Below are 576716 nucleotides of genomic sequence, written 5' to 3'. Positions count from 1 at the left end.
ATTACACTTTTTGTTTTGTTTTGTTTTTTATTACAAAACTTTCTTAGTACTGAAACAGAAGAGATGCTGTATTGTATTAAATTGTGACTGGCAAGATTTGTGCTGAAAAGAATGAAATTGCTCCTATGCTGCAAGATAAAATTGAAGAGGGATCACACAGAGGCATGTTGATTTGCTTATAAAATATGTATATACATAGATTTGAGCCAGACTAGATTCTTCACTATTAGCTCTAAGGGTGAATATCCTTAAACCATTTATCATTAAGGGACCATGAAGGCAATCCCTTCAATCAACAGCTGTTTTTTTGCTAAATACCTTCTGTTTAAAAAGCTCCTCTTGGTACAACTTTATTCTTTTGGCAAGATACTGGATATCCTGCTACATACAAAATTCCCAGGTTTCTGACCTGAAATCTAACAAAATTGAGGCATTAGCCTTGTGATTAGCAAATACTTCCTCTTAGTTTTCCAATATTTCTCCAAGGATTTATTATTTTATCCTTCACACTTGCTGAGTCCAAAGGGTTGTCTGAAATCTGCTGAGAGACGGTTGTGGGAGCCAGTATTATGTTAGCTAAGAGTACTCTGTGATACTTTATCTGCATTACAACACCACTTCCCCAAGCCTATCAATTTATAAACAACCCTACATGCTCTTCTGTACAAGTAAAAGCTGAGGGCTCTTTGCAACCTCTCTTCTGTAGTTTTCAAGGGTAAAAGTAAGAGAATCATGGAAAGATTTGTAGTTCCACAGAGGACAAATAGTGATGAATGATTGCACTGTCTTGCCCTGGTCCAGACAAGTGAGGAACACTGGTCATTATTCCTAGCATGCTTTCAGTCTGTGGAGTTGGGAAAGATACAGATCATGTAGGAGAGCAAGTAGTTACTCCCAGGTTGCCCAGGGATGTGGTTGAGACCCTGTCCCCAGAGACATTCAAGATCAGACTTGATGTGGCCCTGGGCAGCCATATCTAGTTGAAGGTGTCCCTTGAGAGTCCCTTGAGAGTCCCTTCCAACCTGATGCAGTCTATGAAAGGATCTTAAAGACCAGCTGGTTCCAATGCCCCAGCCACTAGACCAAGCTGCTCAAAGTCCAATCCAATCTGTCCTTGAACACTTCTAGGGAGGGGAGATTCACAACTTCTCTAGGCAATCTGTTCCAGCATCTCATCACTCTCATAGGATTTAGGATTGCTCTCCTAAAGCAGGAGCTGGGCTCTAATTCTCACTTTCTGGTTTTGGAGATATAAGTGGATCAAACTGGACTCAGAGAGCAGTCTTAGAAGCAACACTTTGGCACTAGTACTCACCAGCAATGCTTATGAGGCTCATAGTTCATTTTGGCCGTCTCTCTTTCCTAGTAAAGTAAACAAGATGTTTATGTGCATAAACCTGCAAAAAACATTTATTTTAGGTGGGCATTTGCCAGTGGTTTATTGTCAACCTCTCCAAAGCAGAAATTCCCAGAGAGGTTCACTGTGTTGTCACAATGTCTTTTTGATAAGAGGAGTTTTGGTCCCTGAAGACTATGGAGAGAGGACAGGGGGAACACAGTGGATTGTGCCAGTGGTGGACCATCATGATAGTCTGGTGGACCAGAAGAAGTGTGTCTCGGAGAAAAGAAGAAAGCTACAAGTGGCCATGCATGTTCTGGGACAAGACCCAGGGTGTTGGCTCTGCTTGAGGTGTGCAGGTAGGTGGAGGCTCATCAGTAACAGCCATATTAACCACAGGGCCAAGCTGCCATCAAAAGGTGTTCAGGGAAAGTGGCTGGTCTTGCAGAAAGGCAAGTTGAGAGGGTGGGGATGGCACTGAGGCTGACTTTCCCTCATAATGGTGGAGTCTGCAAGAGACTCTCTCTAGCCAAGGATAACTTCCACCTTTTTGTTTTGTTGTTTTGTTGTTTTGTGCTTGTGGTTTGGCCTGGCGCTACCAGATCCTGGCAGAGATCTTAGGCCTCTGCAGGGCAGTAAGGGAAAAGTTCAACAGAGTTACCATCTTGGTGGTTTTATTTTCTCAAGAATAATGTAGATACAGCTTTTTGTGTGTGTGTGTGTGTGGCCATAGCCCTGTGACAGCCTGCCAGGATGTACAGTGTTCTGCAAGAAATTTGATGTTCCCATCCAAAGAATACTCAACCTACATAGATGACATGCAGAAGTAGACTACACGAACTGTCATATTTGAGAAGAAAGCACAATGAAAACAAAACTAAGGCATTCCTTGCCCAACCTGCATGATTTTTAATAAGAGGGCTTTGCTTTTGTGTTTTCTTTTCTCTTATCTATTTTGTTAATGTTTCTTTGCAGTGATGACTGATGCTGTATCAGCCTTTTGGACAAAGAATTCTTTTAAAGGTTGTAATGAATGCTTGGAAAAATTCATACCATTTGATTATGCCAAGTTTTGATTGGACCACTCTCACTTGGCAGAGATGATGATATCAGCTTTGATTTTTTTTGTTAAATCACTGTAGCCCAATTCTGAAACTCAACAATCTGATAATTAAAAATATATGTATGGTTTTTATTGGCTTCAAAGGGAATTTAAGCATATGCATGATTTCCTTATATCCATTGACAACTGGGGGTGTAACAGAGATGAAAACTACTTGCCATCAAATACACAGAATGCAGAAGAGTATGGGTGTACCAGCAAAAACACTATGAGCCCATTTGCTTTGAGATTTTTTCAAAGAAATTGAAAGAAGCATTTAATACCTCTATTCTCCACTCAAAAATATAAATAAAAAGATAATATAAGTTTTAAAAAATATAAATAAAAAGATGGAATAGCATCCTCACTCTCTTCCTGATTCTCACTCCATGCAAAATCAAGAACTGCACAAGTCTGGTCTGTGCCGCTTGTAGTTGCCTGACAACAAATAACTACTGAGATGCTCCTGAGCTCTGTCAAGTCAGGATATTCAGATATCACCCTTGTGATGCAGCTGAGGAGCAGTGCCAGTCCCCACGTGTGTTTGCACAGCCTGTATATAGCTGCAATAATATTTTAAAATGTACAAGTGTTACTGAGAATTGTTCTTCCAAGTGAGCCTCAAAGATGTCTCTTCCTCACCAAGCTCAGCCAAGATTATCTGAGCTGGAAAATGTACTTCTCTTCTGGGGCTTGCATTTGGGTTGCACCAATAGTAGCTGCAGCCTGGGACAGATTTGGACCCTGAAATGGCATTATGAAGTTAATTTTGTGGTTTTGTGTTTTCCCTACATGATATTTCAGCTTCAACAAAGGAGGCTATCTCTGAAAGGCAGAAAGCTGTCTACAGCCAAAAGCTTGTTCCATACTCCTTCCTTGTTCTTTCATACCACTTTGCATATTGTTTTGTACCTTCTGGACTGAGGTTAGGGGCAGTAATGGGAAAGACAAGGAGTGGTTGTAGCAGTGGTCTGTTACTGTGCCTAACTAAATCACTTTTGGAGCCTAAGTAATGATATCAGGCCTGAAAGAGTAGCCTAGCACTTCTCTTAAGCAGTGGCAGAGCTACCTATGCACATTTCTTTCCTCTCATCTTTATTCTCTGTATGCTTGTCTGTTGACTCCAGATATGAAGACCAGTGCTTGGAATTGTTGAACCTGGATTGGGTTTGGCTTTCTCTCTGAGCTTTCATAGGAGCCAAGGGCTGTTGAGCATTTACATGACCAGAATCTTAAAGATCTTTGCAAATGATAAATTACACACATTTCAATACTTTTCTTTTTTCTTGGCCCCAGAACACAGTTTTCAGGTTTCTGAGTTCCTGTAGGTGGCAGCTTCAGGAGAGTTGTTTCTAATTATGAAGTAACATTAAAACTGTGAGGTTTAAGCTCAGGGAGCCAGGAACAGGAAGGGTCCTCCCATTTGAAACTAATTGGATCCATGCTCCGATATCTGTGCCTGTTTCCAAAAGGGTATAATGATTCCAGCCAGACTGTTTGCTCAGTGTCAGTCTGAATTTAACTTCATGCTGCTTCATTTTATTTTAATTTGACATTATTTTTGTGTTTATTTTACCTAATAAGTGCATCATTTAACTATAAAAAACTCATTTTGGAGGGTTAAGGGTGGAATCTGGAATGGGTGAAGCTTGGAATAACCACTGACCTGCTCGATTATGCTAGAGTAGGGCATGAGCAATGATGTCACATCAGGGCCTCTTCGTCGGGAAGCTTCCTCGGGACAGCACCCAGACCAGCAACCGCCGGGGACCAGCCGCTGCTCTCCTTTTCGGGCTGCGGGAATCGCCATCGCTGCCGAGTTTTGCCGCGGGGAAGGAGCAGCCGCCCTTTCACGTGGTCAGACTCGTGGTCCCAGCGGCGGGAGCGGCTGAATTTAAAAGGCTCTGCTGCGGCTCGGGGGGCTCTCTTCGTCGGGCAGCCCGTATTCTCTTGTACTCTCACGCGCCGCCCTTTTTTTTTTTTTTTTTTTTTTTTTAAATTGGCAGTAGGTGCTGTGGCCAGGGACAGGCATGGTTGTAACTCGCAGCAAAATCTCCCTTAAAAAATCAGTGTCGACCCAGACCGAGGTAGAACAGAAGCAGGTAGCTGTCCAGGTATCTGGCTGTAGAGAATGCTGCACTTGAGACGCAGGGTAGTGGGGGCAACTCTTGTATAAGGTGTGAGCAGGTTGACTATCTGCTTAATATGGTGGCCAGACTGAGGGATAAGTTTGCTAGCCTTAGAAATGTAAGGAAATGTAGGAAAGAGATGAACCAGAGGAGGAAGGAGATGGACCAAAGGAGGAAAGAGGTGAATCAGAATCAGAAGAAGAAAGAGTTGAATCGGAGTAAGCAGGCTCTGCAGGCTCCCCCAGCAGAGGCTGGTTATTCAAAAAGCAGAGGTGAATGGACGCAGGTTATTCTCAAAAGACGCAAAGTTAAACCTCCTTGCCTCCCCTCACCTTCCCCGCTGCTCTTGGAAAACAGATATGGAGCACTGGAGATTGAGGGTGAGGTGGTCCTGATGCCGGAGGACACATCATCTGGGGTTCTCCCTAAGGCTAAGCAGCCTAAGGTTAAACAGCCTAAGGCAAAGCAGCCTAAGGTCAAACAGTCTTCTGCTGGCATCAGGACCTGTTCCCTCAAAAAAAAGAGGAGGGTAATTGTTATTGGTGATTCCCTTCTGAGGGGAATGGAGGGCCCTATATGTCGGCCTGACCCATCTCATAGGGAACTCTGTTGTCTGCCAGGAGCCCAAGTTAATGATGTTACCAGTAGGCTGCCTAGACTGGTGCAGCCCTCTGACTACTACCCTTTACTAGTTATGCAGTTAGGGAATGATGATGTTGCAACCAGAACTCCCAGGGCTATCAAAGATGACTTCAGGGCCCTGGGAGACCTGGTTAAGGGGTCAGGGGCACAAATAATTTTTTCATCAATACCCTTAACTGCAGGAGGGAATACAGTAAGGAACAGGTCAGCAGCTATAGTTAACAAGTGGCTTAGAGGCTGGTGCAGTCAAAAGAATTTTGGTTTTTTGATATTGGGAAACATTCTACTGCACCAGGCCAGCTGGCAACAGATAGAGTACATCTGTCCCAGAGAAGGGGAAAGATCACTGTATATGAGAACGGACTGTCCCCCAAAGATAAAAAGATCCTGGGTAGGGAATTGGTGGGTCTCATCGACAGGGCTTTAAACTAGTTTCGAAGGGGGAAGGGGCTGAAAAGAGTCCTCTCAGACAAGAGTCTGGGGGCGACAAGCTAGAGTTGGAGGTGAAACCAGCAGCCCAGCTGAAGTGCATTTACACTAATGCACGAAGCATGGGTAACAAACAGGAGGAGCTGGAAGCCTTGATGCAGCAGGAAAATTATGATGTAGTTGCCATCACAGAGACGTGGTGGGACGACTCACATGACTGGAGCGCTGCAATTGACGGTTACAAGCTCTTCAGGAGAGACTGGCGAGGAAGAAGGGGTGGAGGGGTGGCCCTTTACATCAGGAAGGCACTCGATGCCATTGAGATGGAGATTAGGGACGATTGGGTTGAATGCTTGTGGATAACAATTAGAGGGAAGACCAGCAGGGCAGACACCCTGGTTGGAGTCTGTTATAGACCACCCAACCAGGAGGAAGATGTTGACGAAGCATTCTATAGGCAGCTTAGGGCTGTCTCAAGATCTCCGGACCTTGTTCTCATGGGCGACTTCAACCTGCCTGACATCTGCTGGGAACTCAACACGGCAGAGAGGAGACAGTCTAGAAGGTTCTTAGAATGCATGGAGGACAGCTTCTTATCCCAGGTGCTGCGAGAGCCTACCAGGGGCAAGGCTATGCTTGACCTCCTCTTCACCAACAGGGAAGGACTGGTGGGCGATGTGGTGGTTGGAGGGTGTTTGGGGTCCAGTGACCACGAGATAATTGAATTCTCGGTTTTTGGTCAAGCCAAGAGGGGCGGCAAGAAGACCTCCACTCTGGACTTCCGGAGGGCAGACTTCGGGTTACTCAAGGAACTAATTCAGAGGGTTCCTTGGGATAAAGTCCTTAAAAACAAAGGGGTCCAGGAGAGCTGGACCTACTTCAATGAAGAATTGTTGAAGGCTCAGGGACAGGCTGTGCCAATGTGCCGGAAGATGAGCCGCCGGGGCAGACGGCCAGCCTGGATGGTTCATGAACTTTTAATGGAACTGAGGGAAAAAAAGAGGGTGTATCACCTTTGGAAGAGAGGGGAGGCAACCCACAGAATGTTTAAGGATGTTGCTAGGTCTTGTAGGAAGAGAATTAGGGAGGCAAAAGCACACTTGGAGCTTAAACTGGCCTCTACTGTGAAGGACAACAAAAAGTCCTTCTATAAATACATTAATAGTAAGAGGAAGGGGAAGGACAACCTCCACTCCTTGGTGGATACGGAGGGGAACATTGTAACAAAGGATGAGGAAAAGGCAGAGATACTTAACACCTTCTTTGCCTCAATTTTTACTAGAAGGGCAGAACGTCTTCCTGACAGCTGGCCTGCAGAGCTGGCAGAAGGAGCCAGGGAGCTGCACAGTTTCCCTATGTTCCATGAGGAGGTGTTTGGAACTCTCCTTAGCAGCTTGGATCCCCACAAGTCCATGGGACCAGATGGGATTCATCCTAGGGTGCTGAGAGAGCTGGCAGATGAGCTGGCCAAGCCACTCTCCAGAATTTTCCAGCAGTCCTGGCTCACTGGCGAGGTCCCAGAGGACTGGAAGCTGGCCAACGTGGTGCCCATCCATAAGAAGGGCCGGTTGGATGAGCCAGGGAATTACAGGCCTGTCAGCCTGACCTCAGTGCCAGGCAAGATCATGGAACAGGTCATCCTGAGTGCAATAACACAACACTTAGAGGATGGCCAAGGGATCAGGCCTAGCCAGCATGGATTTAGGAAGGGCAGGTCCTGCCTGACCAACCTGATCTCCTTCTATGATCAGGTGACCCGCCTGGTGGATGTGGGGAGGCCTGTGGATGTAGTCTACCTGGACGTCAGCAAGGCCTTTGACACCGCCCCCCATAGCAAACTGCTGGCCAAGCTGTCAGCCCATGGCTTGGATGGGAGCACACTGCGATGGGTTAGGAACTGGCTGGAGGCTGAGCCCAGAGAGTTGGGATGGATGGTGCCACATCCAGCTGGCGGCCAGTCACTAGTGGTGTGCCCCAAGGATCAGTGCTGGGCCCTGTGCTCTTTCACATCTTTATTGATGATCTGGATGAGGGCATTGAGTCCATCATCAGTAAATTTGCTGACGACACCAAGCTGGGGGCAAGAGTTGATCTGCTGGAGGGTAGAGAGGCTCTGCAGAGGGACCTCGACAGGCTGGACAGATGGGCAGAGTCCAACGGCATGAGATTTAACACATCCAAGTGCCGGGTTCTGCACATTGGCCACAGCAACCCCATGCAGTGCTACAGGCTGGGGTCAGAGTGGCTGGAGAGCAGCCAGGCAGAGAGGGACCTGGGGGTACTGGTCAACGGCAGGCTGAACATGAGCCTGCAGTGTGCCCAGGCAGCCAAGAGGGCCAATGGCATCCTGGCCTGCATCAGGAACAGTGTGGCCAGCAGGAGCAGGGAGGTCATTCTGCCCCTGTATACTGCACTGGTTAGGCCGCACCTCGAGTACTGTGTCCAGTTCTGGGCCCCTCAGTTTAGGAAGGATGTTGACTTGCTGGAACGAGTCCAGAGAAGAGCAACAAAGTTGGTGAGGGGTTTGGAACACAAGCCCTGTGAGCAGAGGCTGAGGGAGCTGGGGTTGCTCAGCCTGGAGAAGATAAGACTCAGGGGTGACCTTATCACTCTCTACAACTACCTGAAGGGAGGTTGTAGACAGGTGGATGATGGTCTCTTCTCCCAGGCACCCAGTACCAGAACAAGAGGACACAGTCTCAGGCTGCGCCAGGGGAGGTTCAGGTTGGATGTTAGGAAGAAGTTCTATACAGAAAGAGTGATTGCGCTATGGAATGGGTTGCCCGGGGAGGTGGTGGAGTCGCCGTCATTGAAGGTGTTCAGAAGGAGACTTGATGGGGTGCTTGGTGCCATGGGTTAGCTGTTTGGGTGGGTTGGATTGGTTGATGGGTTGGACACGATGATCTTGAAGGTCTCTTCCAACCTGGTTTGGTTTATTCTAATAAAGGTTTCTTTATTCTAATAAAGGGAGGCAAGCCAGGTACATAGGGGTGAATAGAGCTGTCATTTTCTCTTCCTCATCCGTGGAAATGTCAGTAATCTTGCTTGAAGGAATGATGCAGCTGAGTTTGTGATAAGTACACCCTACAGTCTTCAATCATTAACGTTATTATTGAATGTCACTTGGAAAAATGAATTGAAGAATTGAAGACTTGAAGAAGTTTTAAGAGAAAATAATAACATTACTTCAACAAAAGCACTGCTTCATTCAATCTGCAATATCATGATGTAAATGAAACATGAGACTTCAAAAGTGGCTACTGATTAAGTAAAACTCACCTGAGGGGTTGCACAGTTTGTGATTCAAAAGGTGTACTGTGAAATGGGGACAAACTGTTTCTGAAACCTGGGCTCTTTCATAGTTTTTCATACTATCTTCCAAAATAATTTGTCAGTTGAATTTGAGATTCTTTAACAATTAATTGAGTTATTCCTGCTATGTGCTGTTATGAAGCTGACTTTAAGGATTTTTTATTGATACTTGAGGTGGGATTCATCTTGTATAACATTAAAAAAAACCCACATGAGGGTATCTACAGCTGGGATAGTCACCCCAGATATCTTCTAAAAGCAGAGGAAAGAAATAGATGTCTTGGGGATTGCTTCTTGTAGTTATTTTTCGTTAAGATAGATATAGGAAGATATGAGGAAGAAGTTCTTTACTGTGAATATGTTGGGACACTGAAACAGGTTGCCCAGATAAGTTACAGATACTACATCATTGAAAGTGTTCAAGATCAGGGTGGATGAAGTTTTGAGCAATTGAATCTTGTAGAAAATATCCCAGCCCTTGCCAGAGGGATTGATCTGGATGATTTTTGAAGGTTCATTGCAATTCAAACTGTTTAATAATTCTTTGATTCTATGGCTATGAAGAGAGTCCAAAAAATTATCTCTATGTGATCCTACTGGGACAGGGGGACTGGACTTGATAATCTCTAGAGGTCCCTTCCAACCTCTAACATTCTGTGATTCTGTGATTCTGTCTAGTGAACAGGCACATCTTTAACTAGATCAGGTTGCTCAGAGCCCTGTCCAGCCTGACCTATCTGGCTACCTATTGGCATCTGCTCACTTTTCAGCCTTGAAAAATTGCACATCAGTTTTGATCTTACTTCTGGAATGCTTCTGATCTTCTACTGTTAAAAACAGTTATCAACTCACCAAAATCTCATTCAGGGTGTGTAAATTACCAAGATTTGTTGAATTAAAAAAATCATGTAATTTTGTAATTCCTCATAAATTGCCAGAGCATGTTCCCTGAAAACAGTTTGTCGGGAAGCTAAACTCTCCTCACCTACAAACCACAGTCACCTGAGTTCTAGGAGAACCTCTTTAGATAGGCTTCATAGAAGTCTGGACTGGAAGATACATCTACACAGGAATTGCTGTTAATAATATATGGGCACTTCCTGCCCTGAAAAATGTTAATGCAAGGTAAATATACTTGGGGAATGACTGACCATGAACTTTTACCACCTGGGGGAAAAAAACAAAAAAGAAAAAAAAAACAAGTTGTAGACAACGGAGATTGGGAATCAATACGGCTGACCAATGTGATCGAGTATTGTTCCTTTATTGTTCCAGTGTTGCAGGCCTATGGTGCAGGCCTGAGGTGCAGGCCTATGGAGCAGGCCTGTAGTGCAAGTATAGCACGGTAAAGTGTAGAAGAAACAGGAGACAGGAAAGGCAGAAGTGCGTAGCAAGGCAACTTGTACAACTTATATAAACTCAGAGTGCCCTGTTGGCATAGCTCCATTGGTTCCCTATGAGTGACCACACATTGCACTATTACAGATTATTGGTCCAACTACTAATGACACAACGAGGTTGTTGATGCAGGTGCATGTCCTGTTGTCCCAAGATAACTGTCCATGTTTATAGCTACCAGTGTCTTGTTTTAGTTACATGCTGCAGGCACAGCACTGTTTTGCTCCACTGCTAGCTGACTCTGCATTTATGCTGAGCATGGCCTACCACCATGTCAGGCTCTAGGCCTGCACTGCCAGATTGCTCACACTGCTTATCGCTGGCATTGCCACAAATCCCCCTTTTTGTTTTTGTGAGCAATCTGGTCATGGGAGTTCTTCTCATCCCATACAAGATGCTACTGCAAACACAGAAGCAAGCAAGGTAAAGCTAAGCTGTGTAGCAAAAGCAAGAGTTCTGTAGTGCAGCATGTCTAACAGACTGATGTAACCCATACAAGGCACAAAGCTTAAGTTGAACTAGTTACAGTGCTCTACAGAGTTGGCATAATACATGGTCAAAGATAACAAACATTGTAAAGAAGAACTTAGATCTTAACAGTTCCCATCTTTACATTTCACTCCTCTTATTGACAGAGAAGACTTGATTATGCCTGAATGCATTAACACAGAGATTGAGGCACAAATGCAATCCTTAGCACTGTCTTTTACAGTCTGCTTTAGGATTATGTTGCATCTTTATTTTCTCTAGGATGGTCAAAAATCATGAATTGTTTAATGGTAGCAAGATTTCTTTAATCTGTAAAGGTAGATCTGGCCAGGCTCTAGCTTCACAGACAGAAAACTTGCAGGCAAGCAGCAAGAGCAAAAAGAGCTTCATTGCATTGCCCAATATAAAATTACACTGAATAATGTGTTTTTGCTCATCCTAGTAATTCTGATCTCTTAATGTTCACACAACAGTAAAGCAGTCACGACACTCAGTTATAAGTTAGATGTTTTCTGTTGACATCTTGGTTTATCGTGACAGTCGTTGAGGTCAGTGCTAAGCAGGTTTGCTGATTGTCATTTTCATGACAGCTGTGCCGTGTTCGTGCTGTCTTGTGGTGAGAGGGTTACAGCACATTGCAAAGTTGATGTTTCTAGGGTTACAACATTTTCTAGGGTTAATATTTCTAGGGTTACAGCATTTCTAGGGTTGATGTTTCTAGGGTTACAGCATTTCTAGGGTTGCCATGAGCTAATTTTTTGCTATGGGGTATTCTCTCTTTTCCCCCTTTTTTTTTTTTTTTTTTTTTTTTTTTGTTAACAATCTCTACTAAGCAAAATGTAAAGATGAAACTGTATCCTCTAGGATGTCTACATTCAGAGGCACACTTAGTTAACAAGAGAGAATACAAAGTTATCAAGCAACCACAATATTCAGTCCTAATTCACATGATGCTGTGGTACATTCTTCTGAGTGATGCTGTTTGATCCCAGATGATCATAGCAGTTATTGTGATCGATGTTCGACTGCATGGGAAATGCTGTGTCCTCATGGTCTTGATTCTTCCGCCCTTGTTTATTGCGATGATTGCAGTTAGCAGAAAAGAAGGCTCGAGGTGACCTGATCGTGGCCATCCAGTATCTCTTTTATTATTTATTTTTTGTTTCATTTTGCTATTTTATTTCATTTTTAGTTATTGTTTTCTATTGTGAATTTATTATTTTGATATGTTTAATATTTTGACTTTTAATCTAGTTCTTTTGTTTAATCTTCAATTAATTTCAATTTTTGTTTTTAAATTTATTTTTATACTGTTGTAATGTAGTTTTTTCTTCATTGCATTTTATTATGTATATTTTTTTTGTCTGCACTTTTTAATTATTTTTTGTTAACTTTTTTGTTTGTTAATTTTAATCTAGTTTTATATATTTTATTAAATTATTTTTTGTTATTTTGTATTTTAATTTTCTTTGTTCTTTAAATTTTTATTTTTTTTTAACTTACTTTTTGTAATTTTTAATTTATTTCTTTTTTACCTTGTTTATTATAATTTTTATTTTGTTATTGTAATTTTTTAATCTGTATTTTAATTTGTTATTCTAATAAATTTTTTCATTTTCAATTTCTTTTATTTTTGTAATTTCTACTTTTTCTTTTTATCTAGTGTTTAATCTTTTATTTTTTATCTTATATTCTTTATTGTAATTATTTTTTATTTTGCATGTTTGTTTTATTTAATCTATTTTCCATTTTAATTTAAATTTTTACTTTTGTATTTTTTTTTAACCTTTTCTATCAATTCTTTTTTATTATCATTTTTCATTTTAATCTTCTCGATTTTTCTTTGTATAAATTTGTTTGTTTGAATCTAGTAGTCTTGATAATCCTTATTTTTATTTTTTGCTAACAATTCTTATGTTTTTTTTTCTGTTAATAGCTATTCTGTGTTAGTAATCCTTATGATTTTTCCGTGTGTCATATTTGTTTTTTAATATTTTATTTTTATTGTTGTTCTACTTTTTTATTACTATTCTGTTATTTAGCACTCTATGTTTTGTATCCAGAGTTTTTGTGCTTTTGTTATATATTTCTATGGTTTTTTTGTTTACCTTTTTTTTTCTTTTACATTTTTTTTGTATTTTTTTCTAGTCTATGTCTAAGAAGGAAATATAAAGACATTACCTTAGCTAAGGAATACTTTTTTAAAATGAATACCTATTTACTACAAGTCTTAACTATATTACATGGAGCTCCTTTGAAATGCCATGGCACACAACTAAGAAGGTTCGAACCAAAAGAAATCTTACAGTGTGAACTCATTACTAAGTACTTACACTTTACTACAATTACTATGTACTAGGTATCTGTAAAAACCAAATGCTTACCATTCATTATGCTTACCAGGAAAACTTAGCAAAACTCTAAATAACAAATCTCTTAAGGACATTGCAATCAGAAATTAAGAAATTAGCACTGTAACTTTAAATCAGAGCAGAGCTTTGGTTGGCAAGAGTAGTACTAGAAAATCCTCCCTTTTCTGGGGGTGGGGGTAGGGGTGGGTGGCTAGCAAGGTGTGACCTAGTTGCTATTGTTTCTGTATTGGGGTGTTAACGACTTGCAGCCTATCGTGTCTGAACGACCATTGTTCCACCCATACTGAATTATGTGTTTTCCATTTTAATTTGAGGGTTGGTTGCTGACTAGTAGCCACTACAAAGAAGGAATGGTAACAAGTTTTGCTCCTAGTTGACTTAAGGCATATCAGCCCAATAGAGCAACTGGAAGGGTTAACATGTATGGTCTTACAGTGATTGATTTGCTGTAGTTAAAAGCTAATTGCACTGGCTCTTTGGTAACCCAGGTTGTTTGGATACCTTTTAAACACGTGACTTCAAAATTTGCCATGAGCAATGACTAGTGACCATTCCATTTATGACTAGGTATAATGATGACATCGTCTCCAGTATCCATAATAATTGAAAACTGTATAATTTGTCCACAAGGGTGTCTGACAGATAAAATCTGTTCCAGTTTTCTCTTTTGGATTTTTAGGGCTAATAAGGTATTAGGCATATTGGTGGAACCTGAGCCTTTTTGCCCTTGGATCCTGTTAGAAGTTTTAGGCACTCGGGACTCAGATGGTATTAACTAAGCAATTTCTGTCCCAACAAGAGTGCTAGCAGGAGAGGCAATGGTATAGAGCATAATTTTCATAGCCCAGTCATAATCAGAATGTATTGAACTAGGAATTATACGAATGCCCTGTCTAAAGATAGACTGTCGTCTGCCAATTAACAGAGCACAGGGTCTGTGACCCAAAGAACCATGCCAGTTAAACTCGACAACGCTTTGTGGATTCAAAAGGAGATATGCGGCTTTTGTCAGGTCCGCTGTGCGCTGCCAGAGGGGGCGGGGGGGGGGGGGGGGGGGGGAAGGGGGAGGGGAAGGTGGGGGGCGCGGTCCAAGGACCCTGGTTTGGTGTCGTCGTGCGGGGTATATTAAGACTGCAGGAGCAGCTTCTGCGACGATCTCGAGTAAAATGATTAGATTTGTGACCCTTTCGAGTCTGTCCAACAATCAGACACTTTAAGGTACCTAGGTTTCTCAGAGGCACGATGATTTCAAGACTGCTTCTATGGCCGTGGCTAGATACATTGCTGCTTGTCGATGCCTTCATTCGTTGTAGTCCTGCAGTCATAAGGCAGTGGCAGCTGTTGATAAAATGCTGAGAACCTGTTTAGTTTCTTCATTAGCATTGTCAAATTCCAAAATATCCACATTTCTACCTTCATATCATGAGTCAGGTCTGAATTAGTATTGAATGCCGTATGTAAGGGGTGGTATTGACAAAGAAACCAAGTGTCCCTGTTAGACCCTGCTCGGTAATAAGAAACACAGAATCAGAGTTATTGTCCTGGATTTTGGACCACCCTTTGATCACTAATAGATGAGGGGCGAGCAACTGATGTCGTTTACCTGGACCTGAGCAAAGCCTTTGACACTGTCCCGCACCACATCCTGGTCTCCAAACTGGTGACACATGGGTTTGATGGGTGGACCACTAGATGGATAAGGAACTGGCTTGATGGCTGCACCCAAAGAGTGGCTGTCAATGGCTCCATGTCCCAGTGGAGGCCAGTGACAAGCGGAGTCCCTCAGGGATCAGTCCTGGGACCTGTCTTATTCAACATCTTTGTGGGGGACATGGACAGTGGCATTGAGTGCACCCTCAGCAAGTTTGCTGATGACACCAAGCTGTGTGGTGCAGCAGACATGCTGGAGGGAAGGGAGGCCATCCAGAGGGACCTTGACAGGCTGGAGAGGTGGGCACAAGCCAACCTCATGAAGTTCAATAAGAGCAAGTGCAGGGTCCTGCATCTGGGTCGAGGCAATCCCAGGCACAAATACAGGCTGGGCAGTGACTGGCTGGAAAGTAGCCCTGAAGAGAGAGACTTGGGGGTGCTGGTGGACAAAAAGCTCAACATGAGCTCTCAGTGTGCACTTGCAGCCCGCAAAGCCAATCAGATCCTGGGCTGCATCAGGAGAAGTGTGGCTAGCAGGTCGAGGGAGGTGATCCTCCCCCTCTACTCAGCCCTGGTGAGACCCCACCTGGAGTACTGTGTCCAGTTCTGGAGCCCCTATTACAAGAGGGATGTGGAGGTGCTGGAACGTGTCCAGAGAAGGGCCACAAGGATGATCAGAGGGCTGGAGCACCTCTCCTATGAGGACAGACTGAAGGAGTTGGGGCTGTTCAGTCTGCAGAAAAGAAGGCTCCGAGGTGACCTAATTGTCGCCTTCCAGTATCTGAAAGGGGCCTACAGGAAGGCTGGGGAAGGACTTCTCAGGATCTCAGGTAGTGATAGGACTAGGGGGAATGGAATGAAGCTGGAGGTGGGGAGATTCAGGCTGGATGTGAGGAGGAGGTTCTTCACCATGAGAGTGGTGAAAGCCTGGAATGTGTTGTCCAGGGAGGTGGTCGAGGCCCCGTCCCTGGGGGTGTTTAAGACCAGGCTGGATGAGGCTCTGTCCAGCCTGATCTAGTGTGGGGTGTCCCTGCCCATAGCAGGGGGGTTGGAACTAGATGATCCTTGTGGTCCCTTCCAACCCTGAATGAAACTATGAAACTATGAAACTACATCCTGACTTAATTGCAAAGCCTTCTCAGGAAGCTGCATTTGCTGATAAGATCTGGCAAAGATCTCGCCCCAATGAGATGGCTAATGGTGACACCTCGTAGAGTCTGCTGGCTGCCGGGGCATGGCTTCTCAGGCATTTGCAAGTGAATTGTCAGTTAATTGAGGAGTTGCAAGGGCTAAGACGGTGTGACTTTCAAGTCTGCTTGCTGCTGAAACTCAGACAGCACTGTCTTACGATGTAACTTTTTTGTTGCAATCAGAATATCATCCATAGACTTATAGATGTCACAAGTCTATGTCACAATGAGTCTATTTAAGTGGGAAGAGAGTGCCTTCAGGATTCAAGCATGCCTTCTGGCTACCCATTGATATCGGTGGGTGGAGTCTGCCTTAATCGATGACTCAGTAGATGCAGACTTTGTTAAGTCCTCCGAGCGTGAGCAAATTGTAAAGAAAACGATCCTTCAAATGAATAATAATCAGGTCCCAATTTGTGGGGACTGGGAGTTGGGAGGCCAGGTTGTAAGGCACCCATCTCCTCCATGATCGCTCTCAGACCTCGTAATAAACACCATTTGCTGACATACGTGTGTCAAAAGGGATTAACAAATGTGTTGAAAACAACTGATTGATTACAGCAGTTGTGTATCTTGACTGTAGCCCATAGGTAGCTATGGCTTGTCTAGCTTCTGTTAAAGAACATTAGTCAGTTCAGATTACCATAGTGTGGTGGGTGGAAGGGCAAGGCCGAGAAGCCTCCTCCCTTCCCCCCTGTAAAGTAAAAGGAAAAAAAAAATTGAAGGGAAAGGAAAAAAAAACTCGCAAGCTGAATTAGCAAAGCAGTGGAGCTATATTTACAAAGCAATGTAGGGTTTGCAGGGGATTATTTACAAATTTACAATATCTACAAAGATATACAACAGAGTAACACAGAAATGAGAGTGACCCCCCTCTGGACAGAGGGGGTTCCCCACCTCCGCTCTCCCCTCTCTCCCCCCTTTCCCCAGAGTGGGATAGGAAGAGAGAGAAAGGAGAGGAAAGAAAAAAAAATGTTAGAAGCAGTTTGTGTTAATTGGAAAAGAGTTAATACAGGCCTGTTATCTGTTTTTCTCTCAAGGCCGGAGCCTTGGCAGAAAGCCCAGGACAGAAAGCTGTTGCCTGAAGAAGAGGCGGAAGCAAGACTGACTGAGAAGTGCTGGAAATGTCCAGTATAGTCCCAGCTCAGAAGTGCTTCCTCCCACTCGTCCAATGAAATTAGTTTAGACTATTCCTTCCGTTTACCAACTTCCGTCCACCATATTCCCTTTCTTAAGGGGGCAACGTCAACCGGCCACAGTCCACCCCTTCTAAACAATTTCATTGGCTGTTCATACTGTCCATCCAATCCAAAACGATATTTACAGTTCGTGAGTAAAGTTCATAGTCCATTCCGGCTATGCTCAGATGTAGATGATTCAAAAGTCCAAGAAAATCAGAAAATGAGAAAAATGGAAAACAGTTCATTTCTTCGCCGACGAAGCGAAGAAAAGGGAAACAGGGATTCTCAGGGTCTCTTAGTTGACTCAGGGCTCTCAGGGATCTCAGGGTTCGTGCACCGTAGATTCCTCGTTGATTCTTCCTTTGGACGCGATGTAGCTGTACAGCAGTTCGAAATTAACCTCTTTCAGCTAAAGTTAAATTTCTTTGTGGAATACACTGAATTTCACCATTCTCTTGCATTACCCAATAAGTGTGACCCGGACCTTCAGCTGAAACCACCCCTCGGACAGGTTTAGCCTCTCCTGAGGGCGAAAATACCCAAACAGTTTTACCTAACAGATTCTTTTCTCTAACAACAGGAACTCTATCACCTTCTACTTTCTGTAGCAGATCTGAATGTGCAGGTCCAGCTCGGTTCACTGAACCTCTACTATTTACCAGCCAGGTTGCTTGTGCTAAATGTTTTTCCCAGTTTTTCAAAGATCTACCTCCCATGGCTTTGAGAGTGGTCTTCAACAAACCATTGTAGCGTTCAATCTTCCCTGAAGCTGGTGCATAGTAGGGAATGTGAAATATCCACTCAATACCATGCTCTTTTGCCCAGCTCCTTACAAGGTTGTTCTTGAAATGAGTTCCGTTGTCTGACTCAATCCTCTCTGGAGTTCCGTGTCTCCACAGGATCTGTCTCTCCAGACCAAGAATGGTGTTGCGTGCAGTTGCATGTGGAACTGGATAAGTTTCCAACCATCCAGTGTTTGCCTCTACCATAGTAAGCACATATTGCTTACCAGAACGAGAACGTGGTAGAGTGATGTAGTCAATCTGCCAAGCTTCACCATACTTGTACTTGGACCATCTGTCACCATACCACAAGGGCTTAAGTCGTTTTGCCTGCTTAATAGCAGCACAAATGTCACAGTCATGGATGACTTGTGTGATAGCATCCATGGAAATGTCTATGGATCTGTCACGAGCCCATTGGTATGTTGCATCTCTGCCTTGATGTCCTGACGAATCGTGAGCCCACCGAGCTAAGAATATCTCACCTCGGTGTTTCCAGTCGAGATCAAGATTAGAGTCCATGTCTACTTGAGAAACTCTTGCAGCTAGATCTGCCTGATGGTTGTGTTGCTGTTCCTCAGTAGCTTTGCTCTTAGGAATGTGAGCATCGATGTGTCTCACTTTCACTGGAATTCTCTCGATTCGATCAGCAATGTCCTGCCACAGGTTGGCTGCCCAAATGGGTTTTCCTTTTCTCTGCCAACCACTCTTTTTCCAGTTCCTTAGCCAACCCCATAGAGCATTGGCTACCATCCATGAGTCGGTGTAGAGATAAAGCTTTGGCCATCTCTCACGTTCAGCTACGTCGAGAGCTAGCTGGACAGCTTTTACCTCTGCGAACTGACTGGATTCTCCTTCTCCATCTTTCGCCTCTGCAACTCGGCGTGTTGGACTCCACACTGCAGACTTCCACCTTCGCTTGTTTCCAACAAGACGACAGGAACCGTCTGTGAACAAAGCGTATTTCTTTTCATCATCAGAAAGGTCATTGTAAGGAGGAGCTTCCTCAGCACGAGTTACTTTCTCCTCTGGAGGTTTGGCACAGTTGATGCCTTCAGGCCAACTTGAGATCACCTCCACTAGACCAGGTCTTTCAAGATTTCCCATTCGAGCTCTCTGTGTTATCAGAGCCATCCACTTAGACCAGGTTGAGTCTGTGGCATGATGTGGTGTGGATCCTTTGCCTTTGAACATCCAATTCAAAACTGGTAATCTGGGAGCTAGAAGAAGTTGTGATTCAGTTCCAATCACTTCAGAAGATGCTTTCACTCCTTCATAGGCAGCTAGAATTTCCTTCTCTGTTGGAGTATAATTAGCCTCTGAACCTCTGTAACCTCGACTCCAGAAACCAAGAGGTCGTCCACGTGTTTCTCCTGGAGCTTTTTGCCACAAGCACCAGGTTGGACCATTGTCACTTGCAGCCGTGTACAAAATGTTCTTAATGTCTGGACCATCTCGGACAGGTCCCAGACCCATTGCTTGAATTACCTCTTGTTTTATCTGGTCAAAGGCTGCTTGCTGTTCAGGTCCCCAGTGGAAATGGTTTCTCTTTCGAGTCACATCATACAGAGGTTTCACAATCTGACTGTATCCAGGAATGTGCAGTCTCCAAAATCCCACTATCCCCAAGAAACGTAGGGTCTCTTGCTTGTTTGTGGGACTTGCCATGGTAGAGACTCTATTTACCACATCCACTGGAATGTGTCGGCGTCCATCCTGCCATTTCACTCCCAGAAACTGAATCTCTGTGGTAGGCCCTTTCACCTTGTCTCGCTTGATGGCAAAACCTGCATCCAGAAGAATGTCAATGATTTTGTTACCTTTCTTGAAGACTTCCTCAGCAGTTTTACCCCAGACGATGATATCATCGATGAACTGGATGTGTTCTGGAGCACCGCCTTTCTCCAGAGCATCGTGGATTACTGCATGACAGATGCTTGAGCTGTGGATCCAGCCCATTGGCAGCCTGTTGAAAGTGTACTGGATTCCTCTCCAGGTGAAAGCAAACTGAGGCCTGCATTCCTCTGCTATGGGAATAGAGAAAAATGCATTAGCAATGTCTATGGTAGCATACCATTTGGCCTCTTTGGATTCCAGCTCATACTGTAGCTCCATCATGTCTGGTACTGCTGCACTCATAGGTGGTGTCACTTCATTTAGGGCTCGGTAATCTACCGTCAGACGCCAGTCTCCATTCTGCTTCCGCACAGGCCACACTGGACTGTTGAAAGGTGAATGAGTTTTGCTGACGACTTTCTGACTCTCCAACTGACGAATCAGATTCTGAATGGGCAACAAAGAGTCACGGTTGGTTCTGTATTGTCTGTGATGCACAGTCTGAGAAGCAACCGGCAATTTAATGTCCTGTATCTTATGTTGTCCCACAACTGCAGATTCATCAGAAAGTTCAGGTCTGGCAGACAGCTTCAATTTTTGTCCATCAATTTCTATTGAAGCTACTCCAAAAGCCCATTTGTAACCTCTAGGGTCTTTGAAACGCCCTTCTCTCAGAAAATCAATTCCCAAAATACAAGGTGCATCAGGTCCGGTCACAACTGTATGCTTCCTCCATTGTTTACCAGTTAAACTTATATTAACCTCTACCTTACTTAACTCTTGAGATCCACCAGTGACTCCCAGAATAGTTATAGACTCTGATCCCTGATAATTTGATGGTATTATGGTGCACTGAGCTCCTGTGTCAACCAAGGCCCTGTACTTCTGAAATTGTGAAGTGCCAGGCCACTGGATGTACACATCCCAATAGATTCTATTATCTCTGTTATCCCTCTCCTCCCCCTGGCGGGAGGCAGGGCACCCCTAGTTATGGGGAACATGCGCACATGTGCATTGCACATATTGTGCAGGGTTATAACTTTGCATGTTATAACTGGAGCCACTGTTGGAGCCATAAGAGTCGTTCTGGGGAACTGTGGAAGTAACAGCTACCCTTCTGGTATTGCTACCTTGGGTTCTGCCACTTTGCAATTCCCTCAGTCTCCTGAAAAGATTAGAAGTTGGTTGGCCATCCCAGCGGTTCATGTTCTCACCAAACTGATCACGCAGAGTTATCCAAATAGTTCTACGTGATTGCCTTGGTGGTCTGTTTTGGAATGACCTGTTTTGGAATGACCTGTTTTGGAATGTCCTCCTTGGAGGACGTGTATTCCTCACAGATGAAACTTGTATCCACCTGGAGGAAGAATTGAAATTATCCCTTTGTGCCAATTGGGATATGGAATTTCTAAATTGATCTTTCAACTCTCTCATGCAATTCTCAATTTTTCCAGACAGAGTTTCAATGGCTGAAACCAAAGAACCACGTGTCATGCTATCCTCCAATTGTCTCATTTGATCACTGAATTGGCCAACCGTAGGAGAAGCTCCACCATAACTTCTTGACACAATTCTGCTTGCCAGAATGTTTGCATAATTGGAAGGAGCAAGTTTGATGATCTTTTTAGCAAGACCAATACCCACAGGAACGTCATCAGGATTCAGAGTTTCATGTTCACCATAGAGTAGCTCTCTAACAGCAAATTCTCTCAAGCGCTTAATTCCCTCATCTATGGTAGTCCAGGGTTTAGGATTCCAGGGAAGATCATCTCGGGAAGGATATCTCAGGGCAACCGCTATTAAGAGGCGTATCCACAGATTAACCTTACCGAGAGCTTCGCCTAGATGTCTATCTATTCCATTGTCCCTTGAGAGAGTTCCTAACTGAGCTGCTGACTTGTCTCCAACTGTTAGAGCTGAAGCACCTGTATCATAACACCTACTAAGCCAAGCTAGAACTGGCTCCTTATCTGCCCTGGTGAAATCTTTACGGACATTTCTCAATTCCTCCCGTGGTGACGAACAGTCCGTAATGTCATCTTCATCTTCATCTCCCTGAATTCTTTGCCCATAAAATCCTGCTGTCATTCTCCTAAGGATCTCTTTAAGCTGAGAACCACCTTTGCCAGCTGCTTTCCTAGCTTCATCTCTATCCTGCTTTGATCTCACTAGGTTAGCTAGATCTTTAAAACAAACCTTCTCTTCCTCCTGAGCAGGATCTTTTAGAGTAGAGGGCCCCTCACCAGGATCAGTCTCCTCCTCTTCTTCTCCATCTTTGCCTTTTCCAGCTCTAGTCTTTAAAGGAGCCACCTTAACTGGAGCTGTGTTTGAATTTACAGCCATCTTAATGGAAGCTGACAGGTCCTGAGATAAATCAGCTGCCGGGGCAGTGACTTCCGGTCCCACTGAGGGAGTGGGTGGAGGTGACGTTGCTCCGTTAATGGCCGACGGAGAAGAAGAAGAAGGAGAAGGAGTGGGAGAAGGAGTAGGTGCCATGTTGATACCAGCCGATGCCCTTGGCTGCTTGCCAGAATCAGCAAAGTCATTTAGAGCTGCTTTACCAATTAACTTTTTAGCCTTCTTTTTAACTGACACGGGTTCTCCACAGTCCTCGTCACTAGATGACTCTGGGACTGATCGAGAGCCACGGCGTTTTCTTTTTGATCTAGTTTTAATAACAAAACAAGCTCTGGACACCTTTCTCTCTCGCCGTAAAGAAATCAGGAGATACACGATAATTATCACCAGCAGCAGAATTATAGACATGAAATAAATCACCTTTGGATCCCAGGCATCACCTAAAGTTACTGTCTCCTCAGGTGGAATCTTAAAACCCTTTATCTCAATTGGGAGAGTGGTGGAGGTAACATTCCTGTATCTCACTGGCCATAATAAATTAATACATTTTCCATACCATAATTTGACTCTATACATAACCCACATATAAATTGTCCGCACCAAATATTTACCCAGGTAATCCAAAATCAAACCCAAACAATACCTGTAAATCAGAGCCCCAAAAATTGAAAAGAACAATCGCTCCACAAACCACAATACCTTCATGTTTGCTAATTCAGCTAGAAAACACTAAATCAATCAAATAATAAATTAAACTAATTATCTGCCGCACGTTGGGTACGCCAATAAAAAAAAAATGTGGTGGGTGGAAGGGCAAGGCCGAGAAGCCTCCTCCCTTCCCCCCTGTAAAGTAAAAGGAAAAAAAAAATTGAAGGGAAAGGAAAAAAAAACTCGCAAGCTGAATTAGCAAAGCAGTGGAGCTATATTTACAAAGCAATGTAGGGTTTGCAGGGGATTATTTACAAATTTACAATATCTACAAAGATATACAACAGAGCAACACAGAAATGAGAGTGACCCCCCTCTGGACAGAGGGGGTTCCCCACCTCCGCTCTCCCCTCTCTCCCCCCTTTCCCCAGAGTGGGATAGGAAGAGAGAGAAAGGAGAGGAAAGAAAAAAAAAATGTTAGAAGCAGTTTGTGTTAATTGGAAAAGAGTTAATACAGGCCTGTTATCTGTTTTTCTCTCAAGGCCGGAGCCTTGGCAGAAAGCCCAGGACAGAAAGCTGTTGCCTGAAGAAGAGGCGGAAGCAAGACTGACTGAGAAGTGCTGGAAATGTCCAGTATAGTCCCAGCTCAGAAGTGCTTCCTCCCACTCGTCCAATGAAATTAGTTTAGACTATTCCTTCCGTTTACCAACTTCCGTCCACCATATTCCCTTTCTTAAGGGGGCAACGTCAACCGGCCACACCATAGTCATTGTTAACCTTCTCCATCTGTGACTACATTTCCCACAATACCTTTCCACCAGCTCAGCAGGACAGTTCCGTGTCCCTCCCACCTCCCGATCGCCCCATCGGGACTCAATTGAAATCTCCGTCCGAGGCTATACTCTGCTGATAATGACTGGAATGTAGGAGGCTGGGGGGTGTAGTGCAGCTGAAACTGCTGGGGGGAAGGGGCCGCTGGGGCTGTTCCTACCGCTGCTGTGGGGGTGGCTGTTGTTGTCGGCAGTGCGTCGGTCGATGCCGCTTGATCAGAGCCGCCGGTACTCGCAGGGGCCATGGGGGGTTGCGGGAGGCGTTGCCAGGAGAACTGCCAGAGTGTGGGGCGCCGTCGGGCTGAGGGCTGCGGTGCTGAGGGCTGCCGAAGTGAGCGCTGCCGAGGTGGTGGGGGCCACCATCGGGGTGGCCGGGGCTCGCGGCAGGTCGAGGGTGCAAAAGTGCCGTGATCGCGAGCCTGCAAGCGCTCCAGGAGTTCTAGGGCAGAGTTCGCGCTGTGCGGCTCCCAAGGCCAAGCCATCGCTGGCGGTATCAGGAAGATGTTGATGAAGGGGACCAAAAACGCCGAGCCGCAGGTTTCGCTGCTTGCTGGTTTTTTGTTTGTTTTTTTTTTTAAATGGGCTTCTCCGCTGGGCGCGGGCGGCTGTAGTGGTGTGTTAATAAACACGGTGTGCTGGCCAAGATGGCAGAGGTGGCGTCTCCTTTGTCTAATTCTTAATGCGTAGCGACCTCCATTTTGATTTCGCGCGCCTTATCAGTTCGATCAGGATTCGCTTCTGCCACTATTGACGTGGCAGGAGCAGATTTTTCCGCGCAAAAGGACGGTAATAGAGAGCCGCGATTCGTGTAGAAGGAGTAGCGGGCAATTGAAATTGAGGAGGATGCTGACGGAGCGGCAGACGATGTGCAAGGGGGGGGGGGGCGGAGGACGGGGAGTGCCTTCCGAGTCTCTCTTTCTCGTCTCGGTTAGAACCAAACGCCACAGCAGCCGGATCGGGAGTAGCCTGCTCTGCTTTTTTTGATTGCAATGTCCGTGATGATCCGTCACACGGTGCTATAGCGAAAAGCTGCTTTTTTAAGCATTTAGCACCTCATCCCACAGCTGGGCTGCAATTTCGTCCTGCGCTTCAGAAGTAAAAGCTTATTGCCGTGGGGATGACTCTGGGCACAGGCTAATAGCCCTTTTACGATCCCAGAATTGCCAGTAATACCTCTCACAGAGAGGATAGGTGGAGAGCATTTAGCACAGCCTCTTCTGTGGTGGCGTGCTGCCCCTTGCCCCTCCTCCGGTCGTTCACCGGGCCAGGGTGAGATTCACTTCCTTTTTGAGCGCGCGCGCGCTGCTAATTTTTCCAGCACCGGGGCAGTGCTATCCGACCAGCTTTCCGTGTCGCTTGGACGTACCTCTCTGTGCTGAGTCGAGCAGTATTGTACTCTGAGGATCCCTTGCCCATGAGTTCAGGTTTATTCGGGCGCCAGATGTAGACGACGGAGATTGGGAATCAATACGGCTGACCAATGTGATCGAGTATTGTTCCTTTATTGTTCCAGTGTTGCAGGCCTATGGTGCAGGCCTGAGGTGCAGGCCTATGGAGTAGGCCTGTAGTGCAAGTATAGCACTGTAAAGTGTAGAAGAAACAGGAGACAGGAAAGGCAGAAGTGCGTAGCAAGGCAACTTGTACAACTTATATAAACTTGGAGTGCCCTGCTGGCATAGCTCCATTGGTTCCCTATGAGTGACCACACATTGCACTATTACAGATTATTGGTCCAACTACTAATGACACAACGAGGTTGTTGATGCAGGTGCATGTCCTGTTGTCCCAAGATAACTGTCCATGTTTATAGCTACCAGTGTCTTGTTTTAGTTACATGCTGCAGGCACAGCACTGTTTTGCTCCACTGCTAGCTGACTCTGCATTTATGCTGAGCATGGCCTACCACCATGTCAGGCTCTAGGCCTGCACTGCCAGATTGCTCACACTGCTCGTCGCTGGCATTGCCACAACAAGTAGCTGACCTTCACAAATCCATATCTTCACCATCTCCACCTTATCCATTCCTTTCAAACATTGAATACTGAAATCCTTTTATAGGCCAAGTAATAGAAGAGTGAATCCTGCCCTCATTAATACCAGTCCAAGCCTACAGAAGCTATTAGGGTTGGAAGACTACAGCTGACTGCTACTTTTATCCCAATAGTTGCATTTTTCTGCTTATGCAAAACCTCATCAATGAGATTTTGGATAACCAAAGCCAAATGTGACTGATTTAAGAGAAGAATTGTATTATAGAATAGAATAGAATAGAATAGAATAGAATAGAATAGAATAGAATAGAATAGAATAGAATAGAATAGAATAGAATAGAATAAACCAGGTTGGAAGAGACCTTCAAGATCATCACGTCCAACCTATCACCCAACACCACCCAATCAACTAACCCATGTAACCAAGCACCCTGTCAAGTCTCCTCCTGAACACCTCCAGTGATGGCGACTCCACCACCTCCCCAGGCAGCCCATTCCAATGGGCAATCACTCTCTCCGTGTAAAACTTCCTCCTGACCTCCAGCCTGAACTTCCCCTGGCGCAGCCTGAGACTGTGTCCTCTTGTTCTGGTGCTGGCTGCCTGGGAGAAGAGACCAACTTCTGCCTGTTTACAACCCCCCTTCAGGTAGTTGTAGAGAGCAATAAGGTCACCCCTGAGTCTCCTCCTCTCCAGGCTAAGCAGCCCCAGCTCCCTCAGTCTCTCCTCATAGGGCTTGTGTTCCAAGCCCCTCACTAACTTTGTTGCCCTTCTCTGGACTTGTTCCAGCAAGTCAACATCCTTCCTAAACTGAGGGGCCCAGAACTGGACACAGTACTCGAGGTGTGGCCTAACCAGTGCAGTGTACAGGGGCAGAATGACCTCCCTGCTCCTGCTGGCCACACTGTTCTTAATGCAGGCCAGGATGCCATGGGCCCTCTTGTCTGCCTGGGCACACTGCAGGCTCATGTTCATCCTACCATCAACCAGCACCCCCAGGTCCCTCTCTGCCTGGCTGCTCTCCAGCCACTCTGACCCCAGCCTGTAGCACTGCATGGGGTTGTTGTGGCCAATGTGCAGAACCCGGCACTTGGATGCGTTAAATCTCATGCCGTTGGACTCTGCCCATCTGTCCAGCCTGTCGAGGTCTCTCTGCAAAGCCTCTCAACCCTCTAGCAGATCAACTCCTGTCCCCAGCTTGGTGTCATCAGCAAATTTACTGATGATAGACTCAATGCCCTCATCCAGATCATCAATAAAGATGTTAAAGAGCATGAAGATGTTAAAGAGCATTAAAGATGTTAAAGAGCATAATTATGGTCAAGGCACTAGAGTTGGGATTAGTATACATAAGCTCATTTTCTAGTCATCCCACAGGCTTCCAGTTTGACCATGGGTAAGTAGCACTATGAGGGTAATATATTAAATGTCGAGGGTTGAAGGGGAAGGCATCAAATGGTCACAATTAATGAATGCAACACAGAGGTTTTGCCTAGATCTGGATCATATTTTAGTTGAGACAATGAGGATCTAAGTGAGCTAATTTTCATTTTGCAACCATAACAGACCTGAAAGTCTTTTTTTCCAGAGAAAGGAAGTTACTCAAAGGATAGAGGTTAAAGATATAAAGGATAAAAAAGCGTTAGAACACAAGCAATGATGTCTTGTCAGTACAAGTGGTGTCTGAGTAATAAGTTGATGAACATTTAGTCATTCATAAAGGATTATTGTTACAAAGGTTTGCTGTAGTTTTTTTTAACTGCACCTTCAAATTAATATAAAATTACTGTTCTAAGGGAATAAAATGATTTTGTGACAAGGTCCATTCTGTTGGGCTGAAATACAGCCATGCAATTGTCTTACTGTTACGCAGCAAAAGTTTCTTATTGACAGGCTGTAGTGCATATGCCCTCAGAAATGAGCGGCAGATGTATCAATGAAAATATAAGTCTATTTATATATATACACAAACTCTGTAACGGGGTATTTACAGTCACCCTTCACAGGTATCAATATTCGGTTAGTGGAACTATCTTTACAGAATGTTACATATGGGCACTTAAATCAAAATGATTCACAGAACTTATAATCGAAACTGAGTCAGAGAGTGGCGGGGGAGGGGTTGGTCAGTGACCGGCAATCCCCGGCATCTCCACCAAGAAAAAAAATAAAAATGTTGAGGGGTTGGAAGGGTAAGGACAAAAAGCCTCCTCCCTCCCCCCTGTAAAGTAAAGGGAAAGAAAATTGAAGGGAAAGGAAAAAAAACCTCACAGCTGAATTAGCAAAGCAATGGGTGCTGTATATTTACAAAGCAGGGAAACGCAGGGAAATATATACAAATTTACAATATTTACAGTATATACAGAAATATACAACAAAGTAGAACAGAAATGAGAGTTCCCCCCTCTGCTGAGGGGGTTCCCCACCTCCGCTCCCCACTCTCTCCCCCTTTCCCCGGAGCGGGTTAGAAAGAGAGAGAAAGGGAAAAAAGTTAGAAGCAGTTATGTGTTAATTGGAAAGCAGTTAATACAGGCCTTGCAGTTTATCAGTTTCAAGGTCAAGCCTTGGCCGAAAGCCCAGAACAGCGAGCTGCTGCCCAAAGGAGGAGCGGAAGAAAGACTGATAGAAAAGTGCAGGAATTCCCAGGAAACTCTGCTGCACTCCCAGTTCAGAAGGTGCTTCCTCCCAATCTACCAATGAAATTAGTTTAGATCCATCCACCATATTCCCTTTCTTAAGGGGACAGTCTCAAACGGTCACAATATACAAACTCTGTAACGGGGTATTTACAGTCACCCTTCACAGGTATCAATATTCTGTTAGTGGAACTATCTTTACAGAATGTTATGTATGGGCACTTAAATCAAAATGATTCACAGAACTTATAATCGAAACTGAGTCAGAGAGTGGCGGGGGAGGGGTTGGTCAGTGACCGGCAACCCTCCACCCAGAGCAATTTAAATGCTACCCTAACTGAAGCATTATAAAGAAGGGCTTGGCTTACTCACAAGCTGAGAACTTCGTGAAGTCTTTCCTTAATAATGTTTATAGTCCAGAGAACGTGGCACGGATGTGCCGTCATAAGGAGACAGGAAATGGCGCCGGCCACGTGGCTGCACCGTGTGGCTCTGCTGTTCTCTCCCAGGATACAAAAGGTTCCTCGCTCGGAGGGGGGCAGTGGCAGGTCAGCAACGCTGGTTCACACGGTCTACCAGGTTTTCTCCTAAAACGATGGATCACGCAGCGGTTGATCCCATGGAGTGCTGTCCACGGCACCGCACGCAGCTGGGTGACGGTGGCAAAGGACCACGAGGCCTCTTAAAGCACTGGCACGCACGCACACACACACACAGGCGCCAGCACCAAGGTGGGGGGGCTCATTTACCAAACGACCCCTATTTACCATTTGCCCCAGTGAATACTGGTCTAACGCAAAGATTAACCAATGAACTGACACCTACCAAATATGGCCTAAGTATATGCTATACCCAGGGAAACAAACATATAGCCTGCCTGTCTCTTGTGTACTACAGGGGTGAGACCACGCCCAGGTAGGCTGTTTACCTGGAATCAGTGGTGCCAGGATCCCCTCCTGCCGCCTCCAGAAAGGAGGGGGAACAAAGGAGGGTTAACACACAGAGAAATATATCCTACACAAATGTTTGGGGCACAATCCTGACCATAAACATCCTTCACTACACAGGCAAATAACCTTTGTGCAACCAGACAACCTGTATCAAATAAACTGAGTTAGACAGATTTGACTAAAGTTGTCTTGGGCTCTCACTCTCTCTCCACCACAGTACCTGGACTTCAGCAAGGCCTTTGACACCGTCCCCCACAGCAAACTGCTGGCTAAGCTGTCAGCCCGTGGATTGGACCATTACACTCTGTGCTGGGTTAGGAACTGGCTGGAGGGCCGAGCCCAGAGAGTGGTAGTGAACGATGCCACATCCAGCTGGCGGCCAGTCACTAGTGGTGTCCCCCAGGGATCAGTGCTGGGCCCTGTCCTCTTCAACATATTCATCGATGATCTGGATGAAGGGGTAGAGTCAGTCATCAGCAAGTTTGCAGATGACACAAAGTTGGGGGCAGATGTTAGTCAGTTAGAGGGTAGAAAGGCTCTGCAGAGGGACCTCAACCGACTGGACAGATGGTCACATGGGCAGAGTCCAATGGGATGTCATTCAACAAGTCCAAGTGCCGAGTGCTGCACTTTGGCTACAGCAATCCCATGCAGAGCTACAGGCTGGGGTCGGAGTGGCTGGAGAGCTCCCAAACAGAGAGGGACCTGGGGGTGCTGATCGACAGCCACCTGAATATGAGCCAGCAGTGTGCCCAGGTGGCCAGGAGGGCCAATAGCATCCTGGCCTGCATTAGGAATAGTGTGGCCAGCAGGAGCAGGGAGGTCATAGTGCCCCTGTACTCTGCTTTGGTTAGGCCGCACCTTGAGTACTGTGTCCAGTTCTGGGCCCCTCAGTTTAAGAAAGACATCGAAACACTTGAATGTGTCCAGAGAAGGGCAACAAGGCTGGTGAGAGGCCTTGAACACAAGCCCTATGAGGAGAGGCTGAGGGAGCTGGGATTGTTTAGCCTGGAGAAGAGGAGGCTCAGGGGTGACCTCATTGCCCTCTACAACTACCTGAAGGGTGGTTGTAGCCAGGAGGGGGTTGGTCTCTTCTCCCAGGCAACCAGCACCAGAACAAGGGGACACAGTCTCAAGCTGCGCCAGGGGAGGTTTAGACTCGAGGTGAGGAGGAAGTTCTTCACCGAGCGAGTCATTCGTCATTGGAACGGGTTGCCCAGGGAGGTGGTTGAGTCATCGTCCCTGGAGGCGTTCAAGAGGGGATTGGACGTGGCACTTGGTGCCATGGTCTAGTCATGTGGTCTTTGTTGATAGGTTGGACTCGATGATCCTCGAGGTCCTTTCCAACCTAAGCGATACTGTGATACTGTGATACTGTGATAATCTGATCCTGCAAAATTTCACAATGAGTTTTTGGCAGTTGTTCGCTGAAGGTCCATGACTCTCCCAATAAAATCATAGACACTGATTGGAAAAAAACCTTCAAAGCTAGAAAGGGAGCACATTATTACAGTGGTTGGCTTAATGACATATGGAGGAAGACATTACCACTCAAAAATTGACCATGGTAGTGTGGTGAGTAGTGCCGGGTTCTGCACATCGGCCACAACAACCCCATGCAGAGCTACAGGCTAGGGTCAGAGTGGCTGGAGAGCAGCCAGGCAGAGAGGGACCTGGGGGTGCTGGTTGATGGTAGGCTGAACATGAGCCTGCAGTGTGCCCACGCGGCCAGGACGGCCAATGGCATCCTGGTCTGCATCAGGAACAGTGTGGCCAGCAGGAGCAGGGAGGTCATTCTGCCCCTGTACACTGCACTGGTTAGGCCACACCTCGAGTCCTGTGTCCAGTTCTGGGCCCCTCAGTTTAGGAAGGAGGTTGACTTGCTGGAACGAGTCCAGAGAAGGGCAACAAAGTTGGTGAGGGGTTTGGAACACAAGCCCTATGAGGAGAGGCTGAGGGAGCTGGGATTGCTTAGCCTGGAGAAGAGGAGACTCAGGGGTGACCTTATCAATCTCTACAACTACCTGAAGGGGGTTGTAAACAGGCAGAGGTTGGTCTCTTCTCCCAGGCAGCCAGTACCAGAACAAGAGAGAGTGATTGCCCATTGGAATGGGCTGCCTGGGGAGGTGGTGGAGTCGCCATCACTGGAGGTGTTCAGGAGGAGACTTGACAGGGTGCTTGGTTGCATGGGTTAGTTGATTAGGTGGTGTTGGATGATAGGTTGGACGCGATGATCTTGAAGGTCTCTTCCAACCTGGTCTATTCTATTCTATTCTATTCTATTCTATTCTATTCTATTCTATTCTATTCTATTCTAATACTGGTACATGATTAATTCTTTAACATGTTTTTCCCAGCAAATATCTTTCATTCCTCTCTTGCTGGTAGAGAAAGCAATTAAAAGTTCTATTTCAGAAAGCGTTTTTGTACAGACAGTCAAAGCTATATGCTTACACATACAAGTCACGGACATATGTGCTCTTCTTGACCTGTCACAGGGCAAGTGCATTCATGGCCTTTGTCCAAGCTCTGCAGAAGGAGACTCAAATCAAAATTAACCTCCTCAAAATGTATACAGCATCTCTTCGATCTCTTTATATCATTTGAACACCTTTAGTCTCATCAGGACTTCAGCTACTTATTGCTGTCTAGGAAGACACGATTAAAAGAACAGGTTTTCAACTTGGATTATTGAGTTTTGATTTTATTTGGTTTTATGGATTTTTTTGTGTTTGTTTAGTTATTTAAAATTTTTGTTTTCTTGGCTTGAGCCAGCTCTAGAGGAAGCTCTCATATTCTCCAGCTCAGGAAGTGCTTATCCTCCCCAGCATCTCAAACAGCTCCCACCCACAGCACAGTGAAGAGCTGTTCTTGCAGTGACTGAAATGTGCTTCAGCCCTCTGTGGTGAAGAGGTTATTAAATTTATTAATATGAAATATGAATTATGAAAAATATTATTTTATTAATTATCAAACTATTAATAACCGATGAATCACCAACTTATATACATGTTCTAGTGCACGTTCGTGAAATACATTCCACAACTGGCTTAGTGTTATGATTGTAACGTAATTGAACTATCTATAAACCCTTTCTATATTTATATAACGAAGGGTGCAGTTCCGCCGCTTGGCCACTAGATGGAGACTCGGCGGGACGCGGGCGGCTTCTGGCTATACACAGCAATATTACAATCTGTCTATGCGTCAGCGCTTACTCTGCTAGACGCGGACACTTTGAACTGAGTGCTAGTGGGTGGAAAGCACGTGAACGATGTTCAGTTCCCTTCAGACAACAGGGATCGGTCCTGGACAGGGTCGGTCCGTGGGGTCGGCCCTCTAAAGTCAGCTCGCACGGCAGGGCGGGACGACGGTGGCCGGTAGGTGGGCTCGAACGACGGAAGCAGGCGAAGCTACGGGGGTCGGCCCGATCACGGCGGTTCTCGGGGCTGATGCAAACAGCCTCGGGGAGAGAATGCGGCTGCGTTATGCGGCGGATTCTCTTTACCGAACTTCAAGGAGCAACAGGACTCTCGTAGTAGTCCCGGGTTCGGTGCAGCATAGGCACGAACAATGCTTTGGTTTTCCCTAAGATTCACAGGGCTCAGAGCGGCACTCGGCGGCTGCTCAGAGCGGCACTCGGCGGCTCCTCAGAGCGGCACTCGGCGGCTCCTCTCCCGCTACGGCGGGGCTAAGCATACGTGGACTCGGTATTGATCAAGTCCCTTCTCCCCGGCAACTGGGCAGATCTTACCCGCGGGGGTTGGTCCAGTCCTCCGGTGGCACGATGGGCTCTTCCGATCGGCACGACTGGTTGTAGCAATGCTGAGCTCCTCAGGCTCAGCGAAGGTCCTCCCTCTGGGCTTCTTCAACGATGCAGAGGCTTCCAGTATGCGTGCATGTATAACAGAAGCTAACAACAATAAGCTCAATGGCAAAGGCTGCAGCTCAAGAGTTACTCTCTCGAGCAAGCACGGAGACAAAGTAAATGAGGGGGCAACGTGTTCACCAACTGGGGTGATACTTATAGATTCCTCGAGGCTGGGCTTGACCAATGGGCACTCTCATAAGCAACTGGCTTCAGCCTATAGAAAGCGTGAAGCTAGAATTATGCCCATACTTGGTGTAAGCACGAGCACTGCATGCGCTGGGTGCGTGCAAGCCTGGCTAATGCCTTGGCTTTTGTCTCCCTCCTAGAGGGAGGGGGAACTTGCCCACATGCTGGGACAAGATTCAGTATCGGGGCATAATGTGCCTTCACCACACCCTCTTCCATTTACCATGAGTAATTTATTAACACCTTTCACTAGGAATCTCGACAGTTAAGTCCTTCTCATATAATGGCCAAAATAAAAGATTTGTCTTTACAATTAGGAAGGACTTCAGACATTGAGTACTTCTTGTGGTGAGAGATATTTACCTTGAAAACCACTGTAGTAAAACTTACAGTTAATTTCTATCCACTGACCACCCTCTGTCACAACTACATATAATAAATGGATTAATTCCTTCCTGTATTTGCTGAGAAATTTCAGTATGTCCATAGACATACAGATAGCTATTTTCAGTTCTGTCTGTTATCTCCATTTCTGAAAATGCATTTCTGATGCTTGGGGTTTTTTGTGTTGTGTTTTTTGTGGTTTTGTTTTGTTTTTCATTTTCAGTCTAATAACATTACTGAAAAGTGAAATAGATAAATATGTCTGTTTCCTCTTTCATTCTCAGGCTCACAATGTATAACATAGAGGGTGTGCATAAAGTGCAGGAGATAGAAAAAACCCAAACCTAAAGCCAAAATTCAAGTACATGTCTTTTTTCTTCTGCTGTGAATGAAAGCATAAGTTTCTGAAGTCCTACAACATTTGCAAAGGTGGCATACTGCTACCAACAACATGCTGTCATTTGTGGCTTCTCACACTTTCATGACCAGAAGAGAGTTTGGAGACAGGAATCCTATACTAAGGTTTTGAAAAAGCTGTATTAGGTTATTGAGCAACTGGATCCATGCAATTTTCCTTGTTGTCCTATTTGTGGTGTCTTTCAGCTTTGCAGTTCATAGTAAAATGGCAGTTTCTGACTGCATTTTTACCTAGTGTATTGCATCTTTTCACACTAGATAGTCTGATATCTGTGTGAGACAAATTAGCTTGGAAAAAATATCTGTTACATACAAATGCACAGACAGGTCCTTCTGTACTTCAAGAGCTTTAGCTCAAAAAGGCAAGCAAGAAATTAGGAAAAGTCACAGCTCAGGTAGCCTTTGCAGCCTCAGTTTTCTTTCCATGTGCAGAAAATCTATGATAACATCTTGAATCTTAACAATTCAGTCAGTCTCAGGAGTGAATGGGAAGAATAGAGACCTAGGACCTGCCAAACAGCAGTATCATACCTTGTGTGAGGATGTGGGAAAATAGATTATGGCCCTATAAGGGAAGAAAAGAGTGGTGTAATGGGCTCCATCTGCTTTCTTACTGTGATTCTTGCTCTTGGTGCTGCAAACAATTGTGCTTGTATCTTCTCTGTCGTAATTAGAATGACTTCTTTTCTTCCATCTGACAGCACACAAAGCTTGTGCAGAAGGTTCATTTTTCATTTTAACAACTATATAAATTGCCAGTTCCAGTAATTGTGAGGAAAAGCTTAACAGACAACTCCATCAACAACGACTGGGTCAAAAATCCATGGCTGAGGGTCTGTCTTTTTCCTTGCCCTGCTTATACTCGTCTCCCACCTGACTACTGTATTACTCATGTCCCTCCCCAGCATGCTGCTCAACTCCAGCAGGAGGAGCAATAGGAGCATATGAAAGGCATCCCCCAGCTCCCCACCATTACCAGCACCCCTTTCACAGACAAAAGCAGCAAATTATCTGGAAACTCATATTTGGCTCAGGGCTGGAGGAAACTCAAAAGCTGTTAAACTTGAAAAAAAAGTCTGTGGGGTGTGTGTGACCTCAGAGTTCCCAAAGGCTAATTTCATAGGATAATTTCACCAGAGAAGGTTTTCGCAGGAAAAGGCATGTCTCTGACATTAGGGTAAGCCCCTTGATGAATTTCAAATCTCTGTTCCAAAGAAGAGGGATAGTAGAATTTTTTTAATGAAACACCTATTTGGGGTTTGTTCTGTAGTGAAGAGGTGAAGAGGTGAAGAGGTGAAGAGGTGAAGAGGTGAAGAGGTGATTGGGAACAGTCAGCATGGCTTTGCCAAGGGCAAATCCTGCCTGACCAACCTGGTGGCCTTCTATGAGCAGGTGACAAAATTAATAGATGAGGGGCGAGCAACTGATGTCGTTTACCTGGACCTGAGCAAAGCCTTCGACACTGTCCCGCACCACATCCTGGTCTCCAAACTGGTGACACATGGGTTTGATGGGTGGACCACTAGATGGATAAGGAACTGGCTTGATGGCCGCACCCAAAGAGTGGCTGTCAATGGGTCCATGTCCCAGTGGAGGCCAGTGACAAGCGGAGTCCCTCAGGGATCAGTCCTGGGACCTGTCTTATTCAACATCTTTGTGGGGGACATGGACAGTGGCATTGAGTGCACCCTCAGCAAGTTTGCTGATGACACCAAGCTGTGTGGTGCAGCAGACATGCTGGAGGGAAGGGAGGCCATCCAGAGGGACCTTGACAGGCTGGAGAGGTGGGCACAAGCCAACCTCATGAAGTTCAATAAGAGAAAGTGCAGGGTCCTGCATCTGGGTCGAGGCAATCCCAGGCACAAATACAGGCTGGGCAGTGACTGGCTGGAAAGTAGCCCTGAGGAGAGAGGCTTGGGGGTGCTGGTGGACAAAAAGCTCAACATGAGCTCTCAATGTGCACTTGCAGCCCGCAAAGCCAATCAGATCCTGGGCTGCATCAGGAGAAGTGTGGCTAGCAGGTCGAGGGAGGTGATCCTCCCCCTCTACTCAGCCCTGGTGAGACCCCACCTGGAGTACTGTGTCCAGTTCTGGAGCCCCTATTACAAGAGGGATGTGGAGGTGCTGGAACGTGTCCAGAGAAGGGCCACAAGGATGATCAGAGGGCTGGAGCACCTCTCCTATGAGGACAGACTGAAGGAGTTGGGGCTGTTCAGTCTGCAGAAGAGAAGGCTCCGAGGTGACCTAATTGTGGCCTTCCAGTATCTGAAAGGGGCCTACAGGAAGGCTGGGGAAGGACTTCTCAGGATATCAGGTAGTGATAGGACTAGGGGGAATGGAATGAAGCTGGAGGTGGGGAGATTCAGGCTAGATGTGAGGAGGAGGTTCTTCACCATGAGAGTGGTGAAACCCTGGAATGTGTTGTCCAGGGAGGTGGTCGAGGCCCCGTCCCTGGGGGTGTTTAAGCCCAGGCTGGATGAGGCTCTGGCCAGCCTGATCTAGTGTGGGGTGTCCCTGCCCATGGCAGGGGGGTTGGAACTAGATGATCCTTGTGGTCCCTTCCAACCCTGAATGAAACTATGAAACTATGAAACTATATTGCAAACCAATGGATTTTTAATTTATTTTTTTTTCCCAAGGCTCTGTTTTGGAAACAGGTGAGCCACATTTGTAAAATTTCACCCCAAATGGTGAAATCTGCAAAATTATGAAGAGCTGTAAAAAGAGTGCCATAGCAGGAGGACTTATGGAGTTCCTAATTCCACGATGGTATTAGGCCACCTATATGGTATAGGACAATATCCTATAAACAATGGTATGGAGCTGAGGGTTCTTGGATTTCTTCTGCAAGTGATGATCTGTGCTTCTGCCATCTTCTTCCCAATCTTGTCACAGAGGGTATGTGCCAAACCAAGCAGTACTGAAGGAGTGCTAAATTTTCCATATTCTCCTCTCTTCCCCGCTGGTACGTGTATGCTTGAGTAGGTCCAGGATACACTTAAAAGAGGATTGGAAGGATTTTCAGTTGAAGAACTGGTCAGGTTCTTTCCTGTGTAAGAGTAATAGGAGCAAGGATTTGTTGCAAACTTAGAGAATATAGCTGGTGATGCCTTAAAGGCATCTCCAGGATTATGTGGGAGGTAAGGTGGGGATTTGGATTTCACAGGAGCTTAGAGGGATAGTGAGGACAAGTTAAGCACCCAAGACCTTTTATGACTCTTGCCCTTCCTGTCTGATCTCCATTAATCCCCCAGCAGCTGTGCAATGAAGGATGTTGTTAAAAATGGGACGTTTGAGGTGGAAATTATTTTTAATAAAGCCAAGTCAAAGGCCTTGAAAATCTCTAGAGAAAGCCTAGCTGTCAGAAAGGAAGAACAAACACTGGTGTGGTCCTCCTGGAATTTCAGTGCTGCATTTCAAAGATGGATCCATGCCATGCAGATGACCCACAAAGTCAGCACCAACCATTGCAAGACATCCATGCATCTGGGATGAAGGGTGATCCAAAGTGCATGGCTCTCACCTTTTAGAAGGTCCCCTCCAGTACCCTACTAATTACCTAAATAGCCACAGAGGCAGAGGGCAGCTGGTCATATATTACCCTGAGATTCCTGAGTCTGGAAAGGGCTGACAGGGCTGAGGTTGAAGTGCAGCGTGCTGTGACTCTTCTGCTCCACTCCACCAGGAAAACAGCAAGACCAGCTTGGTACAAGCCACTGTGAAATGGCAGGACATTCTTGTGGTTGGCTCTGTTATAGTTTGCTTTGGTAATAGTTTGGAGGTCTCTTTTCTTTTTTGGGCAGGCAGGGGAGGAGGAAGTGTTTGAACCTTTAAACCCTGTACATCTGGCTCTGCTCCTGCTTACTGCTGTGTAGGAGGGTGAAGGCAACACTTGAGCTTAGAGGAAGAGCAGAACTGGTTCAATGTTTAGTACCTGCTAATTGCTTTTGTTGATTTATCTAAGGGACTTATGCCAGTGTGTTGTGTTTTCCTCTTTCACTCTCTCTCAAAACAACAGTTCTTGGGGTAGTTGGACAGTTTTGAAAGGCAAATTGACCTCGCAAGTGATATTGTTGCATTTAAAAAAACTATCCTGTTTTATTTTTCATCTGCTTTATTGTCTCACAGGGCTTTGGAAGTAAAATAGTATTCCCATAACAGCAAAGTGGTAACAACAAAGTGGGTTATTTAGGATCCGGTCTAAGTCTTCTTTAGACAGATATCAATTTAGACTAGATACAAGGAAGAATTTTCTTTTTTGTTGGTTTTTAATGATGAAGGTCCTGAAACACAGATTGCCCAGAGAGGCAAGCAATTTGCTCCATCCCATGAAACATTCAGGATGAGGCTGGACAACCTGAGCAACCTGATGTAGTTGAAGATGTCCCCTCTGTCTAACTGCAGAGGAGTTAGAAGAGATGACCTTTAAAGAGCACTTCCAATCTCCAAAATCCCACAATTCTATGATGCAGTATAAAAAGGACATTGGGACAGAAAAAGACAAATTCAGAATACTGATCCAAAGAGTGGATGTAACAGCACCAAGAAAGTACTCTGATGTGCAAGACATGCAAAACTTGGACTGTGAGTCCTAATACCAGAAATTTCACTTCTCTGTGCCTCAAATGATTACTTGCTAAACCAGACTTAATGATACTCGTCAGCTTTGTAAAATAATTTGAGGATTATTGGCAAAAATGGCCATCTAGGAAAAAATGTGTTATTAATATGATTAGCACTGATGACATGAAGTTAAGCTGTTTCAATTTTTTTCCAATGGCCAAACACACACTCCAGTTTGACAAATTACAGTGTGAGCTATCCAATTTCACGAGCACACTTGCCACTCAGTGTCACAACTCTATACCTCTGGTTCAACAGTTAAGGTGAACAGAGTAAAATCACCATAGAATTTATGTCCAATTTGTGGAAATGTTACAATTATTCACAGTTGAGACTTCAAAGACATCCTAAAGCATTTGATAGCCATAGAGTTTCCCATCATGATTCTCATGAGATCTGCCTGGTTCACTCACAGTCTGAAAATCTGTCCACCATGCTGAAATCTGTGCCCACACAGGAAGCCCAGCTCCTGGTGTTGGGAGTAAGCCTGGGACAGCAATATTCATGTTTGCTTCCTTTAATTGCTTCAAAGTGACATTTTCTGTATCAGTGCAGAGATGCACAGGGGATGGCACGTAGCTAAAGTTTTAAAAAGGAGGTTTGCCAGATTATTGCCCTAGGATTATATATTATTGAATAGGATAGGATAGGATAGGATAGGATAGGATAGGATAGGATAGAATAAACCAGGTTAGAAAATACCTTTGAGATCATCAAGTCCAACCTATCATCCAACACTATCCAATCAACTAAACCATGGCACCAAGCACCCCATCAAGTCTCTTCCTAAACACCTCCAGTGATGGTGACTCCACCACCTCCCCAGGCAGCCCATTCCAATGGGCAATCACTCTCTCTGTGAAGAACTTCATCCTAACATCCAGCCTAAACCTCCCCTGGCACAGCTTGAGACTGTGTCCTCTTGTTCTGGTGCTGGTTGCTTGAGAGAAGAGACCAATCCCCACCTGGTTACAACCTCCCTTCAGGTAGTTGTAGACAGCAATAAGGTCTCCCCTGAACCTCCTCTTCTCCAGGCTAAGCAACCCCAGCTCCCTCAACCTCTCCTCATAGGGCTTGTGTTCCAAACCCCTCACCAACTTTGTTGCCCTTCTCTGGACATACTCCAGCAAGTCAACATCCTTCCTAAACTGAGTGGCCCAGAACTGGACACAGTACTCAAGGTGCGGCCTAACCAGTGCTGAGTACAGGGGCAGAATGACCTCCCTGCTCCTGCTGGCCACACTGTTCCTAATACAGGCCAGGATGCTGTTGGCCCTCTTGGCCACCTGGGCACACTGCAGGCTCATGTTCAGCCTACCATCAACCAGTACCCCCAGGTCCCTCTCTGCCTGGCTGCTCATGTAGATGTAAGCCATGCTTTTAGAACCAGAAGTATAACAGTTATAGTCTGGTCAATCACCTTCCCTATAGTAACCAAAATTTCTACACACACAGCCTTGAGACTGACTGATAAATCTTTTTGTTAAGTGAGAGTTTCCATAATTCTCTCTATTAAAACCTATGAAAAAATATTTTTCCTGATGTCAGTGGGTATTCACAGGGTTAGTTAAATGGACTAAGAACCACTAGGACATTTGACAAAATATTTCAAAGTGGAGGAAATGCACATAAAACAATGAACCATGTAACACAGATAATTTAAGTAAAACAGTTTATGTCTTGTGGTGAAGGCACATTATGCCCCGATACTGAATCTTGTCCCAGCATGTGGGCAAGTTCCCCCTCCTCCAGGAGGAAGACAAAAGCCAAGGCATTAGCCAGGCTTGCACGCACCCAGCGCATGCAGCGCTTGTGCTTACACCAAGTATGGGCATAATTCTAGCTTCACGCTTTCTATAGGCTGAAGCCAGTTGCTTATGAGAGTGCCCATTGGTCAGCCTCGAGGAATCTATAAGTATCACCCCAGTTGGTGAACACGTTGCCCCCTCATTTACTTTGTCTCCGTGCTTGCTCGAGAGAGTAACTCTTGAGCTGCAGCCTTTGCCATTGAGCTTATTGTTGTTAGCTTCTGTTATACATGCACGCATACTGGAAGCCTCTGCATCGTTGAAGAAGCCCAGAGGGAGGACCTTCGCTGAGCCTGAGGAGCTCAGCATTGCTACAACCAGTCGTGCCGATCGGAAGAGCCCATCGTGCCACCGGAGGACTGGACCAACCCCCGCGGGTAAGATCTGCCCAGTTGCCGGGGAGAAGGGACTTGATCAATACCGAGTCCACGTATGCTTAGCCCCGCCGTAGCGGGAGAGGAGCCGCCGAGTGCCGCTCTGAGGAGCCGCCGAGTGCCGCTCTGAGCCCTGTGAATCTCAGGGCAAACCAAAGCATTGTTCATGCGTATACTGCGCTGAAACCGGGACCACTACGAGAGTCCTGTTGCTCCTTGAAGTTCGGTAAAGAGAATCCGCTGCCTAGCGCAGCCGCATTCTCTCCCTGAGGCTGTTTGCATCAGCCCCGAGAACCGCCGTGGTTGGGCCGACCCCCGTAGCTTCGCCTGCTTCCGTCGTTCGAGCCCACCTACCGGCCACCGTCGTCCCGCCCTGCCGTGCGAGCTGACTTTAGAGGGCCGACCCCACGGACCGACCCTGTCCAGGACCGATCCCTGTTGTCTGAAGGGAATTGAATATTGTCCACGTGCTTTCCACCCACTAGCACTCAGTTCAAAGTATCCGCGTCTAGCAGAGTAAGCGCTGACGCATAGAGAGATTATAATATTGCTGTATATAGCCAGAAGCCGCCCGCGTCCCGCCGAGTCTCCATCTAGTGGCCAAGCGGCGGAACTGCACCCTTCGTTATATAAATATAGAAAGGGTTTATAGATAGTTCAATTACGTTATAATCATAACACTAAGCCAGTTGTGGAATGTATTTCACGAACGTGCACTGGAACATGTATATAAGTTGGTGATTCGTCGGTTATTAATAGTTTGATAATTAATAAAAATAATATTTTTCATAATTCATATTTCATACTCATAAATTTAATAACCTCTTCACCACATGTCTGAGCAGTAACTATCTGCCTTTGATACCATTTTGATACCTATAGTAAAAATGAAAATAAAAAAGGTGAAGTTCTATGGTATGGAAACTTAATTAAACTCTCAAAATAACTTGGTGTTTTTTTCTTTTTCTTTTCTACAATGAGGAAATGAGAGGTCTGAGTCAAAAATCAAGGTCTTACACTATGTTGTACAGAAAGAGAGGAAGAAGTGGGCTCTGGTGTTAAAAGATAACTGTCTGAACAGATGAGATCACAGACATTAGAATGCAAGCACTGTTTTCCTTATGTTATAAAAGAGGAACTAGCAACTACATGCATGATGTAGAGGCTTGAGCATCAGTTTTAACTGAGATGAGAAACTTGCAGCTTAGGAAAAAAAATCTATTCCATACAGTATCAGTCTCTCTAGTTTCTCCAGAAGGGTCTGATCTTGCATTGCAAAGTAGATGGGCCTAGATGGCTTTGCAGTTGTATCTGGTCACTCTGGCTTGGACAGTGTGATACAAAAATGGACACTGGCAGGGATGTAATTTTGTGACTTTGAGGTTGACAGCCACTTGAGGACCAGCACTCTGCTTGAATTTTTTTGTGACAGAGAGGGAAGACAGCCAGGTGCTGAGCTCCATTTTCCTTTTTTTCTTCCAATTGGTTTGTTCAGCATTCAGTAGATGCTCTCTGGGACCTGCAAAAGGGAGGGTGCTGCCCCATAAATAAAATGGAACAACAACCTTCTGGTCTGGCATATTTCTGAATACTGAAGGTCCAAGACACTGTGGGATTGCACTTCTCCTCTGCTAAAAGGAAGCTTGTCTGCAACACCAAGGTCTGAGAGCTTTGCAAGTGGTAGACAAGTCCTGCTTACTTGACACATCATAATGCAACTCAGGAATCTCCGGACCGGAAAGCCAAGCTAGAAGTTGTAATAACTCATATCTGCTGTGGGTTGATAGAGGACCTGAAACTCAGGCACTCCAATGGTTGCACAAGCCACACACCATTCTCAGATTTTGGTCTTCATGCATCAGTGGGAGGTTTGTATTAGAATTAAGGTTTGGAGTTAAGCAAATGAAAAACATACCTAGTGCCAGGTCTTCAGTTGCATTTTTTCTCCTTTTTGAGAAGTGAAATGATGTCTTATGCATTTGGAGCTAAATAAGGCCACAAGATTAGGTAAGCACAATAATAAAGGGTTATGGAAATGGACTGACCACAACTCAAAGCACAAGTCACAGTATATAAGAATACAGATGTTTGGGAGTTAGGTTTATGAGAAATAAAGACCTGAATGATGCTGTGCTTGCAAGTCATAGGCTTTGTGTTTTCTTAATGCCAGGAGTGATTTATTTCTTGTAAATTGTTTTTCTCAATTGGGGCATCCAGGTACTACAGACCTTGTTTGGTATAAAAACTAACAGCATAGAAAAACATTGCTCTATCAAGGTTTAACTGGTTGTCAGCCCAAACATGTAGCTGAATATGAATTCCACTGCTTGAAATATCCTCTAGTTGCTCAGCAACATCTTAATGTCAAAAGGAGATTATAGTCAGCATTCCCATTGAGCCATGACTCAGAGGTACTGTATGGAAAGAGAACATTTCCAGCAAAAGCATGGTATGGAAGCTAAACATGGAAGTGCTGGAAACCTTCACTCTTGTTGAGAAAAAGAAATGTGAAAGACTAGCTCTTCTGAAGTGGAAGTTCATCTGCTGCTGGGAATGAAATAAAAATACACATTACATGCATGATTCCTCATATATAACTATGTTTCACAACATGTTTCATTGGCTACCTTTGCCCTCACTTTTTAATTCGGAAAAGACAACAGAAGAGGCCTTGCTTCTCAATAAAAATGGGTGCAAAACCTTGGGAAGGTGACATTTTTGCAAAGCAGAAACTCTTAATAACTTGAAATAGTGTAGTTCTGCTTGCATTGTGTAAAAGCTGGCTATTAACATACCTTAGATACATTGAGAGGTATGGAAATGTTTTATAAAAATATGGACTGAAGGGATTTGCTTCAGCAAAAATTACATTAAAAAACCCAAGGAGACACTTAAATATTCATAGTTTCCATTTCTAATATTTCTCTCCTTGTGTTTCATAGTTTCATAGTTTCATAGTTTCATTCAGGGTTGGAAGGGACCACAAGGATCATCTAGTTCCAACCCCCCTGCCATGGGCAGGGACACCCCACACTAGATCAGGCTGGCCAGAGCCTCATCCAGACTGCTCTTAAACACCCCCAGGGACAGGGCCTCGACCACCTCCCTGGACAACCCATTCCAGGGTTTCACCACTCTCATGGTGAAGAACCTCCTCCTCACATCTAGCCTGAATCTCCCCACCTCCAGCTTCATTCCATTCCCCCTAGTCCTATCACTACCTGATATCCTGAGAAGTCCTTCCCCAGCCTTCCTGTAGGCCCCCTTCAGATACTGGAAGGCCACAATTAGGTCACCTCGGAGCCTTCTCTTCTGCAGACTGAACAGTCCCAACTCCTTCAGTCTGTCCTCATAGGAGAGGTGCTCCAGCCCTCTGATCATCCTTGTGGCCCTTCTCTGGACACGTTCCAGCACCTCCACATCCCTCTTGTAATAGGGGCTCCAGAACTGGACACAGTACTCCAGGTGGGGTCTCACCAGGGCTGAGTAGAGGGGGAGGATCACCTCCCTCGACCTGCTAGCCACACTTCTCCTGATGCAGCCCAGGATCTGATTGGCTTTGCGGGCTGCAAGTGCACATTGAGAGCTCATGTTGAGCTTTTTGTCCACCAGCACCCCCAAGTCTCTCTCCTCAGGGCTACTTTCCAGCCAGTCACTGCCCAGCCTGTATTTGTGCCTGGGATTGCCTCGACCCAGATGCAGGACCCTGCACTTGCTCTTATTGAACTTCATGAGGTTGGCCTGTGCCCACCTCTCCAGCCTGTCAAGGTCCCTCTGGATGGCCTCCCTTCCCTCCAGCATGTCTGCTGCACCACACAGCTTGGTGTCATCAGCAAACTTGCTGAGGGTGCACTCAATGCCACTGTCCATGTCCCCCACAAAGATGTTGAATAAGACAGGTCCCAGGACTGATCCCTGAGGGACTCCGCTTGTCACTGGCCTCCACTGGGACATGGACCCATTGACAGCCACTCTTTGGGTGCGGCCATCAAGCCAGTTCCTTATCCATCTAGTGGTCCACCCATCAAACCCATGTGTCACCAATTTGGAGACCAGGATGTGGTGTGGGACAGTGTCGAAGGCTTTGCTCAGGTCCAGGTAAATGACATCAGTTGCTCGCCCCTCATCTATTAATTTTGTCACCTGCTCATAGAAGGCCACCAGGTTGGTCAGGCAGGATTTGCCCTTGGTGAGGCCATGCTGACTGTTCCAAATCACCTCTTCACTATTCTTTTGAGTGAGTAGTGACTCCAGGAGGATCTGCTCCATGACCTTTCCAGGCACAGAGGTGAGACTGACTGGCCTGTAGTTCCCTGGTTCCTCCTTCTTACCCTTTTTGAAGATGGGGGCAATGTTTCCCCTTTTCCAGTCTGTGGGGACTTCACCAGATTGCCAGGACTTTTGAAATATAATAGAGAGGGGCTTAGCAACCTCATCTGCCAGTTCTCTCAGTACCCGTGGGTGTATCCCGTCGGGTCCCATGGACTTGAACACTTTCAGGTTCTTCAGATGATCACGAACCTGATCTGCACTTACAATGGGCAGTTCTTCCTCCCCGTCCCTGGCTTTGACTTCCATAACATCAGGAGTGTGGCTAGAGGCCCTTGCAGTGAAGACTGAGGTAAAGAAGTTATTAAGTACCTCAGCCTTTTCCTCATCACTTGTGACCATGTCACCAGTTTCCTTTCTGAGGGGGCCCACACCTTCCCTAGTCTTCTTCTTCCCATTAATATACCTGTAGAAGTTCTTAGTGTTCCCTTTAATCTCCCTGGCTAGATTCAATTCAAACTCTGCTTTGGCTTTCCTAACCAGGACTCTTGCTGCTCGGGCAGCTTCCTTCTATTTCCCCCTGTTCTACCTGTCCTTCTCTCCACTTCCTGTAGAGTTTCCTTTTAAGTAATAGTGTGTCCAGTAGCTCCTTGCCCATCCAGGCAGGCCTCCTAGCATTCTTACCTGCTTTTCTCTTTGTTGGTATACAGAGCTCCTGGACACAGAGGAGGTGGTCCTTGAATACTGACCAGCTGTCCTGGGTCCCTCTTCCCTCCAGGTCTTTGTCCCATGACACTTTGGCTAGCAGATCCCTGAAGCGATCAAAATCTGCACGCCTAAAATCTAGGGTCGTGAGCTTGGAATACTTCCTCCTGATTGCCCTGAGGATATTAAATTCAACTGCTTCATGGTCACTGCAGCCAAGGCCGTCTCTGAGCCTCACATTGCTTACCAGCCCTTCCCTGTTGGTGAGAACAAGGTCCAGCATAGCACCATTTCTTGTTGGCTCCTCTACCATTTGGAGGAGGAAGTTGTCTTCTATGCAGTCCAGGAACATCCTGGATTGCTGGTGCCTTGCTGTGTTGTCCCTCCAGCAGATGTCCGGGTGGTTGAAATCACCCATGAGGACCAGGGCTTGTGACCTGGAAGCCGCTTCTATTTGCCTATGGAGGGCCTCATCTGCTTGGATCTGCTGGTCAGGTGGCCTGTAGGAGACCCCCACAGTAATATCTCCTTCCCCTGTCCTGCCTTTAATTTTAACCCATACACTCTCAACTAGCTCATCATCCCTCCCCAGTTGGAGCTCCACTGATTCCAACTGGCTATTGACATAGAGGGCAACACCTCCTCCTCTCCTTCCCTGCCTATCCTTCCTAAAGAGTTTATACCCATCTATCCCTACATTCCAGTCATGGGATTCATCCCACCAAGTTTCAGTAATAGCCACTATGTCGTGGCACCCCAGCAGCACAGTGGCCCTTAACTCATCCTGTTTGTTGCCCAAGCTGCGCGCATTCGCATAGAAGCACTTCAGCTGGGCTGGCCCTGTCCTCCTCTTGTGCCAAATCCCCTTGGTTTCCACAGAATGTCCTGGTGGATCATTCGTGGCTTGCCTCAGGGCAGCAAGTTGAGAGCTCTTACCAGCTCTCCTTCTCTCTACTGCTGGTGAGCTGCCCCTCTGTTTGTCACCAGCCAGCAGGAGACTATTAACCCCTTCCCCCTTCAAATCTAGTTTAAAGCCCTATCAATGAGCCCTGCCAATTCCTGCCCCAGGATTCTTATCCCCCTCTGGGACAAGTGTGTCCCATGAGTTGTTTTCAGCTCAGGTGCTTTGAAAACCAATCCATGATTGTGGAACCCAAAGCCCTGTCGATGGCACCAGCCCCTGAGCCATGAATTGATCTGTCGGCCCTTCCTAAGTGTGTCCTCATCCATTGCTGATGTTAGAGGGATGGCAGAGAACACGACTTGTGCCCCTGATCCCTTTAGCATTTGCCCTAAGGTTCTGAAGTCTTTTTTAATAGATTGTGAGCCTCTCATTGTTACATCGTCACTGCCCACCTGAAAGACCAGCAGTGGGTAGTAGTCTGAAGGACTCACGAGGTTGGGAATTCTATCTACAACGTCTTTTACTTGGGCACCAGGGAGGCAGCTGACCGCTCTATGAAATTGGTCTGGTCTGCATATTGGGCCCTCTGTTCCCCTCAGTAGGGAGTCTCCTATGACGATGACCCTACGAGGTTTCTTTTCTGGGTAAGTTTTGATGGCTGGCCTGAGGCAACCTGTCATTGGTGCAGCTTCTGACCTTCTTGAGTCCTCGGCCTTACCAATGACCTGTTCCTCCTGCAGAGCCTCATACCTGTTCTGTAACTGCACTGGAGGCAGCGTGCTGCTCACAGGAGCAGACTTCCTTTGTTTGCATTTCTTCCGTCGGGCAGAGACCTGTTCCCATTGGCCCTGCTCATGGGGGTTACTACAGGGAGGTTGAGAATCTTGCTTCTGGGAAGGTATCAAACTCCCTGTTCCCCTAAGTGTTACCCCCTGTTCTGGTTTAGAAGAGGTTACATTATGGGAATCGTCAATTTTCTGCTCACCATTTCTTCTAGCTCTTAGCCTTTCCACCTCTTCTTTTAGTTTGACCACCATGCTCATCAGATCACTGACCTGCTCACACCTGAAACAGGAGCTGCTCCCTCCAGCCTCCATATCGAGTGCCAGGCTCCAGCACTCACTGCAGCCACCTACCTGAACATCTGCATGCTTGTGTGTGGTCTCTGTTTGGGTGCCCACTGTCCTTCTGTTAGCCTTTGCTCTAGTGGTGACCATCTTGCAGTAACCACCCTCTCCACACGGCTTTTTTTTTTTTTTTTTTTTTTTTTTCCCCCTGTCAGTGAGCAGCCGAGCTGCGCTCCTCAAGCTGCCTCCTCTCTCTTCAGCCACGCGCTGGGTTCTGTTTGGTTTGCGCATGGTCTCCGTGGCAACCCCTCCCCCAGCTAGTCACTGCCCTCTGGCAGGTATGCAATCCGAGCCCCCTGCCCCTCCTCCTCTCTTCGGGAAGTCCCGAGCCACCAGCCCCTTACTGCCTGAAAAGCAAGGGAATCAAAGCCAAAAGCCACACTCCCAGAGCTGCGCTCCTCAAGCTGCCTCCTCTCTCTTCAGCCACGCGCTGGGTTCTGAACATACTTAATTCTCAGCTATGTTTGTGAAATGCCCAACATTCTGAGGTCAGATGCTATTTCTTGTGTGGGTCCAAATAAGTCATTTGAAAAGGTCTAATCCTGTATAGGTTTGTACATAAGAGTAACACCAAAATGATCAGGATTACATGCAATTTTAAAGCCAGCCATGTACTTTCACTTATATGTATATATATTTATATATGTAAGTGTTTGCAAGATCATGTGATGTAGAATCTAGGTGAGAAAAGAATAATGTGTATGTGATATGCCAAGCTAAAACAATTATGACATACTACTGGTTTGCACCAGGGGGTTATACTGTGGCCAACAGTGTTTAATATCTTTGTTAGCAGTTGATGGAAGAGTTGACTCTCAGCAAGTCTGAAGGTGATACAGAACGAGTGGCCAATACACCAGACAGATATGCTACTCTTCAGAGGGATCTCAACAGGCTGGAGAAATGGACCAACAGCATCTTCATGAAATTCAGCAAAAAGAAATATCAAGTCCTGCCTCTGGGTAGGAACAACTTCATGTTACACTAGAGATTGGGGTCCATCTAGGTGGAAAGCAGTTTTTCCGATCTGGGGTCCTGGTGAACATCAGGTCAAACAGGAGTCAGAAATGTTCCTTTGCACTTGGTAGCACCATGAGCTTCATTTGGTGAAACATTGCCATTAGGTCAAGGGAGGTGATCCTGCCACTGGTGAGTCAACAGTTGGAGTGCTGCATCCCACTACTGGCCATGGAGATACTGCAACATCTGTCTCAGGAGGGGCTGAGACCTGTTCAGCCTGAGGAAGAGAAGGCTCAGGGGTATCTTACCACTGTGTATAAATGCTTGGCTAGAGGACAAAAGGTGAAAAAGGAAGGAGCCAGACTCCTCTCAGTGGAGCCCACTAGAAAAAAATACACTGGGCATGAACTGGAGTACAGCAAATTCTGCTTAAATGTAAGAAAAAGCTTTTTCACTGGACAGCTGCACAGACACTGGAACCAGGGAGCTTGGGGATTCTTCATCTCCTTGGGAATATTCATAATCCAAGTGACACATTTCTGGGCAACTTATTATAGGTGACCCTGCTCTGTGCACAGTGTTGAACTAGGCAATCTCCAGAGGTTCCTTCCATACTCACCAGGTTTAGGATTTTGCAATTCTGTTGATGAGAACATGGTTAGTTGGATTTATCTGATGATTTCCTCATTTGTTTTAAAGATAAAAGTTTGTAGAGAAATGAAATTATGTCCCTTGTTCCAAAACCTAAAGGCCTGCTCTGCTCATATGTAAGGTTGCTTTAAAATCAATTATTTGGTTTAGGTCCTCAGGTATATTTGGTAATCTTATCTAAAAGTAATTAATTTCACAGACTCACTCTCTAGTATGTTAAAAAACTATTTCCTCCCACATATTTGAAAGAGCTTCATTTCCATTTTCTTTTTTCTTCAAGTTCTTATACTATGAGGCAGAGGAAATAGGAAAACTTGGTTTTGCCTTTTATCTCAAGTATCTTCTGATGAAAATGTACTTATGCAAAGCCAGCATGTGATAAATTCTGCTGGGCTTGGAATAAAAATGTGGAAAAATAGGGTGAAGTACTATGAATGAAGAACATAGGTAGTAGCCTTTTGCTGGAAGGGCTGTCTATTCACTACCCCCCCAAGTTTTTTCTTTTCACTTGGGAATTTTCCAGTATTCTACATGGAGCAGAGAATGGCCCAAGTCCAGTTATGACACTGATCTTAGAAATCACTTGTAATGAGAATCTGAGCTGAATTTCATAACCAAGAACAAAATCTACAGATGTTTGAATTGCGAATTAGATTTGAATTTTGTGGTTGAGGTTTTCTGAAATATTTGTTGCAACAGAAGACCTGGACCTCACTTTGCTCTCTGCATAAACTGCATTAAAAGTGATTTCTTCCATTAAAAAATCGACAGTTAAAAAAAAATAATTAACTTTTCTGCATTCAAAAGCCAACCATTCATTGGAGTAGTCTGAGTCTCTCCTCTCAGGGACAGGCTGTGCCAATGTGCCGGAAGATGAGCCGCCGGGGCAGACGGCCAGCCTGGATGGTTAAAGAACTTTTAATGGAACTAAGGGAAAAAAAGAGGGTGTATCACCTTTGGAAGAGAGGGGAGGCAACCCGTGAAAAATTTAAGGATGTTGCTAGGTCTTGCAGGAAGAAAATTAGGGAGGCAAAAGCACACTTGGAGCTTAGTCTGGCCTCTGCTGTGAAGGACAACAAAAAGTCCTTCTATAAATACATTAATAGCAAGAGGAAGGGCAGAGACAACCTCCACTCCTTGGTGGACACGGAGGGGAACGTTGTGATAAGGGAAGAGGAAAAGGCAGAGATACTTAACACCTTCTTTGCCTCAATTTTTACTAGCAGGACAGAATGTCTTCCAGACAGCTGGCCTCCAGAGCTGGCAGAAGGAGCCAGGGAGCAGCATAGTTTTCCACTGTTCCAAAATGGGGTAGTTGGTGATCTGCTCAGTCGCCTGGATCCCCACAAGTCCATGGGACCAGATGGGATCCATCCTAGGGTGCTGAGGGAGATGTCAGAGGAGCTGGCCAAGCCGCTCTCCATCATTTTTCAGCAGTCCTGGCTCACTGGAGATGTCCCAGAGGACTGGAAGCTGGCCAACGTGGTGCCCATCCACAAGAAGGGCTGGTTGGATAAGCCAGGGAATTACTGGCCTGTCAGCCTGACCTCAGTGCCAGGCAAGATCATGGAACAGGTCATCCTGAGTGCATTAACACAGCACTTACAGGATGGCCAAGGGATCAGGCTCAGCCAACATGGATTTAGGAAGGGCAGGTCCTGCCTGACCAACCTGATCTCCTTCTATGAGCAGGTGACCCGCCTGGTGGATGTGGGGAGGCCTGTGGATGTAGTTTACCTGGACTTCAGCAAGGCCTTTGACACCGTCCCCCATAGCAAACTGCTGGCCAAGCTGTCAGCCCATGGCTTGGACGGGCTGAGTGCCCCCTGCAATGTTTACTTCCTGTGTCCAGAAGTCCAGCCCAGAGGGGTGGACACAGGAAATTATGTAGTATTTCCTACCACAATTCTCTGCACCACTATAAGATCAAGTGCAGAGTCTAGCACACTCTCTTTTCTTCCTCCTCCGTCAGCCGGTAACTGGGGGAGATGTCTCCTGGCTTTGGGCCTGGCTAGGCCCAAGGCCATGGGGGGATGGGCAGTCTCAGATCTTGCCAGCTGAGACTAGCCTAGCAGTGGGAGGGGGAAGAAGGAGCCCTGGGGGTCTTGGGTGTACCCTCAGGTGGGGATGGGATCTCTCTGGGTCTGTTTTGGGATCTTTCTTTGTCACTGTGCTTTTGGCTTTCCGTAAAAGTTCACTGCTTTCTATTTAAACTTTCCATCACTTTTGCAATCCGTTTGTCTGAGTGTTTATTGTTGCCAGGGGTGGGGAAGGGGGCTGCCTCAACCCAGCACATTCTTGGTAGCAGAGGATGGTTTCAGTGGGCAGGGGGTCTGCCCCCAACCCTTTACATTCCTGGCGGAGCCAGCCAGGAGTAGGAGTTGGTTATTGTGGTTACTCTGCAGATCGGATTGCAAAAGATAGGAGAGTTTAAATTTAGTTCTGGGCGTCGTTTTGGGTTTTTGGCAGTTGGGGGCTCATGTGGTGTTGTTGGGGCGATTGTGTTAAGTTCTTGTGGATTCCAGGGGGACACCTGGTGCGTGGCCGGTGGCACAGAGTCCCTCCTGCTATTTCAAGCAGGGATGGTTCTTAACCATCGGAATTGGGGCACCGCTTGAGAATGCAGGACCTACCCTTCCTCCACCTTTATTCTCTGCGGAGCGGCAGAAGCAGCAGGGAGTGAAGTGGGGGAGGGGCAGCGGCGAGCAGATCAGAGTCAGGTCTGTTTTCGCTGCGGGGTAGGGTCAGCTGTGGCGAGCGGGCGAGCTCGGCTCCCTATGGGCGAACGGGGACTCCAGTTGGAAAGCTATTCTCAAGGGCCCTGAGGACGTGCTTAAGGCTTTTGCTGGAGGAGGCGTTTGAATGCCCGAGGGGTGGAGGTGATTTTGATTCTGTACCGTGGCAATAGAGGTGGCCGGAGCCCTTCTGTATGCTCGGGCGGCGGCGGGCCTGGCCGTGTGCTCGGAGCGGCGATGGCGGTCCCCAGCCATCCACTCGGGCTGAGGCGGCGGCGAGCACGGCCGTACGCTCGGGCTGTGGTGGGACCGGCCCTAGCCTCTTCCCTGACTTTTTCAGACGAGTTCGGAAAATGGCGCCGAGCACCTGGCTCCACCTCTCTTCTTCTCAGTAGGTTGTGGTGCAGCCCCTCCCTCTTTCGGGGGAGGGTTATGTTGTTGGATGCGGTCACGTCTTGGTACACGAACGCCTAGTGGGAAGGCAGTATACTGTGACATGCGTCTGTATAGCCTTGGGCTGCGGCTGGAAGCGGTCAGCACTGGGCTTGGGATAGGTCCGTGCAGGGTTGTGAAAGGCTCAGTGTGCTGTTTTCCTGGAGGGGTGGAGAAGCAGTTAGAGCCTGATTGTTCTGACTGGCTTGCCCCAGGGGTGGAAATATGCCGCTGAGTAAATAGAGATGGGAATAAAGGTTTGGTTGAGAAGTTGTGAGGATCTTTCCAGGTGACCAGGATGTCCAAAGGATCCATGAAGAGCTTGCACCGCAGAAGAGTGAACTCTGCATCGCTGAGAGGTTCCATTAGATGAGGGAAGAAGAACTGGAATGGACTGACAGTAGAGCCTCAATGAGAGACTGTTTGGGTGGACACCCAGATGAAGATATGGACTTCGCCGAACGTGTCATCGGAAGATTTCTAATTTAATGATGTGTTTGTGTGAAAAGATTGTGGTATGAAATAAGAGGTGGCATGTTGCAGTTTGAGCTGAGTGCCCCCTGCAATGTTTACTTCCTGTGTCCAGAAGTCCAGCCCAGAGGGGTGGACACAGGAAATTATGTAGTATTTCCTACCACAATTCTCTGCACCACTGTAAGATCAAGTGCGGAGTCTAGCACACTCTCTTTTCTTCCTCCTCCGTCAGCCGGTAACTGGGGGAGAAGTCTCCTGGCTTTGGGCCTGGCTAGGCCCAAGGTCACGGGGGTTGGGCAGTCTCAGATCTTGCCAGCTGAGACTAGCCTAGCAGTGGGAGGGGGAAGAAGGAGCCCTGGGGGTCTTGGGTGTACCCTCAGGTGGGGATGGGATTTCTCTGGGTCTGTTTTGGGATCTTTCTTTGTCACTGTGCTTTTGCTTTTCCGTAAAAGTTCACTGCTTTCTATTTAAACTTTCCATCACTTTTGCAATCCGTTTGTCTGAGTGTTTATTGTTGCCAGGGATGGGGAAGGGGGCTGCCTCAACCCAGCACAAGTGGTCTTCAACAAACCATTGTAGCGTTCAATCTTCCCTGAAGCTGGTGCATGGTAAGGAATATGGAAAATCCACTCAATACCGTGCTTTTTGGCCCAGTTCTTCACAAGGTTGTTCTTGAAATGAGTTCGGTTGTCTGACTCAATCCTCTCCAGACTTCTGTGTCTCCACAGAACTTGTCTCTCTAGACCGAGAATGGTGTTGCGTGCAGTTGCATGTGGAACTGGATAAGTTTCCAGCCATCCAGTGTTTGCCTGGGCACACTGCAGGCTCATGTTCAGCCTACCAATCAACCAGCACCCCCAGGTCCCTCTCTGCCTGGCTGCTCTCCAGCCACTCTGACCCCACCCTGTAGCACTGCATGGGGTTGTTGTGGCCAATGTGCAGAACCCGGCACTTGGATGTGTTAAATCTCATGCCGTTAGATTCTGCCCATCTGTCCAGCCTGTCGAGGTCCCTCTGCAGAGTCTCTCTACCCTCCAGCAGATCAACTCCTGCCCCAAGCTTGGTGTCGTCAGCAAATTTACTGATGATGGACTCAATGCCCTCATCCAGATCATCAATAAAGATGTTAAAGAGCACAGGGCCCAGCACTGATCCTTGGGGCACACCACTACTGACTGGCTGCCAGCTGGATGTGGCACCATTCACCACCACTCTCTGGGCTCGGCCCTTCAGCCAGTTCCTAACCCATCGCAGTGTGCTCCCGTCCAAGCCATGGGCTGACAGCTTGGCCAGCAGTTTGCTATGGGGGACGGTGTCAAAGGCCTTGCTGACGTCCAGGTAGACTACATCCACAGGCCTCCCCACATCCACCAGGCGGGTCACCTGATCATAGAAGGAGATCAGGTTGGTCAGGCAGGACCTGCCCTTCCTAAATCCATGCTGGCTAGGCCTGATCCCTTGGCCATCCTCTAAGTGTTGCGTTATTGCACTCAGGATGACCTGTTCCATGATCTTGTCTGGCACTGAGGTCAGGCTGACAGGCAGCTAGATCTGCCTGATGGTTGTGTTGCTGTTCCTCAGTAGCTTTGCTCTTAGGAATGTGAGCATCAATGTGTCTCACCTTCACTGGAATTCTTTCGATTCGATCAGCAATGTCCTGCTACAGTTCAGATGCCCAAATGGGTTTTCCTTTCTTCTGCCAACCACTCTTCTTCCAGTTCTTTAGCCAACCCCATAGAGCATTGGCTACCATCCATGAGTCGGTGTAGAGATAAAGCTTTGGCCATCTCTCACGTTCAGCTATGTCGAGAGCTAGCTGGACAGCTTTTACCTCAGCAAATTGACTGGATTCTCCTTCTCCATCCTTCGCCTCTGCAACTCGGTGTGTTGGACTCCACACTGCAGACTTCCACCTTCGCTTGTTTCCAACAAGACGACAGGAACCGTCTGTGAACAAAGCATATTTCTTTTCATCATCAGGAAGGTCATTGTAAGGAGGAGCTTCCTCAGCACGAGTTACTTTCTCCTCTGGAGGTTTAGCACGGTTGGTACCTTAAGGCCAACTTGAGATCACCTCCACTAGACCAGGCCTTTCAAGATTTCCCATTCGAGCTCTCTGTGTTATCAGAGCCATCCACTTGGCCCAGGTTGAGCCTGTGGCATGATGTGGTGTGGAGCCTTTGCCGTTGAACATCCAATTCAAAACTGGTAATCTGGGAGCTAGGAGAAGTTGTGATTCAGTTCCAAGCACTTCAGAAGATGCTTTTACTCCTTCATAGGCAGCTAAAATGTCTTTCTCTGTTGGAGTATAATTAGCCTCTGAACCTCTGTAACCTCGACTCCAGAAACCAAGAGGTCGTCTACGTGTCTCACCTGGACCTTTTTGCCGCAAGCACCAGGTTGGGCCATTGTCACTTGCAGCCGTGTACAAAGTGTTCTTGATGTTTGGACCATCTCGGATAGGTCCCAGACCCATTGCTCGGACTACCTCTTGCTTTACCTGGTCAAAGTCTGCTTGTTGTTCAGGTCCCCAGTGGAAACTGTTTCTCTTTCGAGTCACATCATACAGTGGTTTCACAATCTGAATGTATCCAGGAATGTGCAGTCTCCAAAATCCCACTATCCCCAAGAAACGTAGGGTTTCTTGCTTGTTTGTGGGATTTGCCATGGTGGAGACTCTGTTTACCACATTCACTGGAATGTGTTGGCATCCATCCTGCCACCGCACTCCCAGCAACTGAATCTCTGTGGTAGATCCTTTCACATTGTCTCACTTGATGGCAAAACCTGCATCCAGGAGAATGTCAATGATTTTGTTACCTTACTCAAAGACTTCTTCACCAGTTTTACCCCAGACGATGATATCATCGATGAACTGGATGTGTTCTGGAGCACCGCCTTTCTCCAGAGCATCGTGGATCACTGCATGACAGATGCTTGAGCTGTGGATCCAGCCCATTGGCAATCTGTTGAAACTGTACTGGATTCCTCTCCAAGTGAAAGCAAACTGAGGCCTGCATTCCTCTGCTATGGGAATAGAGAAAAATGCATTAGCAATGTCTATGGTAGCATACCATTTGGCCTCTTTGGATTCCAGCTCATACTGTAGCTCCATCATGTCTGGCACTGCTGCACTCATAGGTGGAGTTACTACATTCAGGGCTCGGTAGTCCACTGTCAGACGCCAGTCTCCATTCTGCTTCCGCACAGGCCACACTGGACTGTTGAAAGGTGAATGAGTTTTGCTGACGACTTTCTGACTTTCCAACTGACGAATCAGATTCTGAATGGGCAACAAAGAGTCACGGTTGGTTCTGTATTGTCTGTGATGCACAGTCTGAGAAGCAACCAGCAATTTTATGTCCTGTATCTTATGTTGTCCCACAACTGCAGATTCATCAGAAAGCTCAGGTCTGGCAGACAGCTTCCATTTTTGTCCATCAATTTCTATAGAAGCTACTCCAAAAGCCCATTTGTAACCTCTAGGGTCTTTGAAACGCCCTTCTCTCAGAAAATCAATTCCCAAAATACTAGGTGCATCAGGTCCGGTCACAACTGTATGCTTCCTCCGTTGTTTACCAGTTAAACTTATATTAACTTCCACCTTACTTAACTCTTGAGATTCACCAGTGACTCCCAGAATAGTTTTAGATTCTGATCCCTGATAGTTTGATGGTATTATGGTGCACTGAGCTCCTGTGTCAACCAAGGCCCTGTACTTCTGAAATTGTGAAGTGCCAGGCCACTGGATGTACACATCCCAATAGATTCTATTATCTCTGTTATCCCTTTCCTCCCCCTGGCGGGAGGCAGGGCACCCCTAGTTATGGGGAACATGCCCACATGTGCATTGAGCACAGTGTGCAGTGTTAGAACTGGAGCCACTGTTGGAGCTACTAGAGTTGTTCTGGGGAACTGTGGAAGTAACAGCTACCCTTCTGGTATTGCTACCTCGGCTTCTGCCACTTTGCAATTCCCTCAGTCTCCTGAAAAGATTAGAAGTTGGTTGGCCATCCCAGCGGTTCATGTTCTCACCAAACTGATCACGCAGTTATCCAAATAGTCCTACGTGACTGCCTTGGTGGTCTGTTTTGGTTTGATCTATTTTGGAATGGCCTCCTTGGAGGACATCTATTCCTCACAGATGAAACTCATCCTTCAGCTCTTTCATGCAATTCTCAATTTTTCCAGACAGAGTTTCAATCGCTGAAACCAAAGAAACACGTGTCATGCTATCCTCCAATTGTCTCATTTGATCAGTGAATTGGCCAACCGTAGGAGGAGCTCCACCATAACTTCTTGACACAATTCTGCTTGCCAGAATGGTTGCATAATTAGAAGGAGCAAGCTTGATGAGCTTTTTAGCAAGACCAATACCCACAGGAATGTCATCAGGATTCAGAGTTTCATGTTTACCATAGAGTATCTCTCTAACAGCAAATTCTCTCAGGCGCTTAATTCCCTCATCTATGGTAGTCCAGGGCTTAGGATTCCATGGAAGATCATCTCGGGAAGGGTATCTCAGGAAAACTGCCATTAAAAGGCGTATCCACAGATTAACCTTACCGAGAACCTTTCATAGATGTCTATCTATTCCATTGTCCCTTGAGAGAGTTCCTAACTGAGCTGCTGACTTGTCTCCAACCATTAGAGCTGGAGCACCTGTATCATAACACCTACTAAGCCAAGCTAGAACTGGCTCCTTTTCTGCTCTGGTGTAATCTTTACGGACAATTCTAAGTTCTTCGTGTGGTGAAGAACATTCAGAAATATCATCTCCTTCCTCCTTTGCCCCTTCTATCACATCTTCCGGAACTTGTTGTCCCAATAATCTTGCTGTCACTCTCCTAAGGATCTCTTTAAGTTGAGAAGCACCACTGCTAGCTTCTGCCCTAGCTGCATCTCCATCCTGTGTTGATCTCAATAATTCAGCTATATCTTTAAAACAAACCTTCTCTTCCTCCTCAGCAGGATATTTTTTGGCAGAAGGTCCCTCACCAGGATCTGTCTCCTGCTCTTCTCCTCCATTAGTTCCTGGATCAGCTTTGGCCTTTCCACTTCTAGTCTTTAAAACTGCTATTTGCTTAACTGGAGCTGTGTTTGAATTTACAGCTGCCTTAACAGAATCTCTCAGGTTTTGAGACAGATCAGCTGCTTTGGAGGGCCCTTTGGAGGGCCCTTCTGGTCCTGCCGTGGAAGGAGGAGGAAATTACTTTGCCTCGTTAATGGCCGCTGCTGAAGACGGGGGAGCCGCCATGTTGGGAGCTGCCACTGCCTCTGGCAGCTTGCCAGAATCAGCAACAGTACCGTTCAAAGTAGCCTCTCCAATACACTTTTTAACTTTATCTTTAACTGGTACAGATTCTCCATTCTCCTCATCACTGGACGTCTCTGGGGCTGAGCCAGAAGTGTGTCTCCTTTTCCTTGATCTATGCTTAATAATGAAACAGGCCTTAGATACTTTTCTCTCCCAGCGCAAGGAATATAACAAATACACATTAGTTATCACCAGCAGCAGAATTACACACATAAAATAAATCACCTTTGGATCCCAGCCATCACTTAAAATTACTCTTTCAAATACTGGAATCTTAAACTCCCTTATCTACCAGGTTCCACCTAGCACATGTTAAGAAGAGTGTGGTAGAGCCTTCCACTTGCATTGATGTTTCTCTAACTCAGGTCTCCAGGGAATGTTTGAGCAGTGACTCTGCACAGACATCATCATTTCAAGTCTTCAAGTCTTGATACTCATGTCCTATGGGAATAAGGTCTTCTACTTTGTAGGCATATCACACTGTAGTGAGATTGGCAGAGTTATGCCAAGCAGACATTCAACCTCATGCATTTAATTTATGCCAGTACAGGGCTTGCTGAAAGATACTGTCAGAGAGCCAGGATCATCCTCCAGCCAGGTTAGATGGCTTGTGCTACAAAGTGGACCAAGGTGTGCACAAGCCAAACTCCTACAGTAGCTTTCCTTTCAGTGAGCCTTTGATACTGGTGTGGAGCTTTGGTCTGTGGAAAATCTAGTGGTTAATGACTGAGGGACTTGCCACTCTCTGCTACAAAGCTCATTTGGTCCACTACTAAAATTTGGCTAAGGAAGTTATAAGAGACTAAATCTTGTCTCTCTTGATGTGACTCAATAAAGATAAAATCACCTTTGCTCCTTGTCCAGACAATAGCTGACGTGTAGTGGGCAGACACCACTGGATAACGACTCTCTGGAACATGCATAGACAAGATCATCTCTACCCATCAGCTACCCCAGAAAGGGAGGATGGTGAAAAGGAGAATGATTTCACCACCTGAACATATACCTAAAAACTGTATAAAAGATTGTAACAATACTGGCTCAGAAGAAGGAAAATACTTGGGCAATGCCGCTCTGAAGAAAAACAAATAAAATACCAGGAGAGAAAAAGACACATCACCATGTAGCCTGGAAGAAGCAGACCAGGAGGAACCCTCTCTCCGTGTCCTAAGTTCCACCTGCTGCAACTCATGGAGCTGAAGAGGCTGCTCAGAGAAGGACTTGGACTTGGACTTTGGGATCTCTCCCTCCTTTCCTCCAGCGGAGGACAGCACAGCCAACAAGGCAGCACCCTTCCTCCACAGACCCAAACCATCTTGGGGGGTGGTAATATATTTCCTTTCCTCTTTTCTCTCCCTCTTCTCTCTCTCTATTTTTTCTCTCTCCCTCTCTCCTTGTGATCCATCCACTTTATTCTGTTAATAAATAGCCTCACTGTTGATATTTTGGCCTAGTTTTATGCCTCTAATTTCATAACATGGGAATATTCAAACAAACTGAGTCTCTTTCCCTCTCTGGACCGAGACAGAAGTATCTGGCTGTGCATGATGCTACACACCACCTCCAAACAAGGCTGAAAACATGCTTTCCCACTAGCTACTGTGGGTGAAACAAGCTGTAAGCAGAGCAGGACTTAATCAACTGATAAGGAATGAGACCTTCAATTTGACATCTCCTGGCTATATAATAGAAACAGGAAACAAACCCCTTCGTTCCCATCTCCCTCCAGAACCTGACATTCGAAGTTTACAAGAGGCATCTACAAAATGCTCGAGGGCTAAATGTATCACCATCTGGAATAGGATTGCCAGAAAGACTCCTTTTTTAGCATGTAACTTGTTTAATGAAAATAAAATTCCTCTTGCGTTTCTGACACAGGACTGTAACCACTCCACCACTCCACCCTAACTCGCTTTGTCATGTTCAGATCTATGAAGTAAGAGGAAATTATAGAAATTTATCATGTCTGGGTTCTCAGGATTGATTATAACTCACTGCTTTTATCTTCCCAACAGTCACTAAATCTAATTGCCTTGTTGTAATGGATTAACCCCTGTGGTCCACAGTAGCATTTATATTGCATTGGAGGAGACTGTTAGAGAGTTGGGATACTTTTTCTCAGCAGTATGCTTTCATAAGATATAGGTGCTCTGCACATAACTCACCTTTTGTGGGTCTTGGGGGTCTAATTGTCTCATTGCACTGCCTTTCTGAAGGGGATGAATTTCGCATCACTATGGGAGCAAGTATAGATGGGTCAAAGGGCCTTCCACAGCATAACCACTTATTTTAAATTACAATGCAAACAGATTTTGAAACCTTGTGTTCAAACGTCAGCATCTGTATCGTAATAAAAAACATTCCATTGCTGATATTCATGGGATTAGTATTGTTATTAGTCATAGTATCTTAGCCCCTGGGAGACCTGACTCTAGAGTCAGGGCCCCAACAAGGAGCTGTATAAATACAGACTCTGTGTTAATAAAGTTACCATCTAAGCTGTCTGGTGTTTGCTGAGGGCTAACGACTTCCACACAGGCCCTCCTGGTTCCTCAGTGATTCCTGGTGTTGGTAATGAGATCTTGTACTGCAGCAGTAGATGTGAGGCAAGGTGGCTGTGGACAGAAATGGCAAAGGAAGAAGGCAACTGCTTCTTGCTGTGACAGTCAATAGTCGAAGTATGCATGTGCCCCAAATCCTGACCAGCAGGTATAATGGGAGAAAAATGTTTTAATAAGGGATGTGAAAGAGGAGAAAGGGATGGTGATGAGGCAAATATGATGCGGGGCAAAACTGTACTGAAGGGTTTGGTAATATTAGAATAAACTTTATTAGAATAAGCCAAACCAGGTTGGAAGAGACCTTCAAGATCATCGTGTCCAACCCATCAACCAATCCAACCCACCCAAACAGCTAACCCATGGCACCAAGCACCCCGTCAAGTCTCCTTCTGAACACCTTCAATGACGGCGACTCCACCACCTCCCCGGGCAACCCATTCCATAGTGCAATCACTCTTTCTGTATAGAACTTCTTCCTAATATCCAACTTGAACCTCCCCTGGTGCAGCCTGAGACTGTGTCCTCTTGTTCTGGTACTGGGTGCCTGGGAGAAGAGACCATCATCCGCCTGTCTACAACCTCCCTTCAGGTAGTTGTAGAGAGTGATAAGGTCACCCCTGAGTCTCCTCTTCTCCAGGCTGAGCAACCCCAGCTCTCTCAGCCTCTCCTCATAGGGCTTGTGTTCCAAACCCCTCACCAACTTCGTTGCTCTTCTCTGGACTCGTTCCAGCAAGTCAACATCCTTCCTAAACTGAGGGGCCCAGAACTGGACACAGGACTCGAGGTGTGGCCTAACCAGTGCAGTGTACAGGGGCAGAATGACCTCCCTGCTCCTGCTGGCCACACTGTTCCTGATGCAGGCCAGGATGCCATTGGCCCTCTTGGCTGCCTGGGCACACTGCAGGCTCATGTTCAGCCTACCATCAACCAGTACCCCCAGGTCCCTCTCTGCCTGGCTGCTCTCCAGCCACTCTGACCCCAGCCTGTAGCACTGCATGGGGATGTAGAATTGTCTGGGAATAGCTAAAAATATTTAGCTATAAGGTCAGCAAAGTTAGAGAAAGTTGTACTGGGTAAAAGGGAAATCAGCCAAGTCTTAGGCTTGCCACAAGAGTCTCTGCACTCAAAAGGGATGTGTGAAAAACAGCTGGAGGTGAACAGTATATATGGGAGGCATGGCAAACTTAATAAGGGGGAGAAGACACTAAAGGAGACATTAGGAGCAAGGAAGGGGCCAGCAACAAAGATTCTAGTATGTCTAGATTCTCTGGGCTGTGCTTGATGAAACCAAGTCTAAAGGCAGGGTAGCACAGAGCAGAACAGGAAAGGTGGTAAGCCATGAATCTGACAAGGGATGTCTGGACAGCAAGTAGGTATGGAGATATGCTTTTGTAAAAATCCTGCTAAATGAGACTTGAGCCAGCCCTGAGGTTTATAAAAAGATTTTAAAGGAAATTATTTCAGTCATGAATCAAGGCTCCACCGTCAATCTAATCACATTTTCTTCTTTCATCACACAAGACATGATTGCAATCTCAAATCAGTGTAACTGAATGTTTAATAGCTTGAAGCAAAAGAATAGAGCAGGTGAACAAATGTCTTTAAATTGCTTACTTTAAAGAAGGGCAAATTGTCTGATACATTTTTGTGGGTGTACAATTGCCAATATTATTAGTTTTATTTGACTTTTAACAATGTACTTTTAATTAAAACTATTAGGGAAATTTGTGTCTTAACCATTAGCTAAATAATTGCTTTTAAAGATCCCATTCACTCCCAAGTTGGCTTTATAAGCTGATTGTCATACTTATAAGTGTTTACATGAGGTACTTCACAAAAATTGTCACTGGAAAATGGAATCTGTTCAAAGTCTGTTAAATTAAAATACCTTTTAATTACAGAAATTGCAATACATTCCTGCTATCTATACAGCTTGAATAGCACAGTTTAAGTTGTGTTGAAGTGGCTCAAGCTGACCTCCTGTTTCACCACTGAGCTTGGTACAATGACTTCCAGAGGTTAGTTCAGGAGACTCCATTTGCTAATTGTAACTCAACATCTTCTGACTCATCTGATGTTTTCCCACTGTATCAAGTCATGAGGATTCACACGAGCAGGCTGAGATTCCTGTGTCTAGGGATACATTATTACTCTGGGTATAACCATGACATCTTTGCAAACAACAAACCTTTCTTATCTAAGATGAGCTTAACTGTACTACTGTGAATCTGTATTCCAGAATAATTTATAGCAGTTACTTGGGACACAAGCTGATACAGAGAAAGAAAACAACATTTTTACAGTTTTATGCACATCTTCTGGGAGCTGTAGCCTGAGTTAACCGTTTCATTGCCTTTTAAGGAAATTTGTTAATGAGAGTAGACCACAGAAATTTGCCTGTTAAGAATGTAAATTCAGTGCTGCTTTCCCTATGCACATATTTTTATGCAAGCTAAGGTACTTCTGGATGTTTCTGTGGCATGCTTCAGCATTCATATTCTGAATATTAGTATAACCTTGGTTTCAATTCTTCCTAGTGGCAATGAGTTCCCCAAGTAAACTGTGTATAAAGTTTTTTGAGAACGTATTAGCACTGCTGGAGAAATCTGTTTTCATTTCAAAGCCCAGGTTGTAGCTTCTCTGTGGCAGCCCTGGTGAGAGCCCAGAGCCTTGTTATAGCACTCCTGGGTGTACTCCTGTGGTGAATGTGCTCATGCTGCAGACAAGTGCACTTATGCAACCCCCTGATTCATGTCCTGGGGACCTGATCTTTTTCTTGACAAGTGGCCATGATGTTGTTTTGGGACCATGTGTGTGCATGTATTTCTGTGTGTTAAATGTAAAAGGCTGGTTTCCATTGAGCAGAATGATAATTTTTAAAAAAGACAAAACCCCAAAACTAGCAAAACATACCAAAACAAGCAACCAATAAACCCCTCATAAGAAAAAAAAAAAGAAAAGAAAAAGAAAAAGAAAAAGAAAAAGAAAAAGAAAAAGAAAAAGAAAAAGAAAAAGAAAAAGAAAAAGAAAAAGAAAAAGAAAAAGAAAAAGAAAAAGAAAAAGAAAAAGAAAAAGAAAACTAGACTAGTATCTAAAAATTAATTTGGCACCAGAAATCTTCTCTCATGTTCAGACATTTACAGAAGGCCCAAGCACTGGTAAGAGGAGGACTTAAACAACAAACGAAATAGTAGAGTACTGTATTTATGTGGGTCCAACATGATGAACTTTAGGTTTTATCCCAAAAGCTTAACCTTTTGTAGTCTGTGGGTTTGAGCTGCACTAACAAGAAGCAATTACTGCGGTAAAAGGGTTTTTTTGCTTACGGTCTAAGGCCCCAGGCTTCTCAATGTGGCTTCTCTCATAGCTGGCACACAATAGCAAGGGTATATGCCAAAGTTGCTTTTACTTCTCCAAGGCAATGAATCAGACAAAGCTGTAATGTTCTAATCTGAATGCTTTCTTTACTAGACTGGAAATCCACCACTTTCTTACAAACCAGACAGACATTGCAATCCCTCCTGCTTTTTCATGTATTCTACCATAGATTGCTCACTGGAGGCATATATACAGACATTTTGACTCAGCAGCATGATGGATGAGGAGTCTGGTGACACACAAAGTGTGATTTGTTTTATTTAGATGTCTGCACCTCTCCTGTAGAGAGGGGATTACAAGGATGGGCAGAGCAACCCTTCCTTTCATGCTGGTTGTTGGCTCCCAAGATATCTCAACATGGGAAACAGCTCCAATCACAGATTCAGGAAAAGAATAAAGGCCAGAGAAAACAAAAGTTGAAATTCAACAAATTATCAAGAGCTCCTAAGTACGTCTACACTATTTACTTTCCCTTGCAGGCTCAGGGTTGACTTGGTGCCCTGAGATTTCATGATCTTCAGTCAACAATTAGCCAGAAAATTAAAACTCACAAGGGCGTAACAGCATGTCTTTACATGGTAGAAAAATTTGCTTGCATGCCAAGAAATAGAGCTAGAGATTCTGTGGGAACACTGCCATTTAAAGTCACCTGCTTTAAACCCATTTGTATGCATGTAAATGCGCATGAGCATGTATCTGTCTCTGTGTATGCATATATGTGTGAGTGTAGATGCCCACATCTACCCATAAAGTAGATGGATGAATATGCATGATACATTTGAGACAAGGCAATGTATTTTCTCCAAATTTCACCTTTATGCAGTTTTTGCAATGCCCTCAAATGATTCATTCAACATCTTTTTAAAAAGTTCTTTGGATGCCTTTTGTGGATTGTTCATGACCACAACAAACTGAAGGTTAGATCTAATATTCATTCATCACAAAGGAAATTTTTCCTACACACCTACGCACATTGCCATTAAGTGACTAGATGGGTCCAGAACTTCATCTTGTGCAAACCTCTGCTAGACTGCAGCAGCTGAGCCTTCAGCTTCTTGTCTCCAGAGCTGCAAAGCCAAAGCCTTTCACGCATAAAAAGTCAAACTGGAAAGCGAATTTCTTCAATAAAATCCAGAGAGGTGTTGATGTGCCCTGGCACTCCGGAGGATTGTGTTCTTGTGTTACAAAAGTTGGGCTGAATTAAAGAGGTCACTTTGTAAAGTAGAGTAGAAAGCATTAATCTGTGAGCTGATACAAATAACTATTGTACGATCCAATAAAAAAATCACTTAAAAATCAGGCTTCTAAAAATGATAATGGGAACAGTTGGAGGGAAAGAAAGAATAACAAAAAAGATCCATTTTGAAAGCTAAATGAAAGCTTTAAGTAAATGCTGAAGAATATATTATGTTGCAAGAAGGGGCCGCTATACGATCAATGTGATCAGCGGAATCCAACTTTATTGAGCATCAGACACATCTTATATACGGTTTACTATAATTATGCCCACTTGGCAACATATTATTGGTTACTCTCTAAAAGGTTACATCATTGTTTTCACAACTCTGTGGAATTCTTCTATCCGGCCTAATTGCTCTCTTTCCCAGATCTCGCCTCCTCCTTATCTTGCTTGCCTCCCTTGTCAGGGGCAGCTGGACTTCAGCATACCAAGCAATCAGCACTTTCTCACAGCTCCTACTCCACCATTATATTATCAACAGAGAATTCTTCAAGGCCTGAATTGCACAGGTGTTCCTGGGACCCAAGTCCCCTCTTGCTCAAAACAAACCCCAACAAATCCCCCGTTTTTCTTTTGTGCAAGTAAGGCCTTGGAGGTTGTCTTTTGAACACTTTGCATAATACAATTATAAACAAGTTTAACAATAATCAAAATTAGTACAATAATACCTAAAAACCTTAAAGCTTACTACTATAATTAACAAACATATTTACATCAAATCTGGGTATCCCTATCAGACACATCTGAAAAGGTTCACTCACAGTCTGAGGGCTCAATCAAAATTCATTATTGCCTGTTATGTTGGGCCATGTTACCTATACAAGGCACAAAGCTTAAGTTGAACTAGATAGAATGCTCTAACAGAGCTGGCATAATACATGGTCAAAGATAACAGACATTGTAAAAAAGGAATTCAGATCTTAATAGTTCCGATCTTTACATTTCACTCCTCTTATTAACAAAAAATACGTGATTATGCCTGAACACATTACAAAGATTAAAACATAAATGCAATCCTTAACACTGTTTTACAAATCTACTTTAGGGATATGTTACATTTTTATTTTCTCTAGGATGGTCAAAAATCATAAATTGTTTAATGGTAGCAAGATTTCTTTAATCTGTAAAGGTAGATCTGGCCAGGCTCTAGCTTCACAGACAGAAAACTTGCAGGCAATCAGCAAGAGCAAAAGAGCTTCATTGCTTTGTCCAATATAAAATTACCCATAATAATGTGTTTTTGCTCATCCTAGTAATACTGATCTCTTATTGGTACCATTAAAAAACCTTTTTATTTTTGCTATGGGGTATTCTCTCTTCCCCCCCCCCCTTTTTTTTTTTTTTTTTTTTTTTTGTTTGTTTGTTTGTTGATGTTTTCAACCGAAAATGAAAATGCATGTTGTGTTGTTATGAATTTTGATTTTCCCTCTAGGTGTGTAAAATTATAGCAAACTGGTGAGATAACATATAAGTCCCTATAAACATTTTCTCTAATCACACAACAATCAACCAACCATAATATTCAGTCCTAATTCACATGATGCTGTGTTACATTCTTCTGATTGATGCTTTTGACCCCAGATTATCATAACAGTTATTGTGATCGATGTTCGACTTCATGGGAAATGCTGTTTCCTCTTAGTCTTGATTCTTCTGCACATTAGTGAAGGAATAGTTGTTAAAATTAATACCTATTTACTACAAACCTTAACTTATGCTAATACCAAAAATCCTTAAAACCTTAAAAGACTATGTTAAAATTAATCCATCAAATCAGTGTCTAAAAAGAAATAAAATTGTTACATTAACTAAAAAAAACTTTCCAAAATTAAAACCTGTTTATACATTCCTTAACTATATTACATGGAGCTCCTTTGAAATGCCTAGGCAGACAACTAAGAAGGTTCGAACCAAAAGAAAAATCTTACAATTTGAACTCTTTACTAAGTACATACTCCTTACTGCAATTACTATGTACTAAGTACTTATAAATACCAAATGCTTACTTATTCATTATGCTTATTAGAAAAACTTAACAAAACTCTAAATAACAAATCTCTGAAAGACGTTACAATCAGAAATGACAAAATGAGTACTGTTGCTTTAAATCAAAACAGAGCCATGGTCGACAGTAGCCGTACCAGAAACCGCTGGAGGGGGGGGGGGGGGGTCCTGATGTTAAGACCACACCCAATTGCTGCATCACATCCCGGCCCACCAAAGTGTTGATTCCATTAGGCAATGGCATAACTGTAACTGTAATTAAGGCCTGTTTTCCTTCAATCTTCACTACAATTTTGTGACTACTCTGCATTACTGCTTGAGCTCCTCCAACACCTTCTACTTCTCCTATTGCTGGCTCTAAAGGCCAGTGTCTCGGCCAGTGTGCATTACTCATGATTGTGTTGTCAGCACCAGTATCTAGCAGGCAAATTAATTTCACATACTGAGACCTGTACAAAAATTCAACACCAGCAACTGGTCGTCTTCCCATTGGTATAGTTAAGAGAGCCAGTCCCCCTGTGGATCCAAAGCCTTTGTCACCTCGTACAGGCTGATCGCATGCCATTTCCACATCACAACACAAATAACACTACTGTTTCATAGTTTCATAGTTTCATAGTTTCATTCAGGGTTGGAAGGGACCACACGGATCATCTAGTTCCAACCCCCCTGCCATGGGCAGGGACACCCCACACTAGACCAGGCTGGACAGAGCCTCATCCAGCCTGCTCTTAAACACCCCCAGGGACGGGGCCTCAACCACCTCCCTGGACAACACATTCCAGTGCCTCACCACTCTCATGGTGAAGAACCTCCTCCTCACATCTAGCCTGAATCTCCCCACCTCCAGCTTCATTCCATTCCCCCTAGTCCTATACCTACCTGAGATCCTGAGAAGTCCTTCCCCAGCCTTCCTGTAGGCCCCCTTCAGATACTGGAAGGCCACAATTAGGTCACCTCGGAGCCTTCTCTTCTGCAGACTGAACAGCCCCAACTCCTTCAGTCTGTCCTCATAGGAGAGGTGCTCCAGCCCTCTGATCATCCTCGTGGCCCTTCTCTGGACACGTTCCAGCACCTCCACATCCCTCTTGTAATAGGGGCTCCAGAACTGGACACAGTACTCCAGGTGGGGTCTCACCAGGGCTGAGTAGAGGGGGAGGATCACCTCCCTCGACCTGCTAGCCACACTTCTCCTGATGCAGCCCAGGATCTGATTGGCTTTGCGGGCTGCAAGTGCACATTGAGAGCTCATGTTGAGCTTCTTGTCCACCAGCACCCCCAAGTCTCTCTCCTCAGGGCTACTTTCCAGCCAGTCACTGCCCAGCCTGTATTTGTGCCTGGGATTGCCTCGACCCAGATGCAGGACCCTGCACTTGCTCTTATTGAACTTCATGAGGTTGGCTTGTGCCCACCTCTCCAGCCTGTCAAGGTCCCTCTGGATGGCCTCCCTTCCCTCCAGCATGTCTGCTGCACCACACAGCTTGGTGTCATCAGCAAACTTGCTGAGGGCGCACTCAATGCCACTGTCCATGTCACCCACAAAGATGTTGAATAAGACAGGTCCCAGGACTGGTCCCTGAGGGACTCCGCTTGTCACTGGCCTCCACTGGGACATGGACCCATTGACAGCCACTCTTTGGGTGCGGCCATCAAGCCAGTTCCTTATCCATCTAGTGGTGCACCCATCAAACCCATGTGTCACCAATTTGGAGACCAGGATGTGGTGCGGGACAGTGTCGAAGGCTTTGCTCAGGTCCAGGTAAATGACATCAGTTGCTCGCCCCTCATCTATTAATTTTGTCACCTGCTCATAGAAGGCCACCAGGTTGGTCAGGCAGGATTTGCCCTTGGCAAAGCCATGCTGTCTGTTCCCAATCACCTCTTCACTATTCTTTTGAGCGAGTAGTGACTCCAGGAGGATTTGCTCCATGATCTTTCCAGGCACAGAGGTGAGACTGACTGGCCTGTAGTTCCCTGGTTCCTCCTTCTTGCCCTTTTTGAAGATGGGGGCAATGTTTCCCCTTTTCCAGTCTGTGGGGACTTCACCAGATTGTCATGACTTTTGAAATATAATAGAGAGGGGTTTAGCAACCTCATCTGCCAGTTCTCTCAGTACCCGTGGGTGTATCCCGTCGGGTCCCATGGACTTGAACACTTTCAGGTTCTTCAGATGATCACGAACCTGATCTGCACTTACAATGGGCAGTTCTTCCTCCCCGTCCCTGGCTTTGACTTCCATAACATCAGGAGTGTGGCTAGAGGCCCTTGCAGTGAAGACTGAGGTAAAGAAGTTATTAAGTACCTCAGCCTTTTCCTCATCACTTGTGACCATGTCACCAGTTTCCTTTCTGAGGGGGCCCACACCTTCCCTAGTCTTCTTCTTCCCATTAATATACCTGTAGAAGTTCTTAGTGTTCCCTTTAATCTCCCTGGCTAGATTCAATTCAAACTCTGCTTTGGCTTTCCTAACCAGGACTCTTGCTGCTCGGGCAGCTTCCTTATATACCCCCTGTTCTAGCTGTCCTTCTCTCCACTTCCTGTAGAGTTTCCTTTTAAGTAATAGTGTGTCCAGTAGCTCCTTGCTCATCCAGGCAGGCCTCCTAGCATTCTTACCTGCTTTTCTCTTTGTTGGTATACAGAGCTCCTGGACACAGAGGAGGTGGTCCTTGAATACTGACCAGCTGTCCTGGGTCCCTCTTCCCTCCAGGGCTTTGTCCCACGACACTTTGGCTAGCAGATCCCTGAAGCGATCAAAATCTGCACGCCTAAAGTCTAGGGTCGTGAGCTTGGAATACTTCCTCCTGATTGCCCTGAGGATATTAAATTCAACTGCTTCATGGTCACTGCAGCCAAGGCCGTCTCTGAGCCTCACATTGCTTACCAGCCCTTCCCTGTTGGTGAGAACAAGGTCCAGCATAGCACCTTTTCTTGTTGGTTCCTCTACCATTTGGAGGAGGAAGTTGTCTTCTATGCAGTCCAGGAACATCCTGGATTGCTGGTGCCTTGCTGTGTTGTCCCTCCAGCAGATGTCCGGGTGGTTGAAATCACCCATGAGGACCAGGGCTTGTGACCTGGAAGCCGCTTCTATTTGCCTGTGGAGGGCCTCATCTGCTTGGATCTGCTGGTCAGGTGGCCTGTAGGAGACCCCCACAGTAATATCTCCTTCCCCTGTCCTGCCTTTAATTTTAACCCATACGCTCTCAACTAGCTCATCATCCCTCCCCAGTTGGAGCTCCACTGATTCCAACTGGCTATTGACATAGAGGGTAACACCTCCTCCTCTCCTTCCCTGCCTATCCTTCCTGAAGAGTTTATACCCATCTATGCCTACATTCCAGTCATGGGATTCATCCCACCAAGTTTCAGTAACAGCCACTATGTCATGGCATCCCAGCAGCACAGTGGCCCTTAACTCATCCTGTTTGTTGCCCAAGCTGCGCGCTTGTAATCCGCATCAATTACCCCTGGCAATACCATTACCCCTTCAACACCCATAGATGATCGACCCATTAACAATGCTCCTACAGGCTGACCATTGATGTATATAGGCCCCTTTACATTTGTTTCCACTTTAATGGGCCGATTATCTATTATGGTAACATCTACTGCTGTTGCCACGTCCAAGCCGATGCTCCCTCTGGTTGCCGGTTGTAAGGCTGAGGTGTCGTTTTCATTTCTGCGTCCTGCTGGTAATAGACTGGAGCTGCCACTTGTGTCCCGGCGCGGCGGCTCTTTGCGCTGCTCTGGCCGTTTCCCGAACTTTGACATGCATTGGTGGAATGAGAATTACTTTTACAATTATCACACCATACAAATTTCACTCTACATTGTGATCGGATATGCCCTTCTTTACCACACTTATAACATCGTATCTTCCTTTGAAAAACATCCCCTTGTTGCCCCCTCGTATTAGCCTTTAAAGGAGCTAAGGCTGCCAATATTTGGGTTTATGACTCCGCAGCCTCTTCCAATTTCAGTGATCGTTCCGCCAATTTGTGCATAGTATCTATGAGAAAAGCCTGTGGACCAGAAGGTATGTTAGCTGCTCTTTCCAGCATCTCCTCAATTGTGGTCCCCTGTGGTAAATTTACCAATACTGATTTTGTTTTTGTATTAGCTCCTTCAAAAGCTACATTTTTTAACATATAACCCTTTAAATAGTCAGGAATATCCGAATTACTCATTGCCTCACATACACGATCTACAAATTCTGCAAACGACTCTTCTGGCTTTTGTCTTAAAGACATATAGTGCGGCCTTTTAGGGTCTGCCTGTACTCTTTTTAATGCCTTTTGGGCACATTCCATTGATTCCTGAAAGACTGCAGGACCACTTTCAACTTGTCGTTCAACACCAAACCATTGTCCTGTTCCCATTAATTGTTGTGCTGTGACTCCAGCCAGGGGATCCCCCTGCTGCTGTTGTGTATTCTCTGAGAGCTGACAAAACTGACCCCAAAACTCATCAAACATGATCATTTGAGAAGGAGTCAAAATCATTCTCATCAGTGTCTTAATGTCCTCTGGAACCAACAAATCACTACCCCAGATATACTGCAGCATTTGTCGGGCAGGCTTGCCATGTAGCCTGCTTTCAGCTACCGTTGCTCTCAATCGCTGCAAAATCTTCCAGTCCAAAACCTGAGAGTGTCCTTGATTATGATCAATATCATACGTTACAGGAAAACACAGTACCTTAGACAACTCAGCAGCCACATCGTAACATCCATTTTTCATAGCTTCCTGAGCAATTGCTTTCCAGTTAATTTGCACAACCGCTCCCGAGCTAGGTTTCTTCTCCGTTTTATTTTCTAAGAGCATTTCTTTTCCCTGGGAACTTTCTAAAATCAGTTTTTGACATATGTGCTCCACCAACTTTTCTAACTGAGCCGGAGAAATAGATAACGGTGTCTCCCTCTGATTTACTGTCTCAGTTTGTGATTCTACGCTGTCGTTCAGTTCAGCCGAAGCCCCCACTCCCTTAGCCAGGCAGGCTGCGCCTGGGGCTAGGTCATTAGGCGCCTTGCTGAATTCCGTCGGTGGGGGTGGAGGTGGAAATTCAGGTCTTGCAGGGCACGATAGTGGTATTGTGCTCTGTGCCGGAGGTGGCCCCGGGCGATATTTTTCAAACACCTCCTTCGGTCGCAATTCAGATACAACTGGCGCTGCATCCCGTTCTGACAAATTCGCAGAAACTGCAGCAGCCATTCGCTGTTCCAGTTCATAGGTTTTAACACAGTTCATGCATTCCCACCACGACTTTTGCAGCTTTATAGCAGTTTTATCACCATCTATAACCAAGTCCCACAACTTGTTCCTGTATTCTCTCCAACAAGCTTCATCAAAATAACTATCTCCGCTAGGGAAATGCCCTAAAGTGGATCCATGGGCCAAAAGTCCAGGCATTACTTTAGACGATATCTCCGCCTTACACTTTTCTAAAAAGCACTTAAATAAATCATACGCCGCCTGCCTATCCATTACTATCTATTATGCGGTAATACCTGTGCGCACAGTCTACTCAGAGCAGTATTGGCTTACGGCGTCTTCGGTCTTCTGCTGTTTCCTCCGCTTCTCTGTGAGTCGGTAAACACAGCACCAGTACTGCTATCCTGGACCGGAATACTTCTTGCTTTCTGCGCTCTCGAACCCTGGTAGTCCTCGTCGGAACGGCACGGCTCCCTTCTTCGCCGTGACTCCTTTCGGAGATTTGCAGAACCCTCCTTTTTGGGTTCAGGACCCACTCTGTGGGGTCCCTGTTCAAGGCGCCCTTGCCTGCATTCTCCACCAATTGTTGCAAGAAGGGGCCGCTATACGATCAATGTGATCAGCGGAATCCAACTTTATTGAGCATCAGACACATCTTGTATACGGTTTACTATAATTATGCCCACTTGGCAACATATTATTGGTTACTCTCTAAAAGGTTACATCATTGTTTTCACAACTCTGTGGAATTCTTCTATCCGGCCTAATTGCTCTCTTTCCCAGATCTCGCCTCCTCCTTATCTTGCTTGCCTCCCTTGTCAGGGGCAGCTGGACTTCAGCATACCAAGCAATCAGCACTTTCTCACAGCTCCTACTCCACCACTATATTATCAACAGAGAATTCTTCAAGGCCTGAATTGCACAGGTGTTCCTGGGACCCAAGTCCCCTCTTGCTCAAAACAAAACCCAACAATATTACATGTAATCCTGAAAAACTGTCTATGAAATCTCAAGAAATTTTAGAAATCTATTGATTCCTCGTGGCAAGTAATTTATGTAAAGTTATGAACATTAATGTAATTAAGGTCTTTCACTGGTAAGAAAACCCTGACTACAAGAAAACTTAGTGTGATGTATTTATATACACATTTGTGTATTTCATAAATGGTTCACTGTAACATGCAAATTTCTTGGCTCTCAACACAGCTCTACACAGATGGTGAACTTTAGTCAGTTAAATATGTGGAACATTTCACGTCAGTTTTTTTCTTTTATCTTTCACCTTTCTGTACTGTTTCCCTCCCATGTTTTCTGTCAGCTTCTCCACAAAGAAGCCTGGGAACCACTGTAAGTCAGTCTCCTCAGACCGCTTAATATTACTTCTATGAAGACGGCGTGCTTCAGTTAGGAGAGAAGATCTGCACAGGCTGACAGCATTAACAGCCTCCTCCTAGAGTAGTCAAAACCTCTTTCTGCTCATTTAGGACATCATGAACACAGGCTATACATAGCCTACCTGCATCAACTTTTAAACTAGATCCATGCAACTCACTTCTAATATTAACACCATAATCCATACTTGTGCCAAAGCACTGCAACAGTGTGCTCATAATGCAGTGATCAGTGACTTCATAGACACTCAAACATTGGAATGGGGACACCATAGTAGATTACTTGAATTGGTGAATCACATACCAGACTAGCCACAGTAATCTGGCTGTAGATTTCAATAATATTTTTTTGATAAAGCCATTATTTTGTGTTGGCTAAAATATGCTCTTGTCCAGTTCTGGGCCCCTCAGTTTAGGAAAGATGTTGACTTGCTGGAACATGTCCAGAGAAGGGCAACAAAGTTGGTTAGGGGTTTGGAACACAAGCCCTATGAGGAGAGGTTGAGGGAGCTGGGGTTGCTTAGCCTGGAGAAGAGGAGGTTCAGGGGAGACCTTATTGCTGTCTACAACTACCTGAAGGGAGGTTGTAACCAGGTGGGGATTGGTCTCTTCTCTCAAGCAACCAGCACCAGAACAAGAGGACACAGTCTCAAGCTGTGCCAGGGGAGGTTTAGGCTGGATGTTAGGAAGAAGTTCTTCACAGAAAGAGTTATTTGCCATTGGAATGGGCTGCCTGGGGAGGTGGTGGAGTCACCATCACTGGAAGTGTTTAGGAAGAGACTGGATGGGGTGCTTGGTGCCATGGTTTAGTTGATTAGATAGTGTTGGATGATAGGTTGGACTTGATGATCTTGGAGGTCTTTTCCAATCTGGTTAATTCTATTCTATTCTATTTTATTCTAGACTTTTTAACCTAGGGGGTTATTTTTGCATTTTATATGAAATTGGAGGAACAATTTTAACCTATGTGTGAAAGGTCTGTGAAGAGAGGGGGACTGACTTAATAAGGGGTTTGTCCACCTCATTCCAAGCAGATGCCATTCACTTCATCTGTCAGGCAAAACTGGACACATTTAGTTTCTAATAATGAAAAAAGCAATAATCTATTTTGGTCTCTGCTGCAAAGAAAAGTTCTAAATAGAGGTAGACATGAGCTATAATATGGTTTTAGATCTGAATGCAAACCTCTGCACCCTCAAGTAGTGGATGAAGAAGTTACATGGAGACATTTGATGGCCAGTCCACTTGCATTACAACTTCTTGGACCATCATACAGCTGATGGTGAAAGTCTTTGAGGTAAATATGTCTGAAAAAGTATTATTAGCTCAAGTGAGATATTTGGCTGTTTTCTCTGACCTGAAGAGAGCTTGATATTAACAAAGAATTGCTGTTCAATTAAATTAATTTTTCTCACTTCATTTTTTTCCTTCTTGCTGTTACAATAGCATTGGGTACATTTTCCTGTTGCTTTGACAAGCGGTCAAACGCCTTATCTCTTACTCACCTGATTTCAATAGTCTGATTACTACTAGTTGTATGGCAGCACAGCATGTGTAATCTTCTATTCTATATACTTAATCATGAATGGATGTTGGACTCTGGCTTTTGGCTGCAACTGACCAGCAGAAGGAAAAGAATAAAGGTCTGATGAAAAGATAAAATTTCCAGATGTTGAGGGTTTCATGTAAAAATATGTTCCCTCCTATGTATAAAATATTACAGATGCTAAGGGACTGGGAAATTCACAGCAAGGTCTACCAATCCTTTAATTTGCTTTGCTTCAAAGCAGTGCACAGTAAGCTAGGAGGTAACCTTAATTCCTGCTATCTCTTTTCCATTGTCATGAGGGACAAATCTCTATTTCACATTTCCCACTGTGGCATTTCTCCACTTTTGGATCATTGCCTCTGTCAATGAACAGGACAGACATTCACTGGAATGAATAAATACTCCCTGATTGAAATAATTGGTGTCTCTACTTCATTATCACAGAAAATCATTATGAAAACATGCTTAAATTAGATAAAAAGTGATGAAGATTGCAGGAGGAGACATGTGGCCTGGTTGATGCAGCTACATTATACCCAGGAATGTGAGTTTCCACCGATCTGTTTTACTTCCTTGCTTTCAGGCTCCATTAGGATATGATCTGAACCATTTCACCACAGAGTTCCTATTTTAATTGCTTTTCTTTTTCACCAGACCTCTACCTCCTTGTCTATTCTTAACTCTCCTCAATTTGCTGTCTTCACATCTTGTAATATAGAAGTAATATTTTTTCTAGGTTCTGTATTTACAATGGGCTGAAGCATTTTGGTGACATTTCAAGAGAAATTCAGCTTAGAGGAAGAACATGGCATGGAAAAAAAATCAGACACATCTCCAGAGAGAGACCAATGAACAAAGTATCCTACAGTGATGAATAAGCAGCATTAATGCTGGTAGAACAACTCTAGGACCTGAAGTTAAACCTGGTTTAGAGGTCTTATAGAAGATAAGGTACATTTGATCTTCAGGAAATTATGTACCTCTTCCTTATCACCTCTTCTATTATTGCAAGCAAGATGCTCCAAAGCCCCAGGGCAGTCCCCTTCTACCTACTTTCTTGGCCAGACTGAAATAAAATCTAGTTGTAGAAAGCTAAGAAAAACTCAAAACTCATGAACAAACAAACTGGGACACTATCCTGTCCAAGGTGGATTTTCAAATTCCAGAAGTCATCAAGTCCATGAAAACTGCCTTGAAGCCAGTCTGACGCTGATCTGCTTCAGGTGCTTTGTGAGATACTCTGTTGATGGGCACCAGTTTTGGTGGTTTTTTTTTTAATAAATGACAGAAGCTGCACACTGCCCTAAGGTTAGCAGAAGTGTGATGTGCTCAGTTTTATTGATGTTGTGTTTATTCTCTTTTCCAGCAGTGAATTACAAAAAAAAAAAAAAATTACAAAAGAAACTTCCACCAGTCCTGATAATAGGGGTGGGAGACAAACCTGGCTTGTAGCTCTGAGTAATATATACCCCTCACCCCAACACTGCAAGATACTAGCTTAAGGCTTGTCAGGATCTTGGGTTTTAATTAATGAAGTTCCTTTTAAGGACCTTTTTTTCATCACTTGCTGTATTCCAACACATTTCTTTCATTTGAAACCTGAGCCCTTTGCCAAGCAGACTCCCAATGTCAGAAGGGGAGGGAGAGCCTGTCTAAACTACAGTCATCTCTCTGTTCAACTTGATTCAATTTAGTAGAATTTCACTTTGTTGAATGACAAGATGCTGTATTTTGACAGTTGCCTATTTATGCTAAAGTGGAGGCATAATAAAATGGTTTTGGCATCTGGCTCACTCTATCTGTAGCTTTTACTTAAGAATCTGATTTTTGTTTGACTGACATTATTGTTTGACTGACATTATTGTTTAGTTTCTGATGTGTTGGACTGTTTTCCCTTTTATTTTATTTAATTACATTATTATTTTGTTGTTTTTCAATAAAAGCTTTCCTAAGAAACTGGCATTCTCTTCCTTGGACACACCCTTCCTCAGCTGCAAGTCTGAAAAAGGAGATGGCATTGTTAAAAGGAAGGAATTTCTTACCTATTTTTTTCCCCTTTAAATTTTACTAGAAAAAAATTAAATACAACAACTAGACAAAACACTGCTACAGTTTTAAAGTAACGAATGCTGAGGCTGTAAGAGGCATTATGTTACTGAGCCAAAAATCCCCTCCTGACTTTGGTATGAAGTTTGTGTGATGATGGTCTGACAGCTCATGTGTTGGTATGATTGTATGTTCATATGCTGGGCTCCCCACTGCAACCTGTGACTCCCTTCCAGTATTGCATAGAGAGGTATGACTGGCATTTGTCATCTGCTTTCTGCTCTTTCTTATACTTTCACAGCCTTTGATCTCAAGCCCCAGAATGTAACACTTCACATGTAGCCTCATCATAGCACTTGCAATCTCAGCTCAGTTTTTGAGCTGAATCAAACAGCACTTATGTCAGAGCATTTCTGTAGTCCTCTCTACCTGAAGGAAGGAGGATTTTAAGAAGGAAGAATTACTAAACCTAGTCCTGGGCTCACCCCAAAGCAGGACCTGCCTGCCAAAACAATAATTTCCAAAAGATTAGAATAAACATTTATTAGAATAAACCAAACCAGGTTGGAAGAGACCTTCAAGATCATCGTGTCCAACCCATCAACCAATCCAACCCACCCAAACAGCTAACCCATGGCACCAAGCACCCCATCAAGTCTCCTTCTGAACACCTTCAATGACGGCGACTCCACCACCTCCCCGGGCAACCCGTTCCATAGCGCAATCACTCTTTCTGTATAGAACTTCTTCCTAACATCCAACCTGAACCTCCCCTGGCGCAGCCTGAGACTGTGTCCTCTTGTTCTGGTACTGGGTGCCTGGGAGAAGAGACCATCATCAGCCTGTCTACAACCTCCCTTCAGGTAGTTGTAGAGAGTGATAAGGTCACCCCTGAGTCTCCTCTTCTCCAGGCTAAGCAGCCCCAGCTCCCTCAGCCTCTCCTCATAGGGCTTGTGTTCCAAACCCCTCACCAACTTTGTTGCTCTTCTCTGGACTCGTTCCAGCAAGTCAACATCCTTCCTAAACTGAGGGGCCCAGAACTGGACACAGTACTCGAGGTGTGGCCTAACCAGTGCAGTGTACAGGGGCAGAATGACCTCCCTGCTCCTGCTGGCCACACTGTTCTTGATGCAGGCCAGGATGCCATTGGCCCTCCTGGCTGCCTGGGCACACTGCAGGCTCATGTTCATCCTACCATCAACCAGCACCCCCAGATCCCTCTCTGCCTGGCTGCTCTCCAGCCACTCTGACCCCAGCCTGTAGCACTGCATGGGGTTGTTGTGGCCAATGTGCAGAACCCGGCATTTGGATGTGTTAAATCTCATGCCGTTGGATTCTGCCCATCTGTCCAGCCTGTCGAGGTCTCTCTGCAGAGCCTCTCTACCCTCCAGCAGATCAACTCTTGCCCCCAGCTTGGTGTCGTCAGCAAATTTGCTGATGATGGACTCAATGCCCTCATCCAGATCATCAATAAAGATGTTAAAGAGCACAGGGCCCAGCACTGATCCTTGGGGCACACCACTAGTGACTGGTTGCCAGCTGGATGTGGCACCATTCACCACCACTCTCTGGGCTCGGCCCTCCAGCCAGTTCCTAACCCATCGCAGTGTGCTCCCGTCCAAGCCATGGGCTGACAGCTTGGCCAGCAGTTTGCTATGGGGGACGGTGTCAAAGGCCTTGCTGAGGTCCAGGTAGACTACATCAACAGGCCTCCCCACATCCACCAGGCGGGTCACCTGATCATAGAAGGAGATCAGGTTGGTCAGGCAGGACCTGCCCTTCCTAAATCCATGCTGGCTAGGCCTGATCCCTTGGCCATCCTGTAAGTGTTGTGTTATTGAACTCAGGATGACCTGTTCCATGATCTTGCCTGGCACTGAGGTCAGGCTGACAGGCCTGTAATTCCCTGGCTCATCCAACCGGCCCTTCTTATGGATGGGCACCACGTTGGCCAGCTTCCAGTCCTCTGGGACCTCGCCAGTGAGCCAGGACTGCTGGAAAATTATGGAGAGTGGCTTGGCCAGCTCATCTGCCAGCTCTCTCAGCACCCTAGGATGAATCCCATCTGGTCCCATGGACTTGTGGGGATCCAAGCTGCTAAGGAGAGTTCCAACTACCGCCTCATGGAACATAGGGAAACTGTGCAGCTCCCTGGCTCCTTCTGCTAGCTCTGCAGACCAGCTGTCAGGAAGACGTTCTGCCCTTCTAGTAAAAATTGAGGCAAAGAAGGTGTTAAGTATCTCTGCCTTTTCCTTATCCTTGGTTACAATGTTCCCCTCCGTATCCACCAAGGAGTGGAGGTTTTCCTTCCCCTTCCTCTTACTATTAATGTATTTATAGAAGGACTTTTTGTTGTCCTTCACAGTAGAGGCCAGTTTAAGTTCCAAGTGTGCTTTTGCCTCCCTAATTCTCTTCCTACAAGACCTAGCAACATCCTTAAACATTCTGTGGGTTGCCTCCCCTCGCTTCCAAAGGTGATACACCCTCTTTTTTTCCCTCAGTTCCATTAAAAGTTCATGAACCATCCAGGCTGGCCGTCTGCCCCTGCGGCTCATCTTCTGGCACATTGGCACAGCCTGTCCCTGAGCCTTCAACAATTCTTCATTGAAGTAGGTCCAGCTCTCCTGGACCCCTTTGTTTTTAAGGACTTTATCCCAAGGAACCCTCTGAATTAGTTCCTTGAGTAACCCAAAGTCTGCCCTCCGGAAGTCCAGAGTGGAGGTCTTCTTGCCGCCCCTCTTGGCTTGACCAAAAACCGAGAATTCAATTATCTCGTGGTCACTGGACCCCAAACACCCTCCAACCACCACATCACCCACCAGTCCTTCCCTGTTGGTGAAGAGGAGGTCAAGCATAGCCTTGCCCCTGGTAGGCTCTCGCAGCACCTGGGATAAGAAGCTGTCCTCCATGCATTCTAAAAACCTTCTAGACTGTCTCCTCTCTGCCGTGTTGAGTTCCCAGCAGATGTCAGGCAGGTTGAAGTCACCCATGAGAACAAGGTCCGGAGATCTTGAGACAGCCCTAAGCTGCCTATAGAATGCTTCGTCAACATCTTCCTCCTGGTTGGGTGGTCTATAACAGACTCCAACCAGGGTGTCTGCCCTGCTGGTCTTCCCTCTAATTCTTATCCACAAGCATTCAACCCGATCATCCCTAATCTCCATCTCAATGGCATCTAGTGTCTTTCTGATGTACAGGGCCACCCCTCCACCCCTTCTTCCTCGCCTGTCTCTCCTGAAGAGCTTGTAACCGTCAATTGCAGCGCTCCAGTCGTGTGAGTCGTCCCACCACGTCTCTGTGATGGCAACTATATCATAATTTTCCTGCTGCATCAAGGCTTCCAGCTCCTCCTGTTTGTTACCCATGCTTCGTGCATTAGTGTACATGCACTTCAGCTGGGCTGCTGGTTTCACCTCCAACTCTAGCTTGTCGCCCCCAGACTCTTGTCTGAGAGGACTCTCTTCAGCCCCTTCCCCCTTCGAAACTAGTTTAAAGCCCTGTCTATGAGACCTGCCAATTCCCTACCCAGGATTTTTTTATCTTTGGGGGACAGTCCGTTCTCATATACAGTGATCTTTCCCCTTCTCTGGGACAGATGTACTCTATCTGTTGCCAGCTGGCCTGGTGCAGTGGAAAGTTTCCCAATATCAAAAAACCCAAAATTCTTTTGACTGCACCAGCCTCTAAGCCACTTGTTAACTATAGCTGCTGACCTGTTCCTTACTGTATTCCCTCCTGCAGTTAAAGGTATTGATGAAAAAATTATTTGTGCCCCTGACCCCTCAACCAGGTCTCCCAGGGCCCTGAAGTCATCTTTGATAGCCCTGGGAGTTCTGGTTGCAACATCATCATTCCCTAACTGCATAACTAGTAAGGGGTAGTAGTCAGAGGGCTGTACCAGTTTAGGCAGCCTACTGGTAACATCATTAACTTGGGCTCCTGGCAGACAACAGAGTTCCCTATGAGATGGGTCAGGCCGACATATAGGGCCCTCCATTCCCCTCAGAAGGGAATCACCAATAACAACTACCCTCCTCTTTTTATTGAGGGAACAGGTCCTGATGCCAGCAGAAGACTGTTTGACCTTAGGCTGCTTTGCCTTAGGCTGTTTAATCTTAGGCTGCTTAGCTTTAGGGAGAACCCCAGATGGTGTGTCCTCCGGCATCAGGACCACCTCACCCTCAATTTCCAGTGCTCCATATCTGTTTTCAAAGAGCAGTGGGGAAGGTGAGGGGAGGATGAGATGGATCATCAAAGTGTAAGTGCAGATCAGGTTCGTGATCATCTGAAGAACCTGAAAGTGTTCAAGTCCATGGGACCCGACGGGTTACACCCACAGGTGCTGAGAGAACTGGCAGATGAGGTTGCTAAACCCCTCTCTATTATATTTCAAAAGTCCTGGCAGTCTGGTGAAGTCCCCACAGACTGAAAAAGGGGAAACATTGCCCCCATCTTCAAAAAGGGCAAGAAGGCAAAAAGGGCAAGAAGGAGGAACCTGGGAACTACAGGCCAGTCAGTCTCACCTCTGTGCCTGGAAAGATCATGGAACAGATCCTCCTGGAGTCACTACTCGCTCAAAAGAATAGTGAAGAGGTGATTGGGAACAGTCAGCATGGCTTTGCCAAGGGCAAATCCTGCCTGACCAACCTGGTGGCCTTCTATGAGCAGGTGACAAAATTAATAGATGAGGGGCGAGCAACTGATGTCGTTTACCTGGACCTGAGCAAAGCCTTCGACACTGTCCCGCACCACATCCTGGTCTCCAAACTGGTGACACATGGGTTTGATTGGTGGACCACTAGATGGATAAGGAACTGGCTTGATGGCCGCACCCGAAGAGTGGCTGTCAATGGCCCCATGTCCCAGTGGAGGCCAGTGACAAGTGGAGTCCCTCAGGGATCAGTCCTGGGACCTGTCTTATTCAACATCTTTGTGGGGGACATGGACAGTGGCATTGAGTGCACCCTCAGCAAGTTTGCTGATGACACCAAGCTGTGTGGTGCAGCAGACACGCTGGAGGGAAGGGAGGCCATCCAGAGGCACCTTGACAGGCTGGAGAGGTGGGCACAAGCCAACCTCATGAAGTTCAATAAGAGCAAGTGCAGGGTCCTGCATCTGGGTCGAGGCAATCCCAGGCACAAATACAGGCTGGGCAGTGACTGGCTGGAAAGTAGCCCTGAGGAGAGAGACTTGGGGGTGCTGGTGGACAAAAAGCTCAACATGAGCTCTCAGTGTGCACTTGCAGCCCGCAAAGCCAATCAGATCCTGGGCTGCATCAGGAGAAGTGTGGCTAGCAGGTCGAGGGAGGTGATCCTCCCCCTCTACTCAGCCCTGGTGAGACCCCACCTGGAGTACTGTGTCCAGTTCTGGAGCCCCTATTACAAGAGGGATGTGGAGGTGCTGGAACGTGTCCAGAGAAGTGCCACGAGGATGATCAGAGGGCTGGAGCACCTCTCCTATGAGGACAGACTGAAGGAGTTGGGGCTGTACAGTCTGCAGAGGAGAAGGCTCCGAGGTGACCTAATTGTCGCCTTCCAGTATCTGAAGGGGGCCTACAGGAAGGCTGGGGAAGGACTTCTCAGGATATCAGGTAGTGATAGGACTAGAGGGAATGGAATGAAGCTGGAGGTGGGGAGATTCAGGGTGGATGTGAGGAGGAGGTTCTTCACCATGAGAGTGGTGAAACCCTGGAATGGGTTGTCCAGGGAGGTGGTCGAGGCCCCGTCCCTGGGGGTGTTTAAGAGCAGGCTGGATGAGGCTCTGTCCAGCCTGATCTAGTGTGGGGTGTCCCTGCCCATGGCAGGGGGGTTGGAACTAGATGATCCTTGTGGTCCCTTCCAACCCTGAATGAAACTATGAAACTATGAAACTATAAGACCTATGCTGCTCTCTCCTTACATCTCTTACCCAGACAATCAGAGCATAGACCTAGATCTATGGCCATGCAAACCCATGCAGAGCTACAGACTGGGGTCGGAGTGGCTGGAGAGCTCCCAAACAGAGAGGGACCTGGGGGTACTGATCGACAGCCGCCTAAACATGAGCCAGCAGTGTGCCCAGGTGGCCAAGAGGGCCAATGGCATCCTGGCCTGCATTAGGAATAGTGTGGCCAGCAGGAGCAGGGAGGTCATTGTGCCCCTGCACTCTGCATTGGTTAGGCCGCACCTTGAGTACTGTGTCCAGTTCTGGGCCCCTCAGTTTAAGAAGGACATCGAAACACTTGAATGTGTCCAGAGAAGGGCAACAAGGCTGGTGAGAGGCCTTGAACACAAGCCCTATGAGGAGAGGCTGAGGGAGCTGGGATTGTTTAGCCTGGAGAAGAGGAGGCTCAGGGGTGACCTCATGGCCCTCTACAACTACCTGAAAGGTGGTTGTAGCCAGGAAGGGGTTGGTCTCTTCTCCCAGGCAGCCAGCACCAGAACAAGGGGACACAGTCTCAAGCTGTGCCAGGGGAGGTTTAGACTCGAGGTGAGGAGGAAGTTCTTCACCGAGCGAGTCATTCGTCATTGGAACGGGTTGCCCAGGGAGGTGGTTGAGTCATCGACCCTGGAGGCGTTCAAGAGGGGATTGGACGTGGCACTTGGTGCCATGGTGCAGTCATGAGGTCTGTGGTGACAAGTTGGACTCGATGATCTTTGAAGTCTCTTCCAACCTTAGTTATACTGTGATACTGTGATACTGTGATCCCAGTACTCTCTCTAGAAGGCACCTGCTTCTTAGACTAAGGGCCCTGGCTCCAGTGTTAGTTGCCCCAGTCTAAATGAAGCTTTGTCCTGTGCAGATTCAGAAAGATTTTAAGGTATTTCTGCAATCCTCTCCCTGTGTTCTTCATGCCAGAGGTGATCTTGGATGACAACCTTTACTCTGGGGTTTTCTGAAGAATTACTCCCTGTGTTAGTGCACATAAAAGAAACAATATAGAAACCCCATACTTACATCCTCTGGTCAAATACATGCTTTATTAAAAAAAAAAAAGTCTTGATTTAGGATCTGTATATTAGACCCATGGCAAAACTGGAGTTTGGATAGCTTCTGAACAAAAGAGTTTGTCAAGAGTCCTGATGAATTATGATCACTGCAAATCCCTGTTCATGATCAGGCACCCTGTTATCCTAATTTGCATCACAAGGATTTCTTTCAAGCTGAGAACTTAACCCCAGCTCTGTCACCTGGAGGAAGGAAAAGCATGCCAGCCATGAGGAGGTCTCACCTCCACCACTGGCTCTATCTTTGTTCTCAGAACTCAGTTCTGCCTCAAGATCTCCCTCAGCAGAGTGGCAGCCAAACACAATTCTGCACCATGCATCAGTAATAAGGTCCTTATCAAGATGGCAGCTGTTATAAACTATAACAGGAGCCTCTAATTTCATAAACATAACATCTATACCTATTGAGGCCTGTATTAGAATATGATTTTAAATTTATGAATAATGATTTGTGTAGTTTGCCTTTTCTAACATGCATGTTGCCCAAGAATTGCAGACATAAGGTAATTTCAAGGTTTGACCTCATACTGAGCAATCTCAGGGATGTCAGACTGGAGGATATCACCTGAATAATCTAATCTCCTCCCTTGCAAGTGAAAATGCAACAGATACTAAACCTAGGAGTCCCGCTAAGGGCCTTTCTATGCTCACATCCAGATATCATTTGCTATGTTCCCCAACATTCAGCAAAAATAATCAGACTGATAGCTCAAGAAAGCAAAACAATCTCAAAGCTCTTGAACAGAATGAGGCCTCAAGCTGTTGCAAATGGTTTCAGCACCTTCAATTGCAGGATGCTGGACAAGTGAAAATATCTATGGATTATAATCAATGAACAAAATTATTGCAAATCTAATATGGAAACTCATGAGTGGTTTAAACCTGAGCACAGGAGCAAAAAGAAATCAAGAGTGAAGAACAATGTGCCTGACCTCATGTCCCATGTCAGGACGCAGCCAATTTTTCATGAACCTGAGAAAAATACGGAAAAAATAAACACCAAATATCAGCATCCAAGTTATTCATCAAAGGTGGGAAAAAAAATCTTGGCCTCTCTAGGCACCCAGTGGAAAACCCTGAAGTATGGAATTAATTAAATACAAAGAAATATAATTAATTTAATTAAATGCAGTTGTTTTAAAAAGGTTTACTCTGATTAATACCTGCTCCTGCAAAAGCTTATGAATATATTTAACTCCATTCCCAAAGACATTTGCAGCATCTTGATTAGAGCTGCTAAAAGCTCACTAATATAAGTGTAAGTAAACAACTTGCACTTCAGTGTGAAAGCAGACACAAGAAATAGCATTTTAAGCAGCACTCCCAGAATAGAGATCAAAACACTTTTTGGCTTAGTATTTTCTGGGGCCAGAAGGCACTGTTCAGATCATCTAGACTAACTGTCTGCATAATTCCAACCACAAACCTCACTGCATGATTCTCGCATTAGGTCCATCAGACTGATCCAGACAGATCCTGCCATCCATTTCCATAGTGCAAGCTTTGTGGGGGTGGGGTGGGGTGGATTTTGATACGTCAGTTTAATTTTCTGATAGCACTTGTCAGTGATTGAGCTCACATTCATTAAGTCAAATAATTTCCCAAATAAGAGGCAAACCGTATCATATCATTGGTCTTAATAATCTCCCACAAACCAGCACCCATTAAATAAGACCTACCAGCTGAAAGCTTTAGAAAAGAGTCTCAACCTAAGTCACCTCCACCAGAGGTTGGTAAAGGAAGGCTCAGAGACAGACAGTTTGTTACGATTGCCTGGTTATGTATTTGGGGTTTTAATAGATCTGCTGCATTTCTTGGCCTTCAAGACCTTGTGGAAATAGCTGCTCAGGTTTTGGTTTCGTTTTTTTTCTTCATCCTGCCAGATGTCTTAGAGAAATGTTTTGCTAAAAGGCTGAAAGTCTTCCTTCGAGTTTTATGGAAGAGAGACCATCTGCCACTTCTCATGTATATTTTAGTCTTTGATATTATTAGGTTATCTCCTCCTTGTTCTCTACAATTACCTGGACGGAGGTTTTCAAAAGGTGGAGTCAGTCTGTTCTCCCAGCAATCAAGGCACTCGGACTAAGGGTAGAAAAACAGCAGCTACCCAGACAGACTTGCTTCATCAGCATGCTGGAGTCCAGGCTACCAGCTGCAGAGAGTGCTTCAGCCTGGCACTTGGAATAGAGGGGGAAGGAGAGAACACCTGTGTCAGGTGTGACCAGGTGAACTTTCCCCTCAGTCTGGTGGCAGAGCTGAAGGATGAAGTGGCCGACCTGAAAGAGGAGGTGTCTAGGCTGAGGTCAATAAGGGAAAGCGAAAGGGAGTTAGATTTGTGGGAGAAGGCTCTGCAGATCTCCCCTGCTGAGGGAAGGGTCCCCGGAAATGGGGAGGGATGGATACAGGTCCCTGCCAGGGGTGGCAAGAGAAATCCATCCCGGCCCTCTCCTCCTCCTCCGCTGCCCTTGCATAATAAGTATGAGGCCCTGCAGGCTGAGGGCAGTGGGGATGAGAGGGCTGCAGAGCAGCCATCCGGAGTGGAGCCTGAGGCCAAGCGGTCCCCACCAACTATAATGACCAGTTCCACAAAGAAAAGGAGAAGGGTTATAGTTGTTGGGGACTCTCTCCTGGGGGGTACTGAGGGACCCATATGTCATCCTGACCCATCCCACAGGGAGGTCTGCTCCCTACCTGGGGCACAGGTTAGGGACATCACAAGGAGACTCCCAAAGTTAATCCAGCCCACTGACTATTACCCTCTGCTGGTGATACAGGCTGAGAGTGATGAAATTGACAAGAAAGGCACCAGGGCAATTAAAAAAGAATTCAAGGCCCTCGGACAATTGATTGATGGGGCAGGAGCTCAAGTGGTGTTCTGCTCAGTTCCCTCAGTGGCAGGGGTGTACACTGAGAGGAATGGGAGAACCCATACCATCAACAATTGGTGAGAACATGAACCGCTGGGATGGCCAACCAACTTCTAATCTTTTCAGGAGACTGAGGGAATTGCAAAGTGGCAGAACCCGAGGTAGCAATACCAGAAGGGTAGTGTTACTTCCACAGTTCCCCAGAACGACTCTTGTGGCTCCAACAGTGGCTCCAGTTATAACATGCAAAGTTATAACCCTGCAAACTATGTGCAATGCACATGTGCGCATGTTCCCCATAACTAGGGGTGCCCTGCCTCCCGCCAGGGGGAGGAGAGGGATAACAGAGATAATAGAATCTATTGGGATGTGTACATCCAGTGGCCTGGCACTTCACAATTTCGGAAGTACAGGGCCTTGGTTGACACAGGAGCTCAGTGCACCATAATGCCATCAAATTATCAGGGATCTGAGTCAATAACTATTCTGGGAGTCACTGGTGGATCTCAAGAGTTAAGTAAGGTAGAGGTTAATATAAGTTTAACTGGTAAACAATGGAGGAAGCATACAGTTGTGACCGGACCTGATGCACCTAGTATTTTGGGAATTGATTTTCTGAGAGAAGGGCGTTTCAAAGACCCTAGAGGTTACAAATGGGCTTTTGGAGTAGCTTCTATAGAAATTGATGGACAAAAATTGAAGCTGTCTGCCAGACCTGAGCTTTCTGATGAATCTGCAGTCGTGGGAGAACATAAGATACAGGACATTAAATTGCCGGTTGCTTCTCAGACTGTGCATCACAGACAATACAGAGCCAACCGTGACTCTTTGTTGCCCATTCAGAATCTGATTCGTCAGTTGGAGAGTCAGAAAGTCGTCAGCAAAACTCATTCACCTTTCAACAGTCCAGTGTGGCCTGTGCGGAAGCAGAATGGAGACTGGCGTCTGACAGTCAACTACCGAGCCCTAAATGAAGTAACACCACCTATGAGTGCAGCAGTACCAGACATGATGGAGCTCCAGTATGAGCTGGAATCCAAAGAGGCCAAATGGTATGCTACCATGGACATTGCTAATGCATTTTTCTCTATTCCCATAGCAGAGGAATGCAGGCCTCACTTTGCTTTCACCTGGAGAGGAATCCAGTACACTTTCAACAGACTGCCAATGGGCTGGATCCACAGCTCAAGCATCTGTCATGCAGTGATCCACGATGCTCTGGGGAAAGGCAGTGCTCCAGAACACATCCAATTCATCGATGATATCATCGTCTGGGGTAAAACTGCTGAGGAAGTCTTTGAGAAAGGTAACAAAATCATTGACATTCTTCTGAATGCAGGTTTTGCCATCAAGCGAGACAAAGTGAAAGGACCTACCACAGAAATTCAGTTTCTGGGAGTGCGGTGGCAGGATGGACGCCGACACATTCCAGTGGATGTGGTAAATAGAGTCTCTACCATGGCAAGTCCCACCAACAGGCAAGAGACCCTACGTTTATTGGGGATAGTGGGATTTTGGAGACTGCACATTCCTGGATACAGTCAGATTGTGAAACCTCTGTATGATGTGACTTGAAAGAGAAACCATTTCCACTGGGGACCTGAACAACAAGCAGCCTTTGACCAGATAAAGCAAGAGGTAATTCAAGCAATGGGTCTGGGACCTGTCCGAGATGGTCCAGACATTAAGAACATTTTGTACACGGCTGCAAGTGACAATGGTCCAACCTGGTGCTTGTGGCAAAAAGCTCCAGGGGAGACACGTGGACGACCTCTTGGTTTCTGGAGTCGAGGTTACAGAGGTTCAGAGGCTAATTATACTCCAACAGAGAAAGAAATTTTAGCTGCCTATGAAGGAGTAAAAGCATCTTCTGAAGTGATTGGAACTGAATCACAACTTCTCTTAGCTCCCAGATTACCAGTTTTGAATTGGATGTTCAAAGGCAAAGGATCCACACCACATCATGCCACAGACTCAACATGGTCTAAGTGGATGGCTCTGAAAACACAGAGAGCTTGAATGGGAAATCTTGAGAGACCTGGTCTGGTGGAGGTGATCTCAAGTTGGCCTGAAGGTATGAACTGTGCTAAACCTCCAGAGGAGAAAGTAACTCGTGCTGAGGAAGCTCCTCCTTACAATGACCTTTCTGATGATGAAAAGAAATATGCTTTGTTCACAGACGGTTCCTGTCGTCTTGTTGGAAACAAGCGAACGTGGAAGTCTGCAGTGTGGAGTCCAACACGCCGAGTTGCAGAGGCAAAAGATGGAGAAGGAGAATCCAGTCAGTTCGCAGAGGTAAAAGCTGTCCAGCTAGCTCTCGACGTGGCTGAAAGTGAGAGATGGCCAAAGCTTTATCTCTACACCGACTCATGGATGGTAGCCAATGTTCTATGGGGTTGGCTAAAGAACTGGAAGAAGAGTGGTTGGCAGAGGAAAGGAAAACCCATTTAGGCAGCCAACCTATGGCAGGACATTGCTGATCGAATAGTGAGAATTCCAGTGAAAATGAGACACATCGATGCTCACATTCCTAAGAGCAAAGCTACTGAGGAACAGCAACACAACCATCAGGCAGATCTAGCTGCAAGAGTTTCTCAAGTAGACATGGACTCTAATCTTGATCTCGACTGGAAACACCGAGGTGAGATATTCTTAGCTCGGTGGGCTCATGATTCGTCAGGACATCAAGGCAGAGATGCAACATAGCAATGGGCTCGTGACAGATCTATAGACATTTCCATGGATGCTATCACACAAGTCATCCATGACTGTGACATTTGTGCTGCTATTAAGCAGGCAAAATGACTTAAGCCCTTGTGGTACGGTGACAGATGGTCCAAATACAAGTATGGTGAAGCTTGGCAGATTGACTACATTACCACCTTCTCATTCTGGTAAGCAATACGTGCTTGCTATGGTAGAGGCAAACACTGGATGGTTGGAAACTTATCCAGTTCCACATGCAACTGCATGCAACATGATTCTCAGTCTGGAGAGACAGATCCTGTGGAGACACGGAACTCCAGAGAGGATTGAGTCAGACAACGGAACTCATTTCAAGGACAACCTTGTAAAGAACTGGGCAAAAGAGCACGGTATTGAGTGGATATTCCACATTCCCTACTATGCACCAGCTTCAGGGAAGATTGAACGCTACAACGGTTTGTTGAAGACCACTCTTAAAGCCATGGGGGGTGGATCTTTGAAAAACTGGGAAAAACATTTAGCACAAGCAACCTGGCTGGTAAATTGTAGAGGTTCAGTGAACTGAGCTGGACCTGCACATTCAGATTTGCTACGGAAAGTAGAAGGTGATAGAGTTCCTGTTGTTAGAGAAAAGAATCTGTTAGGTAAAACTGTTTGGGTATTTTCACCCGCAGGAGAGGCTAAACCTGTCCGAGGGGTGGTTTCAGCTGAAGGTCCGGGTCACACTTATTGGGTAATGCAAGAGAATGGTGAAATTCAGTGTATTCCACAAAGAAATTTAACTTTAGCTGAAAGAGGTTAATTTCAAACTGTTGTACAGCTACACCACATCCAGAGGAAGAATCAACGAGGAATCTATGGTGCACGAACCCTGAGATCCCTGAGAGCCTTGAATCAGCTAAGAGACCCTGAGATTTCCTGTTTCCCCTTTCTTTGCTTCGCTGGCGAAGAAATGAACTGTTTTCCATTTTTCTCATTTTCTGATTTTCTTGGACTTTTGAATCATCTACATCTGAGCATAGCCGGAATGGACGATGAACTTTACTCACGAACTGTAAATGTCATTGTGGATTGGCTGGACAGTGTGAACAGCCAATGAAATTGTTTAGAAGGGGTGGACTGTGACCGGTTGAGGCTGTGCCTTTAAGAAAGGGAATATGGTGGACGGAAGTTGGTAAACGGAAAGAATAATCTAAACTAATTTCATTGGTGAAGTGGGAGGAAGCACCTTCTGTACTGGGAGTGCAGGAGAGAGTATCCTGGGCACTCCGGCACTTTTATCTTTAGTCTTGCCTCCGCCTCTTCTTTGGGCAGCAGCTTTCTGTGCTGGGCTTTCTGCCAAGACTTCGGCCTTGAAACCGATAAGATATAAGGCCTGTATTAACTGCTTTCCAATTAACACAAAACTGCTTTTAACTTCTTTCTTTCTCTTTCTCTCTCTTGTAACCTACTCTGGGGAAAGGGAGGGAGAGAGGGGAGAGCGGAGGTGGGGAACCCCCTCAGCAAGGGGGGGGAACTCTCATTTCTGTGTTACTCTTTTGTATATCTTTGTATATATTGTACATATTGTAAATTTTTATATATTCCCCTGTATATCCTACATTGCTTTGTAAATATACAGCTCCACTTCTTTGCTAATTCAGCTGTGAGTTTTTTTGGTTTTTTTTCCCTTTCCCTTCAATTTTCTTTCCCTTTACTTTACAGGGGGGAGGGAAGAGGCTTCTTGGCCTTACCCTTCCACCCCGCGACAAAGGGATGGTGCCAGCAGCGGAATTTTGGTTTCTTCGATCATGGGACAACTTTTACTGCACCCGACCTGCTGGGTCCTGATGGGGTGCATTTATCTAGAAGGGGTAAGTGAGTCATGGCACTAGAGTTGGCAGGGCTCATTAGGAGTGCTTTAAACTAGGTCTGAAAGGGATGGGTGAGGAAATCGGTCCCTCTGCAGAGGAAAGAGTAGGGCACAAGGTAGGGTCAATTGAGAAGTCGGGAGTCCAGCTGAAGTGCATGTACACCAATGCACGCAGCATGGGCAATAAGCAAGAGGAGCTGGAAGTCCTGGTGCACCAGGGTGACTATGATGTAGTCGCCATCTCAGAAACATGGTGGCATAACACGCATGATTGGAGTGCTACACTGGGGGGTTACAGGCTCTTTAGGAGAGACAGGCGAGGGAGAAGAGGAGGAGGGGTGGCTTTGTATATTAGGGAGTCACTCACTGCCACAGAACTTGAGGTGGAGAAAGAAGGGATTGAGAGCCTGTGGGTTAAAATTGGAGGGCAGCCTAACAAATCTGACATCCTGGTTAGAGTCTGTTACAGACCACCCAACCAGGATGAGGAGGCTGACGAATTATTCTACAAGCAACTGGAGGCTGTCTCAAGATCATCAGATCTTGTCCTTGTCAGTGACTTCAACCTGCCAGATATCTGCTGGGAACGTAATTCAGCAGAGAGGAGGCAGTCCAGAAGATTCCTGCAGTGCATGGAGGACTGCTTCCTGATGCAGCTAAGTGAGCCTACCAGGGGGCAGGCTCTGCTTGACCTGCTGTTCTCCAATAGGGAAGGGCTGGTGGGAGACGTGATCGTGGGAGGCTGCCTAGGGTGCAGTGACCACGAGATAGTGAAGTTTTCAATATGCAGGGAGATAGGGAGGAGCATCAACAGAACCTTCACCTTGGACTTCTGGAGGGCAAACTTCAGCCTGTTTAAGAAACTTATTAGTAAAATTCCCTGGGTAGCAGCCCTCAAGAACCGAGGGGTCCAGGATGGTCGGGGCTACTTCAAACAGGAGCTCTTGAAGGCACAGGAACTGGCAGTTCCCATGTGCCGAAAGACGCGCCTGGCGGGGAAGGCGACCGGCCTGGATGAGCAAGCAGCTCCTGGAGGATTTAAGGGGAGAAAAGAGGCGGTATCACGTTTGGAAGGAGGGGAAGGCTTCTCGAGGTATGTTTAAGGAAGCTGTTAGATTATGTAGGAATAAAATTAGGGAGGCAAAGGCCCAGCTGGAACTTAAGCCAGCCACCTCTGTCAAAGATAATAAAAATCATTTTTACAAATACATTAACACTAAAAAGAAGGGCAAGAAGAACTTGCACTCCTTATTGGACCTGGAGGGGAACACGGTGACTGAAGACGAGGAAAAGGCTGAGGTCCTGAACGCCTTCTTTGCCTCAATTTTTAACAGCAAGGCAAGAGGAGTTCAGGACGAGTGGCCTCCTGAGCTGGGTGACGGGGTTGGGGAGCAGTGTAATGCCCTGGCAATCCTTGAGGAATTAGTTTGGAACCAACTGGCCAATGTGGTCCCCATCCACAAGAAGGGTCGGATGGAGGAACCTGGAAATTACAGGCCAGTCAGCCTAACCTCAGTGCCAGGGAAAACGATGGTGCAGATTATCTTGGCGGCAATAACTGCACAACTGAAGGATGGCCAAGGGCTCGGGTCCAGCCAACATGGATTTAGGAAGGGCAGGCCCTGCCTCTCCAACCTGATGACCTTCAATGATCAGGTGACCCATCTGGTGGACGTGGGGAGGCCTGTGGATGTTGTCTACCTAGACTTCAGCAAGGCCTTTGATACGGTCCCCCACAGCAAACTGCTGTCTAAGCTGTCAGCTTGTGGCTTGGACCGCAACACTCTGTGCTGGGTCAGGAACTGGCTGGAGGGCCGAGCCCAGAGAGTGCTGGTGAATGGTGCCAAATCCAGCTGGCGGCCAGTAACCAGTGGCGTCCCCCAGGGATCAGTGCTGGGCCCTATCCTCTTTAATATCTTCATTGATGATCTGGATTAGGGGATTGAGTCAGTCATCGCTTCAGGGATCTGCTAGCCAAAGTGTCGTGGGACAAAGCCCTGGAGGGAAGAGGGACCCAGGACAGCTGGTCAGTATTCAAGGACCACCTCCTCTGTGTCCAGGAGCTCTGTATACCAACAAAGAGAAAAGCAGGTAAGAATGCTAGGAGGCCTGCCTGGATGGGCAAGGAGCTACTGGACACACTATTACTTAAAAAGAAACTCTACAGGAAGTGGAGAGAAGGACAGCTAGAACAGGGGGTATATAAGGAAGCTGCCTAAGCAGCAAGAGACCTGGTTAGGAAAGCCAAAGCAGAGTTCGAATTGAATCTAGCCAGGGAGGTTAAAGGGAACACTAAGAACTTCTACAGGTATATTAATGGGAAGAAGAAGACTAGGGAAGGTGTGGGCCCCCTCAGAAAGGAAACTGGTGACATGGTCACAAGTGATGAGGAAAAGGCTGAGGTACTTAATAACTTCTTTACCTCAGTCTTCACTTGATGATCCTTGAGGTGTCTTCCAACCTTAGCGATACTGTGATACTGTGAAGAGCAAATGGCCTGAAGTTGCAACTGGGAAGGCTTAGGTTGGATATTAAGTAAAATTTCTTCCCCCCAAAAAAAGTTGGAAAGCATTGAAACAAACTGTCCAGGGAAGCATTGGAGTCACCATCCCTGTAAGGATTTAAAAGTCATGTAGATGTAGAAATTATGGACATGGTTTAGTGGTGACCTTGGCAGTACTTGTTTAACAATATATCTGATGATCTTAATGTTCTCTTCCAGCCAAAATAATTCTTTGATTCTATTCTATGAGTCTTTAAATGTGGTTGTTGTTAGCTATTGCAAAAAGTGACTATTACTAGAGCAGAATTACTAGCATTTCCCCAGTCCACCACTCTTTACGCTATAAATACTTTGATTTCTCATGACTGAGATTAATAAATGTTTTAATAATGAGCATTGTGATTCTATGGAAATATTGACAATTTTCCAGTGAGTTTACTTCTCTATGTGAGGCACTATGAATATGAAAGAAGTTGTTATTTTTAATTCATGCTCATCTTTTTTGGTGTTAATATGTATTTTTTTTCTTAGTCTAAAGTAAAACAAATGTTGCTAACCTCTGCCTCCAGATAGGAAGCAGATGCAAAAGATCTTAGCTGTTCTTCCCAAGGCCTGTTATGAGTTTTGGCTCAAATGTCAACATGAGTCAACATTTTACTTTTAGTGACAGGTTGGTTTAGTTTCCTATTTAGTATTGGTTGATACTCTGCATATCCCCCTTAGAGACAAAACACTGACTCCTTAGCAGAAAATTGTTCTAAAAGCCTTAGTGACATTTTCCAAAGTATTTTGTGCATTTTCTCCCCATTTCCTTGAAATTACAGCAAGAAGGAATTTTATCATCAAAGTCAGCAGAACTGGCAAGGCATGAATGAACATAAACTAAAGAGGCTGCTGATTGTGTTTGTCTTTGATGAGATCCATGCACTGCACCTATGTGTTTCATCCACAAATTTCACTCCACCTCTAGAGCTTAAAGAAGTGTCTAGAATTTTCTTGGATTTCATACAGTTCATTGGGTCACTTTTATGATACTTTTGACAGGGTTGTTTTTGTTTGTTTGCTTGTTTGGTCATTGTTGGATTGGATTTTTTGCTAAATGTTTTGGGTGTTGCTTGTTTTTGTTTGTTCGTTTTGTTTTGTTGGTGTGTTTGTTTGTTTCTGGTTTTTTTCTTTTTTGCTTCCTAGTGGGCCATACAAGCAGCCATTGGGTTGTTGGGTTCTTCCTGGGTACTTGAACAGCAAGGTAGCCTGGGCCCTTGCAAATTTAGTTAGGTAAATACAACTTTTTTTGTGAAAAAACACTAAGTTGCCACTTCACAAGAAAATGGAAAATTGCCACAGAAATAGTAAGGACCAAGTTCAAATCCTGGCTGTGAACTGGGCAGAGAATGGATTTCAACATGGCTTTTGCACAACTCAAGCAGTAGCTGTGAGCACTGGATACACATAAGTTGTCCTCAGCTGTCATCAAAAGTGATGCACATTTGCAAAGTACTTCTGGTTTTGAATAGGCATAATTTGCTGATGGAAATGATACTTGTTGAAAATTGATCAACCAAAATTCTAGGTGATTAATCAAATTCTTGACAGAACCTCTGCTTGGCAGTGGAACATTCAGCCTATGCTCTGCTTGTCCCACATGAAATAAGGAGGTACCAGCTCCAGGCACCAAACAAGAGAATACCAGCAACAGACTAAAGCAACACTCAGCAGGATCTTTATAACCTTACTAGGACCTTCAGGTTTACATGGCATGGTGTAGTTTCAACTGAGGGGTGGAAAGACACAGACTATTGTTGAGAGGACTCAGGTTTTGCAAGGGCATGTAGTGATAAAAAAGGGTAATGGCTTTAAACTGAAAGAGGTTAGATTTAGATTAGGTATAACATCCACTGCAAGGATGGTGAGGCACTGGAACAGGTTGCCAGAGAACACTCCCTGAAAGTATCATAGTATCATAGTATCATTCAGGGTTGGAAGGGACCACAAGGATCATCTAGTTCCAACCCCCCTGCCATGGGCAGGGACACCCCACACTAGATCAGTCTGGCCAGAGCCTCATCCAGCCTGGTCTTAAACACCTCCAGGGATGGGGCCTCGACCACCTCCCTGGACAACCCATTCCAGTGCCTCACCACTCTCATGGTGAAGAACCTCCTCCTCACATCTAGCCTGAATCTCCCCACCTCCAGCTTCATTCCATTCCCCCTAGTCCTATCACTACCTGAGATCCTGAGAAGTCCTTCCCCAGCCTTCCTGTAGGCCCCCTTCAGATACTGGAAGGCCACAATTAAGTCACCTCAGAGCCTTCTCTTCTGCAGACTGAACAGCCCCAACTCCTTCAGTCTGTCCTCATAGGAGAGGTGCTCCAGCCCTCTGATCATCCTTGTGGCCCTTCTCTGGACACGTTCCAGCACCTCCACATCCCTCTTGTAATAGGGGCTCCAGAACTGGACACAGTACTCCAGGTGGGGTCTCACCAGGGCTGAGTAGAGGGGGAGGATCACCTCCCTCGACCTGCTAGCCACACTTCTCCTGATGCAGCCCAGGATCTGATTGGCTTTGCGGGCTGCAAGTGCACATTGAGAGCACATGTTGAGCTTCTTGTCCACCAGCACCCCCAAGTCTCTCTCCTCAGGGCTACTTTCCAGCCAGTCACTGCCCAGCCTGTATTTGTGCCTGGGATTGCCTCGACCCAGATGCAGGACCCTGCACTTGCTCTTATTGAACCTCATGAGGTTGGCTTGTGCCCACCTCTCCAGCCTGTCAAGGTCCCTCTGGATGGCCTCCCTTCCCTCCAGCGTGTCTGCTGCACCACACAGCTTGGTGTCATCAGCAAACTTGCTGAGGGTGCACTCAATGCCACTGTCCATGCCACCCACAAAGATGTTGAACAAGACAGGTCCCAGGACTGATCCCTGAGGGACTCCACTTGTCACTGGCCTCCACTGGGACAGGGACCCATTGACAGCCACTCTTTGGGTGCGGCCATCAAGCCAGTTCCTTATCCATCTAGTGGTCCACCCATCAAACCCATGTGTCACCAGTTTGGAGACCAGGATGTGTCAAAGGCTTTGCTCAGGTCCAGGTAAATGACATCAGTTGCCCACCCCTCATCTATTAATTTTGTCACCTGCTCGTAGAAGGCCACCAGGTTGGTCAGGCAGGATTTGCCCTTGGTGAGGCCATGCTGACTGTTCCAAATCACCTCTTCACTCTTCTTCTGAGCCAGTAGTACCTCCAGGAGGATCTGCTCCATGATCTTTCGGGCACAGAGGTGAGACTGACTGGCCTGTAGTTCCCTGGTTCCTCCTCCTTACCCTTTTTGAAAATGGGGGTGATGTTTCCCCTTTTCTAGTCTGTGGGGACTTCCCCAGACAGCCATGACTTTTGAAATATAATAGAGAGGGGTTTAGCAACCTCATCTGCCAGTTCTCTCAGTACCCGTGGGTGTATCCCGTCGGGTCCCATGGACTTGAACACTTTCAGGTTCTTCAGATGATCACGAACCTGATCTGCACTTACAATGGGCAGTTCTTCCTCCCCGTCCCTGGCATTGTCTTCCATAACATCAGGAGTGTGGCTAGAGGCCCTTGCAGTGAAGACTGAGGTAAAGAAGTTATTGAGTACCTCAGCCTTTTCCTCATCACTTGTGACCATGTCACCAGTTTCCTTTCTGAGGGGGCCCACACCTTCCCTAGTCTTCTTCTTCCCATTAATATACCTGTAGAAGTTCTTAGTGTTCCCTTTAATCTCCCTGGCTAGATTCAATTCGAACTCTGCTTTGGCTTTCCTAACCAGGTCTCTTGCTGCTTAGGCAGCTTCCTTATATACCCCCTGTTCTAGCTGTCCTTCTCTCCACTTCCTGTAGAGTTTCCTTTTAAGTAATAGTGTGTCCAGTAGCTCCTTGCTCATCCAGGCAGGCCTCCTAGCATTCTTACCTGCTTTTCTCTTTGTTGGTATACAGAGCTCCTGGACACAGACGAGGTGGTCCTTGAATACTGACCAGCTGTCCTGGGTCCCTCTTCCCTCCAGGGCTTTGTCCCATGACACTTTGGCTATCAGATCCCTGAAGCGATCAAAATATGCACGCCTAAAGTCTAGGGTTGTAAGCTTGAAATACTTCCTCCTGATTGCCCTGAGGATATTAAATTCAACTGCTTGATGGTCACTGCAGCCAAGGCCGTCTCTGAGCCTCACATTGCTTACCAGCCCTTCCCTGTTGGTGAGAACAAGGTCCAGCATAGCACCATTTCTTGTTGGTTCCTCTACCATTTGGAGGAGGAAGTTGTCTTCTATACATTCCAGGAACATCCTGGATTGCTGGTGCCTTGCTGTGTTGTCCCTCCAGCAGATGTCCGGGTGGTTGAAATCACCCATGAGGACCAGGGCTTGTGACCTGGAAGCTGATTCTATTTGCCTATGGAGGGCCTCATCTGCTTGGATCTGCTGGTCAGGTGGCCTGTAGGAGACCCCCACAGTAATATCTCCTTCCCCTGTCCTGCCTTTAATTTTAACCCATACGCTCTCAACTAGCTCATCATCCCTCCCCAGTTGGAGCTCCACTGATTCCAACTGGCTATTGACATAGAGGGCAACACCTCCTCCTCTCCTTCCCTGCCTATCCTTCCTAAAGAGTTTATACCCATCTATGCCTACATTCCAGTCATGGGATTCATCCCACCAAGTTTCAGTAACAGCCACTATGTCATGGCATCCCAGCAGCACAGTGGCCCTTAACTCATCCTGTTTGTTGCCCAAGCTGCGTGCATTCGCATAGAAGCGCTTCAGCTGGGCTGGCCCTGTCGTCCTCTTGTGCCAATTCCCCTCGGTTTCCACAGAATGTCCTGGTGGATCATTCGTGGCTTGCCTCAGGGCAGCAAGTTGAGAGTGTTCAAGGCCAGGCTGGATAGGGCTTTGAGCAACCTGATCCAGGGGAAAATGTCCATGCCCATGGCAGAGGGGTTGGAACTAGATGATAATCAAGGTCCCTTCCAGCCCAAACCATTCTATGATTCTATATTTCTATGATTCTATGTATAAACACAACCACAATACAAATTAATCTTAGGTATAAGCTAAAGCAAATGTCTTCGGTCCATTCTTCTCCTGAGCTAAATTTTATTATCTGTCAAGTCCCTGATTCTATAGGCAATGGTTTGCTTATCTACCTCTGCTATCTTATTTCAGCTTCCACTCCCTCCAAATAAGTAACAAATACTGAACACTACTGTTCTTAATTCAGGCACACTTAGGGGCAGCTTCCCTTTTCATTCATTCCAAAAGCACCTGGGAAATGGCACTGAAGAATTATTTGACCCTTCTGCCCACAGGTAACAACAGGGAAGGGGATTTTCTGGGGCTGAGTCACTGAGGCCAACCTGCACAGAGGAAACATTGTTAATGTTGATGGCAAAGGAGACACAACTGTGTCGAGTGTCCTTTCAATTACTGAAGGGTGCTCTCACAAAAAGATCTGACATCATCTTCCTGACTGGAGTGCTCAAATCTTCAATGACTGAGTGCAGAGATAGGCTTAAAAAGAAAATAAAAATTATTTTCAGTCTAGCTGTCAAAATCCTGAATAAATAAATGATCAGGTTGCAGGAGAAGGATCCTTTTACTCTTCTAAATTTGATCACCCCTTCTTCTGCTCTTTCCATAATTCCAGGATTTAAGTGAATTCTCTTCCCTGGGTTTAAAAACAAGGTGAAGCAGAAAGATGGACATGTATTTGACATGGGGAAATAATTTCACATAATATTACAAGAAGCACAATGTACTAATTCACACAGACTCTAAACGTCATATTAATAACCAGAGTTTGCCAACAGAATGGCAAGAACTTAATTGGTCTGTGATCTAATTGATCACAACAAATAGCAGACTGGTGAATGCACTCAATTTGTGTTCACTATGTTTTTAGAGAATTGTCTAAACAGGGAAGTTGCTATGAAACAAACTCAGATGTGAGTTTACAGCACACTCTTTTGCACAGCTATCTCATCCAGAAACACTTTGTCCAAGCAAGTATGAAGTAGGTTGCTTTACCGCAATCTGAGGCCCTGTGAAGACATTTTCAAATCTCCAAAGGCTTTGAGTTTCTATAGTACTCTACCCAAGTAAACCACCTGTTAGGCACCTCACTGCTATTTATGCCAGTGAAAATCTGTTCCAAAATCTCAGCTCTGTGTCTGTCTGATTCAGTGCTTTCTGAAGACAATGGAAACACAGGATTGACTGAATAAACAACATAGGATTGCTGTAAAAACCATAGTGGGATTAGAAACTTGACATGCTTGTCCTACATTGTGGCCGGTTGACGTTGCCCCCTTAAGAAAGGGAATATGGTGGACGGAAGTTGGTAAACGGAAGGAATAGTCTAAACTAATTTCATTGGACGAGTGGGAGGAAGCACTTCTGAGCTGGGACTATACTGGACATTTCCAGCACTTCTCAGTCAGTCTTGCTTCCGCCTTTCTACGGTGCGGCTGCTCTCTGTCCCTGTTCTGGGCTTTCTGCCAAGGCTCCGGCCTTGAGAGAAAAACTGATAAGGCCTGTATTAACTCCTTTCCAATTAACACAAAACTGCTTTTAACTTCTTTCTTTCGCTCTCTCTCTCTTCTAACCTAATCTGGGGAAAGGGGGGAAAGAGGGGAAAGAGGAGGTGGGGAACCCCCCTCTCTGCCGAGAGGGGTTCACTCTCATTTCTGTGTTACTCTGTTGTATATCTTTGTATATATTGTAGATATTGTAAATTTGTAAATATCTCCCTGCAAACCCTACATCGCTTTGTAAATATAGCTCCACTGCTTTGCTAATTCAGCTTGCGAGTTTTTTTTCCTTTCCCTTCAATTTTTTTTTCCCTTTTACTTTACAAAGGGGGAAGGGAGGACGCTTCTCAGCCTTATCCTTCCAAACCCACGACATTTTTTTATTGGCGCCCAACGTGGGGCAGATAATTAGTTTAATTTATTACTTGATTGATTTAGTGTTTTCCAGCTGAATTAGCAAACATGAAGGTATTGTGGTTTGTGGAGCGATTATTCTTTTCAATTTTTGGGGCTCTGATTTACAGGTATTGTTTGGGTTTGATTCTGGATTACCTGGGTAAATATTTGGTGCGGACAATTTATACGTGGGTTATGTATAAAGTTAAATTATGGTATGGAAAATGTATTAATTTATTATGGCCAGTGAGATACAGGAATGTTACCTCCACCACTCTCCCAATTGAGATAAAGGGTTTTAAGATTCCGCCTGAGGAGACAGTAACTTTAGGTGATGCCTGGGATCCGAAGGTGATTTATTTGGTGTGTATAATTCTGCTGCTGGTGATAACTAATGTGTATTCTCTGTATTCCTGGCGTCAGGAGAAAAAGGTGTCCAGAGCTTGTTTTGTTATTAAAACAAGATCAAAAAGAAAACGCCGTGGCTCTCGATCAGTCCCAGAGTCATCTAGTGATGAGGACTGTGGAGAACCCGTGTCAGTTAAAAAGAAGGCTAAAAAGTTAATTGGTAAGGCAGCTCTAAATGACTTTGCTGATTCTAGCAAGCAGCCAAGGGCATCGGCTGGTATCAACATGGCACCTACTCCTTCTCCTTCTTCTTCTTCTCCGTCGGCCATTAACGGAGCAACATCACTTCCACCCAATCCCTCGGTGGGACCGGAAGTCACTGCCCCAGCAGCTGATTTATCTCAGGACCTGTCAGCTTCCATTAAGGTGGCTGTAAATTCAAACACAGCTCCAGTTAAGGTGGCTCCTTTAAAGACTAGAGCTGGAAAGGGCAAAGATGGAGAAGAAGAGGAGGAGACTGATCCTGGTGAGGGGCCCTCTACTCTAAAAGATCCTGCTCAGGAGGAAGAGAAGGTTTGTTTTAAAGATCTAGCTAACCTAGTGAGATCAAAGCAGGATAGAGATGAAGCTAGGAAAGCAGCTGGCAAAGGTGGTTCTCAGCTTAAAGAGATCCTTAGGAGAATGACAGCAGGATTTTATGGGCAAAGAATTCAGGGAGATGAGGATCAAGATGATATTACGGACTGTTCGTCACCACGGGAGGAATTGAGAAATGTCCGTAAAGATTTCACCAGGGCAGATAAGGAGCCAGTTCTAGCTTGGCTTAGTAGGTGTTATGATACAGGTGCTTCAGCTCTAACAGTTGGAGACAAGTCAGCAGCTCAGTTAGGAACTCTCTCAAGGGACAATGGAATAGATAGACATCTAGGCGAAGCTCTCGGTAAGGTTAATCTGTGGATACGCCTTTTAATAGCGGTTGCCCTGAGATACCCTTCCCGAGATGATCTTCCATGGAATCCTAAACCCTGGACTACCATAGATGAGGGAATTAAGCGCTTGAGAGAATTTGCTGTTAGAGAGCTACTCTATGGTGAACATGAAACTCTGAATCCTGATGACATTCCTGTGGGTATTGGTCTTGCTAAAAAGATCATCAAACTTGCTCCTTCTAATTATGCAAACATTCTGGCAAGCAGAATTGTGTCAAGAAGTTATGGTGGAGCTTCTCCTACGGTTGGCCAATTCAGTGATCAAATGAGACAATTGGAGGATAGCATGACACGTGGTTCTTTGGTTTCGGCCATTAAAACGATGTCTGGTGATATTCAGAATTGCATAAGAGAGTTAAAAGATGAATTTAGAAACTCCATATCCCAATTGGCACAAAGGGATAGTTTCAATTCTTCCTCCAGGTGGGTACAAGTCTCATCTGTGAGGAATACACGTCCTCCAAGGAGGTCATTCCAAAACAGGACATTCCAAAACAGGTCATTCCAAAACAGACCACCAAGGCAATCACGTAGAACTATTTGGATAACTCTGCGTGATCAGTTTGGTGAGAACATGAACCGCTGGGATGGCCAACCAACTTCTAATCTTTTCAGGAGACTGAGGGAATTGCAAAGTGGCAGAGCCCAAGGTAGCAATACCAGAAGGGTAGCTGTTACTTCCACAGTTCCCCAGAACAACTCTTATGGCTCCAACAGTGGCTCCAGTTATAACACACAAAGTTATAACCCTGCACAATATGTGCAATGCACATGTGCGCATGTTCCCCATAACTAGGGGTGCCCTGCCTCCCGCCAGGGGGAGGAGAGGGATAACAGAGATAACAGAATCTATTGGGATGTGTACATCCAGTGGCCTGGCACTTCACAATTTCAGAAGTACAGGGCCTTGGTTGACACAGGAGCTCAGTGCACCATAATACCATCAAATTATCAGGGATCAGAGTCTATAACTATTCTGGGAGTCACTGGTGGATCTCAAGAGTTAAGTAAGGTAGAGGTTAATATAAGTTTAACTGGTAAACAATGGAGGAAGCATACAGTTGTGACCGGACCTGATGCACCTTGCATTTTGGGAATTGATTTTCTGAGAGAAGGGCGTTTCAAAGACCCTAGAGGTTACAAATGGGCTTTTGGAGTAGCTTCAATAGAAACTGATGGACAAAAATTGAAGCTATCTGCCAGACCTGAACTTTCTGATGAATCTGCAGTTGTGGGACAACATAAGATACAGGACATTAAATTGCCGGTTGCTTCTCAGACTGTGCATCACAGACAATACAGAACCAACCGTGACTCTTTGTTGCCCATTCAGAATCTGATTCGTCAGTTGGAGAGTCAGAAAGTCATCAGCAAAACTCATTCACCTTTCAACAGTCCAGTGTGGCCTGTGCGGAAGCAGAATGGAGACTGGCGTCTGACGGTAGACTACCGAGCCCTAAATGAAGTAACACCACCTATGAGTGCAGCAGTACCAGACATGATGGAGCTCCAGTATGAGCTGGAATCCAAAGAGGCCAAATGGTATGCTACCACAGACATTGCTAATGCATTTTTCTCTATTCCCATAGCAGAGGAATGCAGGCCTCAATTTGCTTTCACCTGGAGAGGAATCCAGTACACTTTCAACAGGCTGCCAATGGGCTGGATCCACAGCTCAAGCATCTGTCATGCAGTGATCCACGATGCTCTGGAGAAAGGCGGTGCTCCAGAACACATCCAGTTCATCGATGATATCATCGTCTGGGGTAAAACTGCTGAGGAAGTCTTCAAGAAAGGTAACAAAATCATTGACATTCTTCTGAATGCAGGTTTTGCCATCAAGCGAGACAAGGTTAAAGGACCTACCACAGAGATTCAGTTTCTAGGAGTGCGGTGGCAGGATGGACGCCGACACATTCCAGTGGATGTGGTAAATAGAGTCTCTACCATGGCAAGTCCCACAAACAAGCAAGAGACCCTACGTTTCTTGGGGATAGTGGGATTTTGGAGACTGCACATTCCTGGATACAGTCAGATTGTGAAACCTCTGTATGATGTGACTCGAAAGAGAAACCACTTCCACTGGGGACCTGAACAACAGGCAGCCTTTGACCAGATAAAGCAAGAGGTGATTCAAGCAATGGGTCTGGGACCTGTCCGAGATGGTCCAGACATGAAGAACATTTTGTACACGGCTGCAAGTGACAATGGTCCAACCTGGTGCTTGTGGCAAAAAGCTCCAGGTGAGACACGTGGACGACCTCTTGGTTTCTGGAGTCGAGGTTACAGAGGTTCAGAGGCTAACTATACTCCAACAGAGAAAGAAATTTTAGCTGCCTATGAAGGAGTGAAAGCATCTTCTGAAGTGATTGGAACTGAATCACAACTTCTCCTAGCTCCCAGATTACCAGTTTTGAATTGGATGTTCAAAGGCAAAGGATCCACACCACATCATGCCACAGACTCAACATGGTCTAAGTGGATGGCTCTGATAACACAGAGAGCTCGAATGGGAAATCTTGAAAGACCTGGTCTAGTGGAGGTGATCTCAAGTTGGCCTGAAGGTATCAACTGTGCTAAACCTCCAGAGGAGAAAGTAACTCGTGCTGAGGAAGCTCCTCCTTACAATGACCTTTCTGATGATGAAAAGAAATATGCTTTGTTTACAGACGGTTCCTGTCGTCTTGTTGGGAATAAGCGAAGGTGGAAGTCTGCTGTGTGGAGTCCAACACGCCGAGTTGCAGAGGCGAAAGATGGAGAAGGAGAATCCAGTCAGTTTGCAGAGGTAAAAGCTGTCCAGCTAGCTCTTGACGTAGCTGAACGTGAGAGATGGCCAAAGCTTTATCTCTACACCGACTCATGGATGGTAGCCAATGCTCTATGGGGTTGGCTAAAGAACTGGAAGAAGAGAGGTTGGCAGAGGAAAGGAAAACCCATTTGGGCAGCCGACCTGTGGCAGGGCATTGCTGATCGAATCGAGAGAATTCCAGTGAAAGTGAGACACATCGATGCTCACATTCCTAAGAGCAAAGCTACTGAGGAACAACAACACAACCATCAGGCAGATCTAGCTGCCAGAGTTTCTCAAGTAGACATGGACTCTAATCTTGATCTCGACTGGAAACACCGAGGTGAGATATTCTTAGCTCGGTGGGCTCACGATTCGTCAGGACATCAAGGCAGAGATGCAACATACCAATGGGCTCGTGACAGATCCATAGACATTTCCATGGATGCTATCACGCAAGTCATCCATGACTGTGACATTTGTGCTGCTATTAAGCAGGCAAAACGACTTAAGCCCTTGTGGTATGGTGACAGATGGTCCAAGTACAAGTATGGTGAAGCTTGGCAGATTGACTACATCACTCTACCACGTTCTCGTTCTGGTAAGCAATACGTGCTTACTATGGTAGAGGCAAACACTGGATGGTTGGAAACTTATCCAGTTCCACATGCAACTGCACGCAACACCATTCTTGGTCTGGAGAGACAGATCCTGTGGAGACACGGAACTCCAGAGAGGATTGAGTCAGACAACGGAACTCATTTCAAGAACAACCTTGTAAAGAACTGGGCAAAAGAGCACGGTATTGAGTGGATATTCCACATTCCCTACTATGCACCAGCTTCAGGGAAGATTGAACGCTACAACGGTTTGTTGAAGACCACTCTCAAAGCCATGGGGGGTGGATCTTTGAAAAACTGGGAAAAACATTTAGCACAAGCAACCTGGCTGGTAAATAGTAGAGGTTCAGTGAACCGAGCTGGACCTGCACATTCAGATTTGCTACGGAAGGTAGAAGGTGATAGAGTTCCTGTTGTTAGAGAAAAGAATCTGTTAGGTAAAACTGTTTGGGTATTTTCACCCTCAGGAGAGGCTAAACCTGTCCGAGGGGTGGTTTCAGCTGAAGGTCCGGGTCACACTTATTGGGTAATGCAAGAGAATGGTGAAATTCAGTGTATTCCACAAAGAAATTTAACTTTAGCTGAAAGAGGTTGACTTTGAACTGTTGTACAGCTACATCGCGTCCAAAGGAAGAATCAACGAGACATCTACGGTGCACGAACCCTGAAATCCCTGAGAGCCCTGAGTCAACTAAGAGACCCTGAGATTTCCCTGTTTCCCTTTTCTTCGCTTTGTCGGCAAAGAAATGAACTGTTTTCCATTTTTCTCATTTTCTGATTTTCTTGGACTTTTGAATCATCTACATCTGAGCATAGCCGGAATGGACTATGAACTTTACTTACGAACTGTAAATATCGTTTTGGATTGGATGGACAGTATGAACAGCCAATGAAATTGTTTAGAAGGGGTGGACTGTGGCCGGTTGACGTTGCCCCCTTAAGAAAGGGAATATGGTGGACGGAAGTTGGTAAACGGAAGGAATAGTCTAAACTAATTTCATTGGACGAGTGGGAGGAAGCACTTCTGAGCTGGGACTATACTGGACATTTCCAGCACTTCTCAGTCAGTCTTGCTTCCGCCTTTCTACGGTGCGGCTGCTCTCTGTCCCTGTTCTGGGCTTTCTGCCAAGGCTCCGGCCTTGAGAGAAAAACTGATAAGGCCTGTATTAACTCCTTTCCAATTAACACAAAACTGCTTTTAACTTCTTTCTTTCGCTCTCTCTCTCTTCTAACCTAATCTGGGGAAAGGGGGGAAAGAGGGGAAAGAGGAGGTGGGGAACCCCCCTCTCTGCCGAGAGGGGTTCACTCTCATTTCTGTGTTACTCTGTTGTATATCTTTGTATATATTGTAGATATTGTAAATTTGTAAATATCTCCCTGCAAACCCTACATCGCTTTGTAAATATAGCTCCACTGCTTTGCTAATTCAGCTTGCGAGTTTTTTTTCCTTTCCCTTCAATTTTTTTTTCCCTTTTACTTTACAAAGGGGGAAGGGAGGACGCTTCTCAGCCTTATCCTTCCAAACCCACGACATACATGAATAAGAATCAGATTTGCCATTGAAATGTCTGTGATGAAAATGCAAGAAAACTTTTGAGAACATTTGGAAGCTTTTCTCTCACTGATGTATAGAAAGCAGATACTGATTCCTAAATAATTTCTGAGATGAGGTATTTTTCAACCAGAAAGCACAAAGCATCTGACTAAACATGATACATGGGAAGAATGAGTCACATACAAAATGTGTTGTTGCTATATGGATTTACTCTTGAAAATGTCTGTTTGTGGGATGACATGAATGAAATATTGAACATAAGGATTATAATACCTTTACACTAAGCAAGAGTTTCAAGGACAGATGTCTGAAGGAAAGGGAATGTATTGCGTAGAGCAGGGAAAGCGTTGTATTACTGCTAGAACATGGACTTGAAGTCCACAAAACAAATCATGATTCTGTGTGCGGTGACCCGCCTGGTGGATGTGGGGAGGCCTGTTGATGTAGTCTACCTGGACGTCAGCAAGGCCTTTGACACCATCCCCCATAGCAAACTGCTGGCCAAGCTGTCAGCCCATGGCTTGGACGGGAGCACACTGCGATGGGTTAGGAACTGGCTGGAGGGCCGAGCCCAGAGAGTGGTGGTGAATGGTGCCACATCCAGCTGGCAGCCAGTCACTAGTGGTGTGCCCCAAGGATCAGTGCTGGGCCCTGTGCTCTTTAACATCTTTATTGATGATCTGGATGAGGGCATTGAGTCCATCATCAGTAAATTTGCTGACGACACCAAGCTGGGGGCAAGAGTTGATCTGCTAGAGGGTAGAGAGGCTCTGCAGAGAGACCTCGACAGGCTGGACAGATGGGCAGAATCCAACGGCATGAGATTTAACACATCCAAGTGCCGAGTTCTGCACATTGGCCACAACAACCCCATGCAGTGCTACAGGCTGGGGTCAGAGTGGCTGGAGAGTGGCCAGGCAGAGAGGGACCTGGGGGTACTGGTTGATGGCAGGCTGAACATGAGCCTGCAGTGTGCCCAGGCAGCCAAGAGGGCCAATGGCATCCTGGCCTGCATCAGGAACAGTGTGGCCAGCAGGAGCAGGGAGGTCATTCTGCCCCTGTATACTGCACTGGTTAGGCCACACCTCGAGTACTGTGTCCAGTTCTGGGCCCCTCAGTTTAGGAAGGATGTTGACTTGCTGGAATGAGTCCAGAGAAGAGCAACAAAGTTGGTGAGGGGTTTGGAACACAAGCCCTATGAGGAGAGGCTGAGGGAGCTGGGGCTGCTTAGCCTGGAGAAGAGGAGACTCAGGGGTGACCTTATCACTCTCTACAACTACCTGAAGGGAGGTTGTAGACAGGCGGGTGATGGTCTCTTCTCCCAGGCAGCCAGCACCAGAACAAGAGGACACAGTCTCAGGCTGTGCCAGGGGAGGTTTAGGTTGGATGTTAGGAAGAAGTTCTATACAGAAAGAGTGATTGCGCTATGGAATGGGTTGCCCGGGGAGGTGGTGGAGTCGCCGTCATTGAAGGTGTTCAGAAGGAGACTTGATGGGGTGCTTGGTGCCATGGGTTAGCTGTTTGGGTGGGTTGGATTGGTTGATGGGTTGGACACGATGATCTTGAAGGTCTCTTCCAACCTGGTTTGGTTTATTCTAATAAAGGTTTATTCTAATAAAGGCTTTGCACTTCTATGTGTCTGTATGTATCTCATGGGTAAGAAGGTTTTTTTTGCTATATCTCAATTCCCCACTCTATTGAGTCAGAATTATAATCATTCCCTGGTTTTTAGGGTCATTGTGAGGATTAATCCATCAATTTCTACAAGCACATCCTGAATTCCTCAGATGATGTCAGCATAAGAATTGAAGGAAGCATTGTTTTAGGGAAAGAATGAATAGCTACAAAGGATTTTGGTTCAAAAGAGCCGAAGGCAAATATTTTGAGTATCCTTAAGCAAATTTTAGATGACTTCACTGCTGATGATAAGGGAGTATTCAACAATTTTACTCTTGAGAGTAATCAATATGTTAAAGGAAGACAGGATGGTTTTATTAGCCAGAAAACTCTGTTAGTTCAGTATTACACATGACATCGAATTTCATAAGCAATTACAGCTAAAAAACTCTCAGGTTGTCCTTCTCTATCCTAAAATTTTCAAGGTATTATAGCAATGACAGGATCAGCATCAAGATATTGCAGGCCCAAAGCACCTATCTCCTGGTCCTCGATCTATACAGCCTTGTGTCCAGCCTGAATACATATTTTCTGTCAAACTTACAGTGGAGAATAGCTTCCAGAGTCCTTCTCCTTCTTACAGTTGGAGGACAAAGTACTTAATTTATGGCAAAGGTTTCACAAAAGGATAAGCCTTAAGAGGCAATACAGAAGCTAAAGGCAAAGGGTCTGAGATTATATTTCTCATTTAAAATTACAGCATCTTTCATCTCTAACTATTGTTGGATGTCATTCTCCTTCTCCTGCCTCCTCATGTCTGTTAAAGTATTCAACTAAAGAAAACAGTAAATTCTAATAAATCACAGGGCCTGCCATATGTTCGAGGGAATCAGCACTAAGAAAAAAAGCATTGCAGAGCAAGTTTAAGTTCCTTCAGAGCATTCATTTACATCTACTTAGGAGAGGCAGGAGCATGCATAGTGATCATTGCCATACACAATAACTGAGTTTCTAGGTGGGGTTTCAGCTGCACAGGTATTACACAGAGAGGTTCATTCCACCTAAGTGAGGTGTTGTATAGAGATGTTTTCCTTCAATGCTTCCTATAGCATCAATAACATAGGCATAATTGGTTGACCACATTACAGAACATAATCTAACTACCTACATACCTTGCTGTTGCAGGCTTTAGAGTCAGGTGAAATGACCTGGACATATGTGCATTGGTTTAATGAAACTCTTACAAAGTTGTATCTGTTCTTATAGGGTCTGATCTAATGGCCAAGCAAGTAAGCACAAAATACCTATGCTGATTTAAAAGAACAATCCAAAAGGCATCAGTACATACAGCCAATAACTAATGCAAAACCAGGGGCAATCAAAGTCATAGTTATGAAAAGTTGAGAAACTGAAAAAATAAGAAATGTAGCCTCAGACATGAACAGTATTTCCAAGGAGTTAAAGCTAACCCATTCTTCTGCAACTGGAATTTTTTAATGGAAAATATATCTTCAAGAGGAAAGAAATACAGAAGTCCTTGCTTTTCATCTAAAATTATTATTCAGGATAGTGGAGATTTTAAGGAAAAAAGATCAGCTTCTGCTATCCATCTCATGTTGTTTTCTACCCTATGGGATGTCTTACTGTCCCAAGAACAAGAATCTACATAATTGGGTACATGAATGGGTACACGAATGCCTGCATAGAAGGAAACTTTGAAACAAATCAACAATCCAATAACTCAGGGTATAAGTAATTAAAAATTATGAACGATTCTTGTGGAATATGAGGTATTTTAATCAAAGTCACACACCAGTAGTAGAAATAAGGTTGTTCTTATAGCTCTGCTCCATAGCTAGAGTTCCTAAGTGTCGTAGGGTTGGAAGGGTAAGGCCAAATAGGCCTCCTCCCTCCCCCCTGTAAAGTAAAGGGAAAGAAAATTGAAGGGAAAAGGAAAAAAAAACTCACAGCTGAATTAGCAAAGCAGTGGAGCTGTATATTTACAAAGCAATGTAGGATATGCAGGGGAATATATACAAATTTACAATATTTACAATATATACAAAGATATACAATAAAGTAGCACAGAAATGAGAGTTCCCCCCTCTGCTGAGGGGGTTCCCCACCTCCGCTTTCCCCTCTCTCCCCCCTTTACCCAGAGTGGGTTAGAAAGAGAGAGAAAAGAGGAAAAAAAAAAGTTAGAAACAGTTATGTGTTAATTGGAAAGCAGTTAATACAGGCCTTTGTAGCTTTATCAGTTTCAAGGCCAAAGCCTTGGCCGAAAGCCCAGCACAGAGAGCTGCTGCTCGGCGGAGGAGTGGAAGAAGGACTAAAGATAAAAGTGCCGGAGTGCCCAGGATACCCTCCTGCACTCCCAGTTCAGAAGGTGCTTCCTCCCACTCTACCAATGAAATTAGTTTAGATCGTTCTTTTCATTTACCATCTTCCGTCCACCATATTCCCTTTCTTAAGGGGACAGCCCCAACCAGTGACATTTAGCTAACATGTTAAAACCTTTCCCTCACTCAAGATTGCAAAAGAAAAGGATGGAAGGTGCAATGAAAAGTCACCTAGTCTGTTGTGAGAAGCCAACTATAGGTAAGTGATAGCTATATTATTTAAAAAAAGAAATACTTGTTTTACCTGTTCTGAAACACCTCCTGTGCTGGAGATTCCACAGGCTTGCAAAGCAATCCATCTCCATACTTAATTACATTTATGTTTACATTTTTCCCCACCGGCTATCCTAAATCTTTCTTGGTGCAATTTAAATCTATTACTTCTTGTTCTACCTGCACTAAATGTGAAGATGGTTTGCTGTCTTCCTCTTTACTGATAATTCCATGTATCTGAAGAAAATTATTGCATCTCCCTGCAGCCTTGTCTAAAAAGACCAAATAATCCTAATTTCTTCAATTTGCAGGGCATGTTTTTTAGGCTCCATACCATTCTTGTTTAATCTTTCTGTGTATTCCAACTGAATATAGTAATCCATTTTAAATTTAGACAAACCAAGTGGAGCAGAAGGATTACATCACATGCTTTATTAATAATATTCCCTATTCTCCTTAACAAATAGCATCCTATTTTTTACCAGTCATTTCTTTATTTTATGAAAATCGGTATAATTCTACTCTCATCCCTGAATATACTTGCAGAATTCATTTCTGGATGCCTGCAAAATTCATCATCCATGTATTAACAACATTTCTCTTTCTCCTCTGTCACCAATTCATTCATGAGAACATTGAATATTGCCACAGAAGACTACTGCAGAGCCTTACTCATGACACATTTTCTGGTAGAGAGTGTAGTAACTGGCAACCATTAGTTTCTCAGCAATATTTTTTCCTCCCATGTATTATCACTCTCTCTAGCTCTGAAGAATACTGTTTAAAACAATATCAAAAGCTTATTAAAGGCAAGATAAAACATCTAGGCTTCTTCCTTATCCAAAAGGTCTGTTGCTGTGCCAGGGGAAAAAATAAAAAAAAAAAAAAACAAGTTTAGTTTGGTATGTCAAGCTTCTAAAAAATCTACAACAGCAATTTCCCCTCGTTATGCTGTTTCACAAATGCTGCAATTCTCACTTATCAACTCTGGACCATAGGGTCTCTGGGCTTTAGGATTCTGAGGGGAGACCTAAACAACCTGATTTGCAGGACAAGTTCCTGAAATGCAGCAGTTTTTATTGCTTGCACCCCTAAATTATCCACCTTGACTGTAACAGTGCAAGCAGGCTGGAATCCTGTTACACATCACCATGTTTGCCTAAAGATAATGGTATGGACATTGCTTCAATATCAACTGCAGCCCAACCTTTGACTCCCAAATGTAGAGCTTAAACACATATATTTAATTAAAAGTGTTTTCTGCTTTTGGGTTTGACCTCAGTTATGTAGGCTTGGAAGGAGAAGCTGTGCTACTGTTATCCCAGCAGCTGACCTGGATTATACATCACCTTGGGAGTTGCTAACATGGGGACTACTGTCCTGCTACCACTCCAGGAGCACCAACTGTGGGACTTTCTGCACTGGTCTCTGCAGACAGATCTGCAGTTGCTCATGTGGACATAATCCAGCTCTGATTTGAAAGCTGAGCAGATTCGTTTGTGCAGTGCTGTGCCTAAACAGATCCCTAAATCCTGCTGAAAGCGCTAAGCCGCTCTCAGTGAGCTTCTTGTCAATTTGGATCAGAACTGCTTCATCTGTAGCCACGCTATAGTCCAGATGATGCAAGTGCAGGTCTGCTGTCTATGAAAGGCCATACCAAAAAAAAAAAAAATAAAAAAAATAAGGTAATGTATATTCAAACATTGGCTTCACTTTCTTTTTGGAGAGAAAAAGAATCTGCATCCACTATTTCAGTATATGCAACAAGACTATATAAAGCACTTTTCAAATGTTATTCTTTCTTGTCCCTAAATGTCCTTTCAGGCAACCAATCAAGTGTTACTTCTTCTATTTTATTTTTTTTTTAATAGATGAAGACTGTGAGGGAAAATGAGTCTTACATTGCCGGGTGGTTTCCAGACCTACAACATGCAGTTGCTGGATCATGGAGAGATTCAGCAATTAGGATACTCCTGTGTGATTCCCAGGAGAATGAAAAAGCAAAGCTACTAGCCTGCAGATCTGGGATATCCTTGGATTTGACCTTTATTTAATGAATATGTGCTGAAAGTCCATGTTATCCACCACAAACCCAGCAAAAGAAGCCATTCCTTTCCAAACATCTTGACCCAAAGAGCAACCAGATACATATTACATACTTTAGAAAGCAGAAAATATTCTCCAAAAGTCCTTAGAAGACAGAGAAGCCAATGGCTCCCATATGTCCCATTGCTTGCTTGCACAATAACCTCGATTGGGTGCTCAGCTGACTCTAGGGTAACCCAATAGAATTGGCTTCAGTTTATCTATGTCTCCACAGATTACTAATTTGTGGTCTCTAGGCATCAGTGTAGTAAGGCAGCTTCCTGCTATAGGCAAAGTAAAGGATCCATACCTGGAGAGCTGGCAAACTCTGCAATTCAGTGGGCTGCACTGCCATTAAGACAATGTACAATGTGTCCCTTGGCTCAATATGATTGCTGTAAGTAATTCCCAGTCTTCCACATTCTCAAGTAATATTTTGCTGCTTGACTTGCCAGTAAAGCCCAGAAACAGGAAGGTGAGAGGTTTCTGTCTGCCATGTAATGGCTAAAGAAGTGGGTCTGTCTTAAAGTCCTTATTAACCCTGGGACAACTTCTGTTTAATTCTCAGAATGTAGAAAGCAGAAGACTGAGTTCACAGTAGGTTTGCAAAAAACCTCAGACTATACAAATAAGCATCTTGCAGCAACTGCAAGTACAGGCAAGTTCCAGATAGTGAAAAAATAGTCTGATGCATGTCATCTTGTGGTTTTGTGCTAGATTAATGAAAAGCCCACACAGCATAATTATGTTTACAATAAGCTTACAGGACTTTTCCCACAAGGTAGCGGAGAGTCATAGAAGGATCAGGTTAAACCAATTATTTAACCTTCACAGAGCTAAACTTTCAAGCATTTTGGAGGGAGGAAAAATGGACTATTTTATTGGTTGCTTATGACCATGTATTAAAATATTGGTCTCATTTTTTATTCCACCATGCTGCAAGTGCATATCATGGCAGAACCAATTCAGATGTCCAGGAAAGAAATTGTTGGATTTCTAGATGACTTAAATATTCCACTGCTAAGACAAGTTTGCTTTTTACTACCGTGAATGTGTGCCTTCACAAATAACCTAACATGTCTGGTAAAGCTCTTCATAAAACATGGCATCCAGATTGAGGAGGTTTAAACATAGAGTAAATAAATCATCGAGCTTCAGTGGGAGTTGCATTCAATAAAATCAAGATTTCCTTTTCTGGAGCTGGTCTTTTGGACTTGAAACAAGTGGGCAATAGAGGAAAACACTAAAAAGAAAGCAATATAGTATCATTTATCAGGCCTTTTGCAATGTCATCTTTCCATTGTTCTTGCTTAAAAAAACCCTACATAATTCTTGGCTTTCCTAATTCATCAGAGAGACAGGTAGCTTTTCTGGATTAGACATTAGCATTTGTTCTGTTTATTCCAGTTCCAGTGGGTAAAAATCAAGTAAACCTGCTTAGTTAAATGGTCTACCTGCAGTTTTTCCAAAGGATATGACAAGCTATGATAGAGCAGAGCTGGAGAAACACAGATATAACACCCTAGGGGCTAAATTCTATGGATGTTGCTGACAGAGCATGTGTCTAACTGATATTCCAGCTAGTACTGGGCAAAATATATATATTTTAAAATTTTGCTGACAATTTGAAAATGTGGGGGAATAAAAACCATTGCTGATCAAAGTCTAAACACTTTGGCAAACTTCACCTTGGGGAAAGTATTTAGAAGACTTCACATGTTTAATCTGGATTTGAGAGCTTCTTATTTTTCACTGAGATTTAAAATTAAAAAAATATATATATAAAAAGGATTTAGGAATTGAAAAACATATATTAAAAAAACACTGAAAAATTTCATTGAAAAATGCTGTCTGAACCCTTCCCAATTGCTGGTTTTAACAACTGCAGCCAGCACCATGCTTTACACATTGAATAATATGCTGGCATATGAAAAGAATGCAAACTAAAATAATGTCTGACCTGGGACTCTCCAGCTACTAGCTCCAAAGCTGCTCACACCTGACTCCATGCTGGCACTGCACACAGGTTGGTACATACTGGAAAAGCTAACCCTCTAGCTGCTGAAGAAGCCATCCAGCACAGGGAACCCAGCCTGTGCTTGGTCTGAGCACCACCTTCAGAAATGAGAAAAGGGTTAACCTTTTCCACCTATGAATAACTTCTGGCATGCAACTGCTCCCTGTTATATCTGCTTTGCATAGGGCACATCTCATTCATATGGTGATTTTGCCAAGCAGCTCATAGGATCAGGGGTGTGCACCCTCTGGGCATCCATGGACTGATCCTTCTATGTCCTACAGCAGGTGGCATTTGCTCTGTAGAAGGAACAAGCAACAATAAATTAGAACCTGTTCTACTAGAGATATTTGGCCAGGACACAGTTCAGTCTGCAGGCACAAAGCTGCACATCAAACAGTACTCAAATTTCTTATTAGCTTTTGTATAGACAAGATAATGCCTTAAATGCTTCAAGAGCAAGGTCAAACATTTTCAGTCACAGTGTTTCCAGTTCAGCAGCTCAATTACTATTCGGCCAACAAAGATGTGCAATTTTCCAGTTGTGCTAGTCAAACATGCGAGATTCATTATCTTTTCACACCTCTGAAAATTAGGTCAATTATCTAGATACCATAAAGGAATTGACTGACTGCGTGTCTCATCCAGGAGTGGGAATAGATATAGTAATGATCTGAGGTTTTTGTGTTGTGTATATTTATCTCACCATTTTAACCAGAGTAATCAAAGTACTACAAAGTCAAGCAGATACTAAGCCACCTGATAAATTGGTCACATTTTCTGATTCACTTGCATTGCTTCAAGCCAATTGCAACAGGGCAAAGGCAAAAGGGAATTTCTTGTGACATGTCATGTCTAAGTTTATGTCCTAGCTCCAAGTGAAAAAAAAAAGAACATATAAACATTCTTTGACACAGTAACTTCTAAGATTTGCTAGCAAACACTATTAAAACACTTCAATTTTCAGTTCGTTTTTACTCCCAAGGTTCTGGTTTGGGACTGAAATTTTCCGTTTTGTTTCTGGAGGGGAGAAATTGAAGGTGAAATGGTTTGCTCTTTCCAAGAAGACTAAATGAATTTTTGATGTTAAATTCTGGGGACATTTCCTTTGATTTCTAATGGGAACCTCAAAATTTACAGCATGCTGTCTGCTATGGATGGGATGAGTCTTCTGCATTCCTTTATGAAGCCCTCAGATCCTGTGGTGGTGAACCCCACTGGAGAAGCCACAAGGAAATTAATAATTCTGTCTTCAGAATGAGATTTGTACTTTAAATAAGGCCCGGGGTCACACTTCAGATAATAAGCAGAGAACAAAATATTGAATTAGGAGAGCACCATCCATTCTGAATGAGGTGGTGGAAAATACACTAGGCGTTCATTTAATTAAAGACTTATATAATTCATACACACAAGGGAAATGATTTAAGGTTCATTTTTGAGTTAAGAATTGATTTGCAACCTTAATAATGCTCTTTTAAAAGAGTGTGTGGGTGGCATGTATATTTGTTACAGCCTTCCAGCCAGGTAATTTAGGGAAAGAGGGAAGCTTTGAGCTTTCAGCCCTTGGTCATTTCTTATAGATAATTCACTACCTGCACATCCTTACTGGAAACTGCTACAAGTACGTTACTGATGGCTTACGAAAACAAAACAAACCCAGAAAGATGTAATGCAATATTTATTTAAAATCCCTGTTTTGGGAAACCATTGAATCATGTCTGTCTTGAGGCATTGTGATTCCTTTGCTAAATACTTCTTACTGAAGATATTTCACTGTAAACCAAGTCTTAGGGCTGCCTGTTCTAGGGCCAGGGAAGAATTGCTTGGAAGGCAACTCTCAGCCTTTCAAAATAAGATATTCTTTGTTAAAACATCTTTGTTTTCTTGAAGATCAAAACCTACACTTTGTTTGAGAACATGGGCTATTATTTCAAGGAATTTCAAAAACTTGTCCTGAGTAGACCAGTGTGGATCATTGGGTTTTTACCTCTGAGGGTGCTCTTTTTTAATGATGACAGCAGGCACCTGGAGTCTGTCAGAGCTTTTGCCTGAACCCAGATACATCCTTCATGTTGGTCCCATTTCCAGCTTCATACATGGACCAACACTACAGAAAAAGAAAATTGCTACTGCACGGTGAGGCTGGCACATAGGAAAGATTTCCTGACTGGAAATGGCTGGGCCCCAATTTGGGGACACTTGTAGGGGGCTAGGACTGTGACACTGAACAGAATGCTCAGGATTAAGCATCAGGGACATTTGGGGACAGGGCAGAGGAGGAAATCCTGCCTGAAGCAATAATGCCCCATACATGTGTGTCATGGGAGGGAATTGTCAGACACACGTGACCAGAATGATACTGTTTGAAATGAGCAATTTCAAGCATAGACATTAGGTTACAATTTGTCCTGTATCATATAGATAAGTGACAAGCCACTATAAAGGTAGATAGAGACAGTTGGGCCAGTGGAGTGGGTTGAGAGAGAAGGCCTAGCTTTCCCTCCCCCACTAAGAAGGAAAAAAAAAACAACACAGCTAACTCAGCCGGAGAAGCAAAGGGATGAAGCTATATTTACAAGCAATAGGAAAATGCAAGATATGTACACAATGTATACAGTATTTACAATATATGTACAGAAATATACAGCAAAGAAAAATACAGGAACAAAACTTCCACCTCCGGACAGAGGAGGGTTCCCCCCTGTACCCCCTTCTCTCCCCCTACCTCCCTTTTTTCCCAAAGAGGGTTAGAGAGAGAAAAAGGTACTTATTAAGAAAGAAGAATTTTAATAGGCCTATTAGTACAGAATTAGTGCTTATCTTGTCCAAGGTCATTCTGGCTAGGAGCCCAGAAGCAGGCAAGCTGGAAAGGAGAGGGAAAGGAACAAACTGAAAAAAAAATCCAGCTGCACTAAAAACTTAAAGCTGCGTTCTACCAATCTACCAATGAAATTTGTTTAGACCTGTCTTTGTTTATAAAATATTCAGCCAGAGTGTCCCAGCACTGTCCCTTCCTTAAAGGCACAGCCTCAAACGGTCACAGCCAGCTGCAGTAAAAAATATAGGATGAAAATTCTCAAGAGGCACAAGTCAAGGGCACTTCTAATGCAACTGTCTGGAAGACAATGAAATTAAAAATATTCTCTTCATGAAGAAATTATTTGTTCTTTGCAACCACTGGTGCCTTTTTTCAAGCACCTGCATTTATTCTGTGAACATCTAAAATTAGAGCAACCTTACAAAGAAAAGCATTGAGCCTCTGCAGGTCCAGCAGAAGTCATTAAAAACTAAGATTTGACTATACAGCTTTTGACTTTAACCATTCATATCTGTATAATTTGCTCCACAAGGAAGATAACTTTCCTGCCATAGTGATGCAGTTTGAGAACTGCAGCCAGATTTCATTTTCTAATGACAGATACAAGCAGTCAGAAGGCACTTTGATGGTTGGAAAAAGATGACATGTGAACTACACAAAATGCCTGCAAATTCATGGTCTTATGGCTTTTTCTGAGGAGGGGGAAAAAATGCCTCTTCCTTTCTGTCTACTCATAATGTCCCTTCCTTTCATTCTTTTCTCTATCCCTCTTTTCCTCTCACTGAATAAGAAGATAATGCTGCTTTTCAGGGCCTCATAGGAGAGTTTAAAATAATCCTAAAAATGTTGCCAAAAGGGCTGCAAACATATCTCTCCATGGGATTTAATTAGTAGAAAGAGCTGTGCAAGTGAATATTTAAAGCAATCTAATAGCCTTTTCCATGATGAAGTCTAATATGCCAGTTTGTGTCTGAAAAAGAGAAGGGGTCTGGACAACACTTTCACTGTCAAGAAAAAACAGCCAGTGAAGGCAACAGATAATATTTGCTCTCTTGCCAGTTCATCAGCTCTTATTTAACGAGCCAGTGCAACACAAGCTTAATGCAAAAATGTGCAGCAACTTTCTTCTACCCCTTCCTCCCTCTTCTGCTCCCTCTCTGGGATTGGTTTATTTAAACACTACATTTCTGCCTAGGCATTAAAAAATGCCTCAAGCAAACTAGTAGAATAAGCATGTTTCTCTACTGTTTCTTGCAATGGTTCACTGCCAGAATCCTGTTTTAAATTAAAGCACATGTGGCTTGAGTTTAGCATAATCATGAAAATGAAATTACCATTTTAGAAAAGTCAAGTTCTTTTGGAAGTGAAAACTGAAGGTCAGAGCCCACTAAAATTCCAAAAACTTGCTCAAAAAAATGTCTCATTGAAGGTTCAGAGCTGCTGCTCCAGACTGAATCCTTTTGGGTCCTGATTTATAGACATCCCTTTCATGGTTTCTGTGGTGGGTTTGAGAGAGAAGGCTTAGCCTCCTCTCCCCCACAAAGAGGAAGAAAAAAAACCACAGCTAGCCAGCCGGGGAAACAAAAGGGAAATGCTATATTACAATCAATTTTGGAAAATGCAGGATATGTACATAATTTACAGTATTTACAACATAGATACAGAAATATACAGCAAAGCAAAAAAAAACAATAATACAGGAACGAAATTCCCTCCTCCGGAGGAGGGTTCACCCCCTGTACCCCCTTCTCTCCCATTTTTCCCAAAAGAGGGTTAGAAAGAGAGAAAAAGAGCAGTTATTAATTAAAGCAAAGTGTTAGTGGGCCTTATCTGTTCAGGGTCACTCTGGCAGGGAGCCCAGAAGCAGACGAGCTGGAAAGGGAGAAGGAAAGGAGCAAACTGAGGAAAGTTCCAACTGAACTCAAAACATAAAGTAGCATTCTACCACTCCACCAATGAAATTAGTTTAGAATATCTGATTGTTTTTGTTAATATTCCAAAACATTCAGCCATAGTGTCCCAGCACTGTCTCTTCTCTTAAAGGCACAGCCTCAAACAGTCACAGTCCACCCCTTCTAAACAATTTCATTGGCTGTTCATACTGTCCATCCAAACCAAAACAATATTTACAGTTCATAAGTAAAGCTCATTGTCCATTCCAGCTATACTCAGATGTAGATGATTCAGAAGTCCACGAAAATCAGGAAATGAGAAAAAATGTAAAACAGTTTATCTCTTCGCTGACAAAGCGAAGAAAAGGAAAACAGGGCTCTCAGGGTTTTCAGGCTTCGTGCACCGTAGATTACACGTAGATTCTTCCTTTGGACGCAGTGTAGCTGTACAACAGTCTGAAATTAACCTCTTTCAGCTAAAGTTAAATTTCTTTGTGGAATACACTGAATTTCACCATTCTCTTGCACTACCCAATAAGTGTGACCTGGACCTTCAGCTGAAACCACCCCTCGGACAGGTTTAGCCTCTCCTGAGGGAGAAAATACCCAAACAGTTTTACCTAACAGATTCTTTTCTCTAACAACAGGAACTCTATCACCTTCTACTTTCCGTAGCAAATCTGAATGTGCAGGTCCAGCTCGGTTCACTGAACCTCTACTATTTACCAGCCAGGTTGCTTGTGCTAAATGTTTTTCCCAGTTTTTCAAAGATCCACCTCCCATGGCTTTGAGAGTGGTCTTCAACAAACCGTTGTAGCGTTCAATCTTCCCTGAAGCTGGTGCATAGTAAGGAATGTGGAATATCCACTCAATATCGTGCTCTTTTGCCCAGTTCTTTACAAGGTTGTTCTTGAAATGAGTTCCGTTGTCTGACTCAATCCTCTCTGGAGTTCCGTGTCTCCACAGGATCTGTCTCTCCAGACCAAGAATGGTGTTGCGTGCAGTTGCATGTGGAACTGGATAAGTTTCCAACCATCCAGTGTTTGCCTCTACCATAGTAAGCACGTATTGTTTACCAGAACGAGAACGTGGTAGAGTGATGAAGTCAATCTGCCAAGCTTCACCATACTTATACTTGGACCATCTGACACCATACCACAAGGGCTTAAATCATTTTGCCTGCTTAATAGCAGCACAAATGTCACAGTCATGGATGACTTGTGTGATAGCATCCATGGAAATGTCTGTGGATCTGTAATGAGCCCATTGGTATGTTGCATCTCTGCCTCGATGTCCTGATGAATCATGAGCCCACCGAGCTAAGAATATATCACCTCGGTGTTTCCAGTCGAGATCAAGATCAGAGTCCATGTCTACTTGAGAAACTCTTGCAGCTAAATCTGCCTGATGGTTGTGTTGCTGTTCCTCAGTAGCTTTGCTCTTAGGAATGTGAGCATCAATGTGTCTCATTTTCACTGGAATTCTCACTATTCGATCAGCAATGTCCTGCCATAGGTTGGCTGCCTAAATGGGTTTTCCTTTTCTCTGCCAACCACTCTTCTTCCAGTTCTTTAGCCAACCCCATAGAGCATTGGCTACCATCCATGAGTCGGTGTAGAGATAAAGCTTTGGCCATCTCTCACGTTCAGCTACGTCGAGAGCTAGCTGGACAGCTTTTACCTCTGCGAACTGACTGGATTCTCCTTCTCCATCCTTCGCCTCTGCAACTCGGCGTGTTGGACTCCACACTGCAGACTTCCACCTTCGCTTGTTTCCAACAAGACGACAGGAACCGTCTGTGAACAAAGCATATTTCTTTTCATCATCAGAAAGGTCATTATAAGGAGGAGCCTCTTCAGCACGAGTTACTTTCTCCTCTGGAGGGTTAGCACGGTTGATACCCTCAGGCCAACTTGAGATCACCTCCACTAGACCAGGTCTTTCAAGATTTCCCATTCGAGCTCTCTGTGTTATCAGAGCCATCCACTTAGACCAGGTTGAGTCTGTGGCATGATGTGGTGTGGAGCCTTTGCCTTTGAACATCCAATTCAGAACTGGCAGTCAGGGAGCTAAGAGAAGTTGTGATTCAGTTCCAATCACTTCAGAAGCTGCTTTTACTCCTTCATAGGCAGCTAGAATCTCTTTTTCTGTTGGAGTATAATTAGCTTCTGAACCGCTGTAACCTCAACTCCAGAACCAAGAGGTCGTCCACGTGTCTCACCTGGAGCTTTTTGCCACAAGCACCAGGTTGGACCATTGTCACTTGCAGCCGTGTACAAAATGTTCTTAATGCCTGGACCATCTCGGACAGGTCCCAGGCCCATTGCTTGAACTACTTCTTGCTTTATCTGGTCAAAGGCTGCTTGTTGTTCAGGTCCCCAGTGGAAATGGTTTCTCTTTCGAGTCACATCATACAGAGGTTTCACAATCTGACTGTATCCAGGAATGTGCAGTCTCCAAAATCCCACTATCCCCAAGAAACGTAGGGTCTCTTGCTTGCTTGTGGGACTTGCCATGGTGGAGACTCTATTTACCACATCCACTGGAATGTGTTGGCGTCCATCCTGCCACCGCACTCCCAGAAACTGAATCTCTGTGGTAGGTCCTTTCACCTTGTCTCGCTTGATGGCAAAACCTGCATCCAGAAGAATGTCAATGATTTTGTTTCCTTTCTCGAAGACTTCCTCAGCAGTTTTACCCCAGACGATGATATCATTGATGAACTGGATTTGTTCTGGTGCACCACCTTTCTCCAGAGCATCGTGGATCACTGCATGACAGATGATCGAGCTGTGGATCCAGCCCATTGGCAATCTGTTGAAAGTGTACTGGATTCCTCTCCAGATGAAAGCAAACTGAGGCCTGCATTCCTCTGCTATGGGAATAGAGAAAAATGCATTAGCAATGTCTATGGTAGCATACCATTTGGCCTCTTTGGATTCCAGCTCATACTGAAGTTCCATCATGTCTGGTACTGCTGCACACATAGGTGGAGTTACTTCATTTAGGGCTCGGTAGTCGACTGTCAGTTGCCAGTCTCCATTCTGCTTTCGCACAGGCCACACTGGACTGTTGAAAGGTGAATGAGTTTTGCTGACAACTTTCTGACTCTCCAACTGACGATCAGATTCTGAATGGGCAACAAAGAGTCACGGTTGGTTCTGTATTGTCTGTGATGCACAGTCTGAGAAGCAACCGGCAATTTATTGTCCTGTATCTTGTGTTGTCCCACAACTGAAGATTCATCAGAAAGCTCAGGTCTGGCAGACAGCTTCAATTTTTGTCCATCAATTTCTATAGAAGCTACTCCAAAAGCCCATTTGTAACCTCTAGGGTCTTTGAAACGCCCTTCTCTCAGAAAATCAATTCCCAAAATACAAGGTGCCTCAGGTCTGGTCACAACTGTATGCTTCCTCCTTTGTTTACCAGTTAGACTTATATTAACCTCCACCTTACTTAACTCTTGACATCCTCCAGTGGCTCCCAGAATAGTTATAGACTCTGATCCCTGATAATTTGATGGTATTATGGTTCACTGAGCTCCTGTGTCAACCAAGGCCCTGTACTTCCGAAATTGTGAAGTGCCAGGCCACTGGATGTACATATCCCAATAGATTCTATTATCTCTGTTATCCCTCTCCTCCCCCTGGCGGGAGGCAGGGCACCCCTAGTTATGGGGCACAGTGTGCAGTGTTAGAACTGGAGCCACTGTTGGAGCTACTAGAGTTGTTCTGGGGATCTGTGGAAGTAACAGCTACCATTCTGTTATTGCCACCTCGGGTTCTGCCACTTTGCAATTCCCTCAGTCACCTGAAAAGATTAGAAGTTGGTTGGCCATCCCAGTGGTTCATGTTCTCACCAAACTGATCACGCAGGGTTATACAAATAGCCCTACGTGACTGCCTTGGTGGTCTGTTTTGGTTTGATCTCTTTTGGAATGACCTCCTTGGAGGACGTCTGTTCCTCACAGATGAAACCTGTATCCACCTGGTGGAAGAATTGGAATTATCTCTTTGTGGCAATTGGTATATGGAATCTTTCAGCTCTTTCATGCAATTCTCAATTTTTCCAGACAGAGTTTCAATGGCTGAAACCAAAGAAACACGTGTCATGCTATCCTCCAATTGTCTCATTTGATCACTGAATTGGCCAACCGTAGGAGGAGCTCCACCATAATTTCTTGACACAATTCTGCTTGACAGAATGTTTGCATAATTAGAAGGAGCAAGCTTGATGAGCTTTTTAGCAAGACCTGTTCCTACAGGAATGTCATCAGGATTCAGAGTTTCATGTTCACCATAGAGTAGCTCTCTAACAGCAAATTCTCTCAGGCGCTTAATTCCCTCATCTATGGTAGTATAGGGCTTAGGATTCCATGGAAGATCATCTCGGGAAGGGTATCTCAGGGCAACCGCCATTAAAAGGCGTATCCACAGATTAACCTTACGGAGAACTTTGCCTAGATGTCTATCTCTTCCATTATCCCTTGAGAGAGTTCCTAACTGAGCTGCTGACTTGTCTCCAACCATTAGAGCTGGTGCACCTGTATCATAACATCTTCTAAGCTAAGGTAGAACTGGCTCCTTATCTGCTCTGGTGTAATCTTTACCTACATTTCTCAATTCTTCGCGAGGTGAAGAACATTCAGATATGTCATCTGACTCCTCCTTTGCCTCCTCTTCCTCAACTTGTTGTCCAAATAATCCTGCTGTCACTCTCCTAAGGATCTCTTTAAGCTGAGAACCACCACTGCTAGCTGCTGTCCTAGCTGCATCTCTATCCTGTTTTGATCTCACTAACTCTGCTAGATCTTTAAAACAAACCCTCTCTTCCTCCTCTGCAGGATCTTTTCTAGTAGAAGGTCCCTCACCAGGAACAGTCTCCTGCTCTTCTCCCCCATTAGCTCCTGGATCATCTTTGGCCTTTCCACTTCTAGTCTTTAAAACTGGTACTTTCTGAATTGGAGCTGCGATGGAATTTACAGCTGCCTGAGCAGAAGCTGACAGGTTTTGAGACATATCAGCTGCTGTGGAAGTGGCTTCCGGTCCTGCTGAGAGGGTGGGCGGAAATGACCTTGCCTCGTTAATGATGGCTACAGCGGGAGCCACCATGTTGGGAGCTGCCGCCGCCCTTGGCAACTTGACAGAATCAGCAACAGATCCGTTCAAAGCAGCCTTTCCAATAGACTTTTTAACTTTATCTTTAAATGACACAGATTCTCCATTCTCCTCATCACTGGACGTCTCTGGGGCTGACCCAGAGGTATGCCTTGTTCTCTTTGATCTATGCTTAATAATGAAGCAAGCCCTAGACATTTTTTTCTCCCGACGCAAGGAAAATAGCAAATATGCAATCACTATCATCAGCAGCATATTCACACACATCAAATAAATCACCTTTGGATCCCAGCCATCACTTACTCATTCACCTACTGGAATCTTAAACTCCCTTATCTCAGTTGGGAGAGTGCTAGAGGTCACATTCCTGTATCTCGTAAGCCAGACGAATCCCAGACAGCGATCATATAAAAGCTGGATTTTGTACATAAACCACAAATAAACCTTCTGCATCAAATATTTACCTATGTAATCCAGAATCAAGCCCAAACAATATCTGTGGATCAGAACCCCAAAAATTGAGAAGAACAGACGCTCCAAAATCTAAAACACCTTCATGTTTGCTAGTCCAGCTTGAGCAAGCAATAAATCAAGCTAATTATCTGCCCCACGTTGGGAAGCCAAAAAAGAAATGTGGAAAGGGTTTGAGAGAGAAGGCTGAGCCTCCTCTCCCCCACAAAGAGGAAGAAAAAAAACCCACAGCTAGCCAGCCAGGGAAGCAAAAGGTAAATGCTATATTACAATCAATTTTGGAAAATGCAGGATATGTACACAATTTACAGTATTTACAACATAGATACAGAAATATACAGCAAAGTAAAAAAAAACAATAATACAGGAACGAAATTCCCTCCTCTGGAGGAGGGTTCGCCCCCTGTACCCCCTTCGCTCCCCCTTTTCCCAAAAGAGGGTTAGAAAGAGAGAAAAAGAGCAGTTATTAATTAAAGCAAAGTGTTAGTGGGCCTTATCTGTTCAGGGTCACTCTGGCAGGGAGCCCAGAAGCAAACGAGCTGGAAAGGGAGGAGGAAAGGAGCGAACTGAGGAAAGTTCCAACTGAACTCAAAACTTAAAGTAGCATTCTACCAATCCACCAATGAAATTAGTTTAGAATATCTGATTGTTTTTGTTAATTGTGGTGGGTGGAAGGGGTAAGGCCGAGAAGCCTCCTCCCTTCCCCCTTGTAAAGTAAAAGGGAAAAAAAAATTGAAGGGAAAGGAAAAAAAACTCGCAAGCTGAATTAGCAAAGCAGTGGAGCTATATTTACAAAGCGATGAAGGGAATGCAGGGGAATATTTACAAATTTACAATATCTACAATATATACAAAGATATACAACAGAGCAACACAGAAATGAGAGTAATCCCCCCTCGGCAGAGGGGTCCCCCACCTCCGCTCTCCCCTCTCTCCCCCCCCTTTCCCCAGAGTGGGATAGAAAGAGAAAAGAAAAGAGAGGAAAAAAAAATTATTAGAAGCAGTTTGTGTTAATTGGAAAGGAGTTAATACAGGCCTTATCAAGTTTGTCAGTTTGAAGGCCGGAGCCTTGGCAGAAAGCCCAGCACAGAAAGCTGCTGCACGAAGAGGAGGCGGAAGCAAGACTGAAGATAAGGTGGCGGAGTGCCCAGTATAGTCCCAGCTCAGAAGGTGCTTCCTCCCACTCGTCCAATGAAATTAGTTTAGACTATTCCTTCCGTTTACCAACTTCCGTCCACCATATTCCCTTTCTTAAGGGGGCAACGTCAACCGGCCACAGTCCACCCCTTCTAAACAATTTCATTGGCTGTTCATACTGTCCATCCAATCCAAAACGATATTTACAGTTCGTGAGCAAAGTTCATAGTCCATTCCTGCTATGCTCAGATGTAGATGATTCAAAAGTCCAAGAAAATCAGAAAATGAGAAAAATGGAAAACAGTTCATTTCTTCGCCGACGAAGCGAAGAAAAGGGAAACAGGGATACTCAGGGTCTCTTAGTTGACTCAGGGCTCTCAGGGATCTCAGGGTTCGTGCACCGTAGATGTCTCGTTGATTCTTCCTTTGGACGCGATGTAGCTATACAACAGTTTCAAATTAACCTCTTTCAGCTAAAGTTAAATTTCTTTGTGGAATACACTGAATTTCACCATTCTCTTGCATTACCCAATAAGTGTGACCCGGACCTTCAGCTGAAACCACCCCTCGGACAGGTTTAGCCTCTCCTGAGGGTGAAAATACCCAAACAGTTTTACCTAACAGATTCTTTTCTCTAACAACAGGAACTCTATCACCTTCTACTTTCCGTAGCAAATCTGAATGTGCAGGTCCAGCTCGGTTCACTGAACCTCTACTATTTACCAGCCAGGTTGCTTGTGCTAAATGTTTTTCCCAGTTTTTCAAAGATCCACCTCCCATGGCTTTGAGAGTGGTCTTCAACAAACCATTGTAGCGTTCAATCTTCCCTGAAGCTGGTGCATAGTAGGGAATGTGGAATATCCACTCAATACCGTGCTCTTTTGCCCAGCTCTTTACAAGGTTGTTCTTGAAATGAGTTCCGTTGTCTGACTCAATCCTCTCTGGAGTTCCGTGTCTCCACAGGATTTGTCTCTCCAGACCAAGAATGGTGTTGCGTGCAGTTGCATGTGGAACTGGATAAGTTTCCAACCATCCAGTGTTTGCCTCTACCATAGTAAGCACGTATTGCTTACCAGAACGAGAACGTGGTAGAGTGATGTAGTCAATCTGCCAAGCTTCACCATACTTGTACTTGGACCATCTGTCACCATACCACAAGGGCTTAAGTCGTTTTGCCTGCTTAATAGCAGCACAAATGTCACAGTCATGGATGACTATCGTGATAGCATCCATGGAAATGTCTATGGATCTGTCACGAGCCCATTGGTATGTTGCATCTCTGCCTTGATGTCCTGACGAATCGTGAGCCCACCGAGCTAAGAATATCTCACCTCGGTGTTTCCAGTCGAGATCAAGATTAGAGTCCATGTCTACTTGAGAAACTCTTGCAGCTAGATCTGCCTGATGGTTGTGTTGCTGTTCCTCAGTAGCTTTGCTCTTAGGAATGTGAGCATCAATGTGTCTCACTTTCACTGGAATTCTCTCGATTCGATCAGCAATGTCCTGCCATAGGTTGGCTGCCCAAATGGGTTTTCCTTTTCTCTGCCAACCACTCTTCTTCCAGTTCTTTAGCCAACCCCATAGAGCATTGGCTACCATCCATGAGTCGGTGTAGAGATAAAGCTTTGGCCATCTCTCACGTTCAGCCACGTCAAGAGCTAACTGGACAGCTTTTACCTCTGCGAACTGACTGGATTCTCCTTCTCCATCCTTCGCCTCTGCAACTCGGCGTGTTGGACTCCACACTGCAGACTTCCACCTTCGCTTGTTTCCAACAAGACGACAGGAACCGTCTGTGAACAGAGCATATTTCTTTTCATCATCAGAGAGGTCATTGTAAGGAGGAGCTTCCTCAGCACGAGTTACTTTCTCCTCTGGAGGTTTGGCACAGTTGATGCCTTCAGGCCAACTTGAGATCACCTCCACTAGACCAGGTCTTTCAAGATTTCCCATTCGAGCTCTCTGTGTTATCAGAGCCATCCACTTGGACCAGGTTGAGTCTGTGGCATGATGTGGTGTGGATCCTTTGCCTTTGAACATCCAATTCAAAACTGGTAATCTGGGAGCTAAGAGAAGTTGTGATTCAGTTCCAATCACTTCAGAAGATGCTTTTACTCCTTCATAGGCAGATAAAATTTCTTTCTCTGTTGGAGTGTAATTAGCCTCTGAACCTCTGTAACCTCGACTCCAGAAACCAAGAGGTCGTCCACGTGTCTCACCTGGAGCTTTTTGCCACAAGCACCAGGTTGGACCATTGTCACTTGCAGCCGTGTACAAAATGTTCTTAATGTCTGGACCATCTCGGACAGGTCCCAGACCCATTGCTTGAATTACTTCTTGCTTTATCTGGTCAAAGGCTGCTTGTTGTTCAGGTCCCCAGTGGAAATGGTTTCTCTTTCGAGTTACATCATACAGAGGTTTCACAATCTGACTGTATCCAGGAATGTGTAGTCTCCAAAATCCCATTATCCCCAAGAAACGTAGGGTCTCTTGCTTTTTTGTGGGACTTGCCATGGTAGAGACTCTATTTACCACATCCACTGGAATGTGTCGGCGTCCATCCTGCCACCGCACTCCCAGAAACTGAATTTCTGTGGTAGGTCCTTTCACCTTGTCTCGTTTGATGGCAAAACCTGCATTCAGAAGAATGTCAATGATTTTGTTACCTTTCTCGAAGACTTCCTCAGCAGTTTTACCCCAGACGATGATATCATCGATGAACTGGATGTGTTCTGGAGCACCGCCTTTCTCCAGAGCATCGTGGATCACTGCATGACAGATGCTTGAGCTGTGGATCCAGCCCATTGGCAGCCTGTTGAAAGTGTACTGGATTCCTCTCCAGGTGAAAGCAAACTGAGGCCTGCATTCCTCTGCTATGGGAATAGAGAAAAATGCATTAGCAATGTCTATGGTAGCATACCATTTGGCCTCTTTGGATTCCAGCTCATACTGTAGTTCCATCATGTCTGGCACTGCTGCACTCATAGGTGGTGTTACTTCTTTCAGGGCTCGGTAGTCTACCGTCAGACGCCAGTCTCCATTCTGCTTCCGCACAGGCCACACTGGACTGTTGAAAGGTGAATGAGTTTTGCTGACGACTTTCTGACTTTCCAACTGACAAATCAGATTCTGAATGGGCAACAAAGAGTCACGGTTGGTTCTGTATTGTCTGTGGTGCACAGTCTGAGAAGCAACCGGCAATTTAATGTCCTGTATCTTATGTTGTCCCACAACTGCAGATTCATCAGAAAGCTCAGGTCTGGCAGATAGCTTCAATTTTTGTCCATCAATTTCTATAGAAGCTACTCCAAAAGCCCATTTGTAACCTCTAGGGTCTTTGAAACGCCCTTCTCTCAGAAAATCAATTCCCAAAATACAAGGTGCGTCAGGTCCGGTCACAACTGTATGCTTCCTCCATTGTTTACCAGTTAAACTTATATTAACCTCTACCTTACTTAACTCTTGAGATCCACCAGTGACTCCCAGAATAGTTATAGACTCTGATCCCTGATAATTTGATGGTATTATGGTGCACTGAGCTCCTGTGTCAACCAAGGCCCTGTACTTCCGAAATTGTGAAGTGCCAGGCCACTGGATGTACGCATCCCAATAGATTCTATTATCTCTGTTATCCCTCTCCTCCCCCTGGCGGGAGGCAGGGCACCCCTAGTTATGGGGAACATGCGCACATGTGCATTGCACATATTGTGCAGGGTTATAACTTTGCATGTTATAACTGGAGCCACTGTTGGAGCCATAAGAGTCGTTCTGGGGAACTGTGGAAGTAACAGCTACCCTTCTGGTATTGCTACCTTGGGTTCTGCCACTTTGCAATTCCCTCAGTCTCCTGAAAAGATTAGAAGTTGGTTGGCCATCCCAGCGGTTCATGTTCTCACCAAACTGATCACGCAGAGTTATCCAAATAGTTCTACGTGATTGCCTTGGTGGTCTGTTTTGGAATGACCTGTTTTGGAATGTCCTGTTTTGGAATGCCCTGTTTTGGAATGACCTCCTTGGAGGACGTGTATTCCTCACAGATGAAACTTGTACCCACCTGGAGGAAGAATTGAAATTATCCTTCTGTGCCAATTGGTATATGGAATCTTTTAACTCTCTTATGCAATTCTGAATATCACCAGACATCGTTTTAATGGCTGAAACCAAAGAACCACGTGTCATGCTATCCTCCAATTGTCTCATTTGATCACTGAATTGGCCAACTGTAGGAGAAGCTCCACCATAACTTCTTGACACAATTCTGCTTGCCAGAATGTTTGCATAATTGGAAGGAGCAAGTTTGATGATCTTTTTAGCAAGACCAATACCCACAGGAATGTCATCAGGATTCAGAGTTTCATGTTCACCATAGAGTAGCTCTCTAACAGCAAATTCTCTCAAGCGCTTAATTCCCTCATCTATGGTAGTCCAGGGTTTAGGATTCCATGAAAGGTCATCTCGGGAAGGGTATCTCAGGGCAACCGCTATTAAAAGGCGTATCCACAGATTAACCTTACCGAGAGCTTCGCCTAGATGTCTATCTATTCCATTGTCCCTTGAGAGAGTTCCTAACTGAGCTGCTGACTTGTCTCCAACTGTTAGAGCTGAAGCACCTGTATCATAACACCTACTAAGCCAAGCTAGAACTGGCTCTTTATCTGCCCTGGTGAAATCTTTACGGACATTTCGCAATTCCTCCCGTGGTGACGAACAGTCTGTAATATCATCTTGATCTTCATCTCCCTGAATTCTTTGCCCATAAAATCCTGCTGTCATCCTCCTAAGGATCTCTTTAAGCTGAGAACCACCTTTGCCAGCTGCTTTCCTAACTTCATCTCTATCCTGCTTTGATCTCACTAGGTTAGCTAGATCTTTAAAACAAACCTTCTCTTCCTCCTGAGCAGGATCTTTTAGAGTAGAGGGCCCCTCACCAGGATCAGTTTCCAACTCCTCTTCTTCTCCATCTTTGGCCTTTCCAGCTCTAGTCTTTAAAGGAGCCACCTTAACTGGAGCTGTGTTTGAATTTACAGCCACCTTAATAGAAGCTGATAAGTCCTGAGATAAATCAGCTGCTGGGGCAGTGACTTCCGGTCCCACTGAGGGAGTGGGTGGAAGTGACGTTGCTCCATTAATGGCCGATGGAGAAGAAGAAGAAGGAGAAGGAGTGGGAGAAGGAGTAGGCGCCATGTTGATACCAGCCGATGCCCTTGGCTGCTTGCTAGAATCAGCAAAGTCATTTAGAGCTGCCTTACCAATTAACTTTTTAGCCTTCTTTTTAACTGACACGGGTTCTCCACAGTCCTCGTCACTAGATGACTCTGGGACTGATCGAGAGCCACGGCGTTTTCTTTTTGATCTAGTTTTAATAACAAAACAAGCTCTGGACACCTTTCTCTCTCGCCGTAAAGAAATCAGAAGATACACGATAATTATCACCAGCAGCAGAATTATAGACATGAGATAAATCACCTTTGGATCCCAGGCATCACCTAAAGTTACTGTCTCCTCAGGCGGAATCTTAAAACCCTTTATCTCAATTGGGAGAGTCGTGGAGGTAACATTCCTGTATCTCACTGGCCATAAGATATTAATACATTTTCCATACCATAATTTAACTCTATACATAACCCACATATAAATTGTCCGCACCAAATATTTACCCAGGTAATCCAAAATCAAACCCAAACAATATCTGTAAATCAGAGCCCCAAAAAATTGAAAAGAATAATGAGAGTAATCCCCCCTCGGCAGAGGGGTCCCCCACCTCCGCTCTCCCCTCTCTCCCCCCCCTTTCCCCAGAGTGGGATAGAAAGAGAAAAGAAAAGAGAGGAAAAAAAAATTATTAGAAGCAGTTTGTGTTAATTGGAAAGGAGTTAATACAGGCCTTATCAAGTTTGTCAGTTTGAAGGCCGGAGCCTTGGCAGAAAGCCCAGCACAGAAAGCTGCTGCACGAAGAGGAGGCGGAAGCAAGACTGAAGATAAGGTGGCGGAGTGCCCAGTATAGTCCCAGCTCAGAAGGTGCTTCCTCCCACTCGTCCAATGAAATTAGTTTAGACTATTCCTTCCGTTTACCAACTTCCGTCCACCATATTCCCTTTCTTAAGGGGGCAACGTCAACCGGCCACATTAATATTCCAAAACATTCAGCCATAGTGTCCCAGCACTGTCTCTTTTCTTAAAGGCACAGCCTCAAACGGTCACAGTTTCCTACATTTGTTACACACTCTCAGGAAAACCTTACAGACCTTGGCTCTCTGTCACTGGCTTCCTCTGCAACTTCTCCCGTAGAAAAGGGAGAGAAAAAAATATATCTATCCAAAATCAGCTGCGATGACATGAGGCTCATCCTACTCTTTTGAAGTCCTTTTGAAATTTGCCCTGTCATTTGTAAAAAAACATGTTGAAGTGCTGGTTCTTTGCTCAGCTCTGTGCTCTTTGTCATGACCAGAGTTTTGAGTAGGAGGTAAATCTCATGTCTTGGAGCAACATGGTTTGAACAGGACTTAGGGTTTATGTTTGTTTGTATGTGTGTGTGTTCATGTGTATATCTGTACTTTGGGCATTTAATACTTAGGTTAGCTATATATTTTTATTGTCCTCTGAGCTTGTTATCATGCAAAATCAGATATGTAAGACACAATTAAAAACAGATAAACATCAAGTCCCACTTCCCACTGCTCCTATAGAGATCGAGACAGAAGGGGATATTGGCTTGTCACATCATGTTAGTAATGAACCCATCTATAGGACTGCACTAGCCAGAATCTGAACTGTACCAAATAAGTAGATTGTTAAAGAAATACTGTCACATGCTCTTGATTCTATTGCTCCACAACATCGATCTTATTTTATTGCAATTACACCAACTTCAGTGGAGTGAAGCCAGTCTCTGGGAGGGATGGAGAGTAGAAGGACTCAACCATCAATACGCCAACAACTGAAGCTGGAATGGCCAACATGTTGTATAACCCTGTGGAAACATGCACAATGATTGTGCAAACAGAGCTGGTAATCCAGCTAAGAAGTCAAGCCACAATAACTCATCCATCTCTTTACACACTCAGGCATGTACACTCATACACACAGAGAGAAAACAGTGTCTGCAAGAAAATAGTAGCTTTAAAGCAGCCCACCTACACACAAAGTGCTCCAGTCTAGCCACTCCTACTAGAATGTGGGAGGCAGTCAAAAGCAAACAAATAGGAAACAATTGTGTTCCCTTTTGTAGAAGATGAGAAGTAGGAAACATCATAGGAAATCATCAGTCTGCAGGTTTAAATAAAAAAAGGATTATTTTTTAATAAAAAAGAGAAGGAACTTGTTGCAGCCTTGTATGTAAGACAGAGGTGCTAACATGTTTAAGATGAGATTAAAAAAATCTAAGAATATTAAGTGTACTAGTGTGGTGAAGGCACATTATGCCCAGATACTGAATCTTGTCCCAGCATGTGGACAAGTTCCCCCTCCTCCAGGAGGGAGACAAAAGCCAAGGCATTAGCCAGGCTTGCACGCACCCAGCGCATGCAGTGCTCGTGCTGACACCAAGTATGGGCATAATTCTAGCTTCACGCTTTCTATAGGCTGAAGCCAGTTGTTTATGAGAGTGCCCATTGGTCAAGCCCAGCCTCGAGGAATCTATAAGTATCACCCCAGTTGGTAAACAAGTTGCCCCCTGCAGTGAAGGATGCTTATGGTCAGGATTGTGCCCCAAACATTTGTGTAGGATATATTTTCTCTGTGTGTTAACCCTCCTTTGTTCCCCCTCCTTTCTGGAGGCAGCAGGGGGGATCCTGGCGCCACTGAGTCCAGGTAAACAGCCTACCTGGGCGTGGTCTCACCCCTGTAGTACTAGAGGCAGGCTATATGTTTGTTTCCCTGGGTATAGCATGTACTTAGGCCATATTTAGTAGGTGTCAGTTCATTGGTTAATCTTTGCGTTAGCAACAGATGCTTATTGGACCAGTATTCACTGGGGCAAATGGTAAATAGGGGTCATTTGGTAAATGAGCCCCCCCACTTTGGTGTTGGAGCCTGTGTGTGCATGTGTGCATGCCAGCCAGTGCTTCGGGAGGCCTCGTGGTCCTTTTGCCACCGTCACCCAGCTGCATGCGGTGCCGTGGACAGCACTCCGTGGGATCAACCGCTGCGTGATGCATCACTGTAGGAGAAAACCTGGTAGACCGTGTGAACCAGCGTTGCTGACCTGCCACTGCCCCCCTCCGAGCGAGGAACCTTTTGTATCCTGGGAGAGAACAGCAGAGCCACGTGGTGCGGCCACGCGGCCGGCGCCATTTCCTGTCTCCTTATTACGGCACATCCGTGCCACGTTGTCTGGACTATAAACATTATCAAGGAAAGACTCCAAGAAGTTCTCAGCTTGTGAGTAAGACAAGCCCTTCTTTACAGAGCTTCAGTTAGGATAGCGTTTATATTGCTCCGGGTGGAGGGTTGCTGGTCACTGACCAACCCCTCCCCCGCCACTCTCTGACTCAGTTTCGATTATAAGTTCTGTGAACCATTTTGATTTAAATGCCCATACATAACATTCTGTAAAGATAGTTCCCCTAACCAAATATTGATACCTGTGAAGGGTGACTGTAAATACCCCGTTACAGAGTTTGTACATATATATAAATAAACTTATATTTTCACTGATGGATCTGCCGCGCATTTCTGAGGGCATATCCCCTACACCCTCACATTCACTTTGTCTCTGTGCTTGCTCGAGAGAGCAACTCTCGAGCTGCAGCCTTTGCCATTGAGCTTATTGTTGTTAGCTTCTGTTATACATGCACGCATACTGAAAGCGTCTGCATCGTGAAGAAGCTCAGAGGGAGGACCTTCGCTGTTTCTGAGGAATCCAGCGTCGCTACAGCCAGTCGTACCGACCGGGAGAGCCCGCCGTGCCACCGGAGGACTGGACCAACCCTCGAGGGTAAGATCTGCCCAGTTGCCGGGGAGAAGGGACTTGATCGATACCAAGTCCACGTATGCTTAGCCCCGCCGTAGCGGGAGAGGAGCCGCCATGTGCCACTCTGAGCCCTGTGAATCTCAGGGAAGACTAAGGCATTGTTTGTGCCTATACTGCACCGAACCCGGGACCGCTCTGAGAATCCCGCTGCTCCTTTAAGCTCAGTAGACAAGAATCCGCCACCTAACGCAGCCGCATTCTCTCCCCGAGGCTGTTTGCATCAGCCCCGAGAATCGCCGTGTTGGGGCCGACCCCCGTAGCTTTGCCTGCTGCCGCGTCGTCCCGCCCTGCCGTGCGAGCCGACTTGAGGGCCGACCCCGACCAGGACCGATCCCTGTTGTCTGGAGGGAATCGAATATCTTCCACGTGTTTTCCATCCACTAGCACTCAGTTCAAAGTATCCGCGTCTAGCAGAGTAAGCGCTGACGCATAGAAAGATTGTAATATTGCTGTGTGTAGCCAGAAGCCGCCCGCGTCCCGTCGAGTCGCCATCTAGTGGCCAAGCGGCAGAACCGCACCCTTCATTATATAAATATAGAAATAGTCTGTAACTAGTTCAATTGAGTTCTAATCATAACACTAAGCCACTTGTGGAATGTATTTCACGAACGTGCACTAGAACATGTATATAAGTTGGTGATTCATCGGTTATTAATAGTTTGATAATTAATAAAAATAATATTTTCATAATTCATATTTCATATTCATAAATTTAATAACCTCTTCACCACAACTAGTGAACAGACTGTAGCCTCTAACTTAAAAAAAAATCTCTGCTGAACAGTTTGTGGGATGATGAGTGGGTACACACATAAAAATACTCTATTTTCACCTGCTCATCATGAGCTTTACCATTTCCTTATCACAGAAATTATGGAGAATGGTCCCCTTTAATATATTTACTCCTGGGCTGCTGCACTCAGCATTAGTATGGAAAGCCCCACATTTGAATCCTCTCCTTGGCTTTCAACCCAGACCCTTTGTGTTTTTCCCTGCAGAGTGCTGCCTATCTGCTGAGCCACCCTCTTTCCTGAGTACATCTACACCGTCATGTTAGCTCATGCCTCAGATTTGCACTCAGCTCTGAACTCTCTGATCATCTGTGCCAGTGTTAGGCTCATTGTCTGACTCATGTCTGCGAGGACCTAACTGGCTTTCCAGGAAGTGGAAATTCAGGAATTCAGGAGCAGAAAGGGAGGTGGGGGATGCCCTTCCTTAGTGGCTAGTGCATTCACTCAGAAGACCTTCTCGCCAGCTCTGACTCAATATATACAAAAATGTATATGGTGTATTTTCTTGTAATACTCACATGTATAACATATTCATGAGAAATATTTGTAATATATATTATTTCTTAACTATATTATATATATAAGGAAGAGTAATACACCTGAGGGATAGGATAGGATAGGATAGGATAGGATAGGATAGGATAGGATAGGATAGGATAGGATAGAATTAACCAGGTTGGAAAAGACCTCTGAGATCACTGAGTCCAACCTGTCACCCCACACTATCTAATCAACTAAACCATGGCACCAAGCACCAAACATCATGTTTAGCCTACTGTTGACCACTATCCCCAGGTCCCTCTCTGCCTGGCTGCTCTCCAGACACTCTGACCCCAGCTTGTAGCACTGCATAGGGTTGTTGTGGCCAATGTGTAGAACCTGGCACATAGGTGTGTAAAGAGAGCAAGAGTGAGAAAGTCTATGTCTGAATATCCTGCAGCAAAAAGATGTCTCCACTCTGGATTCCCATTTCAAACTACATAAAATGGCATTAGACCGTAAGCAGCCACACTGATATACAGAACTCTAATGTTACTTCTTCCTCTCATGCTGACCTTGCTCAGTCTTCAAAGGTCCCCATAAAGCCACAAGAAGGTTACGGCTTTGAACACAGTCCTCTGCCTGCAGAAGGGCTATGGGCCTGGTGTTGCCTTCCCTGAGAAAGCTTTAAATGAGAGGGAGCCACTCAGCTGGTAATACACAGATCTTAGGCTGCTGCACAAATATAAATCAGAGCCCAAAATCTTGATCTTCTAGAAGGTAAGATATCTGCTGGATGTGGTACAGGTTCACATTAAGAGACATAAATGCAGATGGCTACCTGGAAGCTGATCTCTAAACTCCAGGTACAGCTGATGGAGTTCTAGCTGGCAGAGTCAATGAGGTCATTAGAGTGATTCATCTGACCCAATCTAGGTGTTTTAACATGTAGACTGGCTCCCATCCTGGCTTTCCATAGCTGAAAAGTAAGAACCTATATTTCTGAAGGAAATATATGTCTTTCTAAAATTAAATTAAAGCTAAGGATCTTGAGGATCTAATTTTTAAGTATAGGCTCTGAATATTCTTTATGATGACTCCTTTATCAAACTAGAATTTAGTCTTCTGTAATTCCCCTATTTTAAGAAGGTGAAAAAGTTACTTCCTTTTCTCTCTAGGATGTAGAAAAGATAAATACAGTGAATATTTAAAGGCTTTCAAATACCATAGTTCAATGTGATATACATTAAGTAGATATATACTAAGTAAATATGGCAAATATAAGAAAAAGATTTTCTGTTATATATTTTCTATGTATGGCCCAGAATTCCACTGTCCTATATCCATACTTATTGTATAACTGTGAAGAAGACATATAAATGTAAAGACTTCGGTATCTCTTATTTGGTTCATGTCCTACAAGTATTTAAATGAGTCATTTGATGGCTCTGCACTTCATGATTGGTTAAGCTATTTCACATACTTTATTGCTTCTGTGATTTATTGCTTGATGAGGATACTCAAGAAAGTCTGAGAACCTCTTTGGGGTTTATTGAGCTGGTACATATTTTATGCTGATTTCAAATAAATCAATGTCTATTGTGGCATGAAAAATGGGAGCATTGGAAAGAACACTGAAAAGAACTATTTCCAGAGCTTTGTGTTTTATTTCATGCATAAAGCATGAGGGCTTCATTAACATGGAAGTATGTGCATGTGAACCTTTAGGTCCTTATTAATCATTTTGGTGACTAATACACGGAGTTCAATGGTTTCCAAAGCCTCTCTAAAAGAAACCATAATATACACACTGTGTGAGATGATTCCCCCAATGTAGTGTGTAACAGTAATGTCTCAGATACCCTGCATGTAGGAATCTCTTGAAAGATACTTTGTTCATCATATCCTTCCCTACCCCTTTCATTGAATTTCAAACAAGATTACCAAGAAATAAAGCAGAGCATCTCCAGTCCTTGCTTTATTCATCTGGCACCTTGGTCATTCACAGCCCTCAGGAGTTCTGCTGTTGATTTAAGGAGAGCAGGAATGAATGTGAATCAGAAAAAAAAATATGCAAGGCCTTCATTGTGAAGTAAGTAATCATACAGATGGAATTAAGGTTTTAGGATTATTAAGTAATGACTCTTTCTACTGGCATCTATCTGTGGACTGTGAGGCCTTCTATGGCCACCATTCTGAGTCTGGAGAAACCCAAAGCTCCTTGAATTTCTATTTTGTGCTAAATGAAAGTGGTGTGAGCAAGTAGAGAAGTGCTTCCCAGTTTTTTTCTGGGGTAGTCATTCCCAGCAGAGGACAAGAAGGACAATGTTATGTTACTACTTGCATGTTCTTTCAAGAGGTCTTTTGCAGTCTCTTCTAGCCTTGTGCCCTCTGCAAATTTATTGCATCTACTCTCTGCATCATGGACTGGAGTGAGCTCTGTGGAAATGTTGTGTCTTTTGATTCTGGCAGATTCTTGCTTACAGAATGGGTATAGTAATTTGGTCAGTTTTACAGCTATAGCTGATTTCACCTGGACTATGTCTTTAGTTTGCTTACAAGAATGGAAAAAGAAACAACATTCATTATCAAAACACTTCAACTTACCCCAGTCCAGACCTGTTTTCCTGTTTTGAAGAATATATGATTGGTTTATTCTTGGCAAATCCTTACTGGCTGCTACTCTCAGTATTTTCCAGGTGTAATAATTTGTTCACTTGCTCATTCCATATTTTTTGGAGGGGTTAAATTGCAAACTGAGTGCCCTAAGTTTCCTTGGCTTCTCTTTTGTCTTCTTTTTATAATGGTCACTATTTCCAGTTTCAGCTTTTCACCTTATTGCCAAATGCTTGTCAAAGATAATTGGTAACACTTGTAAGACTGTTTTACTCTGCTCTTTCAGGCTATTTCTGTTTGCATAGGCATTGTGGTGCAATAGGAGTGGATCAGCCATAAGAAACAATCCTAACGACCACACTCTTCTTGTCTGGGTTTTTCCTCAGACTAGCTCTGGTTTGGTGCCAGGGACTTTATGCCTATTAGCAACTAGTAATTAACACTCCCAAAGTGTGTTTCCCTGTTTAGTCTCATTGTGAAGTCTAAGGTTGTCTGGAAAGCAAACCAGAGCACAGTAAATGAAGTGGATTAAGAGCTCCTCTATAAAAGTGCAGTACACATTCAAAATCAAGGGACATGGAGCCGCACTCCCAGAATTCTAGAGTTCATCAGTCTACATGTCATGAAACTATTCATTGTTCTTTATATTTATCATCTTGAATCTTTAAATGAGAAGTTATTGAAAAGGTGTTAAGTGTATCCTTGTGTCAGCATCATCTGACAACAGTTTCTGGCTCTGTTGGGTAGTAGTTCAACTTCTCTTCATTCTCCACTTTCTGCTGAAATTTCTATAGAACGATTTATTGATACACTGTGTGTTTATTGCTATTCTAATCCCTTTTAGTGTTTTGGCCTCTCTGACTTTATTTCTAATCTGTTTCTGCTCTTTCAATATACTCATCTCAGTAATCTACCCTTATTTCCACTCTCCATATGCTTCCTGTGCTTGAGGTCTACCAAGGGCTCATGCTTTAGCCAAGCAGTCTGCTCCTATGTTTCCTATTGTTCGGCACAAGTTAAGAGCTAATACCAGAGCATGAATTTGGACACAATGATCACTTAAGATCCCTTCCAGCTTTTTATTTACATGATACTATCATAGTTTTCCTTGTGATGTCACAGAAATAATTTATTGATATTGATGGTACATTGGTCCTTGGAGTATAAGAGTCTGGTCCAGTAATTCTGTTGCTTAAATGAGAAAGAGAGGAAGGACATCATGACCTGTGCCCTGAACCAAGGACTCTACAGGTTATTCAGGTCATTCAGTATGAAAATAGGATGGTGTGACCGTTTGAGGCTGTGCCTTTAAGAAAGGGACAGTGCTGGGACACTCTGGCTGAATGTTTTGGAATATTAATGAAAACAATCAGATATTCTAAACGAATTTCATTGGTAGATTGGTAGAATGCAACTTTAAGTTTTGAGTTCAGTTGGAACTTTCCTCAGTTCGTCCCTTTCCTTACTTCTTCCAGCTTGCCTGCTTCTGGGCTCCCTGCCAGAGCGACCCTGAACAGATAAGCAACTAATTCGCATGAGGCCTACTAAGATTCTGCTTTATTAATAATTACCTTTTCTCTCTTTCTAACCCTCTTTGGGAAAAAGGGGAGTAGGGGGAGAGAAGGGGGTATAGGGGGGGAACCCTCCTCCGGAGGAGGGAATTTCATTCCTGTATTTTTGTTTTTTGTTACTTTGCTGTATATTTCTGTATATATTGTAAATACTGTATATTTTGTGTACATATCTTGCATTTTCCACATTGCTTGTAAAATATAGCATTTCCCTTGCTTCTCCAGCTGAGTTAGCTGTGGTTTTTCTTCCTCTTTGTGGGGGAGAGAAGGGTAGGCCCCTCTCTCTCAACCCACCACAGATGGCATGTACAGCCATGAAGTTGTGTTTGCAGAACAGTTCTTCATAGTAGGTCATGAATAGACACGAGTGAAATTTAGCAACTGGTCTGGCTGAGGATTAAGATTTCTATGAGTCAACAGATTGGCTTTTAACCAGAAGGAGTCATGTCTAGCATCCTACAGAATTTGAAAACCTGCTAGAGTCTTGGAAATGTCCAAAATTTTAAGCAAAAGCGGAGGGGGATTTTTTGCTGTTTTGTTTGTTTGATTTTGTTTGGGTTTTTTTCTGTTAGGTTCATCGGTGGGGTTTTTGGTGGCACTGTGTATGTTTCTTTCTTTCATTTTTTATTTTTTTACAGAAGTTGTTCTGAGGACACAAAGTTCTCATCCAGAATCAGAAGTCATGGCTTGTGTTACAAGAGTAGAGGAGTACTGGCCAGAAACACAGAGCCCATGAGAACAAACTAGCAACACAATGGATTTGCAATATTTAATCAAGTTCCTGATGATTACAAATCTTGCAACACATTCCAAAACTACTGAAAACTCTATACAGAAACCAGCTGAGCCAATATTTAAAGCCCTTTTAATTTAACAGAGCCAATTTTTTATAGTATCCAGGATATGTTTCTGGCTTTTCTACTTGTCACACGATCTCCTGTCCAGATGTGCTGGTATATATCTAGTAGCGGACCAGCCAAACCACAGCACTTTCCTCCCGCTTGTAGAGTGTTACTGTAATTCAACCATACTTCTCCCAGCTACAGAAGCACTACATTAATATGTGATATAACAACAATAACACAGGAGGGGATGTAGCTAACCATAACTTTAACTATGTATCTAAAAATAATAATAATAACAATGTAGTGACCCTATTCAAAGAGGTTAATTTGTCTGCAGAGTATAAAATCCAAATATGCAGTTGTTTTGAAAACTTCCCCTTTTTCTCACCTGAAATAGAAAATTTGTGCTGAGGAGATGGTTTCCTGCAGTTTTCTTCAGGAAATTAACCTCCGCCTTTGTTTACATCTCATAGATTGTGCCTTGTTCCCTTAAACAAACCCATGGGCAGCCAGCTCTGATATCTTACGTATTTGCAACCATTTTTTTGCAGTAGTGTCTGTGTCATACAGACTGAGAAGGGAATTTCATGCTTGTGGGTTAATTATTAAGATGGTTAAGCTCTGGCAATATGTTCAGAATTAGAAAGGAAAGGCCTGAGGGTTGGTTCTTCCCTCCTGTTCACAGGATGACTACAACCTCCCAATTCAAGGGCCATATCCACACCCCCGCATGGAAAGTTAGTAGGATTCTTATGAATGGCTCCATTAGGAGCTGTATTGGCTTGATTCCAAAGAAATCACTGCAGTTGCTTCTGGTTTACACAGGGGTAAGCATGCAGGTGTATTAAATCCATAATCCTTGTCCCCACAGAGTCCAGGAACTCAGCAGCTGGATCCTTCAAAGTGCCACAAAATCCCCTTTGGTGTCAGAAAGCATTGAGGATGCCATCCATGTCAAAATGTACTGAGAATGCTGACACAGCGGCAGGAGATGAGGAAGTGTGGGTTCAGCCAGCTTAGTACTAAACAGAGATTTCACCTTCTCTGCTTTTTGCAGTTTCCACCACCCCAGGACCTCAGCACTTCATCTTAAAGATCATTACTGTGTCTTTGAAAGGTGGAATGATATTATTTTCCAGGAAAAGAGATCCAAGTTCTTCCTGCCTAGCTTTGCACACACAGCTGAGATGGCAGATCAGTCTAACTGGCTTAGATATTCCCTGTAGTCAGTGCAGAAAGGAGGCCACTGAGACCTCATCTGGCTTCAGGGAGTGGCCTAGACCTACTACACTTGTGTCCCCTAATCAAAATCACAGAATCTAGCCCAGAAAACACAATGGACATATTTCAAGGGTAGGAAAACACTTCTTGAGGACGTGTTAAGTATTCCTGCTGAAAGATGAGGAAATTATGAGTCAAATCCATTTAGTTGACTTTGAATATATCAGTGATCATTTATTTATTTTTGTAGAATCTCATTGCTACCTGGCCCTGTCATAGAGATGTATTGGGAGGCTGAACAGAGTCACTCTCACCAATGATCTGTCCTTGCATGCACACAAAAGACAGAGGCTCTCACCATCATGTGGCCCATAATTCACCCCAAGGTGTAGAAGGCTCCTCTTATTGCTTGTGAGGCAATCTATCACTTTATTGATTTTGGTGACCTTTCCACTCTGGGCTTTAGTACTTAAGATGTCCAGCCATGGAGTTGAGCTACTGCCTGATCACTCAAGGAGCAACAATATTGGAAAAGATCTGGGTGTCTAATTCTCAACTAATACAAGTGTCTTCTTAATATCAAAGAAGATGAAGCTCTGCAAATCAGGGACTAATGAGTTTTTAAGCCACATACAACCCAGAAATACACACTCCCCACAGCACCTGGGTACCTGGGCACTTAATTTAATTCACTGGGGGCTGGGAGCAAGCCCTTTTTTTTTCTCCTCTTGCTCTTAATCTTTCCTGATTGATCTCCATCAGAAATCCTTAGTTCTGGAGTCCTTCAGCACTGCCAGGTGAAGATTTGTTTCTCTGTTTTCCTCTTGCTCTTAAGAGGGATTTGTTCTAAAGCAAGAAAAAAAAATATCCAGTGACCTTGGTTATTTTGTGAAATCACTGACATTAGACTACCTCCTGGTTTCCATTTATTTGCTTAATAAAGCAATATTTAAAAGTCTTTCACTCACCACACAGCTGTAATCTTCAAGCAGGAGGGGGGTTGACTGCTTTTATTCTTTCAGCAGCATTTTCTAGCTTGTCTATGTAGTCAGTGCTAATAGGGGATGTGTGTGTAAATATACATTACAAACCATTACAAATCACTGCCAAACAGAACAAATGCAGACTAAAGGATGTCTGAAATCAGAAAAGGGGTTAAAGATTGGGTTCCTGTTGGGAAGGTACTTTCCAACTTCAATTTACAGCAAATTTTATAGAAAGGTGGCATCTTCAAGGTCAATGTGTCTGCATCCCTGCCACTGAGCCAGCACAGTCATCCCTATGTAATTGTAGCTACTTAAACTGTATTGATAAAGCAAACTTTTTTTGATGCATATCTTACAGAATCAACACCACCTTGGGAAAGTAAACAAGAGGCTGTTCCATTTTGTGCTGTGGTGGTTTTAGGATGTGCCTTTAAAATTTAGTTACAGGTTTTGACCAGGGAAGTAGAAAAAGGAAAACAAAATATTTTTCTAAATAAATTCATTGGGTAAATATCTAGAATAAGAGGAGCTGTACCATAACAATTCTTCCCTTTTCTCTTCTGATCTCTGGCTGGTTTTGCTTCACTTGGGAGAGATAACATGCTTTTGGCTGACCTTGGCTGAGTGTAACTTCTCTGCTCCTTTCTCTTGTCCCTTTTGTATGGGGTGGGGGTGTAGATTTTGCTTGTAAACACAGCTTCATTCTTCTACTGAGTTGGTCTGGCAAAGTTAATGTTGGGGGTAAACTTCAACCCACCACATGTGCATTACCAAATCAAAATTTAAGTTCCTAAATTAGAGTCACAAAGTTCATGCAGGAGGAAGCTGCAATGTTTGCTGCATACATCCAGGATGCCTACACCTGGAGTCATAAATGAGCACTAACAAAGCTCTCTCAGCAACTGCATCAATTTTACTCTTGGTTTTGCTCAATTAAGCAAACATGAGATAAAGCATCAGACACTGACAATAAATGATTGCTACTTGCGCAAGGTAAAACCTTGCAACTCACTGTACCAACTCTATTATTTGCTCAGCTACAGATGCCAGAAACTTAGATGAAAACAAACACACAGAACCCAAAAGGACATCAATATATGTCTTATTATCTCATCTTCATGCTTGGTATTAAAAAATCCTTTTGAGGAAGTTTTATAATGCAAATATAGCATTTTCTACCCTACCTTTCTTTTCAGATTAAATGGATTTTTTGTTTAATTGTGGAGTCACTGTGAATCTGTAACAATTTAAACAGAATTTGAGCTCAGCATTGGTTCACTCCTCCGTTCCCAATGATAAAACCAGTCTTATCTCTGTTCCTAGACATGTCATTCTAAATTTCTTTATGTGGAATCATGTATTCAGTTTGATATAAAAATTGAAGCACATGCCTGTGGGGGGTTGAAGTTTCCCCCCAGCATTAACTTTTTGCCAGACCAACTCAGTTAGAAGCAAATGAAGCTGTATTTACAAGCAAAAACTACAGTCTACAATGGAATGCAATGAATATGTGCAAAATATACAGTATTTACACTATTATACAGATATTTGCAATTGGCAAATTACACGAACCCCCCCCACACCAGTCAAGAGACCAGGAAAGCCATTCTGCTGCTCCCCCTAACCTCCTTGTCCTGAGAGAGAGAGGAGAGAAAGCAGTGGGTTAGCCTTATCCAAGGCCAGCCAGAAGCACATTATCTCTCCTGGGCAAAGCAAAACAGCCGAGATCAGAAGAGAAGAGAAAAGGAATAGGAAAAATTGTTATGGTACAGCTCCTCTTATCCCAGACATTTATCCAATGAATATGTTTAGAATAATCTTTTGTTTTCCTTTTTACACCCAATAGTGATTTATTTATATTTTTCTATTTTTCTGCTTGAAATCTGCAGCTAAATTTTAAAGGAATAGCCTAAAACTACCACAATGCCTCTGTCTCCTTTAGCACATGCCTCTGCCTCTGAAGCTCATTTTAATATTTCATTTAATCTGAACCTTCTGTGTTGTCAGTTGATTCACATTGTATTAGATGTAAAATGCAGATAAACTAGCTATAAGAATAGCTGAGATGTGCAGAGCAGGTACCAGTGAAGGTATTTGATATTGAGAGCCAGTATCATACTAAAAGACCTCTGTTGCTACTATGTGACATGTACTTCATACAAATAGATAAAAATTCCATTCTTTCACCAAAGAACTTATGGTCCAAAGGAGAATGTACATTATGAATAGTGTACAGGGAAAAGGTAGAATGAAGGGTAACTTCTGAGACCCTGAACATATATATTAATCAGAATTTGTCAAGATACTGCAATCAAGGCTTTTTTGCATGGCTGAGATAAGGGAATTCATTGGTTTCTGAGATTTTAGTAGTCCTTGAGCTCTGCAGAGTAGGGTGGATTTTCACAAAACAGCTGGGAATAAGGTCAAACCAGAGGGGCAAGGGCATCAGCAAGGGCCTGGATGATGTTGTCATCTGCAGCTGTTTTGGTGAGATGAGGAGGAGGTTACTTTCAAAAGAAAATCCAAAGACCTGTCCATTGAAGCATTAAGATGATTTCTTCAGCTGTGACTTTTATTAGGATACCATTTGCTCATAATTCTAGACAAAGTAAGCATTTTATAAATTTGATGTAACAAAGGTACCTCTCATGAACACAGAAATAACCCCTCACTTTGTTCCCTTTCCCCTTCTCCTCCACGTCCTCAAGTGACTCTTTGCTCCAGCTCAATCCCAGCAGACTGCCCCTGCACTGGATGGTGCTCCAATCATCTAACATCATCACAGTGATGTGACACACTTCTGGCAAAAGTGGCCCCTTCAAACAACACTTCTTTTGTTAATGTTATTTTTGTTTCCTAGATGCTCTTGTTCTAAAAGAGAGATGAGTCCTAGAGGTATTTGGAAGACATACATCCTTCAGAGGTACTTCCTTCTGTGGCCTGAAGGATAGATCCAGCAAGGGTAAGTGTTTTAAAAGGATTTAAGCAAGGACATTACCTAAGGTAGGGAAAAGGATATCCCCACAGGCTCCCCAGTTACTCACTGAAATCACCAGAGACTTGGCAATCAAAGGAAGATGTCTTTGTAGATGATTTGAGAAACATTTGTAAAACCAGACTTCCACTTTTTAAAAATTATTTATTTATTTATTTATTTTCTGTCTGTAGCTCAAACTTCATGTGTTGAGATAAGCTGTTTAACCTGCATTTCCAAGTGACCTGCAAAATTACACAAGCTGAACTGCCCAGGCTTCAGACAGACTTTCAGAAGTGCCGAGTCTCTTCTGTTTGGGCACCTGGTTCAGACCCAGAAATGAGAAAAACAAGAGCAAGATCCCAGACTTGCCACAGTTTTGACTCCTACAACCCTTAGCTCTCTGCAAGTTGTGAGACATGGGGGAATCATGGCTGCAGGCAGTAGATGCTCTGTTTTATCAATGTAACAGTAACTAGCAGTCCTCACTGGCATGTTTTCCTGTTTGTTAAAATCCTGGCTGCCAAAATTTCCAAAAGCTGCTTTTAAAGGATTTTGAGATGGGAGTTGTTTCATATTTTGTGAGCATCATCCCGTATAGAAGTATTTTCCCGAATTAAGTGCAGTATGACCTCACTTTAGATTACTAATGCAGTCAGAAGCACCCTGGGTAACTCAGCTTCGTGCAAAGTGCCAGTTCCCTGTGATGTCTGTTGATACAGTTGTTGATACGGTTCAACACTGCCCAATGGTTAAAAATGGACCAAATCACATCTCTATACTAGTGAAAAAAATTCTGCTCTGAAAGTTCATCATGTACAAAAATGGCTCCATTTTACTCAGTAGATACCTTGCTCTGATTTTGATGATAGTGATAATATTCCCAGTTCCCTTTAGGCATGTACAGGTGATGCAGGTGAGAGCTCACTGGAAACTCCTTCCTGGCAGCAGCACAACTGGAGAAACTCATTCCCATTGACTGTGCAGGGTGTACAGAGCTTTACCAACACACTGACATATAAGCAACACATTGATATTCCTCCAAATAAAGAGGAATTTAGAAAAAGTGAAATAAATTTGCCATACCGGTGTGATTAAAAAGAAAGGGTGGGAGGAGAGGAAGTGAAAAATATGGGAAATGCTATGTTTATTGTTGCCAGTGGTGGAGAAGGGGGCTGCCTCAACCCAGCACACCGACTTACATTCACAACATTCTTTTAATCCTTGTAAAATCAAGGAAAACAAGCTATCATTTTTGACCGTGCACAGAAATGCATCTTTTCCCAATGCTATCAGTGACCCACAACCATTTATTAGCTGTCTTAGCTATCTGCATAAATCCAGTAGAGGGAAGCATTACACAGACGTGGTTATACAGCTGAAGAACCATCTTCAGATATTTAGGGTCAGTAAAATGAAGCAAGGTCACAAACAGCCAAAGCTCCACCTGTTTTAGTATCCAAGTTGGTAGGGAAAAGAGAGAAGGTTTGTAAGGGAAAGGGAAACATGATTCCTGGGACGGCAAAAAATTAATCTCCCAGTGCTTGAGGTGTTTGAGGCAGAGATGAAATTACTATAAAGGGAGGATACTTGGGAAAAAATATTCTTTGATTTAGATGTTCCAGAAAATATGTGTAATAAGGCTTTTCCATTAAATCTATGCATGAAATCCATAGCATCTCATGTTGATTTGGCAGATGCAACCCATGTAACTACATGTTATTTTCTCATCCATTTAGTAACCAAAGACAAGGGTAAAACACAGCCTTGTTACTTATTGTGCTTGTTTATATTTCTGCTCTGGCAGTTTAGTTTTAGCTGTGGTAGCAGGAGAAGTTGTTATAAGGCAGGACACTTAGACTGCAACGTGTATGGTCCCATTGGAAACCCACAGGATCAAGTTCTCATTATGAACTCTATTTTCACCTCCCACATTGTGAGTATTGGAATAGGAAAAAGAAAAACAAAATAAAGAAGAAGAAAAAAAGAGTTATTTGGCCTGCAAAAATATAGAATTTCTTCCTTAGGAAAGGTGGCCTGAAAATTAATTTTCAAGGCATAGAAGCTTTCTATCAGCAGTACCATTGTTTCTTATTATTGGTTTGTATGGTTTAAGCACCTGGAACCTCCATCCGCAAAGAGGCTTTCACGTTGCTGGTTGCTGCAGGCTAACGCAGGGGGGAAAATGACTCTCTAAATAGGCAAAGGAAAGAGCATGGTTTGCTCCCATTTTACAGATGGGGACCTGGTAATAAGGAGATGTTAAGGCACTTGTCCACATTTATGCTGCCAGGAGTGGAACCCAGATCTCAAGTTTGAGTCTGACACTTAAACCACAATTCCCTCCTCTCTCCAATTTCAGTGTTTAATTAATGATGACTATGTCTTCAGCTTCCTCTTATCAAGCCACCCTTCCATCAGTGATGATATTGTGGTTATTCCCCTGCTATGTGTGTGGCTGTCTTACGGTTACATTACCAGCACCTGAAATCATGTTCACAAGTGTAGAATTTTCTAATCTTTCCCAAGTTCCTTCTTAAATGTGAAGTAAAAGTCTACTTGCAGTGCATACTCATTTTATGCTACTGAATAATGCAGAGCAGGAATGGTAAAACTTCTTGGGAGGTTTCTGCTACCATCCATGTTGCCACCTGAAGTGAGTTCTGTCTCCTTCCTCCTATCACCAGTTCAGCACTGTAACCTGTTTTGCAAAGGCCTCTGGAATGAAAGGAAAACAGCTTTCCTTCATGCTGTTTCTGGCTGAATCAGGAGATAAATGTCACTGGTCTTGAAGGTCTTTCAGGTATGGTGATTTTAGTTTTTGTTGTGTATTCTGGCAAATCTCCTTATTTCGCATGTCCATAATATTTGTCTCTAAGCTTTGTGGGCATCAAGAAAAGAGTTTTGTAAGGATTGTTTGACACCTTCACCACTTTCCTCTTGTAAAAACAGAACACAGATCTGACTCAGGACCAACTGTAGACCCTTGCATAAGCTTTACATCAAACCAAATACACTTTGTTGAATGCCAGCAACATTTTTTTTTACTGACACTGCTTGGAGGTGAGTAAAAGATCATATATCATCATCATATGATCATAAGTGACTTTTCTTCTTTTCCAACCTGGTTAATTCTGTGATTCTGTGTGATTAATCCCGTCTTACTCTAACTGTCCTTTTCCTGATTAAAACTTCAGTCTGGGGTCTGGGAAAAATGTGTTTCTGTCAGGTAGTCGGACTAGATGATTGTGGGTGCCTTCAAACTGAAATAGTTCTGTTCTATTCTGTGCTATTCTATCCTCTCTTGGTGAAATGACAAAATAAAATGAGCAAGCTTCATTCTCATGTGTGATAAACCGTGTGTTCATGTGAATCTTTTTACCTATAACTGACATTAGTTTCATGTACATGAGTGAGATAGTATTTTACATGATCTACGACCAAAAAGAAGCAAAAGAGGATAAAGTATTATTGAGTGATGTCTCCATAGCTGCTGTACGACTAGATAAAACAGGCCAGAGCTAGGTTTGGTGGTCAGAGAACATCCCATAATGGCTAAGTTCAACTCAGCTCCAGAGCAGAGTGGCCACATCTGAAGAGTCCCCTGAAAGGGACTGCCAAGCACTGGAACAGGTTGCCCAGGGAAGTGGAGAAATCATCATACATGGAGGTTGTGGCCGGTTGACGTTGCCCCCTTAAGAAAGGGAACATGGTGGACGGAAGTTGGTAAACGGAAGGAATAGTCTAAACTAATTTCATTGGACGAGTGGGAGGAAGCACTTCTGAGCTGGGACTATACTGGACATTTCCAGCACTTCTCAGTCAGTCTTGCTTCCGCCTTTGCATGGTGCAGCGGCTCTGCAGCTAACTCTGTGCTGGGCTTTCTGCCAAGGCCCCGGCCTTGAAAACAAGATACCAGGCCTGTATATTAACTCTTTTCCAACTAACACAAAACTGCTTTTAACTTCTTTCTTTCGCTCTCTCTCTCTTCTAACCTGAATCCACCCCTTCTAAACAATTTCATTGGCTGTTCATACTGTCCATCCAATCCAAAACGATATTTACAGTTCGTGAGTAAAGTTCATAGTCCATTCCGGCTATGCTCAGATGTAGATGATTCAAAAGTCCAAGAAAATCAGAAAATGAGAAAAATGGAAAACAGTTCATTTCTTCACTGATGAAGCGAAGAAAAGGGAAACAGGGATTCTCAGGGTCTCTTAGTTGACTCAGGGCTCTCAGGGATTTCAGGGTTCGTGCACCGTAGATGTCTCGTTGATTCTTCCTTTGGACGCGATGTAGCTATACAACAGTTTCAAATTAACCTCTTTCAGCTAAAGTTAAATTTCTTTGTGGAATACACTGAATTTCACCATTCTCTTGCATTACCCAATAAGTGTGACCCGGACCTTCAGCTGAAACCACCCCTCGGACAGGTTTAGCCTCTCCTGAGGGTGAAAATACCCAAACAGTTTTACCTAACAGATTCTTTTCTCTAACAACAGGAACTCTATCACCTTCTACTTTCCGTAGCAAATCTGAATGTGCAGGTCCAGCTCGGTTCACTGAACCTCTACTATTTACCAGCCAGGTTGCTTGTGCTAAATGTTTTTCCCAGTTTTTCAAAGATCCACCTCCCATGGCTTTGAGAGTGGTCTTCAACAAACCGTTGTAGCGTTCAATCTTCCCTGAAGCTGGTGCATAGTAGGGAATGTGGAATATCCACTCAATACCGTGCTCTTTTGCCCAGTTCTTTACAAGGTTGTTCTTGAAATGAGTTCCGTTGTCTGACTCAATCCTCTCTGGAGTTCCGTGTCTCCACAGGATCTGTCTCTCCAGACCGAGAATGGTGTTGCGTGCAGTTGCATGCGGAACTGGATAAGTTTCCAACCATCCAGTGTTTGCCTCTACCATAGTAAGCACGTATTGCTTACCAGAACGAGAACGTGGTAGAGTGATGTAGTCAATCTGCCAAGCTTCACCATACTTGTACTTGGACCATCTGTCACCATACCACAAGGGCTTAAGTCGTTTTGCCTGCTTAATAGCAGCACAAATGTCACAGTCATGGATGACTTGCGTGATAGCATCCATGGAAATGTCTATGGATCTGTCACGAGCCCATTGGTATGTTGCATCTCTGCCTTGATGTCCTGACGAATCGTGAGCCCACCGAGCTAAGAATATCTCACCTCGGTGTTTCCAGTCGAGATCAAGATTAGAGTCCATGTCTACTTGAGAAACTCTTGCAGCCAGATCTGCCTGATGGTTGTGTTGCTGTTCCTCAGTAGCTTTGCTCTTAGGAATGTGAGCATCGATGTGTCTCACTTTCACTGGAATTCTCTCAATTCGATCAGCAATGTCCTGTCATAGGTTGGCTGCCCAAATGGGTTTTCCTTTTCTCTGCCAACCACTCTTCTTCCAGTTCTTTAGCCAACCCCATAGAGCATTGGCTACCATCCATGAGTCGGTGTAGAGATAAAGCTTTGGCCATCTCTCACGTTCAGCTACGTCGAGAGCTAGCTGGACAGCTTTTACCTCTGCGAATTGACTGGATTCTCCTTCTCCATCTTTCGCCTCTGCAACTCGGCGTGTTGGACTCCACACTGCAGACTTCCACCTTCGCTTGTTTCCAACAAGACGACAGGAACCGTCTGTGAACAAAGCATATTTCTTTTCATCATCAGAAAGGTCATTGTAAGGAGGAGCTTCCTCATCACGAGTTACTTTCTCCTCTGGAGGTTTGGCACAGTTGATACCTTCAGGCCAACTTGAGATCACCTCCACTAGACCAGGTCTTTCAAGATTTCCCATTCGAGCTCTCTGTGTTATCAGAGCCATCCACTTAGACCAGGTTGAGTCTGTGGCATGATGTGGTGTGGATCCTTTGCCTTTGAACATCCAATTCAAAACTGGTAATCTGGGAGCTAAGAGAAGTTGTGATTCAGTTCCAATCACTTCAGAAGATGCTTTTACTCCTTCATAGGCAGCTAAAATTTCTTTCTCTGTTGGAGTATAGTTAGCCTCTGAACCTCTGTAACCTCGACTCCAGAAACCAAGAGGATGTCCACGTGTCTCACCTGGAGCTTTTTGCCACAAGCACCAGGTTGGACCATTGTCACTTGCAGCCGTGTACAAAATGTTCTTAATGTCTGGACCATCTCGGACAGGTCCCAGACCCATTGCTTGAATTACCTCTTGCTTTATCTGGTCAAAGGCTGCTTGTTGTTCAGGTCCCCAGTGGAAATGGTTTCTCTTTCGAGTCACATCATACAGAGGTTTCACAATCTGACTGTATCCAGGAATGTGTAGTCTCCAAAATCCCACTATCCCCAAGAAACGTAGGGTCTCTTGCTTGTTTGTGGGACTTGCCATGGTAGAGACTCTATTTACCACATCCACTGGAATGTGTCGGCGTCCATCTTGCCACCGCACTCCCAGAAATTGAATCTCTGTGGTAGGTCCTTTCACCTTGTCTCGCTTGATGGCAAAACCTGCATTCAGAAGAATGTCAATGATTTTGTTACCTTTCTCAAAGACTTCCTCAGCAGTTTTACCCCAGACGATGATATCGTCGATGAACTGGATGTGTTCTGGAGCACCGCCTTTCTCCAGAGCATCGTGGATCACTGCATGACAGATTCTTGAGCTGTGGATCCAGCCCATTGGCAATCTGTTGAAAGTGTACTGGATTCCTCTCCAGGTGAAAGCAAACTGAGGCCTGCATTCCTCTGCTATGGGAATAGAGAAAAATGCATTAGCAATGTCTATGGTAGCATACCATTTGGCCTCTTTGGATTCCAGCTCATACTGGAGCTCCATCATGTCTGGTACTGCTGCACTCATAGGTGGTGTCACTTCATTTAGGGCTCGGTAGTCTACTGTCAGACGCCAGTCTCCATTCTGCTTCCGCACAGGCCACACTGGACTGTTGAAAGGCGAATGAGTTTTGCTGACGACTTTCTGACTTTCCAACTGACGAATCAGATTCTGAATGGGCAACAAAGAGTCACGGTTGGTTCTGTATTGTCTGTGATGCACAGTCTGAGAAGCAACCGGCAATTTAATGTCCTGTATCTTATGTTGTCCCACAACTGCAGATTCATCAGAAAGTTCAGGTCTGGCAGACAGCTTCAATTTTTGTCCATCAATTTCTATAGAAGCTACTCCAAAAGCCCATTTGTAACCTCTAGGGTCTTTGAAACGCCCTTCTCTCAGAAAATCAATTCCCAAAATACAAGGTGCGTCAGGTCCGGTCACAACTGTATGCTTCCTCCATTGTTTACCAGTTAAACTTATATTAACCTCTACCTTACTTAACTCTTGAGATCCACCAGTGACTCCCAGAATAGTTATAGACTCTGATCCCTGATAATTTGATGGTATTATGGTGCACTGAGCTCCTGTGTCAACCAAGGCCCTGTACTTCCGAAATTGTGAAGTGCCAGGCCACTGGATGTACACATCCCAATAGATTCTATTATCTCTGTTATCCCTCTCCTCCCCCTGGCGGGAGGCAGGGCACCCCTAGTTATGGGGAACATGCGCACATGTGCATTGCACATATTGTGCAGGGTTATAACTTTGCATGTTATAACTGGAGCCACTGTTGGAGCCATAAGAGTCGTTCTGGGGAACTGTGGAAGTAACAGCTACCCTTCTGGTATTACTACCTCGGGTTCTGCCACTTTGCAATTCCCTCAATCTCCTGAAAAGATTAGAAGTTGGTTGGCCATCCCAGCGGTTCATGTTCTCACCAAACTGATCACGCAGAGTTATCCAAATAGTTCTACGTGATTGCCTTCGTGGTCTGTTTTGGAATGACCTGTTTTGGAATGACCTGTTTTGGAATGTCCTCCTTGGAGGACGTGTATTCCTCACAGATGAAACTTGTATCCACCTGGAGGAAGAATTGAAATTATCCCTTTGTGCCAATTGGGATATGGAATTTCTAAATTCATCTTTTAACTCTCTCATGCAATTCTCAATTTTTCCAGACAGAGTTTCAATGGCTGAAACCAAAGAACCACGTGTCATGCTATCCTCCAATTGTCTCATTTGATCACTGAATTGGCCAACCGTAGGAGAAGCTCCACCATAACTTCTTGACACAATTCTGCTTGCCAGAATGTTTGCATAATTGGAAGGAGCAAGTTTGATGATCTTTTTGGCAAGACCAATACCCACAGGAATGTCATCAGGATTCAGAGTTTCATGTTCACCATAGAGTAGTTCTCTAACAGCAAATTCTCTCAAGCGCTTAATTCCCTCATCTATGGTAGTCCAGGGTTTAGGATTCCATGGGAGATCATCTCGGGAAGGGTATCTCAGGGCAACCGCTATTAAAAGGCGTATCCACAGATTAACCTTACCGAGAGCTTCGCCTAGATGTCTATCTATTCCATAGTCCCTCGAGAGAGTTCCTAACTGAGCTGCTGACTTGTCTCCAACTGTTAGAGCTGAAGCACCTGTATCATAACACCTACTAAGCCAAGCTAGAACTGGCTCCTTATCTGCCCTGGTGAAATCTTTACGGACATTTCGCAATTCCTCCCGTGGTGACGAACAGTCCGTAATATCATCTTCCTCCTCATCTCCCTGAATTCTTTGCCTGTATAATCCTGCTGTCATTCTCCTAAGGATCTCTTTAAGCTGAGAACCACCTTTGCCAGCTGCCTTCCTAGCTTCATCTCTATCCTGCTTTGATCTCACTAAGTTAGCTAGATCTTTAAAACAAACCTTCTCTTCCTCCTGAGTAGGATCTTTTAGAGTAGAGGGTCCCTCACCAGGATCAGTCTCCTCTTCTTCTTCTCCATCTTTGCCCTTTCCAGCTCTAGTCTTTAAAGGAGCCACCTTAACTGGAGCTGTGTTTGAATTTACAGCCACCTTAATGGAAGCTGACAGGTCCTGAGATAAATCAGCTGCTGGGGCAGTGACTTCCGGTCCCACCGAGGGAGTGGGTGGAAGTGACGTTGCTCCATTAATGGCCGATGGAGAAGAAGAAGAAGGAGAAGAAGTGGGAGAAGGAGTAGGTGCCATGTTGATACCAGCCGATGCCCTTGGCTGCTTGCCAGAATCAGCAAAGTCATTTAGAGCTGCCTTACCAATTAACTTTTTAGCCTTCTTTTTAACTGACACGGGTTCTCCACAGTCCTCATCACTAGATGACTCTGGGACTGATCGAGAGCCACGGCGTTTTCTTTTTGATCTAGTTTTAATAACAAAACACGCCCTGGACACCTTTTTCTCTCGCTGCAAAGAAATCAGGAGATACACGTTAATTATCACTGAAAGCAGGATTATACACATCAAATAAATCACTTTTGGATCCCAGGCATCACCTAAAGTTACCGTCTCCTCAGGCGGAATCTTAAAACCCTTTATCTCAATTGGGAGAGTGGTGGAGGTAACATTCCTGTATCTCACTGGCCATAATAAATTAATACATTTTCCATACCATAATTTAACTTTATACATAACCCACATATAAATTGTCCGCACCAAATATTTGCCCAGGTAATCCAAAATCAAACCCAAACAATATCTGTAAACCAGAGCCCCAAAAATTGAAAAGAACAATCGCTCCACAAACCGCAATACCTTCATGTTTGCTAATTCAGCTAGAAAACACTAAATCAATCAAATAATAAATTGAACTAATTATCTGCCGCACGTTGGGTACGCCAATAAAAAAAAATGTGGTGGGATGGAAGGGGTAAGGCTGAGAAGCCTCCTCCCTTCCCCCTTGTAAAGTAAAAGGGAAAAAAAAATTGAAGGGAAAAGAAAAAAACTCGCAAGCTGAATTAGCAAAGCAGTGGAGCTATATTTGCAAAGCGATGTAGGGTTTGCAGGGAGATATTTACAAATTTACAATATCTACAATATATACAAAGATATACAACAGAGTAACACAGAAATGGGAGTGAACCCCTCTCGGCAGAGAGGTCCCCCACCTCCGCTCTCCCCTCTCTTCCCCCCCTTTCCCCAGATCAGGTTAGAAGAGAGAGAGAGCGAAAGAAAGAAGTTAAAAGCAGTTTTGTGTTAGTTGGAAAAGAGTTAATATACAGGCCTGGTATCTTGTTTTCAAGGCCGGGGCCTTGGCAGAAAGCCCAGCACAGAGTTAGCTGCAGAGCCGCTGCACCATGCAAAGGCGGAAGCAAGACTGACTGAGAAGTGCTGGAAATGTCCAGTATAGTCCCAGCTCAGAAGTGCTTCCTCCCACTCGTCCAATGAAATTAGTTTAGACTATTCCTTCCGTTTACCAACTTCCGTCCACCATGTTCCCTTTCTTAAGGGGGCAACGTCAACCGGCCACAGAGGTATTTAAAAAACATGTAGATAGGGTGCTTAAGGACATGGTTTAGTGGTGGGCTTGGCAGTGCTGGCTTAACTGTTGGACTTGATGATCTTAAAGGTCTTTTCCAATCTAAATGATTCTGTGATTCTATGACTGGATGTACAATACGTGACTCCTTTTTAGGGTAGTACAAGGTAAAGGAGAACAGTCTTCTTTTGTGTCTCCAGATCCTGCCTCCAATCACCAAGACTGAAGTCTCTGTGGACTGAGAACAAACCTCAGAGTTCAAACACATCACCAGCTGGCCTGAAGAAAACTCGGAGTGGGAGGTATCATAACATTGCAACATAATCCCCAGTGCTGTAATCATTAATGAAAATGTAAGTCATGGCAGCATTGTGAATGGGACTCATCTTGCCAAGCTTGATGTCTACAATGCGGACATTTCTGTTTTAGAGCTTTCTACAATCAAGAGAGGGAAACAGACATTTGCTACAACACAATTAATCTGAACTGCTTTAAACATTTATTTTAAGAGGAAGTCAGCCATGCTCTAGAAGTATCAATTTTATTCTCTTCTGAGAGCTAGTCTAGACAATTAACTCAGATGGAGCTACGTGCATGTGGCTGTATGGATTGCTGCGTTCTGCCTGACTTACAAGTATGGTGAAAGAAGCAAAAGGTGTGATACCAAGAATAATCCAATAGAGAGTGAACTGAAGAGGGCAAGTGGCATTCTATGGAGACATTTTTCCACCAGAGATTATTGGAAATGATCCTGAGGGCTTTTGGCCAAGATATTGAAGATATTGGGACATTCAGTTTTCTTTATTATGAAAGTGCTTCCAACTCACCACTGTTTTTTTTTTCTTTCCCTGAATTAATGTCATTTAGTTGTTAGAATCATTGTTTATGAATGGGAAATACTGGCTAGGTTGCCTATGGAAAGTTTTTGGTTTCTTAAGGTTTCTGGACTATTTTTCCTGAGCTGTTTTGTCTTGTAATTTTATGAAAAAAAAATTTAGATACTCAGTCTGTCCTTACTGCTGCCAACAACACCTGGCAGGCTGGTTACATATACCAAGAATTCTCATTCGTCAACATCAAAAAGTCAATTCCACAGTCCAGGCTGGGGCAGAATTCCCATCCAAGGCACTAGAGATCCCTCCAGAATAAAGAACTAGTGAGTTTTTTTGTTTGTTTGTTTGTTTGTTTGTTTGTTTGTTTGTTTTTCCCCTGGGTTTATCTCTTCTTGTGTTTTGGATTTAATCCTTTTTGACAGAAAATAAAATGATCTGTGGTTGGCCACTTAAACATCAGCTTTTGTCTAGGTCTGAGATTGGCACATACACAATGCTTCGATAAAGACCATGAGACTGAGCAAGGAAGAGCAAGAACAGCCTAGGTAAAGACTGTCATCCAATTCTGCAATGTTCCAGAGAAGGAAAAATTTGCTGACCCTTATGGTTGCCATCTTATACCTTAAAGCATGAAATTTGACTACTTTTCTTCTATAACTGCTCACTAAATATTCCTACTTTTAAAAATTCTAATCAGAGTATCTGCCTAACTGCTGTTCTATAGAATGAATCCATCACTCTTGTTGTTTTGTCCTTCATAAGGTTTTTGCAGGGTTTTTTGCATCTCTCAGAGTCCCAGTTTAATCTTAATGTGCTGCTACTTAGCAGTGCTCATAACACTTGGGCATGCATTAACTGATCATTGGACACGCTCTCCTTTCCCATCTGTTTCACCGATTTGTTCCATTCAATTTCGTCCAACACTTCTCACATCAAATTGTGCTGTAATTTCCTCTGCTGAAGTTCAGCATCCTTCGTGTTTGACTCCTGGGTCTCTCCATAGTTCTAATTACAAACCTGGAGGATTTAGTTGGAATTTTAATGGTAATATAATATTAAGCCTAAAGCCAAAAAGAAGTACTCTGTATTTTGAAACTACCACAAACTGAGAGGCAGATCAGGCAACGGACTTTGAACACAAATGTGCAAAAAACTTTTAAGGAAACCTATCCTTAAATTCTTTCTTTTCCCCTTGACCAAGTCATTTTATTAGGGAACATTTAATTTATTAAATTGTAATTTTCAGACACCTTAAACAGAAAAGATTCCAAAAATGTGATTTATATTTCATGCCAAAATGTTATTCCAGAGTTTGCCACCCATTTGTGTTTCTGTAAAAATACTTGCCTCCCACTCCTTGGCACTGGCTCAAAACTCTTTTTCTCAAAGAAGGTGCTGAAAAAGCATCTGAGTATTAATTTGTCTTTTGTGGGAGGTTTTAGTGTTGTTATAAATCACTATAAATCACAAATCAGGCTTTAAATGGGAGACTTTATAAGCTGCTTACTGTGTAAGGCTGTGAAAATGAAAAGCTTAAAGCAAATGTTATCTTGATGTGTTGTATTTAAATTGCCTCTAGCAGACTTTAGTGGCCTGGTTTTGACAGTTTCTGACCTTCTCTTCCAAATGGTGAAGGAAAGTGTGGTGGGCATCTCCTCCTACATTGACAAACATGATTCAAAGTTCCATTTGTCAAAGGGAGCTACCTCAAGTACCACATTCAGATTTGTTGGGCAGACTTTTCCAAGGATTATTGATAATTTTCCCAGTGCTCAAGATGAATTTAAGGTCTTAAGCACCACAACAGCACGTCTTGTTCTGATATGAAATATGTGTGATTCCTATGTGCAGTGTTGAATGTTTCAAAACACCAGCCAGAGACCCCATAATACCCTATATTTACATGACATTTTAATTCCGAGGTATTTTTCCGAGCCTGATACAGCAACCAGGTGTAGGTAATTATCAGTAATCATCATTAATTGTTTTTGCAATTCTTTTTCCATTTTGCCATTAACTATGAAACGGCAGCTTAACATGAACCCATCAAAATGTAGATTTTGTGAACACAACATTTCTGAACAGGAGTTGTATAGGAAGTTTGACGAGACAAAGCATTCCAGCCTGTAGTGTGGCCAGGACACAAAAGTCATTACTACAAGTCATGAGATCTTTAATGCCCACAAAGTGGTCAGGACCTCCGCTAAGTTTTATGAGTGCAATGTCTCACCCAAAGAACAACTTCTTCAGCAGCACAGTACCCCATTGTATTGCACTGGACTCATTCATGTGCAAGGAGAAGAGTACCATTCAGTGAATCGCTCATGCCAATGCATCCGGCAGACCAGACTATCCTAGCGAGTCTTCCAATCCAGCAGACCACCTGTCTTGGCTCACCACATGTGGCTGAACTCCAGTGAAAGATGGCAAAGCTCTCAGCCTTCTCAGATAAGGCATCTGTCCAGCTTTACTAAATTTCATTCTGTGGTGGGGTGGAAGGGTAAGGTCAAGAAGCCTCCTCCCTTCCCCCTTGTAAGGCAAAGGGAAAGAAACTTGAAGGGAAAGGAAAAAAAAACCTCACAAGCTGAAATAGCAAAGCAGTGGAGCTATATTTACAAAGCAATGTAGGGTATGCAGGGGAATATTTACAAATTTACAATATCTACAATATATACAAAGATATACAACAGAGTAACACAGAAATGAGTGTGACCCCCCTCGGCAGAGAGGGGGTTCCCCACCTCCGCTCTCCCCTCTATCCCCCCTCTTTTCCCAGAGTGGGATAGAAAGAGAGAGAAAAGAGAGGAAAAAAAAAAATGTTAGAAGCAGTTTTGTGTTAATTGGAAAAGCAGTTAATACAGGCCGTATCAAGTTTGCCAGTTTGAAGGCCGGAGCCTTGGCAGAAAGCCCAGCACAGAAAGCTGCTGCACTGTGGAGAGGCGGAAGCAAGACTGATAGAAAAGTCCTAGAAATGCTCAGTTCACTCCCAGTTCAGAAGGTGCTTCCTCCCACTTCACCAATGAAATTAGTTTAGATTATTCCTTCCGTTTACCAACTTCCGTCCACCATATTCCCTTTCTTAAGGGGGCAACGTCAACCGGTCACAGTCCACCCCTTCTAAACAATTTCATTGGCTGTTCATACTGTCCATCCAATCCAAAATAATATTTACAGTTCGTGAGTAAAGTTCATAGTCCATTCCGGCTATGCTCAGATGTAGATGATTCAAAAGTCCAAGAAAATCAGAAAATGAGAAAAATGGAAAAGAGTTCATTTCTTCGCCGACGAAGCGAAGAAAAGGGAAACAGGGAATCTCAGGGTCTCTTAGTTGACTCAGGGCTCTCAGGGATCTCAGGGTTCGTGCACCGTAGATTCCTCGTTGATTCTTCCTTTGGACAGATGTAGCTGTACAACAGTCTGAAATTAACCTCTTTCAGCTAAAGTTAAATTTCTTTGTGGAATACACTGAATTTCACCATTCTTTTGCATTACCCAATAAGTGTGACCCGGACCTTCAGCTGAAACCACCCCTCGGACAGGCCTAGCCTCTCCTGAGGGTGAAAATACCCACACAGTTTTACCTAACAGATTCTTTTCTCTAACAACAGGAACTCTATCACCTTCTACTTTCCGTAGCAAATCTGAATGTGCAGGTCCAGCTCGGTTCACTGAACCTCTACTATTTACCAGCCAGGTTGCTTGTGCTAAATGTTTTTCCCAGTTTTTCAAAGATCCACCTCCCATGGCTTTGAGAGTGGTCTTCAACAAACCGTTGTAGCGTTCAATCTTCCCTGAAGCTGGTGCATAGTAAGGAATGTGGAATATCCACTCAATACCGTGCTCTTTGGCCCAGTTCTTTACAAGGTTGTTCTTGAAATGGGTTCCGTTGTCTGACTCAATCCTCTCTGGAGTTCCGTGTCTCCACAGGATCTGTCTCCCCAAACCGAGAATGGTGTTGCGTGCAGTTGCATGTGGAACTGGATAAGTTTCCAACCATCCAGTGTTTGCCTCTACCATAGTAAGCACGTATTGCTTACCAGAACGAGAACGTGGTAGAGTGATGTAGTCAATCTGCCAAGCTTCACCATACTTGTACTTGGACCATCTGTCACCATACCACAAGGGCTTAAGTCATTTTGCCTGCTTAATAGCAGCACAAATGTCACAGTCATGGATGACTTGTGTGATAGCATCCATGGAAATGTCTATGGATCTGTCACGAGCCCATTGGTATGTTGCATCTCTGCCTTGGTGTCCCGACGAATCATGAGCCCACCGAGCTAAGAATATCTCTCCCCGGTGTTTCCAGTCGAGATCAAGATTAGAGTCCATGTCTACTTGAGAAACTCTTGCAGCTAGATCTGCCTGATGGTTGTGTTGCTGTTCCTCAGTAGCTTTGCTCTTAGGAATGTGAGCATCAATGTGTCTCACTTTCACTGGAATTCTCTCGATTCGATCAGCAATGTCCTGCCACAGGTTGGCTGCCCAAATGGGTTTTCCTTTCCTCTGCCAACCACTCTTCTTCCAGTTCTTTAGCCAACCCCATAGAGCATTGGCTACCATCCATGAGTCGGTGTAGAGATAAAGCTTTGGCCATCTCTCACGTTCAGCCACGTCGAGAGCTAGCTGGACAGCTTTTACCTCTGCGAACTGACTGGATTCTCCTTCTCCATCCTTCGCCTCTGCAACTCGGCGTGTTGGACTCCACACTGCAGACTTCCACCTTCGCTTGTTTCCAACAAGACGACAGGAACCGTCTGTGAATACAGCATATTTCTTTTCATCATCAGAAAGGTCATTGTAAGGAGGAGCTTCCTCATCACGAGTTACTTTCTCCTCTGGAGGTTTGGCACAGTTGATACCTTCAGGCCAACTTGAGATCACCTCCACTAGACCAGGTCTTTCAAGATTTCCCATTCGAGCTCTCTGTGTTATCAGAGCCATCCACTTAGACCATGTTGAGTCTGTGGCATGATGTGGTGTGGAGCCTTTGCCTTTGAACATCCAATTCAAAACTGGTAATCTGGGAGCAAAGAGAAGTTGTGATTCAGTTCCAATCACTTCAGAAGATGCTTTTACTCCTTCATAGGCAGCTAAAATTTCTTTCTCTGTTGGAGTATAGTTATCCTCTGAACCTCTGCAACCTCGACTCCAGAAACCAAGAGGTTGTCCACGTGTCTCACCTGGAGCTTTTTGCCACAAGCACCTGGTTGGACCATTGTCACTTGCAGCCGTGTACAAAATGTTCTTAATGTCTGGACCATCTCGGACAGGTCCCAGACCCATTGCTTGAATTACCTCTTGCTTTATCTGGTCAAAGGCTGCTTGTTGTTCAGGTCCCCTGTGGAAATGGTTTCTCTTTCGAGTCACATCATACAGAGGTTTCACAATCTGACTGTATCCAGGAATGTGCAGTCTCCAAAATCCCACTATCCCCAAGAAACGTAGGGTCTCTTGCTTGTTTGTGTGATTTGCCATGGTAGAGACTCTATTTACCACATCCACTGGAATGTGTTGGCGTCCATCCTGCCACCGCACTCCCAGAAACTGAATCTCTGTGGTAGGTCCTTTCACCTTGTCTCGCTTGATGGCAAAACCTGCATTCAGAAGAATATCAATGATTTTGTTACCTTTCTCAAAGACTTCCTCAGCAGTTTTACCCCAGACGATGATATCATCGATGAACTGGATGTGTTCTGGAGCACCGCCTTTCTCCAGAGCATCGTGGATCACTGCATGACAGATGCTTGAGCTGTGGATCCAGCCCATTGGCAGTCTGTTGAAAGTGTACTGGATTCCTCTCCAGGTGAAAGCAAACTGAGGCCTGCATTCCTCTGCTATGGGAATAGAGAAAAATGCATTAGCAATGTCTATGGTAGCATACCATTTGGCCTCTTTGGATTCCAGCTCATACTGTAGTTCCATCATGTCTGGTACTGCTGCACTCATAGGTGGTGTCACTTCATTCAGGGCTCGGTAGTCTACTGTCAGACGCCAGTCTCCATTCTGCTTCCGCACAGGCCACACTGGACTGTTGAAAGGTGAATGAGTTTTGCTGACGACTTTCTGACTCTCCAACTGACGAATCAGATTCTGAATGGGCAACAAAGAGTCACGGTTGGTTCTGTATTGTCTGTGATGCACAGTCTGAGAAGCAACCGGCAATTTAATGTCCTGTATCTTATGTTGTCCCACAACTGCAGATTCATCAGAAAGTTCAGGTCTGGCAGATAGCTTCAATTTTTGTCCATCAATTTCTATCGAAGCTACTCCAAAAGCCCATTTGCAACCTCTAGGGTCCTTGAAACGCCCTTCTCTCAGAAAATCAATTCCCAAAATACAAGGTGCATCAGGTCCGGTCACAACTGTATGCTTCCTCCATTGTTTACCAGTTAAACTTATATTAACCTCTACCTTACTTAACTCTTGAGATCCACCAGTGACTCCCAGAATAGTTATAGACTCTGATCCCTGATAATTTGATGGTATTATGGTGCACTGAGCTCCTGTGTCAACCAAGGCCCTGTACTTCCGAAATTGTGAAGTGCCAGGCCACTGAATGTACACATCCCAATAGATTCTATTATCTCTGTGATCCCTCTCCTCCCCCTGGCGGGAGGCAGGGCACCCCTAGTTATGGGGAACATGCGCACATGTGCATTGCGCACAGTGTGCAGTGTTATAGCTGGAGCCACTGCTGGAGCTGCTAGAGTTGTCCTGGGGAACTGTGGAAGTAACAGCTACCCTTCTGGTATTGCTACCTCAGGTTCTGCCACTTTGCAATTCCCTTAGTCTCCTGAAAAGATTGGAAGTTGGTTGGCCATCCCAGCGGTTCATGTTCTCACCAAACTGATCACGCAGATTTTTCCAAATATTCCTATGTGACTGCCTTGGTGGACTGTTTTGGTTTGATCTGTTTTGGAATTACCTCCTTGGAGGACATCTATTCCTCACAGATGAAACTTGTATCCACTTGGAGGAAGAATTAGAATTATCCTTCTGTGTCAATTGGTATATGGAATCTTTCAGATCCTCCATGCAACTCTCAATTTTTCCAGACTGAGTTTCAATGGCTGAAACCAAAGAAACACATGTCATGCTATCCTCCAATTGTCTCATTTGATCAGTGAATTGGCCAACCGTATGTTGCAGTTTGAGCTGGGTGCCCCCCTGCAATGTTTACTTCCTGTGTCCAGAAGTCCAGCCCAGAGGGGTGGACACAGGAAATTATGTAGTATTTCCTACCACAATCCTTTGCACCACTATAAGATGCAGTGCGGAGTCTAGCATGCTCTCTTTTCTTCCTCCTCCATCAGCCGGTAACTGGGGGAGATGCCTCCTCGCTGTGGGCCTGGCTAGGCCCAAGGCCATGGGGGGATGGGCAGTCTCAGATCTTGCCAGCTGAGACTAGCCTAGCAGTGGGAGGGGGAATAAGGAGCCCTGGGGGTCTTGCTTGTATCCTCAGGTGGGGATGGGATCTCTCTGGATCTGTTTTGGGATCTTTCTTTGTCACTGCACTTTTGGCTTTCTGTAAAAGATTCACTGCTTTCTAGTTAAACTTTCCATCACTTTTGCAATCCATTTGTCTGAGTGTTTATTGTTGGCAGGGGTGGGGAAGGGGGCTGCCTCAACCCAGCACACCATTGGAGGAGCTCCACCATAGTTTCTTGACACAATTCTGCTTGCCCGAATGGTTGCATAATTATAAGGAGCAAGTTTGATGATTTTTTTAGCAAGACCAGTACCCACAGGAATGTCATCAGGATTCAGAGTTTCATGTTCACCATAGAGTAGCTCTCTAACAGCAAATTCTCTCAAGCGCTTAATTCCCTCATCTACGGTAGTCCAGGGCTTAGGATTCCATGGAAGATCATCTCAGGAAGGGTATCTCAGGGCAACCGCCATTAAAAGGCGTATCCACACATTAACCTTACCGAGAGCCCTGCCGAGATGTCTATCTATTCCATTATCCCTTGAGAGAGTTCCTAACTGAGCTGCTGACTTGTCTCCAACTACTAGAGCTGGAGCACCTGTATCATAACACCTACTAAGCCAAGCTAGGACTGGCTCCTTATCTGCCCTGGTGTAATCTTTATGGACATTTCGTATTTCTTCCCTTGGTGAAGAACAGTCGGAAATGTCATCTGACTCCTCTTCTTCCTCAACTTTTTGTCCTAATAATCCTGCTGCCATTCTCTCAAGGATCTCTTTAAGCTGAGAACCACCTTTGCCAGCTCCTGTCCTAGCTGCATCTCTATCCTGTTTTGCTCTCACTAACTCAGCTAGATCTTTAAGACAAATCTTCTCTTCCTCCTCATCAGGATCTTTTCTAGTAGAGGGTCCCTCACCAGGATCAGTCTCCTGCTCTTCTCCTCCATTAGCTCCTGGATCAGCTTTGGTCTTTCCACTTCTAGTCTTTAAAACAGCCACCTTAACTGGAGCTGTGTTTGAATTTACAGCTGCCTTAACTGAAGCTGACAGATCCTGGGATAAATCAGCTGCTGGGGCAGTGGCTTCCGGTCCCACCGTGAGAGTGGGAGGAAATGACGTTGCCCCGTTTATGGCCAAAGGAGAAACAGGAGGAGGAGAAGGAGGAGGCGCCATATGGGAACTTGCCGCCGCCCCTGGCAGCTTGCCAGAATCAGCGGCAAAACCGTTCAGAGCAGCTTTTCCAATTAACTTTTTAGCTTTCTTTTCAACTGACAGATTCTCCACACTCTTCATCACTAGATGTCTCTTTCTTCTAAGGGGATCGTAAACTCTTTTATCTCAATCGGGAGAGTGCTAGAGGTCACATTCCTGTATCTCGCTGGACAGAAAAAATCCACACATCTTCCATACCAGAGTCTGGCCCAATACAAAAACCACAAATAAATTGTCCGCATCAAATATTTACCCAGGTAATCCAGAATCAATCCCAAACAATATCTGTAAACCAGAGCCCCAAAAATTGGAAAAAACAAGCGCTCCAATATCCACAGCACCTTCATGTTTTGCTAATCCAGCTATAAAGCAATAAATCAATAAAGCAATAAAGAAATAAATCAAGCTAATTATCTGCTGCACATTGGGAAGCCAAGAAAAAAATGTCGAGGGTTGAGGGGAAGGCCTCAGCCTTCTCTCCCCCCCTGTAAGTGAAGGGAAGAAAAAAAAAACTAAAGAAAACCACAGCCGGATAAGCAAAAGGAAAATGTGCTGTATTTACAAGCGGGGCTGCAGGATATATATATATATACACAATTTACAGTATTTACAATATATATACAGAAATATACAACAAAGTAACACAGGAATAAGATTCCCCTGCCCCGCCAGGAAGAAGGGTTTTCCCCCCTGTACCCCCTTCTCTCCCCCTTTTCCCCAGAGAGGGTTAGAAAGAGACAAAAAGAGCAATTGTTAATTAAAGCAGAATATGTTAGTAGAGGCCTTATCTGTCCAAGGTCAGTCTGGCTGAAAGACCAGAAGCTGTGAGCTGTGAAAGGAGGGAGAAAAAGTGCAAGACTGAGACTAGTCTCACTGGGAATCAAAACTTAAGGCAGTACTCTGCCTATCCACCAATGAAATTAGTTTAGACCTGTCCTTTGTTTACAAAACATTGAGCCATAGTATCCTTTCTTAAAGGCATAGCCTCAAACGGTCACAGTCCTCAAACGGTCACAGCTGTCTATAGCAATGAATGAATTATGAAAAAAAAAATTAAAAATCAGGGCAATATGTTTATCTAAGGTAAATTATATTGGATACCTGGACTTTGGTGCAACTCAGTGGTTTATACTAGTCAAGGCTATGGGCCAGAGATCTTATTATACCTTTCAGGCATTAAAAGTGATCAAGAAAGAACTTCCTAAAAATAGAACATTTCTTCTAGAAAACAATGAGTGCAAAAGAAGCCTAGGGATGAAGCTGGCCAAATGGATACACCTTTACATTGTCACAATTAAAAAAAAAAAAAAAAAAAGAAAAAGAAAAAAGAAGTGTGTGTGTATATATATATATATATATATATATAAAAGCTCCAAGATGGTTTTTCTTCACCAAATGCAGATCTGGAATATTTTTGTTCACATCCTGATAGTTTTTATTGAGTGATAATTTACAAGCTAGCTGATGTCCGCATAACCAGAGTTTAACATGTTTTCTTCTTCTTTTTCCTCAGCAGAGCTATATTTATTGGTCTGTTAAGTTACATTTTAGTAAGGTGCAGCATAAGCCAACAGAACATAACTCTGAAAAACTACTGTGAATGGTGTGTCTCCATGTATTTTATACTCCCTCTCATGCCTTATATTCTCATAATATATTAAAGGCTTCTAATGCCACCTTCCAAGAAATTTTCAGCTTTTGCTCATAAATAATTTTTAACAGTTCTGGCTTTTCTGAATATTTGTGAGTTTCATTTTTTTAAATTCCTACTTTGTCTCATGAAATGACAACTTCAGGGTAAATGCCTGATTGACTGACCCGCATTAGATATTTTACAAATGTCTATGCAGAGTTCAAATGTCACCAAACCCACTCAAGAGACCTCTACAGAGTTCATCAGGTTATCATTTTCCTACTATTTGATTTGTGGTTACTCTGCTTCAGCAACTGTAAAGAAATTAGTTCCTGGCTAGACAGGAACTAGTAAAATGAAAGTGATGTTGGTGGAGGTGTTACTGACATGGAGATTTTTTTCCCCCTGTAAATTATATTTGCCCTGTCTTGTCCCATTGTGTTTTTTAAAGTAATTACTTAATTATTTACTCTGCTGATTTGTTGTTTGGTTTTGGTTTGTTGGGTTTTTTTCCCCTCTAACATGTAGAAGTAATCAGTTTTTCTAGAAGCCTTTTTCGACTGTTTCTTCTTTGTATTCACATATCTACTTTTTATGGTCTACAGTCAGCTTTCACTGAATAAAGAGCTCTTCCATGAAGCTGTTCCTTTTTTGTTAGATGTCTGGACATTCATGCATACACCTAGAACACAGCAGAAATAGATGTGAATTGAGACTGCAGAGCTAAATGCTGCTGAAGGCTGCTGGAAAGAAAAAGCACATAAAATTTGCACAAGTGAAATCTATGTCAGAAATCTACGCAGCTCCTCTGGCCTCATTCATGGTATGCTGAATTTGTCCTATAACATACTTACTATTTTTTAAAAAACATGTGTTCTCAGAGTCAGATTTAAACTAAGAATAAATGCATATTTTCCAGCACAGGCATAGCATAAAATATCCTTCATTATCCTGCATGTATTTTCAACCAACTCCTGATCAGACAATAAATAAGCCAAAAAGGGAGGTATTTTTCTCTTCTACGGAAATGTTTTTGTTTGCTTGTTTCTTTTAAAGGAAATAAGAATACTCAGACACAAAGTTCACTGGAGTTGGGGAAATTCAACAATTTATTCTGAGAAGAAAAAAAAAAATAATTTGAAAATGCAGTTCTCCAAGTTATAGTAAGAGTGTTTTCCACTTTGCTCCAACAAGCTAAAATTTCAAAAGAAAAATTGATTTTAATGAAACAAAAATAAATCCATTATGTTTCTTCTTAAAAAATGCCCAAACATGCCATTTGGAGTACAATCACTTGAAATTTTTGAGTGAACTTTCCTTGAGAAATGCAATAAAACTGGTCTTTCCCACAGAAATTTTTGGCTGTTAATGAAACAACTTTACTTTAAAGAAGACATATAAAAAACTTTTGAATAACTTAATCATAAAGCCCTCAACGTTTAAATATAAAGGATTAAAGAATTGGAATAATAACTTTTTGTCATTTCCTGTGACTGAAGTAAAACCATTGGTAGATTGCATCTGTTCCTTGGCTTGCTCGGTCTGATTCATTAGGGAAAATGAGCACATGACAGTTGTATAGTAATCAGTTTCAGTATCTTAAGTTCAACTTTTTGCTTTCAAGTCTCCTGGTTTGATCCTAGATGTGTTACTTGTCACATGAGCATCATGGGATGTTGAGAAAATCCACCTTTGTGTCAAATTTCTGCATAGCTTCACTTTGCCTCTAAAGCTGTGGTTGAGCAAACTTTAACCGACTCCTAGAGAAAAATGTGATAGCAACTTAGCTTCTAAGCATGAAAACCTTTGTTAAACAAGAGGAAGAAGCCAAGAGGAAAAAAATGCAAAGGAAAGAGAAGCTGAAGAATGAAAAAGATGCAGTCCAAAATGGCCTGAGTTCATGCACTCTGTGCCCCCAAGTAAGTGTTATGGGTAGCCAAAGTTCCCAGCAAGACCTATGCCTGGTAGGCCCCAGCAAAAATGCCTGATCAGAGCACTGGTGTCCTTTGCATCCTGAGGAATGGCTTTGTGGAAAGTCTTCTCAAAGCAGTACTGATGTGGGAGAGCACAGAAGTCATGTAGTCTACAGTGTACTCTTGTAATAGTTGAGTCAGAGAAATTAGAGATGGAAAACACACTTAGGTCACTTGGTCCATTCTCCAACTTTTTAAAGGTTGCTCCCAACAATGTGTTCTTCACTGCTTTGTCTAGTCAGCTTCCCCCTTTTCCCTGGGGGGACCATTCCACATACTAATGGACCTCGTTGTTAGGAAAATTTTCCTGATGTGCAGCCTAAATTTTCCTTGGCTCATATTCATCCCACCACTTCAGTTAAAACCTCCTAGTCAGCTCTTAACTTCTCTCTACCTCAGGCCCTTTTCTTCCATTATAGGAAGCAAATGAGTCTGATTGAGTAAAACCCTGTGTGTTTAAAAAAAAAAGACATCCTTACCTCCTAAGACTGATAGTCAATATAGAATTTGCATAAAATGCTAAGATTGCCTTATTTTATATGGAAGAAATGAATAAGCCTCTGGAAGCTTTTATGACATGTCGGTTGGCATGGCTTGGAAATCCAACATCTACCACCATTTACTAAAACACCCTGAATCAGTTTCCATTTGGAACAGGTCAAATTGCTCTGGCTAGTCAATCAAAGCTGGAAGTCCCATGGAAATGTATAACGTTAAGACTTGTGAGTTCCCTTTCCAATCAAGGTTAGGGAATAGAGCTATATATCACCTCACTGGTGACATATGTCATGGAGCATGGGACACCAGACTGGTGTCACCAAGATTTTCAGCACTTTGGAGAATATGGAAAAAAATGTGATGTTTCAATTTCAGCTTACAGTCAAGTTAACCTAAGAATTCAGTGTATTCTCCCATCATAGCCACATGAGTATCTGATGTTTTAATCCTGATGACAGAAATGTCATTTTTTATTGACCCACAATAAATACTCTCAAAAATTTTGAGGAAATTGATAAAGTAGCAATGCAGAGGAAACAAAATGTTTCAATTCTTGAACCACTGACAATGGTTTAATATCTTTAACAAAAAAAAAATAATCAAGAAACAGAAACAGTCTATGGCATTTTTCAGACTTTGGAGAAGCCTCTTATTTTTGTTCTGTTATAAAACAAATTTGTTGCCATCACCATGAATCATCAAATGCTTCAGCTGGCCAAATTGACAGTGTTTTGTTCAAAATATGTTTTGAATGATGGTTATAAGAAGTACATCTCTTTATGAAGGCTGTTGCAACAAGGTTTGTCTCTGAATAAAATAGGATTGAAGGCAGAGTTCAAGATAAATGGGAAATATTGAGCACTAAATGGGAACGATGTGGATCAAACCAGATGTTGACAATATACAATGTACAAGTGTTGGGAACCATTTCCACAAGCAAAAGCAGTAGTAAGAAGTTACTGTTTCTGCACAGTTTATTTCAGAGACAGACTCTGCAGCAGAACACAACAAGAGGTTGCTGTGGTATACTTTTCAACTTCTGTGTTTTCAACTTCTACATTACTGAATTCCTCTTTGTTGAGAGAGTGATTTCAGTTTCCTGATATTGCTTGCTATTAATGATTACTTGTGCTGTTACAGTGCTTAACATCTCCTTCCATGCTAAACTTTGCATGATGGCAGAACAAAAACATATACCTTGCTCTTAAAATGTACAACTAAGGTGCAAAACAAATAGAGGGTGAGAACCATTAGGACTGAGGAGAAACAAATGAACAGCATTGCTTAGTGCAGTGGTCCAGGCATATCAAGGAGAAAAGACAGTGTCTCTTTTATTCACGCTATCTGAAAACCTGGCCCAGATTGTTACCTCTATTTCTTTTGAAACCAGTACCAATTGCCTTGTGTCTTACAGCCTAATTCTTCATGGCTAAGACAAGAACAGAACTTCAGTGTCCTTCAAGTGGAAAGAAAATTCTGTGTGGGACATGATCTGAAGCACCCAAGTAAACGTAAAATACTGTGTCTTTGAACTCACACATGGAGTCATGTGAGAGCAAGGTCTCCCAGCTCAGGTACCAGCTGGGAAAGCCCTTATGTGCAGGATCATTCAGCTTCTGTGCTATTTCAGAGTGGTGCTGCCTCAGTCTGGCACAGTGGTCTCCAAATTAATCTGAAGCCAGACAGAGTCTGTATTTGTCTGTATTTCCATGTATCCAATGGATTACATAAGCAAAGGGTTTCCCAACCCATGGGATGGATATGAAGCATGTGGCTTCAGCTGCTGGCATCTTTGTATTCAGGATATGGTTATGAGTGCAAGCAATATCCTGACCCAAGTGTCATAGTATCATAGTATCATAGTATCAGTCAGGGTTGGAAGGGACCACAAGGATCATCAAGTTCCAACCCCCCCTGCCATGGGCAGGGACACCCCACACTAGATCAGGCTGGACAGAGCCTCATCCAGCCTGCTCTTAAACACCCCCAGGGACGGGGCCTCAACCACCTCCCTGGACAACCCATTCCAGTGCTTCACCACTCTCATGGTGAAGAATCTCCTCCTCACATCCAGCCTGAATCTCCCCACCTCCAGCTTCATTCCATTCCCCCTAGTCCTATTATTACCTGAGATCCTGAGAAGTCCCTCCCCAGCCTTCCTGTAGGCCCCCTTCAGATACTGGAAGGCGACAATTAGGTCACCTCGGAGCCTTCTCTTCTGCAGACTGAACAGCCCCAACTCCTTCAGTCTGTCCTCATAGGAGAGGTGCTCCAGCCCTCTGATCATCCTCGTGGCCCTTCTCTGGACACATTCCAGCAGCTCCACATCCCTCTTGTAATAGGGGCTCCAGAACTGGACACAGTACTCCAGGTGGGGTCTCATCAGGGCTGAGTAGAGGGGGAGGATCACCTCCCTCGACCTGCTAGCCACACTTCTCCTGATGCAACCCAGGATCTGCTTGGCTTTCCGGGCTGCAAGTGCACATTGAGAGCTCATGTTGAGCTTCTTGTCCACCAGCACCCCCAAGCCTCTCGCCTCAGGGCTGCTTTCCAGCCAGTCACTGCCCAGCCTGTATTTGTGCCTGGGATTGCCTCGACCCAGATGCAGGACCCTGCACTTGCTCTTATTGAACCTCATGAGGTTGGCTTGTGCCCACCTCTCCAGCCTGTCAAGGTCCCTCTGGATGGCCTCCCTTCCCTCCAGCGTGTCTGCTGCACCACACAGCTTGGTGTCTGTGGAGAAGAGGTTATTAAATTTATTAATATTAAATATTAATTATTAAAATATTATTTTTATTAATTATCAAACTATTAATAACCGATGAATCACCAACTTATATACATGTTCTAGTGCACGTTCATGAAATAGATTCCACAAGTGGCTTAGTGTTATGATTATAACTTAACTGAACTAGTTACAGACCATCTCTATATTTATATAATGAAGGGTGCGGTTCCGCCGCTTGGCAGGATGCTGGCGGCTTCTGGCTACACACAGCAATATTACAATCTTTCTATGCATCAGCGCTTACTCTGCTAGACGCGGATACTTTGAACTGAGTGCTAGTGGATGGGAAGCACGTGGAAGATATTCAGTTCCCTCCAGATGACAGGGATTGGTCCTGGTCGGGGTCGACTCGCACGTCAAGGCGGGACGACGGTGGCCGGTAGGTGGGCTCGGACGACGCGGCAGCAGGCAAAGCTACGGGGGTCAGCCCAACCATGCCGATTCTCAGGGCTGATGCAAACAGCCTCAGGGAGAGAATGCGGCTGCGTTAGGCGGCGGATTCTTGTCTACTGAGCTTAAAGGAGCAGCGGGACTCTCGGAGTGGTCCCAGGTTCGGTGCAGTATAGGCACGAACAATGCTTTAGTCTTCCCTGAGATTCACAGGGCTCAGAGGGGCATACGGCGGCTCCTCTCCTGCTACGGGGGGCTAGGCATATGTGGACTCGGTATCGATCAAGTCCCTTCTCCGCAGCAACTGGGCAGATCATACCCTCGGGGGGTCGGTCCAGTCCCCCGGTGGCACGGTGGGCTCTCCCTGTTGGTACGACTGGCTGTAGCAACGCTGGATTCCTCAGAAACAGCGAAGGTCCTCCCTCTGAGCTTCTTCACGATGCAGACGCTTTCAGTATGCGTGCATGTATAACAGAAGCTAATGACAATAAGCTCAATGGCAAAGGCTGCAGCTCGAGAGTTATTCTCTCGAGCAAGCACAGAGACAAAGTGAATGAGGGGGCAACTGGGGTGATACTTATAGATTCCTCGAGGCTGGGCTTGACCAATGGGCACTCTCATAAACAACTGGCTTCAGCCTATAGAAAGCGTGAAGCTAGAATTATGCCCATATTTGGTGTCAGCACGAGCACTGCATGCGCTGGGTGCGTGCAAGCCTGGCTAATGCCTTGGCTTTTGTCTTCCTCCTCGAGGAGGGGGAACTTGCCCACATGCTGGGACAAGATTCAGTATCTGGGCATAATGTGCCTTCACCACAGTGTCGTCAGCAAATTAGCTGAGGGTGCACTCAATGCCACTGTCCATGTCACCCACAAAGATGTTGAACAAGACAGGTCCCAGGACTGATCCCTGAGGGACTCCGCTTGTCACTGGCCTCCACTGGGACAGGGACCCATTGACAGCCACTCTTTGGGTGCGGCCATCAAGCCAGTTCCTTATCCATCTAGTGGTCCACCCATCAAACCCATGTGTCACCAGTTTGGAGACCAGGATGTGTCAAAGGCTTTGCTCAGGTCCAGGTAAACGACATCAGTTGCTCGCCCCTCATCTATTAATTTTGTCACCTGCTCATAGAAGGCCACCAGGTTGGTCAGGCAGGATTTGCCCTTGGTGAGGCCATGCTGACTGTTCCCAATCACCTCTTCACTCTTCTTCTGAGCCAGTAGTACCTCCAGGAGGATCTGCTCCATGATCTTTCGGGCACAGAGGTGAGACTGACTGGCCTGTAGTTCCCTGGTTCCTCCTTCTTACCCTTTTTGAAAATGGGGGTGATGTTTCCCCTTTTCCAGTCTGTGGGGACTTCACCAGACTGCCAGGACTTTTGAAATATAATAGAGAGGGGTTTAGCAACCTCATCTGCCAGTTCTCTCAGTACCCGTGGGTGTATCCCGTCGGGTCCCATGGACTTGAACACTTTCAGATTCTTCAGGTGATCACCAACCTGATCTGCACTTACAATGGGCAGTTCTTCCTCCCCGTCCCTGGCATTGTCTTCCATAACATCAGGAGTGTGGCTAGAGGCCCTTGCAGTGAAGACTGAGGTAAAGAAGTTATTAAGTACCTCAGCCTTTTCCTCATCACTTGTGACCATGTCACCATTTTCCTTTCTGAGGGGGCCCACACCTTCCCTAGTCTTCTTCTTCCCATTAATATACCTGTAGAAGTTCTTAGTGTTCCCTTTAACCTCCCTGGCTAGATTCAATTCGAACTCTGCTTTGGCTTTCCTAACCAGGTCTCTTGCTGCTTAGGCAGCTTCCTTATATACCCCCTGTTCTAGCTGTCCTTCTCTCCACTTCCTGTAGAGTTTCTTTTTAAGTAATAGTGTGTCCAGTAGCTCCTTGCCCATCCAGGCAGGCCTCCTAGCATTCTTACCTGCTTTTCTCTTTGTTGGTATACAGAGCTCCTGGACACAGAGGAGGTGGTCCTTGAATACTGACCAGCTGTCCTGGGTCCCTCTTCCCTCCAGGGCTTTGTCCCACGACACTTTGGCTAGCAGATCCCTGAAGCGATCAATGTCCGCACACCTAAAGTCTAGGGTCGTGAGCTTAGAATACTTCCTCCTGATTGCCCTGAGGATATTAAATTCAACTGCTTGATGGTCACTGCAGCCAAGGCCGTCTCTGAGCCTCACATTGCTTACCAGCCCTTCCCTGTTGGTGAGAACAAGGTCCAGCATAGCACATTTTCTGGTTGGTTCCTCTACCATTTGGAGGAGGAAGTTGTCTTCTATGCAGTCCAGGAACATCCTGGATTGCTGGTGCCTTGCTGTGTTGTCCCTCCAGCAGATGTGACCACGAGATAGTGAAGTTTTCAATATGCAGGGAGATAGGGAGGAGCACCAACAGAACCTTCACCTTGGACTTCCGGAGGGCGAACTTCAGCCTGTTTAAGAAACTTATTTGTGAAGTCCCCTGGGTACCAGCCCTCATGAACCAAGGGGTCCAGGAGGGTTGGACCTACTTCAAACAGGAGCTCTTGAAGGCACAGGAACTGGCAGTTCCCACGTGCCGAAAGATGAGCTGGTGGGGTAGGCGACCGGCCTGGATGAGCAAGCAGCTCCTGGAGGATTTAAGGGGGAAGAAGAGGCTGTATCACCTTTGAAAGGAGGGGAAGGCTTCTCGAGGTATGTTCAAGGAAGTTGTTAGATTATGTAGGAATAAAATTAGGGAGGCAAAGGCCCAGCTGGAACTGAAGCTGGCCACCTCTGTCAAAGACAATAAAAAACATTTTTACAAATATATTAACAATAAGAAGAAGGGCAGGAAGAACCTCTACTCCTTATTGGACCTGGAGGGGAACACGGTGACTGAAGACAAGGAAAAGGCTGAGGTCCTGAACACCTTCTTTGCCTCAATTTTTAACAGCAAGGCAGGAGGAGTTCAGGACGAGTGGCCTCCTGAGCTGGGTGATGGGGTCAGGGAGCAGTGTAGTGCCCCCATAGTGCATGAGGAATTAGTTCGGGACCTGCTGAGCCACTTGGACACTCACAAGTCCATGGGACCGGATGGGATCCATCCTAGGGTGCTGAGAGAGCTGGCAGGTGAGCTGGCCAAGCCACTCTCCATCATTTTCCTCCAGTCCTGGCTCACCAGTGAGGTCCCAGGTGACTGGAAACTGGCCAGCGTGGTCCCCATCCATAAGAAAGGTCGGATGGAGGAACCTGGAAACTACAGGCCAGTCAACATGACCTCAGTGCCAGGGAAAGTGATGGAGCAGATTATCCTGCCGGCAATAACTGCTCACCTGAAGGATGGCCAAGGGCTTGGGTCCAGCCAACATGGATTTAGGAAGGGCAGATCCTGCCTCTCCAACCTGATCTCCTTCTATGATCAGGTGATCCGTCTGGTGGATGTGGGGAGGCCTGTGGATGTGGTCTACCTGGACTTCAGCAAGGCCTTTGACACCGTCCCCCACAGCAAACTGCTCTCTAAGCTGTCAGCTCGTGGCTTGGACCACTACACTCTGTGCTGGGTTAGGAACTGGCTGGAGGGCCGAGCCCAGAGAGTGGTGGTGAATGGTGCCACATCCAGCTGGTGGCCAGTCACCAGTGGCGTCCCCCAGGGATCAGTGCTGGGCCCCGTCCTCTTTAACATCTTCATTGATGATCTGGATGAGGGGGTGTGGTGGGTTTGGAAGGATAAGGCTGAGAAGCCTCCTCCCTTCCCCCTTGTAAAGTAAAAGGGAAAAAAAATTGAAGGGAAAAGAAAAAAAACTCGCAAGCTGAATTAGCAAAGCAGTGGAGCTATATTTACAAAGCGATGTAGGGTTTGCAGGGAGATATTTACAAATTTACAATATCTACAATATATACAAAGATATACAACAGAGTAACACAGAAATGAGAGTGAACCCCTCTCGGCAGAGAGGGGGGTTCCCCACCTCCTCTTTCCCCTCTTTCCCCCCTTTCCCCAGATTAGGTTAGAAGAGAGAGAGAGCGAAAGAAAGAAGTTAAAAGCAGTTTTGTGTTAATTGGAAAGGAGTTAATACAGGCCTTATCAGTTTTTCTCTCAAGGCCGGAGCCTTGGCAGAAAGCCCAGCACAGGGACAGAGAGCAGCCGCACCGTAGAAAGGCGGAAGCAAGACTGACTGAGAAGTGCTGGAAATGTCCACTTCACTCCCACTTCAGAAGGTGCTTCCTCCCACTCGTCCAATGAAATTAGTTTAGACTATTCCTTCCGTTTACCAACTTCCGTCCACCATGTTCCCTTTCTTAAGGGGGCAACGTCAACCGGCCACAGTCCACCCCTTCTAAACAATTTCATTGGCTGTTCATACTGTCCATCCTATCCAAAACAATATTTACAGTTTGTGAGTAAAGTTCATAGTCCATTCCGGCTATGCTCAGATGTAGATGATTCAAAAGTCCAAGAAAATCAGAAAATGAGAAAAATGGAAAACAGTTCATTTCTTCACTGATGAAGCGAAGAAAAGGGAAACAGGGAAATCTCAGGGTCTCTTAGTTGACTCAGGGCTCTCAGGGATCTCAGGGTTCGTGCACCGTAGATTCCTTGTTGATTCTTCCTCTGGACGCGATGTAGCTGTACAACAGTTCAAAATTAACCTCTTTCAGCTAAAGTTAAATTTCTTTGTGGAATACACTGAATTTCACCATTCTTTTGCATTACCCAATAAGTGTGACCCGGACCTTCAGCTGAAACCACCCCTCGGACAGGTTTAGCCTCTCCTGAGGGTGAAAATACCCAAACAGTTTTACCTAACAGGTTCTTTTCTCTAACAACAGGAACTCTATCACCTTCTACTTTCCGTAGCAAATCTGAATGTGCAGGTCCAGCTCGGTTCACTGAACCTCTACTATTTACCAGCCAGGTTGCTTGTGCTAAATGTTTTTCCCAGTTTTTCAAAGATCCACCTCCCATGGCTTTGAGAGTGGTCTTCAACAAACCGTTGTAGCGTTCAATCTTCCCTGAAGCTGGTGCATAGTAGGGAATGAGGAATATCCACTCAATACCGTGCTCTTTTGCCCAGCACTTTACAAGGTTGTTCTTGAAATGAGTTCCGTTGTCTGACTCAATCCTCTCTGGAGTTCCATGTCTCCACAGGATTTGTCTCTCCAGACCAAGAATGGTGTTGCGTGCAGTTGCATGTGGAACTGGATAAGTTTCCAACCATCCAGTGTTTGCCTCTACCATAGTAAGCACGTATTGCTTACCAGAACGAGAACGTGGTAGAGTGATGTAGTCAATCTGCCAAGCTTCACCATACTTGTACTTGGACCATCTGTCACCATACCACAAGGGCTTAAGTCGTTTTGCCTGCTTAATAGCAGCACAAATGTCACAGTCATGGATGACTTGTGTGATAGCATCCATGGAAATGTCTATGGATCTGTCACGAGCCCATTGGTATGTTGCATCTCTGCCTTGATGTCCTGACGAATCGTGAGCCCACCGAGCTAAGAATATCTCACCTCGGTGTTTCCAGTCGAGATCAAGATTAGAGTCCATGTCTACTTGAGAAACTCTTGCAGCTAGATCTGCCTGATGGTTGTGTTGCTGTTCCTCAGTAGCTTTGCTCTTAGGAATGTGAGCATCGATGTGTCTCACTTTCACTGGAATTCTCTCGATTCGATCAGCAATGTCCTGCCACAGGTTGGCTGCCCTAATGGGTTTTCCTTTCCTCTGCCAGCCACTCTTCTTCCAGTTCTTTAGCCAACCCCATAGAGCATTGGCTACCATCCATGAGTCGGTGTAGAGATAAAGCTTTGGCCATCTCTCACGTTCAGCCACGTCGAGAGCTAGCTGGACAGCTTTTACCTCTGCGAACTGACTGGATTCTCCTTCTCCATCTTTCGCCTCTGCAACTCGGCGTGTTGGACTCCACACTGCAGACTTCCACCTTCGCTTGTTCCCAACAAGACGACAGAAACCGTCTGTGAACAGAGCATATTTCTTTTCATCATCAGAAAGGTCATTGTAAGGAGGAGCTTCCTCAGCACGAGTTACTTTCTCCTCTGGAGGTTTGGCACAGTTGATACCTTCAGGCCAACTTGAGATCACCTCCACTAGACCAGGTCTTTCAAGATTTCCCATTCGAGCTCTCTGTGTTATCAGAGCCATCCACTTGGACCATGTTGAGTCTGTGGCATGATGTGGTGTGGATCCTTTGCCTTTGAACATCCAATTCAAAACTGGTAATCTGGGAGCTAAGAGAAGTTGTGATTCAGTTCCAATCACTTCAGAAGATGCTTTTACTCCTTCATAGGCAGCTAAGATTTCTTTCTCTGTTGTAGTGTAGTTGGCCTCTGAACCTCTGTAACCTCGACTCCAGAAACCAAGAGGATGTCCACGTGTCTCACCTGGAGCTTTTTGCCACAAGCACCAGGTTGGACCATTGTCACTTGCAGCCGTGTACAAAATGTTCTTCATGTCTGGACCATCTCGGACAGGTCCCAGACCCATTGCTTGAATTACCTCTTGCTTTATCTGGTCAAAGGCTGCTTGTTGTTCAGGTCCCCAGTGGAAATGGTTTCTCTTTCGAGTCACATCATACAGAGGTTTCACAATCTGACTGTATCCAGGAATGTGCAGTCTCCAAAATCCCACTATCCCCAAGAAACGTAGGGTCTCTTGCTTGTTTGTGGGACTTGCCATGGTAGAGACTCTATTTACCACATCTACTGGAATGTGTCGGCGTCCATCCTGCCACCGCACTCCCAGAAACTGAATCTCTGTGGTAGGTCCTTTCACCTTGTCTCGCTTGATGGCAAAACCTGCATTCAGAAGAATGTCAATGATTTTGTTACCTTTCTCGAAGACTTCTTCAGCAGTTTTGCCCCAGACGATGATGTCATCGATGAACTGGATGTGTTCTGGAGCACCGCCTTTCTCCAGAGCATCATGGATCACTGCATGACAGATGCTTGAGCTGTGGATCCAGCCCATTGGCAGCCTGTTGAAAGTGTACTGGATTCCTCTCCAGGTGAAAGCAAACTGAGGCCTGCATTCCTCTGCTATGGGAATAGAGAAAAATGCATTAGCAATGTCTATGGTAGCATACCATTTGGCCTCTTTGGATTCCAGCTCATACTGTAGCTCCATCATGTCTGGTACTGCTGCACTCATAGGTGGTGTCACTTCATTTAGGGCTCGGTAGTCTACCGTCAGACGCCAGTCTCCATTCTGCTTCCGCACAGGCCACACTGGACTGTTGAAAGGTGAATGAGTTTTGCTGACGACTTTCTGACTTTCCAACTGACGAATCAGATTCTGAATGGGCAACAAAGAGTCACGGTTGGTTCTGTATTGTCTGTGATGCACAGTCTGAGAAGCAACCGGCAATTTAATGTCCTGTATCTTATGTTGTCCTACAACTGCAGATTCATCAGAAAGCTCAGGTCTGGCAGATAGCTTCAATTTTTGTCCATCAATTTCTATAGAAGCTACTCCAAAAGCCCATTTGTAACCTCTAGGGTCTTTGAAACGCCCTTCTCTCAGAAAATCAATTCCCAAAATACAAGGTGCGTCAGGTCCGGTCACAACTGTATGCTTCCTCCATTGTTTACCAGTTAAACTTATATTAACCACTACCTTACTTAACTCTTGAGATCCACCAGTGACTCCCAGAATAGTTATAGACTCTGATCCCTGATAATTTGATGGTATTATGGTGCACTGAGCTCCTGTGTCAACCAAGGCCCTGTACTTCCGAAATTGTGAAGTGCCAGGCCACTGGATGTACACATCCCAATAGATTCTATTATCTCTGTTATCCCTCTCCTCCCCCTGGCGGGAGGCAGGGCACCCCTAGTTATGGGGAACATGTGCACATGTGCATTGCACATATTGTGCAGGGTTATAACTTTGCATGTTATAACTGGAGCCACTGTTGGAGCCATAAGAGTCGTTCTGGGGAACTGTGGAAGTAACAGCTACCCTTCTGGTATTGCTACCTTGGGTTCTGCCACTTTGCAATTCCCTCAGTCTCCTGAAAAGATTAGAAGTTGGTTGGCCATCCCAGCGGTTCATGTTCTCACCAAACTGATCACGCAGAGTTATCCAAATAGTTCTACGTGATTGCCTTGGTGGTCTGTTTTGGAATGACCTGTTTTGGAATGTCCTGTTTTGGAATGACCTCCTTGGAGGACGTGTATTCCTCACAGATGAAACTTGTACCCACCTGGAGGAAGAATTGAAATTATCCCTTTGTGCCAATTGGGATATGGAATTTCTAAATTCATCTTTTAACTCTCTCATGCAATTCTCAATTTTTCCAGACAGAGTTTCAATGGCTGAAACCAAAGAAACACGTGTCATGCTATCCTCCAATTGTCTCATTTGATCACTGAATTGGCCAACCGTAGGAGAAGCTCCACCATAACTTCTTGACACAATTCTGCTTGCCAGAATGTTTGCATAATTGGAAGGAGCAAGTTTGATGATCTTTTTAGCAAGACCAATACCCACAGGAATGTCATCAGGATTCAGAGTTTCATGTTCACCATAGAGTAGTTCTCTAACAGCAAATTCTCTCAAGCGCTTAATTCCCTCATCTATGGTAGTCCAGGGTTTAGGATTCCATGGAAGGTCATCTTGGGAAGGGTATCTCAGGGCAACCGCTATTAAGAGGCGTATCCAAAGATTAACCTTACCGAGAGCTTCGCCTAGATGCCTATCTATTCCATTATCCCTTGAGAGAGTTCCTAACTGAGCTGCTGACTTGTCTCTAACTGTTAGAGCTGAAGCACCTGTATCATAACACCTACTAAGCCAAGCTAGAACTGGCTCCTTATCTGCCCTGGTGAAATCTTTACGGACATAACGCAATTCCTCCCGTGGTGACGAACAGTCCGTAATATCATCTTGATCTTCATCTCCCTGAATTCTTTGCCCGTAAAATCCTGCTGTCATTCTCCTAAGGATCTCTTTAAGCTGAGAACCACCTTTGCCAGCTGCTTTCCTAGCTTCATCTCTATCCTGCTTTGATCTCACTAGGTTAGCTAGATCTTTAAAACAAACCTTCTCTTCCTCCTGAGTAGGATCTTTTAGAGTAGAGGGCCCCTCACCAGGATCAGTCTCCTCCTCTTCTTCTCCATCTTTGCCCTTTCCAGCTCTAGTCTTTAAAGGAGCCACCTTAACTGGAGCTGTGTTTGAATTTACAGCCACCTTAATAGAAGCTGATAAGTCCTGAGATAAATCAGCTGCTGGGGCAGTGACTTCCGGTCCCACTGAGGGAGTGGGTGGAAGTGACGTTGCTCCGTTACTGGCCGACGGAGAAGAAGAAGAAGGAGAAGGAGTGGGAGAAGGAGTAGGGGCCATGTTGATACCAGCCGATGCCCTTGGCTGCTTGCTAGAATCAGCAAAGTCATTTAGAGCTGCTTTACCAATTAACTTTTTAGCCTTCTTTTTGACTGACACGGGTTCTCCACACTCCTCGTCACTAGATGACTCTGGGACTGATCGAGAGCCACGGCGTTTTCTTTTTGATCTAGTTTTAATAACAAAACAAGCTCTGGACACCTTCCTCTCTCGCCGCAAAGAAATCAGGAGATACACGATAATTATCACCAGCAGCAGAATTATAGACATGAGATAAATCACCTTTGGATCCCAGGCATCACCTAAAGTTACTGTCTCCTCAGGCGGAATCTTAAAACCCTTTATCTCAATTGGGAGAGTGGTGGAGGTAACATTCCTGTATCTCACTGGCCATAATAAATTAATACATTTTCCATACCATAATTTAACTCTATACATAACCCACATATAAATTGTCCGCACCAAATATTTACCCAGGTAATCCAAAATCAAACCCAAACAATACCTGTAAACCAGAGCCCCAAAAATTGAAAAGAACAATCGCTCCACAAACCACAATACCTTCATGTTTGCTAATTCAGCTAGGAAACACTAAATCAATCAAGTAATAAATTGAACTAATTATCTGCCGCACGTTGGGTACGCCAATAAAAAAAATGTGGTGGGTTTGGAAGGATAAGGCTGAGAAGCCTCCTCCCTTCCCCCTTGTAAAGTAAAAGGGAAAAAAAATTGAAGGGAAAAGAAAAAAAACTCGCAAGCTGAATTAGCAAAGCAGTGGAGCTATATTTACAAAGCGATGTAGGGTTTGCAGGGAGATATTTACAAATTTACAATATCTACAATATATACAAAGATATACAACAGAGTAACACAGAAATGAGAGTGAACCCCTCTCGGCAGAGAGGGGGGTTCCCCACCTCCTCTTTCCCCTCTTTCCCCCCTTTCCCCAGATTAGGTTAGAAGAGAGAGAGAGCGAAAGAAAGAAGTTAAAAGCAGTTTTGTGTTAATTGGAAAGGAGTTAATACAGGCCTTATCAGTTTTTCTCTCAAGGCCGGAGCCTTGGCAGAAAGCCCAGCACAGGGACAGAGAGCAGCCGCACCGTAGAAAGGCGGAAGCAAGACTGACTGAGAAGTGCTGGAAATGTCCACTTCACTCCCACTTCAGAAGGTGCTTCCTCCCACTCGTCCAATGAAATTAGTTTAGACTATTCCTTCCGTTTACCAACTTCCGTCCACCATGTTCCCTTTCTTAAGGGGGCAACGTCAACCGGCCACAGGGGGTTGAGTCAGTCATCAGCAAGTTTGCAGATGACACCAAGTTAGGAGCAGATGTTAGTCAGTTGGAGGGTTGAAAGGCTCTGCAGAGGGACCTTGATTGACTGGACAGATGGGCAGAATCCAATGGAATGGCATTTAACAAGTCCAAGTGCCGGGTGCTGCACTTTGGCTACGGCAATCCCATGCAGAGCTACAGGCTGGGGTCAGCAGGCTGGGGTCGGAGTGGCTGGAGAGCTCCCAAACAGAGAGGGACCTGGGGGGTACTGATCAAAAGCCACCTAAACATGAGCCAGCAGTGTGCCCAGGTGGCCAAGAAGGCCAATGGCATCCTGGCCTGCATTAGGAATAGTGTGGCCAGCAGGAGCAGGGAAGTCATTGTGCCCCTGTACTCTGCTTTGGTTAGGCCGCACCTTGAGTACTGTGTCCAGTTCTGGGCCCCTCAGTTTAAGAAAGACATCGAAACACTTGAACGTGTCCAGAGAAGGGCAACAAGGCTGGTGAGAGGCCTTGAACACAAGCCCTATGAGGAGAGGCTGAGGGAGCTGGGATTGTTTAGCCTGGAGAAGAGGAGGCTCAGGGGTGACCTCATTGCCCTCTACAACTACCTGGAAGGTGGTTGTAGCCAGGAAGGGGCTGGTCTCTTCTCCCAGGCAACCAGCACCAGAACAAGGGGACACAGTCTCAAGCTGCTCCAGAGGAGGTTTAGACTCGAGGTGAGGAGGAAGTTCTTCACCAAGCGAGTCATTCGTCATTGGAATGTGCTGCCCAGGGAGGTGGTTGAGTCACCGTCCCTGGAGGCGTTCAAGAGGGGATTGGACGTGGCACTTGGTGCCATGGTCTAGTCATGGGGTCTGTGTTGATAGGTTGGACTCAATGATCCTTGAGGTCTCTTCCAACCTTAGTTATACTGTGATGTCCGGGTGGTTGAAATCACCCATGAGGACCAGGGCTTGTGACCTGGAAGCCGCTTCTATTTGCCTGTGGAGGGCCTCATCTGCTTGGATCTGCTGGTCAGGTGGCCTGTAGGAGATCCCCACAGTAATATCTCCTTCCCCTGTCTTGCCTTTAATTTTAACCCATACACTGTCAACCAGCTCATCATCTCTCCCCAGGTGGAGCTCCACTGATTCCAGCTGGTTATTGACATAGAGGGCAATACCTCCTCCTCTGCTTCCCTGCCTATCCTTCCTAAAGAGCTTATACCCATCTATCCCTACATTCCAGTCATGGGAATCATCCCACCAAGTTTCAGTAATAGCCACTATGTCGTGGAATCCCAGCAGCACAGTGGCCCTTAGCTCATCCTGTTTGTTGCTCAAACTGTGCTCACTCGCATAGAAGCACTTCAGCTGAGCTGGCCCTGTCCTCCTCTTGTGCTAATTCCCCTCAGTTTCCACAGAATGTCCTGGTGGATCACTCGTGGCTTGCCTCAGGGCAGCAAGTTGAGAGCCCTTACCAGCTCTCCATCCCTGCTGCTGGTGAGCTGCCCCTCTGTTTGTCACCAGCCAGCAGGAGACTATTAGCCCCTTCCCCCTTCAGATCTAGTTTAAAGCCCTATCAGTGAGCCCTGCCAATTCCTGCCCCAGGATGCTTTTCCCCCTCTGGGACAAGTGTGCCCCATAAGTTGTTTTCAGCTCTGGTGCCTTGAAACAGTATTTATCCTTAGAATAATTTCCTCTATAGTAAGATGTAGAAAGTACATCAAAAGGCCTCATTAGCTTCTGATAGCTATCCCAAACCATTTTCTTTCATATTGTTGTAATTGAGGTGACTCAGGTAGTTGGGCCAGCATCCAAATGTGACATTTTTGGATGGATGCTGGTAAGATTAATGACATTTTCCGTCTTAGGTAGTATTTTCAGAGCTGAAAACACTACTGTGTAGTGTTTAAACTGGATAACGACAGACGTGCCAAGTGCTGTCTAGAGCCTCCCCACCTCTGAAGTCCACTTCCTAAGCTCAGACCTTGGTCTTGTACTTGCTATCTGCTTATCTGTCTGAATCCTCAAGAACTGGCTAGTCTTGGTATAACAAACTGTTAGACTTGGAGGAGAGACACCGTGAATTTGTGTCTCACAGCTACTAGATCTTTTAAAACTACTCACTGTTCTGTTCATTTCCCCAGAAAAACGTTATGGAAAGGGAAAAGCAGAGCAAGGCTTGAAGGGGTTGAGTCTTAGAGGAGGAGGCTGCGTTTCACAGTATCACAGTATCACAGTATCACTTAGGTTGGAAAGGACCTCGAGGATCATCGAGTCCAACCTGACACCGCAGACCCCATGACTAGACCATGGCACCAAGTGCCACGTCCAATCTCCCCTTGAACGCCTCCAGGGTCGATGACTCAACCACCTCCCCGGGCAACCCATTCCAATGCCGAATGACTCGCTCGGTGAAGAACTTCCTCCTCACCTCGAGTCTGAACCTCCCCTGGCGCAGCTTGAGACTGTGTCCCCTTGTTCTGGTGCTGGTTGCCTGGGAGAAGAGGCCAACTCCCTCCTGGCTACAACCACCCTTCAGGTAGTTGTAGAGGGCAATAAGGTCACCCCTGAGCCTCCTCTTCTCCAGGCTAAACAATCCCAGCTCCCTCAGCCTCTCCTCATAGGGCTTGTGTTCAAGGCCTCTCACCAGCCTTGTTGCCCTTCTCTGGACACGCTCAAGTGTCTCAATGTCCTTCTTAAACTGAGGAGCCCAGAACTGGACACAGTACTCAAGGTGCGGCCTAACCAGAGCAGAGTACAGGGGCACTATGACCTCCCTGCTCCTGCTGGCCACACTATTCCTAATGCAGGCCAGAATGCTATTGGCCCTCCTGGCCACCTGAGCACACTGCTGGCTCATATTCAGGTGGCTGTCGATCAGCACACCCAGGTCCCTTTCTGTCTGGGAGCTCTCCAGCCACTCCGACCCCAGCCTATAGCTCTGCATGGGATTGCCATAGCCAAAGTGCAGCACTCGGCACTTGGACTTGTTGAAAGCCATCCCATTGGACTCTGCCCATCTTTCCAGTCGGTCGAGGTCCCTCTGCAGAGCCTTTCTACCCTCTAATTGACTAACATCTGCCCCTAACTTTGTGTCATCTGCAAACTTGCTGATGACTGACTCTACCCCTTCATCCAGATCATCAACGAATATGTTGAAGAGGACTTGCGACTACATCATAGTCGCCCTGATGGATTAGGACCTCCAATTCCTCTTGCTTGTTGCCCAGGCTGCGTGCATTGGTGTACATGCATCGCAGCTGGGTTCCTGACTTCTCAACTGACCCTACCTTGCGCCCTACTCTTACCTCTGCAGAGGGACCGATTGCCTCACCCACCCCCTTCAGACCTAGTTTAAAGCCCTCCTAATGAGCCCTGCCAACTCCAGTGCCAGGACTCTTTTACCCCTTCTAGATAGATGCACCCCATCAGGACCCAGCAGGTCAGGTGCAGTGAAAGTTGCCCCGTGGTCATAGAACCCAAAGTTCTGCCGCTGGCACCATCCCCTGAGCCAATTGTTGATGGTGTGGGTTCTCCCATTCCTCTCAGTGTACACCCCTGACACTGAAGGAATTGAGCAGAACACCACTTGAGCTCCCATTCATCACATTCTCATTCCATATAGCACTGATGTGTGTATGCTCAGTAATCCCACCTCTTTCAATTTAGTCTGCTGATGCCCTAACATTTTTATTCTCTTTTAAAAAGTGTTCTCCTTTTTGTTTGTTTGTTTGTTTGTTTTTTTCCCTAGACCCTAGGCAGGCGCAGTCATCCCCACCATGGTCCTATGACCAGTCTTACCCATCCTACCTGAGCCAGATGACTTCACCGTCCATTCACTCCACAACTCCCTTGTCCTCCACTCGAGGTACAGGACTTCCAGCCATTACTGATGTGCCCAGACGCCTCTCAGGTAAAGAGTGTGTTTTGCCTAAAACAGTTATACAGATAGGAGCAGGACCGGTAGAGACCTCTGTGGCCTCAGACAAACCTTAATAAGAACAAAGTTCAGTGGATGATAACAAGGTTACTGCATGGTAGGTGGGGTCTCAAAGTCCCTTTTTTTTCTAAGTGGAAGAGCTGCTGTGTTGCTCTGAGCATGTATCGTTTGAATGTCTCCAAGTCCATATCAGATCAGACTGTTTTTAAATTGTGAATCTGATTCTATGAACAAATTCCCTGGTTGTTGTGGGGTTGGTTTTGTTGGTTTTTTTTTTTCCTCTTGTAAGAGAACGTTTACTTGTATATTTCAAAGTAATTGTGATATTCTCAATTTTTTTGGTGCTTTGCTTTTGTGGCGTGTGTGACATTACGCATCCTGACAGATAGATGCTTTTATTTCTTCAATAGTTAAACCTAAAGTTCTTGGTTCTGCATTTCAGTACAGTAGTTCAAGAAAAGCTGTTTCCTTAGTTAATGTGTACTTAAGATGACTACCAGAAACTAGCTGAGTCACTTTAAAGATTGGACAAATTGTGCTTTGGAGTGATGCAGGAGAGAGGAAATATATTTTATGAACATAGGTAAGACAGTAGTGAGGAACAGAGACTTTTTTATCAAACAAATGTACATTTACATACTGTGCAATTCATATCTAATGGTCTCAGTGATAAAACCATCTGTGTGAAGTAATCTGATTGCCCCAAAGTAAGATGGAGCTTGTCATGGCACACAGTCACCTTGTATATCTTGCCAAAAATGAGGAACCTGAGGGAAGGGAGGCTCAGTATAAAAACTTCAACCTTGCAAGTGTGGAAATATTAGAAGTGTATGCCAAAAAAGCATGTGTAATATAAAGAAAGCTTTTATGATTCATTAATGAAAATGAAAGAATCAGTCTTACTGCATCTCTTTTTTGCATGTTTGCAAGATATTATAATAATCTTGGGTGCTGCTGCCATACACCTGTTTGACTTGCAGCCAGGTGAATTTCTTGCTGTTGTATTTTGCTCCTCCACCAAGCTCATAGTGCTGGAAATGCAGATCACTCCACTGAGCTGCATTACTGACAAGCTGAACTTCAGCCAACGGACGTGTAGGATTTGATTAGTGTAGACTCCTTGATTTCTTTCATCTTGGAGGAGGGAAGGTTTGTTTCTCAAACAGCTGAAAAAACCTCTGTGGTCCTAGCATGCTCTGCCTCCTCAGAGATGCCAAATATCTCTATGTGGGCTGAGGGCTGGTGGAGGGTGGTGGAGCAGGTTCCCGTGGGCTCTCTGTGCAATACGCTGACTTGGTTCAAAAAACTTGACTGGCTTGATGCTGAGGAAATGCTCTGATTGGCCCCAAACAGGTTCCCTTTGAGTCAGAGTCTCCTGATGGTCTGTGTTGTCAAATAGGTTATTTTTGCAACTGTGCCCCCAGCAACACCTCCAGGAGAGGCTCGACTGGGACCTCAGCAGCTGTACTGCTGCATACTTGCCCTGCAGCCCTTGCTTGTCTGTGTGTATTCAGACATGAGTGCCTGGCATGTGGGCACAGGCAGAATGACTAAAAGACTTGGCTGCGTACATTGTGTGGCTGTGGACTGAACTTTTCTGCTACCCTACATCTTTTGGGGTTTGACTAGTGCCTCCGCAGTGTGGGGATCTTGCTTCCAGTTATATTCAAGATTGAAAAAGGGGACTTTGATCTTCCACAAGTACCAGAGGTTGCAGTTTTTGCTGACATTCAGAAATACAGATTGGTGTTCCTGGGTGGAGGACAAGCACTGATGCTGAGGCTACAAGAGGCACATTGCAGTTACAGAAGCAAAACCTGCAGTTCCTCTCGAGGGTTTCAACCCAGCAGTCTCACAGGAGAGAAGGCCAACCCCTTTTGTTCATAAAGTAGTGAGAGAAATGCAAGTTTAAAACTTCTCCTTACAGCAATGGGTTTATCCCTCACACAAGGAGAAATATGAATTCTCTACTAACTTGCTCAATACATATTTCAGAGGAGAACAGAGCTTTGATGGGGGAAAAAAAGGACTGCTGAGGAATGCTAAAAATGTTAGAAGACTTCAGGCACTTCCAGTGCATGAGGGAGAGAGGAGAGTTTTACAAGATCTTGAATAAAAGCAATCTTTTCTTTCCATAGAGTGGCAGAAATCTGATTATCAAGGCTGTTAAAAATATACAAGGTAATGTTAATGAATGCCATATTTACTGCCTGTTACTCAACATCATGCAGGAGGAAAAATGGGTAAAGCTTCCCCCTTAGGCCTTGGATGTCACACCTACAGGAACAGAGCTTCCTACCTGCCACAATTTCACAGCACCCAGTCTTTCCACAGGCCACCTTGGCTGTGATAACTGCTTGAGTTGTGGTCACCCAGGTGTTAAAAACATACCATCTAATAAAATAATTTGTCCTTTTAAAGGCTGGTTACTAGTCATATTGTCAGTAGCAGCCCTCAATAGTTATTTGTGGTGGTGTGACCATGACCAGAAAGACATGTATCCCATAGCCAAAACAGTGGTGTTCCTCCCTGTCCTGGTATCGATACATTTCTTGGTGATGAGGGCATCTGTGTTGCAATCCCAGATTAGGCTGAGCATCAAGAAGAAATTTTGGGACTATAGGACAGGAGGTGACAAGGGACTGCTATAGCAGTTCGTGCTGTGCTCCATCCCATGGGAAAGGGGAAAAGGGCATCAGGCTGCAACCCTGAGGAGTTATTCAGGCAAGCTGGTATAATGTGGCTGAACTGATCGTGTCAGTGTCTAGACTGAGTTCTCAAAAAGTTTGCATGCATGCTGCAGGCGTGTGCAGATGAGTGCCCGTGGCTGTCAAAATTCAAGTATTCGGCTTTTATTCTCTGAATGGGGATCAGTGCTGTATTTACAGTGTCATGCAACTAATTAATCATGTGTCACACATATTTAGGCAGTATTCAGTGGCAGTAGCTGAAAAGCAAAGAAAGAAAAGGATTATCTTGTATCCTTCATGCAACTTTTGAACCAATGATCCCTCTGATGGGTATGCCTCCTCCCCATCAAAAAGAAATAGAAAATAAGATCACAGGCCATGCAATTGACTTACCTTATTGCACCAACTTAGTCATAAAAAGAGCATGATTCTCCCTCATATTTTATTAAAATGTCTGTCTGCCCAGATTCCCCCAGAAGATGGTGAAAGTTGGTGGCCTGGCAGATTAATATTCTTAATTAAATAATATTTTAGTGGAAACCATGGGAATATAAGAACATGATCATTATAGAAAGAATTTTGCCTGAAGGATGTAGTCTTCTTGTATGATTCATAGTCAATGCACTCAGGCTTTGTGTCCTATGTATAACCAAAGTGCGTGTGGGATGGGGAGCATGGGTGTCTATTATGTAATTAATGTATATGATTCATATAAATGCACATCACAGCCATTTTACATGAAGCTTTGGGGCTGATCCAGCATGCCCTCGACTCATGCAAGGTTCAGAGCAGGGATGACAGGTTGGGTTGTTCCTATAGTCACAAGAGGGCTGCTCTGCAGCACGTGAAGGACATACGGATATAGCTGTCCCCAGGGTAGACACCCATATATGAGACAATTGCATTCAGATCCCTTCTGGGTCACTGGGGGCAAACTGACATTTACAGGACTTGACCAGTCTGCAGATGAGCTGTACTGGTCCGTGTCAGTGCCTTGGAAGAGCCTGTTTGTCTCCACAGGCTCTAAAGCAAGTCTAGGTGAGTCGTTCAGCTACAGGCATGTCTCATCAGATAGGCTGCCTTTGGTGGGGTAATTTATGAGATTATTTAACTGTCCCATAAACATATCCATAGGACAGCCTTGTTACACTTCAGTCCTTGTTTAATGCTGCAATGGTCTGCCTCACCTGAACCTCTATCTGCTCTACTACTGCAGGCTTTGAGCTTGAATATAATATTGCTGAGAATACTGAGAAGGGAGATGAAGAGGGTTCTGCTTCCCTTACAGTTTTCCTGGACCTCCTCACCCTTCTGTGCAAATATAGTCTCTTGCTTTTTGCTTCATGTTTGAGAGAAACTTGCCGGGTAAAATTCTTAACGTGCTGGAGGACCTGCCCTGCAAGTGTGACATGAACATACTCAGTGCTGGCTGTGGAAGAGCCTGTCCTATGCAAGTGTGTTTGACAAATGTCCATATGACAATGGAGAATGTTAAAACTGAAGCCAAATAGCAGGACAAATCACCAAACCTACCTTCCCAACCCTGGACTCATACTCTTTCCAGAGATTTGTCATCTGCAGAGGCGATCGTGCCCAGATTCTCCTGTCCCATGCACTGGGGTCCCTGAAGTGTTTAGAGTGGATTTTTCTTTATATGTACTGTGGCATTGAATAGTGACATACTAAGACAAACGAGGAACACAGTAGGCTCAGACTCTAAACAAAAGAAGTTTGCAAACCCATCCATGTGAAGTAAAATGTCCAGAAAGCAGTCTCTTTACCAATAAATCATACAGTGGTAGGGCCTGGGATGTAAAATGCCATTATTGTTAAATTGTCAGTGAGGTCTGTTTTGAGCAGGGTTGGCCAGCATGGTTGCAAACAGGTCCAGCCGTGGTTTGGAAATGAGCAGAATCCCAAACCTGTTTCCGTGGGCAGCTTGGAAGCAGCCACCTTGTTGTGGAGGTTAAAAGGATTTACTATTACAGGGGTGACCAGACCATCACAGCTGGATTTAGAGCCACATCCTGGATGTTTGATCATTCAAGAGTATCCAAACTTTCCTATTAATTTGTCTTGCTTTGTAGATGGCATCTCATCATTTTTGGATCATCCTGGACCTTGATCAGATATTGAATTCAAGAAACATTCTTGTTGTCCCAGCTCACTGAGGGATGGCAAGTACAAATACAACCTTGCTAATTCTAGCCATGCCCTAATCAGTGAAAATACTGTTGAATTCACAACTGAAATTTTATTCTTGCAAGCCTACAAATCTTAAAATAAAAAACCCACATATGATGGAAGCAGCTCCAGCTGAACCTCTGCATTTAGCATTTGAATATTAATTACTCGCATCAATGGGCTATTTTTTCTTGAGTTCCTGTACTGATTGCCATCTTGGGTTTCTAATTCTAGATGGTTTCTAACTCTATTAGGAGAGAATTGTCTTTAAAAAATACTAACTTTGAGAAAGAAAAGTTGTTTATTTTCTAAGGAGCTCAGAAAAATTTACAACCACTAAGCAAAACCTGTGATGATGTGAGGTAGCTATTCTTGCAGTCCCTAATTTCTGGTAACTTCATAAAATAGTAACTAACTTAATTGTGGATAATAAATACATTTCAGGATAGATCCCTTAATAAGAGCAGGCATTAGTGTTATCTCCAAAATGGAATTATTTTCACCTTTACATGCTCTGGGGAAAAGAGAAATGGTTAATACTGTGGTTATTGCCAGAGACAGGTTTGGAGTTAGCAGCTCCTGAGATGAATGAGCAGTTCACTCTTCAGCAATATTGTCTCAGGCTTTTGGCAAATCCAAGAATCTGTTTGTAGTGTGCTCACCATGCTGTGATATTCTCCTTGGTGACTATAACAGTTTTCACTTTTCCTTTCCTTTCCTTTCCTTTCCTTTCCTTTCCTTTCCTTTCCTTTCCTTTCCTTTCCTTTCCTTTCCTTTCCTTTCCTTTCCTTTCCTTTCCTTTCCTTTCCTTTCCTTTCCTTTCCTTTCCTTTCCTTTCCTTTCCTTTCCTTTCCTTTCCTTTCCTTTCCTTTCCTTTCCTTTCCTTTCCTTTCCTTTCCTTTCCTTTCCTTTCCTTTCCTTTCCTTTCCTTTCCTTTCCTTTCCTTTCCTTTCCTTTCCTTTTTTCTTTTCTTCATCCCTTCCCTTCCCTTCCCTTCCCTTCCCTTCCCTTCCCTTCCCTTCCCTTCCCTTCCCTTCCCTTCCCTTCCCTTCCCTTCCCTTCCCTTCCCTTCCCTTCCCTTCCCTTCCCTTCCCTTCCCTTCCCTTTTTTTTAATGGAAGTTGAAAGACTCAGGGTTGTCTGTCTTCTAGCTAGTTCCTAATGCTTTCCTTGTGAGGTGCCACTGAGCTAAGGCAAAGCAAAGAACTTGGAGGATCTTGGATCTTCAGAAACAACCTGCTCATTTTGCTAACGTCCCTAAACTTTTAACTTGTCTCTTTTTTTTTTTTTTTAATTATTATTATGTTTTAGTGGTTCTATTTATTTTGTTTACCACAGGATTTCCATTTTTAGTCTCCTGCTCACTTGGTGCCACCTGGGAATCTAAGCACCTTGGCACTCATCTGTGGGGTTTCAGTACCAGCCTCTCTGCTGGGTAGAATCTCTCATTGGAGCAATTGTCCAGAGGATGTGTTGCATGATCCCTACCTCAAGGACAACAGCCAAGATTTTCTAGCATGGGTGGCCTCAAATTAGGCACCTATACCTATATTTAGGTGGTAAAACAAGTGGGCTGATTTTCAGATGTTTTAATATTATAATGCTTGTCTTTAAGCCATTTTTGCTTGCTTAAAACGGCTGTCAAGAGAGGAAATAAACAGGAAAATGAAGGCAGAGGGAAAGAGGTTTATTCCTGAAATAAGGGATTTTAAAAATACCAAAAAGAAGCAAGTGGAATGTTTTTAAATGGAATAAATTCATTGCTGATACAGGCAGGAAATAGCACACTGAAATATATGTGGATGTATAGATATATTTTTATCTGAGCTTGTTTTTGCAATGAGTTTTATATTTAGGACACATATCAAGATTTGCATCTGTTTCCAGAACTTGCTGCTAACAGTTAATAATGATGCCAAAACATACTTTAGTTTCAGCTTGAGACCAAATGATACTCAGGGCTTTTTTTTCATTACTAATTTAGGGTCTGATATTAATTAAGGAAATTTTCCATAAGTGCCAGGCCTTTTCTGAAGAACTCATTAAAATTATATTAACTTAAACCGGAATCACAGTCTGAGCATGTTTTGTAATGATTATTCTTACTGACTCTGCTGGGTTTTGTAAACAGAACGCTAATTGGTAGTGGGGCAATGAGGCACTCAATTCCAGACTTTCAGAGGGCCAGATCCTGAGCCATTACCTAGGTGTGTGCTCCAAATAAAGTCAATAAGCTACTAACAGGAAGGCTGTGGGACCAAACTTTGTTTTATCCTTGTGATTTTTGCATTCTTGTGATAGAATCACCACTGATTTTCTGTCTAGGATAGAGTCAGTGATGGTGGCTGATGCAGGACCACATGTACTAATACAGAAGGGGAGTCTAACTCCATATATGAAGCATTCTGATACAGATAGGGTGATTAAGATCGCTTAGTTTGCCCTTAAGTCTCGTTGGTCTTGAGTGCACTGAATTTGAGTTGATTAATTGCACAAGCTGAATTTATGAAAGAGTTTCATAAAACACAGGACTATATGGTTCTTCTCAGACTGTGACTGTTTGGTACAAGATAGAGAGAAAATTATTCTAGGCTCTCCAGGAAGTGTATGGTATAAAAGGACCATTTCTGCAAGTTTTACACTAAAAAGTACAATTCAAAAGGCAAAACCTGATGCTGGTAGAAATAGCTGGAGCTGCCTTGACCTTCAGTGAACTTTCCTCACATTTCTGACCATGTGGGATTCAACCACGCTGAATTTGGTCAGGAAGGGAGAGGTAGAGCCTAGCAGAGATTCACAACACCTTTCTGAAGTGTTTTAATAATGGTTGTTGGCCCCATTTTACAGATGTCCATATCTCTTCCCCTCTTGATGGATGTTTTAGCAGAAAATGATCCAGTGTCATGCCAGCTTGTCTGTTATGGCATTGACATTGGTGATATTGGGATTATACTGGTGACCAAAAGAAAAGGTAAGAGCCATGCAGGCGGTTCTGGCTTTCTTGGTTGTACAAATGAAAACGTAGGCAGCGAAAAGAGAGGAAGATGAATGAGATAAAATGAAGGTTCTCTCTTTCACGTGGCTCATAAAGGATGTTATTAAGAGAGAAGGAACTATTTTGTATGCATAAAGGGGGGGGTATTTGGGGATGCTAATCTGGAAATCTCAATATTTGCTTTCAGACCTACTCAAAAAAGAGCAAGGGAAGGGATCAAAGCAAGAAATGCCTTCCTGAGCTTGGGACAGGTTCTCCACGTCCGCATGAGTGGTGTGTGGGTGATGAAGTCCCCTAAGGGGAACTCAACCCTGCACCCATGCAGTGCTCAGTGGTGCTTCTATGTCCAGGAAGTTTTTGTGGAGGGTAAAGATTTTTAGCAATGGTGGAGCTTTGTCTAAAAAGTTTAGGGAGGAATAATTTGATGTGAGGAGCTTTCTACATATATTAGATTCATAGGTTATTGTGAAGCCCATGTGATTTTACCAAATTAGCTCTCATTTGAACTTGTGTATAAACTTTGAGAAAGAAAAAAAACAACCAAACAAAAAACAAAGAACAAAACCCAGTTGATTATTTAAAAATATCCAAGGAAGCAGAATCCACCATAACCTGTGGTTACAGATGTTAATTAAGCTTGCTTTGGGTCTTGTTACTAGCCTGAATTTGTCTAACTTTAGTTTCCACTCATTTGAACTTGCTGTAATTTTGTCTGCCAGATTGCAGCACTTATTTTTATTTTTTGAGGTTCAAGTGAGTTCCTGTGGTGGTGACAGATATAACAAGGAGGTAAGTATGAAATGAGGTGCCTGTGGTGGGTCTCAGGGAGATGGCAGAAGCCACAGGGAACTGGACGGTGTGGGGCACAGAACTGGTTCGACTTGCAAAGAGACCAGAGGGGCACCGTGCAAAAATATTTTGGTCATCTAAGTTTGCTGTGGGTTTACTGTGATCTATCAAATAGTGAAAATTCTCTTCTCTAGTCAGTCTAACTCCTACAGTGTTCACTGAAAATGAGTTATTTTTGGTTGAATTACTAGTGGGACTCTACTTTTCCAACTCACCTGAGAAAATGCACTGAGAAAGCAGTTTTTACTGACTGTGCAATTGCTTCAGGAAATTTTCTGCTTTTATATTTGCCCAATTGTAATGTCCCTCACATTTTTTCTAACAAAATGAAATTAATTCAGCACCCACTACCCTAGATGTGGATACAAGAATAGGACAACAGGATGCTCATTCTCACCCTAGTTTTTACCTTTCACTTTTAAGAAGTGCAACCAGATTTACTTAGCATTTGCTCTGTCAGAAGCAATGACAAGCCTGCAGTTCAGAGCTCAAGCTATGGACCTGCTGAATACCAGACAATCAGTCAGATCAGCTTCTTTACTCTCAATGTTAATAATTATTTCATGGACAAATTTGTGATAGAGGGTTGAAACTGTGTTAAAGCCTTGGGATTACTTGGACCAGGCAATGCTGTCATTGCATGAAAAAGTTTAGTTCTGGTGAAAGAGGTAGCATGCACTTAATGCAGGGCATTTTGTGGCATTTTAAATGTTCTCGTGGAGGTCAAAAAGAGTCACTGTACTGTGTCTCTGGCCCATGTCACCTCCAAGCTTCCTGCTCTTTTTTTCCAAAGGTCTCTTTAACCACCATTTTGTTCCGTGGTAGTTATATATGTTTGCTGTATTATATTATTTTGTAATACAGACTTGCTGAGTTTAAGCAGCTGGAGAAAGCCTCCTTGGGCTCTTGTGTGAAAGATGGGCAACAAAGCCCTGTTGATGGCACCAGCCCCTGAGCCATGAATTGACCTGTCGGCCCTTCCTCAGTGTTCCCTCATCCATTGTTAGAGGGATAGCAGAGAACACAACTTGAGCTCCTGATCCCTTTAGCAGTTGCCCTAAGGTTCTGCAATCTCTTTTAATTGATTGTGAGCCTCTCATTGTTGCATTGTCACTACCCACCTGAAAGTCCAGAAGTAGGTAGTAGTCTGAAGGACTCACGAGGTTGGGAATTTTATCTACAATGTCTTTTACTTGGGCACCAGGGAGGCAGCTGACCTCTCTATGAAATGGGTCTGGTCTGCATATTGGGCCCTCTGTTCCCTTCAGTAGGGAGTCTCCTATGGCGATGACCCTACGAGGTTTCTTTTCCGGATAAGTTTTGATGACTGGCCTGAGGCAACCTGTCATTGGTGCAGCTTCTGACCTTCTTGAGTCCTCGACCTTACCAATGATCTGTTCCCCCTGCAGAGCCTCATACCTGTTCTGTAATTGCACTGTAGGCAGCGTGCTGCTCAAAGTAGCAGACTTTCTCCATTTGCATTTCTTCCGTCGGGCAGAGACCTGTTCCCATTGGCCCTGCTCATGTGGGTTACCATAGGGAGGTTGAGAGGCTTGCTGATGGGAAGGTATCAAACTCCCTGTTCCACTAAGAGTTACCCCCTGTTCAGGTTTTGAAGAGGTTAGATTATGGGAACAGTGAATTTTCCTTTCGCTGTCTCTTATAGCTCTTAGCCTTTCCACCTCTTCTTTTAGTTCGGCCACCATGCTCATCAGATCACTGATCTGCTCACACCTCACACAGGAGTTGTTCCTTCCATCCTCCATATCGAGTGCCAAATTCCAGCACTCACTGCAGCCACCTACCTGAACAACTGCATGCTTGTGAGTGGTCTCTGTTTGGGTGCCCACTGTTCTTCTGTTAGCCTTTGCTCTAGTAGTAACCATCTACATTTATGACTATTCATTTATTAGAATGTCATTTATTAGAATAAACCAAACCAGGTTGGAAGAGACCTTCAAGATCATCGTGTCCAACCCATCAACCAATCTAACCCACCCAAACAGCTAACCCATTACACCAAGCACCCCATCAAGTCTCCTTCTGAACACCTTCAATGATGGCAACTCCACCACCTCCCCGGGCAGCCCATTCCATAGTGCAATCACTCTTTCTGTATAGAACTTCTTCCTAACATCCAACCTGAACCTCCCCTGGCGCAGCCTGAGACTGTGTCCTCTTGTTCTGGTACTGGGTGCCTGGGAGAAGAGACCAACATCAGCCTGTCTACAACCTCCCTTCAGGTAGTTGTAGAGAGTGATAAGGTCACCCCTGAGTCTCCTCTTCTCCAGGCTGAGCAACCAAAGCTCCCTCAGCCTCTCCTCATAGGGCTTGTGTTCCAAACCCCTCACCAACTTTGTTGCCCTTCTCTGGACTCGTTCCAGCAAGTCAACATCCTTCCTAAACTGAGGGGCCCAGAACTGGACACAGGACTCGAGGTGTGGCCTAACCAGTGCAGTGTACAGGGGCAGAATGACCTCCCTGCTCCTGCTGGCCACACTGTTCCTGATGCAGGCCAGGATGCCATTGGCCCTCTTGGCTACCTGGGCACACTGCAGGCTCATGTTCAGCCTACCATCGACCAGTACCCCAGGGTCCCTCTCTGCCTGGCTGCTCTCCAGCCACTCTGACCCCAGCCTGTAGCACTGCATGGGGTTCTTGTGGCCAATGTGCAGCACCCGGCACTTGGATGTGTTAAATCTCATGCTGTTGGATTCTGCCCATCTGTCCAGCCTGTCGAGGTCCCTCTGCAGAGCCTCTCTACCCTCCAGCAGATCAACTCTTGCCCCCAGCTTGGTGTCATCAGCAAATTTACTGATGATGGACTCAATGCCCTCATCCAGATCATCAATAAAGATGTTAACTACCTGTGGTAGGGTTGGAAGGGTAAGGCCCAAAAGCCTCCTCCCTCCCCCCTGTAAAGTAAAGGGAAAGAAAATTGAAGGGAAAGGGAAAAAAAACTCACAGCTGAATTAGCAAAGCAGTAGAGCTGTATATTTACAAAGCAATGTAGGATATGCAGGGGAATATATACAAATTTACAATATTTACAATATATACTAAGATATACAATAAAGTAACACAGAAATGAGAGTTCCCCCCCCTTGCTGATGGGGTTCCCCACCTCCGCTCTCCCCCTCTCTCCCCCTTTACCCCAGAGTGGGTTAGAAGAGAGAGAGAAAGAGAAAAAAAAATGTTAGAAGCAGTTTGTGTTAATTGGAAAGGAGTTAGTACAGGCCTTTATCAGTTTTTCAAGGCCAAAGCCTTGGCCGAAAGCCCAGGAGCTGCAAGCTGCTGCCCGAAGGAGAAGCGGAAGCAAGACTAAAGATAAAAGTGCTGGAATGCCCAGTATACCCTCCTGCACTCCCAGTTCAGAAGGTGCTTCCTACCACTTTACCAATGAAATTAGTTTAGATTGTTCTTTTCGTATACCAACTTCCGTCCACCATATTCCCTTTCTTAAAGGCACAGCCTCAAACGGTCACAAGAGCACAGGGCCCAGCACTGATCCTTGGGGCACACCACTAGTGACTGGCCGCCAGCTGGATGTGGCACCATTCACCACCACTCTCTGGGCTCGGCCATCCAGCCAGTTCCTAACCCATCGCAGTGTGCTCCCATCCAAGCCATGGGCTGACAGCTTGGCCAGGAAATTGCTGTGGGGAGCGATGTCAAAGGCCTTGCTGAGGACCAGGTAGACCACATCAACAGGCCTCCCCACATCCACCAGACGGGTCACCTGATCGTAGAAGGAGATCAGGTTGGTCAGGCAGGACCTGCCCTTCCTAAATCCGTGCTGGCTAGGCCTGATCCCTTGGCCATCCTGTAAGTGCTGTGTTATTGCACTCAGGATGACCTGTTCCATGATCTTGCCTGGCACTGAGGTCAGGCTGACAGGCCTATAATTCCCTGGCTCATCCAACCGACCCTTCTTATGGATGGGCACAACGTTGGCCAGCTTCCAGTCCTCTGGGACCTCTCCAGTGAGCCAGGACTGCTGGAAAATTATGGAGAGTGGCTTGGCCAGCTCCTCTGCCAGCTCTCTCAGCACCCTAGGATGAATCCCATCTGGTCCCATGGACTTGTGGGGATCCAAGCTGCTAAGGAGAGTTCCAACCACCTCCTCATGAAACTGTGCACCTCCCTGGCTCCTTCTGCCAGCTCTGAAGGCCAGCTGTCAGGAAGACGTTCTGTCCTTCTACTAAAAATTGAGGCAAAGAAGGTGTTAAGTATCTCTGCCTTTTCCTCATCCTTTGTTATAATGTTCCCCTCCGTATCCAACAAGGAATGGAGGTTGTCCTTTCCCTTCCTCTTGATATTAATGTATTTATAGAAGGACTTTTTGTTGTCCTTCACAGTAGTGGCCAGTTTAAGCTCCAAGTGTGTTTTTGCCTCCCTAATTTTCTTCCTACAAGACCTAGAAACATCCTTAAACATTCTATGGGTTGCCTCCCATCTCTTCCAAAGGTGATACACCCTCTTTTTTTCCCTCAGTTCCATTAAAAGTTCATGAACCATCCAGGTTGGCCGTCTGCCCCGGCGGCTCATCTTCCGGCACATTGGCACAGCCTGTCCCTGAGCCTTCAACAATTCTTCATTGAAGTAGGTCCAGCTCTCCTGGACCCCTTTGTTTTTAAGGGCTTTATCCCAAGGAACCCTCTGAATTAGTTCCTTGAGTAACCCGAAGTCTGCCCTCCGGAAGTCCAGAGTGGAGGTCTTCTTGCCGCCCCTCTTGGCTTGACCAAAAACCGAGAATTCAATTATCTCGTGGTCACTGGACCCCAAACACCCTCCAACCACCACATCGCCCACCAGTCCTTCCCTGTTGGTGAAGAGGAGGTCAAGCATAGCCTTGCCCCTGGTAGGCTCTCGCAGCACCTGGGATAAGAAGCTGTCCTCCATGCATTCTAAGAACCTTCTAGACTGTCTCCTCTCTGCCGTGTTGAGTTCCCAGCAGATGTCAGGCAGGTTGAAGTCGCCCATGAGAACAAGGTCCGGAGATCTTGAGACAGCCCTAAGCTGCCTATAGAATGCTTTGTCAACATCTTCCTCCTGGTTGGGTGGTCTATAACAGACTCCAACTAGGGTGTCTGCCCTGCTGGTCTTCCCTCGAATTCTTATCCACAAGCATTCAACCCAATCGTCCCTAATCTCCATCTCAATGGCATCTAGTGCCTTCCTGATGTAAAGGGCCACCCCTCCACCCCTTCTTCCTCGCCTGTCTCTCCTGAAGAGCTTGTAACCGTCAATTGCAGCGCTCCAGTCATGTGAGTCGTCCCACCACGTCTCTGTGATGGCAACTACATCATAATTTTCCTGCTGCATCAAGGCTTCCAGCTCCTCCTGTTTGTTACCCATGCTTCGTGCATTAGTGTACATGCACTTCAGCTGGGCTGCTGGTTTCACCTCCGACTCTAGCTTGTCGCCCCCAGACTCTTGTCTGAGAGAACTAGTTTCAGCCCCTTCCCCTTCGAAACTGGTTTAAAGCCCTGTCGATGAGACCTGCCGATTCCCTTCCCATAATCTTTTTACCTTTGGGGGATAGTCTGTTCTCATATACAGTGATCTTTCCCCTTCTCTGGGACAGATGTACTCTATCTGTTGCTAGCTGGCCTGGTGCAGTAGAAAGTTTCTCAATATCAAAAAAACCAAAATTCTTTTGACTGTACCAGCCTCTAAGCCACTTGTTAACTATAGCTGCTGACCTGTTCCTTACTGTATTCCCTCCTGCAGTTAAGGGTATTGATGAAAATATTATTTGTGCCCCTGACCCCTCAACCAGGTCTCCCAGGGCCCTGAAGTCATCTTTGATAGCCCTGGGAGTTCTGGTTGCAACATCATCATTCCCTAACTGCATAACTAGTAAAGGGTAGTAGTCAGAGGGCTGCACCAGTCTAGGCAGCGTACTGGTAACATCATTAACTTGGGCTCCTGGCAGACAACAGAGTTCCCTATGAGATGGGTCAGGCCGACATATAGGGCCCTCCATTCCCCTCAGAAGGGAATCACCAATAACAATTACCCTCCTCTTTTTTTTTGAGGGAACAGGTCCTGATGTCAGCAGAAGGCTGTTTAACCTTAGGCTGCTTAGCCTTAGGGAGAACCCCAGATGGTGTGTCCTCCGGCATCAGGACCACCTCACCCTCAATTTCCAGTGCTCCATATCTGTTTTCCAAGAGCAGCGGGGAAGGTGAGGGGAGGCAAGGAGGTTTAACTTTGCGTCTTTTGAGAGTAACCTGCGTCCATTCCCCTCTGCTTTTTGAATAACCAGCCTCTGCTGGGGGAGCCTGCAGAGCCTGCTTACTCCGATTCAACTCTTTCCTCTTCTGATTCACCTCTTTCCTCCTTTGGTCCATCTCCTTCCTCCTCTGGTTCATCTCTTTCCTACATTTCCTTACATTTCTAAGGCTAGCAAACTTATCCTTCAGTGTGGCCACCATATTAAGTAGATAGTCAACCTGCTCACACCTTATACAAGAGTTGCCCCCACTACCCTGCGTCTCAAGTGCCAGGCTCCAGCATTCTCTACAGCCAGATACCTGGACAGCTACGTGCTTCTGTTCTACCTTGGTCTGGGTCGACACTGATTTTTTTAGGGAGATTTTGCTTCAAGTTACAACCTTGGCTGTCCCTGGCCACAGCACCTACTGCCAATTTAAAAAAAAAAAAAAAAAAAAAAAAAAGGGACGGCGCGTGAGAGTACAAGAGAATACGGGCTGCCCGACGAAGAGAGCCCGCTCGAGCCGCAGCTGTGCGTTTTAAATCCAGCCGCTCCCGCCGCTGGGATCACGAGTCTGACCACGTGAAAGGGCGGCTGCTCCTTCCTCGCGGCAAAACTCGGCAGCGATGGCGATTCCCGCAGCCCGAAAAGGAGAGCAGCGGCTGGTCCCCGGCGGTTGCTGTGTGTCCCACTCATTGCTCTTGCAGTAACCACCCTCTCCACCCAGTTTTTTTTTTTTCACCTGTCAGTGAGAAGGCTGAGCTGAGCTCCTCAAGCTGCCTCCTCTCTTCAGCCACGCGCTGGGTTCTGTTTGGTTGTCGCACGGTTTCCGCAGCAACCCCTCCCCCAGCTATGTCACTGCCCTCAGGCACGTAAGCAACCCGAGCCCGCTGCCCCTCCTCCCCTCTTCAGGAGGTCCCGAGCCACCAGCCCCTTACTGCCTGAAAAGCAAGGGAAGCAAAGCCAAAAGCAAACTCCCAGAGCTGAGCTCCTCAAGCTGCCTCCTCTCTTCAGCCACGCGCTGGGTTCTGGTGTCCTGGATAATGGCTCGTGGACTGAAATAAAGTGAAAAGAAACCCAAAGAACTCTGCAAAATGCTGTAGCGAAAGGTCTGGGAGGAAGCTGGGGGCACACAGAGTGTATGGCTTTGTGGGCAGAGATGGGTGTCCACAGGGGCATCTGACAGATGACACCTGCTTTATGCTTCCCAGCCAGAGATGAATAACCATCTTGTCCATAGTGGGGAGCTCACTCTGAGGTTCTCCACACTGACAGCTTGCAGCTGGGCTAATGCAAAGGAATGTGCTTCTTATCAATGATTCTTTATTATTTTTACTGTAGGATTTGAGTGTTGTTACATGTGAATATCTGTACAAATATTGGAAGAACAATGTGTGCTAGAGAAAACAAAGTGACAAAAACACCAGGCTTCCTATTCCTCCTGGGTAAACCTCTAATTTCTCCCACTCTCTTGGGTTGCAGCCTAATACAGAATTGTACAGCCTGCTGCCTCCTCAAATAATTCCTGCTGGAGTAGCAGACACTGAACACATCACTTAAATCCCATGAAGATGTTTAGCTTCCAGTCCACATCCTGAGAAATTACTCTCTGGGAGAAGGAAATGACCTGGGTGTCCCGCTCATTGCTTTCCTGGCACAGGATAACTCATGATGTGGGGCTGGATCTGGATACTTTGCAGGGGGTCCCAGTTTTATTGTCAGTAATGTTCTCCTGAGCTCCCAGTTTCCCTCTTTAGGCTCCTGACACATCTGTCAGGGCCCAAATAAACGTGATATACTGATGCTTCACCAGTTTGAAATGAACTACAGATACCAAACAGAGTATTAATTCCATTTACTTCCAGCCATCTACAAGTCAAGCATCTGGCTTAAACTAGTTGTCTACAGTCATGGCGGAGGAATGGACACTGCAAGAAGTCAAATGCTTTCCTCCTTTTTAAAAAAACTGTCTTAGGCTAGGATGAATCACATGCCTCCCCATGGCTGTAGAGGACCTAGTGACTTGAAACCCACCCTTGATACCTGTTTACAAAGCAGTTGTGAAACATGAGATCTGTGTGCTTAGGATTTTAATGGTGGAGACAGAAAAGGTTCTGATGATCACCCATCCTGACTCTAAAAATAACAACCTGGCCTCTAGCCTATAAATTTTGCTCATCCAGACTGTTTCAGAATTTGCAATACAAAACTAAAGAAGATTCTGTCAATTATAAAATTAATCTTACCCTACAAATTGCTGCCTTTGCCAATAACAAGGCTATAGAAGAGGAAGAAGGAGGGACTAAAAATGTCCTGAGAGAAGGCCAGCATGGGATTTTTGGTAATTTAACAGCCATTAGAGTGTAAGCCCATGAGGTTATTTCTACACAGGATATCAAACACAGACTATGACATTTTAACTTTCAGGCCTGTGGCCGGTTGACGTTGCCCCCTTAAGAAAGGGAATATGGTGGACGGAAGTTGGTAAACGGAAGGAATAATCTAAACTAATTTCATTGGGAGAGTGGGAGGAAGCACCTTCGGAACTGGGAGTGAACTGGACATTTCCAGGACTTTTCTGTCAGTCTTGCTTCCGCCTTTTCTTCGTGCAGCAGCTCTGTCTCTGTGCTGGGCTTTCTGCCAAGGCCTCGGCCTTGAAAGCAAGATACCAGGCCTGTATTAACTCCCTTCCAATTAACACGAACTGCTTCTAACATTTTTTTTTCCCTCTCTTTTCTTTCTCTTTCTATCCCATTCTGGGGAAAGGGAGGAGAGAGGGGAGAGCGGAGGTGGGGAACCCCTCTCTGTCCGAGGGGGGTCACTCTCATTTCTGTGTTACTCTGTTGTATATCTTTGTATATATTGTAGATATTGTAAATTTGTAAATATTCCCCTGCATACCTTACATTGCTTTGTAAATATAGCTCCACTGCTTTGCTAATTCAGCTTGTGAGTTTTTTTTTCCTTTCCCTTCAATTTTTTTTTTCCCTTTTACCTTACAAGGGGGAAGGGAGGAGGCTTCTCGGCCTTACCCTTCCAAACCCACCACATTTTTTTTTTATTGGCGTACCCAACGTGCGGCAGATAATTAGTTTAATTTATTACTTGATTGATTTAGTGTTTTCCAGCTGAATTAGCAAACATGAAGGTGTTGTGGTTTGTGGAGCGATTATTCTTTTCAATTTTTGGGGCTCTGATTTACAGATATTGTTTGGGTTTGATTTTGGATTACCTGGGTAAATATTTGGTGCGGACAATTTATATGTGGGTTATGTATAGAGTTAAATTATGGTATGGAAAATGTATTAATATCTTATGGCCAGTGAGATACAGGAATGTTACCTCCACCACTCTCCCAATTGAGATAAAGGGTTTTAAGATTCCGCCTGAGGAGAGAGTAACTTTAGGTGATGCCTGGGATCCAAAGGCGATTTATTTCATGTGTATAATTCTGCTGCTGGTGATAACTAATGTGTATTCTCTGTATTCCTGGCGTCGAGAGAAAAAGGTGTCCAGGGCGTGTTTTGTTATTAAAACTAGATAAAAAAAAAACGCCGTGGCTCTCGATCAGTCCCAGAGTCATCTAGTGACGAGGACTGCGCAGAACCCGTGTCAGTTAAAAAGAAGGCTAAAAAGTTAATTGGTAAAGCAGCTCTAAATGACTTTGCTGATTCTAGCAAGCAGCCAAGGGCATCGGCTGGTATCAACATGGCACCTCCTCCTTCTCCCACTCCTTCTCCTTCTTCTTCTTCTCCGTCGGCCATTAACGGAGCAACGTCACTTCCGCCCAATCCCTCGGTGGGACCGGAAGTCAATGCCCCAGCAGCTGATTTATCTCAGGACTTGTCAGCTTCTATTAAGGTGGCTGTAAATTCAAACACAGCTCCAGTTAAGGTGGCTCCTTTAAAGACTAGAAGTGGAAAGGCCCAAGATGGAGAAGAAGAGGTGGAGACTGATCCTGGTGAGGGGCCCTCTACTCTAAAAGATCCTGCTCAGGAGGAAGAGAAGGTTTGTTTTAAAGATCTAGCTAACCTAGTGGGATCAAAGCAGGATAGAGATGAAGTTAGGAAGGCAGCTGGCAAAGGTGGTTCTCAGCTTAAAGAGGTCCTTAGGAGAATGACAGCAGGATTATATGGACAAAGAATTCAGGGAGATGAAGATGAAGATGATATTTCAGACTGTTCTTCGCCCCGCGAGGAATTGCGTTATGTCCTTAAAGATTTCACCAGGGCAGATAAAGAGCCAGTTCTAGCTTGGCTTAGTAGGTGTTATGATACAGGTGCTTCAGCTCTAACAGTTGGAGACAAGTCAGCAGCTCAGTTAGGAACTCTCTCGAGGGACAATGGAATAGATAGACATCTAGGCGAAGCTCTCGGTAAGGTTAATCTGTGGATACGCCTTTTAATGGCGGTTGCCCTGAGATACCCTTCCCGAGATGATCCCCCATGGAATCCAAAACCCTGGACTACCATAGATGAGGGAATTAAGCGCTTGAGAGAATTTGCTGTTAGAGAGCTACTCTATGGTGAACATGAAACTCTGAATCCTGATGACATTCCTGTGGGTATTGGTCTTGCTAAAAAGATCATCAAACTTGCTCCTTCTAATTATGCAAACATACTGGCAAGCAGAATTGTGTCAAGAAGTTATGGTGGAGCTCCTCCTACGGTTGGCCAATTCAGTGATCAAATGAGACAATTGGAGGATAGCATGACACGTGTTTCTTTGGTTTAAGCCATTGAAACTCTGTCTGGAAAAATTGAGAATTGCATGAGAGAGTTAAAAGATGAATTTAGAAATTCCATATCCCAATTGGCACAAAGGGATAATTTCAATTCTTCCTCCAGGTGGGTACAAGTCTCATCTGTGAGGAATACACGTCCTCCAAGGAGGTCATTCCAAAACAGGACATTCCAAAACAGGTCATTCCAAAACAGACCACCAAGGCAATCACGTAGAACTATTTGGATAACTCTGCGTGATCAGTTTGGTGAGAACATGAACCGCTGGGATGGCCAACCAACTTCTAATCTTTTCAGGAGACTGAGGGAATTGCAAAGTGGCAGAACCCGAGGTAGCAATACCAGAAGGGTAGCTGTTACTTCCACAGTTCCCCAGAACGACTCTTATGGCTCCAACAGTGGCTCCAGTTATAACATGCAAAGTTATAACCCTGCAAACTATGTGCAATGCACATGTGGTCATGTTCCCCATAACTAGGGGTGCCCTGCCTCCCGCCAGGGGGAGGTGAGGGATAACAGAGATAATAGAATCTATTGGGATGTGTACATCCAGTGGCCTGGCACTTCACAATTTCGGAAGTACAGGGCCTTGGTTGACACAGGAGCTCAGTGCACCATAATACCATCAAATTATCAGGGATCAGAGTCTATAACTATTCTGGGAGTCACTGGTGGATCTCAAGAGTTAAGTAAGGTAGAGGTTAATATAAGTCTAACTGGTAAACAATGGAGGAAACATACAGTTGTGACCGGACCTGACGCACCTTGTATTTTGGGAATTGATTTTCTGAGAGAAGGGCATTTCAAAGACCCTAGAGGTTACAAATGGGCTTTTGGAGTAGCTTATATAGAAATTGATGGACAAAAATTGAAGCTGTCTGCCAGACCTGAGCTTTCTGATGAATCTGCAGTTGTGGGACAACATAAGATACAGGACATTAAATTGCCGGTTGCTTCTCAGACTGTGCATCACAGACAATACAGAACCAACCGTGACTCTTTGTTGCCCATTCAGAATCTTATTCGTCAGTTGGAGAGTCAGAAAGTCGTCAGCAAAACTCATTCACCTTTCAACAGTCCAGTGTGGCCTGTGCGGAAGCAGAATGGAGACTGGCGTCTGACAGTAGACTACCGAGCCCTAAATGAAGTAACACCACCTATGAGTGCAGCAGTACCAGACATGATGGAGCTACAGTATGAGCTGGAATCCAAAGAGGCCAAATGGTATGCTACCATAGACATTGCTAATGCATTTTTCTCTATTCCCATAGCAGAGGAATGCAGGCCTCAGTTTGCTTTCACCTGGAGAGGAATCCAGTACACTTTCAACAGACTGCCAATGGGCTGGATCCACAGCTCAAGCATCTGTCATGCAGTGATCCACGATGCTCTGGAGAAAGGCGGTGCTCCAGAACACATCCAGTTCATCGATGATATCATCGTCTGGGGTAAAACTGCTGAGGAAGTCTTCGAGAAAGGTAACAAAATCATTGACATTCTTCTGAATGCAGGTTTTGCCATCAAGCGAGACAAGGTGAAAGGGCCTACCACAGAGATTCAATTTCTGGGAGTGAAGTGGCAGGATGGACGCCGACATATTCCAGTGGATGTGGTAAATAGAGTCTCTACCATGGCAAGTCCCACAAACAAGCAAGAGACCCTACGTTTCTTGGGAATAGTGGGATTTTGGAGACTACACATTCCTGGATACAGTCAGATTGTGAAACCTCTGTATGATGTGACTCGAAAGAGAAACCATTTCCACTGGGGACCTGAACAGCAAGCAGCCTTTGACCAGATAAAACAAGAGGTGATTCAAGCAATGGGTCTGGGACCTGTCCGAGATGGTCCAGACATTAAGAACATTTTGTACACGGCTGCAAGTGACAATGGTCCAACCTGGTGCTTGTGGCAAAAAGCTCCAGGTGAGACACGTGGACATCCTCTTGGTTTCTGGAGTCGAGGTTACAGAGGTTCAGAGGCTAACTATACTCCAACAGAGAAAGAAATCTTAGCTGCCTATGAAGGAGTAAAAGCAGCTTCTGAAGTGATTGGAACTGAATCACAACTTCTCTTAGCTCCCAGATTACCAGTTTTGAATTGGATGTTCAAAGGCAAAGGATCCACACCACATCATGCCACAGACTCAACCTTGTCCAAGTGGATGGCTCTGAAAACACAGAGAGCTCGAATGGGAAATCTTGAAAGACCTGGTCTAGTGGAGGTGATCTCAAGTTGGCCTGAAGGCATCAACTGTGCCAAACCTCCAGAGGAGAAAGTAACTCGTGCTGCGGAAGCTCCTCCTTACAATGACCTTTCTGATGATGAAAAGAAATATGCTTTGTTCACAGACGGTTCCTGTCATCTTGTTGGAAACAAGCGAAGGTGGAAGTCTGCAGTGTGGAGTCCAACATGACGAGTTGCAGAGGCAAAAGATGGAGAAGGAGAATCCAGTCAGTTCGCAGAGGTAAAAGCTGTCCAGCTAGCTCTCGACGTGGCTGAACGTGAGAGATGGCCAAAGCTTTATCTCTACACCGACTCGTGGATGGTAGCCAATGCTCTATGGGGTTGGCTAAAGAAGTGGAAGAAGAGTGGTTGGCAGAGAAAAGGAAAACCCATTTGGGCAGCCAACCTATGGCAGGACATTGCTGATCGAATCGAGAGAATTCCAGTGAAAGTGAGACACATCGATACTCACATTCCTAAGAGCAAAGTTACTGAGGAACAGCAACACAACCATCAGGCAGATCTAGCTGCAAGAGTTTCTCAAGTAGACATGGACTCTAATCTTGATCTCGACTGGAAACACCGAGGTGAGATATTCTTAGCTCGGTGGGCTCACGATTCATCAGGACCTCAAGGCAGAGATGCAACATACCAATGGGCTCGTGACAGATCCATAGACATTTCCATGGATGCTATCACACAAGTCATCCATGACTGTGACATTTGTGCTGCTATTAAGCAGGCAAAACGACTTAAGCCCTTGTGGTATGGTGACAGATGGTCCAAGTACAAGTATGGTGAAGCTTGGCAGATTGACTACATCACTCTACCACGTTCTCGTTCTGGTAAGCAATACGTGCTTACTATGGTAGAGGCAAACACTGGATGGTTGGAAACTTATCCAGTTCGACATGCAACTGCACGCAACACCATTCTCGGTCTGGAGAGACAGATCCTGTGGAGACACGGAACTCCAGAGAGGATTGAGTCAGACAACGGAACTCATTTCAAGAACAACCTTGTAAAGTGCTGGGCAAAAGAGCACGGTATTGAGTGGATATTCCATATTCCCTACTATGCACCAGCTTCAGGGAAGATTGAACGCTACAATGGTTTGTTGAAGACCACTCTCAAAGCCATGGGAGGTGGATCTTTGAAAAACTGGGAAAAGCATTTAGCACAAGCAACCTGGCTGGTAAATAGCAGAGGTTCAGTGAACCGAGCTGGACCTGCACATTCAGATTTGCTACGGAAAGTAGAAGGTGATAGAGTTCCTGTTGTTAGAGAAAAGAATCTGTTAGGTAAAACTGTTTGGGTATTTTCACCCTCAGGAGAGGTTAAGCCTGTCCGAGGGGTGGTTTCAGCTGAAGGTCCGGGTCACACTTATTGGGTAATGCAAGAGAATGGTGAAATTCAGTGTATTCCACAAAGAAATTTAACCTTAGCTGAAAGAGGTTAATTTCAAACTGTTGTACAGCTACATCGCGTCCAAAGGAAGAATCAACGAGACATCTACGGTGCACGAACCCTGAGATCCCTGAGAGCCCGGAGTCAACTAAGAGACCCTGAGAATCCCTGTTTCCCTTTTCTTCGCTTTGTCAGTGAAGAAATGAACTGTTTTCCTTTTTTCTCATTTTCTGATTTTCTTGGACTTTTGAATCATCTACATCTGAGCATAGCCGGAATGGACTATGAACTTTACTCACGAACTGTAAATATCGTTTTGGATTAGATGGACAGTGTGAACAGCCAATGAAATTGTTTAGAAGGGGTGGACTGTGGCCGGTTGACGTTGCCCCCTTAAGAAAGGGAATATGGTGGACGGAAGTTGGTAAACGGAAGGAATAATCTAAACTAATTTCATTGGGAGAGTGGGAGGAAGCACCTTCGGAACTGGGAGTGAACTGGACATTTCCAGGACTTTTCTGTCAGTCTTGCTTCCGCCTTTTCTTCGTGCAGCAGCTCTGTCTCTGTGCTGGGCTTTCTGCCAAGGCCTCGGCCTTGAAAGCAAGATACCAGGCCTGTATTAACTCCCTTCCAATTAACACAAACTGCTTCTAACATTTTTTTTTCCTCTCTTTTCTTTCTCTTTCTATCCCATTCTGGGGAAAGGGGGGAGAGAGGGGAGAGCGGAGGTGGGGAACCCCTCTCTGTCCGAGGGGGGTCACTCTCATTTCTGTGTTACTCCGTTGTATATCTTTGTATATATTGTAGATATTGTAAATTTGTAAATATTCCCCTGCATACCTTACATTGCTTTGTAAATATAGCTCCACTGCTTTGCTAATTCAGCTTGTGAGTTTTTTTTCCTTTCCCTTCAATTTTTTTTTTTCCCTTTTACCTTACAAGGGGGAAGGGAGGAGGCTTCTCGGCCTTACCCTTCCAAACCCACCACAAGGCCTTTGCTCTCTGCGGTGAATCAAAACAAACCAAAATGAGGAAAGTCTCCTGAACTGTTTTTTGTGAGTTATGAGGCCCTGGATATGCTATCTCTGCAGAGACTGTGGGGACACAGTGCACAGACAGTACCAGCTGCACCGGAGCTTCTGTCCTTCAGCTCTCTGCTGCCAGCTTCAGCTGCTTCAGGAGACATTTGTTTGTGAGCTGTGCTCCAGCTTTTGACCAGTGAAGTATCATGTGTGCAGCAGCATCTCAGCAATGCAAGTAATGCTGCTAAGCAATCAGGAGGCAGCAGGGCTGGCAGTGCCAAGCCAAGTTTGAATGGTTGCAGATGAAAGCCAAGAAGAGCAAGCAAAACCTGAGACAGAGGCAGCCTTCTTGCTATTGAAGCAATGCAGCCACTCATTTCTTGCAGTGCTTAAGTGGTTTAATTAAGTTGAACAAATAAAAAATTTCTAAAGTACATGAGTCTACTGAATGCACTGAGTAGAGAATATTGCACATTATTGTATGAGATGCCTGTGGGCAGGACCCCTCTTTGCACAGCAGAGAAACCCTTTTGTGCCATATGTAGGGCTGCCCAGACATACATGAGATGGGTTTTAACCACCTGGCTCAGGCACTGCTAACAGAGCTCAGCATCGGCTGCCCACAAACACTGGATGTAAATTTGCAGAAATGGACCCTGTGGCTGCAGCACTAGCAAACCCTTGGCCAGGCTCAGGCTGGCTCAGTTTGGTCTGGATTGATGTACTTACTTCAGCAGGATCCTACCCACAGAGAGCCTCTGTCTGTCTTGTCAACTCTGGAGCCAGTTCCTGCACCCATTTGAGAGCCAGCAGTGGTTACCAAGTGAATCTGAAAGTAGCTAGTCTTGGCTATGGGCTCTCATCCTGCCGTGTTGTCAGGATGCCACAGGACCAGACAGTTTGGAATCTAGACTGCAAGGGTGTTGACCACCTATTATCTTTGACTGTGGGACCACAGCAAACTTGCTTCTTTAGGATGAGGCTCAGGAACAGCGCTTTTCTCCACCTGCCAGCTGGATCACATTCATGGTATATTAGAGAAAGAAGAGCATTGCTTTGCAGCTGAATATCTAATACTATAAACAACATTTTCAGGTGTTTTCCAGATTGGCATGCCCAAATCCCTTAGACACATAAATGAAGCCAACTCTAACCTTGGTTCATAAAGCATCAGCAACCGCACAGCAAAATTTTTATCTGTACCTGAGGAACATATCTGCAGAATATGACTGCACAGATCCAGAAAACTCCACTGAGATTTTCATCAATATTAAGCAAAGAGTGGCTACTATTCAAAACCAACAGGATAAACCAAATAAAACTATAGAGTGGAAGAACATGCTATTTATTTACCACCATGCAAAATGGAAAGAGGGAAAGATGGGCAGAAATGAAAAATATTTTTTTGTTGTTTGAGGGTTTTTTATATATATCATAGAGCTTTCATCTTTCTTTCCTGTCATATTTTGAAATAAAGGAGGAAAAGTTATAAACTTTATTCTTTACTCTTTACTGCTTTACTCTTTCTGTTTTAGTCTATGGAAACTACTATAGCCAAATCAAAAGCCAAAACAGTTTTCAGATACTCCTTTTATCTCTGTTGAAACACATAAAACTAAAAGGTAGTACAGGCCATCTATGAAATGTGTTGTGTTTTTTTTTTCTCCCCACTTTTTTGCTATACAGATCAGAGGGGAAAAAAATTGATAGCCCTTAAGTAAAACCCATGATTGTACAGGACAATTGCTTTGTCTTTCAGGCACAGATTCAAAAAACATGGAGGGGTTTATATATAAATAGATATGCAGTAACCAAAACCTCAAATTCAAATATACCTGAGCTTTGGGGAATTTTGTATATTCATTCAACCTTTGTGACTTAGGTTCATCTGTAACAGAAATATTTGCAAATAGAATGCTTCCTCTTTAATCTTACCTAGCAATCTGTCTATCTGTTTAGATGGCCTCAGATCCTGATATTTTAGGGCTACATGGCTAAATTAAGGCAAGCTCATACCCAGCTTCACAGAGGCCTTTATTTTGTCATTTGCCATGATCATCTTCAATGAGATCAGGTTGCTCAGTTCCACCCAGCCTGGAATGTTTCCAAGGATGGGCCATCTAGCATCTCTTGGGCAACCTGGGCCAGTGTTTCACCACCTTCATTTAAAAAATAAATAAATCTTCCTTTCACCTAATGAAAATCTCTCTTTTAGTTTAAAACCACTACCCCTTGTCCTGTCACAACAAGCCCTGCTGAAAACTCTGACCCCAGCTTTCCTACAGGCCCCCTCTGAGCACAAAAAGGCCATAATCAGGTCTCTCCAAAGCCTTCTCTTCTCCAGGCTGAACAATGTCAACTGTCTCAACTTTTCTTCATAGAAGAGATGTTTCATCTCTCTTATGACATTTATGACACAAAATTTGCTGCAAGAACTGTGACTCCTCTTTCTTGGGGCTCTTCCAAAGCAAGGAGCATATCCCAGCTTTCAGCTCCAAGTTCTGCTGCCTCTGCCAGGCCAAGTAGCATCCAAGGGTACTTCACCAACTGCTCTTCAGGTCATGCATCTTGAAGGGGCGAGTCCTGGATTCATGCCCAAGAGCTCTTTTTCCATCCACAAAGAGGATTGTTTGAGGTTTCACACCTTCAATGCCACCTTTGGGCAAGCTGCTGCAGCTTGGCAATACAAGAAGGTAGTGAAATACTGGAATCTGTCCACGTCTGTCTGGCTAATTGATTTAAATTAGCTTGTCCCACTTATGCCCTTTAAGAACCCCAGGCACCACGGGCAAGTAAAATATACATGCATCAGCTAAGCACCTTCAGTTCACACTCTCTCAGAAGACAAGAGGTGGATGAAACTGTTTGGTAGCTGTTCAGACCAAGTACTGCTTAGACAACTAACTGCATTGTATTTTGACCAATTTATCATGACGCTTACCTGCATCAGTAACTACAATTAACCCTGAGGTTCAGTGCACCAGGAAGGGCTCCAACCTCCACAGAGCCGTGACATGCAGCATGGATGGAGAGAAATAGGAGAATTTTGCAGAATTTTATTGTGTTCTTTCCTGTTTATCTCCTCCCACATTGCTCAGAGCGGTTTTGCCACCTCCTCGAGAATTTTATCGTGGGTAACTTCTCACCACTTCAGATTCTACGCATTCTCTGTGTGAGACCTCACCAATTCCTAGCAGTGCTCATGTGGGTAATGGGTGAGAGGTGGGGAGCAAGCACATCTCAAAGGATTATAAACAATTTTATTAAAAAGGCCACAAAACTATTCTTTAATATATGCAGCCATTTACATGGAACAAACAAACAGAAACAAACTGGGGAGATGTGACTGCTGTCAGAGAGCACAGCAAACTGGCACTGATGGTATGGGCAGATTTCATTAGGGTTCTTCTCCTCCACCATACCTCTGCCATGGTCTGCCCCAGCCAGCACTGGCCCCTATGAGCAGGGTGAGCTGGTGCAGGGCCCAGCACTAAGGAGGTGGGGTGCTATGTGCGTCCTGCTGAGGTGCCAGGGATGATGCCAGCTGTGTCAAGGCTCGAGCGATGACAGAGAGATGGCTGTTCATTGTCCGCAGCTCTGCCAGGATGTCACCCACATTTGCAGATGACTGCTCAGAGCTTGGAGGCACAGCATGGGCAGTTGGTGGTGATGAAGCAGCCCTCAGAACTCTGTCTCCCGTAGGTGCTTCCTGGGTATTTTCATCATGGGAGGAGTGTAGGGGTGTGTTACTGCAGCACTTCATGCCTTCCAGGGAGCCTGTTCTTATGGATGTCTGGTCTTCCTCCTTCCCCTGAATGGTGGCAAGTGTTGCAGAAGCAAGGAAGGGCAACCAGTTGATGAGGTGGGTGGCACTGCCAGGTGGGACTACTGGCAAATAAAGTCCAGGGTGAAGGGATGGAGTAGAGGCAGGTGGTATAGGAAGACAAGGGAGTTTAGGGTGAACAGTGGCAGCAGAAGCTGATGTTGATGGTGGAATAGGAGGTGGTTTGGGATGTAAGGCTGCAACACAAGCAGGTAATGGTGGTGAAAATGATGCAGTACCAGTGTCAGAGGAAGCAGAGGGTGATGATGCTGAAGCTGTAAAAGGTCCAGGTTCTTCAGAGGTTGGTGGTGAAGTGGCAGCAGGTGGTGCATCAGGCGTGCAAGGGATTGAATCTGCAAGGAAGACATATCATGAGCCTTGATTCACATATGTACTTATCTACAAGGACTGTTGCTTGCTGTCACTTCAGTGTTAACCAGATCTTTTTGATTCAAGGAAGAATTTAATCAGCTGGTAATGATACTCTCTGCAGGCCGATTAGAAAAGAACAGACATGCTCAAAGACCGCCTATGTAGGTAAATAAGTAATGTTATAAATCTAAAATAGCCTTCCACTCTCGTTCTTCCTAAAGCTTGTGGACAGGCCTTAACATTTTTCTGGTTGACATCTCAGAGGTATGCATTAGCTAGTGAATTACCTACTGTGTTTTCCTGGCCAGTCATTGAATGGTGGTAATGTCCTAACTGACTCAGATCTCCTGTGGAGATATGAGGGCTGGACAGCTGCTGCCAGTGCACAGCTGGCACAGTGCAGTCTGTGCACCCAGAGCAGTTGCTTCTGTGGATGAGGTTTGACTCAACTCCTCAATAGCTAAAGACCCAAACTGATAGTGAAAACTGCAGAAATCACAATGTTGCTGAAGACAGAAAGGAAATTTGGAAACTGTCTAGTTATGACCTCCATTCAAAGCAGTGTCAGCTAGAATAAATAGTTTTTATCCATGGTAAAAATTGCTAGGACACATTTGAGAGAGCCCCAGATTGTGGAAATCCTAAGAACAGTGAAGCATTTACTTCTTTATTGCTAGAATGAGAAATATTTTTCCTCATCTCTTTGCTGGGAGTAATGTAGAATAACTAACTTGAATGTGGGTGCCATGTACTGAAAATGTCTACATTTCAAGAGAAAACTCCTTTACTGGGTGCATGAAAAAAAGATGGAAACAGTGCTATACTCTGGGTCTCCCAAAGAGAAAGCAGTTTCACAGGTGTTATCTGTTTGCAAGTAGTCAGGAATCCTTCTGCACTGCCACCCTGAGAGGACCTTGGGGTGTTAAAAACTCACAGGACTGTAAAGAGCCTGTAAATAGACAAGGTGATGGAGTAATGAGAGAGAGCTGAGGAGCACCTCCAGGAGAGAATTTCCCAGTACTTGTCCTGCCTGTGATGATGAATGTTACTGCAGAATTAATGGCCTGCCCTGTGAGAATGGGGAAAATAAAGTTATTTTAAATACATTTATCTGTATGAGAAGAGCAAAAATTTAACCTTTCAGGCAGGCTTGGCTATCTCAGCTGCTTCTGTCTGACTACTGATTTTATCTGCCTTGCAGCCAAATTGCCTCTGATTGTAACTTCTTAGCCTTTTGTCAGCCAGCAAGGGAAAGGTCTGTGAAGGAGAAACCTTGAGGGAAAAGCAAGGGCATGACTTTCCACAGACTGACTGCATGGAATTCAACTCATCTAACATTAGCCTTTCAGTTGGTATCTAGTGCAAAATAGTCATCCTGCCTCCAGCAGAGAAAGAAGCACCTCTGGGGACAAGCCATTTCAAGCTATCAGGTCTCCAAGAAGGGAGGGATGATCATGCTCTTGAATGTCCCTCCCTTTCTAACATTTCTTGTTGGATTATGTCAAATATCTTAGATAGGCTGACTAACTTTTAAATGGCTGAAGTTACAGAAACATAGAATGACAGGAGTTGGAATGGACCTCTGGAGATCATCTAGTCCAAATACCCCTGCTAAAGCAGGGGCACTCAGAGCAGGTTGCACAGGACTACATCCAGGCATCTTTTGAATATTTCCACAGAAACAAACTCCACAACCTCTCTGGGCACCCTCTTCAGTGCTCTGTCACCCTCAAAGTAAAGAAGTGTTTCCTCAGGTTCAGAGGGACATTGGGTGAGCTCAATTCCCCACCTTACATACAGATGCAGTAATTTGCTATCAAATCAGTAGCTGGGCAAGGCTGGCTGTCTGTGTTCCCATGCAAGGCACAAAACCATGGAGATAAAGTGCAAGGTGCAAAACAGTGAAAACCTGGGCCCTGAGAGTGCTTCAAGAAATGAGCTGGTGGTTCAGAAGGCGATAATCTTTCAAGTGAGTCAGCACTGAACAAACAACCTATGTCAACAATAAGGATATTGAGATGTTGAAATGAGTAACATAGTCCAGTAAACTGCACAAGGCCCTTTGTGCAATGTCCTTTCTGTTTCTGAAGCTGCTGTAAAGCCAGCAGTGTCTGCATGTGTGCCTGTGAGACAGAGTGTGTGCACACACTGATACTTCTTTTTGCAGCTGCTTCCCAAGAAAGTCTAACTATATGCCTGCCTCCTCTTTCTGGTAAGAATGAAACTGAGGTCCTAACAGCTTGTGATAAACAAAAGGCTAATGGTAATGTGTGTTTAAGGAAGGGCGCTACTGCTCTTGCACAAAATTGGATCCAAAGGCATCCCTCCAATGCAGCTCAGGTTTGATTCCAGTACAGACTGCTGGCCTTCAGTGGAGTTTAGAAGAGCTCCTAGCAATGAATTGAGTTTAGAAAGGATTAAATTATAGCACAAAGACACTACCAGGTAGCCACGAATGATCCACCAGGACATTCTGTGGAAACCGAGGGGATTTGGCACAAGAGGAGGACAGGGCCAGCCCAGCTGAAGTGCTTCTATGCGAATGCGCGCAGCTTGGGCAACAAACAGGATGAGTTAAGGGCCACTGTGCTGCTGGGGTGCCACGACATAGTGGCTGTTACTGAAACTTGGTGGGATGAATCCCATGACAGGAATGTAGGGATAGATGGGTATAAACTCTTTAGGAAGGATAGGCAGGGAAGGAGAGGAGGAGGTGTTGCCCTCTATGTCAATAGCCAGTTGGAATCAGTGGAGCTCCAACTGGGGAGGGATGATGAGCTAGTTGAGAGTGTATGGGTTAAAATTAAAGGCAGGACAGGGGAAGGAGATATTACTGTGGGGGTCTCCTACAGGCCACCTGACCAGCAGATCCAAGCAGATGAGGCCCTCCACAGGCAAATAGAAGCGGCTTCTAGGTCACAAGCCCTGGTCCTCATGGGTGATTTCAACCATAGTTTCATAGTTTCATAGTTTCATTCAGGGTTGGAAGGGACCACAAGGATCATCTAGTTCCAAACCCCCTGCCATGGGCAGGGACACCCCACACTAGATCAGGCTGGACAGAGCCTCATCCAGCCTGCTCTTAAACACCCCCAGGGACGGGGCCTCGACCACCTCCCTGGACAACCCATTCCAGGGTTTCACCACTCTCATGGTGAAGAACCTCCTCCTCACATCTAGCCTGAATCTCCCCACCTCCAGCTTCATTCCATTCCCCCTAGTCCTATCACTACCTGATATCCTGAGAAGTCCTTCCCCAGCCTTCCTGTAGGCCCCCTTCAGATACTGGAAGGCGACAATTAGGTCTCCTCGGAGCCTTCTCTTCTGCAGACTGAACAGCCCCAACTCCCTCAGTCTGTCCTCATAGGAGAGGTGCTCCAGCCCTCTGATCATCCTCGTGGCCCTTCTCTGGACACGTTCCAGCACCTCCACATCCCTCTTGTAATAGGGGCTCCAGAACTGGACACAGTACTCCAGGTGGGGTCTCACCAGGGCTGAGTAGAGGGGGAGGATCACCTCCCTCGACCTGCTAGCCACACTTCTCCTGATGCAGCCCAGGATCTGATTGGCTTTGCTGGCTGCAAGTGCACACTGAGAGCTCATGTTGAGCTTTTTGTCCACCAGCACCCCCAAGTCTCTCTCCTCAGGGCTACCCTCCAGCCAGTCACTGCCCAGCCTGTATTTGTGCCTGGGATTGCCTCGACCCAGATGCAGGACCCTGCACTTGCTCTTATTGAACTTCATGAGGTTGGCCTGTGCCCACCTCTCCAGCCTGTCAAGGTCCCTCTGGATGGCCTCCCTTCCCTCCAGCGTGTCTGCTGCACCACACAGCTTGGTGTCATCAGCAAACTTGCTGAGGGTGCACTCAATGCCACTGTCCATGTCCCCCACAAAGATGTTGAATAAGACAGGTCCCAGGACTGATCCCTGAGGGACTCCACTTGTCACTGGCCTCCACTGGGACATGGACCCATTGACAGCCACTCTTTGGGTGCGGCCATCAAGCCAGTTCCTTATCCATCTAGTGGTCCACCCATCAAACCCATGTGTCACCAGTTTGGAGACCAGGATGTGGTGTGGGACAGTGTCGAAGGCTTTGCTCAGGTCCAGGTAAACGACATCAGTTGCTCGCCCCTCATCTATTAATTTTGTCACCTGCTCATAGAAGGCCACCAGGTTGGTCAGGCAGGATTTGCCCTTGGCAAAGCCATGCTGACTGTCCCCAATCACCTCTTCACTATTCTTTTGAGCGAGTAGTGACTCCAGGAGGATCTGTTCCATGATCTTTCCAGGCACAGAGGTGAGACTGACTGGCCTGTAGTTCCCTGGTTCCTCCTTCTTGCCCTTTTTGAAGATGGGGGCAATGTTTCCCCTTTTCCAGTCTGTGGGGACTTCACCAGACTGCCAGGACTTTTGAAATATAATAGAGAGGGGTTTAGCAACCTAAATGTAGCGTTTCGTCCCTGGGTGGGCTCGAACCACCAACCTTTCGGTTAACAGCCGAACGCGCTAACCGATTGCGCCACAGAGACGCGCTAAAAGAAAACGCAACCCCCGAAAGGGTTAGCCGTGACCCCGACGTGATCCGGACATCTGCTGGAGGGACAACACAGCAAGGCACCAGCAATCCAGGATGTTCCTGGACTGCATAGAAGACAACTTCCTCCTCCAAATGGTAGAGGAACCAACAAGAAAAGGTGCTATGCTGGGCCTTGTTCTCACCAACAGGGAAGGGCTGGTAAGCAATGTGAGGCTCAGAGACGGCCTTGGCTGCAGTGACCATGAAGCAGTTGAATTTAACATCCTCAGGGCAATCAGGAGGAAGTATTCCAAGCTCACGACCCTAGACTTTAGGCGTGCAGACTTTGATCGCTTCAGGGATCTGCTAGCCAAAGTGTCGTGGGACAAAGCCCTGGAGGGAAGAGGGACCCAGGACAGCTGGTCAGTATTCAAGGACCACCTCCTCTGTGTCCAGGAGCTCTGTATACCAACAAAGAGAAAAGCAGGTAAGAATGCTAGGAGGCCTGCCTGGATGGGCAAGGAGCTACTGGACACACTATTACTTAAAAGGAAACTCTACAGGAAGTGGAGAGAAGGACAGGTAGAACAGGGGGAATATAAGGAAGCTGCCCGAGCAGCAAGAGTCCTGGTTAGGAAAGCCAAAGCAGAGTTTGAATTGAATCTAGCCAGGGAGATTAAAGGGAACACTAAGAACTTCTACAGGTATATTAATGGGAAGAAGAAGACTAGGGAAGGTGTGGGCCCCCTCAGAAAGGAAAATGGTGACATGGTCACAAGTGATGAGGAAAAGGCTGAGGTACTTAATAACTTCTTTACCTCAGTCTTCACTCCAAGGGCCTCTAGCCACACTCCTGATGTTATGGAAGTCAAAGCCAGGGACGGGGAGGAAGAACTGCCCATTGTAAGTGCAGATCAGGTTCGTGATCATCTGAAGAACCTGAAAGTGTTCAAGTCCATGGGACCCAACGGGATACACCCACGGGTGCTGAGAGAACTGGCAGATGAGGTTGCTAAATCCCTCTCTATTATATTTCAAAAGTCATGGCAGTCTGGTGAAGTCCCCACAGACTGGAAAAGGGGAAACATTGCCCCCATCTTCAAAAAGGGTAAGAAGGAGGAACCAGGGAACTACAGGCCAGTCAGTCTCACCTCTGTGCCTGGAAAGATCATGGAACAGATCCTCCTGGAATCACTACTCGTTCAAAAGAATAGTGAAGAGGTGATATGGAACAGTCAGCATGGCTTTGCCAAGGGCAAATCCTGCCTGACCAACCTGGTGGCCTTCTATGAGCAGGTGACAAAATTAATAGATGAGGGGCGAGCAACTGATGTCGTTTACCTGGACCTGAGCAAAGCCTTTGACACTGTCCCGCACCACATCCTGGTCTCCAAACTGGTGACACATGGGTTTGATGGGTGGACCACTAGATGGATAAGGAACTGGCTTGATGGCCACACCCAAAGAGTGGCTGTCAATGGCTCCATGTCCCAGTGGAGGCCAGTGACAAGCGGAGTCCCTCAGGGATCAGTCCTGGGACCTGTCTTATTCAACATCTTTGTGGGGGACATGGACAGTGGCATTGAGTGCACCCTCAGCAAGTTTGCTGATGACACCAAGCTGTGTGGTGCAGCAGACACACTGGAGGGAAGGGAGGCCATCCAGAGGGACCTTGACAGGCTGGAGAGGTGGGCACAAGCCAACCTCATGAAGTTCAATAAGAGCAAGTGCAGGGTCCTGCATCTGGGTCGAGGCAATCCCAGGCACAAATACAGGCTGGGCAGTGACTGGCTGGAAAGTAGCCCTGAAGAGAGAGACTTGGGGGTGCTGGTGGACAAAAAGTTCAACATGAGCTCTCAATGTGCACTTGCAGCCCGCAAAGCCAATCAGATCCTGGGCTGCATCAGGAGAAGTGTGGCTAGCAGGTCGAGGGAGGTGATCCTCCCCCTCTACTCAGCCCTGGTGAGACCCCACCTGGAGTACTGTGTCCAGTTCTGGAGCCCCTATTACAAGAGGGATGTGGAGGTGCTGGAGCGTGTCCAGAGAAGGGCCACAAGGATGATCAGAGGGCTGGAGCACCTCTCCTATGAGGACAGACTGAAGGAGTTGGGGCTGTTCAGTCTGCAGAAGAGAAGGCTCCGAGGTGACCTAATTGTGGCCTTCCAGTATCTGAAGGGGGCCTGTAAAATCTCACTGAAATTAAGCCAGGGACAAAGATGAAAAAGCAAATGGCCCATGACAAACTGTGAGAACAAATTTGTTCGCATGAGAGTGGAGTAAGTACATACTCATAACAGACTATTACTCAAGAAATTTTGAAAGAGCACACCTCCACAGGAGTCATAATGTGATTAGTCACATAAGGTCCAGTCCAGCTAGGCCTGGTGTATTGTACCTGAAAAAAGAGAAACAGACCCCAAAAGAGACCACAATTTAAAAAAATTAATATTTTGAACACTGATCTGTTAATGCATTTTTTCAAGTTAATATTTTGTTCAAAACTCCGGAGCTTGGGTGGGCATATTTAATTACATGAAACCACCATCATCATCTAAATGTACCCTCTTTCAGTTGCCCTGTTTCAACAAAATTCATAATTTGTACCAAAAAATAATAATTAAAAAATAGATGCTAGGCACAATATTTAGGATCAAATCCCGTTTCTGAAATCATACAAGTGCAAACATCAGTTCTGGAGTGTGCACACTGATGGTTTTATTCATATCTATCTTAATGTTTCATAGTTTCATTCAGGGTCGGAAGGGACCACACGGATCATCTAGTTCCAACCCCCCTGCCACGGGCAGGGACACCCCACACTAGATCAGGCTGGACAGAGCCTCATCCAGCCTGGTCTTAAACACCCCCAGGGACGGGGCCTCGACCACCTCCCTGGACAACACATTCCAGTGCTTCACCACTCTCATGGTGAAGAACCTCCTCCTCACATCTAGCCTGAATCTCCCCACCTCCAGCTTCATTCCATTCCCCCTAGTCCTATCACTACCTGAGATCCTGAGAAGTCCTTCCCCAGCCTTCCTGTAGGCCCCCTTCAGATACTGGAAGGCCACAATTAGGTCACCTCGGAGCCTTCTCTTCTGCAGACTGAACAGCCCCAACTCCTTCAGTCTGTCCTCATAGGAGAGGTGCTCCAGCCCTCTGATCATCCTCGTGGCCCTTCTCTGGACACGCTCCAGCACCTCCACATCCCTCTTGTAATAGGGGCTCCAGAACTGGACACAGTACTCCAGGTGGGGTCTCACCAGGGCTGAGTAGAGGGGGAGGATCACCTCCCTCGACCTGCTAGCCACACTTCTCCTGATGCAGCCCAGGATCTGATTGGCTTTGCGGGCTGCAAGTGCACATTGAGAGCTCATGTTGAGCTTCTTGTCCACCAGCACCCCCAAGTCTCTCTCCTCAGGGCTACTTTCCAGCCAGTCACTGCCCAGCCTGTATTTGTGCCTGGGATTGCCTCGACCCAGATGCAGGACCCTGCACTTGCTCTTATTGAACTTCATGAGGTTGGCTTGTGCCCACCTCTCCAGCCTGTCAAGGTCCCTCTGGATGGCCTCCCTTCCCTCCAGCGTGTCTGCTGCACCACACAGCTTGGTGTCATCAGCAAACTTGCTGAGGGTGCACTCAATGCCACTGTCCATGTCCCCCACAAAGATGTTGAATAAGACAGGTCCCAGGACTGATCCCTGAGGGACTCCGCTTGTCACTGGCCTCCACTGGGACATGGAGCCATTGACAGCCACTCTTTGGGTGTGGCCATCAAGCCAGTTCCTTATCCATCTAGTGGTCCACCCATCAAACCCATGTGTCACCAGTTTGGAGACCAGGATGTCCATTTTGTCTTGTGATTTTCCTGCATCAGTGGTCAGTAAATGCTGCCTCAAAGGAAACTATTGAAAAAGTCTTCAGTCCCAGTTATGCCATCATCTGCTGCAGAAAATTTTCTCAATATTCCATTAATAAATCAGGTTTTTGGCTCAGGACATATGCTTCCACTGTCTATGACCACCTTTTATACAGGTCAGGCCAATAAATTCGATGTAAAATTAGGCTCTAAACGGACTGCAACAATATGGACTACAGCTGAAAGTAGAGTTGGTGCTTAAGTACCTCTTTGAATCTGACCAGTAGCTACTCCAAAAGCTTTTTCTTGTCTTAAAGCAGATACCCTTTCCAACATGTTTTAATTCTGAGAATCTTGTTTTCTTTCCTTAATAAGTACTATTGTGTTTCTAAATGCCCTTATTTTGTTCTTATTATCTTTGTAAACATCCTGTTTCTTGAGGTTTTTTTTCTTTTTTTTTTTTTTTGTCAGGATTTTAATTTCGATTAACTCCTATAGTGATGAGTTTCTCAGGTTAGTTGTCATTATGTCAGGAAGGTTTTCCATTTACAAATCAGATTTCTGTATACTAATTAGCCAGAGAGTGTTTTCTCTGAAACCACCTGCGTATCTACACCTTGTGCCCTTCTCAATAGCACTTCCTGCCCTAGAAAAAGCCTGTGATGACATGAAGTTCAGTAGGTACTAAGAATCATAGAATCACAGAATGGTTTTCATTGGAAGAGACCTTTGAATTCAGATTCCAACCATTAACCTTGCACTGACAAATCACCACTAAACCATGTCACTAAGCACCACACCTACATGTAAATGGTGACCCCACCATTGCCCTGGTCAGCCTGTTCCAGTGCTTGACAACGCTTTCAGTAAAGATTTTTTTTTTTTTTCTAATATCTAACCTAAACCTCTCCTGGTGCAACTTGATGTCATTTCCTCTTGTCCTGTCACTTGTTATGTGGGAGAAGAAACTGACTACCCATCTCACTACAGCCTCCTTTTGGGCTGTTGTAGAGAGTGAGAAGATCTCCCCTCAGCCTTCTTTTCTCCAGGCTAAACAAACCCAGTTCCCTCAGACACCCCTCATAAGGCTTGTGCTCTAGACCTTTCACCAGCTTTTTTGCCCTTCTTTGGACACTGTCCAGTACTTCACCGTCCTTGTTGTAGTGAGTGGCTCAAAACTAACACAAAAGATACAGCAAAGCAACAGAAAAGAGAAGACAGAGCACATGTACCTTTTGCCTTTAGTTCAAGGTTTGAGGTAACCATGAACATTATAGAAAGAAATCCTGAGGTTCCATACATCTTGCAATTTTTCCTTTGCTGGTTTGAGTTTAATTTCTTTACAGATATGCTCTGGAAATGTCAAAACAGATCCATATGTTAAATAACCAAATGTAGTTATATTAACCTGCCCTTTTTTCCAGGAAAGATACAAGACACACCATGCAATCTCATGGTTTTAGTAGCCAATGAGTCAAGTCTGGAAATTCAGTACACATGAGTCAATGAGATTTCAGATTCCTACAGAGTGTCCAGAAAGGACATCATACAGTCAGCAGTGGACAGGCTTCTTGCCTATAGCACATAGCTCTTCTTGGGCTTACTTAATGAAAAAAACTGCATCCAGGCTGGGTTACTCTGAACTTATGTCATGCTTTAGATGGGATTGTCCCTCTCAAAACTTGTCACAGAAGGGTTCTCAACTGAAACACAGTGACTATATCTTTACCTAGATATTTACCATCTGGCTGCCTCAGCAAAAGGCTTCTGTTAGCTTTATGGTCTACATAAGAATTTTATACCATAGCAGACCAGTAATCCTTATCTTGTAGCATTTCTCAGGCTCTGGAAACTCAGTACTTAAATGCAAGAGATGATGAAAAAGAGTGTAGGAAGTGTCTTGAGCAGAAACAAGGCTGTTTGCCCTCTTTGGTAAGCAATGGGAGAATCTGAGTAGCAGACCATGGGTAGACACAGCACAAAAGAGTGTCTGTAAAACGAGCCTGGCTGTTGCACTGCCTAATAATCTGCAGGCCATAATCTGCCCATCAAGCTATAGGTGGGCACTCTGTACAATTCTAGAGTCCCCAAGTAAACTGAAGATGACAAGGGAATGATCTTGCCTTAAGTATGCAAGAAAAATAGGAAATAACTCATGGAATTCATTAAATTTTCATCTATTTCCCAGTATGTTTCATCCTCAGAGACATGGTGCCATTTTTAGGAAAATAACCTTGTAACAAAAGTTCCCTGAAACTACACAGCCTGAGGTACTTTTTCTCCTCTTCATACACTGAGCAACCACATAGGCTACATCCCTCCTACAGAGTTAATCCAAGTGGGAGAGAGCCATAGTTGAATACCTGAGCTATGCCAGTCTGGACATGAATAATATTTCCCTGAGTGACCCTACTGCATTTTTGTTGTTTGTGAACTCCCCCAAGTGTGTCAGGAGAGTCAGAGGGGAGGAAGTATGCCACTTTTTATTTATTATTTTTTATTTATTTTAGATATCCCGGGATTGTTTCTTCTGTCATATTTGGGAGAACTTGTTTACTCCAAAGAAAGGCTTTCAGGAATCATGATCAAATCTGTGTCCTCACTGCAACACAGGTAAGTGCCAGCCCTTGGCCATAAAGAACCTAAGCTGCTTATCCCCTCCTTGGAGTTCCTGGCCTGAATCAAAACCACCTCTTAAGCCTGAATGAATTTTTTAACACGTGCAGAGTTGGTACCCTAGAGATGTACCTTTCATTCTAATTTTCATTTCAGCTGCTAGATATGCCCAGGCAATCATGGCAGGCATCATGGAAATGTTGTCTTCACAAAAACATTTTGTCTCAAATAACATTTTCATTTTACACCCAAGTCTAGCCAGAGGTGAATTCTTTTGTTTAATGATGAGCCACAGCCCCTTTGGAACAAAATGTTCTCCTGTAAGCTGGGTAAACCACTGGTTTTATTGAAGAACAGTCCTGCAGACCAAGACAATGCTGTACTTCACTACTCTTTTTGAATTACCACTCTGTCATTTCCCAGAGGAACGTGATCAGCCAACCACTAAACTCTGCTTTAAGGTCTTATGCCCAATCTAAATGAGACAGAATGAAGCCCTGGAGAGATTTCAACCCTTGCTGTGTTGTAAAAACATTGCTTTGTTTGGAATGTATTTGCCTTTGTCCTGGGGAATGAAAATGTAACCCAGTGCCCAGTTTTGAAATATATAAATACAGTGTTTTGATAATGTAGCATATAGATAGATCCATAGCATATGTTCTCTTTTACAAAGCCCTTTTTCTTGGAGATCTTCAACCAGTTTCAAATTCCTCAAGCCTTGAGCCTTCTGACAGCTCAGGGAAGTAGGAACATATCATTTCTGTGTTACACAGGCTGGCACAGTGATCCAGTTAGGAAATCTGTAGCAGATTTTAAATGAAACCCAAACATGTACCTGCAACAATGAACTCAGCCTTCTTCTGCATCCAGTTCAATTACACAAGCCAGCAGCCACCCAAATGTTCATCACACCCACTCACAATTCCAGTCAATGGTCATCACCGCATGGCTCCCTGGTCTTCCCTGTGCTTTACTTTAATACACTCAGACTGTGAACTGAATAGATCTAGGTATGTGATTGAGATCTTGTCACCCTGTGGTTGAATCCTCAGCTGTCAACAGTTGGATGACTGAGTCCGCTGGACTGTTTCTTACTCTTTTGTACAAACTCCTGTTTCTTCAATGCACCTTGGGAAAGAGATTTTGTGAACCCAGACCCTTGCTTTACCATTATCTATGTATGGCACAACACCTTTACCAGCTGTGTACCAGAAGTCAGAGAATTTGTGGTGTGATACACATGACAAAGGTAGACAAACAGCACTAGGAGCTCCGCCAGTCCCTCATCCCTCCACCTACCTACCTTTGCCACCACATGACCTCCTGAATAACTAACTGGAGGAGACACCCACTCAGAGAGCAAACAAGCATGTCTGCTCTGCACAGAGTTACTCTTGTCTCTCCATATGACTCCAAGTTTCATAGTTTCATAGTTTCATAGTTTCATTCAGGGTTGGAAGGGACCACAAGGATCATCTAGTTCCAACCCCCCTGCCACAGGCAGGGACACCCCACACTAGATCAGGCTGCCCAGAGCCTCATCCAGCCTGCTCTTAAACACCTTCAGGGATGGGGCCTCGACCACCTCCCTGGACAACACATTCCAGGGTTTCACCACTCTCATGGTGAAGAACCTCCTCCTCACATCTAGCCTGAATCTCCCCACCTCCAGCTTCATTCCATTCCCCCTAGTCCTATCACTACCTGAGATCCTGAGAAGTCCTTCCCCAGCCTTCCTGTAGGCCCCCTTCAGATACTGGAAGGCCACAATTAGGTCACCTCGGAGCCTTCTCTTCTGCAGACTGAACAGTCCCAACTCCTTCAGTCTGTCCTCATAGGAGAGGTGCTCCAGCCCTCTGATCATCCTTGTGGCCCTTCTCTGGACACGCTCCAGCACCTCCACATCCCTCTTGTAATAGGGGCTCCAGAACTGGACACAGTACTCCAGGTGGGGTCTCACCAGGGCTGAGTAGAGGGGGAGGATCTGATTGGCTTTGCGGGCTGCAAGTGCACACTGAGAGCTCATGTTGAGCTTTTTGTCCACCAGCACCCCCAAGTCTCTCTCTTCAGGGCTACTTTCCAGCCAGTCACTGCCCAGCCTGTATTTGTGCCTGGGATTGCCTCGACCCAGATGCAGGACCCTGCACTTGCTCTTATTGAACTTCATGAGGTTGGCTTGTGCCCACCTCTCCAGCCTGTCAAGGTCCCTCTGGATGGCCTCCCTTCCCTCCAGTGTGTCTGCTGCACCACACAGCTTGGTGTCATCAGCAAACTTGCTGAGGGTGCACTCAATGCCACTGTCCATGTCCCCCACAAAGATGTTGAATAAGACAGGTCCCAGGACTGATCCCTGAGGGACTCCGCTTGTCACTGGCCTCCACTGGGACATGGAGCCATTGACAGCCACTCTTTGGGTGTGGCCATCAAGCCAGTTCCTTATCCATCTAGTGGTCCACCCATCAAACCCATGTGTCACCAGTTTGGAGACCAGGATGTGGTGCGGGACAGTGTCGACCACTGTCGACACTGTTCTTTGACCACTACGTGTACCAACCCTTGTCTGATATTTCGGGCTATGCATGGTGGGCCTGGATGCTCGCTGGGTGGAAGGAGGCACCTCTGCAAGGCAGGAAGGAGTGATTCAGACACCCCTTGCTTTGAGTTAATATTTACCCAGTGGTTCAGGGTTTGGGGGAAAGATTCTCTGTCTGGGGTCACGTTCCCACTCTCCTGAGTGGAGGTAGCTGGAGCCATCAGGCCTTCTCCTGAGAGCATGCTTTTTTTGGGGGGGAGTTGCATTTTAGATGCAAATTGGCATGCTGCAGCTGTGTCTCTTGCTCTTGTTTTGGGTTTATTTTGTGTTTGGTTTTTGCTTGTCTTCCCCTCCTCTCCCCCCTAATTGTAGTCTGGAGTTTTCCTTAATGGGACGGAGAAGTTTTTGAGACTGGAACTGTGCTCTTCTCTTTGTTTCTGGTAAGACATAACACTAGCCTCAGGGGATTGCACTCCAACAGGGATATTTTAGTTCTGCCTGGCTCAACTTCTTGCTGGCCTGCAGTCTGGTTGCTATTTCATAGTTTCATAGTTTCATAGTTTCATTCAGGGTTGGAAGGGACCACAAGGATCATCTAGTTCCAACCCCCCTGCCATGGGCAGGGACACCCCACACTAGATCAGGCTGCCCAGAGCCTCATCCAGCCTGCTCTTAAACACCCCCAGGGACGGGGCCTCGACCACCCCCCTGGACAGCCCATTCCAGGGTTTCACCACTCTCATGGTGAAGAACCTCCTCCTCACATCCAGCCTGAATCTCCCCACCTCCAGCTTCATTCCATTCCCCCTAGTCCTATCACTACCTGATATCCTGAGAAGTCCTTCCCCAGCCTTCCTGTAGGCCCCCTTCAGATACTGGAAGGCCACAATTAGGTCACCTCGGAGCCTTCTCTTCTGCAGACTGTACAGCCCCAACTCCTTCAGTCTGTCCTCATAGGAGAGGTGCTCCAGCCCTCTGATCATCCTCGTGGCCCTTCTCTGGACACGTTCCAGCACCTCCACATCCCTCTTGTAATAGGGGCTCCAGAACTGGACACAGTACTCCAGGTGGGGTCTCACCAGGGCTGAGTAGAGGGGGAGGATCACCTCCCTCGACCTGCTAGCCACACTTCTCCTGATGCAGCCCAGGATCTGATTGGCTTTGCGGGCTGCAAGTGCACACTGAGAGCTCATGTTGAGCTTTTTGTCCACCAGCACCCCCAAGTCTCTCTCCTCAGGGCTACCCTCCAGCCAGTCACTGCCCAGCCTGTATTTGTGCCTGGGATTGCCTCGACCCAGATGCAGGACCCTGCACTTGCTCTTATTGAACTTCATGAGGTTGGCCTGTGCCCACCTCTCCAGCCTGTCAAGGTCCCTCTGGATGGCCTCCCTTCCCTCCAGCGTGTCTGCTGCACCACACAGCTTGGTGTCATCAGCAAACTTGCTGAGGGTGCACTCAATGCCACTGTCCATGTCCCCCACAAAGATGTTGAATAAGATAGGTCCCAGGACTGATCCCTGAGGGACTCCACTTGTCACTGGCCTCCACTGGGACATGGAGCCATTGACAGCCACTCTTTGGGTGCGGCCATCAAGCCAGTTCCTTATCCATCTAGTGGTCCACCAATCAAACCCATGTGTCACCAGTTTGGAGACCAGGATGTGGTGCGGGACAGTGTCGAAGGCTTTGCTCAGGTCCAGGTAAACGACATCAGTTGCTCGCCCCTCATCTATTAATTTTGTCACCTGCTCATAGAAGGCCACCAGGTTGGTCAGGCAGGATTTGCCCTTGGCAAAGCCATGCTGACTGTTCCCAATCACCTCTTCACTATTCTTTTGAGCGAGTAGTGACTCCAGGAGGATCTGTTCCATGATCTTTCCAGGCACAGAGGTGAGACTGACTGGCCTGTAGTTCCCTGGTTCCTCCTTCTTGCCCTTTTTGAAGATGGGGGCAATGTTTCCCCTTTTCCAGTCTGTGGGGACTTCACCAGACTGCCAGGACTTTTGAAATATAATAGAGAGGGGTTTAGCAACCTCATCTGCCAGTTCTCTCAGTACCCGTGGGTGTAACCCGTCGGGTCCCATGGACTTGAACACTTTCAGGTTCTTCAGATGATCACGAACCTGATCTGCACTTACAATGGGCAGTTCTTCCTCCCTGTCCCTGGCTTTGACTTCCATAACATCAGGAGTGTGGCTAGAGGCCCTTGCAGTGAAGACTGAGGTAAAGAAGTTATTAAGTACCTCAGCCTTTTCCTCATCACTTGTGACCATGTCACCATTTTCTTTTCTGAGGGGGCCCACACCTTCCCTAGTCTTCTTCTTCCCATTAATATACCTGTAAAAGTTCTTAGTATTCCCTTTAATCTCCCTGGCTAGATTCAACTCAAACTCTGCTTTGGCTTTCCTGACCAGGACTCTTGCTGCTCGGGCAGCTTCCTTGTATTCCCCCTGTTCTACCTGTCCTTCCCTCCACTTCCTGTAGAGTTTCCTTTTAAGTAATAGTGTGTCCAGTAGCTCCTTGCCCATCCAGGCAGGCCTCCTAGCATTCTTACCTGCTTTTCTCTTTGTTGGTACACAGAGCTCCTGGACACAGAGGAGGTGGTCCTTGAATACTGACCAGCTGTCCTGGGTCCCTCTTCCCTCCAGGGCTTTGTCCCATGACACTTTGGCTAGCAGATCCCTGAAGCGATCAAAATCTGCATGCCTAAAGTCTAGGGTCATGAGCTTGGAATACTTCCTCCTGATTGCCCTGAGGATGTTAAATTCAACTGCTTCATGGTCACTGCAGCCAAGGCCGTCTATGAGCCTCACATTGCTTACCAGCCCTTCCCTGTTGGTGAGAACAAGGTCCAGCATAGCACCATTTCTTGTTGGTTCCTCCACCATTTGGAGGAGGAAGTTGTCTTCTATGCAGTCCAGGAACATCCTGGATTGCTGGTGCCTTGCTGTGTTGTCCCTCCAGCAGATGTCCGGGTGGTTGAAATCACCCATGAGGACCAGGGCTTGTGACCTGGAAGCTGCTTCTATTTGCCTATGGAGGGCCTCATCTGCTTGGATCTGCTGGTCAGGTGGCCTGTAGGAGACCCCCACAGTAATATCTTCTTCCCCTGTCCTGCCTTTAATTTTGACCCATACACTCTCAACTAGCTTATCATCCCTCCCCAGTTGGAGCTCCACTGATTCCAACTGGCTATTGACATAGGGGGCAACACCTCCTCCTCTCCTTCCCTGCCTATCCTTCCTAAAGAGTTTATACCCATCTATGCCTACATCCCAGTCATGGGATTCATCCCACCAAGTTTCAGTAACAGCCACTATGTCGTGGCATCCCAGCAGCACAGTGGCACTTAACTCATCCTGTTTATTGCCCAAGCTGCGCGCATTCGCATAGAAGCACTTCAGCTGGGCTGGCCCTGTCCTCCTCTTGTGCCAAATCCCCTCGGTTTCCACAGAATGTCCTGGTGGATCATTCGTGGCTTGCCTCAGGGTAGCAAGTTGAGAGCCCTTATCAGCTCTCCTTCTCTCTACTGCTGGTGAGCTGCCCCTCTGTTTGTCACCAGCCAGCAGGAGACTATTAACCCCTTCCCCCTTCAATTCTAGTTTAAAGCCCTATCAATGAGCCCTGCCAATTCCTGCCCCAGGATTCTTATCCCACTCTGGGACAAGTGTGTCCCATGAGTTGTTTTCAGCTCAGGTGCCTTGAAAACCAATCCATGATTGTGGAACCCAAAGCCCTGTCGATGGCACCAGCCCCTGAGCCATGAATTGATCTGTCGGCCCTTCCTCAGTGTGTCCTCATCCATTGCTGACGTTAGAGGGATGGCAGAGAACACGACTTGAGCCCCTGATCCCTTTAGCATTTGCCCTAAGGTTCTGAAGTCTTTCTTAATAGATTGTGAGCCTCTCATTGTTACATCGTCACTGCCCACCTGAAAGACCAGCAGTGGGTAGTAGTCCGAAGGACTCACGAGGTTGGGAATTCTATCTACAACATCTTTTACTTGGGCACCAGGGAGGCAGCTGACCGCTCTATGAAATGGGTCTGGTCTGCATATTGGGCCCTCTGTTCCCCTCAGTAGGGAGTCTCCTATGACGATGACCCTGCGAGGTTTCTTTTCTGGGTAATTTTTGATGGCTGGCCTGAGGCAACCTGTCATTGGTGCAGCTTCTGACCTTCTTGGGTCCTCGACCTTACCAATGACCTGTTCCTCCTGCAGAGCCTCATACCTGTTCTGTAACTGCACTGGAGGCAGCGTGCTGCTCACAGGAGCAGACTTCCTTTGTTTGCATTTCTTCCGTCGGGCAGAGACCTGTTCCCATTGGCCCTGCTCATGGGGGTTACTACAGGGAGGTTGAGAGGCTTGCTGCTGGGAAGGTATCAAACTTCCTGTTCCCCTAAGTGTTACCCCCTGTTCTGGTTTAGAAGAGGTTACATTATGGGAATCGTCAATTTTCTGCTCACCATCTCTTCTATCTCTTAGCCTTTCTACCTCTTCTTTTAGTTTGACCACCATGCTCATCAGGTCACTGACCTGCTCACACCTGAAACAGGAGCTGCTCCCTCCAGCCTCCATGTCGTGTGCCAGGTTCCAGCACTCACTGCAGCCACCTGCCTGAACATCTGCATGCTTGTGTGTGGTCTCTGTTTGGGTGCCCACTGTCCTTCTGCTAGCCTTTGCTCTAGTGGTGACCATCTTGCAGTAACCACCCTCTCCACACGGCTTTTTTTTTTTTTTTTTTCCCTGTCGGTGAGCAGCCGAGCTGCGCTGCTCAAGCTGCCTCCTCTCTCAGCCACGCGCTGGGTTCTGTTTGGTTTGCGCGCGGTCTCCGCGGCAACCCCTCCCCCAGCTACGTCACTGCCCTCCGGCAGGTAGGCAATCTGAGCCCGCTGCCCCTCCTCCTCTCTTTGGAAAGTCCCAAGCCACCAGCCCCTTACCGCCTGAAAAGCAAGGGAATCAAAGCCAAAAGCCAAACTCCCAGAGCTGCGCTGCTCAAGCTGCCTCCTCTCTCAGCCACGCGCTGGGTTCTGTTTGGTTTGCGCGCGGTCTCCGCGGCAACCCCTCCCCCAGCTACATCACTTTTTTGTCACTATTTGTCTACGTCACTTTTTTGTCACTATTTGTCATTGGGTCTGCCATCACTGGAGAACAGAGACTGCCCCCACTGTGGCTGCTCTAGTAGACTGGAGCCTTGAATTTGTCTGAGCTTCCCAGGCATTTCCACAAGGCAAATAGTAACACTAATTTCAGATGTACACTGTATTCCTTGCTTACATTCCTAAAGGGCTGTGTTGTGCTGCTTTTGTCTGGTTCTCCATGATAAATGTATTGCTAGATTTCACCCTGGGGGTTGTTGAGTCCTGCTGATAGATGATTATGTTTCTCTGCTCGAGAGTCTGAAGATGAAAGAGCATTTTGAGATCCCTTTTGCTAGCTGGAGATACTTTTCTGGTCCAGTCCTCAACATGATTTTGTGAAGCTGTTCAGTATATCTAATCCTACAAAGCTCAGTTTCAGATATACCTGTGTAAAACAAGAATAATTCCATTGGCATCAGTGTCATTATGCCAATGTAATCGTGGGAGAAGGAGAAGAAATACTCCTACAGAGACTTTTTCTATGTTTTTTTGGGGGGGACCATGCTGACTGGAAAACCACAGCAAAATTATTTTTAAATGAGAAAAATTTCTTTAAGACAGATCAGCCTTTTTAAAAGAGAGACAAATTGAATGAAATGCTGCAGTTCTAAGTCCTGCGGTCTTTGGGAAATAGGGCAGTTTGCTGCAAAGAGAGGCATAAATAGCCAAAGCTGGGAGAGATGCAAAAAGACCCAGCAAATGCTGTTGCTTGTGGATTACATTATCAAAACTTCCCATAGTGTAAGAGATTAGATTGTAGGGCTAGTTTATTCTCAAGCACAACAGATGGAAAAATAGAAACCTCTGTAAGAACCACTGAGTAAACCTGAGAAAAGAGAATGACTGTGCCTGGAAATGTTTAGGGGATGGTGTTTGTCAATTAATGAAATGAGAGACCACTGTTTGCAGCCTGGTACACTGCAAAAATGTACACAGACTAAGTCCAAAGGAGACTTTTCTTCTTCCTCAGTTAGAGGAATGCTGGGAAATTTTGCTCCGTGCTTCATGTGCAACCAGTTGTTTTTCTTTCATAAAACCTGGTGATTACTGAGAAAAGAAAGTTTGCTCCATAGTGCTGGGTAGAGGATCACAATCACTCTATGCCACCAGATTCCTGTTTACCTTCAAGTTTCTTGATTTTGGAGACAAGCTTTTACCACTCAGTTTCTCAGTTGTGTCAACAGCTTTCCCAACAACATAGTGATGTGCTTTGTGTTGCAGTGTGCAAACAGGAGACCAGCTCAAGCTAAAAAGGACACATCAAGAGGTACTCCCCTCATGATTTGACTAAGTTTGGATCCTGCCTTGTGATTTGGACTCATCACTAACTGAAATACACTGATATCTCCAATAATGTATTTTAACAGAAAGAGGAAGTTTTCTAAGGACAAAATACATGCAGTTAGTCAGGGATGGCTCCTCTCTACGCCAAGAAGCGTCTCTCTTTTATGTGGGAGTTCCTTGCTTTACTACAGGACGTCCTTAAAAAAGGGGAGTGAGTGGGATTCTGGCAGCATTAGGAATATGCAGTACAACAAAAGGAAGAAAGACTAAAGGGTCAGCTGCCTTGTAAAAAGAGGGCTTCTTGATTAACTTTATGGAAAGAAAATGAGCTGTAAAAACACAGCATTTTGTCTTTAACAAGGGCTGTGAGTCAGGAACACAGCCAGCACTAGCAGTGGACTGTTAGGAAACCAAGATCAGGAGCCTGGACGCCATCAGGAATGTGAGGAGAGACAGGATGGCTAAGTGGCAATGTGGAAGAGCTGAGGTGCATCTGCTGAAGCCCATAAATGACTCAATGAACAAACTCATGCAGGATCCTGTCTTAGAAGTGTGGTGGGGTGGAAGGGTAAGGCCGAGAAGCCTCCTCCCTTCCCCCTTGTAAGGTAAAAGGGAAAAAAAATTGAAGGGAAAGGGAAAAAAAAACTCACAAGCTGAATTAGCAAGGCAGTGGAGCTATATTTACAAAGCAATGTAGGGTATGCAGGGGAATATTTACAAATTTACAATATCTACAATATATACAAAGATATACAATAAAGTAACACAGAAATGAGAGTAACCCCCCTAAGGCAGAGGGGGTTCCCCACCTCCGCTCTCCCCTCTCTCCCCCCCTTTCCCCAGAATGGGATAGAAAGAGAGAGAAAAGAGAGGAAAAAAAATGTTAGAAGCAGTTCGTGTTAATTGGAAGGGAGTTAATACCGGCCTTTATCTGGTTTTCAAGGCCGAGGCCTTGGCAGAAAGCCGAGCAGAGAAAAAGCTGCTGCACCGTGGAGAGGCGGAAGCAAGACTGAAGATAGGGTGCCGGAGTGCCCAGGATAGTCCCAGCTCACTCCCAGTTCAGAAGGTGCTTCCTCCCACTTTACCAATGAAATAGTTTAGATTGTTCTTTCTGTTTACCAACTTCCGTCCACCATATTCCCTTTCTTAAGGGGGCAACGTCAACCGGCCACAAGAAGGGAAAGAATTAAGTCTTCCAAGGCAAAAAAAATCCAACCAAAACCCAAAAAACCCACCACACTCTGTGTTCATCTGTTCCATAGACATCAACTATCACGTTTTCTCCATGTGGTTGCTGCTGGGGATCGCTCGGGCTCCCTACTTTACCGGCCGCGGCGCTTTTGAAAAGCCGGTGGCAGCTGGCGGGCGTTTACATTTCAGCCCGTGTGCTCTCTTGGGAACACACCATGACCAGGAGCCTCGGAGAAGGACTAACTGCTTTATTTTTCAACCTACGGGAATGGCAGGACTCGCGCGGCACCTCGGCACTCGGCTAGTTTGGCACTTCTGTTTCTCCACTTGGTTGCTGCTCGGGATCGCTCGGACTCCCTGCGTTGCCTTACCGCAGCACTTTTGGAAAGCTGGAGGTACCTCGCGGGCGGTTCCATTTCAGTCTGTGGGTTCTCGCTCAGACGCGCGTGCCTGTAATGGGTTGGGGCAGACCCCCTCCCCACCATGCGCAGAAATAACGACTCAGACAAACAGATTGCAAAAGTGATGGAAAGTTTAAATAGAACAGTGAGTGCGTGCAGAGAACTAGAAATACAGTGACAAGAGAGACCCCAAAACAGACCCAGAGGAATCCCATCCCCACCTGAGGGTGCACCCAAAACCCCCAGGGCTCCTCCTTCCCCCCCCCCCCGGCTAGTCTCAGCTGGCCAGATCTGAGACTGCCCATCCCCCCGTGGCCTTGGGCCTATCCAGGCCCATGGCCGGGACATCTCTCCCCCAGTTACCAGGCGGCGGAGAGGAAGGAAAGAGCAAGTGCCAGACCCCGCCGTGACACTTATAGTGGTGCAAGGGATCATGGTAGGAAATAACCTAATTTCCTGTGTCCACCCACTGGGCTGGACTTCTGGACACAGGAAACACCCCCGTAGCAGAGGACACCTAGCCCAAACTACGACAGGAGCCACCCCACTGTGGCTTACTTGGTAGGACATGAGACTATGAGTGTTGAGATCATGGGTTCTAATCCTGCAGCAGTGATACAGAAGCTGATCCTAAAACTCTCTTATGCAATTCTGTATATCTCCAGACATAGTTTTAATGGCCGAAACCAAAGAAACACGTGTCGTGCTATCCTCCAATTGTCTCATTTGATCACTGAATTGGCCAACCGTAGGAGAAGCTCCACCATAATTTCTTGACACAATTCTGCTTGCCAGAATGTTTGCATAATTAGAAGGAGCAAGTTTGATGAGCTTTTTAGCAAGACCAATACCCACAGGAATGTCATCAGGATTCAGAGTTTCATGTTCACCATAGAGTAGCTCTCTAACAGCAAATTCTCTCAAGCGCTTAATTCCCTCATCTATGGTAGTCCAGGGTTTAGGATTCCATGGAAGATCATCTCGGGAAGGGTATCTCAGGGCAACCGCCATTAAAAGGCGTATCCACAGATTAACCTTACCGAGAGTCCTGCCTAGATGTCTATCTATTCCATTGTCCCTTGAGAGAGTTCCTAACTGAGCTGCTGACTTGTCTCCAACTGTTAGAGCTGGAGCACCTGTATCATAACATCTACTAAGCCAAGCTAGAACAGGCTCCTTATCTGCCCTGGTGAAATCTTTACGGACATTTTGCAATTCCTCATGCGGTGAGGAACATTCTAAAATATCATCTTCCTCTTCTTCTCCTTGAAATTTTTGTCCAAATAATCCTGCTGTCATTTTCTCAAGGATCTCTTTAAGCTGAGAACCACCTTTGCCTGCTCCTTTCCTAACTTCATCTCTATCCTGCTTAGATCTCACTAGGTTAGCTAGATCTTTAAAACAAACCTTCTCTTCTTCCTCAGCAGGATTTCTTAGAGTGGAGGGCCCCTCACCAGGATCAGTCTCCAGCTCTTCTTCTCCATCTTTGGCCTTTCCACCTCTAGTCTTTAAAGGAGCCACCTTAACTGGAGCTGTGTTTGAATTTACAGCCACCTTAATAGAAGCTGACAGGTCCTGAGATAGATCAGCTGCTGGGGCAGTGACTTCCGGTCCCACCGAGGGAGTGGGCAGAAATGACGTTGCTCCGTTAATGGCCGACGGAGAAGAAGAAGGAGGAGAAGGAGTAGGAGAAGGAGTAGGCGCCATGTTGATACCGGCTGCCGCCCTTGGCAGCTTGCCAGAATCAGCAGTAAAGTCATTTAGATCTGCTTTACCAATTAACTTTTTAGCCCTCTTTTTACCTGACAGAGATTCTGCACACTCTTTGTCACTAGATGACTCTGGGACTGATCCAGAGCCACGGCGTTTTCTTTTTGATCTAGTTTTAATAACAAAACATGCCCTGGACACCTTTCTCTCTTGCCACAAGGAATACAGAGAATACACATTATTTATCACCAGCAGCAGAATTATACACATCACATAAATCACCTTTGGATCCCAGGCATCACCTAAAGTTACTCTCTCCTCAGGCAGAATCCTAAAACCCTTTATCTCAATTGGGAGAGTGGTGGAGGTAATATTTCTGTATCTCGCTGGCCATAATAAATCAAGACATTTTCCATACCATATTCTAACTCTGTACATAACCCACATATAAATTGTCCGCACCAAATATTTACCCAGGTAATCCAAAATCAAACCCAAACAACATCTGTAAACCAGAGCCCCCAAAATTGAAAAGAATAATCGCTCCACAAACCACAACACCTTCATGTTTGCTAATTCAGCTAGAAAACACTAAATCAATCAAGTAATAAATTAAACTAATTATCTGCCCCACGTTGGGCGCCAAGAAAAAAATGTCGTAGGGTTGGAAGGGTAAGGCCCAAAAGCCTCCTCCCACCCCCCTGTAAAGTAAAGGGAAAGAAAATTGAAGGGAAAGGAAAAAAAAAACTCACAGCTGAATTAGCAAAGCAGTGGAGCTGTATATTTACAAAGCAATGTAGGATATGCAGGGAAATATATACAGATTTACAATATTTACAATATATACAAAGATATACAATAAAGTAGCACAGAAATGAGAGTTCCCCCCTCTGCTGAGGGGGTTCCCCACCTCCGCTCTCCCCCTCTCTCCCCCTTTTCCCCAGAGTGGGTTAGAAAGAGAGAGAAAGAGAAAAAAAAAGTTAGAAGCAGTTTTGTGTTAATTGGAAAGCAATTAATACAGACCTGGTGGCTTATCAGTTTTCAAGGCCAAAGGCTTGGCCGAAAGCCCAGGACAGAGAGCTGCTGCCCTGCGGAGGAGCGGAAGAAGGACTGAAGATAAAGTGCTGGAATGCCCAGGATACCCTCCTGCACTCCCAGTTCAGAAGGTACTTCCTCCCACTCTACCAATGAAATTAGTTTAGATTGTTCTTTTCATTCACCAACTTCCGTCCACCATATTCCCTTTCTTAAAGGCACAGCCTCAAACGGTGACAGCGCCGCTGCACATTGTCTAAAACTTTCTCCAGTATGTCACGTGGGCAGGGCTAGGCATGGTGGTAACTCATCGAAATAACTCCTTTAAAAAATCAGTCTCGACTCAGACTGAGGGGGAATATAAGCAGGTAGGTAGGTGTCATAAGCAAGAGGTAGGTGTCCAGGCATCTGGCTGCAGAGAGTGCTGGAGCCTGGCACTTGAGATGCAGGGTAGTGAGGGCAACTCTTGCATGAGGGCAACTCTTGCATAAGGTGTGAGCAGATTGACTATCTGCTTAACCTGGTGGCCAGACTGAAGGACGAGGTTGCTAGCCTTACAGATATAAGAGAATGTAGGAAAGAGATGAACCAGAGGAGGAAAGAGATGAACCAGAGTAAGCAGGCTCTGCAGGCTCCCCCAGCAGAGGCTGGTTATCCAAAAAGCAGAGGGGAATGGATGCAGGTTCCTCTCAAAAGACACAAACTAAAACCTCCTTGCCTCCCCTCACCTTCCCCGCTGCTCTTGGAAAACAGGTATGGGGCACTGGAGATCGAGGGTGAGGTGATCCTGATTCTGGAGGACACACCATCTGGGGTTTTCCCTGCGGCTAAACAGCCTAAGGCAAAGCAGCCTAAGGTTAAGCATCCTTCCCCTGGCATTGGGAACTGCTCCCTCAAAAAAAAGAGGAGGGTGATTGTTATTGGTGATTCCCTCCTGAGGGGAACAGAGGGCCCCATATGTTGGCCAGACCCATCTCATAGGGAACTTTGTTGTCTCCCAGGAGCCCAAGTTAGAGATGTTACCAGAAGGCTGCCTAGCCTGGTGCAGCCGTCTGACTACTATCCCTTACTAGTTATGCAGTTAGGGAATAATGATGTTGCAACCAGAACTCCCAGGGCTATAAAAAATTACTTCAGGGCCCTGGGAGACCTGGTTGAGGGGTTGTGACCGTTTGAGGCGGTGCCTTTAACAAAGGGACACCATGGCCGAATGTTTTATAAACAAGACAGGTCTAAACTAATTTCATTGGTGGAGAAGCAGAAGCATTGCCTTAGGTTTTGATTCCCAGTGAGACTAGTCTCAGTCTTGCACTCTTCCCCCCTCCTTCCTGCATCTCACAGCTTCTAAGCTTTCAGCCAGACTGACCTTGGAACAGATAAGGCCTCTGCTAACACACTTGCTCTAACCATATAATTCTTTTAATTAACAATTGCTCTTTTTCTCTCTTTCTAACCCTCTCTGGGGAAAAGGGGGAGAGAAGGGGGTACAGGGGTGGGGAACCCTCCTCAGCGGAGGAGGGAATCTCGGTCCTGTGTGACTTTGTTGCATATTTCTGTGTATATATTGTAAATACTGTAAATCCTGTATATAAACCTGCATTTCCTAAACTGCTTTGTAAATACAGCACACAATCCCTTTGGTAATCCGGCTGTGTTTTTTTTCCTTTCAATTTTCTTTCCCTCCACTTTACAGGGAGGGGAGAAGGCCTGGCCTTCCCCCCAACCCTCGACATGGGTCAGATGCACAAATAATTTTTTCATCAATACCCTTAGTTGCAGAAAGGAATACCATAAGGAACAGGTCAGCAGCTATAGTCAACAAGTGGCTTAGAGGCTGGTGCAGTCAAAAGAATTTTGGGTTTTTTGATCTTGGAGAACTTTCTACTGCACCAGGTCAGCTGGCAACAGATGCAGTACATCTGTCCCAGAGGAGGGGAAAGGTCACAGTATATGAGAATGGCCTGTCCCCCAAAGGTAAAAAGATTATGGGAAGGGAATCGGCAGGTCTCATCGACAGGGCTTTAAACCGGTGTCGAAGGGGAAGGGGCTGAAACTAGTCCCTTCAGGCAGGAGTCTGGGGGTGATAAGATAGAGTCAGAGGTGAAACCAGCTGCAGTGCATGTACACTAATGCACAAAGCATGGGTAACAAACAAGAGGAGCTGGAAGCCTTGTTGCAGCAGGAAAGTTATGATGTAGTTGCCATCACAGAGACGTGGTGGGATGACTCACATGACTGGAGCACTTCAATTGACGGTTACAAGCTCTTCAGGAGAGACAGGCAAGGAAGAAGGGGTTGAGGGGTGGACCTTTACATCAGGAAGGCACTAGATGCCATTGAGACGGAGATTAGGGACGATCGGGTAGAGTGCTTGTGGGTAAGAATTAGAGGGAAGACTGGCAGGGCAGACACCCTGGTTGGAGTCTGTTATAGACCACCCAACCAGGAGGAAGATGTTGATGAAGCATTCTATAGGCAGCTTAAGGCTGTCTCAAGATCGCCTGACCTTGTTCCCACGGGTGACTTCAACCTGCCTGACATCTGCTGGGATCTCAACACAACAGAGAGGAGACAGTCTAGGAGGTTCTTAGAATGCATGGAGGACAGCTTCTTATCCCAGGTGCTGCGCGAGCCTACCAGGGGTAAGGCTATGCTTGACCTCCTCTTCACCAACAGGGAAGGGCTGGTGGGTGATGTGGTGGTCGGAGGGTGTTTAGGGCCCAGTGACCACGAGATAATTGAATTTTCAGTATTTGGTCAAGATAAGAGGGGCAGCAAGAAGTCCTCCACTCTGGACTTCCGGAGGGCAGACTTCGGGTTACTCAAGGAACTAACTCAGAGGGTTCCTTGGGATAAAGCCCTTAATAATAAAGGGGTGCAGGACAGCAGGACCTGCTTCAAGGAAGAACTCTTGAAGACGCAGGAACAGGCCATGCCAATGTGCCAGAAGATGAGCCGCTGGGGCAGATGGCCAGCCTGGATGGGCAATGAACTTTTAATAGAACTAAGGGAAAAAAAGAGGGAGTATCATCTTTGGAAGAAAGGTGAGGCAACCCATAAAAAATTTAAGGATGTTGCTAGGTCATGTAGGAAGAAAATTAGGGTGGCAAAAGCACATTTGGAGCTTAGACTGGCCTCTGCCCAGAAGGATAACAAAAAGTCCTTCTATAAATACATTAATAGCAAGAGGAAGGGCAAGGACAACCTCCACTCCTTGGTTGACATGGAGGGGAACGTTGTAACAAAGGATGAGGAAAAGGCAGAGTTACTTAACACCTTCTTTGCCTCAATATTTACTAGCAAGACAGAACGTCTTCCAGACAGCTGACCTGGAGAGCTAGCAGAAGGAGCCAGGGAACAGCATAGTTTCCCTATTTTCCAGGAGCAGGTAATTGGAGCTCTCCTCAGCAGCTTGGATCCCCACAAGTCCATGGGACGAGATGGGATCCATCCTAGGGTGCTGAGAGAGCTGGCAGATGAGCTGGCTAAGCCGCTCTCCATCATTTTCCAGCAGGCCTGGCCCACTGGAGATGTCCCAGAGGACTGGAAGCTGGCCAACGTTGTGCCCATCCACAAGAAGGGCCGGTTGGATGAGCCAGGGAATTATAGGCCTGTCAGCCTGACCTCAGTATCACAGTATCACAGTATCACTTAGGTTGGAAAGGACCTCGGGGATCATCGAGTCCAACCTATCAACACAGACCCCATGACTAGACCATGGCACCAAGTGCCACGTCCAATCTCCCCTTGAACGCCTCCAGGGTCGATGACTCAACCACCTCCCTGGGCAACCGGTTCCAATGCCGAATGACTCGCTCAGTGAAGAACTTCCTCCTCACCTCGAGTCTGAACCTCCCCTGGCGCAGCTTGAGACTGTGTCCCCTTGTTCTGGTGCTGGTTGCCTGGGAGAAGAGGCCAACGCCCTCCAGGCTACAACCACCCTTCAGGTAGTTGTAGAGGGCAATGAGGTCACCCCTGAGCCTCCTCTTCTCCAGGCTAAACAATCCCACCTCCCTCAGCCTCTCCTCATAGGGCTTGTGTTCAAGGCCTCTCACCAGCCTTGTTGCCTTTCTCTGGACACGCTCAAGTGTTTCGATGTCCTTCTTAAACTGAGGGGCCCAGAACTGGACACAGTACTCAAGGTGCGGCCTAACCAAAGCAGAGTACAGGGGCACTATGACCTCCCTGCTCCTGCTGGCCACACTATTCCTAATGCAGGCCAGGATGCTATTGGCCCTCCTGGCTACCTGGGCACACTGCTGGCTCATATTCAGGTGGCTGTTGATCAGCACACCCAGGTCCCTCTCTGTTTGGGAGCTCTCCAGCCACTCCGACCCCAGCCTGTAGCTCTGCATGGGATTGCCGTAGCCAAAGTGCAGCACTCGGCACTTGGACTTGTTGAAAGCCATCCCATTGGACTCTGCCCATCTGTCCAGTCGGTCAAGGTCCCTCTGCAGAGCCTTTCTACCCTCTAACTGACTAACATCTGCCCCTAACTTTGTGTCATCTGCAAACTTGCTGATGACTGACTCTACCCCTTCATCCAGATCATCAACGAATATGTTGAAGAGGACAGGGCCCAGCACTGATCCCTGGGGGACACCACTGGTGACTGGCCTCCAGCTGGATGTGGCACCGTTCGCTACCACTCTCTGGGCCCGGCCCTCCAGCCAGTTCCTAACCCAGCACAGAGTGTAATGGTCCAATCCACGGGCTGACAGGCAAGATAAAGGAACAGGTCATCTTGAGTGCAATCACACAGCACTTATAGGATGGCCTAGGGATCAGGCCTAGCCAGCATGGATTTAGGAAGGGCAGGTCCTGCCTGACCAACCTGATCTCCTTCTATGATCAGGTGACCCGCCTGGTGGATGTGGGGAGTCCTGTGGATGTAGTCTACCTGGACATCAGCAAGGCCTTTGACACCATCCCCCATAGCAAACTCCTGGCAAGCTGTCAGCCCATGGCTTGGACGGGAGCACACTGCAATGGGTTAGGAACTGGCTGGATGGCCGAGCCCAGAGAGTGGTGGTGAATGGTGCCATATCCAGCTGGCGACCAGTCACTAGTGGAGTCCCCCAGGGATCAGTGCTGGGCCCCATCCTCTTTAACATCTTTATTGATGATCTGGATGAGGGCATTGAGTCCATCATCAGTAAATTTGCTGACGACACCAAGCTGGGGGCAGGAGTTGATCTGCTGGAAGGTAGAGAGGCTTTGTAGAGGGACGTCGACAGGCTGGACAGATGGGCAGAATCCAACGGCATGAGATTTAACACATCCAAGTGCCGGGTTCTGCACATTGTCCACAACAACCCCATGCAGAGCTTCAGGCTAGGGACAGAGTGGCTGGAGAGCAGCCAGGCAGAGAGGGACCTGGGGGTGCTGGTTGATGGTAGACTGAACATGAGCCAACAGTGTGCCCAGGCGGCCAGGAGGGCCAATGGCATCCTGGCCTGCATCAGGAACAGTGTGGCCAGCAGGAGCAGGGAGGTCATTCTGCCCCTGTACGCTGCACTGGTTAGGCCACACCTAGAGTACTGTGTCCAGTTCTGGGCCATTGTGATGTGTTGAGAGAGAAGGCCTAAACTTCCTCTCCCCCACAAAGAGGAAGAAAAACCACAGCTAACTCAGCCGGGGAAGCAAAAGGGAATGCTATTTTTTACAAGCAATGTGGAAAATGCAAGATATGTATACAATATACAGTATTTACAATATATATACAGAAATATACAGCAAAGTAAAAAAAACCAAGAATACAAGAATGAAATTCCCTCCTCCAGAGGAGGGTTCCCCCCCTGTACCCCCTTCTCTCCCCCTTACCTCCCTTTTTTCCCAAAGAGGGTTAGAAAGAGAGAAAAAGGCAGTTATTAATAAAGCAGAATTCTAGTAGGCCTATTAGTAGGATTAGTTGCTTATCTGTTCAAGGTCGCTCTGGCAAGGAGCCCAGAAGCAGGCAAGCCGGAAGAAGGAAGGAAAGGGACGGACTGAGGAAAGTTCCAACTGAACTCAAAACTTAAAGTTGCATTCTACCAATGAAATTCGTTTAGAACATCGATGTTTTTGTTATTATTCCAAAACATTCAGTCAGACTGTCCCAGCACTGTCCCTTCTGTCCCTTTCTTAAAGGCACAGCCTCAAACGGTCACAGCCACTCAGTTTAGGAAGGATGTTGACTTGCTGGAACGAGTCCAGAGAAGGGCAACAAAGTTGGTGAGGGGTTTGGAACACAAGCCCTATGAGGAGAGGCTGAGGGAGCTGGGATTGCTTAGCCTGGAGAGGAGGAGACTCAGGGGTGACCTTATCGCTCTCTACAACTACCTGAAGGGAGGTTGTAGACAGGCGGATGTTGGTCTTTTCTCCCAGGCACCCAGTACCAGAACAAGAGGACACAGTCTCAGGCTGCGCCAGGGGAGGTTCAGGTTGGATGTTAGGAAGAAGTTCTATACAGAAAGAGTGATTGCGTTATGGAATGGGCTGCCCGGGGAGGTGGTGGAGTCACCATCATTGGAGGTGTTCAGGAGGAGACTTGATGGGGTGCTTGGTGCCATGGTTTATATGTTTGGGTGGGTTGGATTGGTTGATGGGTTGGACACGATGATCTTGAAGGTCTCTTCCAACCTGGTTGTTGTTTTATTATTATTATTATTATTATTAAATGTATAAAAATGGTAAATAAGAGTACAAGAGGAGAAAGATTTATATAATTGATAAATTCACTACCTAGGCACTCATGTCCCTTGTTTGGGAAGGGAGAGTGTTAGTTTTTAGGTTGAAATAAGATTGATTACCGATGGCCTGTGTCATGGATGTGATCATCCATGGAGAAAAGAAGGCTTAGGGGAGACCTTATTATAGTTTATAGTTTCATAGTTTCATTCAGGGTTGGAAGGGACCACAAGGATCATCTAGTTCCAACCCCCCTGCCATGGGCAGGGACACCCCACACTAGAGCAGGCAGGACAGAGCCTCATCCAGCCTGCTCTTGAACACCCCCAGGGACGGGGCCTCGACCACCTCCCTGGACAACCCATTCCAGGGTTTCACCACTCTCATGGTGAAGAACCTCCTCCTCACATCTAGCCTGAATCTCCCCACCTCCAGCTTCATTCCATTCCCCCTAGTCCTATCACTACCTGAGATCCTGAGAAGTCCTTCCCCAGCCTTCCTGTAGGCCCCTTTCAGATACTGGAAGGCGACAATTAGGTCACCTCGGAGCCTTCTCTTCTGCAGACTGAACAGCCCCAACTCCTTCAGTCTGTCCTCATAGGAGAGGTGCTCCAGCCCTCTGATCATCCTTGTGGCCCTTCTCTGGACACGTTCCAGCACCTCCACATCCCTCTTGTAATAGGAGCTCCAGAACTGGACACAGTACTCCAGGTGGGGTCTCACCAGGGCTGAGTAGAGGGGGAGGATCACCTCCCTCGACCTGCTAGCCACACTTCTCCTGATGCAGCCCAGGATCTGATTGGCTTTGCGGGCTGCAAGTGCACACTGAGAGCTCATGTTGAGCTTTTTGTCCACCAGCACCCCCAAGTCTCTCTCTTCAGGGCTACTTTCCAGCCAGTCACTGCCCAGCCTGTATTTGTGCCTGGGATTGCCTCGACCCAGATGCAGGACCCTGCACTTGCTCTTATTGAACTTCATGAGGTTGGCTTGTGCCCACCTCTCCAGCCTGTCAAGGTCCCTCTGGATGGCCTCCCTTCCCTCCAGCGTGTCTGCTGCACCACACAGCTTGGTGTCATCAGCAAACTTGCTGAGGGTGCACTCAATGCCACTGTCCATGTCCCCCACAAAGATGTTGAATAAGACAGGTCCCAGGACTGATCCCTGAGGGACTCCGCTTGTCACTGGCCTCCACTGGGACATGGAGCCATTGACAGCCACTCTTTGGGTGCGGCCATCAAGCCAGTTCCTTATCCATCTAGTGGTGCACCCATCAAACCCATGTGTCACCAGTTTGGAGACCAGGATGTGGTGCGGGACAGTGTCGAAGGCTTTGCTCAGGTCCAGGTAAACGACATCAGTTGCTCGCCCCTCATCTATTAATTTTGTCACCTGCTCATAGAAGGCCACCAGGTTGGTCAGGCAGGATTTGCCCTTGGCAAAGCCATGCTGACTGTTCCCAATCACCTCTTCACTATTCTTTTGAGCGAGTAGTGACTCCAGGAGGATCTGCTCCATGATCTTTCCAGGCACAGAGGTGAGACTGACTGGCCTGTAGTTCCCTGGTTCCTCCTTCTTGCCCTTTTTGAAGATGGGGGCAATGTTTCCCCTTTTCCAGTCTGTGGGGACTTCACCAGACTGCCAGGACTTTTGAAATATAATAGAGAGGGGTTTAGCAACCTCATCTGCCAGTTCTCTCAGTACCCGTGGGTGTATCCCGTCGGGTCCCATGGACTTGAACACTTTCAGGTTCTTCAGATGATCACGAACCTGATCTGCACTTACAATGGGCAGTTCTTCCTCCCCGTCCCTGGCTTTGACTTCCATAACATCAGGAGTGTGGCTAGAGGCCCTTGGAGTGAAGACTGAGGTAAAGAAGTTATTAAGTACCTCAGCCTTTTCCTCATCACTTGTGACCATGTCACCATTTTCCTTTCTGAGGGGGCCCACACCTTCCCTAGTCTTCTTCTTCCCATTAATATACCTGTAGAAGTTCTTAGTGTTCCCTTTAATCTCCCTGGCTAGATTCAATTCAAACTCTGCTTTGGCTTTCCTAACCAGGACTCTTGCTGCTCGGGCAGCTTCCTTATATTCCCTCTGTTCTACCTGTCCTTCCCTCCACTTCCTGTAGAGTTTCCTTTTAAGTAATAGTGTGTCCAGTAGCTCCTTGCCCATCCAGGCAGGCCTCCTAGCATTCTTACCTGCTTTTCTCTTTGTTGGTACACAGAGCTCGTGGACACAGAGGAGGTGGTCCTTGAATACTGACCAGCTGTCCTGGGTCCCTCTTCCCTCCAGGGCTTTGTCCCATGACACTTTGGCTAGCAGATCCCTGAAGCGATCAAAATCTGCACGCCTAAAGTCTAGGGTCGTGAGCTTGGAATACTTCCTCCTGATTGCCCTGAGGATGTTAAATTCAACTGCTTCATGGTCACTGCAGCCAAGGCCATCTCTGAGCCTCACATTGCTTACCAGCCCTTCCCTGTTGGTGAGAACAAGGTCCAGCATAGCACCATTTCTTGTTGGTTCCTCCACCATTTGGAGGAGGAAGTTGTCTTCTATGCAGTCCAGGAACATCCTGGATTGCTGGTGCCTTGCTGTGTTGTCCCTCCAGCAGATATCCGGGTGGTTGAAATCACCCATGAGGACCAGGGCTTGTGACCTGGAAGCTGCTTCTATTTGCCTGTGGAGGGCCTCATCTGCTTGGATCTGCTTATTGCTGTCTACAACTACCTGAAGGGAGGTTGTAGCCAGGTGGGGCTTGGTCTCTTCTCCCAGGCAACCAGCACCAGAGGACACAGTCTCAAGCTGCACCAGAAGAGGTTTAGGGTGGATGTTAGGAAGAAGTTCTTCATAGAGTGATTGTCCATTGGAATGTGCTGCCCAGGGTGGTGGTGGAGTCACCATCACTGGAGGTGTTTGGGAAGAGACTGGATAGGGCGCTTCATGCCATGGTTTAGTTGATTAGATGGTGTTGGGTGATAGGTTGGACTCGATGATCTCAAAGGTCTCTTCCAACCTGGTTAATTCTATTCTATTCTATTCTATTCTATTCTATTCTATTCTATTCTATTCTATTCTATATAATCAGAGAGAGAAGGAAACCATATTAAGACAACACTGCTGCTCAGTTTCTCTGGCATTGGAAAGTGGATATGCCACTGGAAATTACTACAAGAGCCCCAAATCATCCTTGCATAGCTGGCAGTACAGGTAATGCTTTCAGTTAATAGCAGCAGAGGTTTGAAACAAAATACACAGTGCAACACTTTGTGTATCATGTCAGACAGAGGCACTGAACTTGGGAGGTTATAAGATGGGGCTTGAATGAAACATCCAAAAGCACAGCAATGCTGTGAGTCAGCTGAAATGCATACACCAACATTGTCATTATCCTGAAGTTCACAGGATCACAGGATGTTAAGGGTTGGAAGGAACCTCTGGAGATAATCAAATCCAACCCCCTGCCAGTGCAGGTCACACAGGAATGCATCCAGATGGGTCCTGAAAGTCTCCAGAGAAGGAGACTCCACAACTTCCCTGGGGAGCCTGTTCCAGTGCTCCATGACCCTTACAGGAAAAAGGTTTTTTCCTCATGTTGGGGTGGAACTTCCTGTGCTGTAGTTTACATCCATTCTCCCTTGTCCTATCACAGGGTGCAAGTAAGAAGAGGCTGTCCCTTCCTTGTTGACACCCAGCCCTCATATATTTATATACATTTATTAGATTCCCTCTCAGTCTTCTCCAGACTAAAAAGACCCAAGTCTCTCAGCCTGGGATTGGGCAGGGCTCCAATCCCTTAATCGTTCTTGTAGCCCTCTGTTGGACACTCTTGAGTAGATCCCTGTCTCTCCTGAACTGGGGAGCCCAGAACCGGATGCAATATTCCAGGTGGGACCTCACTACAGCAGAGTAGAGGGGGAGGAGAACCTCCCTTGATCTGCCAGACACGCTCTTCTTAATACACCCCAAGATACCCTTGGCCTTCTTGGCCACACAGGTACATTGCTCTCCCAAGGAAAACTTCTTGTCCACCAGGACTCCCAGGTCCTTCTCCATGGGGCTGCTCTCCAGCAGATCACCTCCTAACCTGTACTGATGAAGTTTATTATTCCTCCCTAGATGCAGGACCCTGCACTTATCTTTGTTGAACCTCATTTGGTTCCTCTCTCCCCAGCTCTCAGTCTGTCCAAGTCTCGCTGAATGGCCACACAGCCTTCAGGTATCTCAGCCAAGCCTCCCAGTTTGGTATCATCAGCAAACTTGCTGAGCAGACTCTCTGTCCCCTGTCTTGGTCAGAGAGGGAAAGAGACTCAGTTCTTTTGAATATTCCCGTGTTGTGAAATTAGAGGCACAAACGAGGTCAAAATATCAACAGCTAGACTATTTATTACATAAATAAAGTGAATGTATCAGAAGGGGAGAAAGAATAGAGAGAGAGAAGAGAGAGAGAGAAGAAGAAAGGAATTATATTACCACACCCCTCACCCCCCCAAGACAGTTTGAGTCTGTGGAGGAAAGGTGCTGCAGGAAATGTTGGGTTTGTAGAGAAATGGTGCTGAGGCTTTGGCTGGAGAAGAGATGTGGTCCTCTGGGCAGCCTGGGTCTGTAGAGAAAGGGTGCTGAGGCTTTGGCTGGAGAAGAGATGGTGGTCCTCTGGGCAGCCTCTTCAGCTCCATGAGTTGCAGCAGGCGGAACTTAGGATACGGAGAGAGGGTTCAGTCCTGAGCTTTTCCATCTCTCATGCTTTCTTTCTCAGTGGCATTGTCCTGTGTTTTCCTTCATCTCCATTTTTCTTCTGTGTTTTTCTTCTCCCAAGCCAGCAGTTGCTCAAGTCTTTTATACAGTTTTTAGTCCTTAGGTATGTGTCCAAGTATTGTCCCTCAGGAAATCAGGGGCCAGGAAATCATCCTTAGGTAAATATCCAGGTATCGTTCCCCAAGAAATCTTTCTGTGCATTCCTGTGTGTTTGGGCAGAGGTCTGGATTGGGGGAGGGGCTCCGCCTCCTCCTTCTCCATCTACATGCCCACACACTCCTAACACATCAGGAAACCGGTGGTGAATCCATTGTCTACCCTTTCCAGGCTACTTGATGGGTGGAGATTATCTTGTCCTGAAGGCGTGATGGCTGGGTCCTTGGGCCATTGTTGTAGGCCAGCTGCAGTCCAGCGAGCAATGTTATCTTTGCACCTTCCAAGAGTCGTTCCAGTGGCTCTGCCCAACACATATCAGCTATTGTCTGGGCAAGCAGCAAGTGATTTTATCTTTGTTGAGTCACACCAGGAGAGCCAACTTTTAGTCTCTCACATCCCCTCATCAATGTCATTGATTAAGATGTTGAACAGGACTGAATGCATCACTGATCACTGGGGAACTCCACTAGTTACAGCTCTCCAGCTGGACTTGACACTATTGATCACCACTCTTTGCACTCTATTGTGTAACCAGTTCCTAATCCATCTCACTGTCTGTTCTTCTATCCCACACTTCCTGAGCTTATTCACAAGGATGTTATGGGAGACAGTGTCAAAAGATTTGCTAAGGTCAAGGTAGACTACATACACTGGTCTCCCTGCAGCTACCCATTCAGTTAAAGCATCATAGATGCAATCAGATTAGTCAAGCACAATTTCCCCTTGGTAAATCCATGCTGACTACTCCTGATCATCTTCTTCTCTTCCAAGTGCCCAGAGATGACCTCCAGAATTAGCTGCTCCCTCATTTTTTCAGGGATGGAAGTGAGGCTGACTGGTCTACAGTTTCCTAGAATCTCTTTCTTGCCCTTTTTGAAGATTGAAGTAACGATGGCTTTCTTCCAATCCTCAGGCACCTTTTCTGTTTGCCACAATTTTGCAAAAATTATGGAGTGTTACAACTACAACATCAAGCCAGTTCTCTCAACACTTTTGGGTGCATCTTATCAGGGCCCATGGTATATTCAATTTGTGTAACTGATCACAAACCCAGTCTTCATTATCTAATGGAGAGTCTTCCCTCTTCCAGGTTTTCTCTCCTTCATCCAGGGTCTGGAGTTCATAGGGGCTGGTCTTAGGAATAAAGACTGAAGCAAAGAAGGTATTTAGCAACTCTTCCTAGTTGCTTATTCCAGGTCTTGCAAACCTTTGGTGCTGATCCTTCTCAGTGCAACTGGTTGTATCAGCTTTTGACTCCTGCACTTCTTTGTCCTGGATTTTTCTTTCTCCCAGGAACCCTCAATTCCAAATGTTTGTTGGACAAGTTTGCAAGCATGAATTTATCAACTTTTACCAATACTGAATCTGCATAAGAGATAAGGGGTGCATTCATTCCCTCCTCCATTGCTGAATTAGATTGTTTTAGCAAACTTGCAGTTCAAGCTAAATGTCTTGTAAAATGTAAATAATGTTTTTATCTACTGTGCAGTAGAGTGAGATCAACCCCTAAAGAAGTAAGTTTTCAGAAAACCTTGTAAGACACATTGATCAAAGGTGGACCTGTACTCTTAGCACCATAATCTGAAACAGTGTCTAAGCAGTGGTGCTTCAAGGCTGTGGAGACTAGTTTTTCCACTTCCTAATGCTGATGAAATTCCTTACAATTATACCATGATCTCCTCATACATAAACAGCCCCAGGGCCATACTCTGCCATCAATTACACTTGCAACTTTAAAAAATGTGCTAGCAAATCAGTGAGGTCAAATTCAGTCAAGAGTGAACGGGACTGAGAGTAGAATTTGGCTCAGAGATGCAAGTGAAACATTTCCCTGACACACATAACACAGTGCATTTCCCAGGATTCATTCTTCCTACAAAAGGAATGTGTGTTCTCGTGGGTTTCAAGACTAATTCAGTTACATTCTTCTCATGATGTGGAAATGCAAGAAGATCATCTCTCTTCGATAGTTCACCTGTGTCTTCCATAGATAAAAAGAACTGCTGCTGACAGTCTTCCTTCATTATAACAGAATCACTTGCCCATCTGGAGTATACTTAACTGTAATATATGGTGATGCTGATTTTATTTTAAAGGAGAAATAGGATGCAATATCCATTTGTTCTGAAAAAAAAACCAGTGAGGGTGACAGGTGGAAAATCTTGAGCTGTTGTATACTTTAGTAGTTAAAAGTCAAGTTAAAAGAGAATCAGGGACTCCAATTTCAATTCCTGCCTGTATAATTGATTTGGTTTTATGGACTACCTCAAAATCCCTTAAAGGAGGTTGTAATGAAGTGAATGTCAGCCTCTTTTCACAAGTTACAAGTGCTAGGATGGAAGGAAACAGTCTCAAGTTGTGCCAGACAAGGTTTAGGTTGGATATTGGGCAAAGTTTTTTCACCAAAAAAAAAAAAAGGTGAAAAAAGGAAGCTGTTAAGCATTGGAAAAGGCTGCCCAGGGAACTGGTGGAGTCACCATTCTTGGAGGTATTTAAAAGATGTGTAGGTGTGGTGCTTAACGACATGGTTTAGTGGGTTTCATGGACTTGTCAGCATTAGTTTCACAGTTGAATTTGATAATCTTAAAGTTCTTTTCCAACCTAAACAATTGTATGACTATGATTCTATAACTTGGGTATCTCCACTGCAGCTAGAGTCCTTAAGATGCTAAGAGCTTTGTCTGAATGAGAATTGTTATTTGCTTCATAGTTTTGCCATCTCCCACATTCTTTCTCCCAAATACAGCAAAAAGAATTCTTCCCTCCCACTGACATGGCAATTCTTAACTCCCTGTTTGCAAAACTCATTACAAGTTCTGGGTGAAATGTGTTTGAGAAGTGCAAAGTAGATTTGACACCCTTACAAGGTTTCCTGTGATTGTCCACTTTTATGGAGATTACTCAGCTTTTCAAAAGGATTTTACAAAGCGAAAGCCTGCAGCAGCAGGAGGTTGGGATCAGTGACCCAGAAGGTTCTTCCAGTCCTGTGTTCATGGAGGTTTCTTCTAAGTCATACCAAACATGTTAAAGACTACTTGTGTGGTCCGAACTTAACACTTTTAATACACACTCCTTGCTGAAATTTTTTATTCCATCAATTTAACAGGGCAGAAGTAGGGGAGGGTAAGGCCTCTGTGTAAAGGTAACAGAAACCACTTCCCACAGCAATAATGATGGAGGGCACCATACGAGCTAGATGACATATAAGGAAACTGAAGTGGTCATCCATGTCAAGAAATACCTCAATAAATACAAACACCCTCATCTCTCTGGTCTCAAGATCTCACCTCTAGAAGCATCACTTGTGTTACCACTGCCTATTCAGTCCCTGACCTACCTTCTGGAACCAAACAGCTAGTAGCAGTTATGATGGTGTTTTTTTGGTGTAGACACCTGTCCATATGAAACTAATTTTGGACCACCAAGCTCATTTTCTTGTGGCAATTTACCAGATTACCATATAATAATAATTTTTGACAGCCACCATTTTAGGCTGAATTACAATTAGTGATCCAGTGACAGAAGATGCTTTGGTCATCCTTTTAGCTAAGCCCATACTTTAACTTAGGTGGAAAGTAGGCAGTAGCATTGCTTCCCAGTGTTGGGGCAGGTATGTGTCAGAGATGAATTCAGATAGTCTTGCACTCCTCCACCTCCAAGTCTGTCCCACATGAGAAAACCAACAGTTTCTGGTGTTCATATGTGCTTTGCCAGACAGAATGTGAACTGCATGCCACCTCTGAGAAGGACACAATTCAGTGGTAGCACATCAGACCAATTGGTTCATATTTATAAAGTGCTTTGATATGCCAGATGAAAGAACAGTATTATAAATGCCCCATTCATTTAGGTTACATACAGTAGCAGCAAACAGAAAAATCATTACCCACAGGGTTCGAAAGGCGTATTCCTGTTTATTAATTGAAGACCACATAAAGAATGCTTGGTGTGGCCGGTTGACGTTGCCCCCTTAAGAAAGGGAATATGGTGGACGGAAGTAGGTAAACGGAAGGAATAGTCTAAACTAATTTCATTGGAAGAGTGGGAGGAAGCACCTTCTGAACTGGGAGTGAACTGGACATTTCCACGACTTCTCTGTCAGTCTTGCTTCTGCCTTTCCACGGTGCAGCAGCTCTGCAGCTCTGTCTCTGTGCTGGGCATTCTGCCAAGGCCTCGGCCTTGAAAACAAGATACCAGGCCTGTATATTAACTCCTTTCCAATTAACACAAACTGCTTCTAACATTTTTTTTTCCCTCTCTTTTCTTTCTCTTTCTATCCCATTCTGGGGAAAGGGGGGAGAGAGGGGAGAGCGGAGGTGGGGAACCCCTCTCTGCCGAGGGGGTCACTCTCATTTCTGTGTTACTCTGTTGTATATCTTTGTATATATTGTAGATATTGTAAATTTGTAAATATTCCCCTGCAAACCCTACATTGCTTTGTAAATATAGCTCCACTGCTTTGCTAATTCAGCTTGCGAGTTTTTTTTTTCTTTCCCATCAATTTTTTTTCCTTTTACTTTACAAGGGGGAAGGGAGGAGGCTTCTTGGCCTTACCACTTCCAAACCCACCACATTTTTTTTATTGGCGCCCAACGTGGGGCAGATAATTAGTTTAATTTATTACTTGATTGATTTAGTGTTTTCCAGCTGAATTAGCAAACATGAAGGTGTTGTGGTTTGTGGAGCGATTATTCTTTTCAATTTTTGGGGCTCTGATTTACAGATATTGTTTGGGTTCGATTTTGGATTACCTGGGTAAATATTTGGTGCGGACAATTTATATGTGGGTTCTGTATAGAGTTCAATTATGGTATGGAAAATGTATTAATTTCCTATGGCCAGTGAGATACAGGAATGTTACCTCCACCACTCTCCCAATTGAGATAAAGGGTTTTAAGATTCCGCCTGAGGAGACAGTAACTTTAGGTGATGCCTGGGATCCAAAGGTGATTTATTTGGTGTGTATAATTCTGCTGCTGGTGATAACTAATATGTATTCTCTGTATTCCTGGCGGCGAGAGAGAAAGGTGTCCAGAGCTTGTTTTGTTATTAAAACTAGATCAAAAAGAAAACACCGTGGCTCTCGATCAGTCCCAGAGTCATCTAGTGACGAGGACTGTGGAGAACCCGTGTCAGTTAAAAAGAAGGCTAAAAAGTTAATTGGTAAGGCAGCTCTAAATGACTTTGCTGATTCTGGCAAGCAGCCAAGGGCATCGGCTGGTATCAACATGGCACCTACTCCTTCTCCCACTCCTTCTCCTTCTTCTTCTTCTCCGTCGGCCATTAATGGAGCAACGTCACTTCCACCCACTCCCTCAGTGGGACCGGAAGTCACTGCCCCAGCAGCTGATTTATCTCAGGACCTGTCAGCTTCCATTAAGGTGGCTGTAAATTCAAACACAGCTCCAGTTAAGGTGGCTCCTTTAAAGACTAGAGCTGGAAAGGGCAAAGATGGGGAAGAAGAGGTGGAGACTGACCCTGGTGAGGGGCCCTCTACTCTAAAAGATCCTGCTCAGGAGGAAGAGAAGGTTTGTTTTAAAGATCTAGCTAACCTAGTGAGATCAAAGCAGGATAGAGATGAAGTTAGGAAAGCAGCTGGCAAAGGTGGTTCTCAGCTTAAAGAGATCCTTAGGAGAATGACAGCAGGATTATATGGACAAAGAATTCAGGGAGATGAAGATGAAGATGATATTTTGGAATGTTCTTCGCCCCGCGAGGAATTGCGAAATGTCCGTAAAGATTTCACCAGGGCAGATAAGGAGCCAGTTCTAGCTTGGCTTAGTAGGTGTTATGATACAGGTGCTTCAGCTCTAACAGTTGGAGACAAGTCAGCAGCTCAGTTAGGAACTCTCTCAAGGGACAATGGAATAGATAGACATCTAGGCGAAGCTCTCGGTAAGGTTAATCTGTGGATACGCCTTTTAATAGCGGTTGCCCTGAGATACCCTTCCTGAGATGATCTCCCATGGAATCCTAAACCCTGGACTACCATAGATGAGGGAATTAAGCGCTTGAGAGAATTTGCTGTTAGAGAGCTACTCTATGGTGAACATGAAACTCTGAATCCTGATGACATTCCTGTGGGTATTGGTCTTGCTAAAAAGATCATCAAACTTGCTCCTTATAATTATGCAAACATTCTGGCAAGAAGAATTGTGTCAAGAAGTTATGGTGGAGCTTCTCCCACGGTTGGCCAATTCAGTGATCAAATGAGACAATTGGAGGATAGCATGACACGTGGTTCTTTGGTTTCGGCCATTAAAACTATGTCTGGTGATATACAGAATTGCATAAGAGAGTTAAAAGATGAATTTAGAAATTCCATATCCCAATTGGCACAAAGGGATAGTTTCAATTCTCCCTCCAGATGGGTACAAGTCTCATCTGTGAGGAATACACGTCCTCCAAGGAGGTCATTCCAAAACAGGTCATTCCAAAACAGGTCATTCCAAAACAGACCACCAAGGCAATCACGTAGAACTATTTGGATAGCTCTGCGTGATCAGTTTGGTGAGAACATGAACCGCTGGGATGGCCAACCAACTTCTAATCTTTTCAGGAGACTGAGGGAATTGCAAAGTGGCAGAACCCAAGGCAGCAATACCAGAAGGGTGGCTGTTACTTCCACAGTTCCCCAGAACGACTCTTATGGCTCCAACAGTGGCTCCAGTTATAACATGCAAAGTTATAACCCTGCAAACCATGTGCAATGCACATGTGCGCATGTTCCCCATAACTAGGGGTGCCCTGCCTCCCGCCAGGGGGAGGAGAGGGATAACAGAGATAATAGAATCTATTGGGATGTGTACATCCCGTGGCCTGGCACTTCACAATTTTGGAAGTACAGGGCCTTGGTTGACACAGGAGCTCAGTGCACCATAATACCATCAAATTATCAGGGATCAGAGTCTATAACTATTCTGGGAGTCACTGGTGGATCTCAAGAGTTAAGTAAGATCGAGGTTAATATAAGTTTAACTGGTAAACAATGGAGGAAACATACAGTTGTGACCGGACCTGATGCACCTTGTCTTTTGGGAATTGATTTTCTGAGAGAAGGGCATTTCAAAGACCCTAGAGGTTACAAATGGGCTTTTGGAGTAGCTTCTATAGAGATTGATGGGCAAAAATTGAAGCTGTCCGCCAAACCTGAACTTTCTGATGAATCTGCAGCTGTGGGACAACATAAGATACAGGACATTAAATTGCCGGTTGCTTCTCAGACTGTGCATCACAGACAATACAGAACCAACCGTGACTCTTTGTTGCCCATTCAGAATCTGATTCGTCAGTTGGAAAGTCAGAAAGTCGTCAGCAAAACTCATTCACCTTTCAACAGTCCAGTGTGGCCTGTGCGGAAGCAGAATGGAGACTGGCGTCTGACGGTAGACTACCGAGCCCTAAATGAAGTGACACCACCCATGAGTGCAGCAGTGCCAGACATGATGGAGCTACAGTATGAGCTGGAATCCAAAGAGGCCAAATGGTATGCTACCTTAGACATTGCTAATGCATTTTTCTCTATTCCCATAGCAGAGGAATGCAGGCCTCAGTTTGCTTTCACCTGGAGAGGAATCCAGTACACTTTCAACAGACTGCCAATGGGCTGGATCCACAGCTCAAGCATCTGTCATGCAGTGATCCACGATGCTCTGGAGAAAGGCGGTGCTCCAGAACACATCCAGTTCATCGATGATATCATCGTCTGGGGTAAAACTGCTGAGGAAGTCTTCGAGAAAGGTAACAAAATCATTGACATTCTTCTGAATGCAGGTTTTGCCATCAAGCGAGACAAGGTGAAAGGACCTACCACAGAAATTCAGTTTCTGGGAGTGCGGTGGCAGGATGGACGCCGACACATTCCAGTGGATGTGGTAAATAGAGTCTCTACCATGGCAAGTCCCACAAAAAAGCAAGAGACCCTACGTTTCTTGGGGATAGTGGGATTTTGGAGACTGCACATTCCTGGATACAGTCAGATTGTGAAACCTCTGTATGATGTGACTCGAAAGAGAAACCATTTCCACTGGGGACCTGAACAACAAGCAGCCTTTGACCAGATAAAGCAAGAGGTAACTCAAGCAATGGGTCTGGGACCTGTCCGAGATGGTCCAGACATTAAGAACATTTTGTACACGGCTGCAAGTGACAATGGTCCAACCTGGTGCTTGTGGCAAAAAGCTCCAGGTGAGACACGTGGACGACCTCTTGGTTTCTGGAGTCGAGGTTACAGAGGTTCAGAGGCTAATTATACTCCAACAGAGGAAGAAATTTTAGCTGCCTATGAAGGAGTAAAAGCATCTTCTAAAGTGATTGGAACTGAATCACAACTTCTCTTAGCTCCCAGATTACCAGTTTTGAATTGGATGTTCAAAGGCAAAGGATCCACACCTCATCATGCCACAGACTCAACATGGTCTAAGTGGATGGCTCTGATAACACAGAGAGCTCGAATGGGAAATCTTGAAAGACCTGGTCTAGTGGAGGTGATCTCAAGTTGGCCTGAAGGTATCAACTGTGCTAAACCTCCAGAGGAGAAAGTGACTCGTGCTGAGGAAGCTCCTCCTTACAATGACCTTTCTGATGATGAAAAGAAATATGCTTTGTTCACAGACGGTTCCTGTCGTCTTGTTGGAAACAAGCAAAGGTGGAAGTCTGCAGTGTGGAGTCCAACACGCCGAGTTGCAGAAGCGAAAGATGGAGAAGGAGAATCCAGTCAGTTCGCAGAGGTAAAAGCTGTCCAGCTAGCTCTCGACGTGGCTGAACGTGAGAGATGGCCAAAGTTTTATCTCTACACCGACTCGTGGATGGTAGCCAATGCTCTATGGGGTTGGCTAAAGAACTGGAAAAAGAGTGGTTGGCAGAGAAAAGGAAAACCCATTTGGACAGCCAACCTGTGGCAGGACATTGCTGATCGAATCGAGAGAATTCCAGTGAAAGTGAGACACATCGATGCTCACATTCCTAAGAGCAAAGCTACTGAGGAACAGCAACGCAACCATCAGGCAGATCTAGCTGCAAGAGTTTCTCAAGTAGACATGGACTCTAATCTTGATCTCGACTGGAAACACCGAGGTGAGATATTCTTAGCTCGGTGGGCTCACGATTCGTCAGGACATCAAGGCAGAGATGCAACATACCAATGGGCTCGTGACAGATCCATAGACATTTCCATGGATGCTATCACACAAGTCATCCATGACTGTGACATTTGTGCTGCTATTAAGCAGGCAAAACGACTTAAGCCCTTGTGGTATGGTGACAGATGGTCCAAGTACAAATATGGTGAAGCTTGGCAGATTGACTACATCGCTCTACCACGTTCTCGTTCTGGTAAGCAGTACGTGCTTACTATGGTAGAGGCAAACACTGGATGGTTGGAAACTTATCCAGTTCCACATGCAACTGCACGCAACACCATTCTCGGTCTGGAGAGACAGATCCTGTGGAGACACGGAACTCCAGAGAGGATTGAGTCGGACAACGGAACTCATTTCAAGAACAACCTTGTAAAGAACTGGGCAAAAGAGCACGGTATTGAGTGGATATTCCACATTCCCTACTATGCACCAGCTTCAGGGAAGATTGAACGCTACAACGGTTTGTTGAAGACCACTCTCAAAGCCATGGGAGGTGGATCTTTGAAAAACTGGGAAAAACATTTAGCACAAGCAACCTGGCTGGTAAATAGTAGAGGCTCAGTGAACCGAGCTGGACCTGCACATTCAGATTTGCTACGGAAAGTAGAAGCTGATAGAGTTTCTGTTGTTAGAGAAAAGAATCTGTTAGGTAAAACTGTTTGGGTATTTTCGCCCTCAGGAGAGGCTAAACCTGTCCGAGGGGTGGTTTCAGCTGAAGGTCCAGGTCACACTTATTGGGTAATGCAAGAGAATGGTGAAATTCAGTGTATTCCACAAAGAAACTTAACTTTAGCTGAAAGAGGTTAATTTCGAACTGTTGTACAGCTACATCGCGTCCAAAGGAAGAACCAACGAGGAATCTACGGTGCACGAACCCTGAGATCCCTGAGAGCCCTGAGCCAACTAAGAGACCCTGAGAATCCCTGTTTCCCTTTTCTTTGCTTTGTCGGTGAAGAAATGAACTGTTTTCCATTTTTCTCATTTTCTGATTTTCTTGGACTTTTGAATCATCTACATCTGAGCATAGCCAGAATGGACTATGAACTCTACTTACGAACTGTAAATATCGTTTTGGATTGGATGGACAGTATGAACAGGCAATGAAATTGTTTAGAAGGGGTGGACTGTGGCCGTTTGACGTTGCCCCCTTAAGAAAGGGAATATGGTGGACGGAAGTTGGTAAACGGAAGCAATAGTCTAAACTAATTTCATTGGAAGAGTGGGAGGAAGCACCTTCTGAACTGGGAGTGAACTGGACATTTCCACGACTTTTCTGTCAGTCTTGCTTCTGCCTTTCCACGGTGCAGCAGCTCTGCAGTTCTGTCTCTGTGCTGGGCTTTCTGCCAAGGCCTCGGCCTTGAAAACAAGATACCAGGCCTGTATATTAACTCCTTTCCAATTAACACAAACTGCTTCTAACATTTTTTTTTCCCTCTCTTTTCTTTCTCTTTCTATCCCATTCTGGGGAAAGGGGGGAGAGAGGGGAGAGCGGAGGTGGGGAACCCCTCTCTGCCGAGGGGGTCACTCTCATTTCTGTGTTACTCTGTTGTATATCTTTGTATATATTGTAGATATTGTAAATTTGTAAATATTCCCCTGCAAACCCTACATTGCTTTGTAAATATAGCTCCACTGCTTTGCTAATTCAGCTTGCGAGTTTTTTTTTTCTTTCCCTTCAATTTTTTTTCCTTTTACTTTACAAGGGGGAAGGGAGGAGGCTTCTTGGCCTTACCCCTTCCAAACCCACCACACTTGGTTAAAGAGTTCCTTTTGGAATGGACATTTTGGTGCTGGTCCAGCAAATGAAAATAATAATGAAAATTTGCATGGGCAAACAGCACAAACATCAAATTTGCACAACTCAAAACAAAATCCTCCTTTAAAAAGTAGTAAACCCCTTTTTTATATGGACTATCCTTTTTCCCAGCACACCAATGGGAAGCGAGGCAATCAAACTTTTGCCAGACCAGGACTATAATGAAATTATTATCCTAGCAAGGAATAATTTAAGTTAGAAAAGGAATAACTGCTATACAGTGAGCATCAGCTACTCTGCAACTTAGCATGCAACATGCTAAACCTGCTATGGGTTCACAGTGCATCTGTGTTTCCTATCTTTTATGCATATAGCTGAGTCTTTGGATTTCTAAACTTAAATTCCTCACTTCTTTCTCTGTGCATCTTTGAGATACACAACCTTCTCTGTTCATTTGGAAAGTTATGTCAAATAAAACCTTTTCTGTCTGTCATCTCACTATTCAAGTGCTGAGTAGATGCTCATTCACAGTCTCTGGTAGCATTCCATGCCTTTAATACACCACAACCATAAAAATAAATAAATTACAAAGCAGAAAGGAGATAAGGCACGGGTTGAGGCTGCCTTTTGAAGATTTATTAAAACAAACTGATATTTCTTACAACGTGCATGTAACCAGAATACATAATTGTCAATGATAATCATTAACAGGTACTAATGTTGTTTCAGAACAGAGGATCAAATGAGGCAGACTAAACCTCCATGTATGCAGTAGAGGAAACCCAAACTGTGATAATTAAATGCAAATAAAGCCTGGGGGCAAAAATTCCTGGTCTCTCCAAGATAAGAGAAATGTATTTCTACCATCTATACTTCATTTATTTCTCTTGAAGACTCTAATTTGTTTTTAAGCTAATAGATCAAGCATTCTTGTCACAGTTCATACAACTGTCTCAAATATGTGAGAAGTACCCGCCAGGCGAGGACCACCAGCAATTTTTATGATTTCTTTACACTATAAATATTTGGCAGAACTGAAATCACCCAATTAAATAAAACTGTGGATTCATCTGCGATTTTAGACTCTCTCCAAGTATTTTTTGGACTCCTTCCCAAAATAACTGATGCTTATGATATTCCAATATCAAATAAAAATATGTTCTAATTTTCATGTCTTACTACCACCATCTGTTATTACAGAGAAAGTCATCTTTTTTCTTAGCAGGCCAGGTGGCTTGGAGACATCCTTGTGGCCATGAGCAAAGCTCTGGTCTGCCTGCACTTCTGATCCCTTTGTGTCATTGGGTTGGTGGGATATGAACATATCATAAAAGCAGAACCATGAAGCAGTGGTGGTGGAATATAATTTCTTACAGCAGCAGCAGCAGCTGCCAGCTGATGCCCAAATAGCTGGCAGCACTGCCACACAGGTGACCTTATCTCTCCAGGGGAGAGTACACTTGAATTTAATTATATGCCAAAATGGCTTTAGGGAAATGTTAAGATGCTCTCTGGAAATAAGTTTGGCAAAGGGGATAGATAAAAAAAATACTATGTTTGAAAAGTCTGTCCAGCTATATGTCCAGTGACTTACAGAGGTCTTCAATGAAAGCCAGGCAGCAGTACACGAATGTTGCTGTCACTTTCATGAGGTTCAGAACTGCTAGCTGCTACTTCAGAAAGTCAGTACCTGAGCTTTACACACATTCAATTCTTAATATTACATCCACGCATTAAATATGAGCAAAGTCTTTCTCCTCCAAACCACCCCAACCTTCTGCCTCTAATGTTGCATTTGACAATGAAGCCACATCACCGTTTATTCACCCCACAAAGTCATCCCAAAGAGCTATTCCTGAACAGCTAACACTGCTCTTCCTCATTGCTGCAGATTTTTTCTACCCAGAGGCATTGATTTAGCAAGTAGTACTTGCAGTAGATCTTGTAAATCCTACAAATCCATTTAAAATCTGGTGTACAGTGTCAGTTTTATGTCTTCCAGTAGGAAGGAGCATGGCTTTTGTTTCCACCAGATGCCCAGCTGCACATTGCCTTGTAGGTATTAATTTTTAGGGTTACTCTGATTTTGGCAAAGTAGCTGATTTTACAAGACTCGACTCACACTTTGCTAGACTACCTGTCAGGCTGGCTAATATTGACTAGATGAAGAAGAAAAAACCCTTTATTAGTGTACTGCTGAATTGAAACATTCTTGTTTCCCATGGATTGGAACGGTATTCTTTCTGATATAGCAGTGTAGCTCCACAGCACTCAAATCAAATCAAGTGGATGAGCAAGTAGAGCCACCCATAAATTTCTCTTTCTTTTTTCTTTTTTTAATATCAGTTTTTCTTGTGCACAAAGACAGTGCTGGCCCTACAAAAAGCTTTATTTTCCTGAAATATTTTCATTGTCTCTCAGAAGAGCAAAAGGAAATATTGGGTTATTGTGATCTGAAAATTGTTTCAGTTCTAAGCAAATTAAAATTATTGTAGGTCAAGCCAGCCTGACATGAATATGCTCTAGCTGAACTTACACATACATGGTGAGATTTGTATATCCATCGTGAAGCAGTGGATATTCACTCCAACAAGGAAGTCCAGTCAGAACGAAAACAACCAGAAAAAACAACTTCCACACGGTCAGTGGAGAACAACTGTAAATACACCTTAGTGTTGACTCAGCCCAAACAAACAAAATATTTCAAAATAGTTCCCACATTCACAAAAAATATTTTTTTTTAAATCTACAAGTATCTCATTCTGTTATAAGCTTCCAGCTGTTTGGTTTGAGACTCAAATTAACGATGAATATGAATGCTTAAACGTATGACACAAATTCAGGTTCTTGTTCTAGTGACACATCTGCTCAGAGATGTAGAACAATTTTGTTAAGTGGCAGGAAATGCTGGATTGTGGTGGGTTTCTTGTATTTCATAATCCCATGTATATTAGATGATATTGTACACTATCATTCATATTCACAGATAGGATAGTGGGACCACATGCATCCACAACTCTATCACAAAAAGTTCCCTTTGAGGTAAGCTGTCTTCCAGAACAAGACCACAAAGGCACCACATGAAACTGTGAAGTGAAAGAATAAAAAAATAAACATTAAAAAAAAAATCAATCACAAAATGTGCAGTGAATCTGCAGGGCTTGTGCTGAAAGATACTGTACAAGACAGATGTTTGCATGAGGTCAAACAATGATCACATACTGGCACTTTGTGTTGACAGAGCATGAGGAAGAGGGAGGATGTTTTTGAAGTCAGGGTGTTCTTTGTGATCCTCTTTGGCTGAACAAAGGTCACTTCACAGAAGGGAAGGCTGGCTGTGACCCCCACTGTCTCTCCAGATCTTCCTAGTCTTACGGTGTCTGTTCTTGTCCATTGAGTTTTACTTCTGTGACACTTCTACTGCTAGTCTTGATCTTCTGTTATAGATCTGTAGATGGCTACAGGGGCTGAGATATGGGGTGTGTTGTGACCTGGGAAGCTAATGTTCTGCAGACACTTTTGAACTCACCAACAGTGTACATTTGCCTGCAGCATGGAGGACTGAAAGTGATAACTAAAATGGTCTATTCTAAATTTATGTTTCTACTGTCATGATCCCAGAAATGCACTATAATTCACAAAGGTTGACACTGGGCCAGTACTTGCTGCAAATGGGCCCTTCCCTATCCTGCCTAAATGCTAAAGGACCTACTTCTTAGGGACTGCTGCTCTTCAGGAAAAAGTCTCTCAGTTCTCTCATCAACTGTCTAAACAATCTGTTTATGTTTTCTTCTCCATGTGACTGGAATAATATGTAACAGGAGCTTGGCTCTTCACTGTATTCAAAAGTAAATAGGCTTTATGGTGGTGGAAACTCTCATACATAAAGGCACAATGTAGAAACACTTAAAGAGCTGAAGATCTACAGAGAGTCAACATCAGCAGAATTTCCACCAGGTCCAGTGCAGAGTAGCCTACACATTCAGTCAAAACAACCTCCTAGTTATTCTACTTAGGTTTCAAAGAACATTATTTCAGTGCCAGCACCAAGACAGACTGTTCTTGATGACTTTAAAATCACAGATGGAGACACCCCACCAAATGTTACCGGGACCAGCTCGCTGAAGATTGATCTGCAGACTGAACTGAATAGACGAAACCTGAGAGCTGTATTAAGTCTCATATCCTCTACAAGGATCCAGTAACCCACTTACCATTGGGTTAAGCTCCTATTGAATATGAGCAGAGCTCCTTACATGTTGTGCAACACAATGGAAAATTGAGACCATACCATAGATGAGGACATACAAGCTATGTGGTTTGCCTGAGGCCACACAGTGAGTCAGCGGCTAAATTATAAACTTGGGAGTCCCTGGCTCCAAGTCCCTTATTCAATCTATGCTGCCTCTAAGGCACATTACATTGGGGGTATTGTATGGAAATGACATTAACTTTAAAGAGCAGTGTACAGTAGAAGCAAGCAAAATAAGTGGGCTTTATTGTGGGCTGATTTTTTTTTCTTTAAAAGAGCCTGAAAAAAATGAAAAAAGTTTTGCAAGCACACAGTGCAAATTAACTTTGCACAATTTGATTTCAAAACCTCCCTCCTGGATTAAAAACCTAAACACTGAGTTTCAGGCCTTCCTTTTCTTCTGGCAATTCTTTTAACCCTCAAAAACAGAGGTTTAATATGGAAATGCTGACAGCTCCTTAAGCAGAGCATTGCATTTGCAACACTGTAATTATGCCTACTTCAAAATGCTCCAAAGAAAACAAGATTTTCTTGTTCAAACAAATCTTGAATGGTTTCAGCCCCAGAATTAAATCATTCAGACCAAAAATGACTGTGTTAAGCATGTTGAACCAGGACCGCACCAGGAGATGTGGGAAGAGATAAATGCAAACGGATTTTACAATATTTACCTAATTAGATCTACATCTCTGCTTTTCTCTCTTGAATGAGTAAAGACCAGATTAGCCTTATTATTATTATGTGTATTTGATTGACTTAGGAATTCCACCTGGATAAAAGAGAGTCTAGATGTCTTTCTCCATGCATGCCCAGCATGAAGCCAATCAACATGTCTCTCGAAGTAACAAATTTGTTTTATGTCATCTATCTGCAAGATGCTGTAATATTTGATATATCTTTACTTCAATGGATGACTGTTCCTTAAAGACCACACAGCTTAGAGGTTTCCATCCTGCATTTTTATGTCCCCACAGAAAAAGACTTGTCAGATTTTCCATTCTTGTGCAGACATTTGTAAGTATAGGGGTGGTACAGAAAGTGCACACAGCACATTTAAATGAAGACACAATCAACATCTCAGCACTGTTCTTTTTGTGAAGGATGTTTGCTTATGTTGCATGACTTCCTTGCATCCCATTTCTGCACTGTAAAACAAAGGCAAAGATATGTATATGGACAGGATTCCTATGGCTGTGATGAAAGAGTGAGAAAACAAAGAACGATGTCTTTCACCACTCATAATGTGCAATTTTGATTGTTCAGTTTCATGCAAATAACCCATCCTAAAAATATGTATGATATCCCTATTGAGCATAACCAATATTAGATCAAATCTGTAGAGGAATTTGGTGTCAGCCTCATTGCATTTGCATGGCCAAAACCAGTATTTTGAATTAATAGCAGAAGACACAGGAGATAGATTGTTACTTCCCTTGAGAGACTATTCTACTGGCTAACTGAAAACCACTGTCAGGAACCTTCTTCTGGTAGTTACACTCATTTTCCAGAGAAGAAGGATTATATAATGGCCTGAATCTGAGATAGGTTGGATTTATTTCTCAGCTTCATGTAACCAAGACAAAGCCACACAGTCTATCTGTACTATCTCCAATCTGGACAACAAAAATATTCTTTTTTTTCTCAGGTGTGGCCGGTTGACATTGCCCCCTTAAGAAAGGGAATATGGTGGACGGAAGTTGGTAAACGGAAGGAATAGTCTAAACTTATTTCATTGGTGAAGTGGGAGGAAGCACCTTCTGAGCTGGGACTATACTGGGTTTTTCCAGCACCCTATCTTCAGTCTTGCTTCCGCCTCTGCACAGTGCAGCAGCTTTCTGTGCTGGGCTTTCTGCCAAGGCTTCGGCCTTGAAGCCGATAAGATACCAGGCCTGTATTGACTCCTTTCCAATTAACACAAAACTGCTTTTAACTTCTTTCTTTCTCTTTCTATCCCATTCTGGGGAAAGGGGGGGGAGAGAGGGGAGAGCGGAGGTGGGGAACCCCTCTCTGCCGAGGGGGTCACTCTCATTTCTGTGTTACTCTGTTGTATATCTTTGTATATATTGTAGATACTGTATATTTGTAAATATTCCCCTGCAAACCCTACATTGCTTTGTAAATATAGCTCCACTGCTTTGCTAATTCAGCTTGTGAGGTTTTTTTTTCCTTTCCCTTCAATTTTTTTTTCCCTTTTACTTCACAAGGGGGAAGGGAGGAGGCTTCTTGGCCTTACCCCTTCCAAACCCACCACATTTTTTTATTGGCGCCCAACGTGGGGCAGATAATTAGTTTAATTTATTACTTGATTGATTTAGTGTTTTCTAGCTGAATTAGCAAACATGAAGGTATTGTGGTTTGTGGAGCGATTATTCTTTTCAATTTTTGGGGCTCTGGTTTACAGATATTGTTTGGGTTTGATTTTGGATTACCTGGGTAAATATTTGGTGCGGACAATTTATATGTGGGTTATGTATAGAGTTAAATTATGGTATGGAAAATGTATTAATTTCCTATGGCCAGTGAGATACAGGAATGTTACCTCCACCACTCTCCCAATTGAGATAAAGGGTTTTAAGATTCCACCTGAGGAGAGAGTAACTTTAGGTGATGCCTGGGATCCAAAGGTGATTTATTTCATGTCTATAATTCTGCTGCTGGTGATAATTATCGTGTATCTCCTGATTTCTTTGCGGCGAGAGAGAAAGGTGTCCAGGGCATGTTTTGTTATTAAAACTAGATCAAAAAGAAAACGCCGTGGCTCTCGATCAGTCCCAGAGTCATCTAGTGATGAGGACTGTGGAGAACCTATGTCAGTTAAAAAGAAGGCTAAAAAGTTAATTGGTAAAGCAGCTCTAAATGACTTTTCTGCTGATTCTAGCAAGCTGCCAAAGGCGGCAGCTGGTATCAACATGGCGCCTACTCCTTCTCCCACTCCTTCTCCTTCTTCTTCTTCTCCGTCGGCCAGTAATGGAGCAACGTCACTTCCACCCACTCCCTCAGTGGGACCGGAAGTCACTGCCCCAGCAGCTGATTTATCTCAGGACCTGTCAGCTTCCATTAAGGTGGCTGTAAATTCAAACACAGCTCCAGTTAAGGTGGCTCCTTTAAAGACTAGAGCTGGAAAGGGCAAAGATGGGGAAGAAGAGGTGGAGACTGACCCTGGTGAGGGGCCCTCTACTCTAAAAGATCCCGCTCAGGAGGAAGAGAAGGTTTGTTTTAAAGATCTAGCTAACCTAGTGAGATCAAAGCAGGATAGAGATGAAGTTAGGAAAGCAGCTGGCAAAGGTGGTTCTCAGCTTAAAGAGATCCATAGGAGAATGACAGCAGGATTATATGGGCAAAGAATTCAGGGAGACGAGGAGGAAGATGATATTACGGACTGTTCTTCGCCCCGCGAGGAATTGCGAAATGTCCGTAAAAATTTCATCAGGGCAGATAAGGAGCCAGTTCTAGCTTGGCTTAGTAGGTGTTATGATACAGGTGCTTCAGCTCTAACAGTTGGAGACAAGTCAGCAGCTCAGTTAGGAACTCTCTCAAGGGACAATGGAATAGATAGACATCTAGGCGAAGCTCTCGGTAAGGTTAATCTGTGGATACGCCTTTTAATGGCACTTTTCCTGAGATACCCTTCCCGAGATGATCTTCCATGGAATCCTAAGCCCTGGACTACCATAGATGAGGGAATTAAGCACCTGAGAGAATTTGCTGTTAGAGAGCTACTCTATGGTGAACATGAAACTCTGAATCCTGATGACATTCCTGTGGGTATTGGTCTTGCTAAAAAGATCATCAAACTTGCTCCTTCTAATTATGCAAACATTCTGGCAAGCAGAATTGTGGCAAGAAGTTATGGTGGAGCTTCTCCTACGGTTGGCCAATTCAGTGATCAAATGAGACAATTGGAGGATAGCATGACACGTGGTTCTTTGGTGTCGGCCATTAAAACTATGTCTGGTGATATACAAAATTGCATAAGAGAGTTAAAAGATTCCATATACCAATTGGCACAGAAGGATAATTTCAATTCTCCCTCCAGATGGGTACAAGTCTCATCTGTGAGGAATACACGTCCTCCAAGGAGGTCATTCCAAAACAGGACATTCCAAAACAGGTCGTTCCAAAACAGACCACCAAGACAATCACGTAGAACTATTTGGATAACTCTGCGTGATCAGTTTGGTGAAAACATGAACCGCTGGGATGGCCAACCAACTTCTAATCTTTTCAGGAGACTGAGGGAATTGCAAAGTGGCAGAACCCGAGGTAGCAATACCAGAAGGGTAGCTGTTACTTCCACAGTTCCCCAGAACGACTCTTATGGCTCCAACAGTGGCTCCAGTTATAACATGCAAAGTTATAACCCTGCAAACTATGTGCAATGCACATGTGCGCATGTTCCCCATAACTAGGGGTGCCCTGCCTCCCGCCAGGGGGAGGAGAGGGATAACAGAGATAATAGAATCTATTGGGATGTGTACATCCAGTGGCCTGGCACTTCACAATTTCGGAAGTACAGGGCCTTGGTTGACACAGGAGCTCAGTGCACCATAATACCATCAAATTATCAGGGATCAGAGTCTATAACTATTCCGGGACTCACTGGTGGATCTCAAGAGTTAAGTAAGGTAGAGGTTAATATAAGTCTAACTGGTAAACAATGGAGGAAGCATACAGTTGTGACCGGACCTGACGCACCTTGTATTTTGGGAATTGATTTTCTGAGAGAAGGGCGTTTCAAAGACCCTAGAGGTTACAAATGGGCTTTTGGAGTAGCTTCTATAGAAATTGATGGACAAAAATTGAGGCTATCTGCTAGACCTGAACTTTCTGATGAATCTGCAGTTGTGGGACAACATAAGATACAGGACATTAAATTGCCGGTTGCTTCTCAGACTGTGCATCACAGACAATACAGAACCAACCATGACTCTTTGTTGCCCATTCAGAATCTGATTCGTCAGTTGGAAAGTCAGAAAGTCGTCAGCAAAACTCATTCACCTTTCAACAGTCCAGTGTGGCCTGTGCGGAAGCAGAATGGAGACTGGCGTCTGACAGTAGACTACCGAGCCCTAAATGAAGTGACACCACCTATGAGTGCAGCAGTACCAGACATGATGGAATAAATAAACCTTTATTAGAATAGAATAAACCAAACCAGGTTGGAAGAGACCTTCAAGATCATCGTGTCCAACCCATCAACCAATCCAACCCACCCAAACAGCTAACCCATGGCACCAAGCACCCCGTCAAGTCTCCTTCTGAACACCTTCAATGACGGCGACTCCACCACCTCCCCGGGCAACCCATTCCATAGCGCAATCACTCTTTCTGTATAGAACTTCTTCCTAACATCCAACCTGAACCTCCCCTGGCGCAGCTTGAGACTGTGTCCTCTTGTTCTGGTACTGGGTGCCTGGGAGAAGAGACCATCATCAGCCTGTCTACAACCTCCCTTCAGGTAGTTGTAGAGAGTGATAAGGTCACCCCTAAGTCTCCTCTTCTCCAGGCTAAGCAGCCCCAGCTCCCTCAGCCTCTCCTCATAGGGCTTGTGTTCCAAACCCCTCACCAACTTTGTTGCTCTTCTCTGGACTCGTTCCAGCAAGTCAACATCCTTCCTAAACTGAGGGGCCCAGAACTGGACACAGTACTCGAGGTGTGGCCTAACCAGTGCAGTGTACAGGGGCAGAATGACCTCCCTGCTCCTGCTGGCCACACTGTTCTTGATGCAGGCCAGGATGCCATTGGCCCTCTTGGCTGCCTGGGCACACTGCAGGCTCATGTTAAGCCTACCATCAACCAGCACCCCCAGATCCCTCTCTGCCTGGCTGCTCTCTAGCCACTCTGACCCCAGCCTGTAGCACTGCATGGGGTTGTTGTGGCCAATGTGCAGAACCCGGCATTTGGATGTGTTAAATCTCATGCCGTTGGATTCTGCCCATCTGTCCAGCCTGTCCAGGTCTCTCTGCAGAGCCTCTCTACCCTCCAGCAGATCAACTCTTGCCCCCAGCTTGGTGTCGTCAGCAAATTTACTGATGATGGACTCAATGCCCTCATCCAGATCATCAATAAAGATGTTAAAGAGCACAGGGCCCAGCACTGATCCTTGGGGCACACCACTAGTGACTGGCTGCCAGCTGGATGTGGCACCATTCACCACCACTCTCTGGGCTCGGCCCTCCAGCCAGTTCCTAACCCATCGCAGTGTGCTCCCGTCCAAGCCATGGGCTGACAGCTTGGCCAGCAGTTTGCTATGGGGGACGGTGTCAAAGGCCTTGCTGAGGTCCAGGTAGACTACATCAACAGGCCTCCCCACATCCACCAGGCGGGTCACCTGATCATAGAAGGAGATCAGGTTGGTCAGGCAGGACCTGCCCGTGCTAAATCCATGCTGGCTAGGCCTGATCCCTTGGCCATCCTGTAAGTGTTGTGTTATCGAACTCAGGATGACCTGTTCCATGATCTTGCCTGGCACTGAGGTCAGGCTGACAGGCCTGTAATTCCCTGGCTCATCCAACCGGCCCTTCTTATGGATGGGCACCACGTTGGCCAGCTTCCAGTCCTCTGGGACCTCGCCAGTGAGCCAGGACTGCTGGAAAATTATGGAGAGTGGCTTGGCCAGCTCATCTGCCAGCTCTCTCAGCACCCTAGGATGAATCCCATCTGGTCCCATGGACTTGTGGGGATCCAAGCTGCTAAGGAGAGTTCCAACTACCGCCTCATGGAACATAGGGAAACTGTGCAGCTCCCTGGCTCCTTCTGCTAGCTCTGCAGACCAGCTGTCAGGAAGACGTTCTGCCCTTCTAGTAAAAATTGAGGCAAAGAAGGTGTTAAGTATCTCTGCCTTTTCCTTATCCTTGGTTACAATGTTCCCCTCCGTATCCACCAAGGAGTGGAGGTTTTCCTTCCCCTTCCTCTTACTATTAATGTATTTATAGAAGGACTTTTTGTTGTCCTTCACAGTAGAGGCCAGTTTAAGTTCCAAGTGTGCTTTTGCCTCCCTAATTCTCTTCCTACAAGACCTAGCAACATCCTTAAACATTCTGTGGGTTGCCTCCCCTCGCTTCCAAAGGTGATACACCCTCTTTTTTTCCCTCAGTTCCATTAAAAGTTCATGAACCATCCAGGCTGGCCGTCTGCCCCGGCGGCTCATCTTCCGGCACATTGGCACAGCCTGTCCCTGAGCCTTCAACAATTCTTCATTGAAGTAGGTCCAGCTCTCCTGGACCCCTTTGTTTTTAAGGGCTTTATCCCAAGGAACCCTCTGAATTAGTTCCTTGAGTAACCCAAAGTCTGCCCTCCGGAAGTCCAGAGTGGAGGTCTTCTTGCCGCCCCTCTTGGCTTGACCAAAAACCGAGAATTCAATTATCTCGTGGTCACTGGACCCCAAACACCCTCCAACCACCACATCACCCACCAGTCCTTCCCTGTTGGTGAAGAGGAGGTCAAGCATAGCCTTGCCCCTGGTAGGCTCTCGCAGCACCTGGGATAAGAAGCTGTCCTCCATGCATTCTAAAAACCTTCTAGACTGTCTCCTCTCTGCCGTGTTGAGTTCCCAGCAGATGTCAGGCAGGTTGAAGTCACCCATGAGAACAAGGTCCGGAGATCTTGAGACAGCCCTAAGCTGCCTATAGAATGCTTCGTCAACATCTTCCTCCTGGTTGGGTGGTCTATAACAGACTCCAACCAGGGTGTCTGCCCTACTGGTCTTCCCTCTAATTCTTATCCACAAGCATTCAACCCGATCATCCCTAATCTCCATCTCAATGGCATCTAGTGTCTTTCTGATGTACAGGGCCACCCCTCCACCCCTTCTTCCTCGCCTGTCTCTCCTGAAGAGCTTGTAACCGTCAATTGCAGCGCTCCAGTCGTGTGAGTCGTCCCACCACGTCTCTGTGATGGCAACTATATCATAATTTTCCTGCTGCATCAAGGCTTCCAGCTCCTCCTGTTTGTTACCCATGCTTCGTGCATTAGTGTACATGCACTTCAGCTGGGCTGCTGGTTTCACCTCCAACTCTAGCTTGTCGCCCCCAGACTCTTGTCTGAGAGGACTCTCTTCAGCCCCTTCCCCCTTCGAAACTAGTTTAAAGCCCTGTCTATGAGACCCGCCAATTCCCTACCCAGGATTTTTTTATCTTTGGGGGACAGTCCGTTCTCATATACAGTGATCTTTCCCCTTCTCTGGGACAGATGTACTCTATCTGTTGCCAGCTGGCCTGGTGCAGTGGAAAGTTTCCCAATATCAAAAAACCCAAAATTCTTTTGACTGCACCAGCCTCTAAGCCACTTGTTAACTATAGCTGCTGACCTGTTCCTTACTGTATTCCCTCCTGCAGTTAAAGGTATTGATGAAAAAATTATTTGTGCCCCTGACCCCTCAACCAGGTCTCCCAGGGCCCTGAAGTCATCTTTGATAGCCCTGGGAGTTCTGGTTGCAACATCATCATTCCCTAACTGCATAACTAGTAAGGGGTAGTAGTCAGAGGGCTGTACCAGTTTAGGCAGCCTACTGGTAACATCATTAACTTGGGCTCCTGGCAGACAACAGAGTTCCCTATGAGATGGGTCAGGCCGACATATAGGGCCCTCCATTCCCCTCAGAAGGGAATCACCAATAACAACTACCCTCCTCTTTTTATTGAGGGAACAGGTCCTGATGCCAGCAGAAGACTGTTTGACCTTAGGCTGCTTTGCCTTAGGCTGTTTAATCTTAGGCTGCTTAGCTTTAGGGAGAACCCCAGATGGTGTGTCCTCCGGCATCAGGACCACCTCACCCTCAATTTCCAGTGCTCCATATCTGTTTTCTAAGAGCAGTGGGGAAGGTGAGGGGAGGCAAGGAGGTTTAACTTTGCGTCTTTTGAGAGTAACCTGCGTCCATTCACCTCTGCTTTTTGAATAACCAGCCTCTGCTGGGGGAGCCTGCAGAGCCTGCTTACTCCCATTCAACTCTTTCCTCTTCTGATTCTGATTCACCTCTTTCCTCTTTTGGTCCATCTCCTTCCTCCTCTGGTTCATCTCTTTCCTCCTCTGGTTCATCTCTTTCCTACATTTCCTTACATTTCTAAGGCTAGCAAACTTATCCCTCAGTCTGGCCACCATATTAAGTAGATAGTCAACCTGCTCACACCTTATACAAGAGTTGCCCCCACTACCCTGCGTCTCAAGGGCCAGGCTCCAGCATTCTCTACAGCCAGATACCTGGACAGCTACCTGCTTCTGTTCTACCTCCGTCTGGGTCGACACTGATTTTTTAAGGGAGATTTTGCTGCGAGTTACAACCATGGCTGTCCCTGGCTACAGCACCTACTGCCAATTTAAAAAAAAAAAAAAAAAAAAAAAAAAAAAAAAAATGGGCGGCGCGTGAGCGTACAGGAGAACACGGGCTCCAGTATGAGCTGGAATCCAAAGAGGCCAAATGGTATGCTACCATAGACATTGCTAATGCATTTTTCTCTATTCCCATAGCAGAGGAATGCAGGCCTCAGTTTGCTTTCACCTGGAGAGGAACCCAGTACACTTTCAACAGACTGCCAATGGGCTGGATCCACAGCTCAAGCATCTGTCATGCAGTGATCCACGATACTCTGGAGAAAGGTGGTGCTCCAGAACACATCCAGTTCATCGATGATATCATCGTCTGGGGTAAAACTGCTGAGGAAGTCTTCGAGAAAGGTAACAAAATCATTGACATTCTTCTGAATGCAGGTTTTGCCATCAAGCGAGACAAGGTGAAAGGACCTACCACAGAGATTCAGTTTCTGGGAGTGCGATGGCAGGATGGATGCCGACACATTCCAGTGGATGTGGTAAATAGAGTCTCTACCATGGCAAGTCCCACAAACAAGCAAGAGACCCTACGTTTCTTGGGGATAGAGGGATTTTGGAGATTCCTGGATACAGTCAGATTGTGAAACCTCTGTATGATGTGACTCGAAAGAGAAACCATTTCCACTGGGGACCTGAACAACAAGCAGCCTTTGACCAGATAAAACAAGAGGTAGTTCAAGCAATGGGTCTGGGACCTGTCCGAGATGGTCCAGACATTAAGAACATTTTGTACACGGCTGCAAGTGACAATGGTCCAACCTGGTGCTTGTGGCAAAAAGCTCCAGGTGAGACACGTGGACGACCTCTTGGTTTCTGGAGTCGAGGTTACAGAGGTTCGGAGGCTAATTATACTCCAACAGAGAAAGAAATTTTAGCTGCCTATGAAGGAGTAAAAGCATCTTCTGAAGTGATTGGAACTGAATCACAACTTCTCTTAGCTCCCAGATTACCAGTTTTGAATTGGATGTTCAAAGGCAAAGGCTCCACACCACATCATGCCACAGACTCAACATGGTCTAAGTGGATGGCTCTGATAACACAGAGAGCTCGAATGGGAAATCTTGAAAGACCTGGTCTAGTGGAGGTGATCTCAAGTTGGCCTGAAGGCATCAACTGTGCCAAACCTCCAGAGGAGAAAGTAACTCGTGATGAGGAAGCTCCTCCTTACAATGACCTCTCTGATGATGAAAAGAAATATGCTTTGTTCACAGACGGTTCCTGTCGTCTTGTTGGAAAGAAGCGAAGGTGGAAGTCTGCAGTGTGGAGTCCAACACGCCGAGTTGCAGAGGCGAAAGATGGAGAAGGAGAATCCAGTCAGTTTGCAGAGGTAAAAGCTGTCCAGCTAGCTCTCGACGTAGCTGAACGTGAGAGATGGCCAAAGCTTTATCTCTACACCGACTCATGGATGGTAGCCAATGCTCTATGGAGTTGGCTAAAGAACTGGAAGAAGAGTGGTTGGCAGAGGAAAGGAAAGCCCATTTGGGCAGCCAACCTATGGCAGGACATTGCTGATCGAATCGAGAGAATTCCAGTGAAAGTGAGACACATCGATGCTCACATTCCTAAGAGCAAAGACACTGAGGAACAACAACACAACCAGCAGGCAGATCTAGCTGCAAGAGTTTCTCAAGTAGACATGGACTCTAATCTTGATCTCGACTGGAAACACCGAGGTGAGATATTCTTAGCTCGGTGGGCTCACGATTCGTCAGGACATCAAGGCAGAGATGCAACATACCAATGGGCTCGTGACAGATCCATAGACATTTCCATGGATGCTATCACACAAGTCATCCATGACTGTGACATTTGTGCTGCTATTAAGCAGGCAAAACGACTTAAGCCCTTGTGGTATGGTGACAGATGGTCCAAGTACAAATATGGTGAAGCTTGGCAGATTGACTACATCGCTCTACCACGTTCTCGTTCTGGTAAGCAGTACGTGCTTACTATGGTAGAGGCAAACACTGGATGGTTGGAAACTTATCCAGTTCCACATGCAACTGCACGCAACACCATTCTCGGTCTGGAGAGACAGATCCTGTGGAGACACGGAACTCCAGAGAGGATTGAGTCGGACAACGGAACTCATTTCAAGAACAACCTTGTAAAGAACTGGGCAAAAGAGCACGGTATTGAGTGGATATTCCACATTCCCTACTATGCACCAGCTTCAGGGAAGATTGAATGCTACAACGGTTTGTTGAAGACCACTCTCAAAGCCATGGGAGGTGGATCTTTGAAAAACTGGGAAAAACATTTAGCACAAGCAACCTGGCTGGTAAATAGTAGAGGCTCAGTGAACCGAGCTGGACCTGCACATTCAGATTTGCTACGGAAAGTAGAAGCTGATAGAGTTCCTGTTGTTAGAGAAAAGAATCTGTTAGGTAAAACTGTTTGGGTATTTTCACCCTCAGGAGAGGCTAAGCCTGTCCGAGGGGTGGTTTCAGCTGAAGGTCCAGGTCACACTTATTGGGTAATGCAAGAGAATGGTGAAATTCAGTGTATTCCACAAAGAAACTTAACTTTAGCTGAAAGAGGTTAATTTCGAACTGTTGTACAGCTACATCGCGTCCAAAGGAAGAACCAACGAGGAATCTACGGTGCACGAACCCTGAGATCCCTGAGAGCCCTGAGCCAACTAAGAGACCCTGAGAATCCCTGTTTCCCTTTTCTTTGCTTTGTCGGTGAAGAAATGAACTGTTTTCCATTTTTCTCATTTTCTGATTTTCTTGGACTTTTGAATCATCTACATCTGAGCATAGCCGGAATGGACTATGAACTTTACTTACGAACTGTAAATATCGTTTTGGATTGGATGGACAGTATGAACAGCCAATGAAATTGTTTAGAAGAGGTGGACTGTGGCCGGTTGACATTGCCCCCTTAAGAAAGGGAATATGGTGGACGGAAGTTGGTAAACGGAAGGAATAGTCTAAACTTATTTCATTGGTGAAGTGGGAGGAAGCACCTTCTGAGCTGGGACTATACTGGGTTTTTCCAGCACCCTATCTTCAGTCTTGCTTCCGCCTCTGCACAGTGCAGCAGCTTTCTGTGCTGGGCTTTCTGCCAAGGCTTCGGCCTTGAAGCCGATAAGATACCAGGCCTGTATTGACTCCTTTCCAATTAACACAAAACTGCTTTTAACTTCTTTCTTTCTCTTTCTATCCCATTCTGGGGAAAGGGGGGGGAGAGAGGGGAGAGCGGAGGTGGGGAACCCCTCTCTGCCGAGGGGGTCACTCTCATTTCTGTGTTACTCTGTTGTATATCTTTGTATATATTGTAGATACTGTATATTTGTAAATATTCCCCTGCAAACCCTACATTGCTTTGTAAATATAGCTCCACTGCTTTGCTAATTCAGCTTGTGAGGTTTTTTTTTTCCTTTCCCTTCAATTTTTTTTTCCCTTTTACTTCACAAGGGGGAAGGGAGGAGGCTTCTTGGCCTTACCCCTTCCAAACCCACCACATCAGGTTACTCTTCTTTACTCAGGTTACATCATTTCTGGGCAGCCTTTTTCTGACTACATGCAAGTATAACACTCAGTTCAGATCACTCAGCACTACTTAGACACATGCAATGAATTCAATAAGATGGCCATTTGAATCCAGTAATGAACATTTCTATCATCAAAGTGGCCATTTTGTAACTGTAAATGGACATCTAATGAATGTTTCTATTTTATCTGATTTCCAGATATTTGCTCTAATAGGAATACAGGAACTTGCCATCAGGTTGCAATCTAAAACAGTTACATTCATGAGACTCTTCATGTTATCTCATTTGGAGGCTCCCTTTACCATACAGACTTGCTTTTGACTTCTTCTTGTGTGTTATCGCAACAGGCTCCAACTCACGAGCATTGCTTTTCTGTTGGGAAAATACTGTGCAACCCATAATCTTCACACAGCAACCTCTCCCCCACAGGGAAAGAAGCCTCCAGCCAAATGAAAGCTTTGATATTAAGAGCACAGGTATGTGTAAATCCATAATAATGCTCTTGGACTGCAGCTCTCCTTTAGGAAAACAACAAAACAAGACACTCCTAATTAATCTAGTGGCTTAGAAGACGTAAAAGTCCAAAATTATTTTTACTCCATATGGAATTTATATGGAATGCAATATGCAATAAAGTACCAGCACACCCAGATGTGGATGTTCCACAGCTGTCTGTCTGTCGCTTTGATAACAAGCTACAAAGATTATTGCCTTCACAGCCATCCCCCCAGGAAGCAATAGGTGATTCCTCTGTGCTTGTGTATCCAATTGTGTAGTGGAAGGGAAATTTTAGAAATAGAACATGTATGTTATTAGAATAAACCTTTATTAGAATAAACCAAACCAGGTTGGAAGAGACCTTCAAGATCATCGTGTCCAACCCATCAACCAATCCAACCCACCCAAACAGCTAACCCATGGCACCAAGCACCCCATCAAGTCTCCTTCTGAACACCTCCAATGACGGCGACTCCACCACCTCCCCGGGCAACCCATTCCATAGCGCAATCACTCTTTCTGTATAGAACTTCTTCTTAACATCCAACCTGAACCTCCCCTGGTGCAGCCTGAGACTGTGTCCTCTTGTTCTGGTACTGGGTGCCTGGGAGAAGAGACCATCATCCGCCTGTCTACAACCTCCCTTCAGGTAGTTGTAGAGAGTGATAAGGTCACCCCTGAGTCTCCTCTTCTCCAGGCTGAGCAACCCCAGCTCCCTCAGCCTCTCCTCATAGGGCTTGTGTTCCAAACCCCTCACCAACTTTGTTGCTCTTCTCTGGACTCGTTCCAGCAAGTCAACATCCTTCCTAAACTGAGGGGCCCAGAACTGGACACAGTACTCGAGGTGCGGCTGAACCAGTGCAGTATACAGGGGCAGAATGACCTCCCTGCTCCTGCTGGCCACACTGTTCTTGATGCAGGCCAGGATGCCATTGGCCCTCTTGGCTGCCTGGGCACACTGCAGGCTCATGTTCAGCCTACCATCAACCAGCACCCCCAGGTCCCTCTCTGCCTGGCTGCTCTCCAGCCACTCTGACCCCAGCCTGTAGCACTGCATGGGGTTGTTGTGGCCAATGTGCAGAACCCGGCACTTGGATGTGTTAAATCGCATGCCGTTGGATTCTGCCCATCTGTCCAGCCTGTCGAGGTCCCTCTGCAGAGCCTCTCTACCTTCCAGCAGATCAACTCCTGCCCCCAGCTTGGTGTCGTCAGCAAACTTACTGATGATGGAATCAATGCCCTCATCCAGATCATCAATAAAGATGTTAAAGAGCACAGGGCCCAGCACTGATCCTTGGGGCACACCACTAGTGACTGGCCGCCAGCTGGATGTGGCACCATTCACCACCACTCTCTAGGCTCGGCCCTCCAGCCAGTTCCTAACCCATTGCAGTGTGCTCCCGTCCAAGCCATGGGCTGACAGCTTGGCCAGCAGTTTGCTATGGGGGACGGCGTCAAAGGCCTTGCTGAGGTCCAGGTAGACCACATCAACAGGCCTCCCCACATCCACCAGGCGGGTCACCTGATCATAGAAGGAGATCAGGTTGGTCAGGCAGGACCTGCCCTTCCTAAATCCATGCTGGCTAGTCCTGATCCCTTGGCCATCCTGTAAGTGTTGTGTTATTGAACTCAGGATGACCTGTTCCATGATCTTGCCTGGCACTGAGGTCAGGCTGACAGGCCTGTAATTCCCTGGCTCATCCAACCGACCCTTCTTATGGATGGGCACAACGTTGGCCAGCTTCCAGTCCTCTGGGACCTCGCCAGTGAGCCAGGACTGCTGGAAAATTATGGATAGTGGCTTGGCCAGCCCATCTGCCAGCTCTCTCAGCACCCTAGGATGAATCCCATCTGGTCCCATGGACTTGTGGGGATCCAAGTTGCTAAGGAGAGTTCCAACCACCTCCTCATGGAACATAGGGAAACTGTGCAGCTCCCCGGCTCCTTCTGCCAGCTCTGCAGGCCAGCTGACAGGAAGACGTTCTGCCCTTCTAGTAAAAATTGAGGCAAAGAAGGTGTTAAGTATCTCTGCCTTTTCCTCATCCTTTGTTACAATGTTCCCCTCCGTATCCACCAAGGAGTGGAGGTTGTCCTTTCCCTTCCTCTTACTATTAATGTATTTATAGAAGGACTTTTTGTTGTCCTTCACAGTAGAGGCCAGTTTAAGCTCCAAGTGTGCTTTTGCCTCCCTAATTCTCTTCCTACAAGACCTAGCAACATCCTTAAACATTCTATGGGTTGCCTCCCCTCTCTTCCAAAGGTGATACACCCTCTTTTTTTCCCTCAGTTCCATTAAAAGTTCATGAACCATCCAGGCTGGCCGTCTGCCCCGGCGGCTCATCTTCCAGCACATTGGCACAGCCTGTCCCTGAGCCTTCAACAATTCTTCATTGAAGTAGGTCCAGCTCTCCTGGACCCCTTTGTTTTTAAGGGCTTTATCCCAAGGAACCCTCTGAATTAGTTCCTTGAGTAATCCGAAGTCTGCCCTCCGGAAGTCCAGAGTGGAGGTCTTCTTGCCGCCCCTCTTGGCTTGACCAAAAACCGAGAATTCAATTATCTCGTGGTCACTGGACCCCAAACACCCTCCAACCACCACATCGCCCACCAGTCCTTCCCTGTTGGTGAAGAGGAGGTCAAGCATAGCCTTGCCCCTGGTAGGCTCTCGCAGCACCTGGGATAAGAAGCTGTCCTCCATGCATTCTAAGAACCTTCTAGACTGTCTCCTTTCTGACGTGTTGAGTTCCCAGCAGATGTCAGGCAGGTTGAAGTCACCCATGAGAACAAGGTCCGGAGATCTTGAGACAGCCCTAAGCTGCCTATAGAATGCTTCATCAACATCTTCCTCCTGGTTGGGTGGTCTATAACAGACTCCAACCAGGGTGTCTGCCCTGCTGGTCTTCCCTCTAATTCTTATGCACAAGCATTCAACCCAATCATCCCTAATCTCCATCTCAATGGCATCTAGTGCCTTCCTGATGTAAAGGGCCACCCCTCCACCCCTTCTTCCTCGCCTGTCTCTCCTGAAGAGCTTGTAACCGTCAATTGCAGCGCTCCAGTCATGTGAGTCGTCCCACCACGTCTCTGTGATGGCAACTACATCATAATTTTCCTGCTGCATCAAGGCTTCCAGCTCCTCCTGTTTGTTACCCATGCTTCGTGCATGGGACTCTAGCTTGTTGCCCCCAGACTCTTGTCTGAGAGGACTCTCTTCAGCCCCTTCCCCCTTCGAAACTAGTTTAAAGCCCTGTCAATGAGACCCACCAATTCCCTACCCAGGATCTTTTTATCTTTGGGGGACAGTCCGTTCTCATATACAGTGATCTTTCCCCTTCTCTGGGACAGATGTACTCTATCTGTTGCCAGCTGGCCTGGTGCAGTAGAAAGTTTCCCAATATCAAAAAAACCAAAATTCTTTTGACTGCAGCAGCCTCTAAGCCACTTGTTAACTATAGCTGCTGACCTGTTCCTTACTGTATTCCCTCCTGCAGTTAAGGGTATTGATGAAAAAAATTATTTGTGCCCCTGACCCCTCAACCAGGTCTCCCAGGGCCCTGAAGTCATCTTTGATAGCCCTGGGAGTTCTGGTTGCAACATCATCATTCCCTAACTGCATAACTAGTAAAGGGTAGTAGTCAGAGGGCTGCACCAGTTTAGGCAGCCTACTGGTAACATCATTAACTTGGGCTCCTGGCAGACAACAGAGTTCCCTATGAGATGGGTCAGGCCGACATATAGGGCCCTCCATTCCCCTCAGAAGGGAATCACCAATAACAATTACCCTCCTCTTTTTTTTGAGGGAACAGGTCCTGATGCCAGCAGAAGACTGTTTGACCTTAGGCTGCTTTGCCTTAGGCTGTTTAATCTTAGGCTGCTTTGCCTTAGGGAGAACCCCAGATGGTGTGTCCTCCGGCATCAGGACCACCTCACCCTCAGTTTCCACACACATAAACTTTGCACTCAGCTTTTATTTTCTGTGTCTTCCAAAGAGTTGGCTTTGACTATCTGATCCCTCTCAAACTCAGCAGTGTGTCACATAGTACCAAGGGACTGATGTTGGGAAGCACATCAGTCTCCCTGAGGTTTCTGCTTGGTATTAATGCAGATGTTATTTTTCCCTGCAGCTGTTGGGGGCAGTAGAAAATCAGTCCTGGGTTTCTGTAACCTGTATGACCTGAGCATGGATCATATGCAGGCTATATACATGCCCTGATGCTGAACAGGTTTGCAAGCCACCTGGCATGTTTGGGAATATAGGAAAAAAGAAGTCCTGCTTTGAGAAATGGATGTTTTGGTGGAACTTGAGATATGGACTCTTGTGCTTCTGATCAGGATCAAATTCTACTATTTAAATTGCAATATATTTTAGTGAATAGCAGTTGATTTTGGCTAGAATTTTTCCATTTTCGAGCCATAAGTATACTTAGTTCAGATGTAGCTGCTGAATTAAGTTGTGAAGCAATTAGGCAGAGACCACCAAGACAAAACTTTGGAGGCTGTTTTTATACAAATGGCTATCAAAGGTTATTTTTCACCCCCAAATCCAACTCTACAGGGCACAGTTACAGCATGTACTGAAAGTGCATGTTGGGCTGCATGGTATGGAAAGGCTATCTCCTGTTGTGCAGCAGGAGCAAGGAGCTGGGTTCAATCCATGCATGAACAATTACATTTCAGTACATTGTAGAATTCCACGGTCTGCACTGATATCTGTGGTCAACTTTAAAATAATTTGGAAGCCCTAAAGCAGAAGAGCTTAACTCATCTTCATCCTTAGACTACAAAAATGAAGAGCCCTGTCTCCAGTATCCCACTTCATTAACCAGTGGGAAAGGGAGCAGTATCCTAGAGGACAGGTGAGACCAGAATCTGAAGGCATCAAAAAAGTAGCTGCTTCCTCCACTGCTGAAGTGGATCAGGCACTTCAATCAAACTGGAGTTCTCAAAGATATATGGATGGAAACTATGGATGGAAACTATGAAACTATGAAACTATGAGCCTTGTGCCTTACAATGCCCTGTGACAGATGTCTGACCACCACCTCAGAGACATGATGGAGGTCCTAACTGAAGTTAAGATAGAACCCTCTGTAGGGGTTCTGGAAGCCACCTCTACCCTCCAGGTCTCCAGCGTTAGGAAACTTTCTGGCATCTCTCTTTTCTGCCTTCTCCATCTCTTGCTAATGAGCAAGAAGCCCCTTTCCATAAAAAGAGCATGTCATAGACAGTTTGTGGCTTGCTTAAGCAAAGCTTAGGGGAGCTGAATCAATGCTCACATCCCACCTCTGTGACCTTTAATAGTCCTTCCAGGTACTAGCATGGCCCATTAGTTGCCGTCTTCAAGGTTTTGCTTTCTGCTACTGCCTGTTCATGGTGTTTCAGGTGCTGTTCCTAACATCCAGTGACCAAAATGCAATGGAAAGTGGACAGCTGCAGTGTAGGTGCCCATATGCGAGCTGTTAGTTTAGGCTTAGAGTCAGCTCAGCTACAGCTAAAAGAAATGGCTAAAATAACCCAGGTTTAGTGTAGTCTCCATATTTTCTAGGAAGCATTAACCCATGTGCCTCAGCTTAACCTTCTACATTCATCTCAGAAGCCCAGGGACGGGATTTTTCTCTAAGCTGCTCGTATTCTGAAAAGTGAGTGCTCTGTGGCATACTGGTTCCTTACTTTGTCATACTGGGGATCTTCCAGAACAGCTCCAGCTGCATTCTGGGCTGGGTTGGGATAGGGTGGCAGCTGGTGTGCACCAGGGTCTTTCCTCATAATGGACTGTCTGGTACAACAGGTGCCAGAATGCTCCTTTAATAAAATCATTGTTTTGAATAAAAGAATAAGAAATAAAGAATAAGGTAAGAATGAGAATAAGAAAGAATGAGAAGAAGAGGAAGAAGGAATGCCCAGTAGCTAGAGGGTTAGACCTTGATTCTGAAAATACATGCTCACATGGGTAATTATATGCACTTAACAGTCTTCTTGCAGTGCTCTGAGAACTTAGGTACTGGCTGCTCTAGTTCAGAGCTACAGCAGGAACAGGACACCCCAAGCTGCATGTCTGGTTTTAGCATGCATCAAAGGACTCACGTTCCCAGGTCTGAATGAGATCAGACCTCCAACCAGAGCTATATTCCCTTTTTTTTCAGTAGGAAGAAAAAAAAAACCAAAGAAAGAAAATAAGTTCTTTTGGAAGGAAATGCTTAAATCAGGATTTTATTAGTTAACAGAACATGGTTCAAGATTTTTGTATCCTGCAGCTTCCCAGTTTCCACTGACCTGTGAGCTACCATGAGGATCACCTGTTTCTCGTGAGATTTAACAGGGATTAATGGTTCCTGTGTGGGAGCTATAAACACAGTCCTGCCAATCACCTCATTTTCCTTATTCAAGCCAGGAAAATAATACAAGGTCCTGCTATTTTTCCTCTTAAATTTCACATTCTCATTTAGAATCTTTTTCCTTTTTGAAAGATCATCCAGGGATACACAGATAGAGGATTATTTTAACAACTGAGCTCCTACACTGGACCATTTATGTTGCTTGTTTCTAACTGATATTCTTGTTTACAACAGACTGAAATGGTTAATCAAAATTAATAACATATGCTATACCCAGGTGTTTCATACAGCACCCATATAGTCTTTTCCCCTGGAATTACTATTACAAAGAGCATTGAAGTAGTTTAGTATCTGTAGCAGAGAACTTTTAGGAATAAAGAGATTTGACTGAAGAAAAATATTCTTACAAAAGTTTTCCCTTACAGGTAGTTGCATGCTGACGCTAACACAGTTCCTTATAACTTAACATTTTTTATGACAGGTTTGTATGAAAAGCTCCAGCCTGGAGAACTAATGCAGTGAAACTCACCAGATGGTTTCTCTGTTGCACCCTAGAGGTAGCTGCATTTCTACTCTGTGACTAAGCAGATGATGCCTACTTGGGGCTAGATAGTTTTATTTTTTACTCCTACACCCAGCAATTCGTCAGCCTGCAGTGAAGGTACCCTAAAGTACAGGAGAGGACATGGTTCTCAGTATGGAAAGAACTTTTTGATAGACTTAGTGAACACACATAAATATTTTTTTACATATGTTGCAACTTGGCCCTTTTGTTTCTCTGCTATGTGTGAAAAGAGTCTTGGGTTCTGCTTTAGCTAAACAGGATATTGTCCTAATTCTTCCTCTGTCCTCAGAACAGTGAATTATTGAGAGAATGTGTGAGCTGTTTGTAACCTAAAATGTACCCCTCCTCTTATCCTCACAGCTTGCTTTATAATTGGCATTTAAAGCAAACCAAAACAAAATAAACCAAAAAAACTCTAAGATACTGCAGTGGAGGATTTGAGCTCATGGATCCCACCTCTCCTTTTTCTTATGCCTCAGGTTGGGAGCAACCCAGATGGGTTCCAGCATGAGAAGACAACCTTTCTACAAGGAATGATGCCACTGGCCAAGGGTACAACTAGTTCTACTGCTAATTATGTCCCACAGGAGAAATGATCATAAGTTTTCATTATGAAAAGCAGGAACTCCTGGCTTGTACCAGTCAGCTCAGTATCACAGTATAACTTAGGTTGGAAAGGACCTCGAGGATCATCGAGTCCAACCTATCAACACAGACCCCATGACTAGACCATGGCACCAAGTGCCACGTCCAATCTCCCCTTGAACACCTCCAGGGTCAATGACTCAACCACCTCCCTGGGCAACCCGTTCCAATGACAAATGACTCGCTCGGTGAAGAATTTCCTCCTCACCTCGAGTCTAAACCTCCCCTGGCGCAGCTTGAGACTGTGTCCCCTTGTTCTGGTGCTGGTTGCCTGGGAGAAGAGGCCAACCCCTTCCTGGCTACAACCACCTTTCAGGTAGTTGTAGAGGGCAATGAGGTCACCCCTGAGCCTCCTCTTCTCCAGGCTAAACAATCCCAGCTCCCTCAGCCTCTCCTCATAGGGCTTGTGTTCAAGGCCTCTCACCAGCCTTGTTGCCCTTCTCTGGACACGTTCAAGTGTTTCGATGTCCTTCTTAAACTGAGGGGCCCAGAACTGGACACAGTACTCAAGGTGCGGCCTAACCAGAGCAGAGTACAGGGGCACAATGACCTCCCTGCTCCTGCTGGCCACACTATTCCTAATGCAGGCCAGGATGCCATTGGCCCTCCTGGCCACCTGGGCACACTGCTGGCTCTTCACACAGACAAAGAATTCCTCTGGAGAAGCAACTCATAGAAGCTGTATATCAGGCACACACATCTTACCCATCTTATAATCAATACCAAGAACAATTTAATACTTAAAATAATTTCATTGCCGTTTTCAGAGCACGATCTCCCAGCAGGAAGCATTTTTAGAGGTACGGCAGACTGACCTCTATGCTCATACTGCACTGGCAATCTCAGTGAGCACTTTCACAGCATTCCTTCCCCTCAGGGCTAAAAGCTCTCATGGGTGAGGAATGGTTGCTCCCCAGTGAGTACATATGGGACAGATTTCCACCTTGCTGCATCTGCCTTTATATTTCATCACACCTCTGAGGTTTGCACATACATCAGCACACTGCTGAATGGGTGACTGCAAGGACCACATACTTTTGAGACCCTTAAGCAATCTAGCACAAATCATTTTAGGTTAAGCTTGGTTATTTAGTAAACTCCTTGATTATTTTGTCCCTTTTGAGAATTCCTACAGTGTTTTAAAGTTCTCCTTTGGCAAATATCCATTTCTACATGTCATTGACTGCTGATTTCAGTTTATGCTATGGAATTAACTGACACAAACATTACAGGTGTCAGAAAATGTTACCTACAACTAATTCCTTACCCATTCATATAATTTTGTTTCATTAACTTGTGTTCATTCACATTTTTCTGGTCTTGATGTCTGAATTGCCACTTGTCAAAATTACCATCAGAGAAGACTTGGTTCACCTTCCTAGCAGGGTTGTAGAAGGGTTGAGCAGAGAGGACAGAAGGGCTCCATGAACCAATACTGCTCTCACAATAACCAGACTCAGGACTGCATGGTCCAGAAGATACCATCTAGATCTGTGTTTCTGTGAAGAGTCAGCTGTAAGTAGAGCTTTCTACTTGTGAGCTTCTACTCACAGATAAAGCTTGCAGATAAGAGCTCAAAGTGCTATAGAAAGTCATGCCCATAAGGAGGTACAAGCCCTTATGCCAAGGCAAGATACCTTTGGGTTTACTCTACAAACCAAAATTGCTTTTTTCCCACCCTTTCACACTGTAGAGTCATTGCCTAGTCACTCTTAATCATCATTACTAGCTCTTTTAGGAAGACAATGTTTTTTCAGATCTCTTACCCTCCTGCTAAGTATCTGTGCTTTGGATTATTATTCCCAGCTTTATTAGTTTGCCATTTTCCAGACAGAATCTCATTCTGTTTCCTGCTCATATTTCTAACCTCTGCTTCCATTAGTGTTATTTCTGTCTTCACTTCTTCACAGTTCTTTCCAGCAGTATCCTATGCAGATCTAGTTCATGTACTTGGTTACACCTCCTTTCAGGACATTAATAAAGGTATTAAATAATGTTGCTGCTAGCACAAATCCATGCAGCACCCTGCTGTTCACCTCTATCATCCTCAAGAACACAGCCATCCATCACGTGCACCATTTATCACCAGCAAACAGACTTTGCCAACTAAAGCTGTTCTGTTTGAATTACTTTGCTAGCTCTGGGTGAGGTCAAAAGGGAAGAAATGACAAGTGTTGGTGACAGAAGGAGGTGGAACAAGTTCTGAATGATGATATCATTCAAAGTCAATCCTTACCAAGGAATCTAAATGGACCAATAGAAACAAATGTAATCCCTTTTTGCATTTTACCATGTCCTGTATCAGAGGTTTCCCTGGTCAGGAACTACCAGGGATCTCACGCTCAAGGGAAGGACTACTTATTAACCCAAGAATTGCTCCACCAGCCAATGCACAATGGGAACAGCAGCCACCAACAGGAGACAAATACTATTTGTTCCTACATATTCAGACATAAACTAAAATGAAAGGAGACATTCAGAACAGGCACATCTCCACTCCTCTTGCTGTTGGGATCTGGAATGAATGAGGCTGGTGAATCTGAAACTTCCGGACTGGAATGGACAATTGTCTGGGGACTACTATCTTTTCTGGGCATCTACACTGAGAAGGAGGTTGGCAGAAAGACAGGAGAAGTCTTTTTCATCCAGGCTTCCTATTTATGAAGGCAACATATTTCTCCTGTACTTGCCTAGATGTGCGGCATATACAGACTGCTGTCAGGAACATAAGCATTGTCACACTGAATTGAAGACCTGAGGTCCAACAAGCACAAAACCCCCACCTGGAGTACTGTGTCCAGTTCTGGAGCCCCTATTACAAGAGGGATGTGGAGGTGCTGGAGCGTGTCCAGAGAAGGGCCACAAGGATGATCAGAGGGCTGGAGCACCTCTCCTATGAGGACAGACTGAAGGAGTTGGGGCTGTTCAGTCTGCAGAAGAGAAGGCTCTGAGGTGACCTAATTGTGGCCTTCCAGTATCTGAAAGGGGCCTACAGGAAGGCTGGGGAAGGACTTCTCAGGATCTCAGGTAGTGATAGGACTAGGGGGAATGGAATGAAGCTGGAGGTGGGGAGATTCAGGCTAGATGTGAGGAGGAGGTTCTTCACCATGAGAGTGGTGAAACCCTGGAATGGGTTGTCCAGGGAGGTGGTCGAGGCCCCGTCCCTGGGGGTGTTTAAGAGCAGGCTGGATGAGGCTCTGGCCAGCCTGATCTAGTGTGGGGTGTCCCTGCCATGGCAGGGGGGTTGGAACTAGATGATCCTTGTGGTCCCTTCCAACCTTGAATGAAACTATGAAACTATGAAACTATGAAAACCCTGCCTCAGAAAGTGGTCAGTATCACATACCTCTGTGAGAGATGTAGCTCTCCTGAAGTACACAAAACTGTGTGTCAGCCCTGACCTCCTTCTAGAGACAGCAACCAATATATCAAGAGCAAAAGACCCTTTTAATCCCTGAGGTATGAAGTATAATAATATTTCAAACTGTTTGATATCGCTTTAAGAACTGTGGATTCACGATCTAACCACAAAAATGTCCCAGCCTTGTCTGCAGGATAAAAAGCCTCCAGACAAATTCAGTGGGAAAATCTCATCTGAAGACAATACGTGTAAACAAGGATAGCTGCTCTGGCCTGAACAGTGAGTTAATACCTGGACTTTTGAAGATCTGTTTCTATTAGAAGAAAACTTTCTGTTTCTTGAGTGTAATCCTGTTTAACTAAGGATTAACTAAGGAATATGCACACAAACCCCTGTTTCTTTGAGTGCAGTAGAAACACAGAAATGCAAGCAGTTGTTTTGCTCTGAAATATCTGAGCTGGCTCCTGTAATGATTTCTGTGCCTAAAATGCCCTGTTTGTACTCCAGATGTCATTTACTAAATATAAATTAAATAAAGAAATGTGGAAGTAGGTAGAATTAGAATTACGGAGCTCGACTTTGCCTGTACATGGTAGCAAAAAGCACTTAAAGAGAATACCAAGTAAAAGTATTTCTTGAGCGTGCACACATCTTTAGCTCTAACTTGGACACACTGATGAATTTTAAGGAAGTTCCTCACTACCTTACCAAAGCACTGGGGTTTCAGTTTTCAGCAGCCACAGGAAATAAAAGGTACAGGATAAAGGTACAAGGAAATAGGAGGGGGAAAATCCTAAATTACTGTGTGTTTTTAATTAAAAATAGCAGTTTGGGCAATCTAGTCAACTTACATTTCACTGCTCAGATATTATAATTATGATTATAATAAACAACTCTGAACAGAAAAGCAAAAGAGCAAGAGAGATCTCAGAGCATAAGGTTGAAAGGGGATAATAAAAATGAGCTGTAGAGAATATGAAAAAGAAGAACAGAGACAATTTCTAAAGTAGAACTTCAGAATTGCTGAATACAGAGCTACAGAGACAAGAGAACACAAGGAATTTTAGCACAGCTATTTCAAATATCTATATCATTTATCATGAAGGTTCCCTGCAGCAGGTCATATTCCTAAATCCCCACACATACTGCCTGAACCAGCCCTTGTCTCTTCCATGGTGTTCAGGTGATCTATCTGTTTGTGGGTTGTGCTGTGATAATATTGGGTTGCATAGACTGCTCTTGGTTGTGACACACTACTAAAATTTCACAGGAAATTTTTACCCCACATATGTAAGAAAAGGCACTCATCCTCCAGAGTCTGAATGGAGCTTTTGTGCACCATAGGATTGTTACATATGATGGATCATTGTTGTTGGATTGGGCATGACTCCTTAATAATCAAATAATAATTTTTATCTTTAAAGATTTCCTTTGCTCACAGTGCTAGGCAAGCACTTTAAAAATACAGTTGTAGTGGTTTGAGCCTTAACTGGGAATTAAAAGCCCAGATGGGGGAAAGGCTGAGAATCTCTCCCCCATTCCCCCCTCCTCCCTCCAAACAGAGAAGGGGAAAAAAAAGGGTAAGGGGCAAATCCACTAAACAATAATCTGGAGTTGGCTTGGAAGTAGAGAGGTGAAGAATTTTCTTTAAACAATATATATATATATATATATATATAACAATAACAGAAAAGGTTCACAAGGGCAAGGAACAAGGATGGATGGGAGTGGAACAGAAAAGAATAATACAAAGCCAGTCTTTCTCTGAGGAGACGCAGAGGCAGCAGGGAGAAGGATCAGGTCCGGCCACGTGGCTGAGGAGCAGGAGGGCAGCTGCAGTAGCTCTCATCCAGCAGAGGCAGGAGCCAAAAAGGAGGTCCAACAGCTATGATGTCATGCTTTTTATACCCTAGCTGGGCAGGGAGGGGGGAGTGGAACAGACTCAGCTTTCCCAGGGGAAAACGCTCTGCAGGGAGGGTGAAGTACCCGCAAGCCCTCCACCCTGCTTTGTTTTTTTTGTTTTCAGAAAAGGGCGTTAACCCACCACAATCCACCCCTCTGTTCCACTTCCTCTCTCCTGCCACAGCCCCTTCATGCAATCTTGACACGTGGTATTTGAATCCTTGGTGCAAGTCCCTTGTTATCCCAGCTTGCTCTCTCCCAGGGCAGTCTGATGGTCAATGTAGGTGGTGCTTGAACTTGGCAGGCATGTGGAGAAGAATCAGGAATCAGTCTGTCTTTGAAGGGGAAAGAAAAAAATCAGGAACAGTCCGTTGCTGTAGGGACACCAGGAACAGGTGCAGGTGAGATGATGCAGGAGCTCTCTGGGTTGGTGTGCAGTGGGTACGTTGAGCCCTGGATGCTAGGCTGGTATTAAGCTAGAAGGGAGAAACTTAGAACAACTTATAACTATTCACACAATTACTATAATGCATTGATGAGTGTTGCCTCCTCTGAGTTCATCCCCTCTCAGCCAGAGTCACATTCTGCTGTGGGATACACTGAATGTCCCCAGTTTCTAACATGACCCAGTACGTATGACCAGGACCCTCAGCCGAGACCACCCCTCGGGTTGGTTTGCCCCCACCAGCAGCAGGGAAAACCCACACTGACTTCCCCAGCAGGTTCTTCTCAGCAATCACAGGAACTCCATCTCCATCCACTGTTTGCAGCAGGTCGGACTGGGCAGGACCAGCTCGGTTCACAGATCCTCTGCTGTTCACTAACCAAGTGGCTTGAGCTAGGTGCTTTTCCCAGTTCCTGAGGGTTCCACCCCCCATGGCTTTTAGGGTGGTCTTTAGCAAGCCATTGTAGCGCTCGACCTTCCCTGCAGCTGGTGCATGGTATGGGATGTGGTAAATCCACTCAATCCCATGTTCCTTTGCCCAGTCCCTTATGAGATGGTTCCTGAAGTGGGTTCCATTGTCTGATTCAATCCTCCTGGGGGTGCCGTGTCTCCATAGGATATGTCTCTCTAGGCCCAGGATGGTGTTGCGAGCAGTGGCATGAGGTACTGGATAGGTCTCCAGCCACCCTGTACTTGCCTCCACCGTGGTCAGTACGTACTGCTTGCCACTGTGAGACTGAGGAAGGGTGATGTAGTCTATCTGCCAGGCCTCTCTCTACTTATATTTTGACCATCTCCCCCCATACCACAGAGGCTTCATGCGCTTGGCCTGCTTGATGGCAGCACAGATGTCACACTCATGGATGACCTGTGAGATGGCCTCCATAGAGATGTCCACGGATCTGTCCCGAGCCCACCGGTATGTGGCATCTCTCCCTTGGTGGCCAGAAGTGTCATGGGCCCAGTGAGCTAAGAACAGCTCACCCTTGTGTTCCCAGTCCAAGTCTATTTCGGAGATTTTAGCAGCCAGGTCTGCTTGGTGGTTGTGCTTGTGCTCCTCTGTGGCTCTGCTCTTGGGGATGTGTGCATCGATGTACCGTACCTTTGTTGGCAGCCTGTCCAGGTGGGCAGCGATGTCTTGCCACAGGTCAGCGGCCCAAACAGGCTTCCCTTTTCTCTGCTACCCATTCCTCCTCCATTCCTTCAGCCACCCCCACAAGGCATTGGCTACCATCCAGGAGTCAGTGCAGAGGTACAGCACTGGCCAGTTCTCTCGTTCTGTTATATCCAGGGCCAGCTGGACAGCTTTTACCTCTGCGTACTGACTGGATTCGCCTTCTCCATCCCTTGCTTCCGCCACTTGCCTTGTTGGGCTCCAGACAGCTGCCTTCCATCTCCGCTTGCTTCCTACAAGCCGGCAGGACCCATCTGTAAATAGAGCATAGCCCTTCTCGTTGTCAGGGAGATCATTATATGGGGGAGCCTCCTCAGCACAGGTCACTGTCTGCTCTGCTGGCATTCCAAAGTCAGCACCCTCTGGCCAGTTGGTGATCACTTCCACTATGCCAGGGCATTCAAAGCTCCCCATTCGAGCTCGCTGAGTTATCAGGGCCATCCACTTACTCCAGGTAGCATCTGTGGCATGATGTGGGGTTGAGCCTCTCCCTTTGAACATCCAGGTCAGGACTGGAAGTCTCGGAGCTAGAAATAGAGGTGACTCAGTCCCAATTACCTCACAGGCAGCCCGGACGCCCTCAGAGGCAGCTAGGATTTCTTTCTCTGTCGCGGTGTAGTTGGCCTTGGAGCCTTTGTACCCCTTACTCCAGAAACCTAGGGGCCTGTCCCTGGCTTCACCAGGATCCTTCTGCCACAAGCTCCATGTAGGACCATTCTCACCGTCCACAGTGTACAGCACATTCTTGATCTCTGGCCCAGTTCGAACAGGTCCCAGAGCCATAGCATGGACCACCTCTCGTTTGATCTGGTCAAACGCCACCTGCTGCTCAGGTCCCCACACAAAATCATTTTTCTTCCTTGTTACATAGAAGAGAGGCTTCACAATTTGACTGTACCCAGGAATGTGCATTTTCCAGAAGCCCACAAGCTCCAAAAAGGACTGTGTCTCTTTCTTGTTCGTGGGCTACACCATAGTGGCTACCCTGTTCACCACCTCCTGAGGGATGTGGCGACGGTCATCCTGCCATTGAACACCCAGGAACTGGATCTCCCTGGCAGGCCCTTTTACCTTACTTCTCTTGATGGCAAAGCCAGCCTCCAGCAGGAGGTCGATTATCCTTTTACCCTTCTGGTAAACTTCCTCTGCTGTCTCACCCCATACAATGATGTCATCGATGAACTGCAGATGCTCAGGGACTCCACCTTTCTCCAAGGCAGTCTGGATCACCTCATGGCAGATGGTTGAGCTATGGACCCAGCCCTGAGGCAACCATTGATACTGTACTCCCCTCCAGGTGAAAGCAAGCTGTGGCCTGCATTCTTCTGCAATGGGAATGGAGAAAAAGGCATTAGCAATGTCAATTGTGGCATACCACTTGGCCGCCTTCAATTCCAGCTCATACTGGAGCTCCAGCATGTCCGGCACGGAAGCACTGATCGGAGGAGTCACTTCGTTCAGGCCACGGTAGTCCACTGTCAGTCTCCATTCCCCATTTGCCTTCCACACTGGCCATATCGGGCTGTTGAAGGGGGAGTGAGCCTTGCTGATCACCTTCTGGCTCACCAGTCATTGAATCAGTTGATGTATGGGGTGCAGAGAGTCTCTGTTGGTCCTGTATTGCCTGCGATGTACTATGCGAGAGGCAATAGGCAACTTCAAATCCTGCACCTTATAGCTGCCCACTACGGAGGGGTCATCCGACAGCTCAGGCATGGTGGACAGCTGTTCTTTGCCTTCAGTCTCCACAGCTGCCACCCCAAACGCCCACTTGTGGTCCTTGAAGCATCCCTCCCGCAGAAAGTCAATGCCAAGAATGCAGGGTGCATCTGGACCAGTCACTATGTCGTGCTTTCCCCATTCATTCCCGGTCAAGCTTATCTCAGATTGCAGTACAGTCAACTCTTGTGAGCCTCCTGTGACTCCCTGAATGCTTATGGGTTCCACCCCTTTGTACCTCGATGGTATCAGGGTGCATTGGGCCCCTGTGTCCACCAGAGCTCGGTACTTCAGGGCTTCTGAAGTGCCAGGCCATTTCACGTACACATACCAGTATACTCTGTTGTCCCTGGCCTCCACCTGGCTGGAGGTAGGGCACCTCTAATGCTGGTGGCAATGTCCACACTTGTCACACGGTCCTGTGTTACTAGGGGAAGGGTCTCCTGAGCGAGAGGGACCACTCCAGGAAACTGGGGCAGCCCTTCTCAAGGATAAGTTATCCCCGTGGTGCCCACCTTGCAGTTCCCGCACCCTGTTCCAGAGGGCAGAGGTGGGTTGGCCATGCCAGGTGTCCATGTCCTCTCCATAGTCACAGAGGAACCTCCACAGAGACCCCCTTGACATTCCCTGATTGGCTTGGGGTGATCTCCTAGGGGAAGGTCGCCTGTTCCTGATTGCCGAAACCTGGACCCATTCTGAAGGAGAAGGGGAAAAGGAGGCATCGCTCCCCTTTTTCAGTTCAGACATGGAGGTCTTGATCACTTTGACAATGTCTTTAGCCATAGTTTCTATGGCTGAGATCAGGGGTTTCTGATTTACGCTGTCCTCATATTCCCTTAAATCATTGGCAAACTCACAAACAGTTTTAGGACTTCCATCCTGTCCAGTCAAGAGTATCCCTCCTAATGTGTGAGCATATTTCTGAGGAGCACCCTGGGTGAGTTTCTTTACGAAGGGCCGTCTCATGGGCACCTCATCTGGGTCCAAAGGGAGCTGGCCATCCCCATAAATTATTTCCATCACAGCCATCTGTCTCAGATACCGAATGCCCTGTTCCATAGTTGTCCATCTAACTGGGTCCCAGGGCAGGTCATCTCTTGAGCGGTACCGGTTCTTGATGGCATTGAGAATCCGGGCCCAGAGAGTGTGTATTCCATCAAGTTTGGCTAACTCTTTTTCCAGACCAGCATCACAAGTCAGGGAGCCTAAAAGCTTCGCCTCCCTCTTATCCAGGTCCACTTTGTCCACCCCCTCATCCCAGCATCTCAGTGCCCAGATTCACCCTCTTTCCTTGCGTAGTCCAGACGAGTTTGCCTTAGTTCCTTTCTGGGCAGCGATGTAACCGTTATTTCCTCGTCTGACTCATCTTCATCCACCACTGGGTTCTGTGAGCTGCTGGGGCCTGCTGAGGTTCCTTCCTCACCATCTGTGCTTGGCGATGATTTTTGACTTCTTTTCCTGCGTGTGGTGACCGGTGCTAGAGAGACTGCATTGGCAGGAGCATCAGGGGTCAACTGTGGAACTGCTGGTGGTGGGGCAAACCCTTGTGCCTGGGGCTCAGGCTGAGATCTGGCACACTCATTACAACCCAACCCCTCCTTCTTTGTGTTTACAGAGTGCTTGCAATGCCCACAGCAGAAACGCCCCCAGTCGTTGAAGAGTGCAAAGGAGTGTGTTATCACCCTCCAAACAGCTCTTGATGGGCTAGCTCCTCCCCCACCCTACACGGTCACAGCAAATGCCCCTATAAGGATTACATTTAAGCATATGGAGCATATTGCAATGTAAAGCAATTTTCCATCACAGGCACTTTTATCTACACCATTGATTTCATAGCCTGCTTCAGGAAAATTTCCTATGTTAGAAAAGTTACCACTGACAGTGAAATTCAATGAATTCAAGAGATACATGCCTATTTTAATTGGTAAAGTTTTTATCCAGTTGATCAGCATCTCTATCATTAACCATACCACATGGTAAGCTATTAATTTGTAGATGTGGGTCCAAAAGATCCAGCCAAACACCCATGCAAAGGCTTGGACCATCAGGTTCTTTAAAATTGCCATTTCTACTTCCAGTTCCTTTTTCAGAAAAAGTATTGCTTTCCCAAGACAAGATTAATTTCCAAGCCCCACGTTGGAGGCGCCAAAAATTGTAGTGGTTTGAGCCTTAATTGGGAGTTAAAAGCCCAGATGGGGGAAAGGCTGAGAATCTCTCCCCCACTCCCCCCTCCTCCTTCCAAACAGAGAGGGAAAAAAATAACAGGAAAGGTTCACAAGGGCAAGGAACAAGGATGGATGGGAGGGGAGCAGAAAAGAATAATACAAAACCAGTCTTTCTCTGAGGAGGCGCAGAGGCAGCAGGGAGAAGGATCAGGTGCAGCCACGTGGCTGAGGATCAGGAGGGCAGCTGCAGTAGCTCTCATCCAGCAGAGGCAGGAGCCAAAAAGGAGGTCCAACAGCTATGATGTCCTGCTTTTTATACCCTCGCTGGGCAGGGAGGGAGGAGTGGAACAGACTCAGCTTCCCAGGGGAAAATGCCTGCAGGGAGGGTGAAGTACCCGCAAGCCCTCCACCCTGCTTTGTTTTTTTTGTTTTCAGAAAAGGGCGTTAACCCACCACAACAGTAAATTGTTTTTCTTTCATAATTTTAAAATTTGAAATTGCTTGTGAGAAAAGGTTAAGTCTGATGTGCTGCCCAAATTCCAGTTGTGTGCCTACATTTGAATTATTTTCCATTCCTATGTCACTTAATCTAGTAGGGCAATAAAATCCTTTTTCTGTCTTAAACTATGTCAGCATTGTGCATTAAATGGCTTCTCACCATCTGAGACTCAAGGAAAGTGACCATAAGGATCACTTAAGGTGTATTTCATCCTGTCCCTAGTACAGACCACCCTCCCAGCAAGGCATCTCCTCGTGGTCCATCACCCTTCCCAAGGCAATCATGTAACACACAGGCATGGTAACAACGGCTGTCATGCCTGCAATGACATTGTGTTAGGAAAACATTTAATTTCTTTGAACATGGCATTATAGCAATTAGAAAAGCCTGTTCTGGTGAGAGGTGCAAAAGGTAGGGTTAAGATTATAAACTGGGACACACCAAAACCATATGCTGTCTTCAGCAACTCTTTCTCTGCAGCTGGCTTGTACTAGTGTGAATGCAAATTCTGATTTACCACAATTTACACTGAGGCAATCATAACTTTTAAGAAAAACATATCAATTAGGCAAAAGATGTAATATCTGCCTACCAATATGTACGATTTTTGTTCCAGCATGCTCTAGAAAGTTACACAAGGTTTTTTGAAGGGTTAAATCTTGGAGAGCCAAGCTCCAAGCACTGCTGGACTGATAAGAAGGAGACAGTGTTGTCCTTGATGGCTTGTGAACTATGGGAACTCGGTGCAGCAGTGCTGTTGGAAGAGGGACGATATTTGATTATGAGTGGTTGTTATGACCTGAGAGGGTCAGACTTCAGACATACAGAAGATTGATGTAACAGAGTCCCTGGTTCCTGTTGTAAACTGCTTCTGCGTTGTATTAGTTTTATAAAGAAAAATTCTGCATAATAAAGTAGACACCTGGCCTACAACAGGCTGTGTCCCGTCTCTTAATCGCAGCAGTTTTTTTGCAAACATATGTTATAATGTCTAATCTTAAGGTATAGCATTTTGAGATTCTAGAAGACACACAGGACCAGGTCAGAATCAGGCTTTAGACTAGATAGAAGGGGTTTTTTTTACAATGAGGGTGGTGAAATGATGGAATATCTTGCCCAGAGAGATGTTAGATACCCCATCCCAGGAAACATTCTAGGTCAAATGTCCCATCAGCCTTGACTGGGGCTCTGAGTAACATGATCTAGTTAAATATGTCCCTATTCACTGTAGGGGATTGGACTAGAAGACCTTTACAGGTCCTTTCCAATGCAAACCATTCTATGATCTCTACTAACTCCCCATCAACCTTTGCATTGTGGCAATCCAAAACAAGGGTAAAAGTTAGAAAAAAGGACCATTGCTATGTGGCCCTGATCTCATCACACTGAAGGTGCTGGCTGCGACCTGGTAGCGTGCAGGTAAGGACCACAGTGGAGGGGGGACAGAGCAGGGACTGACAGGCTCCTTGTCATCTTGATTGGACATTGCATTTCAGGATGTGTGTAGCAGCATGCACATAGCCAAATCAATTACTGCTTCAAAAGCATCCTGCAAGTAGAGTCATATAAGCCATTGCTTATTCTCCTCTTATCTGAGTACAATAGGATACATTCAGTGCAGTTAGGAAGACAGATTCCTCTTATAAACATTTTCTGCTCTTGTGTACACTTTTCCATTTTTAAGCCCTGTGGAACTATTAGCAACAGACCAGTAAATCTTCAAGATCTATTCCCCATATGAGCATGATTCTCTGTAGTTTGCCAGATTACAAGAAATATAATTAGGACTCCTTCACCTGACAGATTAATGAGCCAAATAGCAAAAGCCAGATAGCAGTAAATTAAGCCTCTAAACACTGCAATCTCTGCACATAATATAATCATGAAATAGCACATCTTTTGTAACAGCCTCGACTGTTTCAACACATAAATTCTTTATAACATATCAGTTTTATGGTACTTTTTTATTGTACCTTGGTATAAATATTTATACTCATACCTTGACTTGCCAGTAAATATTTAGCATTTTGTTCTAAATGGTGACAGCCCTAGGTTCCTACACACAAAATGCTGCATGGATTTGCCACGTGAAAGCATTTAATGTGCATTTGGCAATAATCACCTTTTAGAAGAACTAACAAATGCTTGACAAGCTGCTTGTTAAATCCTGCATGGCCCCAGACTCAAAAGACAGAGCTCCTGATGTGGTGAAAGCAGACACATTTGACCAAGGTCAACATGTTTGATTAGGTTAGATTAAGTTGCACTTGGGGAGAAAAGAACAAAAAAACCCCAAAACAAAACAAAACAACAACAAAAAAGCCCCACCAAACAAACAAAACCAAAACAAAACCCCAAAAAACCCCAAAACTCAAACACCAGATCTCTCCTAAAATGATAAATCCTGTTTCAATTAGAAGTAGACAGATTATGTGATTTTGAAGGCAAATTAAAATAAAACCATTGAACATTTCATAGATGCACTGCAGTTTTGTCCTGTTGAAGCTGTTGAAAAAACTTAAGGGTTTTATCTGGGATTAGATAGTAAATTCCTGATTTCAGTAGAATTTCAGAGGAAAACAAGGTTATTCCTTAAGTTTTAGCCTAGTGATGTCTAAAAAAACAAGTTGAGGTCATGGGTTCAAATCCTGCAGCGGTCGTACAGAAGCTGAATCTGGAGAGATCTCCCGGCCATGGGCCTGGCTAGGCCCAAGGCCACGGGGGTATGGGCAGTCTCAGGTCTGGCCAGCTGAGACTAGCCTAGAAGTGGGGGGGGGGGGAGGAGGAGCCCTGGGGGTTCTGGGTGCACCCTCAGGTGGGGATGGGATCTCTCTGGGTCTGTTTTGGGGTTCTTCTTCTTGTCACTGTGTTTCTAGTTCTCTGCACGCACTCACTGTTCTATTTAAACTTTCCATCACTTTTGCAATCCGTTTGTCTGAGTCGTCATTTCTGCGCGTGGAGGGGAGGGGTGTCTGCCCCAACCCATTACATTTTGGCGCACCAACGTGGGGCTGGCTGCTGTGCCCACTCTGCAGATCGATTGCAAAGGATGGAGAGCTTAAATTTAGTTCTGGGCATCGGTTTGGGTTTGGCAGTTGGGGGCTCAAGTGATGTTGCCGGGACGACCGTGTAAGTTCTTGTGGATTATGGGGGGATAACTGGTGTGCTGCCGGTGGCACGGAGCCTCTCCTGCTATTTCAAGCAGGGGTGGTTCTCGACCATCGGCATCGGGGTACTGCTTGAGAACGCAGAACCTGCCCTTCCTCAGCGGAGGGAAGCGAAGTGGAGGAGGGGCAGCGGCGAGCAGATCAGAGTCAGGTCCGTTCTCGCTGCGGGGATAGAGCTGGCCGCTGCGAGTGGGCGAGCCAGCTCCCAACACCCTGGGGGGCCGACGGGGACCCCAGCTGGAAAGCCATTTTCATGGGCTCTGAGAACGTGTGTATGGCTTTCGCTGGAGAAGCCGTTTGAGTGTCCGAGGGGTGGAGGTGATTTTGATTCTGTGCCGCAGCGGTAGAGGTGGGCGGAGCCCTGCTGTGTGCCGAGCGGCGGCGGCGGACCCGGCTGTGTGCTCGGAGGAGCGGCGGCGGGGCCGGCCCTAGTCTCTTCCCCGACTTTTTCGGACGAGTTCCGAAAATGGCGCCGAGCACCTGGCTCCACCTCCCTTCTTCTCAGTGGGCTGTGGTGCAGCCCCTCCATTTCCAGGGGGGGTGTGCAGCCGGATGCTGTCATGCATCAGTACGGGTACGCCTAGTGGGGGGGCAGAGTACCTTGGACATGCATCCGTGTAGTTTTGGACCGCAGTTGGAAGCGGTTGGTTGCGGCACCCTGGATGGATTGAAAAAGGCAGTTGTGGGTTGGATTGTTTCGACTGGCCTGCCCCAGGGGTGGAGAATATGCCGCCGGGTGAATATAGGTGAAAAATAAAGGCTTGGCTGAGAAGTCGTGAGGCTTTTCCAGGTGACCAGGATGTCCAACGGATCCATGGAGAACTTGCACCGCAGGAGAATGAGCTCTGCATCGCTGGGAGGTTCCATTGGATGAAGGAAGAAGAACTGGAATGGACAGACACTAGAGCCTGACTGAGAGACTGTTTGGGTGGACGCCCAGATGAAGACACGGACTTCGCCGGACATGTCATCAGTTTCCTGATTTGATGATGTGTTTGGGTGCAGGGATTATGGTATGAAATAAGGGGTGGCTCCTGTCGTAGTTTGGGCTGGGTGTCCTCTGCTACAGGGGTGTTTCCTGTGTCCAGAAGTCCAGCCCAGTGGGTGGACACAGGAAATTAGGTTATTTCCTACCATGATCCCTTGCACCACTATAAGTTTCACGGCGGGGTCTGGCACTTCCTCTTTCCTTCCTCCTCACCACCCGGTAACTGGGGGAGAGATCTCCCAGCCATGGGCCTGGCTAGGCCCAAGGCCATGGGGGGATGGGCAGTCTCAGATCTGGCCAGCAGAGACTAGCCTAGGAGTGTGGGGGGGAAGGAGGAGCCCTGGGGGTTCTGGGTGCACCCTCAGGTGGGGATGGGATCTCTCTGGGTCTGTTTTGGGGTTCTTCTTCTTGTCACTGTGTTTCTAGCTGTCTGCACGCACTCACTGTTCTATTTAAACTTTCCATCACTTTTGCAATCCGTTTGTCTGAGTCGTCATTTCTGCGCGTGGTGGGGAGGGGGTCTGCCCCAACCCATTACACCTGATTTCTCACATATTTAGAATTTCCCAGTATCTTACCATTTAGGTGTAAAATGAGATGTAATAAGATGATTCAGTGGATGATCATCACCAAAGCTGCACGGTATGGCTATCATAACAAATGACTTGCTTGCAACACTCAGCTTTTCAGTCCTCATCTTTTAGAGCTACCGAAAGACCCCCCAGCACGGTCAAACTTTGTACAGAAAAGCTCTCCGTGAACACACACTCTAGCAACTCATTAGCTCCCTTGATTTCCTTGGGGTGGGATTTGTCTCACCTAATTAGCCATTGCCACACCAGCAGTCTGCACAGACCGTGTCTTGTGGGCTCCCCCTCCAGCCATAGGAGAGCTGGTCACCTCCCAAGAGCCATTTGTTTTGCCCAAAGACAGAGTGAACAGCACTGAGAAGGTGTCTCCATCTCTCTGGGGTCATTAGCAGAATACTGAATGATGGGTTTAGTCTGGTTTATCCTGGCGGCAATAACTGCGCACCTGAAGGATGGCCAAGGGCTCAGGTCCAGCCAACATGGATTCAGGAAGGGCAGATCCTGCCTCTCCAACCAGATCTCTTTCTATGATCAGGTGACCCGCCTGGTGGATGTGGGGAGGCCTGTGGATGTGGTCTACCTAGACTTCAGCAAGGCCTTTGACACCGTCCCCCACAGCAAACTGCTGTCTAAGCTGTCAGCTCATGGCTTGGACCATTACACTCTGTGCTGGGTTAGGAACTGGCTGGAGGGCCGGGCCCAGAGAGTGGTAGTGAACGGTGCCACATCCAGCTGGAGGCCAGTCACCAGTGGTGTCCCCCAGGGATCAGTGCTAGGCCCTGTCCTCTTCAACATATTCGTTGATGATCTGGATGAAGGGGTAGAGTCAGTCATCAGCAAGTTTGCAGATGACACAAAGTTAGGGGCAGATGTTAGTCAGTTAGAGGGTAGAAAGGCTCTGCAGAGGAACCTCGACTGACCGGACAGATGGGCAGAGTCCAATGGGATGGCATTCAACAAGTCCAAGTGCCGAGTGCTGCACTTTGGCTACGGCAATCCCATGCAGAGCTATAGGCTGGGGTCGGAGTGGCTGGAGAGCTCCCAAACAGAGAGGGACCTGGGGGTGCTGATCGACAGCCACCTGAATATGAGCCAGCAGTGTACCCAGGTGGCCAGGAGGGCCAATAGCATTCTGGCCTGCATTAGGAATAGTGTGGCCAGCAGGAGCAGGGAGGTCATTGTGCCCCTGTACTCTGCTCTGGTTAGGCCGCACCTTGAGTACTGTGTCCAGTTCTGGGCCCCTCAGTTTAAAAAGGACATCGAAACACTTGAGCGTGTCCAGAGAAGGGCAACAAGGCTGGTGAGAGGCCTTGAACACAAGCCCTATGAGGAGAGGCTGAGGGAGGTGGGATTGTTTAGCCTGGAGAAGAGGAGGCTCAGGGGTGACCTCATTGCCCTCTACAACTACCTGAAGGGTGGTTGTAGCCAGGAGGGGGTTGGCCTCTTCTCCCAGGCAACCAGCACCAGATCAAGGGGACACAGTCTCAAGCTGCGCCAGGGGAGGTTCAGACTCGAGGTGAGGAGGAAGTTCTTCACCGAGCGAGTCATTCGGCATTGGAACCGGTTGCCCAGGGAGGTGGTTGAGTCATCGACCCTGGAGGCGTTCAAGGGGAGATTGGACGTGGCACTTGGTGCCATGGTCTAGTCATGGGGTCTGTGTTGATAGGTTGGACTCGATGATCCCTGAGGTCCTTTCCAACCTGAGTGATACTGTGATACTGTGACACCTTGGGTTTAGACAGCTAAACTTAGGTGAGAGAAACTCTATCCTATGAGTGGTAGCTGATCCCACTTCCTCACGTGGCCACATTGTTTTGCTCAACAAAAGAGTCTTTCTTTGGGGTGAGGATCAGAATGGATGTTCTAATGAAGGAGGGCCAGGACCAATTCTGCTGGAAATTGTTTACAGGAAGAAGACCTTTTCCAATGTTTTCACAGGAAATTGTTCCCTTCAAATTTTTCACAGAAACCCAAACTCAAGTACAGAATTTAATTTCCCATCCACTCAGAAACAGGTAGCTCAGAATACATGTTAGCCTCAGGATCTCTGTGAAAAAGATGTTATTTGGTGATCCTCCACACAAAGTTTAGTAATTATGCTAAGCAGGAAAGTTGCACTTGTGTCACCCAGGCATGGTATGAGCTAACAGAGAACCACAGAATTATAGAAGGGTTTGAGTTGGAACAGATCTTTGAACGTCACCTAGTTCCAACTCCCCAGCCATTGGCAAAGACATCTTCTACTAGATCAGGTTGCTGAAAAACCCCATCCAATCTGATCTTGAATGTGTCCAGCAATTGTGCTTCTACCACCTCTCTGGGCAACCTGTGCCAGTGTCTCATCATCTTCATTATAAAAAAATCTCAGGTTTAGGTTGGATGTTAGGAAGAAGTTCTATACAGAGAGAGTGGTTGCCCATTGGAATGGGCTGCCCGGGGAGGTGGTGGAGTCACCATCATTGGAGGTGTTCAGGAGGAGACTTGATGGGGTGCTTGGTGCCATGGTTTAGTTGTTTAGGTGGGTTGGATTGGTTGATGGGTTGGACGTGATGATCTTGAAGGTCTCTTCCAACCTGGTCTATTCTTTCCATTCCATTCCATTCCATTCCATTCCATTCCATTCCATTCCTTTAGTTTAAAACCATTGACCTTTATTCCTTTTAGTTTTTGTAGGATCCTACTAAAAAATCTGTTCCTACTTTTCTTACAAGCTCTCTGTAAGTACTGAAAGCCCACAATAAGATCTCCTTGGAGCCTTCTCTTCTCAAGGATAAACAATTGCAACTCTCTCAGACTCTCTTCCTAACAGAGGTGCTTCAGCTCACTGATCATTTTTGTGACCCTCTTCTGAACCTCCTCCAACAGATTAATTTATTTCTTGTATTTGGGACCCAGAGCTGGATACACTATTCCAGAGGGGGAGAATCACCTCCCTTGACCTACTGACCACACTTCTTGTTATGTATCCCAGAATAAGATTGCCTTCCTGGGCCGTGCACATGCACTGCCAATTCATGTCATGTCGTGTTGTGTCGTGTCACGCCATATCATATTATCAGGTGTTATTAACATAACACCTCTGTAGCCTGGTCTCAGTTCAGGTTAACTCTAGCACATAAGGCAGAGGGTTTAAAATTTAAAGTGACTGAAATAAAACCCCATACAAACAAAAAATACAGTTCAGAGCTACAAGGTTAAACAACACAGTCAGTAGTCAGTAGTATTCATATATGAATTATCCATCCAGATTTAATTCAGAGTAGGCAGTTTCATTTCCTCTTGTGGACACCTGAGTAATGTCATTAAGTATTCCTCATCTTTGGCCACTTTCTGCCTCCACAATGACCACCCCTTTGCATCAGGGAAAAGAAATGCAATTTGGTTTGCAAAGCTTATAAGGCACTTTGGAATAGTGCCAGTGAAGAGTAAGAATTAAAGTGCACGTGATGAATTTTGCATATGTTTTTAGCCATTTGTGGCATGAACATTATGAACCATACATTGCAGTAGATCACTGCTACTGCCATGACTTTGGTGCCCATAAAGCACCACATAAATGCTTTGCAGGAATATGATGATATGGGGAGTGGATGGCTCAGAGTTGAATCCTCTCTGATTCAGGGGTGGATATGTCCCTGTTCTCTACACATCAAGGCACTGAGTAGCCTCTTCAGGGCTTACAGTTTACAGCTGCTGCTTTACTAAAACCCAGGACATTACTTTTGGAGATGTTTAAAGGCCTGCTGAGGTTGTCTAGCACAGAAAGCCACCTGGGTCCTCTTGATGCCACTTGGGGTAGTGCCCTACCTCCAACAATGCTGAGTCCTGAGGCCACCTCGAGGGAAGTGTGTTCCTGTGCCTAATGCTGTAGGGAGCTCGCTAACTACAAGGTGAACCATATGCTACAGCACTCCCAGAACCAGAAAACACCGCACTGCAGCTCAGAAGCTGTAAATGGCAGGGTGAAAGAGGCCTCAAAGCCCTGGAAAGGAGAGAAAACCAAAACTTGAAGAGAAAACCAGTGTGTGGGGAAGTCTTAGTGTTGGATATAGTTAAGCAAGCAGGTCTTCTTGAGGAACCCCTCAGGCAGGCAGTGCTGGTGGGATGGTGCACTCTACAGCCTGGAGGATGCTCCTAGGGCAGCAGCTGTGCTGTGCTCCCATGTGCCTTCTTGGAGTCCACAGATCTCATACGACATCTCAGGGTGCTCCCTCAAAGACAACACAGCAGCATGCACAGCATCACAGTGCCCTGCTGCTCATCAGCATCAGTAACTGCTTTCTAGATAAAGTGGTTGGAATTAGATTGGACTATCATGAGGAATAGGCCAATGTGGCCACCAGACAGGCCAGCATTGCTTGACAGCATCCCTCGTCTGCACCCATGCCCTGCAGAATTCACTACAAGCATCCCCCAGCACAAAGTTCACTATCTCCCCACCCTAAAACAATCAGGGGAGATTTTTTACTGCCATTAGGCATGTTTTAAGACTGACTTTGAAAACAGCCCCTTACTCCAGCTGCTAAAAACAGGAAAGGGTGACCACCAGGATTTCACAGTCCTGCAAAACCAGAACTTGACAGAGGAAGAGTGAAAGGTCCAGAAGATCCCATTCTTCAGAGAGTTGGATTTATTCCATATTTTGCTGAGTTTTTGTGAAGTAAAACAACCAGTCCCTGGGCAGGGATGTAAGGATCCTGAATGAGACAAGCTCTGCAAAACTGAGAGCAGTTCGGGCTGTATTTTTCTCTCCTTTGATGCCTGGGGGAGGGGTGCAGGGGTGGGACGGACATGAGAGATGAAAGGTGCCTGTTTTGGCTACATCTCCGTGGGCGTACAGTGGTGATTGTGGGTTTCAGTTTGTGTGAGCCCGTGTGAGCTTCAAGCCCTGCTTGTGTAGTGGCTGTGCAGAAGCGTTGGTGGCACAGAGTGCCTGTATGTGACAGACGGTGTGAGTTTGGGGCTGAGTGGCTGTGGTATGGACAAGTTTGTCTGTGAGCGTGTCCCGTAAATGCTTCTACTGCTAAAGGGAACTGTTTCATAACAACAACAAAATAATAATGTTATGTGTTGCCTGTTGAGGCAGGAGGCTGCAGGCTGGTACCTAGGTGGCTACCAGCCTGGTCCATGCTGCAGCAGAGGTAGAACATTTCTCAGCTATAAAAATGACCAGAACATGCAGTTGTTCCTCTGCAAACCAGAACCTTGTATTTGGAAACAAGCAATGCTTAATGATATTGTCATGACTTCTGACCTTGGACACCTTTAAATAAAAAATGGTTAGTGCATCTTTTTTTTTTTTTTCTTTTTTAAAGAAAAAAATTCAGACCAACAGAAATAATACCATCTTCATTTCCATGAATGTGAAGAAGAATTGATTTCCCCTGCTTTTGTCACTGTCATTTTCAAGTATCCTAGAATCATATAAGGGTCTCAGTTGGAAGGGACCTTTAAAGGTCACCTAGTTCAACCTCTCTGCAGTGAGCAGTGACATCTGTAACTATATCAGGTTGCTCAGAGCCTGACCTGCAATATTTCCAAGGATAGGGCATCTACCAACCTGGGCAACCTGTTTCTGCAACTGCCAGTGCCAAGAAGGTTACATTGTATGTGCATCAGAGACATGGATAGGTTAAGCCCATTCCTCCTGGGCCTGGAGGCACTAAAACCTCTGCAGGCTTTGCTGGACAACGGAGGACAGGAGAGGATATTTTATTTCACAGCATGCCCAGCTGTTGGAACAGGATTAAGACATGAATAAAAAGGAGCTGCAAGTGGTCAAAGAGAGCTTTTCAAGGATAGATCATCTCCATTTTGCTCCAATAAACCCTCCTATTGCTGCCCTTTTTACTCAGTGTGAACACTGAAACTCCAGTTAATTCATAGGAGCTAAAGCAGATCACTGAAACTTTGAGTACTAAAATATGCTTCATTTATCAGCCTATCTTTGTTTCCATGTGATCTACATGATAGGGATGAATATTAACTTCCTTTGAAGAAAATAAAGTGAAGCAGCCACATGTTTTACCTGGCAAACATATGCAAGGGTGATTCATTCCAAGAACACTCTGAAAAATCCCCACTTCACTTTTACCTCTAGGAAATTCCCTTTTCATGGGAATGAAAATCACAGCTCCCACGCCCACAGATGGCAAGGCTTTGGCACTCTGAAAGGCTATAGATGCTTCACCACTGCCTCACTCACTGAGTGAGCATAAGCAACAATTGCCCCTAATCACATCACATATTTTTTTGTAACCAGCATGTTTTAGGGTGGGCTTATGCAGCTTGTTATGCTCCTGTTGTTGCTTTTATTTTTTTTTTCCCTACGTTGGGTGAAACCCCTGCAGAGAGGGAAAAAAAAAAAGGGAGAGAGAGAGTAAATAAATAATGAAGAAAATGTTTCTCTTTCCCTCTCAATGTCAGGAATGTATGGAAAGCTTTAGGCTGCAGCAGTATTTTGACACTGTGCAGTACTGCTCCCCTCCCCTATTCCTTTGAGGTTCATCGTTCAGACCACAGCTCTGTTCCACTGCCAACTCGTTGGAAGTGTTTAGTGACTGGAGAACTGTTGCCTGCTCTCTTCAGAACTTCACACTTCATTTTTCCAGATCCCTGTGAGCAGCAGCAAATATTTCACCAGCCTGGTTTGCTGGCTACCACCATAAATCAGACTTAGGACCCAAAAAAATATCCAGGCCTGTCAAGGCATTAAGCTTTATTTTCAGGCTGGATCTAGTGGTAAATGAGGACTTGTATTTTCCTTTAAAACTGTAAAGGGATTTTAAGGATTGTCGTTGGACAACAGCCAAATTCAAAAGATACAATACAGAATGTTACTGGTTAGAGGAGATTTGAAAAAGTCTTAAGTATGAAAAATGGCTTTTCTTAAAGGTTTTTCAGTGAAATGTGAAGCCAGACTTGAATTTCATAAAGGCTGTGGCATAGGCTGTTTATGAGGAAATCAATTGGGAAAGTGAAGAGAACGATGATCATGAGTGTTTGAGGGGCTATTTGTCCCAGCCTGCTCCTCCAGATTCACCAGGCAGAGATCTGCTGTGGATATCACAGGTACAACAGCAGGGAAAAAATTTATTTAATGGTTATTTGCTTGATACTAATTGTTTTAAAACTTAGATATAAAATAGGAACCTGTACATAACATTGTGGATTTTGGGAAGTTTCTGAGGCAAAAGATGCTCAGGAAAATAATTCTTCACAGCCCAGGCCAAAATGAGATTGCCGTAGGATTTTATTTTTTTTTTCAGTAAGAGTCTCTTGAAGTAAACAACCCCAATTCCTTCAGTCTGCTCTTCATTATCCTAAACAAGCAATCAATAGAAACTAGGTGAGGAGTCCAGTAGCAGGGCTTGATTGCCAGCATTGTTGCAGGCTTGCTCTGTGACATGATGCCACTAGGATTCATCAGCATGGTAGCTGTTTACAAACGTTTTTTGGCTTTTTTTTAATGGTAATAGCAACCAAACGCATTTGCACAATTTAACTTTAAAATGTGCCACAAAGCTTCCAGGCAATGGCAAACTGAACACCAACAGAAACACCCAACCAAGCCACCTTCACTCATCCCATGCCTCAGTTTCCCCCACATCTGAGAAACAAGAAGATCTGACCCAGATAATGTGATAAGGAGGGGAAATGTTGCTTCATTGCTGTCACCCTAGAGCACCTCCTGGCTCAGCCCCTCTGACCTGGGGAAAGCAGAGGTCTGTTCCCATTTTTAATGCATATCCCCAGGTTTATCTGAAGCAGGTTGGTTCAGTATTCCTGCCCCAGAGAGTGCGAGCTCTCATTCACCATGTGTGGTGGGTTAACGCCTCTTTCTGAAAACAAAAGAAGAAAGCAGGGTGGAGGGCTTGTGGGTACTTTACACTCCCTGAAGGGCGTTTCCCCCCTGGGAAAGCTGAGTCTCTTCCACTCCCCCCTCCCTGCCATGCTAGGGTATAAAAAGCAGGACATCATAGCTGTTAGATCTCCTTTTTGGCTCCTGCCTCTGCTGGGTGAGAGCTACTGCAGCTGCCCTCCTGCTCCTCAGCCACGTCGCCGGACCTGATCCTCTTCCCTGCTGCCTCTGCACCTCCTCAGAGAAAGACTGGTTTTGTATTACTATTTTCTGTCCCACTCCCATCCATTTTTGTTCCTTGCCCTTGTGAACCTTTTTTCTTTCCCTGTTATTGTTATATATATATATAATTTGAAGAAAAAAATTATTTGCCTCTCTACTTCCAAGCTGACTCCAGATTGTTGCTTAGCGGATTTGCTCCTTACCCATTTTTTATTTTTTTCTCCTCTCCCTGTTTGGAGGGAGGAGGTGGGGGGGGAGTGGGGAAGAGATTCTCAGCCTTCTCCCCAATTGAGCTTTTAACTCTCAGTTAAGGCTCAAACCACTACAATTTTTGGCGCCTCCAACGTGGGGCTTGGAAATTAATCTTGTATTGGGAAAGCAATACTTTTTTTCTGAAAAAGGAGCTAGAAGTAGAAATGGCAATTTTAAAGAACCTGATGGTCCAAGCCTTTGCATGGGTGTTTGGCTGGATCTTTTGGACTCACATCTACAAATTAATAGCTTACCATGTGGTATGGTTAATGATAGAGATGCTGATCAACTGGATAAAAACTTTACCAATTAAAATAGGCATGTATCTCTTGAATTCATTGAATTTCACTGTCAGTGGTAACTTTTCTAACATAGGAAATTTTCCTGAAGCAGGCTATGAAATCAATGGTGTAGATAAAAGTGCCTGTGATGGAAAATTGCTTTACATTGCAATATGCTCCATATGCTTAAATGTAATCCTTATAGGGGCATTTGCTGTGACCGTGTAGGGTGGGGGAGGAGCTAGCCCATCAAGAGCTGTTTGGAGGGTGATAACACACTCCTTTGCACTCTTCAACGACTGGGGGCGTTTCTGCTGTGGGCATTGCAAGCACTCTGTAAACACAAAGAAGGAGGGGTTGGGTTGTAATGAGTGTGCCAGATCTCAGCCTGAGCCCCAGGCACAAGGGTTTGCCCCACCACCAGCAGTTCCACAGTTGACCCCTGATGCTCCTGCCAATGCAGTCTCTCTAGCACCGGTCACCACACGCAGGAAAAGAAATCAAAAATCATCGCCAAGCACGGATGGTGAGGAAGGAACCTCAGCAGGCCCCAGCACCTCACAAAACCCGTCGGTGGATGAAGATGATTCAGACGAGGAAATAACGGTTACATCGCTGCCCAGAAAGGAACTAAGGCAAACTCGTCTGGACTACGCAAGGAAAGAGGGCGAGCCAATACTAAGCTGGGCCCTGAGATGCTGGGATGAGGGGGTGGACAAAGTGGACCTGGATAAGAGGGAGGCGAAGCTTTTAGGTTCCCTGACTCGTGATGCTGGTCTGGACAAAGAGTTAGCCAAACTTGATGGAATACACACTCTCTGGGCCTGGATTCTCAATGCCATCAAGAACCGGTACCGCTCAAGAGATGACCTGCCCTGGGACCCAGTTAGATGGACAACTATGGAACAGGGCATTCGGTATCTGAGACAGATGGCTGTGATGGAAATAATTTATGGGGATGGCCAGCTCCCTTTGGACCCAGATGAGGTGCCCATGAGACGGCCCTTCGTAAAGCAACTCACCCAGGGTGCTCCTCAGAAATATGCTCACACATTAGGAGGGATACTCTTGACTGGACAGGATGGAAGTCCTAAAACTGTTTGTGAGTTTGCCAATGATTTAAGGGAATATGAGGACAGCGTAAATCAGAAACCCCTGATCTCAGCCATAGAAACTATGGCTAAAGACATTGTCAAAGTGATCAAGACCTCCATGTCTGAACTGAAAAAGGGGAGCGATGCCTCCTTTTCCCCTTCTCCTTCAGAATGGGTCCAGGTTTCGGCAATCAGGAACAGGCGACCTTCCCCTAGGAGATCACCCCAAGCCAATCAGGGAATGTCAAGGGGGTCTCTGTGGAGGTTCCTCTGTGACTATGGAGAGGACATGGACACCTGGCATGGCCAACCCACCTCTGCCCTCTGGAACAGGGTGCGGGAACTGCAAGGTGGGCACCACGGGGATAACTTATCCTTGAGAAGGGCTGCCCCAGTTTCCTGGAGTGGTCCCTCTCGCTCAGGAGACCCTTCCCCTAGTAACACAGGACCGTGTGACAAGTGTGGACATTGCCACCAGCATTAGAGGTGCCCTACCTCCAGCCAGGTGGAGGCCAGGGACAACAGAGTATACTGGTATGTGTACGTGAAATGGCCTGGCACTTCAGAAGCCCTGAAGTACCGAGCTCTGGTGGACACAGGGGCCCAATGCACCCTGATACCATCGAGGTACAAAGGGGCGGAACCCATAAGCATTCAGGGAGTCACAGGAGGCTCACAAGAGTTGACTGTACTGCAATCTGAGATAAGCTTGACCGGGAATGAATGGGGAAAGCACGACATAGTGACTGGTCCAGATGCACCTTGCATTCTTGGCATTGACTTTCTGCGGGAGGGATGCTTCAAAAACCTTAGGGGGCACAAGTGGGCGTTTGGGGTGGCAGCTGTGCAGGCAAGGAACAGCTGTCCACCATGCCTGAGCTGTCGGATGACCCCTCCGTAGTGGGCAGCCATAAGGTGCAGGATTTGAAGTTACCTATTGCCTCTCGCATAGTACATCGCAGGCAATACAGGACCAACAGAGACTCTCTGCACCCCATACACCAACTGATTCGACGACTGGAGAGCCAGAGCGTGATCAGCAAGGCTCACTCCCCCTTCAACAGCCCGACATGGCCAGTACGTAAGGCAAATGGGGAATGGAGACTGACTGTGGACTACCGTGGCCTGAATGAAGTGACTCCTCCGATCAGCGCTGCCGTGCCGGACATGCTGGAGCTCCAGTACGAGCTGGAATTGAAGGCGGCCAAGTGGTATGCCACAATTGACATTGCTAATGCCTTTTTCTCCATTCCCATTGCAGAAGAATGCCGGCCACAGTTTGCTTTCACCTGGAGGGGAGTACAGTATCAATGGAATCGGTTGCCTCAGGGCTGGGTCCATAGCTCAACCATCTGCCATGAGGTGATCCAGACTGCCTTGGAGAAAGGTGGAGCTCCTGAGCATCTGCAGTTCATCAATGACATCATCATATGGGGTGAGACAGCAGAGGAAGTTTACCAGAAGGGTAAGAGGATAATTGACATCCTGCTGGAGGCTGGCTTTGCCATCAAGAGAAGCAAGGTGAAAGGGCCTGCCAGAGAGATCCAGTTCCTGGGTGTTCAATGGCAGGATGGCCGTCGCCACATCCCTCAGGAGGTGGTGAACAGGGTAGCCACTATGGTGCAGCCCACGAACAAGAAAGAGACACAGTCGTTTTTGGGGCTTGTGGGCTTCTGGAAAATGCACATTCCCGAGTACAGTCAAATTGTGAAGCCTCTCTTCTATGTAACAAGGAAGAAAAATGATTTTGTGTGGGGACCTGAGCAGCAGGTGGCGTTTGACCAGATCAAACGAGAGGTGGTCCATGCTATGGCTCTGGGGCCTGTTCGAACTGGGCCAGAGATCAAGAATGTGCTGTACACTGTGGATGGTGAGAATGGTCCTACATGGAGCTTGTGGCAGAAGGATCCTGGTGAAACCAGGGGCAGGCCCCTAGGTTTCTGGAGTAAGGGGTACAAAGGCTCTGAGGCCAACTACACCGCGACAGAGAAGGAAATCCTAGCTGCCTATGAGGGCGTCCGGGCTGCCTCTGAGGTAATTAGGACTGAGTCACCTCTATTTCTAGCTCCGAGACTTCCAGTCCTGACCTGGATATTCAAAGGGAGAGGCTCAACCCCACATCATGCCACAGATGCTACCTGGAGTAAGTGGATGGCCCTGATAACTCAGCGAGTTCGGATGGGGAACTTCGAATGCCTTGGCATAGTGGAAGTGATCACCAACTGGCCAGAGGGTGCTGACTTTGGAATGCCAGCAGAGCAGACAGTGACCCGTGCTGAGGAGGCTCCCCCATATAATGATCTCCCTGACAATGAGAAGGGCTATGCTCTATTTACAGATGGGTCCTGCCGGCTTGTAGGAAGCAAGCAGAGATGGAAGGCAGCTGTCTGGAGCCCAACAAGGCAAGTGGCAGAAGCAAGGGATGGAGAAGGTGAATCCAGTCAGTACGCAGAGGTAAAAGCTGTCCAGCTGGCCCTGGATATAGCAGAACGAGAGAACTGGCCAGTGCTGTACCTCTACACTGACTCCTGGATGGTAGCCAATGCCTTGTGGGGGTGGCTGAAGGAATGGAGGAGGAAAGGGAAGCCTGTTTGGGCCGCTGACCTGTGGCAAGACATCGCTGCCTGCCTGGACAGGCTGCCGACCAAGGTATGGCACATCGATGCACACATCCCCAAGAGCAGAGCCACAGCGGAGCACAAGCACAACCACCAAGCATACCTGGCTGCTAAGATCTCCCAAAAAGACTTGAACTGGGAACACAAGGGTGAGCTGTTCTTAGCTCGCTGGGCCCATGACACTTCTGGCCACCAAGGGAGAGATGCCACATACCGGTGGGCTTGGGACAGATCCGCGGACATCTCTGTGGCAATGCCAGCGACGAGCAGTGTGAGCAATCTGGCAGTGCAGGCCTAGAGCCTGACATGATGGTAGGCCATGCTCAGCATAAATGCAGAGTCAGCTAGCAGTGGAGCAAAACAGTGCTGTGCCTGCAGCATGTAACTAAAACAAGACACTGGTAGCTATAAACATGGACAGTTATCTTGGGACAACAGGACATGCACCTGCATCAACAACCTCGTTGTGTCATTAGTAGTTGGACCAATAATCTGTAATAGTGCAATGTGTGGTCACTCATAGGGAACCAATGGAGCTATGCCAACAGGGCACTCCAAGTTTATATAAGTTGTAGCAGTTGCCTTGCTACGCACTTCTGCCTTTCCTGTCTCCTGTTTCTTCTACACTTTACCGTGCTATACTTGCACTACAGGCCTACTCCATAGGCCTGCACCTCAGGCCTGCACCATCGGCCTGCAACACTGGAACAATAAAGGAACAATACTCGATCACATTGGTCAGCTGTATTGATTCCCAATCTCCGTCGTCTACATCTGGCACCCGAATAAACCTGAACTCATGGGCAAGGGATCCTCAGACTACAGTACTGCTCGACTCAGCACACAGAGGTACGTCCGAGGGATACGGAAAGTCGGTCGGACAGCACTGCCCTGGTGCTGGAAAAATTAGCAGCGCGCGCACTCAAAAAGGAAGTGAATCTCATTTTGGCCCGGTGAGCGACCGGAGGAGGGGCAAGGGGTAGCACCCCACCACAGAAGAGGCTGTGCTCAACGCCTTCCATCTATCCTCTCTGTGAGAGTTATTACTGGCAATTCTGGGATCGTAAAAGGGCTATTAGCCTGTGCCCAGAGTCATCCCCATGGCAATAAGCTTTTACTTCCGAAGCGCGGGACGAAATTGTAGCCCAGCTGTGGGATGGGGTGCTAAATGCTTAAAAAAGCAGCTTTTCGCTATAGCACCATGTGACGGATCGTCACGGACGTTGCAATCGAAAAAAGCAGAGCAGGCTACTCCCGATTCAGCTGCTGCGGCATTTGGTTCTAACCGAGACGAGAAAGAGAGACTCGGAAGGCACTCCCCTCCCTCCGCCCCCCCCCCCCCCTCCTTGCACATCGTCTGCCGCTCCGTCAGCATCCTCCTCAATTTCAATTGTCCACTACTCCTTCTACACGAATCGCGGCTCTCTATTACCATCCTTTTGAGCGGAAAAATCTGCTCCTGCCACGTCAATAGCGGCAGAAGCGAATCCAGATCGAACTGATAAGGCGCACAAAATCAAAATGGAGGTCGCTACGCATTAAGAATTAGACAAAGGAGACGCCACCTCCGCCATCTTGGCAAGCACACCGTGTTTATTAACACACCGCCACAGCCGCCCGCGCCCAGCGGAGAAACCCATTAAAAAAAAAAACAAACAAAAAACCAAAAAACTGGCGAAACCTGCAGCTTGGTGTTTTTGATCCCCTTCATGAACATCTTCCTGATACCGCCAGCGATGGCTTGGGCTTGGAAGCCGGACAGCGCGAACTCTGCCCTAGAACTCCTAGAGCGCTTGCAGGCTCGCGATCACGGCACTTTTGCAACCCCGGCCGCCCCGATGGTGGCCCCCACCACCCCGGCAGCCCTCACTTCAGCAACCCTCAGCCCGGCGGCGCCCACCTCAACGGTGCCCCACACTCTGGCAGTTCTCCTGGCGACACCTCCCGCGACCCCCCATGGCCCCCGCGAGTACCAGCGGCTCCGATCAAGCGGCATCGACCAACGCACCGCCGACAACAGCGGCCCCGGCAACAGCCACCCCCACGGCAGACGGCAGGAACGGCCCCAGCGGCCCCTTCCCCCCAGCGGTTTCATCTGCGCTACACCCCCCCCGCCTCCTACATTCCAGTCATTATCATCAGAGTATAGCCTCAGACGGAGATTTCAATTGAGTCCCGATGGGGCGATTGGGAGGTGGGAGGGACACGGAACTGTCCCACTGCGCTGGTGGAAAGGTATTGTGGGAAATGTAGTCAGAGATGGAAAAGGTTAACAATGACTATGGTAATCTGAACTGACTAATGTTCTTTAACAGAAGCTAGACAAGCCATAGCTACCTATGGGCTACAGTCAGGATTTAGTGATCAAAGTGGTCCACAATCCAGGACAATAACTCTGATCCTGTGTTTCTTATTGCTGAGCAGGGTCTAACAGGGACACTTGGTTCCTTTGTCAATACCATCCCTTACATACGGCATTCAATACTAATTCAGACCTGACTCATGATATGAAGGTAGAAATGTGGATATTTTGGAATTTGACAATGCTAATGAAGAAACTAAACAGGTTCTCAGCATTTTATCAACAGCTGCCACTGCCTCATGACTGCAGGACCACAACGAATGAAGGCATCGACAAGCAGCAATGTATCTAGCCACGGCCATAGAAGCAGTCCTGAAATCATCGTGCCTCTGAGAAACCTAGGTACCTCAAAGTGTTTGACTGTTGGACAGACTCGAAAGGGTCACAAATCTAATCATTTTACTCGAGATCATCGCAGAAGCTGCTCCTGCAGCGTGAATATACCCCGCACGACGACACCAAACCAGGGTCCTTGGACCGCGCCCCCCCCCCCTTCCCCCCCCCTCCCCCAGCCCCCTCTGGCAGCGCACAGCAGATCTGACAACAGCCGCGTATCACCTTTTGAATCCACAAAGCGCTGTCGAGTTTAACTGGCATGGTCCTTTGGGTCACAGACCCTGTCCTCTGTTAATTGGCAGATGACAGTCTATCTTTAGACAGGGCATTCTTGTAATGACTGGGCTATGAAAATTATGCTCTATACCATTGTCTCTCCTGCTAGCACTCTTGTTGGGACAGAAATTGCTCAGCTAATACCATCTCAGTCCCGAGTGCCTAAAACTTCTAACAGAATCCAAGGGCAAGAAGGCTCAGGTTCCACCGATATGCCTAATACCTCATTAGCCCTAAAAATCCAAAAGAGAAAACTGGAACAGATTTTATCTGTCAGACACCCTTGTTGCCAAATGTGGTGGTTTGGCTCTGGCCTGGAGGCCAGATACCCACCAAGCCCCTCTATCACTCCCCCTCTTAAGTGAACAGGGGAAGAAGGGAAAGAAAATATAACAGAAGCCGGGGATAAGATAGGAGCAATTTAATAACACTAATAAGCAAACAGCAAATAGACCGCGCGGAAGCAAAGAAAGCAGAGAGAGAGATGTTAGTCTCTACTTCCCATCAGCAGGACGGTGGTCGGTCTCGGGAAGCAGGGCTCTCTAAGCTTGGTGGTTCCTTGGGAGGATAAACGCCATGGATGAATCCCCAACACTTCCTTCTTTCACGTCCTTCTTATACCTGAGCTGACGTCCTATGGTATGGAATACCTCTTTGGCCAGTCTGAGTCAGCTGGCTCAGTTGTGTCCCCTCCCAAGATCCTGCCCTCCCCTCAATTTACTCCTGGGGCAGGGAAATGTTGAAAGGACACAGCTCGGATACCGAATTCAGCTGTAGCCAAAACACTGCTGTGTTATCAACTGCTGCTGCAAAAAAACACAGCACTAAAACGATGCTGTGAGGAGAATTAACTCCACCTCAGTTCAACCCAATACAACAAATTATACAATTTTCAATTATTATGGATACTGGAGACGATGTCGTCATTATACCTAGTCATAAATGGAATGGTCACTAGCCATTGCTCATGGCAAATGTTGAAGTCATGTGTTTAAAAGGTATCCAAACAACCTGGGTTAGCAAAGAGCCAGAGCAATTAGCTTTTAACTACAGCAAATCAATCACCGTAAGACCGTACATGTTAACCCTTCCAGTTGCTCTATTGGGCTGATATGCCTTAAGTCAACTAGGAGCAAAACTTGTTACCGTTCCTTCTTTGTAGTGGCTACTAGTCAGCAACCAACCCTCAAATTAAAATGGAAAACACATAATCCAGTATGGGTGGAACAATGGTCGTTCAGACACGATAGGCTGCAAGTCGTTAAGACCCTAATACAGAAACAGTAGCAACTGGGTCACACCTTGCTAGCCACCCACCCCTACCCCCACCCCCAGAAAAGGGAGGATTTTCTAGTACTACTCTTGCCAATCAAAGCTCTGCTCTGATTTAAAGTTACAGTGCTAATTTCTTAATTTCTGATTGCAGTGTCCTTAAGAGATTTGTTATTTAGAGTTTTGCTAAGTTTTCCTGGTAAGCATAATGAATGGTAAGCATTTGGTTTTTACAGATACCTAGTACATAGTAATTGTAGTAAGGTGTAAGTACTTAGTAATGAGTTCACATTGTAAGATTTCTTTTGGTTCGAACCTTCTTAGTTGTGTGCCATGGCATTTCAAAGGAGCTCCATGTAATATAGTTAAGACTTGTAGTAAATAGGTATTCATTTTAAAAAAGTATTCCTTAGCTAAGGTAATGTCTTTATATTTCCTTCTTAGACATAGACTAGAAAAAAAAATAATAAAAAAAAGTAAAAAAATAAAAGGTAAACAAAAAAAACATAGAAATATATAACAAAAGCACAAAAACTCTGGATACAAAACATAGAGTACTAAATAACAGAATAGTAATAAAAAAGAAGAGCAACAATAAAAACAAAATATTAAAAACAAATATGACACATTGAAAAATCATAAAGATTACTAACACAGAATAGCTATTAACAAAAAAAAGACATAAGAATTGTTAGCAAAAAAATGAAAATAAGGATTATCAAGACTACTAGATTAAAACAAACAAAAATTTATACAAAGAAAAAATAGAGAAAATTAAAATGAAAAATTATAAAAAAGAATTAATAGAAAAGGTAAAAAAATATAATAAAAAATAAAAAATTAAAATTAAAATAGAAAATAGATTAAATAAAACAAACATGCAAAATAAAAAATAATTACAATAAAGAATATAAGATAAAAAATAAAAGATTAAACACTAGATAAAAAGAAAAAATAGAAATTACAAAAATGAAAGAAATTGAAAAAGAAAAAATTGATTAGAATAACAAATTAAAATACAGATTAAAAAATTACAATAAAAAAAATAAAAATTTAAAGAACAAAGAAAAATTAAAATACAAAAATAACAAAAATTAATTGAATAAAATTATACCAAAATAAGATTAAAATTAACAAACAAAAAAGTTAACAAAAAATAATTAAAAAGTGAAAAAAAAAAATAAAATGCAATGAAGAAAATATCACATTAAAACAGTATAGAAATAAATTTAAAAACAAAAATTGAAATTAATTAAAAATTAAAAGAACTAGATTAAAAGTCAAAATATTAAACTTATCAAAATAATAAATTCACAATAGAAAACAATAACTAAAAATGAAATAAAATAACAAAATGAAACAAAAAATAAATAATAAAAGAGATACTGGATGGCCACGATCAGGTCACCTCGAGCCTTCTTTTCTGCTAACTGCAATCATCGCAACAAACAACGGTGGAAGAATCAAGACCACGAGGACACAGCATTTCCCATGCAGTGGAACATCGATCACAAAAACTGCTATGATCATCTGGGATCAAACAGCATCACTCAGAAGAATGCACCACAGCATCATGTGAATTAGGACTGAATATTGTGGTTGCTTGATAACTTTGTATTCTCTCTTGCTAACTAAGTGTGCCTCTGAATGTAGACACCCTAGAGGATGCAGTTTCATCTTTACATTTTGCTTAGTAGAAATTAACAAAAAAAAAAAAACACAAAAAAAAACACTAAAAAAAAGGGGGGGGGAAAGAGATAATACCTCATAGCAAAAAATTAGCTCATGGCAACCCTAGAAATGCTGTAACCCTAGAAATATCAACCCTAGAAAATGTTGTAACCCTAGAAAATGTTGTAACCCTAGAAACATCAACTTTGCAATGTGCTGTAACCCTCTCACCACAAGACAGCACGAACACGGCACAACTGTCATGAAAATGACAATCAGCAAACCTGCTTAGCACTGACCTCAACAACTGTCACGATGAACCAAGATGTCAAAAGAAAGCATCTAACTTATAACTGAGTGTCGTGACTGCTTAACTGTTGTGTGAACATTAAGAGATCAGCATTACTAGGATGAGCAAAAACACATTATTCAGTGTAATGTTATATTGGGCAATGCAATGAAGCTCTTTTTGCTCTTGCTGTTTGCCTGCAAGTTTTCTGTCTGTGAAGCTAGAGCCTGGCCAGATCTACCTTTACAGATTAAAGAAATCTTGCTCCCATTAAACAATTCATGATTTTTGACCATCCTAGAGAAAATAAAGATACAACATAATCCTAAAGCAGATTGTAAAAGACAGTGCTAAGGATTGCATTTGTGCCTCAATCTCTGTGTTAATGCATTCAGGCATAATCAAGTCTTCTCTGTCAATAAGAGGAGTGAAATGTAAAGATTGGAACTGTTAAGATCTAAGTTCTTCTTTACAATGTTTGTTATCTTTGACCATGTATTATGCCAACTCTGTAGAGCATTGTAACTAGTTCAACTTAAGCTTTGTGCCTTGTATGGGTTACATCAGTCTGTTAGACATGCTGCACTACAGAACTCTTGCTTTTGCTACACAGCTTAGCTTTACCTTGCTTGCTTCTGTGTTTGCAGTAGCATCTTGTATGGGATGAGAACAACTCCCATGACCAGATTGCTCACAAAAACAAAAAGGGGGATTTGTGGCAATGCCAGCGGCGAGCAGTGTGAGCAATCTGGCAGTGCAGGCCTAGAGCCTGACATGATGGTAGGCCATGCTCAGCATAAATGCAGAGTCAGCTAGCAGTGGAGCAAAACAGTGCTGTGCCTGCAGCATGTAACTAAAACAAGACACTGGTAGCTATAAACGTGGACAGTTATCTTGGGACAACAGGACATGCACCTGCATCAACAACCTCGTTGTGTCATTAGTAGTTGGACCAATAATCTGTAATAGTGCAATGTGTGGTCACTCATAGGGAACCAATGGAGCTATGCCAACAGGGCACTCCGAGTTTATATGTCATAGCAATTGCCTTGCTACGCACTTCTGCCTTTCCTGTCTCCTGTTTCTTCTACACTTTACAGTGCTATACTTGCACTACAGGCCTACTCCATAGGCCTGCACCTCAGGCCTGCACCATCGGCCTGCAACACTGGAACAATAAAGGAACAATACTCGATCACATTGGTCAGCCGTATTGATTCCCAATCTCCGTCGTCTACACATCTCTATGGAGGCCATCTCACAGGTCATCCATGAGTGTGACATCTGTGCTGCCATCAAGCAGGCCAAGCGCATGAACCCTCTGTGGTATGGGGGGAGATGGTCGAAATATAAATATGGAGAGGCCTGGCAGATAGACTACATCACCCTTCCTCAGTCTCACAGTGGCAAGCAGTATGTACTGACCATGGTGGAGGCAAGTACAGGGTGGCTGGAGACCTATCTAATTCCTCATGCCACTGCTCGCAACACCATCCTGGGCCTAGAGAGACATATCCTGTGGAGACATGGCACCCCCGGAAGGATTGAATCAGACAATGGAACCCACTTCAGGAACCATCTCATAAGGGACTGGGCAAAGGAACATGGGATTGAGTGGATTTACCACATCCCATACCATGCACCAGCTGCAGGGAAGGTCGAGCGCTACAATGGCTTGCTAAAGACCACCCTAAAAGCCATGGGGGGTGGAACCCTCAGGAACTGGGAGAAGCACCTAGCTCAAGCCACTTGGTTAGTGAACAGCAGAGGATCTGTGAACCGAGCTGGTCCTGCCCAGTCCGACCTGCTGCAAACAGTGGATGGAGATGGAGTTCCTGTGATTGCTGAGAAGAACCTGCTGGGGAAGTCAGTGTGGGTTTTCCCTGCTGCTGGTGAGGGCAAACCAACCCGAGGGGTGGTCTCGGCTGAGGTGCCTGGTCACACGTACTGGGTTATGTTAGAAACTGGGGACATTCAGTGTATCCCACAGCAGAATGTGACTCTGGCTGAGAGAGGATGAACTCAGAGGAGGCAACCCTCATCAATGTAATTATGTGAATAGTTATAAGTTGTTCTAAGTTTCTCCCTTCTAGCTTAATACCAGCCCAGCATCCAGGACCCAACGTACCCACTGCACACCAACCCAAAGAGCATGATCTCACCTGTACCCGTTCCTGATGTCCCTACAGCAACGGACTGTTCCTGATTTTTTTTTTTTTTTTTTCTTTCCCTTTCAAAGACAGACTGATTCCTGATTCTTCTCCACATGCCTGCCCAGTTCAAGCACTACCTACAGTGACCATCACCAGAGAGAGAGAGAGAGTGCCCTGGGAGAGAGCGAGCCGGGATAGCAAGAGACTTGCACCAAGGATTCAAATACCACGTGTCAAAATCAAATGAAGGGGCTGTGGCAGGAGAGAAGAAGTGGAACAGAGGGGTGGATTGTGGTGGGTTAACGCCTCTTTCTGAAAACAAAAGAAGAAAGCAGGGTGGAGGGCTTGCAGGTACTTTACCCTCCCTGCAGGGTGTTTCCCCCCTGGGAAAGCTGAGTCTGTTCCACTCCCCCCTCCCTGCCCAGCTAGGGTATAAAAAGCAGGACATCATAGCTGTTGGATCTCCTTTTTGGCTCCTGCCTCTGCTGGATGAGAGCTACTGCAGCTGCCCTCCTGCTCCTCAGCCACGTCGCCGGACCTGATCCTTTTCCCTGCTGCTTCTGCACCTCCTCAGAGAAAGACTGGTTTTGTATTATTCTTTTCTGTCCCACTCCCATCCATTTTTGTTCCTTGCCCTTGTGAACATTTTTTTTCCCTGTTATTGTTATATATATATATAATTTTGTAGTGGGTGGAAGGGTAAGGCCAAGAAGCCTCCTCCCTTCCCCCTTGTAAAGTAAAGGGAAAAAAAAATTGAAGGGAAAGGAAAAAAAACTCACAAGCTGAATTAGCAAAGCAGTGGAGCTATATTTACAAAGCAATGTAGGGTATGCAGGGAAATATTTACAAATTTACAATATCTACAATATATACAAAGATATACAACAGAGTAACGCAGAAATGAGAGTGACCCCCCTCAAGGCAGAGGGGGTTCCCCACCTCCGCTCTCCCCTCTCTCCCCCCCCTTTCCCCAGAATGGGATAGAAAGAGAAAGAAAAGAGAGGGAAAAAAGTTAGAAGCAGTTTGTGTTAATTGGAAAGGAGTTAATACAGGCCTTATCAGTTTTTCAAGGCCGGAGCCTTGGCAGAAAGCCCAGCACAAGACAGAGCTGCTGCACAAAGAAAAGGCGGAAGCAAGACTGAAGATAAAATGCTGGAAAAACCCAGTATACCCTCCTGCTGTCCCAGCTCAGAAGGTGCTTCCTCCCACTCCTCCAATGAAATTAGTTTAGATTATTCCTTCCGTTTACCAACTTCCGTCCACCATATTCCCTTTCTTAAGGGGGCAACGTCAACCGGCCACAGTCCACCCCTTCTAAACAATTTCATTGGCCGTTCATACTGTCCATCCAATCCAAAACGATATTTACAGTTCGTGAGTAAAGTTCATAGTCCATTCCGGCTATGCTCAGATGTAGATGATTCAAAAGTCCAAGAAAATCAGTAAATGAGAAAAATGGAAAACAGTTCATTCCTTCGCCGACGAAGCGAAGAAAAGGGAAACAGGAATTCTCAGGGTCTCTTAGTTGACTCAGGGCTCTCAGGGATCTCAGGGTTCGTGCACCGTAGATTTCCTCGTTGATTCTTCCTCTGGACGCGATGTAGCTGTACAACAGTTTGAAATTAACCTCTTTCAGCTAGAGTTAAATTTCTTTGTGGAATACACTGAATTTCACCATTCTCTTGCATTACCCAATAAGTGTGACCCGGACCTTCAGCTGAAACCACCCCTCGGACAGGCTTAGCCTCTCCTGCGGGTGAAAATACCCAAACAGTTTTACCTAACAGATTCTTTTCTCTAACAACAGGAACTCTATCACCTTCTACTTTTCGTAGCAAATCTGAATGTGCAGGTCCAGCTCGGTTCACTGAACCTCTACTATTTACCAGCCAGGTTGCTTGTGCTAAATGTTTTTCCCAGTTTTTCAAAGATCCACCTCCCATGGCTTTGAGAGTGGTCTTCAACAAACCATTGTAGCGTTCAATCTTCCCTGAAGCTGGTGCATAGTAGGGAATGTGGAATATCCACTCAATACCGTGCTCTTTTGCCCAGTTCTTTACAAGGTTGTTCTTGAAATGAGTTCCGTTGTCTGACTCAATCCTCTCTGGAGTTCCGTGTCTCCACAGGATCTGTCTCTCCAGACCGAGAATGGTGTTGCGTGCAGTTGCATGTGGAACTGGATAAGTTTCCAACCATCCAGTGTTTGCCTCTACCATAGTAAGCACGTATTGCTTACCAGAACGAGAACGTGGTAGAGTGATGTAGTCAATCTGCCAAGCTTCACCATACTTGCACTTGGACCATCTGTCACCATACCACAAGGGCTTAAGTCGTTTTGCCTGCTTAATAGCAGCACAAATGTCACAGTCATGGATGACTTGTGTGATAGCATCCATGGAAATGTCTATGGATCTGTCACGAGCCCATTGGTATGTTGCATCTCTGCCTTGATGTCCTGATGAATCGTGAGCCCACCGAGCTAAGAATATCTCACCTCGGTGTTTCCAGTCGAGATCAAGATTAGAGTCCATGTCTACTTGAGAAACTCTTGCAGCTAGATCTGCCTGATGGTTGTGTTGCTGTTCCTCAGTAGCTTTGCTCTTAGGAATGTGAGTATCGATGTGTCTCACTTTCACTGGAATTCTCTCAATTCGATCAGCAATGTCCTGCCACAGGTTGGCTGCCCAAATGGGTTTTCCTTTCCCCTGCCAACCACTCTTCTTCCAGTTCTTTAGCCAACCCCATAGAGCATTGGCTACCATCCATGAGTCGGTGTAGAGATAAAGCTTTGGCCATCTCTCACGTTCAGCTACGTCGAGAGCTAGCTGGACAGCTTTTACCTCTGCGAACTGACTGGATTCTCCTTCTCCATGTTTCGCCTCTGCAACTCGGCGTGTTGGACTCCACACAGCAGACTTCCACCTTCGCTTGTTTCCAACAAGATGACAGGAACCGTCTGTGAACAAAGCATATTTCTTTTCATCATCAGAAAGGTCATTGTAAGGAGGAGCTTCCTCAGCACGAGTTACTTTCTCCTCTGGAGGTTTAGCAAAGTTGATACCTTCAGGCGAACTTGAGATCACCTCCACTAGACCAGGTCTTTCAAAATTTCCCATTCAAGCTCTCTGCGTTATCAGAGCCATCCACTTAGACCAGGTTGAGTCTGTGGCATGATGTGGTGTGGATCCTTTGCCTTTGAACATCCAATTCAAAACTGGTAATCTGGGAGCTAAGAGAAGTTGTGATTCAGTTCCAATCACTTCAGAAGATGCTTTTACTCCTTCATAGGCAGCTAGAATTTCTTTCTCTGTTGGAGTGTAATTAGCCTCTGAACCTCTGTAACCTCGACTCCAGAAACCAAGAGGTCGTCCATGTGTCTCACCTGGAGCTTTTTGCCACAAGCACCAGGTTGGACCATTGTCACTTGCAGCCGTGTACAAAATGTTCTTAATGTCTGGACCATCTCGGACAGGTCCCAGACCCATTGCTTGAATCACCTCTTGTTTTATCTGGTCAAAGGCTGCTTGTTGTTCAGGTCCCCAGTGGAAATGGTTTCTCTTTCGAGTCACATCATACAGAGGTTTCACAATCTGACTGTATCCAGGAATGTGCAGTCTCCAAAATCCCACTATCCCCAAGAAACGTAGGGTCTTTTGCTTGTTTGTGGGACTTGCCATGGTAGAGACTCTATTTACCACATCCACTGGAATGTGTCGGCGTCCATCCTGCCACCGCACTCCCAGAAACTGAATCTCTGTGGTAGGTCCTTTCACCTTGTCTCGCTTGATGGCAAAACCTGCATCCAGAAGAATGTCAATGATTTTGTTACCTTTCTCAAAGACTTCCTCAGCAGTTTTACCCCAGACGATGATATCATCGATGAACTGGATGTGTTCTGGAGCACCGCCTTTCTCCAGAGCATCGTGGATCACTGCATGACAGATGCTTGAGCTGTGGATCCAGCCCATTGGCAATCTGTTGAAGGTGTACTGGATTCCTCTCCAGGTGAAAGCAAACTGAGGCCTGCATTCCTCTGCTATGGGAATAGAGAAAAATGCATTAGCAATGTCTATGGTAGCATACCATTTGGCCTCTTTGGATTCCAGCTCATACTGTAGCTCCATCATGTCTGGCACTGCTGCACTCATAGGTGGTGTTACTTCATTTAGGGCTCGGTAGTCCACTGTCAGATGCCAGTCTCCATTCTGCTTCCTCACAGGCCACACTGGACTGTTGAAAGGTGAATGAGTTTTGCTGACGACTTTCTGACTCTCCAACTGACGAATCAGATTCTGAATGGGCAACAAAGAGTCACGGTTGGTTCTGTATTGTCTGTGATGCACAGTCTGAGAAGCAACCGGCAATTTAATGTCCTTTATCTTATGTTGTCCCACAACTACAGATTCATCAGAAAGCTCAGGTCTGGCACATAGCTTCAATTTTTGTCCATCAATTTCTATAGAAGCTACTCCAAAAGCCCATTTGTAACCTTTAGGGTCTTTGAAACGCCCTTCTCTCAGAAAATCAATTCCCAAAATACAAGGTGCGTCAGGTCCGGTCACAACTGTATGCTTCCTCCATTGTTTACCAGTTAAACATATATTAACCTCTAACTTACTTAACTCTTGAGATCCACCAGTGACTCCCAGAATAGTTATAGACTCTGATCCCTGATAATTTGATGGTATTATGGTGCACTGAGCTCCTGTGTCAACCAAGGCCCTGTACTTCCGAAATTGTGAAGTGCCAGGCCACTGGATGTACACATCCCAATAGATTCTATTTTCTCTGTTATCCCTCTCCTCCCCCTGGCGGGAGGCAGGGCACCCCTAGTTATGGGGAACATGACCACATGTGCATTGCACATAGTTTGCAGGGTTATAACTTTGCATGTTATAACTGGAGCCACTGTTGGAGCCATAAGAGTCGTTCTGGGGAACTGTGGAAGTAACAGCTACCCTTCTGGTATTGCTACCTCGGGTTCTGCCACTTTGCAATTCCCTCAGTCTCCTGAAAAGATTAGAAGTTGGTTGGCCATCCCAGCAGTTCATGTTCTCACCAAACTGATCACGCAGAGTTATCCAAATAGTTCTACGTGATTGCCTTGGTGGTCTGTTGTGGAATGACCTGTTTTGGAATGTCCTGTTTTGGAATGACCTCCTTGGAGGACGTGTATTCCTCACAGATGAAACTTGTATCCACCTGGAGGAAGAATTGAAATTATCCCTTTGTGCCAATTGGGATATGGAATTTCTAAATTCATCTTTTAACTCTCTTATGCAATTCTGAATATCACCAGACACAGTTTTAATGGCCGAAACCAAAGAACCACGTGTCATGCTATCCTCCAATTGTCTCATTTGATCACTGAATTGGCCAACCGTAGGAGAAGCTCCACCATAACTTCTTGCCACAATTCTGCTTGCCAGAATGGTTGCATAATTAGAAGGAGCAAGTTTGATGATCTTTTTAGCAAGACCAATACCCACAGGAATGTCATCAGGATTCAGAGTTTCATGTTCACCATAGAGTAGCTCTCTAACAGCAAATTCTCTCAAGCGCTTAATTCCCTCATCTATGGTAGTCCAGGGTTTAGGATTCCAGGGAAGATCATCTCGGGAAGGGTATCTCAGGGCAACCGCTATTAAAAGGCGTATCCACAGATTAACCTTACCGAGAGCTTCGCCTAGATGTCTATCTATTCCATTGTCCCTTGAGAGAGTTCCTAACTGAGCTGCTGACTTGTCTCCAACTGTTAGAGCTGAAGCACCTGTATCATAACACCTACTAAGCCAAGCTAGAACTGGCTCCTTATCTGCCCTGGTGAAATCTTTACGGACATTTCGCAATTCCTCCCGTGGTTACGAACAGTCTGTAATATCATCTTGTTCCTCATCTCCCTGAATTCTTTGTCCATATAATCCTGCTGTCATTCTCCTAAGGATCTCTTTAAGCTGAGAACCACCTTTGCCAGCTGCCTTCCTAACTTCATCTCTATCCTGCTTTGATCTCACTAGGTTAGCTAGATCTTTAAAACAAACCTTCTCTTCCTCCTGAGCAGGATCTTTTAGAGCAGAGGGCCCCTCACAAGGATCAGTCTCCTCCTCTTCTTCTCCATCTTTGGCCTTTCCACCTCTAGTCTTTAAAGGAGCCACCTTAACTGGAGCTGTGTTTGAATTTACAGCCACCTTAATGGAAGCTGACAGGTCCTGAGATAAATCGGCTGCTGGGGCAGTGACTTCCGGTCCCACTGAGGGAGTGGGTGGAAGTGACGTTGCTCCGTTAATGGCCGACGGAGAAGAAGAAGAAGGAGAAGGAGTAGGAGAAGGAGTAGGCGCCATGTTGATACCAGCCGATGCCCTTGGCTGCTTGCCAGAATCAGCAAAGTCATTTAGAGCTGCCTTACCAATTAACTTTTTAGCCTTCTTTTTAACTGACACGGATTCTGCACACTCTTCGTCACTAGATGTCTCTGGGACTGACCTAGAGCCACGGCGTTTTCTTTTTGATCTAGTTTTAATAACAAAACAAGCTCTGGACACCTTTCTCTCTCGCCGTAAAGAAATCAGGAGATACACGATAATTATCACCAGCAGCAGAATTATAGACATGAAATAAATCACCTTTGGATCCCAGGCATCACCTAAAGTTACTCTCTCCTCAGGCGGAATCTTAAAACCCTTTATCTCAATTGGGAGAGTGGTGGAGGTAACATTCCTGTATCTCACTGGCCATAACAAATTAGTACATTTTCCATACCATAGTTTAACTCTATACATAACCCACATATAAATTGTCCGCACCAAATATTTACGCAGGTAATCCAAAATCAAACCCAAACAATATCTGTAAACCAGAGCCCCAAAAATTGAAAAGAATAATCGCTCCACAAACCACAATACCTTCATGTTTGCTAATTCAGCTGGAAAACACTAAATCAATCAAATAATAAATTAAACTAATTATCTGCCGCACGTTGGGTACGCCAATAAAAAAAATGTGGTGGGGTGGAAGGGTAAGGCCAAGAAGCCTCCTCCCTTCCCCCTTGTAAAGTAAAGGGAAAAAAAAATTGAAGGGAAAGGAAAAAAAACTCACAAGCTGAATTAGCAAAGCAGTGGAGCTATATTTACAAAGCAATGTAGGGTATGCAGGGAAATATTTACAAATTTACAATATCTACAATATATACAAAGATATACAACAGAGTAACGCAGAAATGAGAGTGACCCCCCTCAAGGCAGAGGGGGTTCCCCACCTCCGCTCTCCCCTCTCTCCCCCCCTTTCCCCAGAATGGGATAGAAAGAGAAAGAAAAGAGAGGGAAAAAAGTTAGAAGCAGTTTGTGTTAATTGGAAAGGAGTTAATACAGGCCTTATCAGTTTTTCAAGGCCGGAGCCTTGGCAGAAAGCCCAGCACAAGACAGAGCTGCTGCACGAAGAAAAGGCGGAAGCAAGACTGAAGATAAAATGCTGGAAAAACCCAGTATACCCTCCTGCTGTCCCAGCTCAGAAGGTGCTTTCTCCCACTCCTCCAATGAAATTAGTTTAGATTATTCCTTCCGTTTACCAACTTCCGTCCACCATATTCCCTTTCTTAAGGGGGCAACGTCAACCGGCCACAAATTTGAAGAAAAAAATTATTTGCCTCTCTACTTCCAAGCTGACTCCAGATTGTTGCTTAGTGGATTTGCTCCTTACCCTTTTTTTTTTTTTTCTCCTCTCCCTGTTTGGAGGGAGGAGGTGGGGGGGGAGTGGGGAAGAGATTCTCAGCCTTTTCCCCCTTTGAGCTTTTAACTCTCAGTTAAGGCTCAAACCACTACACCATGGCAAGGTGTTTTGAGGATAACTTGGTTGACACTTGCTTGGTGTAGCATAGTAGCATACACCATCCTATTGTTCAGCTCCTGGCATAGCACCTCCAGCTCCTTTTCCTAAAGGAACTCAGGATAAGACATCAGCTTTTGCATATCATGTGCTTTCCCACTTGTCCTAGCACCTGCAGTGTGGGCTAACCATGACAAGAGCTGGTGTTCACAAATACCAGCTACTCGACTCCCCAAAATGCCTTCCTTTATGCTGTGAAGCTCAGAAATGTCAGCATCCTCCACATAGTGCAGGCAGGGAAAATTCAAAGGCACACAGGAGTGACAGCAACTTAAGAAATCACCTTTCTATCAGCTGAGCCTCTGTGCATGGGCACCTGGGCCACCTCAAATGGCAATTAACACAATTTATCTGAATGTGCTTGCTCACTGCAAGGGGAGGGTTAGGCTGTGTCACCTCACCTCACGAGTTGAGGCAGATGAAAGTGCACTTGCAGTACATCCCAAATCTGTCAGCTGGCTGTGAATGGGAAAGGTTTCACTGCCATCACACAGTTGCCTGTCTGAACTATGCTGTTTGCACAACCTGTTCAGGGCTGTGTAGGTGGACCTTGAAGAGCAGCACTGCTTTATTAACTAAGGGTTTTCCATGAGATTTCACTCCATAGCTACTTTTGAAGAGCTGAACCTCAGGATAATAAGACAGGTCAAAGTTTTGGTATACTCTCTGCATCACATAAAACAGGCATGCTCTGAGAACACTTTTTCTATGAGGATTCATAAAATAAGAGAAAAAGCATTGCAGTCATAGGAGAAGAGCCCTTACTGAGCTGTACCTGGCCCTCATTTCTTTTTTCTCTCAAGGGACTAACTCCCAAGCAGATGGCATGCTTGATATAAACTACATAATTTAAGATTTCTTCACACAGTAAAGACACTGCTCTTTGCACTCACTGAAGATGGTCCTTAGGGTGCTCTTCACATGTCTTGGCTAGAGGCAAGGGGTCTCTGGAGACCTTCACTTCCCACAGTGAGCCAGAGGCATTCCCTGCCACAGGCATTGACAACTCCCCCAGTAAATACAAAAGCCTCCCAAGGTCCCTTTGCCTTGTCTCCCATGGTTGTGTTTGATCTGAATGGTTTTCTTTTACATTTCTCCACTGGTGCCCATATTCTGCTCTGCTTATTGCTTGCTGCCTCTCTTGCAGTATTTCCCACCTCCTCTGACCTTGCTACCACTGCATCTTGGGTGTTCTGCATTTGAGGCTGCTTCAGCAGTAGGCTCCAAGTCAATTCATTTTCCAAATCACAGCTAACTCAGAAAGGCATTCATGAGTGGCAAGGTGGGGAGGCCAGCCATACATTGGGGGGAAAAAAAAAAAGGTTAGTTTCCCAATTTAGCCTGGTGTGTAGCAGGGGTGGCCAGGAACCGGTACTGGCTGCGAAGCAGGATCATTTTCCAGGTATGCCAAGAGTGCAGGCACTATGCTCAGAGTAAAAGAAACTCCAGCCCCTTCCCACATGGCAGGATCAGACCCCCAGCAAAATTACTTCCTGTGCTGGGAGCTAACATAAGACTCCACACTTTCAGGCAAATAAACACCTCTTCATTTCAATGGCTGGCTGACATGGGTGGAACGGAGGACAGGTCAAAGCTTATAACTCCTTTATATTTTTAATAGCTATGAACACACTGCTGGTGCTTAAGAAATAGGCTTGTTAATAACTGAGGAGCAGGAAAAGGCAGCTCAGCAGTTAAGGTGGGTGGTTTGGTAGAGACAGGTCCCACCCTTAGCTCTACTGCAGTCTTTTGGGGTGATTTGGGGGCAAGTCTCTTTATACAAGCATATAAACTATTTCTCACAGGGTGAGCTACAGTGGAACCTCCAGCTGAATCATCTCCGTCTCTGAATGTGTTTCTTCATCATCTGATGCCCTGGGAGCAGGCTGTTCCTCTGTAGCAGAGGGTATGGGTAATTGGTACCTGATATTCACCATTGGTACCTTGGGGTAGCAAGCACACACAGGTACAGAGGTGGAGGAGAAAGCTCACACCCTTATTTACCCTGCAGCAACTTGTTTGTATTTCCACACTGCCAGTTCAGCACTGATGTGGTCACAACATGGGTAAGTGCATACCCACTGCCTAGCAGGGGTTGAAACCACACGGAAGACATGAAACCATAGCTTCCATGCTGGGAATCCATGAATTGATTCAAGAAACAAGCATATACTACATTTTCAGGGTCCATGCTATGTATTTATGATGTTAGCTGTCTGTTAACTGTTAACTTTCCTGAAGCCAGTTTTGTCTGACCACATTTCTGTGCATTGGTGTACAGACAGAATTTCTTCCACCTCCATTCCCCATTGCTTCTAGAAGGTTAATAGCACTCTCCTACCTACCAGATGGGTTGCAAAGACAAATGCATCATGTATTGGGAGCAGGCAGACACTGTGATATCATGGTGCAGCTAAATGCTTTGGAAAGACAACAAAATTAATATGCTTGACCACATAAAACAAAACAAAACATGGGTCGGGGAGCAGAGTAATGCCCCAGAAATCCATGAGGAATTAGTTCGGGACCTGCTGAGCCACTTGGATATCCACAAGTCCATGGGACCGGATGGGATCCATCCTAGGGTGCTGAGAGAGCTGGCGGATGTGCTAGCTAGGCCACTCTCCATCATTTTCCTCCAGTCCTGGCTCACAGGTGAGGTCCCAGATGACTGGAAACTGGCCAATGTGGTTCCCATCCACAAGAATGGTCAGATGGAGGAACCTGGAAACTACAGGCCAGTCAGCCTGACCTCAGTGCCAGGGAAAGTGATGGAGCAGATTATCCTGGCGGCAATAACTGCGCACCTGAAGGATGGCCAAGGGCTCGGGTCCAGCCAACATGGATTTAGGAAGGGCAGGTCCTGCCTCTCCAACCTGATCTCCTTCTATGATCAGGTGACCCGTCTGGTGGATGTGGGGAGGCCTGTGGATGTGGTCTACCTGGACTTCAGCAAGGCCTTTGACACCGTCCCCCACAGCAAACTGCTGTCTAAGCTGTCAGCCCGTGGATTGGACCATTACACTCTGTGCTGGGTTAGGAACTGGCTGGAGGGCCAGGCCCAGAGAGTGGTAATGAAAGGTGCCACATCCAGCTGGCGGCTAGTCACCAGTGGTGTCCCCCAGGGATCAATGCTGGGCCCTGTCCTCTTCAACATATTCATCGATGATCTGGATGAAGGGGTAGAGTCAGTCACCAAGTTAGGAGCAGATGTTAGTCAGTTAGAGGGTAGAAAGGCTCTGCAGAGGGACCTCGACCGACTGGACAGATGGGCAGAGTCCAATGGGATGGCATTCAACAAGTCCAAGTGCCGAGTGCTGCACTTTGGCTACAGCAATCCCATGCAGAGCTACAGGCTGGGGTCGGAGTGGCTGGAGAGCTCCCAAACAGAGAGGGACCTGGGTGTGCTGATCGACAGCCACCTGAATATGAGCCAACAGTGTGCCCAGGTGGCCAGGAGGGCCAATAGCATCCTGGCCTGCATTAGGAATAGTATGGCCAGCAGGAGCAGGGAAGTCATAGTGCCCCTGTACTCTGCTTTGGTTAGGCCGCACCTTGAGTACTGTATCCAGTTCTGGGCCCCTCAGTTTGAGAAGGACATCAAAACACTTGAATGTGTCCAGAGAAGGGCAACAAGGCTGGTGAGAGGCCTTGAACACAAGCCCTATGAGGAGAGGCTGAGGGAGCTGGGATTGTTTAGCCTGGAGAAGAGGAGGCTCAGGGGTGACCTCATTGCCCTCTACAACTACATGAAAGGTGGTTGTAGCCAGGAAGGGGTTGGCCTCTTCTCCCAGGCAACCAGCACCAGAACAAGGGGACACAGTCTCAAGCTGCGCCAGGGGAGGTTTAGACTCGAGGTGAGGAGGAAGTTCTTCACCGAGCGAGTCATTCGTCATTGGAACGGGTTGCCCAGGGAGGTGGTTGAGTCATCGACCCTGGAGGCGTTCAAGGGGAGATTGGACGTGGCACTTGGTGCCATGGTCTAGTCATGGGGTCTGTGTTGATAGGTTGGACTCGATGATCCTCGAGGTCCTTTCCAACCTAAGTGATACTGTGAAAAAAAAAAACCCAACAAAAAAACAGGGACTGGGGCTCATTCTTTGGATGGAAGGCCAACAGACCCATGTCCATGGTATCTAATTTAGCCTCCAGACAAGGGTAAACAAATATAAAATGACCACTGGGAATGGTCCTTGGCCTGTCCTGGCTGTTGAGCTGCACCAGGCATTGCATGGGAGAACCCAAGCCAACAGCTTGGCCAGACCTCCTTCTAATGATTCTGTTAGGGCACATCCATGCTAGTAACAATGATCAATGTGTCCATTGAACTACTGAATTTATTGGTATAATTGTGTCCTTTCAGAATTACTTTCACCACTGAAATGTTTTTTCTTTGGATAACCATCTTTATTGTCATCTTTCCATTGCCCATCATGGCTCAGTGCTGTAGATATTTGCAAGAAAATGCTACCGTGTGATCATATGGCATCAATTATTTCATGTAATCTCTGCCTTCTCTCCCAGATAGACCACCTCTTTCCCCCCCCTTCCCTACCTCCTTCCCTAAGCTAAAGAAAACAAGAGTGATTTTCATTAGAGGATCTGACAGCCTGCTGCTTCTTGCCCAGGTTCATCCTTGCTCCACCTGATCACAATGGAGTGAGAGTAAAACCATAAGAATTGAGGTCTGCTTTGAGGGAATTAGCAAATCTTTTTTTAAGTCTCTGCCACTGTGTCCCTTGGCAGAGGTAAAGAGCTTAACTATGCTTATCTGATTTTGGGTGCCTCAGCACTGAGCCAGCTCACTGCCCAGACCCAGAGCAAGACAGATCCTTCACATTTGCCCTGTCCATATAATTCTCATAAACCCCAGATCCACAAGTGGCTTGGAGAGAGACAAAATAAATTTTAACCTGGTTTGCTTCAATTTTCATTAAATTGCAGGAAGGGTAAATGAGGTTGATAGCTTGAATTCTGTTTTCTCTTTAATTTTCTCTTAAACTTGTTCACTCTGTGCATGTAAACACATTGAGTTCCTTCAGTGTGCTCTGTGCTACAGGGTTTTTTCACCTTAGCAAAACCTTTACTCAGTACCATCTGTACCTGCAGTGGGTTCCTCTAGCTACTGCCTTTGCTTTCTCAGGGTTGCCTCTCACTTTGTCATAGAATATAGAAACACAGAATTGTTTTGGTTGGAAGAGAACTTCAGGAATGTCAAGTCTAACCATGAATCCAGAACTGCTAAATTCACCACTAAACCATGTCCCTCAACACCACATCTACACATAAATACCTCCAGAGATGATGACTCCACTGCTTCCCTGGGCAGCCTGTTCCAGGGCTTGACAACCCTTGCTTGCTCTGAAGAAACTTTTCCTGATACAACCTAAACTCCACTGGTACAGTTTAAGTCCTTTTCCTGTAATCCCGTCACTTACTACTTGGGAGAACAGACCAACCCCCATCTCACCACAACCTTGTAGAGAGCGAGAGGGTTTCCCCTGAAACTCATTTTCTCTAGATTAAACAACCCCAGTTCCCTCAGCTGCTTCTCATAAGACTTGCTCTCCAGTGTCATGAGTTGAGTTGTATCTACTGATGTGTATTCAATATCATGCTGCTGTCATACCAGCTTCAAAGTGAAAGTGATGTCTGCAGCAGTGTAACATGGGGCTTGAAGTTCAGAGAGGCTTCTTGTTCTGCTTGCTGCCTCCGCTTTCCGATTTTTGAGGTGTTGGTCTTTTCCACTGTGATGGCTACTGTGTGCTTGGGCGGGGAGAAACCATTTTATTACTGGCTTCTGCCGCTGCTTCTGATTTTGCTAAGTAATTGTATAGTATATCATCTCAGTAAACTCTTTATCTCAACCCAAAGGGTATTTTTATATTACTTTCCCTCCCTTCTGTGGGGGGGAGAGGGGCTTGTGAGAGTGGGCTGTGTTAACACAGGACATCAGGACCCTTCATCAGCTTCATTGCCCTTCTTTGGACACAGTCCAGCACCTCTAAGTCCGTCTTGTATTGAGTATTTGAGACGAGGCCTCACCTACAGGGGGACAATTATTGCCCCATTTCTACTGGCCACACTATTGCTGATACAAGCCCAGGCATGTGACAGGGCTGCGAGAAGGCACATCTGGACAGTCATGCCCTTTAAGACTACACTCTCCTTTTATCTCACCTTGACTCCATCTGAACTTCATACACACTCTTATTCCCCCTGACAACCAGCTTTTGCCCATGTATCAGGAGCTGTGCAAGGAGAAGTGTCAGCCACTGTGAAGGTGGCATGCTCTAAGGTGGACCTGACTGTTTCACATGAATTTATATATATTTATACAGCTCCTTCCTCTCTCCCTGAAAGGTCTTCACCTTTCCTTCTTATTCAAATGCACAAATGTAAACAACCTCTGCAACTATCTCAGGTCAAATCATCCCACTAGAGATTTCTGACTACAATTTTCCAAGAGATCCTGTCCCTTTCTATCCTTGACGTTTCTTCCTAAGTTGGCAATGGCAACATGTCCTCATCTTCATGTGGAATGTCCTGTCTTCCAGTTGGAAAGTCATAGAATCAATAAAGTTGGAAGAGACCTCAAAGATCATCAAATCCAACCTGTCACCACAGACCTCATGACTACTAAACCATGGCACCAAATGCTATGTCCAATCCCCTCTTGAACACTCCGGGGATGGTGACTCCAGCCCATTCCAATGGCTAACAACTCTCTCGGTGAAGAACTTTCTCCTCACCTCGAGCCTAAACTTCCCCTGGTACAGCTTGAAACTGTGTCCTCTTGTTCTGGTGCTGCTTGCCTGGGAGTAGAGACCAACTCCCTCCTGGCTACAACCACCCTTCAGGTAGTTGTAGGCAGCAATAATGTCTCCCCTGAGCCTTCTCTCCTCTTCTCCAGGCTAAACAATCCCAGCTCCCTCAGCCTCTCCTCATAGGGCTTGTGCTCGAGGCCTCTCACCAGCCTCGTTGCCCTTCTCTGAGCACGTTCAAGAGCCACAATGTCCTTCTTAAATTGGGGGGCCCAATATTCACAAATTGAGGGGTCCATATTCACAAATGCGTTAGGTGGGTCTAGCTTTGTTGAAGTAGATCATTAGTGAGCAGGACATTTAGACTAGTCTAGACTAGACTAGACTAGAATAGACCAGGTTGGAAGAGACCTTCAAGATCATCGCGTCCAACCTATCATCCAACACCACCTAATCAACTAACCCATGCAACCAAGCACCCTGTCAAGTCTCCTCCTGAACACCTCCAGTGATGGCGATTCCACCACCTCCCCGGGCAGCCCATTCCAATGGGCAATCACTCTCTCTGTGTAAAACTTCCTCCTGACCTGCAGCCTGAACCTCCCCTGGTGCAGCCTGAGACTGTGTCCTCTTGTTCTGGTACTGGCTGCCTGGGAGAAGAGACCAACCTCTGCCTGTCTACAACCCCCCTTCAGGTAGTTTGAAAAAGAATAAACCTTTATTAGAATAAACCAAACCAGGTTGGAAGAGACCTTCAAGATCATCGTGTCCAACCCATCAACCAATCCAACCCACCCAAACAGCTAACCCATGGCACCAAGTACCCCATCAAGTCTCCTCCTGAACACCTTCAATGACGGCGACTCCACCACCTCCCCAGGCAGCCCATTCCATAGCGCAATCACTCTTTCTGTATAGAACGTCTTCCTAACATCCAACCTGAACCTCCCCTGGCGCAGCCTGAGACTGTGTCCTCTTGTTCTGGTACTGGGTGCCTGGGAGAAGAGACCATCATCCGCCTGTCTACAACCTCCCTTCAGGTAGTTGTAGAGAGTGATAAGGTCACCCCTGAGTCTCCGCTTCTCCAGGCTGAGCAACCCCAGCTCCCTCAGTCTTTCCTCATAGGGCTTGTGTTCCAAACCCCTCACCAACTTTGTTGCTCTTCTCTGGACTCGTTCCAGCAAGTCAACATCCTTCCTAAACTGAGGGGCCCAGAACTGGACACAGGACTCGAGGTGTGGCCTAACCAGTGCAGTATACAGGGGCAGAATGACCTCCCTGCTCCTGCTGGCCACACTGTTCCTGATGCAGGCCAGGATGCCATTGTCCCTCTTGGCTGCCTGGGCACACTGCAGGCTCATGTTCAGCCTACCATCAACCAGCACCCCCAGGTCCCTCTCTGCCTGGCTGCTCTCCAGCCACTCTGACCCCAGCCTGTAGCACTGCATGGGGTTGTTGTGGCCAATGTGCAGAACCCGGCACTTGGATGTGTTAAATCGCATGCCGTTGGATTCTGCCCATCTGTCCAGCCTGTCGAGGTCCCTCTGCAGAGCCTCTCTACCCTCCAGCAGATCAACTCTTGCCCCCAGCTTGGTGTCGTCACCAAATTTACTGATGATGGAATCAATGCCCTCATCCAGATCATCAATAAAGATGTTAAAGAGCACAGGGCCCAGCACTGATCCTTGGGGCACACCACTAGTGACTGGCCGCCAGCTGGATGTGGCACCATTCACCACCACTCTCTGGGCTCGGCCCTCCAGCCAGTTCCTAACCCATCGCAGTGTGCTCCCGTCCAAGCCATGGGCTGACAGCTTGGCCAGCAATAAGATCACCCCTGTGTCTCCTCTTCTCCAGGCTAAGCAGCGCCAGCTCCCTCAGCCTCTCCTCATAGGGCTTGTGTTCCAAGCCCCTCACCAACTTTGTTGCCCTTCTCTGGGCTCGTTCCAGCAAGTCAACATCCTTCCTAAACTGAGGGGCCCAGAACTGGACACAGTACTTGAGGTGTGGCCTAACCAGTGTTGATTACAGGGGCAGAATGGCCTCCCTGCTCCTGCTGGCCACACTGTTCTTGATGCAGGTCAGGATGCCATTGGCCCTCCTGGCCGCCTGGGCACACTGCTGGCTCATGTTCAGCCTCCCATCAACCAGCACCCCCAGGTCCCTCTCTGCCTGGCTGCTCTCCAGCCACTCTGTCCCTAGCCTGTAGCACTGCATGGGGTTGTTGTGGCCGATGTGCAGAACCCAGCACTTGGATGTGTTAAATCTCATGCCATTGGATTCTGCCCATCTGTCCAGCCTGTCGAGGTCTCTCTGCAGAGCCTCTCTACCTTCCAGCAGATCAACTCCTGACTCCTGCCCCCAGCTTGGTGTTGTCCGCAAATTTACTGATGATCGACTCAATGCCCTCATCCAGATCATCAGTAAAGATGTTAAAGAGCATGGAGCCCAGCACTGATACTTGGGGCACACCACTAGTGACTGGCCGCCAGCTGGATGTGGCACCATTCACCACCACTCTCTGGGCTCAGCCCTCCAGCCAGTTCCTAACCCATCGCAGTGTGCTCCCGTCCAAGCCATGGGCTGACAGCTTGGCCAGGAAATTGCTGTGGGGGGCGGTGTCAAAGGCCTTGCTGAGGTCCAGGTAGACTACATCCACAGGCATCCCCACATCCACCAGGCGGGTCTCATGATCATAGAAGGAGATCAGGTTGGTCAGGCAGGACCTGCCCTTCCTAAATCCATGCTGGCTAGGCCTGATCCCTTGGCCATCCTCTAAGTGCTGTGTGATTGCACTCAAGATGACCTGTTCCATAATCTTGCCTGGCACTGAGGTCAGGCTGACAGGCCTATAATTCCCTGGCTCATCCAACCAGCCCTTCTTGTGGATGGGCATAACGTTGGCCAGCTTCCAGTCCTCTGGGACCTCTCCAGTGAGCCAAGACTGCTGGAAAATTATGGAGAGTGGCTTGGCCAGCTCATCTGCCAGCTCTCAGCACCCTAGGATGGATCCCATCTGGTCCCATGGACTTGTGGGGATCCAAGCTGCTAAGGAGAGTTCCAACCACCTCCTCATGGAACATAGGGAAACTGTGCAGCTCTCTGGCTCCTTCTGCCAGCTCTGCAGGCCAGCTGTCAGGAAGACGTTCTGTCCTTTTAGTAAAAATTGAGGCAACGAAGGTGTTAAGCATCTCTGCCTTTTCCTCATCCCTTGATACAACATTTCCCTCCATGTCAACCAAGGAGTGGAGGTTGTCCTTTCCCTTCCCCTTGATATTAATATATTTATAGAAGGACTGTTTGTTGTCCTTCACAGTAGAGGCCAGTTTAAGCTCCAAGTGTGCTTTTGCCTCCCTAATTTTCTTCCTACATGATTTGGCAACATCCTTAAACATTCCGTGGGTTGCCTCCCCTCTCTTCCAAAGGTGATACACCCTCTTTTTTTCCCTTAGTTCCATTACAAGTTCATTAACCATCCAGGCTGGCCATCTTCCCTGGCGGCTCATCTTCCGGCACATTGGCACAGCCTGTCCCTGAGCCTTCAACAATTCTTCCTTGAAGAATTGTTCCTGGGCTTTATCCCAAGGAACCCTCTGAATTAGTTCCTTGAGTAACCTGAAGTCTGCCCTCCGGAAGTCCAGAGTGGAGGTCTTCTTGCTACCCTTCTTAGCTTGACCAAAAACTGAGAATTCAATTATCTCATGGTCACTGGACCCCAAACACCCTCCAACCACCACATCACCCACCAGCCCTTCCCTGTTGGTGAAGAGGAGGTCAAGCATAGCTTTTCCCCTTGTAGGCTCTTGCAGCACCTGGGATAAGAAGCTGTCCTCCATGCATTCTAGGAACCTCCTAGACTGTCTCCTCTCTGCCATGTTGAGTTCCCAGCAGATGTCGGGCAGGTTGAAGTCACCCATGAGAACAAGGTCCGGAGATCTTGAGACAGCCCTAAGCTGCCTATAGAATGCTTCATCAACATCTTCTTCCGGGTTGGGTGGTCTATAACAGACTCCAACCAGGGTGTCTGCCCTGACAGTCTTCCCTCTAATTCTTACCCACAAGCATTCAACCTGATCGTCCCTAATCTCTGTCTCAATAGCATCTAGTGCCTTCCTGATGTACAGGGCCACCCTTCCACCTCACCTCGAGTCTAAACCTCCCCTGTCACAGCTTGAGACTGTGTCCCCTTGTTCTGGTGCTGGTTGCCTGGGAGAAGAGACCAACCCCTTCCCAGCTACAACCACCTTTCAGGTAGTTGTAGAGGGCAATGAGGTCACCCCTGAGCCTCCTCTTCTCCAGGCTAAACAATCCCAGCTCCCTCAGTCTCTCCTCATAGGGCTTGTGCTCAAGGCCTCTCACCAGCCTTGTTGCCCTTCTCTGGACACGTTCAAGTGTTTCGATGTCTTTCTTAAACTGAGGGGCCCAGAACTGGACACAGTACTCAAGGTGCGGCCTAACCAAAGCAGAGTACAGGGGCACAATGACTTCCCTGCTCCTGCTGGCCACACTATTCCTAATGCAGGCCAGGATGCCATTGGCCCTCTTGGCCACCTGGGCACACTGCTGGCTCATGTTTAGGCAGCTGTCGATCAGTACCCGCAGGTCCCTCTCTGTTTGGGAGCTCTCCAGCCACTCCAACCCCACAGGGGTGGGGTGGCCACAGGGCAGCAAACAGGGATAAAAAACAGTCTTGGAAGGGTTCTTCTGCATTTCAGCCACATCATTCCTGATACTGTGCAGAGAAAGGGAACCTAAAAGTAATGAGAAAAAGATTCATATGCTGAAAATAATAAGAGCTGTGGCATGGTGCAGGTGGCACCCAACTGAGGCTCTGGCTAGGCTGTGTATTTCCATAAGCAGTGGGAGGAGGGACATCAATCGGCTGCACAAAGAGTCTTTCTGTATGTGGGGTGTCGTAGGGTTGGAAGGGTAAGGCCAAAAAGCCTCCTCCCTCCCCCCTGTAAAGCAAAGGGAAGGAAAAATTGAAGGGAAAGGAAAAAAAAGCTCACAGCTGAATTAGCAAAGCAGTGGAGCTGTATATTTACAAAGCAATATAGGATATGCAGGGAAATATATACAAATTTACAATATTTACAATATATACAAGGATATACAACAGAGTAGCACAGAAATGAGAGTTCCCCCTCTGCTGAAGGGGTTCCCCACCTCCGCTCTCCCCCTCTCTTCCCCCTTTTCCCCAGGGCAGGTTAGAAAGAGGGAGAAAGAGAAAAAAGGTTAGAAGCAGTTTTGTGTTAATTGGAAAGCAGTTAATACAGGCCTTTATCCGTTCAAGGCCAAAGCCTTGGCAGAAAGCCCAGGAGCTGCAAGCTGCTGCCCGAAGGAGAAGCGGAAGCAAGACTGAAGATAAAGTGCTGGAATGCCCAGTATACCCTCCTGCACTCCCAGTTCAGAAGGTGCTTCCTCCCACTTTACCAATGAAATTAGTTTAGATTGTTCTTTTCATTTACCAACTTCCGTCCACCATATTCCCTTTCTTAAGGGGACAGCGTCAACCGGTCACATGGGCTAATGACAAGTTAGAAGTACTACCGTTCCCAGCTGTGTCACGTAGTCAGTCCCTTGATGCCAGGCAGGCATTTTATATTAACTGGCTGCACTGCACACTCAGGTCCCCACCATCAAAGGCAACACATGTGCCTTCCAGAAGGAGATATTCTCCATCTGTGCTCAAAAATTAACCAGGGTAATGCTGGTGGAGATGCTGCAAGGGGAAACTCTGATTTTGGGGAACCAGATATCGCTTACAGCTGGTGCATGTCCAGGCTGCCCTTGCATTTGCTCCTACCTAGAAATGACTGTGTACCGAGGCAGACATCAGCAGAGATTAGCTTTATTTTACTTGAACTGTGTTTTGGGTGGTGTTGCCCTGATTTGTCTCTGGGTTAGGAGCTCAGCTGTGAGTGCCAAGGATTGGCATCCCTTTGCCAAATGACACCATCATCAGTGACACACAGAGTATTTAGTTCCTATTGTGATCATAGAAATCAGGTGTCATTGCCCAAGACCATAGTAGGCTTCATCCCTGAAGTTGAATGAACCAAACTGTGCCTGGGTCCAGGTTGTGTTGTTGGAGCCACTTTGCTTTTTATTTTTGTTAGATCCATAAGACTTCCTCTCAGCTCCTAGAAGAGAACAGTCACATCCAAAAAGCCCATTCAGATTGGTCCTTGGCTTTGCTAACATGTGATCAATGCCTGGAAATGGCTTGGGAGAGTGTTACTTAACTGTACCCATGCTGTATGTGTTCTTGTGCCCATTCCAGCATGCCAGGACTGTTTAATTTACTATATATAGCCATAGTATGTGTGTACTTGAGTATATTCTCTCTACAGCCTGGTTCAATGTAGAGGTTTCATGTAGCACACACTATAAAAAGTTTCTTTTCCAGATTTTCATATTGACATGAAAGTGCATTACAACATTTGCCATCAATAAAACACAATTCCTTCCATGTGAAAAGCATTACAGCCACAGTATGGTTATTGAGTGATGATACCTGGATGATGGAAATACACGAACAGGAAAGTGTACATAGGGAAACTTCAGAAATTATGCCAAGTTGTTTTTCTTTAACAAACCCTCCGGTGTCTGTTAGCAATGCAGATGGGTTTGGAGAATTCAGTTCAGTTGTACTCAGAAGACAAAAAACAAAATAAAGGAAAGAGAAAAAGGCTGAGCTGAAAGAGCAATGAAAACAAGGCAGGGAAAATTTTCACAAATGACTAACTGAGGATACTTGGAAACTCAGTGAAGACACATGTGAAGAACAGATTGCTTTCCTCTTGCTCTGTGGTTCAGTCTTGGGCCAAACCACTCATGACCAGGCATCAGGGTTTTCAGGAGTTCCTTTTGCTCTCAGCTTGCCTCTCATGCCCAGCATGGTGTCTAGTAATGGGATGATCAGGACTGAAGGTACCATTAACGTTAGCTTTGACTTTGAATCCTAGAGATAGGGTCTCCAGGTCAGGCTTGAGGACACTGGAGAAACTAAGTGGGAGATTGCTCTGTCTTACAGAGTCTAAACCTAAACTGAGCAGCTAACTCCAAAATTGCTGAAACAGAGGGAAGAACCCTCATGACTTTGTAAAGAACCTGTGTCAAGACAAGATCTTTCTACTGCCTCTAATTTTTTTTTATTAAAATGTTCCCATTACCACCAAAATAAATGCTATCTGTTTTGGTTTTAGGAAAAGTTTAACTTTGAGGGAAAAAAAAAAACATGCTAATTGACTTGTTAAATAAACTAATTAAGTATACATCTCCAAATCTCCCTGAAAGTAATATAAATCACTGTCCCTGGGTTCCCAAGATGCAAGGCAAGTTGCTTGAGTTTGGAATGCATAAACATTTAGTGGAAGAAATTGTGACTTCAGAAAAAGTACAAACAAAACAGCCTGTTTGTTTGTGTGGCTGCTTTCTTGCAGGACAGCGACTGAGATGCACGGAAAGGCTAGAGTGTCCTCAATGGTTCATGTTTGTAGCTGTGATCCAGAGGGGGAAGAACAAAGACTTTCCTATTTGTAGCTGAGCATCCAAAACCAAAAGTGATGAAAAGGCACAGTCTACCATTGTTGGGGCTTCCAAACAGAACACAAACCATGGCTTATCAAGGAGCAGTAACAAAAAAGGATTTTGCTGGGTGGAAAAAAAATGGTATTTTCCCAGTGAATCCACCATCCCACACAGCAATTTTTTTCTGGATTGGTCACACTTCATCAGAGCAGTGATTACAGATGGAGGGGAGGTGGGAGGAGAAACACGAGTCTACGTACGTGTGGAGGAAGTGCCTAGCAAAACCCATGGTCTTATTATTTCCATTTTGCAGAAAATGCCAATACAAAATGTCAAACTGTCATATGACATCACCAAGAGGCTAGATTTTGATTTAATGAATAAGATAAGCTCTGCTGTTTGTGCTAACAGCTGCTTTTAATGTTTGTTAAAACAAGAAAACCCCAACCCTGAAACTATATACAATAAATAAATAGGCTATTTCACCTACTCTACCAGGTCTTATTCAGCATCTTGCCACAGTATCAGATTACTTCATCTCCCTGATGTATTATATTTACACTTCTGCTGAGGCATTAGGAAATCAGAGATACTCAAATACATTATAAAAAGAGCAGTTGTAATGTGACACATTTCTTTTTTTTCTCTTAAGTAACGGAGTTTTTCTGAAAGAGATTATTTTGTTTCAGGAAAGTGTCTTCTTTACATCAAAGATTTTTCTCAGGGAAAAAAAAAAAAAAGAAAAAAGTAAAAGTTACTTTGAATTAAACTTCCTGACAGCGAACCATTTTAATGGATCTTTTTCCAGTTCTAGCTTTGCTTCTGCCTTGAGGCTTCCTGGTACTGCAACAAACCCACCCCATCTCCGGAATCAATTGATTATGCAGCTGATAATGGGGTCGGGGAGCAGTGTAGTGCCACGGTAATCCATGAGGAATTAGTTCGGGACCTGCTGAGCCACTTGGACACTGACAAGTCCATGGGACCGGATGGGATCCATCCTATGGTGCTGAGAGAGCCGGCAGATGAGCTGGCCAGGCCGCTCTCCATCATTTTCCTCCAGTCCTGGCTCACCGGTGAGGTCCCAGATGACTGGAAACTGGCCAATGTGGTCCCCATCCATAAAAAAGGTCGGATGGAGGAACCTGGAAACTACAGGCCAGTCAGCCTGACCTCAGTGCCAGGGAAAGTGATGGAGCAGATTATCCTGGCGGCAATAACTGCGCACCTGAAGGATGGCCAAGGGCTCGGGTCCAGCTGTGACCGTTTGAGGCTGTACCCTTAAGAAAGGGAATATGGTGGATGGAAGTTGGTAAACGGAAGGAATAATCTAAACTAATTTCATTGGGAGAGTGGGAGGAAGCACCTTCTGAACTGGGACAGCAGGAGGGTATACTGGGTTTTTCCAGCACTTTATCTCAGTCTTGCTTCCGCCTCTTCTTCGTGCAGCAGCTCTGTTTTGTGCTGGGCTTTCTGCCAAGGCCTCGGCCTTGAAGACCAGATAACGGCCGGTATTAACTCCCTTCCAATTAACACGAACTGCTTCTAACATTTTTTTTTCCTCTCTTTTCTTTCTCTTTCAATCCCACTCTGGGGAAAGGGGGGGAGAGAGGGGAGAGCGGAGGTGGGGAACCCCCTCTCTGCCGAGGGGGGTTACTCTCATTTCTGTGTTACTCTGTTGTATATCTTTGAATATATTGTAGATATTGTAAATTTGTAAATATTCCCCTGCATACCCTACATTGCTTTGTAAATATAGCTCCACTGCTTTGCTAATTCAGCTTGTGAGTTTTTTTTCCTTTCCCTTCAATTTTTTTTTCCCTTTTACTTCACAGAGGGGAGGGAAGAGGCATCTTGGCCTTACCCTTTCCATCCCACGACATTTTTTTTATTGGCGCCCAACGTGGGGCAGATAATTAGTTTAATTTATTACTTGATTGATTTAGTGTTTTCTAGCTGAATTAGCAAACATGAAGGTATTGTGGTTTGTGGAGCGATTATTCTTTTCAATTTTTGGGGCTCTGGTTTACAGATATTGTTTGGGTTAGATTTTGGATTACCTGGGTAAATATTTGGTGCGGACAATTTATATGTGGGTTATGTATAGAGTTAAATTATGGTATGGAAAATGTATTAATTTATTATGGCCAGTGAGATACAGGAATGTTACCTCCACCACTCTCCCAATTGAGATAAAGAGTTTTAAGATTCCGCCTGAGGAGAGAGTAACTTTAGGTGATGCCTGGGATCCAAAGGTGATTTATGTGATGTGTATAATTCTGCTGCTGGTGATAACTAATGTGTTTTCTCTGTATGCCTTGTGGCGCAAGAAAAAGGTGTCCAGGGCGTGTTTTGTTATTAAAACTAGATCAAAAAGAAAACACCGTGGCTCTCGATCAGTCCCAGAGTCATCTAGTGACGAGGACTGTGCAGAACCCATGTCAGTTAAAAATAAGGCTAAAAAGTTAATTGGTAAGGCAGCTCTAAATGACTTTGCTGATTCTGGCAAGCAGCCAAGGGCATCGGCTGGTATCAACATGGCGCCTACTCCTTCTCCTACTCCTTCTCCTTCTTCTTCTTCTCCATCGGCCATTAACGGAGCAACGTCACTTCCACCCACTCTCTTGGTGGGACCGGAAGTCACTGCCCCAGCAGCCGATTTATCTCAGGACCTGTCAGCTTCCATTAAGGTGGCTGTAAATTCAAACACAGCTCCAGTTAAGGTGGCTCCTTTAAAGACTAGAGGTGGAAAGGCCAAAGATGGAGAAGAAGAGGAGGAGACTGATCCTGGTGAGGGGCCCTCTGCTCTAAAAGATCCTGCTCAGGAGGAAGAGAAGGTTTGTTTTAAAGATCTAGCTAACCTAGTGAGATCAAAGCAGGATAGAGATGAAGTTAGGAAGGCAGCTGGCAAAGGTGGTTCTCAGCTTAAAGAGATCCTTAGGAGAATGACAGCAGGATTATATGGACAAAGAATTCAGGGAGATGAGGAACAAGATGATATTACAGACTGTTCGTAACCACGGGAGGATTTGCGAAATGTCCGTAAAGATTTCACCAGGGCAGATAAGGAGCCAGTTCTAGCTTGGCTTAGTAGGTGTTATGATACAGGTGCTTCAGCTCTAACAGTTGGAGACAAGTCAGCAGCTCAGTTAGGAACTCTCTTGAGGGATAATGGAATAGATAGACATCTAGGCGAAGCTCTCGGTTAGGTTAATCTGTGGATACGCCTTTTAATAGCGGTTGCCCTGAGATACCCTTCCCGAGATGATCTTCCCTGGAATCCTAAACCCTGGACTACCATAGATGAGGGAATTAAGCGCTTGAGAGAATTTGCTGTTAGAGAGCTACTCTATGGTGAACATGAAACTCTGAATCCTGATGACATTCCTGTGGGTATTGGTCTTGCTAAAAAGATCATCAAACTTGCTCCTTCTAATTATGCAACCATTCTGGCAAGCAGAATTGTGGCAAGAAGTTATGGTGGAGCTTCTCCTACGGTCGGCCAATTCAGTGATCAAATGAGACAATTGGAGGATAGCATGACACGTGGTTCTTTGGTTTCGGCCATTAAAACTGTGTCTGGTGATATACAGAATTGCATAAGAGAGTTAAAAGATGAATTTAGAAATTCCATATCCCAATTGGCACAAAGGGATCATTTCAATTCTTCCTCCAGGTGGGTACAAGTTTCATCTGTGAGGAATACACGTCCTCCAAGGAGGTCATTCTAAAACAGGACATTCCAAAACAGGTCATTCCACAACAGACCACCAAGGCAATCACGTAGAACCATTTGGATAACTCTGCGTGATCAGTTTGGTGAGAACATGAACCGCTGGGATGGCCAACCAACTTCCAATCTTTTCAGGAGACTGAGGGAATTGCAAAGTGGCAGGACCCGAGGTAGCAATACCAGAAGGGTAGCTGTTACTTCCACAGTTCCCCAGAACGACTCTTATGGCTCCAACAGTGGCTCCAGTTATAACATGCAAAGTTATAACCCTGCAAACTATGTGCAATGCACATGTGAGCATGTTCCCCTTAACTAGGGGTGCCCTGCCTCCCGCCAGGGGGAGGAGAGGGATAACAGAGATAATAGAATCTATTGGGATGTGTACATCCAGTGGCCTGGCACCTCACAATTTCGGAAGTACAGGGCCTTGGTTGACACAGGAGCTCAGTGCACCATAATACCATCAAATTATCAGGGATCAGAGTCTATAACTATTCTGGGAGTCACTGGTGGATCTCAAGAGTTAAGTAAGTAGAGGTTAATACAAGTCTAACTGGTAAACAATGGAGGAAGCATACAGTTGTGACCGGACCTCACGCACCTTGTATTTTGGGAATTGATTTTCTGAGAGAAGGGCATTTCAAAGACCCTAGAGGTTACAAATGGGCTTTTGGAGTAGCTTCTATAGAAATTGATGGACAAAAATTGAAGCTATGTGCCAGACCCGAGCTTTCTGATGAATCTGCAGTTGTGGGACAACATAAGATACAGGACATTAAATTGCCGGTTGCTTCTCAGACTGTGCATCACAGACAATACAGAACCAACCGTGACTCTTTGTTGCCCATTCAGAATCTGATTCGTCAGTTGGAGAGTCAGAAAGTCGTCAGCAAAACTCATTCACCTTTCAACAGTCCAGTGTGGCCTGTGCGGAAGCAGAATGGAGACTGGCGTCTGACAATAGACTACCAAGCCCTGAATGAAGTAACACCACCTATGAGTGCAGCAGTGCCAGACATGATGGAGCTTCAGTATGAGCTGGAATCCAAAGAGGCCAAATGGTATGCTACCATAGACATTGCTAATGCATTTTTCTCTATTCCCATAGCAGAGGAATGCAGGCCTCAGTTTGCTTTCACCTGGAGAGGAATCCAGTACACTTTCAACAGTCTGCCAATGGGCTGGATCCACAGCTCAAGCATCTGTCATGCAGTGATCCACGATGCTCTGGAGAAAGGCGGTGCTCCAGAACACATCCAGTTCATCGATGAAATCATCGTCTGGGGTAAAACTGCTGAGGAAGTCTTCGAGAAAGGTAACAAAATCATTGACATTCTTCTGGATGCAGGTTTTGCCATCAAGCGAGACAAGGTGAAAGGACCTACCACAGAGATTCAGTTTCTGGGAGTGAGGTGGCAGGATGGACGCCGACACATTCCAGTGGATGTGGTAAATAGAGTCTCTACCATGGCAAGTCCCACAAACAAGCAAGAGACCCTACGTTTCTTGGGGATAGTGGGATTTTGGAGACTGCACATTCCTGGATACAGTCAGATTGTGAAACCTCTGTATGATGTGACTAGAAAGAGAAACCATTTCCACTGGGGACCTGAACAACAAGCAGCCTTTGACCAAATAAAACAAGAGGTGATTCAAGCAATGGGTCTGGGACCAGTCCGAGATGGTCCAGACATTAAGAACATTTTGTACACGGCTGCAAGTGACAATGGTCCAATCTGGTGCTTGTGGCAAAAAGCTCCAGGTGAGACACGTGGACGACCTCTTGGTTTCTGGAGTCGAGGTTACAGAGGTTCAGAGGCTAACTATGCTCCAACAGAGAAAGAAATTCTAGCTGCCTATGAAGGAGTAAAAGCATCTTCTGAAGTGATTGGAACTGAATCACAACTTCTCTTAGCTCCCAGATTACCAGTTTTGAATTGGATGTTCAAAGGCAAAGGCTCCACACCACATCATGCCACAGACTCAACATGGTCAAAGTGGATGGCTCTGATAACACAGAGAGCTCGAATGGGAAATCTTGAAAGACCTGGTCTAGTGGAGGTGATCTCAAGTTGGCCTGAAGGCATCAACTGTGCCAAACCTCCAGAGGAGAAAGTGACTCGTGCTGAGGAAGCTCCTCCTTACAATGACCTTTCTGATGATGAAAAGAAATATGCTTTGTTCACATATGGTTCCTGTTGTCTTGTTGGAAACAAGTGGAGGTGGAAGTCTGCAGTGTGGAGTCCAACACGCCGAGTTGCAGAGGCAAAAGATGGAGAAGGAGAATCCAGTCAGTTCGCAGAGGTAAAAGCTGTCCAGCTAGCTCTCGACGTAGCTGAACGTGAGAGATGGCCAAAGCTTTATCTCTACACCGACTCATGGATGGTAGCCAATGCTCTATGGGGTCGGCTAAAGAACTGGAAGAAGAGTGGTTGGCAGAGGAAAGGAAAACCCATTTGGGCAGCCAACCTATGGCAGGACATTGCTGATCGAATCGAGAGAATTCCAGTGAAAGTGAGACACATCAATGCTCACATTCCTAAGAGCAAAGCTACTGAGGAACAGCAACACAACCATCAGGCAGATCTAGCTGCAAGAGTTTCTCAAGTAGACATGGACTCTAATCTTGATCTCGACTGGAAACACCGAGGTGAGATATTCTTAGCTCGGTGGGCTCATGATTCATCAGGACATCAAGGCAGAGATGCAACATACCAATGGGCTCGTGACAGATCCATAGACATTTCCATGGATGCTATCACACAAGTCATCCATGACTGTGACATTTGTGCTGCTATTAAGCAGGCAAAACGACTTAAGCCCTTGTGGTATGGTGACAGATGGTCCAAGTGCAAGTATGGTGAAGCTTGGCAGATTGACTACATCACTCTACCACGTTCTCATTCTGGTAAGCAATACGTGCTTACTATGGTAGAGGCAAACACTGGATGGTTGGAAACTTATCCAGTTCCACATGCAACTGCACGCAACACCATTCTCAGTCTGGAGAGACAGATCCTGTGGAGACACGGAACTCCAGAGAGGATTGAGTCAGACAACGGAACTCATTTCAAGAACAACCTTGTAAAGAGCTGGGCAAAAGAGCGCGGTATTGAGTGGATATTCCACATTCCCTACTATGCACCAGCTTCAGGGAAGATTGAACGCTACAACGGTTTGTTGAAGACCACTCTCAAAGCCATGGGAGGTGGATCTTTGAAAAACTGGGAAAAACATTTAGCACAAGCAACCTGGCTGGTAAATAGTAGAGGTTCAGTGAACCGAGCTGGACCTGCACATTCAGATTTGCTACGGAAAGTAGAAGGTGATGGAGTTCCTGTTGTTAGAGAAAAGAATCTGTTAGGTTTCATAGTTTCATAGTTTCATTCAGGGTTGGAAGGGACCACAAGGATCATCTAGTTCCAACCCCCCTGCCATGGGCAGGGACACCCCACACTAGATCAGGCTGGACAGAGCCTCATCCAGCCTGCTCTTAAACACCCCCAGGGACGGGGCCTCGACCACCTCCCTGGACAACCCATTCCAGGGTTTCACCACTCTCATGGTGAAGAACCTCCTCCTCACATCTAGCCTGAATCTCCCCACCTCCAGCTTCATTCCATTCCCCCTAGTCCTATCACTACCTGAGATCCTGAGAAGTCCTTCCCCAGCCTTCCTGTAGGCCCCCTTCAGATACTGGAAGGCGACAATTAGGTCACCTCGGAGCCTTCTCTTCTGCAGACTGTACAGCCCCAACTCCTTCAGTCTGTCCTCATAGGAGAGGTGCTCCAGCCCTCTGATCATCCTCGTGGCCCTTCTCTGGACACGTTCCAGCACCTCCACATCCCTCTTGTAATAGGGGCTCCAGAACTGGACACAGTACTCCAGGTGGGGTCTCACCAGGGCTGAGTAGAGGGGGAGGATCACCTCCCTCGACCTGCTAGCCACACTTCTCCTGATGCAGCCCAGGATCTGATTGGCTTTGCGGGCTGCAAGTGCACACTGAGAGCTCATGCTGAGCTTTTTGTCCACCAGCACCCCCAAGTCTCTCTCCTCAGGGCTATCCTCCAGCCAGTCACTGCCCAGCCTGTATTTGTGCCTGGGATTGCCTCGACCCAGATGCAGGACCCTGCACTTGCTCTTATTGAACTTCATGAGGTTGGCCTGTGCCCACCTCTCCAGCCTGTCAAGGTCCCTCTGGATGGCCTCCCTTCCCTCCAGCGTGTCTGCTGCACCACACAGCTTGGTGTCATCAGCAAACTTGCTGAGGGTGCACTCAATGCCACTGTCCATGTCCCCCACAAAGATGTTGAATAAGACAGGTCCCAGGACTGATCCCTGAGGGACTCCACTTGTCACTGGCCTCCACTGGGACATGGAGCCATTGACAGCCACTCTTTGGGTGCAGCCATCAAGCCAGTTCCTTATCCATCTAGTGGTCCACCAATCAAACCCATGTGTCACCAGTTTGGAGACCAGGATGTGGTGCGGGACAGTGTCGAAGGCTTTGCTCAGGTCCAGGTAAACGACATCAGTTGCTCGCCCCTCATCTATTAATTTTGTCACCTGCTCATAGAAGGCCACCAGGTTGGTCAGGCAGGATCTGCCCTTGGCAAAGCCATGCTGACTGTTCCCAATCACCTCTTCACTATTCTTTTGAGCGAGTAGTGACTCCAGGAGGATCTGTTCCATGATCTTTCCAGGCACAGAGGTGAGACTGACTGGCCTGTAGTTCCCTGGTTCCTCCTTCTTGCCCTTTTTGAAGATGGGGGCAATGTTTCCCCTTTTCCAGTCTGTGGGGACTTCACCAGACTGCCAGGACTTTTGAAATATAATAGAGAGGGGTTTAGCAACCTCCTCTGCCAGTTCTCTCAGTACCCGTGGGTGTAACCCGTCGGGTCCCATGGACTTGAACACTTTCAGGTTCTTCAGATGATCACGAACCTGATCTGCACTTAGGTAAAACTGTTTGGGTATTTTCACCCTCCGGAGAGGCTAAGCCTATCCGAGGGGTGGTTTCAGCTGAAGGTCCTGGTCACACTTATTGGGTAATGCAAGAGAATGGTGAAATTCAATGTATTCCACAAAGAAATTTAACTTTAGCTGAAAGAGGTTAATTTCGAACTGTTGTACAGCTACATCGCGTCCAAAGGAAGAACCAAGGAGGAATCTACGGTGCACGAACCCTGAGATCCCTGAGAGCCCTGAGTCAACTAAGAGACCCTGAGAATCCCTGTTTCCCTTTTCTTTGCTTTGTCGGCGAAGAAATGAACTGTTTTCCATTTTTCTCATTTTCTGATTTTCTTGGACTTTTGAATCATATACATCTGAGCATAGCCGGAATGGACTATGAACTTTACTTACGAACTGTAAATATCGTTTTGGATTGGATGGACAGTATGAACAGCCAATGAAATTGTTTAGAAGGGGTGGACTGTGACCGTTTGAGGCTGTACCCTTAAGAAAGGGAATATGGTGGATGGAAGTTGGTAAACGGAAGGAATAATCTAAACTAATTTCATTGGGAGAGTGGGAGGAAGCACCTTCTGAACTGGGACAGCAGGAGGGTATACTGGGTTTTTCCAGCACTTTATCTCAGTCTTGCTTCCGCCTCTTCTTCGTGCAGCAGCTCTGTTTTGTGCTGGGCTTTCTGCCAAGGCCTCGGCCTTGAAGACCAGATAACGGCCGGTATTAACTCCCTTCCAATTAACACGAACTGCTTCTAACATTTTTTTTTCCTCTCTTTTCTTTCTCTTTCAATCCCACTCTGGGGAAAGGGGGGGGAGAGAGGGGAGAGCGGAGGTGGGGAACCCCCTCTCTGCCGAGGGGGGTTACTCTCATTTCTGGTTACTCTGTTGTATATCTTTGTATATATTGTAGATATTGTAAATTTGTAAATATTCCCCTGCATACCCTACATTGCTTTGTAAATATAGCTCCACTGCTTTGCTAATTCAGCTTGTGAGTTTTTTTTCCTTTCCCTTCAATTTTTTTTTCCCTTTTACTTCACAGGGGGAGGGAAGAGGCTTCTTGGCCTTACCCTTTCCATCCCACGACACCATCCAACATGGATTTAGGAAGGGCAGGTCCTGCCTCTCCAACCTGACCTCCTTCTATGATCAGGTGACCCGTCTGGTGGATGTGGGGAGGCCTGTGGATGTAGTCTACCTGGACTTCAGCAAGGCCTTTGACACTGTCCCCCACAGCAAACTGCTGTCTAAGCTGTCAGCCCGTGGCTTGGACCACTACACTCTGTGCTGGGTTAGGAACTGGCTGGAGGGCCAAGCCCAGAGAGTGGTGGTGAATGGTGCCACATCCAGCTGGTGGCCAGTCACCAGTGGCGTTCCCCAGGGATCAGTGCTGGGCCCCATCCTCTTTAACATCTTCATTGATGATCTGGATGAGGGGCTTGAGTCAGTCATCAGCAAGTTTGCAGATGACACCAAGTTAGGAGCAGATGTTAGTCAGTTAGAGGGTAGAAAGGCTCTGCAGAGGGACCTCAACCGACTGGACAGATGGGCAGAATCCAATGGGATGGCATTTAACAAGTCCAAGTGCCGAGCGCTGTACTTTGGCCACAACAATCCCATGCAGAGCTACAGGCTGGGGTCAGAGTGGCTGGAGAGCTCCCAAACAGAGAGGGACCTGGGTGTGCTGATCAACAGCCACCTGAATATGAGCCAGCAGTGTGCCCAGACTCTTTGTGCAGCCGATTGATGTCCCTCCTCCCACTGCTTATGGAAATACACAACCTAGCCAGAGCCTCGGTTGGGTGCCACCTGCACCCAAGCCACAGCTCTTATTATTTCCAGCATATGAATCTTTTTCTCATTACTTTTAGGTTCCCTTTCTCTGCACAGTATCAGGAATGATGTGGCTGAAATGCAGAAGAACCCTTCCAAGACTGTTTTTTATCCCTGTTTGCTGCCCTGTGGCCACCCCACCCCTGTGGGGTTGGAGTGGCTGGAGAGCTCCCAAACAGAGAGGGACCTGCGGGTACTGATCGACAGCCGCCTACACATGAGCCAGCAGTGTGCCCAGGTGGCCAAGAGGGCCAATGGCATCCTGGCCTGCATTAGGAATAGTGTGGCCAGCAGGAGCAGGGAAGTCATTGTGCCCCTGTACTCTGCTTTGGTTAGGCCGCACCTTGAGTACTGTGTCCAGTTCTGGGCCCCTCAGTTTAAGAAAGACATCGAAACACTTGAACGTGTCCAGAGAAGGGCAACAAGGCTGGTGAGAGGCCTTGAGCACAAGCCCTATGAGGAGAGACTGAGGGAGCTGGGATTGTTTAGCCTGGAGAAGAGGAGGCTCAGGGGTGACCTCATTGCCCTCTACAACTACCTGAAAGGTGGTTGTAGCCAGGAAGGGGTTGGTCTCTTCTCCCAGGCAACCAGCACCAGAACAAGGGGACACAGTCTCAAGCTGTGACAGGGGAGGTTTAGACTCGAGGTGAGGAGGAAGTTCTTCACCGAGTGAGTCATTCGTCATTGGAATGGGCTGCCCAGGGAGGTGGTTGAATCACCGTCCCTGGAGGTGTTCAAGTGGGGATTGGGCGTGGCACTTGGTGCCATGGTCTAGTCATGGGGTCTGTGTTGATAGGTTGGACTTGATGATCCTCGAGGTCCTTTCCAACCTAAGTTATACTGTGATACTGTGATACACCTGCCATCAGCTCCTTTTCAACTGCTGCAACATGAGTGAGGGTTGTCCCAGCATGTTTATATCCCCATCAGAGGAGCAAGGTTCAGACACCTTTCAGGAAAAGTTTCCTGGGAGGTTTCCAACTTGGTTTTTTGCAAACACAAAGTATTTAGCTACATTTTATAAAGCATCCAAGTGCTCCAACAAAGCTGTTTGAAGGATCCTTGAAGCTTTTGTGAGGTTGAATTGTCTTCTCAGCGCAGTTACCATTTGTGCATTTATTTAATGTTAGTGATTTTGTACCAAATTCATGTGCCACAGCAGCAAGATTACTACTCATTCCAGATTCAGGAGAGATTGTCCTTCTCCTTTCTCACTTGATTCCTGAAGCAATTTTCCATTAGCCATTAAGAGGATAACCAGAAAATTCCACCCAAAGTTAAGGACATAATGGGTCAGGTCTCAGGTCTTCCTTGCTCATGTCGCTCACTGAGACCTATTCAAAGGCTCTAACTATTAATTGAAAAATCTCCTGGGGTAGTGGATGGAACTGAAATTTTTTTACAAAAAAAGCACTTTCCTGTTCAAAATAATGTCTCTTTCACTATTTTGTGGGTAACCATCAGTTTAAAGGTATCATCTTAAAGGACTGGACATCAGTTTGGACATCAATATCTAGAACTATATTCTATTCTATTCTATTCTATTCTATTCTATTCTATTCTATTCTATTCTAACTATTTTGCAGCCATGAGGCATATCAAATCTACAGCTAGACCAGCTCCAGGGCCACCAATTTTTACAACTCCTCATGACCCTTATCATAAAGCAGGCAACTAAATTGGTTCAAATCAAAGTACAAAGTACTTTCCCTCTATTGTGTACAAAGGGAGCAAACACAGGCTAACTAGCCCAGATGTGGAAGTCTGTCCTGATATAGGTGAGATAACCTCTTTGGGCTCTGGTAGTGATTTATTTAATAAAGAATAGAATAGAATAGAATAGAATAGAATAGAATAGAATAGAATAGACCAGACCAGGTTGGAAGAGTCTTTTGAGATTGAGTCCAACCTATCATCCAACACTATCCAATCAACTAAACCATAGCACCAAGCACCCCATCAAGTCTCTTCCTAAACACCTCCAGTGATGGTGACTCCACCACCTCCCCAGGCAGCCCATTCCAATGGCAAATAACTCTTTCTGTGAAGAACTTCATCCTAACATCCAGCCTAAATCTCCCCTGATGAAGCTTGAGACTGTGTCCTTTTGTTCTGGTGCTGGTTGCCTGGGAGAAGAGACCAACCCCCACCTGGCTACAACCTCCCTTCAGGTAGTTGTAGACAGCAAGAAGGTCTCCCCTGAGCCTCCTCTTCTCCAGGCTAAGCAATCCCAGCTCCCTCAGCCTCTCCTCATAGGGCTTGTGCTCCAAACCCCTCACCAACTTTGTTGCCCTTCTCTGGACACGTTCCAGCAAGTCAACATCCTTCCTAAACTGAGGGGCCCAGAACTAGACACAGTACTCAAGGTGTGGCCTAACCAGTGTTGATTACAGGGGCACAATGACTTCCCTGCTCCTGCTGGCCACACTATTGCTGATACAGGCCAGGATGCCATTGGCCTTCTGCAGGCTCATGTTCAGCCTACTATCAACCAGTACCCCCGGGTCCCTTTCTGCCTGGCTGCTCTCCAGCCACTCTGACCCCAGCCTGTAGCACTGCATGGGATTTTTGTGGACAATGTGTAGAACCCGGCACTTGGATGTGTTAAATCTCATGCCATTGGATTCTGCCCATCTGTCCAGCCTGTCAAGGTCCCTCTGCAGAGCTCTTCTACCCTCTAACAGATCAACACCTGCCCCCAGCTTGCTGTCATCTGCAAATTTACTGATGATGGACTCAATGCCCTCATCCAGATCATCAATAAAGATGTTGAACAGGATGGGGCCCAACACTGATCACCACTAGTGACTGGCCTCCAGCTGGATGTGGCACCATTTACCACCACTCTCTGGGCTCAGCCCTCCAGCCAGTTCCTAACCCAGTGCAGAGTGTTGCTGTCCAAGCCATGAGCTGACAGCTTGGCCAGGAGTTTGCTGTGGGGGATGGTGTCAAAGGCCTTGCTGAAGTCAAGATAGACTACATCCACAGCCTTCCCCACATCCACGAGGCGGGTCACCTGATCATAGAAGGAGATCAGGTTAGTCATGCAGGACCTGCCTTCCTTGCAGCAGTTGTTCCCAAATAGATCATTACCCTTGGCTGGGTTTTGAGGGTATGGCTGCTATGTGTAAGCATTAATTAGTCAGTGATATATGTCCAGGAAAGATTCACACCCAGAAAAACCAAGATGGAAATGCACTGCTTTCTCCTCCCAGGGGAACATCACTGTTGATACACATGCTTTCTTTCCATTTTATTTTCTCCCAGGCTTCATAAATCTCACTTTTCGTTTCCACACTTGCAGCCCAACATCAGAAGGTTGCTCAGGCAGAAGGGAACCACAAATTTCCATGATCAGCTAAGTCAAATGACCTCTGAATGTTAGGAGATCAGCGCACCAGGGTGAAGGTCCAGGCAGAGTCAAGAGTGCAAAGGACAAACAAAGAAATCCAAAGTGTGCAAAGAGGTAGCACCCACTCAGGCAATCCAGATAAAAAGAAAAGCTTCTGCTAACAACTAGTAGCCAGAAGGGAAAATCTGCTCTTTCTCTATATTATTTTCCTACCTAGAAGTTTGGTCTACAGCAAAAAAACTTTAGAAAATAGCCAGGCCTGCATTAACAGTTAGTTGATTTTTGTGGACGGAAAGAGAGAGCTCTACCTTTTCTCTGAAAACACCCCACACTGGGTTCCTGGAAGAGGGTGACACCTCTGTTTTCTACAGTGCCTTTCTCTTATTGAGGGCTCAGGCTAGTCCATGATTCCAGTTATGACTCAAATTTTATCTCAAGTCTACAGATGATTTCAGGAATAAACTCAGGAGAAGGACAGGGTGTGAAAAGATGCATAATGTGGCCATTGCTGGTCCAGGTATATCATGTTCCTGAGGATATGAAAAGTGGGAATTTAAATTGTTTTAAATTGAGCATCTTCCCATCTTGCTTCTACACTGCTGGGACTTTTCTTTTAAAATCTTAATTATCTCCTTTTCTGGTTCTGAGGGCTTGAGTGAGAAGAGTCATTCTTTCTAGGTGTTTATGTCCAACATCCTGAGTTTATTCATAGAGCAACAAGCCTGCCTTTAAAAATCACAGCTAAATCTAGGTCTGTGGCCGGTTGACGTTGCCCCCTTAAGAAAGGGAATATGGTGGACGGAAGTTGGTAAACGGAAGGAATAGTCTAAACTAATTTCATTGGTGAAGTGGGAGGAAGCACCTTCTGAGCTGGGACTATACTGGGTTTTTCCAGCATTTTATCTTCAGTCTTGCTTCCGCCTTTTCTTCGTGCAGCAGCTCTGTCTTGTGCTGGGCTTTCTGCCAAGGCTCCGGCCTTCAAACTGACAAACTTGATAAGGCCTGTATTAACTCCTTTCCAATTAACACAAACTGCTTCTAATTTTTTTTCCTCTCTTTCTCTTTCTATCCCATTCTGGGGAAAGGGGGGGAAGAGAGGGGAGAGCGGAGGAGGGGAACCCCTCTCTGTCCGAGGGGGGTTACTCTCATTTCTGTGTTACTCTGTTATATATCTTTGTATATATTGTAGATATTGTAAATTTGTAAATATCCCCCTGCAAACCCTACATTGCTTTGTAAATATAGCTCCACTGCTTTGCTAATTCAGCTTGTGAGGTTTTTTTTTCTTTCCCTTCAATTTTTTTTTCCCTTTTACCTTACAAGGGGGAAGGGAGGAGGCTTCTCGGCCTTACCCTTCCAAACCCACCACATTTTTTTTATTGGCGTACCCAACGTGCGGCAGATAATTAGTTTAATTTATTACTTGATTGATTTAGTGTTTTCTAGCTGAATTAGCAAACATGAAGGTATTGTGGTTTGTGGAGCGATTATTCTTTTCAATTTTTGGGGCTCTGGTTTACAGGTATTGTTTGGGTTTGATTTTGGATTACCTGGGTAAATATTTGGTGCGGACAATTTATATGTGGGTTATGTATAGAGTTAAATTATGGTATGGAAAATGTATTAATTTATTATGGCCAGTGAGATACAGGAATGTTACCTCCACCACTCTCCCAAATGAGATAAAGGGTTTTAAGATTCCACCTGAGGAGAGAGTAACTTTAGGTGATGCCTGGGATCCAAAGGTGATTTATTTCATGTCTATAATTCTGCTGCTGCTGATAATTAATGTGTATCTGCTGGTCTCTTTGCGGCGAGAGAGAAAGGTGTCCAGGGCGTGTTTTGTTATTAAAACTAGATCAAAAAGAAAATGCCGTGGCTCTAGGTCAGTCCCAGAGACATCTAGTGACGAAGAGTGTGCAGAATCCGTGTCAGTCAAAAAGAAGGCTAAAAAGTTAATTGGTAAGGCAGCTCTAAATGACTTTGCTGATTCTAGCAAGCAGCCAAGGGCATCGGCTGGTATCAACATGGCGGCTACTCCTCCCCCCACTCCTTCTCCTTCTTCTTCTTCTCCGTCGGCCATTAACGGAGCAACGTCACTTCCACTCACTCCCTCGGTGGGACCGGAAGTCACTGCCCCAGCAGCTGATTTATCTCAGGACCTGTCAGCTTCCATTAAGGTGGCTGTAAATTCAAACACAGCTCCAGTTAAGGTGGCTCCTTTAAAGACTAGAGGTGGAAAGGCCAAAGTTGGAGAAGAAGAGGAGGAGACTGATCCTGGTGAGGGGCCCTCTACTCTAAAAGATCCTGCTCAGGAGGAAGAGAAGGTTTGTTTTAAAGATCTAGCTAACCTAGTGAGATCAAAGCAGGATACAGATGAAGTTAGGAAGGCAGCTGGCAAAGGTGGTTCTCAGCTTAAAGAGATCCTTAGGAGAATGACAGCAGGATTATATGGGCAAAGAATTCAGGGAGATGAAGATCAAGATGATATTTCAGACTGTTCTTCGCCCCGCGAGGAATTGCGTTATGTCCGTAAAGATTTCACCAGGGCAGATAAGGAGCCAGTTCTAGCTTGGCTTAGTAGGTGTTATGATACAGGTGCTTCAGCTCTAACAGTTGGAGACAAGTCAGCAGCTCAGTTAGGAACTCTCTCAAGGGACAATGGAATAGATAGACATCTAGGCGAAGCTCTTGGTAAGGTTAATCTGTGGATACGCCTTTTAATGGCGGTTGCCCTGAGATACCCTTCCCGAGATGATCTTCCCTGGAATCCTAAACCCTGGACTACCATAGATGAGGGAATTAAGCGCTTGAGAGAATTTGCTGTTAGAGAGCTACTCTATGGTGAACATGAAAATCTGAATCCTGATGACATTCCTGTGGGTATTGGGCTTGCTAAAAAGATCATCAAACTTGCTCCTTCTAATTATGCAAACATACTGGCAAGCAGAATTGTGTCAAGAAGTTATGGTGGAGCTCCTCCTACGGTTGGCCAATTCAGTGATCAAATGAGACAATTGGAGGATAGCATGACACGTGGTTCTTTGGTTTCAGCCATTGAAACTCTGTCTGGAAAAATTGAGAATTGCATGAAGGATCTGAAAGATTCCATATACCAATTGGCACAGAAGGATAATTTCAATTCTTCCTCCAGGTGGGTACAAATTTCATCTGTGAGGAATACACGTCCTCCAAGGAGGTCATTCCAAAACAGGACATTCCAAAACAGGTCATTCCAAAACAGACCACCAAGGCAATCACGTAGAACTATTTGGATAACTCTGCGTGATCAGTTTGGTGAAAACATGAATCGCTGGGATGGCCAACCAACTTCTAATCTTTTCAGGAGACTGAGGGAATTGCAAAGTGGCAGAACCCGAGGTAGCAATACCAGAAGGGTAGCTGTTACTTCCACAGTTCCCCAGAACGACTCTTATGGCTCCAACAGTGGCTCCAGTTATAACATGCAAAGTTATAACCCTGCAAACTATGTGCAATGCACATGTGCGCATGTTCCCCATAACTAGGGGTGCCCTGCCTCCCGCCAGGGGGAGGAGAGGGATAACAGAGATAATAGAATCTATTGGGATGTGTACATCCAGTGGCCTGGCACTTCACAATTTCGGAAGTACAGGGCCTTGGTTGACACAGGAGCTCAGTGCACCATAATGCCATCAAATTATCAGGGATCTGAGTCAATAACTATTCTGGGAGTCACTGGTGGATCTCAAGAGTTAAGTAAGGTAGAGGTTAATACAAGTTTAACTGGTAAACAATGGAGGAAGCATACAGTTGTGACCGGACCTGACGCACCTTGTATTTTGGGAATTGATTTTCTGAGAGAAGGGCGTTTCAAAGACCCTAGAGGTTGCAAATGGGCTTTTGGAGTAGCTTCTATAGAAATTGATGGACAAAAATTGAAGCTGTCTGCTAGACCTGAGCTTTCTGATGAATCTGCAGTTGTGGGACAACATAAGATACAGGACATTAAATTGCCGGTTGCTTCTCAGACTGTGCATCACAGACAATACAGAACCAACCGTGACTCTTTGTTGCCCATTCAGAATCTGATTCGTCAGTTGGAAAGTCAGAAAGTCGTCAGCAAAACTCACGCACCTTTCAACAGTCCTGTGTGGCCTGTGCGAAAGCAGAATGGAGACTGGCATCTGACAGTCGACTACCGAGCCCTAAATGAAGTAACTCCACCTATGAGTGCAGCAGTACCAGACATGATGGAACTGCAGTATGAGCTGGAATCCAAAGAGGCCAAATGGTATGCTACCATAGACATTGCTAATGCATTTTTCTCTATTCCCATAGCAGAGGAATGCAGGCCTCAGTTTGCTTTCATCTGGACAGGAATCCAGTACACTTTCAACAGATTGCCAATGGGCTGGATTCACAGCTCAAGCATCTGTCATGCAGTGATCCACGATGCTCTGGAGAAAGGTGGTGCTCCAGAACACATCCAGTTCATCGATGATATCATCGTCTGGGGTAAAACTGCTGAAGAAGTCTTCGAGAAAGGAAACAAAATCATTGACATTCTTCTAAATGCAGGTTTGGCCATCAAGCGAGACAAGGTGAAAGGGCCTACCACAGAGATTCAGTTTCTGGGAGTGCGGTGGCAGGATGGACGCCGACACATTCCAGTGGATGTGGTAAATAGAGTCTCTACCATGGCAAATCCCACAAACAAGCAAGAGACCCTACGTTTCTTGGGGATAGTGGGATTTTGGAGACTGCACATTCCTGGATACAGTCAGATTGTGAAACCTCTGTATGATGTGACTCGAAAGAGAAACCATTTCCACTGGGGACCTGAACAACAAGAAGCCTTTGACCAAATAAAGCAAGAGGTAATTCAGGCAATGGGTCTGGGACCTGTCCGAGATGGTCCAGGCATTAAGAACATTTTGTACACGGCTGCAAGTGACAATGGTCCAACCTGGTGCTTGTGGCAAAAAGCTCCAGGTGAGACACGTGGACGACTTCTTGGTTTCTGGAGTCGAGGTTACAGAGGTTCAGAAGCAAATTATACTCCAACAGAAAAAGAGATTCCAGCTGCCTATGAAGGAGTAAAAGCATCTTCTGAAGTGATTGGAACTGAATCACAACTTCTCTTAGCTCCCAGATAACCAGTTTTGAATTGGATGTTCAAAGGCAAAGGCTCCACACCACATCACGCTACAGACTCAACCTGGCCTATGTGGATGGCTCTGATAACACAGAGAGCTCAGTATCACAGTATCACAGTATCACTTAGGTTGGAAAGGACCTCGAGGATCATCGAGTCCAACCTATCAACACAGACCCCATGACTAGACCATGGCACCCAGTGCCACGTCCAATCTCCCCTTGAACGCCTCCAGGGTCGATGACTCAACCACCTCCCTGGGCAACCCGTTCCAATGCCGAATGACTCGCTCGGTGAAGAACTTCCTCCTCACCTCGCGTCTAAACCTCCCCTGGCGCAGCTTGAGACTGTGTCCCCTTGTTCTGGTGCTGGTTGCCTGGGAGAAGAGGCCAACCCCTTCCCAGCTACAACCACCCTTCAGGTAGTTGTAGAGGGCAATGGGGTCACCCCTGAGCCTCCTCTTCTCCCGGCTAAACAATCCCAGCTCCCTCAGCCTCTCCTCATAGGGCTTGTGTTCAAGGCCTCTCACCAGCCTTGTTGCCCGAATGGGAAATCTTGAACGACCTGGTCTTGTGGAGGTGATCTCAAGTTGGCCTGAGGGTATCAACCGTGCTAAACCTCCAGAGGAGAAAGTAACTCGTGCTAAAGAGGCTCCTCCTTACAATGACCTTTCTGATGATGAAAAGAAATATGCTTTGTTCACATATGGTTCCTGTTGTCTTGTTGGAAACAAGTGGAGGTGGAAGTCTGCAGTGTGGAGTCCAACACGCCGAGTTGCAGAGGCAAAAGATGGAGAAGGAGAATCCAGTCAGTTCGCAGAGGTAAAAGCTGTCCAGCTAGCTCTCGACGTAGCTGAACGTGAGAGATGGCCAAAGCTTTATCTCTACACCGACTCATGGATGGTAGCCAATGCTCTATGGGGTTGGCTAAAGAACTGGAAGAAGAGTGGTTGGAGGTGGGGAGATTCAGGCCAGATGTGAGGAGGAGGTTCTTCACCATGAGAGTGGTGAAACCCTGGAATGTGTTGTCCAGGGAGGTGGTCGAGGCCCCGTCCCTGGGGGTGTTTAAGACCAGGCTGGATGAGGCTCTGTCCAGCCTGATCTAGTGTGGGGTGTCCCTGCCCATGGCAGGGGGGTTGGAACTAGATGATCCTTGTGGTCCCTTCCAACCCTGAATGAAACTATGAAACTATGAAACTATGAAACTAAGTCCTTGTGGTATAGTAACAGATGGTCCAAGTACAAGTATGGTGAAGCTTGCAGATTGACTACATCACTCTACCACGTTCTCGTTCTGCTAAGCAATACGTGCTTACTATGGTAGAGGCAAACACTGGATGGTTGGAAACTTATCCAGTTCCACATGCAACTGCACGCAACACCATTCTCGGTCTGGAGAGACAGATCCTGTGGAGACATGGAACTCCAGAGAGGATTGAGTCAGACAACGGAACTCATTTCAAGAACAACCTTGTAAAGAACTGGGCAAAAGAGCACGGTATTGAGTGGATATTCCACATTCCTTACTACGCACCAGCATCAGGGAAGATTGAACGCTACAACGGTTTGTTGAAGACCACTCTTAAAGCCATGGGGGGTGGTATGGTTATCAGCGACGGAGATAGGAATCAATACGGCTGACCAATATGATCGAGTATCGTTCCTTTATTGTTCCAGTGTTGCAGGCCGATGGTGCAGGCCTGAGGTGCAGGCCTATGGAGCAGGCCTGTAGTGCAAGTATAGCACGGTAAAGTGTAGAAGAAACAGGAGACAGGAAAGGCAGAAGTGCGTAGCAAGGCAACTGCTACAACTTATATAAACTCGGAGTGCCCTGTTGGCATAGCTCCATTGGTTCCCTATGAGATACCACACATTGCACTATTACAGATTATAGGTCCAACTACTAATGACACAACGAGGTTCTTGATGCAGGTGCATGTCCTGTTGTCCCAAGATAACTGTCCATGTTTATAGCTACCAGTGTCTTGTTTTAGTTACATGCTGCAGGTACAGCACTGTTTTGCTCCACTGCTAGCTGGCTCTGCATTTATGCTGAGCATGGCGTACCATCATGTCAGTCTCTAGGCCTGCACTGCCAGATTGCTCACAATGCTCATCGCTGGCATTGCCACAGGGTGGATCTTTGAAAAACTGGGAAAAACATTTAGCACAAGAAACCTGGCTGGTAAATAGTAGAGGTTCAGTGAATCGAGCTGGACCTGCACATTCAGATCTGCTACAGAAAGTAGAAGGTGATAGAGTTCCTGTTGTTAGAGAAAATAATTTGTTAGGTAAAACTGTTTGGGTATTTTCACCCTCAGGAGAGGCTAAGCCTGTCCGAGGGGTGGTTTCAGCTGAAGGTCCGGGTCACACTTATTGAGTAATGCAAGAGAATGGTGAAATTCAGTGTTGTGGTGGGTTGGAAGGGTAAGGCCAAGAAGCCTCCTCCCTTCCCCCTTGTAAGGTAAAGGGAAAGAAAATTGAAGGGAAAGGGAAAAAAAAACTCACCAGCTGAATTAGCAAAGCAGTGGAGCTTTATATTTTCAAAGCAATGTAGGGTATGCGGGGGAATATATACAAATTTACAATATTTACAATATATACAAAGATTTACAACAAAGTAACACAGAAATGAGAGTAACCCCCCCCTTGCTGAGGGGGTTCCCCACCTCCGCTTTCCCCCTCTCTCCCCCTCTTCCCCAGAGCAGGTTAGAAAAGAGAGAGAGAGAGGAAAAAAAAATTAGAAGCAGTTTGTGTTAATTGGAAAGGAGTTATTACTGGCCTTATAAGGTTTGTCAGCTTGAAGGCCGAAGCCTTGGCAGAAAGCCCAGCACAGAAAGCTGCTGCCTGAAGAAGAGGCGGAAGCAAGACTGCAGAAAAGTGCTGGAAAGCCCAGTATACCTTCCTGCTGTCCCAGTTCAGAAGGTGCTTCCTCCCACTTCACCAATGAAATAGTTTAGATCCGTTCTTTCCGTTTACCAACTTCCGTCCACCATATCCCCTTTCTTAAGGGGACAACGTCAACCGGTCACAGTCCACCCCTTCTAAACAATTTCATTGGCCGTTCATACTGTCCATCCAATCCAAAACGACATTTACAGTTCGTGAGTAAAGTTCATAGTCCATTCCGGCTATGCTCAGATGTAGATGATTCAAAAGTCCAAAAAAATCAGAGGATGAGAAAAAAAATGGAAAACAGTTCATTCCTTCACCGACGAAGCGAAGAAAAGGGAAACAGGAAAATCTCAGGGTCTCTTAGTTGACTCAGGGCTCTCAGGGATCTCAGGGTTCATGCACCGTAGATTCCTCGTTGATTCTTCCTTTGGACGTGATGTAGCTGTACAACAGTTCGAAATTAACCTCTTTCAGCTAAAGTTAAATTTCTTTGTGGAATACACTGAATTTCACCATTCTCTTACATTACCCAGTAAGTGTGACCTGGACCTTCAGCTGAAACCACCCCTCAGACAGGTTTAGCCTCTCCTGAGGGTGAAAATACCCAAACAGTTTTACCTAACAGATTCTTTTCTCTAACAACAGGAACTCTATCACCTTCGACTTTCCGTAGCAAATCTGAATGTGCAGGTCCAGCTCGATTCGCTGAACCTCTACTATTTACCAGCCAGGTTGCTTGTGCTAAATGTTTTTCCCAGTTCTTCAAAGATCCACCCCCCATGGCTTTAAGAGTGGTCTTCAACAAACCGTTGTAGCGTTCAATCTTCCCTGAAGCTGGTGCATAGTAGGGAATATGGAATATCCACTCAATACCGTGCTCTTTTGCCCAGTTCTTTACAAGGTTGTTCTTGAAATGAGTTCCGTTGTCTGACTCAATCCTCTCTGGAGTTCCGTGTCTCCACAGGATCTGTTCCTCCAGACCGAGAATGGTGTTACGTGCAGTTGCATGCGGAACTGGATACGTTTCCAACCATCCAGTGTTTGCCTCTACCATAGTAAGCACATATTGCTTACCAGAACGAGAACGTGGTAGAGTGATGTAGTCAATCTGCCAAGCTTCACCATACTTGCACTTGGACCATCTGTCACCATACCACAAGGGCTTAAGTCGTTTTGCCTGCTTAATAGCAGCACAAATGTCACAGTCATGGATGACTTGTGTGATAGCATCCATGGAAATGTCTATGGATCTGTCACGAGCCCATTGGTATGTTGCATCTCTGCCTTGATGTCCTGATGAATCATGAGCCCACCGAGCTAAGAATATCTCACCTCGGTGTTTCCAGTCGAGATCAAGATTAGAGTCCATGTCTACTTGAGAAACTCTTGCAGCTAGATCTGCCTGATGGTTGTGTTGCTGTTCCTCAGTAGCTTTGCTCTTAGGAATGTGAGCATTGATGTGTCTCACTTTCACTGGAATTCTCTCAATTCGATCAGCAATGTCCTGCCACAGGTCGGCTGCCCAAATGGGTTTTCCTTTCCTCTGCCAACCACTCTTCTTCCAGTTCTTTAGCCGACCCCATAGAGCATTGGCTACCATCCATGAGTCGGTGTAGAGATAAAGCTTTGGCCATCTTTCACGTTCAGCTACGTCGAGAGCTAGCTGGACAGCTTTTACCTCTGCGAACTGACTGGATTCTCCTTCTCCATCTTTTGCCTCTGCAACTCGGCGTGTTGGACTCCACACTGCAGACTTCCACCTTCGCCTGTTTCCAACAAGACGACAGGAACCGTCTGTGAACAAAGCATATTTCTTTTCATCATCAGATAGGTCATTGTAAGGAGGAGCTTCCTCAGCACGAGTTACTTTCTCCTCTGGAGGTTTAGCACAGTTGATACCTTCAGGCCAACTTGAGATCACCTCCACTAGACCAGGTCTTTCAAGATTTCCCATTCGAGCTCTCTGTGTTATCAGAGCCATCCATTTAGACCATGTTGAGTCTGTGGCATGACGTGGTGTGGAGCCTTTGCCTTTGAACATCCAATTCAAAACTGGTAATCTGGGAGCTAAGAGAAGTTGTGATTCAGTTCCAATCACTTCAGAAGATGCTTTTACTCCTTCATAGGCAGCTAAAATTTCTTTCTCTGTTGGAGTATAATTAGCCTCTGAACCTCTGTAACCTCGACTCCAGAAACCAAGAGGTCGTCCACGTGTCTCACCTGGAGCTTTTTGCCACAAGCACCAGGTTGGACCATTGTCACTTGCAGCCGTGTACAAAATGTTCTTAATGCCTGGACCATCTCGGACAGGTCCCAGACCCATTGCTTGAATTACCTCTTGCTTTATTTGGTCAAAGGCTGCTTGTTGTTCAGTTCCCCAGTGGAAATGGTTTCTCTTTCGAGTCACATCATACAGAGGTTTCACAATCTGACTGTATCCAGGAATGTGCAGTCTCCAAAATCCCACTATCCCCAAGAAACGTAGGGTCTCTTGCTTGTTTGTGGGATTTGCCATGGTAGAGACTCTATTTACCACATCCACTGGAATGTGTCGGCGTCCATCCTGCCACCGCACTCCCAGAAACTGAATCTCTGTGGTAGGTCCTTTCACTTTGTCTCGCTTGATGGCAAAAGCTGCATTCAGAAGAATGTCAATGATTTTGTTACCTTTCTCGAAGACTTCTTCAGCAGTTTTACCCCAGACGATGATATCATCGATGAATTGGATGTGTTCTGGAGCACCGCCTTTCCCCAGAGCATCGTGGATCACTGCATGACAGATGCTTGAGCTGTGGATCCAGCCCATTGGCAGTCTGTTGAAAGTGTACTGGATTCCTCTCCAGGTGAAAGCAAACTGAGGCCTGCATTCCTCTGCTATGGGAATAGAGAAAAATGCATTAGCAATGTCTATGGTAGCATACCATTTGGCCTCTTTGGATTCCAGCTCATACTGTAGCTCCATCATGTCTGGCACTGCTGCACCTATAGGTGGTGTTACTTCATTCAGGGCTCGGTAGTCAACCGTCAGACGCCAGTCTCCATTCTGCTTCCGCACAGGCCACACTGGACTGTTGAAAGGTGAATGAGTTTTGCTGACGACTTTCTGACTCTCCAACTGACGAATCAGATTCTGAATGGGCAACAAAGAGTCACGGTTGGTTCTGTATTATCTGTGATGCACAGTCTGAGAAGCAACCGGCAATTTAATGTCCTGTATCTTATGTCGTCCCACAACAGCAGATTCATCAGAAAGCTCAGGTCTGGCAGACAGATTCAATTTTTGTCCATCAATTTCTATAGAAGCTACTCCAAAAGCCCATTTGTAACCTCTAGGGTCTTTGAAACGCCCTTCTCTCAGAAAATCAATTCCCAAAATACAAGGTGCATCAGGTCCGGTCACAACTGTATGCTTCCTCCATTGTTTACCAGTCAAACTTATATTAACCTCTGCCTTACTTAACTCTTGAGATCCACCAGTGACTCCCAGAATAGTTATAGACTCTGATCCCTGATAATTTGATGGTATTATGGTGCACTGAGCTCCTGTGTCAACCAAGGCCCTGTACTTCCAAAATTGTGAAGTGCCAGGCCACGGGATGTACACATCCCAATAGATTCTATTATCTCTGTTATCCCCTTCCTCCCCCAGGCGGGAGGCAGGGCACCCCTAGTTATGGGGAACATGCGCACATGTGCATTGCACATAGTTTGCAGGGTTATAACTTTGCATGTTATAACTGGAGCAACTGTTGGAGCTACTAGAGTCGTTCTGGGGAACTGTGGAAGTAACAGCTACCCTTCTGGTATTGCTTTCTCGGGTTCTGCCACTTTGCAGTTCCCTCAGACTCCTGAAAAGATTGGAAATTGGTTGGCCATCCCAGCGGTTCATGTTCTCACCAAACTGATCACGCAGAGTTATCCAAATAGTTCTACGTGATTGCCTTGGTGGTCTGTTTTGGAATGACCTGTTTTGGAATGACCTGTTTTGGAATGACCTCCTTGGAGGATGTGTATTCCTCACAGATGAGAGTTGTATCCACCTGGAGGAAGAATTGAAATTATCCCTTTGTGCCAATTGGGATATGGAATTTCTAAATTCATCTTTTAACTCTCTCATGCAATTCTCAATTTTTCCAGACAGAGTTTCAATGGCTGAAACCAAAGAAACACTTGTCATGCTATCCTCCAATTGTCTCATTTGATCACTGAATTGGCCAACCGTAGGAGAAGCTCCACCATAACTTCTTGCCACAATTCTGCTTGCCAGAATGTTTGCATAATTAGAAGGAGCAAGTTTGATGATCTTTTTAGCAAGACCAACACCCACAGGAATGTCATCAGGATTCAGAGTTTCATGTTCACCATAGAGTAGCTCTCTAACAGCAAATTCTCTCAAGCGCTTAATTCCCTCATCTATGGTAGTCCAGGGCTTAGGATTCCATGGAAGATCATCTCGGGAAGGGTATCTCAGGGCAACCGCCATTAAAAGGCGTATCCACAGATTAACCTTACCAAGAGCTTCGCCTAGATGTCTATCTATTCCATTGTCCCTTGAGAGAGTTCCTAACTGAGCTGCTGACTTGTCTCCAACTGTTAGAGCTGAAGCACCTGTATCATAACACCTACTAAGCCAAGCTAGAACTGGCTCCTTATCTGCCCTGGTGAAATCTTTATGGACATTATGCAATTCCTCACGTGGTGATGAACAGTCTGAAATATCATCTTGTTCCTCGTCTCCCTGAATTCTTTGTCCATATAATCCTCCTGTCATTCTCCTAAGGGTCTCTTTAAGCTGAGAACTACCTTTGCCAGCTGCTTTCCTAACTTCATCTCTATCCTGCTTTGATCTCACTAGGTTAGCTAGATCTTTAAAACAAATCTTCTCTTCCTCCTCAGCAGGATCTTTTAGAGTAGAGGGCCCCTCACCAGGATCAGTCTCCACCTCTTCTTCTCCATCTTTGGCCTTTCCACTTCTAGTCTTTAAAGTAGCCACCTTAACTGGAGCTGTGTTTGAATTTACAGCTACCTTAATGGAAGCTGACAGGTCCTGAGATAAATCAGCTGCTGGGGCAGTGACTTCCGGTCCCACCGAGGGAGTGGGTAGAAGTGACGTTGCTCCGTTAATGGCTGACGGAGAAGAAGAAGGAGGAGAAGGAGTAGGAGAAGGAGTAGGCGCCATGTTGATACCAGCTGACGCCCTTGGCAGCTTGCCAGAATCAGCAGAAAAGTCATTTAGAGCTGCTTTACCAATTAACTTTTTAGCCCTCTTTTTAGCTGACACAGATTCTGCACATTCTTCATCACTAGATGATTCTGGGACTGATCTAGAGCCACGGCGTTTTCTTTTTGATCTAGTTTTAATAACTAAACAAGCTTTGGATATCTTTCTCTCTCGACGCAGAGACAACAGTAAATATGCAATTACCATCACCAGCAACAGATTTATACACATCAAATAAATCACTTTTGGATCCCAGGCATCACCTAAAGTTACTCTCTCCTCCAGCGGAATCTTAAAACCCTTTATCTCAATTGGGAGAGTGGTGGAGGTAACATTTCTGTATCTCACTCGCCATAATAAATTAATACATTTTCCATACCATAATTTAACTCTATACATAACCCACAAATAAATTGTCCGCACCAAATATTTACCCAGGTAATCGAAAATCAAATCCAAACAATATCTGTAAACCAGAGCTCCAAAAATTGAAAAGAATAATCGCTCCACAAACCACAATACCTTCATGTTTGCTAATTCAGCTGGAAAACACTAAATCAATCAAGTAATAAATTAAACTAATTATCTGCCGCACGTTGGGTACGCCAAGAAAAAAAAATGTGGTGGGTTGGAAGGGTAAGGCCAAGAAGCCTCCTCCCTTCCCCATTGTAAGGTAAAGGGAAAGAAAATTGAAGGGAAAGGGAAAAAAAAAACTCACCAGCTGAATTAGCAAAGCAGTGGAGCTTTATATTTACAAAGCAATGTAGGGTATGCGGGGGAATATATACAAATTTACAATATTTACAATATATACAAAGATTTACAACAAAGTAACACAGAAATGAGAGTAACCCCCCCCTTGCTGAGGGGGTTCCCCACCTCCGCTTTCCCCCTCTCTCCCCCTCTTCCCCAGAGCAGGTTAGAAAAGAGAGAGAGAGAGGAAAAAAAAATTAGAAGCAGTTTGTGTTAATTGGAAAGGAGTTATTACTGGCCTTATAAGGTTTGTCAGCTTGAAGGCCGAAGCCTTGGCAGAAAGCCCAGCACAGAAAGCTGCTGCCTGAAGAAGAGGCGGAAGCAAGACTGCAGAAAAGTGCTGGAAAGCCCAGTATACCTTCCTGCTGTCCCAGTTCAGAAGGTGCTTCCTCCCACTTCACCAATGAAATAGTTTAGATCCGTTCTTTCCGTTTACCAACTTCCGTCCACCATATGCCCTTTCTTAAGGGGACAACGTCAACCAGTCACAAAGAAATTTAACTTCCACAAAGAAATTTAACTGTAGCGGAGAGAATTTAATTTCAGACTGTTATACAGCTACATCACATCCAAAGGAAGAATCTGCGAGGAATCTACCCTGAGAACCCTGAGAGAGCCCTGAGTCAACTAAGAGACCCTGAGAATCCCTGTTTTCCTTTTCTTCGCTTCGTCGGCGAAGAGATAAACTGTTTTCCATTTTTTCTCATTTCCTGATTTTCTTGGACTTTTGAATCATCTACATGTAAGTACAGACGGAATGGACTATGAACTTTACTTACGAACTGTAAATATTGTTTTGGATTGGATGGACAGTATGAACAGGCAATGAAATTGTTTAGAAGGGGTGGACTGTGACCGTTTGAGGCTGTGCCTTTAAGAAAGAGACAGTGCTGGGACACTATGGCTGAATGTTTTGTAATATTAACAAAACCAATCAGATATTCTAAACTAATTTCATTGGTGGATTGGTAGGATGCAGTTTTAAGTTTAGGTGCAGCTGGGACTTTCCTCAGTTCGCTCCTTTCCTTCTCCCTTTCCAGCTCGTCTGCTTCTGGGCTCCCTGCCAGAGTGACCTTGGACAGATAAGTATGTGGCCTACTAACACTCTGCTTTAATTAATAACTGCTCTTTTTCTCTCTTTCTAACCCTCTTTGGGGAAAAAGGGGAGAGAAGGGGGTACAGGGGGGGGAACCCTCCTCCGGAGGAGGGAATTTCTTTCCTGTATTATTGGGGTTTTTTACTTTGCTGTATATTTCTGTATATATGTTGTAAATACTGTAAATTGTGTACATATCCTGCATTTTCCAAAATTGCTTGTAAAATATAGCATTCTTTCCTTGCTTCTCCGGCTGGCTAGCTGTGGTTTTTTTTTTTCTTCCTCTTTGTGGGGGAGAGAAGGCTGGGCCTTCTCTCTCAAACCCACCACATCTGTGTATCTAGATGCCAAAATTCTTCATTTTCCTAGGAAACATAAATTTATTCTGCAAAAACATTGGGTTTTCCTATTGAAAACCGGAGGCAAATCCCATCTCTTTCACCTGTTTTTCTTGGAAAGGCCAATTTGTCCCAACTCTCATACACACAGACCCCCAAAGATGCCCAGGCACAAGGTGCTGTTCAATTCATATACACATAAAGCTAAAGCTCCCAAAGCCCAAAGGTTCATTTTAGGGTACCTCTCCTAGCAGGGAAGCTGGAGTTTTCTTATGTTCCATTTTAAAATATTTGAGTATCACCTAAGTACTACAATACTGCATAAATACATACATGGGGAAAATTTGATTTTTTCCCTTTCTCATATTGCATGTAAGTGTGTGCTCCTAAGCTTCATGTCTTACATCTTTGAGGTTCACTTTCTTATTTATAGCTATGGCAAAGAATCACTAAACGAATTATTGTTATTTCACTTGTAAGGCCTGAGTTCTGTGGTCATTCTTGTCCCTAGCAGCAGGCCTTTGCAAATTCAGTGTTGACTTGTGTCTGTTGGATGTATATTTTCAAGTGGTGGTATCCAAGCTTCTATAATTTTCCCTGATTTTGGTTCACACCACCAGTGTGGGTTTGAAAGGACACAACAGGGTGGGAGAAGGACTGTGTGCCTCACTGATGGGTTCAGGTTACACACTTAGAGATGTATCCCTTTGTGCAGTTCCTATTGTTTCCCATAGGTCAGAAAGAGCTGATAATTAAAATATTTTAGTGAGGCAGTAATTAAAATACCAAAGGGCCAACAGGGATATTAAAAGTGGCAGTGACTTCAACACATCTTCACTTCCCCAAAGCACAAACAGGATCTGATTGTAGCTTTGCTTATTGGCAGAAACAAAGAGCCAAATGCAAGATGTGAACACCGACTCTAGATGTCCAAAACCTTCTGGGGAAACTGGAACAGGGGGTTAGGAGGTGCCTTCAGGACCTCCTCAGAAAGACAAGATGTGAGCATGGAGATTTGCCTCTGAGAGTGCTTTCCTTTATGGTATGCATTCTTTTATCCACCTTTGTTGGGATTTCACCTCTCAGCCCCACTGGAACGAGTACAAGCCCCCACCAACTGGACTTGAACAGACTCAGCGTGGTGCCAGCTCCACTCAACCACAGTCTGTTCAAGCCAGTGGTTTGTGTTTTCCTGTCTCTAGGCTGTCATGCTGCAGATGACCTAAACTACTCTCTCTGCATTTTTTTCCTCCAGATGGTAAAGTCTAATACAGGCAGGTGTGTCTCAGCAGACAATTAACCCAGCACAGGGCACAAGCCCTTAGCCATGAGTAAGGGATTCTCTTTCTATCCTTCATGACAGGTGCTGCTGACACAGAGTGGGCAGAGGATCTGTCCCTCTGTGCCACACATGCTTGTGTAAGTAAATTTAAGAGTTGTATAAGTAAATTTAGGAGTTCATCAGCATGTTATCTGGCATTTTCTGTTATGGAGGAGCTGGTGAGCTGCTCCAGGGCGCATGCACACATCAAAGAAAATGCCATTCTTAATGTGACCATCTCCCAGATAGTATCTTTTATAAATCAGTGCACAGAAACAAAAAATATGTCTTTGCACCCTGTTAAATGGAGCAACCAAAATCCATTCTTAACTGCAAACTTATGAGAATAGCAATTGAGGGGATTCTCTTGGTCAGGTGGACATGAAAAGGTTTTAAAACCTTCCCTTGCTGGCAAGGAAAATGGTTGCACGAGTTCTCCATAAATACCTTTATCTGCAGTCATTAGCCAACAATCTTATATACTGGCCATTTCACAATGGGTGTTTGTGCTGGGTTGAGGCAGCCCCCTTCCCCACCCCTGGCAACAATAAACACTCAGACAAACGGATTGCAAAAGTGATGGAAAGTTTAAATAGAAAGCAGTGAACTTTTACAGAAAGCCAAAAGCGCAGTGACAAAGAAAGATCCCAAAACAGACCCAGAGAGATCCCATCCCCACCTGAGGGTACACCCAAGACCCCCAGGGCTCCTTCTTCCCCCTCCCACTGCTAGGCTAGTCTCAGCTGGCCAGATCTGAGACTGCCCATCCCCCCATGGCCTTGGGCCTAGCCAGGCCCAAAGCCAGGAGACATCTCCCCCAGTTACCGGCTGACGGAGGAGAAAGAAAAGAGACAGTGCTACACTCCGCACTGGATCTTATAGTGGTGCAAAGGATTGTGGTAGGAAATACTACATAATTTCCTGTGTCCATCCCTCTGGGCTGGACTTCTGGACACAGGAAGTAAACATTGCAGGGGGGCACCCAGCTCAAACTGCAACAGTGTTTTTCTGTTTTCTAGGAACTGGTTTTGAGGACTGCCATTCAGCATATGAGACAAATGTGTAATCATGATACAGAGTTCATTCTTTTTTACTCTTGGACATTGCCCCATTACAGAAACACAAAATGCCCATGTACATCACTGTGTACATTCCATTTCTCTAACACATTCCATCCTATACCTACAAGCACACTACAAATGTGAGTGATTTTACTGTGACTTCAAAGAACCCTGCCCAGAGGGAAATGCAGGTTTTGTGCAGAACATAAGGAAAAGATGATTGTGAAGGGTAGTGTGAAGAGAGTAAGATGCATCCTTCTAATGCTCAATACAATGCCTTATAAAGCAACAATCCTGCCTCTCTCTAGTAGTTTGAATTATCTCTTCCAGACAAATGAAACAGACCAAAGAAACAAAGTGGAGGAGAAAGTACCAAAAAAAAAAAAAAAAACCCCAAAAAAACAAAACAAAACAAAACAAAACAAACCACAACTGGGAAAAAGATGCCATTTAAAATCACTGGCCTCAACTCAGCACATAATATTTTTCTATGGCAAGGAGCAAGTCAATCAAATTGCTCATCATCTGGTACTTTCTACAGCACCTTTAAAGAACAGACTGTAGATTTTGCTTCTCTTTAAAGTGCATGAGGAAATCCCCACCAGCACTGCTCCAAATCCCTGAGCAGCGCAGGAATTGCTGCTCGACATGTGGTGACCGATCAGCAACAGGACACAAGCACAGGCTGGATTCTCAGTCCCGGACTTTGAGACTTCTCTGCCAAACGATGTTGCAAAAACAGGCCTCTGGAGATTTCTCATACTTTTTTTTGGCTTATTCTCCTAGTGTATTCATCTTAACAGAAATCAGCTGTTCGGCTTCTCACTTATACAGTATTTGCAAAAGAGATCTTAGCATCTGGCCTGGCTATTACTAAAAGAAGAGAACATTCTGCTCTGTTAAGAGAACATCACTACTGGCAATAAAAGGACAAAGATCTTTCACACCCAGGTTTCTCAAGACCTGTCTGGATTATTTAGGATTTTTTTCCCTTCTGTCACAGCCTTTCCTTTCTATTTCCTGACATTTGCTAGCCAGCCTTGCACATCCCAGAGAAGAGGTACAAACTGTGCTTTCCTGGGAATAGCTCTTTCACAGCATTTGGATGCAGCAGCACCATTTTCAGCTACTAAGGACTTTTTAATCCAACTGTGGAAATTAAAAAGTAAACAAGTGTGGGGGAGGTGGGGGGGTGTAGGTGGGAGGGGGCAAGAAGGAACTGTCTTGGTCTTTAGGTTCTGATTATTTTTAATAGCCTTCCAAAGTCATGGCCTTGGGGAATACAACTGAAGTTGTGGAAAGGAGAGCTCACTAGATTCCTATAGATGTGAAACAGGGTTTCAAACCCTTACTGCACCCTGTGCCCAAACCCAGAGGCAGAGAAAAAAAACCACGACAAACACAGAGGCTGGGGGAAAAATCATTTGCACTTTGGGAGGTGAATGTTAGGAGTAGTGTGGGGATGGGATGCTCTGACAAAGCCCCAGCCTCATCTCCACATTTGGAAGATACCAAGACATGCTGAGTGGCTATGGTGGTAGTGCTCCTGTGTCAAGCTTCACTTGCCCCAGAAGACCTTCCAAACCACATTTTGGTGACCCTTCACTGATAACCCACCTTCATGGGTTAAAAAATGCATACAATACTGTGAAGCTATTAATAGAGGGACTTCAGCTGATCTTTACTAGTGTAATCACCATCTGACTTTGGCCTTGTGGTGAAAATTAATCAGTGGCAAGTTGTTGTGGCATATCAACTTTAACATGGGTTGTTTGCTTTTCTCTAAGTGTTGGGACATCCCACAAGCTCCAGCTGCTCATCCCAAGTGAGGTGCCAGGAGGGAGTGGCCAAGGGTTGCCTCCATTGCAGCGATCTCTGCTTTTCTTCCTGCACCACTGCAAATCTCGAGTAAGTTTGTTGAGACAGTACAACTGGGCCTTAACTTTGCATTGTTTTTTGACCAGATCAGCAGTCTGGAAACTGGGTCAATTTTTTCTAAACATGTGGTTTAGAAATGTGCTGTTTCAAAGGACAACATCCAATGGTGTGAGGCCAAACTTTGGATTTGTAGTAAAAAGAGATAAACAACAACAAGAGTTCAAAGCTCTCTGTAAACACTGAGTCCATTGGGCTCTCTGACAAAGAAGGGAAATAATAAATTGCATATTCTATATTCAGGGAAACTGAGGCATAAAAAGAGGAGTACAAGGCTGCCTGAAAAGTCATATACAGTGCTGAAATTTCCCAGCTACAGAACAAAAACTAATTTGTCTTATCTTTACAAGTTCTTACTAATATATCTATAGAAATTATATGTTATTCTATCACTTTTAGAAATTTTAGAATAAACCAGGTTGGAAGAGACCTTCAAGATCATTGCGTCCAACCCATCAACCAATCCAACCCACCTAAACAACTAACCCATGGCACCAAGCACCCCATCAAGTCGCCTCCTGAACACCTTCAATGATAGTGACTCCACCACCTCCCCAGGCAGCCCATTCCAATGGGCAATCACTCTCTCTGTATAGAACTTCTTCCTAACATCCAACCTAAACCTCCCCTCTTGTTCTGGTACTGGCTGCCTGGGAGAAGAGACCATCATCAGCCTGTCTACAACCTCCCTTCAGGTAGTTGTAGAGAGTGATAAGGTCACCCCTGAGTCTCCTCTTCTCCAGGCTAAGCAATCCCAGCTCCCTCAGCCTCTCCTCATAGTGTGTTCCAAGCCCCTCACCAACTTCGTTGTCCTTCTCTGGACTGTTTCCAGCAAGTCAACATCCTTCCTAAACTGAGGGGCCCAGAACTGGACACAGTACTCGAGGTGCGGCCTAACCAGTGCAGTGTACAGGGGCAGAATGACATCCCTGCTCCTGCTGGCCACACTGTTCCTGATGCAGGCCAGGATGCCATTGGCCCTCTTGGCTGCCTGGGCACACTGCTGGCTCATGTTCAGCCTACCATTGGCCAGTACCCCCAGGTCCCTCTCTGCCTGGCTGCTCTCCAGCCACTCTGACCCCAGCCTGTAGCTCTGCATGGGGTTGTTGTGGCCAATGTGCAGAACCCGGCACTTGGATGTGTTAAATCTCATGCCGTTGGACTCTGCCCATCTGTCCAGCTTGTCGAGGTCCCTCTACAGAGCCTCTGTACCCTCTAGCAGATCAACTCCTGTCCCCAGCTTGGTGTCGTCCGCAAATTTACTGATGATGGACTCAATGCCCTCATCCAGATCATCAATAAAGATGTTAAAGAGCACAGGGCCCAGCACTGATCCCTGGGGGACTCCACTACTGACTGGCCGCCAGCTGGATGTGGCACCATTCACCACCACTCTCTGGGCTCGGCCCTCCAGCCAGTTCCTAACCCATCGCAGTGTGCTCCCGTCCAAGCCATGGGCTGACAGCTTGGCCAGGAAATTGCTGTGGGGGGCAGTGTCAAAGGCCTTGCTGAAATCCAGGTAGACCACATCCACAGGCCTCCCCACATCCACCAGATGGGTCACCTGATCATAGAAGGAGATCAGGTTGGTCAGGCAGGACCTGCCCTTCCTAAATCCCTGCTGGCTGGGCCTGATCCCTTGGCCATCCTGTAAGTGCTGTGTGACTGCACTCAAGATGACCTGTTCCATAATCTTGCCTGGCACTGAGGTCAGGCTGACAGGCCTAGAATTCCCTGGCTCATCCAACCAGCCCTTCTTGTGGATGGGCACAACGTTGGCCAGCTTCCAGTCCTCTGGGACCTCTCCAGTGAGCCAGGACTGCTGGAAAATGATGGATAGTGGCTTGGCCAGCTCATCTGCCAGCTCTCTCATCACCCTAGGATGGATCCCATCTGGTCCCATGGACTTGTGGGGATTCAAGCGGCTGAGGAGAGCTCCAATTACCTGCTCATGGAACACAGGGAAACTGTGCAGCTCCCTGGCTCCTTCTGCCAGCTCTGCAGGCCAGTTGTCTGGAAGACATTCTGTCCTTCTAGTAAAAATTGAGGCAAAGAAGGTGTTAAGTAACTCTGCCTTTTCCTCATCCTTTGTTACAACATTCCCCTCCATGTCCACCAAGGAGTGGAGGTTGTCCTTGCCCTTCCTCTTGCTATTAATGTATTTATAGAAGAACTTTTTGTTGTCCTTCACAGTAGAGGCCAGTCTAAGCTCCAAATGTGCTTTTGCCACCCTAATTTTCTTCCTACATGACCTAGCAACATCCTTAAACTTTTTCTGGGTTGCCTCACCTTTCTTCCAAAGATGATACTCCCTCTTTTTTCCCCTTTGTTCTTTTAGAAGTTCATTACCCATCCAGGCTGGCCGTCTGCCCCAGCGGCTCATCTTCTGGCACATTGGCACGGCCTGTTCCTGCGCCTTCAACAGTTCTTCCTTGAAGTAGGCCCAGCTCTCCTGGACCCCTTTGTTTTTAAGGGATGTTTCCCAAGGAACCTTCTGAGTTAGTTCCTTGAGTAGCCTGAAGTCTGCCCTCCGGAAGTCCAGAGTGGAGGTCTTCTTGCTACCCCTCTTAGCTTGAGCTGCAGTACGTAATTCAAGTCCACCTGAATTCCCAACAAGGGAAACTAAAATGAAGTTTTTATTTAGATAACACAGTTGACACTAGAAATGCAAGTTGCATCTACCCTAACTAATATATGCAGTTAATCTGCATGGAAGTTGCAAGGTAGGCCCAAGAGTTTCAATTTTAAATGATGTCACAGAGTTATTTGTTTGCATCACCAGATGCTTTTGGAAGTTTAGGGTTTTGCCTTTTTTGTATCTCACATTATCTGTTACTGGGGCTTCCTGTTACCAGAGGGGTAAATGCCACTATCTCCCCAACTCCAAGGTTATGTAAGTATCACAGAAAGACCCCGTGGGAACAGCTCCACACATCCACGACCAATATTGCACCAGCAGATTATAATTACATAAGCCCTTTTGAATGCTAAGTATTTAATTTTTTGCTTTAAGCTCATGCTAAAACTTTTCTTCAAGATGTTGAGTAGAAATGCTCAGCCTGCTCTTGGTATTTTATCCATCACAATTATCTCCATCACTTGTCCCAAAAATCTGAATTTCTAGTGGATTTTCTTATTATTTTTAACTTGTCCAACAAATATTTCTGGATAATAATGCTCTTGAGCTGTTCTCTGCAAGCATTCAGCCAAGTGTCTGAGCTGTAAACCTGGTCACCCTCATCACACCATGCCCTTTTCTATTCAACTACAGGATCTAGTGAGACCCCCCAAATGCTGCAGAACACTGCTGTGGCCATCTGCAAGTGGTCACCCAGGGGAGAGTTTTCATCCCAAAATACCTATTCGATCTCCTCCTGGTCATGCAGAAGGCAACTAGATGGTACATGTCAATCCTTGGACATATAACTGAGGTTATTTCCTCCTTTTTCCTTATAAACAGCTTGATGAATTTTTTATTTGGTGCCAGTACAGGACTTGGTACTGAACACTGCTCCTTCTCTCCCCCACCTATCCCCAAGAGCTTATTTGATACACATAAAAGGCTGATTTAAGCCTTGACTGCTCTGAACCCCTTCAGTGTTGCTCACAGCTACAGGAAATTAAAAAGTTAAAACAGCAACAGGAAAAGATAGTGCGAGATGCTGCCTGCTGCATGCATACTATGTAGAACTAGCAAGGGCCTGACTTCTGTGATCCAGAGTTGATTTTCAGTCCTCACAATCCAAAGGCAAGAAGCTAGTTACTGACACCAAAAGATGAGGAAGACAACGCTCATCCTCCTTGTAAGAAGTATCTTTAAATCTTATCTCCTACTAATACTTCGAGTTTGATCTCTCCCCACCACTGCACATCTCCATACCAGGCAGTCCTCCATGCTGCCCAATGGTAGTCATTTTGCCTCAAGAGTGGTTGGTTTCTAGCTAAGGCAAGAGAACCCACCTTCATTAAGCTGTAAAGGGGTAAATGAATCACATAATCTAAAGCAACACCCCCAGCATGAGGTACAGTGGGAATACCTGTCCTGGATCAGTGACAATTTGAATAGTTTGGCTCCTCCAGCCCTTATGCTGATTATGCCCACCATAAATATCCCAGAGAAATGTGCCAGGAACCAACAAAAGATAGAAGGATCACTGTAACTCCTCAATAACATGTCTGTGTGAGAATTTCACCCTATTAAACCTCTTTATTCAAATTGGGTTTGACTGAATACATGTTATCTGTGCAGTCACAAACAGTTTTTAGCTTAGACAACAATCTGTAGCAGATAGCTCCTGGCCTGACTCACAGGGCCATGGGATAATTTGAAAGAAATGATGGGAGGTCCCCAGCCCAACCTTCATCTCAAGCATCCTCTGCTCTGGGGTCAGACCAGGTTGCTTCACCTTTTATCCCTTTGGGTCCTGTAAACCTCCTAGAACAAAGGTGGCACAACCTCCATAGGTCTCTGTTCCACAACTTGGATCATACAAAATGGTGACAAAAATGTTTATTTTCTTTTATGAGCATCTGGATTAAATGACCATGAAAGCAGAAACATAATGAATGTCCCTCTGTGTTCCGACTAGCTGAGATGGGTTAACCTGTGTACCAGAGAGCAGCAAAAAAGCACCAATATTTTCACTTAAGTACCTCCCAGATTACTTATATAGCAATTACACTATGGAAAATTGATTCATTTGCTTGATGCCTCACTCATGGATAAAGTTTACTAAAATCAGATCTCAGATTATGGACTGGAATGAAAGCACCTTTGAAAACCCCCAAACATTATTTCACTCTTAACCACCATGGGGAAAAAAAAAAAGTGTAGGTTCCTGATAATGCAAGAAGAGTTCACAAAAATCATTGTTAGTGATACTTGGATTTCAAAGTTAAAGGTTTCTTGAAATGATCAGAATCTCTTGCCTGTCTGTACTACTCTCTCATTTTTGCAGACTCAAGAGAGCGCTAAAAAGGATAACAACTTACTATGTGTGGCACAACCTAAAACCACCACACAATGAAATCAGGAACAAGCTTGCAATCAATTCCTGTCCTCTTTCCTCCTCCTGCAGGCAGCCTTGGGTGAACTCAACCTCACCTTCATTAGCTGCATCTCCTTCTATCCTTGTCACTAAACTGGAGGAAAAATAGCCACCTCCCCCACTCTCCTCCCTATCCATACATATATCTTTTACTGCTTGAAAACTGTTCTTGCCTCAAGCCATGCAAATCAGAAGATTATCTGTAACTGCATTCCTCAGGTCTGACCAGGAAGAGATAGGGATAATGCAACCCCCTTCCTGGAAATGGGCCATAAACCCCAATCCCTCCCTCACCGGTTTGGAAATCTATCGCAGTTTTCCCCTATACTTCCAACTCTGCCCACAGCACCGTAACACCACAGTGTCCTAGCTAACATCCCATCTAGTGTCAGTTGTTAGGTTTCAGAGGTAACAGTCTAAAAATGAATTGAGCAGTTTTCACTTCAAGGCATAGATTTTGTTAGTTTGAAGACTGAAGAAAAGCAGCAACATTCAGGATCAGATTTAGGTGTCCTTTACCATCCATAGGTCTGGGAACTTGTATTTTCTATTTAATTGAAAAATAAAGGGCTGGGGAAATTCATGGGGCCACCACAGAAGGTCTGGCACCATGTCCTACTGTGTATGTACTTTACCCTGCCTGGTGCTAAGAGGAGAGAGCAGAAGCAAAAGAAGCATAGAAGGACATTAAAAAAAAACATTTTATTGAAAATTAAACTCAAACTTCAAATTAATATTACAATCATGAGAAAATGCCAAACAATTCAATTTACAGTTGCAACATACAATACAAATAGTCCCTTTGAAGTTGAACTGATCCACAATCAGTCTGTGGCATAAAGCAGAGTGTTTGTACAATATGTGCATGAAAAGCAAATCTTGGGTGACAGCATTTGAAAAAATAAAAACAAAAATATTAAAGCTTGTATTTACACAAAATGCTACAAATATTTTGTTCCAGCAGAGATTCAAGACTGGTAAAGCATATTTAGCCAAAAAAAAAAAAAATTAAAAATGGAATGTCACTCAGCTTACCTAAACCAGAAGTTACTGTAAAAGTATGGGTTTGGTTGATATACTTAGAAGTACTGCATTAAAAAAAAAGACAAAGGGTTACCTGTAAACATGAAATTAAACAAACGTTTTAAAAAGTTCTCAGAAAATGTTGAAGTGCATTTTATTTAAAAACAAGAAGAAATTCAGAGGTTCAGAGAATGGGGCTTCTTTGAGCTCATGGCTGATCCAGGTTTTAATTATTGCTTTTTCTCATGCCTTCTTGGCCATGTGCAGCACAGCATAAGACCAAGCTTTGCTTTGCTAAGTGTGAAAATGCAAAATTTTCCCCACTTAAGATAGTACCTGCAAAAACTGTGAAATATTTGCTAATGGGACTGCTGGCAAAAAAAGTTCAATGCTATGAAAGACACAGTATCTGGCCTTTCAAAAGAAACTAATCAACACCACATGAATGATGCTGTGGGTTAAACCATTTGCTTTACTCATCCATCCCAACCTGCTGACCCTGAACCAATTACCCTTAGGAGGAAGTAGAGGACAATTTAATCCTCTGTTTGGCAAAAGGGATATCACGCCTGTTGTGCTGGAAGTAAATCTTTGGTAGTATAAAGAGAGCTAGAAAATAAAATAAAAGGTAATTTTTTCAATCTATGACTGGTGCCAAAGATTACAAGTCAAAGGGAAAGGATGTTATTCCTTTGACAAAACTCATTTCTGTTGATGCTAAGCACCTCAGAAAACATCAAATAATCTGATATGCTTAACTACATATTGCTGGTTGGGGCATTTTTTGGTCTGAAATCCTGACTCAAGAGCATTTCCAAGCAAACTTGAAAGCATTTTCTGAAAGCTTTGATGAGCATCTCTGCCTCAGCCTGATGTACTGAAAGATTTTCAAAAGGCACCAGGAGGGCATAGGAGCATGGGAGTTTGCTGGATGTCCAGGGGCTGGTGCTGCTCTGTCTATTGGTAATTAGAAAATCCACTCCTTCCTATCTCAAGCAGGCTGAGCCAGACACCTGCCCACACAACCAGGGAAGATGAGGGCACAGATCAGGCATGCGCACCTTGACCAGGAGGAGAAAACGTTTTCAATGTCTGTCTCTAATGGCCCATTTGAGAAACCAGGCAGAAACAGAGAGTCCTGTCATTACTGAGCAAACCAAAATTCTGGTCTGTGCTGGATTTATCCAGAACCAAAAAACAAGTGCTTGAATTTAACAAAATCTTTAAAAAAAAACAAAAATCTGGGTTGCTGCCTGCAGCCACACTCAACATTTCAACACAAAAGCACCCTAAAAATTACTTAATATGCATACAGTAAACCTTAAAAAGCCCTTCTCAGCAATAAAAAATAATGTACAAATATAGTACCTTTTATTAAATAGGAAACAGCTTGCACTGGCAGTACATCTTTTTCTCTTGCTTACTAAACAAAAAACACAACTGAAATGTGTAACCAGACACTGGCTTTTTAAGTGCTGCTGAGACTAACAAACATATTTTATAGTTACAAATAAATGGATAGTGGTATGCTTCAAGCTACCACAAACCAACAATAAATAGAATCAATTACAGCTTCCATCTTTGAAGGAAAACTAAGTATTAGAAGAAGAAAAAAAAAAGTGTCTTTCTTATACTTTAAGCATACTTGGTATACAACCTTTAGAAGGCAAAGACTTTATTACTTTTAAGAGCATGTCATCACATGAGTTGGAGGGACGTACCCCACTAATGTCAACTCATGTAACAGCTTTGCTGTTAAGCAGTGGTGATGGTGTTGTCAGGCTCTGTATGGCTATGCTCACCGCTGAGTTATTCCGGTACTCTCTGCTGGAGAGTCTGGCAGCGGACAGGATGGTTAAGGGTTTTGGGTGCAATTTGCTCTCCCTGTATGACACCTGGGAGCCCCAAGGTGGCTTTTAAGGTGACTTTTTATCTTCAACATTTGCAGAGGTAAGTATTGGGGGCCCTTGGGTTTGTCCCTCTAATACAATAGCCACATCGAAGTCAACACAGCACCCTTATGGCTCTAGCATTTAATGCTAATGTGCAGTGATGTGTTACCAAGCAGTTTGTCTCGGGTATTGAACTCTTTGTTCCATCAAGTGGGCTGAAATTACAAAGGGAGGGGAAGAAGTTTCATCAATTCTCCCCCCACTTCTGAGATATTCATTGTTTGTAAAACATGGGCTTTGAAACAATTTTGATTTTTCTTCAGAAAAGAAAACAAATCCTGTCAAAATTCAAATCACATTGTCAAAAGAGAAAGTTTCAAATATGAGTATTTTCAGATTTCTAAATTTTGATAAAACTCTTGGGAGAAAAAGAAATTAGGGGAAGGGTGGAAAATATTTCTTCCCTCGTACCATTTTTTCAGCATCTCCACAACTACTGATTAAAAGGCAAGACTGTGTTGAAGGCAACCAGACAGCTAATAAAAATATTGTAAACACAGTATTTCCTTCATAACTTAGATAAACTACATCCAAAATCATATGGATGCATTTGGGCTGGGTTTGCCATTTTTACATCACATTGTAAACTGGTTCCCAAAAACACTTTTAGAGACTGAAGTCAATATATCATTTCATTAAGAAACATTTAAAGGGTCCAAACATCGTTAAATAATTATAAATATTATTTTTAAAGTTATATGATGATTCATGTTAGCAAACAACCTCAAATTTTACACATAATTTAAGAAAAAAGGAAATAACAGCCAAACACAAATACTATGTATACCACTTTTGCTCTAATAATATATATTGCTATTTTGATATTTTGCATTTTGTTTTTCATTTCTAAAGGTTTTGGTTATTCTTTTTGGTTTTTGGCTAATGAAAGGCAAAATGAATGGATACAAAAGCAAAAAGGAAATCCCAGGGTCGTGCAGTCTAACTTGACGACTCGCTCTCTTTAAGTATCCAAAAACAAACCAAAAAAAGCAATGAATACAGAGAAGTTCCAACCATTATCTGCAGCAAGGCTCATACACTTTTTCAGGACAGCTGTTTTCACCTGAATGTATCGTGGCAAAACAGAAACAACTCAATCTTTGCTTTCTTTTTATGTGCACCAATACAAGCCAGTTGAATTGCACTGTGGGTGTGATGAGGGTCCCATACATTGTATGATTGCAACTGTATCTGGAGTTCATGGCTGGGCAGGGAGTTATTAAAAAAAATAAAGGGGAATGCAGCCCTTGCCTTGCATCACCATGCTTCTGATACCTGGGGAGTCTGTTCTCTCCTCATTGGCAAAAGAACTCACTAGTTATCACAACATTCTAGACACAAAAAAAACACCACAAAAAATAAGAAAGGAAAAACAAGAAAAAAATTGAGTGATTTTTTTGTGTCTGTGCTTTAAAGGTACATTTTAAATATAAAACAAGGCAAAATGGTTTCAAGGAAAAATATAATGTATGTGCTTTGATCCACATAGTCTGAAACACTGTGGTACGTTGGAGACTCTTGTTATTTGTGGCCAATATCATCCCATCTGCAGAGTTACATGTATTGGTAAAATCTCATTAAAAAAAGAAAACCAAAACCAAGACAAACAAAACATGAAACCTAGGCACTTTGTAGTTAGTTGACCATTTGTTTGGTTTGGGGTTTTTTTGGCTTGCAGAGGTCAGGCTGGCTACAGAAAAAATCTCAGTATGGCCTCCAAACAGACTCATCCATTCTGCCACTAGAATTCAAGACAGTTGGAGAGCTGCTGTGGCTGCCATCCACCTCCACACCGTCACTCTGGTTGGGCAAGTTAGGGTTTAACAGCGTGCTGCCATTGGATGTGGTGGTGCATGGAGGAAGCATCCTGGAAGGGGAGCGGTCCCCTCCTGGCACCATGGGGAACTGGTATGATCCCGACGAAGTGCCATAGTAGAGATATGGAGTGCTGCTGGTCTGGAAAGGTCCACTTTGGTTTTGGGAAGAGCCAGGGTAGGGTGGTGGTAGGTAGGTATGGTAGTGAGTGGTTGCGGACATACCCAGTGACATGCCTGAGGTGACTGGTGGTGTATAAGTAAAGGTGGCTGGATAGTGCATTCGTGGGTTGGAGAAGCGGCTCTCAGTGAGGGATGAAATGCTTGTGAACTGCCTGGGATCTGAAAATGGGCCCAGCTCTGAAGCACCTAAAAAATTATAACAGAAGATGGGGGAAGAGATTTCTGTAAATACCATTTTTTGTACCAAGTGATGACAGAATTCTATTTTTCTATGAAACCCCACTTCTTTTGGCCCCCAAGAGAACAGCAGATCACATTAATTAATACATTGCAAGGAAAAGTCATACACCTGTCTTCTACATGCATTGGGCCAAACTCATCCCTGGTCTAACTCCACCAATGCCAATGTAGGGAGCAGCATTGCCAATGTGAAGCATTCAAATATCAAAAGTCAGGCTGGGAAAAAAATAAATTAAAAAAAAAAAACAAAACAAGAAATTGAAAAAAATCAAAAACTTGGGATTTGGAGTTGATTTCTTTTCTGGTTTTTGACCTTTGAGGGTTGTGTCTTAGGTTTTTGTTATAGCCTCTGGAGAAACTCAGGTCTGGTGGCACATGAGAGCTGAGATTCCCATCTCAGCACAGGCCATCAGGATCTGGGGTCTTGAGAAAAGCAGAAATTACCATGCAACTTGTAGTAAAACTACAAGAGTAGGCAACACAAATTTAGTTGCACCACTGACACCAGGAGAGTTACACCAGAGGTGACTATGCCCCACTTATTGCCTCAACCAATTTAAGTGAAGATCTACTCAGCTACTTCCTATAGATGAAAAATATCTGATTTATCTAAAAAATGGACAAGGTCACTGTGCTGATAGCAAAGATGCCAGTTTTCAGTGCTGTTGATGGAAAATTACAAGCCAAACACTCCCTTTTGCCAACCAAAAAAAGTTGTTTTCATATGTAGTCTGAGCAGACTGGTTGCAAAAAAGACCACACAGTCTATGACTACTGTGAACATCTGGATGGTAACACTATGAATTGGAGTCTAACGCAAAACAGGGATGGATAAACTCATTTTGCCTAATTTCTAATTCCACATGAAACACCCAAAGTTTTGGAGCAGAACTGGAAAGTAAGCATTAGTAGCTTGGTGATCTGCTTAGGAGACTGTGGGATGGACAGGAGCAGAAGATGGTGAAAGCACAGGAAGGCTGGGGAAGGACTTCTCAGGATCTCAGGTAGTGATAGGACTAGGGGGAATGGAATGAAGCTGGAGGTGGGGAGATTCAGGCTGGATGTGAGGAGGAGGTTCTTCACCATGAGAGTGGTGAAACCCTGGAATGGGTTGTCCAGGGAGGTGGTTGAGGCCCTGTCCCTGGAGGTGTTTAAGACCAGGCTGGATGAGGCTCTGGCCAGCCTGATCTAGTGTGGGGTGTCCCTGCCCATGGCAGGGGGGTTGGAACTAGATGATCCTTGTGGTCCCTTCCAACCCTGAATGACACTATGACACTATGACGGACAGGAGCAGAAGATGGTGAAAGCTCACATTAAGAGCCAGAAAAGTGGAAAACAAAAAGGGTATGGGAAAAGGGACAAGGAGAAAGACCTTAATGTAGAAGTACAGTGGAGAGACAAATGCATGGGCCAGCATACAACAGGTACAAACAAACATTCTCATAGAGAGATAGCTGGAAAGAGCAAGGTATAAATAAGGGGGGCGAATCATTAAATCAAATTAGCTCTCCCTGTACTTCCCAGGGACACTTGTACAGCTTTACAGATGGGTTCATCTGTCACTGACAGCCTACTAAATCTGATTCACCTAGAAGGAAAATACAATGCCTTCTAGATGCCAAACTGACATGCTAAACACTGAAACACCCTGTGTATCCTCAAAATAAGTTGCAGCAATGCTTTTCCTTGCAGACAGGCTTTGAATTTGACCTACCTATACTGCTGTGCAGGAGAGTCCCTCCAGCCCTTCTGCCTTTACTCCCTACAGCACCCACAACAGTGACTGCTACCATAAGCCCCACAGACTCAACAGATCCTGCTGCCTTGTGTGGCACATTTTGTGATTTAGATCACTATTCTGTCCTGTTCTACCAGCTTGTTTAACCCACACCTTCTATGATATCAAAAAGCAGCATTGGGGGGGGGGGGGGGAACTCAGGCACAGCTTTGGTTCAGGCTGGAGGTTCTGGGCCAGAGCTAGTCAAGCATCCAAATCATGCAGCCTGAAACCTAGGGAGTATAATCTCCTATCTCAAAAGATTTAAACTAGGGCTTTAAACTAGGTCTGAAGGGGGTGGGTGAGGCAATCGGTCCCTCTGCAGAGGTAAGAGTAGGGCGCAAGGTAGGGTTAGTTGAGAAGTCAGGAACCCAGCTGCGATGCGTGTACACCAATGCACGCAGCCTGGGCAACAAGCAAGAGGAGTTGGACGTCCTAATCCATCAGGGCGACTATGATGTAGTCGCCATCTCAGAAACTTGGTGGGACAGCACCCACGATTGGAGTGCTACAATGGGGGGTTACAGGCTCTTTAGGAGGGACAGGCGAGGGAGAAGAGGAGGAGGGGTGGCTCTGTATATTAGAGAGTCAATCTCTGCCACACAACTTGTGGTGGAAGATGAGGTAGTTGAGAGCCTGTGGGTCAAAATCAGAGGACAACCTAACAAGTCTGACATCCTGATTGGAATCTGTTACAGACCACCCAACCAGGATGAGGCGGCTGATGAGTTGTTCTACAAGCAACTGGAGGCTGTCTCAAGATCATCTGATCTTGTCCTTGTTGGTGACTTCAACCTCCCAGATATCTGCTGGGAACTTAATTCAGCAGGGAGGAGGCAGTCCAGAAGATTCCTGGAGCGAATGGAGGACTGCTTCCTGACACAGCTGTTAAGCGAGCCAACCAGGGGACAGGCTCTGCTTGACCTGCTGTTCTGCAATAGGGAAGGGCTGGTGGGAGATGTGATCGTGGGAGGCTGCCTAGGGTGCAGTGACCACGAGATAGTGAAGTTTTCAATATGCAGGGAGATTGGGAGGAGCACCAACAGAACCTCCACCTTGGACTTCCGAAGGGCGAACTTCAGCCTATTTAAAAAACTTGTCTGCAAAGTCCCCTGGGTACCAGCCCTCATGAACCAAGGGGTTCAGGAGGGTTGGACCTACTTCAAACAGGAGCTCTTGAAGGCACAGGAATTGGCGGTTCCCATGTGCCGGAAGGCAAGCCGGCGGGGAAGGCGACCGGCCTGGATGAGCAAGCAGCTCCTGGAGGATTTAAGGGGGAAGAGGAGGCTGTATCACCTTTGGAAGGAGGGGAAGGCTTCTCGAGGTATGTTCAAGGAAGCTGTTAGATTATGTAGGAATAAAATTAGGGAGGCTAAGGCCCAGCTGGAACTGAAGCTGGCCACCTCAGTCAAAGATAATAAAAAGCATTTTTATAAATATATTAACAATAAGAAGAAGGGCAGGAAGAACCTGCACTCCCTAGTGGACCTGGAGGGGAACACAGTTACTGAGGATGAGGATAAAGCTGAGGTCCTGAACACCTTCTTTGCCTCAATTTTTAACAGCAAGGCAGGAGTTCAGGACGAGTGGTCTCTGGAGCTGGGCGTTGGGGTCGGGGAGCAGAGTAATACCCTGGAAATCCATGAGGAGTTAGTTCGGGACCTGCTGAGCCACTTGGATATCCACAAGTCCATGGGACCAGATGGGATCCATCCTAGGGTGCTGAGAGAGCTGGCGGATGTGCTAGCTAGGCCACTCTCCATCATTTTCCTCCAGTCCTGGCTCACTGGTGAGGTCCCAGATGACTGGAAACTGGCCAACGTGGTCCCCATCCACAAGAAGGGTCGGATGGAGGAACCTGGAAACTACAGGCCGGTCAGCCTGACCTCAGTGCCAGGGAAAGTGATGGAGCAGATTATCCTGGCAGCAATAACTGCGCACCTGAAGGATGGCCAAGGGCTCAGGTCCAGCCAACATGGATTCAGGAAGGGCAGATCCTGCCTCTCCAACCTGATCTCTTTCTATGATCAGGTGACCCGCCTGGTGGATGTGGGGAGGCCTGTGGATGTGGTCTACCTAGACTTCAGCAAGGCCTTTGACACCGTCCCCCACAGCAAACTGCTGACTAAGCTGTCAGCCCGTGGCTTGGACCACTACACTCTGTGCTGGGTTAGGAACTGGCTGGAGGGCCGGGCCCAGAGAGTGGTCGTGAACGGTGCTGCATCCAGCTGGAGGCCAGTCACCAGTGGTGTCCCCCAGGAATCAGTGCTGGGCCCTGTCCTCTTCAACATATCCGTTGATGATCTGGATGAAGGGGTAGAGTCAGTCATCAGCAAGTTTGCAGATGACACAAAGTTAGGGGCAGATGTTAGTCAATTAGAGGGTAGAAAGGCTCTGCAGAGGGACCTCAACCGACTGGAAAGATGGGCAGAGTCCAATGGGATGGCTTTCAACAAGTCCAAGTGCCGAGTGCTGCACTTTGGCTACGGCAATCCCATGCAGAGCTATAGGCTGGGGTCGGAGTGGCTGGAGAGCTCCCAAACAGAGAGGGACCTGGGTGTGCTGATCGACAGCCACCTGAATATGAGCCAGCAGTGTGCTCAGGTGGCCAGGAGGGCCAATAGCATTCTGGCCTGCATTAGGAATAGTGTGGCCAGCAGGAGCAGGGAGGTCATTGTGCCCCTGTACTCTGCTCTGGTTAGGCCGCACCTTGAGTACTGTGTCCAGTTCTGGGCTCCTCAGTTTAAGAAGGACATTGAGACACTTGAGCGTGTCCAGAGAAGGGCAACAAGGCTGGTGAGAGGCCTTGAACACAAGCCCTATGAGGAGAGGCTGAGGGAGCTGGGATTGTTTAGCCTGGAGAAGAGGAGGCTCAGGGGTGACCTTATTGCCCTCTACAACTACCTGAAGGGTGGTTGTAGCCAGGAGGGAGTTGGCCTCTTCTCCCAGGCAACCAGCACCAGAACAAGGGGACACAGTCTCAAGCTGCGCCAGGGGAGGTTCAGACTCGAGGTGAGGAGGAAGTTCTTCACCGAGCGAGTCATTCGGCATTGGAATGGGTTGCCCAGGGAGGTGGTTGAGTCATCGACCCTGGAGGCGTTCAAGGGGAGATTGGACGTGGCACTTGGTGCCATGGTCTAGTCATGGGGTCTGTGGTGTCAGGTTGGACTCGATGATCCTCGAGGTCCTTTCCAACCTAAGTGATACTGTGATACTGTGATATTTGTAGAAATCCTTAAATGGGCAGTAAAAGATATTTTTTAACTCTGATGACAATGTGATTACTACTATCTTTATCAGGAACTGAATCATTGACCTACAGGTGAACGGGTCTGTCTCTAACATCAACCCCTCCAACAGCAGTCCCATGGAATGTAATATAACTTGTACCTTTACAGCAAACACTCTACTACTTGATGCAACCTCTTGCATTCCCAACTGCAAACAATAGCCAGGGGTGATACCACCCAGATTCAAAGCTGTAATTTTGGAACACTATCCTTTATATTGTGAACAGGTCTGATACATATCTGGAAATATACGGTTCGAACATAATTTCCCCAGCTGCTCAAAATACTTAGTTTCAATCTGCTACTGCTTATACTTCCCTTTGTTGGTGGTTTGGGTTTTTTTTGGTTTGTGTTTTTTATTTTATTATTCATCTTGGGAGAGTTGCAATAACAATAGAGTTGCTCTTGGTTTACCCGATAGAAGCCGAACAACTTTTATAATCAAAGGTAGATCTGGTGTGAGTGTAAGGGTGTAGAAAAATTTTGGCATTTTATTTCTTTGGAAGCAATTTCTTTTTTCTTAGTAACAAACTATCCATACATTTCTACACATTAAAATGCTGCCAAGAGATCATGTATGTGTCAAATGACGGGGAACGTGCACGCCACATGTAGGCATTTCTAATATGGGGCTACAGACTGTCTTACATACTCTAGTAAATCTACACTTGTTTGTTTTTCCTGTAGCTTGTAAAGCACAGTCCTATTTACCCAAAGGCCAAAAAACCATAATCCTTTATCTCACCCATGGCTGTGTCTGCACAGCTCCTGCACACACTTCTCCAAACTCTTTTGTCCAACACCTTCTGCTGTTTCCATAACTCATGATTTGTTCCCAGACCTCAGTACCTCCATCATGTAAAGGTACTTTGGGAGGTCAGAAGGCTTTGTGCGATGCATGTTTTAAAGCTTCTAAGTGAATCCAGAAATACTTTAACAAGCTGCCTCTAAAACTCAGCTTCTTGCCATCCTCACTGCTATGCAACCTCACTGGTGCATTTTCACTCTACTCCACTGCCTCTTTCTGTGCTACCTCTTACCTTCACAAGGTTGTGTTAAGATTGATTTTGGTTCTAATTTGCAAACACCAGATGCATATCCATTTATGTATGTTCAGCTCTGATGGACTGGGAAAATAAACAGCTCTTCTAGATATGGCACCCACCTTTGTATATCTAGTTGCCCACAAACAGCAATGTTGATTAGCAATTCAGTAACATGACAGTGCAAATAAGTTTTATTCCTCTCCCTAACAAGATTAAAGATTTATGCCAATTTTCCCTCCACCAGTGCAAGAAAATTTGCATCTGTGTATTCCCACCCTCATAATAGCTCATATTAAATGGGTGAAGCACAGACCCTCCACCCTGCATCATCACCACAAGATTGTGAAACCACACTTGTGAAGAGACTTTATTTTGTGCCATCAAAAACAGAAACAAGGCAACAAGCACAGCAAGTAATCTTTCCCTATGCAGTCTGATTAGATTACTGTGCTTAAAAAAACAAACCACCACACACAAACGCCCCAAAACCAGGCATCTAAGTTAAATTATTTCAAGTTTCTATGCTGATTCCTTCCTAATGTACCCTAGCACTCAGGTTTTCTGAGAGCTATACCTTTAGAATAAAAAGGGGTCATGTTAATGCGCCAATATATATGCATACTGCATATATACTGCTCCAGCGTTTCATATTTAGAACAAGAACAATTAAAATTCCATGTGGTTTCACTTATTTTGATGCAGAAGCCTCATTAAAAACCCTAGACTTGGCCATTTGCCAGCAGCTAACTAAAAGGGGTTTGCATCTGTGCTTAAAACCCAGTTTTACCTGTCGTAGAGTTGCAAAGCTGCCATTTACAACTAAATGCATACCACGGTCATTTCTCTTTCATTTTACAGATGACAGCTAATGCTGGTCAACATTCATTTTTCAATTAATAAGCTGAGCTTGTGGTTTGCAGAAAACAAGTTTTACAGCACTTTAGCCAATCATTTCCAATTATTAAAGGTCAATGTATTGTAGATTAACTCCTTGGGGGTTAACTCCAAGCTGATGTCTCCTTTGAAAGGCTATAGTTTAATTTTATAATGTACAAATATTGCAATTTGCTTTATCATTTCATGCTATAAGGTCAAAGAAAAAGGTCCCCTTTGCTTATTGATAGGGAAACTATCACATCAATTCAACCCATAATCACTGGATGCAAGAAGACAGCATAGTGCTGCATTTAAAAGTCACCAAATAGTCTGCATCAAGAAATTCAGCTATATATAGTAAAAGATATTTACCAGTAGCTAAATGATTCACCTGTTTTGGGGAACTTCAGTGTCAAGACATCTGCTGAATTAGATACTAGATTTTGTGGAGTTTTGTTCAATAGTTGCATTCAGGCTGAGCCATAGCACTAATTGATCTATTGAAACGGATTTTCGCTTCCCTAACATCTATGTCTATGAAGTATATGTGCAGCTTGGATTACTTACAGCTGATAATATTGCCTTGATGAAGTATGCCACACACTTCACATAAGACAATTCTCAGTCTCTTACAGCTTTGCCAGACTTTAAATGTTCTGGTTGATATTGTCCATGCTGGGCATCTGTCTCAGGCTAAATTGTGATTTATGCATTTATTTGTTTAATATTTCAGCTGAAACTCTTCTGCTGGGAAAAATATATTGTTCTACTAATCTTAAATTCTGAGGAGCCTTCCTTTGAAAAGTTGTACCAGTTCCCCTCTTTGAAGAAGTGACTTGAACTTTGGAACAGGAGTAGCTTTTGTGTGAGAGACGCGGTCATGAAAATCCAGCCAAATATGGACAAATCACAAGCATTCTGCCTAAAAATGGGCAGAAGAATCTGTGCCCCTACAAAGGCACTTGTCTAGAGACTGCAATGAAATTCAGGGGTTTCAAGTCCCAGCATTTTTTCTGCAAATATTGCTAAAACATAGAGGCATCCCCACCCATCCCCATGGCAGTCTTGATAAAGAATTAGTCCATCAGTGGTTCCATTCACTGGAGCCTGCATAAAAGGAACTAAATACTAGTCCATATGAATGTTTATATGGTACTGAAAAGAAAAGTTTGGGAAGAGTGGATTACTTGGGGGTTTGCCTTTTTTCAAAATCTGAGAAACTAAGAACACAGAGATGAACAAAAGGACATAATTAAGGGTACCATGTGAAGAGTGAGAAAGTTAGGCAATATCAGCATTCCAGTTACTCTTGCATATGCACTACAATACAGCATTCAATTACAGGAGAAGATGCTTATTCCTTTTACACAAACACTCCTGCAGGCAGCACACAAGCTGACTTCCTCTGGAGATGTAACAGAGATGAAAAATAAAGACCATTGTCTATACATTCCACAAATCCACTGCTGCAAGAAATCAGAAGGGGTGAAGCGGCACTGAGCAAACTGGACTTTATATGCAATTCTGCTGTACTACTCTTACGTGACTCACTTAAAATCTCTCCAAATGATATTTTAACAGCTCTTATTCTCTGTCTCCAGCAAAGATACTAGCTTCTGATTTGCACCCGCAATGAATATTCACAGCTGCAGCTGAAGCAAATAGGAACTCGGGTCTGATAAAAATAAGAAAAAAACCCATACTGCAGCTGTGACCTTTTGAGGCTGTCCCCTTAAGAAAGGGAATATGGTGGTAGGATGTTTGTCAGCCTGACCTCAGTGCCAGGCAAGATCATGGAATAGGCCATCCTGAGTGCATTAACACAGCACTTAGAGGATGGCCAAGGGATCAGGCTCAGCCAACATGGATTTAGGAAGGGCAGGTCCTGCCTGACCAACCTGATCTCCTTCTACGAGCAGGTGACCCGCCTGGTAGATGTGGGGAGGTGGGGAGGCCTGTGGATGTAGTTTACCTGGACTTCAGCAAGGCCTTTGACACCGTCCCTGTGGCCGGTTGACGTTGCCCCCTTAAGAAAGGGAATATGGTGGACGGAAGTTGGTAAACGGAAGGAATAGTCTAAACTATTTCATTGGTAAAGTGGGAGGAAGCACCTTCTGAGCTGGGACTATACTGGACATTTCCAGCACTTCTCAGTCAGTCTTGCTTCCGCCTTTGCATGGTGCAGCAGCTCTGCAGCTAACTCTGTGCTGGGCTTTCTGCCAAGGCCCCGGCCTTGAAAACAAGATACCAGGCCTGTATATTAACTCTTTTCCAATTAACACAAAACTGCTTTTAACTTCTTTCTTTCGCTCTCTCTCTCTTCTAACCTAATCTGGGGAAAGGGGGGAAAGAGGGGAAAGAGGAGGTGGGGAACCCCCTCTCTGCCGAGGGGTTTACTCTCATTTCTGTGTTACTCTGTTGTATATCTTTGTATATATTGTAGATATTGTAAATTTGTAAATATTTCCCTGCAAACCCTACATTGCTTTGTAAATATAGCTCCACTGCTTTGCTAATTCAGCTTGCGAGTTTTTTTTTCCTTTCCCTTCAATTTTTTTTTTCCCTTTTACTTTACAAGGGGGAAGGGAGGAGGCTTCTTGGCCTTACCCTTCCAAACCCACCACATTTTTTTTTTTTATTGGCGCCCAACGTGGGGCAGATAATTAGTTTAATTTATTATTTGATTGATTTAGTGTTTTCCAGCTGAATTAGCAAACATGAAGGTATTGTGGTTTGTGGAGCGATTATTCTTTTCAATTTTTGGGGCTCTGGTTTACAGGTATTGTTTGGGTTTGATTTTGGATTACCTGGGTAAATATTTGGTGCGGACAATTTATATGTGGGTTATGTATAGAGTTAAATTATGGTATGGAAAATGTATTAATTTATTATGGCCAGTGAGATACAGGAATGTTACCTCCACCACTCTCCCAATTGAGATAAAGAGTTTTAAGATTCCGCCTGAGGAGACAGTAACTTTAGGTGATGCCTGGGATCCAAAGGTGATTTATTTCATGTGTATAATCCTGCTCTCAGTGATAATTAACGTGTATCTGCTGGTCTCTTTGCGGCGAGAGAGAAAGGTGTCCAGAGCTTGTTTTGTTATTAAAACTAGATCAAAAAGAAAACGCCGTGGCTCTCGATCAGTCCCAGAGTCATCTAGTGACGAGGACTGTGGAGAACCCGTGTCAGTTAAAAAGAAGGCTAAAAAGTTAATTGGTAAGGCAGCTCTAAATGACTTTGCTGATTCTGGCAAGCAGCCAAGGGCATCGGCTGGTATCAACATGGCGCCTGCTCCTTCTCCCACTCCTTCTCCTTCTTCTTCTTCTCCGTCGGCCATTAACGGAGCAACATCACTTCCACCCACTCCCTCGGTGGGACCGGAAGTCACTGCCCCAGCAGCCGATTTATCTCAGGACCTGTCAGCTTCCATTAAGATGGCTGTAAATTCAAACACAGCTCCAGACAAGATGGCTCCTTTAGAGACTAGAAGTGGAAAGGCCCAAGATGGAGAAGAAGAGGTGGAGACTGATCCTGGTGAGGGGCCCTCTACTGTAAAAGATCCTGCTCAGGAGGAAGAGAAGGTTTGTTTTAAAGATCTAGCTAACCTAGTGAGATCAAAGCAGGATAGAGATGAAGCTAGGAAAGCAGCTGGCAAAGGTGGTTCTCAGCTTAAAGAGATCCTTAGGAGAATGACAGCAGGATTTTATGGGCAAAGAATTCAGGGAGATGAAAATCAAGATGATATTACAGACTGTTCGTCACCACGGGAGGAATTGAGAAATGTCCGTAAAGATTTCACCAGGGCAGATAAGGAGCCGGTTCTAGCTTGGCTTAGTAGGTGTTATGATACAGGTGCTTCAGCTCTAACAGTTGGAGACAAGTCAGCAGCTCAGTTAGGAACTCTCTCAAGGGACAATGGAATAGATAGACATCTAGGCGAAGCTCTCGGTAAGGTTAATCTGTGGATACGCCTTTTAATAGCGGTTGCCCTGAGATACCCTTCCCGAGATGATCTTCCATGGAATCCTAAACCCTGGACTACCATAGATGAGGGAATTAAGCGCTTGAGAGAATTTGCTGTTAGAGAGCTACTCTATGGTGAACATGAAACTCTGAATCCTGATGACGTTCCTGTGGGTATTGGTCTTGCTAAAAAGATCATCAAACTTGCTCCTTCCAATTATGCAAACATTCTGGCAAGCAGAATTGTGTCAAGAAGTTATGGTGGAGCTTCTCCTACGGTTTGCCAATTCAGTGATCAAATGAGACAATTGGAGGATAGCATGACACGTGGTTCTTTGGTTTCAGCCATTGAAACTCTGTCTGGAAAAATTGAGAATTGCATGAGAGAGTTAAAAGATGAATTTAGAAACTCCATATCCCAATTGGCACAAAGGGATAATTTCAATTCTTCCTCCAGGTGGGTACAAGTCTCATCTGTGAGGAATACACGTCCTCCAAGGAGGTCATTCCAAAACAGGTCATTCCAAAATAGGTCATTCCAAAACAGACCACCAAGGCAATCACGTAGAACTATTTGGATAACTCTGCGTGATCAGTTTGGTGAGAACATGAACCGCTGGGATGGCCAACCAACTTCTAATCTTTTCAGGAGACTGAGGGAATTGCAAAGTGGCAGAACCCGAGGTAGCAATACCAGAAGGGTAGCTGTTACTTCCACAGTTCCCCAGAACGACTCTTATGGCTCCAACAGTGGCTCCAGTTATAACATGCAAAGTTATAACCCTGCAAACTATGTGCAATGCACATGTGCGCATGTTCCCCATAACTAGGGGTGCCCTGCCTCCCGCCAGGGGGAGGAGAGGGATAACAGAGATAACAGAATCTATTGGGATGTGTACATCCAGTGGCCTGGCACTTCACAATTTCGGAAGTACAGGGCCTTGGTTGACACAGGAGCTCAGTGCACCATAATACCATCAAATTATCAGGGATCAGAGTCTATAACTATTCTGGGAGTCACTGGTGGATCTCAAGAGTTAAGTAAGGTAGAGGTTAATATAAGTTTAACTGGTAAACAATGGAGGAAGCATACAGTTGTGACCGGACCTGATGCACCTAGTATTTTGGGAATTGATTTTCTGAGAGAAGGGCGTTTCAAAGACCCTAGAGGTTACAAATGGGCTTTTGGGGTAGCTTCTATAGAAATTGATGGACAAAAATTGAAGCTGTCTGCCAGACCTGAACTTTCTGATGAATCTGCAGTTGTGGGACAATATAAGATACAGGACATTAAATTGCCGGTTGCTTCTCAGACTGTGCATCACAGACAATACAGAACCAACCGTGACTCTTTGTTGCCCATTCAGAATCTGATTCGTCAGTTGGAGAGTCAGAAAGTCGTCAGCAAAACTCATTCACCTTTCAACAGTCCAGTGTGGCCTGTGCGGAAGCAGAATGGGGACTGGCGTCTGACGGTAGACTACCGAGCCCTGAATGAAGTAACACCACCTATGAGTGCAGCAGTACCAGACATGATGGAGCTACAGTATGAGCTGGAATCCAAAGAGGCCAAATGGTATGCTACCATAGACATTGCTAATGCATTTTTCTCTATTCCCATAGCAGAGGAATGCAGGCCTCAGTTTGCTTTCACCTGGAGAGGAATCCAGTACACTTTCAACAGGCTGCCAATGGGCTGGATCCACAGCTCAAGCATCTGTCATGCAGTGATCCACGATGCTCTGGAGAAAGGCGGTGCTCCAGAACACATCCAGTTCATCGATGATATCATCGTCTGGGGTAAAACTGCTGAGGAAGTCTTCGAGAAAGGTAACAAAATCATTGACATTCTTCTGGATGCAGGTTTTGCCATCAAACGAGACAAGGTGAAAGGGCCTACCACAGAGATTCAATTTCTGGGAGTGAAGTGGCAGGATGGACGCCGACACATTCCAGTGGATGTGGTAAATAGAGTCTCTACCATGGCAAGTCCCACAAACAAGCAAGAGACCCTACGTTTCTTGGGGATAGTGGGATTTTGGAGACTACACATTCCTGGATACAGTCAGATTGTGAAACCTCTGTATGATGTGACTCGAAAGAGAAACCATTTCCACTGGGGACCTGAGCAGCAAGCAGCCTTTGGCCAGATAAAGCAAGAGGTGATTCAAGCAATGGGTCTGGGACCTGTCCGAGATGGTCCAGGCATTAAGAACATTTTGTACACGGCTGCAAGTGACAATGGTCCAACCTGGTGCTTGTGGCAAAAAGCTCCAGGTGAGACACGTGGATGACCTCTTGGTTTCTGGAGTCGAGGTTACAGAGGTTCAGAGGTTAATTATACTCCAACAGAGAAAGAAATTTTAGCTGCCTATGAAGGAGTAAAAGCAGCTTCTGAAGTGATTGGAACTGAATCACAACTTCTCTTAGCTCCCAGATTACCAGTTTTGAATTGGATGTTCAAAGGCAAAGGATCCACACCACACCATGCCACAGACTCAACCTGGTCTAAATGGATGGCTCTGATAACACAGAGAGCTCGAATGGGAAATCTTGAAAGACCTGGTCTAGTGGAGGTGATCTCAAGTTGGCCTGAAGGTATCAACTGTGCCAAACCTCCAGAGGAGAAAGTGACTCGTGCTGAGGAAGCTCCTCCTTACAATGACCTTTCTGATGATGAAAAGAAATATGCTTTGTTCACAGACGGTTCCTGTCGTCTTGTTGGAAACAAGCGAAGGTGGAAGTCTGCAGTGTGGAGTCCAACACGCCGAGATGCAGAGGCGAAAGATGGAGAAGGAGAATCCAGTCAGTTCGCAGAGGTAAAAGCTGTCCAGCTAGCTCTCGACGTAGCTGAACGTGAGAGATGGCCAAAGCTTTATCTCTACACCGACTCATGGATGGTAGCCAATGCTCTATGGGGTTGGCTAAAGAACTGGAAGAAGAGTGGTTGGCAGAGGAAAGGAAAGCCCATTTGGGCAGCCAACCTGTGGCAGGACATTGCTGATCGAATCGAGAGAATTCCAGTGAAAGTGAGACACATCGATGCTCACATTCCTAAGAGCAAAGCTACTGAGGAACAACAACACAACCATCAGGCAGATCTAGCTGCAAGAGTTTCTCAAGTAGACATGGACTCTAATCTTGATCTCGACTGGAAACACCGAGGTGAGATATTCTTAGCTCGGTGGGCTCATGATTCGTCAGGACATCAAGGCAGAGATGCAACATACCAATGGGCTCGTGACAGATCCATAGACATTTCCATGGATGCTATCACACAAGTCATCCATGACTGTGACATTTGTGCTGCTATTAAGCAGGCAAAACGACTTAAGCCCTTGTGGTATGGTGACAGATGGTCCAAGTACAAGTATGGTGAAGCTTGGCAGATTGACTACATCACTCTACCACGTTCTCGTTCTGGTAAGCAATACGTGCTTACTATGGTAGAGGCAAACACTGGATGGTTGGAAACTTATCCAGTTCCACATGCAACTGCACGCAACACCATTCTTGGTCTGGAGAGACAAATCCTGTGGAGACACGGAACTCCAGAGAGGATTGAGTCGGACAATGGAACTCATTTCAAGAACAACCTTGTAAAGAACTGGGCAAAAGAGCATGGTATTGAGTGGATATTCCACATTCCCTACTATGCACCAGCTTCAGGGAAGATTGAACGCTACAACGGTTTGTTGAAGACCACTCTCAAAGCCATGGGAGGTGGATCTTTGAAAAACTGGGAAAAACCATTTAGCACAAGCAACCTGGCTGATAAATAGTAGAGGTTCAGTGAACCGAGCTGGACCTGCACATTCAGATTTGCTATGAAAAGTAGAAGGTGATAGAGTTCCTGTTGTTAGAGAAAAGAATCTGTTAGGTAAAACTGTTTGGGTATTTTCACCCTCAGGAGAGGCTAAACCTGTCCGAGGGGTGGTTTCAGCTGAAGGTCCGGGTCACACTTATTGGGTAATGCAAGAGAATGGTGAAATTCAGTGTATTCCGCAAAGAAATTTAACTTTAGATGAAAGAGGTTAATTTCAAACTGTTGTACAGCTACATCGCGTCCAAAGCAAGAATCAACGAGACATCTACGGTGCACGAACCGTGAAATCCCTGAGAGCCCTGAGTCAACTAAGAGACCCTGAGATTCCCTGTTTCCCTTTTCTTCGCTTCGTCGGTGAAGAGATGAACTGTTTTCCATTTTTCTCATTTTCTGATTTTCTTGGACTTTTGAATCATCTACATCTGAGCATAGCCGGAATGGACTATGAACTTTACTCACGAACTGTAAATATCGTTTTGGATTGGATGGACAGTATGAACAGCCAATGAAATTGTTTAGAAGGGGTGGACTGTGGCCGGTTGACGTTGCCCCCTTAAGAAAGGGAATATGGTGGACGGAAGTTGGTAAACGGAAGGAATAGTCTAAACTATTTCATTGGTAGATTGGGAGGAAGCACCTTCTGAGCTGGGACTATACTGGACATTTCCAGCACTTCTCAGTCAGTCTTGCTTCCGCCTTTGCATGGTGCAGCAGCTCTGCAGCTAACTCTGTGCTGGGCTTTCTGCCAAGGCCCCGGCCTTGAAAACAAGATACCAGGCCTGTATATTAACTCTTTTCCAATTAACACAAAACTGCTTTTAACTTCTTTCTTTCGCTCTCTCTCTCTTCTAACCTAATCTGGGGAAAGGGGGGAAAGAGGGGAAAGAGGAGGTGGGGAACCCCCTCTCTGCCGAGGGGTTTACTCTCATTTCTGTGTTACTCTGTTGTATATCTTTGTATATATTGTAGATATTGTAAATTTGTAAATATTTCCCTGCAAACCCTACATTGCTTTGTAAATATAGCTCCACTGCTTTGCTAATTCAGCTTGCGAGTTTTTTTTTCCTTTCCCTTCAATTTTTTTTTTCCCTTTTACTTTACAAGGGGGAAGGGAGGAGGCTTCTTGGCCTTACCCTTCCAAACCCACCACAGTCCCCCATAGCAAACTGCTGGCCAAGCTGTCAGCCCATGGCTTGGACGGGAGCACTTTGAGCTGGGTTAGGAACTGGCTGGCTGGCCGAACCCAGAGAGTGGTGGTGAATGGTGTCACATCCAGCTGGCAGCCAGTCACTAGTGGAGTCCCCCAGGGATCAGTGCTGGGCCCTGTGCTCTTTAACATCTTCATTGATGATCTGGATGAGGGCATTGAGTCTATCATCAGTAAATTTGCTGATGACACCAAGCTGGGGACAGGAGTTGATCTGCTAGAGGGTAGAGAGGCTTTGCAGAGAGACCTCGACAAGCTGGACAGATGGACAGAGTCCAATGGCATGAGATTTAACACATCCAAGTGCCGGGTTCTGCACATTGGCCACAACAACCCCATGCAGTGCTACAGGCTGGGGTCAGAGTGGCTAGAGAGCAGCCAGGCAGAGAGGGACCTGGGGGTGCTGGTTGATGGTAGGATGAACATGAGCCTGCAGTGTGCCCAGGTGGGCCAATGGCATCCTGGCCTGCATTAAGAACAGTGTGGCCAGCAGGAGCAGGGAGGTCATTCTGCCCCTGTACACTGCACTGGTTAGGCCACACCTCGAGTACTGTGTCCAGTTCTGGGCCCCTCAGTTTAGGAAGGATGTTGACTTGCTGGAACGAGTCCAGAGAAGGGCAACGAAGTTAGTGAGGGGCTTGGAACACAAGCCCTATGAGGAGAGACTGAGGGAGCTGGGGCTGCTTAGCCTGGAGAGGAGGAGACTCAGGGGTGACCTCATTGCACTCTACAACTACCTGAAGGGAGGTTGTAAACAGGCAGAGGTTGGTCTCCTCTCCCAGGCAGCCAGCACCAGAACAAGAGGACACAGTCTCAGGTTGCGCCAAGGGAAGATCAGGCTGGAAGTCAGGAGGAAGTTTTACACAGAGAGAGTGATTGCCCATTGGAATGGACTGCCCGGGGAGGTGGTGGAGTCGCCGTCACTGGAGGTGTTCAGGAGGAGACTTGACAGGGTGCCTGGTTACATGGGTTAGTTGATTAGGCGGTGTTGGGTGATAGGTTGGACGGGATGATCTTGAAGGTCTCTTATAACCTGGTTTATTCTATTCTAAATGAAAAGATGGATCTAAACTAATTTCATTATTAGATTGGGAGGAAACACCTTCTGAACTGGGAGTGCAGCAAAGTATCTTGGCCATTCCTGCACTTTTCTGGTCAGTCTGTCTTCCCTCCTTCGGTGGCTTTGCAGCTCACAGCGTTCTGGGCTTTCGGCCAAGGCTTGACCTTGAAACTGATAAGCTACAAGGCCTGTATTAAATGCTTTCCAATTAACACATAACTGCTTCCAACCTTTCTCTTATTTCTCTCTTTCTAACCCTCTCTGGGGAATGGGGGAGAGAAGGGGGAGCACAGGTGGGGAACCTCCTCAGCAGAGGGGGGAACTCTCATTTCTGTACTACTTTATTGCATACCTTTGTATATATTGTAAATTCTGTAAATTCCCCTGCATATCCTTTGCATATTGCTTTGTAAATATACAGCACCCATTGCTTTGCTAATTCAGCTGTGAGGTTTTTTTTCCCCCTTTTCACCTTTCTTTCCCTTTAGTTTACAGGGGGGAGGGAGGAGGCTTTTGGGCCTTACCCTTCCAACCCTACGACATTTTTTTTTTTTCTTGGCTTACCCAACGTGCAGCAGATAATTAGCTTAATTTATTACTTGATTGATTTAGTGTTTTCTAGATGAATTAGCAAACATGAAGGTGTCGTGGTTTGTAGAGCAATTATTCTTTTCAAGTTTTTGGGGCTCTGGTTTACAGATATTGTTTGGGTTTGATTTTGGATTACCTGGGTAAATATTTGGTGCGGACAATTTATCTGTGGGTTATGTATAGAGTTAGACTATGGTATGGAAAATGCATGGATTTCTTATGGCCAGCGAGATACAGAAATGTTACCTCCACCACTCTCCCAATTGAGATAAAGGGTTTTAAGATTCCGCTGGAGGAGAGAGTAACTTTAGCTGATGGCTGGGATCCAAAGGTGATTTATTTCATGTGTATAATTCTGCTGCTGGTGTTAATTATCGTGTATCTGCTGATTTCTTTGCAGCGAGAGAGAAAGGTGTCCAGAGCTTGTTTTGTTATTAAAACTAGATCAAAGAGAAAATGCCGTGGTTCTGGATCAGTCCCAGAGTCATCTAGTGATGAGGAGTGTGGAGAATCTGTGTCAGTTAAAAAGAGGGCTAAGAAGTTAATTGGAAAGGCAGCTCTGAATGACTGTGCTGCTGATTCTGGCAAGCTGCCAAGAGTGGCGGCTGGTATCAACATGGCGCCGACTCCTTCTTCTCCGTCGGCCATTAACGGAGCAACATCATTTCCGCCCACTCTCTTGGTGGGACCGGAAGTCACTGCCCCAGCAGCTGATTAATCTCAGGACCTGTCAGCTTCTATTAAGGTGGCTGTAAATTCAAACACAGCTCCAGTTAAGGTGGCTGTTTTAAAGACTAGAAGTGGAAAGACCAGAGCTGATGAAGAGCTAGAGACTGATCCTGGTGAGGGGCCCTCTACTCTAAGAAATCCTGCTGAGGAAGAAGAGAAGATTTGTTTTAAAGATCTAGCTACCCTAGTGAGAGCAAAGCAGGATAGAGATGAAGCTAGGAAAGCATCTGGCAAAGGTGGTTGTCAGCTTAAAGAGATCCTTGAGAAAATGACAGCAGGATTATTAGGGAAACCAGTTGAGGGGGAGGAGCTACAAGATGACATAACTGAGTGTTTGTCACCCCGCGGAGAGATAAGAAATGTCCGTAAAGACTACACCAGGGCAGGTAAGGAGCCAGTTCTAGCATGGCTTAGTAGGTGTTATGATAGAGGTGCTCCAGCTCTAACAGTTGGAGACAAGTCAGCATCTCAGTTAGGAACTCTCTCAAGGGATAATGGAATAGATGGACATCTAGGCAGGGTTCTCGGTAAGGTTAATCTGTGGATACGCCTTTTAATGGCAGTTGCCCTGAGATACCCTTCCCGAGACGATCTTCCATGGAATCCTAAACCCTGGACTACCATAGATGAGGGAATTAAGCGCTTGAGAGAATTTGCTGTTAGAGAGATACTCTATGGTGACCATGAAACTCTGAATCCTGATGACATTCCTGTGGGTATAGTTCTTGCTAAAAAGATCATCAAACTTGCTCCTTCTAATTATGCAAACATTCTGGCAAGCAGAATTGCGTCAAGAAATAATGGTGGAGCTTCTCCTACGGTTGGCCAATTCAGTGATCAAATGAGACAATTGGAGGATAGCAGGACACGTGTTTCTTTGGTTTTGGCCATTAAAACTATGTCTAGTGATATACAGAATTGCATAAGAGTTAAAGGATGAATTTAGAAATTCCATATCCCAATTGGCACAAAGGGATAATATCAATTCTTCCTCACAGATGCAACTTGCATCCACCTGGAGGAATACACGTCCTTCAAGGAGGTCATTCCAAAACAGATCAAACCAAAACAGACCAAGGCAGTCATGTAGAACTATTTGGATAACTCTGCGTGATCAGTTTGGTGAGAACATGAACCGCTGGGATGGCCAACCAACTTCCAATCTTTTCAGGAGTCTGAGGGAACTGCAAAGTGGCAGAACCCGAGAAAGCAATACCAGAAGGGTAGCTGTTACTTCCACAGTTCCCCAGAACAACTCTAGTAGCTCCAACAGTGGCTCCAGTTATAACATGCAAAGTTATAACACTGCACACTGCGCTCAATGCACATGTGGGCATGTTCCCCATAAGTAGGGGTGCCCTGCCTCCCGCCAGGGGGAGGAGAGGGATAACAGAGATAATAGAATCTATTGGGATGTGTACATCCAGTGGCCTGGCACTTCACAATTTCGGAAGTACAGGGCCTTGGTTGACACAGGAGCTCAGTGCACCATAATGCCATCAAATTATCAGGGATGAGAGTCTGTAACTATTCAGGGAGTCACAGGTGGATCTCAGGAGTCAATTAAGGTGGAGGTTAATATAAGTTTAACTGGTAAACAATCGAGGAAGCATACAGTTGTGACCGGACCTGACACACCTTGTATTCTGGGAATTGAGTTTCTGAGAGAAGGGCATTTCAAAGACCCTAGAGGTTACAAATGGGCTTTTGGAGTAGCTTCTGTACAGACTGATGGACAAAAATGGAAGCTCTCTGCCAGACCTGAGCTTCCTAAAGAATCTGCAGTTGTGGGACAACATAAGATACAGGGTGGCAATGCCAGCGACGAGCAGTGTGAGCAATCTGGCAGTGCAGGCCTAGAGACTGACATGGTGGCAGGCCATAAATGCAGAATCAGCTAGCAGTGGAGCAAAACAGTGCTGTGCCTGCAGCATGTAACTAAAACAAGACACTGGTAGCTATAAACATGGACAATTATCTTGGGACAACAGGACATGCACCTGCATCAACAACCTCGTTGTGTCATTAGTAGTTGGACCAATAATCTGTAATAGTGCAATGTGTGGTCACTCATAGGGAACCAATGGAGCTATGGAACAGAGCACTCCGAGCTTATATAAGTTGTAGCAGTTGCCTACAGTTCCTCAGCCTTTCCTGTCTCCTGTTTCTTCTACACTTTACCGTGCTATACTTGCACTACAGGCCTGCTCCATAGGCCTGCACATTAGGCCTGCAACACTGGAACAATAAAGGAACAATACTCGATCACATTGGTCAGCCATATTGATTCCAATCGCCGTTGTCCTACAATACAGGACATTAAATTGCCGGTTGCTTCTCAGACTGTGCGCATCACAGACAATACAGAACCAACCGTGACTCTTTGTTGCCCATTCAGAATCTGATTTGTCAGTTGGAAAGTCAGAAAGTCGTCAGCAACACTCATTCACCTTTCAACAGTCCAGTGTGGCCTGTGCAGAAGCAGAATGGAGACTGGCGTCTGACAGTAGACTACCGAGCCCTAATGAAGTAACTCCACCTATAAGTGCAGCAGTACCAGACATGATGGAGCTACAGTATGAGCTGGAATCCAAAGAGGCCAAATGGTATGCTACCATAGACATTGCTAATGCATTTTTCTCTATTCCCATAGCAGAGGAATGCAGGCCTCAGTTTGCTTTCACCTGGAGAGGAATCCAGTACACTTTCAACAGGCTGCCAATGGGCTGGATCCACAGCTCAAGCATCTGTCATGCAGTGATCCACGATGCTCTGGAGAAAGGCGGTGCTCCAGAACACATCCAGTTCATCGATGATATCATCGTCTGGGGCAAAACTGCTGAGGAAGTCTTCAAGAAAGGTAACAAAATCATTGACATTCTTCTGAATGCAGGTTTTCCCATCAAGTGAGACAAAGTGAAAGGACCTACCACAGAGATTCAGTTTCTGGGAGTGCGGTGGCAGGATGGACGTCGACACATTCCAGTGGATGTGGTAAATAGAGTCTCTACCATGGCAAGTCCCACAAACAAGCAAGAGACCCTACGTTTCTTGGGGATAGTGGGATTTTGGAGACTGCACATTCCTGGATACAGTCAGATTGTGAAACCTCTGTATGATGTGACTCGAAAGAAACCATTTCCACTGGGGACCTGAACAACAAGCAGCCTTTCACCAAATGAAGCAAGACGTAGTTCAAACAATGGGTCCGGGACCTGTCCGAGATGGTCCAGGCATTAAGAACATTTTGTACACGGCTGCAAGTGACAATGGTCCAACCTGGTGCTTATGGCAAAAAGCTCCAGGTGAGACATGTGGACGACCTCTTCGTTTCTGGAGTCAAGGTTACAGAGGTTCAGAGGCTAATTATACTCCAACAGAGAAAGAAATTTTAGCTGCCTATGAAGGAGTAAAAGCATCTTCTGAAGTGATTGGAACTGAATCACAACTTCTCTTAGCTCCCAGACTACCAGTTTTGAATTGGATGTTCAAAGGCAAAGGCTCCACACCACATCATGCCACAGACTCAACCTGGCCTAAGTGGATGGCTCTGATCACACAGAGAGCTCGAATGGGAAATCTTGAAAGACCTGGTCTAGTGGAGGTGATCTCAAGTTGGCCTGAAGGCATCAACTGTGCTAAACCTCCAGAGGAGAAAGTAACTCGTGATGAAGAAGCTCCCCCTTACAATGGCCTTTCTGATGATGAAAAGAAATATGCTCTGTTCACAGACGGTTCCTGTCGTCTTGTTGGAAACAGGCGAAGGTGGAAGTCTGCAGTGTGGAGTCCAACACGCCGAGTTGCAGAGGCGAAGGATGGAGAAGGAGAATCCAGTCAGTTCGCAGAGGTAAAACTGTCCAGCTAGCTCTCGACGTGGCTGAACGTGAGAGATGGCCAAAGCTTTATCTCTACACCGACTCATGGATGGTAGGCAATGCCCTGTGGGGTTGGCTAAAGAACTGGAAGAAGAGTGGTTGGCAGAGGAAAGGAAAACCCATTTGGGCAGCCGACCTGTGGCAGGACATTGCTGATCGAGTCAAGAGAATTCCAGTGAAAGTGAGACACATCGATGCTCACATTCCTAAGAGCAAAGCTACTGAGGAACAACACCACAACCATCAGGCAGATCTAGCTGCAAGAGTTTCTCAAGCAGACATGGACTCTAATCTTGATCTCGACTGGAAACACCGAGGTGAGATATTCTTAGCTCGGTGGGCTCACGATTTGTCAGGACATCAAGGCAGAGATGCAACATACCAATGGGCTCGTGACAGATCCATAGACATTTCCATGGATGCTATCACACAAGTCATCCATGACTGTGACATTTGTGCTGCTATTAAGCAGGCAAAACGACTTACGCCCTTGTGGTATGGTGACAGATGGTCCAAGTACAAGTAGGGTGAAGCTTGGCAGATTGACTACATCACTCTACCACGTTCTCGTTCTGGTAAGCAATACGTGCTTACTATGGTGGAGGCAAACACTGCATGGTTGGAAACTTATGCAGTTCCACACGCAACTGCATGCAACACCATTCTCGGTCTGGAGGAACAGATCCTGTGGAGACACGGAACTCCAGAGAGGATTGAGTCAGACAACAGAACTCATTTCCAGAACAACCTTGTCAAGAACTGGGCCAAAGAGCACGGTATTGAGTGGATATTCCATATTCCCTACTATGCACCAGCTTCAGGGAAGATTGATAGTTTCATAGTTTCATTCAGGGTTGGAAGGGACCACAAGGATCATCTAGTTCCAACCCCCCTGCATTGGGCAGGGACACCCCACACTAGATCAGGCTGGCCAGAGCCTCATCCAGCCTGCTCTTAAACACCCCCAGGGACGGGGCCTCGACCACCTCCCTGGACAACACATTCCAGGGTTTCACCACGCTCATGGTGAAGAACCTCCTCCTCACATCTAGCCTGAATCTCCCCACCTCCAGCTTCATTCCATTCCCCCTAGTCCTATCACTGCCTGAGATCTTGAGAAGTCCTTCCCCAGCCTTCCTGTAGGCCCCCTTCAGATACTGGAAGGCCACAATTAGGTCACCTCAGAGCCTTCTCTTCTCCAGACTGAACAGCCCCAACTCCTTCAGTCTGTCCTCATAGGAGAGGTGCTCCAGCCCTCTCATCATCCTTGTGGCCCTTCTCTGGACACGTTCCAGCACCTCCACATCCCTCTTGTAATAGGGGCTCCAGAACTGGACACAGTACACCAGGTGGGGTCTCACCAGGGCTGAGGGGGAGGATCACCTCCCTCGACCTGCTAGCCACACTTCTCCTGATGCAGCCCAGGATCCGATTGGCTTTGCAGGCTGCAAGTGCACATTGAGAGCTCATGTTGAGCTTTTTGTCCACCAGCACCCCCAAGTCTCTTTTCTCAGGGCTACTTTCCAGCCAGTCACTGCCCAGCCTGTATTTGTGCCTGGGATTGCCTCGACCCAGATGCAGGACCCTGCACTTGCTCTTATTGAACTTCATGAGGTTGGCTTGTGCCCACCTCTCCAGCCTGTCAAGGTCCCTCTGGATGGCCTCCCTTCCCTCCAGCGCGTCTGCTGCACCACACAGCTTGGTGTCATCAGCAAACTTGCTGAGGGTGCACTCATTGCCACTGTCCATGTCCCCCACAAAGATGTTGAATAAGACAGGTCCCAGGACTGATCCCTGAGGGACTCCGCTTGTCACTGGCCTCCACTGGGACATGGAGCCATGGACAGCCACTCTTTGGGTGCGGCCATCAAGCCAGTTCCTTATCCATCTAGTGGTCCACCCATCAAACCCATGTGTCACCAGTTTGGAGACCAGGATGTGGTGCAGGACAGTGTCGAAGGCTTTGCTCAGGTCCAGGTAAATGACATCCGTTGCTCGCCCCTCATCTATTAATTTTGTCACCTGCTCATAGAAGGCCACCAGGTTGGTCAGGCAGGATTTGCCCTTGGCAAAGCCATGCTGACTGCTCCCAATCACCTCTTCACTATTCTTTTGAGCGAGTAGTGACTCCAGGAGGATCTGCTCCATGATCTTTCCAGACACAGAGGTGAGACTGACTGGCCTGTAGTTCCCTGGTTCCTCCTTCTTGCCCTTTTTGAAGATGGGGGCAATGTTTCCCCTTTTCCAGTCTGTGGGGACTTCACCAGACTGCCAGGACTTTTGAAATATAATAGAGGGGTTTAGCAACCTCATCTGCCAGTTCTCTCAGTACCTGTGGGTGTATCCTGTCAGACTTGAACACTTTCAGGGTCTTCAGGTGATCACGAACCTGATCTGCACTTACAGTGGGCAGTTCTTCCTCCCCGTCCCTGGCTTTGACTTCCATAACATCAGGAGTGTGGCTAGAGGCCCTTGCAGTGAAGACTGAGGTAAAGAAGTTATTAAGTACCTCAGCCTTTTCCTCATCACTTGTGACCATGTCACCATTTTCCTTTCTGAGGGGGCCCACACCTTCCCTAGTCTTCTTCTTCCCATTAATATACCTGTAGAAGTTCTTAGTGTTCCCTTTAATCTCCCTGGCTAGATTCAATTCAAACTCTGCTTTGGCTTTCCTAACCAGGACTCTTGCTGCTCGGGCAGCTTCCTTCTATTCCCCCTGTTCTACCTGTCCTTCTCTCCACTTCCTGTAGAGTTTCCTTTTAAGTAATAGTGTGTCTAGTAGCTCCTTGCCCATCCAGGCAGGCCTCCTAGCATTCTTACCTGCTTTTCTCTTTGTTGGTATACAGAGCTCCTGGACACAGAGGAGGTGGTCCTTGAATACTGACCAGCTGTCCTGGGTCCCTCTTCCCTCCAGGGCTTTGTCCCATGACACTTTGGCTAGCAGATCCCTGAAGCCATCAAAATCTGCACGCCTAAAGCCTAGGGTCGTGAGCTTGGAATACTTCCTCCTGATTGCCCTGAGGATATTAAATTCAACTGCTTCATGGTCACTGCAGCTGAGGCCGTCTCTGAGCCTCACATTGCTTACCAGCCCTTCCCTGTTGGTGAGAACAAGGTCCAGCATAGCACCATTTCTTGTTGGTTCCTCTACCATTTGGAGGAGGAAGTTGTCTTCTATGCAGTCCAGGAACATCCTGGATTGCTGGTGCCTTGCTGTGTTGTCCCTCCAGCAGATGTCCAGGTGGTTGAAATCACCCATGAGGACCAGGGCTTGTGACCTGGAAGCCGCTTCTATTTGCCTATGGAGGGCCTCATCTGCTTGGATCTGCTGGTCAGGTGGCCTGTAGGCGACCCCCACAGTAATATCTCCTTCCCCGTCCTGCCTTTAATTTTAACCCATACACTCTCAACTAGCTCATCATCCCTCCCCAGTTGGAGCTCCAGTGATTCCAACTGGCTATTGACATAGAGGGCAACACCTCCTCCTCTCCTTCCCTGCCTATCCTTCCTAAAGAGTTTATACCCATCTATCCCTACATCCCAGTAATGGGATTCATCCCACCAAGTTTCAGTAACAGCCACTATGTCGTGGCATCCCAGCAGCACAGTGGCCCTTAACTCATCCTGTTTGTTGCCCAAGCTGCGCGCATTCGCATAGAAGCACTTCAGCTGGGCTGGCCCTGTCCTCCTCTTGTGCCAAATCCCCTCGGTTTCCACAGAATGTCCTGGTGGATCATTCGTGGCTTGCCTCAGGGCAGCAAGCTGAGAGCCCTTACCAGCTCTCCTTCTCTCTACTGCTGGTGAGCTGCCCCTCTGTTTGTCACCAGCCAGCAGGAGACTATTAACCTCTTCCCCCTTCAAATCTAGTTTAAAGCCCTATCAATGAGCCCTGCCAATTCCTGCCCCAGGATTCTTATCCCCCTCTGGAACAAGTGTCCCATGAGTTGTTTTCAGCTCAGGTGCCTTGAAAACCAATCCATGATTGTGGAACCCAAAGCCCTGTCGATGGCACCAGCCCCTAAGCCATGAATTGATCTGTTGGCCCTTCCTCAGTGTGTCCTCATCCATTGCTGACGTTAGAGGGATAGCAGAGAACACGACTTGAGCCCCTGATCCCTTTAGCATTTGCCCTAAGGTTCTGAAGTCTTTTTTAATAGATTGTGAGCCTCTCATTGTTACATCGTCACTGCCCACCTGAAAGACCAGCAGTGGGTAGTAGTCTGAAGGACTCATGAGGTTGGGAATTCTATCTACAACATCTTTTACTTGGGCACCAGGGAGGCAGCTGACCGCTCTATGAAATTGGTCTGGTCTGCATATTGGGCCCTCTGTTCCCCTCAGTAGGGAGTCTCCTATGATGATGACCCTACGAGGTTTCTTTTCTGGGTAAGTTTTGATGGCTGGCCTGAGGCAACCTGTCATTGGTGCAGCTTCTGACCTTCTTGGGTCCTCGACCTTACCAATGACCTGTTCCTCCTGCAGAGCCTCATACCTGTTCTGAAACTGCACTGGAGGCAGCGTGCTGCTCACAGGAGCAGACTTCCTTCGTTTGCATTTCTTCTGTCAGGCAGAGACCTGTTCCCATTGGCCCTGCTCATGTGGGTTACTGCAGGGAGGTTGAGAATCTTGCTTCTGGGAAGGTATCAAACTCCCTGTTCCCCTAAGTGTTACCCCCTGTTCTGGTTTAGAAGAGATTACATTATGGGAATCGTCAATTTTCTGCTCGCCATCTCTTCTAGCTCTTAGCCTTTCCACCTCTTCTTTTAGTTTGACCACCATGCTCATCAGATCACTGACCTGCTCACACCTGAAACAGGAGCTGCTCCCTCCAGCCTCCATATCGAGTGCCAGGCTCCAGCACTCAGTGCAGCCACCTACCTGAACATCTGCATGCTTGTGTGTGGTCTCTGTTTGGGTGCCCACTGTCCTTCTGCTAGCCTTTGCTCTAGTGGTGACCATCTTGCAGTAACCACGCTCACCACACAGGGTTTGGTGGGTTTTTTTGTTTGTTTGTTTTTCCCCCCTGTCAGTGAGAAGGTGAGAAGGTGAGCTGCGCTCCTCAAGCTGCCTCCTCTCTCTTCAGCCACGCGCTGGGTTCTCAAAAAAAAAAAAATATACAGCACCCGGTATTCCCAGGCGGTCTCCCATCCAAGTACTAACCGGGCCCGACCCTGCTTAGCTTCTGAGATCAGATGAGATCGGGCATTCTCAGGGTGGTATGGCCGTAGGCCACATTGGTTTGTTGAAGACCACTCTTAAAGCCATGGGGGGTGGATCTTTGAAAAACTGGGAAAAACATTTAGCACAAGCAACCTGGCTGGTAAATAGTAGAGGTTCAGTGAACCGAGCTGGACCTGCACATTCAGATCTGCTATGGAAAGTAGAAGGTGATAGAGTGCCTGTTGTTAGGGAAAACAATCTGTTAGGTAAAACTGTGTGGGTATTTTCACCCTCAGGAGAGGCTAAACCTGTTCGAGGGGTGGTTTCAGCTGAAGGTCCGGGTCACACTTATTGGGTAATGCAAGAGAATGGTGAAATTCAGTGTATTCCACAAAGAAATTTAACTTTAGCTGAAAGAGGTTAATTTCAAACTGTTGTACAGCTGCATTGCGTCCAAAGGAAGAGTCAACGAGGAATCTACGGTGCACGAACCCTGAGTCAACTAAGAGACCCTGAGAATCCCTGTTTCCCTTTTCTTCGCTTCGTCGGCAAAGAGACAAACTGTTTTCCATTTTTCTCATTTTCTGATTTTCTTGGACTTTTGAATCATCCATATGTGAGCATAGCCGGTATGGACTATGAACTTTACTCATGAACTGTAAATGTTGTCTTGGATGAGATGGACAGTGTGAACAGCCAATGAAATTGTTTAGATGGGGTGGACTGTGACCGGTTGAGGCTGTCCCCTTAAGAAAGGGAATATGGTGGTAAGATGTTTGTAAATGAAAAGACGGATGTAAACTCATTTCATTGGTAGATTGGGAGGAAGCACCTTCTGAACTGGGAGTGCAGCAAAGTATCTCGGCCATTCCTGCACTTTTCTGGTCAGTCTGTCTTCCCTCCTTCGGTGGCTTTGCAGCTCACAGCGTTCTGGGCTTTCGGCCAAGGCTTGACCTTGAAACTGATAAGCTACAAGGCCTGTAGTAACTGCTTTCCAATTAACACATAACTGCTTCTAACCTTTCTCTCTTTTCTCTCTTTCTAACCCTCTCTGGGGAAAGGGGGAGAGAAGGGGGAGCAGAGGGGGGAACTCTCATTTCTGTGCTACTTTGTTGTATATTTCTGTATATATTGTAAATACTGTAAATTCTGTAAATTCCCTTGCATATCCCATATTGCTTTGTAAATATACAGCACCCATTGCTTTGCTAATTCAGCTGTGAGTTTTTTTTTCCCCTTTTCAACTTTCTTTCCCTGTATTTTACAGGGGGGAGGGAGAAGGCTTTTTGGCCTTACCCTTCCAACCCTATGACAGTAGCCAAGGCACAGAAGGTGCACAGGATTACAGGAGGCCTCCAAGTTAGTCTCAGTACTCTTAAAATTGTGCATTCTTTCTTGGGAATATTGCACTGCAATGAACTGTATCCAAATACTACAGCAGAAATTTCAAGAGTGAAGCCCATCAAGAAACTCCCCCTTCTCTGGAGAATTTAGCGCTCTGGTATAAGCAAGGCCTGAGGAAATGCAAAGAACAAGAAGAAAACATTGAAGAGCTGCTCGTTAATTTAACACTGTCCATCCTGTGCATCAAATGAGACAAGAATCCCTTGGGAAAAGTATCATGTGATCCTGTAATTATAATCTGTAGTATAACACATAAGCAGAATGAGGCTGATTTAAAGTTGCACAGGCAACATTAGTACTGAGATTTCCCAATTTCTGAGCACTTCGTTTTTCCATCCTAAGGATTCTTTGCAAGGTGTTTGGATGGAGGAGTGATTATTTGTCATTTGGATTTCTGTTTCTGTCGTAGTTTGGGCTGGGTGTCCTCTGCTACAGGGGTGTTACCTGTGTCCAGAAGTCCAGCCCAGTGGGTGGACACAGGAAGTTAGGTTATTTCCTACCATGATCCCTTGCACCACTATAAGTTTTACAGTGGGGTCTGGCACTTGCTTTTTCCTTCCTCTCCGCCACCCGGTAACTGGGGGAGAGATCTCCCGGCCATGGGCCTGATTAGGCCCAAGGCTACGGGGGGATGGGCAGTCTCAGATCTGGCCAGCTGAGACTAGCCTAGCAGGGGGGGAAGGAGGAGCCCTGGGGGTTTTGGGTGCACCCTCAGGTGGGGATGGGATCTCTCTGGGTCTGTATAGGAAGATCAACAGGTAGGAATTCCTCCACATTCCTGTAGAAAAAAGCAACGTGGAATTCCTTGTATGTGGACTGTTAGGAGCAGAAATAGAGCTGTGAAAGCTACAGTCACTGTCATTTATAGATATTGCCTCATGAAACTCCACTTATACAGGACTCCAAAACCTTTCTAATGAGAACCACAGGAAGGGGGACAAATGGTCACATTACAGAAAAAGGTTCCTGGATTGTGGGTTTTGAAATGCCACCTCTGGATGCCCCTTGACTTGGTGTGATGGGGAGCATCTGAACTTCTCAATCTTTGCTATATCATCCCAGTGACTTCACTCTGGAACTGTCACAAGTGATTCAGGTGGAAGGGAATTGGTATCACATCAAAATCCCCCTGCATGTTGAAAGTCTCAGGCCATCTACATGCTGCACTGGAAGCAAAAAGTAAGTAAAAGATTCCTGGTAAGAAGTCCATCAGCCCTGAAGCGCTGCAAGGCACAAACACACACAGAGGCTTGTATTGCTCTTGGTTTGGTTTTCCCCCATTTTTCCTGTCTGAATTCCAACCACTGCTGTTTTTCAAGAGCCCCAGCAGAAATGCATCAGAAAGATCATTTGAAGCTTTTCTTGGATAGCAACCTCAGTGGCATTGTATACAGCACAGGGGTGAGAACGCTAAGAGCTGCAACGCATGTACAGAGGTGGCAAGCATCAGTACAAGAATCCTGCATAAATCCAGTTGAATGGGAAGATGAAGTATACATTGGGGCAGTCTACCTGATAATTTTTTTTTTTCAGAAAATGTGCCTTAACTATCCAGCATAAATATTTGTTTCCAATGCTGTCATGAATTGTACTTTTCCACTGCATGCTAGCAGCTCAGAAATACCATCTGATCCCCAGGCAGACACAAAGAAACTATGTTTTGCAGGGGCAAAGAGAGGAAGGAAGACCTTGGCATTGCTCTTTAATTTCACCCTTTAAGCCCTGCTCTTCTCCCTCCCCATCTAAATCTTCCTTTCAAATCTCATTCAACTATTACGCATCCCTCCTGAGGACAGATGATTCCTTGCTGGTTCTTGATTAAGAGTTTTTAATAAGCCAGGAAGGAAGATATTCTTTGAAACTGGATCTAGTGTAGGATGGGAGCCAGCACACAGGACACCGTGTCTTTCAGAGAGGGCCACACACAGTGCCACTCCAGTCATATGACTTCTCTATCACATCCTGAAGCCATTTCCAGCTCATGTGCAAGTTTGTACTCCCATTTAGAAAAGGATAGGATATATTGGGAACACACATATGGAAACACTTTCAGGGAATCAGTTTCCATGAAATCCATAATAAGCCAAGTGGCTTCAGATGTGGCACTGTGCCTCAGATTAGCCAAAAAAAAAAAGGGGGGGGGGGGGGAAGAAGAGAGCGAGTGTAAAAGAAGGACCTATCTACCCTTTCAGGGATCCTTATTTCAGTTGAAGGGGGGGGGAAAAAAGGAAATTAATAAAAGACACCAATGACTTGTCTGCCAAAACAGAGAGCTACAAGAAAATACTGCTAAGGAGAGTGTTTCTCCACCCCTCAAATAATGGCACTGCCATCAAAAGTCCTCCTGGCATCCATCAGCATTCTGAGCTCACAACAGTCCACCATAGCCATCATCCTGCCTGTGCCAGTGCACATGGGTCAGGAAGGGCACCCACTCTCCAATAACCCAGTTGGGCAATCAAGAGCATTTCTAAAAACTTCACCTTGGTGATAAACTATTTTGTAAAAGAATCTCCTGAGAGGGTGTGGCCGGTTGACGTTGCCCCCTTAAGAAAGGGAATATGGTGGACGGAAGTTGGTAAACGGAAAGAATAATCTAAACTATTTCATTGGTGAAGTGGGAGGAAGCACCTTCTGAACTGGGACAGCAGGAGGGTATACTGGGTTTTTCCAGCACTTTATCTTCAGTCTTGCTTCCGCCTCTCCACGGTGCAGCAGCTCTCTCTCTGCTCGGCTTTCTGCCAAGGCCTCGGCCTTGAAGACCAGATAAAGGCCGGTATTAACTCCCTTCCAATTAACACGAACTGCTTCTAACATTTTTTTTTTCTCTCTTTCTATCCCACTCTGGGGAAAGGGGGGGAGAGAGGGGAGAGCAGAGGTGGGGAACCCCCTCTGCCGAGGGGGGTTACTCTCATTTCTGTGTTACTCCATTGTATATCTTTGTATATATTGTAAATATTGTAAATTTGTAAATACTCCCCTGCAAATCCTACACTGCTTTGTAAATATAGCTCCACTGCCTTGCTAATTCAGCTTGTGGGTTTTTTTTTTCCCTTTCCCTTCAATTTTTCTTTCCCTTTACCTTACAAGGGGGAAGGGAGGAGGCTTCTTGGCCTTACCCTTCCACCCCACCACAGAGGGACATCCTCTGGATGAAGTTGACTGTAGCTGGGTCATGTTAAGGCAGAATTTATAGTGGGCATGAATTTTAGGCAGAGATGTCAGGCTATATATATGCCGATACCATTTCCCTAGTGTGCTCCAGCAGTCAGGAGTCAAAGGTGCCCTCACTGACAGGTACCATTGAGCAGGAGCCAGGGAGCACGGAGCCCAAGCCCTGCTTATCCCAAATGGCATGGCAAAGGGCCAGAGGCCACGTCAGTGCTGGGCAAGTGGGAAGCAGCCAGCTCAACCAAACTAGCACACTGTTGGAATAATTTTTTCATGGCTGAGGAAGCCAAAAGAAGCACAGAACAAGTGGCAAGAGTTCAAACAGGAACCAAAGAGATGCCACGTGCATCTCTGTGACAGTGTTTTTATCACAAGAAAATAACCAGGACTTTGAATGCTAATTGGGGCCGTATCCTACAAAGCCTACTTTTCCTGACAAACAAATGACTCCACAAATATTCCCTCTGTTTCCAGTAGGGTTATTTGTGGTAGGAGGGACCACCCAACATGACAGAATCAGGCCCTCCACTCCCTCACTTTGCAGCTTTCTGAAATCTTCCACATCCAAATTCAAACACAAAAATCCCCACAAATGGTAAAGGCTTTTCCTTGATGCTGCTGGAAAAGCCCCAGATGAGAAGCTCTATGGAAAGGTCTCCCGTGCTATTAATACAATGCTCTCTGACTTTCACCTCCAAAATGAGGACTTGTGATTTGTTTCTCATGCTGTTTCTTTCCACTCAAGCCTCAGCACAGTAAACTAACTGAAAACTTCTGTGTCAAGGAGAAGGTCTCTTTTAAAGTTTTGCTTGGCTTTGCTTTCAAAGAGTTGTCTGTATATTTTAGAATATGTAGAATTTGCCTTTGATTTAAACTTCTCTTAATAGACAAAAAACTATTTCTCTGCTGAGTGATTTAAACAAAAACAAACATATTTTGGTTACCCAGGCCTTGTTCTCAAAAATGCCTTTTGCATTTTATTTTTTCCCAGAGAAAAATAAAACCCTACAAATTGTTACATATCTACAAACCTCAGCAGTCCAAATTATTTTTCTTGAACAATATCATAAATTGAGGAAGGGACCTCCTCACCCCCCAGACATCCATAAAACTCCCTCCGCCAAACAATTCAAAACACATTTTCCCCTTTAAAATAGCTTTTCCCTTCAATGGAGGCTTTTAGACTCAGTCACAGACCACATCCAGGGCCATGATGGCGGGTTTTTTCCTCTCCTCTCCAGCATAAAGCCCTGCCTCCCCAGCAGGTAAACAGACACCTCATCCTAGGAGTGAGCAATGCAAAGTGGCTGCATATGTACAGAGTGGGAGCTGCACGGGAGCCCACAGAGCAGCTGCTCTAAAGAGGACAAGGGTGCTCAGCCCACAGAGATATTCTGAATACTCAGGGAAAGAGAGGAGATACTTGGGAGGCATTTTCATCATCTGTTAAGGATTTTAGCAGCAGGTGAATCAATACTGTTGGATTAAAAAGAGTGGAAAATAACTCACCCCATGCTGGCCAGAGTATTTTCCCTTACACTGGGAACACATTTACCCAAGTAGCATCAAGAGCAGTAATATCAGGTCATGATAAAATTGCCAAACAAAGTGTGACTCAAGTCACTGGTCAAAGGAATTTTGGGGGTCTCAAGGTATGGAGAGCCAGACAGGTAAATACAAAGCCAAACTGCTGTGCCCATCTCATGGGTCAGAGAGAGAGCAGGTCTTGAATGCCACAACACTCAGCGTCACAGGAGTGAAGATGTGGCTTTTGACAAGCCACAGAGCAGGACTCACTATCATGCAATATAGCCTGCCCCAAGTGACCACAAGCCATGGGGGACACAGCGGAAATCTTTGCATGCAGCTGCTGGGCTGATGGCACCAGAGCTTCTGCTCTTAAGTTTCATAGTTTCATTCAGGGTTGGAAGGGACCACAAGGATCATCTAGTTCCAACCCCCCTGCATTGGGCAGGGACACCCCACACTAGATCAGGCTGGCCAGAGCCTCATCCAGCCTGCTCTTAAACACCCCCAGGGACAGGGCCTCGACCACCTCCCTGGACAACACATTCCAGGGTCTCACCACTCTCATGGTGAAGAACCTCCTCCTCACATCCAGCCTGAATCTCCCCACCTCCAGCTTCATTCCATTCCCCCTAGTCCAATCACTACCTGAGATCTTGAGAAATCCTTCCCCAGCCTTCCTGTAGGCCCCCTTCAGATACTGGAAGGCCACAATTAGGTCACCTCAGAGCCTTCTCTTCTCCAGACTGAACAGTCCCAACTCCTTCAGTCTGTCCTCATAGGAGAGGTGCTCCAGCCCTCTGATCATCCTTGTGGCCCTTCTCTGGACACGTTCCAGCACCTCCACATCCCTCTTGTAATAGGGGCTCCAGAACTGGACACAGTACTCCAGGTGGGGTCTCACCAGGGCTGAGTAGAGGGGGAGGATCACCTCCCTCGACCTGCTAGCCACACTTCTCCTGATGCAGCCCAGGCTCTGATTGGCTTTGCGGGCTGCAAGTGCACACTGAGAGCTCATGTTGAGCTTTTTGTCCACCAGCACCCCCAAATCTCTCTCCTCAGGGCTACTTTCCAGCCAGTCACTGCCCAGCCTGTATTTGTGCCTGGGATTGCCTCCACCCAGATGCAGGACCCTGCACTTGCTCTTATTGAACTTCATGAGGTTGGCTTGTGCCCACCTCTCCAGCCTGTCAAGGTCCCTCTGGATGGCCTCCCTTCCCTCCAGCGTGTCTACTGCACCACACAGCTTGGTGTCATCAGCAAACTTGCTGAGGGTGCACTCAATGCCACTGTCCATGTCCCCCACAAAGATGTTGAATAAGACGGGTCCCAGGACTGATCCCTGAGGGACTCCGCTTGTCACTGGCCTCCACTGGGACATGGACCCATTGACAGCCACTCTTTGGGTGCGGCCATCAAGCCAGTTCCTTATCCATCTAGTGGTCCACCCATCAAACCCATGTGTCACCAGTTTGGAGACCAGGATGTGGTGCGGGACAGTGTCGAAGGCTTTGCTCAGGTCCAGGTAAATGACATCCGTTGCTCGCCCCTCATCTATTAATTTTGTCACCTGCTCATAGAAGGCCACCAGGTTGGTCAGGCAGGATTTGCCCTTGGCAAAGCCATGCTGACTGCTCCCAATCACCTCTTCACTATTCTTTTGAGCAAGTAGTGACTCCAGGAGGATCTGCTCCATGATCTTACCAGGCACAGAGGTGAGACTGACTGGCCTGTAGTTCCCTGGTTCCTCCTTCTTACCCTTTTTGAAGATGGGGGCAATGTTTCCCCTTTTCCAGTCTGTGGGGACTTCCCCAGACTGCCATGACTTTTGAAATATAATAGAGAGGGGTTTAGCAACCTCATCTGCCAGTTCTCTCAGTACCCGTGGGTGTATCCTGTCGGGTCCCATGGACTTGAACACTTTCAGGTTCTTCAGGTGATCACGAACCTGATCTGCACTTACAATGGGCAGTTCTTCCTCCCCGTCCCTGGCTTTGACTTCCATAACATCAGGAGTGTAAGAGTCAAAAATGCTGATCAGTACAAAGAGCCACAAGGGTTTCAATTCATACATTTAGGCACTCAATATCCAATCAGATACCAAACTGCCCTCAAGTTCATTAGGGGACACATAGCTAAACACAGTTGTATGGCAGGACTAGACACACTGTATCCCTTTATATAGTCAGCATTGTACCACTTCAACAATAAATGATGATCAATCTCATTTAACAAAAGCAGTATAAAGCCTGTTGTGTATTTTTTCATTCATTTTAGAGCCAGAGTTTCTTACTAAGTTAAGGCAAAGTACTGTAAACTAAATTTCAATCCATTATAAGCTCATCCACACAGCATCTCCACTTATCAGCTAAACTGAAGCTTAAACCAGTCCAACTTTGAACACCTCTAAATAAATGCTTCTTCGCCATAGTGCAAACTCTGAATATGGTTTTTATCCTCCCAGGAAACCAATGAGAAACAGACTTTGGTCTGTAATTGCTCACATTATAAACATGCTTTAGGCTGTATGGCAACTTAGGCTGTATCACTAGCAGCTCAAATAACTATTGATGGTCCCAACCTAAAGTCCAAGCTACCACATCTCAGACAAACCACAGTAACAGTCACTTGAATGGCCACAGCTCATGGCAAATGTGAGATACTATACTTCTGTAACAGAGGATTAAGTTCAGACTCAATGCCTTCTGCTTACCATAGGTTGTAGAAATGCACACTCCGACCAAAGTCTAAGCTTGCAATTAAGTCAGGATAACCTGACTAGTCTCTGAATTAGCTTTGTTTCAAAAGACAGCTTGGACAACTTCTAACTAGGTTGGACTCAATGATCTCAGAGGTCTTTTCCAACCTGGTTGATGCTGTAATTCTAAACAGCTTCTGCTCCACCACCACCATTTTTGTACCCATCTGAGAGCCAGGGGCAAGACCTTCAATGAGCCAAGATACCACACAGAGGAGCTCAGCCCCAGTAAGGAGGCCCAGCCAGCACCCATAGATGATATCGGAAGTGCCATCAACCCTATTCCTACCTAACCTGGAGGAGGCACCAGACCCCCCCCGGCCTTTATGCGTTGTCTCCTGCTGCCGCCGCCCCACCACCCACCCCCCCATGCACCATGGGGACTCACCAATGATGAGAAGAAGACCCCTCAGCCCAGATGGGCTCAGCATAGGGTTTCTGCCTTTCCCGGGGAGATTAAAAAAGGGAGTGGGCAGGGAGGGCCAAGTGGCCACACCTAGGGCAGGAGGAAAGCCCAACAGAGTCCAGGTGCTCTGGAATTTGAGGGGAAAATGGGGCAGGTGGGGTGGAAAAGGGGCAGGTGGGATGGAAAAGGGGCAGATATGGTGGGAAAGGGGAGGTGGTGGAGAAAGAAGGGGATTTTAAAATAACTTTACTTTTCATAAATCTTTCATAATGTACAACTGTAGTTCATGTTTTGCTTTGCCTCCATGCAAAAAACACAAACCCACCAATACTTCGTAAAAGAAAGCACAATGGTGGCTATTACAATGAAATCTTTCCATAATTATAATTTTTCTTGGCAGGAAAATTTGTGCTTTTCAGATCAAGATAACAAGTTTTAACAACAGAAAAAAAAATGTTCTGCAACAGTGAATTTTTCCCCTGGATACCAGCAGACAACACCAGGATGATTGAGGGAATGGAGCATGTGCCCTATGAGGAGATGCTGAGAGTCCAGGTTGGACTTGATGATCTTTGAGGTCTCTTCCAACCTTGGTGATTCTGTGATTCTGTGAGAGCCCTGGGGCTTTTTAGTCTGGAGAGGAGAAGACTGAGAGGGGATTTAATAAATGTTTATAAATATCTGACGGCTGGGTGTCAAGAGGGAGGGGACAGACTATTCTCAGTTGCACCCTGTGATAGGACAAGGGGCGATGGATATAAACTACAACACAAGAGGTTCTACCTCAACATGAGGAGGAACTTCTTCACCGTGAGGGTCACAGAGCACTGGAGAGAGGTTGTGGAGTCTCCTTCTCTGGAGACTTTCAAGACCCATCTGGATGTGTTTCTGTGCTAGATTCTATGGTCCTGTTCTGGCAGGGGGGTTGGACTTGATGATCTTTGAAGGTCCCTTCCAACCCCTCACATCCTATGATCCTATGATAACTAGGCTGGTAAAAAATAAATGCATCATGGAGATATTGCACAGGATAATTGCATATTGGCAAAAAAACCCCAGCACGTTATTTAGAAGTTTACAAAGCCTACTTACCCACTAAAGCTGTTAAAAGGAGATATGTGATGTATTGCTTTCTGGGTCTTGCTGCTGATTTGTTTTGTGACTTTGGGCATATAATTCTATCTTGCTGTCTATAGCAGGGATATTTTAATGCTTCACATTAGTCAAGTGACAAAGGTCAGCAGACCAGTTTGGAAAGCACTATGAAATCCTTTGTTGGAAGATGTTGTGACATTACAAAGGTTAAAAGCAAAACCTATCAGACATTTTTTTCTAAGCTCTTCAACAGGTGAAGATACAGAAAACATGGAAGTCAGAGTAAAAAGAACTTGGCTTAAAATAAAAATTTCATATGCAATCCTGATACCTGAAATAAAAAGGAGGCATACAAAGTCAGCCTGAATTACTGACTTCAGTTGTCTTTGTCTACTTGAGAAAACAACAGCCAGAATTGCTTTAAATTACACATCCTTCCACTGCATCTGCAGAACAGGCTGGTGAGAGCAGAAGCTGGCTCAGCTGAGGACCAGGCGCTGTGCTCCAGCTCCACTGTGGCTGGAACAGTTTCCTCCATGGGCAATCAGCCTGTCCTCAAAACAGCTCCAAACCAGTCTGGCCCACATAGGTGGGCCAGACCAAACTAGGAACTGGTTGGGTTTGAACAATCCTTAAACCCAGTTTCCTATCTAATTTTGGAATCTAATACGATGGCTCCTAATTAGGTTTCAGTGGTACTTGGATCCTCCCTGGTGCTCCCTTTCACCCATGAAAAAAACCAACATGGGTTGGCTTCTAGCAGGAATCAAAATGAAAACAAAACCAAACAAAAATCCCTTTAGAGGGAGATATTTGAGAGAGGAAGAAGGAAGGAAGGGAAAGAGGTGCCTTTTTCCCATTGCCAGGATTCTGTCCAGCCTGATCTAGTGTGGGGTGTCCCTGCCCATGGCAGGGGGGTTGGAACTAGATGATCCTTGTGGTCCCTTCCAACCCTGAATGAAACTATGAAACTATGAAACTATAATTCCTCTGTGGCTCCTCTGGCCATGCCAGCATCCACATCACCATTCCCAGGGACTTCCTCTGAAGAGCTTCTGCAAGATGCCTCTTCCAATGAGCCATTTCATCTCAGGCTCATGTTGCAGAGATTTTTGGATGAAGAGAAGAGGAGAGAAGAGGAGAGAGGAGGAGAGAAGAGGAGAGAGGAGGAGAGAAGAGGAGAGAGGAGGAGAGAGGAGGAGAGAAGAGGAGAGAGGAGGAGATAGGAGACGAGATCAGGTTGGAAGAGAACTTCAAGATCATCGTGTCCAACCTATCATCCAACACCACCCAACCAACTAAACCATGCAACCAAGCACCCTGTCAAGTCTCCTCCTGAACACCTCCAGCGATGGTGACTCCACCACCTCCCCAGGCAGCCCATTCCAATGGGCAATCACTCTCTCTGTGTAAAACTTCCTCCTAACCTCCAGCCTAAACCTCCCCTGGCACAGCCTGAGACTGGCTGCCTGGGAGAAGAAACAACCCCTGCCTGTCTACAACCTCCCTTCAGGTAGTTGTAGAGAGCAATAAGGTCACCCCTGAGTCTCCTCTTCTCCAGGCTAAGCAATCCCAGCTCCCTCAGCCTCTCCTCATAGGGCTTGTGTTCCAAGCCCCTCACCAACTTTGTTGCCCTTCTCTGGACATGCTCCAGCAAGTCAACATCCTTTCTAAACTGAGGGGCCCAGAACTGGACACAGTACTCGAGATGTGGCCTAACCAGTGCAGTGTACAGGGGCAGAATGACCTCCCTGCTCCTGCTGTCCATACTGTTCCTGATGCAGGCCAGGACGCCATTGGCCCTCCTGGCCGCCTGGGCACACTGCAGGCTCATGTTCAGCCTACCATCAACCAGCACCCCCAGGTCCTTCTCTACCTGGCCGCTCTCCAGCCACTCTGACCCCAGCCTGTAGCACTGCATGGGGTTATTGTGGCCGATGTGCAGAACTTGGCACTTGGATGTGTTAAATCTCATGCCGTTGGACTCTGCCCATCTGTCCAGCCTGTCGAGGTCCCTCTGCAGAGCCTCTCTACCCTCCAGCAGATCAACTCCTGCCCCAAGCTTGATGTCGTCCGCAAATTTACTGATGATTGACTCAATGCCCTCATCCAGATCATCAATAAAGATGTTAAAGAGCACAGGGCCCAGCACTGATCCCTGGGGGACTCCACTACTGACTGGCCACCAGCTGGATGTGGCACCATTCACCACCACTCTCTGGGCTCGGCCCTCCAGCCAGTTCCTAACCCATCGCAGTGTGCTCCCGTCCAAGCCATGGGCTGACAGCTTGGCCAGCAGTTTGCTGTGGGGGACAGTGTCAAAGGCCTTGCTGAGGTCCGGGTAGACTACATCCACAGGCCTCGCCACATCCACCAGGCGGGTCTCATGATCATAGAAGGAGATCAGGTTGGTCAGGCAGGACCTACCCTTCCTAAATCCATGCTGACTGGGCCTGATCCCTTGGCCATCCTGTAAGTGCTGTGTGATTGCACTCAAGATGACCTGTTCCATGATCTTGCCTGACACTGAGGTCAGGCTGACAGGCCTATAATTCCCTGGCTCATCCAACTGGCCCTTCTTGTGGATGGGCACCACGTTGGCCAGCTTCCAGTCCTCTGGGACGTCTCCAGTGAGCCAGGACTGCTGAAAAATGATGGATAGTGGCTTGGCCAGCTTATCTGCCAGCTGTCTCAGCACCCTAGGATGGATCCCATCTGGTGCCATGGACTTGTGGGGATCCAAGCAGCTGAGCAGATCACCAACTCCCCATTATGGAACAGAGGGAAACTGTGCAGCTCCCTGGCTCCTTCTGCCAGCTCTGCAGGCCAGCTGTCTGGAAGACATTCTGTCCTGCTAGTAAAAATTGAGGCAAAGAAGGTGTTAAGTAACTCTGCCTTTTCCTCATCCTTTGTTACAACGTTCCCCTCCATGTCCACCAAGGAGTGGAGGTTGTCCTTTCCCTTCCTCTTGCTATTAATGTATTTATAGAAGGACTTTTTGTTGTCCTTTAGGGCAGAGGCCAGTCTAAGCTCCAAATGTGCTTTTGCCACCCTAATTTTCTTCCTACATGACCCAGCAACATCCTTAAACTTTTTATGGGTTGCCTCACCTTTCTTCCAAAGATGATACTCCCTCTTTTTTCCCCTTTGTTCTTTTAGAAGTTCATTACCCATCCAGGCTGGCCGTCTGCCCCAGCGGCTCATCTTCTGGCACATTGGCACGGCCTGTTCCTGCGCCTTCAACAGTTCTTCCTTGAAGTAGGCCCAGCTCTCCTGGACCCCTTTGTTTTTAAGGGATGTTTCCCAAGGAACCTTCTGAGTTAGTTCCTTGAGTAGCCTGAAGTCTGCCTTCTGAAAGTCCAGGGTGGAGGTCTTCTTGCTACCCCTCTTAGCTTGACCAAATACTGAAAATTCAATTATCTCATGGTCACTGGCCCCTAAACACCCTCCAACCACATCGCCCACCAGCCCTTCCCTGTTGGTGAAGAGGAGGTCAAACATAGCCTTACCCCTGGTAGGCTCACGCAGCACCTGGGATAAGAAGCTGTCCTCCATGCACTGTTAGAACCTGTGGCAATGCCAGCGACGATCAGTGTGAGCAATCTGGCAGTGCAGGCCTAGAGCCTGACATGGTGGTAGGCCATGCTCACCATAAATGCAGAGCCAGCTAGCAGTGGAGCAAAACAGTGCTGCGCCTGCAGCATGTAACTAAAACAAGACACTGGTAGCTATAAACATGGACAGTTATCTTGGGACAACAGGACATGCACCTGCATCAACAACCTCATTGTGTCATTAGTAGTTGGACCAATAATCTATAATAGTGCAATGTGTGGTCACTCAGAGGGAACCAATGGAGCTATGCCAACAGGGCACACTGAGTTTATATAAGTTGTAGCAGTTGCCTTGCTACACACTTCTGCCTTTCCTGTCTCCTGCTCCTTCTACACTTTACTTTACTGTGCTATACTTGCACTACAGGCCTGCTGCATCGGCCTGCAACACTGGAACAATAAAGGAACAATACTTGATCATATTGGTCAGCCGTATTGATTCCCATCTCCGTCGCCTCCGAAATCTGGCGCCCGAATAAACCTGAACTCGTGGACAAGGGATTCTTGGACTACAATACTGATCGACTCAGCGCAAAGAGGTACGTCCGAGTGATACGGAAAGCCGGTCGAACAGCACTGCCCCGGTGCTGAAAAAATTAGCAGCGCGCGCGCTCAAAAAGGAAGTGAATCTCACCTTGGCCCGGTGAGCGACCGGAGGAGAGGCAAGGGGCAGCACGCCACCAAACAGAAGAGGCTGTGCTAAACGCCCTCCACCTATCCTCTCCGTGAGAGGTATTACTGACAATTCTGGGATCGTAAAAGGGCTATTAGCCTGTGCCCAGAGTCATCCCCACGGCAATAAGCTTTTACTTCCGAAGCACGGGATGAAATTGCAGCCCAGCTGTGGGATGAGGTGCTAAATACTTTAAAAAGCAGCTTTTCGCTATAGCACCATGTGACGGATCGTCACGGACATTGCAATCAAAAAATGCAGAGCAGTCTACTCCTGATTCAGCTGCTGCGGCGTTTGGTTCTAACCGAGACGAAAAAGAGAGACTCGGAAGGCACCCTCCGCCCCCCTCCTCTCTCCCTGCACATCGCCTGCCACTTCGTCAGCATCCTCCTCACAATTTCAATTGCCCGCTACTCCTTCTGCACGAATTGCGGCTCTTTATTACCGTCCTTTTGTGCGGAAAAATCTGCTCGTGCCACGTCAATAGCGGCAGAAGCAAATCCCGTTCAAACTGATAAGGTGCGCGAAATAAAAATGGAGGTCGCTACGCATTAAGAATTAGACAAAGGAGACGCCACCTCCGCCATCTTGGCAAGCACACCGTGTTTATTAGCACACCACCACAGCCGCCCGCGCCCAGCAGAAAAATCCATTAAAAAAAAAAATAAATAAAAATAAAGCAGCGAAACCTGCGGCTCAGTGTTTTCGATCCCCTTCATGAACATCTTCCTCTGATACCGCCAGAGACGGCTTGGGCTTGGAAGATGAGAGGTCCGACGCTGGGAGCCCGGACAGCGGCAACTCTGCCCTGCAACTCCTGGAGCGCTTGCAGGCTCGTGATCACAGCATTTTTGCACCCCCACCCCGCTGCGAGCTCTGGCCGCCCCGATGGTGGCCCCCACCACCCCAGCAGCGCTCACCCCGGCAGCCCTCAGCCCGGCAGCCCTCAGCCCGGCGGCGCCCACCCCAACGGCGCCCCACACCTCAGCAGTTCTCCTGGCGATGCCTCCCGCACCCCCCCATGGCCCCCGCGTGTACCAGCGGCTCCGATCAGGCGGAATCGACCGACGCACTGCCGATAGCAGCCACCCCCACGGCAGCGGCAGGAACGGCCCTAGCGGCCCCTTCCCCCCAGCGGTTTCAGCTGCGCTACACCCCCCCCCGCCTCCTACATTCCACACATTATCAGCAGAGTATACCCTCAGACGTAGATTTCAATTGAGTCCCAATGGGGCGATCGGGAGGTGGGAGGGACACGGAACTGTCCCGCTACGCTGGTGGAAAGGTATTGTGGGAAATGTAGTCACAGATGGAGAAGGTTAACAATGACTAATCTCTGAACTGACTAATGTTAAAGGAAGCTAGACAAGCTATAGCTATCTATTGGCTACAGTCAGGATACACAACTGCTGCAATCAATCAGTTGTTTCCAACACATTTGTTAATCCCTTTTGACACACGTATGTCAGCAAATGGTGTTTATTACGAGGTCTGAGAGTGATCATGGAGGAGCTGGGTGCCTTACAACCTGGCCTCCCAACTCCCAGTCCCCACAAATTGGGACCTGATTATTATTCATTTGAAGGATCATTTTCTTTACAATTTGCTCAACAAAGTCTGCATCTACTGAGTCATCGATTAAGGCAGACTCCACCCACCGATATCAATGGGTAGCCTGAAGGCATGCTTGAATCCTCAAGGCACTCTCTTCCCACTTAAATAGACTCATTGTGACATAGACTTGTGACATCTATAAGTCTATGGATGATATTCTGATTGCAACAAAAACATTACTCAGCAGGGTCTAACAGGGACACTTGGTTCCTTTGTCAATACCATCCCTTACATACGGCATTCAATTCTAATTCAGACCTGACTCATGATATGAAGGTAGAAATGCTGGATATTTTGGCATTTGACAATGCTAATGAAGAAACTAAACAGGTTCTCAGCATTTTATCAACAGGTGCCACTGCCTCATGACTGCAGGACCACAACGAATGAAGGCATTGACAAGCAGCAATGTATCTAGCCACAGCCACAGCCATAGAAGCAGTCCCCACCAGCACAACCATCGCACCACCTGGCTGGAAATCATCGTGCTTCTGTGTAACCTAGGTACCTTAAATCAAGGTGTCTGACTGTTGGATAGACTTGAAAGTGTCACAGATCTAGTCATTTTACTCGAGATCGTCGCAGAAGCTGCTCCTGCAGCGTGAATATACCCCACACAACGACACCAAACCAGGGTCCTTGGACCGCGCCCCTCCCCCCCCCCCCCCCCCCCCGCAGCCTCCTCTGGCAGCGCATAGCGGACCTGACAACAGCCGCATATCACCTTTGAATCCACAAAGTGTTGTCGAGTCCAATTGGTATGGTCCTTTGGGTCACAGACCCTGTGCTCTGTTAATTGGCAGATTGTCTACCTTTAGACAGGGCATTCTTATAATTCCTGGTTCAATAGATTCTGATTATGACTGGGCTATGAAAATTATGCTCTATACCATTGCCTCTCCTGTTAGCACTCTTGTTGGGACAGAAATTGCTCAGCTAATACCATCTCAGTCCCGAGTGCCTAAAACTTCCAACAGGATCCAAGGGCAAGAAGGCTCGGGTTCCACCAACATGCCTAATACCTTATTAGCCCTAGAAATCCAAAAGGGAAAACTGGAGCAAAACTTGTTACAGTTCCTTCTTTGTAGTGGCTATTAGTCAGCAACCAACCTTTAAATTAAAATGGAAAACGCATAATCCAGTATGGGTGGAACAATGGTCATTCAGACACGATAGGCTGCAAGTCGTTAAGACCCTAATACAGAAACAATAGCAACTGGGTCACACCTTGCTAGCCACCCACCCCTACCCCCACCCCCAGAAAAAGGAGGATTTTCTAGTAGGCCTCTTGCCAACCAAAGCTCTGCTCTGATTTAAAGCTACAGTGCTAATTTCTTCATTTCTGATTGCAATATCCTTAAGAAATTTGTTATTTAGAGTTTTGCTAAGTTTTCCTGGTAAGCATAATGAATGGTAAGCATTTGGTATTTACAGATACCTAGTACATAGTAATTGTAGTAAGGTGTAAGTACTTAGTAATGAGTTCACATTGTAAGATTTTCTTTTGGTTTGAACCTTCTTAGTTGTGTGCCTTGGCATTTCCAAGGAGCTCCATGTAATATAGTTAAGATTTGTAGTAAATACGTATTAATTTTAAAAAGTATTCCTTAGCTAAGGTAATGTCTTTATATTTCCTTCTTAGACATAGACTAGAAAAAATACAAAAAATGCAAAAAAAATGGTAAACAAAAAGGTAACATGTGCAAAGAAAAAATGTAAACGTAGAAATATGTAACAAAAGCACAAAAACTCTGGATACAAAAGATAGAGTACTAAATAACAGAATAATAACAAGAAAGAAGAGCAACAATAAAACAAAATATTACAAACAAAATATGACACACTGAAAAATCATAAGGATTACTAACACAGAATAGCTATTAACAAAAAACGTAAGAATTGTTAGCAAAAAATAAAAATAAGGATTATCAAGACTACTAGATTAAAACAAAAAATTATACAAAGAAAGAAAAAATCAAGAAAATTAGAATGAAAAATTATAATAAAAAAGAATTAATAGAAAAGGTTAAAAAAATATAATAAAAAAGCAAAAAAGAAAATTAAAATGGAAAATAGATTAAATAAAATAAGCATGCAAAATAAAAAATAATTGCAATAAAGAATATAAGATCAAAAAAATAAAAGATTAAACACTGGATAAAAATAAAAAATAGAAATTACAAAAAATAAAATAAATTGAAAATAAAAAAATTGATTAAAATAACAAATTAAAATACAGATTAAAAATTACAATAAGAAAATAAAAATATTAATAAGGAAGGTAAAAAAGAATAGAAAAAAATACATATATAATGAAATCAAACAAAAATTAAACAGATTTATTAAAAGTAGACTTCAAAATGTTAAAGAAATGAAGCAAAAAATTAATTACAAATTTAAAAATAGCTCACATTAAAAGCAAACAAAAACACTCAAAATTAGTTACAAAATATGTGGAATCATAGACTCATGGAATGAGTCAGGATTGGAAAGCACCACAAGGATCATTTAGTTCCAACCACTGCCATGGGCAGGGACATCTCACACTGGATCAGGCAGTCTAGAGCCACGTCCAGCCTGGTCTTAAACACTTCCAGGCATGGGTCCTCGGCCACCTCCCTGGACAACCCATTCCAGGGCTTCACCACTTGCACGGTGAAGAATTTCTTCTTCACATCCAGCCTGAATCTTCCCATCCCCAGCTTTGTTCCATTCTCCCTAGTCCTGTCATTTCCTGACATGCTAGGATGTCCCTCCCCAGCATTCTTGTAGGCTCTCTTCAGATACTGGATGGCCACCATCAGGTCACCTCAAGCCTTCTTTTCTGCTAACTGCAATCATCGCAATAAACAACGGTGGAAGAATCAAAACCATGAGGACACAGAATTTCCCATGCAGTCAAACATTGATCACAACAATTTATGATAATCTGGGAGCAAACAGCATCACTCAAGAATGTACCACAGCATCATGCGAATTAGGACTGAATATTGCGGTTGCTCGATAACTTTGTATTCTCTCTTGTTGACTAAGTGTGCCTCTGAATGTAGACATCCTAGAGGATACAGTTTCATCTTTACATTTTGCTTAGTAGAAATTAACAAAAAAAAAACAAAAAAAAAAAACAGGAGGAAAAGAGAGAATACCCCATAGCAAAACATTAGCTCATGGCAACCCTAGAAATGCTGTAACCCTAGAAGTGTTGTAACCCTAGAAACATCAACTTTGCAATGTGCTGTAACCCTCTCACCACAAGACAGCATGAACACGGCACAACTGTAAAGAAAATGACAATCAGCAAACCTGCTTTACACTGACAACAACGACAGTCACGATAAACCAAGATGTCAACATAAAGCACCTAACTTATAACTGAGTGTCGTGACTGCTTAACTGTTGTGTGAACATTAAGAGACCAGAATCACTACGATGAGCAAAAACAGATTATCATGTGTGTGACCGTTTGAGGCTGTCCCCTTAAGAAAGGGAATATTGTAGTCGGATGTTGGTAAACGAAAAGACGGATCTAAACTAATTTCATTGGTAGATTGGGAGGAAGCACCTTCTGAACTGGGAGTGCAGCAGGGTATCTTGGGCTTTCCTGCACTTTTCCAGTCAGTTCTGCCTTCCCCTCCTTCGATAGCAGCAGCTCTCTGTTTCTGGGCTTTCGGCCAAGGCTTGACCTTGAAACTGATAAACTGTAAGGCCTGTATTAACTGCTTTCCAATTAACACATAACTGCTTCTAACTTTTTTTCTCTTTTCTTCACTTTCTAACCCTCTCTGGGGAAAGGGGGAGAGAAGGGGGAGCAGAGGCGGGGAACCCCCTCAGCAGAGGGGGAGGGAACTCTCATTTCTGTGCTACTTTGTTGTATATTTTTGTATATATTGTATATATTGTAAATTCTGTAAATTCCCCTGCATATCCTATATTGCTTTGTATATATACAGCACCCATTGCTTTGCTAATTCAGCTGTGAGGTTTTTTTCTTTCTCTTTTCAACTTTCTTTCCCTTTACTTTATAGGGGGGGAGGGAGGAGGATTTCTGGCCTTACCCTTCCAACCCTACGACATTTTTTTTTTCTTGGCTTACCCAACGTGCGGCAGATAATTAGCTTAATTTATTACTTGATTGATTTAGTGTTTTCTAGATGAATTAGCAAACATGAAGGTGTCGTGGTTTGTAGAGCAATTATTCTTTTCAATTTTTGGGGCTCTGGTTTACAGATATTGTTTGGGTTTGATTTTGGATTACCTGGGTAAATATTTGGTGCAGACAATTTATCTGTGGGTTATGTATAGAGTTAGACTATGGTATGGAAAATGCGTGGATTTCTTATGGCCAGCGAGATACAGAAATGTTACCTCCACCACTCTCCCAATTGAGATAAAGGGTTTTAAGATTCCGCTGGAGGAGAGAGTAACTTTAGGTGATGGCTGGGATCCAAAGGAGATTTATTTCATGTGTATAATTCTGCTGCTGGTGTTAATTATCATGTATCTGCTGATTTCTTTGCGGCGAGAGAGAAAGGTGTCCAGAGCTTGTTTTGTTATTAAAACTAGATCAAAGAGAAAACGCCGTGGTTCTGGATCAGTCCCAGAGTCATCTAGTGATGAGGAGTGTGGAGAATCTGTGTCAGTTAAAAACAGGGCTAAGAAGTTAATTGGAAAGGCAGCTCTGAATGACTTTGCTGCTGATTCTGGCAAGCTGCCAAGGGCGGCGGCTGGTATCAACATGGCGCCTACTCCTTCTCCTCCTCCTTCTTCTCTGTCGGCCATTAACGGAGCAACGTCATTTCCGCCCACTCTCTTGGTGGGACCGGAAGTCACTACCCCAGCAGCTGATTAATCTCAGGACCTGTCAGCTTCTATTAAGGTGGCTGTAAATTCAAACACAAACCCAGTTAAGGTGGCTGTTTTAAAGACTAGAAGTGGAAAGACCAGAGCTGATGGAGAAGAAGAGTTGGAGACTGATCCTGGTGAGGGGCCCTCTACTCTAAGAAATCCTGCTGAGGAGGAAGAGAAGATTTGTTTTAAAGATCTAGCTAACCTAGTGAGAGCAAAGCAGGATAGAGATGAAGCTAGGAAAGCATCTGGCAAAGGTGGTTGTCAGCTTAAAGAGATCCTTGAGAAAATGACAGGAGGATTATTAGGGAAACCAGTTGAGGGGGAGGAGCTACAAGATGACATAACTGAGTGTTAATCACCCTGTGAAGAGATAGGAAATGTCCGTAAAGACTACACCAGGGCAGATAAGGAGCCAGTTCTAGCTTGGCATAGTAGGTGTTAGGATACAGGTGCTCCAGCTCTAACAGTTGGAGACAAGTCAGCATCTCAGTTAGGAACTCTCTCAAGGGACAATGGAATAGATAGACATCTAGGCAGAGCTCTCGGTAAGGTTAATCTGTGGATAAGCCTCTTAATGGCAGTTGCCCTGAGATACCCTTCCCGAGATGATCTTCCATGGAATATTAAACCCTGAACTACCATAGATGAGGGAGTTAAGCGCCTGAGAGAATTTGCTGTTAGAGAGATAATCTATGGTGACCATGAAACACTGAATCCTGATGACATTCCTGTGGGTATAGTTCTTGCTAAAAAGATCATCAAACTTGCTCCTTCTAATTACGCAAACATTCTGGCAAGCAGAATTGTGTCAAGAAATTATGGTGGAGCTTCTCATACGGTTGGCCAATTCAGTGATCAAATGAGACAATTGGAGGATAGCAGGACACGTGTTTCTTTGGTTTCAGCCATTAAAACTATGTCTAGAGATATACAGAATTGCATAAGAGTGTTAAAGGATGAATTTAGAAATTCCATATCCCAATTGGCACACAGGGATAATTTCAATTCTTCCTCCAGGTGGATGCAAGATTCATCTGTCAGGAATACACGTCCTCCAAGGAGGTCATTCCAAAACAGATAAAATCAAAACAGACCACTAAGGTAATCACATAGAACTATTTGGATAACTCTGCGTGATCAGTTTGGTGAGAACATGAACAGGTGGGATGGCCAACCAACTTCCAATCTTTTCAGGAGTCTGAGGGAATTGCAAAGTGGCAGAACCCGAGAAAGCAATACCAGAAGGGTAGCTGTTACTTCCACAGTTCCCCAGAACAACTCTAGTAGCTCCAACAGTGGCTCCAGTTATAACATGCAAAGTTATAACACTGCACACTGCGCTCAATGCACATGTGGGCATGTTCCCCATAAGTAGGGGTGCCCTGCCTCCCACCAGGGGGAGGAGAGGGATAACAGAGATAATAGAATCTATTGGGATGTGTACATCCAGTGGCCTGGCACTTCACAATTTTGGAAGTACAGGGCCTTGGTTGACACAGGAGCTCAGTGCACCATAATGCCATCAAATTATCAGGGATGAGAGTCTGTAACTATTCTGGGAGTCACTGGTGGATCTCAAGAGTTAAGTAAGGTGGAGGTTAATATAAGTTTAACTGGTAAACAATGGAGGAAGTATACAGTTGTGACTGGACCTGATGCACCTTGTATTTTGGGAATTGATTTTCTGAGAGAGGGGCGTTTCAAAGACCCTAGAGGTTACAAATGGGCTTTTGGAGTAGCTTCTATAGAAATTGATGGACAAAAATTGAAGCTGTCTGCTAGACCTGAGCTTTCTGATGAATCTGCTGTTGTGGGACAACATAAGATACAGGACATTAAATTGCCGGTTGCTTCTCAGACTGTGCATCACAGACAATACAGAACCAACCGTGACTCTTTGTTGCCCATTCAGAATCTGATTCGTCAGTTGGAGAGTCAGAAAGTCGTCAGCAAAACTCATTCACCTTTCAACAGTCCAGTGTGGCCTGTGCGGAAGCAGAATGGAGACTGGCGTCTGACAGTAGACTACCGAGCCCTAAATGAAGTGACACCACCTATGAGTGCAGCAGTATCAGACATCATGGAGCTACAGTATGAGCTGGAGTCCAAAGAGGCCAGATGGTATGCTACCATAGACATTGCTAATGCATTTTTCTCTATTCCCATAGCAGAGGAATGCAGGCCTCAGTTTGCTTTCACCTGGAGAGGAATCCAGAACACTTTCAACAGACTGCCAATGGGCTGGATCCACAGCTCAAGCATCTGTCATGCAGTGATCCACAATGCCCTGGAGAAAGGCGGTGCTCCAGAACACATCCAGTTCATCGATGATATCATCGTCTGGGGTAAAACTGCTGAGGAAGTCTTTGAGAAAGGTAACAAAATCATTGACATTCTTCTGAATGCAGGTTTTGCCATCAAGCGAGACAAAGTGAAAGGACCTACCACAGAGATTCAGTTTCTGGGAGTGCGGTGGCAGGATGGATGCCGACACATTCCAGTGGATGTGGTAAATAGAGTCTCTACCATGGCAAGTCCCACAAACAAGCAAGAGACCCTACGTTTCTTGGGGATAGTGGGATTTTGGAGACTGCACATTCCTGGATACAGTCAGATTGTGAAGCCTCTGTATGATGTGACGCGAAAGAGAAACCATTTCCACAGGGGACCTGAACAACAAGCAGCCTTTGACCAGATAAAGCAAGAGGTGATTCAAGCAATGGGTCTGGGACCTGTCCGAGATGGTCCAGGCATTAAGAACATTTTGTACACGGCTGCAAGTGACAATGGTCCAACCTGGTGCTTGTGGGAAAAAGCTCCAGGTGAGACATGTGGACGACCTCTTGGTTTCTGGAGTCGAGGCTACAGAGGTTCAGAGGCTAATTATACTCCAACAGAGGAAGAAATTTTAGCTGCCTATGAAGGAGTAAAAGCATCTTCTGAAGTGATTGGAACTGAATCACAACTTCTCTTAGCTCCCAGACTACCAGTTTTGAATTGGATGTTCAAAGGCAAAGGCTCCACACCACATCATGCCACAGACTCAACCTGGCCTAAGTGGATGGCTCTGATAACACAGAGAGCTCGAATGGGAAATCTTGAAAGGCCTGGTCTAGTGGAGGTGATCTCAAGTTGGCCTGAAGGTATCAACTGTGCTAAACCTCCAGAGGAGAAAGTAACTCGTGCTGAGGAAGCTCCTCCTTACAATGGCCTTTCTGATGATGAAAAGAAATATGCTTTGTTCACAGACGGTTCCTGTCATCTTGTTGGAAACAAGCGGAGGTGGAAGTCTGCAGTGTGGAGTCCAACACACCGAGTTGCAGAGGCGAAGGATGGAGAAGGAGAATCCAGTCAGTTCGCAAAGGTAAAAGCTGTCCAGATAGCTCTCGACGTTTCTGAACGTGAGAGATGGCCAAAGATTTATCTCTACACCGACTCATGGATGGTAGCCAATGCTCTATGGGGTTGGCTAAAGAACTGGAAGAAAAGTGGTTGGCAGAGGAAAGGAAAACCCATTTGGGCAGCCGACCTGTGGCAGGACATTGCTGATCGAGTCAAGAGAATTCCAGTGAATGTGAGACACATTGATGCTCACATTCCTAAGAGGAAAGCTACCGAGGAACAGCAACACAACCATCAGGCAGATTTAGATACAGAATGTAGAAGGTGATAGAGTTCCTGTTGTTAGAGAAAAGAATCTGTTAGGTAAAACTGTTTGGGTATTTTCACCCTCAGGAGAGGCTAAACCTGTCCGAGGGGTGGTTTCAGCTGAAGGTCCGGGTCACACTTATTGGGTAATGCAAGAGAATGGTGAAATTCAGTGTATACCGCAAAGAAATTTAACTTTAGCTCAAAGAGGTTAATTTCAAACTGTTGTACAGCTACACCGCGTCCAAAGGAAGAATCAACGAGGAATCTATGGTGCATGAACCCTGAGATCCCTGAGAGCCCTGAGTTAACTAAGAGACCCTGAGAATCCCTGTTTCCCTTTTCTTTGCTTCGTCGGCGAAGAAATAAACTGTTTTCCATTTTTTCTCATTGTCTGATTTTCTTGGACTTTTGAATCATCTACATCTGAGCATAGCCGGAATGGACTATGAACTTTAATCACGAACTGTAAATATCATTCTGGATTGGATGTACAGTGTGATCAGTTAATGAAATTGTTTAGAAGGGGTGGACTGTGACCGTTTGAGGCTGTCCCCTTAAGAAAGGGAATATTGTAGTCAGATGTTGGTAAACGAAAAGACGGATCTAAACTAATTTCATTGGTAGATTGGGAGGAAGCACCTTCTGAACTGGGAGTGCAGCAGGGTATCTTGGGCTTTCCTGCACTTTTCCAGTCAGTTCTGTCTTCTCCTCCTTCGGTAGCAGCAGCTCGCTGTTTCTGGGCTTTCGGCCAAGGCTTGACCTTGAAACTGATAAACTGTAAGGCCTGTATTAACTGCTTTCCAATTAACACATAACTGCTTCTAACTTTTTTTCTCTTTTCTTCACTTTCTAACCCTCTCTGGGGAAAGGGGGAGAGAAGGGGGAGTAGAGGCGGGGAACCCCCTCAGCAGAGGGGGAGGGAACTCTCATTTCTGTGCTACTCTGTTGTATATTTTTGTATATATTGTATATATTGTAAATTCTGTAAATTCCCCTGCATATCCTATATTGCTTTGTATATATACAGCACCCATTGCTTTGCTAATTCAGCTGTGAGGTTTTTTTCTTTCTCTTTTCAACTTTCTTTCCCTTTACTTTATAGGGGGGAGGGAGGAGGATTTCTGGCCTTACCCTTCCAACCCTACGACAAATGTGTGATTTTATATTGGGCAAAGCAATGAAGCTCTTTTTGCTCTTGCTGTTTGCCTGCAAGTTTTCTGTCTGTGAAGCTAGAGCCTGGCCAGATCTACCTTTACAGATTAAAGAAATCTTGCTACCATTAAACAATTCATGATTTTTGACCATCCTAGAGAAAATAAAGATGCAACATAATCCTAAAGCAGATTGTAAAAGACAGTGCTAAGGATTGCATTTGTGCCTCAATCTCTGTGTGCAATGTGTTCAGGCATAATCAAGTCTTCTCTGTAAATAAGAGGAGTGAAATGTAAAGATCGGAACTGTTAAGATCTAAGTCCTTCTTTACAATGTTTGTTTTCTTTGACCATGTATTATGCCAACTCTGTAGAGCATTGTAACTAGTTCAACTTAAGCTTTGTGCCTTGTATGGGTTACATCAGTCTGTTAGACATGCTGCGCTACAGAACTCTTGCTTTTGCTATACCGCTTAGCTTTACCTTGCTTGCTTCTGTGTTTGCCGTACCATCTTGTATGGGATGAGAACAACTCCCATGACCAGATTGCTCACAAAAACAAAAAGGGGGATTTGTGGCAATGCCAGCGACGAGCAGTGTGAGCAATCTGGCAGTGCACACCTAGAGCCTGACATGGTGGTAGGCCATGCTCAGCATAAATGCAGAGTCAGCTAGCAGTGGAGCAAAACAGTGCTGTGCCTGCAGCATGTGACTAAAACAAGGCACTGGTAGCTATAAACATGGACAGTTATCTTGGGACAACAGGACATGCACCTGCATCAACAACCTCGTTGTGTCATTAGTAGTTGGACCAATAATCTATAATAGTGCAATGTGTGGTCACTCATAGGGAACCAATGGAGCTATGCCAACAGGGCACTCTGAGTTTATATAAGTTGTAGCAGTTGCCTTGCTACGCACTTCTGCCTTTCCTGTCTCCTGTTTCTTCTACACTTTACTTTACTGTGCTATACTTGCACTACAGGCCTGCTCCATAAGCCTGCACCTCAGGCCTGCACCATCGGCCTGCAACACTGGAACAATAAAGGAATAATACTCGATCATATTGGTCAGCCGTATTGATTCCCATCTCCATCGCCTCCGATAAGAACCTCCTAGACTGCCTCCTCTCTGCTATGTTAAGATCCCAGCAGATATCAGGCAGGTTGAAGTCGCCCATGAGAACAAGGTCAGGCAATCTTGAGACAGCCTTAAGATGCCTATAGAATGACTCATCAACATCTTCCTCCTGGTTGGGTGGTGTATAACAGACTCCAACCAGGATGTCAGCCCTGTTGGACTTCCCTCTAATTCTCACCCACAGGCACTCAACCTGATGGTCCCTGATCTCCAGCTCAATGGCATCTAGTGCCTCCCTGATGTACAGGGCCACCCCTCCACCCCTTCTTCCTTGCCTGTCTCTCCTGAAGAGCCTGTAGCCATCAATTGCAGCCCTCCAGTCATGTGAGTCGTCCCACCATGTCTCTGTGATGGCAACTACATCATAACTTTCCTGATGCAGCAAGGCTTCCAGCTCCTCTTGTTTGTTGCCCATACTTCGTGCATTAGTGTACATACACTGCAGCTGGGCTGCTGGTTTCACCTCTGGTTCTGGCTTATCACCCCCAGACCCCAGCCTGGGGGGACTGGTTTCAGCCCCTTCCCCCTTCAAAACTAATTTAAAGCCCTATCTATGAGACCTGCCCATTCCCTTCCTAGTATCTTTTTCCCTTTGAGGGATAGGCCATTCTCGTACACTCTGATCTTACCCCTCCTCTGGGACAGATGTGCTCCATCTGTTGCCAGCTGACCTGGTGCAGTAGAAAGTTTTTCAAGATTGAAAAACCCAAAATTCTTTTGCCTGCACCAGCCTCTAAGCCACTTGTTGACTATAGCTGCTGACATGTTCCTTATGGTATTCCCTCCTGCAACTAAGGGTATAGACGAAAAAATTATTTGTGCACCTGACCCCTCAACGAGATCCCCCAGGGCCCTAAAGTCATTCCTGATAGCCCTGGGAGTTCTGGTTGCAACATCATCATTCCCTAACTGTGTAACTATTAAGGGATAGTAGTCAGAGGGCTGCACCAGACCAGGCAGCCTTCTGGTAACATCTCCAACCATGGCTCCTGGGAGGCAACAAACCTCCCTGTGAGTAGGGTCTGGCCGACATATGGGGCCCTCTGTTCCCCTCAGGAGGGAATCACCAATAACAATTACCCTCCTCTTTTTTTTAAGGGAGCAAGTCCTGATGCCAGGGGAAGGCTGTTTAACCTTAGGCTGTTTAACCTTAGGCTGATTTGCCGTAGGCTATTTTGCTGTAGGCTGTTTTGCCTTAGGCTGTTTTGCCACAGGGAAAACCCCAGATGGTGTGTCCTCTGGCATCAGAATCACCTCCCCCTCGACCTCCAATGCCCCGTACTTGTTTTCCAAGGGCAGTGGGGAAGGTGAGGGGAGGCAAGGTGGTTTAACCTTGTGTCTTTTGAGAGGAACCTGCGTCCATTCCCCTCTGCTTTTTGGATAACCAGCCTCTGCTGGGGGGGCCTGCAGTGCCTGGTTACTCAGGTTCGTCACCCTTCTACAATCCCTTACATCTCTAAGTCTAGCAACCTCATCCTTCAACAGCCCTCCTGGGGTTTTTGAGGCACTTGCTTCCCTTCCTATTTGGTAAATCAGTCACCTTTGCAGAAAGTCTAATTTTCAGTCCTCAGTCCCTTGTCCAGATTCCAGCCTTTTCAATCTGCACCCTAGACATAATCTAAATGTTTGTACTTCTTCTCACAGAGGTTTCTCCTCTATACCTTCCCTCCAACATTGCTGACAAACCCTATGCAGCTCTACATCTGTTCATCAGACTGCTGGGATGACTCCCACTTAATGGCCAGATGCATTCATAAAGCCTCCAACACTTCTCAAGCAATTATTCTTATATTCTTTTATAACATTAGCCTTTTTTTTTTTTTTTGGGGGGGGGGGGGGATGGGACGACTGGGGTGTTGAGTTTATTTTCTAAAAATCATTTAACTGCACTGAAATGATGTTTTTCAATCCTAATGAAGTTTTTTGGCTAGGACTTTTCCCTCTATGTGACACAGTTTTATTTTTGTTTTCAGTGGCATCAATACACATAACTAGTTGGCTAAACTTAACAGGAATGACCTGTAGATGTTCAAACATATTTCTGCACAGAGGGGCAGCAATCATGCAATGTCAAGAGGTGCTTGTCATTCTATGACACTACAGACCTATAGAAAATAGAATAATAGATCCAGCAGCAACCTGGGGTTATTCCCACCTACATAAAGCTAAGCAGATTCACAGAATCAACAGATCAACAGCTATTGAATACAATGGTCCAGACAGACTGTCCAACTTTGGACATCTCTGTAGCTTGGGAACATATACATATTCTGGTTTGCACTCCAGGGGAACTGAGTGACCACTTTTGGCCATGCTGAGAAAGAAATGGGTCCTGGAGGGACCCTTGGTCTAACTTGGTGGGGCCAGTCTTCCACTCCATTCATCTTTATCAATGATGATGATGGCTGGCACTGTTTACCTCTTATTACAAGCAATAATGAGCAGCTTTGTGCCTTCTTTACTGCTGCCCCTGAAGCTTGGGAGGAGATGAAGAGCCTATTCCAAACATCATCCTTACACTTCCTCCTGACTCATGTTCACTACCACACAGCTCTGGTGAGGCTTCAGCCACTGCTATCACCTCACTGGTTCTTTTCATGTTTCCTCAATTCCATCTTGTACTGTTATACATGTTATAACCACTTGCACTATATTTAAGAGTGCAAACTCATAGAGGACAGGGCTGACCTCTTACCTTTTCTTCCTCTTCTTTAATTGTGCAGTCTTTAGCAATGGGATTGGACTTCCAGATGCTACTGCAACACATACAATACTAGCGGTTTCTGCCTATCGTGTGGTCAACAATGATTCAAGCAAAGGCCCGTCAGCTAGTCACAAATGCAACCAGTACTTTGATCACTGAACCATACCGCTTGCAGCAGCCCAACTTAGGTGCTTCAGCTAAAGTCAAAACCTCACACGAAGCCTTGTCAAGCAGACTGGCAAGGGGACTGATCTCCAGTTCGTGAAACGTCTTTCAACCTGACATTGTTTTCAACACAACACAGAACACAATTTCAGCACAGAATTAAATATGACAAGCTATGTTTTTTACTAACAACTAAACATGATGTGCCTTATACATTTAGTCCTGTAATATGTTTCAATCCCCTTTTCAAAGCAAACCCTTTGTGCAGAAAAATTGCATACATTAAAACAAGCTGCTAACTTCATAGTAGTCTGCCAATTCTAGACACGACTTGTCTAATAGAAAAGGGCATAAAATAGCAGTGATGTGTATGGATCAGACAGCAATAGCCCAAATAACAGTTAAAAATAATGAGTGGAAACTATGCATGTAGTATCACTAGAGCTTGAGTAGGACTTTTCATCTCTCTTAAATGAAAGGGTCTTTGTGGGTGCTGCTCCTAAACCAAGCATACCACCTTCCACTTCTCATCATCAGAGAAATGTGATGTTGAGGCAGAAAGATTGACACAAGATGCCCTATCCCTTAAATGTTGCTTTCAGAATTCATCTTTGTTTTAAATCCTTCAGGCTGTTTTTCTCTACTGGTGCTCCACTTCTCTCTGCATTGTTGCCCATCTTTCATACAAGAGCCCAAGGAGGCTTTCTCCAGCTGCTTAAACTCAGCAAGTCTGTATTACAAAATAATATAATACAGCAAACATATATAACTACCACAGAACAAAAGGGTGGTTAAAGAGACCTTTGGAAAAAAAGAGCAGGAAGCTTGGAGGTGACATGGGCCAGAGACACAGTACAGTGACTCTTTTTGACCTCCACGAGAACATTTAAAATGCCACAAAATGCCCTGCATTAAGTGCATGCTACCTCTTTCACCAGAACTAAACTTTTTCATGCAATGACAGCATTGCCTGGTCCAAGTAATCCCAAGGCTTTAACACAGTTTCAACCCTCTATCACAAATTTGTCCATGAAATAATTATTAACATTGAGAGTAAAGAAGCTGATCTGACTGATTGTCTGGTATTCAGCAGGTCCATAGCTTGAACTCTGAACTGCAGGCTTGTCATTGCTTCTGACAGAGCAAATGCTAAGTAAATCTGGTTGCACTTCTTAAAAGTGAAAGGTAAAAACTAGGGTGAGAATGAGCATCCTGTTGTCCTATTCTTGTATCCACATCTAGGGTAGTGGGTGCTGAATTAATTTCATTTTGTTAGAAAAAATGTGAGGGACATTACAATTGGGCAAATATAAAAGCAGAAAATTTCCTGAAGCAATTGCACAGTCAGTAAAAACTGCTTTCTCAGTGCATTTTCTCAGGTGAGTTGGAAAAGTAGAGTCCCACTAGTAATTCAACCAAAAATAACTCATTTTCAGTGAACACTGTAGGAGTTAGACTGACTAGAGAAGAGAATTTTCACTATTTGATAGATCACAGTAAACCCACAGCAAACTTAGATGACCAAAATATTTTTGCACGGTGCCCCTCTGGTCTCTTTGCAAGTCGAACCAGTTCTGTGCCCCACACCGTCCAGTTCCCTGTGGCTTCTGCCATCTCCCTGAGACCCACCACAGGCACCTCATTTCATACTTACCTCCTTGTTATATCTGTCACCACCACAGGAACTCACTTGAACCTCAAAAAATAAAAATAAGTGCTGCAATCTGGCAGACAAAATTACAGCAAGTTCAAATGAGTGGAAACTAAAGTTAGACAAATTCAGGCTAGTAACAAGACCCAAAGCAAGCTTAATTAACATCTGTAACCACAGGTTATGGTGGATTCTGCTTCCTTGGATATTTTTAAATAATCAACTGGGTTTTGTTCTTTGTTTTTTGTTTGGTTGTTTTTTTTCTTTCTCAAAGTTTATACACAAGTTCAAATGAGAGCTAATTTGGTAAAATCACATGGGCTTCACAATAACCTATGAATCTAATATATGTAGAAAGCTCCTCACATCAAATTATTCCTCCCTAAACTTTTTAGACAAAGCTCCACCATTGCTAAAAATCTTTACCCTCCACAAAAACTTCCTGGACATAGAAGCACCACTGAGCACTGCATGGGTGCAGGGTTGAGTTCCCCTTAGGGGACTTCATCACCCACACACCACTCATGCGGACGTGGAGAACCTGTCCCAAGCTCAGGAAGGCATTTCTTGCTTTGATCCCTTCCCTTGCTCTTTTTTGAGTAGGTCTGAAAGCAAATATTGAGATTTCCAGATTAGCATCCCCAAATACCCCCCCCTTTATGCATACAAAATAGTTCCTTCTCTCTTAATAACATCCTTTATGAGCCACGTGAAAGAGAGAACCTTCATTTTATCTCATTCATCTTCCTCTCTTTTCGCTGCCTACGTTTTCATTTGTACAACCAAGAAAGCCAGAACCGCCTGCATGGCTCTTACCTTTTCTTTTGGTCACCAGTATAATCCCAATATCACCAATGTCAATGCCATAACAGACAAGCTGGCATGACACTGGATCATTTTCTGCTAAAACATCCATCAAGAGGGGAAGAGATATGGACATCTGTAAAATGGGGCCAACAACCATTATTAAAACACTTCAGAAAGGTGTTGTGAATCTCTGCTAGGCTCTACCTCTCCCTTCCTGACCAAATTCAGCGTGGTTGAATCCCACATGGTCAGAAATGTGAGGAAAGTTCACTGAAGGTCAAGGCAGCTCCAGCTATTTCTACCAGCATCAGGTTTTGCCTTTTGAATTGTACTTTTTAGTGTAAAACTTGCAGAAATGGTCCTTTTATACCATACACTTCCTGGAGAGCCTAGAATAATTTTCTCTCTATCTTGTACCAAACAGTCACAGTCTGAGAAGAACCATATAGTCCTGTGTTTTATGAAACTCTTTCATAAATTCAGCTTGTGCAATTAATCAACTCAAATTCAGTGCACTCAAGACCAACGAGACTTAAGGGCAAACTAAGCGATCTTAATCACCCTATCTGTATCAGAATGCTTCATATATGGAGTTAGACTCCCCTTCTGTATTAGTACATGTGGTCCTGCATCAGCCACCATCACTGACTCTATCCTAGACAGAAAATCAGTGGTGATTCTATCACAAGAATGCAAAAATCACAAGGATAAAACAAAGTTTGGTCCCACAGCCTTCCTGTTAGTAGCTTATTGACTTTATTTGGAGCACACACCTAGGTAATGGCTCAGGATCTGGCCCTCTGAAAGTCTGGAATTGAGTGCCTCATTGCCCCACTACCAATTAGCGTTCTGTTTACAAAACCCAGCAGAGTCAGTAAGAATAATCATTACAAAACATGCTCAGACTGTGATTCCGGTTTAAGTTAATATAATTTTAATGAGTTCTTCAGAAAAGGCCTGGCACTTATGGAAAATTTCCTTAATTAATATCAGACCCTAAATTAGTAATGAAAAAAAAGCCCTGAGTATCATTTGGTCTCAAGCTGAAACTAAAGTATGTTTTGGCATCATTATTAACTGTTAGCAGCAAGTTCTGGAAACAGATGCAAATCTTGATATGTGTCCTAAATATAAAACTCATTGCAAAAACAAGCTCAGATAAAAATATATCTATACATCCACATATATTTCAGTGTGCTATTTCCTGCCTGTATCAGCAATGAATTTATTCCATTTAAAAACATTCCACTTGCTTCTTTTTGGTATTTTTAAAATCCCTTATTTCAGGAATAAACCTCTTTCCCTCTGCCTTCATTTTCCTGTTTATTTCCTCTCTTGACAGCCGTTTTAAGCAAGCAAAAATGGCTTAAAGACAAGCATTATAATATTAAAACATCTGAAAATCAGCCCACTTGTTTTACCACCTAAATATAGGTATAGGTGCCTAATTTGAGGCCACCCATGCTAGAAAATCTTGGCTGTTGTCCTTGAGGTAGGGATCATGCAACACATCCTCTGGACAATTGCTCCAATGAGAGATTCTACCCAGCAGAGAGGCTGGTACTGAAACCCCACAGATGAGTGCCAAGGTGCTTAGATTCCCAGGTGGCACCAAGTGAGCAGGAGACTAAAAATGGAAATCCTGTGGTAAACAAAATAAATAGAACCACTAAAACATAATAATAATTAAAAAAAAAAAAAAAGAGACAAGTTAAAAGTTTAGGGACGTTAGCAAAATGAGCAGGTTGTTTCTGAAGATCCAAGATCCTCCAAGTTCTTTGCTTTGCCTTAGCTCAGTGGCACCTCACAAGGAAAGCATTAGGAACTAGCTAGAAGACAGACAACCCTGAGTCTTTCAACTTCCATTAAAAAAAAGGGAAGGGAAGGGAAGGGAAGGGAAGGGAAGGGAAGGGAAGGGAAGGGAAGGGAAGGGAAGGGAAGGGAAGGGAAGGGAAGGGAAGGGAAGGGAAGGGAAGGGAAGGGAAGGGAAGGGAAGGGAAGGGAAGGGAAGGGAAGGGAAGGGATGAAGAAAAGAAAAAAGGAAAGGAAAGGAAAGGAAAGGAAAGGAAAGGAAAGGAAAGGAAAGGAAAGGAAAGGAAAGGAAAGGAAAGGAAAGGAAAGGAAAGGAAAGGAAAGGAAAGGAAAGGAAAGGAAAGGAAAGGAAAGGAAAGGAAAGGAAAGGAAAGGAAAGGAAAGGAAAGGAAAGGAAAGGAAAGGAAAGGAAAGGAAAGGAAAGGAAAGGAAAGGAAAGGAAAGGAAAGGAAAGGAAAGGAAAGGAAAGGAAAGGAAAGGAAAGGAAAGGAAAGGAAAGGAAAGGAAAGGAAAGGAAAGGAAAGGAAAAGTGAAAACTGTTATAGTCACCAAGGAGAATATCACAGCATGGTGAGCACACTACAAACAGATTCTTGGATTTGCCAAAAGCCTGAGACAATATTGCTGAAGAGTGAACTGCTCATTCATCTCAGGAGCTGCTAACTCCAAACCTGTCTCTGGCAATAACCACAGTATTAACCATTTCTCTTTTCCCCAGAGCATGTAAAGGTGAAAATAATTCCATTTTGGAGATAACACTAATGCCTGCTCTTATTAAGGGATCTATCCTGAAATGTATTTATTATCCACAATTAAGTTAGTTACTATTTTATGAAGTTACCAGAAATTAGGGACTGCAAGAATAGCTACCTCACATCATCACAGGTTTTGCTTAGTGGTTGTAAATTTTTCTGAGCTCCTTAGAAAATAAACAACTTTTCTTTCTCAAAGTTAGTATTTTTTAAAGACAATTCTCTCCTAATAGAGTTAGAAACCATCTAGAATTAGAAACCCAAGATGGCAATCAGTACAGGAACTCAAGAAAAAATAGCCCATTGATGCGAGTAATTAATATTCAAATGCTAAATGCAGAGGTTCAGCTGGAGCTGCTTCCATCATATGTGGGTTTTTTATTTTAAGATTTGTAGGCTTGCAAGAATAAAATTTCAGTTGTGAATTCAACAGTATTTTCACTGATTAGGGCATGGCTAGAATTAGCAAGGTTGTATTTGTACTTGCCATCCCTCAGTGAGCTGGGACAACAAGAATGTTTCTTGAATTCAATATCTGATCAAGGTCCAGGATGATCCAAAAATGATGAGATGCCATCTACAAAGCAAGACAAATTAATAGGAAAGTTTGGATACTCTTGAATGATCAAACATCCAGGATGTGGCTCTAAATCCAGCTGTGATGGTCTGGTCACCCCTGTAATAGTAAATCCTTTTAACCTCCACAACAAGGTGGCTGCTTCCAAGCTGCCCACGGAAACAGGTTTGGGATTCTGCTCATTTCCAAACCACGGCTGGACCTGTTTGCAACCATGCTGGCCAACCCTGCTCAAAACAGACCTCACTGACAATTTAACAATAATGGCATTTTACATCCCAGGCCCTACCACTGTATGATTTATTGGTAAAGAGACTGCTTTCTGGACATTTTACTTCACATGGATGGGTTTGCAAACTTCTTTTGTTTAGAGTCTGAGCCTACTGTGTTCCTCGTTTGTCTTAGTATGTCACTATTCAATGCCACAGTACATATAAAGAAAAATCCACTCTAAACACTTCAGGGACCCCAGTGCATGGGACAGGAGAATCTGGGCACGATCGCCTCTGCAGATGACAAATCTCTGGAAAGAGTATGAGTCCAGGGTTGGGAAGGTAGGTTTGGTGATTTGTCCTGCTATTTGGCTTCAGTTTTAACATTCTCCATTGTCATATGGACATTTGTCAAACACACTTGCATAGGACAGGCTCTTCCACAGCCAGCACTGAGTATGTTCATGTCACACTTGCAGGGCAGGTCCTCCAGCACGTTAAGAATTTTACCCGGCAAGTTTCTCTCAAACATGAAGCAAAAAGCAAGAGACTATATTTGCACAGAAGGGTGAGGAGGTCCAGGAAAACTGTAAGGGAAGCAGAACCCTCTTCATCTCCCTTCTCAGTATTCTCAGCAATATTATATTCAAGCTCAAAGCCTGCAGTAGTAGAGCAGATAGAGGTTCAGGTGAGGCAGACCATTGCAGCATTAAACAAGGACTGAAGTGTAACAAGGCTGTCCTATGGATATGTTTATGGGACAGTTAAATAATCTCATAAATTACCCCACCAAAGGCAGCCTATCTGATGAGACATGCCTGTAGCTGAACGACTCACCTAGACTTGCTTTAGAGCCTGTGGAGACAAACAGGCTCTTCCAAGGCACTGACACGGACCAGTACAGCTCATCTGCAGACTGGTCAAGTCCTGTAAATGTCAGTTTGCCCCCAGTGACCCAGAAGGGATCTGAATGCAATTGTCTCATATATGGGTGTCTACCCTGGGGACAGCTATATCCGTATGTCCTTCACGTGCTGCAGAGCAGCCCTCTTGTGACTATAGGAACAACCCAACCTGTCATCCCTGCTCTGAACCTTGCATGAGTCGAGGGCATGCTGGATCAGCCCCAAAGCTTCATGTAAAATGGCTGTGATGTGCATTTATATGAATCATATACATTAATTACATAATAGACACCCATGCTCCCCATCCCACACGCACTTTGGTTATACATAGGACACAAAGCCTGAGTGCATTGACTATGAATCATACAAGAAGACTACATCCTTCAGGCAAAATTCTTTCTATAATGATCATGTTCTTATATTCCCATGGTTTCCACTAAAATATTATTTAATTAAGAATATTAATCTGCCAGGCCACCAACTTTCACCATCTTCTGGGGGAATCTGGGCAGACAGACATTTTAATAAAATATGAGGGAGAATCATGCTCTTTTTATGACTAAGTTGGTGCAATAAGGTAAGTCAATTGCATGGCCTGTGATCTTATTTTCTATTTCTTTTTGATGGGGAGGAGGCATACCCATCAGAGGGATCATTGGTTCAAAAGTTGCATGAAGGATACAAGATAATCCTTTTCTTTCTTTGCTTTTCAGCTACTGCCACTGAATACTGCCTAAATATGTGTGACACATGATTAATTAGTTGCATGACACTGTAAATACAGCACTGATCCCCATTCAGAGAATAAAAGCCGAATACTTGAATTTTGACAGCCACGGGCACTCATCTGCACACGCCTGCAGCATGCATGCAAACTTTTTGAGAACTCAGTCTAGACACTGACACGATCAGTTCAGCCACATTATACCAGCTTGCCTGAATAACTCCTCAGGGTTGCAGCCTGATGCCCTTTTCCCCTTTCCCATGGGATGGAGCACAGCACGAACTGCTATAGCAGTCCCTTGTCACCTCCTGTCCTATAGTCCCAAAATTTCTTCTTGATGCTCAGCCTAATCTGGGATTGCAACACAGATGCCCTCATCACCAAGAAATGTATCGATACCAGGACAGGGAGGAACACCACTGTTTTGGCTATGGGATACATGTCTTTCTGGTCATGGTCACACCACCACAAATAACTATTGAGGGCTGCTACTGACAATATGACTAGTAACCAGCCTTTAAAAGGACAAATTATTTTATTAGATGGTATGTTTTTAACACCTGGGTGACCACAACTCAAGCAGTTATCACAGCCAAGGTGGCCTGTGGAAAGACTGGGTGCTGTGAAATTGTGGCAGGTAGGAAGCTCTGTTCCTGTAGGTGTGACATCCAAGGCCTAAGGGGGAAGCTTTACCCATTTTTCCTCCTGCATGATGTTGAGTAACAGGCAGTAAATATGGCATTCATTAACATTACCTTGTATATTTTTAACAGCCTTGATAATCAGATTTCTGCCACTCTATGGAAAGAAAAGATTGCTTTTATTCAAGATCTTGTAAAACTCTCCTCTCTCCCTCATGCACTGGAAGTGCCTGAAGTCTTCTAACATTTTTAGCATTCCTCAGCAGTCCTTTTTTTCCCCCATCAAAGCTCTGTTCTCCTCTGAAATATGTATTGAGCAAGTTAGTAGAGAATTCATATTTCTCCTTGTGTGAGGGATAAACCCATTGCTGTAAGGAGAAGTTTTAAACTTGCATTTCTCTCACTACTTTATGAACAAAAGGGGTTGGCCTTCTCTCCTGTGAGACTGCTGGGTTGAAACCCTCGAGAGGAACTGCAGGTTTTGCTTCTGTAACTGCAATGTGCCTCTTGTAGCCTCAGCATCAGTGCTTGTCCTCCACCCAGGAACACCAATCTGTATTTCTGAATGTCAGCAAAAACTGCAACCTCTGGTACTTGTGGAAGATCAAAGTCCCCTTTTTCAATCTTGAATATAACTGGAAGCAAGATCCCCACACTGCGGAGGCACTAGTCAAACCCCAAAAGATGTAGGGTAGCAGAAAAGTTCAGTCCACAGCCACACAATGTACGCAGCCAAGTCTTTTAGTCATTCTGCCTGTGCCCACATGCCAGGCACTCATGTCTGAATACACACAGACAAGCAAGGGCTGCAGGGCAAGTATGCAGCAGTACAGCTGCTGAGGTCCCAGTCGAGCCTCTCCTGGAGGTGTTGCTGGGGGCACAGTTGCAAAAATAACCTATTTGACAACACAGACCATCAGGAGACTCTGACTCAAAGGGAACCTGTTTGGGGCCAATCAGAGCATTTCCTCAGCATCAAGCCAGTCAAGTTTTTTGAACCAAGTCAGCGTATTGCACAGAGAGCCCACGGGAACCTGCTCCACCACCCTCCACCAGCCCTCAGCCCACATAGAGATATTTGGCATCTCTGAGGAGGCAGAGCATGCTAGGACCACAGAGGTTTTTTCAGCTGTTTGAGAAACAAACCTTCCCTCCTCCAAGATGAAAGAAATCAAGGAGTCTACACTAATCAAATCCTACACGTCCGTTGGCTGAAGTTCAGCTTGTCAGTAATGCAGCTCAGTGGAGTGATCTGCATTTCCAGCACTATGAGCTTGGTGGAGGAGCAAAATACAACAGCAAGAAATTCACCTGGCTGCAAGTCAAACAGGTGTATGGCAGCAGCACCCAAGATTATTATAATATCTTGCAAACATGCAAAAAAGAGATGCAGTAAGACTGATTCTTTCATTTTCATTAATGAATCATAAAAGCTTTCTTTATATTACACATGCTTTTTTGGCATACACTTCTAATATTTCCACACTTGCAAGGTTGAAGTTTTTATACTGAGCCTCCCTTCCCTCAGGTTCCTCATTTTTGGCAAGATATACAAGGTGACTGTGTGCCATGACAAGCTCCATCTTACTTTGGGGCAATCAGATTACTTCACACAGATGGTTTTATCACTGAGACCATTAGATATGAATTGCACAGTATGTAAATGTACATTTGTTTGATAAAAAAGTCTCTGTTCCTCACTACTGTCTTACCTATGTTCATAAAATATATTTCCTCTCTCCTGCATCACTCCAAAGCACAATTTGTCCAATCTTTAAAGTGACTCAGCTAGTTTCTGGTAGTCATCTTAAGTACACATTAACTAAGGAAACAGCTTTTCTTGAACTACTGTACTGAAATGCAGAACCAAGAACTTTAGGTTTAACTATTGAAGAAATAAAAGCATCTATCTGTCAGGATGCGTAATGTCACACACGCCACAAAAGCAAAGCACCAAAAAAATTGAGAATATCACAATTACTTTGAAATATACAAGTAAACGTTCTCTTACAAGAGGAAAAAAAAAAACCAACAAAACCAACCCCACAACAACCAGGGAATTTGTTCATAGAATCAGATTCACAATTTAAAAACAGTCTGATCTGATATGGACTTGGAGACATTCAAACGATACATGCTCAGAGCAACACAGCAGCTCTTCCACTTAGAAAAAAAAGGGACTTTGAGACCCCACCTACCATGCAGTAACCTTGTTATCATCCACTGAACTTTGTTCTTATTAAGGTTTGTCTGAGGCCACAGAGGTCTCTACCGGTCCTGCTCCTATCTGTATAACTGTTTTAGGCAAAACACACTCTTTACCTGAGAGGCGTCTGGGCACATCAGTAATGGCTGGAAGTCCTGTACCTCGAGTGGAGGACAAGGGAGTTGTGGAGTGAATGGACGGTGAAGTCATCTGGCTCAGGTAGGATGGGTAAGACTGGTCATAGGACCATGGTGGGGATGACTGCGCCTGCCTAGGGTCTAGGGAAAAAAACAAACAAACAAACAAACAAAAAGGAGAACACTTTTTAAAAGAGAATAAAAATGTTAGGGCATCAGCAGACTAAATTGAAAGAGGTGGGATTACTGAGCATACACACATCAGTGCTATATGGAATGAGAATGTGATGAAACGCAGCCTCCTCCTCTAAGACTCAACCCCTTCAAGCCTTGCTCTGCTTTTCCCTTTCCATAACGTTTTTCTGGGGAAATGAACAGAACAGTGAGTAGTTTTAAAAGATCTAGTAGCTGTGAGACACAAATTCACGGTGTCTCTCCTCCACATTTCTCTGCCTCATTCCACTACTATAATTCACCATGCAGTCAATGCTAAATGATCTTCAACTGGGAACGGAAAGCCTAGGTTTGCTGGGAAAACAATCTTAAAATTAATGATGTGTCAGGAGCACAATCTCAAATCCAAGCTCCTTCAAACTCCCAGAGCTTTTCAATCTCTGCTTCCAAATCTAAAACAGAGTCCCTTAAAGTTTTGGGTTTAGGTCAGCTTAAATACTGAAAGGAAGTTATATAGCAAATAAAGGCTGAAAAAAATCCTAAATCACAGCAGAGGATGTTTTTACAGGAATTTGGTCCAAGATGGTGATAAGCTCAGAAAAAGAGCTGCCTTCTGGTGGCTCATGCCTCTTCTGGTAGTGCACTGCTTATGACATGAGAAGAACTCAACACTTTGAACACCCAAGTTAGACTTGATTTTACACCTAACATCCTTAATCCAGCAATTGTGAATGCCTGTATGGACACAAGAAGGATGAATGGGGCTAGATAGACTGTCATATGGAGTTGCATGGATCATCAGTTAACTCAAACCCATGCCATATATTCCTACGACATTTAGCTTAAACTTTCACACATCTTCTATTACCTGTTCCAACCCCAGAGCTGCAGTCTCACATTGATTTTTTAGAGGCATGTATTTTATTTCAGATCTCCACAAGGTCAACAATCTGAGATTATAAACTGCAAAGTACTTTAGAGAAAGAGAAAAAAGAGAATGAACTATTAATAAAGACACTGTACTGTGACTTAACTGCTTCTGGTCCTGAAACAGATCTCCCACTGGACTTGGGTAACTCACCCAAACTCCATTTGACACAATTTCTAGCTAAACTTAAGGACAATAATGATATATATCATGTTTAACCGATCATTTCTTTAAGGTGCAGGCACTATCTGAGCACTTCACTCACAAATTGGGGTGCTTATCTTGGCTGGAAGACTTCAACCTGAATACACAGGTGCAGAACCTCTGAAAGTAGTTTCATAGTTTCATAGTTTCATTCAGGGTTGGAAGGGACCACAAGGATCATCTAGTTCCAACCCCCCTGCCATGGGCAGGGACACCCCACACTAGATCAGGCTGGACAGAGCCTCATCCAGCCTGCTCTTAAACACCCCCAGGGACGGGGCCTCGACCACCTCCCTGGACAACCCATTCCAGGGTTTCACCACTCTCATGGTGAAGAACCTCCTCCTCACATCCAGCCTGAATCTCCCCACCTCCAGCTTCATTCCATTCCCCCTAGTCCTATCACTACCTGATATCCTGAGAAGTCCTTCCCCTGCCTTCCTGTAGGCCCCCTTCAGATACTGGAAGGCGACAATTAGGTCACCTCGGAGCCTTCTCTTCTGCAGACTGTACAGCCCCAACTCCTTCAGTCTGTCCTCATAGGAGAGGTGCTCCAGCCCTCTCATCATCCTCGTGGCCCTTCTCTGGACACGTTCCAGCACCTCCACATCCCTCTTGTAATAGGGGCTCCAGAACTGGACACAGTACTCCAGGTGGGGTCTCACCAGGGCTGAGTAGAGGGGGAGGATCACCTCCCTCGACCTGCTAGCCACACTTCTCCTGATGCAGCCCAGGATCTGATTGGCTTTGCGGGCTGCAAGTGCACACTGAGAGCTCATGTTGAGCTTTTTGTCCACCAGCACCCCCAAGTCTCTCTCCTCAGGGCTATCCTCCAGCCAGTCACTGCCTAGCCTGTATTTGTGCCTGGGATTGCCTCGACCCAGATGCAGGACCCTGCACTTGCTCTTATTGAACTTCATGAGGTTGGCCTGTGCCCACCTCTCCAGCCTGTCAAGGTCCCTCTGGATGGCCTCCCTTCCCTCCAGCGTGTCTGCTGCACCACACAGCTTGGTGTCATCAGCAAACTTGCTGAGGGTGCACTCAATGCCACTGTCCATGTCCCCCACAAAGATGTTGAATAAGATAGGTCCCAGGACTGATCCCTGAGGGACTCCACTTGTCACTGGCCTCCACTGGGACATGGAGCCATTGACAGCCACTCTTTGGGTGCGGCCATCAAGCCAGTTCCTTATCCATCTAGTGGTCCACCAATCAAACCCATGTGTCACCAGTTTGGAGACCAGGATGTGGTGCGGGACAGTGTCGAAGGCTTTGCTCAGGTCCAGGTAAACGACATCAGTTGCTCGCCCCTCATCTATTAGAGTGCAAGCAACTCAGTAACTCCAAGTAACTCAGATTATGTCTTCTCAGGGAATATGAAATAATAAAAGAGGAAAACCCTCAACCAATTTGAACATCAGATGATAACATCAGAGCTCAGTGACTGAGGAGAAGACCACAACACTCCAGGCTGGAGGGCTACTGTGATTTCTTCACACCAAGACATGGCTGAGGTCACGGTCAAGATAGGGTGGGGAGTTTTGCCCTGAGGCTTACTGGCTTAGAGAGTTATCTTTCGCCCATTAGGAAACCATAAATTGAAGACACAAGTTTCCCCAGATTTCAGAGTAAATGCTCTAAAACCAACCTCTGCTGACTGGTAGTGGCCAAGGTTTGCCCAGAACACAGGAGAAACCTTAAAGCCCTGAGGCAGAGCAAATATGGATTCCTTCTTAAAGGAATCTCTCCAAAACAAGGGAAAACACAAATATAAAAATACAGAAAACAACTTGGGATAAAGTCCCCCATCCTTCCATATGGCAACCATGGGGAAGGAATAGCACAGCATTTGACAATAGCAAAGGAGGCAGAAGGCCATTCTGAGTTGGCATTTGCACTTGAAAATTTTGGAGTGAGTGATTACTAAGAGCAGTCCTCCTTTTGTAAACATTTCTGTTATGCTGCATGGGTGTGAAGAACAGTGGCTTTCAGTGTATTCATTCACAACAGGGCATGCCATGTGTATACTAAGAAAGCCTGGGCACAGCTTGGCTGAAACAAGTCAGCAGGGCGAGGTCTAAACTAATGCACAAACAGCACTGTCATGTTTGCTCTTCCTTGCTGAAGCAGGAAATACTGAATATTGAAAATTATTTTGTGTATAGGTTTTACCACCACATTTATAGGCTGTGGGAGATACGTGTGGTTCTTGACTCTAGTGGTCTGTGATTGACTGTATCTAGGGGTAATGGGCACTGATGTTTAATGGACAATAAGTGGTTTTTAAAATTAGTCTGAAATTTGGTGCACTGTCTAAAACTCAAAGAAAAATAAGAAAGAAAAAGAACAAAATAAGAAAAAGGAAGGAAAGAAAGGAAAGAAAAAGAAGGAAAGGAAAGTAAGGAAGGGAAAGAGAAAGAAAGAAAGGAAGGAAGGAAGGAAGAAAGAAAGGAAGGAAGGAAGGAAGGAAGGAAGGAAGGAAGGAAGGAAGGAAGGAAGGAAGGAAGGGAAAGAAAATAAAGACTCTAGAGACTATTCTCCCACTGATGACATCGGCTCTCTAGCAACATGGCTTTTCTTCCTTCAATGGGAATGTTCTGAAGTGTCAATAGAGAAGAAAAAAGCCCAAAACGCAAATAGCCCTGAAGAACTAGTTTTTCCACTGCTTTGGCAGTGGATCATGAGGCACATAGATTTACTACAGAAAAAAACAAACATTTCCCATCTCCCAAGATGAGTTACATGATCAGCAAATGATCACAGTCTCACAGCTCCTCCGCATACCGTCTGTAACACCACATCACACATGTGCACACACTTTGAAAAACCACCTCCATTTAAATCCAGCCATCAGTTCCAGCACTGGCTGTTGATGGTCGTATTCGTGCTGCTGTCCATACTAAAAAACAAGCTGTCTGGAGCTATCTTTGGTAAACACTTAAAGCAATTATTCTCACTTCTGATCTTAACAAAGCCAATATGACTTTCTGCATGAGTAACCCAACTATTGTTGTAACACCACATCCCCCAGTCAAACAAAAACAAAATTCATCCTTCTTCTCTTCTCTATTTCTTAGACATCTTTAAAAGCCCAGGGTTTGATCTGAATTGCCCAGTTCAATCAATGAATTCAAACCCAGTGATGTTACACCCCAATGTAAAGAAGCATAATTAAGACCAGATTTTGGCCTGAAGAACCTCTAAAACTATTTCTACTCCCACCCCACAAAGAGTCACATTTCCAAAGGAAAAAAAAATAAAATTAACAAGTCATGCCAGTAGGACAACTGCATTGTAAAGTCAAAAGAACACTTTAATAGAAGAGACACAAGCTTCACCAAATGGAGGCTCTCAGTGGCAACTCTCCAGTTGCCTGAAGGATTCAATCAATTTGCATAAAATACAGCAGACTGCAGCCACCCTTGTGTCCATGGCAGCAGAAAGCCCAACTTTGCCACCTCATCTTCTGAGTCTTGTGTCTGTTATTACTGGGCTATTTCTAAATTATCTGTTCCAGCCAACCCTGTGCTTTGTCTTGTCCTCTCAGATTGACGTGCACCAGCTACAAAGTCATGTGTGCTTCAGAATGATGCAGGTTCCAGGTGAAACACAGCCAACCCCTGGCAGGGCACTTGCATAGTGCTGATCTAGTAATAGCTACAGTTTCTGCTTCAAATCTGATCTCAGAAAACAGACACTGGTCTCTGAGGCAGATGCTACACAGCTTCATATCCAGAGCCCAGGACAACACAGTAATGAGCACAGCTTTCTGCCCTGTCCCTGACTCTTCAAAAGGGCAGTGTCCAGTCCACTGCTTGCAGCTGGTACCATCTGCATCCTCCATGTGAGAGTTGAAGGTGCTTTCTGCCCAAGGTTCTTCCCAGCAAACTGAAGTTTACACTGTCCCTGAAACCAGTCCTTGCCTGCTAGTGAAGAAGGGCCTCCTCACTAACTTCCAGGTAAGCCAGCTCTGAAGCCTTTAAATCTGCTTCCTACAATCCTAAAAATGTCCCCAAAGTGCATAGCAGGGGGGGAAGAAGAAAAGGAATTAAAGAAAAAAAAGACATGTAATCTGCTTTTGAGCACTGTTATTTCAGTGATGAAAGTCACAGGTTGCTTATAGATCAGACAGTGCCACAGTGGTGATGGAGGATGAAACCTCACTTGAGTACCACTTCACAGTTCCTACAGCCCAGTTGCTGGGGTCCTCATGAAGACCACATTCTTGCCATTACACCCATGGCTTTTCTTGGACAAAAGAAGCTAATCCTCACCAGTTGCATTGTGGAGAAACAACAGTTTTCCACGTTCCATGCTGAAACACTGATGCAACAGCTCAGTGTCTAAACGGGCATGTAAGTGGATACGTGAGTTATGCGAGTGCCGTGTGGGGAAGGGGGCAAAAAAAAAAAAAAAGGCAAATATACCAGTATCCAAATGTTAACAGACAGAATTCCTGATTTATGGACAGCAAGCAGGGTTCAAATTGAATCTGTATTGCCTCAGCAAAGGCATCTGCTTATTGGACTATTTGTTTTTTAATGACCCTTCAAGGTTGCTTTCGCAGAATCCTAGTTAAAATGCCATGTTGAATAAGGGCAACTCTGTGCCTTGTACAGCCACAGCCTGGTCCTGGGGTAGGTTTGAGACTGTGTGATTTGTAAAACTTGTACTCTGATACTTGAGGAAAATAAACACAACCTAGACAGAGAAAAAAAACATAAGAATGAAGCCCAAAGTGCTGAGTTCTTTCAGGCTCAGGTGTGGGTGAGTCAGGCTTTAAATATTATTTCTGTTTAATCATGCAATAGCCATGCAAGGCCTCAAGTGGAATGAAACAGTAACAGTTTATGTGCTTACTAGCAACAATATGGATTTTGTCATAGGAAACCAGTATTTACTGTTAAAGTTATTAGGAATTAATTATTTTCCCTGTGTTGCTAGGTAAAAATATTAAGAAACAAAGGTATTTCTGAAGGAATGCTTGGTTAATTCTAACAAAAGTAATAAAAAACACCCTTGTTTTTCAGATAAGGGTCCATTCTATTAATACATACTCAAGCCATACCAGCCTAGTGACCATGTTAAGAAGCCAGTGGATAATTCACGCTGAGTATCACACCACAACAAGGAAACTGGTGGAGATGGACAGCCCAAACAGCTTTTTCCCTACTGCCACACCAAACACATGGACATTTAGCAATTTCCCATGGTTACCTAACACTGATCAAAGAGGTGCCTCATCTTGGCATCAGCTTTGTCTCTCATTGGCAGGTTGTGTGGCAACAAGAATCTGTTCACCCCAGCAGAACTCAGAGGGACTGTCTACAAAAAGCATCCCAGCACTTTGGTGGAACATCAAAGCACATAGGGCTTTACAGATTTGTAATCTTTGTTGGAAAAGCCAGCACAATTCACAGTGCTTACACCAATGTAACATGCTCATGCTATTCACCTTATTAAATGGGAGGGCTACCAGAAAGCGAAGGAGTAGCCTCTGAAGGCTGGATGTTTGTCTTTTCTAAATTGAGAACAAGGGTAGGGAATAACATGGTAAACTCTGTATCAGACTACTTATGCACTATAAACTTTAATAAGGAGTCAAGTTCTTACTGTTTTCAGGGAAATGAGAACCATTTGAGATTCTAAAGTATCCTGTGAGCATGAATTTGTCTAGCAAGAAAAGCACATAATCCATAATGGATGGGAAAGTCAGCATTCCTTCCTTGATTCAGCTCTACCATCACCACATCTTTGCTCTCTCAATGAAGTGCCAGCCAGTGCTTCGAACTGATGACTTAAATTTGCAGAAAAAAGACAGTGAATGCCACACAGCTTTGTTTTCAGACAGGCTTATTTAAAGCTCATCTGCAGTTTTCACCTCCCAGATCTGTAAATGCTGATGCTTATTCATAATGAAGCAGAGAAGTACTCTATTAATCAAACCCAGCACAACATTTTCTACAGGAGGCATTTATGTGAATGAAAGCAGCATATGAGGTTACACTTAACTAGGAAGAAAATTACAAGGGGATCTCGGTTCTCGTGCTTCAGGGCATAAGCTGATCACCAGATGGGGTTGAGAAGAATTTCACCCTCCTTCTCTCCTAGATATAGTGTTGCACAATAGGTAAACTATGGAAGCACAAGGAAGAAGGAAAAAAGCTGATTATAGCCCCAGCTTTCCCCTTGCTTTCTTGGGAACTGTCCCCAAACACCACCAGATATGAAACAGTAGGTTAGAAAAAATATTGGGCAGTTCATAGCCGAAAAATTATATGCACTGGAGCCCTGACTTCACATGTCCAACGAACAAAACAATAAGCCCAGGAAAAAAAGCCTGCTCTAGAAAGCTGATGGGCAAGCAGATACCATGTAATGGGCACTATCAATATATTTAATACATTATAAATATTTCACACAAGTTAAAACTAGACTTCTACATCTGGGATAACTTTGTCACAATGGGAATTATTTTCTTATTTCAATTCTCTGAACGCTTTGGGTTCAAATTAACCCACTTACTTCTCTTTCTTACTGCTAGTAAGATGAACCAGTTGAATTTAAAAAGCAAGAAAAAGAAAGAAGAAGAAAGCCACAACACTTTGTTAAAACCACTGAGTATCACCTGATATCATGTCAAAACCACTTGAAACATGAAACCAGAAATCTTCCTAGGCTGACTCAAAGACTATGTCTGTACTAGGAGTGCTTTACCAGTAAAGGAATACTGATATATTACACTGGCAAAGAATTCCTTGTGTAGATGCAATTGTAGCAGCAAAACTGAGTTTGGAATCAGTCTAGTAAATTCAACCAAGGGTTTTGTTGACAGTCTTGTATCTAGGTGAAGTTCTCCAATAGTTCCAAGCAAGTGAACTAGTTGGGGCAACGCCTCTTCACTTCCTGGAGAGACACAAATATGTCTGCATAAATTTTGAGTGTAGAAATAGCCAAAATTAGGTAGAGGTTGTTTTGAAACTCTTTTTAAAAATTTAACTAGCTCTGAATTTAGAAAAATGACAAAATTGGTTTATTTTGTTGTCTTCAGTTTTGTGGCAAGCTTCTGGCACAGCCACAGTTAAACATCTTATTTCAGTTTTATAATCTGGGACATGTGGTACTTTGTGATTTCCCTCAGCACAATGAAATCTGTCTCTCAGCATGCAATCATAAATGTTGCATACAACCCTCACAAACAACCTTTGGAGATTTCTCCATAACCCAGTTCATTTACTGTAACAGTGGTCAGCACTGATGCTGGAAGAAATCCACCACATGAGAAGACTGTATTACTATTCTGACAGAAAGACTATTAAATGCTGACCACCTCCCTCAACACAAGTGCAAAATAAAAAGGCTGGATAAAAATGTTCATTCTATTACACAGTAATACATACTACTGCACGCATGGAGAAGGCAGATCAATGTGGCAGTTAAAACTTCGCCAGATTCCTATGCAGTTTACTCCTCTTGACTATTTTGGATTATTTTTTATTTATGGCAAAAAGATACTTTAAAAAATAAAGACATTTTCAGCTTCAAACTCTCCAGAAAAATGCACTTCCCACCTAGCTTTCCTTGGAACACATCTCTCACTCTGTAACAACCTCTTTTACTGCAGTTCAGACACAAATATCCATAAGTAATTACTACCGTCGCCTGTGTAAGACAAACCTATGGTTCTGTCTCTTACCTGTAATCTGACTCTGTCCTTGTGGATTAAAAGGACTTGGTGCAGAGTTCAGAGAGGGCCGTGGGCTCTGGGTCGGGACCCCTACTCTCATACTGGGATGAGGAATGCGCCCTAAATCACTGAGGCGTTCAGAGAACAAACTAGGTTTAGAGTCATCAAGCTTCTGTCTGTGCCCTGGAAACAGCAAATCATAAAATAAAAGTGTTAATAACAAGATTTAGTAATTTAACATACCAAAAAAATCCCCAAAATGGACTCTAAGGACCTATTATTAGATTTAGCAGACTTGCTGGTATCTTAGCTACCCCAAGTAACAGTGACATTGGTGGGGGAATTTGTGCTTTGGATATGGCTGTGCTGGTGAAAGCCTTATCAAGTAGAACTGTGCACATATGGAAGTGTAATGTTGTCATTTGAGTCAAAATAAGCCAAGGGATCAGGCCTAGCCAGCATGGATTTAGGAAGGGCAGGTCCTGCCTGACCAACCTGATCTCCTTCTATGATCAGGTGACCCGCCTGGTGGATGTGGGGAGGCCTGTTGATGTAGTCTACCTGGACCTCAGCAAGGCCTTTGACACCGTCCCCCATAGCAAACTGCTGGCCAAGCTGTCAGCCCATGGCTTGGATGGGAGCACACTGCGATGGGTTAGGAACTGGCTGGAGGGCCGAGCCCAGAGAGTGGTGGTGAATGGTGCCACATCCAGCTGGCGGCCAGTCACTAGTGGTGTGCCCCAAGGATCAGTGCTGGGCCCTGTGCTCTTTAACATCTTTATTGATGATCTGGATGAGGGCATTGAGTCCATCATCAGTAAATTTGCTGATGACACCAAGCTGGGGGCAAGAGTTGATCTGCTGGAGGGTAGAGAGGCTCTGCAGAGGGACCTCGACAGGCTGGACAGATGGGCAGAGTCCAACGGCATGAGATTTAACACATCCAAGTGCCGGGTTCTGCACATTGGCCACAACAACCCCATGCAGAGCTACAGGCTGGGGTCAGAGCGGCTAGAGAGCAGCCAGGCAGAGAGGGACCTGGGGGTGCTGGTTGATGGTAGGCTGAACATGAGCCTGCAGTGTGCCCAGGCAGCCAAGAGGGCCAATGGCATCCTGGCCTGCATCAAGAACAGTGTGGCCAGCAGGAGCAGGGAGGTCATTCTGCCCCTGTATACTGCACTGGTTAGGCCGCACCTCGAGTACTGTGTCCAGTTCTGGGCCCCTCAGTTTAGGAAGGATGTTGACTTGCTGGAACGAGTCCAGAGAAGAGCAACAAAGTTGGTGAGGGGTTTGGAACACAAGCCCTATGAGGAGAGGCTGAGGGAGCTGGGGTTGCTCAGCCTGGAGAAGAGGAGACTCAGGGGTGACCTTATCACTCTCTACAACTACCTGAAGGGAGGTTGTAGACAGGCGGATGATGGTCTCTTCTCCCAGGCACCCAGTACCAGAACAAGAGGACACAGTCTCAGGCTGCACCAGGGGAGGTTCAGGTTGGATGTTAGGAAGAAGTTCTATACAGAAAGAGTGACTGCGCTATGGAATGGGTTGCCCGGGGAGGTGGTGGAGTCGCCGTCATTGAAGGTGTTCAGAAGGAGACTTGATGGGGTGCTTGGTGCCATGGGTTAGCTGTTTGGGTGGGTTGGATTGGTTGATGGGTTGGACACGATGATCTTGAAGGTCTCTTCCAACCTGGTTTGGTTTATTCTAATAAAGGTTTATTCTAATAAAGCACCCACGAGGGCACCCACACAAGGTCTTTTTCATTGTTGCCCTTTTTTTTTTCCTTCTCCTGTTTTAACTACACTAGGTAAAGAGTTAAACTTTGTTTTCCAAAAGGAAGTCTCATATATAAGTACAAATTATCAACTGGGAAAATTATTCCTTGCCTGGTTTATATGTTGTGGATTTCTGCTATGAAAATGCAAGCTTTTCCTCTCTCTTTTTTCCCCCTTAACTCTGTCATAGCTACTCATTAGCTTCCACTCCCCTAGGAAGTTTTCAAAAAAGTAAATAGTCACTGTCACTTGAGAAGAGCAGTATCACAAGGAAAACCTTCAAAGCTGCTGGCCAGGACTGGGTCCCACACTTCCTTACATGGTCAGCCTTCCTCAGTGCTCCTACTTCTCTCCCTCAAAACAAGCTAACTGCCTTCATGCCATATGACTGCATTGGGAACCCTCATTTATGGGTGCTTGATTGTCAAAATCTAAACCTGGAAAACAGCAAAAGCAAAAGGATGCCCCATATAGTCCTGCTCATACTGCCACTGAGATGTTTCAAGAGTAAAGCCTTTACTTCTCTAATTGTTGTATTTTTGTTCCTATGTTAATCTCTTTCTGAAGTAGTTATAGGATGCTCCTTGTCCAATATTGTCTTTGAATTCAAGGTGCAAAAGGTGCTATTTCTATCATTCAACATGTGGAGAAACAGGCATGCATAGAACTTTAGGTCAGGACTAATTTTACTTAACTTTAACCATTCATAAATCAAGCATCTAGTGTAAACTCTTGTAATGTAGACTTCCCTTGCAGTTAATGGAAAGAAATAACTACTTCCAGAGCCAAATTAATTTCTTTCTGACACCAGTCTTAAAACATGGTGATTCACCTTCTGAATTTGCTTTCTCTTCCTTCTCTGGGCAGAGAGGGAGTACACATGACTAGTTTAATTAGACAGCCTCACCATTAGTCAACATTAAATGGAATGAATCTCACCCTAAGTTACCAACCAAGGTCACAAGAAAAGCCTCTATCAGAGCTGAAATGGGAGCCCAGATCCCCTAACTGCAACCCAGAACCATTTGTGCCTCCATCTCTGTAAGCAGTACCAGGGCACAAGTAGTAACTGGGTAGGATATTTTTATGCTTTTTACAGTAAGAAAGTTCTCTGGTAGGGTTTGTACCCAGTTTTGATTCCCAGTGGCTTGAGATAGTCCACCTTATCCAGCAGCAGTTTGAACACAGCCAACTATCTGGAAGCTACAAGAGTTCAGCTCTGCAGACATTGTCAGACTGTTGCATTGGTCTTACGGCCAGAGTACCAATTCTGGCACTGGTTAATTAATTTTAAAAGCACAAACACAGTCAGCGAATCTTGCGACTGAACTATCAGACTACCACCCCTTTTAAAAATGCTGTTTAATGATACCTTTCTCACCACAGTACTAAAGTTCCTGGCTTCACATCATCTAGCTGGGACCACAGTGCCTATGTGATATACAGGCAAAGTGATGTCAGTACTGGATAGATAAATTCAAATTAGATTTGGAAAAATCATGGTTCTAGATAGAGAAGTGAAGGATTCAGGTTGGGATATGTGAAGAAAACAGATGGAATTTAATTTTGGAGAAACTTCTGTGTGATTCTGTGATTCTCTAGCAAGTTTAAAAATTAATTATTTGGTCCATTATTTTGTACTTTGAAGTATGATTTTTCTCTGTGGGATGACTCAGTCTAAAAGCACAGAGTAGGCAGGAGACTTCTCCTTAAAGAGAAGGCGCTATTCTGTGTTTAAGCTGACATGAATGGCTATTCCTCTCTTCAGGAGGTATCACTCACTTTAAAAGGACAATAATTTTTTTGTAAGCTTGTAAAATGTTCTTAATGGCAGTTTAATTAACAGGATAACATCTAACCTGGGAATTTTTAGGATTATCTTTTCAACTGAAATTACAGCTTGTACAAGATGGGTGCGGATAAATCTGAAGAAACTACTTTCACACACACACAGAAGGATCCTCTGCAATATTCATACATTGCACTTCTTGCTAAACAATCACTAACCGTACACATTTTTACTGTCTTCAGGCAGGAATTGGCAGGGCTCATTGATAGGGGTTTAAACTAGATTTGAAGGGGGAAGGGGTTAATAGTCTCCTGCTGGCCGGTGACAAACAGAGGGGCAGCTCACCAGCAGTGGAGAGAAGGAGAGCTGGTAAGGGCTCTCAACTTGCTGCCCTGAGGCAAGCCACGAATGATCCACCAGGACATTCTGTGGAAAACGAAGGGAATTGGCACAAGAGGAGGACAGGGCCAGCCCAGCTGATGTGCTTCTATGGAAATGCGCGCAGCTTGGGCAACAAACAGGATGAGTTAAGGGCCACTGTGCTGCTGGGATGCCACGACATAGTGGCTGTTACTGAAACTTGGTGGGATGAATCCCATCACTGGGATGTAGGGATAGGTGGGTATAAACTCTTTAGGAAGGATAGGCAGGGAAGGAGAGGAGGAGGTGTTGCCCTCTATGTCAATAGCCAGTTGGAATCAGTGGAGCTCCAACTGGGGAGGGATGATGAGCTAGATGAGAGCGTATGGGTTAAAATTAAAGGCAGGACAGGGGAAGGAGATATTACTGTGGGGGTCTCCTACAGGCCACTTGACCAGCAGATCCAAGCAGATGAGGCCCTCCATAGGCAAATAGAAGCGGCTTCCAGGTCACAAGCCCTGGTCCTCATGGGTGATTTCAACCACCCGGACATCTGCTGGAGGGACAACACAGCAAGGCACCAGCAATCCAGGATGTTCCTGGACTGCATAGAAGACAACTTCCTCCTCCAAATGGTAGAGGAACCAAGAAATGGTGTTATGCTGGACCTTGTTCTCACCAACAGGGAAGGGCTGGTAAGTAATGTGAGGCTCAGAGACGGCCTTGGCTGCAGTGACCATGAAGCAGTTGAATTTAATATCCTCAGGGCAATCAGGAGGAAGTATTCCAAGCTTATGACCCTAGACTTTAGGCGTGCAGATTTTGATCGCTTCAGGGATCTGCTAGCCAAAGTGTCATGGGACAAAGCCCTGGAGGGAAGAGGGACCCAGGACAGCTGGTCAGTATTCAAGGACCACCTCCTCTGTGTCCAGGAGCTCTGTATACCAACAAAAAGAAAAGCAGGTAAGAATGATAGGAGGCCTGCCTGGATGAGCAAGGAGCTACTGGACACACTATTACTTAAAAGGAAACTCTACAGGAAGTGGAGAGAAGGACAGGTAGAACAGAGGGTATATAAGGAAGCTGCCCGAGCAGCAAGAGTCCTGGTTAGGAAAGCCAAAGCAGAGTTCGAATTGAATCTGGTCAGGGAGATTAAAGGGAACACTAAGAACTTCTACAGGTATATTAATGGGAAGAAGAAGACTAGGGAAGGTGTGGGCCCCCTCAGAAAGGAAACTGGTGACATGGTCACAAGTGATGAGGAAAAGGCTGAGGTACTTAATAACTTCTTTACCTCAGTCTTCACTGCAAGGGCCTCTAGCCACACTCCTGATGTTATGGAAGACAATGCCAGGGACGGGGAGGAAGAACTGCCCATTGTAAGTGCATATGCAGGGAGATAGGGAGGAGCACCAACAGAACCTTCACCTTGGACTTCCGAAGGGCGAACTTCAGCCTATTTAAAAAACTTGTCTGCAAAGTCCCCTGGGTACCAGCCCTCATGAACCAAGGGGCTCAGGAGGGTTGGACCTACTTCAAACAGGAGCTCTTGAAGGCACAGGAATTGGCGGTTCCCACGTGCCGGAAGGCAAGCCGGCGGGGAAGGCGACCAGCCTGGATGAGCAAGCAGCTCCTGGAGGATTTAAGGGGGAAGAGGAGGCTGTATCACCTTTGGAAGGAGGGGAAGGCTTCTCGAGGTATGTTCAAAGAAGCTGTTAGATTATGTAGGAATAAAATTAGGGAGGCTAAGGCCCAGCTGGAACTGAAGCTGGCCACCTCAGTCAAAGACAATAAAAAGCATTTTTATAAATATATTAACAATAAGAAGAGGGGCAGGAAGAACCTGAACTCCCTAGTGGACCTGGAGGGGAACACAGTTACTGAGGATGAGGATAAAGCTGAGGTCCTGAACACCTTCTTTGCCTCAATGTTTAACAGCAAGGCAGGAGTTCAGGACGAGTGGTCTCCGGAGCTGGGCGTTGGGGTCGGGGAGCAGAGTAATACCCTGGAAATCCATGAGGAGTTAGTTCGGGACCTGCTGAGCCACTTGGATATCCACAAGTCCATGGGACCAGATGGGATCCATCCTAGGGTGCTGAGAGAGCTGGCGGATGTGCTAGCTAGGCCACTCTCCATCATTTTCCTCCAGTCCTGGCTCACCGGTGAGGTCCCAGATGACTGGAAACTGGCCAACGTGGTCCCCATCCACAAGAAGGGTCGGATGGAGGAACCTAGTAACTACAGGTCAGTCAGCCTGACCTCAGTGCCAGGGAAAGTGATGGAGCAGATTATCCTGGCGGCAATAACTGCGCACCTGAAGGATGGCCAAGGGCTCAGGTCCAGCCAACATGGATTCAGGAAGGGCAGATCCTGCCTCTCCAACCTGATCTCTTTCTATGATCAGGTGACCCGCCTGGTGGATGTGGGGAGGCCTGTGGATGTGGTCTACCTAGACTTCAGCAAGGCCTTTGACACCGTCCCCCACAGCAAACTGCTGACTAAGCTGTCAGCCCGTGAATTGGACCATTACACTCTGTGCTGGGTTAGGAACTGGCTGGAGGGCCGGGCCCAGAGAGTGGTCGTGAATGGTGCCACATCCAGCTGGAGGCCAGTCACCAGTGGTGTCCCCCAGGGATCAGTGCTGGGCCCTGTCCTCTTCAACATATTCGTTGATGATCTGGATGAAGGGGTAGAGTCAGTCATCAGCAAGTTTGCAGATGACACAAAGTTAGGGGCAGATGTTAGTCAGTTAGAGGGTAGAAAGGCTCTGCAGAGGGACCTCGACCGACTAGACAGATGGGCAGAGTCCAATGGGATGGCTTTCAACAAGTCCAAGTGCCGAGTGCTGCACTTTGGCTACGGCAATCCCATGCAGAGCTATAGGCTGGGGTCGGAGTGGCTGGAGAGCTCCCAAACAGAGAGGGACCTGGGGGTGCTGATCGACAGCCACCTGAATATGAGCCAGCAGTGTGCCCAGGTGGCCAGGAGGGCCAATAGCATCCTGGCCTGCATTAGGAATAGTGTGGCCAGCAGGAGCAGGGAGGTCATAGTGCCCCTGTACTCTGCTCTGGTTAGGCCGCACCTTGAGTACTGTGTCCAGTTCTGGGCTCCTCAGTTTAAGAAGGACATTGAAACACTTGAGTGTGTCCAGAGAAGGGCAACAAGGCTGGTGAGAGGCCTTGAACACAAGCCCTATGAGGAGAGGCTGAGGGAGCTGGGATTGTTTAGCCTGGAGAAGAGGAGGCTCAGGGGTGACCTCATTGCCCTCTACAACTACCTGAAGGGTGGTTGTAGCCAGGAGGGGGTTGGCCTCTTCTCCCAGGCAACCAGCACCAGAACAAGGGGACACAGTCTCAAGCTGCGCCAGGGGAGGTTCAGACTCGAGGTGAGGAGGAAGTTCTTCACCGAGCGAGTCATTCGGCATTGGAATGGGTTGCCCAGGGAGGTGGTTGAGTCATCGACCCTGGAGGCGTTCAAGGGGAGATTGGACGTGGCACTTGGTGCCATGGTCTAGTCATGGGGTCTGTGTTGATAGGTTGGACTCGATGATCCTCGAGGTCCTTTCCAACCTAAGTGATACTGTGATACTGTGATACTGTGATAGATCAGGTTCGTGATCACCTGAAGAACCTGAAAGTGTTCAAGTCCATGGGACCCGACGGGTTACACCCACGGGTACTGAGAGAACTGGCAGAGGAGGTTGCTAAACCCCTCTCTATTATATTTCAAAAGTCATGGCAATCTGGTGAAGTCCCCACAGACTGGAAAAGGGGAAACATTGCCCCCATCTTCAAAAAGGGTAAGAAGGAGGAACCAGGGAACTACAGGCCAGTCAGTCTCACCTCTGTGCCTGGAAAGATCATGGAGCAGATCCTCCTGGAGTCACTACTCGCTCAAAAGAATAGTGAAGAGGTGATTGGGAACAGTCAGCATGGCTTCACCAAGGGCAAATCCTGCCTGACCAACCTGGTGGCCTTCTATGAGCAGGTGACAAAATTAATAGATGAGGGGTGAGCAACTGATGTCATTTACCTGGACCTGAGCAAAGCCTTTGACACTGTCGCGCACCACATCCTGGTCTCCAAACTGGTGGCACATGGATTTGATGGGTAGACCACTAGAGGGATAAGGAACTGGCTTGATGGCCGCACCCAAAGAGTGGCTGTCCATGGCTCCATGTCCCAGTGGAGGCCAGTGACAAGTGGAGTCCCTCAGGGATCAGTCCTGGGACCTGTCTTGTTCAACATCTTTGTGGGGGACATGGACAGTGGCATTGAGTGCACCCTCAGCAAGTTTGCTGATGACACCAAGCTGTGTGGTGCAGCAGACACGCTGGAGGGAAGGGAGGCCATCCAGAGGGACCTTGACAGGCTGGAGAGGTGGGCACAAGCCAACCTCATGAAGTTCAATAAGAGCAAGTGCAGGGTCCTGCATCTGGGTCGAGGCAATCCCAGGCACAAATACAGGCTGGGCAGTGACTGGCTGGAAAGTAGCCCAGAGGAGAGAGACATGGGGGTGCTGGTGGACAAAAAGCTCAACATGCGCTCTCAGTGTGCACTTGCAGCCCACAAAGCCAATCAGATCCTGGGCTGCATCAGGAGAAGTGTGGCTAGCAGGTCGAGGGAGGTGATCCTCCCCCTCTACTCAGCCCTGGTGAGACCCCACCTGGAGTACTGTGTCCAGTTCTGGAGCCCCTATTACAAGAGGGATGTGGAGGTGCTGGAGCATGTCCAGAGAAGGGCCACAAGGATGATCAGAGGGCTGGAGCACCTCTCCTATGAGGACAGACTGAAGGAGTTGGGGCTGTTCAGTCTGTAGAAGAGAAGGCTCCGAGGTGACCTAATTGTGGCCTTCCAGTATCTGAAGGGGGCCTACAGGAAGGCTGGGGAGGGACTTCTCAGGATCTCAGGTAGTGATAGGACTAGGGGGAATGGAATGAAGCTGGAGGTGGGGAGATTCAGGCTAGATGTGAGGAGGAGGTTCTTCACCATGAGAGTGGTGAGACCCTGGAATGCGTTGTCCAGGGAGGTGGTCGAGGCCCCGTCCCTGGGGGTGTTTAAGAGCAGGCTGGATGAGGCTCTGTCCAGCCTGATCTAGTGTGGGGTGTCCCTGCCCATGGCAGGGGGGTTGGAACTAGATGATCCTTGTGGTCCCTTCCAACCCTGAATGATACTATGATACTATGATAACTCAGCAAACACTTGTTATATAGGTCACCACTCCTGCACCAGCCTGTACCAAATAACCCCAGCTTTGTTTTCATCACACTCCGCCTGTGCACAGCTTTGCCAGAAAAGAGTCTAATTATATGTATTATTACTCTAATGAACGAAGTCTATCACAGGACGACAAAGTTCAGCAGGACAGCAGTGCACTTTGGTGCAGGCAGGGAAAAAAAAGAAAAAGAAGGAAGAAAAGGGGGGCTAAGAAGAGGAAGAAAGATTTCCACATGTGGTTGAACCAAAATGATCCAGAAATGTTGGGTGTTGCCACCTCCCACCCTACCAAAAAAAAAAAAAAAAAGGGGGGGTGGGGGGTGGAGAGAACTATATGCACATCTGGAAGACCCCAGGCATCAGTGGAATTGCAAGTCCCCAAAACTAGCAAGGGGCCAGAGGCAGACTTGCCTTCCCCTTCTGGACATTTAAAATTTAGGGTTGTAACACAGAGTCATGTTGTGACAGAGAGACCTACAGAAGGATCCACACTCCCCCAGTGAAATGTCCCAGTGAGCCAGATTACATTACAGCTTCACATGTTAGCTTTGATAAAAGCTAAGACATGCTCACATTGAAAGCAAGCAGGAAATTCAACAAAAAATTCATACTCAGGAGGTGCTCACAAAGAAGTGTAGGCAACTTAAATAAATGTCTTGCCCTGATTGCTGTTCAGGAAAAAAAAATCCTATTAAGTACAGAGGAGCCATGAGGTATGGGCTGAAAATACTCTAAAAAGGCCTTCTGAGTAGCACATAAGCAGCAGCAATAAAATATGTGATACATGTTTAAAACTCATTCCACAAGCTGCTTTTCATCTCTCATTGATATTTTTGTCTGTTGACAGAGAAATTCCCGATCCCAGGGGAGCATGCTAAGAAAAGCTGTATTCCTTGGTCTCAGTCATGAGGTGTAATTTTATTTCAGGAAAAAAGATTAGGGTAGCAAGTGTGGATAGCTCAGACAGAATCTGTGATCTGCTGCAGCAGCAAGTACCTGAAGAAGAAATATAAAACCTACATGAAAAATGGAATAAAATAATGTGGCAGCTATCCCAATGCCTGCAACACTACATTTAGTTCTGGTTACTCTGTTATAAAGATGATTTTGTGGAACCAGCTTGCCTTGGAGGGGGACAAAATGGTTACTGACACAGGCAGACTTGGATACGAAATGCAGTCAAACAGATTGAGGGTGTCACAGAGTCAGTAAACAAGGATGGGGCCCAGGGGACATTACAATTGATCAGGTCACATCTAAGGATAGGGAGATATCAGATGACAAAAGATGAGAAAAATTGTGAGTTAATAGACAGAAGCTATACAAGCTGTTCCGAATTGTCTGTTGCCATAGCACAAAATGTTAGAGATTAGAAATCCATTAGCTCCAAAATGATGAGCAATTCCGATCTCTCACAGTTACTCAGCTACTTCCAGCCAAACACCAACCCAAGTATTAAATACAAAAAGCATTGTCATTAACCCACCCCGACAAAACCAAAAAATAGTATTATGAGAGTATAACGGAGTCAGTGCAAACTACACTCAAGCAGGTGGTGCCTGCACTGCTGCTTAGCTTGTCAGTCCAGCACAGCCTCGGAACATGTTAAAATGGCCCATAGAAGCTAATGTTCAATTATCACATCCCAGGCATGGTAGAAGATGTGAGGAAGCTTCATCTCCAGCTTAATCAGTTCAGTTTAAACTAAATGAAAGAATGTCTCCCAGATCAAAGGAAGGCAGTCTTGAGTTTGCTGTATGTGGTAACTGGAAAGGGACGTGAGCTCACCTCTCATCACTGAACTTCCAGTACTCCACTGGAGAAATCAAGATGTAAATCAGGCCATGGAAGAGGCTGACTTGCAAAATGTAAATGTGGTGTTGATGCTTGAAGATTTTTACCTCCTCAGAGAGGAGGGGTGTGCATTTTTATCTTTCATCTTGTGGGTGTGGAACTGAAAACTAATCAGATTATCCTATACGTGGCCTCACCAGATGCTGACACTCAGGGACTCCCTTTCTTTGTAGCATGTACACCACCCACCAGGGTGTGTGTGTTTTTTCTTTCTGGTACCAAGGGGATCTGGTTACCAGATTTTCAACAGATGCCTTTGTTACTCTCAAGTGGGTCTCTTATTTTTAGTTGTTGCCCAGTTCTATCTTTTTTTATTTGCCTTAACAACAAGAAATATCATGGGAGTCAGGTGTCTTCTTCAAAGTGCCAAGGGAAAGCAGAAAGGTCATGAAAGTAAAAATGTGGACTTTCACCTGCTGGGGACGTATTTGCTGGGATATCCCAAGCAGAATGGAGGTTGACAGCCCAACATGAAATGCTACCACACTTTGTGTTTGGTGTATTTCAGGAGTCTGCTTATCATCAACTGGTGAAGTTTGGAGAGTCACTCCATGCAGCTGGAAGGGGCAAACAAAATAAAAATCCTTTGAACATCAGGCTTTCTATGGCTCCAGGTTCAGTGTTGAGATTGAAAAAGAAGAAAACTTTAATAGGAAAGAGACTTTCCTTCAGGCTAAGGAATAGCAGAAAGAAGAATCACCTAGTTTACAAGCTATGAATTTACAGCCTATATATCCCAAGCTTTCCCTGACTTCAACAGAAGCACAACAGAGACCAAGAACCCAAGTTTTGATTATTCCCACTGCTGTCCAAAAGTGAAGGGCTTAAAAAAGTGTAAAGAACTGGCATATTTTTCCTACTAATGTTATACAACTTCGAGACAAACACTGATTAGGTCTCCTTTAATGCCAGCACACTAGTGTCATATTTCTGTGTACATGCTGTAGAAGACTATTTCACACCACATGTCATCACAAATTTTCTTTAAATTCTCATTAGACATCTTCCTGCATTTCATCCCACTTGATCCGACGGATCATCTGTAACTGGAAAAGACCGATATGGGGTTGAATATTAATTTAGCTACAGGCTTGTAAAGCTGAAGTCAAGGGAGCCACATTTAGATAAGGCGTTGAGACCTGAGCCTAAGGCTTCCTAACAGCTGTTGTGCAGGGACTGAATAATGCTGAGAATTCAGCATGAAGCAAAAATACTCATTATTCTGTTACAGCTTTCAGACATCATTGCAACAAGATGTTGCTCCAAAGCAGTGTCAGCCTATGAACTGGAGGTAAAAATAAGAGTGCCATAAATTTGCAAAAGCCTGAAGATGCACATCAGGTCTCTTCAAGAAAAAAAAAAAACTCTGAAGCAAGCCACAGGAGTCCCTCTTGTGTCCCTTGTTTTGTGACAAACTGTCAGTCCCAAGCTGGCTTCCCCTCATGCAGTCCTACTGAATGCACCCAATCCAAAGTTTATGAAAAAAGGTCCTAAATACAAAAGAGACAAACAATTTTTACCCAAGAAAGGGGAAAGCTTGGAACCCTTCCAGTCTCCTGGGCAAAAACACAATTATGAGAAGAAAAATATAATCCACCCAAGAGACATAATTACATAATTAGGCCATAGGCTGTGCATAAGAAAGGTTCTTATAGTTCATAAAACAAGGAGCTACATAGGTGCTGGTGCTGAGGGCACCAGTTTGCACTAGACTAGAGAGCTTATTCTGCCGCTGTACACAGAGACCCATTAGCATCAACAGGAGTCACTCAGACTCGGGCAGAAAACAAGACTGTCTCTTTTTTTTCTTAAAAAAGATATATTTTTTGACCCAAAACAGGTAAACCCAATACCTGAAACTATTGCAGAGAAACAGAAATAAAACCAGAGGAACATACACTGAGGATAGCCTCAGTTCCTATACAACAGATCCAGCATGGCCCATTGCCAAAATCCCAAGGAGCTCCTCCTCCCTGACCCCTGATTTTGCAAAGGTCTTTGAACTGGTGCATAGCTCCAAAAGGGCCATATCCAGCTCCCAGGGGAACCAGTTATGCTACTGTCTTCCAGGAGCTGTGGCTCCAACACAGGGTGTGCAGAGTTGGGGGCAGGTTTGAATCTTTGTGTAGAGGTCAAGCCTGTGGAGCACCTCTGGTGTTGATGGTCATCTCCCCACTGACTTACTGTGAGCAAAAGCAAATGTCGACTGAACTCATCATAGGCACAGGACAGAGCCAGAGCTTCCAGCAGGGAAGAAGGGGCAGGAAGGGTGAGGGGAAATAATCCCATGGGTGTGTAAGCTGTGGTCCCTTTGTGCCCATGGGAATGACTTTTAACTCAACCACTGCAAAGCCTTTGAGAACACAAGTGGTTTTGGAGCTTTTTAAAATCCAGCTGGGGTCTGTGTAAAGCATGCATCCAGCTGAAAGACAGACCCCAGACGTCGAACTTTTTCAGCAAATGGACACAGCTGCAACGGAGCCTCTCACTCTCAAAATTTCTCTGTGTAGAGAAGCAAAACACACCTGTTCACAGCAAGGTTCCGGGCTGCTCCTTTGGCAGACAAGGGACCGATGGAGGGCATGTGGCAGGGGCTAAGTGGACCAGGACATATGCACAGGGGAAGCAGTGATAAAGCAGCAAATCTTTAAGGAATGAAATGGTGCTCTGAGAGAAAAGACAAGCAGATGAGGAAGGGTCTTGAGTGGGATTGCTTTTGCACCGGTTCCCTTCAGCCCTTCAACTCACTGCAGCATTGCAGGACCCACTCTGCTCTGTCCCTCTGCTGTGGCATAGCTTCAGCTCACCAGTAAATGAGTACGGTTTCCCTTGCTCTAGTGTTGTGGGGTTTTTTCTTTCTCTTTTCTTTTCAAAAAGCTTTTGAGTTCTAACTTGGATCTTGAGATTGCTCTGCAAAGCTGAGCAACACCCCATATAAACATCAGCACAAACCATTCAGGTCGGGGAGGGAGCAGGTGGGACTCCCTTGTGCCACAATACTTTGCTTTCACCTTTATCCATCCTTCATGAATATAAAGGAATTTGTGTGCACGTGTGCCAGGAAACCAGCTAAACATTGCTAGCATCGCTGCTTGGAGACATTAAAGACAACTCGTATAAACAGAGACTGTCACGCAAGCCTTGGTCCCTGCCTTAATTCCCTCTGCATGCTGGTATCTGTTACGTTTCTCCTCCCCCTTTTTTAGCAGAAGGGGGAAGATGGAGAGAAAGGGCTGTCCTGCAGAAGTGCAAGAGCTCCTCATTCTGACTTTATCATCCTCATACTAACCCACTAATATTTGTGAGGAATAAGGGATTTTCCCCCTCCAAAGATAGCTATCCAGTAAGTGCCCACCAACTTCTATTGCTTGCTGAACTGACTGACAATGAAGATCATAGCAAAAGAAGGGGCAAGAGTGGGGGAGAGAAAAAAATTATTCTTGATCTGGCCTCCCTCCAGCCTACAGGAAGGGATAGTTTTCTTAACACTTGCAAAACCTAATTACTTCAAAAGAACAAAAACAAAGGGGGGGGGGGGAGGAGCCTAAGCAAACACAGCCATTAAACCAGATTTAAGGCGCTTCGTTTAAATCTAGTCTCAGAGTTCTCTGATGCTGCACTGTTCTGCTCTCTAGACACCAATAAGGTGCATTCTCATTTTGGTTTTTGGTTGTTGTGTTGGTTTTTTTCACCAAAACCAGAAGCATGTTCCAGTCTGAACTCTGTGGTTACAACGGGAATTCAGGCATGGAAGAAACAACAGTTAAGCAATAATAGATGGATATGTGCATGTTTGCACTCTATCTTTCAACAGATTATTTTGCTGTGTTAGAAGACTACTGTGTTTATACCCATGCAGCAGGTTTTAAGCAGATTGTTTAAACTCCGTTAAAATGGGACATTTCTAAAATAACCTTACTAATAAAATTCATATGGCTAAAGAAACCTGAAAATATGGTTAAAAATGAAAAAGATGCCATTCCAATCTACACTGGAGGGGGGGTAACATGATATATACTCCAAAAGAAAACAGTTTTTACAAATTTGACTTGAAGGATTATCTTGTGTATCAGCACCCTCTGTGGCAGAGCAGCATTTATCCATGTATCCACCCATGTTAATGCTGTTGCACAATTTACTACAGCCATGATAGACAGATAATTGCTTTATCCACCCAAGTGTAATAAATGGAGTCTACTATGTTAATCCTTGTATTCTTATTGTCTGTGAATGCCAAGTAAAGGAGAGACAAAAACTGAAAACCCTACCCTTGTCTTCCAAAACTGCTGGAGTTTACTCACCCGCAGACCTGCTAAAGTGTTCTTGCTGCATTCCACTCCCCTGCTTGAAGCGCCAAGTATTTTGAGTAGTATCAAGTTATTACATAAAAGGCACCTACACTCAGGCTATATGGAGGCAGAACCCAGGCTGTAGTAGCCTTTAGGAAAACAAAAAAATAAAAAAAGAAAAACAACCAAAACCAACACCCCCACACCCTCAAACATCTTTTCCCACTCAGCAAGTAAAAGAGAACAAGTTATTTGTTCCTGGGAATAGCACAGAAAGTAATTAACCTGTCCTTCTAAAACTGGACATCTATTCAGTTTGTGTGGAGTCTGTCTGACTGTTGAGAAATGTCATTTAGCTGCTGGCCCATGTCCATCAGTGTTTTCCACAAAAATCTATGAAGATTTTTTATTTTGAATGTCAAAAACAAGTGTATCCCTCTGAAAGGTTTATAGATTCCTGGCGGCTCCATGAGCTTACATTTGTGGCATCAAATTTGTAATGACAGTCTGATGGATGCCTCCCATTATTCCTCCTGAAAGGTATAAAGATTTGGTGGTTGCTCCAGAAAAATTATGCTTAGTGACATTCTTTGCTCTGATTTATACACTCAAGTGTGTAAAAAAAGTCTTGTACTGTTGGTAGTGAGTAGGTTTATTGGAACAATTTTCACATTACAGAAATTATTCAACTTTCTGTTGTAATCAGAGCACTTGTACAAGAACCTACACAATGCACAAGTTCTGTAGATGGACAGCCTTAAGCAGCATATAAATGATGCAGCTGGACTTAGAAAAGAAACACTGGCCTGAAGATGCTGCCAACAATCCTGGAGGTGAGTTGCAGTTTGTATCCCTTTGTTATGCTCCATGTCTATCTGCCAGTGCCAGGAGGGACACTTCTGTCTCAGGTGGAAGCTGGGATGGATTAACCCCTGCTTTCAGGTCTTTGAGGGAAAGAAAGTGTCATTTAAAGGTTAAAAACACAGACAGAGGTGGTGCATGGATAAGAGTTTGTTGTTACAAAGCTGTCCACTGACTATTGCTACTGATAATGAAATGGGGGGTATTTTATACATCTTTAGCCAACTAATACTTTTTATTTTTATTTAATAACTCAGATGATGCAATACAAAGCACCATTGTAAAATCTTGAGATGACCTCTAACAGGGAGGAGTCCTCCAGACATTGGAGCAAGGGGTCAGAATTCAAAATTAACTTAGCAAATCTGAGAAGTAGTTATTTGCCAAGTCATTAGTAAAACAGCATGCAATAAAAATGCATTGTACTACATATTGGAGAAAGGAATTGAATGCTCAAATGCAAGATGACAAACTCACTAGCCAGCAGTACTGGGAAGGAAGATCTGGGGATAGCAGGGAGATGAAAGTTGAATGTGACTCAGTAATACAATTGTCTTAAATAAAAAAAAAAAAAAGGAAGGAAGGAAAAAAAAAGTAAATGCTGTTCTGGGAAAGATTAAAAGATTAATGGTTCAGTTGCATGGAAGACATAGAAGGTAACTGTTACATTCTGCTGAGAGTGGTGAGACATCAGCTGGACTGCTTTATCCAGTTTGGGACATCACCCTCTGAGAAAGATACAGGCAAATGAGAGAGAATCCAGAGAAGAGCAAGAGGGGTGATAAGAGATTTAGAAAGCATGACCTACATGGAAAAGTTGAAGGAAATACATTTGTTTAGTTTAGAAAATAGGCAAGTGGAAAAGGACAAGATAAAACTAAAATGCTTTCTAAAGAAAATGGTAATCAATTGATCTTCATGTCAGATGAGAACAGAATAAGAAAAAGCTGGCTTCATTTGAGGGAAAGGAGATTTAAGAGATTAATGTATGATATTAACAAATTCCTTTTTAAGTATAAAAGAAAAAAATAAAACCCAGATCTGGTAATAAGTGGAAGGCCCAGTATCAGAGGATTTAAGTATTTGGACAGATGTCAGTGATAATCTAAGTATATATAATGCTTCCTCTAAGGAAAAAAAATGGAGTAGGTCGCCTGGGGTTTCTTTTAGCCCTATTGTTGTAGGACTGAGTGAATGTCTGTGCTTGGTTAAGTCACATACACAATATTTTTAACATGAGTGCATCAAGTCAGGTAGCTCATGCTAACTGTGAGACTGATGCTCAAAGAGTTTAGCATCTCCAGCTCCAATGAAAGGGTAGAGTGAAATGCAGGATGTGTCTGCTTAGGTATTCAAGACCACAAGGAACCTAAATTTGGAAATGTTGGTCTTAACCACTCTGCATCAGTTTCTTATGGCTCTACCTTCAGAATAACTGTAATTTAATTGCCTCACAGTGGATATTGCAAGATTTATTTCACCATTAATTTAGCAATCATGACTCTGAGTTTCACAGCTTTTTGGGGAAGACAGATAAAAAATAAAACTAGAAGAGAACACTGGAGTGTTCCTGCAATCCCAGATGAAGGTCCAGAAGACCATTAACATGTTACTGGTCCACAACTGGTTTTGGTTATTGTGTGCCTCATTAACTGAAGAGAGATGGTTCCATGAAGAGTAGCCCTGGTCATCCTCTTCTGCCAAAACCTACGTGCTCCTCTCCATGCCAGAGAAAGAATCACAGAATCACAGAATGGAAGGAGTTGGAAAGAACCTCTGGAGATTATCTAGTCCAACTCTCATGCTAAAGGAGATTCACGTAGAAGTAAGTTGCACAGGAACATGTCCAGGCAAGTTTTGAAGAACTCCAGAGAAGGAGATTCAAAAACCTCTCTGGGCAGCCTGTTCTAGTTCAACCTTCAAAGGAAATAATTTTTTCTTCATGTTCAGATGGAACTTCCTGGGTTCTGGTTTGTGCCCACTGCCCCTTGCCCTGTCGTTGGGAACCACAAAAAAGAGCCTGGCCCCATCCTCTTGATACCCAACTTTAACACATTTGTAAGAAATTATGAACAAGGGACATCAAAATTACAAACTTCTTGGGGAAAAAAAACAACACACTAAGTTTAGAACCAAATGTTTTGAACAACCTGTGTCTTCTCTGAGAGCATAGGGTACTCCTCAATGCAGTAAGGATTGGGATTTTCCAATAGGATAGCCTCATTATTTGCATTATTTACTTGCTTCTGGAAATGCTTCACTCCTAACTACCTCCACTCGATATTTATTGCTTTCCTTTGGTGGAGAAAATAAAGAAAAGTTGCATCCCGCTGTGAGCTACAAAAACACAAATTTCATCCTTGCTACAGAAATTCCAGCCCTACATACATTCATCTTATTTAAAACTCTCTCAAACCCTAAGGCTCTACCCTGGACCAGCTGTTTAATAATGTGATGCCCAAAACTGAGCAAAGCATTGCCAGTGCATGAGATGCAAGTGATTGGCCAAAGTTAAGCCTGTCCTTACAGGCTTTGCAGGTTGTCAGTTCAGTGCCTAAGCCAAGAATTTAACCTGCTCATGGGCAATGCATTACATGGAAAGCCCCAGGAGGGACAGAAGGGATGGAGGTGAGTGACACAACTGCATTTGGCTGTAAGAAATGCAGTATTTTTCTGAAGCATTCTGGTAGGGGGCTGACCCTTCTGCTGACAGTTGTAAAGTTTGTTTAGTAATGGGAAGCCTCCTGTGAACCTAAAAACAATAGGAAAACAGAATCCTGGAGAATGAATCTCACCCCCTGCCCCAGTTGCCTGTGCTTTTGGCTACCAGAAGGTAACAAATCCCCAGGAATGCGGGGGGGGGGGGGGGGGGAAATGCGCCTGCAAGACAGAGCTGGAGGGTGGCCAACACAAGCAGCAGGTGATGCCATTCATGGTGCAGCAAACTGCTGACAAATGCTCAGGGAAAGTCTGAGAAAGGCTGGGGCTACTGCAGTACCATACAACTGCTGCGGCTACTTCTGCAGAGAGCTTATCCCACAGAAATCTCAATTACTTCTTTTACTGCTTCCAGTTACATCACCTTTAAATGAAAGTGAGCTTCTCCTCAAGGCATGGTAGAGAAAATTGGTCCAAACAGAACCTGATTTATGTTTCTGAATTCAGGAGTCTCTCTTGCCCTCACACTGGCTTTGCTCAGAGTGCATTAACTTTCTGGACACTAGACAAGATGTAGCATATGACACAGGGAACCCAGCGCGTGGCTGAAGAGAGGAGGCAGCTTGAGGAGCGCAGCTCTAGGAGTTTGCTTTTGGCTTTGCTTCCCTTGTTTTTCAGGCGGTAAGGGGCTGGTGGCTCGGGACTTCCTGAAGAGGGGAGGAGGGGCAGCGGGCTCGGGTTGCCTACAGTGCCTGAGGGCAGTGACATAGATGGGGAGGGGTTGCCGCGGAAACCGCGCACAAACCAAAAAGAAGCCAACGCGTGGCTGAAGAGAGGAGGCAGCTTGAGGACTGCAGCTCGCCTTCTTACTGATAGGGGGAAAAAAAAAAAAAAAAAAAAAAAAAAAAAAAAAAAAGCCGGGTGGAGAGGTGGAGAGGGTGGTTACTGCAAGATGGTTACTACTAGAGCAAAGGCTAACAGAAGAACAGTGGGCACCCAAACAGAGACCACTCACAAGCATGCAGATGTTCAGGCAGGTGGCTGCAGTGAGTGCTGGAACCTGGCACTCGATATGGAGGATGGAAGGAACAACTCCTGTGTGAGGTGTGAGCAGATCAGTGATCTGATGAGCATGGTGGCCGAACTAAAAGAAGAGGTGGAAAGGCTAAGAGCTATAAGAGACAGTGAAAGGAAAATTCACTATTCCCATAATCTAACCTCTTCAAAACCTGAACAGGGGGTAACTCTTAGTGGAACAGGGAGTTTGATACCTTCCCATCAGCAAGCCTCTCAACCTCCCTATGGTAACCCACGTGAGCAGGGCCAATGGGAACAGGTCTCTGCCTGACAGAAGAAATGCAAACTGAGAAAGTCTGCTACTGTGAGCAGCACACTGCCTACAGTGCAATTACAGAACAGGTATGAGGCTCTGCAGGAGGAACAGGTCATTGGTAAGGTCGAGGACTCAAGAAGGTCAGAAGCTGCACCAATGACAGGTTGCCTCATGCCAATCATCAAAACTTATCCGGAAAAGAAACGTCGTAGGGTCATCGTTATAGGAGACTCCCTATTGAAGGGAACAGAGGGCCCAATATGCAGACCAGACCCATTTCATAGAGAGGTCAGCTGCCTCCCTGGTGCCCAAGTAAAAGACATTGTAGATAAAATTCCCAACCTAATGAGTCCTTCAGACTACTACCCACTGCTGGACTTTCAGGTGGGTAGTGATGATGTAACAATGAGAGGCTCACAATCTATTCAAAAAGATTTCAGAACCTTAGGGCAACTGCTAAAGGGATCAGGGGCTCAAGTTGTGTTCTCTACTATCCTTCTAATGTCAGCAATAGAATAGAATAGAATAGAATAGGATAGAATAGAATAGAATAGACCAGGTTGGAAGAGACCTTCAAGATCATCGCGTCCAACCTATCATCCAACACCACCTAATCAACTAACCTATGCAACCAAGCACCCTGTCAAGTCTCCTCCTGAACACCTCCAGCGATGGCGAATCCACCACCACCCCAGGCAGCCCATTCCAGTGGGCAATCACTCTCTCTGTGTAAAACTTCCTCCTGACCTCCAGCCTGAACCTCCCCTGGCGCAGCCTGAGACTGTGTCCTCTTGTTCTGGTACTGGGTGCCTGGGAGAAGAGACCAACCTCTGCCTGTCTACAACCCCCCTTCAGGTAGTTGTAGAGAGCAATAAGGTCACCCCTGAGTCTCCTCTTCTCCAGGCTAAGCAGGTCCAGCTCCCTCAGCCTCTCCTCATAGGGCTTGTATTCCAAGCCCCTCACCAACTTTGTTGCCCTTCTCTGGACACGCTCCAGCAAGTCAACATCCTTCCTAAACTGAGGGGCCCAATGCAGAGTGCTCCCATCCAAGCCATGGGCTGACAGTTTGGCCAGGAGTTTGCTATAGGGGACGGTGTCAAAGGCCTTGCTGAAGTCGAGGTAGACTACATCCACAGGCCTCCCCATATCCACCAGGCGGGTCACCTGCTCGTAGAAGGAGATCAGGTTGGTCAGGCAGGACCTGCCCTTCCTAAATCCATGTTGGTTGAGCCTGATCCCTTGGCCATCCTGTAAGTGCTGTGTGATTGAACTCAGGATGACCTGTTCCATGATCTTGCCTGGCACTGAGGTCAGGCTGACAGGCCTATAATTCCCTGGCTCATCCAACCGGCCCTTCTTGTGGATGGGCACAACGTTGGCCAGCTTCCAGTCCTCTGGGACATCTCCAGTGAGCCAGGACTGCTGAAAAATGATGGAGAGCGGCTTGGCCAGTTCCTCTGACAGCTCTCTCAGCACCCTAGGATGGATCCCATCCGGTCCCATGGACTTGTGGGGATCCAAGCGTCTGAGCAGATCACCAACTCCCCATTCTGGAACAGAGGAAAACTATGCTGCTCCCTGGCTCGTTCTGCCAGCTCTGCAGGCCAGCTGTCTGGAAGACATTCGGTCCTGCTCTTAAAAATTGAGGCAAAGAAGGTGTTAATTATCTCTGCCTTTTCCTCATCCTTTGTTACAATGTTCCCCTCCATGTCCACCAAGGAGTGGAGGTTGTCCTTGCGCTTCCTCTTGCTGTTAATGTATTTATAGAAGGACTTTTTGTTGTCTTTCACAGCAGAGGCCAGTCTAAGCTCCAAATGTGCTTTTGCCTCCATAATTTTGCTTCCCTTAAGTGGCTCAGTTGGTAGCACATAAGACCCTTAATGGGAAGGTCGTGAGTTCAAGCCTGCAGTGAGCAGCGGTGTCCTCCCTTTCTAGTCATGAGGTCTAGGGACAGGTTAGACTCCATGATCTTTGAGGTCCCTTCCAGCCTTAGGAGTACTGAATCTATAATGGGAAAAGAATCCTGGGGCAGGAATTGGCAGGGCTCATTGATAGGGCTTTAAACTAGATTTGAAGGGGGAAGGGGTTAATAGTCTCCTGCTGGCCGGTGACAAACAGAGGGGCAGCTCACCAGCAGCAGAGAGAAGGAGAGCTGGTAAGGGCTCTCAACTTGCTGCCCTGAGGCAAGCCACGAATGATCCACCAGGACATTCTGTGGAAACCGAGGGGATTTGGCACAAGAGGAGGACAGGGCCAGCCCAGCTGAAGTGCTTCTATGCGAATGTGGCAGCTTGGGCAACAAACAGGATGAGTTAAGGGCCACTGTGCTGCTGGGATGCCACGACATAGTGGCTGTTACTGAAACTTGGTGGGATGAATCCCATGACTGGAATGTAGGGATAGGTGGGTATAAAATCTTTAGGAAGGATAGGCAGGGAAGGAGAGGAGGAGGTGTTGCCCTCTATGTTAATAACCAGTTGGAATCAGTGGAGCTCCACCTGGGGAGGGATGATGAGCTGGTTGAAAGTGTATGGGTTAAAATTAAAGGCAGGACAGGGGAAGGAGATATTATTGTGGGGGCCTCCTACAGGCCACCTGACCAGCAGATCCAAGCAGATGAGGCCCTCCACAGGCAAATAAAAGCGGCTTCCAGGTCACAAGCCCTGGTCCTCATGGGTGATTTCAACCACCCGGACATCTGCTGGAGGGACAACACAGCAAGGCACCAGCAATCCAGGATGTTCCTGGACTGCATAGAAGACAACTTCCTCCTCCAAATGGTAGAGGAACCAACAAGAAATGGTGCTATGCTGGACCTTGTTCTCACCAACAGGGAAGGGCTGGTAAGCAATATGAGGCTCAGAGACAGCCTTGGCTGCAGTGACCATGAAGCAGTTGAATTTAATATCCTCAGGGCAATCAGGAGGAAGTATTCCAAGCTTACGACCCTAGACTTTAGGCATGCAGATTTTGATCGCTTCAGGGATCTGCTAGCCAAAGTGTCGTGGGACAAAGCCCTGGAGGGAAGAGGGACCCAGGACAGCTGGTCAGTATTCAAGGACCACCTCCTCTGTGTCCAGGAGCTCTGTATACCAACAAAAAGAAAAGCAGGTAAGAATGATAGGAGGCCTGCCTGGATGAGCAAGGAGCTTCTGGACACACTATTACTTAAAAAGAAACTCTACAGGAAGTGGAGAGAAGGACAGCTAGAACAGAGGGTATATAAGGAAGCTGCCCGAGCAGCAAGAGTCCTGGTTAGGAAAGCCAAAGCAGAGTTTGAATTGAATCTAGCCAGGGAGATTAAAGGGAACACTAAGAACTTCTACAGGTATATTAATGGGAAGAAGAAGACTAGGGAAGGTGTGGGCCCCCTCAGAAAGGAAACTGGTGACATGGTCACAAGTGATGAGGAAAAGGCTGAGGTACTCAATAACTTCGTTACCTCAGTCTTCACTGCAAGGGCCTCTAGCCACACTCCTGATGTTATGGAAGACAATGCCAGGGATGGGGAGGAAGAACTGCCCATTGTAAGTGAAGATCAGGTTAGTGATCACCTGAAGAACCTGAAAGTGTTCAAGTCCATGGGACCCGACGGGTTACACCCACGGGTACTGAGAGAACTGGCAGAGGAGGTTGCTAAACCCCTCTCTATTATATTTCAAAAGTCATGGCAATCTGGTGAAGTCCCCACAGACTGGAAAAGGGGAAATATCACCCCCATCTTCAAAAAGGGTAAGAAGGAGAAACCAGGGAACTACAGGCCAGTCAGTCTCACCTCTGTGCCCAGAAAGATCATGGAGCAGATCCTCCTGGAGTCACTACTCGCTCAAAATAATAGTGAAGAGGTGATTGGGTACAGTCAGCATGGCTTCGCCAAGGGCAAATTCTGCCTGACCAACCTGGTGGCCTTCTATGAGCAGGTGACAAAATTAATAGATGAGGGGCGAGCAACTGATGTCATTTACCTGGACCTGAGCAGGGCCTTTGACACTGTCGTGCACCACATCCTGGTCTCCAAACTGGTGACACATGGGTTTGATGGGTGGACCACTAGAGGGATAAGGAACTGGCTTGATGGCCGCACCCAAAGAGTGGCTGTCCATGGCTCCATGTCCCAGTGGAGGCCAGTGACAAGCGGAGTCCCTCAGGGATCAGTCCTGGGACCCGTCTTGTTCAACATCTTTGTGGGTGACATGGACAGTGGCATTGAGTGCACCCTCAGCAAGCTTGCTGATGACACCAAGCTGTGTGGTGCAGCAGACACGCTGGAGGGAAGGGAGGCCATCCAGAGGGACCTTGACAGGCTGGAGAGGTGGGCACAAGCCAACCTCATGAGGTTCAATAGGAGCAAGTGCAGGTTCCTGCATCTGGGTCAAGGCAATCCCAGCACAAATACAGATCAGAGGGCTGGAGCACCTCTCCTATGAGGACAGACTGAAGGAGTTGGGGCTGTTCAGTCTGCAGAAGAGAAGGCTCCGAGGTGACCTAATTGTGGCCTTCCAGTATCTGAAGGGGGCCTACAGGAAGGCTGGGGGGGGACTTCTCAGGATCTTAGGTAGTGATAGGACTAGGGGGAATGGAATGAAGCTGGAGGTGGGGAGATTCAGGCTGGATGTGAGGAGGAGGTTCTTCACCATGAGAGTGGTGAAACCCTGGAATGGGTTGTCCAGGGAGGTGGTTGGGGCGCCATCCCTGGAGGTGTTTAAGACCGGGCTAGATGAGGCTCTGGCCAGCCTGATCTAGTGTGGGGTGTCCCTGCCCATGGCAGGGGGGTTGGAACTAGATGATCCTTGTGGTCCTTTCCAATCCTGACTGATACTATGATACTATGTGTGAGAGTCTAATCTCTCTCTATGTGAGTCAACAAAGATAAAGTGATAGCAGAGCCACTGGAAAGAAGGTGGAAAGAATCCTGTCCACCAATCCTGGATGCAAATCAACTTGTGATTGCATCGTGATAACACGGGACTACAACAATGGACCCAAGGACCCAGCCATCACGCCTTTAGGGCAAGATAATCTCCACTCATCAAGTACCCTGGGCAGGGTGACACAATGTTTTGTACCACCTGTTTCCTTATGTGGGGGGATTGTCTGAATGGAGACGGGGGAGACGGAGATCCCCCCCCCCCATCCAAAAATCTTGCCCAAACACACAGCAATACACTGAACCTAAGGATTATTTCCTGCCACTGGAATTCCTGAGGGACAATATTTGAATACATACCTAAGGACTAAAAACTGTATAAAAGACTGGAACAACTACTGGTTTGTAGAGAGAAACAGGAGAGAGAAAGAGAGGAGAAAACCAGGGAGAAAAACGGAGATGAAGGAAAACACAGGAGACGGGCCAGGCCACTGAGAAGAGAAAGCCGGGACAATGCTGCTCCGGAGAAAAGAAGCTGCCCGGAGGACCACAGCTCCAGCCAAAGCCTCAGCACCCTTTCTCTACAGACCCAGGCTGCCCAGAGGAGCCTCAGCACCGTTCCTGTATCAACCCAACATCTCCCCTGAGGACCACAGCTGTTCTCCAGCAAAAGCCTCAGCACCGTTTCTCTACAAACCCAACATCTCCTGCAGCACTTTTCCTCCACAGACTTTAACTGTCTTGGGGGGGATGAGGGGTGTGGTAATATAATTCCTTTCCTCTTCTCTCTCTCTTCTCTCTCTCTCTCTCTCTCTCTCTCCCCCTCTCTCTTTTCTCCCTCTCCCCTTCTTATGTCCACTTTATTTATGTAATAAATAGTCTAGCTGTTGATACTTTGGCCTCGTTTGTGCCTCTAATTTCACAACACAGGAATACTTAAAAGAACTGTGTCTCCGGACCTTGACACTATGATACTATGATACCTTTTAGCCCTACTGCTACCTCTTTGCCATGGAGAAAATAAAGCATATTCAAGACATTGGCACCATTTATTAGAGGACAACACATACATATTAGAATTTCCTTTTTCTTTAAGCACAATCCTGATCTCATTCCATCAAAGCATGACAGAAAATAGAACACAAAGTGTTCTTCCCCTTTTGTCCAAGAAAAGTAAAACATGCAGCACTCGTGATACTGAAGAAATTGGATATCTTTTAGTGGTGCATTGCCTTGGGATTCTTACAAATAAAACTCATCTGTTTTAATTAATTTAAAGTAAGTAAAAAGGCAACAACACAAAAGAGAGATGGAAAATTTTTCCAAGTTCAACACAAACTGTGAGAGAAATCAAAGCTTAAAAAAAAAGTTGTGTTTGGTTCTTTTTTTTTCTGGTAAAAGTCTACAGAGAGCTCAGCACTATAACAAAAAAAGAAATTTGGTTTTAACTCTTTTCTAGGTACAATGGATCATTCCTTGACCTTTTACTCCAACTTCCCACAAGGCCCCTAGTATTATTCTCCTTTTGGCTGTCAGTGTCCCTATCATTGGACATTAAGATGAAGTTCTTTTCAATGAGGGTAGAGAAATACTGGAACAGATTGACCAGAGAAGTGGTGGAGGCCCCATCCCTAGAGGCGTTCAAGGTCAAACTTGATGGGGCCCTGAGCAACCTGATCTAGTTAAAGATGTTCTTGCTCACTGCAGGGGGTTGGACAACATGGCATTTGAGGGTACCTTCCAATGCAATGCATTCTGGATTCTATGATCACTGACCAGTTTTTGTGCACAAACAAGTTACTCCCCCCTTGACAAAAGGCTGTGTGCTAATGATTTCCCTTTATCAAAGGATCAACATTAGACTAGGACTGAACCAAATTTCTAATGCCTGATGGATTTAAATAGCCAAACTACTGTCAAGGGCAATCCACTGTCAAACTTATCCCCCGTCAAACTTATCCCCCAGCATCTGGCGGCATTTCCAACAAGACATTGGTTAAAAATTACTTATGTCTTGTTTAAAGTAGGGAAAATACATTCCTTTCTCCATGATACTTCACTGCATTGTTTCAACAGAACATCTATTCCCAACACTCACTCTCAGTAGATATTGTGGTAACTTACATCCCTTGCTTAACTCAGATTTGAAAGCAAAAAGAGTTTTCTCTTGTTTTGCTTTTCTTTGATAAGTTTTTTTATAGTGTTTGAGAATGGCTGATGTTACTCTTTTCTAATGTTTTGATAATGCTTCTTCCTTTTTTGTTGATTCTGGCATACATCTTCACTAAAACAAAAGATGTACATTGGTATAAAACTGATGTAAGAGAGCATTTTGACGGCTGACTTTAAAGTGAAAGTCAAGACTCACACACTTGGCAGTCAAGACAACTGTACCTCTACCAAGCTCTGTGGTTTTCACACCTTCATATTTAGTCTTTGGATGTTTCCCTCTCTGCTTTCACAAAAACATCAATACAAAAAATGGTCAAAGGCCACCTTCTGTAAGCAGCAGCTCTCTGAGCCACTCAGGCAGGGATGGGTACTCAGCTCCTGATGGCTGCTCAGGTATTCTGAGCACCAGGAGTCAGCCTCTGTCCATTTCAACTCCACTGCCTCAGACCAAGGCAACACCGCAGTTCCTTGTAAAAGTAGCAGGAGATGATATGCCAGGAAGAAGGATGAGGTGCACTGTAATTAAAATCTGTCCTTGGGATTTTGTGTGTGCATGTAAGTTAAGTGGCCTCATGTAAAGTAAGGTAACATCATTTCCACTGGCTGTAGTTTCTACCAGTACTGTTGCTTACCCTAAACTTAAGTAAACCTCTTTCTGATGAGTTTCTCCATTATGCGGTTTTGCTACACATGATGGCACATTCCTTATGCATTTCTAATCTTGTTCAGAGGCAGCACCATTTATTGCTGCTTCACTACACCAAAAAGCAAGCGTATGTTTGTATGCAAACAAACACACCAGCACCCTCACACATGCTAAAAAATGACATTTCTGTGTCTCCTCACAAGGAAAATGAAGAATTAATTATGCACAAACATAACAACTTTCTCTAACTCTGCCTGGAGATGTGAAAGAGAAGTGGCCCTGTAATCACGTCTCTTTTGAGAATACTGCCATATGGTTTTAACAGAGGTTTATTTCCTGAAGCAAGAGAGGACTGCAGATTCTCAATCCAACTAAAATAATTATGCAGACAATTTCACTCTATTACTTTCAGTGGAACCCAAGCTGTGTGGTCCTTACAAGCTTGCTGACACCTTTAATGAGACATTAAACCATTTTTACATAAAATTCCCTTAATGGGTGCAATGTAGGATGAATTTCCTGGAAGATTAGCACCTGTCGCGTTGCATAAAGCTTGACTCTAACTGCTGCATTAATTCCCTTCAGTTGGCAGACGGCAAAACTGTGATGAAGCCTCCAAAACATGGAGCAGCACAGCATCAGCGATAGCTCTACAGAGGGAAACTTCTCCCCTTGCTGAGGTTTCCTATGCAATTATTTTACCTCCCACATTTGGCAGAACTTAAGGACAAATGTGTGCCACACATTAAGTAGAAGGAAATTGAAACACAGCTTTACATTTCAGCGTGGGTTATTCAATGAGCACAATGAGGAGGCTTTGCTGAGAACTTTTTTCAGAGTCACCCTTGGCTGCTGATCTTTCCCTCCAACTAGACTGATCACAGCGTAAAAATTCCAACCTTTCAAACAACAATGGGTAAAAATCCAGGCAAAATGAAACTGCTTGACTGAAAATAATAAAATGTGCATTAAAGCATCACCTATCCAACTTTGAATGTAAACTACAGGAATACTGTAAAAACAGGGTTGTTAACCAAGGCACACAGTAATTAAAGGATAATTTATAGGGAGAAGGGAGACCACCCTTAAGTACAGAAATATTCCTTTTAGACCAAAATGCAATCTGTTTTATTGTTGGGTTATGTTGGTGGGGGTGTGGGGGGGGGTGGTGTGTTTAGTAACTGTGTCTGATTTTAGTTACAGTAGATAGTTTCTTGAATTAGCAAACATTGCACATTTTAGACCAGCAAATCCAATTAAATCAGAAAAAAGCATACTCATACTTTTAGTGTGCAAATCTGCCTATGGTATTAGGAAAATAATTCCCATGAGCAAAAAGGTGAGGGAAGGGGAAGAAGTTTTGCCACAGGATTGGGGATTTTTTCATGTTCTTCATACTCTTCAGATCAAAAATTAAAATTTAAAGAAAAAAATTACTGGGACTATGAGATCAAATCAGAAATCAAGTATATACTTGCAGCAAACCACAGGGCACAAACAGATGGTCCACAGGGTTTTTTTCTTGATGGTTTGCAAATTTTGGTGCAGCTTGAGGCTACTGAACAAGCACTTTCCTCTGCCAGGCATGGGAACTCTGCAATGGTTAATGATACACTCCACATGTGTGTGGCCTGAGCAGTGAGAAAAATGAGCAGGACACATGTTTATAACCTTTTTCTAGTAGCAATTTCAACATTATGCTACAGAAAAATTATGGTAATATAAACAGTAAAATCCAGTTTGCAGTTCTTCAGTCCTGCATCTGTACCACCTTAGGTTTCTGCAAGCATGACATCATGGGATGCTCTGCTACAGGGCAGAGATTTTTTGCTCATGTCCTGATGGTGCAATACATAAAGTAGCCTCCTCTCTCATTCTTTCCCATGCTTTATCCCTTACCTTCTAAGCTTGGGAGAAATCTTCTCCCATTTCAAGTCTGAGAAGCATGGTTCTGAAAGATCTCTCTCCTAGCTGTGGCATAGATACATCTTAGTACTAAGAAATTGTACCCCTGATAAAAGTGCCAAAGTGTAATGACCATTATCAAAGCTTCCCTTACTAATACAACCAAATAAGGTTGGTTTGTTAAGTCAACAGCATTTTCTAGGTTGCATGCCTGAGCAAAATGCAAAGCGAAGAAATACTGAAGCAAAGAATTACTGAAGGCATCAGTGACAGCACTGTCTTTCTGTGGCACTCTAAAAAAAGCTACAAACACATTTGTTCCAGGCGAATTTAACAATGCTCTCTCCTCTCAAACCTTTTGTTTTCAAAACAAAGCCTACATTTTGGGCCAACATTTCGGGCCAACATTTCCTGTAGCGAACATTGTGGTTGAACAGTATTTGTGAGTTTTGTATTGTTGATAAGGTCCCTCAGCTCCATAGCAGAACAACTGCTTGTCAAATGAGGTGTGGCAATTGAGAATAGAGGTTAAACCCAGCAGAAATGGCCAGATACAATTCTCCTCTGAGTTCGTGGCAAAACTCCCACTTACTAAGAGAAACAAGATTTGGGCTGACACAGCTATTCCAGTTAGTCATTGGGTTTGGTGGGGAGAGGGGCAGCAGCTTTTCCATGTTATTCAGTGAAAAGAGAAGGAAAATGCTTGAAAGTACCAGGGTTTGACCAGCTGGATGTACTCTTCACTCTACATGCCACAAATGTCTAAAGCGGATCTTGGGGAAATTACCCATGGTGGTTTTGAGGTTTTAAATAAGGATGCATACACACAAAAAAAACAACCCACCAAACAACAGTAAAACTGCACTCACACACTGATTCCTTCTACAAATTCATTTAGCTTTCTGATGGTTGAATTGGAAGTTGAAAGATGCAACCTAGTTTATCACGATTCAACCTTGCTTTGAAATCATTTAGCTGAAATTTCTTCCTTGAGAAGATTTTAGCTTTCCAGAAGTATTCCCAATTAATTTTGGAATATTATAAGTCACATATTTTAAACATGCTTTCTTGACAGCTTGACATGGACAAGCATGATCAAATCTGCTCAACAGCCAGTACCATTGAATACCTAATGAATTAAATTTTAGTTCTGCAATAGAAATAAGCACCAGTGATTTACAAATGACCAGCAAGAACTGCTGTCCTCACCAATGAACAACATTAGGTCATTTGGGGACTTTGCACAAAAGTCAGGAACTCAGCAGTCACGTAAAAAAGTGCTGATCACAAGGAGCAGCAGTGAAAACTCCTATGTGCATATTTATAATGGCTGGCATTCATGGGCCAACATTAACGCGCTGGTGAAAGTACGATGAGATCTCTGACCAGAACTGATAACAACCTTAGTTTTATGCCACTCCCTGGAGGCAAAACTTTGGGAAATGCCAGTGTTCCCTTGGTCTTTTCAGAAATGGCACAGACTGTTGGTACCTTATCATGACGTGGATTCCCACTCATCTTAATTCTTTAAAATGGAACCTCTGAAGTTTTTCCCCGTACCTGAAGGCACTGGATTCCTGTTTGCCTGACTACTACATGCAGCTCTGGACTCACTTGTCCATGTCTGACTGGGGAGAAATTGTGTCAAATACATGACTCATAATACTCTAATATTAATGGATAATACTTTTGGACAACCAAAATCTTCTCAAGAAGGGAAAGAGGTCTACTTGCCCCATGCTAAGGTCTACAAGAAATCACCAACACCAGAAAAGGCAATTTCATGGGACATCTCAATTAGTTGCTCTCAAACTTATGGTGTCACAAGACATCATTCCCTTCCCATCAGCACTGCTCAGAGTTCATTATCAGGCTCTGGAGGTCTCTAGATTATGCTCTTTCCAATGCCTCAATAATAACTGAACATGTATCAATGTTATCAATATAGTAATTCAAAACATGCTGTTTGCCTTTTAATGGAGAAACTAAGAGGGAAATAATTTATCAGCCAGCAGTTCAAATAAGTAGTATTCAGATATTTCTTTACCTGTTTTTTTTCCATGTTTGATCATTTACAAATCAAATACATTTTTTTGTCCCCTTTTTTTCTTTTCTGGTGGCTTCCTCCAGAAAATAAACCAACAGCAAACATTTGCTCTTTGATGTCTCCCACTCATTTTTCCCTCCTTCTCTTGACATTTGCTGTACATGCATTTTGGGATGCTGGAAAAATATTTATTTCTTAGCTATACCAGGTGCCATTTACTCAGTATGTAATTCACAGTTCACAGTATCGCCAAGGTTGGAAAAGACCTCGAGGATCATCGAGTCCAACCTGTCACCACAGACCCATGACCAGACTATGGCACCAAGTGCCACGTCCAATCTCCTCTTGAAAACCTCCAGGGATGGTGACTCCACCACCTCTCCGGGCTCAGTTGGTAGGTCATGAGACTCTGAGTGTTCAGATTGTGGGTTCGAGCCTGCAATGGGCAGCAATGTCCTTTTACCCCCTCAGGTGGCTCAGTTGGTAGCGCATCAGACCCTTAATGGGAAGGTCGTGAGTTCAAGCCTGCAGCAGGCAGTAGTGTCCTCTCTACTCTAGTCATGAGGTCTGTGGTGACAGGTTGGACTCGATGATCTTTGAGGTCTCTTCCAACCTTCGGAATACTGAATACTGAATACTGAGTTCCATTCCAATGACGAATGACTCTCTCGGCGAAGAACTTTCTCCTCACCTTGAGCCTAAACTTCCCCTGGCGCAGCTTGAGACTGTGTCCTCTTGTTCTGGTGCTGGTTGCCTGGGAGAAGAGACCAATCCTTTCCTGGCTACAACCACCTTTCAGGTAGTTGTAGAGGGCAATGAGGTCACCCCTGAGCCTCCTCTTCTCCAGGCTAAACAATCCCAGCTCCCTCAGCCTCTCCTCATAGGGCTTGTGCTCAAGGCCTCTCACCAGCCTTGTTGCCCTTCTCTGGACACGTTCAAGTGTCTCAATGTCCTTCTTAAACTGAGGGGCCCAGAACTGGACACAGTACTCAAGGTGCGGCCTAACCAAAGCAGAGTACAGGGGCACTATGACCTCCCTGCTCCTGCTGACCACACTATTCCTAATGCAGGCCAGGATGCCATTGGCCCTCTTGGCCACCTGGGCACACTGCTGGCTCATATTCAGGTGGCTGTCAATCAGCACCCCCAGGTCCCTCTCTGTTTGGGAGCTCTCCAGCCACTCCGACCCCAGCCTGTAGCTCTGCATGGGATTGCTGTAGCCAAAGTGCAGCACTCGGCACTTGGACTTGTTGAATGACATCCCATTGGACTCTGCCCATCTGTCCAGTCGGTCGAGGTCCCTCTGCAGAGCCTTTCTACCCTCTAACTGACTAATATCTGCTCCTAACTTGGTGTCATCTGCAAATTTGCTGATGACTGACTCAACCCCCTCATCCAGGTCATCAATGAAGATGTTGAATAGGACGGGTCCCAGCACTGATCCCTGGGGGACGCCACTGGTGACTGGCCGCCAGCTGGATGTGGCACCGTTCACTACCACTCTCTGGGCCCGGCCCTCCAACCAATTCCTAACCCATCACAGAGTGTAGTTGTCCAAGCCACGGGCTGACAGCTTAGCCAGCAGTTTGCTGTGGGGGACGGTGTCAAAGGCCTTTCTGAAGTCCAGGCAGACCACATCCACAGGCCTCCCCACGTCCACCAGATGGGTCATCTGATCATAGAAGGAGATCAGGCTGGAGAGGCAGGACCTGCCCTTCCTAAATCCATGCTGGCTGGACCTGAGCCCTTGGCCATCCTTCAGGTACGCAGTTATTGCCGCCAGGATAATCTGCTCCATCACTTTCCCTGGCACTGAGGTCCGGCTGACTGGCCTGTCGTTTCCAGGTTCCTCCATCCGACCTTTCTTATGGATGGGGACTACATTGGCCAGTTTCCAGTCATCTGGGACCTCACCGGTGAGCCAGGACTGGAGGAAAATGATGGAGAGTGGCCTGGCCAGCACATCTGTCAGCTCTCTCAGCACCCTAGGATGGATCCCATCCGGTCCCATGGACTTATGAGTGTCCAAGTGGCTCAGCAGGTCCCGAACTAATTCCTCATGGATTACCGTGGCGTTACACTGCTCCCTGACCCCATCACCCAGCTCAGGAGGCCACTCGTCCTGAACTCCTGCCTTGCTGTTAAACATTGAGGCAAAGAAGGCGTTCAGGACCTCAGCCTTGTGTTCTGGACCTCAGCCTTTATCCCACCATGTTTCTGAGATGGCAACTACATCATAGTCACCCTGGTGCACCAGGACTTCCAGCTCCTCTTGCTTATTGCCCATGCTGCATGCATTGGTGTACATGCACTTCAGCTGGGCTCCCAACTTCTCAGTTGCCCCTAATTTGTGCCCTACTCTTTCCTCTGCAGAGGAACCGATTGCCTCACCCACCCCCTTCAGACCTAGTTTAAAGCCCTCCTAATGAGCCCTGCCAACTCTAGTGCCAGGACTCTCTTACCCTTTCTAGATAAATGCACCCTATCAGGACCCAGCATGTCAGGTGCAGTAAAAGTTGCCCCATGATCAAAGAAACCAAAATTCTGCTGCTGGCACCATCCCCTGAGCCAATTGTTGATGGTATGGGTTCTCCCGTTCCTCTCAGTGTACACCCCTGCCACTGAGGGAACTGAGCAGAACACCACTTGAGCTCCTGCCCCATCAATCAATTGTCCGAGGGCCTTGAATTCTTTTTTAATTGCCCTGGTGCCTTTCTTGTCAATTTCATCACTTCCTGCTTGTATTACCATCAGAGGGTAATAGTCAGAGGGCTGGATTAATTTAGGGATTCTCCTTGCAATGTCCCTAACTCGTGCCCCAGGTAGGGAGCAGACTTCCCTGTGGGATGGGTCGGGACGACATATGGGTCCCTCAGTACCCCCCAGGAGAGAGTCCCCAACAACTATAACCCTTCTCCTTTTCTTTGTGGATGTGGCCGGTTGACGTTGCCCCCTTAAGAAAGGGAATATGGTGGACGGAAGTTGGTAAGCGGAAGGAATAGTCTAAACTAATTTCATTGGACGAGTGGGAGGAAGCACCTTCTGAAGTGGGAGTGAAGTGGACATTTCCAGCACTTCTCAGTCAGTCTTGCTTCCGCCTTTCTACGGTGCGGCTGCTCTCTGTCCCTGTGCTGGGCTTTCTGCCAAGGCTCCGGCCTTGAGAGAAAAACTGATAAGGCCTGTATTAACTCCTTTCCAATTAACACAAAACTGCTTTTAACTTCTTTCTTTTGCTCTCTCTCTCTTCTAACCTAATCTGGGGAAAGGGGGGAAAGAGGGGAAAGAGGAGGTGGGGAACCCCCCTCTCTGCCGAGAGGGGTTCACTCTCACTTCTGTGTTACTCTGTTGTATATCTTTGTATATATTGTAGATATTGTAAATTTGTAGATATCTCCCTGCAAACCCTACATCGCTTTGTAAATATAGCTCCACTGCTTTGCTAATTCAGCTTGCGAGTTTTTTTTTCCTTTCCCTTCAAATTTTTTTCCCTTTTACTTTACAAAGGGGGAAGGGAGGAGGCTTCTTGGCCTTACCCCTTCCATCCCACGACAGTGGAGCTGGTCATTATAGTTGGTGGGGACCGCTTGGCCTCAGGCTCCACTCCGGATGGCTGCTCTGCAGCCCTCTCATCCCCACTGCCCTCAGCCTGCAGGGCCTCATACTTATTATGCAAGGGCAGCGGAGGAGGAGGAGAGGGCCGGGATGGATTTCTCTTGCCACCCCTGGCAGGGACCTGTATCCATCCCTCCCCGTTTCTGGGGACCCTTCCCTCAGCAGGGGAGATCTTCTAAGCCTTCTCCCACAAATCTAACTCCCTTTCACTTTTCCTTATTGACCTCAGTCTAGACACCTCCTCTTTCAGGTCGGTCACTTCATCCTTCAGCTCTGCCACCAGACTGAGGAGGAAGTTCACCTGGTCACACCTGACATAGGTGTTCTCTCCTTCCTCCTCTATTCCAAGTGCCAGGCTGAAGCACTCTCTGCAGCTGGTAGCCTGGACTCCAGCATGCAGATGAAGCATGTTTGTCTGGGTAGCTGCTGTTTTTCTACCCTTTGTCTGAGTGATTACCATAGTTAAAAGTTTGGTTGGGTTTTGGTTGTGTTTTTTTTTTTGTTTGTTTGTTTTTTATGCAACCAGCAGAAAGGCTCCTAAACCAAAATGACGCTGCGCGCACAGCCTGGGCAGGATTTAAACCTCCCGTGGCTGACGTCAGGCTCCCGTTCCCGTGCAGGCTCGCGAGAGCACGATCCTGCCAGCCCCTCCCTATCAGGAGTCCTCCTGACCCATGAAACCCCAAAAGGAAGGCAAAAAAAATGAGCAGAAACTCACAGTTCAAGCATAGCGGCCCAGAGCACCGGGTCCGATTGGCTCCCAAACCAAAGTGGCCCAAAATGTTAAATGACATCCCATTGGACTCCGCCCATCTGTCTAGTTGGTCGAGGTCCCTCTGCAGAGCCCTTCTCCACTCTAACTGACTAACATCTGCCCTGATCCCTGGGGGACGCCACTGGTGACTGGCCGCCAGCTGGGTGTGGCACCATTCACCACCACTCTCTGGGCTCGGCCATCCAGCCAGTTCCTAACCCATTGCAGTGTGCTCCCATCCAAGCCATGGGCTGATAGCTTGGCCAGGAGTTTGCTGTGGGGGACAGTGTCAAAGGCCTTGCTGAAGTCCAGGTAGACTACATCCACAGGCCTCCACACATCTACCAGACGGGTCTCATGATCATAGAAGGAGATCAGGTTGGTCAGGCAGGACCTACCCTTCCTAAATCCATGCTGGCTAGGCCTGATCCCTTGGCCATCCTGTAAGTGCTATGTGATCGCACTCAGGATGACCTTAAGGGAGGAGGGTTATAGTTGTTGGGGACTCTCTCCTGGGGGGTACTGAGGGACCCATATGTCGTCCCGACCCATCCCACAGGGACGTCTGCTCCCTACCAGGGGCAGGGGTTAGGGACATTGCGAAGAGATTCCCTGAATTGATCCAGCCCACTGACTATTACCCTCTGATGGTAATACAGGCTGGGAGTGATGAGATTGACAGGAAGGGCACCAGGACAATTAAGAAGGAGTTCAGGGCCCTTGGACAATTGATTGATGGGGCAGGAGCTCAAGTGGTGTTCTGCTCAATTCCTTCAGTGTCAGGGGTGTACACTGAGAGGAATGGGAGAACCCACACCATCAACAATTGGCTCAGGGGATGGTGCCAGCGGCAGAACTTTGGGTTCTATGACCACGGGGCAACTTTCACTGCACCTGACCTGCTGGGTCCTGATGGGGCGCATCTATCTAGAAGGGGTAAAAGAGTCCTGGCACTGGAGTTGGCAGGGCTCATTAGGAGGGCTTTAAACTAGGTCTGAAGGGGGTGGGTGAGGCAATCGGTCCCTCTGCAGAGGTAAGAGTAGGGCGCAAGGTAGGGTTAGTTGAGAAGTCAGGAACCCAGCTGCGATGCGTGTACACCAATGCACGCAGCCTGGGCAACAAGCAAGAGGAGTTGGAGGTCCTAATCCATCAGGGCGACTATGATGTAGTCGCCATCTCAGAAACTTGGTGGGACAGCACCCACGATTGGAGTGCTACAATGGGGGGTTACAGGCTCTTTAGGAGGGACAGGCGAGGGAGAAGAGGAGGAGGGGTGGCTCTGTATATTAGAGAGTCAATCTCTGCCACACAACTTGTGGTGGAAGATGAGGTAGTTGAGAGCCTGTGGGTCAAAATCAGAGGACAACCTAACAAGTCTGACATCCTGATTGGAATCTGTTACAGACCACCCAACCAGGATGAGGCGGCTGATGAGTTGTTCTACAAGCAACTGGAGGCTGTCTCAAGATCATCTGATCTTGTCCTTGTTGGTGACTTCAACCTCCCAGATATCTGCTGGGAACTTAATTCAGCAGGGAGGAGGCAGTCCAGAAGATTCCTGGAGCGAATGGAGGACTGCTTCCTGACACAGCTGTTAAGCGAGCCTACCAGGGGACAGGCTCTGCTTGACCTGCTGTTCTGCAATAGGGAAGGGCTGGTGGGAGATGTGATCGTGGGAGGCTGCCTAGGGTGCAGTGACCACGAGATAGTGAAGTTTTCAATATGCAGGGAGTTTGGGAGGAGCACCAACAGAACCTCCACCTTGGACTTCCGAAGGGCGAACTTCAGCCTATTTAAAAAACTTGTCTGCAAAGTCCCCTGGGTACCAGCCCTCATGAACCAAGGGGTTCAGGAGGGTTGGACCTACTTCAAACAGGAGCTCTTGAAGGCACAGGAATTGGCGGTTCCCATGTGCCGGAAGGCAAGCCGGCGGGGAAGGCGACCGGCCTGGATGAGCAAGCAGCTCCTGGAGGATTTAAGGGGGAAGAGGAGGCTGTATCACCTTTGGAAGGAGGGGAAGGCTTCTTGAGGGGAAAGAGGAGGTGGGGAACCCCCCTCTCTGCCGAGAGGGGTTCACTCTCACTTCTGTGTTACTCTGTTGTATATCTTTGTATATATTGTAGATATTGTAAATTTGTAGATATCTCCCTGCAAACCCTACATCGCTTTGTAAATATAGCTCCACTGCTTTGCTAATTCAGCTTGCGAGTTTTTTTTTCCTTTCCCTTCAATTTTTTTTCCCTTTTACTTTACAAAGGGGGAAGGGAGGAGGCTTCTTGGCCTTACCCCTTCCATCCCACGACATTTTTTTTATTGGCGCCCAACGTGCGGCAGATAATTAGTTTAATTTATTATTTGATTGATTTAGTGTTTTCTAGCTGAATTAGCAAACATGAAGGTATTGTGGTTTGTGGAGCGATTATTCTTTTCAATTTTTGGGGCTCTGATTTACAGGTATTGTTTGGGTTTGATTCTGGATTACCTGGGTAAATATTTGGTGCGGACAATTTATATGTGGGTTATGTATAGAGTTAAATTATGGTATGGAAAATGTATTAATTTATTATGGCCAGTGAGATACAGGAATGTTACCTCCACCACTCTCCCAATTGAGATAAAGAGTTTTAAGATTCCGCCTGAGGAGACAGTAACTTTAGGTGAGGCCTGGGATCCAAAGGTGATTTATTTCATGTGTATAATCCTGCTCTCAGCGATAATTAACGTGTATCTTCTGATTTCTTTGCGGCGAGAGAGAAAGGTGTCCAGAGCTTGTTTTGTTATTAAAACTAGATCAAAAAGAAAACGCCGTGGCTCTCGATCAGTCCCAGAGTCATCTAGTGATGAGGACTGTGGAGAACCCGTGTCAGTCAAAAAGAAGGCTAAAAAGTTAATTGGTAAGGCAGCTCTAAATGATTTTTCTGCTGATTCTAGCAAGCAGCCAAGGGCATCGGCTGGTATCAACATGGCGCCTACTCATTCTCCTTTTTCTTCTTCTCCGTCGGCCAGTAATGGAGCAACGTCACTTCCACCCACTCCCTCAGTGGGACCGGAAGTCACTGCCCCAGCAGCTGATTTATCTCAGGACCTGTCAGCTTCCATTAAGGTGGCTGTAAATTCAAACACAGCTCCAGTTAAGGTGGCTCCTTTAAAGACTAGAGCTGGAAAGGCCAAAGATGGAGAAGAAGAGGAGTTGGAGACTGATCCTGGTGAGGGGCCCTCTACTCTAAAAGATCCTGCTCAGGAGGAAGAGAAGGTTTGTTTTAAAGATCTAGCTAACCTAGTGAGATCAAAGCAGGATAGAGATGAAGCTAGGAAAGCAGCTGGCAAAGGTGGTTCTCAGCTTAAAGAGATCCTTAGGAGAATGACAGCAGGATTTTATGGGCAAAGAATTCAGGGAGATGAAGATCAAGATGATATTACAGACTGTTCGTCACCACGGGAGGAATTGCGAAATGTCCGTAAAGATTTCACCAGGGCAGATAAGGAGCCGGTTCTAGCTTGGCTTAGTAGGTGTTATGATACAGGTGCTTCAGCTCTAACAGTTGGAGACAAGTCAGCAGCTCAGTTAGGAACTCTCTCAAGGGACAATGGAATAGATAGACATCTAGGCGAAGCTCTCGGTAAGGTTAATCTGTGGATACGCCTTTTAATAGCGGTTGCCCTGAGATACCCTTCCCGAGATGATCTTCCATGGAATCCTAAACCCTGGACTACCATAGATGAGGGAATTAAGCGCTTGAGAGAATTTGCTGTTAGAGAGCTACTCTATGGTGAACATGAAACTCTGAATCCTGATGACGTTCCTGTGGGTATTGGTCTTGCTAAAAAGATCATCAAGCTTGCTCCTTCTAATTATGCAAACATTCTGGCAAGCAGAATTGTGTCAAGAAGTTATGGTGGAGCTTCTCCCACGGTTGGCCAATTCAGTGATCAAATGAGACAATTGGAGGATAGCATGACACGTGGTTCTTTGGTTTCAGCCATTGAAACTTTGTCTGGAAAGATTGAGAATTGCATGAAGGATCTAAAAGATTCCATATGCCAATTGGCACAGAAGGATAATTTCAATTCTTCCTCCAGGTGGGTACAAGTCTCATCTGTGAGGAATACACGTCCTCCAAGGAGGTCATTCCAAAACAGGTCATTCCAAAACAGGTCATTCCAAAACAGACCACCAAGGCAATCACGTAGAACTATTTGGATAACTCTGCGTGATCAGTTTGGTGAGAACATGAACCGCTGGGATGGCCAACCAACTTCTAATCTTTTCAGGAGACTGAGGGAATTGCAAAGTGGCAGAACCCGAGGTAGCAATACCAGAAGGGTAGCTGTTACTTCTACAGTTCCCCAGAACGACTCTTATGGCTCCAACAGTGGCTCCAGTTATAACATGCAAAGTTATAACCCTGCACAATATGTGCAATGCACATGTGTGCATGTTCCCCATAACTAGGGGTGCCCTGCCTCCCGCCAGGGGGAGGAGAGGGATAACAGAGATAACAGAATCTATTGGGATGTGTACATCCAGTGGCCTGGCACTTCACAATTTCGGAAGTACAGGGCCTTGGTTGACACAGGAGCTCAGTGCACCATAATACCATCAAATTATCAGGGATCAGAGTCTATAACTATTCTGGGAGTCACTGGTGGATCTCAAGAGTTAAGTAAGGTAGAGGTTAATATAAGTTTAACTGGTAAACAATGGAGGAAGCATACAGTTGTGACCGGACCTGACGCACCTTGTATTTTGGGAATTGATTTTCTGAGAGAAGGGCGTTTCAAAGACCCTAGAGGTTACAAATGGGCTTTTGGAGTAGCTTCTATAGAAATTGATGGACAAAAATTGAAGCTATCTGCCAGACCTGAACTTTCTGATGAATCTGCAGTTGTGGGACAACATAAGATACAGGACATTAAATTGCCGGTTGCTTCTCAGACTGTGCATCACAGACAATACAGAACCAACCGTGACTCTTTGTTGCCCATTCAGAATCTGATTCGTCAGTTGGAGAGTCAGAAAGTCGTCAGCAAAACTCATTCACCTTTCAACAGTCCAGTGTGGCCTGTGCGGAAGCAGAATGGAGACTGGCGTCTGACGGTAGACTACCGAGCCCTAAATGAAGTGACACCACCTATGAGTGCAGCAGTACCAGACATGATGGAGCTACAGTATGAGCTGGAATCCAAAGAGGCCAAATGGTATGCTACCATAGACATTGCTAATGCATTTTTCTCTATTCCCATAGCAGAGGAATGCAGGCCTCAGTTTGCTTTCACCTGGAGAGGAATCCAGTACACTTTCAACAGGCTGCCAATGGGCTGGATCCACAGCTCAAGCATCTGTCATGCAGTGATCCACGATGCTCTGGAGAAAGGCGGTGCTCCAGAACACATCCAGTTCATCGATGATATCATCGTCTGGGGTAAAACTGCTGAGGAAGTCTTCAAGAAAGGTAACAAAATCATTGACATTCTTCTGAATGCAGGTTTTGCCATCAAACGAGACAAAGTGAAAGGACCTACCACAGAGATTCAGTTTCTGGGAGTGCGCTGGCAGGATGGACGCCGACACATTCCAGTGGATGTGGTAAATAGAGTCTCTACCATGGCAAGTCCCACCAACAAGCAAGAGACCCTACGTTTCTTGGGGATAGTGGGATTTTGGAAACTGCACATTCCTGGATACAGTCAAATTGTGAAACCTCTGTATGATGTAACTCGAAAGAGAAACCATTTCCACAGGGGACCTGAACAACAAGCAGCCTTTGACCAGATAAAGCAAGAGGTAATTCAAGCAATGGGTCTGGGACCTGTCCGAGATGGTCCAGACATTAAGAACATTTTGTACACGGCTGCAAGTGACAATGGTCCAACCTGGTGCTTGTGGCAAAAAGCTCCAGGTGAGACACGTGGACGACCTCTTGGTTTCTGGAGTCGAGGTTACAGAGGTTCAGAGGCTAATTATACTCCAACAGAGAAAGAAATCTTAGCTGCCTATGAAGGGGTAAAAGCATCTTCTGAAGTGATTGGAACTGAATCACAACTTCTCTTAGCTCCCAGATTACCAGTTTTGAATTGGATGTTCAAAGGCAAAGGATCCACACCACATCATGCCACAGACTCAACATGGTCTAAGTGGATGGCTCTGATAACACAGAGAGATCGAATGGGAAATCTTGAAAGACCTGGTCTAGTGGAGGTGATCTCAAGTTGGCCTGAAGGTATCAACTGTGCTAAACCTCCAGAGGAGAAAGTAACTCGTGCTGAGGAAGCTCCTCCTTACAATGACCTTTCTGATGATGAAAAGAAATATGCTTTGTTCACAGACGGTTCCTGTCGTCTTGTTGGGAACAAGCGAAGGTGGAAGTCTGCAGTGTGGAGTCCAACACGCCGAGTTGCAGAGGCGAAAGATGGAGAAGGAGAATCCAGTCAGTTCGCAGAGGTAAAAGCTGTCCAGCTAGCTCTCGACGTAGCTGAACGTGAGAGATGGCCAAAGCTTTATCTCTACACCGACTCATGGATGGTAGCCAATGCTCTATGGAGTTGGCTAAAGAACTGGAAGAAGAGTGGTTGGCAGAGAAAAGGAAAACCCATTTGGGCAGCCAACCTGTGGCAGGACATTGCTGATCGAATCGAGAGAATTCCAATGAAAGTGAGACACATCGATGCTCACATTCCTAAGAGCAAAGCTACTGAGGAACAGCAACACAACCATCAGGCAGATCTAGCTGCAAGAGTTTCTCAAGTAGACATGGACTCTAATCTTGATCTCGACTGGAAACACCGAGGTGAAATATTCTTAGCTCGGTGGGCTCACGATTCATCAGGACATCAAGGCAGAGATGCAACATACCAATGGGCTCGTGACAGATCCATAGACATTTCCATGGATGCTATCACACAAGTCATCCATGACTGTGACATTTGTGCCGCTATTAAGCAGGCAAAACGACTTAAGCCCTTGTGGTATGGTGACAGATGGTCCAAGTACAAGTATGGTGAAGCTTGGCAGATTGACTACATCACTCTACCACGTTCTCGTTCTGGTAAGCAATACGTGCTTACTATGGTAGAGGCAAACACTGGGTGGTTGGAAACTTATCCAGTTCCACATGCAACTGCACGCAACACCATTCTCGATCTGGAGAGACAAATCCTGTGGAGACACGGAACTCCAGAGAGGATTGAGTCAGACAACGGAACTCATTTCAAGAACAACCTTGTAAAGAGCTGGGCAAAAGAGCACGGTATTGAGTGGATATTCCATATTCCCTACTATGCACCAGCTTCAGGGAAGATTGAACGCTACAACGGTTTGTTGAAGACCACTCTCAAAGCCATGGGAGGTGGATCTTTGAAAAACTGGGAAAAACATTTAGCACAAGCAACCTGGCTGGTAAATAGTAGAGGTTCAGTGAACCGAGCTGGACCTGCACATTCAGATTTACTACGGAAAGTAGAAGGTGATAGAGTTCCTGTTGTTAGAGAAAAGAATGTGTTAGGTAAAACTGTTTGGGTATTTTCACCCTCAGGAGAGGCTCAACCTGTCCGAGGGGTGGTTTCAGCTGAAGGTCCGGGTCACACTTATTGGGTAATGCAAGAGAATGGTGAAATTCAGTGTATTCCACAAAGAAATTTAACTTTAGATGAAAGAGGTTAATTTTGAACTGCTGTACAGCTACATCGCGTCCAGAGGAAGAATCAACGAGGAATCTACGGTGCACGAACCCTGAGATCCCTGAGAGCCCTGAGTCAACTAAGAGACCCTGAGAATCCCTGTTTCCCTTTTCTTCGCTTCGTCAGTGAAGAAATGAACTGTTTTCCATTTTTCTCATTTTCTGATTTTCTTGGACTTTTGAATCATCTACATCTGAGCATAGCCGGAATGGACTATGAACTTTACTCACGAACTGTAAATATCGTTTTGGATTGGATGGACAGTATGAACAGCCAATGAAATTGTTTAGAAGGGGTGGACTGTGGCCGGTTGACGTTGCCCCCTTAAGAAAGGGAATATGGTGGACGGAAGTTGGTAAGCGGAAGGAATAGTCTAAACTAATTTCATTGGACGAGTGGGAGGAAGCACCTTCTGAAGTGGGAGTGAAGTGGACATTTCCAGCACTTCTCAGTCAGTCTTGCTTCCGCCTTTCTACGGTGCGGCTGCTCTCTGTCCCTGTGCTGGGCTTTCTGCCAAGGCTCCGGCCTTGAGAGAAAAACTGATAAGGCCTGTATTAACTCCTTTCCAATTAACACAAAACTGCTTTTAACTTCTTTCTTTTGCTCTCTCTCTCTTCTAACCTAATCTGGGGAAAGGGGGGAAAGAGGGGAAAGAGGAGGTGGGGAACCCCCCTCTCTGCCGAGAGGGGTTCACTCTCACTTCTGTGTTACTCTGTTGTATATCTTTGTATATATTGTAGATATTGTAAATTTGTAGATATCTCCCTGCAAACCCTACATCGCTTTGTAAATATAGCTCCACTGCTTTGCTAATTCAGCTTGCGAGTTTTTTTTTCCTTTCCCTTCAATTTTTTTTCCCTTTTACTTTACAAAGGGGGAAGGGAGGAGGCTTCTTGGCCTTACCCCTTCCATCCCACGACAGTGGAGCTGGTCATTATAGTTGGTGGGGACCGCTTGGCCTCAGGCTCCACTCCGGATGGCTGCTCTGCAGCCCTCTCATCCCCACTGCCCTCAGCCTGCAGGGCCTCATACTTATTATGCAAGGGCAGCGGAGGAGGAGGAGAGGGCCGGGATGGATTTCTCTTGCCACCCCTGGCAGGGACCTGTATCCATCCCTCCCCGTTTCTGGGGACCCTTCCCTCAGCAGGGGAGATCTTCTAAGCCTTCTCCCACAAATCTAACTCCCTTTCACTTTTCCTTATTGACCTCAGTCTAGACACCTCCTCTTTCAGGTCGGTCACTTCATCCTTCAGCTCTGCCACCAGACTGAGGAGGAAGTTCACCTGGTCACACCTGACATAGGTGTTCTCTCCTTCCTCCTCTATTCCAAGTGCCAGGCTGAAGCACTCTCTGCAGCTGGTAGCCTGGACTCCAGCATGCAGATGAAGCATGTTTGTCTGGGTAGCTGCTGTTTTTCTACCCTTTGTCTGAGTGATTACCATAGTTAAAAGTTTGGTTGGGTTTTGGTTGTGTTTTTTTTTTTGTTTGTTTGTTTTTTATGCAACCAGCAGAAAGGCTCCTAAACCAAAATGACGCTGCGCGCACAGCCTGGGCAGGATTTAAACCTCCCGTGGCTGACGTCAGGCTCCCGTTCCCGTGCAGGCTCGCGAGAGCACGATCCTGCCAGCCCCCCCCTATCAGGAGTCCTCCTGACCCATGAAACCCCAAAAGGAAGGCAAAAAAAATGAGCAGAAACTCACAGTTCAAGCATAGCGGCCCAGAGCACCGGGTCCGATTGGCTCCCAAACCAAAGTGGCCCAAAATGTTAAATGACATCCCATTGGACTCCGCCCATCTGTCTAGTTGGTCGAGGTCCCTCTGCAGAGCCCTTCTCCACTCTAACTGACTAACATCTGCCCTGATCCCTGGGGGACGCCACTGGTGACTGGCCGCCAGCTGGGTGTGGCACCATTCACCACCACTCTCTGGGCTCGGCCATCCAGCCAGTTCCTAACCCATTGCAGTGTGCTCCCATCCAAGCCATGGGCTGATAGCTTGGCCAGGAGTTTGCTGTGGGGGACAGTGTCAAAGGCCTTGCTGAAGTCCAGGTAGACTACATCCACAGGCCTCCACACATCTACCAGACGGGTCTCATGATCATAGAAGGAGATCAGGTTGGTCAGGCAGGACCTACCCTTCCTAAATCCATGCTGGCTAGGCCTGATCCCTTGGCCATCCTGTAAGTGCTATGTGATCGCACTCAGGATGACCTTAAGGGAGGAGGGTTATAGTTGTTGGGGACTCTCTCCTGGGGGGTACTGAGGGACCCATATGTCGTCCCGACCCATCCCACAGGGACGTCTGCTCCCTACCAGGGGCAGGGGTTAGGGACATTGCGAAGAGATTCCCTGAATTGATCCAGCCCACTGACTATTACCCTCTGATGGTAATACAGGCTGGGAGTGATGAGATTGACAGGAAGGGCACCAGGACAATTAAGAAGGAGTTCAGGGCCCTTGGACAATTGATTGATGGGGCAGGAGCTCAAGTGGTGTTCTGCTCAATTCCTTCAGTGTCAGGGGTGTACACTGAGAGGAATGGGAGAACCCACACCATCAACAATTGGCTCAGGGGATGGTGCCAGCGGCAGAACTTTGGGTTCTATGACCACGGGGCAACTTTCACTGCACCTGACCTGCTGGGTCCTGATGGGGCGCATCTATCTAGAAGGGGTAAAAGAGTCCTGGCACTGGAGTTGGCAGGGCTCATTAGGAGGGCTTTAAACTAGGTCTGAAGGGGGTGGGTGAGGCAATCGGTCCCTCTGCAGAGGTAAGAGTAGGGCGCAAGGTAGGGTTAGTTGAGAAGTCAGGAACCCAGCTGCGATGCGTGTACACCAATGCACGCAGCCTGGGCAACAAGCAAGAGGAGTTGGAGGTCCTAATCCATCAGGGCGACTATGATGTAGTCGCCATCTCAGAAACTTGGTGGGACAGCACCCACGATTGGAGTGCTACAATGGGGGGTTACAGGCTCTTTAGGAGGGACAGGCGAGGGAGAAGAGGAGGAGGGGTGGCTCTGTATATTAGAGAGTCAATCTCTGCCACACAACTTGTGGTGGAAGATGAGGTAGTTGAGAGCCTGTGGGTCAAAATCAGAGGACAACCTAACAAGTCTGACATCCTGATTGGAATCTGTTACAGACCACCCAACCAGGATGAGGCGGCTGATGAGTTGTTCTACAAGCAACTGGAGGCTGTCTCAAGATCATCTGATCTTGTCCTTGTTGGTGACTTCAACCTCCCAGATATCTGCTGGGAACTTAATTCAGCAGGGAGGAGGCAGTCCAGAAGATTCCTGGAGCGAATGGAGGACTGCTTCCTGACACAGCTGTTAAGCGAGCCTACCAGGGGACAGGCTCTGCTTGACCTGCTGTTCTGCAATAGGGAAGGGCTGGTGGGAGATGTGATCGTGGGAGGCTGCCTAGGGTGCAGTGACCACGAGATAGTGAAGTTTTCAATATGCAGGGAGTTTGGGAGGAGCACCAACAGAACCTCCACCTTGGACTTCCGAAGGGCGAACTTCAGCCTATTTAAAAAACTTGTCTGCAAAGTCCCCTGGGTACCAGCCCTCATGAACCAAGGGGTTCAGGAGGGTTGGACCTACTTCAAACAGGAGCTCTTGAAGGCACAGGAATTGGCGGTTCCCATGTGCCGGAAGGCAAGCCGGCGGGGAAGGCGACCGGCCTGGATGAGCAAGCAGCTCCTGGAGGATTTAAGGGGGAAGAGGAGGCTGTATCACCTTTGGAAGGAGGGGAAGGCTTCTTGAGGTATGTTCAAGGAAGCTGTTAGATTATGTAGGAATAAAATTAGGGAGGCTAAGGCCCAGCTGGAACTGAAGCTGGCCACCTCAGTCAAAGATAATAAAAAGCATTTTTATAAATATATTAACAATAAGAAGAAGGGCAGGAAGAACCTGAACTCCCTAGTGGACCTGGAGGGGAACACAGTTACTGAGGATGAGGATAAAGCTGAGGTCCTGAACACCTTCTTTGCCTCAATTTTTAACAGCAAGGCAGGAGTTCAGGACGAGTGGTCTCCGGAGCTGGGCGTTGGGGTCGGGGAGCAGAGTAATACCCTGGAAATCCATGAGGAGTTAGTTCGGGACCTGCTGAGCCACTTGGATATCCACAAGTCCATGGGACCAGATGGGATCCATCCTAGGGTGCTGAGAGAGCTGGCGGATGTGCTAGCTAGGCCACTCTCCATCATTTTCCTCCAGTCCTGGCTCACTGGTGAGGTCCCAGATGACTGGAAACTGGCCAACGTGGTCCCCATCCACAAGAAGGGTCGGATGGAGGAACCTGGAAACTACAGGCCAGTCAGCCTGACCTCAGTGCCAGGGAAAGTGATGGAGCAGATTATCCTGGCGGCAATAACTGCGCACCTGAAGGATGGCCAAGGGCTCAGGTCCAGCCAACATGGCTTCAGGAAGGGCAGATCCTGCCTCTCCAACCTGATCTCTTTCTATGATCAGGTGACCCGCCTGGTGGATGTGGGGAGGCCTGTGGATGTGGTCTACCTAGACTTCAGCAAGGCCTTTGACACCGTCCCCCACAGCAAACTGCTGACTAAGCTGTCAGCCCGTGGCTTGGACCACTACACTCTGTGCTGGGTTAGGAACTGGCTGGAGGGCCGGGCCCAGAGGGTGGTCGTGAACGGTGCCGCATCCAGCTGGAGGCCAGTCACCAGTGGTGTCCCCCAGGGATCAGTGCTGGGCCCTGTCCTCTTCAACATATTCGTTGATGATCTGGATGAAGGGGTAGAGTCAGTCATCAGCAAGTTTGCAGATGACACAAAGTTAGGGGCAGATGTTAGTCAATTAGAGGGTAGAAAGGCTCTGCAGAGGGACCTCGACCGACTGGAAAGATGGGCAGAGTCCAATGGGATGGCTTTCAACAAGTCCAAGTGCCGAGTGCTGCACTTTGGCTACGGCAATCCCATGCAGAGCTATAGGCTGGGGTCGGAGTGGCTGGAGAGCTCCCAGACAGAGAGGGACCTGGGTGTGCTGATCGACAGCCACCTGAATATGAGCCAGCAGTGTGCTCAGGTGGCCAGGAGGGCCAATAGCATTCTGGCCTGCATTAGGAATAGTGTGGCCAGCAGGAGCAGGGAGGTCATAGTGCCCCTGTACTCTGCTCTGGTTAGGCCGCACCTTGAGTACTGTGTCCAGTTCTGGGCTCCTCAGTTTAAGAAGGACATTGAGACACTTGAGCGTGTCCAGAGAAGGGCAACAAGGCTGGTGAGAGGCCTTGAACACAAGCCCTATGAGGAGAGGCTGAGGGAGCTGGGATTGTTTAGCCTGGAGAAGAGGAGGCTCAGGGGTGACCTTATTGCCCTCTACAACTACCTGAAGGGTGGTTGTAGCCAGGAGGGAGTTGGCCTCTTCTCCCAGGCAACCAGGACCAGAACAAGGGGACACAGTCTCAAGCTGCGCCAGGGGAGGTTCAGACTCGAGGTGAGGAGGAAGTTCTTCACCGAGCGAGTCATTCGGCATTGGAATGGGTTGCCCAGGGAGGTGGTTGAGTCATCGACCCTGGAGGCGTTCAAGGGGAGATTGGACGTGGCACTTGGTGCCATGGTCTAGTCATGGGGTCTGTGTTGATAGGTTGGACTCGATGATCCTCGAGGTCCTTTCCAACCTGAGTGATACTGTGATACTGTGATACTGTGACCTGTTCCATGATCTTGCCTGACACTGAGGTCAGGCTGACAGGCCTATAATTCCCTGGCTCATCCAACCGGCCCTTCTTGTGGATGGACACCACGTTGGCCAGCTTCCAGTCCTCTGGGACCTCTCCAGTGAGCCAGGACTGATGATAAATGATGGAGAGCAGCTTGGCCAGCTCATCTGACAGCTCTCTCAGCACCCTAGGATGGATCCCATCTGGTCCCATGGACTTGTAGGGATCCAAGCGGCTGAGCAGATCACCAACTCCCCATTATGGAACAGAGGAAAACTATGCTGCTCCCTGGCTTGTTCTGCCAGCTCTGCAGGCCAGCTGTCTGGAAGACATTCTGTCCTGCTAGTAAAAATTGAGGCAAAGAAGGTGTTAAGTAACTCTGCCTGTTCCTCATCCTTTGTTACAACGTTCCCCTCCGTGTCCACCAAGGAGTGGAGATTGTCCTTGCCCTTCCTCTTGCTATTAATGTATTTATAGAAGGACTTTTTGTTGTCCTTCAGGGCAGAGGCCAGTCTAAGCTCCAAATGTGCTTTTGCCACCCTAATTTTCTTCCTACATGACCTAGCAACATCCTTAAACTTTTCATGGGTTGCCTCACCTTTCTTCCAAAGATGATTGTCACCGTTTGAGGCTGTGCCTTTAAGAAAGGGAATATGGTGGACGGAAGTTGGTGAATGAAAAGAACAATCTAAACTAATTTCATTGGTAGAGTGGGAGGAAGCACCTTCTGAACTGGGAATGCAGGAGGGTATACTGGGCATTCCACCACTTTATCTTCAGTCTTCCTTCCGCTCCTCCGCAGGGCAGCAGCTCTCTGTGCTGGGCTTTCAGCCAAGGCTTTGGCCTTCAAACTGACAAACCTGATAAGGCCTGTATTAACTGCTTTCTAATTAACACAAAACTGCTTCTAACTTCTTTTTTCTCTTTCTCTCTCTTTCTAACCCGCTCTGGGGAAAAGGGGGAGAGAGTGGGAGAGCGGAGGTGGGGAACCCCCTCAGTAGAGGGGGGAACTCTCATTTCTGTGCTACTCTGTTGTATATCTTTGTATATATTTTAAATATTGAAAATTTATATATATTTCCCTGCATATCCTACATTGCTTTGTAAATATACAGCTCCACTGCTTTGCTAATTCAGCTGTGAGTTGGTTTTTTTTTTCCCTTTCCCTTCAATTTTCTTTCCCTTTACTTTACAGGGGGGAGGGAGGAGGCTTTTGGGCCTTACCCTTCCAACCCTACGACAATGATACACCCTCTTTTTTCTCCTTAGTTCTTTTAGAAGTTCATTACCCATCCAGGCTGGCCGTCTGCCCCGGCAGCTCATCTTCTGGCACATTGGCACGGCCTGTTCCTGCGCCTTCAACAATTCTTCCTTGAATTAGGCCCAGCTCTCCTGGACCCCTTTGTTTTTAAAGGATGTTTCCCAAGGAACCTTCTGAGTTAGTTCCTTGAGTAGCCTGAAGTCTGCCTTCTGGAAGTCACAGTATCACAGCATCACAGTATCGCTTAGGTTGGAAAGGACCTCGAGGATTATCGAGTCCAACCTATCAACACAGACCCCATGACTAGACCATGGCACCAAGTGCCACGTCCAATCTCCCCTTGAACGCCTCCAGGGTCGATGACTCAACCACCTCCCTGGGCAACCCGTTCCAATGACAAATGACTTGCTCGGTGAAGAACTTCCTCCTCACCTCGAGTCTAAACCTCCCCTGGCGCAGCTTGAGACTGTGTCCCCTTGTTCTGGTCCTGGTTGCCTGGGAGAAGAGGCCAACCCCTTCCTGGCTACAACCACCTTTCAGCTAGTTGTAGAGGGCCATGAGGTCACCCCTGAGCCTCCTCTTCTCCAGGCTAAACAATCCCAGCTCCCTCAGCCTCTCCTCATAGGGCTTGTGCTCAAGGCCTCTCACCAGCCTTGTTGCCCTTCTCTGGACACGTTCAAGTGTTTCGATGTCCTTCTTAAACTGAGGGGCCCAGAACTGGACACAGTACTCAAGGTGCGGCCTAACCAAAGCAGAGTACAGGGGCACTATGACCTCCCTGCTCCTGCTGACCACACTATTCCTAATGCAGGCCAGGATGCCATTGGCCCTCCTGGCCACCTGGGCACACTGTTGGCTCATATTCAGGTGGCTGTCGACCAGCACACCCAGGTCCCTCTCTGTTTGGGAGCTCTCCAGCCACTCCGACCACAGCCTGTAGCTCTGCATGGGATTGCCGTAGCCAAAGTGCAGCACTCGGCACTTGGACTTGTTGAATGACATCCCATTGGACTCTGCCCATCTGACCAGTCGGTCGAGGTCCCTCTGCAGAGCCTTTCTACCCTCTAACTGACTAACATCTGCCCCCAACTTTGTGTCATCTGCAAACTTGCTGATGACTGACTCTACCCCTTCATCCAGATCATCAATGAATATGTTGAAGAGGACAGGGCCCAGCACTGATCCCTGGGGGACACCACTAGTGACTGGCCGCCAGCTGGATGTGGCACCGTTCACTACCACTCTCTGGGCCAGAGTGGAGGTCTTCTTGCTACCCCTCTTAGCTTGATCGAATACTGAAAATTCAATTATCTCATGGTCACTGGCCCCTAAACACCCTCCGACCACCACATCACCCACCAGCCCTTCCCTGTTGGTGAAGAGGAGGTCAAGCATAGCCCTACCCCTGTTAGGCTCACGCAGCACCTGGGATAAGAAGCTGTCCTCCATGCACTCTAAGAACCTCCTAGACTGCCTCCTCTCTACTATGTTAAGATCCCAGCAGATATCAGGCAGGTTGAAGTGGCCCATGAGAACAAGGTCAGAAGATCTTGAGACAGCCTTAAGCTGTCTATAGAATGACTCATCAACATCTTCCTCCTGGTTGGGTGGTCTATAACAGACTCCAACCAGGATGTGTAGTGAATGATGCTTATGGTCAGGATTGTGCCCCAAACATTTGTGTAGGATATATTTCTCTGTGTGTTAACCCTTCTTTGTTCCCCCTCCTTTCTGGACACAGCAGGGGGGGGCATCCTTGTGCCACTGAGTCCAGGTAAACAGCCTACCTGGGCGTGGTCTCACCCCTGTAGTACACAAGAGGCAGGCTATATGTTTGTTTCCCTGGGTATAGCATATACTTAGGCCATATTTGGTAGGTGTCAGTTCATTGGTTAATCTTTGCGTTAGCAACAGATGCTTATTGGACCAGTATTCACTGGGGCAAATGGTAAATAGGGGTCGTTTGGTAAATGAGCCCCCCCACCTTGGTGTTGGAGCCTCTGTGTGTGTGTGCCAGTGCTTCAAGAGGCCTCGTGGTCCTTTGCCACCGTCACCCAGCTGCATGCGGTGCCGTGGGCAGCACTCCGTGGGATCAACCGCTGCATGATCCATCACTGCAGAAGAAAACCTGGTAGACCGTGTGAACCAGCGTTGCTGACCTGCCACAGCCCCCCTCTGAGCAGGGAATCTTTGTGTCCTGGGAGAATCAGCAGCCATGAGGTGCGGCCACGCGGCCGGCGCCATTTCCTGTCTCCTTATTACGGCACATCCATGCCACGTTCTCTGGACTATAAACATTATTAAGGAAAGACTTCACGAAGTTCTCTAATTCTCACCCACAGGCACTCAACCTGATGGTCCCTGATCTCCAGCTCAATGGCATCTAGTGCCTCCCTGATGTACAGGGCCACCCCTCCACCCCTTCTTCCTTGCCTGTCTCTCCTGAAGAGCCTGTAGCCATCAATTGCAGCCCTCCAGTCATGTGAGTCGTCCCACCATGTCTCTGTGATGGCAACTACATCATAACTTTCCTGATGCAGCAAGGCTTCCAGCTCCTCTTGTTTGTTGCCCAAACTTCTTGCATTAGTGTACATGCACTTCAGCCGGGCTGCTGGTTTCACCTCTGGCTCTAGCTTATCACCCACAGACTCCTGCCTGGGGGGACTGGTTTCAGCCCCTTCCCCCCTTCAAACCCTTCGAAGGATATGAGGGCGATCTGGCTGCGACTCTATGCTTGCAACCTGGACAGTATGTGGAGCAGCAGAGACACGGACTGCTTGTGCTGGTGTACTTAACAATTAACACGGCCAAAACAGGATAGAATTTACCATTTCCATAGGTTTTATTTTCTATCTGGACTTTTCTACTGCAGCATATTGATGAACAGGAGGGAAGTGCTGAACAGTAGCACACACCTGGCATCCCAAATTACTTCCATGTGTTCACTGTCACTAACAAAATATGAGGTCAGCAACTGCGAGAGGCTCTATTTCAGAAATATTTATATGGGCAGCATGGAGAAATGACAGAAAAGTAAGTTCTTAATTACAAAAGATAACAAAAAAAGTCAATGCAATGCTGTGAGACAAAGTTAAATGGGATTTCACAGTGACTGCTCTGGTACCTTGCATTTAGAAATACATGGAGCCAAACCTTTCACAAACAACTTGACGTTTTATTATTGTTTTTAATGCAGAAATTAATTGGCCAAAACAAAACAAAAAAACCCCCAACTTTTTCTCATTGTGACCATTTGAGGCTGTGCCTTTAAGAAAAGGACAGTACTGGGGCACTGTGGCTGAATGTTTTGTAAACAAAAGACAGGTCTAAACGAATTTCATTGGTAGATTGGTAGAATGAAGTTTTGAGTGCGGCTGAGACTTTCCTCAGTTCGCTCTCCCCTCCTCCTTTCCAGCTTGTCCGCTTCTAGGCTCTCTGCAGACTGACCTTGGACAGATAAGCGTGTGGCCTACTAACACTTTGCTTTAATTTATAACTGCTTTATTAACAATTGCTCTTTTTCTCTCTTTCTAACCCTCTTTGGGGAGAAAGGGGAGAGAAGGGGGTACAGGGGGGGGAACCCTCCTCCAGAAGGGGGGGGAATTTCGTTCCTGTATTATTGTTCTTTTTACTTTGCTGTATATTTCTGTGTATATATTGTAAATACTGTAAATTGTGTATATATATCCTGCATTCCCTAAAAATTGCTTGTAAATATAGCATTCCCTTTTGCTCCTCCGGCTGGCTAGCTGTGGTTATTTATTTTTTTCTTCTCTTTGTGGGGGGAGAAGGCTGAGACTTTCTCTCTAACCCTCCACACTCATTTATGTCAGGCTGCAGAATTCCAGATTAAAACAGCCTAGAGGCTTTCTACCCTCTAATAGATCTCAATTATTTTCTCCCCCTAAGGGGAGGAATGACCAACTAGGTCTTGCAGCATCAGGTTTATGGCTGGTACACTGTCAGTATTTCCAGGAAAAGCCTCTGTTTTCAGAGTTTTCTGACACTGTAGTGGAGCTCACTCAGACTAACATTTATTTTTTTTGTCTAACAAACCATAAATAACATTTTAAAAATAATTCTTACTTAGGCATTCAGCTAATGGGAACTAACTTTTCTGGAGCTCACTTTCCATTCCCAAAACATAGGTCTACCTCAGCAAAATACTTAATGCAACCTGGTCACTGTCCACTTTGCAGGCCCTTCTATTCATCACAAAGTTTGGACGTGCCTTCAGCACCCAAGCCTGACACAGTCAAGGCTGTGTTCATGGGGCTTCTTCAGGTTGCAGCTGTGCCAGCTGACACAGGTTATTGCCCAGCCTCTCTCTTCTTTTAATCACTCATTTTTGACTACAGCTACTGCCAATTTGCAGTAGCGCTCTGCTAAGCCGACTTGTTTTGACTGATGCTGATTAGAGGACCACTTGAGAAAGGTGTCCTTCTTAGCACAGCTGTGGCTGGAAGAGGTCACCCAAGGAGCTCTCTGGTTGTCCAGCCCCTGGGATTCATCCTGCTGGAGGATGTGCAAGGCAAAGTGATGTGCCTTCTCTAGCAAGGATTTATTGTCATGGTGATCTACGGAGCTCACAAACGTACCGGTTTCCCTGGAGACCTGCAAGGAGGCTAAGGCACTTACACCAGAAGCCTCCACCTTGACACCATCTGCCTTCCCTACTGTATTTGCAGAATGTTTTGCTATCAGCTTCCCCCAGTGGACATGGCCCTAAGAAATGTTGAATGTAAAGTCCACCTAAGGAACAGACCTACTTTCTTCTATTTTCCTCCCATAAAAAAGTATTATCTTAATCCACAGGAAAAAAATTAAAGCTTCCCCATGGACATGCATGTTAGAGGCTGGTGCAGTCAAAAGAATTTTGGGTTTTTTGATATTGGGAAACTTTCTACTGCACCAGGCCAGCTGGCAACAGATAGAGTACATCTGTCCCAGAGAAGGGGAAAGATCACTGTATATGAGAACGGACTGTCCCCCGAAGATAAAAAGATCCTGGGTAGGGAATTGGCGGGTCTCATCGACAGGGCTTTAAACTAGTTTCGAAGGGGGAAGGGGCTGAAAATAGTCCTCTCAGACAAGAGTCTGGGGGCGACAAGCTAGAGTCGCAGGTGAAACCAGCAGCCCAGCTGAAGTGCATTTACACTAATGCACGAAGCATGGGTAACAAACAGGAGGAGCTGGAAGCCTTGATGCAGCAGGAAAATTATGATGTAGTTGCCATCACAGAGACTTGGTGGGACGACTCACATGACTGGAGCACTGCAATTGACGGTTACAAGCTCTTTAGGAGAGACAGGCGAGGAAGAAGGGGTGGAGGGGTGGCCCTTTACATCAGGAAGGCACTAGATGCCATTGAGATGGAGATTAGGGACGATCGGGTTGAATGCTTGTGGATAAGAATTAGAGGGAAGACCAGCAGGGCAGACACCCTGGTTGGAGTCTGTTATAGACCACCCAACCAGGAGGAAGATGTTGACGAAGCATTCTATAGGCAGCTTAGGGCTGTCTCAAGATCTCCGGACCTTGTTCTCATGGGCGACTTCAACCTGCCTGACATCTGCTGGGAACTCAACAGGGCAGAGAGGAGACAGTCTAGAAGGTTCTTAGAATGCATGGAGGACAGCTTCTTATCCCAGGTGCTGCGAGAGCCTACCAGGGGCAAGGCTATGCTTGACCTCCTCTTCACCAACAGGGAAGGACTGGTGGGCGATGTGGTGGTAGGAGGGTGTTTGGGGTCCAGTGACCACGAGATAATTGAATTCTCAGTTTTTGGTCAAGCCAAGAGGGGCGGCAAGAAGACCTCCACTCTGGACTTCCGGAGGGCAGACTTCGGGTTACTCAAGGAACTAATTCAGAGGGTTCCTTGGAATAAAGCCCTTAAAAACAAAGGGGTCCAGGAGAGCTGGACCTACTTCAATGAAGAACTGTTGAAGGCTCAGGGACAGGCTGTGCCAATGTGCCGGAAGATGAGCCGCCGGGGCAGACGGCCAGCCTGGATGGTTCATGAACTTCTAATGGAACTGAGGGAAAAAAAGAGGGTGTATCACCTTTGGAAAAGAGGGGAGGCAACCCACAGAATGTTTAAGGATGTTGCTAGGTCTTGTAGGAAGAGAATTAGGGAGGCAAAAGCACACTTGGAGCTTAAACTGGCCTCTACTGTGAAGGACAACAAAAAGTCCTTCTATAAATACATTAATAGTAAGAGGAAGGGGAAGGACAACCTCCACTCCTTGGTGGATACGGAGGGGAACATTGTAACAAAGGATGAGGAAAAGGCAGAGTTACTTAACAACTTCTTTGCCTCAGTTTTTACTAGAAGGGCAGAACGTCTTCCTGACAGCTGGCCTGCAGAGATGGCAGAAGGAGCCAGGGAGCTGCACAGTTTCCCTATGTTCCATGAGGAGGTGGTTGGAACTCTCCTTAGCAGCTTGGATCCCCACAAGTCCATGGGACCAGATGGGATTCATCCTAGGGTGCTGAGAGAGCTGGCAGATAAGCTGGCCAAGCCACTATCCATAATTTTCCAGCAGTCCTGGCTCACTGGCGAGGTCCCAGAGGACTGGAAGCTGGCCAACGTGGTGCCCATCCATAAGAAGGGCCGGTTGGATGAGCCAGGGAATTACAGGCCTGTCAGCCTGACCTCAGTGCCAGGCAAGATCATGGAACAGGTCATCCTGAGTGCAATAACACAACACTTAGAGGATGGCCAAGGGATCAGGCCTAGCCAGCATGGATTTAGGAAGGGCAGGTCCTGCCTGACCAACCTGATCTCCTTCTATGATCAGGTGACCCGCCTGGTGGATGTGGGGAGGCCTGTTGATGTAGTCTACCTGGACCTCAGCAAGGCCTCTGACACCGTCCCCCATAGCAAACTGCTGGCCAAGCTGTCAGCCCATGGCTTGGATGGGAGCACACTGCGATGGGTTAGGAACTGGCTGGAGGGCCGAACCCAGAGAGTGGTGGTGAATGGTGCCACATCCAGCTGGCAGCCAGTCACTAGTGGTGTGCCCCAAGGATCAGTGCTGGGCCCTGTGCTCTTTAACATCTTTATTGATGATCTGGATGAGGGCATTGAGTCCATCATCAGTAAATTTGCTGACGACACCAAGCTGGGGGCAAGAGTTGATCTGCTGGAGGGTAGAGAGGCTCTGCAGAGAGACCTCGACAGGCTGGACAGATGGGCAGAATCCAACGGCATGAGATTTAACACATCCAAGTGCCGGGTTCTGCACATTGGCCACAACAACCCCATGCAGTGCTACAGGCTGGGGTCAGAGTGGCTGGAGAGCAGCCAGGCAGAGAGGGACCTGGGGGTGCTGGTTGATGGTAGGCTGAACATGAGCCTGCAGTGTGCCCACGCGGCCAAGAGGGCCAATGGCATCCTGGCCTGCATCAGGAACAGTGTGGCCAGCAGGAGCAGGGAGGTCATTCTGCCCCTGTACACTGCACTGGTTAGGCCACACCTCGAGTCCTGTGTCCAGTTCTGGGCCCCTCAGTTTAGGAAGGACGTTGACTTGCTGGAACGAGTCCAGAGAAGAGCAACAAAGTTGGTGAGGGGTTTGGAACACAAGCTCTATGAGGAGAGGCTGAGGGAGCTGGGGCTGCTCAGCCTGGAGAAGAGGAGACTCAGGGGTGACCTTATTGCTCTCTACAACTACCTGAAGGGAGGTTGTAGACAGGCTGATGATGGTCTCTTCTCCCAGGCACCCAGTACCAGAACAAGAGGACACAGTCTCAGGCTGCACCAGGGGAGGTTCAGGTTGGATGTTAGGAAGAAGTTCTATACAGAAAGAGTGATTGCGCTATGGAATGGGCTGCCCGGGGAGGTGGTGGAGTCGCCGTCATTGAAGGTGTTCAGAAGGAGACTTGATGGGGTGCTTGGTGCCATGGGTTAGCTGTTTGGGTGGGTTGGATTGGTTGATGGGTTGGACACGATGATCTTGAAGGTCTCTTCCAACCTGGTTTGGTTTATTCTAATAAAGTTTATTCTAATAAAGTTTATAGACATTCATGGATAGCCTGCATTTGCATATAATAAGAATCAAGTGTTATTAGGGACTCCAAAAGGCTAATACAGGGATAGAAAACACTTGCTAAGCCACTGCAGATACAGAGCAGAGGAATGACCCAGAGGATTACAAGTTAAAGAACTGGAAATCCTATTTATTCATAGGGGCTGCAGAAAGTGGAAAACCCAAACTTACTACTTTTTCAAATCCTCTGTCAAGAAGGGCCAGAACATGTTAAGGAAGAATAGACTAAGGATATGTTGTGATAAATCCAGAGGCACAAGCATAGACACTTACTCTGAGCTGAACTGACTGAATGAGTTATCATTCACATTGGAAGTTACGAGCTATGCAAAGCTGCGACTTACTGAGCCAGGCTTACATTCTGCCCATGGTGCAGTCTCGCTCTCTTGCATGGAGCTCAATATCGTGTCACTTGCCTATGTCCCAGGGAAGTGTTGCAACTTTGTCCTACTCAGCAAGCAAAGGAGGACACAAGGGACTTCAAACTCAAATTTCTTAAATCAGCTCTTGGTTGTATATGAAATACTATAGACTGCGCGAATTACGGAGTTCAAGGCAAACGAAAGCTATTTTTCCATATCCAGAATATGTGAGAAGTCGAGCGTGGTAAAATTTAGGGCCTGAAATACCTGTCAAAAGTCCCTCGAAAGAAGTATTCTCCCAACCAGGATAAGAAATAAAATAATTTCTGTTTTGAATGAGTTCATCAAAATTCCATTCTCCTGTAAGTAACAATGACTGTGGGGATGAGACAGAACTGACAAACCCTTTTTATGCCTTTTAACAGAATCATACAATCACAGAATGGCGGCAGTTGAAAGGGATCTGTGGAAACCATCTAGATCAACCCTGCCGCTAAAGAAGGTTCACCCAAAGCAGGTTTCACAGGATCATGTTCAGGCAAGTTTTGAAGATCTCCAGAGGAGACTCCACAACGTTTCTGGGTAGTCTGTTTCAGAGCTTGCCACCCTCAAACAAAAGAAGTTTTTCCTCATGTTCCAATGTTACAGTGAAACACTTCTTTGTGTTCCAGTCTGTGCTCATTGCCCCTTGTCCTATCACTGGGCCGCACTAAAAAAGTCTAGCCCTATCTTCTTGACCCCTGCCTTTTAGATATTTATAAGCATTGAGAAGATCCCCTCCCAGTTCTCTTCGCGAGGCTAAGCAGCCTCAGGTATCTCAGCCTTAATTTCCCTCACCATCTTTGTAGTCCTCCACTGGACTCTTTCCAGTGGTTCTTTGTTTCTCTTGCAAAGAACAAGTAGTTCCTTGTCTCTAACCCAGCTACGTTAAGGGATTCGACAATTTTTAGTTTTTAAAAGGGGATGCAAGTGCTGATCTAAAAATTACCTGTTGCAAATACAGGATCATACAGACATAGCCAGTTGCTGGGGTGGAATGGGTTACAGTGTCTAGGGACCTGAATAATAATCATCTGCGCATGTGCTTTCCTTCTGTGTCAGAGTGTGCAGTGATTCTACTTATCTTAAGTCTCTTTTATTGAGGGCTAAGCTAAATCAAATCAACTTATATTTATGGAGGGCCAAGAACACCTACTGGGCAGCTGCTGTGGCTCAGCTGACATGTGGAAACACAGACGTCCCCTGTAATTTGATCATGTGTCTAAGCCCTGAAACTTTCTCAGTCTGAACTCAACTGGAGGCTGAAATTAAGTGCAATTGCAGGTCTACCTCCTTTCAGGCTGAAGTGGTATACAGGCCTAGTGTTAACACTTCACAGTAGGGCAAATTCCACAGATACATACCAAAGGTATAATGATTCTGTAAGTTAAATATAAACAGTTTTGTTTGTGTTGCGATATTTGAACATCTGTCTACAGTGTTAGAAGCCTGATAACAGAAGTGCACTACTGCTCAACAATCAAATTATAATAAATAAGGAATGAAAATCAAAAAATCATGCCATAAGCACACAGTACCATTATGCATATATGTATATATATGTGTGTGTGTATATGTGCATACATAGGCATATAACTTAATAAAAGAAAATGAAAAAAAAAATCAATAAATACCAATAAGAAAAATGTAAATGTTAGAAGTCTGTCTCAGTGAGTGAGACTGTGGTTGTAAACACAGCAACCCATATTTATACTCAGGTCTTCAACATTTCAATGCTCTCTGCAATGTTAAAAAAAGAAAAAAACAACAACAACAGCAAACACCCCAATGGTCCTCTCATGAAAAGGCCAAATTCACAATGCAAACACTGCTCTCCACACGAGGCAGTATATTCAATATTATTTTATATCTGCAGTCTAAAAAGCAATAAAAATATTTGAGAATATTTGTGGATTCTTTTAATTCTTCATATATTCCTCTTGTTATTTCACCAAGCATTCAGCATCAAAAGTTTTCTTTATGTGCAGGTGTGAAAGGTGTGTACACACATTAAAGAACCACCACACTAGCTGCTCTGTCTAAGGGACCACATGAAAGAAACTGGTTGTAACAACCCAAAGAATTAAACTTTACCAGGATTCTCAGGCTGCTTCTGTCCTCTTTGTACATCCAAGACGCACAGTGACTTCTGCAGGACTTTTGCAGGAGCCCCAGGACTAAAGAAATGTTCCCTTACTATAAAGATGGTTACAAATAGCTATGTTTGTTTTTTCTATTAGCAACTTTTCTCTGAAAATAACAAATCTATTTGGTGAGATTCATTATTCAAATGAGCTGAAAATCTTAACAGGTGCAAGCGATCTGTCTGATTGTATTTATTTTTGTAGTTCAGATAGGGAAATTTCCTTGCCCTGACAAAGCAAGGGTTGACAAGGCTGTATTGGGTTTGGCTGAGCTGGAGTTAATTCTCCTCAACGCATCTTTATAGTGCAGTGTTTTGTTGTAACCAAGTGTTGATAATCCACCAGTGTTTTGGCTACTGCTGAACAAGCATCCAGGCTGTGCTTTTCCAACACTTCCCTGACCTAAGAGTATGACGAGGGTGGGAAAGATCCTGGGAGGGGACACAGCCAAGCCAGATGACCCAAACTGTCCAAAGGGGTATTCCATGCCATACGACATCAGCTCAGGTATCTAAGCTAAGTGAAAGAAGGAAGTGGGGAGATATTCGTACATGGCGTCTGTCCTCCAGAGAAACCACTATGCGCAGAACCCTGCTTCCTGGGAGTCACTGACTACCGTGTGCTGATGGCAAGCAGAGAATAATATCTCTCTTTGCTTTTGCTTCCATGCATGGCCTTTTGCTCGTGCTTATCATTATTATTATTAAATTGCTTCTATCCTAATACTGGCTTTTCTTATATATTTCTGCCTCTCCCCTGTCCATCTAAGAAAGGGAGTGATAGAGCAGTTTTGGTGGGTATTTGGCCCCTAGCCAGGGCCAAACCATCACAAAGGCATATGCAGATCCAGGTGGCTATGAATTCAGTCATACATTCTGGCTAGTAGTCTCAAGTTTGGGGTTAAACAAGCAGTTTGTTCCTCTCTTACATAAGCACCAAACGACAATACTACATTCAGGCTCATAAAAATACAAAAAACAAATACAGAACTTTAAACCCTATTGTGAACAGTGGCATACCAAGGAGCATGGGTAGCTGTCATCTCATTAGTCACTAGAAAAACACCAATGAAACCAAAAGAGCCTAACCATGACAAATTATTCAAGAGTTTAACCTGAGACATTAATGAGCACTAAATAGCTTGTTTTCATGCTTGCTTAAGGAGATTTGTTTAAAATCCCACCAACCTCCCCTGAATGTTGCTTGGCGAAGCTGTTCATTCTTGTCAAGATGGTTTTCCTATTTCAGCTAAAACAGCAGGTTGCAAATGTTTGGTTAAGGATGGCTGCCTTCCCCATCCCTCAAGACACACACATGCACAGAGGCAACTACACTGGCTGTAAAGCTTCCTCCTCTCAGCAGCACAAAAGTGGCCAATTCACTTCCTAAAGTGTGGTGGGTGGAAGGGCAAGGCCGAGAAGCCTCCTCCCTTCCCCCTTTGTAAAGTAAAAGGGAAAAAAAAAAAAAAATTGAAGGGAAAGGAAAAAAAAACTCGCAAGCTGAATTAGCAAAGCAGTGGAGCTATATTTACAAAGCGATGTAGGGTTTGCAGGGAGATATTTACAAATTTACAATATCTACAATATATACAAAGATATACAACAGAGTAACACAGAAATGAGAGTGAACCCCTCTCGGCAGAGAGGGGGGTTCCCCACCTCCTCTTTCCCCTCTTTCCCCCCTTTCCCCAGATTAGGTTAGAAGAGAGAGAGAGCGAAAGAAAGAAGTTAAAAGCAGTTTTGTGTTAATTGGAAAGGAGTTAATACAGGCCTTATCAGTTTTTCTCTCAAGGCCGGAGCCTTGGCAGAAAGCCCAGCACAGGGACAGAGAGCAGCCGCACCGTAGAAAGGCGGAAGCAAGACTGATAGAAAAGTCGTGGAAATGTCCAGTTCACTCCCAGTTCCGAAAAGTGCTTCCTCCCACTTCACCAATGAAATTAGTTTAGACTATTCCTTCCGTTTACCAACTTCCGTCCACCATATTCTCTTTCTTAAGGGGGCAACGTCAACCGGCCACAGTCCACCCCTTCTAAACAATTTCATTGGCTGTTCAGACTGTCCATCCAATCCAAAACGATATTTACAGTTCGTAAGTAAAGTTCATAGTCCATTCCGGCTATGCTCAGATGTAGATGATTCAAAAGTCCAAGAAAATCAGAAAACGAGAAAAATGGAAAACAGTTCATTTCTTCACCGACGAAGCGAAGAAAAGGGAAACAGGGAAATCTCAGGGTCTCTTAGTTGACTCAGGGCTCTCAGGGATCTCAGGGTTCGTGCACCGTAGACTCCTCGTTGATTCTTCCTTTGGACGCGATGTAGCTATACAACAGTTTGAAATTAACCTCTTTCAGCTAAAGTTAGATTTCTTTGTGGAATACACTGAATTTCACCATTCTCTTGCATTACCCAATAAGTGTGACCCGGACCTTCAGCTGAAACCACCCCTCGGACAGGTTTAGCCTCTCCTGAGGGTGAAAATACCCAAACAGTTTTACCTAACAGATTCTTTTCTCTAACAACAGGAACTCTATCACCTTCTACTTTCCGTAGCAAATCTGAATGTGCAGGTCCAGCTCGGTTTACTGAACCTCTACTATTTACCAGCCAGGTTGCTTGTGCTAAATGTTTTTCCCAGTTTTTCAAAAATCCACCCCCCATGGCTTTGAGAGTGGTCTTCAACAAACCGTTGTAGCGTTCAATCTTCCCTGAAGCTGGTGCATAGTAGGGAATGTGGAATATCCACTCAATACCGTGCTCTTTTGCCCAGTTCTTTACAAGGTTGTTCTTGAAATGAGTTCCATTGTCTGACTCAATCCTCTCTGGAGTTCCGTGTCTCCACAGGATCTGTCTCTCCAGACCGAGAATGGTGTTGCGTGCAGTTGCATGTGGAACTGGATAAGTTTCCAACCATCCAGTGTTTGCCTCTACCATAGTAAGCACGTATTGCTTACCAGAACGAGAACGTGGTAGAGTGATGTAGTCAATCTGCCAAGCTTCACCATACTTGTACTTGGACCATCTGTCACCATACCACAAGGGCTTAAGTCGTTTTGCCTGCTTAATAGCAGCACAAATGTCACAGTCATGGATGACTTGTGTGATAGCATCCATGGAAATGTCTATGGATCTGTCACGAGCCCATTGGTATGTTGCATCTCTGCCTTGATGTCCTGACGAATCGTGAGCCCACCGAGCTAAGAATATCTCACCTCGGTGTTTCCAGTCGAGATCAAGATTAGAGTCCATGTCTACTTGAGAAACTCTTGCAGCTAGATCTGCCTGATGGTTGTGTTGCTGTTCCTCAGTAGCTTTGCTCTTAGGAATGTGAGCATCGATGTGTCTCACTTTCACTGGAATTCTCTCGATTCGGTCAGCAATGTCCTGCCATAGGTTGGCTGCCCAAATGGGTTTTCCTTTTCTCTGCCAACCACTCTTGTTTACCAGTTAAACTTATATTAACCTCTACCTTACTTAACTCTTGAGATCCACCAGTGACTCCCAGAATAGTTATAGACTCTGATCCCTGATAATTTGATGGTATTATGGTGCACTGAGCTCCTGTGTCAACCAAGGCCCTGTACTTCCGAAATTGTGAAGAGCTAGGCCACTGGATGTACACATCCCAATAGATTCTGTTATCTCTGTTATCCCTCTCCTCCCCCTGGCGGGAGGCAGGGCACCCCTAGTTATGGGGAACATGCGCACATGTGCATTGCACATATTGTGCAGGGTTATAACTTTGCATGTTATAACTGGAGCCACTGTTGGAGCCATATGAGTCGTTCTGGGGAACTGTGGAAGTAACAGCTACCCTTCTGGTATTGCTACCTTGGGTTCTGCCACTTTGCAATTCCCTCAGTCTCCTGAAAAGATTAGAAGTTGGTTGGCCATCCCAGCGGTTCATGTTCTCACCAAACTGATCACGCAGAGTTATCCAAATAGTTCTACGTGATTGCCTTGGTGGTCTGTTTTGGAATGACCTGTTTTGGAATGACCTGTTTTGGAATGACCTCCTTGGAGGACGTGTATTCCTCACAGATGAAACTTGTACCCACCTGGAGGAAGAATTGAAATTATCCCTTTGTGCCAATTGGGATATGGAGTTTCTAAATTCATCTTTTAACTCTCTTATGCAATTCTGTATATCACCAGACATAGTTTTAATGGCTGAAACCAAAGAACCACGTGTCATGCTATCCTCCAATTGTCTCATTTGATCACTGAATTGGCCAACCGTGGGAGAAGCTCCACCATAACTTCTTGACACGATTCTGCTTGCCAGAATGTTTGCATAATTGGAAGGAGCAAGTTTGATGATCTTCTTAGCAAGACCAATACCCACAGGAATGTCATCAGGATTCAGAGTTTCATGTTCACCATAGAGTAGCTCTCTAACAGCAAATTCTCTCAAGCGCTTAATTCCCTCATCTATGGTAGTCCAGGGTTTAGGATTCCATGGAAGATCATCTCGGGAAGGGTATCTCAGGGCAACCGCTATTAAAAGGCGTATCCACAGATTAACCTTACCGAGAGCTTCGCCTAGATGTCTATCTATTCCATTGTCCCTTGAGAGAGTTCCTAACTGAGCTGCTGACTTGTCTCCAACTGTTAGAGCTGAAGCACCTGTATCATAACACCTACTAAGCCAAGCTAGAACTGGCTCCTTATCTGCCCTGGTGAAATCTTTACGGACATTTCTCAATTCCTCCCGTGGTGACGAACAGTCTGTAATATCATCTTCATCTTCATCTCCCTGAATTCTTTGCCCATAAAATCCTGCTGTCATTCTCCTAAGGATCTCTTTAAGCTGAGAACCACCTTTGCCAGCTGCTTTCCTAGCTTCATCTCTATCCTGCTTTGATCTCACTAGGTTAGCTAGATCTTTAAAACAAACCTTCTCTTCCTCCTGAGCAGGATCTTTTAGAGTAGAGGGCCCCTCACCAGGATCAGTCTCCTCCTCTTCTTCTCCATCTTTGCCCTTTCCAGCTCTAGTCTTTAAAGGAGCCATCTTAACTGGAGCTGTGTTTGCATTTACAGCCACCTTAATGGAAGCTGATAGGTCCTGAGATAAATCAGCTGCTGGGGCAGTGACTTCCGGTCCCACTGAGGGAGTGGGTGGAAGTGACGTTGTTCCATTACTGGCCGACGGAGAAGAAGAAGAAGGAGAAGGAGTGGGAGAAGGAGTAGGTGCCATGTTGATACCAGCCGATGCCCTTGGCTGCTTGCTAGAATCAGCAGAAAAGTCATTTAGAGCTGCTTTACCAATTAACTTTTTAGCCTTCTTTTTGACTGACACGGGTTCTCCACAGTCCTCGTCACTAGATGACTCTGGGACTGATCGAGAGCCACGGCGTTTTCTTTTTGATCTAGTTTTAATAACAAAACAAGCTCTGGACACCTTTCTCTCTCGCCGTAAAGAAATCAGGAGATACACGTTAATTATCACCATCAGCAGAATTATAGACATGAAATAAATCACCTTTGGATCCCAGGCATCACCTAAAGTTACTGTCTCCTCAGGCGGAATCTTAAAACTCTTTATCTCAATTGGGAGAGTGGTGGAGGTAACATTCCTGTATCTCACTGGCCATAATAAATTAATACATTTTCCATACCATAATTTAACTTTATACATAACCCACATATAAATTGTCCGCACCAAATATTTACCCAGGTAATCCAAAATCAAACCCAAACAATACCTGTAAACCAGAGCCCCAAAAATTGAAAAGAATAATCGCTCCACAAACCACAATACCTTCATGTTTGCTAATTCAGCTAGAAAACACTAAATCAATCAAATAATAAATTAAACTAATTATCTGCCGCACGTTGGGTACGCCAATAAAAAAAATGTGGTGGGTGGAAGGGCAAGGCCGAGAAGCCTCCTCCCTTCCCCCTTTGTAAAGTAAAAGGGAAAAAAAAAAAAAAAATTGAAGGGAAAGGAAAAAAAAACTCGCAAGCTGAATTAGCAAAGCAGTGGAGCTATATTTACAAAGCGATGTAGGGTTTGCAGGGAGATATTTACAAATTTACAATATCTACAATATATACAAAGATATACAACAGAGTAACACAGAAATGAGAGTGAACCCCTCTCGGCAGAGAGGGGGGTTCCCCACCTCCTCTTTCCCCTCTTTCCCCCCTTTCCCCAGATTAGGTTAGAAGAGAGAGAGAGCGAAAGAAAGAAGTTAAAAGCAGTTTTGTGTTAATTGGAAAGGAGTTAATACAGGCCTTATCAGTTTTTCTCTCAAGGCCGGAGCCTTGGCAGAAAGCCCAGCACAGGGACAGAGAGCAGCCGCACCGTAGAAAGGCGGAAGCAAGACTGATAGAAAAGTCGTGGAAATGTCCAGTTCACTCCCAGTTCCGAAAAGTGCTTCCTCCCACTTCACCAATGAAATTAGTTTAGACTATTCCTTCCGTTTACCAACTTCCGTCCACCATATTCTCTTTCTTAAGGGGGCAACGTCAACCGGCCACATAAAGGCAGAAAGCGTATCATTGATAAAAGCATGCATGCCTGATTGCAGTCACTCAACAGTCAGTGGTATTGGATAAATATGAAAAAAATATCTATCCATCTAGGAATTTCATCTTTTCAGACTCTATTTTGTCTGGTTTTAGTCTCTCAGGCTGTATTAGGATAAAGCTTCTAAGCAGGAAGTACAAGAGCCTGGTACTTGTCATCCTCTGAAAGCAGCACCAGGTATTTTAACTCTGAGTATGGGTTGGTCTAATGAGAGGCTCACTTCTACAAGCCACCTTTACCTCCTGCAATGTCTTCAAGCAGTTGAAGCAGTTGAGATTTGGAGCCTAAGAGAACACGGCTATTCTGACACAGCAATATGGAGCAGCAAGGTGAACTCAAAGCTAACAGAATAGAAAAGAATACCCCGTTTCTTCCCATCTTCAGGATGGACAAAATACATTAAAATTATATATTCCCATTTATCAGTGGAAACTGAAGCTTTTCTAACTCACACTGTAATACACCTTGGATGGGAATATACCTTAAAAACATAGGTAAACTAAACAAATACTTTGATCTTCACTGCTTTCCCATATTCATACAGGATAGTACCACTATTTGTATTTCACGCAAGAGGAATTGAGGCTAAGAGAAAGAAGTACCAAATTTCCACTGGCATCAGTTAAGTCTGGATATCTGCTTAAAGGGATTTTCAAATGCATGAATGTCACAGACATTGGAGGCAGATGACAGATGTGAAGGATCCATGTTCAAATATGTCAGCCACTGGGCCATTCTCTAACATCCCTGCCTTACTCGTGTGGCCACAGACAGCTGGTCTTCAAAACTGACAAGAGAATTAAAGGGGGAAAAAATGGCATAGCGTTGGAATATTTTATTCTCTTCAAAAAGAAACATTCTTCTAACATACAGCCTTTATGTTGACATTCCAGACATGCTAACATTGCATTTTGCTATATACAGTCTAAATCATCATTCAAACAAGACATAAGAAAGCTTCCAAAACAGGAGCAGTCTCAAAAGCACTCCAATAATCTGCATTGTGCTCCAATGTAAAACTATTCTTCAGTCCATATGGGAGATCTCAAGCATTTGCTGAGTCTGGCTTTACTTTTAATGGAATTTATGTTGGAGAAACCATTTTATTTTGACCAGATTGGGGTTTATGCCAAAATCATCATCTTATTCTCTTTTTCTTTTAAATTTTGAGCCAAATTTCACTTTACAGTATCCTTTTTGAAGTAGACAAAATTGTTCCATGTTGCATATGAGCCCCAAAAGCTGATCTCTCCACAAACCCATATTCTTATAAAATTGTAAATCCTTCTCGTAATTTTATGTTGTTCTCCATACTGAACATAAATTAAGTGAGAGGGTTGGAATTTTTTTAATAACTCATAAAGTTGAGAAGTTTTCAGTGTGGATTCTGGAAATTAAGCTCAGAGCACACTGAACTAATTTTAAAATGTAAATGTGAAAAGATATGAACCATAAGTGACAAATTAAAGAGGGAGTGTGAACGGTTTGCAGAGCGCACTGCCCTCCACCGCTGACTGCTCACAGGGTGCAGCTATTTCAGGGTCAACATTTTCTGGCAGCCCATGACAATAAAAAAACACATAAACTTGCTGCGCATGGTAAAGCTACTGTCTGACATAACACTAATGCAGAGGCCCAGAGAGGTGGCTGAACCCTGGCTTCCAGCTGCATCAATCCCTTTTTTAATCACCCTCCTGACAACACTTCCCTTTCAGCTCTCCCAAAGATGGGAACACCATGAAAGTAAAAGAAATGGGAAAAAGCTTAAACAAAGTTGTAGTAGTGAGGGGAATAAAACTGCTTGTGAAGGTGCCTTTCGCCCAGCACTCAAACCTGATTCCAAAAAAGTTTGGTTTAACTTATAATCAAAAATCACACAGCAGACTGCTCATCCCTCCAGTGAATGAGAAACAGCCCAACAAGGAGTGCACTCCCTGCAGCTCCAGTTCTTGAGGCAGACTCAAATAAGAAAGTGTGTTTTGCACAGAAGGAGGGAAATATTTCCATGTGGGGGAAGATCTCAAGTATGACTTGCAGCACTGCCTGCTTCTGATCATCTCCTCCAATTTACAAATCTAGTAAAACAACATTCATTGCTGTCTTTAAGTGGGCTCAGCATCCTCAGCAGCTCTGAGTCACATAAAAAGAGGAGAAGGCAACAACAAGTGTTTTTTTCACTGCCTGCTCTTCTGGATACACCTATCACCCACTCTTATTTTTGCAGAAGGACTGGTCATTTTCCCCAGATTTTACATAGTTCTACACCCTCCCTTGGAGGCTTTCAGGAGCCCAGAGTGTCTTTCTCCACGTTTCCTGACTCCAGTGTGACCTCAACAATGAGACTGGTTCTAGCTTTTGACCACCCTGATGTTTGGAGGGTGCCTGGACACAGGTTGTGGTTGCCTGTTACCCCAGCTAAAAGGGACACAGCTGTATGCAAGCTATTTAGGGCAGAATTTGGGGCTTTTTTCCATACTGATTGTCTGTGGTTGTTCTTAAACACAAGAGGATTTTGACTTAAAATACTGCCTTCCAGATACACCATTGCCCACATTTGCTCTCATCAGGATGAAGGGGTGCCAGAGATGGCAGTGAAGAAACCCAGCTTCACACTCCAAGGACATTGGAGAAGTCCCAGTATGTGGCCCAAACCAATCCTAGTTCACACCCCATGCGTGTTACAGGCTGGACTGCCTGTGTGGACTGTGCCAATTCCGTTGAAGTGTACACACACCAAATTATCCCTCTGAGGAGGCTAAGGGTGGGGAAGAAGAGTACTGCCAAACACCAGTGCCTGGAGGCATGCTGCCTTCTAACCTGCAATGCCTCCAGAGGTCCTGCAGGCTGTGTTGGCCCTTTTTTCAGCTTCTACAAAGGTTGTTGCCTCCTCCAACATGTCCCTGGCACACATGCAGAAGTCATATAGCGCTCTCCTGTGCTACTGGAGATGCCACCTCGCTCATAGCCTGCCAGTTACAAGCCAAAGACCTGACCTGACCAGTCAATGCTGGAGCTGCTGCAGCCCATGAGGAGACCCTGCCAACTTCCAATTTAACTTCTTATACAGGATTTCCAACGAAGCTAATGGATTATTTTTCAGGGCAAATTAATACCAAGGAGGATTAAATATGTTAGAGGTGGAGCTGGTAGAACTGCCTATCATTAAAGCTGCCCAATGTTTCCCATTATAAGAAACAATTTTCAGTTGCTTGCAACTTTACTGAACTTTGACTGTTTGCATTCCATTTTTTCTTGCATGAGTTTGGAACACATTTCTTCAGTTTCAACCAGAATGGCTCAGACATTCCTGGAAATTAGTTAGCTGAGGGAAAATGTAGCACCTCAAAAAACATTTTTGGCAATCTTTTCTTGAGCTCTTTTTGTTGCTGGATTTTGGAGTGGAGATTTGAAACTTGGCTCAGTAGGTTGGCTCTTTATTTTTCAGCATCTCTACGGTACTTCATTCAGATTTGGTAAAATTGTAAAACTTTGAAACACAAAATTTCACAGAATGTAAATTCCTTGGATTTTATCAGTTGAAAGAGCTGATTACTGGATCACGGATGTTATGCTCCCACTACATGTATTTTTGTTGTGACAATAGTTAAGTTGCTTAAAACAGTGTTCACAAATCATAATCACTCTGTGTTCATACTTTTTCCAGTGCTTGGTATGAGCCCTTCAGATTCATTGTTCAGAAGCACTGACAGTTCACCATTAACATAACCTGAAAGTGGCATTTTGAACATATAAAGCACTACGTATTGTGTGCTCTATCCCACAAGACATTGCTGTCATATGGATATACCAGTGCATGTTATCGCAGTGAAGGACTGTGTTGACACACACATGACGGCCATAAATTAAATCTGCACTGATAAATGTAGTCTTGGCATGTCCCAGTTCTGAGTGTTCACACATGGATTTTTCCTACTGTAATTTTTGTCTGTAAAATATGCATAAAGTAAGAATTAGAGCTAGAGGTATGTGCCTTTTACTCAAAACAGATCTATTTCATTTATGTCAACAAGTTACTATTTATCTGATGTGTAAGTATCCCCTTGTAACCTTAAATACACTGTTTATGCCCTTTACACCAAGTCACCAGAGAAAAACAGTTCTCATTTTAATTCTTAATGTTGCATGGCATGTATAGTTAGTGAGGCGTTTATGCTGCTTCCCCCACAGAAGTAGACACAGCTTCCTGAGTGCTTCTTTCATCCTTCTGCTGAATCTAATCAAGAGTCACTGTTATCTGGATTTTGCGAGCACCAAGTCCTTACTACACTCTCCTGCTTGTCTGTAATAAAGACTATCTCTACAAGCCAGTTGCTATCAGGTTTCTCTTTTGCTGCCATCTTTCAGAAACAGCAAAGATCAAGAAGACTGAAACTAATGACATAGATTGGTAAGTCTGTATACATGCAAAGCACAAACATTACCTAGATACCTAAGTATTCTTCATGTGTGGTAATTCTGCTGTCCTAATTCTCAGGGATGATTATGACTGTGTGTCATACTACAGGCAATGAATACTGCTGCATGAGACCTTTTCATGGCACTAATAGGTGTACCCTGGCCTCACTCTTTCAAAGCAAAAGATAAAGGCTAATTAAACTGTCTGACTTTGCCATAAAGCCAATGAGAATCATGTATGAAACCCAGACTGTTGCTGAGCTGTAGCAGCCACAGCCTTTGGGAGAGGAACAGTAGCAAGCATATTAGCATGGAGAAAGATATATTAAAACAGGATGGATATTTCTGTAGTGAGTGCCTGAGAGTTTCAACCAAGCAGATATGGAAGAACAAAAGCCAGTGTGTGCACTGGATATTTATGTCTAATGAGGAGAGGTTCACCAACATCCTAAATTGTGACAAACTTCAGAAAGCAGACCTTCAACATGGCTTTTGAAAAAGCAGACACTAAACCCCCTTTTGAAAGGCTTAAAGAACGATAAAAGGGAGTATAAAGACTCATTTCAAAGCTGTGTGCTACTACAGTTGCCAGTAAGCCAGGTAACTTGTTTATCATAGAATCATAGAATCAATAAGTTTGGAAAAACCCTCAGAGATCATCAAGTCCAACCTATCACCCAACACCTCATGACTAACTAAACCATGGCTTCAAGTGCCACGTCCAATCCTGTTTTGAACACCTCAAGGGATGGTGACTCCACCACCTCCCTGGGCAGCCCATTCCAATGGCCAATAACTCTTTCTGTGAAGAACTTTCTCCTCACCTCGAGCCTAAACTTCCCCTGGTGCAACTTGAGACTGTCCTCTTGTTCTGTTGCTGGTTGCCTGGGAGAAGAAACCACCCCCCTACCTGTCTACAACCTCCTTTCAGGTAGTTGTAGAGAGCAATAAGGTCTCCCCTGAGTCTCCTCTTCTCCAGGCTAAAACTGATGCAGGTTTCTGCACAGCACTGAGCATCAGCCCTGTGGTCCACACTGCCTCACATTCCTTCTGCAGTCAGTGTTCACCACCGCTCACCTCTAAACATCTTCAAACTGACACTTGCAGATACTTAGAGGGGTATAAACCAGCTTCTAACACATACATATATCTCCCTATTGACCATAATGGGCTAGAGATGACTCACTGAGACACCATATCTATCTTTTAGACAGCTACAGTTAAGGAGAGTCAATCTATCCTGTGTCTCTGAAAGTTTATCCATATGTCCCTTTACTAAAAGGATTTTCATTTTGACTGCTTAGCTGATGGATTAAAACACTGAATAATTTACATACACAACTCTATTGCTGAGCCGTCTTCTGCAGTTAACATTTCTGTCTACAGAGGTGGTAAGAATCAGAATGTGTCCTTGATTACCAATGTACGCATGTAAAGAAAACAAATATCAGTCATTTAGTCCATGTACAATAGCCTCCATACTCCTAACCAGTGGATTGTACCACACAGTGACTGTGTATTTTATTTCCAGGTCTCTATTCTTTTCCAACTTTCATACTACTGAGAAACAAGTCTTGGTTTTCAAAACACAACAAATAATTGGGAGTACCATCCCTTACTGATGGGTAGCCTCTGTATTTCAGATCCATTTTAATACAATCACTTAAAATCAGGATTCTTTTGCAAATCTAACCAAGCATTTACCATATGTAAACAAACACATACCTGGTATTATTACATCAGTGCCTGTGAATGCCTACTCTTTTCCATGAAGATGCTGCACTGTGACCGTTTGAGACTGTCCCCTTAAGAAAGGGAATATAGTGGTAAGTTGTTAAATGAAAAGAACGATCTAAACTAATTTCATTGGTAGAGTGGGAGGAAGCACCTTCTGAACTGGGAGTGCAGGAGGGTATTCTGGGCATTCTGGATCTTTATCTTCAGTCTTTCTTCCACTTCTCCTTCGGGCAGCAGCTTGCAGCTCCTGGGCTTTCGGCCAAGGATTTGGCCTTGAAACCGATAAGCTACAAGGCCTGTATTAACTGCTTTCCAATTAACACAACTGCTTCTAACTTTTTTTTTCTCTTTCTCTCTCTTTCTAACCCGCTCTGGGGAAAAGGGGGAGAGAGGGGGAGAGCGGAGGTGGGGAACCCCCTCAGCAGAGGGGGGAACTCTCATTTCTGTGCTACTTTATTGTATATCTTTGTATATATTGTAAATATTGTAAATTTGTATATATTCCCCTGCATATCCTACATTGCTTTGTAAATATACAGCTCCACTGCTTTGCTAATTCAGCTGTGAGTTTTTTTTTTCCCTTTCCCTTCAATTTTCCTTCCCTTTACTTTAAAGGGGGGAGGGAGAAGGCTTTTTGGCCTTACCCTTCCAACCCTCGACATTTTTTTTTTCTTGGCGCCCAACGTGGGGCTGGCTGTTGTGCCCACTCTGCAGATCGATTGCAAAGGATGGAGAGCTTAAATTTAGTTCTGGGCGTTGGTTTGGGTTTGGCAGTTGGGGGCTCAAGTGATGTTGCCGGGGCGACCGTGTAAGTTCTTGTGGATTGTGGGGGGATAACTGGTGCGCTGCCGGTGGCACGGACCTTCTCCTGCTATTTCAAGGGGGGTGTTTCTCGACCATCGGCATTGGGGTACCGCTTGAGAACATGGAACCTGCCCTTCCTCCGCGGTGGGAAGCGAAGTGGGGGAGGGGCAGCGGCGAGCAGATCAGTCAGGTCCATTCTCGCTGCGGGGATAGAGCCAGCCGCTGCGAGCGGGCGAGCCAGCTCCTGAAACCCTGGGGGGCCGACGGGGACTCCAGCTGGAAAGCCGTTTTCAAGGGCTCTGAGAACGCGTGTATGGCTTTCGCTGGAGAAGCCATTTGAGTGTCCGAGGGGTGGAGGTGATTTTGATTCTGTGCCGCGGCGGTAGAGGTGGGCGGAGCGCTGCTGTGTGCCGAGCGGCGGCGGTGGACCCGGCCGTGCGCTCGGGCTGCGGCAGGGCCGGCCCTAGTCTCTTCCCTGACTTTTTCGGATGAGTTCCGAAAATGGCGCCGAGCACCTGGCTCCACCTCCCTTCTTCTCAGTGAGCTGTGGTGCAGCCCCTCCCTTTCTGGGGGAAGGTGTGTGCAGCCGGATGCTGTCATGCCTCGGTACAGGTACGCCTAGTGGGGGGGCGGAGTACCTCAGACATGCATCCGTGTAGTTTTGGACCGCAGTTGGAAGCGGTTGGTTGCGGCACCCTGGATGGATTGAAAAAGGCAGTCGTGGGTTGGATTGTTTCGACTGGCCTGCCCCAGGGGTGGAGAATATGCCACCGAGTGAACATAGGTGAAAAGTAGAGGCTTGGCTGAGAAGTCATGAGGCTTTTCCAGGTGACCAGGATGACCAACAGATCCATGGAGAACTTGCACCACAGGAGAATGAGCTCTGCATCGCCGGGAGGTTCCATTGGATGAAGGAAGAAGAACTGGAATGGATAGACACTAGAGCCTGACTGAGAGACTGTTTGAGTGGACGCCCAGATGAAGACACGGACTTCGCCGGACATGTCATCAGTTTTCTGATTTGATGATGTGTTTGGGTGCAGGGATTATGGTATGAAATAAGGGGTGGCTCCTGTCGTAGTTTGGGCTGGGTGTCCTCTGCTACAGGGGTGTTTCCTGTGTCCAGAAGTCCAGCCCAGTGGGTGGACACAGGAAATTAGGTTATTTCCTACCATGATCCCTTGCACCACTATAAGTTTTACGGCGGGGTCTGGCACTTCCTCTTTCCTTCCTCCTCGCCACCCGGTAACTGGGGGAGAGATCTACCGGCCATGGGCCTGGTTAGGCCCAAGGCCACAGGGGGATGGGCAGTCTCAGATCTGGCCAGCTGAGACTAGTCTAGCAGTGGGGGGGGGAAGGAGGAGCCCTGGGGGTTTGGGTGCATCCTCAGGTGGGGATGGGATCTCTCTGGGTCTGTTTTGGGGTTTCCTCTTGTCACTGTGTTTCTAGCTCTCTGCACACACTCACTGTTCTATTTAAACTTTCCATCACTTTTGCAATCTGTTTGTCTGAGTCGTTATTTCTGCACATGGTGGGGAGGGGGTCTGCCCCAACCCATTACATTTACCAATGTGAAACTGCTGTAAAAAACTGCCTACCAGTCTCATGACCTGTGAAGTGATACTCTGGAATATAATGAGCTAGGTCCCTGTTTTCTATCAAATTAAGGTACAAATTCAAGAGGTGCACTTGTCCATTTCTTGCACAACTCACTCTCATGGTGCTTGTGGAGGTGATTATTTTCTTGTTGAGCTCTAAGAGCAATTAAACAAAATACCATCAAGTGCCTCTGATTGCGAGTTACATTTAAGACTGTGTCTACTACTGCAGGAATGCAAGAATGAGAAAGTGTATGAAGATTTCAGGAAGCAGACAAGTAATTGGCATTACTCACATGGATTACAGACAGGCAGAAAGCAGATTCTACACTTGGAAGCACCCTGAAAGCACCCTGATTAATACCTGTTTGACATTCTGAATTTAAATTAGCAGAGAACCTAAAGCAACAGGTATTTTAAAGTGGGAGCAAAGTTTACAAGATGAGAGTTTGCAGAGCAATGGAAGCAACAAATATTTACACCAACAATAATAAGGTAAAAGGGTTTGCCTTTCCGCACTGTGGGAAAGATTACATCTCAGAACCGAAAGCGAAGGGCAGCATGTTAACTTCGGGTAAGGAAGGAACAAGTAGTATGTTCTGATGTGAAGCAGAAACACTGGAAATACTGAGTATTTTCCAGTAATAAAAACTTTGAGAGTGTTCCCCGGTATTCTTCACCTTTAGGTAACACCTATAAAGTGTATTACCACCTTTATACTGTTTCTTATGCAGCTACAATATTTTCATTAGGGTTAGAATCTTACTGAGTATTATTCTGACAGATAAATAACCTGAGTTTTAACCTCTGTAGTTCACACATGCCAGGCTGAGGGGGACCTGAGCAGTACTTGACTACCAAATCCCTGCAAGATGTCTTAGTAGATAACATCATTTTTTAAGGTACGCGAGTACTGCACTCATTATGGCAGCTGTACAGACACTTCAAAGTCAGCTTTAAACTATTTATTACATTGCCAGAAATGTAGTATGGACTGTTCACAGTTCAGCTGAAGACAAAGCATCCACCCAAGATGCTGGGCAAACCCATGCTGAACTCCATGTTATCTGTGACTGTACTGCTATCACTACCTAAGCTACGTACTTTAAAGCTAACTCAGGTTGCCTGAATTTCACAGCACTCATTAGCTTCCCCTTAGAACTATTTAATTTCACAATCTCATTTGATTTCAGCTGTCTTGAAAACATGGTGCCTTGTCTAGGCTAGTCATCTACCCTCCATTTATAATCAATGGAAATAGCTGGATAATTCTAAAGGGCATTTCATTGCACTCTAAGATGGGCATTAAGATAGGTGGGATGAATTACTCTCTGCAAGTTTCTGTTTCTTCATTCACTTCAGAGGAAAGGTACCCCACATCTCTAATTTTTGTAGAGCTGAAAGCCATCCTCAGTCAACAGTGCTTTGGAAACACCAGCTTTGGAAACTGGAGGGAGAGGTATTAGAGGTGTGACACAGAAATGTGAGGGGGAAAAAAATGTGGATATTAGTAGTAACAAGTTAAATGTATTTCAGAAGTGAAGACATACAAGAATCCTCTTGGGAGAAAAGTATGGAACAAAATCATAGAATCATAGAATGGTTTGAGTTGGAAAAGAACTTCCAATGGTCATCTAATCCACCTCCTCTCCAATGAGCAGGGACATCTTCAACTAGACTGGGTTGCTCAGAGCCTCATCCAACCCTATCTTGAATGTTTTCAGGGATGGGGCATATACCATCTCTCTGGGCAACATGTGCCAGCATTTCACCACACTCACTGTCAAAAATTTCTTCCTTCTATCTAGTCTAAATCTCACTTCTTTTCATAAAACCATAGACTCATTAAGGTTGGAAAATACCTCTAAGATCAAATCCAACCATTAACCCAACACTACCATGTCCATGTCTACACATTTTTTAACACCCCCAGGGATGGTGATTCCATCATTCCTCTGGGGAGCCCATTCCAATGCTTGACCACTCTTTCAGTAAGGACATTTTTCCTATTATCTAATCTAAACAATCTAATGGTACAACTTGAGGCCATTTCCTCTCATTCTATTGCAGATTACTTGGGGAAGAGACAAACTCCCACCTCACTACAACCTCCTTTCACATAGTTGTAGAGAACAATAGGGTCTCCCCTCAGCCTCCTCTTTATAATAAACAACCACAGATCCCTCAGATGCTCCTCATAAGACCTGTTCTCCAGATCCTTCACCAGCTTGGTTGCCCTTCTCTGGACACACTCTAGCACCTCAATGTCCTTCTTGTAGTGGGGGCCCAAAACTGAATACAATATTCAAGGTGTGGTGTCACCAGTGCTGAGTACAGAAGACAATGAGTTCTCTCCTCCTGTTGGCCACACTATTCCATCCAGGCCAGGATGCCACTGACCTTATTGGCCACCTGAGCACACTGCTGGCTCATGTTCAGAGCTGGTTGATGACTGGTTGACAGCTGTCAATTAGCACCCCAGTTCTTTTTCAGCTGGGCAACTTTCCAGTTGCTCTTCCCCAAGCCTGTAGTATTGCATGGGGTTGTTGTGACTTGGCCTGTTAAACCTCGTAAAACTGACCTTGCCCCATTGATCCAGCCTCTTCAGATCCCTCTAGAGAGCCTTCCTACCCTCAAGAATATCAACACTCCTGCTCAGTTTGGTGTTATCTGCAATTACTGGGGGTCACTCAATCCCCTCTTCCAGATCATTGATAAAGATAATAAAAAAGACTGTCCCCAAAACTGAGCCCTGGGGAACATCACTAGTGACTGGCTGCCAGCTGGATTTAACTCAGTTTACCACCACTCTCTGGGCTCAGCCATCCAGAGAGTTTTTTGCTCAATGAAGAGTACACCTGTCTAATCCATGAACCACCAGCTTCTCCAGGAGAATGCTGTGGCAAAGGCTTCACTAAAGATAAAGGTAAGGGTTTAAACTAGAGGTTTTTCACTTAAAACCATCACTTCTTGCCCTGTTACAGCAAGCCCTGCTAAAAAGTCTATCCCATTCTTTCTTATAGCCGCCTTTAAGTAATGAAAGGCTGCTCTAAGGTCTTCCTAGAACCGTCTCTTCTCTGGGCTGAACAACCCCAATTCTCTCAGATAATGGTCTGAGAAAAGCTACTATAATGCCTTTCTTGAGACCATCTTCCTCCACAGTATCTACATGAAGTAAGACTCACAGACTTATAAAAATGGCTTTCACTTTTCCTTTCCTCATAGTCATGCCATGTGGACACACAGAATGAAATAATTTCTGTAATTCTAGCTATAACCTCTTTTTCCATCTGTATTTTTAACTGAGACCTTAACCTATTCAGGGCTAAAATCTCTTATCATACAACCATGCAGCCCAGCTATACAAACAAGCCATGATTTTACTTGTGGCTTGGAAAGACATTTTGAACACAAACAGTTATAGCTACAATATCAAAAAACCACTATGATGCTCATTTTAGACAACCAGTGTACTGGGAATAGACTCTTTGGAAGGAGTGTTCCCTCTACAATAGGATGGAAACAATGTGTTCTGTTGGCAAAAGCAAACTGAGACTATATTACTATTGGTGAGGACATCTGAGAGAATGGGTTTATGCTCACACTTCCCCATTTGTTTTACATAATCTTCTCAGTGCCTTTTCCCTCTCACCATAATGGGCAATATATGGTCACACAGTCACCATCATGGGAAGCAATGTCCTCACATGAAGAGAGCCAGCCTGCATCACATTGATTACTGAGACTTCAGAACTGCAGCATACGAATTCAAGCCATGAAATAAGATAGGTTTCACTTTCATCTTACCCTGTACATTACACCAGCAGATAAAAGCTGCAATCATACACACACAGTCTATTCCTCAGAAGGTGAGTTTTTAATGGAGCAGCCCTTCTACAGATGCAGTGCAAAAACAAGAACTAACTGGTTCTTGGGATGCAGCTACCACCACCAACAGCCTCCTGGCCAACGTTTTCCAGAAGCATGACTCATGGTTGGGGCAACTGTAAGAAGTCCTGCTCTGTGGGTTACACACCTATCTCAAACATAAACTTAAACCACCATCATATATAAAGTCTGTTACCTTTGACAAGGAACACTTGAATCATCCCACCAGATTCTTACAGACTTAGAGAATGTTAAGGAGAATAAGATTTTAGAATAAACCAAACCAGGTTGGAAGAGACCTTCAAGGTCATTGCGTCCAACCCATCAACCAATCCAACCCACCTAAACAACTAACCCATGGCACCTAGAACCCCATCAAGTCTCCTCCTGAACACCTCCAATGACAGCGACTCCACCACCTCCTTGGGCAGCCCATTCCAATGGGCAATCACTCTTTCTGTATAGAACTTCTTCCTAACATCCAACCTAAACCTCCCCTGGCGCAGCCTGAGACTCTTGTTCTAGTACTGGCTGCCTGGGAGAAGAGACCATCATCTGCCTATCTACAACCTCCCTTCAGGTAGTTGTAGAGAGTAATAAGGTCACCCCTGAGTCTCCTCTTCTCCAGGCTAAGCAATCCCAGCTCCCTCAGCCTCTCCTCATAGGGCTTGTGTTCCAAATCCCTCACCAACTTCGTTGCCCTTCTCTGGACTCGTTCCAGCAAGTCAACATCCTTCCTAAACTGAGGGGCCCAGAACTGGACACAGTACTCGAGGTGCGGCCTAACCAGTGCAGTGTACAGGGGCAGAATGACCTCCCTGCTCCTGCTGGCCACACTGTTCCTGATGCAGGCCAGGATGCCATTGGCCCTCTTGGCCGCCTGGGCACACTGCAGGCTCATGTTCAGCCTACCATCGACCAGTACCCCCAGGTCCCTCTCCACCTGGCTGCTCTCCAGCCACTCTGACCCCAGCCTGTAGCTCTGCATGGGGTTGTTGTGGCCAATGTGCAGAACCCGGCACTTGGATGTGTTAAATCTCATGCCGTTGGACTCTGCCCATCTGTCCAGCCTGTCGAGGTCCCTCTGCAGAGCCTCTCTACCCTCCAGCAGTTCAACTCCTGCCACAAGCTTGGTGTCGTCAGCAAATTTACTGATGATGGACTCAATGCCCTCATCCAGATCATCAATAAAGATGTTAAAGAGGATGGGGCCCAGCACTGATCCTTGGGGCACACCACTAGTGACTGGCCGCCAGCTGGATGTGGCACCATTCACCACCACTCTCTGGGCTCGGCCCTCCAGCCAGTTCCTAACCCAACACAGTGTGCTCCTGTCCAAGCCATGGGCTGACAGCTTGGCCAGGAGTTTGCTATGGGGGACAGTGTCAAAGGCCTTGCTGAGGTCCAGGTAGACCACATCCACAGGCCTCCCCACATCTACCAGACGGGTCACCTGATCATAGAAGGAGATCAGGTTGGTCAGGCAGGACCCACCCTTCCTAAATCCATGCTGGCTGAGCCTGATCCCTTGGCCATCCTCTAAGTGCTGTGTGATTGCACTCAGGATGACCTGTTCCATAATCTTGCCTGGCACTGAGGTCAGGCTGACAGGCCTGTAATTCCCTGGCTCATCCAACCGACCCTTCTTATGGATGGGCACAACGTTGGCCAGCTTCCAGTCCTCTGGGACCTACCTCTCCAGTGAGCCAGGACTTCTGGAAAATGATGGATAGTGGCTTGGCCAGCTCATCTGCCAGCTCTCTCAGCACCCTAGGATGGATCCCATCTGGTCCCATGGACTTGTGGGGATCCAAGCTGCTGAGGAGAGTTCCAACCACCTCCAGTCCCCAACTAGTATGGTTCTGTGAAATTATGTATTTGCGAAAAACAAACCAGCAGCAAATGGCAGTGAGTCAATCTATGATGTCTTGCACTTCACACTGCAAAAAGGACCCTAAGTTTTATGACTGAAATCAGAAATAATACACCTCCTTACTGGGGACCTGAGCACAGGAGGTCAGGTCTCAACCTGTAAGTGGACTATGGATATACTCAGACATGCTAATGACAGTAACAGAAAAGAACCTAAACCCCATAGCATAGTCACGTTGATAATTTCTTTGGCTGTATGAACACATTTTGCTTCATTTTTCACAAAGGGGCATTTTAATGCAAACATTAAGCTTCACAAACCCATTTAGAGCAACTTGCAAGCCGCCAGACCACCCACTTCTGCCTTCCTCTGCTCCCACATACACTGGGAGAAATCCAGAATAACGTAGTAGAGATTTGTCACTCTGAAAGATGCCAGCATGAGTCACAGATTTTCTAACTTCAGTGTGGATGAAAACTTGTTCATCATATCTCAGGTTATTCAGCAGTAACTTTCATTAAAAACCTCCTCATCGTGCCAAAACCACACAGGTGCAAACTTCTGCACTTGGTGTCTACAGCACACTGCTTGAAAAAACTGTGATGCTACATTTACAGTCTGAGGTAAATGCACAAAGTACAATCTGCCTGTAAAATCCACTTTTGGTCTGCAAATTCTTTCTTTGCATTGCTCCAGTTCATCACCACACAAAAACCCCACAGTAAAATCAATATATTCTCAGGAAGGAAGAGGGTCTGGTAGATTTGCTTTTGAAGGCAAGCCAGAGAATACTCTAAAGAGGGAACACATAGCGAGTTTTAACTGCTGCGATAATTCTGCATAAAGAGATGCTGAGGATCTAGCTCCTTGCTGTAGCATGCCATGTGTCCCTGAATAAAATTACTGCCATGCAGGCTGTTAGCAGAAGAATGTGTAAACAGACAATGTATCCTTGCATCAGTTCCATAAAATGTTGCACAACACAAATGCCTCTCCATGTGTCATTTACTGCTTGGCCACCATCCCAGCTCCTGACAGGCAGTCAACAAAAAAGGGAAAAAAAAATTAAAAAACAAAGTAACTGAAAGATTTAAAGCTGTTCAACTCCAAACTACATTCCACTAGCCCCAGACTTATCCCTCCACCCTCTGCCTTTGAAAGAAAAGAGGCAGAACTTCCTAAAAACTGTTATGGTTTTAAGTCATGGAATCTCAAAAATCTCAATCACTTATCTGTCTTTTATAAGCCGGGTGGGCCAAACAGTTAATAGAAAGCCTGAGCTGAACCTCTCATTGGCTTTTGCTGGCTTGTGCAGCATGCACAAACAAAAAAAAGCAATGTTTGCTCATACCTTTCATCACGTGTGCACCTTGCAAGCTATGGCAGCAGAGAAATATTTGGGGGCTGAATGAAATAGAGATTTTTTTCCTACCAAAACACTTAATTTCAAAGCTCAGAACGACCCCTCCATTCATGCTGATAAAGAAAATTGTGGTTGGTGACACTGAAGACCAATTAGAGACAAACTAAAATCTTTGGAATCTTAAAAATATACTTTGCAAATTATAAAAATTCCTCATAATTTTCCTCCTGACTGAGTTTCTACCAAAAGCAGGCAGAAAGAAGCACATGCTTTCTACTTGACAGAAACTGCTATGGAAAGACAAATCATTATTTCTGTATTTATAAGATAATGCAAAGACATTAAAGGGGGGATTAGGTATAGGTTAGGGAGGTTTCTTGCTATCTGTTGGTCAGTTATGACCTCACAACAACTTATTTCCCAGCTGAGAGGCAGCTCTGCTGGCTAAGATGTGCATGTGGCAGAGGTTTCATGTTGGATATGAGGAGAAAAAAAAATATCTGTGCAATTTCCCACTAATTTCAAAAGATCTTATACAACCCTAACTCTAGATGCCATCACTCAGAGTGCAAAGTGCACAAAGAACATACTACACAGTAGATGTCCCTGGATGGTAATCTACACAGACTGAAAGAGATAATTAAAAATAAATAGATATTTTCCAGGGAAAAATCAACAAAAGACCTCTCCTTACATAGAAATGGACAGGTTTTCCCAATAGGGTAACGTGACATCACTATCTCTATTAAAACATTTAAAAATAATAACAGAGAGGCAAGGCAGCAAGCTTCTACAAGCATATGTTTAATACAACTAAATGGCACTTACATTTAAGAACCACACTTTTTGAAGTGCTGAGCATCCAAAACATCCGACTTGTGTCACTACATGCCATGACTGTTCAGCACTCTTGAAGTCAGGCTCTAAAATAATCATGGTATCTGTCATAGCATTGCTGCTGCTCCTACTGCTCCTGGAAATCACACAGTACTTGTTCACTCGAGTCCGCTTGCCAACAGAAGGTCAGAGAGCCTTGCCTATAAACCAGCCTTACAAATTGACAATCTAAAGCATGATGTCACATCTTAAAATGATAAGCTGGCAACAAAATAAATGACATTTTGTGAAAACATGCATAATTTTATGTTTACACTACTTAGAAGGAAGGTTCTAATAAGTCATCGGTTGCGTTCCTTTAAAGGGAAGTTTTATAACTGAGATGATTCGCAACTGCAAAAGATCAAAGTTAGAAATCATCAGTGATGCCGTGGGATACTTTTTAATCTTGTAATGAATGATGATCATGTGCTCTTATGAAGTTAGTCCAACTGCCAACGCCAGATATGTATATTAAGAAAAAAGTTGTTTGTGATGTGACAGCTTTGGTTGAGCTGCCAGAGAGAGGAAAACTAGGATAACGTGCTTGAGACGGTGAAGTGAAATACAGATCCTGGCAGAGAGGGGCACTATTTGCTGATACATAATTTGTTAAGAAACACACATTTGCTATCAGAATCACTCATTAACTTGAATTCCTTTGCCCCCAACCACCTAATTTCCCTTATGCAGCAGAAATACCAGATAAACTTCTTGAATGATTACTAGCAAACAATAATAAATCTCCACAAGTGCAAGGGCTCTGAGAAGGGAGCAAACCTTCGTTGAAACTCCCACAGCTCACTGGAGCTACTCTTTCCCTGAAAATTCATGTTTAATAACTAGTCACTCTGGAGGTGACATAGCTTTGAAAGTACCAGACTACAATAAAACTTGCTGATATGGTCTAATCCCAGAGTGGAGTTTCACTAAGTATTTAGCCAAAATATTGAAATTCAAATGGACACCCAAGCTCAAATGTGGACTAAAAAAAAAAAACAGATGAAGAAAGACACAGTAACTCCACCTAGGCTACAGGAACTAAGTTATTGAGCTTTTCTAGGTTCACTTATTCAGCTGTTCAACAAGAACAGCAAGGAGGTATCACGTACAGAGAGGCCTTTCATGTCTAAACTAAAAATCTCCGGATAAACTTGGATATCTTCTTAAGTTAAGCCTCACACTTAATCCATTGAACACCAAATTGGTTAGTCTCAATGTAAGCAGGTTCCCTATCTGTGCTGCACAGGGTAGTCCACACTATTCTCCACATCATTTTCAAACTGCTCTTTCACGGGGGTTGTGTCCACTCCTGGGTGATTTAATATTTTCTGTGTGCCTCAATACATACATGGAAGCAGCCTCCAACTAGAAATTGCCAAATGATATTTAACTTACTCCCTTTTGTTTATTCCATGAATGCAATTTGCCCAGTGTCTCCAAGTAAGATACGTGGAGCACCAGCTGCAGGTGAAAAATAAAAATGGGAATTGATTCATCTTGGGAGCAAAGACAGAATAAAAATCCCCTTGGTGTGACAGAGGGACACCTCAGCTGTAAGCAGGCAGCAACACATACGTAATGAAATTTATCCACAGCTACTTGCTTTTTCATATCTATTATTCAAGGTGAAACTCTACAGTCTGGGCAGCTCATATAGAAAACATTTCAGTTCCCATCTCTCAGTGTAAGAGGAGTTTACACTGCAGCATGTTTTAGCACGAGAAACACTTAGCTGCATGAATTCTGCCTGCTTCTTTCTCCTTCTTCTCCCTTTGTGGTATCTTAACAGAACTCATTAAGGTTCATATGTATTTGCAGATCAAAGGCAAAATAATTATTTGAGATGCTTCCATTATAGGGATCTTTTTTTATGTGGTTATTCATCAAATAATTCTTAATCTCTAGATGTAATTCAAACGCAGCTATACCTGGTTAATCCCATCTATTTAGAAGGATTCATTCTACTTAGATCAAGAAAAAACTCCAGAAATGGCTCATCAGTGATACCCATATGATGTGAGACTGGTTCCCAGCTAAATGTGCTACACGGAGAGAGAGCAATATAAATCACAGATTAAGCAGACTTTATCTAAGTGTTACCAATAAAACTGCCAGAACATGAAAAAACACACAATTATCATAAAAATATGTTCAGCAGTCATTACAAATAGATTCTTAGTAAGTTAGGAAGGTGCACTGCTATGAGATAAACTTGCTAAGTGAAAATCTGCAGGACTATGTTTAAATAAAATATCTTTTCTGTGCACAAATAAACAAAGACCATGTTGTCAATATGCTAGTTTTGTTTGGGGTTTTTTTCATCTTCCTTTTGCGCCCAGGGGGTCCATGATGAGCCCACAGCTGAAAACCAATTTCAGGTATGATGAGATTAACCAGTTGCATTAATTATCTGATGGAAAAAGAATTCAAGGGCAAACAAAATGTCACTATGTTATATATTTTTCCATCGCCTAGGACTGATCCTGAAAGATCAGTCTCCTATTTTGCTCCAAACATCTCCAGTTGGAAGCTTAAGAAGTTCAGGGAATTCAGCATGTTGCAGGATTGCATCTATTATGCCTAAACCAGATTATATATAAATACATTGGATTTAATTCTCATTTACACTGCCAGATAATGTATCAAGACCTTGATGTGAATGAGAATCAGGTTCATGATCACCTGAATTCAGCCAAGCACTCAAGTGCATGTTTAATGCAAGCATGTGTGTGGTCCAGTAGACTCCAAATTAAGCATGTGCTTAGATATTTTGCTGAGCAAGAACCAATGTTTGACAAAGATATATATATATTTCATTTATGGGTCTCTGTTAAACAAAAATTAAGTGCAAAATTAAGAATATAATACTCACTTCTTGGCTCCCTTGGCCCATCCACTGTAACCTTTATAGCTCTGTGGTATGTAGCAACTTGGGGGGGATTTGTCAGGACAGTTATTGTCAAAGTAAAGCTCTTCCCTACAAAGAGAAAAAAACAACAAGGAATGAGTGATTACAACATGAAAACAGTCACATGCATGTTCAATAAAGAATCAGAGACATTTAAAATTATTCCCTGTCATTACCACAATTGTGAAAATTAAAAACATAACTGACCACAGGAGTTTTCCTCCCCTTCAGTTTTACTCTATGTCAAGAATATGTCCATGTGTTGACAATCTAAATGTGTCTTATTCAATAATGGGTCATCACACAATGACAGAACAAAAGTGATTCACTACTGAGGACAAGCCAAATTCTTTGCTGTATTGAAAGTGGTGTAAATCCAAAGCAAGTCAAACAATTTAAAAATTTACTCCAGTTTTGCAGCTGTGTGACAGAGAGCAGAATGTGACCACATGTTATTTACTTCACACAGTTTTATCATTTCATTTGTTTGACTTGACTACAGTAGGATGAGGAAAGAATATATTTTCCTCCTGAGGGCCACTTTAACAGGGAATCAGCATCTCCTGTCCTTCATATGCCAGGGATAATAGGATGATATCATTATTACCCAAACACACTTTTTTTCCCCTACATATATTCCATCTGTGAAATACTAAGCCCCCAAATTTCCTGTGAGAGTGAGAAACTGTTGTGTGCACACACATTGCTATGGTGAGTCTGCATTTATTCAATTTATTTTTCAAAGTTCACATTCACACAGAGATTGCACAAGATCATCCACAGCCTTTTAGCTGAGTGAAAATGTTAAAAAGAAATAAATAAAGGGAGCTGCCTGTGCCTGAGCATACGTTCTCCCAAGGTACTGGCCCCCATTTGGGAGACTCACTGACAGTTGTAATCTGTTAGATATGCAACGGTTAGTCATGTCAGATAGTCAAAACTGAAAACTGTTTCAAGACAGGAAAAGGTGGGCGTACAACGGTGACTCAATAAAACAGTCAGCAGTCTTTGGCCTTCATGCTCATTTAAGCTGCTACTTTACCAGACTCTTAAAACTCCCATTCTTCCCCCCTTCCCTGTCTGTAGACGTGCATTTTTGCTGTGAGGGCTTTTCCTCTTGCTGAACTCTTGAAGGCATTCAATCAAGACACAAATCTTAAACGATATGTAACAGGGCAAACTTAATGCCTTTTTTTTTTTTTTTTGAGCCTAATATAGAACAACTTACATATAAAGCATAATACAGAACAGAGCTTTGTCTGTCAAACCCAGTAATTGGTCTTTCTTTCTGGTCCAAGATGCATATCCCCCAATCCTGCTTAAGATATGCATCATTTATTATGAGGAGTGCAACTTCAAACTGCCTTGGCTATATTTTTCACAAACTGGAATGTGACATGGATTTATTTTTCTTTTTCAGAAAATATAACTATCATTTAGAGTAAAAATATTTTTCAGGTGTAGCTGCATTCCAGCTGTGCCCACCTCTCTGAGAGATGCAGGTCAGAAAGGTGGAGATTAAGGCACCACAAGAAGTGCTGGAATCTCAGGAGGCTTAATTCCACCCCAGCGGAGATGCGTGTCTGAAGATGTCTTTCCCCAGTTTAATTAGGCAACAGATTACTTTTCAGATCTTTTGAGAGTGATCATCACAGGAAGAGGTGTACGTAGGATATTCAGTCTTTGTCCAGTCCAACCCATCCACCATCCTCAGAGGAAAATTATGTGTCCTTCCATCGTACAGAGTGTGCATAGGCAGCTTTCTCACACAGCAATAACTCTAAAGAAGCACATAGTGCCTCCATGTCTGCTTGTTTGGGGCAGAAAATGATGCAGGCCTGTTATCCCTCTTCAAGTAAGAATTAAGCCAATTGCTTGGATATATACAATTTGTGAGGGATGGGATCAAGGCTTGCTTTGGTACCAGTTTATCGTGTCAGAAAGTCTTGTCTATGAAATGGTGTGATGATAACATTCAGATCAATTACTCATATAAAATGCATAGAATGATATTTGTTGCAAAAATACTAAAGGGATTTTCCATATACCTTTGAATGAAGAATTTAGCCTTTTGATGCTATCATTCTATCTACACTATTCTGTTCTATCAGTGTAAAATTCTATGATGACTAAAAACTAACCCAGGAAAATTCACTACTTGTAGGACCTGTAACAATCACTCTACAGATACAAGAAAAGCACTGCAAGACCTACACTAAGTACATCTCAACAGAATACAGTGGTTAGAAAAATCATATTCCTTAATATAAAGAGCTACATTTCAACCTTGCCTGTGAACACCTCTAAACTGCTACCTCTCGGCCAACCTAACATGAACAGGTAAGCATCTAATCTGAAAGGGAAACTGGGTTTCCTCTCTAACTGGTATTCTATCAAACCAAAACATTACTGAAGTTAACACTGATGAATGCCCTCCACTCAGTAAAACCATACATCACTCCATCATGGGGAGATGCAAAGCTCTGCCGGGGTGCTCAGGTTCCAGCGCTTTCAAGATATATTTACATATTACAGGATGAAGAACAAAATACTTTAAGGTCCTCTGTTTCAATGAGGCTTATTCCTTCCACAGATATCTCTCCTCAGCTAAGAAATCCTTTAATGCACTTTTTATAACCTGCCTTTATTCCCTTTAGTAATTTAAAATATCCACTTTTAGAGGCTAAAGACTAATTGTAGTTCTCTTTTATTAAATTTCCCAGCCAAGAAGTCACCTGGCACTCTTGCTTCAGTGTGTCTAAACTGTGCATTCTTTGTTATTCACACATGTGAGATGAGCTAACACAGAGGATGTGGACATATGCTGAAGGACAAGGCAAACCTCAGAAATTAGCTTGAAAGGTGACTCTGCAGCTTGTGCATGTTGCATATTTTTTCAGTTAGATGCTAATGTGATTAAAGAATCAGAACACACCAAAATTAAGGTTTATGATCCTTTGCTTATTGAAGACAAGAATTCTTTTTTCCCTGTGCTGTCAATCAGGCTTGTAAAAGTGAGCCACTGCCTCAAAACCACATATAAACAACTTCTGCATTCACATAAAGTGCCACGGTTACTTATTCTTATGAATCCAGAAAAGGTGTTTAAGAGAAATTATATAAACAAAAACGTGAAGCTTCTGTCAGGCAAACAACATTAATATACATAAAAAGCAAGTTTCTCCAATGAGCCATGGGAAGCAAGAAAAAACGTGGGAGAGGAGGTGAAGTGGTAAGCTGATGATTCAGACTTCACAATCAAATTTAGAGATAGAGAGATCAAAGAGCAAGCTGTTTAGAAAGATGTAAATCTGAAGTCAGGAGCAGGTGTGGATTAGTTTCTTGCCACCAAAAAATTATTCCTTTATTACTTTATTTTTCCTGTTCTACTTTAGGACTTATGTCTACTGATACTTGTCAATGTAAGAAGCTTTCTCACTTCTGTTTGCAACTACTGCTTTCTTGACCTGCTATTTTAAGCAGAGTTCTAAAAAATCTATCATTAATGGTAACTCTTCTCCTTCTCTCCCTCTCTCTCTCCCCCTCTCTGTTCTAAGTCTGGAAGACAAGTCTGGACCAATTTCTCCATCCTGCCTCTGGCAGCAGAATGCAGCATTTCAGATCCTCCACTGAGTCCCAGCTGCTTCAAAGGAAAAGCCCTACTTTCTTCCGTTAAGATCATAAGAAATATAGGGGGAGGGGGTCAGCTCTGTTTGGACATAATTACACTTCATCAAAAGAAGCTTTCTTCATCTTCCATGCGTGAAAAGTCTGCAAGCAGTTAAGTCTGTCTTTTTTTCTTCCTTTTTTTTTTTTTTTTTTTTAAATATAAAAATTGCTTTTTGGGAAACTAGCCAAAACTCAGAAAGCCAATATAGTAAAACAGTGCACACCCTTTGTTTTTCTTTGAAGTCTCTTAAATAAATATGTTGAAGGTTTGAAAAGTACACTATCACTTTTCCATAGATTCTACCCAGACTGATCAGAAAAATTCCTATTCCAAGTCTGCTAGACACAAATATAAATTAAACTTTAAGAACCCCATTTTAGAAGATTTGTGTCTGTAGCCGTATCTGCTGAGGCTTTAGGTCGTCTGCTTCATTTCCTATGCTTTAATAAAAAGTATATATCATAGGTTTCAAATGAAATTCACAGATCAGAGGTAGTACATCACATTTCAGCTTTTTTTTCAGCACTACTGAAAGACCGATACACTACTGAACTTTTACTGTAAGGCAGCAGTAGTGATGGAGCCAGAGAACTTTCAAACCTAATCCATCAGCAGAATAACAAAGCATACTGGTTTTTGTGGGTTTTTTAAAAGAAAGCAAGACAAATGGAAGAGATAGGTAACACCTTACCCAAAAAGGCAATGAACTCTATATTCACATTGTGTTACTGTTGCAATAGTTACTCTGTCTTTCAAGTTATTCTTTACTATCAATACTTTTAAAGTTGTAAAATGATAAAAAAGGATTGTTGGCCAAGTCACAGCCATGCTCATGAACTCACACAAAGCACTTGTGAAAACGTGTCAACTGATCTAGATTATCTAGGCCTCTGTCATAAGTTTAACTTTTTTTTGGACAAATAATGGTTCTTTCCTTATGAATAATTGCAACTGTTTTCTAAAGAATATTACTGCAACATCAGCTTTATTGTTGATTTCCCAGCATAACTGGCTTCTGCCACTTTGGTTTGCCCCATGCAAGGCTAGTTTAAAATAATGAGTAATGACCTCAAATACATAAAGGGAAAAGTTGAATCAGTGACTGATACAACAAATCCCTCTGAAGATTGTTGCAGCAAAAAGTGAAGTGCCAGCTTCCTTCAAGCTATCCTTTCAATCATTACCTAAAATTTGAAAGCAGCTGAAAGACTCTTAAAGAGGAATTCTTAAAAGCTTGCAATGATTACAAAGGCTTTTGATGGGTGTCACACAGCTTCCAGATTATAGGAAGCTCCTAAACAGCTGGAAGACAATGACAGCACTCTAGATCTTCAAAAAATAAAAATAAAAAATTGAAAGTAACCCTGTCATCTAAAGTAAAGGTTAAGTTTAGTTCGAACCCAAGCTTACCAGTAAATCACAAAAAGTCAACCAGTTTACTAAAACAAAATTACAGCTTATTTTTGCAGGTCCTATGCAGTTTGATTGTAAAAGGCAAGGAAGTCACTAGAAAGCTTTCAACCAATAGCTGTAAGCTTTTAAAGATGTAAGCCCTTAAAAAATATAACCTATAGCACATGTGATATGTAAAATCCTCTTAATTATAGGTCTTCTACAACAACTTCAGAAGCAGCTTTACTGCTAAAGGGAATTCTCAGTTATTCACTGCCATTGCCCAAGATACATTTCCCTGAGATACATTTCAACTTGACATAACCTAGATCGCTAGTGCCTCCAATTTCTTCTACCTTTGCTGTCTGATTAAAATTGGGAAACAGGTACTCCTTGAATTGTTTTTCAAAACCTGGATCTGATTAAAATGTCCAGAGATGTGAGGAGCCAGAGAAACTCTTAACTTGGCTCACACAAATGCTGAAGTCTGCAAATAAAACATGCATTCATCCCTCCAAATGAAAGGCCCACAGTGATTTATTTACAGATTAATAAGTATTTCATTGCAAAGTATATGTGATGTATAAACACCATTCTTACTTCGCTATGGACACGTAAAATGCAGAGGCCTACCTCTTCCACTTCTGCCCACAAATCGTAAGTCATTAAATCTGGCCACCTGGTTCTTCATCACAGCAGAAGCGTTTCGCAGCTCTGCAGAGTAGTTCTCATCATTTCCAGCCATGACAGTGACCACTGTCCCATCAGGCACTTCTCCTAAGGCCACCACCTGTTAGAAGTGGAAGAGAACCACAGCTCGTGAGGCAACATTTTAAAAACACATGACCGTCCCAGTTTTGCAGGCTGCCATGCTCTTTTCAGAGCTCTGTGGCAGCCTCTCCAGCCCACTGTGGTGAAGAGTCGTGTATTAGCTGAACACAGAACAAAGTGCCACATCAAACAAATAAACATCTTGTATTGTCTCCCTTTCTCATAGCCTAATAGGGAGTTTGTTCTTTGTTACATTTCTTCAGAAACACTCAACATCCTTATGTACAGTGTATGGTTTAATGCCTCCTAAAGGCCAACTTTGTTCTTAGCAACCAGCGAGAAAACATGAGGCATGGCTCGTATCCATAAATTATATGCAGGAACACATTTGAAATAGAAAATTAGGAATTCCTTTTAGCAGCCTTATCACCCAGATTTGATTCTACTTCTCTGATGATTGCACCCATCACCCTGTCCCCAGAGCTCCTCAGACTTCAAGCCAGAGAGAAACTCCCCATGTACCCATCCCAGGAGTGGCACCAGGGGCATTAGCAGACAAAGCTCTCCACCCAACACACTGCTGAGATGGAGCACTGTACAACTGGAATTTAAACTTTGCAGATGCTACATAAAACAAAGGCTGTATTTCCTTGCAGGCATGTAAATCTTCATAGCGCTCACAAGAGTCGCATGTGGTTAGTGCTGATACCTCACTCAAATTCCAGGATGGGTGAACAGAAAATATCAAAGTGTTTCTCCTTACATTTCAGCTAGCATCTGATAGTCTCACTTGTATGCTTTAGTGGCTGCATAGTGCTCCAAAATCTGATTAGATAAATGCCACAGAGCAGACAGCTACTGCCTTCTAATTTAAAAAATCTAGGGATATCTACACTGTTGTTACAGCATTGTGACTTTTTAAAGTAAAAATAAAATTAAACAGAAGTATGAAGTTATGAGGATGAAAATATACATGTTTCTTCATGTGAGGTAAAAGTCCACAGAAGTATAAAGAAAATAACTTATTTTTGCCCAGATAGCTAATACTGATGTTGGAAAAAACTTTATAACAAAAAGAGATTCACAGATATCGCATGGCTGAGCTTGAACTTTAAAAAACAATATTGTGAGATACAAAGTCTGTCTCCTTGCAGATTCTACCAGTTTGCATGGTTACATATGACTTTTTATATTATTCAGAGTACTTTATTCTGTCCCCTGAAATATTACATTTTGTTATAAGCCTGGCTTGAAATGTCTTTCCCATAAATGATCCTCTCTGAAACTAATAATTGCATGTTGCAGTTTAGTATTATTTCAGTGGAAAGAATGATAAGTTCCAAATATATAGGGAGAGCACTATATGTTCCAGTGCACTGTACAGTGCTTTTCTAAAACAATAAAAAATAGTGAAAAGGTATTCAAAATCGGAAAATATTTTAAATAGACCATATTACTGAAATTTACAGCCTGTCTAATTTAAAAGAAATATTGAACAGAAAAAAAGAAAGGAAAGATGAAACACTGTATAAAAAGGATGCTTTTCTCTTTTTCCGTGAAACACCAGGTAGTACCACCTCAAACTGAAAACTGAGTTTGCCACAAACTACTGTGAGGTCTCTGTGTATCAAGCAAAGATCTTACTTTAAAGTGATATGAATGTCTCTGAACATAAAAACACAGGAACCACCGATGTGGGTAAGATCCGAGGTCCTACTAGCTCACAGCCTTGGGTCTGACAGTAATCAGGTCTGACGGCTTCAAAGCAAGGCATAAGGAATAATAAGTTATAGTGAAATAACAAATAATAATCTGCTAAACAGATTATAGACCTGACTCTAAACTTAAATAAATGGATATTGGCTTAAACTCTAAAGCATGGGGCTTGAGACTACTTATAAAACACTCCCTTCCCAGTCTGTGATAGACTACGTTATCTCTTGTCACACACATTAGCTATTCAGGGGAGTTGCAACCTATGCTTTTTATATCTCATGAAACAAAAAGAATCACATTAACTCCAGAAATGCAAAGAAGCAGAGAGCACAGGAGGAAGTGTGATTCTGCCAGGGGCCTCAGAAGAGGGAGCGAAATGACTGCAGCCTTAGCTCACCCCTTTCTTTCTAGGTAACTAGAGCACAAAGCATATGGTGGCATCACACTGCCATCTCAACCCAGTCTCCCGGACGTGGGTATAGCTTGCAACACCTGGGCAGGGGGGAGCCAAACCTCTAAAAAAGGCCCTGCTTCTCCCACGTTGCTTTTCAGAGCTTTCTTCTCTACCCTTTGCACCCAATGCCAATTCAATTTGGCAGCTTAAAAATCAGCCTAAAACTGCACTTGCCACTGTTGGGGTCACTAGGCTGAACAAGAACTGCACCATTACTGAGATGCAACAACTTTTTCATGCAGGATGATGCAATATCACTGTCTCATTAAAAATCTTAAGGAAAAGACTAAGTGAAATCAGAGGTGAAAATAGCTTTGGCTAATAAAATATTCCCCTGTTACAGGGGAAGCTCCCCTGATACACAACAGGGGTAATATGCTTATTCATAGTTATTTGTCATAAAATACCAGAAAACTATTGCATCCATACATAACAGCACAGGTTAGAAAAAAGCTTTGCAAAACATGCTTGAAACCCCAGGATAAACCTATCATTATGAGAATTTTAAAAAGTAACTTTACATACTGAAAGACTGTTGGCACAAACCATGATTCGGTAATTTTATGCCACATATCAATCAAAAATTATTTATGTATTCTTAGAAAGAGAACTGTGGCTGCACTGTGAAATGAATAAGGACTGCATTAAAAAAAAAATTAAAATTCCCAGTAGACACAGTGATCATTCCTTATCTATTCTTCAAACACAAGTATCTCTACTTTTAAAAAATTTGTATTTCTCATTCAAAACTACCTACACATTTTGCCGATTAAAGGTAGATCTCGGGCTTGCTTTTTTGGTTTGTTTTATGCTTTGGGTTTTTTTAAAGTAAAGATCAGAAAGGTATACAAATTAAAACCAAACCAATTCTTACAAGTTGAAAAAAACAAACCCTATGTTCTTTTTTTGCATAACACAATTCTCATCTTGCTAGGCAACCTGTTTGCCCAGTTTCAGTCCAGTGCGATTTGAACTGGTCAAAGTATGTACCCTAAAGACGGAAGTCAGAAGCACAAAGCAAAACTACTATACAACAGCAGAGTAAAATGGTTGGTTAAAAAAAAAAAAGTAAGGCTAGTGTACATGCTAAATAGTTCCTCTCAAACACTCCTAGCTACCACTTTAACAACTTTTCTTGCAAAATGCTGAAATCAAAGAGCCTCAAAATGTAAGATCTTCCATACTGAAAACGCCTTTTCCAGAGATTGCCAAAAGAGCATCTGACACTATTAAAAATATTTTAATGTTCTGTAACTTAAAACAGAATACCTGATTTGCACTACTTTTTGTTTCAAAATATACATCTGGGCTGACAATTTATACAGCAGGTTTTGGCTTGAAGCTATTTAAAACAGCTGAGTTATAAACCCTGAAAATTGGGGGTTGGAGTGGAAATGCTGACAAACAAGTCTTAACTACTGTGATGCTACTGGGGAGAGGTTTTAGACTTCATGTCCTTTTCTTTTTTCTTTTTCCTTCTTTTTTTTTTTTCCTTGCTTTTAGGTTTACTAAGACTCTCTGCTATTATCAGCATTGTACAGGACACATAACATCTACCGTGAAAGTCTTTATGACTTTCAGTAAGAAATCCCTGGCAGACAAATAAACCAAGGGCCAAATTCTGATGACTCTACTCAAATAAAGTACTGATAACCATTAAGAAGTGAATATGATTTGGACCTGAGTGCATAATATCTATTTCTTTTATACTAGAATATCAATAGATATCTAGCGGTGAATCAACGGGTACACATCTAATACTCTTCCCCACAAACCCAGTTTGCATTAACAATATTAGTTAGTATCCCAGTGCATATAAACATTAATACTTAAATTTCAAACCTAATACTAAGCCAGTATTATTTTTAAAAAATGTATAATGTAACACAGAACTGTTTATAACATACTTCCTCTCCTGCATATGATTTATATCTCCTTTTAAAAAGCAGTGCTATATCCAAAGCACTTTTAACTGGAGATCTTTGCAAGAGAATTATGACACACTTAACACACCACTCAAAACATGATCATCTTGCCAATAAAACTTCAAAAAGTGTGTTGTCTGTGAGCTATTTTACTTTGTTACTCTTTAGCCAAATTTTCTATATCCCAAATCAGGGATAATTCCCATTCTGTTATATCACAGCCAAGTGTTTCACTGTATGATACACATGGATTCTTTGGTCTTGAAGTATAGGACAACTGAATGCAAGGTACATTTGAGGAATTAAATGAATATTAAAACTGTCCAAATTATTTCAACCCACTATCAAACTAATCTACCAATAAATAAGGGCCTACAGATCTTCAGAATATTTTTAAAAGTATGCATTGCATACCACATGTGAAAACACAGAAGCACCCACAGCAGAAAGGTGCAGGGGGCAATGCCTACCCCGATGCATCAGTCAACCAGTCAGATGTACACCTGCCCCTCAACAACCATATGTAGAGCCCAAATATGTGACCTATGTGTATACACACACACACACACAAAGATTGGATGCTCCAAACATTTTCTAGCCATTTATCATGTGTCAGCATTCTCATTGTAATAATAATATTCTGACTACTTTAATATTTAGTTCAGATCTTTCCCTTACTCTAATGAACTGTGACCACATCCTTTGAATTGCTGTAAGGTAGCAGAAGGCTCAGATGCTTAAGTGAAAACTGCCACGCAAGTACAATATACAGAGCTCTTGTGTCCCTTCTATAAAGAGTAACTATAATACCAACTTAATCCAATGCTCAATTAAATTATAATCACAGTTCTCCAAAAGCTCCTCCTCCTTACCTCGAAACTCCTGTGAATCAGAAATCCTGTGATCCACACCTAGAGAGCCTTTGAGTACTACACTGAGTCACAAAACCAGAAGATAACCCATTTTTCTGCCATTTCTACATACGTCCAACTATAATAACCTCCAGAAGCACGCCCTATACAAAGGGTCCCTCCTGCAACTCCAAGTTCTCCCACACAAGAGCACCCCTCTAACATTTTTCATCTCTCATCTGCACCCCTCTTACATTTTTCAATTAAAGCTTCATCTTTATCACCAGTCACTTTAACACCAGCTCATTTATCTGCTTGTACTAATTTTTCCCAGATAAACGTCTGTGATAAAACAGCCAGAAATCAGGAAGCACAAGGACAAGGCAATGTTCTGGGTGCAACTGCTTTCCAAACTCTTCTACCTTTTGAGTGTTTTCCAGGCACACTACTTTTCATGTAGCAGATGTAGGAGTGATGACCCCTTTGCAGGGTCACCTCACCCTGACCCCCACACCTTGCTTGGGCACATGCTCTGGGACACCCTACATGGCCCACTCCCTACCAAAGGCCACAGGAGAGAAAACTCCAAAGGGAGCACTTTCAAATATTGGTAGGGGAGGAAAAGGGCTCACTTTAAAGCATGCAATTATTCTTGTTAATATTACCTTTTTTAAAAAGATCTTTTCCTCTCATTAGCACACCATGGATATGCAGACAGACAATTAAAAACAGCAGACCGGGGTGGTATTTATTGTTTAAAAGCGCGAGCCTTGCCAGGGAGAGCATATTCTGGCCAGACGCTTCCTCGCTTGTCCACCAGGAGAAGTGAAGAGGACCCCGTCCCCCCGAAGGAGCCCAGTCCCTCACTTCCCAGACCCATCTCTAACTGGGCTGCCTATGGGGTAGGGGAGAAAATTCCCGGCCTTCCACCTGACCCTTGGACCCCAGCCTGACCCTTGGACCTCAGCCCTTCCAGCATGCTTCAAACCCTAAATCCCTCTAAATCCCCCAGTCTCACCCCTGGGAGTGGAGAGGGAGGCTGGGGCACTCCGGTAGGCGAGGTATTTGGTTTCTCCTGCGGGGCACCCACTTCGCACCCTGACTCTGAGCTCTGGCTAGTGAGTGAATACCCCGTTACTCTGGGAGGGAAAGCAGAAATGTTTTGTTTGCTTGTTTGTTTGTTTGTTTGTTTGTTTTAATAAAGGAAAGCCCAAGAAGGGGTCTGTGGGGAGAAGAAGGTGCCTCCAAGGCTGCTGGGAGAGGGTAACAGGGTGCGAAGGGGCTGTGGCTAGGGACATACCGGCACTTCCCCGCGGGGATGCAGCCGGGAAATGTGCGCGCTGTGCGGCGAGGCGAGGGGTGCATGGCAAGGGCTGCACGGCAAGGGGTGCGGGGAGGGGGGGTGGGCACTGGAGCCGCTGAAAGGATAAGGAGGGCAGAGCAGTCACTGCAAGGCGGGAGGGCACAGAGGGCATTACGGGAGGCACAGGAAGCACGGGGGGCACGGGAGCCACTGCAGGGAAGGGGGCTGGGGGGAAGAGGAGTGGTGGGTGGGTATAGGAGGCACTGAGGGGCTGCACAGAAGGCACTGGACTACGATGGGGACAAGGACACCTTGCAGGACAGAGAGAGGTAGGGGAGGCACTGTGGGAGAGAGCGCACAGAGGCTCCTGCAGGACTGAGGCGGGAGTGACAGGCGGCACAGTAGGACGAAGGGAGCACTGAGACACTGTAGGACGGGGGGGTACAGGAGGCAAAGCAGGACGGAGATGGGCTAGAAAAAGACACTGGAATACTGCGGGGGGGGGGGGGGGGGGGGGGATAGAGGGTAGAGGAGGCAGTGGGAAAGAAGTATAGAAGGCATTTCGGGATGAGGGGGGTATAGGAGGCGTTGCAGGACGAATGGCACAGAAGCCTCTGCGCTGCATGCCCGGGGGGCGCCGAGGGTACTGCAAGACCGGACACAAATACGGAAGCCCCAGTGGGCCGAGGGGGTGTATAGGAGCTATTTCAGCATGGGGGACACACAGAAGCCCCTGGAGGTTGAGGGGGCACAGGAGGCACTGCAGACTTGGAGGGAGGAGGGACAGGAGACATTGGGGGGGGAAGCACAGAGGCCCCTGCGGGTCGGGGCGGGGGGCACTGCAGGCCGAGGGGGAGTGGAGGTGCCAGAGAAGCCCCTGCGCTCCACGGGGGCAGAGGCAGCTCTGCGGGAGGAAGCGCGGCGCGGCGTGGGGGGAGGCATCCCGATCCAGCGGCGGCTGCGGGAGGGGGTGTCTCACCTTGAATGCCACCGGGAGGGTCTTGTTGCAGCGCCAGTGCGAGGGCAGCACGGAGCAGAGGAAGTTGGGGCTGTCGGTGCGGACCAGCTCGGCGGGGTGGTCAGCGATAATCTCCACCATGGTGCGGTTATCGTGGGGGCGCAGCCTGGGCACGGCGGCTCCTGCTTCTTGCTGCTGCTGCTGCTGCTGTTGGGCTACTACGACCGGGCTGACTTCGCTCATCTTGCCGGGCTGCAGGCTGCTGGAGGGGGGGCTGAATCTCCGGCTGGTGCTGGGATCTACGGGAATACGCATCACAACAGCCACAAGTTAGCGAATTGGGGGGCGGGGGGGAGCTGTAGGGGGATCTCTCGAGGAGGCGTGTAGTGGGGGGTGGGTGTTGTAAAAAAAGCGAAAATAAAGGGGTGAATGAAAAAGTGAAGGAGTGAGGGTAAGGGGCAAAAAAGCAAACAAGGAAAATAAAATTACAAACAAAAACCCAGAAGCGGATTAAACGACCAAAAAAAAAAAAAAAAAAAACAAAAACAACTCAGTCTGTTTTTCTTTTGGGCTTTTCGTTTTTAAAAGAAGGACGGAGGGGGCGGGGGGCGATGCCGGTCTGGTGGTGTCTGCAGCCTGGAACAGCGAGGAGACAAGAGTCTAGCTGTGGGGTTCCGGGGCTGCCCCTCTCAGCAAAGCCCGGCTGGAAACTGCATGGTCCCGGCTTTTGCCCAGCTGCTAAACGCTGCTGCTGCTGCTTCTCCTCCTCCTTCCTTCCTTCTTTCCTTCTATGCACAGTCTCTCTGCTCTTTTCCCTCCTTCCAGCCACCGCTTCTTCCCTCAAGTGCTTGAATGTCTTTCCTTTTTTTCTTTCCCTCCCTCCCCGTCCGCTTTTCTTTTTCAGATTTTCAAGAGGTTGTCTCGGGAGTGAAAACTCGCTTGCTGGTTCAGCTTCCTGGGCTGCTGCTGTTGGCGGCGGCCAGAAGAGGAGCGCAGCTCTCAAACGCGGAGGGGGGGGGAGGTGTTCAGGGGAATAGGGGAATGTCCTGATTTCCTCCGAAGAAACAAAAAAGCCTCGCTGAGACAGAGGCGAGAAGCCGCCGGGCTCCCCCGCTTATTGCCTTTGGCTTCAGGAACCGGGGGCTCGGGAAGTGGCTTGGGAAAAGTGGCTCCCCCTTCTCAAAAAAAAAAAAAAAAGAGGCGCTCTCAAAACGTTGTCGGAGTGGAAAGAAAGTGGGGTTACTGGGGTGAGGAGGAAAGTCACAGGACCAAGAATCAAAAGGGAGACTTTAACCGGTTCCTTCGGGAGGATCGGGACTTAAGAGAAGTTGGACTTTCGGATTCCCAGGGAAAAAAAAGTGGGGAGCATAGCTGGAAAAAGCCTTCACATCACCCCAAAACACCCCTCCTTGGGCTGATTTCTAAAATGTGACCAAGTAAATTCTAGGAAAAGGCAGCCTCGGTACAGTCCGGTCCTTTTAATTAAGTCGATGATGGGTCCAAGTCCTTGGAGCTGAGCAGGCTAAGCAAAATCGTTGTTTCAGCGGGGGGGGGGGGGGGGGGGAGAATCACGAAAATGTCGGTTTGAGTTAATTTTCTTTCCGAAAAATCCTGTTTGGTGGTTTGTTTGTTTTTTTTTTTAAAGGCAACCAAACCCAACAAACTTCTTTAGAGTCCCCAGAAGTTGAGGTCGGTGAAGATGAAGGAGTCGAAAAAACACCACCAACCAAAAAAAACCCAAGCCCCCCCTCCCCAAAAAAAAACAAACTCAAAACAAACCACGCCACAGGTTTGTTGGTTGGTGCTTTTTGTTGTTTTTTTTCTGGTTCTGAATGGGGTTTTTGGAGGCTGGGATTTCTAATGATTAGGGTTTTGTGGTTTATATATACAGGGCTCTCTGGCTAAGGCGATCATTATGCTGATGAGAGTCAGCAGCACCTGGTGCCTCAGTCCTCAGACTTCTGCAGCCTTCAAAATAAATAAAACAATGCACACACACCCCTCAGGAGGAGAAACTTCGCTTGAAGTCGCTCTCACCCACGGGGAGTGGGACGGCGGTGCAGGGGGTGGGAGCAGGAAACAGCCTCCGATCTCCACTTCTCTCCGGGTTTTTTTCCATTAACACTTTTGAGTTTGTTTCTTTAAAAAAAAATAGGCATGAAAAATCTTGTTTGCAAAAAAAATAATAGTAGGAATAATTTGCTGCCAAAGTTTTTTTTTTTTTTTCGCTAAGTCTCCGGTAGTCTAAAGCCTAAACCATTTCCTTGAATGAATGAAAGCTATAAAACCCGCTTCAGACTATTAAGGTAAAAAGAGTCTGGTTTGTTTACTCCCTTAAGAAAAAGGAAGGAAAAAAAAAAAAAAAAAAAAAAAAAAAGAAAGCCCGATCTTATTAAAAACAATTTACATACCCAATAGTAAAATAGTGTAAGCGCCTCCCAGGACAGATAACAACCTATCACAACCCTCCCTCTAATTTCTAAGGCTTTACTTCGACTTACTACTTCCACCTTCTTGCAAAAAGTCGGCGCTGAATGTGTGCTCTTTGGTCGCCGCCTGTGTGTGACTCTGGGCGGTGTGTCTCTGTCTGTCTGTGTTGGGGAGGGTTGTATGTGTCCTTTTAACGCAGCCTTTGCAAGCTTTAAGCCCGGCACCCAGACTCAGCAGAAAAGCCAGGTTCGTTGCGCCAGCCCCTCCGCGAGAAGCCCGGCTACGATGCCCGGCGGCCCCGCGTACATGGGCACGGGGAGAGTGTTTTTGTGGGGGTGTGGTGGGTAAAGATGCACCTCAGGAGTTGTTTCCGCGCTCCGCGGAGCCTCCGCGCTCTCCGTCGCCCTGCCCACCGTGCATCCCCCCCGGCCATCTTCCTCCGTTTCCCCTCTGCCCCCAAATTTTTGCCCCCCCCACCTTCCCCCGAGAGCGAATCCTGCCGGCTGTGCACGGGGGGAAGGTGCGTGCAAAGGCAGCAGCCAGGCTGCAGAGCTGCTCCTTCCGTTTTTGATTTTAAAGAATCCTGCTAAAAAAAAAATCTGATGTTTGGTCACAGGGGAGAGCTCTCGTTCCGCGTCCCGCCGGGCCGTCGCGGCGGCACCGCTCCCTGCCCCAATGCCTCCGCTTCTCCGTCTTTCCCACGGTCACAACGGAGAGTAACAGCCCCTGATCAACTGCCTCGCAGGGATCAGTATCTTATCCCCTTTCCCCCTTCCCTTTTGTTTCCCCTTACTTCTTTCCATACACCCCACACACACACCCTACCCCACCTTTTTTTTGTTTGTTTGTTTGTTTTGTTTCCCTTTCCCTGGTCCCCTGGTGTTGGAGGGGCTGTGGAAGTTTTCTATCCTGTTGTGAAAATGGAGCCACTGTGTATAACATTGAAACCCCCTCCTGAGCTTGCCCACCTTTTCTGACAACCACAGAAATCTGAAATCTGTTTTTCCCCCAGAAGTGGCCACAAGCATCTCCAAATGACAATTTACTCATCAACTACAATGACTAGTATATTAAGAAGTTCTGGTTTGCTATAATTGCAATTCAGAAGACATATTATTTCATAATTATTTTGATATAATATTTATAACAATATGTTTGTTGCTTCCCCTCCACACGCCTTTAGCTGGAGGGGAAGCAGATGCCATCAGAGATATTCCAAAGATGCTAGAAAAAAGGCAAGAGGTTCTCATATCAAAATGCTATATAAGCCTGACAATTACGATTTATTTTATTTCTAACAAGAAGTCTCCTCTCTTCCTACTAAAATAAAAAAGTTAATTAGGACAAACTAAACAAAGTTGTTGGAAGCTACCAGTGTAAGGTCACTTAAAATAGTCCATGGTTATTTTTAATGTTGAAATAAAATTTTCCACTGAATGCCCTAACAAAGTTTCAGGTATCTGTCAGAGCTGATTTTCAGTCTCCATGCAAAAATATTTTTCTGGTGAACATTTACACTTTTCACAGGAACTTACAACAGCCCAGAACAGATCAGAACTTAGAGCACTACAATTTTATTTAAATGGTTCTGGACAAATTAATAAAAGTACCAGTAATCTTTATGGACCTGCATAAAAGCTGGATGGGATTTTTCAGGGAAAGTCATGATATATGTAATCTGGAACATTGGCTGAAATGGAGAGCAGCCGTGCTGCTCGGCTTTCCTCGGCTTTTATTTCAGAACTTCTTGGAATTTTAGCATTGGTTGCAAAATGGGTCATATTTTAAGATGTTAGAGAATTGCAGGAGGTCAGTGAAAAAATGCGCATAAAAATGTGCTTGCCTGGCAAATTATGTCTTAAAAAACACCCTTGGTTTCCCTTTATAGTATCATAGTATCATTCAGGGTTGGAAGGGACCACAAGGATCATGTAGTTCCAACCCCCCTGCCATGGGCAGGGACACCCCACACTAGATCAGGCTGGCCAGAGCCTCATCCAGCCTGGGCTTAAACACCTCCAGGGACGGGGCCTCGACCACCTCCCTGGACAACCCATTCCAGGGTTTCACCACTCTCATGGTGAAGAACCTCCTCCTCACATCTAGCCTGAATCTCCCCACCTCCAGCTTCATTCCAATAGTATCATAGTATCATTCAGGGTTGGAAGGGACCACAAGGATCATCTAATATAAAACAGGATTTTCATTAGTAGGACTATAGTTGCTGCAATTTCAGCTGTCTTTTAGCTTTTTCAGTTTTAACTGTGTTATGAATACAGCCATAATTGTATTCTTTTTGGACAAAACACAAGCATGTTTTAAAGAGCACCCAGTTCACATTTATAAAACATGGGCCCAGCATGCTCCTGTTGTAAGCATCATATGCCCAAGATGAAAAATAATTGTGAGATTTGGAATATTCCAACCTGGACGATGTTCCCTAAGTAAATGTTTTTGAAGCTAGTTTGTTGAGCTGGAATGTGCTGTGAATATAACGAATACAGAATTTATTTCAAGCTTCTCTATATATGTAAATAGCCTTTGTGAAGGATGAATAAATGAATGGATTCATGGGGTTTGTTATTTTATTGGATATTTTTAGTCAGAGCAACTACAGCAATGTCAACAATTATTACTATAGTCAAGAATTTGCCAATGTTCTCTTTCCAACATATACCTTCCCAAAGTTTTTTGTTTATTCTTGAGAATGTTCATCGAGCCAAACTCTGTGATCTTAAGTATGCTTAATGCTAGAGTGTTTTGTCCAAATTTCCATTCATTTCAGTAGGCAAGATAAGCTCCAGTGTCTCTTGGCAGTGCTTTACTTTCGCTTTGGCTGTAAATTGACTGTTTGCCCAGCTATTCTTTGCTTTTTCTTAAGTATGACAAATAGTAACTCTAGATTTGCACATTATTTGGTCTATTAAGTAGGCATGTGGTAATGAGTTCTGTAACTACAGCAGTCATAGGCAGTCTATGGGCTATGTTTAACTACTGTGGCCCTGCCCCACTGATTTACAGCCTAGATAAAAGAAGATTCTTTGTGTCCCCAAATTAGTCAAAAGCATTTACTATTTCAGCACCCATGCACTGTTTTTTAGCCTTTATAGTCCATGATACAAACATAAGCATAAATGTTTGAGAGACAGGCTAGAAAATGATTACATGAAAAAGATCAGTCTTGAGAATATTACTTTTTTTCCACAGTATTTTCAGTAGGAACTGTACAGGACCGAGAGCTGAGGCTCTTTCATTCTGCCCCAGTATTTGGTGCTGACTTGCACTGTGACCTCGGACAAGCCTTTTGGCAAGTTTTACTTCAGTATAAAATGGGGTACTAAATATTACCATACACCTTTTGAGATATAAAAATACACATTAAATTCTTAGAAGTCCACAGATTAGCAGGGCTCTGCAGCTGTGCAGCATGCCAGTAATACTAAGAGAAAAATTCTGAAAGATGGTAAGAAACCTGCCATATTGCTACTGAAAAACTGTCGGCTTTTCCATGGCACGCAGTGAAGTGCACGTTATACAAACAACAAAGTAAATAGGTACTGCTTCTGACTTTTTTTTCCCCAAAATGATGTATTTTCTGCTTCTCTAATAAGCGAGGGCTGCAAGCCTAGGTCTCAGTCCTACCACAGAGTTCTCTTATTTCCCTCCCTGTCTGCAACCTCTTATGCCCCATTGGAATTGCTTGTATTTCAATGAGGTTTAAAGCAGCAAATGACCAAGTCAAGCAAAGGGCCTACTTGTCATCTTATAACGGCATTTGAAAGAGAAAGCATGACCCATGCTTTCTGGTACTATAAACCTGAATTAGAAAAGTGTATTGCCTGCCCTTTTCAAGTAAATTTTATTCCTTTTCCCCCTTTTGCTTGCAACATGAAAACTAGAAATTAGCTGTACAAAGTTGTTAGTGTCCTCATAGTTAGGGACAAACTGTTTGTTTTTTTTCATGACAAGACTAACTTTTGTCCCTTTCTATTGAGCTTCCTCCTAACTTCTAGGTGACTTCTTTTCAGAATGAGGAAAAAGTCTCAATTTTTTTCCTTGAATGAATGCAGGTAAAATAAGCACTTTTTCTAGGCTAAAAAA

General features: G+C 45.3%; 1 protein-coding gene and 2 non-coding genes across 7 annotated transcripts; all 3 read right to left on the bottom strand.

Moving 5' to 3' along the window:
• Positions 1-217527: 217527 nt before the first annotated feature.
• RUNX2 (RUNX family transcription factor 2) lies at positions 217528-571720 on the bottom strand. 5 transcript variants are annotated; one of them, XM_068142991.1, is made up of 6 exons: positions 570207-571720; positions 562841-562997; positions 557110-557214; positions 469812-469985; positions 460789-460950; positions 217528-218385 (listed from the first exon to the last, which is right to left on the bottom strand). In XM_068142991.1, the coding sequence occupies exons 1-6, from the start codon at positions 570498-570500 to the stop codon at positions 217700-217702; spliced, it is 1578 nt and encodes a 525-aa protein (XP_067999092.1). In that variant the 5' UTR covers positions 570501-571720; the 3' UTR covers positions 217528-217699. The 5 variants fall into 5 exon arrangements, with proteins under 5 accessions (XP_067999092.1, XP_067999093.1, XP_067999095.1 ...); XM_068142993.1 differs by lacking the exon at positions 217528-218385 and adding an exon at positions 388553-393007; XM_068142992.1 differs by lacking the exon at positions 469812-469985.
• TRNAN-GUU (transfer RNA asparagine (anticodon GUU)) lies at positions 222863-222936 on the bottom strand. The gene has a single exon. It is a non-coding gene; the product is annotated as a tRNA-Asn (tRNA).
• LOC137443529 (5S ribosomal RNA) lies at positions 420416-420534 on the bottom strand. Its single transcript, XR_010987911.1, has one exon. It is a non-coding gene; the product is annotated as a 5S ribosomal RNA (ribosomal RNA).
• Positions 571721-576716: the final 4996 nt, after the last annotated feature.

Source organism: Melanerpes formicivorus, unplaced genomic scaffold, assembly GCF_026170545.1.
Source record: "Melanerpes formicivorus ecotype bairdi unplaced genomic scaffold, bMelFor1.0.p_v2 SCAF_9, whole genome shotgun sequence".
Taxonomy (NCBI): domain Eukaryota; kingdom Metazoa; phylum Chordata; class Aves; order Piciformes; family Picidae; genus Melanerpes; species Melanerpes formicivorus.
The sequence above is the reverse complement of the archived record's forward strand: the minus strand, read 5'-3'. Positions and strand labels throughout refer to the sequence as shown.

Coding starts and splice junctions, on each gene's coding strand:
- RUNX2 (XM_068142991.1), bottom strand. CDS start 570,500: ATGCGTATTCCCGTAGATCCCAGCACCAGCCGGAGATTCAGCCCCCCC. Junction 557,215..562,840: donor TGTGGGCAGAAGTGGAAGAG/GTAGGCCTCTGC, acceptor TTCTCTTTGTAG/GGAAGAGCTTTACTTTGACA. Junction 460,951..469,811: donor AGGACAGAGTCAGATTACAG/GTAAGAGACAGA, acceptor TTTTTTCCCTAG/ACCCTAGGCAGGCGCAGTCA.